Raw genomic sequence first — 576716 nt, forward strand, 5'->3', positions numbered from 1 at the left:
AGGATGCGTGGTAGTTATGTCCTAGCTTCCCTGTGTCTCAGACAACATCACCCACCTTGCAGAGAGGTTGTGAGGAAGTGCTGCATATGTATGAAGTGCTCAGACCCTGCCTGGCAAGTTCTAAGCAGTCAATAAGCCTATTTTTTTTTTTAAGCTAAAATTGAAAAAGCCTCTGGTAATGCAACCTCATTTTAATTGCTTTTCTATTGAGTTCCATTTCAGATTTCTGTTTATTCTCTTGTTTTAAATTGAAATATAGATGACACGCAATGTTACATTAGTTTCAAGCGTGAGACATAGTGATTGCACAAGTCTACACGTTATGCTCTGCTCACAAGTATAGCTGTCATCTGTCACCATACAACGCTATTACAATAGCATTGACTCTACCCTACACGTTGTACCTTTTATCCCCCTGGCTTATTGGTTCCAAAACTGGAAGCCTGTACCTCCCAATCTATTTCCCCATTTGGCCCATCCCCCTGCTCCCCTCTACCAACCATCAGTTTGTTCCTTAGATTCCTATTTGTTCTAAAATCCCCTACAAAGTCATATCTATGTCAAAATTGAAAATCAATATACAAAACCTCCAAGTTTGTAAAATGGATAAATTCAAGAGATTGCAAGAGTATTTTCAAAAGAGATCATCATGGACTTCCTTTGAAAGTACGTTGCCTTTCTGCCTTAAGGATTTGATTCAACTTATTAAATTCAGTTTGCTCCTGGCTGCTGTGTGAAGGGAGATGAAGGATTCCTGAAGATAAATTGTGAAGCAGCAACTTGCCTTCTGCATTCTTTGCTTCCCCCTTTTTATAAATTTTCCCCTTTCCCATAAAGCTCCCCACGCTATTTGCCTGCAGTCCGCCCTCTTTTGTTTTCCAATCCCGTCCAGGACGGGTACAGACAATGGCTGAAGATTGGGAGGATAATACAAAGCCCCTTTCCCCTCCACCCGACCCCAGGAAGCTCATCACAGGACTAGGAAGTGAAAAGTGACCTGAATGTGGTGCTTTTGCACTTGGGCAGCTTTCTCTCTAGCTAGATAATAATAACGTGGAAGAGAAGGAGGAACCATTTATTGAACACTTTCTCTATTGTGGGTACTCTTTCTGCCTGTTTGCTTAATCCCTGCAAAAACCTTAAAATGGAAGGATTGGGCTAATCATCCATTTACATATGAGAAGCCCGGAATGGAGCTAGTAGTAGGTGAAAGATCCAGGTCTTGACCTTAGGTTTGTCTGATTCCACAGCTAAGCCTTCCACCTCATTTTTATGCTAATCCCTTCTAGGAAAAGTTTTTCTTAAAGCTAAGAATACGGAGCAAGAGAAATGGTATATTTATATCATCTTGGTCATTACGAATTATTCTATTTAGCACTAAAAGTGTGTGATTATCCTGTTGGGATGAGCACTGGGTGTTGTATGGGAACCAATGTGACAATAAATTTCATATTAAAAAAAATAAAAAATAAAAGTGTGGGATTATTTTTGCTTCACTCTCCAGAATGTTTCACTGAAGAATTAAATAAAATAATAACAACATACCACATTCTTTTTAATTTCCACGAATTGCCACTAAAGGAAATGTAGACAGTTTGTCATTCCTTAGGGTATTATAGAGAATGATGATTTTCTGTATTCTTTATACTAATGAGGTAATAATTATTTTTATCATTCTTTGTGACAATGCAATATAAAGTCATCATCACCACATTTTGGGAACTCTAAAATGTGTTGAAAGAAAAAGAATAAAAACAAGAATTTGACAGATACAGCATTAGAGAAGATGTTTTCATTTACTTTTTAAGTTTTATTTATTTATTTTGAGAGAGAGAGAGAGCAAGTGTGCATGCACGAGGGAGGAACAGAGAGAAAGAGAGAGAAAGAGAAAGAGAGAATCCCAAGCAGGCTCCTAGCTGACAGCCCAGGGAGCCTGATCCCACGAACCCAACTGTGAGCTCATGACCAGAGCTGAGATCAAGAGTCTGAAGCTGAACTGACTGAGCCACCCAGGCACCTCAGGAGACCAGAGTATTTTAATATGATTCCTGACAGGGGAGCTTGGGATTCTTTCTCTCCCTTTCTCCTTCTGCCCCTCTCTGTTACTTTCTCTCTCTTTCTGTCTCTCTCAAAATGAATAACTAAACTTAAAAAAATATGATTCCTGGTACAAGTCTTAAAGTGAATGATTTGATAGCTTATAATCTAAAGTATATACAAATTTGAATTTGTCCTAGAAGTATAAACCATCCTGGCTTATTCATTAGGCTTGGCTAATATTTTATTTTTTTTTTCTGTTTCTTTTTTTTTTTTTATGAAATTTATTGACAAATTGGTTTCCATACAACACCCAGTGCTCATCCCAAAAGGTGCCCTCCTCAATACCCATCACCCACCCTCTCCTCCCTCCCACCCCCCATCAACCCTCAGTTGTTCTCAGTTTTTAACAGTCTCTTATGCTTTGGCTCTCTCCCACTCTAACCTCTTTTTTTTTTTTTCCTTCCCCTCCCCCATGGGTTCCTGTTAAGTTTCTCAGGATCCACATAAGAGTGAAACCATATGGTATCTGTCTTTCTCTGTATGGCTTATTTCACTTAGCATCACACTCTCCAGTTCCATCCACGTTGCTACAAAAGGCCATATTTCATTTTTTCTCATTGCCACGTAGTATTCCATTGTGTATATAAACCACAATTTCTTTATCCATTCATCAGTTGATGGACATTTAGGCTCTTTCCATAATTTGGCTATTGTTGAGAGTGCTGCTATGAACATTGGGGTACAAGTGGCCCTATGCATCAGTACTCCTGTATCCCTTGGATAAATTCCTAGCAGTGCTATTGCTGGGTCATAGGGTAGGTCTATTTTTAATTTTCTGAGGAACCTCCACACTGCTTTCCAGAGCGGCTGCACCAATTTGCATTCCCACCAACAGTGCAAGAGGGTTCCCGTTTCTCCACATCCTCTCCAGCATCTATAGTCTCCTGATTTGTTCATTTTGGCCACTCTGACTGGCGTGAGGTGATACCTGAGTGTGGTTTTGATTTGTATTTCTCTGATAAGGAGCGACGCTGAACATCTTTTCATGTGCCTGTTGGCCATCCGGATGTCTTCTTTAGAGAAGTGTCTATTCATGTTTTCTGCCCATTTCTTCACTGGGTTATTTGTTTTTCGGGTGTGGAGTTTGGTGAGCTCTTTATAGATTTTGGATACTAGCCCTTTGTCCGATATGTCATTTGCGAATATCTTTTCCCATTCCGTTGGTTGCCTTTTAGTTTTGTTGGTTGTTTCCTTTGCTGTGCAGAAGCTTTTTATCTTCATAAGGTCCCAGTAATTCACTTTTGCTTTTAATTCCCTTGCCTTTGGGGATGTGTCGAGTAAGAGATTGCTACGGCTGAGGTCAGAGAGGTCTTTTCCTGCTTTCTCCTCTAAGGTTTTGATGGTTTCCTGTCTCACATTTAGGTCCTTTATCCATTTTGAGTTTATTTTTGTGAATGGTGTGAGAAAGTGGTCTAGTTTCAACCTTCTGCATGTTGCTGTCCAGTTCTCCCAGCACCATTTGTTAAAGAGGCTGTCTTTTTTCCATTGGATGTTCTTTCCTGCTTTGTCAAAGATGAGTTGGCCATACGTTTGTGGGTCTAGTTCTGGGGTTTCTATTCTATTCCATTGGTCTATGTGTCTGTTTTTGTGCCATTGGCTAATATTTTAAAATAATTCCAGAGTCATACTGTCTTCATAGGTTCCATAAAATCATTTACCAATGTATAGTATATATATTAGATCAGTATAGTGCAAGTATCATGCTGTTTCTTTGTAACCAGTTAAGACAAGTTCAGGAACCCGATGCAGTCTGCCCAAGGCAACTTATTAGTGAGTGTTCCAGTTGGTGTGGTTTCTGCAGCACTTAACAGAAGATCAATTCAATTGGCACCAAAAATGTGGAAAGCCTGAGGGAGGGTGATTCCAGGTTTGGTGAAGGCAGTGGCTCATTGCCATCACTAAGGATCCAGGTTCTCTTTAATCTTCTGCTACTCTTTGCTCACCATGTTGGCTTCTGATCACAGGCTTGCAAGGGGGCTGCTGCAGATTCAAGACAGTTGACCCTTGAAAATCACAGTTTAAACTGCACAGGTCCACTTATACACGGATTTTTTTTTAACTATATAAATACAGTACAGTACTGTAAATGTATTTTCTCTTCCTAATGATTTAATAACATTGTCTTTTCTCTAGCTTACTTTATGGTAAGAATACAGTGTATAATACATAGAACATACAAAATATGTGTTAATCGACTGTTTATGTTCTCTATAAAGCTTCTGGTCAACAGTAGGCTATTAGGGATGCCTGGGTGGTTCAGTCAGCTAAGCTTCCGACTTTAGCTCGGGTCATGATCTCATGGTTTGTGGGTTCGAGCCCCACGCCGGGCTCTGTGCTGACAGTGCAGAGCTTGCTTGGGATTTTCTCTCTCCCTCTCTCTCTCTCTCTGCCCTCCCCTTCTGGCACAAGTGCTCTCTCTCTCTCTTTCAAAAATAAATAAAACTGAAAAAAAAAGAAGATATAAGAAAAAAAGAAAAAATAAACAGTAGGCTATTTAGTAGTTCAGTTTGGGCAGGGGGTGGGGGGATTCAAAACTTATACATGGATTTTACTTATACATGCCCAGAGTGTTGCTTATACATGCCCAGACTTATACATGCCCAGAGTGTTGCTGCCCCTAGCTCCTCTCCCCCCAACCCATTGTTCAAGAGTCAACTTCACAACTATAAAATGCTTCCTTGTATCCCTTTGTAAAACTGAGTTTTTCTCTTCCACACTCACTATTCAGAAATACAGACATGCTCATTCCTAAATCATTCTCTGGCAAGGAAAATGGAATTTCCAGGATTGGATTAGATTAATTATCATCCTCTATAGGTCTGGGGGAAGGTCCACCCTTTTCTAAACTATGTGGTCTCCTGATAGCTGAACAAAATCAAGGTTCTGATCAAAGGGAAGATTAGTGGATAGAATGACTGCAAGGTGGGTGGTCAACAGCGACTGCTATGTTGAGTCAGAGAAAGAGCCTAAAAGGAATCGCTTCAAAAGCAGGGCTGGTGCTTTTGGGTATTTGCCTTGTGGGAGGAGAATAAAAGCCAAAGAATAACTGGAAAATACTATTTCTTTGTTTCTGATTTGATATGACAATCTCAACCCCCTAATGATTTTTTTAGGGAAAGATAAACTAATGTGATTATGTCTTTTAAAAGAGACAAGAAATTCCCTACATAGAGGAGTCAGTGGTTCAGTATTAAATTTGTAACTAAAAGAAATCTTGGGGGAAACATAACTGAATCAACTAGAATACTTTCAGTTCGATGTACAGAAGCCCCATTTGTGAAATAGAATTCATCTTTCATCATAGGAAATCTAGAGGTAGGGCAGGCTCCAGTGTTGGTTGATTAGGCTCTTTCCATCTCTTGGTTCTGCCTTCTTTAGTGTTGGCTTCATCCTCAGGTTGGTGGCTGTAGTGATTCCAGGTGTCACAGCTAGTCAAGGCAAGGTTCAAAAGGGGCAGAACAGCAGCTGCCCATTAGGAATGGCAAGACTTTCCCCAGATGCCCCTAACCATACTCCCTGTCTTGTTTCACTGGCCACAGTTAGGTCATATGTCCACTCCTGAATCCATCACTGCCCGGGGATGGGCTCAATAAACATCTAGGGTGTGAGAATTCTGATTGCACATTTGTTTTCATTGTGATTGGGATAATCAGTATCTCCTTATCTCTATAACTCTAGTTAATCTAGATCAGTGGCCCACACATGTTTTTGTAAATAAAGTTTTATTGAACACAGCCTTATTTCTTTATGTATTGTTGATCTCTGCTTTCATGCTACAATGACAAAGGACTTCTAACAGAGATCCTATGGTTCACAAAGCCTAAAATATTTTTATCTGATTTTTCATTTTAAAAAAAAGTTGGCCAACTCTGATCTAGAGTTAACTGCAGCACTTCCTTTTATTTGCTTTAAACTATCTTTTGAAAATGATATGTTTTCAGTAATGTAGATTGCCCTCCCCATTGCTGGTGGGCATCTTCCAATCCACTGAGGATCTGAAAAGGCAGAGGAAGGAAGAATTCACCCTTTTTCTCCTGCCTCACTTTCGAGCTGGAACATCCCATCTTATCTGCTCCTTCCCTTCGACTGGGGTTTATACTGTCATCTCCCCCTGGTTCTCAGGTCTTCAGATTCTGACTGAATTATACCACTGACTTTTCTGGATTTTCAGTTTGCAGCTTGCAGATGGCAGATTGTGGGATTTAGCCTCCATAATTACATGAGCCAATTTCTCGTAGTAAGTCTCTCTCTCTTTCTATACACACACACACACACACACACACACACAAATATATACACATGTTCTCCAGAGAAACAGAACTTATATGTGTGTGTGTTTACACACACACACACACACACACACACACACAGCAGAACCATATATACACACACGTGTGTGTATGTGTGTGTGTGTGTATGAGTGTGTGTGTATGTGTCTTCTTTCCCTGGAGAGCCCTATTACAGAGTGAAACCTAAGTTTATCTCATCCATAGTTACATGATTAGATATATTTTACCAATTTTGCATGTGATTTTTCCAAATTGGAGAAACCCAATCTACATAACATACCTACATAAAATCAAATCACTGATTTTCCCAAGTCATACTGGTTAAATAGTTTTCCACCCAGTGCTGTGCTGGACCCAGTTTTTCCCGATATGTAAGAGTCCATTGTTAGCATTACTTTCAAACTGCCTTCAGTGACCTTGGTAGTGTAAAATTGAGGGTGGTGGGAAGAATTACACCACAGAAATTGGCAAACATTACAAACAGAGGTTGTTGGATTGTTTTTTTCCCTGAAGATCTGGTTGTAACTGAAGAGGTGACTCACAGCTATGAAATCACAGAAACAGTGCATAATTAGGAAGTAAGCTGAGAAGTTCAAACTTTGAGGGAGATAGGAATTGAGAGTGAAAAATGGGTCAGCACTCCAACGGTTAAAATTTAGAGAGAGAAGCAAGAGGCTGCAAGAGGCAGGACAATGAGGGGAGAGGCCTACAGAGATATGGCACATTGTGGGGAATAACAAGTCTTGTTGGATATGCAGGGTAAGGCCAAATTTTGAGAACGCAAAAAAGCCAGAGTTTGAAAGACTTGATGTGAGATTAAAGAATGAGCCACTACAAATGGTTTACATGGGAAGGGTACAAGATGAAGGCAACGTTTTAAAAAGTTTAGCTTAACCGAACCCTTGTGGCTAATTAGACTGAGAAAAACTTGCTACCTGCATGGTTGTTGAATGGTGGGCTGGGTTTAGGTGGTGGCAGTTAGGAATGGGGATGAGGGATGGATATTAGGAACATCCAACAGGCTGGAGATGATGAATTTGCTTTAGACACACAATGAGCTTGAAATGATGATGAGGGTTCCAGAAATAAATGTTCAGAAGGCAACATAGACTGGATGATTTTCTTTGCATTCCTCTGCATTGTTTACAATCCCATGTTATCTTTCCTCATTAGTGTTACCAAAAGGAATGTTCCGTGATTTGCACAAAGGAAAAATCCTGCCTTCTGAAGCACTTGGCAAGACTTTACAGAATTAACTATTTTAAGATATCACTTTAATTTCATATTAAATATATTGACATAATAAAATTGAACTACCCAAGCAGTCATAGACTTATTTGTATTCTTTACCAGTTTTCATAATTGCTGATTTTTAGAAAATTTGACCTATAAATAGAATCCTATTTTAGTGAGCTTGGGGAGATACAAAATAACTTATATTTAACTTCCACTAAAATTAATGTATATTATAGTCTATAGCAAAACAGCTTCAGGATGTATTGTTCATATTTATAGAGAAACTCATACAACCATATCTTGTGTACTAATCTTCTCTACTTTATTAATAACCCACCTTCGTTGTGACTTTTTGTCAGAGATAAAAGTACTCTTTATCCCTCCATCCTCCTGCCCCTCAGCTCTCCTGAAATAAACTATCACCAAAATACTAATAGAATATTTTGTGGAAAATCTCAAATGTCAAAAGTCCAAACACACTACAAATTAGAAACTCCAAAAGAACAATGTCTTTACTACAGAAATTAGCTTCAGAGTGGGTAACAACTGTTGAAGGCATCTGCTAAGTGGGATTTTTAATTTAATGGAATTTGTTATAACTACATCAGTAAAGCACAATTGCTGTGCACCATCTGTTGAGGCCTTGAAATTGACTTGCTTATGTAGAACCGGATGTAACAATCATATCTGTTGAAAGGGAATACTACTTTGTACTAACTTTTCATCTTACCCTTTATTTTCCAATGCTTTTAGAATCATTAGACGATAAGTTAATGAGAAAAACACACAATCTCAAGAGTCAAAGGGGCAACTCAACGATAAAAAAAAACCTGATTAAAAGACAAAGGACTTGAATAGAAATTTTCCAAAGAAGATATACAAATCGCCAATAAGCACATGAAAATATGCCCAACATCACTAATCATTAGGGAGATGCAAATTAAAATCGCAATATACCATTTCACACCCATTAAGGTGGCCATTACAAAATAGAAAAATAAACAAACAAAAACCAGAGAATAAGTGTTAACAAGGCTGTGGAAACATTGGAATCCTTAAGCACTGCTGGTGGGAATGTTAAATGATGCAACTGCTAAAAACCATATAGCATTTCCTCAAACAAATAAAAATAGAATTGCCATAGGATCCAACAATTCCACTTCTGAGTGTATAACTAAAATAATTGAAAGCAGAGACTCAAACAGGTATTTGTACACCGGTATTCACAACAGCATTATTCACAATGGCCAGAATGTGGAAGCAACTCAATGTCCATTGACAGATGAACAGATAAGCGAAATGTGGTATATACACACAATAGAATATTATTCAGCCTTGAAAAAAAGAAGGAGATTCTGGCATATACTACAACATAAACAAATCTCAAGGACATTATGCCAAATGAAATAACCCTCTCATAAAAAAAACACTGTTCAATTATAATGATATGAGGTACCTAGGGTAGTCAAATTCATAAAGATAGAAAGTAACTGGTGGCTGGAGAGAGTGGGGAATGGGGAGTTATTTAATGCGTATAGGTTTCAGTTTAGGAAGATGAAAAGAGTTTTGGAGACCAATGGTGGTGATGATTTCACAACGATGATAATGTACTTAATGCCACTGAACTGGACACTTAAAAATGGTTAGAAACACACACACGCGCGCACACACACACACACACACACACACACACAGTATTTTACCACAATAAGAGTCAAAGGGACGCAGAGGAGGCATCTGATGACTGAAAGACCCTAATAAAGAGCTGAAAGTTGGGCCAAATCAGTTGAATTATGCATCACTCTGCACATCCACTTTATCAGAGATGGGGCCTCCAGTGTCTGTCACACTGCAGCGTCAGTACCGATGGACCTCATGGTGCAGAAGGCTGGAAGCAAGGAAGAAGGAGGGATCATTCAGGGGAGACCTAGGTCTATAGGAATGTCTTCCCAAGAATGACCCCTCATCTTTCTCCCAGATGGGGCCAAAAAAGCAGCTAAGGGAACCTTCAGAATGGAGACTGCATTGAGGGAAACTACCTCATCTCAATCGTATCCTTAGAACACACATTTCATGGTTAAACCTTTTCCTCTTTAAGAAAATAGACAAAGCGGGGAACCCGGGTGGCTGAGTTGGTTAAGCATCAACCCTTGATTTCATCTCAGGTCATGATCTCACAGCTCGTGAGTTGGGCTCTGTGCTGACAGTACAGAGACTGCTTAGGATTCTGTCTCTCTCCTTCTCTCTCTGTCTCTCCCCCCACTCACACTGTCTCTCTGTCTCTCTCACTCAAAATAAATAAAACTTAAGAAAAAAGAAAATAGATAAAGGAATTTCAGTACATGTTATATATGCTGTTGTTATAAATGTAATACTTTTCCACTGTAGAAATTTGAAAATCAAGAAATGTAGAACAAAGTAAATATGACCTGTAATCCCACTACACAGATGACTGCTCATTTGGGGGTTTTCCTTCATGCTTTTGATACATAGTTGGGGATTTTGAAGCTCAAATGTTGAATGAATTATAATGGTGGAGTACTAAATATCATCAACAGGAAACAAATTTAAAATATTAATTAGGACCTCACTCTTTCATATCATCATAATATAGTGTTGTATGTAGATTTGTCATTATTCTCTCCTATCTACAATAATGGGCATTACAATCTATTATCTAAAAGAATAAAATATTACTTCTAAGAACTTGCAAATACACTTAGAGTCCAAGAGATCTCTCTTCACACCTCTCAGAGGTGGTCTCATATAATCCACTTCTCCCAGGGCCTCTTCCTCCACTGGTTCTCTCCCTTTCTTAATATTTCCTTGCATGGTTTAACCATAGTTTATTTAATACTTCCCTTATTGTTATTTGATTTTGGGTTTCTGCTTTATTTTGTATTAAAAGATATATATATATATATATATATATATATATATATATGCAAAAGTTGATGGATTAGATGAAAAAAATTGGCAAAATATTGATAACATTTAAAGGTAGGGGGTGGGGGCGCCTGGGTGGCGCAGTCGGTTAAGCGTCCGACTTCAGCCAGGTCACGATCTCGTGGTCTGGGAGTTCGAGCCCCGCGTCGGGCTCTGGGCTGATGGCTCAGAGCCTGGAGCCTGTTTCCGATTCTGTGTCTCCCTCTCTCTCTGCCCCTTCCCCGTTCATGCTCTGTCTCTCTCTGTCCCCAAAATAAATAAACGTTGAAAAATAAAATAAAATAAAGGTGGGGGGTGGGTGCATGGGGTTGCATTATATTGGAATGTAAGAACTTTGAAAAAAACAAAGCACAAGGAGCAAAATAAAATTTCCAAAAATTATAATTAGTATTTCCAGGGTACTATGAGATGATATTGCATTCATGAAATAAGAATGAGAAAGAAAACAAAACAAAACAGAAGATACTTTAGAAGGCCCAACATATAAATAACAGTAGTCTTAAAAAGGAGACTAGAGAAAGTGGAGGGGGAGGTATATAACAAAAAAAATAATTCAATAAAATTTTCCAGAACTGAAGAACATAAATCGAAAAGCCAAAAGATCATGGAGCATAACAAATGGAAAAAGACTCACACCAAGGCACATCTTGGGCAATTTTTATAGCTTGGAAACAAAGAGACAATTCATTGATCTAATCATCTCTTCTCATTTCCTTACCCTCCTCATGTACTCTCTTCCTTCTTTCAGCTTAAACTCAATGGTCAATAATTCTAATCAATTCCTTGGCTAGAACCTCCACATCTTTGTTCCTCTTATGCTTTCTCATCTTTTCTGAACAAAATCATAACCACAGTCAAATTAAATTTTCCTTCCACTCCATTTATGCACCAGTGAAACTGAACATAAAGATGGGAAAACCAACAGTCATGTTGATTGGATTATCATTAACCTCAAGTGGGCCTTTACTGCTGCTCAGCAATCACACATTACCCTTGTGTGTTCACTTTCCCACTTTCCTAGACAACTATCTCATACTTGTATCTCTTTCCTCCATCCTCCACTACCTCTTTCCCCACCCACTCTCAGCTGTTGCCCTTGTTTCCTATATTGCTGAGGAAACCAAAGCTGTCAAAGAATTCCCACAAGCCACACCCTGCATACTTATCTACCCTCCTACATCTGTGCTCACATACTCTGCATTTTCTCAAGTCCTTGATGATGAACTAGCCACACTCCTACTGAAGTCATCACTTTTACCTGACTACTAGGTCCAGCCCCTCTTAGAAACGCCACTCCAGCCATTCTTTTTTTTTTTTTCTTTGCATTTTTTAGATTACACTTTCAAGTTTCCCCTTTAGAGCATATTATTCGCAACAGCACACAAACCACTGTTATTTATCACAGCTTTAAAAAGAACTTCCATGGACCCACATCCTCCTCTACCTACCACTTCATTGGTTTCCTTCTCTTTATAATAAATCTCTTTAAAAAGTTGTCTATACTCAATGTCTCCAAAGTATTTTCTCCTATGCTTATTTGAACCAAACAGGTTTATCCTCAACATGCCACCAAGATCATCAATGAACAATTACTTCCATGTTGCTAAATACAATGGTCAGTTCTCATCTTACTTGACCCATGGAAGTATCTGATACAATTGATCACACCTTCTTCCTGGATATACTTTCTTCACTTGTCTTCTAGACTATCACATCCTCCAAAGTTGTAATTCTATTCTACTGGCCATGTATGAGTTTCTTTTTCTAGTTCTCATGATTTCCTACCTCTAAAAGTCGAAGGGCTCCAACACTCAAGGGCCTTAGACCCCTTCTCTTTTCTAGCTAAACTCATTCCCTAGGTTATCTCAGTTGGCATCCTGACTTTAAATGCTATCTATTGCGAATTATTCCCAGATTTGCATCTCTAGTCCTGATCTCCATACCAGTATATCCAACTTCCTTCTTAAGTTGTTTTTTTAACTTTCTAGTAAGCTTTTCTAATTTTGCACATCTAAACTTAAGCTCTTAATCTTCTTTTCAGAATCTGTTACACTTCCAATCTTTTCTATATCTATTAATGGCAAATCCATACTTTTCCATTGCACAGGCAAGGAAAACAAAACATGGTTCAAGAAAGGAGAATGTTATCTTACATGGTTTGGATTTAGTCATGTCTATATCAGCCTGAAGTATGAGTGCTTGAAGATGGATCTAACCCAAAATTACAGTGTGATTGTATTTGGAAGATGAAAAAGTTATGTGTGTGTGTGTGTGTGTGTGTGTGTGTGTGTGTGTGTGTGTGCGCGCGCGCGCATGCGACCCTGAATACAGGTGAAGCATGGGTTAAGAATGTAAGAGAGCTAAATACTCTTCTTCCATAACAATATGCCAATAAATAATAACACACAAACCAGTGTGAGCATAGTTAGTAAGTTTTGTATAACTATTTAAATTAGAATGTATAACTTTGATAAATATAATAGATACATTTTGGTACTACTTATATTTGAAATGGCTATGTTGAAAGTCATAATGCCTAACAGCAGATGTAAAAGTAGTTGCATGAATACCAACAAAAAATATGGAAAGTCCCACTGGAGTATCTATGGAGAAACTTTGGAAAGAGGTGGATATTTGGGATTTTCTAACACATTTGAGTTTTTAAGCAATATATGTTCCTTCTATAATTAGAAAAGCATAAATATTTTTAAATGGATTTCTAAAATGCATAATTACTTAATTATTGATAGTGATCATTCATGATAATGTATCTTATTTACTAACTAGAAAAATGCTTGTTAGGTGCCTGAAAGCTAAGATTTAATTTTTCTCTCCATTGATGTACTTGATATTAAATCTAGAGTCTTACAGCTTGCCCATCTGAAAAAAGTGTATTTCTTAGTTGGAAATATGTGCATGATATTCTTTAAATGAGGCTACATGATGTGATAGAAAAAGTAAAAGTGATGAAGCCAAATATATGTACAAGGTTTGAATGAAACATGAAAATAAATCATGTATTTTTATTAAAGGTAAAATGTAACACTTAAGATTCCTTATGAATCTTCTTACGTGTCTTATGTTTACATACATGATTTCAAAGGAAATAGAAATTTAATCAAATCACTAAGTATTTATTTTAAATGATCTACTACTCATAAGACACTATCCTAAGTTTTATGGGTCATTTAAGGAAATAAATATCTTTGTTTTCAAATTGCAGTCTGGCTGGGAAATAACAGTAGAGATTGTAAATCTAGGACCTCGGGAGTGATAATGCTCCCTGCTATAAAAGTATATTTTCCGGCCTCCCCTGAAAAGGAGTTGGCCAATGTGACGTAAGTAGGAAAACCCTTTCTGTCTCTTCTTCTATTTTTTCTTGCCTGGAACTCATTTGAACACCTACAGTTCCAGCAGCAATCTTGGGCCACGAAGCAATCTTGATATTGAAAGCCACTCACAAGGTATGATAAAGCAGAAAGGCAGAAGGAGCACCATTCTTGATCACATCATATCAGCCCTGCACATCCTACATTCTGATTTCTTTTAGGAAAAAAAAAAAAAAAAAAACCATGAACTTGAATCATGTTTCAGTCTCTCCCTCTCTTTTTAAGTTCCTGATGCATCCAATTCTAGTTCTAATTAATGTAGGAAATAAGATGTAATTAAGCAAAATGTTCAAGAATAATATAAAATATAATTACAGCTTAATAAAAAAAGAAATGGCACATGACAGAACACTCTTTATTGAAAAGCACAAATAAAGCATAGAGAGGCAGTATACAGGGTCCAAGTGTTGAGTCTGGGCTCTGAAAATACATAGAGAAATTTTATATAAGACAAAGGGGGGGCGCCTGGGTGGCGCAGTCGGTTAAGCGTCCGACTTCAGCCAGGTCACGATCTCGCGGTCCGTGAGTTCGAGCCCCGCATCGGGCTCTGGGCTGATGGCTCAGAGCCTGGAGCCTGTTTCCGATTCTGTGTCTCCCTCTCTCTCTGCCCCTCCCCCGTTCATGCTCTGTCTCTCTCTGTCTCAAAAATAAATAAAACGTTGAAAAAGAAAAAAAAAAGACAAAGGGGACACCTCAAATTATTAAGAAAAAGTGGAATTTTTAATACATGATGTGGAAACAGCTGTATAATCATTTGGAAAAGATAAAATTGAAACCATATATCGCTTAATGGACCAGGATAAATTGCGAATGGATTAGAAACATAAATATTAAAAAAACCAAAAGCACAAAGAAATATAGTAAAATGTGGATAAAATTTTTCATAATTTGGCAACGAGTATAGTTTTACAAATATAACTCAAAATCCAGAAACAATAACAAAAAAGACTGACAAACTTGATGACACCAAAATTTTAAGCTTTTGAATGTCGAAATAAAAACCCCATAAGCAATATTAAAAAGACAAGCGAACAGCTGGGGAAAATATTTTCGAGTTTTGTTATTTCAAAGAGATGTCTCTCTAACACAAAGAGTTCCTAAAAATCAATTTTAAATAAAACAACAGTCCAATAGGAAAAATAAGCAAAAGTGATAGCCTAGAAGCCCATACAAAAAGAAAGGCACATAGCCCTTAAACATATTAAAAGATGTTCTACCTCACTCCTAATAAAATAATGTAAATTAAAAATACACTGAGAAACCATATCTCATCTAACAAATCGGCAAAAATCTAAGAGCCGACCAAACTGTTGTAGAGGTTGGAAGAAAACAAGCACTCTTATTCATGGTTAATGGAGATACAATTTGGTACAAACCCAGGGAGAAACATGTGGTGATATACGGTGTTCCCCCCTTATCCACAGTGTCACTTTCTGTGGTTTCAGCTACTCATGATGAACCACAGTCCATAGCAGATGATCCTTCTTCTGAGTATTGGCAGAAAGTCAATAGTGGCCTAATGCCACATCATAACGCCCACCTCATTCACCTCGCTTCCTCTTATCACATGGGCATTTTGTCATCTCACATCATCAGAGGAAGAGTGAGAACAGTGCAACAAGATATTTTGAGAGTGACCACATTCATGTAATTTTTATTACAGTATATCATTACAATTGTTTCACTTCATTAGTGGCAATTATTGTCAATCTCTTACTGTGCCTCATTTATGAATTCAACTTCTCATAGGTATGTATGTATAGGAAAAAACATAGTGTATATAGAGCTCAGTACTATCCCCAGTTTCAGGTATCTACTGGGGATCTTGGAATGGATAATGGGAACTAATGTATAAGAAAACTACAGACACTTTTATTCTTTAATCCAACAATTCCACTTCTAAAAATATAAAGTAATGTTGTATCTGTCATTTTATACTATATTTCCATACGCATTTTTAGAGCTCAGAATCAACACTCAGGCACTATATACTGTCTCTCCACACTTTCTTTATTTGTACTATTCAATAAGTTATATATGCCATGTGCCAGTTCTTTTATTAAACTGTAATTTTGTTTTACATTTTTCTGTAACACATTCTGTAATATACCTGACATATGTGACAGCATTCTTTATAACAGTAAAAAATTATTAAAGCATACAAACAAATAAAAACAGTAAAACATTGAAAGAATGAAAATAAAGTACATCTCCATAATGGAAACTATGTACCTTTCTCAAGATGGAGTACTATAAAACCATTTAAAAAGTACTGATATGAGAGAACTCTAGAACGTAATGTTATAAAAAATCAAGATTGTAAACAATGTATATAGTGTAATAACTTTTATGCAGGCTACAGAAACACACACACACACACACACACACACATGTTTATAGAAACACAAACAAGACAGGCAAACCAGAAGCTAAATTTTTAAAATGTCTATTGGGGAGTATGAAAAAGAAGTAATCTTTTTCCTGAATATTGTTCAGTTTAAAGTTTTAAATTTAGGACCATGGTTTGTTTTAAAGTTTTGTCAAATCATATAAATGTTTTACATATTAAGAAATAAAATTCAGGGCACCTAGCTGGCTCAATCAGTAAAGCATGTGACTCTTGAACTCACGGTGGTAAGTTCAAGTCCCACGTTGGGCACAGAGTTTACCTAAAAAAAATAAAATTTAGGGGCACCTGGGTAGCTCAGTCGGTTAAAGCGTCCAACTTTGGCTCAGGTCATAATCTCACGGTCTGTGGGTTCGAGCCCCGCATCGGGCTCTGTGCTGACAGCTCAGAGCCTGGAGCCTGCTTTGGATTCTGTGTCTCCTTCTCTCTCTGACCCTCCCCAGTTCATGCTCTGCTTCTCTCTGTCTCAAAAATAAATAAACATTAAAAAAATTTAAAATAAATAAAATAAAATTTAAATTTTGAAATAATACTAAAATTGAGATGAACTAAAACAAATAAATCTAATTATTTGTCAAATTGGTAACATAACCACACATAGAAAAGCATTATTTCAAGTAATTTTACAACATAGTTGCTATATACACTTAGTGGGATATATTCTGAGGACAAAAGAGATCTGCAAAAAAATCTCTAACTTTATTTGTTAAGTTTACTATTAGTGGTAATGCTGATGTTATCAGCTTGAAATCATTTAGTGAATATTGTAACAAATAATTTATGTTTATGTTGTTAGAAACCAGGGTGTTAGGTGTAAATATAAAATCAAATAAGTTGAGGAAATAATTGGAAATGGAAGTAACTATGTAAACTATGACTTCTTAATTTTTTATATGGAATAATTTCAAATTAAAGAAACATTACAAGAAAAGTACAAAGAAATCTTTTAACCCTTTTCCTCAATTCATTTATTATTAATATTTTACTCCATTTGCTTTATCATTTGTTCAATTTATCTACACACAGATAATTATTTTTCAGAAACAGGTGCATAAATCATGATGGGTGTATATTTTTAAGAATAAGGATATTTTCTCTTATACAATCACCAACTTCAGCAAACTTAACACTGATTCAATATTTCTATTTAATCTATGTGCCATATTCTAAGTTTGCCCAGGACCCAATCTTGTCCTGCACTGCAGGTTTTTTTCCCTCCAGTTTAGGATCCAGTCTAGAATCAGGAATTATAGTTGGAGGTTACACCTCTTTGGTCTCCTTTAGTCTGGAACATTCTCTCAGTCTTTCTTTGTTTTATAAAACAGAGAATTTTTAGAATAGAATATTCCTCATTTTGAATTTGTCTGATGTTCCTTGTGATTAGATTGAGGTTGTACATTCCACTGTGTAAGTGACATTATGTCCTTCCCAGAGTATCACATGGGTGATACTAATTTTGATCACTTGATAAGGGTACTTCTGATTTATCTACTGTATCATCATCATTATCATCCCATGATTTCTTTAAAAACATATATTCTAGCTCTGTCCACAGACAGGGTCTAGTCCACAACGCTCCAGGGGCAATAACCAGCCCTATTGCCCAAACTTAGGTCTCTAAATGCCATTCTCAGTACAAGATACCAGGAATCCTTGGAGAAATGGCTACCCTAGGTCTAGAGTAGGGAATTTACAAGGTGAGTTAGGGGTATCTTATTGTACCACAAAGCAAGGAAGTTCTCAAAATCTAAGTGAGTCATGTCAAAAGACTCTGAATCTGGCTTGAAAAGGATCTCATAAGCCAAAGACAGGAAAACCAGAGAATCAGAAAGAAAAAAAGAAGTAACCATAATTGATTGGTGTGCATTGGCTATATAAAAATCCACAAATCCATGATAATACTCCCGACACCATTCAAAGGACAAGACATGCTGGGCTCATTTGCTCTAATGGGCCTTTGTGCCCCTGTCTGAACAGGTGAGCATGCTTTGCTTAATCTGATAAAACTCAACTTTCAAGATCCAGCTCAGATACCACTTCCTCTGAGAAGCCGTCCCTAAAACTCTATGTAATTCATTGTTTCTCCATATTTCAACAGAGCTCATTGTATCTGCTTCTTCAAAGACATGTATCATACTGTACTGGAATTGATTGTTTAACTGTATTTTCTCTCTAGACTGTAAGTTTATAAATATAAGGCCTGTCTGAGTTTTATTTATTTTGTTATTCCCAGTGCCTAACACATACTTATAGACAATTTTATATATTATATAACATTATTTGTTGTAGGTGAATGGACCAATCTCAATATTATCCCTTGTTTCTTCTTCATCACACAATACAAATTTGTCTATATTTTAGGAAATGCTCGAATGCAGTTAAATACCTGACTATTTTAGCCAACATGCCCAATGTTTATCACCATGGATTTTTTTAAAGTTTTTTTTCCTATCATCTATTGCTTTAGCAATAAGTAGACTAGAAATATGCCCCACAATCTTTTTCTGATTTTTATTCTTAGACAGTAATTTCCTACAGTATTTTTATTTATCCCACTCTGTTTTCTGCACTAAAGACCTGTCTGCACACATAGATCTACTGATATGTAGGGTGGGAAGTATTAAAAGTCAACTGTAACTGGTGGCCTGACCTGCTTGTAATCTTTTTTTGAAATAGTAGTTAGTAGTTTGAAATAAAAAAATTTTTTTAAGTCAATTTGGTGGGCGCCTGGGTGACGCAGTCGGTTAAGCGTCTGACTTTGGTTCAGGTCATGATCTCACTGTTCATGAGTTCAAGCCCCGCCTCAAGCTCTGTGCTGACAGCGTGGAACCCAGGAGCCGGCTTCCAGTTCTGTGTCTCACTCTCTCTGCCCTCCCCCTGCTCACGCTCTGTCTCTCTGTCTCTGTCTCTCTCAAAAATAAATAAGCATTTAAAAATAATAACAAAAGTCAATTTGGTACAACATCTGTAACACATCACTGATAACTTATGCAGTGTGTTCTCTAGCAGGCTGTATCAAACCTCCTTCATCCAGTCTCTCACTATGTGTGGAATCTTTCGTGCAAGTGTGGATTCATTCAACCGTAGGTCTTTGTGGACTTCGAAGCATTAACAATTTAGACGGCAATGTGATGCAAAACACCTGTCAAAGTCATATGCAAACCCACTAAAATGCTTCGGGAAAGCCCTCTCATACACAGTGAAAGGATTCTCATCTAGGCCAGGGGCAGGTGAGCACTAATAGGTGTGTATAGTGCAGCGGCTTAACCCCTTTTGTGCTTGGGAGGAACCTCTCCGGCTTCCGCATGGAGGAGGACTGAGGTGCTGAGGCGCAAGTGGAAAGAGGGGAGGGCGGCGTGGCAGCGGCTACTGAAAGCTGTTGAGAGCTGTAAGCGGGGACCAGTCGCTGGCCGCGGTGCTGAACACGCCCTCAATTGTCCCCAAGATGCCTGGCAGGAAGAGGCCCAGCTGGTTGGTGAGATCGCTGGCAGTCGCCAGTCTCACGTCTTAGGTTGTAGATTCCGGGCTCCGGACAGAGGGACATAACAGGCCGCATCCAAGGGCGTCACCTTGCAAGTGGCCTCCGACGCATTTCCATGGGACACAGCTCCTGCTCCTGGAACAGCTATCACGTAACAGTAATACTGCCCGTGGATGTATGCGTGTGTGTGTGTGTGTATTTATATGTATACATACACACATACATACATACATATTTTACGTATATGTATATGTATATATACATACATAAACATACGTATATGTATATACGTATATGTATATATATACATATTATATATAGATACACATATATATATATATAATGTGTGTGTGTATATATATATATATATATATATATATATATATGTATTTTTTGTGATCCAACTCTGCCCCCGACCCTTGACACCCAGTCCCAGTGGTCCTCAAAGCATCCTTGCAGTTTAAAATAAAAAGTTGATGACCTTGACCATGTGAACACAGCTACACAAAGCTGATCTCTCTCAATCATGCCTCAAAAAAATGTTTACTACGCATCTTCCACGTGCCAGCCTCACAGCCCATGCTCCTCCTTTGCCCGCCCCACCCTCCCTCCATGTCCCTTTCCTTTTGCCCCTCCTTCCCCGCTCCCACCTCCACCCTGAGATTTGCATAAGGCAAGTAATCTCTTACACAACAAATCGCTTCCCACAGCTAGCCGCTGAAGGGAAGGACCTACAAAGGGCTAGGATTCAGAAGAAAGTTTATTCAGCACATCCTGCCCTTCGTGCTCAGAAGTCCAAATCCGAAGAGGGCTCCAAGTCTAGTCTCTGGGTCCCCCAACTCTCTGTGTGACCTCGGACAAGTGGCTACACGACTCTGAGCCAGTTTGTCTTGGTTAACACGATGATAGGTTCTAGAACTGCGTGAGGTTCTTCCCAGGTGCGCACTGGTCTCCCCTCTGGTCAGAACACAAATACTAGGTCTTTCTTTCTTTCTTTCTTTCTTTCTTTCTTTCTTTCTTTCTCCTTCCTTCCTTCCTTCCTTCCTTCCTTCCTTCCTTCCTTCCTTCCTTCTTTCTTTCTCTTTCCTTCCTTCTTTCTTTCTCCTTCCTTCCTTCCTTCCTTCCTTCCTTCCTTCCTTCCTTCCCTATTTCTTTTTTGGAGATCTCTCTTTTGGAGTGTGCCGGTGGGGCACACTCGCTTCTTCTTCCCACCAGGTCCATAACCAACTCTTTACCCCTTTTTGAGGAAAAACTCAGGTCCCGGCCACTGAAGGCATTCTCCGCGCCACTCCCACCGTCCCCGCCCCCGCCCCGGGTGTGATCTGTCCTTCTGGACCACTCTAAGCCGACAGCGCCCAAGGCTGGAAAGAGAGCGCCTTTCGCTCCCATTTCGCAGTGCCGGGTCTCCGAGGCCGCCACCAGCCGGGACGCTTTGGGGAAGTGCGAGATGCAGAAGGAGCGAGAAGACGCAGGAGAGGCGGGACTGGCGGGGCTTCCCCTGAGAAGGTGAAGGTACGCGAGTGGGGGCCAGCCAGAGGCTAGGTTTGGGGGAGATAATGGGGAAAAATAGAGGTGCCAGAAAGAGCGGTGGGTCACTCGTCCTCACCACCAGTGCGTGCGTGCGTGCGCGTGTCTCCCTCCCTCCCCTTTTTCGCCCCACGCTATCAATCTCACCTCCCTGCGCTTCTGCCTCTCACTTCCCTCTCTTTTCCTCTCCAAGCATCCTCCCCGCCAGCCCGCGCCGCCTCCTCCTTCGCACTCTCCCGCGACCAAAGGGACCCTCTGGGGCCAGCCGGATCCAGCCTCTCAGGGCAGTCGCATCCCAGAACCTGTTAAGTGAGAGCCCGCAGCATGTGGAACGCGACGCCGAGCGAGGAGCCGGGGTACAACCTCACGCTGCCGGACCTGGGCTGGGACGCTCCCCCAGACAACGACTCGTTTGCCGACGAGCTCCTGCCGCTCTTCCCCGCGCCGCTGCTGGCCGGCGTCACCGCCACCTGCGTGGCACTCTTTGTGGTGGGCATCGCGGGCAACCTGCTCACCATGCTGGTGGTGTCGCGCTTCCGCGAGCTGCGCACCACCACCAACCTCTACCTGTCCAGTATGGCCTTCTCCGACCTACTCATCTTCCTCTGCATGCCCCTCGACCTCGTCCGCCTGTGGCAGTACCGGCCCTGGAACTTCGGCGACCTGCTCTGCAAACTCTTCCAGTTCGTCAGCGAGAGCTGCACCTATGCCACGGTGCTCACCATCACCGCGCTGAGCGTCGAGCGCTACTTCGCCATCTGCTTCCCGCTGCGGGCCAAGGTGGTAGTCACCAAGGGCCGGGTGAAGCTGGTCATCCTGGTCATCTGGGCCGTGGCCTTCTGCAGCGCCGGGCCCATCTTCGTGCTGGTCGGGGTGGAGCACGAGAACGGCACCGACCCTCGGGACACCAACGAGTGTCGCGCCACCGAGTTCGCGGTGCGCTCCGGACTGCTCACGGTCATGGTGTGGGTTTCCAGCGTCTTCTTCTTCCTGCCCGTCTTCTGCCTTACCGTGCTTTACAGCCTCATCGGCAGAAAGCTGTGGCGGAGAAAGCGCGGCGAGGCGGCGGTGGGCGCCTCGCTAAGGGACCAGAACCACAAGCAAACCGTGAAAATGCTGGGTGGGTCTCAGCGCGCCCTCGAGCTCGCGCTCCCGCGTCCTCTCCTCTCCCCTTGCCTTCCCCCCTTTCCCCTTCTGCCAGAGCCTCCACATCTTTCCCCTGTTTTTCTCAGTCTCAATCTGCATGTCTGTCAGTTACTCTTTCCTGTTTCTGTCTTGCGCGCTCTCTGGTTTCTTAGTTTCTCTGTGGTGTGTGCGTCTCCCTCTTTCACTCTCTGTTCTGTTTTTTGTTCTGTTTCTCTGTATCCCCTGCTCCTCCCCCCACGCCCCCACTACGTCAGGGTCTTCATTCTTTCTTTTGTTCTCTATCTCTTCGTGTCTTTCTTTTGGTCTCCCTTTTTTTTTTTTTTTTTTCAGGAAAAGATGCCCCACCTTTATATTTCCCTTAAATGAATGTTATCAGCCCAGAAACACTGCCTTAAAAATGAGATATTTCATAAAAGTCTATTGTGGTCTTTAAGTGTTAAAGGTGAGGTTAAGCTTCCTGTCTCAATTTGTGGATATCAAGTTGCATTTAAAAAGTAGGGTGGGGTGGGGGGAGGAGTAGGCATTGGATCTAGAAAGCATTTAGTGGTAAATTTAACCAAAGACATGATCAATGTGGGTAGTTCTGTCGGAAATGATTCATTTTTCTTTCAATGTTGCGGTAGGCTTTCTGACCTGCATTTTTTTTTTAGATAATTGCATCAGTTCTGTTTACCCTGCTGCTGTTTATTTTAGCTTTGAAAAGAAGTCAATGACAAATCAGTGCTGGAGTCTCCATTTGTTTTTGTGACCACCTGTTTCTTCTGGTAGGATAGTCCAGGATAAAGCAGGATAAGTTAAGACATGCAGGCTTCCCACATGAGAAAAGATGACTTTGCGTGAGCTGACAGGACTTACTATCCCTCCCCAAACGGTCCTTCCAAGAGCATCGAGGTGCAGTATCAGGCCTCGAGTGCACTGCCTATTTACTACATAAATTTAAGTATGTGTGTTCAGTACAAGTGAAGTGATACAAAAATGCGTTCACATACAAGCAAAATACTGATTCTACTTGCTTTGTCAAAACCAGGATCTGTATGTTTTATTATTCCTCGTTATAGTCTAACGTTTTGTATTTGTTTACCTATTTAGTGCTTCTTAGAAGTTCCAGGTTGATTTTGTATTTGTATTTTTATAGTTCCTGGAATCCTGTATATTAAAGTGACACAGTTTTTTCAAAGAATGTGAAATTTTTTCATTTTCTAGACCAGTGATTCTCACAATATGACTAACATATTGCACAGCTGCTAGTGACCTCCAGGGGATTCTAATATTCATGTCGCTACTGTGGCAGTCAGTTTTGAGGAGAAGTTTAGTAATTTCCTCTAGCTTTGTTTTTAAGCTGTTGACTATCCTCACTGTGTCTCAACAGCAACACTAATTTTCTTTTGCCTTGGCATTATAAAGGGAATCACTAAGGTGGTAGAAAGACTAAAGTATTACTTTCTGTTATTTTTCCTTTGACTTCTGAATTTTAAAAACCTAATCTAGAAATTCAGAGGTCCTGGGAAAAATCATCTGGCCTGGGCAAAATGAAGACTTGGATGGAGGATAATCAGCGTTAGTTGCTTTCATGGTCACTTATGCCTATTGTACGTGGCAGAGTATCATCCATCTGAGAGGTTCTCAATCCTGACTGCATGCATAGTCAGTCTTCTGTGAAACTTTAAAAAAGAAAAAAGAACAGAAAAGAAAAAGGCAGGTGTCCTGGTCTCCTTCCTAGCGTTATTAATTTTGTGAGTCTATAGTACCTACAAGGAATCTGTGCCCCAGGAACTCTGATACCCCCCAGCCGTTGAGTGTAACCACTGTACTTCATGTGTGTCTGGTTGTATCTAACGCATGTGAAATGGTGGACTCTTGTGAACAAACTGTTGCGTCAATATGCCAGTCTAGTCACAAAACCACTCAAAGAGTTGTTAAGTAGAAATGACCGGGAAGCTCGATAAAAATGGTTGAACTGTTAGTCCAATCTTGGTTACAAGTAGCAATAGGGAAAAGCAGAACGTAATGTTTCTCTGAAATCAATGGTCGTTCTATACATAATCAAAACAAAACTGTGTCTTCAAAATGGAATGTGGCTTGCTATGACATGTCTTGAACTCACACTCTCTCTCCCATTGTCCTTTTAGCTGTAGTGGTGTTTGCTTTCATCCTCTGCTGGCTGCCCTTCCACGTAGGGCGATATTTATTTTCCAAATCCTTCGAGCCCGGCTCCCTGGAGATCGCTCAGATCAGCCAGTACTGCAACCTGGTATCCTTTGTCCTCTTCTACCTCAGCGCTGCCATCAATCCCATCCTGTACAACATCATGTCCAAGAAGTACCGGGTGGCAGTGTTCAGACTTCTGGGATTTGAACCCTTCCCCCAGAGGAAGCTCTCCACTCTGAAGGATGAAAGTTCTCGAGCTTGGACAGAGTCTAGCATTAATACATGACCGAGCACATTGCCGAGCAAAGTCATCGCTTATTCTAAACCGGAAGCCATAGCACAGCAGAACTTGGGAAGAAGTTGAAGGTTAACTTTGGAATTAAGAACACATAGAGCTGGAAACAATTGGGAGGAAAGAAAAGATAGAACTTGCAGCGTTCTATTCGACTGCACGCTCATCAGTGCTCTCATACACTATTTCTGCGTATTCACTGTCTATGATTTTGCATTCTGCTGTTGGTGCTAGCAAGGACTTGGCAATTTGGAGAAAGGAGGGTGTGCAGAGGGGCAATTAGGGTACTTTGTACTGTGTAAATACTAAATCTGATTTACTTGTTCATAATGATAAAAAAAATTTGATCAAGAGAATGACATTAAAGTGAAACATTTAAGACATATCTTTTAACTACTAGCAATTTTCATATAGCTCCAGATCAGTGCTGTCCAAGATAAATATAATGCAAGGTATTTAAGTAATTCATATAAAACATATTAATGAGAATTTGACATTCTTTTTTTTTTTTGGACAGAGTCTCTCAAATGTTTACATTTACAATGCACCTTAATTTGGATGCTAAGTTTTCACCAGTAAGACTGGATGTATTTAGGGTTCATGAAATTCGCAGATGAAAAAGTAGATTCCATAAATCTAAGTGGTCCAAACACACCTAAAGGTTTTCCAATAAATAAACTTCTGGAATTTTTAAAATTTAAAGTGAATTCAAATTAAAAATTCAGTTTTTAAAGTTGCTCAAGCCACCTTTCAGATGTGGTTAGTGGTTACCATATTGGACAGTGCAGCTCAGGAGTATATGTGAAATTATTGTTAATCTTATAAAAAATGTTTACAAATAAAACTCATTCCCTGAAGTGTTTTTTAATAGTGAACTTAGCATAGCAGAACGTTGGAGTGATAAACCTTCAAAATTACACCTAAATGCCCTAGTCTTCATGCTTGGAAGAAAATGGATATGAAATAGAAGAGGCCTTTTTAAATTAGGTTGAAGTACACGTGTATTTATATATTCAGGAAATGAGACTTTATAGAAATTATAGAAAATCACAAACCGCCTTATTTGGCTTAACAAAAATACTTAAGCCAATCATAAGGCTTTGCTTTGTGAATAAAGGAATAATTTATAACTTACTCTGGAAAGCTTACAGGAATTTAGTGAACATAGACATTTGTCAAGTGGTGAAAAATTTAGAATCCCTTAAATGCTACCGCTTACTGATATTCAAAACTTTAAAAAATCTTATAGCCATTTATTTCCAAATGCCTATGCCATGTCCTGTCTCCAAATTAGTTTTGCTATTTCCATCTCACTGCTTGCCTGATAGATATGTTTACTTGGATTCCCAGTCTCCCTCTGATTCATACTTATGAATGATTAAGCACCTTCAACTAAATATTGAGCATTTTGGTCATAAAACTAAACTTCTCATTTGTATTGACATTGCTCCCTGCATAGGCAACTCTTTGCATATTTATGCTATTCTAAAAATGATTTTGTCATAATCCTGTATAATATTAAGCCATAGAAGCAATTCCTACATGAAGTTATTGGTTCAACTATGGAAGTGCATGAACCAGTTAGGGAAATTATTGCCATGATTGATTTTCTCCCCTACCAAAAGTAAAGATTATTATGCTGAAATAATTGACTATTCATCTTAGAAAATGAAAAACATCATTACAATTAGAATGATTTCTGGGGAAAAATATTTTTGAAATCCTTCCTGACACTAAAATTGCACCAGTTTAGTCTAAATTCAGAACTTTCACAAATTGATTAGTCAGCTAATTCTTGGGAGTACATCAATATTTTAAAAAATACTCTCATTCATTTAAGCCTATGAGATGCTAATTAGGTCATTCAGCATTATTGTCCTAAATAGGGTCCAGCAAATCCCAAAGATGTAATTCACTTTCCCAAAACCTTAGAGTTTTTGTCTGCAAGTATATCCTATTTGAGAGAAAATAAGCAAAGAAGGCTTGACTTCTATCACACAGCTGATTGCTTTGGAGAAAACCACATCTAACTTTTAATTTGTTACCTATTTAATGGTCTTTCCTGTCTTGTGAGTTCAGCCTACAGTCTCAGCCTAACTCACTTACAGGGCATAGTTTACATAGCAAGGACCACCAATGCCCTTCACTGGTGTTGATGAGCAAACTCAAGAGATGATGTTTAGAGAAACAGGTCTTTAATTTGCCCTCTTGTATCATTGCCTTTTTTATTGTTTGTAACATCGTATCATCATACTTCATAAATTGTTTAAGACTCAGGGAAAAGAGGAACTTGCGATGAGGAAAATTGTTTCTAAAAGTCTATCATGTCACAAACGTTTAGTATGTGCCTGGTATATTCTAAGCTCTACAGATTCATAAGCCAAGGATTTTATCCTTAATGAGCTCATGATCACTTGTGTCTTGTGTTGCAGTAGATAACTAATAAATGTCTTTAAGTTATGAAATAAACATCTCCAGTTGACCCTGAATCAGATTATTCTCCAGTATTTTAAGGGGTTATTCATCTCCCTGTATTGTTGTGTATTTGGTTCAAAAGAAGTTCAAAATGGGCTGTTGCTACACAAACCAGTCAAATTTGTAGATGCACGTAGTGTGTCTGCTGGCAGTAATTACACTCACAGCATTCTTCATTAATGTAAGGCAAGTAAAGGAATTGGTTTCAATTTTAATCTGTGTTTCCATTTTCCTGGTTATCCAGCAATGAGGCATCTGTCACTATACCTTCCACCAGGTCACAGAATCAAGGGTTGGGTCTTTTTCATTCTAGGAAGTGACTGTACATGACTAAGAACTTTTTAATAATTTCTTTAAAGAAAACATTCTTGCCATGAGTTATTTAAAATCAGAGTTTTGTGGCACTGAGATTAAGAAACACTTCTAATGGCTGGTCAGACTTGGAAACCATTTCTTTATGGTCACGTTCTTACTGCAGTGAAGGTCGCAGCGATGAGATTTTTCTTGAAACACGGGCTATTTGACTCTAATGCATTTCTTAAGAGGCTGAGATCATTACAAACAATTTACTATTGTTAGTTAACATCGGCAATTTTTGCTATAATTTTTGGCTGTTTTTCATTTAGCAATACACTCGAACTTAGTTTAAAATAACAACAAAAACAACCTATCACAAGACTGGTGCCTGAAAACATTTGTCCTTTAAAAAACAGTGTGTATATCTTTAAAACGTGACATACATGTACACATATATCAACATTTCTTCTCACATTGTCTAAATGATTAGAACAGAGCTTTCTGCTTTCAGAAACACTGTATCTAGTGTAAATAATGTCATTAAAGATAAAGATGTTTATCTAATGATCCTCCCATGATTTCTTTGCAATTTAATTTGCAACACTGGCGAGAATCTTTCCAATTATAACTTAACTAGATAATTAGTAACCAATGTTAATTCAATGAATTGATAACACAAATATTTTTTATCTGGAGAATAAGCTGCAAGTCAAAATCAACAGAAAGGGATGTGCTGGTGGCAAAGGCCAACCACTTTAAGCTCACATCACTTATTTATTCATATTAAATGAATTCAGTCATATTAATTCTTGGCAGTAATCGAAGTTTGGAGCAGGTGAGGGAGAAAGTTTGCCTAAGGCTTATTTTGTGTTTTTTTAAAAGATTTTATACAAATCAAATGTCATTTAAAAAATTTTTTAATGTTTATTTCTTTTTGGGAGAGAGCACAAGAGGGAGAGGGAGACACAGAACCTGAAGCAGGCTCCAGGCTCTGAGCTGCCAGCACAGAGCCCGACGCAGAGCTCAAAATCTTAAACAGTGAGATCATGACCTGAACCACGCGAAGTCGAATATGTAGCCAACTGAGCCACCCAGGTGCCCCAATTGTGTTTTTCCTTTTGAATGCAAACTCTTGAAGGGTATTGGAAGCTAGTCATTTTTGGTTGAGGAAAATACCCTTAAAAAACAAACAAAACAAAACAAAACAAAACAAAAAAGGCTGCCAAGCCTATGTGCCTCCCAATTGCCTGGATATTTGCTGGAATTTCAATTAATGTTTCACACTATGACATAGTATACCCATTGCACAAGGGGCTACCGACTGTCCCCCAAACTGGTAAACCAGTAAATCCCTCAGAAAACATGCCTCACACAACTGCTCAGAAAGTTCTACCAAAATGTTTTCAAATGTTCCTTCTAGAAGAAGTGTCCCTGTACTCACCCTCTACCCTCAGCCCCACAGAAAGCATTTGTGAAGAATAGTTTGAAAGATTTTCTGTGATTTTTAATATCTCAAATCCAAACATTTCTCTGACTCAAACAACAAAAACACTTATATTTAACCCTTTGAGCATGGCACGTTTACCACACTAGAGAGCACTTGCTCATATAAATAAATCCAAGCAGCATAGTTTCCTATTTCACTCATAACCTGCTGTGTTCTAGGTAATGTGGAATTTACAACTTTGTTGATTTGTGTTGTTACAATGTATCATGTCACTACTGGTATTTTGATTTGTGATTCTTTTTATTTAAGGTTTTTGTAAACGTTGAGGTGTTTATTCTAGCTCGTATGTCTTATGAAATTAGACACTGGTTTTCCTTCTTATGGATGTTTTAAACCAAACAATAGCTTAATAAATATATTTTAAAAGCCTATAGATAATTTCTTCCATGTGCAGTTATAAATCTTGGTGTCTGGGATATTTTGCCCCTACCCCTATCCTAGATTCAATTCTTCTTTGTCCTTTTAATTTCTGAAATAATGTATTTTGCCACAATGAGGAGGTGTTTATTATAGTGAACATTATTTTCCCAAGGACTCCAATATTTAATAGTGAGGGAAACAATTTCTAGAAGAAGAGGTGGCTTCTAAGCTAAGAGTCGAGGACCCTGTGATGGACTGTAATCCCCATGCCCTCTTCACTTCTCTGTCCCTTACGGTCTGTAATCCCCAGAGCCAAGGGTGTTGCACCTGCATGGTGCTACCCTAATGTGAGACCCAAAGACCACAAGCTCTCTGAGTCAAAGGCAGACTTCCTGTACATCTTGCATACAGCAGTCAGCCCCTCACTGAATGCTGGTTGGATAAATGAAGGTTTAAAGACTGGGTATGTGTTACCCGGGCACTATCTTCTAGACCTATGGATTCCTGGGACCAATAAAATTTAAAACTAAAATTGGAGGACCAATAAGGTGGCCAACTTTAATTTGCTGATTAGATGATTTTAAAATACTCTACTACCTATTGCCACCATCATTTTTTTTTCTTTTTCTTTCTTTTCTTTTTTTAGAGAGCGAGTGGGGGAGAGGGTCAGAGGGAGAGAGAGAAAGAATCGTCAGCAGGCTCCACGCTCAGTGCAGAGCCCAATGCAGGGCTTGATCCCACGACCCTGGGATCATGACCTGAGCTGAAATCAAAAGTTTGTCGCTGAACAGACTGAGCCACCCAGGTGCCCTGAACAGACTGAGCCACCCAGGTGCCCTGCCGCCATCATTATTTCTACTTAAGAAGAACATGAGAAGTGAATAAAGGATAATCATAGTGTGAAAGTTCAATGTATTCATACACATACGCTATTAAATGAGTTAATTACAACTTTAAGGCAGTATCTGAGTTAAAATGCATAAATAATATCTGGCAATAATTAATAATATAGTAAAGTAATCCTACATGAGATACACTTTTCTTGATCTGCTAAGGCCCTTTCCAGTGTCTTCTGACCCCTTCTGTCCATCCCTCCTTCAATTCAGTGTCAGCCATTGCCCCTCACATTCTCTCAGTCCATCCCTGTGTCCTAAGTTCAAAAGAGGAGACTGACTCTAAGGCCAAGAGAGGAGAGGTTAGCATGTCTGCCTGGGACTTGGCAGGTCTCACATTCCGAGGCCAGTGTTCACATGCTGATTGTTCCTGGCCTCCTGACTCATAATCCATCATCAGTTCCCGACTTCATAGCCAGCTTCCTTCAAGGGGTCGTCAAAATAATTATAAATCAATACACGTCTCCTGAAGAATAGCTGGACAGTATGTATCAAATACATACAAATTTTGCATATTTCTTGATGCAGTAATTGCACATCAAGACATAATTACGGAGGAACACAGAGATTTACCTGTAATTATGTTCATTGCATCTTGTTCATAGTTGTGAAAACCTGAAAAACTCTAATGTTGGAGAACAGGAAATTGGCTAAATAAATCCCAGCAACGATAACAGTTAACCTGTGATACATGCTTTCAATTCTTTTTCACATATAATCATCCCAACACACCTAGGAGGAGGTTTGATTATTATACCCATGGGGGTTGAGGGGGTAACTGAGGTGAGAGTTTTGTCACATGGCCAGGAAATGGCAGAGCTAGAAATGGACCCCAGACCAGCGAGGTTCTAGTCCTTTCATTTCCCCTATTCTAGAGTACTAGGCAGGCATTAAAAATGATATTGTAGGAGGGGCGCCTGGGTGGCTCAATTGATTTAAGTGTCCGACTCTTGGTTTCAGCTCAGGTCATGATCTCATGGTTTTGTGAGTTCGAGACCCTCCGTGGGCTCTGCGCTGGCAGCATGGAGCTTGCTTGGGATTCTCTCTCTCCCTCTCTCTCTCCCCCTCCCCCTCTCACATTGTCTCTGTCTCTCAAATAACTAAACTTAAAAAAATGATCATGTAGGAGAATTTTAATAATGTGGGGAAATGTTTACCTGCTATTAGTAAGTGGAAAAAAAATACTGTCCCATCTTGTAAAGGAAAATAAAAATCTTCACAAAGCCAAAGACTGAAAAGATACAGCAATATAAAAGTATGAACAGTGTTTCTCTGATCTGTGAAAAGACTTTCCTCTATTTTTTCCACTGTTTCTAACATTTCTACAAAGAATGCGTACTATCCTTGTAGTAATGGTAAATGGAAAACTGCGTTACAACAGTTCAGAGGTTGGCTTCCCTCCCAGCCCCACTCTGTTCTTACACTTTTCTCTGCTTTTTGCCTCTAGCAACTTGGGTTTTCCTGGTTTCTCTGAGGAGTATCGTCCTCAGGATGATATCTTCCATACCCAACACTAACCCCTGCAGCTCCTGACTGGGACACCTGCTCTTCCAGGGGAGAAAGTTACAGAGAAGTGGTGGGAGAGGAAAGCCAGCACTCATCAACTAGGCTTACATTCTAGTTCTGGAACTGCATTGCTTTGGGCAAGTTCTTTACCAAACCCATGAAAAGTACCAAAACCTAGCAAATGCTTATTAAGTGGCTGCTATTATCATTTGGTTACTTGGCACAGCATGAAACAGCACCATGGTGTGTCCACCCTCCTAAGTTGTCTAGCAGAGGTGTCCCGCGACTTTTTTGACCACGTACAGATATTTAGAGAGGTTGGTAAGAGCAGCTGCAAATTTAACAATGCTGGGTAATTGCTTTGCCCAGGGTGTTGACAAGCCTCTGTCAGGTTTTCAAAATACAGCAGACATATTTTGGAGTGAACCCTTGGACCCTCTCTCCCAGGAGACATTTGCACCTCTACTTGTGGAATGAAAAGATAATTTCAGACTCAGTCAGCAAGGGGGAGGAAGAGAGGGAACAAGAGCTTGGCAAAATCCGTTTCCTGAAAGTATACCTTTCTTCATGGCCACATGTTCACTATATTGGCATGTGTAACTGCTTCAGAACCTTTTTTTTTTTTTTTAAGAGAGAGAAAGTGAGAGAGAGTGCAAGCTCAAGCAGGGAGTGGTGGGGGAGGGGGAGAGAGAGAATTTCAAGCAGGTTCCAGGCTCAGCACAGAGCCCCAGATGGGGCTACATCTCACCATCATGAGATCATGACCTGAGCCTAAATCAAGAGTCCAATGCTGAACCAACTGAGCCACCCAAGTGCCCCTCTTCCAAACCCTTATTAAAAAAAACTTTTTTCGGGGCGCCTGGGTGGCGCAGTCGGTTGAGCGTCCGACTTCAGCCAGGTCACGATCTCGCGGTCCGTGAGTTCGAGCCCCGCGTCAGGCTCTGGGCTGATGGCTCAGAGCCTGGAGCCTGTTTCCGATTCTGTGTCTCCCTCTCTCTCTGCCCCTCCCCCGTTCATGCTCTGTCTCTCTCTGTCCCAAAAATAAATAAATGTTGAAAAAAAAAACTTTTTTCTTTCATAATTTACTTCCTAGGAACAAAGCATGAAAAGTGAAGTATGCATAGGCTTTGGAGCTAAAGAGTTACAGAATTCTCTCCTGGCTTAACTATTAACCAGCCATGTGACACAGGGCAAAACTTAGCATTGACTTTTCTGAATCTCAGATGATTTAACACTACAATAGAAACCATAAAAGTGTTTGCTTTTTGTGGTTTTTGACAGTTTCAGTGACATAATTTATGTCAAGGGGCAGCATTTGGCACATAGAAGAGCCCAATATACGTTAACTCTTTTTATTACAGCAACCTATTAGGTTGTTTAGAATTTACAATTTCCAATTTGAGTTTCTTTAAAGCAGAGAAAAAACCCAAAACGTGTAAAGAAATTTGAATGCAGAATCCTTCTATAGTTTTAGTGTCTCCCAACCTCAATTTCTTTCTTTTTAAATTTTTATTTAAATTCTACTTAGTTAACATACAGTGCAATATTGGTTTCAGGAGTAGAATTCAGTGATTCATCACTTACAGACAACACCCAGTGTTCATTGTAATAAGTGCCATCCTAACACCCATCACCCATCTAGCCCATCCCCCACCCACCTTCTTCCATCAACCCTTAGTTTGTTCTCTGTCTTTAAGAGTCTCTTATGGTTTGTTTCCCTCTCTTTTTCCCCTCTTCCCATATGTCCATCTGTTTTGTTTCTTATATTCCATATATGAGTGAAATCAAATGGTATTTGTCTTTCTCTGACTTATTTTGTTTAGCATAACACATTCTAGCTCCATCCACATTGTTGCAAATGGCAAAGTTTAATTATTTTGATGACTGAGTAATATTCCATTATATGTATACACACACACACACACACACACACACACACACACACCATATCCTCTTTATCCATTCATCAGTCAATGGACATTTAGGCTCTTTCCATAGTTTGGCTATTATTGATAATGCTGCTATAAACATCAGGATGCATGTATCCCTTTGAATCTATTTTTATATCCTTTGTGTAAATACCTAGCAGTGCTATTGCTGGGTTGTAGGGTTCTATAGAACCTACAGAATCTGTAGATTCTATTTTTAACTTTTTGAGGAACCTCCATATTGTTTTCCAGAGTGGCTGCCCCAGTTTGCATTTCCACCAACAGTGTAAGAGGGTTCCCCTTTCTCCATCCTTGCCAACACCTGTTGTTTCTTGCATTGTTAATTTTAGCCATTCTGACAGGTGTGAGATTAGTTACCTCATCAGGGTTTTGATTTGTATTTCCCTGATGATGAGTGAAGTTGAGCATCTTATCATGCATCTGCTAGCCATCTGGATGTCTTCTTTGGAAAAGTGTCTATTCATATCTTCTGCCCATTTCTTCACTGGATTATTTGTTTTTTGGGTGTTAAGTTTGATAAGTTCTTTATAGATTTTGGATAATTAACCTGTATCAGATATGTCATTTGGAAATATCTTCTCCCATTCCATAGGGTGCCTTTTAGTTTTGTTAATTGTTTCCTTTGCTGTGAAGCTTTTTATCTTGATGAAGTCCCAACAGTTCAATTTTCTTTTTGTTTTCCTTGTCTCTAAGACGTGTCTAGTAAGAAGAGGGCAAAGAGGTTGCTTCCTGTGTTCTCCTATAGGATTTTCATGGTTTCCTGTCTCACATTTAGGTCTTTGATCGATTTTGAATTTATTTTCGTGTATGGTGTAAGAAAGTTCCCCCACCCCAATTTTGACAGTTTTACCCACTGCTAATTAAATGAGCTTTTTGGTGACTTACTTTATTGAGACTTTCCAAAAAATTCAGTGTAGCTTTCCAAGAAATAATGATTCTCTTTTTGCAGTCACATTTTATTCAACTTATATAATTTAAATCAAGTAGTTAGAATAACAGGGGCACTTTGGCATAGATAGATTTGAGAACAAAAAACTCAGCTGGTGGAGAAGAAGTGCAGGAGTGAGCTAGAGCATGGCTTTCTGGCACATGACACATTCAGGACCCTTGACAGGGGAGGAAGAACACTGGATCCTAGCAATCTAATTAAGAACACTTCTAATTCCTATGTGAAAGCACTTCAAATATAGTAACTTTTTGGCTCCATTCAAACAGAGTAAGTCCTAGCGCAGAACACATTACAGATTGTCTAGAGTCCTAGGGGTTCTAGAAGGTTTCATGCTGTAGGCAAACTCCCATCAATTGGTAGTAGGCTCCCAGAAACTTGGCTGAGGAAGGACATTAGGGAGACAATGTGTCCCTTTTGCCTGTGACAGTACCGGTTACTCCTCCTGTCTAGGCATCCCATCTGGTTTTGCATTTATGATGGATTTTTCTTTCTTTCTTTAAAAAAAATTTTTTTAACATTTATTTATTTTTTGAGAGACAGAGAGAGATATAGCATGGGTGGGAGAGGGGCAGAGAAAGAGGGAGTCACAGATTCCAAAGCAGGCTCCAGGCTCTGACATGTCCACACAGAGCCCAACACAGGGCTTGAACTCATGAACCACAAGATCATGACCTGAGCCGAAATCGGACTCTTTTTTTTTTTTAAGGACTTGTCATTAATAGTCGCATTAAAGAAAGCTTGGGTGCAGTTGTCAGATCACCAGTTGGTATTTCCAGCTTCTGCCATAGTCTTGTCTAGGTGCATGTATAGTGCATGCTCAGTGAACAGAGCTCTCTCCTTAACACATAGGAAACTGAGAGATGACCAACCCATCTCTATTCCCACTAAAGCATGCAAAACACTTCCTGAAAGAAAAAAAAAAGTGGACTTTGATACATGCTGTAAGGAAAGTCAACTTCTTTGTATCTCAGGAGTGGTGGCAGGGGAAATATTTAAGCATTTTTGTTGTTGTTTATTTTTTCCTCCAGTTGTGCCTTTGCTCTCACTGTAGTCTTAAAGATGCATACTCACCAGGCTGCCAGTCAGCAGGGTCAGTGGGAAGTGGGGAAAATTATAGGAATATGTGTAATAAGTCCAGGAAATAGAAGCTGAACAGTCCTCATGTAGAGCACACCCTAAACACTCTTGTTACAATGGTAACAGGCTTTTAACTTTGCTCTAAATCTGCTCGAGTCAGTAATTATTTTAAGAAAACTGTGCTTGAGCCCATAATTTAACACATAGCAAGCACTGCAGAAGATACCTTTACATTTCAGCATGTGAATGTAAATAATTCATCTAAATAATTGTTCTTCAAATTAATCTTAATCATTTTTGATTCTGTAGTTTCTTGCACATGCACCAAAAGTCCATGACAGCTGTTACTGTGCTGGTTCTATTGTCAGAAAATGATCTTGGCCCAAGGTTGAACAAGGCCAATTTGATATCCATGCTATCAGACACTTGAAATAAAAGATTATTTAATCTCACTAATGGGTTGAGTTTTCTCATCCAGTTGATGAAGTTGAAATAAAGTTTTGGGAGTCATTTTGCCAAAGTGAAACATCTTATGTTATTGAGAATAATTGTAATTTAGTTAAGCTTTTCCCCATGAAGTTACATGTACTCATTTTGGAGTGATAATACAACCATAATTTTGGTGAGGCAGAGTGCCATGATAAAAATAGTACTCTTACTAAGTTATGAATCTTATGGAACAAACAGCAGAACTTGGAATTGTACTTGCATAATTACAATTCATCCAAAGAAGTTGCGATATTCCACGAATTAAAATAGAAGATATGTTGCCAAAATTTACAACACACACACACACACACACACACACACACACACACACACACACACACCGAGACACAAAATAAAATGTCTCAGAATGGTAGTATTCATTCTTTCTCTTTTTTCTTCCCATCATCAATTGAATTTCAATAATGTTTGTGCTTTTGAAGAACTACTTTGTAGATCAACCTTATGTTCTCAAATAGAATTGTAAATGAGTCTTCTATATTTATCTTTTGCTTAAAATCAGTTAAAATCTTTGATCAGAGTAGTTAACAAATGGAATACCAAGAAAAAACCCTAAAAACTAAAAACATCTCTGTTTGAAGCTCTGAGACATGTGTAAAGTTACTGAAAACACAGCTCACAACAGGAAAACATTAAAATATCTGCTTACGAAAACAAGAAACTGAGCAAATTATGTAACGAGGATTAGAAATTGTATAGATTTAATTTTGATATTCTAGAATTGGTCTTTGGAACATCTCAAAGTTTGAGTTGAATCTTTTGATGGAATGAAATTCAGAAGGTCTACTATTTTCCAAGGTCTAAAGATGGTAAAACACTCAAAAGAATCACAGTCACCTTATTTGACAAAATTTGTCTTATAAAGATTTTGTCAAAGAAAGATACTCTCAGTAGGGACAAAGTGACAGAATCTGTAAAAAATTGAGGTTGAAATTAAAATTTCAGTAAGAAACTAACAGAAAAAGAATAGCCTCCTTTTTCTCAGAATTTGCTCTGACATTACTTAGAAACAGCAATCAAAGACATCAAGAATTTCACATTTACTCACCACAAATGCAACAGAGAAGGGTACGGTAGGTAATTTTATTCAAAAATGAATAGATTATATTAAAAATGATGTGAAGGCACCTAGTTGGTTAAGCATCCAACTCTTGATTTCGGGTCAGGTCATGACCTCATGGTTCGTGAGATCGAGCCCCATGTCAGGCTCTGCACTGATAGTGTGGAGCCTGCTTGAGACTCTCTCTCTCTCAAAATAAATAAACAAACATTTAAATGTTAAAAATGATTTATTCTTCATAAAAATATTAGTGATACAGTATTAGAGATAGATATGGCAAAAAGCCTGAATAAAGTATACAAACACATGCCAGGAGTAATTTTCCCATTTGTTATTTTTAAGCATTCTGAAAATCAATATAAAGTCTTTTTATTTGGATTTAATGTCCACAGGTTTTATTTTTAGGAAAAACTTTGATTTTATTTTATTGGTAGAACTATGAAATAGTTCCATTCACAAACTAGCTTTAACTTGTCAATCAGAAAATAAAAATCAATAATTTTACATTGACTTATTTTTAGTTTTCTTGTTACTGAAACCCCGTTTGGCTGCTCACCACTCGAAGCTAGTACTCAAGAGACAAGAGTTGGTTGGAAAGGAAAGTTGCTTTATTCAGGAGGCTGGCAACCTAGGAAGATGGTGGACTGATGTCTAAAGACCATCTCAAAGGCCTGAAACAAGCAGGGTGTTTTAAAAGGGAGGTATAGGGAAGTCATGAAGGTCACTATTCAGGGAGAGCATTCTCAGTATGATCTCAAGCAGACTTACTGCATTAGGGAAGGCTATTTTCTAGCATGGCCAAGCTTGATCTTCTGGGGACACCTCATTACATGTTTCCCCAGGGTCAGTGTTCTGTTGAAATCTCAAAGAAGCTATAATTAATCAAGCTATATAAGCTACAGGGCACAAGTTAATGAGTTAGAGATATGTATCCTTTAGGCTGCTTGGAACAAGCATATCCCCACTGTCATCCCTTCTTTTCATTGCTATGGAATATGGGCAAAAGTTCATCTTCTGTAGCTGTTTCAGGCTGAATCAGGGCACAGAAGGGTCTTTGGAATGGAAGGCCCTGACATAGTGCAGGATGTAACTTTGGGCCCCTTTTTCTAAGTGTGTTGGGTGGGGGTAGTACCAAAGGTAGTTCTTTCTTTAAAGTTTTGGACGCCTTCTTGCATCATCTGGGGGCACATGACATTACTAGTCTTGCCCTAAGTATATTCCAGTAAGTCCATAATATTGGTAAGGCCCATTTTTATTATCCCCTCTAGAACTGATCTGATGCTAGTGGGTATCCAAGAAAATAGGCCAGCAAACCAATTCCAACTCCCTTGAAACAGAGGGATGTGCTCTTCTAGGGTCTGCTGCAACCAAGTGGCCTGTTGTCTAATTCTGTCTACACGAGTTTCAGCCGGCAGGGTGGAGTTAGTGTAAGTAGAGCAAGAGTTGTTGGCTACTACAACATACCCCATTTTGTTCACCAAACTAGTCTAAGGCTACTGTATCACTTATCTAGTGTCACGTTAGCCAAGCAGTCCAAAAAATTCTGCGGGTTGGTGAGGGAGTTAGCTGTTTTGTAAGTGATGAGAATTAAGGTTTTAGACAAATAACACATGTTGATGAGCTGCAACTCCCCATCAGGGGAGCAAACTATACCCAAAGAAATATTCATCTCCATCTGGTGTTTCCCCAGGGAGGTCCTGCCTGACACGGGTGAATAATTTGAGAGAGCTTGTTCAATGGGCAACTTTAGACTTACTTTGGACTGAAAAGGGAGCAGTAAGAACTCCTAACAAGCAAGTGCCTCCCGTTGTCCAACTGTTCAAATAATCACATGCCCATGGGGTCCTTTGACTATTCTCAGAGTTACAGGCATGAAAGTTGTCTATACATGAACTGCTGTGGCAATTTCTCTGAAGTTTACCTCAAGTTGTCTAGCTTGGGCAGACAACAAACATTCAAAGATAATCAGAACTAGAATCTAACATCCACAAATGTGTGTTACTGAAACATAATTTTTTTTCTCTAAAATCACCTTCATTTCTATCAATGATAGCCAAATTAAGACTAATTTGTTTGTAAGACAAGCCCAGGTTTATTTATTTATTTTTTAGTGTTTATTTATTTTTGAGAGAGAGAGAGAGAGAGAGAGAGAGCGAGAGACAGAGCACGAGCAGGGTAGGAGCAGCACAGAGCCTGTCGCAGGGCACAAACCCACAAACTGCGAGATCATGACCCAAGCTAATGTCAGATACTTAACTGACTGAGCCACCCAGGCACCACAAAACAAGCCCAATTTTAACAAACTTGGCTTAATAAGCACATAAGCATAGCAGGAATAGTAATTGACCATATAAATTCTTTAAAACCTGCTTTGTTGGAACGTTTTATAAGGAATTTCAGATTGAATTTTTAATAGCTTCTCAAGGCCAGAAGTCAAGCCAAATGCTTGCCATTAGATTTGCCTGCAATACCTATAGATTCAGGTGAATTTATCTTCTCCACCTTCCCAAAACATCCGGAGGTTCCTGTACCTGCTAGGAAGTGACATTTTTACTCATTGATAAGGCTGCTGGGAAGTCTAAGCAAGGTACCAAGCCAACATTTCCAAGGGGCTCCATTGGCTCCATAAAGTCAACCCTCGTTCCTTCAAGCTGTCTGGTCATATCTGAGTCTCTGCTTGTCTCTCTCAAATATGACATTCCAGTCAAAGCCTTGGTAATCTAACCAATGATTTCAATGGTGTCCCATTACAAAGACAACAGGTTCTTACTGAACTTATGCAAACAGTTATAATTGCCATGGAAGAAAAAATACTAGGAGTTTATGAATTCTGGAGGGTTCAGATAGGGAGAAAAGATAAATGTTTCAGTTTATTCACGAAGGAATATTATCATATTTCTATAAGTTACAGGTATCTTAAGAGAAAAAGTTTCCTTAAATCTGGAAGAGCAAACATATCAAACAAGAGTCCTAAAGGGCGCCTGGGTGGCTCAGTCTGATGAGTGTCTGACTCTTGATTTTGGCTCAGGTCATGATCCCAGGGTCATGGTATCGAGGCCGGTGTCTGGTTCCATGCTGAGCATGGTGCCTGCTTGGGATTCTCTCTCTCTCTCTCTCTCTCTCTCTCTCTCTCTCTCTCTCTCCCTTTGCTCCTCTCTCCTGCTCTCTCTCTCTCTCTCTCTCCCTCTAAAATAAATAAAAATAAATTTAAAAAAATAAGAGTCATAAAAACTATAATCATCTTTCTTAATTGACTTAGTCCCATGTAAATAATCTTGTTCTGTTTGAATGCAGCTTTTCCTTAATTTCAGAAATTCTTACCCAGTTCAGTTTTGTGATCTTAAAGATAGCAGAAACCTGTGTTTGTCAAAAATCCTTTTCATGAATCTCCCCGAAGATGAAACACATTTTCTAAGAGCACCAAAACAATAGCTGTAAATGACAAAAGACTCAAAAAATGGACACGGTCAAAGATCTGAAGAGAGTTCATTATAATGCAGCTGACAAGGAAATCCAGTTATTTTTGTGACATACATTTTAATAAGTAGAATGTCAAGTGATGACCTTAAGCCAGGACATATTATAACTTTAGAAATTTCATATAATTTCTAGAACAGTTACAACATCGACCCACACAATATAACCTAAGAAGATTTATCATCATTTGTTTGACAATGTTTCCCATGTAATTTAACATAACAAATAAACAAGCTTAATTAGTCAAAAAGACTTCATTTAGAATTTGACTTTTGGGGAAGTTTTGCTAAAACCTTCAGAAGGTTTTAAAGCTCCTGCTTAAATAGGATTACAGATCATTATAAAACTTAATGTTTAATTATTTAACCAAGATGGCAATAAGAGATACTACAGCTTGTATAGTTGTTAACAAAACTTAGTCCTTTAATGTTGAGAGGCTTTAAGACCTGCTCAAGACAAAACATAGAAAATTTGATTTTCTGGAAAGATTAAAAAAAAAACATTGTTTATGATTTCTTATCAAGAGCAGACCAACAATCCAAGAAAATTTTGTCTTTTTAATAGAGAAAAGCCAAATTTCAACCTTATGCTAGTATACTTTTAAAACTCGTTCATTCCAATCTTAGTCTTGGCCACCCATAAAATTCTTTTCCAAAGATTCCCTTTCACAAACTTTCTACTTTTTTTTTTTTTAAACATTCAGAATTTTTCCTAAGCCTTCTCTCTCTAAATAACCAGTCTCATTTTAGGACAAAATTACTTTTTTTTCCCTCAACAAAAATGTATTCCCATTCTTCAAACCTTAAAAAAACACACCTTACTTTTTATGCATATAGAGTTGTTTCCTTAACATTTCTAGCAGTCTTAATTACACTTATCAGAATTTTAACTCTTAGAAACCTTAGTTTCTAGAGAAAACTAAGTAGTAACTAATTGTGAGCTGTGTGTTAAACCAGAAATCTTTAGATTGGCAAATTTGTAAATATGTCATTATTTTGGAAATGTGCTTTTTTGTAGTACAATTTTCAATAAAGCATAAAACACGTTTACTGGAAGACCCAAGTATCTTTAGTTTCTCTGTAATAAGAAGCCAAAAGCAGATAAAAACCTATGTTTAGTAATTAAGATTTCAGTATTTATCTCATTTGAAAAAGACTTAGAAATCCAATAAATTCAACCCAATTCATCATTTAATTGCAAAACTTCAGAGGCGCCTGGCTGGCTCAGTTGGTAGAGCGTGCGACTTTTGATCTCAGGGTTGTAAGTTCAAATCCCCCACTGGATGTAGCGATTACTTAAAACTTTTAAAAAATCTTTAAAAAAGAAAACAACAAACTCCAAAGTTTCAGGTTGCCAAAGATTTTGAAAGCTGTTTAAAAGTTTATCTATAAGCCTTTTTATTTATTTAACCTAAAACTTCATGACACAGACAAAATTAACTATCATTTTGAGTCATTTTTTACTGACAAATGACAACAGATATAATATGAGCTTATGTGACCTTTAGTGAACCTTGGTAGAATAAGTTTTGTATTTAGTACTGACAACTCTAAAGACATGTCTATTTTAGCTAAACTAACAACCTTGAATTAGCTTTAATACCGAATATGTTGCACCTGTGTCCACTAAAAAGCCATTCAATTTGTTCCCCACTGTCAATTTCATGTGGGCTCCTATGGGAAAATCTGAAGTGGGCAGTTTAAGTCTAGGGGGGATTCTGGGCCCCTTCATGTTGATTTGGGAGGTGCTCCAGTTTGAACGTCATAAGGAGGTAGCCTGACGGCTTAGACTTTTTTCTCCTCCATTGTGAGGGTAGGAGGAGCAGGAGCCAATGGCACCCAAGGCACTGAGGATGGTATAGGAGCCGGCTGTGCAAGCGGCCCAGGTGGTGGTGCAGAACAGGAAGAGAAGGCAGAGGCGGAGGTAGAGGTGGCAGGGGTGGCACGGGCAAGGCCACAGGTGGACTCAAACTTTGGACTAACATTCTTTTATCTCTGTCTCCTGTCTCTCCTTGCAAAACAGGCTTTGTCTCTGGTTGCTTTTCAGCCCTCTGCATCATTTATTCAAAATATGTCCTAATGGACTTTCTTTGGGAACAGAAGGAGTAGACCCCAAGGCAGAAGTTCAGAAAGAACACCAAAGAAACAGAACTATGACTAAATGAAGCCTAGCTAGTGCTACAATAAAATACCATTTTCTTTTGAGTCATGGGATTATAGCTGTAGGTGTGCCAATCAGAAAATACCAGTCCCAACGGACTCTGAGAGGGGATTGATCTAGATCCCCCCATTTTTACACAAATACTAAAACAAATCAGGTACTTGTCAAACAAGCCAACTCCCCTTCTAAGAGGAGAGAATGGGGGGGCACCTGGGGAGCTCAGTTGGTTAAGCATCTGACTTTGGCTCAGGTTGTGATCTCATGGTTTGTGAGTTCCAACCCACACCGGGCTCTCTGCTGTCAGTGCAAAGCCTGCTTCGGATCCTCTGCCCCCTCTCTCTCTAGCCCTCCCCTGCTCATGTGCGCTCTCTCAAAAATAAATACACATTAAAAAAAATAATGAAGAAAAAAAAAACTAAGAAGAGAGACTGGCACAAAGTCACTTTAGAGTCTTGTCCCTTACCAGGGGTACCACAAATTGGCCCAGAAGGGTCCAAACAGCTTAATTGGCCAAACTGCAATAAAAGATGACTCCCAGCATGCATTCTGGTGGAATTACCCTGCCGTGGAGCCTATTAGCTCATCCCAGTTCACGTTTCCTTTCCACCAACAGGAAGTGACGGGAGGCAGCTGAGGCTGAGCAGCGGCAAGAAAGGAGATTCCCCCAAACAAAAGTATCTGCAGCTGTTTGGGACCATCCTTAAAATCAATAACCATGAGCAGCTGTCTCCCTGACATCAACATCACTAACTCAGGAAACCAATGGTGGGCTCAGGGGTGCTGCTGCGAATATCTGCTCTCTGTAACCTGGGAACAGGTAAGCCCTGGCATTGCTGTCACAGCCAATCACTCTGTCCTGGGGAGACCTGAGGAGGATAGATGTTCGGGGGGGGGGGGCATAGACTCCTGGCTGGCTCGCCAAAATCTGTTACCAAAGCCCGAGTTTAGCTGCTCATCTCTTTAAAGCCAAGACTCAAGAGACAAGTGTTGGTTGGAAAGAAAAAGTTGCTTATTCAGGAGGCTGGCAACCTGGGAAAATGGTGGACTGATGCCCAAAGACCATCTCCAAAGTCTTGGAACAAGCAGGGGATTTTAAAAAGGGAAGGACAGGGAGGTGATGAGGGTCGCTGTGCAGGGGAAGCATTCTCAGTATAATCTCAAACAGATTTGCTGGCATCATGGAAGTCTATTTTCTAGTATGGCCAAGTTTGGTCTTCTGGGAACACCTGGTTCCTTGTTTCCCCTGGGCCAGTGTTCTGCTGAAATCACAAAACTATAGTTACTAAAGCTAGGCAAAGGTAAAGGGTTAGAGATAGGTAACCTTTAGGCTGCTTGGAACACAGTTACATTCTCTTTCAGTCTTCAAAGTGTTCTAGAATGGCCCATGATTTGTATTATCAATTCTAAAGCCACATCTTATGTCTGCAGTAAAAACTGTCATGATCTGTTGGTGATATCTGCTGTGAGTGAGATAGTCTTGGGGAATTTTCTAATTTTGGCAATTCTTGCTGGAAAACAATACTTATAGTAACTATTAATCTCTACTTGTCCTGTATGAAGGAAAAAAAATGTTTATATGGCACTGCTGGCCCTAAAGGAAGCCCCAAAGGAGGATTTCCCCAAAGGTCTCTGGTAACACAGTTGTTACAGGGCAGAGATTCCCATTTAGTCTTCAGAGCCAGGAACAAGGGTAACCTATCAGATAAATAACAACATCATCTGAATTCTGTGATTTCAATGGTTTGTGTGACCCTCTGCATCAGTTTCTTGCTTCCTTTTTTTCTCTCTTTATCTCAAGAGCTTCAAGACGTGAAGCACTAATAAGAAAAAAGAGGGAGAGACTGGTGGCTATGATAACTACCTGGGGAAGCAGTGCTGTGGCTCATGCAGCCCTCCCACAGGGGAAGAAGCCTTGTGAAAATGGAATTTTGTAAGGAGGCAGCTTACTGGACATCATTCATTGCACTAAGCACTAGACTCATCTCTTTTAGACTGGTCTCCAGTCTTGGTCTTCTCCATTGCGGGGACCTTTACCATGAATCCGCTTCAGCCACTCACTCCTAAGCTGACATGTTGGACAGTGTTGAAACCTTGCATTGAAACATCCCATTTGGCGACCACAATCTTCTCCCGTTCCAGGGCTCTCAGCCATTACCCCTTTCACACAGAAAGTCTTCAGTCTCTTTACTTTTTTCCTATTAGTCCCCTCCCATCTCCATGATCCCAATTCAATCCATGACCCTCACAGCAACCACTTTCCAGTGAGTGTTCTCAGTTCACATGCCTGCTTTCTACCATGTCACTGTTTCTAGATCAAGGCAGCTATCCTCCTTCCTGGTTTCATGCTCCACATGCTGAATGGTGCCAGAGAAACATCTCATAGCACTAAGTACTTGGTGGAACAAACTCTCCTGATAATCAGCACTCTGTGCTCGTGTGTCCTTACTCCGCTCTCATTCTTCACATAATCTACTTAGGACCTTCTCCTCAAACCATGCCAGACCCTCAGCAGATACCCTTGTATGTTACTTTAAAAGGAAACAAGTCATGAGTTCAGAGCTCTCTTAGCTGGTTGACACCATATGGAAAAGGTCACATGGAACTGCACTTGCCCTTTGCCCCTCCTATCATGTCACAGTGGGAGCCATGTCTGCCCTTGTCTCCAGCAGTGCTCTACTTGCTTTCTCCTCTCATCTCCAATGACTTTCCCCTCTCTGCTCGCATCTGCCATCAGAATTTAAGTCTGCTCAAGACTTTTTAACCATAAAAAAAATCTTCACTTAACTCCTGCTATGTACTGAATTGTGTGCCCCTCATTCGTATCTTGAATTTCTAACTCCCCATGTGACAGTATCGAGATGATACCCTTATGATGACATTAATGCTCTTATAAGAAGAGACACCATTTTTTAGCTCCTCCTGACGAATGGATAAAGAAATTGTGGTTTATACACACAATGGAATACTATGTGGCAATGAGAAAGAATGAAATATGGCCCTTTGTAGCAACGTGGATGGAAATGGAGAGTGTTATGTTAAGTGAAATAAGTCATACAGAGAAAGACAAGTACCATATGTTTTCACTCTCACGTGGATTCTGAGAAACTTAACAGAAGTCTATGGGGGAGGGGAAGAAAAAAAAAAGAGGTTAGAGAGGGAGAGAGCCAAAGCATAAGAGACTCTTAAAAACTGAGAACAAACTGAGGGTTGATGGGGGGTGGGAGGGAGGGGAGGGTGGGTGATGGGTATTAAGGAGGGCACCTTTTGGGATGAGCACTGGGTGTTGTATGGAAACCAATCTGACAATAAATTTCATATTAAAAAAAAAAAGAGAGAGACACCAGAGAGCTTGCTTTTGCTCTCCCCCCATCTCCACCCCCCCACCTCCATCCCCCCCTCCACCTCCACACACCCCCCTGCTCTCCCCCTCCACACACACCCCCGCTCTCCACCTCCACCCCTCCCCGCTCTCCACCTCCACCCCTCCCCGCTCTCCACCTCCACCCCTCCCCGCTCTCCACCTCCACCCCTCCCCGCTCTCCACCTCCACCCCTCCCCGCTCTCCACCTCCACCCCCAACTCTTTCCACCACCACCCCTCTCTCCACCACCCCCCTTCCCTCCCCCCTTTCCCCCTCCTCCCCACCATGAGGACACAGGAAGGAGATGACCACTTACAAACCAGGAAGAGAGGTCTCACCAGAAGCTAACCATGCTAGCACTTTAATCTTAGACTTACAGCTTCCAGAACTGTGAGAAATAAATTTCTGTGGTTTAAGCTGCCTGGTCTATGCTATTTTGTTAAGACAGGATGAGCAGAGTAAGTCAATCCTACGGTGACTTCCAGCTGTCACCCTAGTTCTCTCCTCCCCTTCACAGCCAAACCTGCTGAAATATTCAGTATCCCCTTTCTCTCCTTCACTCATTTATTAACCCACTGACATCATAGAATGCTAATAGTACTAAAAAAGAAAGTTTAAGCAAGGCCACACAAACCAGTACTGTGCTAGGACCACTTAGTCTGCTCCATGGAGAAAACATGTGTTAAACAAATAACTGCCAATAATTATTTCACTATAATTGAGTTGTGTGCTATGGTGAAGAAGTGTCAGGTGGATGCTGTGAGAGCTCTTTCCTTTACCTAGCTGGGCCTGGGGTCTAAGACTGATGAGGGCATCCCTGGGGTAATGACATTTATGCCATAGCACAAGGATGAGTGGGAGCTGATCAGATTGTTGAAGAGGAGTGGACAATTCCAAACAGAATAATGGAAAACGTCTGAGTTATGAAGAATATGACGTTTTTGAGGAACTATGAAAGGTCACAGGGCTGGAGCATAACGGGGTAAGAGAAAAAGTGACCAAAGGTGGACACTGCCTGAGAGATAGGCAATCTTAAAGGTGACACCAGGGATTTTGATCAATTTTCTGAGAGTGATGTGGAGCCAGTGATGCAGTGATGGCGTTGGAGTGTCTCTTGATCGGTCTGACTAGGGGGTTATCAATTTTGTTGATGCTTTCAAAGAACCATCTCCTGGATTCACTGATTTTTTTTTTTTTTAGTTTCTATTTTGTTTCTGCTCTAAATTTTATTATTTCCTTCCTTCTACTGGTTTTGGGTTTTTAATTTTTCTACTTTTTCTAGCTCCTTTAGACATAAGATTAGTTGTTTATTTGAGATATTTCTTCCTTCTTGAGGTAGACCTTTATTGCTATAAACTTCCCTCTTAGAACAGCTTTTGCTATACCCCAAAGAGTATACCATTGTATTTTCATGTTCATTTGTCTCCATGTATTTTTTGGTTCCCTCTTTGATTTCTTGGTTGAACCATTAATAGTTTAGTAGCATGTGATGTAACCTCCATGTTTTTGTGTTCTTTTCAGATCTCTTCATGTGGTTGATTTATTTTATTTTTAAGTTTTTATTTATTTATTTTGAGAGAGACATAGACAGTGTGAGTGGGGAAGGGGCAGGGAGAGGGAGAGAGAGAATCTCAAGCAGGCTCTGCACTGTCAGCACAGAACCCAATGCAGGGATCAAACTCACAAACTGTGAGATTATGACCCAAGCCGAGACCAAGAGTTGGGTGCTTAACCAACTGAACAACTCAGGTGCCCCTCATGTGGTTGATTTCTAATTTTATAGTGTTGTCAGAAAAGATGCATGGTATGACTTTGAGCTTTTTGAATTTTTTGAGAATTGTTTTGTGATCTAATATGTGATCTATTCTGGAGAATGTTCCATGTGCCCTTGAAAAGAATGTGCATTCTGTTCTTTTAGGATGGAATGTTTTGAATATGTCTATTAGACCCATCTGGTGCAATATTTCATTCAAAGCTGCTGTTTGTTGATTTTCTGTATGGGTGATCTATCCCTTGATGTAAATGAGGTGTTAAAGTCCCCACTATTATTATATTAATACTATTGATGACTTTCTTTATGTTTGTTATTAGCTGCTTTAGGTATTTGGTTGTTCCCATGTTGGCTGCATAAATATTTATAATTGTTTTATCTTTTTTGTTGGATTGTTCCCTTTATGATTATGTAATGCTCTTCTTTGTCCCTTCTTACAGTCTTTGTTTTGAAGTCCACTTTGTTCTGTGTAGGTATTACTACCTTGGCTTTCTTCTCACTTCCATTTGCATGACAAATTCTTTTCCATTCCTACATTTTTTAAAGTTTGTTTGTTTATTTATATCTTTTATTTTTAAAATATTAAATATAATTTATTGTCAAATTGGTTTCCATACAACACCCACTGCTCATCCCAACAGGTGCCCTCCTCAATGCCCATCACCCACTTTGCCCTCTCCCACACCCCATCAGCCCTCAGTTCTCAGTATTTAAGAATCTCCTATGGTTTGCCTCCCTCCCTCTATGTAGCTATTTTTTCCCCTTCCCCTCCCCCCTGGTCTTCTAAGTTTCTCAGGATCCACATATGAGTGAAAACATATGGTATCTGTCTTTCTATGCCTGATTTACTTCACTTAGCATAATACCCTCCAGTTCCATTCACGTTGCTACAAATGGCCAGATTTCATTCTTTCTCATTGCCAAGTAGTATTCCATTGTATTTATAAACCACATCTTCTTTATCCATTCATCAATTGATGGACATTTGGGCTCTTTCTATAATGGCTATTGTTGAAAGTGCTTCTGTAAACACTGGGGTACAAGTGCCCCTATGCAGGGGCGCCTGGGTGGTTCAGTTGGTTGAGTGTCCGACTTCAGCTCAGGTCATGATCTCATGGTCTGTGAGTTCGGGCCCCATGTTGGGCTTTGTGCTGCCAGCTCGGAGCCTGGAGCCTGCTTCAGATTCTGTGTCTCCCTCTCTCTGACCCTCCCCCATTTATGCTCTGTCAATCTCTGTCTTGAAAATAAATAAACACTAAAAAAATTTATTTTTTAAAACAAGTGCCCCTATGCATCAGCACTCCTGTATCCCTTGGGTAAATTCCTAGCACTGTTATTGCTGGGTCATAGGGTAGTTCTATTTTTAATTTTTTGAGGAACCTCTACACTGTTTTCCAGAGTGGCTGCACCAGTTTGCATTCCCACCAACAGTTCAAGGGGGTTCCCATTTCTCCATATCGTTGCCAGCATCTATAGTCTCCTGATTTGTTCATTTTAGCCACTCTGACTGGTGTGAGGTGATATGTCAGTGTGGTTTTGATTTGTATTTCCCTGATGAGGAGTGACGTTGAGCATCTCTTCAAGTGTCTGTTGGCCATCTGGATGTTGTCCTTAGAAAAGTGTCTACTCATGTCTTCTGCCCATTTCATCAATGGGTTATTTGTTTTTTTGGGTATGGAGTTTGGTGAGTTCTTTATAGATTTTGGATACTAGCCCTTTATCCAAAATGTCATTTGCAAATATCTTTTCCCATTCTGTCGGTTGCCTTTTAGTTTTGTGATTGTTTCCTTTGCAGTGGAGAAGCTTTTTATCTTGATGAGGTCCCAATAGTTTATTTTTGCTTTTAATTCTCTTGCCTTTGGAGATGTGTCAAGTAAGAAATTGCTGCGGCTGAGGTCAAAGAGGTTGTTGCCTGCTTTCTCCTTTAGGGTTTTGATGGTTTCCTGTCTCACATTCAGGCTCTTCATCCATTTGAGGTTTTTTTTTTTAATAAATGGCATAAGAAAGTGTTCTAGTTTCATTCTTCTGCATGTTGCTGTCCAGTTCTCCCAGCACCATTTGTTAAAGAAACTGTGTTTTTTCCATTGGATACTCTTTCCTGCTTTGTCAAAGATTAGTTGGCCATACATTTGTGGGTCCAATTCTGGAGTCTCTATTCTATTCCATTGGTCTATGTGTCTGTTTTTGTACCAATAGCATGTTGTCTTGATAATTACAGCTTTGTAGTAGAGGCTAAAGTCTGGGATTGTGATGCCTCCCGCTTTGGTTTTCTTCTTCAATATTACTTTGGCTATTCCCTACAAATTTTCCAACAAATTTTAGGATTGTTCTAGCTTTGAGAAGAATGCTGGTGCAATTTGGATTGGGATTGCATTGAATGTGTAGATTGCTTTGGGTAGTATTGACATTTTAACAGCATTTGTTCTTCCATTCCATGAGCATGGAATGTTTTTTCCATTTCTTTGTGTCTTCTTCAATTTCCTTCATAAGCTTTCTGTAGTTTTCAGCATACAGATCTTTTACATCTTTGGTTAGGTTTATTCCTAGGTATTTTATGATTCTTGGTGCAATTGTGAGTGGGATCAGTTTCTTTATTTCTTTCTGTTGCTTCATTATTGGTGTATAAAAATGCAACTGATTTCTGCACATTCATTTTGTATCCTGTGACTTTACTGAATTCATGTGTCAGCTCTAGGAGTCTTTTGGTGGAGTCTTTTGGGTTTTCCATGTAGAGTATCATATCGTCTGCAAAAAGTGAAAGTTTGACTTCTTCTTTGCCAATTTTTATGCCCTTTATTTCATTTTGGTGTCTGATTGCTGATGGTAGGACTTCCAATACTATGTTAAACAACAGCAGTGAGAGTGGACATCCCTGTCGTGTTCCTGATCTCAGGGGGAAAGCTCTCAGTTTTTCCCCATTGAGGATGATATTAGCTGTGGGCTTTTCATAAATGGCTTTTACGATGTTTAAGTATGTTCCTTCTATCCCGACTTTCTCGAGGGTTTTAAGAAAGGATGCTGAATTTTGTCAAATGCTTTTTCTGCATTGATTGACAGGATCATATGGTTCTTATCTTTTCTTTTATTAATGTGATGTATCACATGGATTGATTTGCAAATGTTGAACCAGCCCTGCATCCCGGGAATGAATCCCACTTGATCATGGTGAATAATTCTTTTTATATGCTGTTGAATTTGATTTGCTAGTATCTTGTTGAGAATTTTTGCATCCATATTTATCAGGGATATTGGCATGTAGTTCTCTTCTTTTTCTGGGTCTGTCTGGTTTGGGAATCAAAGTAATGCTGGCTTCATAGAATGAGTCTGGAAGTTGTCCTTCCCTTTCTATTTTTTGGAACAGCTTGAGAAGGATAGGTATTATCTCTGCTTTAAATGTCTGGTAGAATTCCCCTGGGAAGCCATCTGGTCCTGGACTCTTATTTGTTGGGAGATTTTTGATAACTGATTCAATTTCTTTGCTGGTTATGGGTCTGTTCAAGTTTTCTATTTCTTGTTTGAGTTTTGGAAGTGTGTGGGTGCTTAGGAATTTGTCCATTTCTTCCAGGTTGTTCAGTTTGTTGGCATATAATTTTTCACAATATTCTATGATAATTGTTTTTATTTCTGAGGGATTGGTTGTAATAATTCCATTTTCATTCATGATTTTATCTATTTGGGTCATTTCTCTTTTCTTTTTGAGAAGCCTGGTTAGAGGTTTATCAATTTTGTTTATTTTTTCAAAAAAACCAACTCTTGGTTTCATTGATCTGCTCTACAGTTTTTTAGATTCTATATTGCTTATTTCTACTCTGGTCTTTATTATTTCTCTTCTTCTGCTGGGTTTGGGGTGTCTTTGCTGTTGTGCTTCTATTTTCTTTAGGTGTGCTGTTAGATTTTGTATCTGGGATTTTTCTTGTTTCTTAAGATAGGCCTGGATTGCAATGTATTTTCCTCTTAGGACTGCCTTCTCTGCATCCCAAAGCATTTGGATTGTTGTATTTTCATTTTCATTTGTTTCCATGTACTTTTTAATTTCTTCTCTAATTGCCTGGTTGACCCATTCATTCTTTACTAGGGTGTTCTTTAACCTCCATGCTTTTGGAGGTTTTCCAGACTTTTTCCTGTGGTTGGTTTCAAGTTTCATAGTATTGTGGTCTGAAAGTGTGCATGGTATGATCTCAATTCTTTTATACTTATTAGAGGCTGTTTTGTGACCCAGTATGTGATCTATCTTGGAGAATGTTCCATGTGCACTCGAGAAGAAAGTATATTCTGTTGCTTTGGGATGCAGAGTTCTCAATATATCTGTCAAGTCCATCTGATCCAATGTATCATTCAGGGCCCTTGTTTCTTTATTGATTCTGTGTCTACATGATCTATCCATTGCTGTAAGTGGGGTATTAAAGTCCCTTGCAATGACCACATTCTTATCAATAAGGTTGCTTATGTCTGTGATTAATTGTTTTATATATTTAGGGGCTCCCATATTCAGTGCACAGACATTTATAATTGTTAGCTCTTCCTGATGGATAGACCCTGGAATTATTATATAATGCCCTTCTTCATCTCTTGTTACAGCCTTTAATTTAAAACCTAGTTTGTCTGATAAAAGTATGGCTATTCCAGCTTTCTTTTGACTTCCAGTAGCATGATAGATAGTTCTCCATCCCCTCACTTTCAATCTGAAGGTGTTCTGAGGTGTAAAATGAGTCTGTTGTAGACAGCAAATAGATGGGTCTTGTTTTTTTTTTTTTTTTTATCCATTCTGATATCCTATATCTTTTGATTGGAGCATTTAGTCCATTTACATTCAGTGTTAATATTGAAAGTTGTGTTTTTAGAGTCATTGTGATGTCTGTAGGTTTGATGCTTGTAGTGCTGTCTCTGGTACTTTGTTGTCCTTGAAACATTTCACTCACAGAGTCCCCCTTAGGAACTCTTGTAGGGCTGGTTTAGTGGTGATGAATTCCTTCAGTTTTTTTTTTGTTTGTTTGTTTGGGAAAACCTTTATCTCTCCTTCTGTTCTGAGTGACAGGCTTGCTGGATAAAGGATTCTTGGCTGCATATTTTTTCTGTTCATCACATTGAAGATTTCCTGCCATTCCTTTCTGGCCTACAAAGTTTCAGTAGATAGGTCTGCTACTGCCGTTATGTGCTTACCTTTGTAAGTTATGGCCTGTTTATCCCTAGCTGCTTTCAGAATTCTCTCTTTATCCTTGTATTTTGCCAGTTTCACTATGATATGCCATGCAGAAGATCGATTCAAGTTATGTCTGAAGGGAATTCTCTGTGCTTCTTGGATTTCAATGCCTTTTTCCTTCCCCAGATCAGGGAAGTTCTCAGCTATGATTTGTTCAAGTACACCTTCATCCCCTTTCTCTCTCTCTTCTTCTGGAATTCCTATGATACAGATATTGTTCCATTTTATTGCATCACTTAGTTCTCTATTTCTCCCCTCATACTTCTGGATTTTTTCTTTTTCTCAGCTTCCCCTTTTTCCATGATTTTATCTTCTAATTCACCTATTCTCTCCTCTTCCTCTTCGATCCGTGCTATGGCCACCTCCATTTTATTTATTATTTATTATTTATTATTTATTATTATATTATTATTATTGTTATATTATTATTATATATTATTAAAATGGAGCCACCTCCATTTTATTTTGCACCTCATTTATAGCATTTTTTAATTCCTCACGACTATTTTTTAGTCCCTTGATCTCTGTAGCAATAGATTCTCTGCTGTCCTCTATGCTTTCTTCAAGCCCAGCGATTAATTTTATGACTATTATTCTAAATTCTTGTTCTGTTATATTGCTTATATCATTTTTGATCAATTTGTTAGCTGTTGCTACTTCCTGGAGTTTATTTTGAGAAGAATTCTTCTGATTCATCATTTTGGGTAGTCCCTGCAGTGGCTTCAAACTGCAGGGCACATCCCCTGTGCTGTTGGGAATAACTTGTGTTGGTGGTCAGGGCCACAGTCAGACCCAATGTCTGTCCCAGCCCACTGCTGGGGCCACAGTCAGACTGGTGTGTACCTTATCTTCCCCTCTCCCAGGGGCAGGACTCACTGTGGAGTGGTATGGCCCCTGTCTGGGCTGCTCACACATTGCCAGGCTTGTGGTGCTGCTTTGATGGGATCTGGCCAAGGGTGTATTAGATGGGGTGGATCCGCAAGGTACACAGGGGCGGGAAGGGCAGGCTTAGCTCACTTTGCCGGTGGTGGTCTCCTATGGGAGGGGCCCTGCAGCACCGGGAGGGAGGCAGACCCATCAGAGGGATGGATCCACAGAAGCACAGTGTTGGGTGTTTTCGTAGTGCAAGCAAGTTTGGTGATGAGAACTGGTTCCCTTTGGAATTCCAGCTGGGGGATGGGAGAGGGAGATGGTGCTTGCCAGTGCCTTTGTTCCCCTGCGGAGCGGAGCTCTGTCTTCCGGGGCTCAACAACTCTCCCTCCCAGAGTCCTCTCACCCTCCCCTTCTCCCAGAGCAGAGCTGTTGACTTTTAACATTCCAGATGTTAAGTCCTGCTGGCTGTCAGAACACACGGAGTCTGGCCCCTCCGCTTTTGCAAGCCAGACTTCTGGGGCTCTGCCTTGCCCGGGGGGCTGCCCTTCCACTGCCCCAGCTCCCTCCCGCCAGTCTGTGTAGCACAAACAGCCTCTCCACCCTTCCTACCCTCTTCCATGGGCCTTTGTCTACACTTGGCTCCGGAGAGTCCTTTCTGTTAGTCTTCAGGTGGTTTTCTGGGTTATTTAGTCAGATGTGGGTGGAATCTAAGTGATCATCAGGATGAGGTGAGCCCAGCATCCTCCTATGCTGCCACCTTCCTGTTCCCTCTACATTCTAAAAGAGCAGAAAAATATTTTTTATAAAAACAGAAAGTAAAAATAAATTTTTTCACTTTCTGTATTCAAGAATAAGAAAAGAAAAAGAAAAACCATTGACTATATGGACCAGCAAACAGAAAGAAATGCGATTGATATTACATCTAGTTTCCCTGAGAACTCAAACTAGAAGCACTTTATAGTCCATAAACTAAGCAGGCAGAGAGACTTGTGGTGTTCCTTGAAAGCACAGTTGTCCCAGTTGGGTGAGGCTTAGTGTAACAGTTCCATTTTCCAATAGGTAGTGCTGCTTAGTTCACTGGGGTGGATTGTTGTGGCACATGTAGGCCAGTATGCACATGCACATGTGCAGGAGGGGTGAAAATGGCATCGCCCAGCTACCCAGTCTCTAGTGTCAGAGCTCTGTGCTTTTCCTGACCAGCGATCAAGCACCCCTCTGTCTCCAGTTTCCATCCACTCCCCACCTCTACACTCTCCATGACCAAGCATCAGGCTGCCAGGCAACATATTCCTCTTGAGTCCTATCTTACATGGGGCTGTGTTTTGCAACCCCTCACCTCTGAGGGACTGGGGTTTTGACCTGCTCAGACCCTCTGGGGGAGGGTTTTGCCAAGAAATGGCCGGGTGCCCACCTACCCCCAGGAACGTTTGCAGGACCATGCTGCTGCAGATGTCCAGAGACTGAAACTGGGTACCAGCCCACCCCAGAAAATGTTCACACAATCATGTAGTGGCAGCATTTCAGGAATTATGGTAAATTACAACACATATCTGGTGCCAAGCTTTCCCCTTAATGTTCTTGTTCCAACACCAGTGAATGTGGCTGTTCTCCAGGGTCCTCTGGGACCTTTGCCTGTGGGGAAGCCACACAGCCTCTACCAAATGTCCTCCCAGGAGGGGAACTGCCTCTCCCTGTGTTGCCTGAGGGCCCCTTAGATCTCGGTCTGCTTCTGGGGATTTGCCCTTCCCACCAGGGCACTGCCAGGTATTAGGCTATGGAGTTTCAGACTCTCCACTCCCCTTGTTTAAGGAGTCTTAATGGAATTTAAACCATCTCTTTTCTCTTTTCTCCCTTTTTCGTTCAGTCCTTGCGGCTGTTTCCACTCTTCCTCTTTCTCTCCAGCTGCTTTTGATGGGGGGGGGGGTGATTTTCCTGTACTTTCCCCCCATCTCTGTCCTCTCTCCACAAGCAAAAACAGCTCCCTGCTCTTCGTGGCTTCTCTCTATCCCAGTTCACCTCTCCATGCTGTGTATCTGCTGAGTTCTGTGGTTCAGGTTGTTCAGATTGTTGTGTTAATCCTCAGATCAGTTTTCTAGGTGTGCAAGATGATTTGGTGTTGATCTGGCTGCATTTCAGGGATAAGAGACACAAAAAAAAAACCTTCCATGCTGTTCTGACATCCTGGTCCCTCCCCTATAAATCTTTCTTTATTACCACTTTTTGTATTTTAATTACTATGTGTCTTGGTGGGAACCTCCTTGGGTTAATTTTGTTGGGAGCTCTATGTGATTCCTGGATATGGATTTCTGTTTCCTTCCTCAAAGCGAGGAAGTTTTTAGTTACTATTTCTTCAAATCTTCTCTTGCTTTTCTCTCTTCTGGGATCCCTATAATGCACATGTTATTAGGCTTGATGGTGGTATTGGGTTCTCTTAGTCTATTTTCTTGTTTTTATTATTCTTATTTTTTCTCTCTCTCCTGTTCAGCTTTATTGCTTTCCATTACTCTGTCCTCCAGATTCACTGATCTTTTTTTTTTTTTTTTTTGCTTCCTCTAGTCTACTATTTATTCCAGTTAGTATATTTTTTTATTTCAGTTACTGAGTTCTTCATCTCTGTTTGGTACTTTATGTTTTTTATCACTCTGTTGAGGGTCTCACCGGGATCCTCCACTCTTTTCTCAAATCAGTGAGTATCTTTATGATTACTTTAAGTTCTCTAGTAGGCATATGACTTATCTCATTTTGTTTAGCTCTCTTGCTGTGATTTTGTCCTATTCTTTCATTTGGGACATATTCCTCTGTTTCCTCATTTTGTGTAACTCTCTGTGTCTATTTCTATGTGTTAAGAAAGTCAGCTGTCTCCTGCTGTTGAAAGTTGTGGCCTCATGAAGGAAAGATCCTATAGTGTTCTACAGTGCAATGTCCGCTGTTAACCAGAACCTGACACTTCAGGGGTGTCTCCTATGTGTGTTGTGTGCATCCTACTGTTGTGGCTGAGCTGCTTTTGCATTCAGTCCAGTCACCTGCAATGGCTCTCTTTACCTGTTGTGGGCAGGGTTTGGTTCCTGTGTTGTTAATGGGCCAGTCTAAGTCCACCCTGGGCTTGACTTAGATTAGACCAGGAATTTGTCAGACCTGCAGTGGCACCAAACTACAGGGTGATTTTACTGTATTGTCCCCTGAGAAGGTTTTGTTGGAAGGAAGGGCCTTCAGTCTGATCAGGTGTCTGCCCCCAGCCCACTACTGAGGCCACAGTCAGATCGGTGTGGTTATCTTTCCCTTTCCCTGGGGCAAGAGTCACTTTGGATAGTGTTGGCCTCTGTTGGAGCTGCCTGCACACTGCCAGGCATGTGTTGCTGCTTTGTATGGACTCCAGGAAAGGCTGCATTAGCGGGGGTGTGGTGCTAGCAACATCTGCATCACTTTGCTGTGGGAATGGACCTATGGCTGCTTTGGAAAACTCATGCTGAGGGTGGGTTGGAAGGGGTGGGTCCACAGAAGAGCATAGTGGTGGGGCAGGCCACTAACCAGTTAGATGGAGATGGTTTGCACTGTGCTGTTTCCCACAGATGTCAGTGTATCTAGGCTGGGGGGCAGGGGAAAGAAGGGGCAACCACCATCTCTTTTGTTCTTGGAGAAGTTTCCCAAAGATACATTCCCTTCTAGCACATACTCTGAGATTAGTAATTGAATCTTCCCATATACCCCAGGCATTTTTCAAACTCCTTCTGTGCTACCTCTCTGCAGCCTTTTTGTTGTGCTGTCTCCTTAAGGGTGGGGATTCAATTTTCTCTCAGCCTCCTGGCCCTTCCAGAGTCAAGCTCGCTGATTTTTAAACTTCCAGATGTTAAGCCCTACTGACTGTAAGAACTTGCAAAGTTAAGCCCCCTGCTTTTCAAAGCCAAATATTATGGGGATTCATCTTCCCAGGGTTGGTCCTGGGATGCCTAGTGTGGGGTTTTATTCTCTCCTTTCTCCATGCCTGCAGGGTCCCTCCCTCCCCAAGGACAGTCTCTCAGGCCAGTTTGGTTCCTGAGCACATCTTTGCTTTTCCTACCTTTTTCAACGTGGCCTCTCCTGTACATTTATCTGTGGAGAGACTGTTTTGCCAGTCTCCAGGCTTTTTCTGAATTATTTACACTGTGTGGGTGTTATCTAGATATATCCATGAGATGAGGTCACCTTAGGATCCTCCTACTCCACCATCTTCCCTGAAAATCTACACACACACACACACACACACACACACACACACACACTTTTACATCAATAAGATAAACTATATGCTTGCTAGTTTTCAGCTCAAGAAATTAAGGAAATCTTTCCATGCTACCAAGTACTTAATAGAGAACAACTTTTTAAATGTCTGCATAGTATTCTATTAAATGTATTGATTATAATTTACTTAACTCTCTCTAGTGGCCCTTATGTTATTTTTCTCCCTTCTCTATTTTTCCAGCCTCAAATTCTCTTTCATTCATTAACAGATATTCACATGACTTGAATTCTCAGTTGCCTCAGACATCTGCTCAAATATCAGAAAAGCCTCCCCGAGCAGCCTATGTAATATATGACTTATCCTTCTTTTGCTGTTTTATTTTCCTTCAAAGCAGAAACCTGAAAGAATGAGGGGTGAAGCCACATGCCTACTTGAATGGAAGGGCATTTCTAACTGGAAAAAAAAATTGAAAGCCCACAGAGCTGGTTGTGGAGGAGTGGAGATCAGACAGCAGAGCCCTGACTCTTGGTCCAAGGTTTCTTCTGCCATAAACAAACCCTCCTTTGTAAAAGGAGGACATTGATCTTCATCAATTAATACTTTGTTGTGTGGGCATCTGGGTGGCTAAGTCGATTTAAGAGTCCAACTCTTGATTTTGGCTTAGGCCACAATATCACGGTTTTGTGAGTTTCAGCGCTGCATTGGTGCTTGGGATTCTCCCTCCCTCTCTCTGTCTCTCTCTCTCAAAGTAAATAAGTTTTTAAAAATGCTTTGCTGTTTTTCTTTTAGGATCTAAACAGTGATTATCAAGCTTTACTGAGCATATGAATCACCTGGGGATCTTGTTAAAATGCAGTATCTCATTCATTAGGTTTGGGTGAGGTCAGAGATTCTACATTTCTAACAAGATCCCAGATGTTGCCAATGCTGCCAGGCCATGGGTCACTTCTGGTGGAGCAAGTATCTAGAAGTTCCTAGATGGTTAGAGTTTTTAGAAATATACCCAAACAACATCTGCATTGCCTGCTCTGGACCAATTGTTTGTTCTATCAAAACTTCACCAAGAGGGGCGCCTAGATGGTTCAGTTGGTTAAGCATCTGACTTTGGCTCAGGTCTTGATCTCACAGTTGGTGAGTTCGAGCCCCACATCAGGCTCTGTGCTGATAGCTCAGAGCCTGGATCCTGCTTCCAGATTCTGTCTCCCTCTCTCTCTCTGCCCTTTCCCCATTCATGCTCTATCTCTCTATGTCTCTCAAAAAATGAATAAACATAAAAAAAAAAAACTTTACCGAGACAAAATTCCTTTCAGTTTCGATTACTTTTCCCATTTGCTAAGCCAAAGTCAGCCTTCCACTCATGTGGTACCAAGTTCTACTTTGTTTTTATCTTCCCCATTGTTTCTTGGACTGCTTTACCTGTTCTGCTGCCAAGGCTGGTTTCTTCCTATTTGACTCTCTGGGCTTCTATCCCTGGATCAATGTTTTGCCTCCATGTGTCCTCCTTAAATATGCTCATTGACAACAATATGTTTTCTATAGTCATGGGTCTCAACAGTCAGTTCACATTAGAATTGCTTGGGGAGGCTGTAAAAAATATTGATGCCAGGGTCGTATACTAAACAAGTAAATAAAAGTTTCTACAGAGCTCAGACATAAAAATTTTTAACATTCCCCACTTACTATAATATGTAGCCAGAGTAATGAGCCACTAAGTTCTAATTGGATTACAAATACCATCAGTAGGGGTCTCTCACCTAAACTCCCTAGATGAACTTTGTTTTAAACAGCTTTATTGAGGAATGACAAATACACAATAAACTATACATATTTCAAGTTTGATAAGTTTTGACGTGTATACACACATGAAAGCTTTATTACAAGATAATGAACATAGGTATCATTCCCAAATTTTTCATCATGGCCTTTTGGTATCCCATTCCTCCTTTTCCCCCACCCCCTGGCCCTAGGTGATTACTGATCTATTCTCTGGTACTACTGAATTGTTTGGACTTTACAGAATTGTCTGTAAATGGAATTTATAGAAGTTTAAATTTTCAGTAAATGGAGTCATATATCTACTTCTTTCGGTCTCCTTTCAATCAGCATAGTTATTCTGAGATCCACCTCTTTTGTTGTGTGTTTCAATAGTTCATGTCTTTTTATAGCTGTGTAGTGTTCCAGTGCATGGATATAATACAATCTGTTTATCCATTCATCTGTGTATGGACATGTAGGTTGTTTCCAGTTTGGGGCTATTCTAAGTAAATTTTGAGCTTTTATGTACAAGTCCATGTACAGACATGTGGTTTAATTTCTCATGGGTAATATCTAGCAGTAGAATGTCTGGGTTGTATGGTAGGTATATGTTTACATTTTAAAGCAACTATTGGAGTGCCTGGGTGACTCAGTTGGTTGGGCGTTTGACTTCTGCTCAGGTCTTGATTTCATGGTTCATGTGTTTGAGCCCTGCATCAGGCCCTGTGCTGACAGCTCAGAGCTCGGAGCCTGCTTCAGATTCTGTGTCTCCTTCTCTCTCTACCCCTTCCTTACTCACACTCCATCTCTTTCTGTCTCTCAAAAGTGAATAATCATGTAAAAAAATTAAAGCAAGTATCAAACTGTTTTCTAAAGTAGTTGCAGTATTTTATATTCTGGTACATTGATGTATAAGAGTTCTTGCCTACCCTGGCATCATCAGTCTTAGGGGTGAAGTGGAATCAAGGCAACAAGGACAAAACTGGGGCTAAGAGATGTTAAATAATTCACCTCAAATCAAACAACTGGTAAGGGGTGGAGCCTGTGAACATACTTTGTGAGAATCCACAGCTAATGTTCACAAGATCCTTTGTGCTAGAAGGCCACTTTGGTAGCATGAGAGGAATTGAGTATGTGCCCAACAGAGCTCAGCAAAGCCACTCTTACTTCAGTGAGGTTCTTTTTCATCTGTGCTAAAGAAAGACTTGGTCTTTGTGTTTCCTAGTTCTTGTAAGAGACTAAGGGCCATGACAGAATCATGCACCCCCATAATGACAGAAACCACCCCTCTGTCCATGTGTTCCTATCTTCATCAATTGACCCATTGTATCCAAGCACCAAAGGTAAAGCCAGAGGCAAAGCAACCTTCCAATAGCTTCTCTCTCTGGAACATCATTCCAAACAGAGGTGAGCACAGTGTCCGCCTCGGGGAGCTCTTTCAGGAGAAAGGGGCTTCTACTCTGACAGGGAGTATCATTGTGAGCAGTCATTCTGAGAAGAATAGAAGTTTTCGGCCATGTATTTTTTTGTTAGGAAAGTCATTTTCAAAGAATAAAGTATTGCTTTCTTCCTCCCATTTTTCTTAAAAAGAAAAAAAAATTATTTCCACTATTTGCTACTGTATTTGGAACAATTTCCACAGCAAGAGTTCCTGCATAATAAGCCAGCAATACACTCTGATTGATTGATTATGATTGTTACTTATATTCTGAAAATGTATCGATTACTTAATTTCTTAAGGAAGAAAGAAAATTCAAAAATTTGAAAATCTGCATGCTATATGGTTACAAAGGCTTACCACACAACATTGTGAATGTACCAATTGCCATTGAATTGTGCAAGTTATGTGAATTTAACCTCAAGGGGGAAAAAATGCTTACCAATACTGAATGTTTTTTCTAGGAGATAATTTCAAAATTCTCAACATACAAAAAAATTAGAATTAAGTCCGCATAGAAGACATGTTTTAGCACATCCTCCTGTGCCATAAGTGGAGGGCAACTGCCCCACCAAAAACCCCTCTCAAAAAACTTGTCTTGGTAGCCAGTTTTATACTATGGGAATCTGTTCTTTTTTAGCCATAGGTGATTGAACCAGGATTTGCCCCAAGAGTAGCTCATTCATAGGCAGGTGATTTGGGGCAATTATATTCTTGAGATTTTCAACTAATATACTAGGAAGCCAAGATGAGTTGGTATTGAGCACTGGACTTTTGAAATCATATGGAGTCAGAGCTAAAGTTAAGGCAAATTAGGTTGTGTACAAGCCAAGCCACGAGGGGTTAGAAGTTATGACTAAGCAGAAAAAAAGCGAGATAATAAGAGAGAGAGAAAATGAAAAAAGGAGAAAGAAGGGTGGAGGAGGAGGAGGAGGAAGGAAGGAAGGAAGGAAGGAAGGAAGGAAGGAAGGATGGTTGTGGGGAGGGAAGAGAGATCCCTGGCTCTGAGGAGTTTACTAGCTCTAAATGGGGGTGGGGCATGGTTGCACTGAAGTTCCTGTGCCCATGAGACTTCATATTTCATCTTTATTGAGGGTTTATCAGATTCTAAAAGTCAAAAACATTGATAAAGGGAGGCTGAAGTTTCTCTTAATGGTTTCTAAAATACAATTTATTTCTATAAGAACACTTTGCATTTCTTATGCAGTTTAAGAGGAACTTAAGCAATCCTAAAGGAAATTCTTAGACTCTGTTTGGTAGGCCAAGAAGAGCTAGTCTTGGCTCGGTGTATTTTGTAAAAGGACTGTGTTCTAATACTGGTTCTTTCCTTGAATGTCTCATTTTTCTCATTCATCAGATGGGGTTAATAGCATATTTGGGACACCTGGATGGCTCAGTCAGTTCTGACTATTGATTTTGGCTCAAGTCATGATCCCAGAGTCATGGAATCAAGATTCTCTCCCTCCCTCCCTCCCTCCCTCCCTTTGCCTTTCTCCCCTGCTCACATGTGCTCCTTCTCTCAAATAATCTCCTATTAAAAAATAGCAGATTTAATATTTCACAGGATCCATATGATCAAATGAAATGATTAAAAGTATGTTGTAAGTTATAAATTGCTATTACAACAAAGAGGAAATATAAAATATGACCAGAGCGATGAGTATATGGGGTGCAAGCATCGGTGAGGAGTAGATGGATATCTCTAAGCAAAACATGTATTCTCTTTTTAGAAGTGTTCATTTATTATTTTTGAGAGAGAGCAACAGAGCATGAGTGTGGGAGGGGTAGAGAGAGAAGGAGACAGAATCCAAAGTAGGCTCCAGGCTCTGAGCTATCAGCACATGGGACTCGAACTCATAGACTGTGAGATCATGACCTGAGCCAAAGTCAGATGCTTAAACGACTGAGCCACCCAGGTACCCCAAAACATGTATTCATTAAAGCTCACTTATTGTCAAAGACAATAACGTAGTTACCATTCTCCATTATGAATCTCACTAGAGTACTGACTAGTTTGGGACTGATTGTATTTTTCTGGTCTTGTCACCATCTAGCAAGATGTTTTTGCACATTGGATTTTGGGGGACTTTTTTTTCTTTTTTCTTTTGTACATTATACCCCCAGGACTTATTTATCTTAAAACTACAAGTTTGTACCTTTTGACCACCTTCACTCATTTCCACCCCTGCCCCTGTGCACTCCTAATCTGTTGAATAGTAATGGCTATGACAAACAGTGGGTTTACTTTCTCAGCATGAAAGTAACCCTAGGAGAAAGGCTGGTTATAACTAGAAGACCAGTCCTGTTTCACACAGAAATATGTGAATATCAAAATAAAACTCTCTTGTATGGACTGATGTTGGGTCATCATTTCCAGACAGCCATGGGGAGTGGGACTGAGAATGGGGCGTGGATAACACGTGACTGTCAAGTTTGTCTGCAGTCACTGAAATGATGGCAAGGAAGAGATACCAGCCAGAGTGGTCCATCTAAACTAAGGATGACTTCCCATCTCCAGCAGGATAATGCCTAAGTTCCCATGACCTGATGATGCCTGAATCAATTCTGCTCCTGCATGTTTCCCACTTCAGCCTCCTATTTGGCATTCTCAAAATTGAGTGCTGGCAATTCCTTTATGAAATATCTTCTTCCCTTTCTCATTCCCTTGCTGGACTCTGCCTTCCAGGAACTTGAATATCAAGTAGAATGGGATAAGCATCATTCATTCATTCATAATAAGTGTTGACTTATTCTTTGAGGCACATCTCAGGTATTACTTCCTAATCTCCATCACCAACCATCTTCCCAACTCCAGTGAGGGATTCTTACTCTAGGCTCCTGTGGTAGAAATATCCTGATGAATTTTCTCTCCTCGTATTTACCAATGAGGTAACTATATGTTTATAGGTCTGGCTCCACCACCAGAATGTCAACTTACCGAGTCAGGAGTTTTCCTCCCTAGCACTTTCTCTACACAATGAAAGTGCTCCATATGTATTTCTGGAATGATTTTAGGAACACATACTAAACAAACCATGATTTTAAAATTGTGTAATAGTAGAAGTAACTCTGTTGAGATCCGTGTGGCACAATCTTAAAAAAGAAATTACTTGTGATGTCTTTTCATGACCTTACACCAAATTTCATAGAAAAATGAATCTCGGGGCGCCTGGGTGGCGCAGTCGGTTAAGCGTCCGACTTTAGGCAGGTCACGATCTCACGGTCCGTGAGTTCGAGCCCCACGTCGGGCTCTGGGCTGATGGCTCAGAGCCTGGAGCCTGTTTCCGATTCTGTGTCTCCCTCTCTCTCTGCCCCTCCCCCGTTCATGCTCTGTCTCTCTCTGTCCCCAAAATAAATAAATGTTGAAAAAAAAAAAAAAGAAAAATGAATCTCTACTTCTTTTTAATGTTTATTTTTTAGAGAGAGAGAGAGAGAGAATGTGAGCAAGTGGCAGAGAGGGGGACAGAGGATCTGAAGTGGGCTCTGCACTGACAGCAGAGAGCCCAGTGTAGGGATTGATTTCATGAACTATGAGATCATGACCTGAGCCAAAGTTGGACACTTAATTGACTGAGCCACCCAGGCACCCTGAGTCTCTAGTTTCTTAATTAAAAAAAAAAAAAAAAAAGTTGAGAACTGCTACTTACATCATCCTTTTCACAGGGCTTTCACACTCCCTCTCCCATCTGTACCACAATGTCCCTGTGAAGTAGAATTCCTCCTTACAGTGAGCAAAGCCCTGCATAGTTGCATAAGGTGATGTGACTTGCTGAGGTTATAAAGGTTGGCTACAGAGGAATCAGGATTAGAATTTGGGATTAGTACCTGATTTTTATGAAAGATGCTCATCATCCAGGGATCAGTTTTGTTGATTTTGAAGGTTAGGCAGGATAGGATATGCAGAGGAAAAGAAATGTCCAGCGGCTACCATACAGAGGCACAATCCAAGGAGAGAAGAGCCAGAGGCAAGGAAAAAGAGTTGATGTCATGCTGCCATGCCATCCTTTTCTCTTGAGTCCCTGTAACCCCTCTGGTGTTCACCATGGAGGAATAGAAAGATGCTTCAATTATACAATGATGTGTTCCAGTTCAAATGCATTCACATTCATCAATGTCGATGGGTACTTCAAAACCTTGGGTTAGGTGCTGTAAGAAACAAAAAGATGAGTGGGGCATACTCTGCCATAGTGGATAATTAGATGAATAAAATCAATATGGCAGGCATTGTTTATTTATATATAAATTTACTTGCTTGATTTATCATTTACTAAGTGCCCAGACACTATGTTCCAGGCAATGTTCTAGGTACTGGGGATGGTGAAAAGAAACAGTTTATGCTCTTGTGGTGCTTCAATTTTATTGAATGAGATTCAGGATAGATAAACATTTATCAGCCTTAAGGAATCTGCCCAAGTAACAGTCAGTGAAGACAGCGGAATTCAAACCTCAGCAGTCTGATTCCAGATCCTTGTTCATTAGCCACCATCCTATTCTACCTAAAGCCTGAAATTCCTGAAATAAAATAGGAAACCTGGCATCCAGGCCCCAACGACATCTTTGCAGAATTGGAATGGACTGACTTCATCATAAATAAAACAGATGAGTCAGAACTAACCTCTAGAATTCACATTATTTGTGATATTCTTTCCCCAAATCTTCAGCTGGTGAAGTAATAAACATCAAATAATGAAATATGAGACTTGCAATAGCTTGTGACTGTTCCCTGGGACCTATTCTGCTTATGATTATCAAATGATGCATGTGTGCTATTTCACAATAATATCTCCCTACTCTACAACATGTTTGTAAATCTGTTGTCAGGAGACATGAGAAAGCAGGGACAAACAGGAGAAGAGAGAAAGAGAAACCAACAGGGATTTAGGAATATGGTGAGGAAGGGGTGGATGTTGCTGTTGACACTGTAAAGCCATCGCCTCAGTCTCAGGTGGCCCAAGTAGGCTCCAGATCCTTGATTCCTTTGGGGTAGTTAATGCATGAGCATCACTCCTCAGGCAAGGTTCCCTGAGAGTGACCACCTGTGGGTGAAGTGAAATGTGTCTTCTGTGAAGATTGTGCCAATCACTCATGGCAAGAGTGGGGATGGAGATCAGGAATATTAGAGAAAAAAATCTAGTGATGAACTAGTAATGAAGGGGATTGACATCCTGCTCCCTTTTGATATGAAGATAAGCTGCCCAATTTAGACCTTTGTGACGAGGGAGGAATAGAACAAAGACAGGTACTGACCAAATGATATTTAAAAGGGGCACTGTTGACTCAAGGGCAGACTTATTTTCTTAGTTCAGTAGTAACAACTCAGCCATTTAGAATTCAAAAGGAAAACAGATCCGAGCACAGAACCCATGATTTTGGTGTGGCTTAGATTTCAATTCAGGCAGGATTTGTGACTTCGCTGGATGGTGCTAATGAAATACAGGGCATATTGACTCATCTCTGCTTGACATTTCATTTGCTTCATGATTCCTGGCATGTTCTGCTGAGTGTTGATAGAGGTGTTTTCAGGATGGATGGAGCATTCGAGAAGATGCCATATTGTTTAAAGAGGTGGTAACACTGAAAAGCACTGAAGAGTATACGATCCAGGTTCTGTACAAGTTTAAGCTTTCAACTGTACTGAATTCATAATGGTCTCAGTCCCGATAAGCCATTTTTGTGGCCAGTATCTATCGTGCTTTTAACCTCCTCAAGTTTAATATGCCCAGCAAAAATCCAGAAGATAAATATGAAGACTTAGGTAACTTCTGCTTAATATGTGTAAGAAGAGAGGACACAATCTTTTTCTCAAAGCCTAGAAATTGAAGGATTTTTGGCTTCTCAAAGCATTAAAATAATAGGATGTGATTGGTTGGTTGTATTGAAGATTTACTTGGCAATCATGTGATGAAGTTTTTGCTAACCATTGTTGTGTTTTAGCAATGTCAGATGATGACACATTATATCATGTAAATCTGGTAGGAAGTAGAAAAGAAAAAACAGAGGTGAAAAGAAGGCATCTACCTAACAAGTAGGTAAAATATTTGTTCAGTGTATGCTCCGAGGTAGGAACTGTGCTAGATATAGGGGAGTATCAAGGAGAATGAGTTAAGAGCTGGGCTCCAGAGTCTGCCAAATGTATATTTGCGCCCTAGTTCTGTTGCCCTGTGATGTCGTCAGGCTATTCTGATTATAGTTTGCTGCATAACAAAGTACCCTAAAATTTGTTGTAAAGCAACAGCCATTTCATTTTGCTATCAATTTTGAGGGTCAGAACTTCAGGAAGGGTTCAACTGGACAGTTCTTGCTTGGGTCCTCTCCTGAGTTTGCAGTCAGGTATCAGCTGGGGCTACAGTCATCTGAAAGATTGATTAGTTTGAACCAGGTATGAGAGCAACATGGCTCACTTAAATGGATGACAGTTGATGTTGGCTGTCGGCTGGTAGTTTAGCCATGTTCAGGTGATGCTCTAACATGACTGCCTTTGGGGTAGCAAAATTCCTACATGGTGGTCATCTTCTGCCAGAACAAATGTTCCAGTGGAAGCAGTGGAACCAGTAGATGCATGGCATTTTATAACAAAGTCATGCAGGGTCATTTCAGCCATACTCTACTTGTATAAACAATCACAACCCCAAGGGTAGAGAATCAGACTCTGCCCTTTGACAGGGGAGTAAGAAGGTCACACTGTAGAGGATGGGAGGTATGGTTGCAGCTATCTAAAATAAAATCTGCCACAATGGCCTTGAGAAAATAACCTCTCTAGAGTTCAGTTTCCACCTGTGAAATAAAAATAACAGAATCCTATAAAGGATTGTTGTGATAACTAAATGAAATAATCCTTATAAGAAGCTTTGCCCTGTGCTAAAAACCCAGTAAGTGCTTAATAAACGTTTGCTATTAACAGAGAATCCTGGACCTTGTGGCCCTTACTGTAGCTCCCACTTTACAGACCTAGGATACAAAATCCAAAATCGTGTTCCATCTCTTTGTAATTATCTTCAATGTATAATTTCCTGTAACCCCCTCTTGCATATTCTGGAGGAGACTTTGTTCTCCTTCTTGGGGTCTGACATCCTGTGATGTCAAAATCCTCATCAAGTCCTTCCATTCACTTTCTTGACAGTATTTCTTGGGTCCCATCTTTGCTACAGAAAGTTGCTTATTGCTGATTGGCATCTCTACAAAGGCTACTCAGCACTTCTTCAGGTGTCTTTTCTGTGTAAACCCTGTCTTCTCTCCCCAAGCTCCACACCATGCCCCCATACCTTTCACTCACTGAAGATAGCTTGTGACTTCTCTCACTGAGAGAACAAAGGCCCCTCCAAACAGTTTCCTCATCACCCTCTCCTCCATTTCCACACTCAGCCACTCCTGCACCCATCATTGTCTTCTCACCTTTTATCTCAAAATGAAGACCTGTCTCTTCTGGTTTGTAAGGCTACGTTCTTCAGTCTTGCACTCTTATTTTTTCTATCTTGATGGAACATTGCTATACTGATTATATCTTCTGTATCATCAGTTGCAAGCTCTAGATTAGCACCTTCCTCAGATCTATTACATGCTGAAGCCTTTCCTAGTTTACCAAATCAAAATCAACCAACCAACCAAGCACACCCTTTCTTTAGCCTTGCTTCTTTGTCCAGCTACTATACTGTCCTCTCCTTCACCATAGACCTCACTGCCTATGAGTCTGCCTCATTACCATTCATTCTTCACTCTCTGTAATCTGTCTTCTGTCCCATCTTTCTGGAAACTGTTCTTGCAAATAACTCCTGGGGCCTTTTGATTCTTTTAATTCTTTTATTCTTTTATTCTTTATTCTTTTATTATACTCTTTTATTTTTTATTTTATTTTTTATTTTTTATTTTTATTATACTCTTTTATTCTTTAATTCTTTTATTATACAGAAATAGCTAATACCATTGATAAACCAGAATCTTGACCCATGTGACGATTGCAAAGCCCAGTGTCTTTCCATGTTAGCAGTTAATGAGGAGTAAGGCTAATGCATAAAACGAAGGGTCTGATTTTTTTAAGTTTAATTTTGTTATTATTATTTTTAAGTTTATTTATTTGAGAAACAGAGAGTGAGCAGGGGAGGAACAGAGAGAGAGAGAGAGAGAGAGAGAGAGAGAGAGAGAGAATCCCAAGCAGGCTCTACAATGTCCAGGCGGAGCCTGATGAAATGAAGAGTTGTGCGATTAACTGACTCAGTCACCCAGGTGCCCCAATTTTTTAAAAATTTTAATCGCAATATAGCTAGCAAACAGTGTTATATTAGGTCCAGATGTATAATATAGTGATTCAACAATTCCATGTATTACTCCACGTTCATCATAATAAGTGTGCTCTTAATCCACTTCACCTATTTCACCCCTCCCCTCCATCTCCTTTCTGGTAGACATCACTTTGTTCTCTATAATTAAGAATCTGGGGTGTCTGGGTGGCTCAGTTGGTTGAGCATCTAACTCTTGATTTCAGCTCAGGTTATGATCTCATGGTTTGTGGGTTCAGGTCCTGCATTGGGCTCTATGCTAGCAGTATGGAGCCTGCTTTGGGTTCTCTCTCTCTCTCTCTCTCTCTGCCCCTCCCCTGCTCATACACTCTCTCTCAAAACGAATAAAAAAACACATTTTAAAATTTAATTTAATTTAATTTTTTTTAATTTTTTTTAGAGCTTAAGGATAATGTTTATTTTATTTTTTTAATATGAAATTTATTGTCAAATTGGTTTCCATACAACACCCAAGGCTTATCCCAACAGGTGCCCTCCTCAATGCCCATTACCCACCCTCCCCTTCCTCCCACCTCCCATCAACCCTCAGTTTATTCTCAGTTTTTAAGAGTCTCTTATGGTTTGGTCCCCTCCCTAACTTTTTTTTTCCCTTCCCCTCCCCCATGGTCTTCTATTGCGTTTCTCAGGATCCACATAAGAGTGAAAACATATGGTATCTGTCTTTCTCTATATGGCTTATTTCACTTAGCATCACACTCTCCAGTTCCATCCACGCTGCTACAAAAAGCCAGATTTCATTCTTTCTCATTGCCAAGTAGTATTCCATTGTGTATATAAACCACAATTTCTTTATCCATTCATCAGTTGATGGACATTTAGGCTCTTTCCATAATTTGGCTTTGTTGGAAGTGCTGCTATAAACATTGGAGTACAAGTGCCCCTATGCACCAGCACTCCTGTATCCCTTGGGTAAATTCCTAGCAGTGCTATTGTTGGGTCATTCCATGCTCATGGATTGGAAGAACAAATACTGTTAAAATGTCAATACTACCCAAAGCAATCTACACATTCAATGCAATCCCAATCGAAATTGCACCAGCATTCTTCTCGAAGCTAGAAAAAGCAATCCTAAAATTTGTATGGAACTACAAAAGACCCCGAATAGCCAAAGTAATATTGAAGAAGAAGACCAAAGCGGGAGGCATCACAATCCCAGACTTTAGCCTCTACTACAAAGCAGTAATCATCAAGACAACATGCTATTGGTACAAAAACAGACACATAGACCAATGGAATAGAATAGAGACTCAGAATTGGACCCACAACAGTATGGCCAACTAATCGTTGACAAAGCAGGAAAGAATATCTAATGGAAAAAAAAAACAGTCTCTTTAACAAATGGTGCTGGAAGAACTGGACAGCAACATGCAGAATGAAACTAGAACACTTTTTTACACCATTCACAAAAATAAACTCTCAATGGATGAAGGACCTGAATGTGAGATAGGAAACCATCAAAACCCTAGAGGAGAAAGCAGGCAACAACCTCTTTGACCTCAGCCGCAGCAATTTCTTACTTGACACATCTCCAAAGGCAAGGGAATTAAAAGCAAAAATGAACTATTGGGACCTCATGAAGATAAAAGCCTTCTGCACTGCAAAGGAAACAATCACAAAACTAAAAGGCAACCAACGGAATGGGAAAGGATCTTTGCAAATGACATATCGGATAAAGGGCTAGTATCCAAAATCTATAAAGAACCCACCAAACTCCACACCCCCCAAAAAAATTAATCCAGTGAAGAAATAGGCAGAAGACTTGAATAGACACTTCTCTAAAGAAGACATCCAGATGACCAACAGGCACATGAAAAGATGCTTAACGTCACTCCTCATCAGGGAAATACAAATCAAAACCACACTGAGATACCACCTCACACCAGTCAGAGTGGCTAAAATGAACAAATCAGGAGACTCTAGATGCTGGAGAGGATGTGGAGAAATGGGAACCCTCTTGCACTGTTGGTGGGAATGTAAACTGGTGCAGCCACTCTGGAAAACAGTGTGGAGGTTCCTCAAAAAATTAAAAATAGATCTACCCTATGACCCATTAATAGCATTGCTAGGAAAAAACACATTTTTTAAAAATAGTCTGTTTCTTGGTGTATCCTTATTTTTCTTTGTTCATTTTGCTTCTTAAATTCCACATAGGAGTGAAACCATATGGTATTTGCCTTTCTATGACTGACTTATTTCACTCAGTATTATATCCTCTAGATCTATCCATGTTGTAGCAAATGGCAAGATTTCATACTTTTTATGGCTGAGTAATATTCCATTGTATATAAATACCCACTTCTTTATCCATTCATCTATCGATGGATCCTCGGACCACTTCCATAATTTAGCTATTGCAAATAATGCTACAGTAAACATAGGGGTGCATACATCTCTTCAAGCTTGTGTTTTCATATTCTTTGGGTAAACACCCAGTAGGAGAATTACTGGATCATAAGGTAATTCTATTTTTAATATTTTGAAGAACTGCCATACTGTTTTCCACAGTGGCTGAACCAGTTTGCATTCCCATGAACTGAGCACAAGAATTCCTTTTTCTCCACATCCTCTTCAAGACTTGTTTCTTGTGTTTTTAATTTTAGCCATTCTGATGGGTGTGAGGTAATAACTCACTGTGGTTTTGATTTGCATTTTCCTGATGATGAGTGGATCAGCATCACTGAGTGAATGAGCATCTTTTCGTGTGTCTGTTAGCCATCTGTATTTCTACCTTGGAGAAATGTCTGTTCATGTTTTCTGTCCGTTTTTTTAAATTGGATTATTGGTGTTTTTTTGGTGTTGTGTTGTATAGGTTCTTTATATATTTTGGATATTAACCCTTTATCACATATATCATATGCAGCTATCATCTCCTGTTCAGTAGGTTGCCTTTTTGTTTTGTTGATTATTTCCTTTGCTGTGCAGAAGCATTTTATTTTAATTAAGTCTGGATAGCTTATTTATGCTTTTGTTTCCCTTGCCTCAGGAGACATATCTAGAAAAATGTTGCTATGGCCAATGTCAGAGAAATTACTGCCTCTGCTCTCTTCTGGGATTTTTATAATTTCAGGTTTCACATTTAGGTCCTTAATCCATTTTGAGCTCACTTTTGTGTATGGTATAAGAAAATCATTTAGTTTCATTCTTTTATATGTACCTGTCCAGTTTTCCTAGCACCATTTGTTGAAGAGGCTGTCTTTTTCTTGTTGCATATTCTTGCTTCCTTTGTTGAAGATTAATTGACCATATTATTGTGGGCATATTTCTGGACACTGTATTCTGTTCCATTAATCTATGTGTATTTTTGTGCCAGCACCATACTGTTTTGATTACTATAGATTTGTAGTATATCTCAAAATCTGGGATTGTAATATCTCCAGTTTTGTTCATCTTTTTCAAGATGGCTTTGGCTATATGAGGTCTTTTGTGGTTCCATACAAATCATAGGATTATTTGTTCTACCTCTGTGAAAAATGCTGTTGGTATTTTGATAGGGGTTGCATTAAATCTGTAGATTGCTTTAGGTAGTATGGCCATTTTAACAATATTTGTTCTCCCAATCCATGAGTGTGGAATATCTTTCCATTTTTTGTGCGTCATCTTTAATTTCTTTCATCAGTGTTTGGTAGTTTTCAGAGTATAGGTCTTTCACCTCCTTGGTTAAGTGTATTCCTAGGTATTTTATTGTTTCTGGTGCAAGTGTGAATGGGATTGTTTTCTTAATTTCTCTTTCTGTTACTTCATTATTAGCATATAGAAACGCAGTGGATTTGATGGTGCCTGGGTGGCTCAGTTGGTTGAGTGTCCGAGTCTTGATTTCAGCTCAGGTCATGATACCATGGTCATTGGAACAAGCCCTGCTTTGGGCTCCACACTGAGCGTGGAACCTGCTTAAGATTCTCTCTCTCCTTCTCTCTCTCCCCCCCACAACCTCTCTCTCCCACTTGTACTGTCTCTGTCTCTTAAAAAAATGCAATGGATTTCTGTATATTGATTTTGTATCCTTCAACCTTACTGAATTTATTTATCAGTTCTAGTAGTTTTTGGGTAAGGTCTTTGGGATTTTCTATATAGAGTATCATGTCATGTGCGGAAAGGACAGGTTTACTTCTTCTTTACCAATTTGGCTGCCTTTTATTTTATTTTCTTGTCTGATTGCTGTGGCTAGGACTTATAGCACTATGTTGAATAAAAATGGTATGAGTGGAAATTCTTGTCTTGTTCCTGATTTTAGAGGAAAAGCTCTCAGTTTTTCATCATTGAGTATGATGTTCATTGTGGATTTTTCATGGACAGCCTTTATTATGTTGAGATATGTTCCTTCTAAACCAACTTTGTTGAGGGTTTTTATCATGAATGGATGTTGTACTATGAGATGCTTTTTCTGCATCTATTGGAATGATCATATAGTTTTAATCCTTTCTCCTATGATGTGATGTATTATACTGATTAATTTTCAAATATAGAACCACCTTTGCATCCCAGAAATAAATCCCACTTGATTGTGGTGAATGATTTTTTTAAATGTATTGTTGGATTCAGTTTGCTAATATTTTGTTGAGGATTTGTGTGTCTGTTCATCAGAGATATTGGCCTGTGGTTCTTTACTGTAGTGTCTTTATCTGGTTTTGGTATCCAGGTAATGCTGGCCTTATGAAATGAATTTGGAAGCTTTCCTTCCTCTTCCTTCATTTGAATAGTTTGAGAAGAATAGGGATTAACTTTTCTTTAAATATTTGGTGGAATTTACCTGTGAAGACCTCTGGTCCTGGACTTTTGTTTATTGGGAAGTTGTTGATTATTGATTCAGTTTCATTGCTGGTAATTGGTATGTTCAAATTTTCTATTTCTTCCTGATTTAGTTTTAGGAGATTATATATTTCTAGGAATTTATCTATTTTTTAGGTAAGCTAATTTGTTGGCATAAAATTTTTTATAATCTTCTCTTATAATCATTGTATTTCTTTTTTAATGTTTATTATTTTGAGAGAGAGAGAGAGAGAGAGAGAGAATGGGGGATAGGCAGAGAGAGAGAATTCCAAGCAGACTCCATGCTGTCAGTGTGGAGCTTGACATGGGGCTCAATCCCATGAACTGTGAGATCATGACCTGAGCCAAAATCAAGGGTTGGATGCTCAACTGACTGAGCCACCCAGGTGCCCCACAATCATTGTAATTTAGAGGTGTGAGTTGTTATTTCTCCTCTTTTGTTTCTTATTTTGAGTTCTCTCTCTTTTCTTGATGTGTCTGCCTAAAGATGTAGCAATTGCTTTGATATTCTCAAAGAACCAGGCTTTTGTTTCATTGCTCTATTCTATTGGCTTATTTTTTAGCTTCTATTTTATTTTTGCTCTAATCTTTATTATTTACTTCCTTCTACTAGTTTTAGGTTTTTAATTTTTCTACTTTTTCTAGCTCCTTTAGGTGTCAGGTTATGTTGTTTGAGATTTTTCTTGCTTCTTGAGATAGGCCTGAATTGCTATACACTTCCCTCTTAGGACAGCTTTTGCTGCATCCCAAAGATTTGGACCATTGTATTTTCGTGTTCATTTGACTCCATGTTCTTTTTTAAAATTTCATCTTTTATTTCTTGATTGACCCATTCATTGTTTAGTAGCATGTGATTCAGCCTTCATGTATTTGGGTTCTTTCCAGATATTTTCCTCTAGTTGATTTCTAGTTGCATAGTGTTATGGTCAGAATAGATGCACAGTATGATTTTGATCCTTTGAATTTTTTGAGACTTGTTTTGTGGCCTAACATGTGATCTATTCTGGAGAATGTTCCATGTGCACTTGAAAAGAATGTATATTCTGCTCTTTTCAGATAGAAGGTTCTGAGTATGTCTGTTAGACCCATCTGGTCCCATGTGTCATTCAAATCCACTGTTTCTTTGTTGATTTTCTGTATGGGCAATCTATCCATTAAGTAAGTGGGGTGTTAAAATCGCTTACTATTACTGTATTAGTGCCAATGACTTCCTTTATATTTGTTATTAGTTGCTTTATGTATTTGGTTGTTTCCATGTTGGGTGCATAAATATTTACAATTGTTATATCTTCTTGTTGGATTGTTCCCTTTATGATTATGTAGCATCCTTCTTTGTCTCTTGTCATGGTCTTTGTTTTAAAGTGTACTTTGTCTGATATAGGTATTGCTACCCAGCTTTCTTTTCATTTCTAGTTGCATGACAAATGTTTTTCCATTCCTGTACTTTCAATCTGGATGTGTCTTCAGGTCTGAAATTAGTTTCTTGTAGGCAGCACATAGATGAGTCTTGCATTTTTATCCATTCTGTCACCCTATATCTTTTTATTGTAGCATATAGTCCATTTACATCCAAAGTAATTATTAGTAGATATATACTTATTGCCATTTTGTTACTTGTTTTATGGTTGTTATTGTAGTTCTTTTCTGGTCCTTTCTTCTCTTACTCTCCTCTCACTGCTGCTTTCTTTAGGGATATACTTGGATTCCTTTCTATTCATTTTTTTCGTATCTATTACTGGTTTTTGATTTGTGATTGCCATTAAGTTTACATATAACATCTTATGCATATAGCAGTCTATATTAAGTTGATGGTTGCTTAAATTTGAATCCATTCTTACTCTTCTCCCTACCCCCAATTTTAGTAAAGGGTGTAATTCTTTAGATCCTTTTCTTTTGTGAATGCCTTGACTGATTTTTATATATATAGTTAATTTTGCTGCTTTTGTGCTTCCTGCTTTTCTTTCTCCTTCTCGAGGTCTTTCCTTTCCACTCAGAGTCCCTTTAACATTTCTTGTAGGGCTGGTTTAGTGGCCATGAATTCCTTTAGCTTTTGTTTGTCTGGAAAATTCTTTATCTCTCCTTCTATTCTGAATGATAGCTTTACTGGATAGAGTATTCTCGGTTCTAGGCTTTTTTCCTCCAGCACTTGGAATATATCATGCCACTCCCTTGTAGCCTGCAATGTATCTGCTGAAAAATCAGCTGAAAGCCTTCTTGAGGTTTTCTTTGTATGTAACTGTTTTCTTGTCTCTTGCTGCTTTTAAAATTCCCTACTATTACTATGTTTTGCCATTTTAATTAGTAGGTGTCTTGGCGATGACTTTCTTACGTTGATTTTGTTCGGGGATCTCTGTGCCTCCGGGATCTCAATTTCTGTTTCCTTCCTCAGAGTCGAAAGTTATCCACTATTATTTCTTCAACTAAATTTTCTGTCCCCTTTTCTCTCTCTCCTCTTCTTCAGTATTCTCTATAATGCAAATGTTATTATGCTTGATGGTGGCTCTGAGTTCCCTGAGTTTACTTTTCATTTTTGATTATTTTTTCCTCTTTCCTATTCCGCTTATTTGCTTTCCATTTTTCTGCCCATTGCTGATCCATTCTTCTGCTTCCTCTAGACTACTATTTACTCCCTTTAATGTATTTTCAATTTCAGGTATTGATTTCATGTCTAGTTCTTTTTTTATGTTTTCTATCTCTCTATTGAGGATCTCACTGAGATCCCCTACTCTTTTACCAAGTTCAGTGAAAATCTTTTTGAAGATTACTTTAAATTCTCTATTAGGCACATGACTTAGCTCATTTTGTTTAGTTCTCTTGCTGTGATTTTGTCCCATTTTTTTCATTTAGGATCTATTCCTCTGTCTCTTTCTGATTCTGTGTGTTAGAGACGTCGGCTATGTCTCTTGCTTTTGAAGGTAGTGGTCCTATGAAGAAGAGGTCCTGTAGTGCCCTGCAATGCAATGTCCTCTGTCAACCAAAACCTGGTGCTTCAGGGGCGTCTCCTATGTGTGTTGCATGCACCCTGCTGTTGTGGCTGGGCTGCTTTTTCCTTCAGTCTAGTTATCTGCAATGGTTCTCTTTACCTGTTGTAGGCAGAGTTTGGTCCCTGTGTTGTCAGTGGGCCAGTCAACTTGGGCTTGAGTTGAATCAGACCAGGTATTTGTCAGAGATGCCATAGCACCAAACTACAGAGTGCTTTCTCTGTATTGGCCCCTGAGAAGTTTCTGTTGGTGGGAGGGGCTTGTAGTCAGAGAAGGAGTCTGCCCTAGCCCACTGTTGGGGCTGCAGTCAGACTGGCGTGTGTAAGTTTCTTCCCCTCTCCCTAGGGCAGGAGTCATTTTGGAGTGGTCTTGGCCCCTATCGGGGCTGCTTGCACCACCAGGCTCATGGCACCATTTTGGATGGTTCAGGCCAAGGGCATATTAGAGGATGCGGGTCCACAGGAGAACAGGGGGTGGGTTTCCCAGGGTTAGCAAGATTTGCACAGATCCATGATGAGAGGGGACCTGCAGCTGCTCAGGAAACTCCTGCCACTAGGCTGGAGCAGGCAAGTCCACAGGAGAGCATGGGGATGGGCACACAGGGTCCATGCTGGTCTGCTGGCACAGGGGACCTAAAGCTGCCCAAAACCAAGGTCGGCTGGGTTGGAAGGTTGGATCTACAGAAGAGATGGGGGGGGGGGGTATTATGGGCGCCTGTTGTTAGCAAGTTTTATGGGTTTCCTGTGGGCGGAGACATGGGGCCTAGGCCTGGCTGAAGGGGGCATGTTTTTGGGAGAAGGTGGAGGTGGGATACCTGTTACCAAGTTAAGTGGAGTGTTGGCACTATGTTGTTCCTGCAGGAGTCTGTGTAGCTGGGGTTGAAAGGATTGTGCCCACTAGTTCCTTTGTTCCTGAGAAAGTCTCCTAAAGATCCCTCCTCTTCCAGCACATGCTCTGAGATTAGTAGCTAAATCTCCTTCCCGTATATCTCAGGCCTTTTTCAAACTGCTACATGTATGCTCTATCTCTGAGGGGATGTTTGTTGTGTTGAGTCTTTCAGGATGGGGACTCAGTTTCTTCTTGTCCTCCTGGCTCTGAGCTGAGCCTGCTGATTTTTAAAGTTCCAGATGTTAGGCACCCTGATTGCAAAAACTTGGGAAATTATGCTGCTCTGGTTTTCAAAGCTGAATATTATGGGGATTTGTCTTCTCCATGGGGTGCCTGGTATGAGAGTCTGTTTCTCTCCTCTCAGTGCCTGCTGTGTCTCTCCTTCCTTCAGACAGTCCCATGGGCTCATTTAGCTCCCACAAGTTTGCCCTTCTGACTTCTTCTCTATGTTTACTGTGGAGAGACTCTTCTGCCAGTCTTTGGGTCATTTCTGGGTTATTTACACCAATGTGTGTGTTATTCAGTCATACTTGTGGGACAAGGTGAGCTCAGGTTCCTCCTACTCTGCCATCTTCCCTGTAAGTTCTTGGGTGGCTTGATTTTTTTTTTTTTTAAGTGAAAGAGCTATAGAGAATATTTAAAAGAGCTTTTTGTTGTTGCTTTTTTGGTTTGAATCTGAAAGACATTAGGGAGTCTTGTGAGTAGAGGGAATTGAGGGCAGTATATTAAGAAAGAATCAATCACCTGGGATTCAAACACTGGTGCCTGTTTTCACCTTTCTTTCAGCTAAGTATTTGTTCCCTGGCATCATTAGTTAGGAATGTTTGAAGTCTCTCTACATCCTTGTTGAGATCCACTCCAATCAATTTTTGTCAGGAAGAAACTGAGGCCTAGGTTGGACGAATGACTTGCTTAAGGTCTCAAACCTGCTAAGTGCCAGGATTTTATAATTGCTTTTTATGTATGTATTTGTGTTTGCATGTATATGGGTTTATTTATATGTACATATTTACTTGTCTTACTGAGGTAATCAATATTAAGAGTTTGACAAACCTTCTATATTTTCTTATGCTAGTGTTTATTTTATCTTATAATAAATCAGGGATATATTTCCAGGTCATTAAGAATAGTTAAATTTATTTTTCCTACTTTAAAATTAAGATCTAGGGGCACCTGGGTGGCTCAGTTGGTTAAGTGTCCAGCTTCAGCTCAGGTCATGATCTCACAGTTCATGAGTTTGAGCCCCGCATTAGGCCCTGTGCTGACAGCTCAGAGCTTGGAGCCTGCTTCAGATTCTGTGTCTCCATCTGTCTCTTCCCCTCCCCGACTCGCACTCTCTCTATCTCTCAAAAATAAATAAACATTAAAAAATTTTTTAAATTAAGATCTAATTGGCATACTATAAAATGTACTTGTTTAAAGTATATAATTCAGTGGTCTTTAGTATACTCACAAGATTGTGCAACTATCACCTTATCTCATTCTAGAATATTTTCATTACCCTAAAAGGAAACTCTGGACCCATTAGCAGTCACTTCTTATTTGTCCTCCCCTCAGCCCTCATAGCTACTGATCTACTTTTTGTCTTCCTACATTGCCCATTCTAGACATTTCATATACATGGAATCGTATGATATGTGGCCTTTTGTGTGTGGATTCTTTTCTTAGCATAACGTTTTCAAAGTTCATCTTGTAGTATCAGTACTTTTTTATGGCCAAATGTTTCGTTGTATGGGTATACCATATTTGTTCATTCATTCATCAATTGACGTGTGGCTATTATCACTAATGCTGCTATGAACGTTTGTGTACAAGTTTCATGTAGACCTTTGTTATCATTTCTCTTGAGTGAAATTGTTGGGTTATATGGTAATTTTATGTTTAACTTTTTGAGGAATTCTTAAACTGTGTTCCGAATCAGCTGTACCATTTTACATTCCCACCAAAAATGTATGAGATTTCCAATGTCTGCACATCCTTGCCAATATTTGTTATAGTCGTTTTGTCTATGGCTATCCTAGTGGGTATAAAGTGCTCTCATTATAGTTTTGATTTACATTTCCCTAATGACTATTGATATCAAACACCTTTTCATGTGCTTATTGGCCATTTGTATATTTTCTTTGGAAAAATGTTTATTCAAATCCTTTGTTGATGTTTTTAATTTTTATTATTTATTTATTTTTTTTCAACGTTTATTTATTTTTGGGACAGAGGGAGACAGAGCATGAACGGGGGAGGGGCAGAGAGAGAGGGAGACACAGAATTGGAAACAGGCTCCAGGCTCTGAGCCATCAGCCCAGAGCCCGACGCGGGGCTCGAACTCACGGACCGCGAGATCGTGACCTGGCTGAAGTCGGACGCTTAACCGACTGCGCCACCCAGGTGCCCCTGTTGATTTTTTTTAAACAGGGTTATTTGTCTTACTATTGAGTTGTAATAGTTCTTTATATTTTCTGGATACTAGTCCCTGATCAGATATATAATATGCAAATATTTTCATTCATTCTAGGGGTTATATTTTTATATTTTTATTTTTTTAATTTACACCTGAGTTAGCATATAGTGCAACAATGATTTCAGGAGTAGATTCCTTAGTGCCCCTTACCCATTTAGCCCATCCCCCCTCCCACAACGCCTCCAGCAACCCTCTGTTCTCTATATTTAAGAGTCTCTTATGTTCTGTCCCCCTCCCTGTTTTTATATTCTTTTTGCTTCCCTTCCCTTATGTTCATCTGTTTAGTATCTTAAATTCCTCATATGAGTGAAGTCATATGTTTTTCTCTAATTTTGCTTGGCTCACCAGCTCCATTCACGCAGTTGCAAATGGCAAGATTTCATTCTTTTTGATTGCTGAGTAATACTCCATTGTGTGTGTGTGTGTGTGTGTGTGTATATATATATATATATATATATATATATATATAATATATATACCACATCTTCTTTATCCATTCATCCATCGATGGACATTTGGGCTCTTTCCACACTTTGGCTATTGTTGATAGCGCTGCTATAAACATTGGGGTGCATGTATCCCTTTGAAACAGCACACCTGTATCCCTTGGATAAATACCTAGTAGTGCAATTGCTGGGTCATAGGGTAGTTCTAGTTTTAATTTTTTGAGTTTGTTTTCCCACCAACTGTGCAAAAGGGTTCTTCTTTCTCCACATCCTCGCCAACATCTGTTGTTGCCTGAGTTGTTCATGTTAGCCATTCTGACAGGTGTGAGGTGGCATCTCATTGTGGTTTTGATTTGTATTTCCCTGATGATGAGTGATGTTGAGCATTTTTTCATGTGTTGGTTGGCCATCTGGATGTCTTCTTTGGAGAAGTGTCTATTCATGTCTTTTGCCCATTTCTTCACTGGATTATTTGTTTTTTGGGTTTTGAGTTTGATAAGTTCTTTATAGATTTTGGATACTAACCCTTTATCTGATATGCTGTTTGCAAATATCTTCTCCCATTCTGTCGGTTGCCTTTTAGTTTTTCTGATTGTTTCCTTCACTGTGCAGAAGCTTTTTATTTTGATGAAGTACCAATAGTTCATTTTTGCTTTTATTTCCCTTGCCTCTGGAGTCGTGTTGAGTAAGAAGTTGCTGTGGCCAAAGTCAAAGAGGTTTTTGCCTGCTTTCTCCTCGAGGATTTTGATGTCTTCCTGTCTTACATTTAGGTCTTTCATTCTAGGGGTTGTATTTTTACATTCATTTTTAGTATATGTGCTGCTGAAGCAAGCACCTATGTTTACATTCTTGATGGTATCCTTGAAGAACAAAAGTTCTAACATTTTGATAAAGTCTAATTTATCATGTGTGTGTGTGTGCATACACGTGTGTTTGTGGTGTCATATATAAGAAATTGCTTAAGCCAAGGTCATAAACCTTTACCCCTATGTTATCCTCTATATATTTTGTAGCTTTAGCTATTACAAATCTTTAGGTTTTTGTTCCATTTTAAGTTTATTTTTGTATATGGGATAAAGTAGGGGTCCAAGTTTATTCTTTTGTTTGTGTGTTTCCTGTTTTCTCAGCACCATTTGTTAAAATGCTGTCCTTTCCCCATTGAGTGACCTTGGTACTCTTATTGAAAATCAGTTGACCATAGTTATCTGGCTTTAGTTTTGGAATCTCAGTGCTATTTCATTTATCAATATGTTTATCCTTATGCCAGTATCAGACTGTTTTAACTATTGTAGGTTTGCAATAAGTTCTAAAATTAGGAAGTGTGAGACCTCCAACTTTTTTCTCTTTTTTTGAGAGAGAGAAAGAGAGAGAACAAAGTGGGGGGGTGGGGGCAGAGGGAGAAGGAGAATCTTAAGTACACTGACTTTACACCCAGTGCAGAGCCCAACATGGGTCTCGATCTCACCACTGTGAGATCATGACATGAGCTGAAATCAAGAATTGGATTCTTAATTGACTAAGTCACCCAGGGATCCCATGAGATCTCCAACTTTGTTGTTCTTTTTCAAGATTTTTTTGGCTAACCTGAGTTCCTGAACTTCTGTATGGATTTTAATATATTGTCAATTTTGTATTAAAAATAAAAAAGGAGCATCTGGGTGGCTCAGTCAGCTGAGCACCCAACTCTTGATTTCAGCTCAGGTCGTGATCCCAGGGTCATGGGATCAGGCCCCTCATCGTGCTCTGTGTTGAGCATGGAGCCTGTTTAAGATTCTCTCTGCCTCTGTCTCTCTCCCCTGCTTACATGTGCTCTCTCTCTCTCTCTCTCTCTCTCTCTCAAATTAAAAAAAAAAAAAAAGGCATGTGGAGTTTTGATAGGGATTGTTTTGAATCTCTAGATCAGTTTGGGAAGTTTTGGCATTTTGACACTTTTAAGATTTTCAACCCATGAACGCGGGTTATCTTTTGGGATTTAGTTCTTTTAACAATATTTTGTGGTTTTCAGTGTACAAGTCTTGCACTCTTGTGTTAAATTTATTCATAAGTATTTTATTCTTTTTGGTGCTATCTTAAGTGGGATTATTTTTTTTTAAATTTATTTCTATTTTTTAAGTTTATTTTGAGTGTGTGTATGTGTGTGAGTGTGAGAAGGGGAGGGACAGGGAGAGAGGGAGAGAGAGAATCCCGAGCAGTCTCCACTCTTTCAGTGCAGAGCCCGATGCAGGGGCTCACAACTGTGAGATCATGACCTGAGCTAAGATAAAGAGTTGGAGGCTTACCTGACTGAACCACCCAGGCATCCCTGGAATTGTTTTTTTAGTTATACTTTTTTGAGAGGGACATTGCTAGTGTATACATATGTAATTGACTTTTGTTTATTGATATTATATCCTGCAGCCTTGATGAACTGGTTAATGAGTGTTACTAGTTCCCTCCCCCCACTGGATTCCTTAGGATTTTCTATGTACAAGATAATGTCAACTGCAAATATAGTTTTATTTCTTCCTTTTACTACTTTTTCCTGCCTAATTATCCTAGTTAGAACCTTCAGTACAATGTTGACTAGAAGTAGCAAGAATGAACATCCTTGATTTGTTCCTGATTTTAGGGGTAAAGCTTTCAGGTTTTTTTTTTTTTAATTTTTTTAACATTTATTTATTATTGAAAGACAGAGACAGACAGAGCACAAGTGGGGGGGGGTGGGCAGAGAGAGAGGGAGACACAGAATCCGAAGCAGGCTACAGGCTCTGAGCTGTCAGCACAGAGCCTGACACAGGGCTCGAACCCACAAACCGGGAGATCATGACCTGAGCCGAAGTCAGACGCTTAACCGACTGAGCCACCCAAGCGCCCCTAGAGCTTTGTTTTTTACCATTAAGCATGAAGTTTATGGGCTTTTCATAGATCCTTTTTATCAGGTTGAGGAGAGTCCCCATCTATTCCCAGTTTATTGAGTGTTTTTTGTCATAAAAGACTGTTGGATTTTGTCAAATGCTTCTTAATTGTCTATTGAGATGATCATATTGCTTTATCTTTTATTCTATTAATATGATGTTGTACATTGGTTGATTGTCATATCAAGATGGTTGATCCCATCTTGTATTCCTTGTCAATGGCTTATATTTCTTTTTATATGTGACTGGATTCTGTTTGCCAGTATTTTGTTGAGGATTTTTGCATCTATAGTTGTCATAAGGGATAGTGATCTTTTCTTGAGATGTTAACTCATTTTTAATAGGTCAAAGGCAGTCCATAATATGAATGCATTGCTCTGTTGAGGAATATTTAAATTGCTTTTTTTCCTGTAATAAGCAGTGCTAAAATAAACACCCTTTCACATACTTACATACATATTCATTTTATTTCTTTAGACTTTTAAATATATGGTTGCTTAGTCAAGTGTATGTATGTTAAATGTTAACGTTTCTAGATTACCTTCCAAAAATGTTATAGCAGTTTACATCTCTCATCCCAGAGAGAGATGTGATTGTTCCCCCATACTTTCTCCTGCATGGGATAACCTTTTGAATTTCTTCCCAACTGTCAAATATTTTTCATTGCTTCAATTTTAATTTTCCTAACATGTAACAAGGTTGAACATTGTTCCCCATGACAGTTGCAATTTACATATCTTCTATAAACTGTCCATTTATTTGCTTTGTCTATTTTTTTTAAATTGGATTGTTTTTGTATAATGTATAGGACCTTGTGTACATTAGGGATAGTCACCATTTATCAGTGATGTTTTGCAATTCTTTCCTCTAGTTTTGATTAGTTAAATGTATCAATCTTTTCCTTTCTAGCTTGTAGGTTTCTTTTTACAGTTACCACCTCATGCATCCCTAGGTTACATAAATTTGTATATATTTTTTAAAAATACTGTATTTCCTCCTAACAAATGGCTGCAAATCTAAGTACACAAGCTAAATAAACCAATCCGGAAAGATGCTTACAAGATGCTTGTGATAAAATTGCTTTGATGACAGAGGGAAAGAAAATCCCAGGGCTTGGTTTTGAAGGGCTTGACATTATTGCAAGGCTGAAGACCTCAGGGGGGCAGACACGGGGAGAGGGGGGCGGGGGGGGGGTGAACTGGTCCATTTCCTGGAGATGAGGCCCCCTCTGGAGAACCCTAGCAAGAATTCATGGGATGCCTCAGCAGACTCCCTTGGCCCTCCCACACTGTTGGCAACCAGCTAAGCCATGCAGACTCTTGCCCCAAAGTCATGATGAGATGATGTGTGTTAAACTGCAAAACAACCTTCAGAACCCATTCCTGCATTCCCTTTCTCTTCACACCCTTAGTACCACATGTGTACTCTCTTCTATGCTATTTTTTAGTCCCTAACACCTGTGTGGCAGCATCTGAAATAAGCTTTGGAGAAACATGGTGTGTTCCCAGAGCGGCAGTCCTGGAGTTGGCTGGACAACCTTCCGGGCAGTGTTGTGATCCAAATTTTAGAAGTTTATAGTGCTTGGTGCCAATTTGCTCAGTCAAAGGTGGAGGCTGCACATATGAGAAGGAACTAGCAGACTGTTCTCTGATTCTATCATTCAAGGGATTGTAGTTTGGACAGAAAGCCATCTACCTCAAGGAGTCCAGTCTTCATAGAATCATAAAGTTAGGACTTGAGACTATGTTCAAGTTGCCTTACATTGGAGGAAAGCCAAGCTCAGAACTCCGCATTCTCACTCATTGCAGGGGAGCTTGTTCTTTATAAGGACAATCATCCCTGACTCACACATCTGACTGTTGGATAAAATATACCTGGTCCCTTTTCTTTTCTCAGGAGGGGAGAGGATGGCAGTAAAGGGACAGACTTTAAAAAAAAAAAAAAAAAAGGACTAGAGACTGAAGGTCAAAGCTGCTGTGGTTTAATATTTGTTTAAATCTTATTTTAACATCACAACATTTATGAGATAAGATCCAATGCTAGTACCATTGTTGTTCATATCATTTAAATACAATAGCAGAAGAGATCTTGAAGCGTTCTTGCCAGGCAGCACAATGCAGAGTTAGACTAAACTGGCCTCAGAAATTAGAGCCAGGCTTGAATCCTCCATCGATACTGACTTATATGCCTGTGCTTCAAGGGTGATAGCTACACTCACCTCAAAGGGCGGTGAGTCAGAAGTCAGATAATACATGTCAGGTGTTCAGCATGTTGCAAGTGCTCACTAATAAATGCTCACATTCAGCACCATTTTATTTTGGTTTTGATTTTTAAAAAACTGTAGTTTGGGGGGTACCTGGGTAGCTCAATAGATTAAGGGTCCAATTCTTGATTTTTGGCTCAGGTCATGATCTCACGGTTCGTGGGATCTGAGCTCTGAGCTGACAGCACGGAGCCTGCTTGGGATTCTCTTTTCCTCTCTCTCTACCCGTCACCCACTCATGCTCTCTCTCTCAAAATAAGTAAATAACATTAAAAAAATATCTATAGCTTTTCTAAGTTCAGTGTATACTGCTTGAAAGGTAAAAACAAACAAACAGAAACAAAACTCTGCATGAATTCCCAGCATAAAAATATTTGTGGTTGTGCATTTTATACATTGAATATTCTACTCTAAATAGGCCCCTTTGCAATATGAAATGGTTTTAAGTGCTTTCTGTCTTTGTTGGGCATGTTCTAGTCCCTGGTGTCAGAAATTCAAGTCCAATTAGCTTGAACACAAAGGGTCACAAGGAAACTGTAAAAGGGGTCAGTGAACGTAAGGACAGAATAAATTGGGCCTTAACTAGGGACTTTCTATTGCATCATTGCCCTTTTTTCTCTCCTCTTACCAGCTTCATTGTTCTGTCTCACTGGCTTTATCTACACGGAGAAAAACAGCTGCTCAAGATTTTCAAGCTTTTCATCTTAGAGGTCCAGCCATTAGAGCAAGACCACCTTGAGTCTCAATCCCAGATGGCTAGGCCATCCCTAGAATAATGTAGTGAAGTCTGGGTAGTGGTTTTAGAGGAATCCAGCAACTTGTGGAGAACAGAGTGGAGGGGGTTGAGTGTGGGAGAGGGTGTTTCTAGCCCACTGTCCTGGAAGGGAGTGGCAGACAAAACAATAGAGGCCTATCATACTTTTCTTTTCTTCCCCATGCCTGGGGAAACCAAAATGTCATCTTAGCTCAGGCTCTGCAAAAATAACACCACAGAGCCTTCAGGCTTTGGGCAAAAGCACCTTAACTGCAGAGAAGCCAATTTTCATTTATGCTAATATTCATAAGTGCCGAACATGAAAATATGCACAGCAGGATAGGAAGGTTTGAGCACATCACTGAGGCTGGTAGGGGTCAGTTACACAAATCTCATTCAATTCAATTTCCAACTCTGTGTGGATCCTGAGTTTTATCCCTATTCCCCCGTGCCCCGCCACCCCGCCACTCCCCCCCCCCCCCACAATACAACACAAGTCTTTTCACATGATGATTAAAGAATGTATTTGCACATGACAACTTAGAAATGTATTGCCTCGCATAGATCCATGTGTTATTTAGGACACTGCATTCTGTGGCCCACTGTTCTCAAACTTCATCCATTTGCTCATCATTCCCGTGATTTCTGCCATATCTGAGTAGCACCTGCGCCATTATTTACTTACCATATTCCTTTTCTTAAATATCCACTTTAATCTTATCTGGTTTTCTTTGATATGCTGGATACAATTTTTCCTAGTACAGATGACAAAACTACATAATTTAAAGATGTCAAGCCATGTACCCTTTATAGTTATCTTGTATATTTCCCCACTTTGGGAAACAATGCTATAGTGGAAAATCTACAGCGTTCAATAGCTCATATGTGCAAGAAATTTTGTTAATGTGAATTGAACATGTTTCTTGTAGAACCTGTTTGGATAGAAAACAAAAAATCTGTGCCTTCAGTCCTAAGGGGGAAAAAAAACTAAGAAGCATCCTTTAGGTATCCTTTGACTTGGAAAAGGGGATGGAAATTTATTTCTTATGGTTTTGTTAACCATAAAATTATTTTTTATTTCCTAATATGTAAATGCATCTTTCATCTACAAGGCCAAAATATTATAGTTAAGGCTAAAATCCTCTTTGATCATCACCTCCCCATTTCTTATTAGGGCAAATCTGAGTTACAAATTCAGGTTCTATCCTTTCAGACTTCTGGCCACGATTATCTCTGTTCCATTTGATGTCAGTTAACAGCTACTCACAGATTTCCTTCAGTGCCTTGAACCAGCAAGTTTTCCACTCTTCTTCACGGGGCTCTGTATATTGGAGCATGCCTTCCACAGGCAGAGAGTTCGCAGTTCCACCCTGGCCTTCATTCCTTGCTTGCACAGGGCCTTGTGATCAGGCAGAAGTGAGACTGAGGACTTCTCAGGTCCTTCCTTGGCGCACTCATAGCCCTGTACATGTACATGGCCTTCTAGATGCTCAGGACCACGTCACAAGCTTTAACCGCCCCCTTGGATATCTCCGTCCCCAGGTCTTGGAAGTTTTTGACCAGGCTCTTGTTTGCCCCAACTGGTACTGCAGCCTCAAGCAGCGACAGTGTTACATGATTACACTGATTATTTTTCAACAAATGCCCTGGATATAAGGTTTTTCCCATAAAGCGAGCTCCGAGTCAAGTTAAATAGTGACACTGATCTGGGGAGGAGATATTCTGAGATGCTCCAAACCCAGTATGCTCCCTCTGGTGGCCGCAGGGCTCATTTTCAAGGCTACTGTGGAGCTGGGGAGAAGAGTAGATTGCGATAAAAAAACACAAAGCCTGCTGTTCTTATCAAGGTTCAGATTGTTACAAGGCTTTAATTTCCAGAGTTCTGGAAAACTTGTTGGCATTTTTCTTGTTGCCACTGTTTTTGTTGCTTTGATGGAGAAGCAAATATATACAGACGTTCTCCATCAAATTCTTGGAAATCTTGTCTCTTCCCCCGCCCCACATACCGTTTACTCACTTTTGTCAGAGATGAGTAAAAGGTGATATTCTTCTATTGGAAGAGACAAGATCATCCATATTCTTATCAAGAATTTGGTGAGAAATGTGGTCAGCTGCACAGCAAATGCCCCAACCAACAAGGACAGCCATTATTCACCTTTGTTGAGCATCATTCTAGAATAAGACCTACAGTTGCCAGGTCTTTCAAATTTTAGTAGAATCTGGAATTCAGTATTTTGTATGAAATTTCCACATTAAAAACATTTAAATGTTTATTGTTGAGAGAGAGAGAGAGCGTGAGTGGGGGAAGGGCAGAGAGAGGGAGACACAGAATCCGAAGCAGGCTCCAGGCTCTGAGCTGTCAGTACAGAGCCCGACATGGGGCTTGAACCCACAAACCATGAGATCATGACCTGAGCCTAAATCAGACGTTTAACCGACTGAGCCACCCAGGCGCCCTTAAATTTCCACATTTTAAACGATAAATTGACGACTTCAATTAAAATGAAAATATTGCATTAAAAATAACACACCCATGCAAAAGACTATGGTTTGGAGCAACAGGTCTTATGGATTACATCACTGCCAAATGCTGCAGAGGTGATGAGACTTGCTGTCCCAAACATATATTCCCTCCCTCCAGTCCAGCAGTAGAGGCGGAAACTTTTTTTTTTGGTCGTCACTCTGAATAAAGGGTAGCTGCACACAGATCTAATTGTTACTTTTAATTAGCACAAGGTAAGATATCTTGAGAGGTTTAAAAGGGTCATTTGCACCCGTTTTGGGGGTAGGTCATGCAAACATGTTGGCCGGGTGGGGGTAGGAGGAAGATACAGTGAAAATTACATAAATTCTTTTGGGGCAAAGGGCTGGATAGTCAACTTCTGCATGAAAAGCACTGGGGGCAGAATCCCATGGATTCTTCTTTCTTGTTTTATTTGCCTGTATGGCAAATATGGGAGAGCATATCCTCTAATAGCTTCCGAGAATGGGAGCATGGGAGGCAAATTTGTGAGATCTCACATTTCTAAAAATGTCTTCATGATCCTTCACACTTGGCCAAGAGTAAGCAGGTGGGAAATCTTCATCTTTCAAATCTTGACGTACTTGCGTCACTGATTTCTAGCTTCCAGTGTTGCTAGCAAGCAGTATAAAGCTATTCTGATTTCTAATCCTTCTATGTGACCTTCTACATTTTTGGGAGCTTCCCTTGGTCCTAGTGTTTTGAAATTTCAGGACGGTGTGCCTTGGGGGAGGTTTATTTCCACTCATCGTGCTGAGCACCCTCCTGCCCTTTCCTTCTGGAAACACGGTGTTTCATGATTTCTTCTCCATTTTCTCTGTTCTTTCTCAAGTCCCTACTACTTGGATATTTTATGTTCTGGTCTGATCCTAATCTTTTATATTTTCATTTGTTTTATTTTGGGGTTATTCTCTTAATTGCAGCTTCTAACCCTTCTGAATTTTTCATTTCCGAGAGCATTTCCACGTTCGTTAAGCGCCCTTTTCAATAGCATTCTGTCCTCAGTCTAAAGAGGATTTATTTCCTCTCATCTCTCGGGAGATAAACAATTGTTTCCTGAAGTTGCTTCTCCCTTAGTCTCTGATTCTTCCACGTTGTTGGCTTTGGCTTTTCATGTTAGCAGCTTTCATCAGATGTCAGGTCATTCTTCATTAAGCTGGAGGACTCAAAAGCTGACAGGGGATTGTTGAGTGAGTGTTTCACCTCGGGGCAGTGGTTCTCAATCCTGGCTGCACAGAGGAAACACCTGTGGGGCTTTAAAAGTCACCGATGCTGGGGCGCCTGGGTGGCTCAGTCGGTTGGGTATCCAACTTTGGCTCGGGTCATGATCTTATGGTCTGTGAGTTCGAGCCCCATGTCGGGCTCTGTGCTGTCAGTTCAGAGCCTGGAGCCTGCACCGGATTCTGTGTCTCCCTCTCTCCCTGCCCCTCCCCCACTCACTCAAAAAATGAATAAACATTAAAAAAAAAATCACCAGCGCTCCGGAAATACACATTTTATTGGTCCAAAGTATGATGTGGGTGTAGGGGTTTTGAAAAGCACCGCAGGTGATATTACTGTGCAGCCCAGGCTGAGAAGAACCACCCAAGGATGCTCTGGCTGAGCCATTTCATTGACCATCTTTAGATCTTTCTTTTTGGGCTATGAGGCTCTCTAGGTAACACGCTTAATATTCTCCTGTATGCATATGTTCACTGAATCCCATTTCTGATATGGTACACACAACTTTACTCTCAGCTGTGGATTGTGTCTCCCAGGCTAGGGATTTCTATTTTACCTTTTGAGGAGAAACATACAGGCTTCTGCAGGGTTGCAGCTGTCCAACTGGAAACACAACACGGGAGGAATTTTATGGATCCAATGGCATTTGAAACAGGTTTCAACTAGTAGTATTTTAGGTTCCTTTCCCTGTTCATCATCACTTCAAAAGGACATGTTTCTGTCAATTTTTGAGCCTTCAGCGTATTCTGCATGTGAATTGAGGTGATGCTCATTCCTCTCCTTGAGAAATTAGAATTCCAAAATTCTGGTGCTAGCAAGTGCTTTCCCATTCTTCCCAGTGTTGAGGGGAGTTGGGATTCAACAACAGTAACAATAACGACAACAACAACAAATCTTTACTAGATTTTCAGTGGAGTGTTAGGAGCATGCAAACTCTGACGTGTCCACTTTGTCACCTTTACTCACAGGAATGGCCATCACGCTTTATAACGCAGAGCTTATTTTCTTCTAAAAAGTTTTTCTGTACATTTTTTTTTCCTCCAGAAATGAGAAAGATACTAGCGATTCCTAGCAAAACCATCTGAACATAAGGAAACCACGGCCATAGCAGGGGCACTGTGCTTTATTGCTGTTGTTGTTGTTGAATGAGAGCCAGGGGAGGGAAGATGGAAGTCAAAACCCTGGGAGTTCGTCTTGGAGAGAGAGCATTCTGGGTCTCCGTGCCTACGGAGATAGACCTGGGCCCCTAAGGTTTGGCATTTGGATAACAGGTAAGGGACGCAGACTCTGACAAAGAATTAACTGGCAGCCCCCGGGCCTGTATTGTCCATAATCACATTTTAGCTGTCCCATACAGGGAAATCTGAATCGTTAGCTTCTTTTGAGACATTAGCACATGTGATTATGGCCTGTGATCTTGCAGGACCTCGGGTGCAACTGCTCTTTTGGATGCCACCTGGGTGGCCTCGAAAGGCATTTGTGCAACTTTGGGGATGTGGTTTAAGTTTTTAAAAAGTAACAACAACAACAAAAGCAATCCTATTCATGGCAGAAAAACCCTACTTACGTCAGAAAGAATTAAAACATTTATTGGGCATAAATATATTACATATACACTACAGATACAGTTAGGTATTACATATAGCATAGTATTTGCAAAATCTATACATTAAAATTGATATGGCAGTTTTAATACAATGTGTATGAAATAGTCTAAAATTTACAATACAGGAAAACATGATTATTTTTTTTTTTCTCCTAGAGTTGAAAACCTTGGAATGTATGTCCAACAGTGAGGTAAAACATTTTGTCTTTCAATTTAAAGAACTGTGCAAGGATAACATTCAAACACATTCAATTAGGGCACTTTTCAATTTTGACAGGAATACTGATTTACTGTAGCCAACAAAACACAGTTAGAAAATGCCAACAATTTCAAGTTGATAAGAACAAGGCAGATAATATGAAAAAAATCTTTTAAAAAAGTTTTCTCTTTAAACAGTTTCTTTGAGGACAAAGGGCAGTTTGCATTACATGACTGGAATTTCTTGTGCCAGGGAGGAATCTGACATACAGAGCATCGGGAATCGGCCACTCACTCATTCCTACGTATTGCAAAAGGGCAAGAGAAATAAGGTCGATATAACACTTTATTTTATTGTTCGTGTGTAACGGCGATACACATATAGTTATATACTGATGTCACAAATACGTATTTGTGATAGAAAACAGAGCCAGATGGAGTAATAATTTTTGGACTGACGGGTTTATAATGGACACCAAATCACGAAAAACAATAAAATAAAGTGCCGCCAGCTGGTATTTCACCCACTTCAGCTTTCTGGTGGCTCAACAGGATGACAATCTCCAAAAAGATAAAGTACTCGTAGCAGTCTTGGCCTTAAGTATTCTTTCATTTAAAACATTTCAACCAATTCAGAGAATTTCTTTATAGCAGCAGTTCTGAAGTGTTTCCAAAAAGGGACCCCCCCCCCCCACCCGACAAACAGGGTTTTTGGACACACTTAACTCTTCATTTCATGCAGGTGTTTTGGGGGGAGAAGGTGTGTTTTAAGCAATGGTCTCCGGAAACGCAGATGCCACGGTAGAGTGGGTCATAATACATACTTAAGCAGAGGGCTGAGTTTTGGAAGGCCAGAACTTTGGCAAAAATATATTTACCTTGATGCCATCACTTTGCAAGGCTAATTAAACTAATTATTACAGTCAATAACAAAATACAAAACTCTCTAGTACTTACTACATCAATATAGGCACACAGAGTAATTCATTGATCTCAGCACTTTCTTTCAAGAGATGATTATGGTTTTTTGGGTACATGTAAACGTTTCAATCACTGATAATGGATTTTTTTTTTTTTTGGCATTTAATGCACTAGATGCTCTTCTCTTTAAAAACACAAGAAAATGTCAGAAGATTGATAATAATACTACAGATGTTGCCAAGGTACAGGACTGACCTAAAAATTACAAAAGTATAAAACACAAAATAACATGCTACAAGGGGAAATTAGTACATAAGTACATTTAAAAAATTTTACAATAAATAAAGATTGCACTGTAATTGGCATTTAAAGTACTGTATGCAGAATATAGTATAAATAAACCAAAAACAAAATAATGTTGGTTTCCCCATGACTTTGGTATGGGAATATTATAAGCTAGTACAGGATACTGCATCTTAAGACAACATAGACCAAGCACAAAATCGCTATGATCAAGAAAAACCAAGTAGCAAAAATATACAAAAACAGAAGCAGGGGGATACACTGTGTCTGTTGCACCCTTTTGGAATATATTTATTTGCACCTCCAACTCTTAAATGTCCCTGAGGTACGCGAACATTATGGACTTCATATAAATAATCCAATGACTTTGGGTTAAACTTGATTATCTCATGACTCAGAATAAACATGCAAGAGTAACACTTTGCACTCCAATAGCACCTGTTGATCAAGGATCTCAAAGCACTTACAAACATTAGAATCCCCATTTCATTTTATTTCATTTTATTTTTAATGCACGGGAAACTGAGGCACAGAGAGGTAAAGTGACGTGTTCAGGTCACGCAGCAAGTTAGTGACAGATCCAGGGAGAGAATCTAGGCTCCTTCACCCCCAAACACCCTGTGCTCACCACCAAATATCATTCCCTCTCCACACATGGCCAGGTCAAACCCACAAAAATAGGAACTACAAATTTAGATGACTCTCGTTTGGGTTTTACCAGTTTTCATCTGCTGTTAGATTAATAGGATGTGCATTGAATCAAGGTATTGAAATTCGATCACTTCATTGATACCTCAAAGAACAGCCTAAAGGCAAATCTTTCCAAAACAACAAGCTGTAAGAAGACTGCTCACAATTAGTATGAATCATGGACAATGGGCAGAGGCACTAAACAGTCACCAGTTCTCGCCATATAACTCTGGTCAAACATAACAGAATATAATAACTCTAGTGATTAGATTAGAAGTAGTTCTACACAAAGACAAACAAACAAGTTAAAGCAGCTTTTAAAACAGCTGAACAAGGAAACAACTAACTATTGCACAATGCCCTCTTAAAATTACTGCTATGAATCGATGGGGTAAAAATCTACAATGCTCCATAATTTATAGGTGCATTTTGGTTACTTGATTTCTTAGACAGGCAGCTCATAGTGTTAAAATCAGAAGAAATACAGATCATTAAAACATTTTAGATTAAAGTACACATTTTGATTCAAATGAGTTAAACAACTGAGTGACAAAAGGGTTGTTTAGGGCAGCCTTATCTGAGCGAACACATCTTCTGTACGTTGTTGTTGCCGTTGTAGTTGTGTGCTAATACTCTGACAACACTGGAATCCTAGACCTGTAACTACACACACTGTGATTCATGTTCACAGATATCGATGATCAAGACAAAAGAAGTGACTGGTGAATATAAATTACTAAACTGTAACATGGAAGAAAAAAAAACAAACAACCAAAGGCTTGCAAAAGACATCAGTGAAAACAGAATAAAGGTAAATCTGAAGATAAAAGAAAACATATGAAAGCTAGCTTTTGGTATCCGGTTTGCTTTTCTTTAAAAAAAAAAAAAATCCAGTTTAGTCTCTTCCTAGTTTTGCATTTCAAAAAGGTGCACCAAAACACTGATATTTTTTTTTCCTAGCTAAATCTGTAAAACAAGAGAAGTATATAAATCAAAGAACAGAAGGGCTTAAAAAGGGGAGTATCTGAATAAATGTGTGTATTAAAATGTGTAGCATTAATTAAATTCATACCTCTAGTTTTGTTGGGTTTGTTTACTTCATTAAGAAGTACTGTAATATAAAGGCAAACAAAATAGACAAAGTTGCGAAGCCGACCACAATGAGGGCTGCAAACTGTTCGTCAGTAGGCATCATGCTCTTCATTCTGGGATCGTCTATGCTCCCCGTGTCCCCTGTGAGCATGACCTCGCTTCGCTGTAATACAAAAGCCGCAGAGGGGCTGAAAGCTCCGCTTAGCTCCTGAGAGGTGTCTACACAGCGACGGCACACGCACACGCGGAACCTGTAGTCTGTGTTGGTCTGGAGGCCTGAGATCTGGAATGTTGCTTCTTCTCCCTTGTATACCTTCCAGGGAAAACGAAAAAGTCCTGGTCAGTTAATCTGTAACACTGTGGTCTTCTAAAGGAATAATCCTATAACGCTGGGGGCCTTGTGGACCTGGCTTTACGCCATAAAAACAAAAATGATGTAGACGGGTTATTTCTCCCAATCTGTATTTCATCCAACAGCAACAAAGGAAGGTGTTCTAACCCACTCTGAATAAACCTAATACAAAATTCAGCGACTAGAATTGCAGCTGGCCTAAGTAATACATACGCATCTAAATTTTAATAAGCATTTAGGCTGTAAATTAGAAGATGACTTAATTCTTACAAAGAGCCCCAGATCTTGGTCCACAGAACAAATTAACATTTGCTGAAAGGAAACAATTAAAAAGTTGTAGAAACAATACAATGCAAAGTGTCAGTTGGATGATTTTTTGACAGTTGCATGCACCATATAACACTACCCCATTAAGATCTCCTACTTCCACCTTCAAGAAGTACATCCTATTCTGGGGCCCCTGGGTGGCTCAGTCAGTTAAGCATCTGACTGTTGATCCCGGCTCAGGGCATGATCTCATGGTTCATGAGTTCGAGCCCCAAATAGGACTCTGCACTGATGGGGTAGAGCCTGCATGGGATTGTTTCTCCTTCTCTTTCAAATAAATAAAAAGAAGTACACGCTATTCTGACTTGTTTCTGTACTTAGTTTGGCCTGCTCTAGAAGTTCATATAAATGGCATCCCACTTCATGCCCGCTCTTGTGCCTACAAGCTTCATCCAGGTTACGGATTCAGTAGTGTTCCATCACCTGTCTAGACCTCAATGTATCCATTCTCTTTATGATGGACATTTGCATTTTTTTCCCAGTTTGGAGCTTTTATATAATAAGGCTGCTATGAGCATCTGTGTACAAATCTTTGAGGACTTAAGTTTTTATTTTTCTGGAGTAAATACTTAGGAGAAGTGCTGGGTCACAGGAACATCTACATTTCACTTCATGAGAAATAGTTTTCCCAAGTGATTACATCACTTACCTTCTGCCAGCAAAGTAGGAGAGTTCTGGTTGTACCCCATCCTCATCAACATTTGTTATTATTGGTAATTTATATTTTAGCCATTCTGATGGGTGATAATGCTATCTCATTTGCATTTGTCTGATGCCTAACGATGTTTCCTATATTTTCATCTGCTTATTGGTCATTCATATACCTTCTTTTGTGAAGAGTATGTTCAAGTCTTTTTGCCTGTTTTTAATTTACTTACTTTTAGTTATTTGTAGGAGCTCTTCTTTAAAAAATTTTTTTTTAAATGTTTATTTATTTTTGAAAGAGAGACACAGAGTGAGAGCAGGGGAGGGGCAGAGAGAGAGAGAGGGAGATACAGAATCTGAAGCAGGCTCCAGGCTCTGAGCTGTTAGCACAGAGCCTGATGCGGGGTTCAAACCCATGAACCGTGAGATCATGACCTGAGCTGAAGTCAAACGCTTAACTGACTGAGCCACCCAGGTGCCCCTGTAGGAGCTATTTTTATCATCTGGATATAAATCCTTGGCCAGATACATCTTACAAATATTTTCTCCTAGTTTTGTGGGAGGTATGTGCCTAATTGTTTTCTTGAAAAAAAATTTTTTCTACACACTCCAATTTATCACAAATTAACATTTAAGTAATTCAGTGGTCCATCTGGTCATACAGACAGTAAACACAAGACAATCTGTTTTTTTTCCATTAAGGACCTGGGAAATTTTCTTCCCCTTTGTTAACTCTAATACAATCACCACGAGGCTTACCATAACAGGGACCTGAAAACTACCAGTCTACTTAGAGAACTCTTGGAGGAAGGGAGATCTCACAAGGCTCTTTTATCAAAGTGATAGCCTCAAACTTAAAGAAAATGATGATCACATTAAAATTAGATAAAAATTCATGGCTTACATTACAATCAATGAATTGAGATAGGAAAAAAAGTACCTGGAACTCAAGCAAATCAGTAAGAGATTTGGCTGATGAATAAGAAAGTAAAATTAACTGAATCTTTCTTGTATGAATGGCAGTGAGGATTGATAAAGCACTTAAAATATGCCTGGTACATAGCACTGCACAGGAAAAGGAAGCTATTACACCAACAACTCCAAATATATTATTAAAACACAGCAATTAAAAGTGATAATCATAAGCATTTTCAACCTAGCTACAGGCTAACTTAGTAAAGCTGTCGTTTTTGCCCATCAATACAAATCCCCTAGAAAATAAAAAGTATTTCCAATGTTCTCAACGTTGTCTGAAACACTTGTCAGTACAGAGTTAGTGGGGATCTACAAATGTTGAGTGTTTTTAAAAAAATTTTTTAAATGTTTATTTTTGAGAGAGAGAGAGAGAGAGAGAGAGAGAGAGAGCCCGAGCCCAGAATCCGAAGCAGGCTCCAGGTTCTGAGCTGTCAGCACAGAGCCTGGTGCGGGGCTCGAACTCACACGCTGTGAGATCATGACCTGAGCTGAAGCTTGGAAGCTCAACCAACTGAGCCACCCAGGCGCCTCCAAATGTTGAGTGTTTTTAAAGCCTGGTGTATCAACTTCTATCAATTACCAAGAAATAGGACATACCATCAGTGAACACAAGTATTCTGGCCATGCATTTAGTGTTGGGCAAACAAAGACAGTAAAAGGATCTCATGGTTTAGAAAAGGGAACCAACTACCAATGTTCACTTGATATTTAGCCTTTACAAAATTTTTTTGGGGGGCATCTGGGTTGCTCAGTCAGTTGGTTAAGCGTCTGACTTTGGCTCAGGTCACGATCTCACAGTTTGTGAGTTTGAGCCCTGCATCAGGCTCTGTACCGACAGCTCAGAGCCTGGAGCCTGCTTCGGATTCTGTGTCTCCCTCTCTCTCTCTGCCCCTCACCAGCTTGTACTCTGTCTCTCTCTAAAATAAATAGACATTAAAAAAAAATTTTTTTAAAAGATCATAACCTGAGCTGAAGTCAGACGCTTAACCGACTGAGCTACCAAGGCGCCCCAGATATTTAGCCTTTTTCTTAAGATTTTTCCTCCCTCGTTTTCAAACTTTACAATGTCTTATTTATTATACTTTTGTCTAGGGATCAAGTGCCAGAAAACCAATTTTGTTTCTTACTACTATCCAGATTCATCATTGCTTTTGCTAGGCCTTTTGTAAGATTTTAAGCATGTTCTGGGGTGGCTGGGTGGCTCCGTTGGTTAAGCGTCTGACTTTGGCTCAGGTCAAGATCTTGCGGCTTGTGAGTTTGAGCCCCACGTCGGGCTCTGTGCTGACAGCTCAGAGCCTGGAGCCTGCTTCGGATTCTGTGTCTCCCTCTCTCTGCCCCTTCCCCAGCTCACCCTCTGTCTCTCTCTCTCAAAAATAAATTAACATTAAAAAAAAAAAACTAAAAAAAAAAAAAAAAAGATTTTAAGCATGTTCCCCTTGGTGAGTTACTTACCTTATTTCTTTAAAGACTGTAGCAAGAGCACTAGCAACTGGAGTCATAGACAGAACTGGTTTGGAGCAACCAAGTATGAAAGGGCTGTAAGAAGAGCGCCCCTGTCTGGTACTAAGAGACCACTGAGGGAGAGGTCTCTCACTGCTCCAGTGATGATTTAGTTAAATGATGGTTTAAGAGGAGCTTGTTGTCATGGTGACTGCCCCGACCCACACACTGCCAGCTCTTCAGGAGTTCCAACTACACCCTGATGGAACTGTCTATGAATTATTTCCCAACATGTGGGTGGTCTCAAGGAAACAAATGGTGTACATGTTTTTTCATTAAAGAAATCTTTTAACTGTAATGTTCTTTACTTTCTTAATTGAGATTTAATCTCCTAAGTCTAAATGCTCAAGTTGGTATTTTCTGAGAAAAGCCTTTTCTTGGAAACTATGGAGACCATTCCTGGAGGGAATGATTTACAACCCACGGGACCAGTTTGATAAAGAAGGTCCTTCCACACTTGCCACCCAGCTCTGGTTTCTTATCTGCAACGTCCCAGTAAACAAGCCATTCTGATTCTGTGGTGAGAAGTTAGCACTGGGATGTTTACTGAATTGGAGAGAAGCTGTCATACAGCTTAGCTGTAAGATTTCCTGCTAGATCTGTTTTACTGAAGAGGCCGCTCCTCCTGAAGTATCTGTTGGCACTTACCACACACAGGTCGAAAGACTGTAGCTGTTGGAGCTCTTCTCCTCCGTGCAACCTGGGGAACTGGGAGGCAAGTGGGCCTTCCCTTCTCAAGCACAGGGACTGGAACCAGGATCCCAGGTCTAAATGCTCGCTCCGTTACTTTCTAGGTTTGTGAACTTAGGCAACCGAACAGCTTTGAGCCTTAATTTCCTCACCTTTAACATGGGAATAGTAACAGTACCTAACCTAACTCTAAGGGGGGGGGGGGGTGAGGGTTAAAGAGAAACTGTATGTGAAGAATGCTTTGCGAGAACACGCTGCGGAAGGTAAGCCAACTTTATCCAGTTTAATCCTCCTGCTTAGAGATAAAGCAAGCGAGGATCTTCAGAAAGGCTGTTCATTTCTTAAGGATTCCTTGCAAAGATGAGATCCCACTCCTAAGTCAAATACCTCTGCTCACCAGTGGAACCGCCCCAGCTCTGCCTGTGCCATTCCCTCTGGTAGAGATGCCACCACCTGCCCTCTGCTTTCCTCCTCATCTAATGACTACAGTCTGCCATGAGGTCCAGCTCTCATGGCCTGACTCGGTCTTCCCAGACAGCCCCACTCTCTGTCTGGTGTTTCCATTAAACCCCTCCCAGATCACCCCATCCTGGTTCCTGCTGCCTCTGGAGGAAAACACTGCCTTTCCTTTATGCTGTATGGACAGCAATTCCCCCACTCAGTCTGTGCCAAGCAAAGGCTTGGGCAGCATTTCTGTGCTGTGGCCTCTTAATTTCTGCCTTTAAACAATGACCTCGTTGAAGGAAACCAGTTAATAACCTATCCCCACAGATGTTTTTGAGACTTTTGGAAACTGGATATAAATGTTCACTTCTATTTATTTAAATGAATTCTATGGCTTCCAGAATTTGCACAACTAGAGCTTTGGAAGAAAGCTGGCCCAAAAGTAGATTTCATTTCTTAGGAACCCAATTCATGGAATCCTGAACAGAGACTTCATATATTCATTTTGATGGCTCTTCTCAACTCTAACTTTCTGGAATGAAGATCTCTGAAATGTTTTTAGAAAGCAAAGGAATGCTACTTTTCTCATACCATTTGGCAAAAAGCTTTAGTGAAGGAAAAATGAATGTCTAATCGAAGGGAACTTCCTTAATGACGAATCCAATTAAAACTTAGGCCTTAATTTGTAAATGTTTTTCTTTTAGCCATTCTTGGTGTTTTAATTGGAACAGCTCCCCCCTTTTCAAGCATTGCCAACTCAAAAATCTTTTAAAAAATATGGTAAACATATTGAGTGTGGGACTGTGTTCTATTATCCACAGCAACCAGCACCATGGATAGCCTCCACTAAGTTGATACTCAGTGAATGGTTCTCTAATTAGAACTTTCAAATACTCAAGAGCAGATATTCTTACACCACACTGTTTGAAAAGAGGGGAGAATTAGCAGAAACAAGGAAACATTAAGTATTAGACACACAAACCACATAGGCAACAGAAAAGAATTTTCGGTACAGGTGCAGCCATCATTGTAAAAAATGTTATCATTAACAGTAAGTTGTTTTTAGTGCATTAATAGAAACTATAGTTTCTAATATATTTTAGAAATAGTCAACGATGCTTATTAGGCCTTTTGGATTCTTATTTTATATTTTATTTTTAAGTAGGCTCCACACCCAACATGGGGTTTGAACTCACAGCCCTGAGATCAAGAGTTGCATACTCTAACCGACTGAGCCAGCCAGGTGCCCCGACTTTTGGATTCTTAGCTAAGGAAAAATTAAAACAACTCCAACACCCCATTTCCTGAGGACTCTGGTTCCTGAGGCTGGAGATAACTGATTTGTTTTTGTGTAAACAGTCACAGCCAGGGGATCACAAAACCACAAGTTCGTCCTATCCGTCACACAGCTGTGCCTCCACTGAAGTGACTTTTCCTGGGACTGCACAGCTCTCTGCATCAGGATGGCAGGCCTTGTGTCCCTTTATTTTCATTCATTTTGACAGGGGCACCATTATGGGTTTTTCCTCCTGCCTGAACCCAATTTAAAAGGCATAGCTCCATTTAAGATGGTCTTTATTGAAGTAACCAATCATAATATCTCAATAAGTATAGAAGCAATATTATTTTTATCAAGACTATTTCTGTTCTTGGTTTGATGTACAATAGATCTTAAAGTAATTTTGACCTTTATTCCACACAGGAGGACCGAAAGTAATATTCAGATAACTGAAATGAACAACCTGTGCCCGTGAATTCAGAACAACATACTCTGCAGTTGGATTCCTTGATCCCAGAGAGTCTCTGGGGGAGGATCCCTGGAGGTCTGCACCTGGGCCAATGCTTGGGTCTCTTTACTAATACTGCCCCTCTCAAGAACTGCAAAGGGGGGCAGAGCTGCACGGCAGTGTCACTTACGTAGAGCGTTCTCATTACTGAAGGGCCTGAAGCTCACAGTGGCCCCCAGTTAGAGGTTTAGAGGCCCTACTTTTATAACAAAGTGGCCGAGGCTCAGTGAAGTGAATTAATTCTACTATCACACGACTGTGGGATACCCTCCAGCTCAAGAGGGAACCCACCAACCTGCAAGCCTCCTTTGTAGAGAGTGCAGTGCTGGGCAGGCGCCGTTGTCCCTGAGCTGAAGAGGACAGGTAAGGGTACTGTTGCTGAACTGCCTCTTGGGGGTCTGCTGTTCTCACCCCAATGGGCATCTAAGCTCTGAGAGCACTGCCCACGCTCTTCTGTTCTATGTCGGCTCTCTCACGGTACAAAGTACCTAACAGTTTCTCAATAAAGCAGGGTCCTAAACCTGGACTTCGCTGAACAGAATAAAAACTTGTCTCATGAATTTTTACGTGGATGTGCGAGCATTTTTCTGATGGCCTCCATCAGATACTTAAAGGAGCCTGTAAACCTAAAAAAGTTAATCCGTAAAATAAGCGATGGCTTTTAAATGTCCCCATGTTGATCTATTATTTTGCTTTGGATTTGATCCTTTATTCAGGCAAAAAGAAAGAGCTGTGTTAGGGAACTGAATTGAAAGCCATTAAAAAATATGTAGGCTCTAAGACTTTCAAATGTTGCCTTAAGAGCAGCTCCTTCCTCATAGTACCTGCTGTGATGCCATGAAGAACCAATGTTAAGTCCCAACACTACATTCTAAAACATGATATAAAATGAAAATTTATTCAGAGATGCCACCAAATTAAATGTAAAGGTCCACAAATTTTGAGATGCTTTAAAGGTTTACTTAATGCAACAAGTCTGAGCACCAAGAATATTAATGATTTGTCACAAATTTTTCCCTCACATGTAACAATGTGTTACAGTTTGGTACTCTTTGCTCCTCTTCATGAAATATTTTTTTAGGGGCTCCTGGGTGGCTCATCCGACTCTTAATTTCGGCTCAGGTCATGATCTCATGGTTTGTGAGTTTAAGCCCCAAGTCTGGCTTTGCATCATGCTGACAGTACAGAGCCTGCTTGGGATTCTCTCTCTCTCCTTCTCTTTCTGCCCCATCCCTGTATGCTCTCTTTCTCAAAATAAATAAACAAACTTAAAAATTTTTCGTGTAAAAATTATATAAAATTTGGTAAAAATTTTTCATACTTCTGGGGTATGAATATGCATCATCTTGCTTTACATTCTTATACAGGTATCAAACTATGTTATATCTTGTGCAAAAAAAAAAATCAGTCACCTGCGTATACATATAATTTTCATTCCTTTCCAGAATGCTTTATAATTAATACTGTCTGACAAGAAGTTTTAAGCTTCTTTGAAAAAACTTGTGCTTGGCATGTTTATTAATGGCAGGAAAGCCAAATCAATGTATGTATGCGTTCCAATATAGAGTAAAATTTTAGGTGAGGATTTACTCCTTTAAGAGACCATTCATAATTACAACCAACTGCTCACCTCCTATCTTGGGAGCTGAACAAAAGAAAGCTAATAAGCCAGAACCAAGGCAAAGTTAAAATCAATGTTTCAAGTGAAACATCAGAAAAAGCCTTGGTGTTTGCCATACTTGCCTGTATAAGATAAGCCCGGGAAGCAGAAAGACACTCTCCTGTTACAGGTGATTTTTTCACCTAAGTTACAAACCTTCTAAATCCACCCCATGCTGAAGCTTACTCTTACTACTACCCTGAGTATAAATAACACCGTTCCTTTGAAACTGCCTCTTTCACGCAGGCAAGAAACACTTACTGAGTGCCTAACTACGTGCCAGTACTGAGAAATAACAAGGAGTAACACAAGCCCATACATTCATAGATCCTGTCTGGTTAGTGCTGGGATTGAGGTATCCAGAGTGCTCCCTAAGGGCACGGAGCTCTGCCGTGGTGTATGCTCGGCGAGAATTACCTCCCTTTTTCTTTTGCTTTGCTTCTATGTATTCAAAGCCTGTTATCTCCGGAGCACAATTATTTTAACCATTACTCTGCACCCATAATATAAATAGGTTTCATTTCCTATTTCATGTCCAGAAAAACTGAATGAAGTACTCAAAACATCATGTTTAAGTTAATGCTTATTGAACAGGGAGAAGCAAAAAAAAAAAAAAAACAAAAAAAAACAAAAAAAAAAAAACAACCCCAAAAAACCACAGTACAAATTGTCCCTGACTCAACCGTGGTTTTTAATGCACCACGGCCCACCTTAATCATTTCTCGGTAAATGTAGTAAACACGTGGTTATGTGAAGAATGCTAATCCCTATCTACTGAGCCTGCCCTAAAGTACGATGTTTTCATATATTTTCAACAAGAAACTCGCTTATAACTACAATAAGAAATGTATTCTGAGTTCTACACATGTGACTGCATATCCTATTAGGATTTATAAATCCATGGGTCTAAATATATAACATTAAACAAATAGCAGATTTAAAAACAATGTTTTTTTAATTTTACATATATATGTAGGCTTCATGACCAGTGCAGAGCCCAATGAGTGTGTTGAGTGGAACACACAGCCGTGAGATCACGACCAGAGCTGAGGTCAAGAGTTGGTCACTTAACTGAAGGAGCCACCCCTGTTAAAGATTTTATTTTTAAGTAATCTCTACACCCCACGTGGGGCTCGAACTCACAACCCTGAAATCGAATTGCATGCTCTTCCAACTGAGTCAGCCAGGAACCCCAAACAAATAGCAGATTAGAAACAGCCACATTGCTGATAAAATCTAAATTACTGCATTGATTCACCCATGTTTTAGCAATGCTTGCGATGTACTGATCTTGATCAAATAATGCTGCCTTCTCAATGTAAAACAGCAATCCCTCTTTTAAGCAGCAGAACATTTTTCTAAGAACAGGTGCAAAAGCATGGTACGGGAAATACAATGTTTTTAAAATAACAAGGACGAACATGCAATGAAGGTACTGTTGGGAAACAAATCATTCTTAAGTGTTAAATGATACGCTGTGAAATTCGGTATCATTTCATCTTTCACTGCTATGGAACAGGACAGTGCTGCTGGAGTTAAGATGACTGCAGTTAAGAGGGAAAAGCCCTCTGCCCTCTATCTGAGCTGAGACCCTGCAACCAATCCTATCTATCTGGTGAGCTCAAACAAACACAGAAAATTATTTAGTCTGAAATGGGATATGCTGTAAAGAATGAGGTTGGAAAGTGAAATGATACAACAGTGTTTTCCTCTCTGTTTTCTAGTGTTTTGCTCTTAAAGAGGAATAATGGAAACCTTAATTATATCATCCACTGAGGTTAATCCATACTTACTAGTAAATGTCATAGTTTTTTGCAAAATGGGGCTCATCCTTTTATCTGATTCTTCATATTAACAAAGTACATGAAGTGCACCAAAATTTTCTCTGATCATCTTACACACTTGCAAGTATTCTTCATTATTGTATAAGGAATATTAGCCAGTAATTTAGCAAAAGTTCTGAATCAAATTACTTTCTACCTGCTTTGTGTATCTGGAGCCTCAAGAACTGAACAGAGGGGTCTTACAATTAGGCCAATGTTTTAGAAGACAGGTGACATTTATCTTCAAGTTTCTAAGTTTGATATACACGCATGCCTGCATGAAAAGCTCTGGGAAGGAATGGGCTTCACCTCTCCTCAGAGTAATGGGATCATATCCTGATTTCACAAAAACAGTTATTAAGTTCCTGGAAACATTACGGAAACCGATGGAGTATCTGAATCATCTACGGATGATCTGAATCATCAGTATCTGCTGGTGGTATCAGTACCAGTGACTGATCATGTACAGTTGTGAAAGAACAAAGGATCAAAAAACATTATGAAAAATAATAAAACCAAATTCTTTATCGGTTATATTCCAATTACATTCTCTCCTGCATGGGTTTATCAGGTGATCTGTATAAGCCTTGCTAACTCAAGTTATGGTTCATGGACCAGCATCACGTGGGAGCTGGAACCCTGCCCCCAGACTAGTGAATCAGAATTTGCATTTTAACAGATTCCTAGGTGATTGCACATTTAAGGGTGACAAACAGTGACCTCGAGTTGCTGAATCACAGGCCTCAAGAGCTGCTAAGTCATGTACTTTATCCTTCTAACCTCTATAAAAAAGGCAGACAGGACACAGGCTTCAGCAGTTAGGTTGAAACTACTCTCCCTCTGTAGTAAAGCCATTGGCACTTGGGTTTTCATTGCATACCGATTTTGACGTTTGTAAACATCACTGCCGATATCAAATACAAATACAGAATTTAATATTCTTTGTAAGGTCATGCTTGAGAACTGAAAATTTAACGCCTCCACAGACAAAATGGAAACTAGGGCTTATATAAATGGGTATACACTAGGCAGTTTCTATGATTGGCTGTAAGAAAACCCCGGCTCACCAGTCACTGAATCTTTCAAGGCTAGAGGTAGGGGCTTAGACTGAGAAGCTGCACACATGTCATGCACGCCGGTTCTTACCTGTTTGTACTCAGATTCTCTTCCAACCAATACCTGCAGAATGTAGTTGACAGGGTCACCTTTCATCGGTGGTACCGTCTCCCATAAAATTTCACATGAATTTCCTTCCAACTGTGTGACTCGAGGTGCTGAAATACAGATCCACAGATCCAAGCTCAAAATCCAAAATCACAGTAACAGTCAACATTTTGGTAATACTGGAGCGGGAGAGTGCTTAGTGTCCGCTCTGAGAGGGGGGTTTATTGGCCCAACCTCCTACAAGACCTGCGGGGAACCCTTTATAAAGAAAAGATCCTCCATGACTAGAAAGCCATTGATGAAAACTCCTTTGCTTATTACCCTATTAAAAACTGCTCAGCCTCCATTTGCAACTACGTGGATGGGGCTGGAGGGTATTATGCAAAGTCAAATTAGTCAGACAAAGACAAAAATCATATGACTTCACTCATATGAGGACTTTAAGAGACAAAACAGATGAACATAAGGAAGGGAAACAAAAATAATATAAAAACAGGGAGGGGGACAAAACAGAAGAGACTCATAAATATGGAGAACAAACAGAGGGTTACTGGAGGGGTTGTAGGAGGGGGGATGGGCTAAATGGGCAAGGGGCACTAAGGAATCTACTCCTGAAATCACTGTTGCACTATATGCTAATTTGGATGTAAATTAAAAAAAATAAAAAATAAAACACGTTAAAAAAAAAAAAAAAGGCTTAGCCTGGATTGCATTTTTGTTCTTTTTCAAACAGCTATTGAACACGTTGTAGGATTAGGCCCTGAGCTGGGTACTTTGGAGAATTCAAAACATGGACTATAAACCTTGGGAATTAAGACCTAGTTGAGGGAAGGGAAGAACAAGGTTTGAGACAAATACAAAGAGAAATAAAATGTGAGCGAGTTCCAGGGGGAAGGTTTGAGGAGCGGGTGACATGTGAGCTTAAGTCCCAGAGAATGGTCAGCACTGTGAGAAAGCCTGTAAAAGTTATCTCATATTTGTATATATTTTTTAGTACATTTTTCACCTACTGGACTCCTAATTCTGGCCTAAAGGAAAATTACATTATAGTTTGTAGTAAAGCATGTAGAATGTTACAGAATTTTAAAATATTTTCTCATAGCCTATGCTATCTCTCTACAGCTTAATTCAATATCTGGTATTTTTCTACGTTATAACTAGAACACATAACTCCTCTCTGAACCCCCTTATTCTTTAATTTGTAATTACATTAAATTAATTCTTTAGAGGTAGCTGTTTCTATTTGCATCTATATAGTACTGTTTCAGAAAAATAAAGGCTTTCTCAAAAATGAGTTGCAATTAATTGGCTAAAACCCTAATTAATTTATGGAAAAAATAAGGCTCTCCAGCTTATTATATTATTATTATTTTTTTTAATTTTTTTTTAACGTTTATTTATTTTTGAGACAGAGAGAGACAGAGCATGAACGGGGGAGGGTCAGAGAGAGGGAGACACAGAATCTGAAACAGGCTCCAGGCTCTGAGCAGTCAGCACAGAGCCCGACGCAGGGCTCGAACTCACATACCGCGAGATTGTGACCTGAGCCGAAGTCTGACGCTTAACCGACTGAGCCACCCAGGCGCCCCTCCAGCTTATTATATTATATCTATCTATCTATCTATCTATCTATCTATCTATCTATCTATATCTAGACAGATAGATAGATAGATAGATTATATTTGGAGGACCAAACAGTTCTCCAGCTAAGGTAACAATTTCCTGAACCGAAGAGGAAGAGGAAGAAGATCTGACCATGCGGCAGTGTGAGGAGCCTGTCCTTCCGTAGAAAATGTACCATGAAATTCAAGTGCTATCAATTTAGTATTCCATTGTCCACAAAATGAATCTCCACCAACAAACATGTTGAGAGGCAAAATTAGTGGCAGAAAGACCCTTGACAGGGCACCTGGGTGGCTCAGTCGGTTAAGCATCCGACTTCGGCTCAGGTCACGATCTCATGGTCAGTGAGTTCGAGCCCCACATCGGGCTCTGTGCTGACAGCTCGGAGCCTGGAGCCTGTTTCGGATTCTGTGTCTCCCTTTCTCTCTGCTCCTCCCCCGCTCACACTCAGTTTCTCAAAAATGAATAAACCTTAAAAAAAAAAGAAAATTAAAAAAAAAAAGACCCGGGCCATTTGCTAGTTGGTAAAGGTTGGTAAATGTTCCTCGTCACAACAAATCTATTAAACCCAGTGTGTTCAGGAATCTCTTCTGTTACAGCTGACAGGCAAAATGCCACCAAGGGGCTGGGGCATTTACTACCCACGTGACCCAGCAAGGCCTTGCATCCATTTATAGTGGTTTCTTAGTCACGTGAAAAAGCCATTGCCAAAGAACTTCTGGACTGCTGAGGAGCAGGGAAGCCAGGGAGAAGGTAGCTACCATAAAGTACCCTCGAAAGAGCTACAGGAAACCTTCACAGAATCCAAGCCAGGCCTTGACCCAGGCCCTGAGGTCTCTTATCCTCAGTAACGGACCCTACCCTGGTGGTAGCCGACACAGCTCCTCCATGTGGAAGCAGTGAATCCAACGGCCTTGCTCCCGGGGCCACACATAGGAAGGACCTTTTTGCACAGGTCGTGCTCATCCCCCTAGCTACCTAAACGATATAGCGACTCACTTTACCCGTGTAAAACCTGGTTCAGGTAAGCTGCCTGTCTGTCCGGCAGCCTCAGGTCATCCTGGGCAGCAGGGACCTCCATAAGAATCACCCTATTGGCGAATGAAGGGCAAGGCTGAGGAGGCCGTGAGCGGCTGGGTGGGAGGGCTGAGCCAGACGTCGTCTGCCCTGTCATCTTGCAAGTCAGCTGGGCACAAGGCAGAACTCTGTGGCTGGAAATGGGAGTGCCCAGGGAGAGCCTGGGCAGAGTGGCTTTTGCTCACTCTCCGTGCCCATGAAGGGATAGAGTAAACTAGTCACTGGCAAACCTCAAGACAAATGCTCAAGTTGGTGAGAACACCCTTCCAAAGGACCTCTCCACAGTGGCGGGGGGGGACAGGCTGATGAATTGCCTGGGTCAGTCTCTAGCCTCCAGGCACCACAGCCATCTGAAGATGGAGGCCAACCTCTGCTCCTCCTGCCAGTCTCTGGGAAGGGAGACTGTCAAACCCTCTGTGGTAAATGGTCACAAGTGCTACCCACACTGGGGTCCACCCTCATTTCTAACCCCAAGTGTGCCACTAGGGTGTGTTCCTTTTCTCTGTCCCATCCTCTGCAGGGATGAGGCCACTACATTATTTGCAGTAAACATTTATACAGACCTGAGGAAAGGCCTTAGCGATTCCTCAGAGAACCCATTCCTCAGCCTTCTCTTTCAAAAAGTTGTTTTGATTCTATGTTGTTGATACTAGAAATATTAAGAGAGTACATTTAAGGTCAGAACAGAGCCTCCTACTCCAGGTCCAACATTTCCTTACTCTCATAGAAGAGCCTGCCAGAAACTCACGGCCTACAGACCTTTGATGGTGGGGGGGACGCTCTTGGTTGTGCTGAAAGTGTAGGTTTCTGAGAAGGGCCCTTCCCCAGCCTCGCTTGCCGCCTGGATTCTGAAGGAGTAGCACGTGAATTCCGTCAGTCTCTGGACCTTATAGGTGTGGCTGGGTCCTCTGTAGATGGAAATAAACCTAGAGGAAGGAGCAGAGACCATTAGCCATCTGAACTTTTATTAGTGACAAGAAATCGTCACTGTGAACTTACCTTCTACTCTATCCTATAGAGGCGATGAAGTTCATGTTAACTGGGCACCTGAGAAATACGATGTCCTCTTTACCCATATTTTCCAGATAAGTGAGTTTGGGCTAGAAAATTCCTTAAATTTTAACCTTTATCTTTGCAACAGCTTTCAAAGCCCCTTTCCCAAACTAGTAAGAAGACATTTACGATTACAGAGCTTTCAGAAAAGTTTAAAAGGAGAAAACAAAAACACTTGGCTCAGAATCATCTATCAGGTTAATCAAAATAACAGAAAAACAGCCCAGGTGAACTGGACAGTTTAAACTGGTAGCTTCTGGAGCCTTCTCCTATCTGAACGAGGATAATTTTGTACTTTGCTAATCATTACTTCTAGGAGACATAAACATAGAAGGCATGAAGATAAAAAAACAAGGCCTTTGGGGTGCCTGGGTGGCTCAGTCGGTTAAGTGTCCGACTTCAGTTCAGGTCATGATCGTATGGTTCATGTGTTTGAGCCCCGCATCAGGCTCTGTGCTGACAGCTCAGAGTATGGAACCTGCTTTGGATTCTGTGTCTCCTTCTCTCTCTCAAAAATAAATGTTAAAAAAAAAAAAATTAAAAAAAAAAATAAGCCCTTACATTTTCAAGTGTTTTTCTCCCAGGGTCTTGAAACATTTGTATTTTTACAATGAAATGGGATTACCTAGAACTACTACATACTATTGCCATTTGTCTTTTTATTAATTAAATGTAAAAATTTGGAAATAACTTCCGCCAAATGACCCAGAATTTCTGTAGATTACAGTTTTGAAGCCTGCTGTTCCAGGAACATTTTGGGAACCACTACATGAGTTAACCCAACACACAACCTTGTTGCTACACAGGCCCATGGTTCTCCCAGTTTCCAGTGGTTCGACACAGCATCTGAGGACAATCTGCCGTCTTCAGATACCGTTGGAAGTCGGTCAGATAGAATCACAATTTAAAATGTCTCGACTCTTAGGCCCATTTAGCTCAAGGGGAAGGCAGAATTTATGAATTCATTTAGCAAACATTTCTTGAACATCTGCTGTGTGCCACACTCTGTGGATTCAAAGACGAGTAAGACCTAATCCTGTGGGCTAGTTGGTCCCGTGTATGTGGTCAGCCTTTCCCTGTGCCAGAGAACAGTCCCTGTGGATAGTTCTAGAGCTTAAACTACTTTTTCAGAAAACCTGTCAAGAGTCCATCCTTATTTTAAAACACCCACGCATTCATCAGCCTTTACAATTGAGTTCCTGAGCCCTAGTCATTTCACTATTTAATGTTCCTTCTGCTTTACTGTGTAAGGAAGCACCTTTTACTGAGGGCTGAACATTTTCAATTTCAGGGAAAGCCAGAGTCCATGCTGAAACCCACAAATACCATGGCAACCTATTTAGTACTCTTGACACATTACCACCTTAATGAAGATACCCTTGCTAATGCTAGAGGCAAACAGCTATTCATTAACTCAGCCTCACCTGGGCCCGAATCTCTAACCAGAGTAATTGCCCTGAGTTATACCACAAAATGGAAGTCATGGTTTAAGGAGTAAAAAGTGTTATACTTCCATTACAAACTTGCACTAAGACCTGGTTTTTAAAAGAATTTGGAGAGGTTCACTACCAACAGTACGGCTTCCCTGCCATGCCCTGATCTAAGGAGACTGTTTCCCTTTGAAAATAAGGTCAATACATCTATCTGGGCAGTAGCACTCACCGTCCCAGAGGAAGGTACTGAAGCAGATTCACGGCTCTAATTTGATAGTGTAATCTAAATTGGGCTAAGAGCATACACATCAATTTTCAAATACATCAAAATCTGCTTCTGGACTGTTTTTTTTTTTTCCTCTTTCATTTACTGTTTTGCCCTTTTACTGCATTTTAATTTTTTTACATTGCATCCCAATTTATAGAAGCCACCGTGGAAACAGGTGCTAGCAATGCAATCTACAATTTCACCGTTAGAGCACTGGTTGGAGTCTGGGGATAAATGTTACTTAGAAAAACGAAAGGCTGCATTTGCTTTGCTTTTAGAAAAAAGCCAGAGTGACTCTGAAGGTTCTAAAGGAGGCTTTCACCCAGAGGATTTCAGGTTTAAGTTTACTCCCCTTGCATTCAGTGAGGGTGCACGTAGGCAGGTGCAGGAGGGAAAGGGGTAGTTCTTTCTCCCTCCAGCCTTTTCTAGAATAAGCATGTGTTTGGCCCTTTGATTTAGCCCTCTATTTTGGCAGTAATAAATCACACCTTGCTTGCTGCCCTGCTTTGTCTGGCTTCCCTCCCCTTAGAAAAGGCATGGGGAGAAATTCTGGGGGAAATTTTGTTCTCAAAATGTGTATGGGGATCAATGAAAATGGATGGGGCTAATATGGGGCTAATTCCTAGGTCACATAATTAGCGCACTTAGAGAAAAAGAGGTGACTTGTCCTCTTGGGGCCTGTGTCCTAAGGTGGACACACAGGTCCAAGTCAGAAGGAGCTGAGCAATGACACAAGACAGCTGGGCCACTCCCTCCTGAGGACTCATCCCCACATGGCTCATTCTGATGGTGACTGAGAGCCACAGGGAGCCATTAAGAGACAGAGACAGCAAGTCTGCAAGCTAAAAATTCTTACGTTTCTCACTTTAAAGGTTTCCCGTACCTTCCTTCTTCTTGAAGAAAAAGTGCAAGTGTGAGAGAGTGGGGTGAAGGGAGGAGATAGACTGGGCACTAATTAATGCTTTTTATAATATGGGACGCATTTACACATAGTCCTAATTCCATGTTCCTTTACTTTTAACAAAGAAATTTAGTATATGCCTCAGTAAAAAAAAAAAAAATTATAGTTCAATGCTACACGAAGTAAGTTTGTCAGTCAAAAGCCAAAAATCCTTCACAAAATCTCAGCTCTCCATTTGAGGTTTCTGGAACTAGGACCTTATGTTAACAGCCAATTTGGCACTTTGAGTCTAATCCCAAGGGTTTCGAGAGTTTTGATGTGGAAGACTTTCCGAGGTAACACTGGTTGTATGCTGCTTCTCCACCCACCTGGGCGTCTGGTATGCTCTTGGTCGATGTGGGTTCCACAAACAGAACAGGTTCTGCAGACTAGGAGCCACCGGCAACTTATTTGGCCTCTTGGTGCCTCAGTGTTTTCCTCTGTGCAACAAGGGTAATGCTAGAACCTTCCTCAGAGGACTGGTGTCAGGTGTAAATGGGTTAACCAAAGTGTTTAGACCAGTCCTGAGCTGTACTAACCACTCAGCAGGTGTCAGTCACGATTATTTTATAATGCTAGGAACTTTTAACCAAGAAAGGCCACTCTTCCTTCTGAGAGACCATCTATATCACTCAGGTCTAATACAGAGGTTGTTCTCTTTTCTCCTGGGTAGGAAGTTGGCTGTGTGGTGAGAGAGGCTGCAAACCAGGCATCTGCTTTGGGGCTCGGTCAGTGAGGCTGCTCACCTTCTGTGCCCGGGACCCCTCGTGGGGGTGGGGGGAAGGGGGGGGGCGGGCAAGAATAACGTCTTTCCCAATCTGGGTGGGATTCAGTTTGACAGCCCCAGTCCCTACACAGAGTAGGTCTTAAATAAATGCCACTGATCCTGAATTTCTTTCTGTATATTCCGATGGTAGCTTCTGTTTCACAGAAAGGCCAGCCAAAACAAAATAAGCACACAAGCCAACACAAAAAGAATGGAGTCTCTCTTTTACCGCAATTCTGTCATTATTTTCCATCATTCCAAGAGGCGGGAGAGGAAAGAATCTTCTTCCTTTGGAGCCAGTGATTTACGCCAGTTGCACGGTGGCCTCTCTAGGAGGCTCCGTAGGTTAACGCCCTCTGGCCAGAATCACCCGGGGAGAGATTAAAAGTATTCATCAAATACTTGTTTTACAAAGACCAAGTCAATTTTTTCTTTCCTCAATCTTTTTTTTAATCCACCCTCATTTTAAAATTCATTAGTAAGTCAGCCAGAGGCCTTTGGTGATAGAATGGAATATATGCGATGGGTCTTAAGACACAATGACTGAAGGCTACATATTTCACTGCAACCAAGGATTCAGCACTTAGAGCATGTCTTTGCCATGAAGAGAGGAGGAGGGTAGCCCTTCAGCTTTTCTGATCCTTCTCCCTCCCTCTTATATTTAGGCAGTCCAGCGTCAGTGTTTGGGCTCCATATGTGCTCATGTACCATAGGGCCTGGGACAAGAGTCACCATTAGAGGCCAACGGGAGTCCTGCTGTCTTGGTGGCCCTGATCCATACTATTTTAGTGTGCACTGCCCGAGCCTGGGGAAAGGGATATCCCTGGAATGGGAAAAAAATCAACCGTGAATGGGGAGGATCTGGAGCAGCTGGGGTGCCTACATCATCAAAAGATGGTCAAAAAAACCTCTCACCAAGGCCCCAATCCTTTGATTTCCGAAGGTGAGAGTGTGGCCCGGGCAATCAGCGATGCACTATGTGGAGAGTCTGCTGTGCCCTGGGCCACTCCCCTGGTCTAGGCTGCCAGTAGAAACTGGACCACTCTGGGCTTCTCCCCAAGTTGTCCCCCTCTCCCCCTCCTGTTGGTGGGCAGTGGTGGAGCACAGGCACTTGGACCCAGGAAGACTGGATGCAAACCTCAGCTCTGTCCCTTACTGCCCCACCACGCGCCCCTGCTAAGCATCAGTTTTCCCATCTGCAAAACAGGGACAGTATCTGCCTCTTAGGTCGTTTTAAGTGTCAAATGCAGAAATGTGGGTACAAAGCTCAGCATGGAATCCAGCACCTGGTAAGAGTTCAACACACGGTGTCCAAGTCAGGCTAAAGTGCCCTGAGGACAGCAGGTCTCTCAACTCCTGCCACACAGGCCTCTCTCCAGGTTACTGCGGCCATCACTGGCTCATGTCCCAGCAGGAATAGGTCCATATGAATTTGTGATGTTCTGCTGCATCTGCTGTGGCCTACGTTAGACACATAGCTCTCCCACCACGTAAGTTAATCTACTTGAAATGTTCACACTGTTATTGTTATTACGTGAACGTTCCAGTGCTACAGCAATGCAATGAAACATGTATAACAGGTGGCATGGTTCCTGGAACATAGTACATGCTCAATAAAATCACTGAGTAGTTTTAGTATCAGTTCTGGCTGAAGCATATGTAGCCACAAGGACCCCTGTGGAATCATAGCTCCTTAAAAGTCATCTTGGCACCGTGGGCCTATACTGGCATTGCCTCTGAGGGGTCTTCTACTCTGTGCTCAATTCCTGCTGCCCATGGCCATGTGCTTTTGGTGGCATCAACCGAATGACCCCAGACTCCTGTGAAGAGCAAGTAAGAGAACAGGTATGGAAACACCCATGCAGCTGCCCCACTGGCTCAGGAGCTGAAGAGACAAGGGGTAGTAACACTCTTTGCAGTCCGCAGACTTGAGGTTGAGTTTAGGTTCAAGAGCCTAGTGATTGATCATAGACTCTATAGCCAGGTAAGCTATTTCCTTCTCTGTAAAATGAATATGATTACAGTGCCCCCGCCCCAGAGGTTGTTGTGAGAGAATCAAATGGCATAATGCGGGGAGAACTCATTACAAAATGCATAGCACCTGTGCTAATACTAATGCTAATGTTACTAATCACACAATGCCAAGGTTTATGAATGATGTACCTTGTTTCTCAACATTGGAGAAGCCTGAAGGATGTCCCCAGAATGGCATTCTTTACTTATACTCCCTTAGGCTTTCCTGGACCGGAGAGAAAGCTGCGCATACGAATACCATCCATCCCGTCCTGATGAACCCAGGCCGAGAACTGCCGCTGACAACAGATGAAGACAGGGGCAGTGGGGCCTATCAGTGCTGCCCATTAATGGGAATTTGGGCATTTTTACTTAGAGGAAGGAAAAAATGGGAAGAAATTCTCTCTTGTACTAAAAATATTTACTTGGAAAGGGAAACATAAACAAGGCAGAAGGTTGGGTGGGTCACTGAAAGTTTACAGTCGAAATGGATTCTTTACGGCTCTGCCTCCAACTTGCTTCGGCGTGGACTGTAATGTCTTGAAACTAAACACTTCTGTGGTAACAAGCACACATGGGTTTTAATGTTGCCAATTTAACTCTGATTTATGAAAATGTTTTACATATCTGTGAATACAAAATGATTCTGCTTATTCTGCTGGCCTATCAGAGTACTCCAGGGTTGGTACAAAGACGTACAAAGACCTTGGCCACAGTGCATAGTCTGTTGCCTTCGCTATGAACTTGGACAAGTTGATAACTCTCCAGGCTGAGTTCCCAGACATTTGGGATAATAATGTCTTGTTCACCTGGCAGGGATTTTTAGGAGATCCAAATGAGGGGAACAAGTAAATTCTATGATTTCTTATTAATTATACACTAGGAAGGCAAAACAGCAGATTCTTGACGTTTTCAAGAAGTTCTAGGGGAAGGCTGTCCTTTTAACCTCAGTATTCTAGGCTTCAACACATTGTGAAAGAGGACTTTTTTACACTGACGGGCTACTGAGGGAAGAAATTCAGACATGTTACATCTTTGAGTATTTATTTTAAACCATTTTAGAATAAAATGATGATATATAAAGAATTTAATTTTAAGCTAAATTTCCTTAAAAGTTTTGTACACCCCCCCCCAAAAAAAAATCCAAAAATGCCCTGGACAGCTCATCACTTAAATTTGCAGTACAAAATGAGATGACACTAAGGATTTTGTGTTTACTATCTGTTGCTGCTACCTTATAATCCCAAGGTCCATTACAGGCTAACAGCAGCTCATTAATATTAACTCCTCAAAACGATCTACTCTGCTGACCTAAAATGGACTTAGTCTATTAAAGGCTGCACATTTTGAAACCCGTCCTACAATAGCACAAATCAACAGCTGTTAATAAGCTCAGGACAGCTATTTTCCTTAACAATGACATGTCATTGCCTTCATTCTTTCTTAATTTCCCAGGGCTGCATGGACTACGTATGTGCGTCTGTGAGAGAGAATCTCCTACGTTACTGAAGCCACGTTTGGGAATGGAGAATGTTCAAAACAGGAATGGATAGTATGTGTCCTCATTCTACCAAGAACACCGAGTCCTGTTATGCCCACGCAGGAGCAGATGGAAGCAGATGGCATCATGTGGGGACATCTGAGGCAGGGAAGGTGCATTTCCTAAACCGGTTTTGATGTTGGTGAGCGTCTCCATTTGCAGACGAAGCACCCAAGTGTCAAGGATTTCCGAAAGACCAACGCGCAAGCAGTTGCTTTCCTCCCTGCACGTTCTCAGCTGCACATGTGCCTATCCGCTTGTGAGTGCTCCAGCTGCAACACTTTTTAGTTAGGTTTCGTTTTATGCTCCTTTTCGAAGAAATAACATGTCCATACAGCTATTGATGAGACTCCACGTAGAATAAAAGAAAATGCTTTTTTTTCAACTTTTGTTGTTCACACTGTACTTCGTTATTGATATATTAAAAAGGAGATTTATTTACTTTCAAATAAAGGGTCTCAGGCTGAAGACCACCTGAGAACCCTGAAACATCCCATTCTTCTACTTTCTTTGCAGGGAATCTTATCTTCAAGGATACTCTTTGCAGAGTCTTCCAGATGTCTGTTTGTCTACTTCTATTTTAATGGGCTTGTCTCAATCTGATCTGATTTAGGAAAAAATACTGAGAAAAATGCTACCCAACTCCATTCTATTTATTTATGTTTCAAGTAGATAAAAATTCTATTTTCAAATAGGAAATCAAACAAACCAACCCGTAATCAATTTTTTACTTACAGTGCCATTAAGATCTCCAATGGTTCATTTACGGTCACTTACCTCTCCCCATAACTGACATTTCAGCCTGAAACTGACTAAGCCAGCGGTACTTTTTATTTTTGAGGCTCTTTTGAGACATGAGAATGTTTTTTCCCCATCAGTCAGGGACTGGAGACAGGCATCATCAGTTCCAATTTGTAAAGGGAAAAACTAAGGCAAAAAGAAGTTAAGGGATACGCCTCTAGCCATCTAGAAACTCAGTAACAACTCTGGGATTACAAATAAGAGATTTGACACCCCCGTGGAGAACCACAATTGCCTTCCGGTGACTGAAGATAAATAAAAGTGTCATTTATCCAACAAGGGTGATCATGTGTATCAGGACAATTCCAGAGAAGCAAAGGAAATGAATACCATGGGTCTGTGTGGGCCCTGAGCTAGTTGCCTTACATCTATTTAATTCAGCAATATGCTCTGAGAAACAGAAGCAGGGGTTTGTTCTGTAATAGGCATACATTAAGAAAGTTCACTTCTCCCATGGTGCTCATATACCCTGGAGACTTTTATTAGTTGCCTAATGTGTATTTTTTCAGGGATTCATTATGTAGGTTACTTTCTGTCCCTCTCTAACAATAAATAGTCAGTCATAATGAACACATTAACAAAGCCCTCCAATTTTGCCTGCTGTAAGGAAAAGTGTCACGGGCACAAGGGCTGAGTTAAATGGAGAGCAACTGGTAATGATCCACTCTATTAGAGCCCTCTCTCCCAACCCCTTTTGCTGGAAATATATTGGCTTTAAAATACACTGGCCATCTGACTAAACCTGAACAACAGAGTAGCCATAAATGCATTCCTGGAACTTAAGTTCCCCTCGCCTCGGTGCTGTGTACAATTATCAAGAACATGGACCCATAAGGGTCAGGACGAGAATCAGCATCAACTCAAATTCTGTTAGGGCAACATAACGTTTCATTTCAATAACACAGACAGATGCATCTTCAAAATCATCAGTACAGCGTTACAATCTTAAAATGCATGAGCTGATCTTGTTATTCTAATCCCTGTATTAGGTTAATGCAGCATTATGAAAATGTTTACTTTGGGTGTGTATTTTTCTTGCATACACAGGAACCAAAGACATTCGGATCCTCTGTGCCAGATTTGCTAAGCATAATAGACTTCATCACTCTACGGCCAAACTAATGTAATTTGTGCTTTTCTGTTGAAATCAAATAAAATCTCTTGTGCTGTCTGCTCGTTTCCCATTAACTTATTTTCTCAGCAGATAAGTTCCTTACAGGTAGCCACATACCTCAGAAGACTTAGCACATTATAGTAATTCAAGAAAACAACAACAACAACTGTGATTGAGTGGTTATAATCTAACTATTAGGGATAAACTTAGTCCTATAAATATAAAGCACTGCTTTGAAGCTGCTGCATAAATATGTAGTCAGTGCCCTTGGAAAGGGAGACTTGTGAGTCAAAAGCTTGAACACATGGAAAACAAATGTGCCATTCAAGGGGAAAAGAATATTCAATGTAGCAAGTCCAGGTGACCCAGATGAATTCTAGGTTGACTTACCTTGAGACAAGGACTTGGGCAAGATGCCCTTTTGGGATCCCTTCTATTTACATGAAATAGCTCCAAACTTAAAAAGAGCCATGTGTAAAAGAACCAGAATAGAAAGAGGCACTGAGTTGGAGAAAAAACCAAGGGCACATTTCTGTGCTTTGGAGGTCGTATCCTTGGTTTCCACCCAATCCTGAGTCTGCACCACCCATCTCTAACTGAAGGCTATTTTGCGTGAGATTATAAGATCAGGACCCCTTTATGACTCACTCAACCTGTTACCATCTCTAAGAAGCATTCTTTGCTCATTTCATTTTAAGCTTAAAATCATAATAATCATGAGTTAAATCAGCTTATCAAAACCCATTTTTTTTTTCATCTAGATGGTGGAAGGCTTTGATAGAAATCCAATCAGCATAGAAAATATTTCATTTTTTATTAAAAAACTAAATAATGTAGAGGGTGGCGCTTGGGTGGCTCAGTTGTTTAAGCGTCTGACTCAATTTCGGCTCAGGTCATAATCTCACAGTTGTGGAGAGCTCTGCACTGAGCAGGAAGCCTGCTTGGGATTCTCTCTCCACCCCCCCCCCCCCCCACCTCTGCAAACCCTCCTGCTTTCTCATACTCTCTCTCAAAATAAATAAATAAACATTAAAAAAAAAAAGACTACTGTAGATAAAAGCTCTCAGTGCTTGGTGCTTTGTAGGTGTTCAACAAATAGAAGTGTGCTTTAGGACGTTTGAAAATATATTTTTGGCTCAACATTATACTTAGATATCTCTGGCTCATTTCAGATTTTTTGATTGAGGGGTATATAAACAAATATAATAAACCAGCACATTGTAGATGTAAAACCTTAGGGGTTTAGGGGTGTGAGACATTAAGTGGTTGCCCTAATAAAGAAAGTTAGCATCTTTCTTATTATTTACTTATTTGTCAAAAGCAGAGACTAGAATGTGAAGAAAAAAGAGAGAACATGCTGAGACACCCTTTTGTAATGGATCTAGCTCACAAATGATATACAAATATTCAGTGCTTTAAGGTGAAAAAGGTGGGAAGGAACTCTGCATTCAATCTTCTAGTTTAGCCTCTATTTTATGGATGAGAAGAGAAAGACCAATAGTTTAGCAGTCAAATCAAACTCTTTAATTTTATAATTACGAAGCATGGAGTTACTAATTTTCATTGTGCTTCCGTTGCAAAAATTTTTTTAAATGTTTATTAATTTTGAGAGAGCATGTGCAATCCTGCACCTGTGCGCAGGAGTGGGGGAGGGAGGGAGGGAGGAAGGGAGGGAGAGAGAGAGAGGAAGCGAGCGAGCGAGAATCCCAAGCAGATTCGGTGCTTCCAGAGCAGAGCCTGGAGTGGGGCTTGATCCCATGAACTGTGAGATCATGTCCTGAGCTGTAATCAAGAGTCAGATACTTAACTGACCGAGCCACCCAGGTGCCCCCATTGCAAAATGTTTTAAGAGTAACATTACTTTCATACTGACTAGGACAACCGTCCGACTCACATAGCCAGCTCTCCTTTCCAGTGCCCACAACGGCTGGTGAGTAAAGTAAATTAAAACCACAATTAAGTCTATCTCCGGTTCTCACCTTGGCCACAAGTAAGACACACAATATTTTTGACACATCCATAATAAGAACTCATTAGTGGCTAATGAAATCAGTGCATACGCTAAGGAATACGTATACTTTTCCCAGAAGTCCCGACTAGAAATCACTCTGGCAACAAGTTTAATGGAAAAGCTGGTCCTTGAAAGAAGATACTTTCAAACGGACAAGCCAGGTCCAAGTCCTAAAGAACCACAAGGAGACCAGAACTGACAAAAACCACGCTAATCACAAGAATTATAATGTATCCTAGCCAGATGATTTCTCCCCAGTCCTCATGAGTCAAGATCCAAAGTTAAATAAAGGCTTGGATTTGAGGGGCCAATCGACACAAGAGCTCAGTTGCAGGACACTGAGGAAGGTCATCTTCAAACTCAAATTAGGCCAAGTTTCATCCTATTTAATCATAGGAAAATTATTCCACAAATAGAATGAGAATTTATTATGCTCTATACTCCCATCACTTTAATAACTTTCTGAGAGCACTGACAAATCTAATTTAAAAAAGATAAATTTGGACTCCAGATCATAAAATTAAGAAAAATACTGTTCCTAATGGTTGGTTTTCTTAAATCGCCATTTAAATTTAGGCAAGTCATTTATTGATTAACAATGCTAACTTTGGGCCTCCTTTTTTTTTCTTTTTCAAAATAGCACAAATTGATTACTACATTCTACACTGTTTTCTGTCTGGCATATTAAAACGTCTCATACTCATTCAGATTGGTGTTCATGGAACTTTTGTTCTGAGCATCTGTACAGTTCTCCATACGAGGCGCCCAAGGCGGATGCCCCACAAAGGGCAGGGCTGCTGCAGGATGCATCCAGCTGGTTTGGAGCAGAGCCTTCGCTCTCCCCACCTTTCTGGAGGTAACAGTAGAGGCAACTGCATGAGGAGTCAGGAAGCCCCCAATTCTGCTGCCAACGTCAATGTTTCCGGACTTCACTTTTTCTGAAGCAGTACAACTAGAAGACAGTCTCTAATGAAGATTCTATCATCAAAGAATGCCAAAAGCCCAAGGGAAAAACAAAGGCTTGTTTGCAAATTTCCCCAAATGCTAGCTTCAAATATTTACCAGGGTTTCTGTTAGTCCATAATTCGTGTTCTTGCCAGCCCTCTCTAGTCGAGGAATCCCCTGCCAGTAAAATAATGAACCCACAAACACGCATCCAAAGGTACAAAGCACAGTTAAGATGAATGATCTTGCCTATGAGCGAGGATGCATTTAACCTCTAATGAACCTACCAAAAGCAGCCTCATTTTCTCTGTGCTTTCTACACCAGGACTAGTTTCCAATAGATGATCATTTTTGTTCTTCTGTAGTCAAATTACTGGCTTTGACAGGTCCTTCAGTCCAGTTCAAACATCACCTGTTTCAAAAAGCCATTCCTGATCTTTGCAACCCGATGGTCTCTGCCTCCTCCAACGTCCCAGAGCATTTTTCTCCAATGGTACTAAAGTCCTGAGACCATCTGTGGGTTGATACTATGTGTCTGGAGGCAGGGGCTTGTTTTTCCTTGATCTTGGTCTCCACTGAAGGCCTATCTCATAAAATGCCTGCCACACAGGACTCCACTGCACTGAAATGAATCAAAGTTCTTGAGTAGAGTGGGGGGTGAAGACTGGACAGCGGTTTCTGTGCTAACTAAACCAGTTCCCTGTGTAAAGGAGCAGGAGCTATAATGCATAAAGTGGAAAGGACAGGAATGTTTTTGTGTTTAGCAGATAGGCCAAAGGGAAATAGCAGCGCGGGTCTGTTCCAGCAGGGTGTCTTGGATTTATGGTCACCTCCCACCTCCTTCACCTGATTCTCTGATTTGGACTTTTGGTAACAGAACAATTCTGCCATCATTACCTCTAACTCTGCATCTGAATTATTCCTAATACAGTTCAGAGGCCCACCTTCTGATGGGCCATTTTCAGAGGAAATGAAGTCAGGTTAAATAAATCCTAGGTGAAAGGCTGGCTTTGATTTCTGTGGCCAAGAGTATTTTGCTGGGCATGGAGTCTTATAAAGAATCTCCTGTTTGCTCTGGCTAATCTGATACTGCGTTGCCCATAGTTACAGAATACAATCCCCATCTGTACATCACCACAGCTATTTCGGATTGGTAAACATGATTGTCTTGATGGTTACTGAATATTTAAAAAGCTAGCATCTCTTCCTAAGTCTCATTTCCCTCTGCACTTGTGACTGATCTAACGCTATAACATAGCATGGGCTTGCATATGACAATTTTATTTTTAGATAATTTCTCTCCGTTATCTGGCTCTATGAAAGAAAAAAAAAACAAACACACAGATTATGACTTGCAGGCAAATCAGGATCTTCAGAATGTTAGTTTAGAAAATCCCAAATGGAGGGGCCCCTGGGTGGCTCAGTCAGTTAAGCGTCCGACTTCGGCTCAGGTCATGATCTCACTGTCTGTGAGTTCGAGCCCCGCCTCAGGCTCTGTGCTGACAGCTCAGAGCCTGGAACGTGTTTCGGATTCTGTGTCTCCCTCTCTCTGCTCCTCCCCTGCTCATGTTCTGTCTCTCTCTGTCTCAAAAATAAATAAACGTTAAAAAAAAATTAGAAAAAAAAAAAAAAAAAAAAAAGAAAATTCCAAATGGAGAACGGAGGTCCACGATGCAGGACCCCAATACACAGGAAACCTTTCAACGGGAGGAAGAGTGTTTTATTAGAGGACAGGTGAACAAGCAAGGATTCATTCGGACAGAACCGCCCCCTGCACCCGCCCCGCCAGCTCACCTCTTGTTTCTGTCTTCCAACTGCAGTGTGTACACCATGTGAGCGGCTGTGTGGGTCTTGGTGTTACTGTCTCCCCACTTCAGCTTCAGGCTCTGGGGCCCCGCAGCAGCACATTCGAGCCTCGGAGGCAAGGGTGGCAATGGCCGAGTTTTTGCCCTAATGAACTGACTAAACGGTCCAGCTCCAATTTCATTGACGGCCTGAATTCTGATCCTGGAAAAAGGGAAAAAATACACACGTTGCAGCTGAAGATGCGGCAATTCCTCACTGGAAGCAGACGCTTGTGGAGTATTTCTTCTGCGCCCCTAAAACTGTACCATGGAATAACGAAAAATAAGCCAATGTAATTCAAGACAAATAGAGAATAGGGCAGCTTGGGCAAACAGATTTCGCTCCCCATTCCAAAACCCAGCAAAAATAGAGCAGTTAGCAAGATACCTCTTAGCCCTTTAATTTAAAAAAAAAAAAAAAAAGGGAAAAAAAAGTCTGTTGTCTGAGGGAACACATCCTAAAGATGTGCTATTGTATTTTGTTCTAAGCCACATGTTACCTGCCTCAGAGTCACTTTTGGAAGTGAGTGGACTGTAAAGAAGACATGAAATAGGAAAGCAAAGGAATTTCCTTTAGGGTTTACAAAGGGCAGAAGCTCTTCAACAGGGCACGTCTCCAGCTTTGCCCAACCACCTCTGCTAGTCCAGAACCACATAAGCGCGCAGGCACTGCTGGTAATGGGCTGTCACTCAACTGTCTGTATCTGAATCGCAACTGCATGTTTGCAGCGTGCAGTGTTATGGATAATAAAGATGCCTTAACACTGTCCTCACGGTCTGTGAATTTAAAATCAAAGAGAGTTAAAATTAATAAATAAAATAATATCCTGCTATTATTCCTCTTTTCCTCATGCCTCTGTTTCCTTCCTAGTTGACTGAAACAGCTCTCCAAGGCCTTCATACAACAAACACATGGATGGCACTGCCCCAACCTCATTCTCGACAGCGCTCCCTGCGGTGACTGCATGTTCTGGAAGCTTGTTTCCTCCGGGCATTTGGCGGCCCGCACACCCCTGGTTCAGGCTTTCCTCCTCTGCTTCTCAGACCTAAGTTCTGACACCACCTCCCCACCGCCCTCTGTTCTTCTCTTTTTCTGCACGGTACGGACAGTTCTCTCAATAGTCTATTTCCATGGCTCCACCCACTTGGAAACCACTCACTCCCAGCTCTGCCTTTCCACCTTTTCATGCCCCACTCCTGGCCTCCGGCAGAAACCTCCACCCAGGACCCTCGCTAGGTACACAAACATCTTACCAAGCTGACTGAGCAGTGTGGGGTCGCTGGTTCTAAAAGTGTGCACACATTCAAAACAGTGTTTCAAAGCACATGATAATAATAAAACATAGAGCCAGAGATAAATTCTTAGGAAACCGATCAATTTGAAACATTCTCATAATTTAGTTTTATGTGTTTCTCTTTTACAGCAATTATTGCTTACACATAGAAAATACTATTTAGGTACTACAATACCTAAATTCATCTTGTGATCTCCAATTAGCATTAATTCTTCAAATTTAAAGATCACATAATTCAGCATGTCAGTCTAACAATATGCCTGTAGACTGCGGACAAGGCACAAACAAACAAACAAACAAACAAAACCCCTCAGATTAATTACAGGTGAGAGGAAGCAAGTACGCCCTACCCTGTACCCTGTCTCCCCCACTGAACGTGGCAATAAACCTGGAGAAAATAAATGGAGCAGCTATTTAACAACTCCCAAAAAGCAAACAGTTGCTGGAGGATTTGGTGAAATATTTACCATTTTTTAATTCATTTACCATTGCATTTACCATCTTTTCCCCTCTATTATCCCCCAAACTGGACTCAATGCAGCCTGAAATCCAAAGGCAGACATCTGCATGGACTGAGGGCTCTGGGGGAAATGAGGCTCAAAGAACGGGGTTTCTGGAAGCTCAGAGTGAATGGGGGAAATTCCTCATTCTTTCTTTTTTTCCTGCATTCTCACTCCCCAGCCCTTAGACAATTCCTTCATATTAATAGCCTAAAGAAGAAAAAACACACGCTCATACGAATTGGTACAGAAAAAGCACCTGATGAAATCTAACGTCTATTCATCACAAAAATTCTCAGAAAACTAGGGATAGAAGGAAACTCTCTCAACCTGAAAAGGGCATCTATAGAAACACCTACAGGTAACCTTACACTTAACGGTGAAAGACTAAATAATTTCTAAGATTAGGGACAGTGCAAGGATGTCTACTTTCAACACTCCAACTCAACACCATGGACTAGAAGTCCCAGCCAGCGGCAGAAAAAATGGTACAAAGAAAGAAAGGAACTGAACTACAAGACTCTGCTGAAAATTTTAAAGAAAATCTAAATAGAGAGAGACATTCTGCGTTCACGAATTGGAAGGCTACACAGAAAGAAAAGGTCAGTTTGCCCCAAAGTGATCTATAGATACAATGTAATTCTACGAAAATTCCAGCAGGATTCTTAGCAGATCTAGAGAAATTGATTCTAAAAGTTATGTGGAAAGGCAAAAGAACTAAAATTGCCAAACACAAAACTGGAAACTAAGAATAAAGTTGAAAGAATCACACTTTTTGACTTAGGACTTACTATAAAGCTACAGTAATCAAGACAGTGTGGTACTGGTAAGAGACAGACACATGGATCAATATGAGAGAATACAGACTCCAGAAATAGATCTACACAAATATGAATGATTGATCTCTGACAAAAGTGCAAAAGTAATTCAACGGAGAAAGAATAGTCTTTTTAACAAATGGTGTTGGAACAGCTGGTTATCAGTAGGAAGACAAAACTCAATCTAAACTTTCTAAACTTAACTAAATTCTAAACTTAATTTAGAATGGACCATAGATCTAAACATAAAACGTAAAATACAAAACTTTTAAGGAGAAAACAGAAGAAAATAAATAGTACTTGTTACCTAGAAATAAGGAAAGAACCATACCATGTTGCCAAGGATAAAGAGGCACTACAGTTCTCATATATTGCTAGTGAGAGTGCATAATGGTACAGCCACATTGGAAAACGGTTTTCCTATCAAATTTTTTATTAAGCTTCACACAGTTGTGCGACCCAGCAATCCCACTCCCTCTTCTTTGGAGAAATTAAAATTTATGTTCATACAAAACTGACACACAAATATTCACAGCAGCTCTATCCACAATCACCCCAAACTAGATAAATATTTGCCTCATAGTTTGGAATGTACCAAATACTTATCTCTGATAAAGTACAGTAAAAATTCCATTAGAAAGAACTGGACTTTTCCCAGATTCTATTTTTTATTTATTTATTTTTTCAACGTTTATTTATTTTTGGGACAGAGAGAGACAGAGCATAAACAGGGGAGGGGCAGAGAGAGAGGGAGACACAGAATCAGAAACAGGCTCCAGGCTCTGAGCCGTCAGCCCAGAGCCTGACGCGGGGCTCGAACTCACGGACCGCGAGATCGTGACCTGGCTGAAGTCGGACGCTTAACGACTGCGCCACCCAGGCGCCCTCCCAGATTCTAATATACAAGGGGCTGTCTCAGGTCTCTTGTAGATAGTGCAAAGTAAGTCTCTCAATATGACTTCAAAAGATTAAAATAAACTCTTTCTCACCTCTCAATATGAATCTTGTAGTTTTATGGTTTTAATACAAGAGGGTTTTTTCTATGATTGGAAAATAAGAAATTTTTCTGCAACTGGAGAGGAAAAGTCTTTTAAAAAGAGGTCATCATGATGGTTGGAATTACTACCACTTTTCCCTTCTTAGGAAAAGGGAATTAAGCCAGACATTAAGTTGCAGTCTTTCTTCAAAGGTGTAACAAATTTCCTGACCAACAGCGTTTATATTAATGTCTTTCTACTGTCCAGACTGTCATTCCTTCCCTTTATTATAGTACAGGTATTCCTAGAGTCCAGAGTTCAAGATCCTTTCTTCTGTCTGCTTGCTCAATATCCTCCAGAGCCAAGCTCACCTTCTGTTCCAGGTGAACCTACTGTTTTGTTCTGTGCAGCCCAAACAGCCCTTCAGTACTCTAATAAACAATAGGAAGGAAGGTAATCGGTTGCCTAAGATTGTTATTCTGCTCAAGAAAAAATATCCTGAATCATTTAGAAGAACGAAAAATGAGTTTACAAATGAATTTACAAAGAAGCCAATCCTTCTAGATGTTACTGGTTCCCTGACATGATTTGGAGGGAGGAAAAACACAGATGGTGTCAGCAAATTACTCGAGTTCTAACAAGGCCACACGTTTGAGTGCCCAGCGCAGCGCACCCCTCACGGACGCTCATAGTTTCTTCACTGTGAGAAAGGAAGGGCAGTCTCAAAAGAAGTCAGAAGAATCATTAAGTGCATAAATTAGCACTCTGCAGTTCACCAAAGTGCTCTTGGCCACCTTGAATCCTTTTCTGGCTGAATCAAGATACAAAATAAATGTAGATTTACTCTTTGATTCCTTTTGTAAATTCACTTATTATCTCAAAACCTCTATAACATTTTCATAGGTATCGTATTCCTTACATTTGAAGTTCTATGGTTCTCTGAACTTTTACTACTGATACATATTTGGTAGGCACATAATCTTAGCCTTAAATACACAGATAACACCACCACCACCACCAAAATACGTTTTAGCAGTGAGGCATCCTTGGGAATCCTGCTCATCACCTTGGTGTGACCTTGGGGAAATTACCTAATACCTTTGAGTAAGGGTTTCCTTATTTATCAAATGGGTATAGTAATATCTTCGCTGCATTTACAAAGTTGGTCATGTAGTTAAGATAAGGTATATAAGAAGCATTCTCTATTTTTAAATATTTTATATTTCACCATTCGGCCAGAAAAGGATTCAAGGTGGCCCAAAGCACTTTGGTGAACTTCAGAGTGCTAATTTATGCACTTCCCATTTTTCTGATTTCTTTTGAGACTGTCCTTCCCTTCTCACAGTGAACAGCTGCCGTGAGGGGTGCACTGCGCTGGGCACTCAAACGTGTGGCCTCGTTAGAACTCGAGTAATTTGCTGACACCATCTACGTTTTTCCTCCCTCCAAATTATGGCCAAGGAACCAGTGACACCTAGAAGGTCTGGCTTCTTTGTAAAGCATCCTCAGGAGGCGAGGGGGAGACACAGAGCTCAGAGACAGACGGAAGTGTTAATATCCAGCACGAGCAACACCTAGAACTGGCTCTGTTCAGAGGACTGTGCTCTGGAGCAGGAGCAGTGTTTCCTCTCGCTTTCAGAGATGAGAATACTGCAGCTAAACGCAGAGAGGTTAAACGACTCAACTTGAATGACACAGCCGTTCTAGGTGTTGAAGCCTGGATGTGATATGCACAATAGTACCCCTAATTTCTAGCCTGACTCCATGAGGTAGGAATTACTCTATTGTATAAGTGAAGGAAATGAGGCCTGACTAGGTTCAGCCATGGGCACTAGTCTACACAGCAGATACGGGTTAGATCAAAGTGCGAACCTCATCTTTTTAGGCTCAAAGTCTTTTGTGCATTCTGGCATGCTATACTCTCCTAGTTGAACCAAACACGGTGTCCAACCAAAAGGGAATTTTAATTCAAATCACACTTTCAGTTCAACAACTGCCGTTCACCAATAAAGTGAGCATCTAAGATAGTCAATAAATTTGTTTTCACATTATTGCATCAACTTTTGGCCTCAAAGTCAACTACTTACATTTTTTTTAACTTTTTTTTTTAACTTTTATTTATTATTGAGAGACAGAGACAGAGCATGAGCAGGGGAGGGGCAGAGAGAGAGGGAGACACAGAAGCAGGGTTCAGGCTCTGAGCTGTCAGCACAGAGCCCGAAGCAGGGCTCGAACCCACCAACTGTGAGATCATGACCTTAGCTGAAGTTGGACACTTAAACAACTGAGCCACCCAGGCGCCCCGTCAACTACTTACATTTTAAAATACATCAACTTATCTACAGTTTTCCGTGTAGCCGATGCACTGAACTAACACTATTTAGTTCTAATGATAAAATAACACTAAAAATTGAAATACAACTGAGCAACTGATTAAATAAAGTGAGGCCATGGGGCGCCTGGCTGGCCCAGTTGGTAGAGCATGCAACTCTAGACCTCATTGTTACGCGTTCAAGCCCCACACTGGGTGTAGAGATTACTTAAAAAAACAAAAACTTAAGAAAATAATGAGGCCATATCTTCTTGCACTCTAGTAAAAATATTACATACTCTGAGCCCAGGAGACTGAGAAAACTAAACAAGGACTAAGGTAGTTGCTGTTTGTTTTGTTTTGGGGTGAAAAATACTGCGTGTGAAAATACTTTTCTAATTCCTGTGAGAGCTCACTAAGGGCTAATGAGCAGAACCACCACTGACTTGAACAATTCCAAAGAATTCACCTCAGAAGAAACAGATTTTCAAGTTTTATTTGATTAATTACAGTCTACCCCAAACCCAAACTTGAGCAGTTTTCTAGCTGAAGTAACCTGTTAATCTTAAAATTTATCAGTTTCTGAAACCGTAAGCTCTGCAAATTAAGTATAAGGGCAATGGAACTTTGCCTTCCAATCTAGGCAGGTGACAATGTAAGTCTTGATAAACTCTATCTTGGCCAGGCTGACATGAAAAATCTCGAGTGCCCAGGAGTCTGTAATACCCAACACTATACTGATAATACCGATCAAATAAATTCAATTCAGAAGCAAATTCCTTACAGCTTTTGATTGAAAATCCACTAAAAATATCTACTAGTTCTAGATGCTAAATACATTCCTGCCTCAGAAGCTCATAGCCCTCCACAATGCCCTTTATATATACATATACACACACACACTCAAGTTTCTGGCACTTCACACATTGTAAGAAAAATGACTTTCAAAACAAACCTTCCTCAGCTGGGGAAGGTGACTTCTCAGTCATAATTAGCCATCCCAGTAGTCGGGATGTCTCGAGTGTGAGGGTGGGGGCGATGAGGGGAGCAAGGAAGAGTCGGGGCAGGAGAGGCCTGGGAGCCAAAGATAGACTTTTTATCCCCCATCCCTCCCCCACAGTCTACATCTAATTCTCTAAGAAGACAGAAACGCGGGGCGCCTGGGTGGTGCAGTCGGTTAAGCGTCCGACTTCAGCCAGGTCATGATCTCGCGGTCCGTGAGTTCGAGCCCCGCGTCAGGCTCTGGGCTGATGGCTCGGAGCCTGGAGCCTGTTTCCGATTCTGTGTCTCCCTCTCTCTCTGCCCCTTCCCCGTTCATGCTCTGTCTCTCTCTGTCCCAAAAATAAATAAACGTTAAAAAAAAAAATTTTTTTTTTAAATAAAAAAAAAAAGAAGACAGAAACGCAAAAGAAGGGAATAATCATCAGATGAGTTGTGAAAGAATATAAAATAGTAGCTGAAATAAAGGAACTCCCTTTGAGGGGTTGATGCGTTGAGAGCAGAGTGATTCAGAAGAGGGCTTCCTGGAAGGGGGGCCTGAGCTGGCTCAGATCCGTCCCTTCCACTAAGCTACTTCTCCTGACAGCTCCTGGGGTATGTCTGCTGCCATTCTGTCTCCAAGCACTTAGATCCGCCTTTGACAGGCAGGAAAACCTTACAGGTCTCCCACTGCTTAAGAAATGATGCCAGATCCCCACAGACACCTCTTCCTCTATTCTGGTCACAACCCACCTTCCTGCTCTTTTTTTCCCTACCAAACATTAGCAACACACAAGTTATTGAGTGCTGACTTATTGTGTGTCAGGTCCTATGTGAGTGCCTGGAATCTTCTCTAAGACAGACAGGTAGCTCAAGTTATTATCCCCATTTTACAGATCAGAAAACGGAGGCACAGAGAGCTTAAATAACTTGCCAGAGGTCACAGAGACCTATGCAAGGGACCGAGCACTGAAGTCAAGCTGTTTGATTCCAGTCTGCTACTTCTGAACTACTTAGAATTTGCTCCTAATAAAGTCCACCTCCTCTTGTTAGAATGATTTATGATTCACTTCTTGACAGGCTAATGTAGTGCTTGACCTACAGTGAGGACTCAATAGATGTTATTTTTCGTCACTGTTCTACCTAGCGAAAGGAGCATAAATGAGTGTAACAAATCTACCTTAAGTTTTAGTTGTTTGGTAGCTTGGTATGAGTCAGACGATAATGAGGTTGCCAAAAAAAGTAATCTTAGGCAACCTTACTAACCGCTCAATATGGAGAACATGTAAGGTGACAGTCTTGCTCTGCTCTGAGCCAGTCATCCAGACCATTCAGAGGTCTGGGCACTGCTCTTATTAAAGAGTCCGTCAAGAGGCAGAACTCACCCGATCAAGAGGATGGAGGAAGTTACAGGAAACCCAATAATACAGATTTGAATGAAGTGAGGATGGTTAAGTAGAAGAAGAGACACTATACGAAAATGATGTCTAGACCTCCTCAGCCCTACTAAACTGAAGTCTACAGGAATGGGGCTCAGACTTCTGTATTTTGCAAAAGCTGTCCAGGTGATTCTTATATACATCAACATTCCATTCTGCTCTAGGGAAGAGGTTCTTCTTTTAAAAATAATTTTTTTTTTTTTTTTACATTTATTCATTTTTGAGAGACAGAGAGAGACACAGCACAAGTGGGGAAGGGACAGAGAGAGAGAGGGAGACACTGAATCCGAAGCAGGCTCCAGGCTCTGAGCTGTCAGCACAGAGCCTGACACAGGGCTTGAACTCACAAACCGCGAGATCATGACCTGAGCCGAAGTCGGACGCTTAACCGACTGAATCACCCAGGTGCCCCATCTAGGGAAGAGGTTCTTAAACTTTAACATGCATCAAAATCTCCTGAGGGGTAATTAAAGCGAGTGCCAGGCCTTACCCGTAGAGTTTCTGATTCAGTAGGTCTAGAGAAGTGCCTGATGGTTTGTATTTTATTTTACCAAGATTTACTCACCAGGCCATCTTTTCTCTCTCTGCTCGCAGAGACTAAGACACCATGTGTCAAAAGAAAGCTATGTCTCTATTTTCAACAACATTTTCTTTTCCTCAAACCAAAACACAAACTCCATACCAAACTCAGTTCTAAGCTTAAAAGTAATGCCTTTAAAAACAGCATTGCAGGGGCGCCTGGGTGGCGCAGTCGGGTAAGCGTCCAACTTCAGCCAGGTCACGATCTCGCGGTCCGTGAGTTCGAGCCCCGCGTCAGGCTCTGGGCTGATGGCTCAGAGCCTGGAGCCTGTTTCCGATTCTGTGTCTCCCTCTCTCTCTGCCCCTCCCCCGTTCATGCTCTGTCTCTCTCTGTCCCAAAAATAAATAAACTTTGAAAAAAAAATTAAAAAAAAAAAAAAAGCATTGCAGTTCCAACCAAACCCCATAGGGGGTGTCAGTCAGCCAATGGGTGCTTTTGTAAGCACCCGAACCCTTCTCTGCGTCAGTAGGTTTGCTTACAGAGGTGCACTTTTCTGTCTGGCAAAACAGAGAAAGACAAACTCAGTGTGAGAACAGAGTGTAACTGCTGACGGTTTAAAAAAACAAAACAAAACAAAACAAAAAACCCAAACAAACAAAAGAAACAAGTCCTATCTCCCAGCCCCATGGCCTGCTTAAAATGTTTCATTCCACGCTTTTGTCTAGAACATCATGATCTGTTCATTTATATTTTAACCAATTTATGGAACAGAAAAAGGTGAGGTAAAAGTTGACTGGACTGAAATTATACCCTTAGTCACTTGAAATACTCATTTTGTACCTCATCATAATTATTGTGATTGTGTTTTTGAAACATATAAAGAACAAGACTGTGGGTTGGTCAGACTTCTACAATAAGGTACCCAATTATGTACTATAGAAACTAGCATAAAGTTGCATAAAAAAAGATCTTAAATGGGAATAATGACCTTAATATCTTAACTCGGAAACAACCCATTTATTTATTGCTCAGCCAGCAAGGACAGGCTAACTCTTTGGTGGAGCAGGTAGGGTGAGTACAACTACATCCAAAGATTCACCTTTCCTAAGTCATGCCCTTCTCATGCAATCTGTCTAAAACGGTATCTTCGAAACTTCCCTATAAGGTTAAAAAGGGACCTTCCACATTCAGCTCAATATACTAGCCTTACATGTTAATACTGAACTCTTTATGCTATATCCATTAAATACTTTTTAAATAGTCCTGAAGTTTTACTATCCAAATCTTTTTTTTTTCCCCTAAGATTTCATTTTTAAGTAATCTCTCCACCCAAAACTGGGCTCAAACTCACAACCCCAAGATCAAGAGTTGCCTGCCCCACTGACTAAGCCAGCTGGGCACCCCCAATCTAAACTCATTCTTCCATAGTCCTTCCATTACTAAACCATTTTGTGTTCTCTAAAATAGAATTATTCGGGGGCGCCTGGGTGGCTCGGTCAAGCGCCTGACTCTTGATCTTGGCTCAGGCCATGGTCTCGTGGTTGGTGAGATCGAGTCCCATGTCGGGCTCTCTCTCTCTCCCCACTCTCACAATAAATAAACAAACTTAAAAAAAATAATAAGATAGAACTATCCCATGAGATACTTTTAAACATGTGGAAGTTTGTTTGATAATTTCCACTGTAAATGACATTTGATCATTAATCAAAGATTCCCTGTATCTGTTCCTGCACTAAGTCTGTGAGTTCTAGGTTTCCTTCTAGAAGTCATCTGACTGTATGTTGAGTAGTAAGAGCCAGCATTCCTCCCTTATCATCCTTCCACAAATCTTAAAGTTTACAGTTGGCACAACGTCTGGAACAAAATTCACAGGCTAACATTCTGCCCTAAAAGGCTTTCATGATTTCTGATCTAAAACATTCAGGACTGACCTGAGGACTTGATTCCACTCTGGGGTAGATATGGGTGTGGATCAGAATGGACACAAAACCATTCAGTGAGTCCCTGAACCAGTGTGGCTTCTTCCTTGTTTTTCTTTTGGCCCTGAGGGATTAAGGTCAGGCAGTATTCGGCACAGCTGGGGAATGACATTCACTTAGTCATTTTACCCCAAGATCCAGCTCACAGCAAGGCTTCCTTAGAGTATCATCATTGGGGAAATTCCCTGAAGTCAAGGTCTGAGTTTAGTCATCTCTGGATTTCCTCCCCACCTGGTTAGAGTGCTCTAGACACAACAGACACTTAGCATTCAGTTGGCAAACAAGAGTGAAGACTGGTGTTTTGAGAATGGCTAAAAGGCTAAAAACGAAAAGAATGCCCTCGGCCTGCCTCTTCTCTTTGTAAGTCATATCCCCCTTTATCTAGTTGCTGTCTCAAGTCCCACTTCAAACCATCCTGATCATCCAGGACCCTAGGTCTTCCTCTCTGAAACACCAACAGGATTCTGTACACTGTGCTGTTTTCAGCCCATGATGTCACAATAGCCTACTACGTATGCTACTGTTGCTATTTAAGTGCCCCTCAACTCTGTGAGTGCTCTGAGGGCAAGGCCAGTCTATCACTGTTTTACAGACCCACAGTGTATATAATGCTGTGTCCCAAAGAGATTTTTTAAAATAATGTAAGACTACAAAAAGTGAACAATGCCCCCTTGTCATTGTTTTGAAAAGTAAAATAAATCTAGTTGTATAAATTAGACAAAACAGATTTGGTAAGAAAGAAAAAGAATAAGGGTGATATGATCTGGCAAGATGGGGCTTTTGTATCTTCGAGTGCATTAGCTGATTTCTTTCTTCAGCTTCTGGGAATATAAAAAAGGTAGTCTGTCAGACCACAGAACAAGAAAACACAGCAGAAAAAAAATAATGAGATGATACATCCTTTTGTAGCAGCAAGTTTGTTAGCCCGTCCTTCACTCCCTCCATCCTACCCCAAGAAGAACCACTTTTGCTGGATGGCACGATTGATGATGACTGAAATTGCAATGCATACTACTGCGCACCTAATACGTACTGTTGGCTTCTAAGCATTTAACATTTGTGTATTAACGCCTTACAGTATGCTTATGAAGGAAAGAATCTTGTCCTCATTTTATGGAAAAAAGAAACTGAAACACAGAGACGGTAAGTAACCCTCCTAAAGATATAGCTGATGACCTGAATCTGAATCTATACATTTCCCTCCTCAAGAAACATTTACAAACATTCCTTGGCTTACGATGGGGTTACATCTCAACAAACCCATTATAAGATGGAAATATTACAATTCAAAAATGCATTTAATACACCTAACCTATTGAACACTGTAGCTTAGCTTAGCCAATGTAAACACTTAACATTAGCCTACAGTTGGGCAAAATCCTCTAACGCAAAGCCTATTTTATAATAAAGTACTGACTCTTTCCTAAAATATACTGAACACCGTACTGAAGGTGAAAACCTGAATGGCTGTATGGGCACAGAGTGGTCGTGAGCACATCGGTTGTTGACCCTACTGACCGCGTGGCTGACCGGGCGCCGTGGCTCACTGCCACTGCCCAGAGTCAGGAGTGACAGCTTCACATCATGTAAGCCCCAGCCCAGGAGATGATCAAAACTCAGTTCCTACTGATTTGTGTATCGCTTTCACACCACTGTAAATCAGGACTGTCTGTAACCTGACCAAGGGTTAGAGGGCACACCTGAGTAACCACAGACGGTTCCTGTGCTCCTCTTACGCTAGTCGTGCACTTTTCGTCTTGAGGGAGTTGAGGCAACTTGGAGACGTAGCTAAATAATTTGAAATTTTAAGAGGCCGTGTTGGAGAAAAAGATGGAAGGTGAGGTGCCTGGCTGGGAGAGGACTCCAGGGGAAAGAAAGAATGCAGATGCCAACTGAGCTTTGCTCAGTAATGTGTAATGTAACTTTTTCCTCTGGCCCCTTGTGAAGGCTGAGTAAAAAGCTACATCACAAATGCTTTGTAACATTGTGTCTGCTTTGGGGAATGAAAAGAATGGTGGAACCCAGCTTCAGAGGTGGGCAAGTCCACAGAGAGGACAGAGGGCGCCCACAGAGTGACATGAGTCACAGTAAAAGTATAAGGAAAAGTGGTTGCTAAGAGACTAAGAGGGAGGAACTAATTTAAAGCAGTAGGTGAAATTCTCCCTCGAGGGTTACGAATTGTATAAATTTGTAACAGACTCACAAAGTACAAAGCAATACACGCTTTAAAGCTGTATTTTTCATTTATGGGGCGGGGCGCCTGGGTGGCTCAGTCGGTTAAGTGTCTGACTTCAGCTCAGGTCATCATCTCACAGTTTGTGGGTTCGAGCCCGAGCCCGGCGTCTGGGCTCTGTGCTGACAGCTCAGAGCCTGGAGCCTGCTTCGGATTCTGTGTCTCCCTCTCTCTCTGCCCTTCCCCTGCTCACACCCTGTCTCTCAAAATTGAATAAATGTTAAAAAAAGAAAAAAACGCTGTATCTGCATTTAGTACTCTTAAATATATTAAGAAGGATTAGAATTCAGTCGTTTGGCCTTTAGAACCTGAAAGGTCTATATGCTGATGTGTTCATGCAGCTCTATTTCTGCTTCCCTGCACTCACCGATAGGTGGTTTCTGGAAGGAGGTCTTTTATAACATGGGTGGTGGTATTGCCCACGGTGATGCTAGTGTCTCCAAGGTCAATATTGTAAGCGAGGATTTCAGATCCATTATTGCACGGCTCTTCCCAGTTCAGTACAAGGCACACAAAAGGTGAATCAGGGTAGGCATTGAGGGTCTCCTCCTCCAGAACACAGAGAGTGGAGACAGGGTCAGGGGCAGATGCTGGTGTCTGGCAAAGGACAAGCTCACTATACGGTCCTGCTCCAGCTTGATTGACAGCCTAAAAAGACAACAGCAAGACAAAGTCCACATTACCCCACCGTAAATTCTGAAGCCTCCGTGTTAGGCGCTATTACAGAAATCTGACGTTAATACACAGTTTACTTCTAGAAACACAGGTAGAAAGAAATCTCAGAAAACGTTCGCTTTAATGACCACTTTCCAAAAAACCGCCAATGACACCTTCTCTGTTAATAAAGCAGAAGATAATATCACCATCGTCACCTTTTATAAAACATAACTTTAAAACAACACTTTGTATTTGCCTGGCCCACTTCAGGCTATATATGGTCCTGTGGCATCCTCACAGTTACTGTGGGGTGGGCACTAAATGGCAAGTCTTCTTCTAGTCTTTTCCATGTGCACGAGTAACTCCTATCCATGGCCACTCTGACTCTATCACCTCCCAGTCTCCCCCTCACTTACTCTGCTCCAGCCACACTGGCTTCCTTGCTGTTCCATGGGGACACCAAGTCTGCTCCCACCTCAGGGCCTTCGCAAATTGCTGCCCCTCCGGTCCCGGAACCTTTTTCCCTAGACATCTGCACAGCTTGCTCAAGCATCTTCACGTCTTCTCTCAAGTGCTGCCTTACAGTGAGCCCTCTCTGGACACCATGTTTAAATCTGCGGTCACCCTACCCCACCCTCACCCCCTGTAATCCTCATTTCCTATTTCCCTTCTTTATTTTTCATCACCACGTTTATCACCACCATGAGAATGTAAGTTGCATAAAGGTAAAGTTGTCTGTTTGGCTCACTGTTGTATCCCCCAACAGCTAGAACAGCGTCTGATACAGAGTATGTGCTCAATAAATGTTGTTAAACTTGTATTTTTTCCCCTTTAAAAACATTTAGCAGCCTCCTTACAAAAGCGAATGCACTCTAAACTCTAGTTCTCATTTAATTCATAGGAGAGTTTAGAAGGACAAATTAGAGAACTAAACAAAAGTAGTCTGAGCTCTTAAAGGTTCAAAACAAAAGTTACAACACTTAGGTACTACTGTTAATCTCAAAGAAGTTCGGAGCATCCGTTTGCTGACAAACCACTTGTGAAACTCTACTGTAATATTTTCTCATACCTACTTCCATTTCATGACAATACTCCAACTCTCTTTTTTGGTAAAATTTTAATGTCATGATTTACTTTAAGAATATATAGAGAGATTTCATTCTTTAAGACAAATTTATCACAGGGGCGGAAAAATAAGACATCATGAAGCTCCCTGTTCATATCAACCATGTACCACAAGGAAAACACACGGCTTTTAGAGTTGCAGCTGAGTTCAACTCTCGATTCCATTATTTACTAACTGTGCAGTGAGCAGGCATACACATATGTATGCATGTTGTGTGATCTTAGGCAAATTAGGATCTTCTGAGCCTGTTTCCTGAGATGTAAAATGGAGACAGCAACACCTAATTCATAGGATCATTGTAAAGATTAAATTGGTCAACATGAAAAATCCTGGCCGTTAGCCAGTGCATCCCTGCTGGGGAAGGCCAGAACAAAACAGCATTTTCTTTTCTGTTAAAAAAACAAAACAAACAACTTTCCTTAAATTTTGAACTAATTTTAGATTTACAGAAACGTTGTAAAAATAGTACAAAGAAACTTGTGTATATCTCTCACCTTTCATTCCCTAATGTTAACGCCTTATACAACTAGAGATCACAACCACAAAATTAATATCGATATAATACTATTAACTACATACAGATCTGATTCAAACCTTACTAATTTCTCCAGCAATGTTCTTTTTCTATTCCAGGATCCCACTCTGGATGCCATATTCTTTTACTACCTTCATTTCACAAGAAATGTTTTCTTGATTTATGCTACTCATTATGACCAGTTTTCAAAAAAAAAAAATACAAATAATTTGGAAGATCTCTCTCTCTCTCTCTGTATTTATTTATTTATTTGGGGGCAGGAGAGAGAGAGAGAGAGAGAGAGAGAGAGAGAGCGAGCTCTCCAGGCTTGATCTTGTAAACCCTGAGACCATGACCTGAGCTGAAATCAAGAGTTGGACACTGAACCGAAGGAGCCACCCAGGAGCCCCTCAGAAGAATCTTTTAATAAAATAAATAAAAGCATGCCTCTAATATATAGTATGTCTCATGTGAACAGTACTATTTTTGGTACTTGTTAATTAAAATACCCTTAAGGAAGCATATCAAAGTGCAAAAATTCTTGAGCAAAACAAGAAATGTTTTACCCAATTTTTATAAAACACAATATAAGTATTACAACGATTTAATTTTAAGATGCCAAATATTCAAAAAACTATTTGTCTGACTTTGCAGTGTGTTAAGTAAAATTAATCCATGAAAATAATTCATATTTGGCCTACATGTGCCAAGTAAGTCAATTTAGGTTGAGGAGATCCCTTTCCTGACAAGACGGTACTTCTTTTGCATAGTGATGGTGGTCTGAAAAGAACTACCCCCTTCACAGGGTCTGATTCATTTTATGACAAACAGGTATGGACATCTGAAAATGTTTTCTACTCCTCACTTTCAAACCAGGGAGGCAAGATTCTTATGCAGGCTCTATTCCTACTCTAGTCAATGTATGTTTTAAAATGCCAATTTGGGGGAGTCAGTGCTAAGTGACAGCATATACCCTGAAGGGGAAAAAAGGAGAACATTTTCAGGAGAGACCCAAAACTCAAAAAGCATAGTGAATTTTTTTTCCTGTGGTGGCAGACAGTTCTTTATTTATATCCTGCCTTGTTCCAAAAACAGGAGTGTAGCACATATTTTATAACCTTTTCCCAATGACTCAGCACTGCTATTATAAAGATCAGATAATGTGCCATGACCCTGAGTCACTGACGAGTTAATTATGTCCCAGGTGCTCCATTCAAGAAGGAAGGAACGTGTATAACAAAAGAGTTTAATCAGAATGTTTATGAAAAAGCAGCCTTCAGAATTTAACAGAGAAGCTTCAGTTGATCTGGAAAATTAATTAATGAAGGGAATATTTTCTCCAAAGAGGTCAGAGACACCGATATGTTCATGGACTTGTAATCAGCAATTTGATTCATGACTTAAATCAGGTGGAAACCTAAATCTGGCATCTCTGCCTTTTTATCTATTTAAATCTAAACATGTGTGAAGACAGAGTTCTCCAAGGTCAAGAACCACATCTGACTAATCTTGGTATCTCTCCTCTTGATCAGCCTGTTCACCCTTTGATTCTGGCACAAACTATGTTACCAAACAAATGGAAAGAAATGGACAAAGAACCCTGTTTTCTAAGGACAATTAAGGCTTTACAACGGGGGAAAAAATAATCACTTATCCAAGTCAGTAAAAGTAAACTCATGACTACTGTCACTTTTAGGGGTTAGGCTAAGAAGCCAACTGTTCTTCATGTTACTCTATTTGTAACCAGCCTTGTTAATAATGGTCACTGAGAAATGGGAGGTGGATCCTGTCATCTAATGCAGCCTAGTTCAAATCACTCTAATGTTTGTTTCTGGCTCCATTTAACAACTGGCATACACGTCTTGTGTCTTTTGCCAGTCTTAAGTGTCTTTCCCACTGAAACATGCATCTCAGGGGAATTCACAGAGAAGGAACCTTCCCTAAGGAGCTGTGACTGACCCCTCGGCCCTGGATTTGGTCACTTATTCAGTGAGTTCACAGACAGGACACAAGGGTGGAAAAAAGGAGAGTGGTGCAGAATTGGATTTTGTCCTTCTGCTACAGGACCTCCCAGAGAAGCAGACATTAATTATAAGACCAAAACAATTCGATTTATTTTCATTTAAAAGGACTCTTCATTCCATATCATCCGTCTTGACAGTCTCCATCACAAGCCTTTGGGTCACTGCCCCAGAGTCCTTCATGGAACACCTGGGTCTATGAGTAACATCGGAGTCATGTCAACCTACCTGTAGTCTACAGCAATATTGTGCAGCGGGCAACAGGTCCCTTATCTCAAAGCCGGTATCTGTCCCGTGATAAATGAGTTCTAAGGATTCTTCATCTTCTCCCCATTCCAACCTGTACTCTGAGATGTCGGCACCAGAGCTTTCTGGACTCTGGAAAGCAGAGATTTAAGTAGTTAATTTCACTGAGAAGGAAAATCCCATGATGTTTGTGCTCAACTAACTAAATTTAGGGAAACAGAGCAACACGCCCCTGGGTATTTCAAATACATGGAAGAGAAAGGCATGAAAGAGTAGTCAATTTCCTCTCAGTTCTAACCAGTGGTAAAATTTCCACAACTCCAAGCGATAGAAGCAAGCGCCAAGAGAGATTAATGTGTAAAATCACCTACATGTGAATTATAGCTTTGTAGGTTCCTCGTAACTTGCATTTGGGGGCAGATCAAGTACAAGAAACAGAAATCGATGCAGAACACGTGCCTGACTTACCTCCCAACTCACTAGGACACATCCATCAGGCGTAAAAGAAATACAAGGTGCTTTGCACTGTCCAGGAGGCCCTGCAGCAGTGGTAATTTCTGAGACATCAGAATAGGGGCCATACTGAAAGGGAAGAACACACACATGCCTGTATGTATAGTGTGAACACACACGTGTGTGTTCACACACAAGCTTATAACCAAATAAGGGCTAGACAAACACCATCATCAGTACAACTGATTAGAAAATATTGCCTAAAGGTTTTCACTTTCAATTGAATGTGCATAAGGTTTCTTCCTACATACACTCTCTGAGGGGTAGATGTCTATTATGTATGTATTATTTCTTTTTATTCAAAAGGATCAGAAAGTTGGTTTACCAAACATTTCCCCTTTATTGTGCCCTCAGAAACAAAACCATGCTAATTTCTGACGCAGCATGGCATTCTGTTTCAACATGTCTCCCAGGACAGCAAAGAAAACTAAGTCAAAGATAACTAAGTCAGATGTACACTGCAGCTTAATTTTTAGCACACAAGAATCGACTCGAAATTGGTTATCCAATTCTGTGAGCCGTCAGCACAGAGCCAGATGTGGGGCTTGAACTCATGAATCACGAGACTGTGACCTGAGCCAAAATCAGATGCTTAACCGACTGAGCCACCCAGGCGCCCCTGGGTAACTTTCAATGTAACAGGAATAAATTAAGGCTGATGATAACATTTTTAGATGATAAATTAGATGATAAATTAGATAAATTAGATGATAAAAAATTTCTTCTTTGACAGAAAGTAAAACTCGGAGCATCAGAGTGGCATATTTATCTTTGTTATGGCAGAGATGCCCTGCACAGCTGACAGGGAAAAGAGCAAAAACACCAGTAAAACATTTTCTGCAGCATCTGTGGTCATCACCTGCCACTGCTTTTTAATTATGTAAGCTCAGGTGCATCAGCTTTCTTATCTTCTCATCAAAACATTGTTATTGGTTAGATCCACTCTGGTTGTCGTCGTCCTCTTCTTTTTTTTTTAATTTAGATAGTTGTACTGTGTCTGAATTTCTTTCCTAGCTGGGAATTAGAAGGAATCCAGCTCCTGCTAAAGGTTTGAGATGCTACTTCAGACCAAGTGTTTTCACAGTGTGGCCAACAGGAAATAGACTGGAGACCCACGCATGTTCCTCTGCCAGGCTTGCACAGGGCTACCGAGAACGAGAGAAAATCACCAACTTCATGCTGCTCTCAGTTGTGCTTTCTTATTTTTAAAAATCCCATCAATTAATTATATCTACTTATTTACATGGAACCCATCTGTACAAATCACGAGTATACCTGGCAGTGGGGAGGGGTACAGCAGCAGCCTGCACCAGAAAGACAGTTTCTGGTTACCTTGTTCTCATCATGAATCCCACCCCCCCAAACCCACATTACTCTGCGATTTAAAATAGGGGTGTAATCTAGGGGCTCAGTCAGTTGAGTGTCTGACTTCAGCTCAGGTCATCATCTCGTGGTTTACAGGCTTGAGCCCCACATCGGGCTCTGTGCTGGCAGCTTGGAGCCTGGAGCCTGCTTCGGGGGTTCTGTTTCCCTTTCTGACCCTCCCCTGATCGTGGTCTCTCTCTCTCTCTCTCGCTCTCAAAAATAAATAAAACACTGAAAATAAAATAAATACAATATGGGTATAATCTAGACACAGACTTCCAATCCATGATGGGCTGAGAAGAGTTCTCCGGTCTTCATTTGAAACAAAACAAAAACCAGAAGCTGGCCTCCCTGGCCTCTACCCCACTCCAGTTCTAAAAACTGACCTGAGATATTGCTGCGTATAGAAGGGCAAGGCTTCTATAGCTGGGTAAGAAGGAAATTGTTTTGAAAACAACCCAAAATAGCTAAAGGGTGATGTTCTTTCTTAGTAACCTTGAACTCTTTCTTCACAGAATGATTTGAAGACAGAAATTTCTAATGATGGGTCAATATGAAGTCACAACAATGTATCAATTCAGAAATGAGATTCACATACCCTTCTTTAATGGCTACCAAGGCTGGATAGATACTGCTGAGGAATTTCGGGGGGGAGGATACGGAAGTGTCAGCACCTTGGTATTCTGGTTATGATGCACAAGCCTGTACTCACCCCTCCGTCATTCAGAGCCCTCACCCGGAAACGATACACAGTTCCGGGGAGCAGGTTGCCCACGGTGCACTCGAGCTCTGGCCCATGGTACACCTCCGAAGCCACATCCTCGGGTTCCGTCATCTCCACACTGTACTCTGAGACCTCACAGCCACTTTCTGAGGCAGGAACGTCTGGGAATGGAGAATGCTTTTCATCTTAGAACATTTTTATGCTTCCAGTTGAGCAGCTCACACCTGGTTTCCCACAAGGTTTGTAACACATCGTGTGGGCGGCTGGTCCTCAGTATCTCTCCTACAAAAAGGAACCCTCCCCTCCCCCCAAAAGAAAAGCGATACGGAAGAAAAAGTTTCTGAAGGATGTTATCCGTACTTTCCAAACTACATCTAAGTACATTCAATTACTTCAACAAAATAATTTGGAAACAACAGAACCCCTTGGCAAATGTCTACACTGTAAGACAAGGAAGAAACAGAGGGAGAAAATCTTCTCTCTAACTTAAAACCAAAGGCCACGTTAAATCAAGATAAATGACCCAAGGTTGGCACAATATTTTATGACGTTGTAGACACGAGTAGTGGCAAAAAAACAGTCTGATGGAGTTGTGCAGGTTTGTATTTGCGAGTTTACATGCTGCAAACTGCTGTCACAACAGGAAATGCTTGTACAGCTCAAATCCATACTGCAAAGTGCCAGGGCCCACATGTGACAAAAGACGAGGAGAATCAGAGGTCACCTTACGAACCTCGCTTTAATCTCTACATTGCACGCAACTTCGCTTTTGTGAATAGAGTTGAAAAACTCCTGGGAAAGACTGGCTGCTGTGCAAGATTTTCTAGGCAAGTGTCCTCTGAAGGACAGAGAATGCCCAGTGAGCGTAGCTCCCTCAGGATGAGCGACGGCGTGCCTCAGAACACAAACCCAAGCCAACACACATCAGACAGACAGCGGACATTTTCAACAGGAAGGACTACGGTCGTTAGCAGACTGCCAACTTAATCACAAAGCATGAAATCTCCAATTCCATCTCCAGTTGTCCCAACCGTCAATGTCAACATGAAGATTTGTTCACTCACCCCACTCTAAGTGGACTTCTTTGTGCTTTGGTCTACCCAAAACCCTCGGTGGTCGACACTGACCTGGTGCAATGCTTAGTGTGCGAGCAGGGAGACTTTCAGAGCACTGCAGGAGAAACACCGGAGAGAACCATCTCTTAGTTACTGTGAATTCACCAGACCTCTACATCCCAGGCAGATCCTACCCTGTAACTGAACATGCTGCCCAAAGGGGATCACACGGTGAATGTGCACACTTGATTTCTGTGCAGAAGGGCCTTCTCTCGTGTGCGTGTCAGGCGTGAACATACACTGCATGTGGCACTGGTAAAAATGCTTATTTATGAAGTCAGATTCGTAGCCACGGGTTGTGTATTCTAAGCACACAACTGCTTTCCTTTAAGCCAAAATTAGAGAGATCTGTCGTGAGGACAGAAGAGAACACAAAACAACAGCTGGATGACATTTTTAAATGGTGCTATAAACGGTGAAACCATCCACATACGGGGGCAGAAGAGCAAATAAATTCAGTATTAATCAACTGAGTCTGACATTAACCGGCAGGTTCTTTTAATGCTAAAATAAGCGGGCCTCCTTTTAGGAGCTGATTGTGCAAGGCTGGGGATGTGGAAGTCGACTGTCTGCAAGAGGAGAAAACAAGGTGCAACTCTGCAGCTTGGCCAGACTCCTCCCTTTTCCCCGAGAAGAAGTGCTGCAGGGGAGAGGTACCCTAGACACCTCACACAGGAGGTGCCTGCTGACCCTCTGGGGCCTGGATGTGGGGACAGCCCACCCAGGGAAGCACTACAGAGAGCTCTGGCGCTGGACGGTGGTCTAACTGGACCTTCTTTTCACAGTCTGTCTATGTGGGTAGCCTAAACATCACGGCACTGCTATCCTTGCGGGAAAAAGAAAAACACAGGACACCAGTGGAGGTGTGCTGACTGCGGACTGCAAAGCCAGGCACCCTAACGGCAAGTCTTCTTGAGAAACATAAACCCAGCACAGGGCTATAAGCTACCGTCTCTCACTATTAATGGTTTCAAACCATGATGTGAAACATCCCTACGATGAAAATGGCTTTTTACCATCTTGCCTTTCATTCATTTCTGAATGCGCGTTACAGCCAGTTAGTATCTGATTTCTAGCGCACTCCCTGTGTATTTCTGAGGTTATTTTAAGCCTATGAGAACCCTTTGTGGTCGAAACCAAGGCTCCTGACATGTTAGCCGATCTCAGGTCAAGTAAAGAGCGGAGAGCAAGGGATATGCTGCTGCCTACAGGTGTGTAAGTTGGGCACTGCACAACTGCAATGGTGTCACTCAGCTCAGTCGTCATAGATTTGTGTGGCTTTTCCAGCAGATGGCAGTAAAGCACCTTGGGGAAGGCGCATCCCCTGTTCTCACAAAACTGCCAGGTTTGGTAACAGCAGAGCTGTGCAGGAGGTCATGTCTTTTTGACCCTGAATTCTATCCTTTTCTAGCACTGCAATAACTCAGGTTCTTCTTATTTAGCGAGACGAATTCCGGACAACACTCAATTTTCAACCGTCACCTGGGATCATGCCAAAGTCTTCCGAGAAACAACTAAGTGACAAACGCGCCTTGACAATTCCACAGTTTAGCTGAGAATCACCCGGGCTTATCTTTCATGTCCTCCGAAAACGCAACTGGAAAAAACTCTTGTTTTCATTTCCTGATGTGACCCCGTGGCAGGCTGTGCTGTGACGATGCATTCTAAGAGAGTAATTGTCTCGTGATGTTACAGAGTGGCTGTCTGAACCCGACCCAAGAGGTTTTCCTTTCGCGCCACGGCAAAACCGACCTGACTGTGTCCACCAGTACTGATGCAGCACGCTCGGAGTTTGTACAAAGTGCCTGGTTTCAAGTGGGTGAAAGTGTATTCTGTAGCCGATCCGCTGTATGCCACCTCCCACTGGCTCGCTGTAAAATAAGACTCGCGTGTGAGTTTGTGCCTCCTGCAAACGAGGAACAGTAGCAGCCATTCCTGAGGGGAACAAGCTCTAAGCGGTTTCCATGAAAACCAGCATCTCCTATTTTCTTTTTTTTTCTTTTTTTAAATAGCCAAGGGCCCTCTCTCCCTTCCCTTCCCAAAGTTAAATATTTAAAATGACACGGAGTCATTTTTCATACTTAGTACTGCAGGCTAGACTACTTAATACCACCATTATTATATTTGCTGACTATGAGGTTTGGATGCTGGAAACCACAGAAACCCGTCGTTGGCACGGGGGGGGGGGGGGGGGTGGACGGAAACGGAGACAGAGCACGGGGTCAAGCGAGCTGTGGGATGGTTGTGGCGAGAGAAGGCCTTGGGGGCCAGCTGGGTAGGGGAAGGCTGCCCAGCCAGGAGGCTCCTGGTCAGTCTGGGACATGCTCAAGAGTCCCTCCTGCTCTCACGTGCTGGAGGGCATGGGGGCTGAAATCTCCCCATCATGCACAGAGTCCTTTGGGGAAAAGCCTGCCGTCTTCACAGAGCTCATGTAAGAGACAAAAATGGCTGGGAGGGTGACGAATTAAAGATGATGCACTCAGGTGACCTAGTTTTCTGGCCACTTCTCGGGACTAAAGAAAGTAAGCAGGGCCGCTGAAGGCTGCAGCGGTCTGACTGCCCGGTAAGGCTGACGCCACCAGGGACAAAGCATCGGGGGCTGCTTCCCCCGGCCGCCCGCCTCGCAAATCTGGGCTGCTGCAGGCTTCCCTCCTCTGTGTCGCTCTCCTTAACAGAGCCACTCGTCTGGGGGACTATTTCACCAAGGCCTTCTCTCCATGAAGTTGTTTCCAGGAAAATATTTTCCCCATTACCCAAGACACTTTACTAAAGTAAGTTTCCCTCGGCCACTTATTAGGACAGATTTACAATGAAGTCACAGGCACCAGGGCCGTGGGGGCCGTGGGTGGACACTAAAAAGCGTTATTAGGACATCGCTGGCTAGAAACCTGGGAAGAGGCACACGGGAACAGGGATGACTGACAAGATTCAATTAATCACCCACTTTATGTGCTGGCAAAGCTGTTAACTTTCAGTAGAGAACGGCGTCTAGTTTGATTTGATATCATCAGCGGTCAAGAGAGTCACGAAAATGGAAAACATGCTTTCACAAGGAGCCACGGCAGACACCTGCCTTCTCTCTTCGGTAGGTTTTTGTAACGTAAAAAACTAAATCAAATTTTTAGCCCAGAAGAGGACTTTATGATGAGAACAGCTGTGCCCACCTCAAAGCATCTTACGTTCTTAGTTCAAAATAGAAGCGGACCGGCTCGGAAACCAGAGCTCCAGGTGGTCACCGCAAGTAGAGGGCAAAAGAGCAGCCCACGCCTGCCCGGCTTGTTCGCAAAAGTCACCGTCATGAATGGTTACGGGGATTATCAGAATGGCGAGATAGGTCGTTTTAAAAGTTCTGACGGCTATTTTTTTTTTTTTCTATTAAAGCCTGATGAGTTTTACTAGAAAAAAAAGATCGAGTATTTTTAAAGGCACTTCTTAAGGAATCTGATCTTTAACACTGTACTACTTTAATCCACATAGTGCACAAGTGATGACAGTCTGACTCAGACGTCACAAAGATGGAAAGGCATTTGCTAAACTTGTCAGGAAAGTGGGACTGTGACACTGTCACTCTCTCCCGATAATACGATGTTTTGTTTGCCATCGCTGTACGTGGGAACTTGTCGATTACCAAACTCGTCTGCTCTCTCCACCTTATCCTTCCTGCTGATTGCTTCTGACACTCCCTCTGCCCGTAAGAATTTTCAGAGAAAGTGTGCCAAGACAGGGGATGAAAATTTAATTATTCGATTAATTAGGACCTCTGGCTTAAAGAAAGGACACGGAACATTTAAAAACATGATAAAAATGTACATTTCAAGCATACCCTGATCCCTGATGCTGTGTGTAAAAGAGAAAACTGTAAGTACGTGATTACGGTCTATTTGTTGTAATGGCACTACTGGTAGAATTGACGGCTTCCCGCTATTACCATACAGATGTTTTAGGACGTTAGAAAGTAGAGGTTGGTACTGGATTTGAGGAAAACAATTTCCTAAAACTTCACCTTCAGAATTTCCATCAGTAATCTCCAGCAAGTACTTGAGTATTTCTGAACCACCATTATCCTTGGGAGGATCTGGAGAGTAAGCAGATGCCTTATTAGTTATGAAAGGGCATAGATTTTTATTAACAAATATCATTAGAAGACAGAAAACATGTCACATTATACTCCTTAATTCTGAATTTAAGCAAAAGGTATAATAATTACTGTATTACTCTTGAAAAACAAAAGAAACAAACAAAACCACCAAGAAGCCCTGAGCGCTATCAGATTATTTGAAGTTCTTAGGTCTAGAAACGTCAGTTATTTAGCAAAATACGAGCAAAACTCAAACTATGAATTAATTTTTCTAAGAGTTAAGTTAATAAATCGACTTTGAGAATTCTGAAGCCTGCTCTTTAACATTCAATAATTTTTATAGAAGATGAGATACGTAACTCTTTTATTATTTATTTTATTCTTTACCTCACTTAGATTACCAGTGACTGGATTCTTTTGAGATGGAGAGGGAAGGAAAGAGAAGTGCAAAATTTACTGATAAAATAAACAAAACATCAACACGTAATAAATATGTTCCATCACGGTTTGCCACTAAGCATACTGTATATCCCAAGGGAATCTGATACGCAACCGAATTTGTGAGTCGAGAACGCACCAGACAGGTGGTCTGAGGAAGGGGTGCTGGCTTATTACCAGAGCCCTGTGGACTGTGGGTATTTACTCCACTGCTGACTCTGTCCGCGAGAGTCTTCTTTTCTGAGCAGCAAAATACCTTGCGTTGTAATTTTGTAAGACTATGCAGAGGTTCCCTCTACCATCAGTTCTGCCAAGTCTCTATTTTAGATACAGACTTAGGAAATTCATGGCCCTTCTTTCGCTTGGTATTTCCATGAATGCATACACATTTCAGTAAGAGAGATTTAAAACAATAATTACAAAGTTAAATATTATAGCATATAGCTAATGAAAGTAAACATTTACTTTCTAGGATTTTGTGAGGAAAAAGCTTCACAATCCGGCAAGAAAAGCACACCTAGATTTTTACAGTTTCTCTTAATCACATCCATCTTCCAAGGAAATAGATATCCTAATAATTCTGCCTCAAAATTATTAGGTAACTTGAAACAGTTTTATGTCTCAATGGTTGACCTCCAATAACAGTTTAATAACGTTTTGTGTTGGAGCGCTTGGGTGGCTCAGTCAGTTAAGTGTCTGACTCCTGATCTCGGCTCAGGTCACGATCTCATGGTGTATGATTTCCTGCCCCACGTGGGGCTCTGTGCTGAAAATGCGGAGCCTGCTTAGGATTCTCCCTCTCCTTCTCTCTCTCTCTGCTCCTCCCTCATTCTTGCTCTCTCTCAAAATAAATAAACTAAAAAAAAAAAAAAACCCACAGAGCATTTTTTTTAAAGACTTTATTTTTATATAATCTCTATATCCAACACAGGGTTTGAATTTACAACCCTGAGATCAAGAGTCACATGCTCCACCGACCAAGCCAGCCAGGAGCCTCTTTAATAATATTTTAAATTCCCTTTATATGACCTGGCTGCCAGGTAAAATCTTATTTTAAGTCTCTTTTTTGGGGTGCCTGGGTGGCTTAGCAGGTTAAGCTTCCGACTTTGGCTCAGGTCATGATCTCACAGTTTCTGAGTTTGGGCCCCGCATCGGGCTCTGTGCTGACAGCTCAGAGCCTGGAGCCTGTTTCAGATTCTGTCTCCCTCTCGATCTCTGCCCCTCCCCCACTCGCACTCTGTCTCTCTCAAAAATAAATAAACATTAAAAAAAAATTAAAAAATTAAAAAATTGAATCCTTTTCTTTTTCCTTTTTCTGTCTTTCAGGAATCTAATACTATTATGACACATTGGTGACAATTATACACATCCCAGCAGTTTTACATATAATTGCAAATCTTTATCAACATTCTAAAGGCATTCACTTCACTGAAATAATCCGAGCTGCAGAGGTGAGCCAGAATATCCTTCCACCAGATACCCTCAAACACCATTTAATGAACTTCAACAGGAAAAATTCCTGAAGTGGGGTGCGCCCCTGGATGGCTCAGTTGGTTGAGCATCTGACTTCGGCTCAGGTCACGATCTCCTAGTCCTTGAGTTCGGCCTCCATGTTGGGCTTGGGGACAGCCCGGAGCCTGCTGCAGATTCTCTTGCCTCCCCCCTCTGACTCTGCCCCTCCCTCACTCATGGGTGCTCTCTCTCTTTCAAAAATACACAAACATTTAAAAAAAGAAAAAAGAAAAATCCCTGAAGTTCAAAACTTCTGGTTACATACAAACAACAAAAACGAAAGTTTTCCCAGTTCTTAACTTGAACATTCTGGATGTCAAAATTCACTTAAGATGACACACCTAAAGTTTGAAATTTATTCTCAATATTAATTTTATAAATCCATTTTTCACATTAAATATCACTACCATTGTTAAGGGCAAGTTACTGAAGAATGAATACATATTCAGAGATTACTACATTCAAATCAGTAATAGAAGTGTAGGAGGCAAAACAATACAGGAAAAATCGTCAAGTAAAATGCTCGTAAAATGGACAATTCCAGTGGAATTCTCTGGATGTTTCGGGTACATATATTCCAAATCTGTAAAATCCCCACAAATAATACCTCTTATTTCTTATTTTGGTTTGTCACCACTGAAATCAGTTTTTAAAAATCTATCAAAGACAAGCAACAGCAATGGTAGCGAAACATACCCCATTTGACACTAAAGCCATGAGATGTAACTGGTCCTTTGATGAGGGGTCTTGTGGGGGGTCCGGGCCTGTCAGGACTCGTCGTACACACCAGCACTTCACTTGGACAACTCTTCCCTTCCACATTAGAAGCAGTCAGCTGTAACACCACGGGAAAAATATGAACATGCTTTAGATGTCACGTATTGAAGAAATGGCAACGTTTTACCAAGGCAAGATCAAGGCATCTGTAAATTCACACAGACAGACATTTCTCCTCTCTCTCAATCTCAAACAACTGATTTACAAGTTATTTCCTTTATGGGGTGCTTATTTTCTGTACAGTTAGCTATTGACAATTACAAACAAAACACTAAGGTGGGTCGCAGCTAAAGACATTTCTACCCTTTCAAGAAGACATAGAGCCAGTATGTTACCACCTAGTTCTTATTGTTTTGTGGGAAGAAATTGGGGGAGGGGAAAGCAGGTAAAAATAACCTTACTTATTTAAGAGTAGGGCGATGCCACCTTGTGGAGAAATGCTAGCAGTATACCTACCTATGTTCCCATGGCACCAAACAGCAAGCGTTTGTTAAATATCAGAAACTGTCATTTTCCTCAAATAGTCACACACTTCACTTGGTGATCTAACAACTGTTTACTGAATGACTACTACATGCCAAGCTACATCATTTGGCCTCCAAATCAGAGAAGGAAGGGTAGAATCAAAAGATAAATTTCTCCCTCCAAACCGCACACAGTCCTATCAGAAAACCCAGTGCTGTGCATGGATCAATAAAGGGTGCCATGGCAAAGGATGCTATTTACTGCTTTTCCTCTCTCTCTCTTTTCTAAATGTTTATTTTGGAGAGAGAGAGACAGAGCAGGAGGAGGGGCAGAGAGAGAGAGAGGAAGACACAGAATCCGGAGCAGGCTCCAGGCTCTGAGCTGTTAGCACAGAGCCTGATGCGGGACAAGAACTTGTGAACCGCGAGATCATGACCTGAGCCTAAATCGGATGCACTACCATCTGAGCCACTCAGGTATATCTCTGCTTTTTTTCCTCTCTTATCAGTTGCAAAGCTTTGTTTCTCGTTACAACACAAAGTCCTATGGTCATATTAACAGTGGTTGTTAACCACCAAAGCAAAGCCTAAGTAGGGAGGGAGTGGGTAATGGAAGACAAAAGAAAGAAATGGGCAGAAGAGCAAAGGGGAAGAGGGAGAGTGAAAGAGAAATCTAATAAAAAGGAGAAACATCGAAAAGTGGGGGAGAGACAGGTGCACTGAGCATTCAGTTTGGGTGCTCCTGGGTGAGGGCATCTGGCCGCGCTGTAATGCAATTTGTTACAGCACACGACAGTAGCTTTCTCTCTCAAAACTAGGGTTTAAAATTAAAGTATGGTGTGCATTTTGTGTCACTTTAAAAATGTAAAGTGCAGGGAACTTCAAAATTTTCTTAACGGACAGAGTCCGTTTGAAATGGTAAATGGGTAAAACATGCAACTGCTTCTTTTTTCAAGCAGTCCAGGTACCAAAACGATTGACTCACCCTGAATTTATACTGTGTGCTTCTTTTGAGATTTTTCACAGTACAGGTTAAATCCTCTCCAGTGTATTTTGGGTGGAAAAGGTTATCCTGCAAAAACAAAGCCAGAAAGAGACATCAGTATCATGCAATCTGGGCATTAAATACTTTTGTGTATGGGATCTTTCTATTGCCTCTTTCCATCACCACCGGCTGCCAGAGGTCTGTCTGTCGGCTACGGCAGAAAGGGGAGTCGGAGTCCACGGTGCTGTGTATCGTGCTCCGGCTTCAAGTAAAAAAAATAATCTTGTCTCATTGTAGGTTCTGCCGGGTCTGTACGACTTTCTTGTGAGGCTAATAGCAACATGAATGAGAACAATGCTCTCTCTTTGAGAGGATGTAAATTTGCTTTGGAATGGATGCCACCATATGCTTTCCTTACAGAGGAAAGGTTCCTCAGTAAGTATTTTCAATAAAGAATTAAGCCACCAAGTAGTACTATGTGACAAAGCAGTGTACATTTTAAAAAGACGTATTTAACGTTATTATCAAAAAAGCCTCTTCTTTTGCGGTCTTCGCTGTCCAGCTGCAATGTGCTATGTGATACACAGAGGCTGAGGTTTCTGACCACACAGTGTCCTCTCCTGGCCAAGGAAGAAAGGACACCTGGGATGGGAAAGGCATGATCCCTGTAAGAGGATTAATATCCCACTAAAAGCTGAATGTACTGAATTCATTCAACTGTATTCTCAATCATCCGTCCATCCAATCATTAAGTATCACCGAGCACCTTCGACGCATCAGGCTTCCTTCCACGTTCTAGGGGTTCAGCACTGTCCAAGAACAAAGCCTTGCCCACAAGAAACTTACATGTCAGGTAGACAAAGTGATTAAAAAAATGAAACGGATCTAACTATGAAGCATTTTATGCGGTATTAAGTGCTGTGGCCCAAAATATCAAGTTGGGTCAAAAGACCGAGGGGCGGATCTAGTGAGGTGCTACTCTATAGCTGTGCAGGTTAACTAAAGCAGCCACATGGGGTCTTTAAATTTAAACTAAATACAGTTGAAAATTCAGTTCCTTGGCCCCACAGCCATATTTCAAGAGCTCAATCCTCATGTGTGACTAGGCACTACCTTTATCGGATAGCACAAACCACAGAACATTTCCATCACTGTGGAAAGTTCTACTGGATAGTACTGTTATACAAGGCGGCCAGGGGAGGGCTCTCCACAGAAGACGTGTGAGAGAAGAGATCCTCAAGGAAATGAGGGAAGAGTCAAAGATAAGTGGAAGGGCCTTCTAGCTACAGGGCATAGAAACTGCAAAGGCCCTGAGGCTAGGGCTTGCTCTCGTGTTCAAACACACAAGGGCAGAAACAAGGACATTAAAGAAAAATCCTATAGCAAAGAACCTTATAGGCATTGTAAGGGCTCTGAGGTGAAGGCCCAGAGATAGGAAGGGTTCTAGGCAGAGCATTGACAGGATCTACTCTATTGAACAGATCACTCAGGCTTTGTGTGGAAAACAGACTATAGCAGAGAAGGAGGAGGGTAGGGAAAGTACTTAGAGAGCACTGCAATCATTCAGGGATGAGACAATGGTGGCTTGCGAAAGGATAGTAGCCTTAGATACTAAGAAATGGCCAGATTTCTGGTTGATTTTTGAAGCAAGATTGAAAAGGATTTGCCGACTGATTATACAGATGGGTTCAAGGACAACTCTGAATTTTCTGGCTTCCCCGCACAAAAGGACAGGAATGTCACTGAGACAGGGATGACTGTGGCAAGGACAGGTTGCTGCCGGTGATGGTAGTGGTAGGTATTGAGACTTTGGTTTTGAACCAAATGTAATTTGAACATAATTTGATGGCGTCCTGTTACGTTAACGACAACGTGACTTACACAAAACACACGCAAGGGTACAAAATCTACAAAGCTTACGTTTTCATCCTCCTGGATTTCCAAGGTGTAGGTGACCACTTCCTCAGGTGAACAACCTTCTGGTTTATTCCACTGCAACGTGACCCATGTGACTCCAGCTCGAACAAGTCTTGGTGCAGAGGGCATCTGAGGGATGTTTCCTAACGTGTAACATACCACCTCTTGGCTATAACCACTGCAGAGAGATAAACCCAGTAAGACGCACATTTAGGAACATGTGAGGAGTCTTGGCATTTAAAAAAAACTTTTTTTTTTTTAAGTTTATTTATTTTTGAGAGAAAGAGAGACAGAGTGCTAGCAGGGGAGGGGCAGAGAGAGAGGGAGACACAGAATCCGAAGCAGGCTGCAGGCTCTGAGCCGTCAGCACAGAGCCCGACGCGGGGCTCGAACTCAGGAGCTGTGAGATCATGACCTGAGCCAAAGTCGGACGCTCAACCGACTGAGCCACCCAGGTGCCCCAGGAGTCTTGGCATTTTAAAAGGGGAAGGATGAGCCTACCTACTGCCCAACTTGCTTGGGTTGGAAAGGCCGGGGCATGACAGATTCAGCAAACAAAGGAAGGCAAGTATCCTTTATGTGATATCCCCTACCCCAACTCTCGGTCTGCCTGATTCCCCACTTCACTCTGCTACTAAAAAAAGCACACCACATCACAGGACAATATATTTAAGAATTGATTTCCCCCTGAAAGCACCCAGCAGAAAGCACAACACTGTGCAGTGTTACTAAGCGATGACCCACAGCTACCAAGGAACCTTCAAATCAGCGTGAGCACAGATAATTGTCTGCTGATGAAATAAACGTTTTACAAATACAGACGGGGCTATTTTTTGAAAGTTTGTGGGTGCTTCCGATTCACTTACAAACTCTTGAAGCCTTTATCATTATGACTTTTTCAACTAGTAGACTCTAAAAATGCAACAGCTATCATGGGTGGGGACAGAGGGCTGTAAAACCTTGTGATGTTCTTGAGGCTGGAAAAAAGCTTGGGGACCAATGATGTGCTGAACCTTTAAGATTTTCAATGAGCAGTGATGAAAGACGAAGGCTTTTTCCCTTAATCAAGAGTTACCCAGGAAGTGCAACTGAAATATGGCCTTTTCAAAGCGTCTTTAATCCACAGACGCTCCACTGGACACCTGCTCTTGCCTTTCTTCCGCAGCCTGGAGGCAAGCTGTGGTGCCCCGGCCGGTCCAGGTTTTCTCCAATCCTGTGAGTATCTGCCAGGGCTTGACGACAATGGCTGGCCCAGCACCCCTTCCTCTCTATCAGGCAACCTCAGATACAACTGGAAAAGGCAGCTGAACAAGTAGCTTGCTAAAGTGATGAAAGGAAACAGCGCGTGTTCTGAAAAAAAAACAACGCCTTAAGAGGTATTTCTTTCAAAACCTAAACTGCTGCCTTCATCTTGGCTCTCAGAGACCCCTAGTGGGGCCTTGGCATTACAGCGTGTGAGACCACACAGAGGGCACACAGCAGCACTCCTCACCTCCGGGGAAGCCTTCTACCCTCTCATCGGATTCCCTCTAGGAAAATCTCAAATCGGTCCAGTGTGGAGGCGGTGGATGTCTTCATGCCTTCCAGCAACATGAGAGGAAGACACAGAATCACCACACGGTGCGTTTAACGGCATGAAGGCGGGGGAACATCCTACCTGGTGCCAATGTCATTCCGAGCAGCCAGCCTGAATGTGTACCCCATGGCCGGACAAAGCTTTGTCAACTTGCAGTGCTTCTGACTTCCAAAGAAGCACTGTCTGAAACCGCTGTTTCTTTTTCCCTAAAAGAAAACAGTACAACCACGTACACGATTAAAAACAAAGCATACAGTAGGAAAATGAGGAAGGCATTTTGAACAATTGTTTCATTTCCTGGTTTGGATGAACAAAACCAGCAGAAGGAAAGCTTCTAGGGGTGTGTTCCTTTGTACATAAAGCACATGACAATGAAATGTCATCCTTAACATGAAACACTACAGAAGAGGCTGTAACTGAGACAAGTAACACATTGTACTTGTGGTCCTTCTAAAGTGGCTTTGGTTAACAAAATAAAAAAGGTTCTCTCAGGTACGAGGCAATGCACCATTTCTTCTGTCTTTCCTCCCTCCCTCCCTCCCTCCCTCCCTCCCTCCCTCCCTCCCTCCCTCCCTTCCTTCCTTCTTTTTAACATTTATTCATTTTTGAGAGACAGAGACAGAGTGTGGGTGGGGGAGGAGCAGAGAGAGAGGGAGACACAGCATCTGAAGCAGGCTCCAGGCTCCGAGCTGTCAGCAAAGTGCCCGACGCAGGGCTCGAACCCACAAACTTTAAGACATGACCTGAGCCAAAGTTGGACACTTAACTGACTGAGCCACCCAGGGACCCCAACGCACCTTTTCTAAGATCTTCCTCACTTGGGTTGGTCAAAGTGCCCAATCTGACCAACCAAGAGCAAGTCTGCCCTCACTGCGGGGATCGACAGTTCTGGAGACGCATAGCACCTAAGATCTGTCTATGCAGCTTGGTGTGGCTAGAAAAGCCCTCCCCAGTCCTCTCCTTTCCCACTTTGCCCCCCGACTCTTGAACACTTGCATTCCTGCAATAGTGAGCTATTTCTCACTGATCCCTAAATATGGGTCACATGCCTTTGAATCTTGCCCATATCTGCTTCCCTTGTAACAGTGCTTTGGACAATCAAGAGAGCTCAATCGCTGCTTGCAGAGTTGAAAGTCCGATAAGCATGTGGAACAATGGCTGAATTCACTTCTATGTGTTATCGTTACTCTTAAGTTTCTTATGAGGCTGGAAATATATATTTAATGCCTTTGTAGTCTTCCATGATGCTTCAAATTCTCTGAAGTAAAACGAAAACACTCCAGTAGGTTGTCTTAATAGACTTAAAAGAAAAAAACTTAACTGCCCTGACCCATGCTCAGGCATGGAATCCTCCTATCAGCCATATAGTAGAACAAATATTTCATACCCATAATCCACAGCATTTTATCTATGTTCACACAAAGAAAACCTTTTACATGCTAACACTGAATGGATCTTAGCATTCTAATCAGACAGTTGGGCCCAGGGCCCTCAGAAATGTTTGAAGTTCTCGATTTATTTTATAAAGAAAGATGAAAGCACATTTTCCTCCTAAACAAATTTAAGCATTTCCTTCCTCGAAGCGGGCCTCCAAATGCTTACCACTGAAACACATTCCAGGTGAAGTTTAATTAAAAATAAAATAAACATACAACTAGCTTGAAGTGTCACGAGGGTGAACAGATTAAAAAACAACCCTGGCACGTTCATCCTCAGACTTAATTCCCCAGCCTCCCCTCCCCGAGCAAGGTGATGCCCTTTCCAGGAAGGGAGTGGAAGTCCTATTAATCTTTAAGATTCAAAGTTCATATTATCAAGGTTTCAAAGTACATTCAGATGCAAACAGTAAGGCATAACATTTTTCAGCTGCTACTTGTGCAAAGTCACCGCGTGGCTGGCCTATCACGCCCTTATGCTTACTTTAACCTTGAGTGTTAAGGTTGCTGCAGACGATGTATTCATAGAAAAACCGTTCATACATACATTTGCATAATTACATCCAGTGTCTGATTACACTCCTTGCACACCCTGGTATGTTTTGTATCCACTTTGAGCTGTAGTGTAATCTACCTTCTTTCCTCCTCTATTTCTGAGCTCAGAGTAAACAGTGCAAGAAAGGCACATCCTGCCGCCACGGAAGCCTCATGTCTTCCAAACCCCGATGCTGGCTCCCTTTCAATGCCTCATTTTTCCTATTTCTTTGTTTGGTCTCCTTTGCCCATTTCTGGTGCTTAGAACTATAGCCAGTAAATAAAAGCCAGTCTGTTCCTTACTAGGTTGATTTGCTTTAATATGGTAAAAGCCGGACTGTCTGCGGCTTAAATGAGAAAAAAGAATGGGAAAGATGGATGATGGGGACTAGACTTTTCTTTTAAAGGGCCACAGCACTGGGGCTCACTAAAGAATTAGAAGAGGCATTCTGTAGCCTTCAAGACGTTTTCCCTATGTTGCTAACATTTTTTTTTTTTTCCTGCTTCAGTATCAGGCACAATTGCTAAATAAACTCCAACTTGTTTAGATAGAGGACACCAAATTTTCCACCTTTCAAGATGTGCTACTATGTGCGCGGTCCTTAACAACCTGTAGAAGACCCAGAGTTGCTGGAACCTTAAAAACAAGTTTTAGAAACACTATCTGTAGAGTCCGAAGGGGTAAGAGTACACAGAGTTCACAGAATGAAGGAAGTGAGGCTCACTGGTAAATGTTTAGAAGTCATCGAGAATAGGCAAAAATAAGAGACAGTAGGTGAATAAAGTACTTCAAACATGAGAGAAGCTTTTGAGTAAAAGGAAATACTCATGTATGACATGGAGTTTAATATAAAAGGGGTACCTGGGAAGAAAAAAATTGATATTCACACAAGCTGTTGCAGCGCAAAAGCAAACTACAGCTGAGAGGTTAGCCAGCGAAGCTGGAGAATGCCATGGGAGACAGCATCCCCGTGGTCTTCTGGGACAGACTGTGCCAGGCTCTCAGAGAGCTCCGGGGCTTGGGCTCTGGAGGAAGAACATGTCCAAAGGTACAGGTGATGTGGAGAATCTGTCTGGAAACCAAGAAGGAGGCCACGTTGCAAACAGCATTTGTGAATAAAATATTACCCAGCTCTTTTTGTTGACAGAAATGAATAGGGTTTAAGAAAAAAAAAAAAAAAAAAGATAATGCTTTAGAACACAGAGATTCAGATGAACTGATAGGGGTGGTAATGTGGATGTTTATCGTTGTTTATCAGAAATTAGATATGTCTAAGCATCACTGTTAGTGAAGTTTTACAGACGGAAAGTCATAACTTTGATATTTTATAGGGAGCGTGGCTCCAAATGGTTCTGAGAGATTATGATCTCTGGAACACAGACCCTTTCTAATAAAACCTAATTTAAACTACACAAGATTACGGAGATACACTAGCTTTGCTTGGAAGCTTACTTTTAATCATTTCAAGTCAGCCTTGTCCGAAGTTCCCTACTAAAACACGGTCCTAACAGAAAGGAGTAGCTCTAGTCACTTGTTAGGTCTATTGTCAATAATCTGATCAGACTCAGGCAGTAGGGACCTCAGGGGCCCTGGCCTTGTCTTGTGTCACACAGAGGAAGAGGAAGAGCTGGGGCCTGGGTGGTGGCTGGTCTACAGGGAAGGGCTGGCACGTGTCTGCTACCAGTACCCAATTCTCTGCCTGTGGGGAGATCATGCAGCATGTGAGCAAACAGGATCAGAACCGCCCCAAGAGGAGCAATTAAGTTCCTGCTCTGAGCAAGGAAAGAAAACTTCACTCCAATTAGACAAAGAGCAGAAAAGGAGGCTTCAAGCCCACACCCTTCATTATTCTAGAACAGATCTAGGCACTAAGCTATATTTGACACGAGGCGATGCAATCGCTAGCCACCTTCTGGCCTGACTTTCTACTGCCGGTGTCCACAAACCAAAAGGGGCACATTTTCAGGGTTCCCTGGCTTGTTTCCATTTCAGAATCCTGGGCATGCCCCAATGCAGGTTTCTATAGCGCAACTGAGTTCAAGGACAAGATTCATCTCTACTAGATGTGAAGGAATCTTGGAGCACAAACCCACTCTGTGCTGATTAAGACACTCAAACTGGGCATGGGGCGTGGCATTAGAAACCTTCCTATTTCAGCCGAGTGTTCTTCTCATACAACCTGATCCACAGTTGTTGTTAATCTATCATCATCCCACACCCAGACCCCACCTGAGAGCACCGAATCGGCATCCATGGCCTCCAGACAAATGGAACTGTTTCCCAGGAGGCGGGGCGCAGGGTGCTTGTCTTCCATTCCCGGTCACAAATGCTCTCCAGAAGGCCAGCAAGCTGGTGTGTGTACACAGAATATGTCAAATCAGCCCTTCCCTGGGCCCGAGCTGCTCAGTTTTGCCTCACCTCCTCTTTATTACCGATGAAACTGAAGTACATTGTATATTATCTACATCCGAGACCCCACCGAATCGGCTTACTCCCCATTCCCTCGAGCATGTCGCAGGCAGCCCATGCTCTGCACCACTGCACCTCTCTTCACCACCGAGCTCACCTGGCAGATATTCACAGGACATCTTCTCTGTCTCATCCTGGGTGAGCAAGTGTCTCTTTTCTGTTTAGACTCACATACCGAAGAGAGGCACCATCTTTGGGCAAAGTGTCAGTCTTGTAACACTTAGAATTCTTAGAGCACTCACTTTTTAGAAAGGTCACACATTTGGTTACAAGTCCTAATAATAATCAGAGTCCAGATGTTCTTCTAGGTCCTATAAGGTTCCTGCTAACTTGTGAAGAATGTCAACTGTCAATAACCTCCAACGTTATGCCAGACTGTGAACGGGCAGGGATAAGAGAAGGAAGCATAGAGGAACATGGAAAACGTGGACTCCTATGTGGCTAAATAGCAGAGAATGGTTCACCCTTGGAAATGTTCTTTTCAAGACGTGTTAATAACCTCAGGGACAAAGATACTCCCCTAGCCACTGGGAGGAGTGGGGGAAAGGACGTGCCTTCTGAAATCTTTCATTCTGCAAGATAAAATTTGGAGATAAATTATAAATGTAAAAGGCTTTAAATATTTTAAGGAACATAGTCTCTTTTATCCTATTTGATCTTTCTTCTGCCCTTTTACTATTTACTTAAATATTTTTCCATTTCTTTCTAATTTGTAGTTTTAAAAATTTTAAATTTTATAGCTAATAAAATCGTAACGTATTTCTTAATTATCTCCTCCCCCAGATTAAATATTTTGCTGACCTCGTGTGAGTCACCCAAGGGAAAAGGACACATGGTCCTGCTTTTCAAGTGTGACACCTGTGGCAGGAATACTGTTCATCTCACAGGTTCCCTGTCCTTACCAGTAAGGGAGCAGGCAGTGATGTCTTCCATCTACTAACTGAGAAGAGCAGTGTTTGAGCGCCCCCAAGCCACACCCTCCGGGCTAGCAGAACTGTACCGGGTGCCAGGATGAGCGCCGTCCTACCTACCACTGCATCCCCGGGTACATATTTGCCTTCCTTCTCCCTCTTCCCAGGACACTTGGAAGAGAAGCAGAGGTAGGAACAAGACTTTGCCCTTCAAAGTCTGCGACCTTGTATCTGACGATCTTAGGACTCAGTACCTGAAACACTGTAAGTGCTATACAAAGACAAGGGGAAAAGAAGGTTTTTAATGGTTCTGCATGACTAAGAAAGTCTACGGTCCTTTCCCTCGAACTTGAGTGGGCTTGTGACATCGTGACGCGCTTGCTACTGACAGAATAGAGTGGAAATGAAGCTGTGTGACTTCCAAAGCTAGGTCTGAAGAGGTGATAAAGCTTCTGTCTTTTCCCCAGAAGACTCATTTTTCGCACCTCTGACTCCTCTGGGGCTGCCACGTTGCAAGGGAGCCCCAGATGACGTTCCATCCAAGCCAGGAGTGACCACTAGCGAGTCAAGACTCCACCAGAAGATTCCAGATCCCAATCAATGAGCCTCTCTGTCCAGCTGAAGCTCTAGAAATTGTGGAACACATACTTCATTCCCCCAGTGCCTGGTTCAAATTCCCAAATGAGAACGCATGAGCCTAAGAAAGTAATTGTTTTAAGCCATCCGGTTTTGAGGTAATCTGTTATGCGATATTATGAACTTGTGATAGGAGTGTTATGCACTCATCTATTTTGATGTCCATATATGTTTAATAGTATGATGTTTCTCAGTGAACTTTCATAAATTCCCCTCATGCCATAAATAGCTAGGAGGTAAGGGAGTGGAAGGTGCGTGCTGGAACCCAAATGTTTAATGTCTGACTGAATAAAGGGTTCTATTTTCTGTATGCACTTGGTACATGCCTTTTTTCCTCAAAGCCATCCAACAAAGTAAGGCCTCTGAAAAGATTTTAAGAATTTTTGTGGCAGCTAAAACTGTAACCAGATTCCTAGATGATAAAGTCAACCCAAATTGTTAAGGAAGGGCAATGCGGTTACTACACCGTACAGCGTTATATTTTAGACGGACACAAGATTTTTAATACTATCCCAAACGCTGTAGAGAAACGTTGGGAGATTTTTTTAAAGTTGATTTATTTATTTTTGAGAGAGAGAGAAGAGAGAGAGAGAGTGTGCAAGCAGGGAAGGGGCAGAGAGAGGGGGAGAGACAAAATCCCAAGCAGGCTCTGCGCTGTCAGCACTGAGCCTGACACGGGGCTCAATCTCAGGAACTGTGAGATCATGACCTGAGGCAAAATCAAGAGTTGGACACTTAACCAACTGAGCCACGCAGGCGCCCCGGACACATTTTAAAATATAGACATGCAACAGTCTTTTGGGGATGGTTCAGGTATGGTGTAGCCTAAAGCTACTGGAGTGAACAAATTAAAAAACCTTTCAGATGACCACCACGTGGTACTAGGTTTCCACCTCTCTGTGGTATCTGTTCACAAACCCATAATGGAATAAAGTTCCAGTAGAGATGTCAATTTACAGATGGGTCTGCTTATTTAAAAACTGCTAAATAAAAGGCATTTGATCCATTTCATAAAATGCAACTGATTTTGAAGGTTAAAATATGTTTAAAAGTAACTCTTAATTTGTAGAATTATGTAACTAAAAGACTATTTTTTCAAGTCACTTTTCCTTCTTTATTAATTTCCGCGTCTTCACAAAGCTGCCCTCAGTACTTGGGAAGATGAATCCTCTAAATGGGTTGGTTTCCCATTGAAAAGAGCTTATTTAACACATCCATGGCTGATTCTATACATATAACTCACGCCTAACTCAATTAATTCAGGCTACAGTATTTTTCTGCCAAGAGTAATTCTGGAGACTGTGGGGAATGTGGTTGCTTTGGCTAACATTTCCAATTAGCCTGGCACTAACAACCCTGGGAGCCTGTATTCCCCACACTGGCACTACTAGCTGAAGTTGGCTGATATTTTCAATTGCCTTCTAATTAATAGATTGGAAAAGATCCTTCCTGTTCCTCTTTAAGACAGCTTGATTCCTGGCACAAGGAAATCAGAGCGGCCACCACAAGGGCGTTAGAATCCATGGGGAACCACCTCCCTCTGGTCATGAGAACTCTTCCGGATGTTTCTTAACCTTAGGCCTCTTTCCATCGACCTCCTTGTCTCACAGGTTCTTTCACAGCCGCACCCACTGCCTTCCGGAGCTGGGCTGCTCTTACCAGGTTTGGTAACTAACTGCCTGCTAAAGAAGTTGCGTGAACTTGGTTATCGGTTGTCATGTGCTCGTGGCCCAGGGCTGCTGGACGGAGACCTGGGCCGAATGATTCTGGGGCTGGGCACTCTCTGTAACAGCATAGTCCAACCTGTCAAAAATGGCAACGATAAATCAAATAAAAAATAAAGTTGCGCTGGCCAACTGAACTACTGCCAGCCTCAAAGATTTAGTCTGCTAGTACGTCTATATTTAGAAGTCGTGCCAGCACTGGCCGGCCCTAGGCAACATCAAAGATAAATGTTGGCTTCAGAAATAAAAGAGCATGTATGCGTTCAGCATAACCATATATAAGGAGGGGTTCCTAACAGGGGGTAGAGACGCTCCACATCTGGGTGGATTCAAAGGTTCCTCGTGCCAAACCTCACTCTCCCCTCAGTGATGGCTCTTTCATTTTGAGCACACTGGCACAGAGTTACTTTCACGGGTAAGAAAAGGGGGGTGGGATTGTTTGTGTTGCATGTTACTAAATAAATACTGCATGCATCTTAGCCCTTGGCACACTAGATGTTTCTATTAGTGGGAGAGGCTTAGGTCCCTGAAATAGTCAAGGATAATCAGCAGGTCCTCTGATTTGAATCCAAGGAATACAACGTTCCTATGTATTCCTCCCAATATGGAGGCTCATCTGAATGTCCAGTGCTTTGATAAGACCAGAAGGTTACCACTGGCCCAGAGAAGGGAAAGGAAAGTAGCAAGGGGTGACTGTAGGACAGGCTGCCGTAGTATTGACGCGTGAACCACGGCATGGACGGACTTAGTCCATCCACCTGGCCAAGGCACAAGGCAGTCATCTTCCAGCTGGCATCCAACAAGCATGAAAAACATGAGTTGATAAATTAGGTGCCAGGACCAAGAAAGGGATTTGTCATTTACTAGCAGCCAGAAGTTGCCCACAAAGTCTGCTCCCCAAACACACAATAACCCATCCTGCACACGTGACAAATGACAGAATCTGCTTCAGGTGTGCAGCTATCTGGGGCGGAGGTCCCTAAAAGTGAGGGCTCCTTTTAACTTAGCTCTGCCTTTGGTACCCATGAGCCCCTCTCAGTTCTAAATCTATCCTGGCCTACTTCCCACCAACAGAGCCTACGGGGGAGGATGCTGCCCCCCTGGCTCTCTGAAACCACCCGTGGGTGTGGCACTGAAGGTCTGTGATGTGGCAAAACACTACTACTCTGCCAGGTCACTGACTGGGCTTAAGGCTCCTGTGTGAAAGATGGTTTGTGATGGAGCGAGTGCCACATGATCCCGGGACCCCACTCTGCAATCTCCATGAGGGCGTTCCCCGAGAATGACTGGAAGAGCACACAGGCCTGGCAAGTGGCAGCTTCCCTTATATTTCAGTCAGGCAGGGGCGATGGCTTCGGGAATGCAAACCAGTTTTCTCACTGCACCAACGCTACGCAACCAAAGCAGTGCGGCACCTTGGAGAAAGCGTCGGCCGGATTCTCAGGGGGCTCTCTCCCGCACTGTGGGAGACCCAGGAAGTCACTGTGCTTGCTGAAGCTCCAGTACCTTCCGTGAACGGCTGTCTGTCCAACCAGAGAAGCCATGGGCAAATTCACTGGTGCCAAGAGGCATTCTGAAAGATTATCAGCGCTAATTGTGCGACACCTAAGCTAAGGGGTAATGTTTTTAGTAAACTAATTACCAAGCACCTGCTAAGGGGCCAGCTCAATCCCTAAATGAGCTAAGTTGGCTCTTCCTAACCTAGGTGTCTACAAAGCGACAATCTATGGCCTGTTGTCAGCTCCATGAGGTTTCTGCAACAGGACTGCTGAGCGTGGTTTGGCTCGATAATGGGTCCCCAGGGGCTTTGTGGGCTCCACCTGCTGCTGGCCTCTTCTGCTCTTTCTACGTCAAATTATACTTCCTTGATTTCTGTGGCATTTATGTCATTCTTAGTCGCCTATGTTTTGCAGCTGTGTTGGCTCATTAGTCACCAGGACGGCCACATGTGAAATTCCTATCTGGGCTAGCTGAGTCACATGGGAGGAAGAATCTTGGGAACTGTACTAGTCACATTCCCACAAAGCTATTTTTTTGGTTCTTTCGTATGTTCTCTACATGTCATGTCCGGAAGCCAAGCTAATGGCAAATTAACATCTATATATAGCACTGACATCCGTGTTTGTTTTGTTCAAACTGGAGACACTAGCCTCAAGGCTCCTCAAAGTTCCACAGAAGAATGTCATAATCCCCTCATACAGTCCTTCTAACGGCTGACTTTTCCTGCCCCAGATCCTAATATGCACTTAGGGGACATGAAATACTCATTACACTGCATCTGCTGTTGCCCAAGTTAACCCACCGAACCCCAGTGGGATAACGGACACTGATTTCGAGTGGAGAAGCTAAGACTTGGGGCCTCAGTTACTTGCTTGACTGGTAAGAGATAAAGCAGACACTCGGAATCCAAGTCTCCCTCAGTGGATGCCATGTGACTGAGACATATCAGCAATAGGGTTCCAGGCCACACAGCACCAGGTAGCGCTTCTATATGGTACAACCGAAAACCTTATCTAAGAGTAAAACTCTGTTGACAAGTTTCCATACACACTTCCTTTACAGGACTGAACGTTTTCTAAAATGGAAAAGAAAGTTCCTATCTGACTGTGAAGTTTGTTCTTTTACTCGTTAAAAAAAAAAAGAAAAGAAAAGAAAAGAAAAGAAAAGAAAAGAAAAGAAAAGAAAAGAAAAGAAAAGAAAAGAAAAGAAAAGAAAAGGAAAGGAAAGGAAAGGAAAGGAAAGGAAAGAAAAGACAAAGGCCAGATCACCATCCCTTAAAACAGACCGAGCAGGCATTGATGTGCAAGTCAACTGGAGGTTACTAATTCTTTTTAGTAAAAGCCCCTCCCTATCCTAGAGAGATCTGTCCTCAATCCCTACATTTTAGCTTCTAGAGAAAAACTCCCACCCCCTACTGGATACCTCAGTGCCATCAGGCAGAGAAGCAACAGGGCAGATAATGTGGCTCTGGAGGTGCCCAAAAGAGGGATGTGGGCAGGACAAAGGGGTTGGTTAGCTCGAGGGCAGGGAGGGTTAGTGGATGGGGTAGTGAGCTTTAAGCAGTAGGGCCTCCCTCCTGAACTCCTATCCCCAAATCTCCATTGTGGGAAAGAACGTTCACCTTGAGAAACCTAGCATCGAAGCATGGTTTTGCTGTGTTCTCCTACTCATAATTCTGGATTAAACTAAAACTGGATTCATAAAGCAGTAAGTTTGCTGTTTCTTTGAAGTCAGGCTGGGTATAAAACTCAAATTTAGCAAAAGAAAGAAACCCTCATAAGGCTTTGGGCCTGCTTTCTGCCAGCCGGAAGCCTATGACTTGTGAATTAAAATGCAAATGCAGGGGTAAACGTGGGGGTGGGGGCCACACTGTGATCAGGAAGAGGTTAAAATATAATGGTGGCTCATCCAACAGTCAAGTAGAACAGTACTTTGAAAATGACCTCCTTCCTTTCCAATGGTATCTCCCGGAGGCAAACAGTGGCTAAAAGTCTATAAAAATGCAAGGTCGGCTCTCAGGTCCCATGCCTGTAAACGCCACAACTCATCTGAGTCACCACAGGAGGAGGAAGGGACCAGCAAAGTGTGTACCTTTCCACATTATGAAAACTGCTCCATCTCAGGGGAAGATCAAAACTGATGGCCACAGCTGAAAAGCCAGTGACACCCGTGTGGTCCATTTTTGGTGGCTCATTACCATCTCCCAGTCAGAGTTACTTCCCACCCTGACTTAAAACTCAAGGACTGTCTAGTTATGATTACTAACAGAGAAAAGTAGGCAGCTAACCTCTGGCAGAACAATTAGCGAGTAATTTCCAAGTGAATTCTGTGGAACAATAATGCAACATTAAAGACAATGAATTTAGGGGAGAGAGAGTATCAGCTTCCCCCTGAGCTGTAACAGGTTTCTGTTTTCTGTGACCCATTAGGGCTACACCTGACCTTAGAGACCAGCAGTAGTTAGCTATTGATTAACTATTGGCTCTTCCCGGGGCATTATGCTCCACTAGGGCAGATTCTGGAAATAGTTCCTGGTACTAGATGTACCTGAGTCCAGAGACTACCAGCAGAAGGTTTTGAAGGGCAGCAGAAGGTTTTAAAGGGATACCCAGGGCCCCATGTGCTCACACTTCCTGGAGGTCAGATGTCGTTCTCTGTGCATCTGATTTTCTTCCTTCACGAAGTCATGAGCAGTATGGGAATGGCGGGGTGGGGGGGGGGGTGTGTGGTGCAGAAACCAACCTAAGTGAGGTGCCTCAAGAGAGCTACTGATCCCCAACCTAGCCCCAAATTTAGAAATACAAGCTATTAGTTTCTGTCAGAAACATTACTTCTGAAATGACACAACAGGCAGGAATGAATTGGTTACTATTGCTTCTATTCTCACTGTCAGGAAACCCAATGACACCATTTTAAAATCTTTTTTGGAGGGACTGAAAAGGAGAGAGCCAGCATATAAAGCAAAAAAGCTATTTGATGGAAAAATTTGAGAAGCAAGTGGTTAAGTCTGTTTTATTTATGTCTGTTTAAAAAAGTACAGGAGGATAGCATTACAGGAGCTTTTTTCAGCTCTCAGAGTAAGAGAGCTTCCCTATGTCACAGATCCCTCACAGAAGACAGTGTAGAGTGTTGAGACACTGAGGGTCTGTTCCACGAATGCTCAAGTATTTAATAAACAAACAACAGTGAAAAGGATCCTAAAATAGACTCTTATCAGAAGGGACAATCCTAAATAAGGAGTTTTGAGAGAGTGTCAATGACGTAAGTATACATGAGCTGATGGGTAAACTGAGGACTGGAGAGGTCAAGCTGCCAGTATAAAACCTAGAACAGAATTTACAGCCCCTCATCTTGGTGTTCTTTCAACTATCCTCTCCTTTCAGGGAGCTCACAGGACTTAAAGGTCAGAGAACACTCCAGAGAGTTTAGGGTCCAGAAGTCTTTCTAGAAGGTGAATAGTAAGCCACGGAAGACAAAAGCATTCCTATGTTGGCAAAAGGTCTATGGTAGGTGGGAGTTCACTCACCTGGAATCTTCGATAAGGCTTAAGAGAGTCAACACCAGCAGGAATTAGCAAGTGGGAGAGAAAATGAAGAGGAAGGACAAAGCCTGAAGAATGAAGATGGGAGCAAGGAGAGGATGGAAAGACAGCAAGCAGGGAGAGGCAGGAGAAGGCAAAAAAATGAACAATTTAACATTGTGCAGTCGCGAGCCTATAGTGGGTACTATTGATTATAAACGGTCATTAGACAAAGCTTCTCCATTTCATGTGACGCTGTAGCTTATTTCCTCCACGCATCCTGCCAGGACACTTTCCATCCAAATTCAAAGGGAAGAAGGCCAACAACTGAGTCACCATGACCATTTCCTGCAGCACCTGGGTTTTCCTTGGAGGTTTCCCATCCAAATACTCGACTTCTCTGACCTTACTTCACTTATGAGGCCATGGTCCAAAGCAGCAAAAAAAAACAAAAACAAAAACAAAAACAACAAAAAAACATAGGACACACACACACAGACACACAGCTCGGAGAGGAGATCTGAGATGAAAACCTGCCTCCTCTTTAGTGGTAAATTCTATCTTGATGTAAAACCTCAAGATATGAGAAAAAGCATCAGGCACATCAGTGCAACACACCAACAGACACTTAAAAACACTCTCAGTCAACACTCACTCGTCCTTACGGAGGAGGGGGAGATGGCAAGGTGTGGCCATGTGCTCACAGGTCGGCCAGGCTCCTTTCCAGCCTTCTGCACTGCCTATAAAAATCTCTTTCCACAAGAGCCATGGGGGTGGTTTCGCTTTCCCTTCAAACCACTTTAATATGAAACCCACCTAATCTGTAAAATATCCTGGTCAAGTCTGAGATTTCACCAATCTGTACATAGGAACTATTCACAAGGATCCCCAGAACAATAGATCGTTGTCTTTGGTAACATGGAGCCCCAGCGTTCAGATGCAACCCAGATGCGAAAACACACTTCTGCAGAAAGTGACGAAGGGCTCCCTTTTTCACATCAAAATTGCACGTGTGAGTTTTGTCCAATTTCGTTCTACATTTGGTGGGAATATTTTTTCCACACTCGACAAGTCACTTTTTGCCTAAGCCTGTATTCTGAACCTTTAAAATCCCCCTGAATTTAAGTCACAAAGACTATTAACTTGCATTTCTCTCCCAATTCCACATTTCCTATTCTTAAATCTTCGTCTGTTTGCTCAATCACTGACAGATAGAATAGAGCAAGGGTGAATGAACGAATGAATGAATAGAACTAACAGCCACAGGGACAATAAGTACAGTCCCTTTTTAGAAACGAAAGGCTTCTTTCTGCATCCAGCATTTCCTGCCTGAGATTCTGTGGGTGGTGTTAGCAAGGCCAGAAACGCACAGGGTCACCATTCAGCACCCAGCGGCCTTGAGAACAAGGAAACTTCACCATGGATACCACCCTAGGACCTCTGGTGACAGAAACAGCAAGAAGGTAGCCTGTTATAGGGTGCTCTAGTCCACAGGATGATCACACGTGCCACTGGTAGAGTGAGACCTCCAGGCATGGCTCCAACTGTCCCACAGGGAACACCCAATGGTGCAACACCAACGTTCATCCATGGCTTCAAAAAGCAGAAACAAATTACGTTTCCTAAGCCACAGTGTGGGTTACCTTATCAAAACCATCTATGCAGAAGGGCCCTGAGCACTCAAGATAACAGAGCAGTCGATTTATAATACTAATTGATGGCTGGCTGGGCACTAGGGACTCCATAATAGATAAGACCCTGTCTTTTCTTTCAGTAGAATTTCTTGCAAATAAAGCAAGTACATACATTTAATGCAATCTAATACAATTCATTATGCGACTTTAGTCTGTCCTCCTTTTCCACAGTCAATACTATAGGTTTAAACTTTTCTCTATTTACGTTCTTTCCTCCCCTATGTGTTTAGTGCATCTTAAAAAAGCATAAAATGGTTATTTGTTCAGCAACTTTGTTTCTGCCGTGGCGTTTTAGTTGGATGGATATGAAAATATGCTTACCTCATCCCATTCTAAAAGGTAGTTGGTGATTTTTGAACCATTGTCAATTGGTGCCTGAAAAGAAGAAAAATAGTAAAATGAGATGAGAGAAAGCTGTTCACAGACAAAACTTAGGAGCTACCCACTTGATTCAAATACAGTACCTATGCTAGTCTCGTGCTCTCCCCTAAGAGGGATCACCCCGGTGGCTCCTGCATTTCCTTGGGAAACATTACCACAAATGAATTTTAATACAATTCAACTGTAGAGAAAGCCCCCGCGCCCCCCCAATAATAAATCATGTCCCACACAAAGAGCCAAACCTGCTTTCCCCACTGCCTCTACCTTTACACCTACTTGGTGCCCTACTTCCTCTGGGGATAAAACTTTCAAGAAGCACGTTAAGAAGGGAGAGATTAAAAAGGAAGCTGAGAAACTTAGATGCTGCTTGGAGTCTTGCGGGGGTAAATCTGACCCAGCTAGGTTCAGGGTCAAGAGTCTGTAGTTTTGTAACTTCCTCCATACAGTTGCTTTTTTTTTTTTTTTTTTAAGTGCTTAAGATTAGAGAGCCTTCTGTGCCACTGAGATTTCCCTTAAAAAAAAAAAATGAGGAAAAATGATGAGATCCCCTGAGAGATTACCAAGAGCAATTAGCCCTTCACATGTTAGCAAAAAGAAGTTTCATAATTTGCTTTCCTCTTAAAAGCATGCTGAGGTCTATTTCACTAAGAAACAGGCCTTGGACAATGGGAAGGGGGGCAGAAAACTTTGGAGACGAGTGCTGTGCAGGGTTAGACCTGCCAGAAGGGGGTGCTGCAGGGAGCAGGCAATGAGAAGGAAGAGGAGACCACTCCCTCATTGCACAAATGTGTCTGGGCCTGGCCCCTTCCCCAGGAAAGAGCTGGAGCCCCACAAACGGCACTGTCCTACCTAGTAAAGGGCAGCCAGGTCACTGGAGTTACACTAAAACCCGGCTTGGCTATTTGTCATGTGTGGTCTTTTGTTAGGCCCTTAATATCATTGTTTAATATTGTGTTCCAAGAATAAATGGATGCGACAAGTAATTGGGAGAATATATATATCAATCACCTACCCGATACCAGGTACTGAGGAAGCACTCAGTAAACAATAGCGGTTGTTTTATTTTGGCTAATAATAAAACGACATCAAGGGCTCAGTAAATATTAGTCAAATTCATAAAGAAACTCTTCTCCCTCCTTTCCTTCCTTCCTTCTCCTTTCATCTTCTGAGTCATATAATCTGAGTCTCAAAGCCAGATTTCAGGGGAGTGCTGTATGTCCTACTGAACCGTAATTTCAGGCTTTTGTGGGGTCAATTTGGTAGACAGGGATACATCTGAAGTTCTAAGTAATGGACACAATCAAAGTTTTAGATGAAAACACATTTCTAAGATAAGAACTACATTTATGATGTTTACAAACTTTGCTAGAGAAACTGTTCTTTCAGTAGTTTCTTCTAAGATACACTTCCTGCCCCACCACCGAGTTCTTAATTCCTTGAGGGTGGGAACACCGACTTTGGTTTTTGTATTGCCCAATCTCCTATTGCTGACTAATAAGAAGAAGTTAGATCTTGCACTCTCTCGATGTTTTCCTGGATTCAAGGGCAGCTGGGGAGTGACAGCACTGTCCCCTGTCCTTGTGCCCCTCAGCTAGAGCACTGTGATCAGGAGATCTGTTCTAAGGACATTTAAGCAAACACTGAACTGAATCCAGAACTTTCAAGTTTGTACATGACTTAATGGAACAAATGTATGTTTCTGATCTATAATTAAATTAAATAAAAGGAGAAAGAAAATGTGAAATACTTTCGTCCTAATAAGTAAACTTTTTCTTGAAGATGCTGGTCTGCCAAAGACCTGAATTTCATCCAGGTTTTAAGCAGAGTATGTATCAGTGATTCCCAACTTTAGGTTTATAAGACCCCGGGGTCCCTCTGGCAATCTTAAGAAGATTTCTTATATTTTGCAAACAAAATGAATTTTAATTCTTTTCTTTAAAAAAGATATGCTTATGTGCGTATACGTGCAAATAGAGAACATGTTTTAAAATGTGTATCTCCAAGGACTGAAACAATGACGACCGGTTAGTTGAGTGTTACAACTCGGAAAAGGTAGGGAATCACTGACCTGGATTATCCCTGGAAGCCAGGAAGGAAAATAAAATAGTTCAGATTCTAAGCCAGTCTAAGCTTTGCCTTTGCCAAGTAACATACTCCATGTTGGCCAGTGCCTATGAGAACGCAGCCCACACGAGAGGGGTCTCCAGAAGCCCATGCTTTGCTGCTAACCACTACTCTCAATGGCTTTTATGGATGCCCTGGTTAAATTCAACCTCCTGGTCTAGAAACCAAAGGACAAAATATATCTTTACCAATAAGAGACCTCCCTAGCCATCTTATTTCTTTTACACATTAGTGTATTCCCCAAACACCACAAATTTTTATCTCTACCTCTAAAAATTCACATCTTAAACACATTTTAAAATATAAACAGAGAGGGGTGTCTGGGTGGCTCAGTCGGTTAAGCATCCGACTTTTGCTCAGGTCATGATCTCACGGTTGGTGCGTTCGAGTTCCCCACTGGGCTCTCTACTGTCGGCACAGAGCCTGCTTTGGATCCTGTCCCCCTTTCTCTCTGCCATTCCTCCCCCCCAAAAAAAAACAAACATTTAAAAAATATATAAACATAGAGAAATAATTACTATAGATATTGATAACAGAATCTACTGTTTTCTTGCAAACACACAACTGTGACTAATGAGCTAACAATACACCTTTAGGACCTCTCTTTGGCAGGAGCGATTTGTAGTCAGTGAACTGTATATTATGAAAACTACTATGTAACTTAGACTTTAAAAAATAATTGGTAATCCTAATAGATCTAAGGCCTAGTTAGTAAAAACGAATTAAGTCTTAATGTAGTTTAGAACACTAAAAATTCTAGGCAGTTTTAAATATTAAACATTTCAGAGTTGCCACTGAAAGAAGCCAATGGAGCCCAAAACTTACTTTTTTCTAAATCTTTCTTTATAAAAACTTTTTACTAAAGTCCTCAACTGTTTCCTGAAATGAAGTAAACCATTAGAAAGCGATGAAATTCAGGGGTGCCTGGGTGGCTCAGTCATTTAAACGTCTGACTCTGGATTCTGGCTCAGGTCATGATCTCACGGTTCGTGGGATCGAGGCCCTGCATCAGGCTCAGAGCCTGCTTGGGATTCTCTCTCTCCCCCTTTCTCTTTGCCCCTCCCCCACTCTTGCTCTCTCTCAAAATAAATAAACTTAAAAAAGTGATGAAATTCAGTTATCTAAGTATTTATATCACCTATAAGGCATTGCTTGTGATTCTAAAAGATTTATCCCTGCAAAGAGAGCTAAATGTTTTTTAAGTGTATTTTTTTTTTTTTTTTGAGAGAGAGAATGCAAGGGAGGGGCAGAGAGAAAGAGACAGAGAGAGACAGAGAGAATATCCCAAGCAGTCTCCGTACTGTCAGTGTAGACAATGATGCAGGGCTCAAACTCACAAACTGCGAGATCATGACCTGAGCCAAAACCAAGAGTCAGATGCCTAACCGACTGAGCCACCCAGGTGCCCTGAGAGCTCAAACTTCTTTTTGTAGTTCCATCTACTACCGCTCTGCCCAATTTTTATAGACATACCAACTTTTGATATCATAAAGATTTGTTTCACACAGTTACTATGTAGAAAATCTAACACCATCACAAAACTGGAGTAATGCTAAATAAAAATTTTCCAAATGGCTCCTCTTCACATTGTTCCCGACACTTTGAGCTACCCACCTTCCATTGCAAGGTTAGTGAACTTTTGCTCCTGTGTGCCAGCTTAGGTGGGAAGGGACATTCAGGTGCGCAGCTGTGGGTGGTGAAGCTAACTGGCTCGGAGCAGGATCCCTTTACGGAATTGTACATGGCATATACCCTGAAAACAAACAGACAAACAGTCAGTGGCAGTGGCCCATCACAGATGACCAGGGTTTTTATCCGTGCTTTGCCCCAGGCCTTTTTCCAGAGAGGAACAGAATTGAGGTGCTGCACACCATGACTCCTTCTTATCTCCTGGATGTCCTGACCTAACTGTGGCCAGCATCTCCAGGGGATAATCACCCCAGCAGGGAATGTGCCTCAACTCATTCTCTCCTTCCATTAATTGTCAGAACCCTCAGCCCCAATTAAGATAGGCTGGGTCTACTGACTGGAAAAGAATATGCTGAATAAGAAAACATCCTAATCCCCAAAGTGGTCTTCAAATATCCATTCTAAAACCATGAACCACTCTCCAGTTGACTCTGTCTGGAAGAAGACTGAACGGAGAGGTAAGGGTTGGCCGAAAAGGGACAAGCCTACAAACTAGAGAAGAAGTATACACAATGGGGTAGAATAGATAACATCTTTAAACTGTTGATAACACTGCAGATATTTGGGAGAAATACAGACGGTGTGCTTGTTACTGCCAAGTGCATCTCTAACTCAACAAAAACAATGTTCAGGTACAGCTTATCCATGTGAACATTTCACTTTTGCACCTGGCGCCGAGAATTAAAGATGGGTACTCTGCACATTAAAATGCCTGGCTCAACACCGAACATATGGGTCTGATTTCTCCAGAGAAGCTATGAAGAAAAAGCACATAATGTGCTATTATAAAACTATACTTCTTTCAAATATCTTAAAATAGGGCTATGTTGATTTTTATCATCTTCCTTTCTATTTTTCCATTTTTAAAATATTCAGCATTAAAAAAATCCCAACGTGAAAACCTACTCGTTTTAAAAGACAACAAAGAAACTTTTGCTGCCTAAAAAAGATGCAAGGATTCAAGCTATTCAGAACTGGCAAATACATCAAGCCCTTAATTTGTGAGGTCCCATTAAAGACAGAAGAAAACTCAGAATCCAGCGGGGAAGTAAACTTTCCAGAGCTACACGGCTAGAAAGTTGCCTCAACTGAATGCAGCCGTGTAAATCTAACTGCTGTCCTCTATTGCCTACCGTCCTTACTCATCCTGCAATTATGCTTCTCTGAGCACCCACACTCTACCTCCCCTCACTCTACTCAGCGAACATAAACAAGAGCTAAAGATAACAACATTATGGAAAACAGGACCTAATTAGGTGTGTGATTTGCAAAGTCCCTTCTCCTCAAGGTCTATCACAAAGAATTTATAGAGGTCATGCAAGTTAAAATCACTAATGCTATTTGCCACCCTAAAAGGTAAGAGACAGATGACTGGATATTCGATTTCTTTGTCTTAGGGGAGGACACCACAACATCTGATCCAAACAAATACACTTACTAGGATGCTCTTCACCCAACCTGATGAAAACAAATGTTCCTTTTTGCATGTCCTAAATATAGGAACATGATAATATAAAAGGAAATGGTAGATTTGGCTAGATCATTTCCATGTATTAGGATAGGCTCACTAGGAGTCAATTACTTAAAATGAATCACAGAATATTCCAGACGTGGGCAGGGTTCCTGCCTAAACTTTAGTAGATCAGTTGGATTCTCCAGCTGGTGGCTCATGGGTTACATCTGGCCCAAGCTATGTGTGGGAGAGAGGGAAAAAATAGAGTGATTTAAAATATCACAGCCCCCTGTGCATGAATGGATGGACATGGGCAATGGTCAGTACAAAAAGAGACAAGCAGACATTATACACTCCTAATGAACGATAATGCCACAACCTGCAAAATCCTTGCCAGAAAAACGGAACCTGTATCTGATTAAGCCTCCTTCCCATTATATAGGAAACACAGAGAGAATATATTAAGCAAAGCTACAGGGTTGCCATCTGCTTAATCCACACTGCAGAAAATTCGACAGGACAAAAAAGTTATTCTAACTAATAAATTGCGCGGGGACAAAACAGAAAAGGGAGGTGAAACCTATAGATTAAAAGAAATTTGTAAGATACCAACCAAACAGAATATTCAGGCCATGTTTGTATTTCAACTACAACAAACTGAAGAGACAAAGCCTTCATTTTTAGGACAGTTGAGGACAGGGAAAGAGCGCCTGAATTTTAAAGATGTTAAGGAATGTTATCATTTTTGCTTATTTTGGATGGGCATGTGATGACGGTAATGTGGTTCACAGATGAAACACGATGATGTCTGGATTGGACTTCAACATAGCTGTGGGGTAGGAGGAGGAGGGAGGGGCAGCAAGGGAATAAGAAGCTGGATGATGGGTATACGAAAACCCATCGATTACTGTCCACTTAAAAAAATTTTTTTAATGTTTATTTATTTTTGAGAGGGAGGGAGAGAGAGACAGAGTGCGAGTTGGGAAGGGGCAGAGAGAGAGGGAGACACAGAATCCGAAGCAGGTTCCAGGCTCCGAGCGGTCAGCACAGAGCCCGACACAAGGCTCGAATTCATAAACCACGAGATCATGACCTGAGACTAAGTCAGACACTCAACCAACTAAGCCACCCGGGCACCCCAATTACTCTCCACTTTTGACTGTATCTGAAATTTTCTGAAACAGAAGGTTAAAGGTTAAGCCAACCTGACAAAAAGTTCTGGAGACCTCTCATTTAGAAAAATGAACCTCTGCTTCTAGCAACACAGCGGCATACCCGCCTGACAGTACTCAAGATAAAGGTGAGAACAGTCCGCCTTTAGATGGGGCAGGTGTTATCCAGTTCAGAGTCCTCCCCATCTCTTACTGTCTTCCTGGCAATAAATTTGCTTGTCCACTGCCTTTTACACAGCTCTTTACCCGCTTAGGTTCCTAGTAGATTTCACTTTATAATCACTGGGCATTTGCTCATTCAGACCATACTCAGGTATACTGGGTACTAAATGTTCACAAAAACAGCACCAAAAATCTACATGGAGAATAGAGCAGAGGAAATGAGGCAGGGACAGGCCCTGTGAAGGGCTGGCAGACTGCAGTTACTTATCTGGGGAGATTTGGACTCTGTCAAGTTCATTCTTTATTGAGATTCTTGGGAAATCCATACTTATTAGCCTAGAGAACATGAGTGACAGAGGCAGGTTGGGAGGATGACTATTGTCGGGAGGAACGAAGATCCTGGTGGCAGAAGTAAAAATTTGAGGACGTTGGAGATACATAGTTGTCTGGGCCACAAGGAATTATTTTTCTGGTCTTTCAACTGAAAGAATGTTACAGTTGAAATTAGGGGTCAGTGTTTTGTACTCATAAAACTCTGTCCACAAAGGAAACAAGATCCATCGTATATGGCAATATAAATGTGCCATACACAGTATGTAAAATTTGACATAGTATCTAAGTACCCCATGATATATCGGTCAGTTAAAGTTGTTCAGTAAATAGACAGCAACTAATTGTCATAACCACCAGCTGTGTTTACCAGTAACTTTTAGCGAAAAGTCTCTGGAAATGGTGATTTTTAAGAAGGTCGCAAAAATGTTTTTCATATGATGGTGATGTGTTTTCTCTAAATACCATCATGCGATATGAGCATCAGTGGGGTAGGATCAGTTTCTTAGGTTAAATAAATCAGCAAAAAGTTCAGTTCCTTTTGCATTTATCACAGCGAAGAAGGATACATTTTTCTAATGATATGATTAATCTTGTTACATTTTCACATTTGTTTCAGCTTAAATACTGACTAAATGATTATGAAACAGGTGCTCCAAGAATTTCAGAAATTTGCCTCCAACTTCCTCCAGCACATCTGTAACATAGTAGGAGCCACAGTTTCTAGTCAATAACACCTATTTCATAATTCTGTACTGAGATGGTCAACCGTATTTTTGGAAATGTTTCATCACATAATTTTTCTGAGAAATGTTGCTACATGATATCATTTCTGGACAACTTCTTTGCCAAACTGTTAATGCCAATGACTGGACAACTGCTTCAAATTGTGTCATAAAATTGCTATCCATTCCTTCACTCAAATTCCTGATTATCCTATTACTGATAAAAATATAAATTCTTGACTCCCAAATAAAATGATTATTTCAACGTCAGTACTAATTCTGTAACTACCAATTAGAATACCAATTAGGTATTTTTGCATATGTGTAAATACTCATATAGCTAAATGAATATACATGTTTATGTACATAAACCTATATACTTACATATAAATGCCACTGGTCTCTTAATACATGATTCCCATAACCGCAGTGGGCTGCTGGCAAGAAGTCACGAGCTGTCTTGCCCAGGAACTGATGCCAAGCACCAGACATTCAACGACAGCATCCACGACTGAGACACTGCTGCTTAAAAAAACGTTTGTAGGGGCGCCTGGGTGGCTCAGTCAGTCAAGGGTCCGACTTCAGCTCAGGTCATGATGTCATACTCCGTGAGTCCGAGCCCCGTGTCGGGCTCTGGGCTGACGGCTCAGAGCCTGGAGCCCGCTTCAGATTCTGTGTCTCCCCCTCTCGCTGCCCCTCCCCTGCTCATGCTCTGTCTCTCTCTGTCTCAAAAATAAGTGAAAGCATTTAAAAAAAAATTAAAAAAAAACGTTTGTATATCTGATGGGTGACCTCAAACGATACTAACATAAGGGAGAAAAAAGTTGAAAATGAGAAAAAGCACCGAATAAAGACAGGGAAACAACAGAATGAAGGGGAGGGAATCAGAGTCGCAAAATCAAAGGCAGCAAGAAATGTTAGACACAGAAGCCACAGATGGGACTTTAGTATACGGTTTGAGAAAGAAACCTTTCACTGTATTGAAGAGTGATTTGAACGGAGACTTCTGCAGGCCTTCGTCAAAGTGTGCAATATTAAGAACGGGAAGGAGAAGGTAGCCTGCTTGGAAATGCTGAAAGAAATATCTCATTGTTTCCATCCTTGGCTCTCCAGACTCTCACCGGGGTGACACTTTCTAAATTGGTAATGCACAAATAAATAAAAATGGCAATGAATATAATTGCTCGTTTTGCGGCTCTACAGTAACGGAATTCTTTTGCAGCTCCTATATTATGGAAATGACTGAGAAAACAAATTCCACACAGCCTTTGAGGTCTTATAGGTGACTTTTAAATTTCACATTTATTTGAGGCTGCTGTATTTGATAGAAGTTGACATTCCTGGAACTAAGGCTTCGAGAACATTAACCCCACTGCATCAGAAAAAGAGATTTTGCTTCTTTTTTGGCCAGTGTCACGTATGGTATATATCTTTATCCCAATAAAATAGTAAGTGATATGGTCGAACTATACACAGGTTCAAAGGACTTGCATCATGAAGTCTTTTTTTTATTATCAGAGTGTGGAAACACTGCAGCAGCTCTGGGCAAACAAAAGCATTTATACACTTTCCAGATTTATAATAGGTTTGCACATACACTTCATTTGTTCTCACACCATCTTCCTGAAGCCGGTATCATTATTATTCTCATTTTATGAGAAACAAGAAAACAAGGCCAGTTAAGTTTAAATGGCTTGCCTCGGCACACCCCCTTAGCAAGTGACTGAGCCATTAACCCCCAATTCCAAGCTCTGTCCACTACGTGTCACGCTGCCTCACCAAAGCTATTCAAGGCAGAGGAAGCTAATCTAAGCAGGCACTGGAAGGATTTCGATTCTTCTCTCGCTTGAAAAATGAAAGACCGTAAGAGGCAAGAGACGGAATGATCTATATGAACTGTGGGCCAGACAAGAAAAAAGTAAAATCTGGACTGTAGACATTTTTCTTAGGAGAGACTCTTTTTTTTTTTTTTTTTAAATACTAAAAGAGCTTGCTACTGAAGAGAGGGTAAATTTTCTCTCTCTCTGGCAAGCAGAGAAAGAGACCAAATGACAGTTGGTGGTGCCTTAGGCTGTGGTGTTATGTCACCTATGTGTCATGTATGTTACAAGAGGTCCCAGATGTGTCAGGACAAAGTCTGGATCCAAAGCCTCTAGAGAGGCACTACCTCATGTCCCTATTCCTCTTGGGGAGTTCATTAATTACTCCTTTTTATCTGCCCAGAAGTTCAAGATGTTCCTAAGACGTGGCCGTAAAAGAACTGATGAGCCAATCTTGTCAGAATTCACCCTTTGTAAGACAAGTCAGAAAGAAATGACGGCAAACTACAGACGGGATGGCAAATAAAGGGCAGACTCCTGAAGACATTTAAGTGTCTTTAAAAAGACATTGTTAGCTCATGAATGAGCAGAAAATTAATAAAGTGAATCTTTATAAAGCAGTAACAATAAACTGTTAAAAAAGATGGAGAGAAAAGGAAACATATGTTGACGACTAATGGAGAACATTTACATGGCTCCCTATACGGTGTTACATGCTCTGGTTTGCTGTTAAATCAACCTTTTGAAATAGTAAAGTATTTCTACTATCATCTCAGTTTCACAAAGCACACAAATCTTTTTGTTTGTATAGACTGTGAAAAATTCAATATGTTTGGGCTGAAGCTAACTGATTCAAAACCCAAATGTTTTGATTTGAACAGGAAGAGACAGTTGCAACAGAGTTCTTCTAAACAACGCAGCAACGAGGCAGATAAGCACTTTAAAACTGCATATAAAACACCTTGCTTTTATGTATTGCTTTAAACTTAATTTAAACGTTTACATGGCTTATAAAGTATTGTAATCTGAACACATCCCTACTCTCCTACCTTTGTTATAGAAAGAATTGTGGCCTCCAACCTATGTGATTAAGCATAGTTACGACAGTTAATTCACAGCAGAACCAGACTAGAACGCAAGCCTCCTCATAATTAATGTATGCTCCTCCTTTTAGGCTATGCTCCCTCTACTCCATTACAAAGGAACCTTTGGTAAGTATAATAAAGAACGTGTGCTTGATGTTGCAATTCTATTACACAATTCTGATATACACATACATAACTGAAGAATGGAGAGAGAAACCGTTGTTGTGTACTCTTTTAGATAAAATTACCATTTCTGGTCAACTTATAAATTAAAAAAAATTGTAAGTCAAAATTGAAATTTAATAAAATGTTACGGACCACACTCAGCAACCTATTTGCAAGTGGATATGTGAATGTATCTTTAAATAATTAGATGAGCTCTGCACAAGTTCATGTAACACTTTCCTCTTCACAAGTCTGCGGTTGGCTGTATTTCTTTCTAAGATTAGTTATAGCCCTGCCTTCCAGAGTAGTCACAGCAGAGACTCCAGAAAAATCACAGTACAGATTTCAGACTTTCAGATTATACGGATTCACTGTTTCACTGTTTTGCCAAGTTGGGTTAATTCTTATCAGAGATAATTTGATATATGCATTACTTGTCTTTTTTCAAAACCTATTGACTTTTAAGGTCCAAAGGTGTTCTTGGAACATGGCAGAACTTAGTCACTTGTGCTGAACATACAGTAGATAGGTATGGGCTATCACAAACAACTGATCTACCAATGGCAAAAAAAATGCATTTGTTTTATAGAAAGGAAATATTATATATATTAAACCATACAGTCCAAAAGATCTTAGACTATACACAATTTATCTTTAAAATAGTTTTTAAAATTTGATTCAGTGTATCATCTATTTTTCTATTACCAGAAACACTTCTGTGTAATCACTACATTCTCAAGGGCAGAACACTAATGAATGGCCAATGAGCCAAGGAACAGCAACTTTTGGTTAGGAAAATGCTGTTAACAATAAACTTTTTAAAAGAAGCACACGATTTATTTTAGCAATCTGAATGCCCAACACAGGTCAGCTCTCATATCCTAACTCACCTCACATGATAATCAGTTGCCGGTCTGAGATCTTTCAGGTTACATTCTAATTCTTCCCCACTGCAAAGAAAAATCATTTATTAGTCAATGATACCAGCTTCAACAGTAAGACTGATTTTGGATTTGGGTCTCATCATCATGTACCAGCAATGATTAAAGAACTCTTATGTCTGATTCTACCATAAACCAGAAATAAACTTGCCAATTTGGTATTATTACCCTTCTGAACTAGAAAATTAGATTCTATACACACACACACACACACACACACACGTATGTATATGTGTGTGTGTATATATATATATATGTGTGTGTGTGTGTGTGTGTGTGTATATATATGTGTATATATATATGCGTATATATACATATGTGTGTGTATATATATATATATGTATATTTTAAACTTATTTTTTGAAAGAGAAAGAAAGAGCATGAGCTGGAAAGGTGCAGAGGGAGAGAACCCCAAGCAGGCTCCACACTGTCGGCACAGAGCCAGACGCGGAGCTTGATCCCACAAACTGTAAGATCATGACCTGAGCTGAAATCAAGAGTCAGACGCTCAACCAATGAGCCACCCAGGCACCCCTAGATTCCTTTCAATGATACTATCCTAGATCGGGAAAATGGTGAGATTAACATACTAATAAAAGTTCCAAAAGGCCTTATCAGTTCTTCAAAGTAAATACATAAAAACAAATAAATAAGGAAGGAAATTAAACACAGAGATAAATTTTCAGTGTAAAATAACTATTCCAGTTGTCAACCGAAGGTAGTTCTCAGACTCACCGTGGAAAGAACCCCAATTGCTTCAACTTCTCATCTCTCTTGAAGAAATTTCAATGTGCTTTCCTTCACATATCAATCCTAATAGCTCTCTGATATATACACATACCAATCAGTAGCTCTCTTACATAAATGAAACCCAGTTATACGACCAGAAGTTGCAAATGAAACTTAACTTAGCCATGAGGCAAAAGCCATGACAAAATAAGGAATGTTCCATTGAAAGTTTTTAAAAGGTGAGGATTATTATTTGGAGGGGGGAGCACATGACTATACTCTTCAAAAATCTCTGTGCCCCCAAAATACTGTGTTAGTGTTCCAAATTAAAGGTGAAAGACGTATGAGCACAAACTGCAATATCTGACCCTGGCCAGGATGTTGTCCTAGAGGGGAAGGAAAATGCTATAAGACATTATTTAATCAACTGACAAACCCAGCGTGTGGTCGATGGACTAGATCAAAGTATATTATCAACGCAAATTTATGAAGCTGGTAATTACACTGCAGCGATGTCAGAAAATATCCTTATTCCTGGGAAATATACTGAAGAATTTTGCAGTAAAAGGCCATGATACATACAACTAATGGGAAAAAATACAGATTGGGAGGAGAGAAAGAGTACTCCAATGGTCAACCAAACAGGATAAAAGGCTACTAATAGGTGAATCTGGGTAAAGGATCTATGCATATTCCTTGATCCCTTTATTTTTGCAACATTTTATAAGTTTGAAATTATTTTAAATAAAAATATGCTTTTAAAGTTGCCAACTGGAAGCCAACGTCCACACCCTGCCTATAATTCTGATGTCTGACCTGCACTGTATGTTTAATGTGGTTTTGCATTTGCTGAATGAGTCTGGCATTAGGAAAGCTTACATAAAAATTCAGATTTTCAGTATTTTTGGGGGGAAAAAATCCAAAGAAATCAGCAATTCTAAGGCCTGCATTCCCTTATGGCACCAACCTATTTTAGGTGAGCGGTGGCTGCTCCTTCAGAGGAAGGCAGGGGTGCTCCTGTGCACCCCATCCCCAATCTTCCTCCTTTTCTCGCTTAACGTTATCTGCCTAGCCCCCTGGTCACTTGAGATAGCTCCTGCCACTAGTGGTCATCTGGCGTGGACAGAATCTCATGGTTTCTTGGTACGGCTGGGGCAAACAGTGCTCTGTATTTCTTGACCAATGTGGACTTCTCAAAACAGAACCAAATAGTTGTGAGCTGGAGTAAGGAATTAGGATTTTTTTTTTTTCTAAGTATAGTGGGGAATCACTGCAGTGTCTTCAGTGGGGAGTGACCCAGTGTGACCCGGTTTATGTCGTGTGGAGGCTAGGTAGCAGGAGGAGAGGAGACATTGGAAGAGGCTGAGGACATCCCTGCAGGAGTCCAGGGAGGGGACAATGGAGGCACAGTGGGCAGTGAGGCGGGGAGAGAGTGCCTAATGGGCCTCCTTCCCTGTCTCTTACCCATCTTCTTAGTGCAGAAGACATGTCCTGGAGCAAGTTAAGAACTCACAACAGGGCTGGGGAGATACAAGGTTGGTGGCACAGGTACAGCAGGGAAACGGGACAGAGAGCCAGCCTCTCCGGCAGAGGAAGAAGTGCAGTTTGTGTGACCATGCTAGGCTGGCCTCTGGTGGTCATTCTGGGGGCCACTCAAAGGGAGGTCAAACAAGCAGTGAAAACAAGACTGATGCTCTGATTTCCTGCTCTGCAAATGTGGGCGGAGCCTAGCAATTACAAAAGAGAAAAGGCCTGACCCTGAAAATTTTTAATTACATTTAGGACATGGCTATAAATCATTTAGATTGTTAATATCTGGGAGTTGGTAACACAGAAGGGACAATCCCCTACCCTGTGAGCTAAACTTACTGAAGAAAGTCTTGGAATGAAATGCTCTAAAGGCATCTTTACTACAGGCTAGAAACCTATTGTGGATGGTAAGAAACAGGATAAAATGGAAGGAAACCATATTAGAGAATTTCAAGAAAACATCAGAAAATGGTCTGGGTCGAAAAAGGTAACCGTGTAAGTGCATGATTGATGTACATAAAAATTAAAAATCATCCTCACTTTTAACCCTGACAGACATTAATGGAAATTTTTCTTTAGTACTATACTGACAAACTAACATAACCAAATGATATTTCATCAACATCAAATAGCTCCACAAAAGTCATTTCTGACTGGTAATTACTCTGGACAAAAATAACTCTTGACATTATAATGATCACTAATTCTTAAAATGAACTATTTAAAGAAAAGTTTGCAAAGCCTCTAAACTTCTCCTGTTTCTTATTTTCCTTAATGACTCCAACGGCACAGCTTAGCAGAAGAGCAAAACACATGGAAATATATGCTACCTGTAAATTATCTTGTATTTTCCATCTCGTCCTTTGTCTGATAAGGCAACCTCATAACTGTAGGGGAAAGAAAGACCGCTGTGGGGTCCACCGGAAAGTCCAACAGGGGGAGCCCAGGACAAAACAACTGCTCTTGCCTGAATATTAGAAACCTGAGGAAGAAAAACACAGACGAAATTATTCAAATCCACTTCATACACATCAGACACTACTTCTTCCAGTAACATTTTTGTCATGGTTAGTAGTGGCATAAAATTGGCTTAGTGTTAATGCAAGGCGAACAATTTTAATTACAATGAAAAACACATCATATATAGTACTTTTTTGTCAAAGTCCTGGTGTCCGAAATAGCTCCTAAAGCATCTGTCCTTATAACGTAATTCACATTAGATCCTCCAGAAAGTAAAGTCATCAGTCTTGTTTGGGAGCTTTTTTTTTTTAAAGGTAAGAAGTTGAGTGTGAGGCTTCAGTGATCTCCACGATGGCCATCACGTTACATGGAAGGAGCCATGTCCGCAGGTACTTTCCGCTTGCCTCTGAGCCTCCCATGCCAGTACCTTTCAAATCACCCTCGTTGAAGGCCTCAGTTTCCGGGAGAACCCAGTGATGGGGGAGGAGAACCATGGCTCGGGCTGAAATGTGTGTGGAGGTGATGTTTTACCTCTCTAAGCTCTGCCTTTTTCTTTTTGGGGAAGCCTCTGTGTAAGACTTCATTTGAACAAAGGACTCTGGCACCTTCAAACATCCCAACTTTCTTCCTTTACTTAGAACCAACTACACTGAGGCAGGTTCCACGCCACTGTTCCTCAGCAGGACTGAGCTCCAGCCACCTCGGGCCGTAACCTGCCCACTAAAGAGACCCTGCAGTGGGCTTCCTGCCCTTCCATCCCAGGTGCCCACTCTAGCTGGTGCTTCCTGGGGCACCCCCCCTCCCAGATACACTGTTTGCACTCTTTGCAATCTTTGTTTTAGAGTCCATTTCTGGAGAAACTCAACCTAACGCACAGTCTAATTCTTTGCAATAAATCAACAGAACTTTGATGTTCTAATTTTCTAAAGGTTATTTTGCTGCTCTCTGGATACTGGTCTCAATAATATTAAAAACAAGGGTTAACATACATGCTAAAGCTTCATGTTCATAAAGACTTCATAGTGACAGATTATTAGTCTATGGGTAGAGATACGTAAACTATTCAGTTTCCCCTTTTTTTCATCCATTTTTGTCACTATCTGATCGATACAGAGTATTAAAATGTAATACAAAATAATTTAAAAACATGAATAATATGGACTGTGAATACTGAATTTCTTTTCAGGCTGTCATTCTTTCCAAGTTTAGCAGCGATCCCTCCATATCATTTTTATTCCATACAGACAAAGCAGCAAGATCTATTTAACCAATTATTTAGTCAAATCCCCGCTCATCATTTAAGACCTAGCCAGCCCTCACTATCCCCACGTAAACTTCCCTGAAGTCTTTCACCTGTCATCACTCTTCTGTTCTACAGCACCTGGTTATCTTTACTTCTGCAAATCGAGTTTAGGGCATTTGTCTACCTTTCCCACCGGACTGTGGGACTTCCTAAGGACAGGACCCAAGTCATATTCAACTGTGAGCAGTGGTTGCTTAGTAAATGTCTGTTGAATGAAAAATAAAAATCAAAGGGAGTGAGACAGTCTGAGTTTGTGATACAGGAGACACAGGGGATGGCAGACCAGCATTACATACCTCTTAAAAAACTCTGGGGAGACACTCTTAAGAATCAAACTCCACCCCTTTGTGCCATGACTCCAGACTAGCATCTCTTCTTGCCCTGTCCCCCGACCCTCCTGTGCTATACACCCCTTCAGGATGCCATTCCTTTTCATGCCCCTATAACTTAGCTTCTGACTTTCCTGCTTTCTAACGTAGGATCTCTGCCTCAAAGAGCACCAACATGGTGAAGAGAGACGGCCTCATAGCAGACACACGGCACAGAGAGACCCAGAGGAGCTTGAGGGCGATTCTGGAAAGGTTTCTGTACATTCCTGCCTAAACCCATGCTGAGAATCAACCACTGTTTTCTTTGTGCTCTGGTCACATTCTGCTGGTACCTATGCTGGGCAATCATTTCATTGCACTGTGCCTTACTTGGTTATTTGTGCATTCATTCTCCTGACTAGATTTTAAGGCAGTGCTTCTACAATGCATACCAGGATATCTGCTGCATTCTTTGATACACCATTAATGAGTCATCTTGAGGTACTGGTACCTCATAAAACTAACGGACTTCCTGATGTTTTTTCTTTTTTCTTCTAATGTTTATTTTTGAGAATGAGAGAGAGAGCAGGGGAGGGAGGGAGAGAGGGAGAGAGAGAGAGAGAGAGGAGAGAGAAAGAATCCCAAGTCGGTTCCTCGCTGTCAGCACAGAGCCGGATGTGGGGCTCAATTCCAGGAACCGTGAGATCGTGACCTGAGCCGAGATCAGGAGTCAGACGCTTAACCAACTGAGCCACTCAGGTGCCCCCAGAGATAACGTGAGAGAGAGAGGGGGACAGAGGATCTGAAGCGGGCTCTGTGCTGACAGCAGAGAGCCCGATGCGGGGCTCGAACTCATGAACTGTGAGGTCATGACTCGAGCTAAAGTCAGGCGCTTAATGGACTAAGCCACCCAGGCGCCCTCTCTAGTTCCCATGAGCATGCCTTAAGAAAGCAAACTGTCCTCTGAACACAGGTCTCCGTGCACATGCACTCTTCCAATAGGCCAGACTGTGGGAAGCACACTTTGAGAACTCTACATCATTTTCAAAGGACGGCAGCCATGGCTTCTGAGAATTCTTTCCTGGAGCTAAGCAGCCTGCCACCTAGATTACTACCACTGGTCTGGAACCAATTCCCCCCTGTACTCCTGTTCCCTCTCTTTCAGACTCCAGGGCCTCAGGTTTCCATTCTTTAAGGCACTGGAATCCTCCCTAGAGAAAGAATGCCTCGTTTCTGTTAGAACTTGGAATTCACTTCCGTTTCAAGGATGATGCCAGGAAATTGCATGATGCCCTTCAAGAGAATGTCACGTAAAGGGGAACCCTCAGCACCGGACGCACACTCTAAGTGTCCAGGGAGATGATAACCTTAATGAGAGACCCGAGCTCTAAGAACTCTGACTGGTTCAGGCCTACTACAGAGTGAAAGCAATCTCAGAGGAGCAGTAACTTCTAAGTCCCTGTGTTTCTCTCTCTCTCTCTCTCTCTCTCTCTCTCTTTCTCCGTGGGGAAAACTTTCTCACCAGCAGTGACCACTGAACTACTCGAGGGCAGCTAATCTGACAGTCACAAGGAACATCATGGCTGACATCCGAAAGAAGACTAGAAGCCATAACACGAACTGACTTCCTGATGTTTAATTATCCGACTGTAAATAGAAGTCAATCTCCTTTATGATGATAATAAAAGTGATGATCTCTAGTTACAAAATCATTGGGCAAGACCCAAACTGACACTTTGTTTGGCACCAGAGATGTAAAAGGTCTGGTGGGGAGGTTGCCAGTAGCAAGACTTCAGAGAAATTAAACTGTTTTGAAGTATCTCGAAGGAGTCATAAAACCATCATTTGTTTCTAAATAATTACATCCTGACTAGAAATCGTTGTTGCCTATATATTTGTTAAACGTAGACTCCAACTTGAGGCCAGTTGCTAGTTAAAAGCGTATATATGTGCATGTCCATTAGGACCTAAGACTGTATGATCGCGTCGCTATTTGATACACCATCTTTCGCTCACCTTGTGCCCCCTCTCTCCTGTTCATTATTTTAGTACTTTTCTGTAAAATGTTACTATCTTAATTCTTAGGCCATATTATATGCAAATTATATTTATTATTTGGAACAAAAATACCATTTACTCTCATCAAGTTACTAAACTGTTCCTCCCATGTTAAAAAATATTTCTGAGTAAGTAAGTAGCTTCTAAATCTGGTCAGGACTTTGGAGTTAACTATGTGGGAGGCCTGCAGATCCAATTAGGGAGAACGCTAAGGAAATATTACCATGGAAATATTGGCTTCACTTCAGAAGTACCATCATGAAAAATAATAACACAATGGAAAAGTTAAAAGCAAAAGGTCAGAGATCGTTACTCAAAAAAAAAAAAAAAAAAAAAAAAAAAGACTCAAATCTAGGAATTTCACCATCATCTGTTTCTATAATCCCTCAAGTGCTAAGAACTGCCAAACCTTTTCAGATACACTGTTGTTTATTTTTCGAGGAATGGCTTCTTGGAGGGGCAATTGTTTCTCTTAGGTCAGTGCACTCACTTCTGGAACCGACAAATCAATTGTTCCCACAAGCTAAACATTAGCGGAGGGAAACAATGCAGGTTACATTTATTTACATCCTGAAAATAAACAGCCCGGCGGTAAGTGGGAGGCTGCATCCAGCACTGTCATCAGAGCAGATCAAAGGCTGGAGGTGGCAGGTACTGGGAGAGGTTTATTCCTCAATCACTTAGAACAGGAGCAAAATTGTTTCCCTGATAGAGCAGTGGCTAGGACTCTGGTCCCCAAGGCACCTACCTAACTCTTACAGTCTCAGGACAAATACCTAGCAAATCCGTGCGGTTTTACTCCGTGACTCAGTATTTGGATCTTTATAGTATCCAGGTTTCTGTAGAGTAAATGACTTGCTCAACTCAGTGTGCCCAAAGCTCTAGAAAGATGACCGGAACCCACAAATCTTAAAAATTCCTTCTACACCTAACACAAACCATCTACAAAATCTCAGAGAAAAAATATGTGCCTTTTATTTAGACGTGTTATCAGATGTGGCTGAAAGGAAAAAAAAAAAATCAGGAAGAAAATGCCCAACTTGCTGAACTCTGCCTCTTTCCCTGGAAGGCAGCTGGACACCCCTCTCCCATTTCAGAGTGTGGTGGGGAATTTCACTTTTGCATACTGATATGCTACAAACTCCAGAGAAGTACCCTATCCCAAGTCCTCTCTAAATACTATATGATTTACTTCTCCCATAGTCCCATGTGGTATGTATCATCCTGCCTTTGGAGGGTGAGGAAACCGAGGCTCAGGGAGGTCATGGAACTTACCCAAGGTCACAGAGACAGCTAAAGGCCCAGAGGGCCAGAATGCAAAGCAGAGGCCCTTGCTCTCCAGGCCCCTGCCCGGAGCTCTGGCACCAGGCTGTCCCCACATTCCACCATGCTGGCCGAACCTCATCTGATGCTGGCGGGCCTTCAGGCTTTTGTCTCCCCTGCCAGAACCTAGCTGCAGCCATTGCGGTCTGCCACACGTTTATTCAGCAAATATTTGTTAAAGGTTCACAAGGTGCCAAGGACAGTGCTAGGTATTAGAGGCACAAAGATAAATAAGACCCAGTCATGAATAAGACCTTCAGGCAGAGACAGGGGAGAAGAGGAAGGGAGGAAAAATGTGTAAACATCTAACTGGGCTGGGAAGGACGAGTGGGCGATCACCAGGCAGAGAAGGTTTAGGCGGGGCCAAGGGGGAAGGAATGACCCCCGTAATATGTCCCCATCCTAATCCCTGGAACCTATGCATAAGTTGCCCTAAAAGGTGAAAGGGACTTTGCAGATGTGATTCATTGCAGATCGTGTGAGACAGAAACAACCCTGGATTATTTGGGTGGGCTCAGTGTAGTGACAAGGGTCCTTGTAAGTGAAAGAGCGGGGCAGGAAAGTCAGAGTCAGAGAAGGAGACAGGAGGATGGAAGGAGCCGTGGGCCAAGGAATGCAGGCAACCTCCAGAAGCAGCCGGAAAACATGAAGGAACAGATTCTCCCCAGAGCCTCCAGAAGAAATGTCGCCTGCTAACAGATGCTAGCCTAGTGAGACCCATTTTGGACTGTCTAACCACTCAGATGACAATCTTACCAATTTTGCACCTCATGTCGTATCTGTTTACATAAAAGCTGGTCTATCCACCCTGCTCCAAAAAATGTAAACAGCAAGCACTTAATAAATGCTGAATCAAGGAAAGGACTAGTGCATTTAAATGGTGCTTTTTTTTTTTATCTTGCTAGAGCCACACGATCCTAACAAACATAGACTCTGTCACTTCTGCCGTAAAGAAATGACAAGGAATAACTCAAGAAAAACCCAGTGTGTGTTCACATGACGAAGGCAGGCCTGTGAAGTTCTGTGACTGTGTTTGAGACAGTCAAATAACCTGTTGTTCTGCCTTCTCGATTAGGACTCCTGTTTTCTTCATGGAGTTTCCTTCTTCTTGCTATACCACGAATATATATACTATATACCACGATTATGTCCCCAAGCTTTTTCTAACCTCTCCCTATACTCCCCCCGCCAGCCCCAAAAATATCATCCACTCTTACTCCCACAGCTTGAACTATAACTCTATGCCTGTGATCTGATCACTATCTCGTTCCCCTCTCTCCCCAGCACTGCCCTACCAGACATATATGACTGCCCCTGCATTTACTTCCTTGGTGCCCTGCCAGTGAAACACACTCAACATGTCCAAGAATATCACTGGAGATCATAAAAACTACACAAACCCATTCTAGGGGAATTCACAGATTACTGCGAAAAAGCAAATGGCGTAAAATGTATTACACACATACATACACGCAGAGCACAGTGAAGCTGGGGGTAGTACCCACCCCAGTGGGTATATAGAACCCAGTACCCACAGGGGTTCTATATACCAGGTGGAGAATCCCACCTGATGGGCAGGGACAGCAATCAAGGGAGACTCTTGGAGGCAGCAACTCCTCAGTGGAGGCATCGGAGCCTGAAAGCCCAGCTATCTGAGAGGTCATAACGCCTTACTGACTCCTCTAGGCAGTTCCGGTATGCATCCTCTCCCTGACACGCCTAGGGCCACCACCTGAATTCTGCCTCCTGTACCCTCCTGCCAGAGCTACAGTAACAGATTCTTGGTGCCTGCCTCCCTGGGTCCATCCTTTTCTCACCCCGATGCATCTGCCAACCGTCCGTGCATCCTAAAAGTACAGCCCTGACTATGTAACTTCTATGCCCCAAAACTCGTGGCAACCTGCTCCCTACACCAGAGTAAGTGCAGACTCCCCCCCGCTCCAGGAGTTCCTTGCGGGACCCATACTCCAACACACCTGCTTTTAGGTTTTAGTCAAACTCAACTGTGTACCCTGAGGCATGTTTGAGCTCTTCTGTTAAAAAGCCTCAGGATTTGAAACGCACGAGGGATCAAGGTTTTCCAATTGGGCCGGAAAACCTCCAAAGAACTTTGGCTCTCTGACCTCAGATGAAAGGCTGAGTCAACGTTTTCAGTTTTTCACTTGGATTTCAAAGCATTTGGCAAAATCAGACCTAAAACCTCACAATATCATCACTCCCACCAATTTTTTTTCTTGCCATTACACTCAATATCTTGGACTTCTTTTCAGCTAATATTTAAATGCCTTTTTGAAATTTACCTGGAAAAATACTCGGAATCACTGAGGCTTTCAAAAATTATTATTACTATATTTACACAGGTTCAAGGAATTGCCAAAAGAAAACAGTTGTATAGACCTGTGGGAGGGAAGGGTGTCACGGGGACGCTATGTGTCCTTGGAAGCAGGGAAGAATACCTAATTGCATTCAGAATATCTAAATAAAGGACACATTTTGGTGGATTGTGACAGAACAGAAGACTGTTGTTCTATATTTTCATGCTCCATTAATAACAACACTGTTTCATAGTTTATAAATAATCAGCAATAGGAAGGGGCCCTTTTGTTTACCTACGATGTGGTGAAAGAAAAGCACACTTGAAATGCTTAAGAATGTGTCATTTGTGCTGAGAAATCCAGAAGACATACCTGTGGTTTCTCTATTCCTGAAAGAATGTCTTGCACCCTCTTTACTTCCAACTCATACTCTGCATGGAGAAAGAGAAAAAAAGACAAGCCGTTAATACCATTAGGAGGCAATAATGTTGCCAAGTTCCTCCTCCAAGGCCTTTAACTATAGCGAGCATTAAGTCAGTTGCCCGTTACCGTGAACTCTGGGTACCACAGACAGGATCATGAAAATTCAGAATGGGAAGGATGTTGGGGTGGGGATTTCCCTGTGGTTGTGCTAACTTGCCACTATCTCGGTTCACATACTCACAAAGTTGACGAGATTAACACTGAGTCCCTTCTAATAACTCACCAGGCAACAGAAAATAAAAGGTCCTAAGAAGGAGAGAAATGGGTGCAGCTAGAGGCTGAGAGCAATTAAGAGATGAGGTTGAAGAGACAGTGGCCGATTCATCGAGGGCTCGGAGTTCAGATATTTTAGTTCAGGTTTTATTCCAAGTTCAGTGGGCAGCCTCTGAAGTGTTTAAGTAGAGGGACTGACGTGATCTTTTTCCCCCCCGCCCCAAGTCTGAAAAGATCTGTTTGGCTTTGCAGGAATAATGGACATACAGAAGGCAGGAGCGACCGTGGAAAAATCAGTCAGTACATTGCCGCACTGGTCCAGGTGAAGGAGGACAGAGCTGGCCTGGGTTGGGATGGCAGCAAAGACGGTGAAAACGGAACTGGTTTTGGAGGTATGGGTGCTAAGGGACTGGGTGTGAGAGTCGAGGGTGAGGGAATGAACAGAATCAAGATAATTCCCTGTTTTGGGCTTGATCAACTGGATGGATGAGGATATCTTTTAATAAGACGGGGAAGCGGGCAAGTTTTGCACTGGGGCAAGAAATGTTTTAAAAACAAAGGGAGGACAGTGCTTAGAGTAGAGAGGATGGGGAGGGAAGAGTATGTGTAAAAGAAGGATAAGAGCCTTTAAACTTGACTGTCTTGCAGAGGAATCCCTTGACTTTCGCAACCTACTTGATGTAATCTAATTTTGAGTTTACAGATTTAACTGTTAAACCTAGTTTATGAGGTAAATGCTAGATACATGATTACCAAGACATATGTCCTCACCCTCAAATAGTTCAAGTCTAGTGAGGGGGAAATGAAAGCAGCAGGCAATTAATTCCATGTGATACATACTTTGGTATAGGTAACCCAAGACAGAGCATTCTAGAAGGCTTCCTAAGCACCAACATCTAGCTGACCCTGTGGCCAAGCAGGCCACTGGAGGTGACGGGAGACGTGGAACAAGGGGGTGAGAGGTTAGTAAGTCCAGCTCTTTCGGAGGCTGTTCATACTCATTGCTCAGGTCGATCTCAAAGTCACCTTTTAAAAGAATCCCACCTCGGGGCGCCTGGGTGGCTTGGTCGGTTAAGCGTCCGACTTCAGCTCAGGTCATGATCTCACGGTCCGTGAGTTCGAGCCCCGCATCGGGCTCTGTGCTGACAGCTCAGAGCCTGGAGCCTGTTTCAGATTCTGTGTCCCCCTCTCTCTCTGCCCCTCCCCTGTTCATGCTCTGTCTCTCTCTGTCTCAAAAATAAATAAACGTTAAAAAAATTAAAAAAAAAAAATCCCACCTCAACCCCACCCCCTGCTCAGCCTCCAGTCATTCTGCAGTCCCACTTATCTCCTTTCTTGTGGCTACCAAAATCTAAAAGTTCTCTTATTCATGTGTTCTCGTTTACTACTTTTCTTTCTTACTAAAATATAAGCTTCAGGAAGGCAGAGATGCTACAGATCCAAAAAAAACAATTTTTTTTTTTTTCTGTAAAGAATCAGGGGCGCCTGGGTGGCTCAGTCGGTTGAGCATCCAACTTCGGCTCAGGCCATGAACTCACTATTTGTGAGTTCGAGCCCCGTGTCGGGCTCTGCGCTGACAGCTCAGAGCCTGGAGCCTGCTTCTGATTCTGTGTCTTTGCCCCTCCCATACTCTGTCTCTCAATAATAAATAAACGTTAAAAAAAAAAAAAAGAAACAGAATCAGACAGTGAATATTTTTCAATTTGCACATAGAACACCGTCACATATTCTTCTTTGTTGTTATATCCCTGTGAAAACGTAACAATCTCCTCAGTTTGTGACTCACACACAACAGACCACGGGGCTGGCTGCAGTGTGCGGACCCCTTTGGTAGGACACACTCAGGATTTAGCCCACAGCACCTAGCACCGTTCCTGTGTGATCCAAGCTCAATAGCTTTGTTACCTAAATAAATGAACCAAGCCCAAGTGAAAAATAGTAAGACTTCAGGGTACCCGTGTGGCTCAGCCGATTAAGCATCCGATTTCGGCTCAGGTCATGATCTCGCGGTTCGTGGGCTCGAGCCCCACGTCGGGCTCTGTGCTGACAGCTCAGAGCCTGGAGCCTGCTTTGGATTCTGTGTCTCCCTCTCTTTCTGCCCCTCCCCCACTTATGTACGCATGCGTGTGCTCGCGCTCACTCGCTCACTCTCTCTCTCTCTCTCAAATATAAACAAACATTAAAATATTTTTAAATAAATAATAAGACTCATAGCTGGCACCACCATAAACTTTAAAAGGATCAGTTCTTCACTGTTTCTTACTGTATTCTATTTAGAAGATGTTTACTTCTATTTTGGTGAGAAAAAGAAACGGACTGGTGTTTAAATTGCAGGTGTTTTGTATTACAACAAAAAGAAACTTCGCATTCAAAAGGCCAAATGACACCCTTGTTTATAGTCATGTAATCTTGTTAAGATATAGATAATGGTTTATACCCATAAGTCAAACACGCACATACCCTCACATTTTCTGGAAGCTCATACTAAGCAGACTCTACATTTATCTCATAATCTGAGGAGTTGATTGTCAGTACAAAAGTAAAATAAATACAGTTGCAATATACGAACTGGTTCGGTTGTCAAAGACCAAACTTTCTGAATCTCTGGCTATTCTAGAGTTTGCAGGAACCTATGGTTTCAGACACTCGTAGAAATAGACACATGCACAGAACCAGCTGGAGGAGGCCACTGCTTCCTTCCACCATCGCAGACACCAGCACCAGAAGCCAGAAGCCACACCCCACCCTTGAGGTAATAAAGGTTGAGACTAGAGTGTAGATAATCACCTATTCGACAACGAAGGGAAGTACTAAGGAGCTCAGCAAAAGAAGTATCCTCAGGACTATGTACTAGATACAGGGCCTGAAAGAGAGAAGCAAAAAAGGACGCTTTGTCCCACAAAAATTGGAGGCCCCTCCCTCTGGCCAGCTTTCAAACGCAGATGACAGGAGAAATGGCCAGGCTTTTGACAGAAAAAGGAAAAAAATGAGAAAGGAGGTTGGATTAGAAGGGGGAGAGGGTGGGGTAGAGATCTGTTTAAAATGAAAAAGAATGGGTTGTGGGTAAGAGCCAGAAATACAAGGGAAAGGTCCTGACTGAGATAAAAACAACTTCTGAAGAGAGGTTAGGACGGTCCAGGTTTGTCTTTGATTATAGCAGTGAAAGCTGACGTGTTCTGAGCACCCAGCTACGTGCTGGTTGAGGGGCCAACACCTTGCTCATTTTTACAACATCCCCTGCAAGACGGACATGCTCTGCTCAGTCTTCTGACAGTGGGCAGGACTGAAGTCTATTTCGTCCACCACAGTTTTCACCTTCGGTGCTGAGTACGACACCTGCAGGCATCTGACAGATGAGGAGAAGGAATGAATGAGGAAACTGAGGCTCAGACAGCAGATGCGATCTCCCCGAGGGATACAAGACCAGTACCTGGTCCAAAAGCAAAGAGAACGTCTCACTGCATCATGACAAATTAATAGGGATCTGGGGGGTCACAAGGGAGAGGATGTGGAGAGACAAGAGTGGAGGGAGTTTTGCCCCGGGGTGCATGGAAGAAGGAAGGCAGCAGAGGAAACCATCCAGATCCCATGAGAGGGTTTGTATTGGGGTTTTTTGTTGTTGGTGTTGGTGGTGGGGTGTGTGTGTGTGTGTGTGTGTGTGTGTGTGTGTGTGTGTGTGTATGCACACACACTTTAAATCTCGGAGAAAGCTGTCAGAGAAATAGAGCAAAGGCCTCTGGATCTGGGCAGAAGGTATGTGAGAAAGGGAAGAAAAAGTAGGGCATGAATGGAGCCAAATAAACAAAGGATTCAGAGAAGATCAAAAATCCAAAGGGCAGGGCGAGGGGAGGAAAGGTAGTGACAGGACAATCAATGCCCCATTATATCAGGAGAAATGCGGTATCAAAGCCAGACTGGATTCCTTCTTTCTTTCAAGACTCTAAAATGTGAATACGGAAAAAGAAGAGAAAAATGCATCCGTACCACATTTACTGAATGCTTTTCCATTTGTGCTGCCACAGGCTAAGGGTAAATAAATGCCAGGCATACAATATGCACACACAAGAGTGAAAATAAAATCCCTTTAACTGAGCTAAAGTGACAGTTACCACGTGTAAAATAAGCTCTTGTCCGAAAGCTAGCAGTCTGGTACGAAATGCCAAAATTCACGACTCTACTACCTAAATAACCGAGTTCACTTGGACCCTGGCCTACCTCTCCCAAGGCAAGATTTAACTGGGCCTCGGAGAAGTCTATGAATTATCACCCTTTCCAATAAACAGCCTCGGAGCTCAGCTATTCAGTGTATTTCAGAGTCTGGGTAAAGCTTTCGCTTGCTCGCCATGCTTTCTTTCTCTGTGTCTCTACTTCTCCCTCTCTTATGCTCTCACACACACATATCGTGAGTGAGGAAGAACAGCTAATGCGGTCACAAAAATTTATGAGCAAAACCAAGAAGGATAGTTCTGGTGATCTGTCTTCAGGAAATCTTTCATATCAAGTTAAAAAGAAAACTATGGGGAGCCTGGGTGGCTCAGTCGGTTAAGCGTCTAACTCTTGACTTTGGCTCAGGTCATGATCTCACGGTTTGTGAGTTCGAGCCCTGTGTCGGCTCCATGCTGACAGCGCAGAGCCTGTTTGGGATTCTCTCTTTCAAAATTAATAATAATAATAATTAAGAAAAGAAAACTATGTCTCGTTTGTCTCTGTGTTTACCTCTTAAAGAATTTGGTGTGACAGCCGAGCAACAGATTGTCCTAGAAGAGGGGAATAAAGGGGGTGGGGGGAGACACTTGGGTGGCACAGTCGGTTTAGCATCTGACTTCAGCTCAGGTCATGATCTCACAGCTCATGAGTTCGAGCCCCACATCGGGCTCTGTGCTGACAGCTTAGAGTCTGGAGCCTGCTTCAGATTCTGTGTCCCTCTCTCACTCTACCCCTTCCCCGCTCATACTCTCCCACCTTTCCTCCCTCGCCCTCAAGAATAAGTAAACATTAAAAAAAATTAAGGGGCACCTGGGCGGCTCAGTCGGTTAAGCGTCCGACTTCAGCTCAGGTCATGATCTCACGGTTCGTGGGTTCGAGCCCTGCATTGGGCTCTGTGCTGACAGCTCAGAGCCTGGACCTTGCCTTGGATTCTGTGTCTTCCTCTCTCTCTGCTCCTCCCCCACTCACGCTTTCTCTCTCTCTCTCTCTCTCTCTCTCTCTCTCTCTCTCTCTCTCTCTCTCAGAAATAAACATTAAAAAAAATTTTTTTAATTAAAAAAAAGAGGAAAAAAATGCAAGGTTCTGTTACAGGGTTGTAGGATGAGGTTCTTTTCATTATCATGTCTGCCTTCTTCCCCCTGGTTTGCAGCAAGGAAATTAATCCACAGGCAAATCTTACAGGCCAACTTGTATTTCTTTCTCCTCGCATTAAAACTGCCACGAGTTAAGCAAACAGATTAAAATCATTTTCTTCCTGCTTTAATTTTGTTGCAACCATGGCTGATATGGATAGACGTGACAACCCACCTTTCATATCACTACCTTCTTAATACTGAAAAACCTTTTCCTTGCAGTGAAGATGGTGCTGATCAATAAAAAAGGATTATAGGGCACTCTCAGTGCTCCAAACAGAACAGGCATGTTGTTTTGCAGACACAGACACATTTGGGAGGTAGGTCATTTCTTAAAAAGGAGTTAAGATGGGAGCCTCTAGTTTCAACATGTCCCAAGGAGTTGAGAACCACCCAAATTGCAAATGACAAAAAAAAAAAAAAAAAAAAAGGGGAAGGGGGATTCAGCTCAGTGATTTACATTTTTCTTCATCCCAAAAGAAATCTCCTCCCAAGAAAATAAAGCACTTTTTAGCAAAGGGAAAGTTAAAATAAAAATACACAAGCAAGCAAATATACTTTAAAAAAAAAAAAAAAAGAAAAAACAGCAACAACAACCCACACACAGAGAGAGAATATGTGTCATGTGAAATTTAAACTTTCCACAAATAATGGTTTTCATGTTTGCTCCAAAAAGAACTGTAAGTTCAGACTGTTTGAATAACTGTAAGGCCTAAACTAATTAAAATATCCCCCTTTATAAACACAATTTACTTCTTTGGTTTGCTTCACATTTTTTCCATCTTAGAAAAGAAATACAGCTAGACACTTAGCTGCTAGCTATAGAATGTATTTATGGTTGTAACAGCCCCTTCATTCCAATGGAATGACATCAGCATTATTTCTCTGTAAACCTTCCGTCTAGTTCTCATCCGCACGGCTCATTTACAGATATGCCTGGCATAACAGAATATGCTTTCTCAGATTTGCCAAAGAGCTGACTTAGCTACTATCTTTAACACATTATATATAATAAACAAGGGGTGTGGAAAATATGCAACTTCTTGTCATGCCCATTTTAGGGATAAGAGGCTTCAACTCACTACTCAAGACAAGAACTATATGAACAGAAATAAATCCTTTGGACGAAAAAAATATGACTCAATAATTAAGGACAAGTTGAATATCCAATCACTGCCTACCAATGCTAATGAGAATGATTGGGGATGAAGTAAGATGGCTTAAGAATGCTTACTGAATTGCTTTTCTAATGAGAGAAAAAATAAATTAGCCATTTTCATTTTTGAAATACTACCTATGCTGAGAAAAACAAAGAATCAATAAATGCACACAAAAGTAGTATTAATTACTTAAGAACCTCCATTTAGTGATTATAATCCAGAGTTAATGGTGTTAAAATCAAATATTAAAAATGTACAAAATCACAAGGAATACATTTACATAATCTAGGACAATGCAGTTAATCCCCAAGGACAAATATTCCAGGAATATCTTCAGATATCAATCATCCCGATGCTAAAAATACAAAAATAAATCTCTCTCTAGCCATTTAGCTGGTTAAGTGGTTACTCTATTGGAAATTCTGAAAGATAGCCAAGGGAATACCAGACTCTCAACACTAACAAGAAAGCAGCAGGCAGGTGAACATATGTTAGGGGACGCTGCCTTCCAGTCTAGGGAAATATTTCTAAGAGAACTTGGGTTCCCAACAGATTGTGGAGCCTTAAGAGAAAGAGCAGAGATGAATTCCTTTTGCAGGTGGAGTGCCTGGCTGGAGAGGAGGGATGGCCAGAGGACATAAATGGGACAGGGTCAGGGGTGGGGGGTGGGGGGTGCTAGTTTCCTCTAAGCTTTTGTCGATATTTCTGGAACTGAGTAGAAAGAATGATTTTCTTTCCTGGTCCAGGATTTGAGCAAAGTCCTACCGGGAATATTTACATTAACCTACTCGTAGGCAAAAATGGGTCTCTTCAGGCAAAAGCTGTCCACCACTGTAGGTAGTAAGAGGGACAACAGAGAAGTGGCAGGTCTAGGACCTGAATGAAAAGGGAAAGCACCAGATACAATACTTCTGTTGACTCTCAGGTCAACTCAAAGGTTATGTCTCAGCCACCTACTTTGAATGCCAACTAAACTGGGGTCTACCTGAAATACTAGGAGATTCTAGGTTCATTTCTGCCAACTGCCTAAGAAACACTCTTGTGTTTACTTCACAAAAATCGTACTTCTGCACGGAACTGGACACACACAGCTAGCATTTTTAAGAACGTCAAATTAAATAGGGATGAAAACCCCACAAAAATGGATAAAGTATTAGGTAGATATGCTTGCCTGGCAAGCTTGATTCTACACCAGTCCTGTCCTTTCCCTCCCTCCGTCTGTTTGAGACGTTTCACTGGCTAGCTGAGCCCTAACCTGTGCCAGATATAGCTCTTTTATTTTGGGGGAAGGCTCAACGCCATGATTATCCAGCAAGAGCTGGTGCCCTCCCTGGGTGTGTAACAGGAAGGCAATCGCTTAAACAAGGATAGAGCGACTTACAAAGGTAATTAAAGTTTATACGCTACTTTCTGCGCTGGCGTCTGTAAACGTTGCCACAAAATGTTTTTTCATTAAGACTTGGCATGTCACACTGAAAACTTCTCAAGTAGCTTATTCAGAATTTTTGCAAAACTGTGTCAACTGACAGGCAGAATCCGGAGAGAACAATTTTGTAACACATTAAATCTGAAAAAGAACCTTAATATTTTTTTTTAATTTAAAAAATGTTTTCTTATTTATTTTTGAGAGAGAGAGAGAGAGAGACAGACAGACAGACAGAGTACCAGCAGGGGAGAGGCAGAGAGAGAGGGAGACACAGAATGTGAAGCAGGTTCCAGGCTGAGAGCTGTCAGCATGGAGGCCAAAGCAGGGTTTGAACTCATGAACCTTGAGATCATGACCTGAGCTGAAGTTGGACACTTAACTGACTGAGTTACACAGGTGCCCCAAGAATTTTAATATTTATACCACCTATATAGCAAGTTTTGAAGTTTTTATTCCTACATTTTCTTTTTCTTTCTTCCTTTTTCTTTCTTTCTTTCTTTCTTTCTTTCTTTCTTTCTTTCTTTCTTTCTTTCTTTCTTTCTTTCTTCTCTTTCTTTCTTTCCTTTCTTTCTTTCTTTCTTTCTTTCTTTCTTTCTTTCTTTCTTTCTTTCTTTCTCCTTCCTTCCTTCCTTCCTTCCTTCCTTCCTTTCCTTCCTTCCTTCCTTCCTTCCTTCCTTCTTTTCATGTTACACAACATACAGTGTAGTCTTGGCTTCAGTAGAACCCAGTGATTCATCACTTACATACAACACCCACTACTCATCCCAACAAATGCCTTCCTTAATTGCCCATCACCCATTTTACCCAGCCCCACCAACCCTTACTTTGTTCTTTGTATTGAAGAGTCTCTTATGGTTTGCCTGCCTCTGTTTTTATCTTAGTTTTCCTTCCCTTCCCCTATGATCATGTTAAGTTTCTCAAATTCCACATGAGTGAAATCATGTGGTATCTGTCTTTCTCTGACCCAATTATTTCGCTTAGTATCACATCCTCCAGTTCCATACATGTTGTGACAAATGGCAAGATTTCATTCTCTTTCATTGCCAAGTAGTATTCCATTGTGTGTGTGTGTGTGTGTGTGTGTGTGTGTGTGTGTGTGTGTGTTATACATCTTCTTTATCCATTCATCAGTTGATGGACATTTGGGATCTTTCCATAATTTGGCTATTATTGACAGCACTGCTATAAACATTGGGGTACATGTGCCCCTTTGAATCGGCACTCCTGTATCCTTTGGATGAATTCCTAGTAGTGCAATTGCTGCGTCATAGGGTAATTCTATTTTTAATTTTTTGAGGAACCTCCATACTGTTTTCCAGAGTGGCTCCACCAGTTTGAATTCCCACCAACAGTGTAAGAGGGTTCCCCTTTCTCCAAATCCTCATCAACATTTGTTGTTTGTTTCCTGAGTTGTTAATTTCAGCCACTCTGACCAGTGTGAGGTGGTATCTCATTTTGGTTTGGATATTTCCCTGATGATGAGCGATGCTGAACATCCTTTCATGTCTCTGCCACGTGGATGTCTTCTTTGGAAAAGTGTCTATTCAGGTCTTCTGCCCGTGTCTTCACTGGATTATTTGTTTTTCAGGTGTTGAGTTTGGTAAGTTCTCTGTAGATTTTGGATACTAACCTTTATACGGCATGTCATTTGCAAATATCTTCCCCCATTCCCCCCAGTTGACTTTTAGTTTTGCTGATTGTTTCCTTTACTGTGCAGAAGACTTTTATCTTGATGAGGTCCCAATAGTTCATTTTTGCTTTTGTTCCCCTTGCCTCTGGAGACGTGTCAAGTCAGAAGTTGCTGCGGCCAAGGTCAGGGAAGTTGCTGCCTGTTTTCTCCTGTAGGATTTTGATGGTTTCCTGTCTCATACTTAGACCTTTCATCCATTTTGAATTTGTTTTTGTGTATGGTGTAAGAAAGCACACCTACATTTTCTTAACTGATGTCTCATATGACTAACATATCCATTTGGAGGATAGGTATTCAGTGTATGTTCAAAGAATCCAGTGAAGCTCATCAGCTGATATGGGGATCAAATTCAGAGCTAATGTGATGTGGCAGGGTGCCAAATAATTCCACAGAGTTTTAGCATATGGAAAAGTCATTACGGCCCATGGTACAACCTACCCTACCCAGGAAATCAGCCAAGGATATACATGTGGGTACATATTGAAAATGCGTATTAGCCACCAGGAACGTAATGTCAATGAGTAAAAGACAGTGGACACATTAGGCAAAAGCGGAGGGTAAAGACTGTGGAAAATGGAAAAAGCCCTCACCCTATCTAAAGGGGGCAGCTACTATGTATGGCAATCAATTACTGCCAGGCAGGATCATTGGTCTAAGGTTGACAAACACTGCCATTTTCTAAAGAATCTAGAAATGGAAAAATTTTCATGAAATTGCCTGATTTGTAAAAATATACATTGTAAGACATTTTTAATCTACAGAAAAGTGGAGTAGAACTATGAACACCCATATGCCCTTCACCCAGACTTATCAATTGTTAACATTTTGCTATACTTGCACATTCACATTTTGTCTCTACATATATACGCTTTTTTTCAGAACCATTTGAAAGGAAGATGTTGATCTTATGCTAAAATCTTAAATTTATCCCCAAAACTTCAGCATGTCTTTCCTTTTTTTTTTTTAATTTTTTTAAATGTTTTATTTAGTTTTGACTGAGAGAGAGAGAGACAGAGCATGAGCGGGGGAGGGGCAGAGAGAGAGGGAGACAGAATCTGAAGCAGGCTCCAGGCTCTGAGCTGTCAGCACAGAGCCTGACACGGGGCTCGAACTCACAGACCGCAAGATCATGACCTGAGCCGAAGTCGGACACTCAACCAACTGAGCCACCCAGGCGCCCCCAGCATGTCTTTCCTAAGAACAAGAACTTTCTTGCACATAATCGTAACACAACCAAAAGATTTCACATTGACAGAATAAAATCTAATGTGTATTCCATACTCAAATTACCCCAACTCTTCCAATAATATCTTTAATCCTTTGCCTCCTAATCCAAGATCCAATCAAGGAACACGTGTTGGATTCATTTGTCAAGTTTCACTAGACTCCTTTAACCTAGAACAGGAATCCCCTGTACTTTTTTATCTTCCTAAGGTTGATATTTTTAAAGTGTCTGGGCCAGTTTTCTTAAGGCATGTACCACTATCTGGACTGTGTGACTACATCCTCATAATTATATTCAAATTAAAAACTTTTGGCAAGAATTCTGTACAGATGTACTTCCCATCCATTACACGAGGAAGCACACAGTACCAATTTGAACCTTTTGATGATGCCCTGCACTGTGATCACTTGGTTACAGTGTTGTGTAACCTCTTTCTCCACAGTGAAAGCACCTTCTCCTCCTTTCACCTGATGGTTAAACACTGATGATTTTTGCCAGAAAATATTACATTAATAGTTTCAAGATGGCAATATTCCTAATTCTACCCTTTTTTCCAAGTTTATTAGTTCTTTCTCCCACTTTAAGTGTCTATGAACTCATGGACTGTTTTTTATTAAAAAAAATTGTAATGCTCCATTGCAATTGTTCTTTTCGATGCTAAAACTGTCCCAAATGCAGCCAGTGGGAGTCCCTTCAAGTTGTTTTCTATGCCCCTTTGTCCACTTCCTTAAGATATCTGGTTTAGGGGTGCCTGGGTGGCTCAGCCAGTTAAGCATCCGACTTCGGCTCAGGTCATGATCTCACGGTTTGTGAGTTCGAGCCCTCCGTCGGGTTCTGTGCTGACAGCTTGGAGCCTGGATCCTGCTTCAGACTCTGTGTCTCCCTCTCTCTCTCTGCCCCTCCCCGTTCGTTCATGCTCTGTCTCTGTCTCAAAAATAAATTAACATTAAAAAAAATTAAAAAAAAAAGATTTCTGGTTTAAACACCTATTTAATATTCTGGCTTAAGATCAGTTGGCCAAAAGTACAAAAATGTACAGACAGCTAGTGACAGATTTTAGTAGCATAAAGTAGAATTCATCCAAATTATTCAGATTTGTCAAAAGCCACTATTAGCCAAGGATTTACTTATTCAAAAGGGACTAGAGGGGCGCCTGGGTGGCTCAGTCGGTTGAGCGTCCGACAGCTTGTGAGTTCAAGCGTCGTGTCACGCTCTGTGCTGACAGCTCAGAGCCCGGAACCCGCTTTGGATTCTGTTTCTCCCTCTCTCTCTCCCCTCCCCTGCTCGCTCACTGTCTCTGTCTCTGTCTCTGTCTCTGTCTCTCTCAGAAATAAACATTAAAAAAAATGTTTTTAACTGACTAGAAAGAAAAAGTAACATGTAAGTATTTCTGGTTTCTAAACCTTTTAGAAATTAAAGTTAAAACAAAGCAACCCAATAATCCAAGAGCCAGCCATTTTAAACAATATTTTAAGGGGCACCTGGGTGGCTCAGTTGGTTGAGCATCCGACTTTGGCTCAGGTCACGATCTCACGGTTCTTGAGTTCGAGTCCCGCGTCAGGCTCTGTGCTGACAGCTGGGAACCTGGATCTACTTCAGATTCTGCATCTCCCTCTGTCTCTGCCCCTCCCCCACTCATGCTCTGTCTCTCTCTCTCTCAAAGATAAATAATAAATGTTAAAAAATTTTTTTGAGTATTTTAAGACATAGAAAACTTGAAACAACCATTGGGTAAAAGAAGAAATCAAAAGGAATAAATTATCTCAAAACAAATGAAAACAAAACACAACAAAGCAAATATTGTGGGATGCACCAAAAGAAGTTATAAGAGGAAAGGTCACAGCAATAAACATATACATGATGAATTTAGAAAGACCTCAAATAAACAACTTTCACCTCAAGAAACTAGAAAAAGAACAAATTAAGCCCAAAGTTAGCAGAAGGAAGGAAATATTAAGGATCAGAACAGAAATAGATGAAATACAAATCAGAAAATAGAAGGAGGACACCTGGGTGGCTCAGTCAGTTAAGCATCTGACTCATTGTTTTGGCTCAGGTCACGATCTCACGGTTTGTGAGACTGAACCCCGCGTCAGGCTCTGCGCTGACAGGATGCAGCCTGATTGGAATTCTCTCTCTCCCTCTCTCTCTGCCCCTCCCCTACGCGCTCGCTCGCTCTCTCTCCCCCTGTCTCTCTCTCTTCTCCATATAAATAAAATAAACTTAAAAGAAAAAGTAAAACAGAATCAATGGAACCAAGAGTTGGTTCTTCAAAAAAGATAAGATTGACAAACCTTTAGCTAGCCCAAGTAAAAGAGAGAGGACTCAAAATTAGAAGTGAAAGAGACATTACAAATGATACTACAGGAATACATAGAATCATGAAATTACTATGAACAATTATATGCCAACAAGTTACCTAACTGAGAAGGAATGGATACATTTCTAGAAACACACAACCTACCAAGACTGAACCAGTCAGAAAGAGGAATTAATACCAATCCTCCTCAAACTTTTCCAAATATTAAGAGGAGGGAACACTTCCAAACTTACTCTGTGAGGCCAGCATTACTTTGATACCAAAACCAGATAAAGATGCCACAAGCAAACTTCAGGCCACAATCTCTAATGAATATACATGCAAAAATTCTCAACAAAATATTAATAAACCAAATTCAAGACATATTAAAAGGATTATATACCATTACTATATGGGTAATACCCACATTACTATGTGGGTATTACATCCCTGAGATGTAACCCAGAGAGTTCAACATACACAAATCAATACATGTAATATATATCAATAAAATGAAAGATAAAATTACACAATCATCTTAAAAAATGCAGAAGAAGCATTTGACAAACTACAACATCCTTTCATGATAAAAACCTTTTACAGATTGGGTATAGAAAGAACATACCTCAACATAATATGGAGCAAAGATATGTAACAAATATCATACACAATGGAGAAAAATTGAAAGTGTTTCCACTCAGATCAGGAACAAAGCAAGGATACCCACTCTCACCACTCCTACTCAATACAGTACTGGACGTCCAAGCTAGAGCAATTAGGCAAGACAAAGAAACAAAAGGCATCCAAATTGAAATGAAAGAAGTGAAATTATCATTATTTGCTGATGATATGATCCTATACATAGAAAATCCCACACAATCAGTCAAAAACTGTTAGAATTAATCAACAATTTCAGCAAAATGGTAGGATACAAAATCAAAATACAGAAATTGATTGCTTTTCTTTACACTAATGAGGAAGCATCTGAAAAAGAATTAAACATTCCAATCACAATAAATCTGACCAAGGAAGTGAAAGATGTGTACCATGCAAACTAGAAAATTTTGCTGAAAGATATCAAAGGAGACACAAACAGAATGAAAGATGTCCCATGTTTATGAATCAGAAGAATACTGTTGAAATGGCCATACCCCAAAGCCACCTACAGATCAACATAATCCCCATCAGAATACCAAAGGCATTCTTCACAGAAACGAACAAACGATCTTAAAATTTGTGTGGAACCACAAAAGATCTTGAGGAACTAAAGCAACCCTGAGAAAAAAGAACAAACTGCAGATGTTACACTTCTAAATTTCAAACTATACCACAAAGCCATAGTAATAAAAAACAGTATGGTACTGTCACAAAAACAGATACATTGACCAGTGGAAGAAATTAGAGAGCCCAGAATTAAGCCATGACATATATGGTATGGTCACCTGATATTTAACAAGGGAGACAAGAATACCCAATAGAGAAAGGAGAGTCTTTTCAACAAGTGATGCTGGGAAAAGTGGAGAAATAAACATATGCTAAATAATGAAATTGCGTGAAATCTCACACCACTCAGAAATGAGCACAAAATGGGAGGGGAATCTGGAGGAAAAAAATGAAGGAACAAAAAGCAGAATCAAACCTATAAATACAGAGATCAAAATGATAGGTGCCAGAGGGATGGGCACTTGGGCAAAAGGGTGAGAGGGAGTGGGAGATACAGGCTTTTAGGTATGGAATGAATAAATCATGGGAACAATATAGTCAATGATGTTCTAATAGTGATGCATAAAGACAGATAGTAGCTACACCTGTGGTAGGCACAGAATAATACCTAAACTTGTTCAATCCCTATGTTGTACAACTGAAACCAATGTAACACTATGTGTCAACTATATTCAAATAAAAAAAATAAGAGAATAAACAAACACATAATTGATTCTACAGCTTCTAGCTGACTTCAAGGTACAGTGGATAGCATAATGGTCCCCAAAGATGTTTATGTGCTACTCCTAAGAGTGTGTGACTATGTTAGGTTACAAGATAAAGGAGAATTAAAGTAGCAGAAGAAATTAGGGCTCCCAATTAACAGATCTTAAATTAAGGAGATTATCCGAGGTTATCCTGATGGGCCCAATGTAATCACAAGTCTTTAAAAGTAGAAGGGAGCATTCTTAAATACAGAGAACTAAGGGTTGCTGGAGGGGCTGTGGGTGGGTGGGTGGGGGCTAAATGGGTAAGGGGCACTAAGGAACACACTTGTTGGGACGAGCACTGGGTGTTATACATGGGGGATGAATCACTGGAATCTACTCCTGTAATCACTATTGCACTATATGCTAAATAGGATGTAAATTAAAAATTAATAAATAAATAATAGATTTTATTATAAATAAATTAATTATAATTATTATAATTATTATAATTATTATAAATAAATAAATAAATAAATAATAGATTTTATTAATAAATAATAAAAAAAAATAGAAGGGAGCAGAAGAGGAGGTCAGATTGATACAGAGTGAGAAGGGCTTAATGAGCTGTTGCTGGCTTGAAGAGGAGAGGAACCATGAGCCAAAGACATTGGGCAGATTTAAGAAGCTGTTGACGGTTAGGAAATGGATTCTCTCCTAGAGCCTCCAGAAAGAAACACAGCCCTGCCTACACCTTGATTTTAGACCTGGTTGGACTTCAGATGTATAGAACTATAAAATGACAAATTTGTATTATTAAAAAAAAAACCCTCAAAATGGATCCATAGTCTGGTCAAAACACAAGACATGATACCATAAAACTCTTATATGGAAATATAGGGAAAAAGCTCACTGATATTGGCTTAGAAATAATTTTGAGGGCATGAAATCAAAAGCATAAACAACAAAAGAAAAAATCAATAAATGGTACTACATCAAACTCAGTAAAAGAAACAATTTACACAGTAAAAGAAACAACTAACAAAATGAAATGACAGCCTGCATAATGAGAGAAACCTTTGCAAACAATGTATTGAATAAGAGATTAATATCCAGAATATAAAAAGAACTTAGTCAACTCAACAACAACAATCCAATTAAAGACCAGGAAGAACTAAACAGACATTTCCCCAACAAGGACATCAAAAATGGCCAATAGACACATGAAAATATGCTGAGCATCACTATTCCTCAGGTAAATGAGAATCAAAACCACAATAAGCTATTACCTCACACCTGTTAGAATGGCTATCTTCTAGAAGACAAGAGACAACAGGTGCTAGCAAGGATGTGGTGAAGAGGGAACCCTTAGACATCCGATGGGAATGTAAAATGGGCCAACCACTATGGAAAACTATATGGAGATTCCTCAGAAAGGTACAAATACGGATACCTGGGTGGTCCAGTTGGTTGAGCGTATGATTTCGGCTCAGGCCATGATCTCATGGTTGGTGAGTTCAAGCCCCCATCGGGCTTTGTGCTGATAACACGGAGCCTGCTTCGGAATTTTTCTCCCTCTCTCTCTGCCCCACCCCAACTCTCTTTCTCTCTCTCAAAAATAAATAAACATTAAAATAATTTTTAAAAAAAGTTAAAAATAGATCTACCATATGACCCAACATTCCATTTCTGGGGACATACCCAAAGGAAATGAAAACAGGATTTTGAAGATATGTGTACTGTCATGTTTATCACAGCATTATTCACAATAGCCAAGAGACAAAAACAACCCAAATAAATGCCCATCAACAGATGAATTGATAAAAAAATGTGGTGTATGTATTCAGTGGAATATTATTCAGTCATGAGAAAGAAAACTCATCCTCCCGTTTGTGACAACATGGATGAACGTTGAGCACTTTATGCTAAGAGAGATAAGTCAGACAAAGATGAGTACTATATCACTTATGCAGAATCTAAGAGTTAAACCTGAAAAAAACAATGGAGTAAAATGGTGGTACAAAGGGATTAGAGGAAGGGGGAGTGGAAGGGGAGGAGAATGGCTGAGGAGGCAAAAGTGATGGTATTTAGAGGCGACTGGGTGGCTCAGTCAGTTGGGCGACCGACTTCGGCTCAGTTCATGATCTCACGGTTTGGGGGTTCGAGCCCAGCGTCGGGCTCTGTACTGATAGCTCAGAGCTTGGAGCCTGCTTCTGATTCTGTGTCTTCCTTTCTCTCTGCCCCTCCCTCTGCTTGCAGTCTGCCTCTCTCTCTCTCAAAAAGAAACTTAAAAAAAAAAAAAAGCGATGGTATTTAAGGGTACAAACTTGTAATCAGTAAATAAGCCATAGAGATCTAACCCACTGTATAATGAATAGAGACAATAATATGCATAATTATGTAATGTGATAAATATCACTATATTACCAATTGTATTACAATAAACAAATGTATCAAAGAACACAAATTTACACAATGATACATATGAAATTTATATAAAAAAACATAATCCAGATTAAATATAAATCTAGTCAAGCCATTATCTGATTTAGCAGGTTATAAACTCCATGGAAAATGACCATACAGTCCCCGACCATAATAAACCGAAGAAAACAAAAACAAACTATAGCAAACTTTAGCTCCAGAAACTCAAATAAGAACCATAGTAAACTTTAAGTAGAAAAACATTGAACACATTTGGCTCTTCTTAGACTGTATAATTTCTGCTCTCAATTTAATCTGGCCATGTTTCATTTCTTGTTCTTCCTAATCAACATTTCCCTTGAAAAAACAGATAATCAAAAGAGACAGCACCATCTGCCCCAGTCCGTAAAAGAAAATGGACTGTATTCTAAATGTATCACACTGAGGAATAAACTAAAACGGAAAGTTAGACTGGGCCAGCAGGCAGAAAACGTCTGTATGGAGGACGCTATCAGAGATTTTTCTCCAGAATTGGGATTACTCTTTGATGGCCAGAAGCCTTCTACTCTCAACTATTCTATAAAGTCACAGGCACTGATCTTGCTGTCTCAAAGTGCTTAATAAAATCAAATCATTTGGAATTTATAAACTATTCTGTTTCTACCTAAAATAAAGGCGTCTTTGAAGCTATGTAGCTGGAACTTCTGTTGTCCAAATGGACTGCCCTAGTTGTCCCAAACAGGATAGTAATAGGCCTTAATAATAAAATAAAAGGTCTTTTACACGTACATTAAAAATTCAGTTAAAAGGTTTGAGAACTGCAATATTACATTTATACTCCAAACTAGCTCTACAAGTGGCACACCTTACCAGCTTCACTTTTCATGTCTGCAGATGACAAACCATGGTCACCTGGTCTCTGTCTCCTAACAGCTAAGCTGCACAATTCCTGGATCATGGTGAGCCCATCAGGTCTGGGGAAAACCCCTCAGCAAAAGCAGCCATTTTATTTAGGTCATAGACCAAACTGGACAAGAAGTAACAATGCACAGAAAGAAAATATGAAAGACAGCACAGAAGAAAAAAATAGATGAGATGGCCAAAGGGGGAGAGGCACTGAAAAAAGAATGGATGACAGAGATAAAAAAGATTCAAAATGCGGCTCTCAGCAAATACATTCAACTGACAATTTCTCATCTAGGTGATTGATTGTAAAATAATTTCCTAGCAATTCCAGTGATACAATTTCTACTATAAAATGCCAAAATATAAAAGGCTAATGTGTGGTCGATTAACTTTTTAGTTATCCATTGGTGGAAGAATATTCACATGAGTCTATCCCTCCCCTTCCAGTCTAGCTGATCCCTCCCCTTCCTCATGAATCTGGGGACCGATCGATACTTCCAGGAAGTGCCGCCTTTCTCACCCGTCTGCACTGGTGCTCTTTGGAGGATCTCCCCAACATCCCACCCTCCTCGCCGTATTTAAAGTATATGTCATCCCACTGCGTGTTCCTGTTCACAGTAAATCCCTTCCACCTCTACAAAAGTGGTAAGGGTGAGCTTCATGAGTACAGGAGTCACGTCTGTGCCATGTGTCATTGATTCCGCAGTGATTAGCTTAGTGCCTGGCACAGGAACATTTAGTGAATGTATGACTGAATAAACGGTCAGGGAAATACTACCTACATATGCAGATACGATGCTTTTAATCTCTGCTTAATCTTTTAGGTACATGATCGCCATCATGATGGGGAGAGTCATAAGGGGAAGACACCTCGATAGCTCATGACATTATATCAAATAACACGTTATGACCAAACTGTGTCAAACACCTGTGGATCTGTAGTTTTGCACAGAAAACCAGTATGCACATGCTAAATACATTCAGTAAGAATCCTAAATTGGCTGTGGATTAGAAACATTTCTATAACTAAGGCTAAGACTGCCTGACAAAAAACTCCATAAAACCATTAAACTTGCTTGCTGTGACGACAAAAATGCAACCGAGTACCTTACTAATCAAATAACTGAGAACTCTTGGAGCTCACTCTGGATAGTATTCTGGAAAAGAATGGAGCATTTTACCTACTAGTGGTAACTTCTTAATTTGTTATGTACTAATCTAATTGCAGAAAATTAAATCAGAATGCACAAAGTTGTTTTTAGTAGCTAAAATGCCTTGGTTTTGTTTAGTCAAGTTAGTTGTTTTCCAGCTTTCCTGTTCCACAATAGTTTTTTGTGTGTGCACAAATCATGCATCTCTAAAGAACCATTTGAGATGACTCTATTATGTCTATTTAGCAATTAATTACTCAGCCAAAAAGGAAAGTTTGACCTGCAAAAGTATTTGCAAGTCCCCCTCTTTGCAATCTTAATGCATGCTTCCAATTGCCCTGACTACCCTTTCTCCTTTTCGCCTTGGAGTATGAGACCATCTGGTTGCTTTTCTTCCCATAATTAACAATCCTCCGATTGCAATCCCAGTAAACGAAAAGCTCAGCAATTTCCATTAAGGGATCTCATTCTTTGCATTGCTCTCTACCCAGGCTCACAAAGTCCTTCTTGGCTTCACTGCAGGCTCAGTCTTTACTGCTAACCACCTGTAGCAAGCAGTCTAGCAGTTAGACACTTCGAGTAAAACAGTGCCATTTGCTCAAACTTTCACTTTCAAGCGAGAGTCTATTTACCCTTAAGCAAAAAATATATTTAGATTTTTTTTTTTTGATGCTGTTGGCAATAGGCAATTCAACTCACTGAAACTTTCCCAGTAAGCTCCCAAACCACCGTCTACAACTAAGAGTGAAACAAAAAGATGTCCTAAGAGATAGGTGTGTGCACAGAAGTTCCATCTACTGCCTACAAAGTAAAAGATGTATCATTTCATTTGCAAATTAACCCTAAGGAACGAGAACACAGGTGAGTCTTAAATTTTAGTTTTTAAAAAAGGAAAGTATATTTTTCTAACAATGTATCCATTAGAATAAAACTTTATTAAAATATTTCAAACTGCCAGAGCAGTTCAAATAATTATTAAGTATAGCCTGAGAATATCATTTATAATTAGATAGGCCTCTATAATGTTGTCAGCTGAATTGTGTTCCCGACAAATTCATATTTTGAAGTCCTAACCCCTGGTAACTCAGAGAGTGACTGTATTTGGGGACGGTGTCTTTTGCAGAGGTAATTAAGAAGCTAAAATGAAGTCATCAGGGTGGGACCAAACCCAATACGACTAATGTCATCTTTTAAGAGGAAAAAATGTGAACATACGCACATACAGAGAGAAGACGATATAAAGACACAGGGAGAAGAGAGCCATCTACAAGCCAAGGAGGGAGATCTGGAAAAGATTCTTCCCTCATGGCCCTCAGTAGGAACCAACGCTGCAAACACTTTGGTCTTGGACTTCTAGCCATCAGCACTCTGAAGAAGTATCTGTTGGTTAAGCCACCCAGTCCGTGGTACTCTGTATTGTTACACCCATTTCCTACACGCAAATCCTATAAAGTAGAGATTTTAAGAATTTGGTCAAGATTACACAGGCAACTCTAAAAGAACCCAGTATCAACCCTCAGTCTTCTGATTCTCACTCTAATCCCATTTTTTCTTGGGGGACCTCCAAAACCTCCTCCTCCTGTCATCCTGCCATCTACTACATCCAGAGGGAACAAAGGGGGAACAATTTTCGTTATGATAGATAAACAAGTCTATCAGCTCGACTATTTGGTTCAGTACAAAATAATCACACTGAAAGTTAAAATGTATTTATAGTACTGCTTCCATAAGAGGTCATACCCAATCACAGAAGGCCGATTTAGAAGTCCAAAAAGAAGCTACTGAAAAATCATTGAAAAGCCGATCCAAAAAAAGACTACTTCCTATGATAATTCTACAGACTGCTCATGCCAATGCATCAGTAACATAATATGCCCCCCCCTCCCTCCCCCCCCCCCCCCACGTATAGAAATGGATCATTCAGGATGTTTTGAGGCCAGAACACTATTATGCAGTAATTGCTTCCAAAACACATGTTACAATATTTTTGCAGCTGACTGTGGCTTTAGAGAAGAAGCACATACTGGTTCCAAAAGAACAGAGACTATGTTGGACCATAAACTACAGCTGTTTGCTGTGCAGCAGCACCTGAAATATCTGTGTGTTGTTTTCTTCCCAACCAGCTAGTACAGAGTGTATCCAGACTACTCAACTTATTTATGGCCCCAGCTGTTTCAGACACTCAGCGTTAGCTCAAAAGTAGGGTGGCCATTTTTCTCTCCTTCACTGGTTAAGTATAAAGAAGTGGCCGCACTGTCTGTTCTTAGATAAAGTAACTGCCATTAAAGCAAAAATCAGTATCTTTGCACCGTTAATAATAGAATGAAGTCCCCAATGTGACCTCCTTAAAACCACTGAGCAAGTTTCACAAATACTTTTGTGAACAGTGTGGCCCAGGCCTGTGTTTCTGAGATTAACAGTTGCTCTGTACGTGTCTAAGGCCCTCATCATAATATGCCGGGACAAAGGCACGTCGGCGTGGGGGTGGGAGGGTGGTGGCCTGTGATTAGGCTGCAGAGCAGTTGAAGGTGGCTGGCCTACAGGACTTTACTGACTGCACAGCAAAAGGAATTTCTAAAGGAGTGGACACACAGAAAAAGAGCTGAGGAAACAGGTTGAAGAGCTTCTTTAAGCGAACAGCTGAACTATTTAGTTATTACTGTGAACTAGTCTTCATTGTAATATAATTACATCGTTTGTGTGATTGTGAACTAGTCTGGTCTTCACTGCTGTATTTTGCATGAAAGGTAAAAGTGTTATTCTCTCTTCCCTACCTCCTGAGCTTGGCAGAAGTACATTATTAAACAGTGGTCACAAAAATGCAATTGAGTTAGAAATTGCATGATCGAATCACAAATGATGTTACCTAAGTGAGGGACCTCTTAAGGCTCATCATCTACCACAATTAAGGTATCACATTTGACCGGGGTTATATTCTGGCAGGATAGAGTGAAATGAACTAAAGAAAACCCAAATAGGTTTTATGCAGATTTAGGTTTACAGCTACCTAAGATTGTGAAATTATAAGCATTCCATCTGCTCACCAGCTGTGGTCCCTAATCCTCTTTAATAACTCCAGCTTGCACAACTCCATGAGAATCCAGGCGTCTTCCAAATTTTACTTTACATTAGTTGCCAGGATTGATTTTGAGGCACCCGTCTCCAGTGAAAGCAGCATACAGTTGATGTCGCTGGCAGGTGTTAACTTTCAGGGGAGTGAAAGGAAGTCGGAAGAGAGATAAAGAACAGGAAGAAAGAAATTAAGGAGGTACCAAGGTCATCACATTGAGTTTTCAGGGTTCTGTGCTTTCCAGCAAAGTCCAGGGACCCAAATAAAGAATATTTGCCGGAAATGTGAAATTAAAATCTCCCTGAAACTTGTAAAAGGCAGTATCTAAAAAAAAAGATCACGTCCAGTTGTGTCTAGAACGAGGTTATGTCTTCCGCAGCAGTCAGTCCCTTTCTCCACTGCAATACACAACCTCTGCCTGCTGGTCACCGACCACAGACAGGGTCAGGGCGCTATAAACTAATTGTTCCCCACTGTCACAAAACTCAGCTACTTTTTCCTTAAGGCACTTCAGACAGTTTCTAAATAGGCTCTATACAGGTGGTCATCATAGCTTAATGCATAAACAGAAGAGATGTTCTAACCAAACGAAATACCAAGATTTTACGGAAGTTGCAAGCATGATTCACGGTACTGTTTTATTACTTTTGAATGCTGAAATACCTTTCCATCGCCACCCTCTTAGAGTTATTGTGGAGACAGGAGAAGGACTAATTCTGGTTCCTGATCTTGGCAACAACATGGTATTCAAGCAAACGTGGGTATATAATATCTCCTGTACCTTTAGTTCAGACTGCTGGACTCTTCTGAGAAAAAAGCTGGAATTACAGGTCTCTGCCTAAGCCCAGTGGTGATGTGGACCTAACTGACAATATTATAAGGGCTCGGATTTGCTTCTCATTCAGATGAGTTCTCCCAGGACAAGCTTATCTCCTAGGCTACATATCACAGAGGCTTTCTTTCCTTGAATGTTATTATTAGCGTGGGGGACACCAGCGTGTCTCTAGACCAAGATGGTAGAGTCTATCCTTGTTCTAAAATGTCAATGTACTCCCTGGTGGAGAATGCTTTCATACATGGATGGATCATAATAATTTCAAAGACAAATGTGCTGCTCTCTCATTCTATTAACATCTGGAAGATGATACATGCCCATTTTTATTTCTGGCACAGACTGAAGTCCACTTAAGAACTCTCTTCTAAGAGCATGGTGACCACTCGAGGGAGCCCTGGCCGGAACAGCCAAGTGGGAGCAAGTGGGCAAGCAGTCCCCAACACTAGTAGAGGGTGGTCCAAAAGCCAGGTTCCACATTGTTTCCCAACAGCCAGGAAAGACTCTTTTCATCTCATCTTTCAATAAAATAAGAGCATATAAAACCATTCTGAGTGCCAAAGATGCTAAGTAATACAAAAGTTGTAATACCTTTTTTTTTTTTTCAATTTATTTATTTGGAGACAGAGAGAGAGCACAAGCGACGGAGGTGTAGAGAGAGAGGGAGAGAGAATCCCAAGCAGGCTCCATGCCACCAGTGCACAGCCTGACATGGGGCTCAAACCCACAAACTGAGATCATGACCTGAGCAGAAATCAAGAGTCAGACACTTAACCAACTGAGCCACCTAGGCACCCCTGCAATACCATTTTTAAAAAAATTCTTTAATAAAAGTGCTAAAAGAATCAGACTACTAAAAGTTGGTGTCTGAAAAATACCCCCCAACAATGGAAGAAAACCGTTTAAAACAAAAAGTTGAATCAGTTTCCATATAAAAACTTTAATAATCCAAATTATGTTTACTGCCATGCAGTCAGGAGTATCTGAGGGAGGTTTTAACTCTTAGGAATTACATGGAACTCAGTGACAACTTCATAGGTGGAAACACAAAGTCCAGATTCCACCTAAGGGTAAAAGCTAATGATACGGAGAGAGCCAAAATGGACTCTGAAACTCCCCAAACGGGCTAATTCTTACTGAACAAAAATTGGGGGGTAGGGGTGCAGTGATGACAGTTTATTACATTTATTTGGCAGGAGGGAAATACAAGACTTCATGTATAGGAAAGGCCTTTATCTGTGGGGCTGAAATAGGCTTAGCAGCAAATTCTACCCAGCAGTTCAGTTCCTCAGAAAAGCATTCTAAGCTACATGCTATGCAATTCTGCCACACAAGCATGCACACTGAACTATCTGGTAACTCTTTCCAATGGCAATGGCATTCTGTATTTTAACTCAAGCTGTATAATATGAACATTTCTAAATAAGAGACAAATTCAGCAATTCATACCACTCATAAGAGATGCCTAGAGGTCCCTCTGAATGAGCTCTGTACTTGGCACTTCCCACAACTCCAATCCGTTTCTAATCCATTTGCAGTGCAAACTCTGGGGGTGAATATAGATAACATACATATCTATGAACAAACATGATGAGCTCAGCTAGCGGCAGGTGCCAGAGGGTGATATGATGGAGCAGCCCAGGAAGGCCTCACTGAGTCTGAAGCATTTGGGCTACTCCAGGAAGGATGAGGGGGACACCTCCCGCCCACCCCCCCAACAAAGAACAAGAGACTTCTGGAGGCAGAGGGAATAGAAAGGGCTAAGGCCCTCACATGTACGAGAAATGGAGAGGAAGCCTGTGTGTCTAGAGCCCAGAGAGCGGGAGCATGCCTGGAAGGAGCTGAGGCAGCTGATGCAGACTTCAGATATGGGGGTAAAGAGTCTGCACTTCAGGGGTGCCTGGGTGGCGCAGTCGGTTAAGCGTCTGACTTCAGCCAGGTCACGATCTCGCGGTCCGCAAGTTCGAGCCCCGCGTCGGGCTCTGGGCTGATGGCTCGGAGCCTGGAGCCTGTTTCCGATTCTGTGTCTCCCTCTCTCTCTGCCCCTCGCCCGTTCATGCTGTCTCTCTCTGTCCCAAAAATAAATAAACGTTGAAAAAAAAAATTAAAAAAAAGAGTCTGCACTTCATCGTAAGTTCAAAAGGAAAACAGAGGGTTTTAACAAAGTCTCCCTGGCTGCTGTGTTAAGAATAAACTGCAAGGGAACACAAGTTACGGCAGAGGGACTAGCCAGGGGAATTAAAGCTCTATGAAAGTCCACATGCACACACACAGATTTAAAAACATGCACTGGATATGGGAACTCTCTGTACCTTCTTCTCAATTTTGCCATGAACCTAAAAGTGCTCTCAAAACATAGTCTTTAAAAAATAAGCAAGGACTACGATAACACTGAAAATCTAGGAAAAAGGTCATATTTAATAAAATACGTTTCAGATATACAGAAACTTACTGTTTGTTTCATAATAATTAATGTGATTTTCTAGACCTAAGGTTTAGTATATGGTATTAGTATTTTAAAAGAGTTGCAACTCAAGGGACCAAAATATGCATTCAACATTCCATAGAAATCCAAGGGTTTGTAGTATACTCATCCTACAATCAAAAGAATCCAGAACAGGAAGAAGTTATGGATCATGATAAGCACGTTTCATTGCAGCCTAGATGCTGCTGATCACAGACATATCGTAGTATAGATTGTAACATCATTTTAGACAGCAAGTAATACCAAAAGAAATAAGTCATTCTCTACATTTAAGATTTCAACATATTTCCATGAATGTCGTGGCTCACAAAAAAAAAAAAAAAAAAAAGCCAAATTCTACTCAGTGGAAAATGTATTTTGGTCTCCAGAGTTGTTCTCAAATAGTAAAACAACTTACCAGACATACTTAAATAGCTTTTACCCAAGTCCTTTATTTTTCTCATTTAAATTGGTTCCAAAAGGAACTGGCAGGGCATAATATATGCTGTAAGTGATTGATACTCTTATGGAAAATACACGTAAGTAGCTAAAACTAAAAGCTCATGACCACGGGTAGAGTTAAATGGTTTAAATTGGACAGACTTAATGTTTTAAATTCACTAAAAGACCAGAGAAGCTATTCCAAGCAGGTAACATGATGTGATTCCCTCAGCTTCTGTTTCCCCTTTATTAATACCATAAGAGTTAATTAGACAACTAATCTAGCACATAGACATAGCTTCAAACTGGCTACGAGCAAGATGTAATCCACATGATTGGCACTTTATCTTCAATTTCTCGATTTCTTATTTGCAGACTGTCATGGCACCCACACCTGCTATCTTCTGTCATGTATCATCTTGGCTGATGATGGAAAATCCAGCTGAGTTTTCAATGTCTAGTCAAAACTTCATTGTTTTGGGCTCCTGGGTGGACCTGTCCTTAAGCATCTGACTCCACCTCACGTCATGATATGAGCTTGATTCCCACATCGAGTGAGCTTGAGCCCCAAGCCCCACATCGGGTGAGCACGAACCCCGTTTTGGATGAGCTTGAGTCTCGCTTCACGTAAAACACAGGCCTGGGTAAGCCCAGGCTCACCTCTTGTCTTAACCTCTTGTTTTAGGATTCCTTATAATTCTACAATTACTGTCCAGGTAATTTTTGAAAACCTACAGCAGATGCAGGGTTCTAATTTGCTCATCCAAACAATGATCTGCTTTAAACAGATATACAGTGCACAGTAAACAGATAAACAGTTATACAGTATAAACTTAACCTTGACAGATATCTCCCACCAAGTTTCTGGAGTAGAAAAGAATCTTAACTGATTTAAAATACTATCTTGTGGGGGCACCTGGGTGGCTCAGTTAAATGTGTAGCTCTTGGTTTCGGCCCAGGTCATGATCTCACGGTTTCGTGGGTTCAAGCCCTGTATTGGGTTCTGTGCTGACAGCGTGGAGCCTGCTTGGGATTCTCTCTCCCTGTTTCTCTGCCCCTCCCCCACTTGTGCATACACACACTCTCTCTCAAAATAAATATATTAAAAACAATAAAAACTATCTTGTATGTAATTGAAATCACCTGTGTCTTTCCATTTTCGGCAAAACACCCACCAAAGGGTGAAAAAGAAAATCTATAAGACACAAGTTTTATTACATCAGGCAACAATCTAAAACATAGCAAGAGAGACAACAGGGATGGAGAATTTATAACCCTTATGAAAACTTGGGCTCCATATAACTCTTCTTCAAAGTTAAACCAATTACCTGACCTCACGTAAGTAATAGTCATCATGGAAAGGATACACTTTCCATGAGTGTATTATAGATAATCACTCTATAACATTAACTATCCAGTCAATATCGAATCAGCACCATGGGTATGGAATTTCTTTAGGAGAATTCTATGATGATCAATCATTATCATCGCAGAATTGTTAGATTCATTAGGAATTATATTAAAAGCTTTGTGAGTCTTGGGGCCCCTGGGTGGCTCAGTCAGTTAAACGTCCGACTTCAGCTTAGATCATGATCTCGTGGTTCGTGAGTCTGAACCCCGCATTGGGCTCTGTGCTGACAGTTTGGAGCCTGGAGTCTGCTTCAGATTCTGTGTTTCCCTCTCTCTCTGCCCCTCCCCTGCTTGCACTCTCTCTTTCTCTCTCTCAAAAATAATTAAACATTAAAAAAGAAATTAAAAAAAAGCTTTGTGAGTCTTATCTCAGGCTAGATGAAAACTACCTTGGTTTCCTTTTTGTAAAAAAACATATGTTCCAAATTAGATAGGTTTCTTTCACTTCTTGGGAAATGCCATTAACTACTCATCTTTTAAGTAATTACACAGATCCTGATATTCAACTTCCATTAAACATGTCCTGAAAATACCCATCCACTATTTCACATGTTTATACGCACGCACATCCAACTCACTTGTACTTTCAGAGTTAAACTGAACAATTTCGTGGACTTGCCTCAAGTAGCTTAACGTACTGTGCAGAGATTTCCCCAGTGCAAACTACCACAGAGAGGAGGGAGCTCTGCTAAATGGTTCTGGGCCTATGTTCCTAGAAACAGATACTTGGTGCGGCTGTTGACCGTGTGTATTAACTGTAAGTCATCGAAAAGCCTGAGGTGGATGCTGAGAAAGGTGAGGGAATACATCAATCAGATCTAAACACTATGCCGGCCGATGGGCTAACTCTGGCCAGGTTGCCAGCATGATAATACTGAATGTAGTCTGCGGTAAGGCTGAAGAGAGCCACCAGAGGATGCACATCCCAGTCCCTGGCACCCGTGAATGTTGCCTTTACGTGGCCAAATCTCTGGAGATGTGAAAATTGACTTGGATTACCTGAGTAGGCCTTAAATTAATACGTATTTGTGTAAGGAGGCAGCAGCAGCAGATCTGGCATACTGAGAGGAGAAGACAATGCGAAGATGGAACAGAGAGAGGTTGGAAGATGCTGGACTTGCAGATGGGAACAAGGTAGCCACAGGCCGAGGAATGTGGCAGCCACCGGTTGGAACAGCTAAGGACCAGACTCCTCCTTAGAGCCTGGGAGCTCAACTTGCCAACACCTTGATTTCAGCCCTCAGCACACTGGTTTTAGACTTCTGACCTCCAAAATGGTACCCTCTAGATTCTCTCCAGAACTGTAAGAGACTAAGTTTCTGTTGTTTTAAACACTGACCGTGTGGTAATTTGTCAGCCCCAGGGAACGAAGACACAGCCTATCAGAGATGGGCTCCACGGGGCTAAGCTTCTCCGAGGACAGCAATGATTCAATACAAAGAAAGGCAGAACAAAGAAACTCAAGCCAAATTAAATGAGCTACGTTCACACTATGTGCCAGGACTGTGCTAGAGTTTAATCCCAACTTATTTTGAGTCCATTCTCCTCCTGGGACAGAACTGAAATTTGCTACTGAATTTCTGGGGGTGACAACTGACTGTCACCGTCCTATATTATCCCAAATCTAGCACAGGGATAAAAAAGATTGAAAAATACTGACATTTACCCCTGGCAGTTTCTTTGTCACAGAAATTTATGCCTATCTTTTTCTTTTGATTTTCCATTTTTTCCATCTTGTGCATTAAAATGATTCCAAAATGCTGAAGGAACAGCTGCTCACAACACTGTAACAGAAAGACAGACAAGATGCTTTCCAATGGGCCTGATGGCAGAATGTTCTTTTGGTAGCAGATACCATGTACAGTGTCCATAAATCTAGGCCTGCAAACATTCCCTGAAGGCTTATGAAGTTGGACAAAACTGAAAAATTATACACAAGAGCTTCTGCAAAACATGTAACTCTCAAATGCCTCAAATTCCTCTTGGAAAAAAATAAAAGTAATTTTCCAGGAACAAAACCACCACTAAATAAAGTAGAATTAACATAATCATCACCTATGATTACCACTTGTCTAGGGATGGTTTATTTTCCATTTTGGTTTCTCATTCACCAGCATTAATCAATAGGACTCTGGCCACCATTTTCAAGTAAACACCGTGGAGACTGTAACCTGATTCCATTTTATGCCTCGGTATCTTTATAAAATCCAGTATATATCCTGCCTTAAATAGGTAACTGATCCGCTGCTTCCCAAAAATATCACTTGTGATATGCTGACTGCAAAAACTAACCTATTAATTGGACAAATCATCTGCATTCCTCAGTGTTCACCTTTTTCTCTAAGCCTCTTACTCTTTCTTGACATTGAAAGAGGGGAAAATAAGAACAATGAAAGAGGCATAGCAATAGGTGAAAAACAGAACAGAGATACACAATGTAAGATACTTATGATTATCCATTATACTGGGGGTCTGGAATATTGAGTTAAATTATGAAATGTCTACTATTCAATTGTTTTTGACCAACCCCCTGCCCACCCAGTTTCTTATGGACCTATTCAGTATTATGAATGAACCCTAAAGATCATTCCGGAGCATCACTTTATGTTTCGGGGGTCTCAAAATTTTAATGGACCTATGAACAGCAGCCACCTGGACACATGTTCCCTTATCCTCTTATCCGGGCTGGTAACTCATTGGGGAGGAGATTACTGAAGATCAAGATGGACGCAAGGGATGAGCAGAAAGGAAACATAAGGAAAAATGAGGGGACACAGATCATCAACCATGTGGATCATGCTCCTGTAAAGAAGGGCCATGAACTGATAGGTTCTATCTTTCCCTTTTTCTTCGGATGAGCTCAATGAAGTTGAAACCTAGTCTTAAAACAAGTCTTGAACTTTTCTTCTTCAAAAGTAAATGGGGAGAGAACTATGATAAAAATCTAGTACTAAAAACATTCTTCTCCTACTTCCTTTGAAGCAAAACAAAATGAAATACCCCAGCAGTAAATGAACAAATTGAATACATAAAAAAATTTGAACTCACAGTATTAGTGATGATAAATATCTAAATAGCAGGTCACAGAAGGCAGGTATACAGAGTAGGGGAAAGAATTCACAGAATTTTAAATTGCACAGAATAAAGTATAAAGAAGGAGAAAAGGGGGCACCTGGATGGTTCAGTTGGTTAAGCGCTCAACTCTTGGTTTTGGCTCAGGTCCTGATCTGGGCTCCATGCTGACAATGTGGAGCCTGCTTGGGATTCATTCATTCATTCATTCTCTCTCTCTCTCTCTCTCTCAAAATAAATAAATAAATAAATAAATAAACAAACAAACAAACAAACAAACAAACTTTAAAAAAAGGTAGGAGAAAAAGTAGAATGTGTGAGAATCCTAATTTCCAGGTATAAAACATCCCACAGATTATCAAGTTCGGAAAACTTAAGTTCTGAAAGCTTAAGTACAGAGGCTAATGTACAACAGATTTTCTTGAGTATCTCCCATTCCAACTATGGGTAGCATGAACACAGAATGGTAACCAACTGACCTCGAGGTGATTTGGAAGAAATGATGCAGAATACAGGCATATATGCACTGCAGAATCAGGCAAATCAGTAGGAAAACTTACTGACCCTACAATCTTTGCTACCTAAAATATAACCTTTCTTCTGTAAAACACTAATACAACAGTTACTTAACAAACAGTAGAGACAGTCTTGCCATCACACATTATCTTCTAGATGACATTGAATCCACCAAATCCAGAGAAATCAATGGAGACTAAGACTTCACGGACAGGGAAACCTTCAAAGAAATGAAAATACAGTTTCAAATTGAAAACTGGCTGCAATCAAATTCGAGCCATCCTCTCACGGATGATACTGTGAATAGTAAATAATATTAATGGTGTCAGTGTGTTTCAAAAAAAAAAAAACCCTGATAGCTGAAGAATTAAGGCAGTAATAAACATTTTCCACTTAAGTAACACATGATTTTTAACCAGTTTTCAAGAGATGCTGATATCTTACGGAGTTCCTTAGAGCAAATTCCACCAAAAGATAAATCTTTGTGAAAGACTAAATATTATTTTTTTTAATGTGCTTGGCAAGATACTTAAATAGTTTTCAGGAACTCAGTGAACCAGAGTGTGGCAATTTCTCCATCCCTCTTTGTTTTAAGGATCTTCCTGTTCCATATAATAATCTGTGTCTTTTCAAATAATAGGAAAAAAGAGCTCAGTAAGTTCACTGTGTGAATTAAAGCTAGCAGTAAGAAATGCACTTATGAAAATTAAAAAAAAAAAATACTGTTAGCTGACCTAGCTCTTCCCTCTTACTTCCTCATGTTGCTTTCATGGGGTAGTTCTAGTAAGTCTAGAAAGCAAAACTTGGTCATTTAATAGAAATGCCAGCCATACTCCTTTTTATTATATATAAAGGTAAGTAAGAGAGAACTTTTCTATTCAGAGAAACCAACTGCATTTTAAGGTCTCCTCAGTTTGTAACAAGACCTGAAAGTAATCACAGCACCTTCAATTAAAGCAGGCTACTTTTCGGGGCGCCTGGGTGGCTCAGTTGGTTGAGCATCTGACTCTTGCCGTCGGCTCAGCTCATGATCTCATGGTTTGTGAGATTGAGCCCCGCATTGGGCTCTGCACTCAGCATGGAACCTGCCTGGGATTCTCTCTCTCTCTCTCTCTCTCTCTCTCTCTCTCTCTCTCTCTGACCCTTTCCTGCTCTCTCTAAAATAAAATAATAATAATAATAATAATAATAATAATAGTAAAACTGCGATTAAAAAAAAAAAGGCAGGCTAGTTTTCACAAAGGCATACTAACCAAGGGTAAAAATAAACTCTTTCCTTGTTAGTTTTTAAGCTAAAAAAAAAAAAAAAAAAAAAAAAAAAGGCGGGGGGGGGTTAAATTTCCAGTTCTTAAGCACATCGAGGCTCTTAAAATATCACTTTAACTACAGATCACTATTCAAAAAGCTGAAACCTGAGTATAGTGTACCGCTGACTCCTTTGAAAGCGCTACCTAACATTTCATTTCTAATTTGCTTATCAAATCAATGTGCACTGGCAGTAGATGCACTCATCCAGCACAGGAGGAAGCCAAAATGTTACGAAAAGTCCAAATAGGAAAAGAGTAAGAGACTTATTCACATGGAAATCTGTTCAAAGTGCAGCCACCACTAACAGGGCTCGAGGACCACAATATGGCAGACAGGCTTGCCCCCTCCACCCACTCCACTGGAAAAGGTTCACATAGTGAGAGGCATGGAGCTGACACAAATGGAACCATGAATTTTCTCGGATTTTATCTGTTTTTTCCAAATTAATTTTATTCCGCATTCCACTGAACCTTGTCTACTGTTGTTTGTTCCTTTCACGCTACTTGTTTTCCTACTTTTACCACTTCCTTTTATTTCCATGTGCCATTCCTCTGAGGCCCTTCTCATTTCTCTCCCGCCTTCTTATTTTCCAGTCTTCCTAAACAAACACAATTCCCTGTTGTGCCTGGAACAAATCATCCCACCACTATCACCTGGACTTTCCTGCCCTTTTCTAGCACAACACCTACACAGAAAGCCCCCATCTTTCCGACGCAGCTGGAAAGAAGGAGTTACGAGCTGGGGGCAGTGTGTGTGCGTGCATGCGTGTGTGTGTGCGTGTGTGTGTGTGTGTGTGTGTGTGTGTGTGTGTGCGCGCGCGCGCGTGCACTGGTGCAGGGGGTGCATTTTCAAAATGCAAATTCAGCACCAGAGGAAAAAAAGAGGAAATTGTATAATCAACTACAGAGACATTTATACTATTTATTTTGTAAATCATAAATCATGAGCACTTAGCTAGTCTCACCATTGTTTCCCTTGGACTGGTCCTATTTCTTGCGTTCTCCACTCAATTCTTAATAGGATTTCAAGGTCTTATTAAGCACTAAAAATTGGAACAGGGTAATACAGTCAGTGATACCATGGAGTGTATGGTTGGGCAAATTAAATTTAAGCTAAAAGCCAAGGCTGGTCATGGCAGAAAAGATGACCTGTATAGTTAACGCATTTGCGATACTGACTACAATTGTCACATTATAATGCGCTGATCCTATAAAAGTTGCCAAAATTCCATCACAAATGGTGAGACTATTTCAGATGGAGTATTAATAGAAATGGCTTCTGGCTCCACACACCATGTGATGGGCAGCCTCTGTCATGCCACTCCCCTGCCCCATGACCGTCTTCTCCTGATATTCACAGTTCTGTGCCTTCCACAATGCATCAACCAACAATATATGACCAACAGGATATGAGCAATGGGACACGGACGTGATGGTTATGACTTACGAGGTGTAAGGAAGAAATGTGAAAGATTATGAAATTTAGTGGGTTTTCCTAGTTAGCTTCTCCACTTGGGGTAACTAACTGTCCTACAGCAAATAATATCAGTGCTGGCAAAATACAGAGAAGTTGTTGTTCACCCAAATCACCTCCAGCTAACCTCTCTCCCTTTTCCCCCCAGCACTAGCAAAGTAATGTAAAGCAGTCAATATGTTGGGCAATTTCAAACACATAAGCAAGCTTGCCTGTCAGGCTCTCCCCTAAATCTCAGAAGAGAATCCGGTCCAGAGAGGAGGCAGAGGAAAGATATGGGGAGAGGGATGAAGTTCATTCTTGCTCAGAATTCAGGTAGTTTGTGGGTAGCAACAGTGAGAATTTGGGGGGGGGGTACTGCATGCTCCGCAGAATCCTCTCGTGTATCACGTCCTTGGCACTCAACGTTACTCAAGACTGACCCAGAATGCAAGGTGCCTTGGCCCTCGGCACTCGGCGGGGCACGATCCCAGGCTGGGGTTCTGCTAACATGACCCACAGGAGGCAGTTCTCATAAGCAGAAAAATGTCATGGTCTTTCTTCGTCCATGCTCTGTAACACCTGCAAAGCACTTAGTGCCTGAAATTATATTGAGAGCTTGTAACAGCCTATGAATTGAGTGTTATTAATTACCCCTACTTTATACATAAGTGAAGAAGCTGAAGCTTTGAGAGAGGAACTATCTTGCCCAAGGGCACACACCTCACAAGTGGCAGAGCCGGGACTAAACCTAGAACTGCAAGGTCCCAACTAGTAAGTTATTCTGCTTCTAACACACTCTGCTTCTGACACATTTGTGATGGTGACCTCTGACCCAGTTAAATTCAGAATTCAACTTCGCTAAATGAATCACATATAAAAGTTTCAATTCGATAAAACTGAAGGTTACATATGTACCAGAAAAAAAGCATGTCATCACTTCTATCTGCTATTTAAAGGGTTCTTTGGAATGCCATGTATTTTACCAACATGCATTCTGATGTCATCTAAACTGCCTCTATGACCTGTTCCCAAGAAAGCAAAAAGACAGTGAAAATAATACAGGTTCACGGAGTTAAGTACTACATATGGTACAAACGAATCAAAATTCTGCCTTTGATTGCCTGGTGAACATTCATTTCAAAAGAAAACTCCAAGAATGTTTTCACGTGTTATTTGTCTTTTTATATGTAAGTGAAAAATGTGAAGCTTCAAGTATGATTTAATGGGTTAAGACTTCTTAAAGTGGGGGTGCGCCTGGGTGGCTCAGTAGATTAAGCGTCAGATTTCAGCTCAGGTCATGATCTCAGAGTTCGTGGGTTTGAGCCCCACATCGGGCTCTGTGCTGACAGCTCGGCGCCTGGAGCCTGCTTTGGATTCGGTGTCTGCCTCTCTTTCTGCCCCTCCCCCGCTCACACTCTGTGTCTCTCTCAAAAATAAACATTAAAAAATACTTTATAAAAGACTTCTTAAACATGACATGACAAAAATATCTCATCCTGTCTATTCAAAGAATCATGTAATTAACATCTTGAAAACATTCCAGATTGCAAGAACAATACAGGGGGGTGGGAAGAGGGCAAAAGGCAAAAAGAAAGTGATAGGACTTGATAAAGACGCCTACATACTCTACTCATGAGCCACAATTTGGGCCACCCTCGTTTCCTCTTTGATGAGCCACTCATGTGCCTTTGCACCAGTCAGGTAAGTCAACACCTCTTTAAGGAAAAAAAAAATCAGCATACTGGAATCTTAACAGAAGGAAGAGTTATTCATTGTTTGATTTCTCCAGCTCTGGCCTTCAGAAGATAATGCCCAGGTCAGAAAGCACATGTCAACAAGCAACACATTCCTTCTGAAAACTTTGCCTTATATCCCCGGGCTTGTCTCCTTTTCCCACCCCACACGTAGGCGGTTGTTGTAGGAAGTCTGCTCAGACCTCAACCAGCATCACTCAGAGGCCTCGAAAACCCAGAGAATGGATCTGGCAGCCCACATTTAAAATGGAAAACAGGGTGTTAACTGCCCAGTTTCCTGCTAGAAAGAATGTCTCTTGCATTTTGAGCCAGGGGTCCACATATCATCCTTCAAAAAAAAAAAAAAAAGTTATTTGGGCTTGTTTGGACTATTTTCACTTTCAGACTGTACTTGGCAGAAAGATGGGTGAATTCCACTGACCTGAGCTCACTTGTAATTTTTTTCATGTTTTCTTGGTATTTTTGCCATGCTTAGGATTTGTCCACAGCTGCAGACAAGTGAAAACACACAGGATTTATCTGCAGCTACAGACTTGAGAGATGAAGCAGTGATGGAAATCCATCTAGAAACTGTCCATTTTCAAGTGCAGTGAGGAAAGTGCATACTGAATGAAGGAGAAAAGAAAAACCCTACTGCCCCTCCACAACCAAACTGTCTTCCAAAACACCTTGTCTGAACATGCCTGAGAGGACATGTGCTCAGGAGATAGAAAAGGTTGCAAGTGAAAGAAGACAGCAGCCACTTGTGAAATGAGCAAGCCCCACGAAATATCTTAAACAGAAAAGCACCCGTGTTATCTTTTATAGGGAGCCAAGACCAAAAGAGATTCCAGAAGAAAAAAAATCTGCCTTGACTCCCAACATTCCAGACCTTATTAACATTGGGTTCCTCCTCCCAAACAAAGAGGACCACTGTCACCCTGCACAGGTGGATGCAGGCACCCCCTCCTGGAGCCCATGCCATCCAGCAAGAGGATAAACCCCAAGGACTCCCAAACTCACAATCTCAGAGGTAGAGGAAAACACCATCCCGAATTTACTACTGTAATTCTTATCTGCAGAATGAATAAGCTTTCAGTCTAAGTTTGGGTAAACAGATATTGAGGTCAGATCCTGGTTTCTGAGCAGTGATAGCAAAATATAAAAAGAGAAAAAAATGTCAGGGAGGACCAGCTGAGAAGGAATTAGAATACAAAAACCTGGTAATGAGGAACACTGCTGGGGTCAGAAGGCAATCTGTGATGTCTGAAGGACAAAAGCACAAGAATAATGCTTCTGTCACCAGCTTCTAGAGTTAAAACAAAAAAATTATGACTCCATGTGGTGGAATTTCGTCTAAAGTATAACTGAAGCTTTGGATCGTCAACAATTCAAAGGCCAAAGGTCAAATGCCAAAAGTATGCCGTATCCTCATTTTCTTCTATATTTGGAATTCTTACCATTTTGTCCCGATTTTTTCCCACACAGCCCTGAAAGTTCTACAGGTCTCCACATCGGCTACTACCTGTATGTTAGCAACACAAATGGAACTCTACCAACACCGGTATATGTCTATAGGTATACAGGTATACTACAAAAGGAATATGCTTCAACTTAAATCAAGTATTTTAACTAATGCCTCCCAGATTCCCCCCCATTTTAAAATCTCACTTAAAAATTGCTTGGCACTCAAAGGGCTGGTGGCTCTCAAATGTTACTGTGCCTAATCACCACCTGGAGAGTCTACGGAAACACAGATTGCTGGGTCCCGCCTCCACGGACTGTTGGTTAGGTGTGGGGCAGGCCATGAGGGTACTTATCTCACAAGTTCCTCCATGGTGGTGAAGCCACGGGTCTGAGACCAAGCAGCCAGGGTCTAGGTGAGGGATTAACCTCGGGGAAAGCCTTGTGGATGCTAACAAGTACCCAGGTCTCCCACTCCAGCCGTAGCAACACCAACTCTATCTGCTTTCAGGATATGTGTGGGTGCATGTGCACACGTGCACATGAACACATATGATAGAGGTATGGGAATAAGGAATTTGTATTTAATTGGGGATCTACACAAGACTGTTTGAAAACGGAAGATCTACTCATGGATGAATTTTGAAAATCACCGACCTTAATTCACTTGTTCATTTTACTAAAGGAAATCTGAGGCAGGGTGAAATGACTTGTTGTGTATCATATGGCCCAAAACATATACTGTATTACTATATCTTACAATTCCATATGGTTTTAAAGTGTTCAAGTAATGAGTGAGAAAGAAATCTCACTCCTGCAGTAAACTTAGGGATGAGGTAAAGGTCAGCAGTATCAACTGCATGCATGACATACTTCTACACACAGAGTAGAGACTGTGACTTAGCATGTTTGATGTACTCTCTTTCCCTTTCCCTGAACCACCCCAGACACAGACACGCAGACACACAGACGCGCGTGCGCGCGCGCGCACACACACACACACACACACACACACACACACTCCCCATAACTAAAGGGATTGCTTAGGTCTTTTTCATATTATTAGACAGTGGGTCCTCCCCAAAGTTTTTATTTTCCACTCTGGATTCAAACAATCTTTTCCAAAACAACACCAACAAATAACCTTTTCCTCCCTTCTGAGGATACAGGACAGTAGGACTCTAACCCTGATTAAAACTTGGAGGATTTCAGTTTCAAACCTGTAACCACTGGGTTAACTTCCTTAATGTCATATGCTTTGGTTCTTATTGAGAATAAAAGGGAAGGAATGAAACTTCCTTCCCACTCAGTGACGCACATCAGTAAGTTCCTTAGTCTCTGTGATGAAAGACAAGAGGACAACTTTAACTGGGTCTTGGCTACAGAACAGGCTCAAGGCCCATCAATTGGGCAATGTTCTGAATATGAGGACAAATTTTTCTGTGTCGTATGATTCAGCAATTCCACTTTGGGGTATTTATCCAAAGAAAACAAAAACACTGATTTGAAAAGATATAAATGCAGTCCTGTGTTCAATGCAGCATTATTTACAGTAGCTAGGGTATGGATGCAACCTAAGTTGCAAGTGTGCACACACACACACACACACACACACACACACACACACACACACAGGAATATTACTCAGCCATAAAAATGAATGAAATCTTGCCATTTGCAACAACATGAATGTCCCTAGAAGGTACTATGTTAACTGAAATTATGTCAAAGAAAGACACCTACTGTATATGATTTTACTTAAATGTGGAATCTAAAAAACAAAAACAAAAACAAAACTAATGAACAAATAAAACCAAACCCATAGATACAGAGAATAGACTGGTGGCTGCCAAAGAAGAAGGGGGTTAGGTGATCAGTGAAATAGGTGACGGGGATCAAGACGTATAAACTTCCAGCTATTAAGCAAGTAAGTTGCAGGGAGACAATGTACAGCATGGTGACTACAGTCAAGAACACCGTATTGCAAATGTGAAAGCTGCTAAGAAAGTGAATCTGACAAGTTCTCATCAGAAGAAAACTTTTTTGTAACTTTGCGTGGTGACAGACAGTAACTAGACTTATTGTCGTGATCATTTAGCAAAGTATACACATGTCTAGGAGTATAGGGTTGAGCTTTTGAAAGTGTAAGATGGCTTGAGCAGGAGGAAGACACTTCTGGCTTACAGGGGAAGAAGTTGAGGGAGAGGGCCTGAAGGGAAGGAGGAAGGCCACTGGATAGGAGGGGATGTCCTGGATGCAAGGTGATCCTCAGATCACAGGCGGGAGACAGTCACAAATATCCAAGTAACAAGGGTGACCGTTATACTGAGGGGTTAAGAACTGAACTAGGCTACTTTTAGTATTTAATAAAGAAAATTAAAATACCTATTTTACAGATGAGGATAACAGAGATTCTGGGAATACTGAAAGCAAGTAGTTAGCAAGCAACAAAGCTGGATCGATTCTAAGCCAAGTACGTCTGATAACAAAGTCCCAACCGTTCTATGCCAACACACCATGAACTCTACGGTAGTACCAAAAAACAGGAAGCCTACATTTCTCTGAGGGTATCATTGGGACCTTGCCCTGCCTACACTATTTTCCCAAAGGTAAGAGTAAATGAAAGGAGGGGTTGGTTGCACGGCTGTATCCCTCAGGAGCACAGCGATTCTTCCTAGGAAGAAAAAATGGTGCAACAGCTCCATGTACTCAAACAGAAGGCCTGTTCCAGAAAACCAATTAAGAATACAGCACTCGTTCCACAAATATTTGCTGTGTAACCACTATGTGCCAGACATAGTTCCAGGAGGTGAGAATGGTGAATTAAACAAAGTTCCTACCTCCTATTGTGTACAACTTAGCGAAACACACCTACTGTAACTATCCTTAATAGTAGGACAGTTCTTCATCTTGGCTGACATCATTGCCAGTGGAAGATTGACGAAAAAACAAACAAACAAGCAAAAATGAATCCAGATCAGGCAAAGATATTCTGCTTTGGTAGGTCTGAAAATGAGGTTTAGGGATCTGTTTTGGGTTTGATTTTTTGGTTTTGGATCCAGAATGTTAGTTTATTTCATTCTGTCTACTATATTTTATTCAATTCTATTCTTGTTTGCACACTGCTTCATCTGCTTATTCTTTAAATTTTTTTTTTAATGTTTGTTTATCTTTGAGAAAGAGACAGAACACGAGTGGGGGAAGGGCAGAGAGACAGGGAGACAGAGAACCTGAAGCAGGCTCCAGGCTCGGAGCTGTCAGCACAGAGCCCAATGTGGGGCTCAAACTCAGACTGCGAGATCATGACCTGAGCCAAAGACAGGCACTCAACCAACTAAGCCACCCAGGCTCCCCTGCTTATTCTTAGTATTTTATTTTTAAACAATATCTGATTCATTTGGAGATGTTTTTCTTTTAAAGTATGTAAAACTGGAAGTTTGCATCTCCTGATTCTCTTCACCAATTTTGCCCATCCCCCAGCCACCTCCCCTCTGGCAATCACCACTTTGTTCTCTCTATTTAACAGTCTGTTTTTTGCCTGCTTTTTAGATTCCACATGTAAGTGAAATCATATGGTATTTGTCCTTCTCTGACTTATTTCACTCAGCATCATACCCTCTTTAGATCTCTCCATGTTGTTGCAAATGGCAGGATCTCATTCATTTTTTATGGCTGAATAATATTTAAGCACGTGTGTGTGTGTATAACCATGATATATATGTGTCATTGGACACATGGGTTGCTTCTATATCTTGGTTCATGTAAACAATGCTGCAATAAATATAGGGGTACATATATCTTTTTGAATTAGTGTTTTTCTCTGGGTATGTAACCTGTAGTGAAATCACTGGGTCATATGGTAGTTATATTTTTAATTTTCTGAGGAACTTCCATACTGGTTTCCACAGTGGTTGCACCAATTTACATTCCCACAAACCATGCATGAGGGCTTCTTTTTCTTCATAACCTCATCAACACTTGCTATTTCATGTCTTTTCGATACTAGTTGTTCTGACTGTTGCAAGGTGACATTGATGGTTTTGATTTGTACTTCCATGATGATTAGTAATAGTGATCATCTTTTCAAGTGCCTATTGGCCATCTGTATGTCTTCTCTGGAAAAATGTCCATTTCAATCCTCTCTTATTTTTCATTGTATTGTTTTTCTGTTTGTTGAGTTGCAGACATCCTTTACATATTTTGTATATTAACCTTTTATCAGATGTATCATTTGCAAAAAATATCTTCTCCTACTCAATAAATTGACTTTTCATTATTTTGTTTGCAAAACCTTTTTATTGTGGTTTAGTTCCAATAGTTTATTTTTGTTTCGGTTTCTCTTGCCTCAGGAGACGTGTCCATAAATACGCTGCTAAGGTCCAAGTCCAACAGATTATCGTCTATGTCGTCTCTTAAGTGTGTTAATGGTTTCAGAACTCCCATTTAGGTCTTTAAACCATTTTGACTTTATCTTTGTGTATGGTGTAAGAAAATGGTCCAGCTTCATTCTTTTGCATATACCTGTCCAGTTTTCCCAACTCCATTTGTAAAAAAGACTGTCTTTTCCTCACTGTATACTCTTGCCTTATTTGTTGTAGATTAATTGACCATATAATCATGGGTTTATTTCTGCATTCTCTATCCTGTTGCAGTGTTCTATGTATCTATTTTTCTGCCAGTACCAGCCTCTTTTGATTACTACAGCATTGTAGTATATCTTGAAATAGGGGATTGTGATATCTTCAGTTTTGCTCCTTTGCAAGATTGTTCTGGCCATTTGAGGTCTTTTGCGGTTCCATATAGATGTTAGGATCATTGGCTCCAGTTCTTTGAAAAATGTTATTGGTATTTTGATAGGGACTGCATTGAACTTGTAGATTGCTCTGGATACTATGGACACTTTTACAATATTAATCCTTCCAGTCTATGAACAGGGAATATCTTTCCATTTGTTTGTGTCTTCTTCAATTCCTTTCCTCAATGTCTTGGTTTTTGGAATCCAGATCTTTTACCTCCTTGGAATATGGTCATCAGATTGGCATGTTTCATTCAAGGTAGTTTTATGTCTTTTCATACTTTAACAGCTCACTTCTGTTTAGTGTTGGGTTTCCATTGTCTGCATGTGCACAGTTCATTTACTTACTGGAGGACATCTTGGTTGCTTCTAAGTTTGGGCAATTATGAATACAGCGGGTATAAATACTTGTGTGTATGTTTTTGTCGGGACATAAATTTCCAATTCATTTGGGAAAACGAATACTTAGTTTTTAAATCCAATACATAAACCCCTCAGATCCTTACTGAAATGAAGTAGAACACATAATACCCCATCTGATTCTTTATTTCATGACTCAACCATGTGGAGAGCTGTAGTTTGAGTGGTTTTGAGGAGGTAAATAATGTGATGGGAAAAGGAGAAATAGACCAAGTTCAGACTAAAGCTGAGATAAAATTTTTTTCCAATTTTTCTTCGCAACACACACCCTCCCAGAAGTCCACAGCGAAAGTGATCTCACTGTTAGCATCGCAATAGAACTTATAATAATAATAATGTTTTCTACATGACAGCAAAGAGCTTAAGGTGCTCAAAACAATTATATTCTCATTCATTACACAGAAGACCAAAATGCTTGTAAACATATGGATATTAGCAAACATTTCCATATAGATTTCAGTGCAAATCCATAGCCTCTCTTCCAGCTAGGAGTATGTTAAAATATAGAGGAGCTTACACTTTTAGACAAATGATATGAAATAACTGCACATAGAAGGAAGATACTTATTTTTGCCATAGTTGATCCATAATTACATTAGTTTTATTTCCTAACTTCAACCCTGACGCATCTTATTTTCCTTCCTTTATCTCTTTGCCCCTTAGATCTTTACTCAAATTTATTCTATCTGACTCTGTTATATATATCTATGTCACCTGTCTTAAATCTCTTTTGGTGTAAGGCAGGGCAAAACTTATTAGAGAATGAATCATGTAATCAAGGAAGTTCAAACCTCCTTACGCTCTCTGAAGACTGCTTATACATTCTTCTCTTTTTTATAAACTAAAACTCTCCTTAGAAAAACTTATTTCTAATTTTTTGTTTGAATTCCCTTATATGCCCCTGGTTAAAAATTCTAACATTGATTGTAATCTAATTTCAAACTTAGAAATTGTAGTATCAGTTGACTAAAAATTACTTTATATGGCAGAAATAGGACTATACCTAAAAAGCTATTTAAAGGCCTCTTGAACTTTGGGTTTCTTTTATATACTTGCTTACACTTTAATGACTAAGAATAACACATGATAACTACATGAAACTTGGAAAATATAGAAAAGAATAAAAGATAAAATTAGAAGAATAACACTTTACTCAGAGAAATTATTATTCACTTTTTACTATACCTTACTATTCCTCTTTTTAATGCTATAATTCACTCATAAATAAAACGGGGGGAAACGCTGATGCCAACGTCTGGTCCGACCTATGTGTCCTTGGCCCCAAAAGAGTCCAGCCTTCCGTACACAATCAAACATACTCAACTTCTGTCTTTTTCATTCACAAACACATTCTCACACACACCTAGATAAGGTCTGGTAAAAGGAAGGAGTATATTTAATGAGTGCTATAATCACTTCTGATCTTGTCTTTTATAGCTGCTCATGCCTTCACATATTTATATTTGTTAATTCACCCGGCTTTTTCAAAACAACACCTTACTGTGCTTCAGTTAAGTCAGCCTTCTCTACGTGACTGTATACAGAGCCTGTTTTTAACTCCTTTGGCATCAAAATAGGTTGTTTCTAAATCTTGGCTAAAAACTTCATTTAAAGCACATACACATTCCTCCCCAAATTAACTGATCTACAGCCACAAGACTAATCTACAAAAACAAAAACAAAACCACACACACACACACACACACACACACACACACATGTCCTTTTGAGCAGATGTCTCCTATGTAGCAACCTTATTTCTTCCACCTCATTCTTGGGATAGGAGTACTTTATTCAGGATGCAAAGGTGGCATTAAACAAGAATTGAGGCCTGAAACCAAGAAACAGATTACTGTTCCACAATGATAAATTTCACTACAGAGCCAAGGAATAACGTCTGGTTCTATAAAGTATTATGCTGTTCAGATTTAAACCAGCCCTCAACTTCTTAGAAAGACTGTTTTCCTATGGATCTCCTCCCTGCCTGTCTTCTTGCAGTGAACCAAGTTCAGATACTTGTTACTGAGAGTACCTAGAACGTCACATGGCACCTGTGACCAACACGTATTTCTGCCGTAAAGTAGTAATAAAAGAGAGGAGCCAATATTCTGCTGATCAGAGAAGGTCTAACCAGTCATTCCTAGTAGGAAGACCAACCACCGTGAAATGACATTGTTATGTAAAAGACGTTTCTTTTAGGATGTCCAGGTGTCCATGGTTTTATGCTTTATGGCAAACATCTTTGCACGTTACCTTGCAAATCTGCATCGTTCGACTTTGGACTGCTTCTTGCTCGCCGCTCTGTCTTCTTGATTCCTGGCCCACCACCACTGCCGCCTCCACTGCCTCCACCACCCCCGGCGCTGTGGCCCTTCCCGTAGCCGTTGTACACAGTTGTGCAGTTGCTTTTGTAGATAGAAGAAGGAGGACTGTTGAGGCGGTTCTGGCGGTCAATCTGGCGGTCTTTCAGTTTTTTGTGTGGAGGCTTGCTGTACTGGTCTTCCCGGGTGATGTAGCTTGACATTCCATAGAGTGGTATAATTTCTGAAACGGAGGGTTATGACAAATGCACGCTCAGTCTACAGCTGCGATAATAAATTCTAACAGGTCAAATAACCTGAGTCCTGAATGATGAAGTTTAAAATATTACCATAGTAAATACCTTTAAAATTACATATGTACAAATAAAATACATGCTTAAAATATTCCCAATTTGGGGCACTTGGGTGGCTCAGACACATCTGACTCTTGCTTTCGGCTCAGGTCATGAGCTCATAGTTCTTGAGTTTGAGCCCTGTGTCGTGCTCTGCATTGACATTGCACAGCCTGATTGGGATTCTCTCCCTCTCCCCACCTCCCCCTCCCCTCTTTCTCTCTCTCAAAAATGCATAAATAAAAGAATAAATGAAGTAAAATAAAAATAAAATATTCCCACTCATTTCTGACCAATCAAGGAATAATCATTAAAAACCGTACAGTGTGTTAATGAATGTTCCAGAAATTATGGAAAATGCTGAAGAAGACAAGGTTGCTGTTCATAAAGAGTTCGTAATCTAGCTGAATTTATAAAAAATTTCATTCTGTTTCGTCAAAATCGCTGTCAAAATGTTTTTAGTTGCAGCATACCAAAAAAAAAAAGTCAGAAAAAAACCCAAAATACCCCCATAAACATGTCCTTAGAATCAAGACACTTAAAAATATACTCATCATTATAGACAAATTAGCATTTCTACTTGAAAGAGTGTAACACCCAGAATCTAAAGAGTTATTTGTGGCATCTAAAAGAGCCAACATTTGGGGCACCTGGGTGGCTCAGTCAGTCAAGCGTCCAACTTTCAGCTCAGATCATGATCTCACGTTTTAGGAGTTTGAGCCCCCGAGTCAGGCTCTGTGCTGACAGCTCGAAGCCTGGAGCCTGCTTCAGATTCTGTGTCTCCCTCTCTCTCTGCTCCTCCCCTGCTCATGCTCTGTCTCTTTCTCAAAAAATAATAAACGTTCAAAAAACCATTTTTTTAAATACATAAAAAATAAAAGAGCCAACATTTGACTAAAACTTACTAACACGATGAGATGAAAAATTTCCACTGAAAATACTCAGAGCTCAAAGAATCAGGGGAAACGTTTAAGGAGAAATAGTAGTGGTAAATACAGGCCATCTCTGCAGCCTGGTGCCACACATAGTAAGCTGTGGTCTCAAACTTCTATTCTGGAGTAATCAAGAGGCAAAACAAACTGAGTAGAAAATGTCACCTGGCTTCACTATGTGTATTTTTGTAGGTGGCTCAAAAAAAGAATGGGAGTCTACAAAATAATTTCATGATCTTAGGAGAAAACATTTTAAGTAAAAAATGTTAAATCAATTAAAAATTAAATTTAGGCCATTAATAAAAATGACAATATATACCACAGAGATTGGTTGCTTAAATGTTTACAATAGAAAAGGGCCCCATAGCCACAGAATGACCAAATAAATTAGAATCCAAACTGAATGCTTCTGAGAGTGGAAGGGTAGCATTTCTTTTCTTTTTTTTTTTTTAAGTTTTATTTATTCTGAGAGAAAAAGAGAGTGTACGCATGCATGCACAGGGGAGGGACAGAGAGACAAGGAGAAAGAATCCCAGAGATTGAACTCACAAACTGTGTGATCATGACCTGAGCTGAAACCAAGAGTCAGATACCCAAGGGGCTGAGCCACCCAGGCGCCCCTGGCATTCCTAATCATGTCTCCGTACAAGAGACTGAAACCAGGACTATCCTAAGCATACCAGGAGTGTACCGTCACCCTACATAACACCCAACCGATGTTTCGAGTGTTCAATGGCAAGGCTTCGCTCTTCATTTTTTTTCTGTTCCCATAGCTTAAGAAAGATCTTTAAAAAGCAAATCTTTGCAAGATAATTAATTTGCACTAGAGAATGTGAAAAAAAACACAAAACAAATAGAACCCTATGCCCCAAAAAATTATACCCAACTATACAAAAAGGATGGTAAGTGTTTTTTAACTATCACAATGCATCACGCTTGATATTTAAGATATTAACCATGGACACTAACAAAACAATCTTTTAAAGCACGTTGAAGACTTTACTCCTATGGTTTAGGAAATTAAATGTTTAAGTTGCTTTTAGATATGCACATTGAAAAGGAAGGTAAGGGAATATATAAATGGCTTTATATCTATAAAGCAAAGGGATTTTGTTTTTTGCTTTCTTTAATATGAAATCAATGAGGCACTTGCATTTGTATGTTATCGTTATAGGTTATTATAATGAAATTAAACCAAAATACCCTATGAAGTGAAGACACAATTTAAGTTAATTTCATTTTGAGAGAGAGAGAGAGAGAGAGAGAGAGAGAGAGAGAGAGAGAGAGAGAGAGAGAGAGAGAACCCAAAGCAGGCTCCAGGATCCCAGCTGTCAACACAGAGCCAGCCTGACGAGTGACTCAAACTCATGACCTAAGCAGGAGTCAGACGCTCAACCAACTGAGCCACCTAGGCGCCACCCCCTCTTTTTTTTCCTGAAGCCTAGACACATTTTTTTTTCTTAATTCTAATGACCATTTAAATCAAACTATTATCTAAAATTCCAGAGGACATCATTTACAAAACAGGAACTATGTGGCTTCCTAGTAACACACTGCTGACACAAGGCAGGGCACACAACTCTTCACTAAGCGATCAGTCGCCAAGGCTCCTGGTCATCAAGCTCAGAGCAAATCAGAAAACTCTGACAATGCTCAAATACTTAATGTACATTGTGTCAAAGCACTGAATACTTTTTGTGTTTTTTTAAAATGACAATTCACTTAATTTGGGGGGATTTTATCCAAATGTTTTCATGGCAACTCCTCACTAGTCTGATGTTTTGGGGTGTGATGTCCGTGGGCAGGATACAAAGCTACAGATGTTATCACTTCTCCACACCCCACTTACGATAGCACTTGATTCCTGCGAATTATACTAAATTTCTTTCTACTGAAACAAACAAAAACCCTAAAACAACAACAAAATGCAATTCTATCCCTAAGTTAGAGGACAGTCTGCTTTTTCTTAATAAAATTTTTTTCATTGATATATACATATATAATTGATGAGAGAAAGTCAGGGGATAACTTACTCTAAAACTCAACAGCATAACAGCAATTCTCATATTTGAACCAATGTAAAAATATGTTTGAAGGAATAAAAGGCTTCAATTCCCAGAAGAAAATCACTTTGCAAAGTCTTAGACATTTAAGTCTGATTTTTACCCTCACTTACCTGGTTTCTTAGTATCCACTTTGATAGAAAAAGGCTTTAGACTAAACCAACCCCAATGCCAAAACTACAAAGACATAATGTGTGAGACTCCCCCATTTCAAGGTGACTATCTGGCTAACAACCAGTGAAAGTGTGGCCACGCAAATGGTTACTCTTCACGTAAAAACAGGCTGCAGGAGGACCACACGGAGGAGATTCTGAGTTCTACCAAGATTGCAACCTAGAGCATCCAGGAATCAGAAAGATTACTGAGACCTCAGAGTCTTCTATCATTGGAAATTGGGCACAAAACACTTAACTTCTCTTCTACTTCTAGACCATTTCTACTTCTAGAAATAATGCAGTTCCACCTGAGGGCACTGTCACTTAAAAATATGTAAACGGAACACAGGAACATATGACGGGTCACTTATTTCTTACTAAACTAAGATGTAGCTACCCCACTCCCTGCTTTTTGTGGGGTGGGTGGATGGGGGCAGAATTTTGGAAAATACAAAGAGCTGTCCCCCACAAAGTAACCTTTGCAAGACACGCTTCGGGACAAAGGGAGCTAGGAGTTTCCCATGAGCTTTCTACAGCAGGTGGATCCTCTCCTACTGTGCTCCTTCCAGAAGAAACAAAGGGCTGGCTCTCTGGTTCTCCTAAGCTACTTCTGTGTTGTAACCAGTTTCAACAGCTCCCAATGCCAGCAGCAATCTACTCACCTTGCTCGCCGTATATTGTAGGGGGAATATGATGCTGAGGGAAAAACTGAGGCGGCATATCTCCAGGTCCAGTAACAGGTGGGTAGTAAGCCGTGTGTGAGTTATGAATAAAATGGGGGTGGTGAGTCAGGTAGGGGGGTAGGTGATGGGTTGGAGACATGGCCGAGGGGTAGCTTGGGGGGTAACACTCAGGAGACTGGGGTGTGACCACCACCCGGCGGACTCCAGTATTGTCTTCAATCACCTAGAGAAAACAGCAGAAAGAAAGAGTTTCGTGTGTATTATCAGCAAACATCCTGTGAATATATACAGTATTTAATTATTTCCCTTAATTTGATTTTCTCTCCTCATGAGGGAAAAAAAAAAAAATTAGTGCATGTTGAATTCTGCTTCTCTAATTCAACCAGCTAAATGAGTTTTAGAAACAGTAACATTTGACAATGAAAATGTATGAAAGTAAACTTTTCATCAACCATGTGATTCTGATTACACAAAACTCTTTGGAGAGATCAACAGCTTGATCATAAATCCTGTTTGTCTCATACATTTTCCAAGAAATCACGAAGACTTCTGAAGACTTCACCGAAGACAGTGAATTTAATTTGTGATTAAGTTGATGTGAGGAATGACTCTGAATATAACTAATGGCTCAGTGGTTTTCCAGAAAGAAGAGATTTCTGAGTAACAAATGTGCTTCACAGGGCACAGCTTTCCAGATTGTCCTGATGGCACTGGACTCATTACGGCTTTAGCATGACCATTCCATTTGTACAAGGGCAGAACATTAACTTCAGAGGCCCTAAGAGTACCAAAGTTTCATTTAGTCTGGGACACCAAGGACACTGATGAAATGGGGGGATTCCAAACAGTAAAAAACCTGAACAATACCAAAATCAAGACGGACACCTGTGCTCCCAAGACATCCTGACAACGTAATGGGTGTGGTGAAGGCAGATACTATGACGGGGACCTGCCATGAGCAGAGTGAGCCCATCAACACTCTGTCCATACTTTCTCCAAAGCCTTCTAAGTTCCCCCAAGGCAGGCGGCTAAGGCTGTTCAATGACGATGTTAACTGCCTGTTTGGCCAACTCCATGCTCCCTGCTTTAAAGTGTTTAAAAGGAAACACTTTTGTTGAGATGCAAGCTAAGAAATAACCCAACAGATACTATAATCAAGCGGGAAAGCTGAGGAGTACAGAGAAAAGCACAGGGAAAGGCAGGATCAAGGGGGCTTCGGGGACCTGAAAGAATTAGTACTATTGCGACAGCAGACAGAAAGACCCTTGGGTCAGGGCCATGCAAGGAAGGGGACTTTCAGGGCCAAAGAGACTAGCTGCTCTAATCAAGTATTTAAGACAATCAGGCACACACTGGTAGGATGTTTGCTAAATACATACATACATACACTGAAAATTACACTTGTATTTTGGAATGGATTTCTCATTATACCTCAGAAGGCTGATTACAGGCCAAAATAAAATGACTTAAATCATGTCTAAAACATTCTAATAAAAAAAATTTACCGTGAAAGCTTTGTTTTTTTAAAACACTGCTTGATACAAAATGGCAAGTTTAGGGGCGCCTGGGTGGCTCAGTTGGATAAGCATCCCACTTCGGCTCAGGTCATGATCTCACGGTTTGTGGGTTCGAGCCTTGTGTCGGGCTCTGTGCTGACAGCTCAGAGCCTGGAGCCTGCTTCTGATTCTGTGTATCCCCACCACCCCCTCTCTGCCCCTCTCCCACTCGTACTCTGTCTCTCTCTCTCTCTCTTTCTCAAAAATAAACATTAAAAAAAATTTTTTTTAAATGGCAAGTTTATCAACATTAGTCTGTACTTGGGTGTATAAGATAGGTCTCGTTTGAATTAATGGCCATTAGTCTTTATGTTAAGAAAACAAAAATCTTTATGTTTATTAATGAACTAATTAATGTAATAGTTTCAGAATTAACGGTCATGTTAACAGTTCATTAAGAAAACAATATTAACTCCTTAAAATTAAGATTCTGAGTCATCCTCAGACATGGGTTTTTATGTATTTTTTTAAAATAAATGTAACCTCTTCTGGGTTCTGGCAAGCTAATTACATTAACCTCATTTATGAAGGCATGGCTGTCGATTTACAGGTAGATGTGAAATGATGCTTAAAACTGTGACATTGGAAATTGTAACACACATGTTAGCATCTTCTGTATTACCTAAAATAACATTTGGTAGCACACTTTGTACAATTTTTGTACAAGTACAGATTTTTCCTTCTATTTGATATAAACATGCATTATTCTATAGTATCTTCTTTCTCCCCCACTCTGCCACTGGCTATTAAGACAAAAGTAAGGCATACTCCAGATGTTCCTCTTTCACAGAACCTTTATTCAATCCTGTGCTAGACACCGGAAGGTTCACAGAAGCAAAGTATTTGTTTTCTTGAAACTTGCAACATTCATTATTTTCATTATTGTAATACTCCCAATGGTCAACCAGCCCCACAGACTCAACCGAGGTAGTAAAACCAGGAACAGGGTCCTCACTTAATATGAAGAACAGTGGGCTTGTAAACAGGAGCAGTTACAGTGAAAAGAAATTATTTTCATTTTATCATGATTTTTGACTTGTTAAAATAAAACATTAAAGAGTTGAACAAGAAGCACTAACAAAGATAAGAATTCTAGCAGGGGGAAAAAAACAAAAATACAAGACAACTAAAAGATGATCTTTTTACCACCATATTTTGTAAGAATGAGTATCACTACTAATTCAAAAAATTAGTAAATCTGATGTATAAATTACCCTTCACAAAACAAAACAAAAAAATACGTTTCTAGTTAGAAAACCAAGTAGCCTTTCGAAACCACAAATTGCCTGCATGTATGAAAATCGTTTCACAGCCCCATTTTTAGTTATCTTAAATTATTCTGTGGGATTTGTGAAAGACATCTATTTACATGTATATGAGTAATGGGACACTTTCAGAAACCTGATCCCTTACCTAAAGTCAAGGCCTACCTCACCATTAAAAATATTTTCAAGAAATAAAATATTAATTCTCAAATAATCAGAAACACAAGTCAAAGTAAAAACTATATGGTGAATATTTTGTTCATTGTTCTTCTGTAACACAAACTGCAATGCATTTAATTAACAAATTTAGTCTGGATAAGGAAATTCTGCCTATGTTCCCCCAGAGAGTGAGAAAGTCCAAGGAGCAATAACAATGCACAAAATAATAAACAACTGAGGAAATGGTGGTAATACCATTCTTTGTTTAAAAATTAGGTTCATAAAGAAATATAACTAGAGAAGAATTCAGATATTAGAAAGAGTTCAGTCCAAAAACCCTGAGACAATAAAATGCGCCTTCACAAGTGACAATCAAACGGACAGATTCATTTGCTTTTATAGTGAATGAAATTGTGACATTGTCCGGACACAGACAAATCCCCTGTATTCAATTCAACAATCATTTCCTAACACATGCTAAGAGCTAAGCACTGGATGTTCAAAAGTGAAGAAAAAATTGGTAGGATTCATGTCTATCGTCTAAGAATAATATAAAGAGAAAAATTACACTAAGTCCCATAAGTGCTATTCAGAAATCAGAACGCACTACTGCTTTTTCCAAAGTCACAAATTTTCAAACATCACTCAACTCTTTAAAAAATCTAGTATTCTTCATCTAGATTTTTTTTTTTTCTAGCTCTGTGACTCAACAGAGAAGTCACTTACATATCTTTTCCGGAGAAGCACAGACCCTTAGAAAAGATCATTGTGCTAGTTTCTCTATGGGCTGAATTGTGCACTCCCTCCCTTTCACTGATTTGTACACTGAAGTCCTAACTCCCCAGGAGCTTGGCATGTGACTCTCTGGAGACAGGGACTTTAAAGAGGTAATTCAGGTAAAATGAGGTCCTATGGGCTGGCCCTAATCCAATATGACTGATACTGCTGTAAGAGGAGCAAATTAGGACAAACACGCAGAGAGAAAACCATGTGAGAACACCAAAGGAAGATGGTCACCTACAAGCCAAGGAGGGAAACCTTAGAAGAAACCAAACTTGTAAGCCTCCAGAACGGTGAGGAAATAATTCCTGTTGTCTAAGCAACCCAGTCTGGGTGGTCTGTTATGGCAGCCCCAGCAAATTAACACACCACCTATCAGAGCCTGATAGCAAATATGAGCTGGTTGGATTCTCAACCGCGTCATTTATTCTGCTCGATAGACATTCACGGAGAAACTTCTATGTGCCTAGTATTCTTGCTAACCTGAGGCCTAGACACAAGGATGAGAGGCTAGAGAACAAGGTGTTCACAACAGGGAGAACCTTTGTCCTACTTGCACAAGTGTTTTTAAAAGTATGACTGAGGGAATCATTAACACAGAATGATACAGTGTGGAGGCAAGGGCAAGAGTCGGGGCGGGGGGGGGGGTGCCGGGGGCAGCCTGCGGAGGGAGAAGAGAAAGAAACCCACAGCCCAGTGCCTCGGTCTGCCAGCTCCCTGACATGGATTATTTCACTTCCTTCACTCCTGCAGAATTAGATATGAGCATCCCTGCCGCACACGAGGAAACCAAAGCACAGCAAGATTAAAATGTAGAACCGGTTCGGCTGCAGAACCAGATTCTCACTCGGATCTGTACTCCAAAGTTTTCGTTATGTGGAGAACTATACAGAAGTTAGGACTGCTGAGAAACAAAGATGTAGATAATGAACCGCAGCAAACAGAACAGTTGGGTTATTAAGAGATGTGAAAAGACTCAAGACAAACCAACATATACTGTATTGACTACTTGCTGCTCTAATACCCTCTATCTGAAATAAGGCAACGCATGTTAAGGTCCTGGAACAGTAACAGGTACATAACAGAAAACTCCTACCTAGCCATTACTACTATTAATCCATCCACCAACCCTGGGAGGCATATCCAGTTATTCCCACGTTAGAGATTAAGAGGAGGAGGAAGCTCAGGAAAGGGTCAGCAAACCGGCCTAAGGTCAGAGACCTAAGGGGGAAGAAAGGGACCGATTTTGAGTCGCAGGCACTAAAATGCGTCTCGTGATAACACTTACATCGTGAGGGTCTTTTCTCATAGCTAACAGAGAAAGAAGGTAAGTCCCCCTTACTGAAATAAAATGCTCCACGGGAAATTTTTGTTAACGCCTCAGTTTCTACAACCCTCTCCCTTCTACTTCTGGGTTGCAAGCAACAACACTCAAGAGCTTACGTGGCAGGAAACAAAAGGAAAACATTCAAAGGCTGTTCCAGGTGGCCAAAGATGATCCAGGAAGCAGGCAGCGCGGACGGTCCGCGGACACACATGAACCCACACGCATGCAGGCCGGGTGTGAGGTCGGGCAGCCAGTCTGCTGCAGTGGCCAGAGCACTAAGCTGACCACACACAGAAAACTAGGACCCAACAATTTTGTGAAACTCAGGCTCCAAACCAATTCCTAACTGCTGCCGACATCCTTGAAGTGGGCTCCCAGGCCATTCCAGGAAGGAAAGAAGTCTCAGCTAAAACTAGGCACGCGAGCAGTGAACAAGGAGAAGAAAAGTCCAAATAGTACACTACACTTGCATGGAAAGAGGAATGAGCAGGCAAACAGTCTAGGCTTCTCCCAACCAGACCGGGGTCCACCCGTCCACCAGCACCTCTGTCCTGTAGCATAGGATGTGTACAGATCTGTCACTTGCGCCCAACTGTAAATCCCCCAAGGACGCCTAGGCACACGGGAGGTTTTCAATAAATGTTGGCTGAGAAGAGAAGAGAGGGGAGGGGAGGGGAGGGGGAGGGGGAGGGGAGGGGAGGGGGGGGAGGGAAGCGAAGGGAAAAGAGAAGGAGAAAAGAGAAGGAAAGACAAGGATTTATCTGCTTAAACTTGAGGTCTAGCAGGACTTATTTACACAACCACTATCAAATTTTCCCCTTAATTCAGGTAAATATCTGACATCCTACTCTAAAATCTCAGTTAATCTAAACCCAGTTAATTCCCCACTTGTCATTCCTGAACCTCTTATTCTGAATAAATGCGATTTTTACCAAAAGAAAGGCACAAAAAAATTACACATTTCCAATGTAAGTTCTACTTTCATTGCAAATGCAGCTGAGGAATTTTATTCGTCACCAACCAGGAGTACAAAAGTGTTACTTTTGTTCTCACGTTTCCTTCTTGCACTAACCCTTCCCTCTGCATTTTCTGATATAGTGAACAACATAAAAGAGGAAAAGCAGGTCTGTTCTTCATGGAAGACAAGAGTCCTGAAACCTAATGACCATCCCTTCCCTAGCCCATCCCCTTCTTGCTACCCTGGTGGAAACTACCCCCTTCATCACCCAAGTGCCATTAGAAGAAAGTGAAAACCGGAATAAAGGAACATTCAAAGAGTGACTGAGCACAGAGTTATAGGAGCAAGGTGTTGTTCTATTTTACAGATGAAGTTAAGTTACTGGACTTAAAAACGGTGGCAGAATCGAACGTATTGCCCAAATCTCCTGACTTACTTTTTCCTGTCTTTTCAAATTGAAAGATTACAACTGTGGTTGAAAACACCAAACCCTACTTCTCATTTTCCCTTCTCCTATCTGTAATGGCTAACACTGATGAAATGTTATTTGCTCCTTCCAACATCCCATCATCATTGTACTTTAGACAATAAACCCTCCAGGTTTAGCACCAGATCCTTTGGACATACAGCACTCTTGGTTTTGTAGCCAGAAGGAAAAATGAATCACTGGTGATGTTTCTAGGTTTCTAAAAACCCTTTCAATAACGTCTTAAGATTGTTCTGCAGAATAGTTATAGATTGATAATAAATATTCTCCCCTGAATCAAGAAAAGTTCCAATTATTTTTCTCAAACAGTTCTTGTCAATGGTAAATAAACAGCCAATTTCATCTGCTTTACCAATAACCAAACCAAAGGTTTTAAGAAATAAGGGTGATTCGTGAATAAACAAAAACTCCCATTTTTACCTATACACTCGGTTGTATCTATAAATGTTAACGTTTTCCATTGGTGCTTGCTTATTTATTTATTTATTTAGAGCACACTTGAGCAGGGCAGGGACAGAGAGAGCGAGCGACAGAGAGAATCTCAAGCAGGCTCTGTGCTGTCAGTGCAGAGCCCCACGTGGGGCTCGATTCCATGAACCATGAGACCACAACCTGAGCCAAAATCAAGAGTCAGACACTTAACTGACTGAACCACGCAGGCGCCCCAAGGCTTAATTTTTAACCCACATGGCCAACTCCATGCAACAGCTAGGTATAGGCTAAGCCAGAAATGGTTAGATCCAGATACAAATCTGAGGTTGCTATATAGGGGATCACAAGCTGAAGGCATTATGTGGCATTTGTCCTTTTCTGGGCATGAATCTTGCACACAGGCCTGCTCCAGAGGTGATCAGCATAAGAAGATACTGGCATAAATAGTAACCGCCCTTCTGCCCGTTTTCAGTATGCCAACACCTTTATACACACAGGAACAGGCCAAGCTACTCACACTTACGTAAATCTTTAATCTCGCAAAAACGCCACTAAGGCACATACATATAAGTAAAACCAACTTTCAGTTCTCTACTAAACACACCTAACTCTATCTGGGTTAACTACCCAGTGATTTATACTAAACCCCTGAGAGCTGGAGAGGATGATGGAAACAGGTATGTCGTCTGTAGCATCTCTTTAACCCATCACCTTCAGTAAAGCCTGTAATTGCTGTAGTTGAGGGGACACTGGTAGTAAATTAAGACCTTTCAGGTTTTATAAAAAGGATGCCCAACAAGCTGTGAGAAACATCTTAGGAGCTGCAGAACCAAGTCCAGCTCTATCTTACCACACTCACTGCCCCACCTGAGGATCCCACAGGGATAGAGAGGTCCTTGCTTAGAAAGAGCTAAGATCTCAAGATACTGCTCATGGCCAAGATGCCTCTTCTCCACGCAGAAATAAAGCCCTGGGCACTGATGCTAAAGGCAAAATGGCAAAGTGATCGGTTTGGTGTAACAATTAAAGGTGACAGTAACAACTCCTGTGATCTGTATATCATTTAATAGCTTGTAAAGTCCTCGGCACAGAACTTAACTGTTCTGGCAACATCACGGTCCTAAATTCAAGGTGAAGTACCTCTAGGAGCAATTAAGTAACTTAACCTATGGGGGGGTCAAGGTTCATACCCAAGTACTATAGAAATGCTGTGCCTTTTCTATCATATTTTGTTGCGTGTCACCAACCTAAATATGAAAAAGAAACCACATCTGAAGATCAAAAATCAACTCTAATCTTCCCCAATATCTGTATGGCACATAAGCACACTAGAGAAGTGAGAACAATTACCACAGAATTTCAATCATTAAAATGGACCAAATGAGTATTTCACACTAAATGGAAATGCTATTTTAAGGAACAGAATATTTGTCAGAAGACAAACAGTAAGTAGAGATCTGATGGTGTTATCTGTGCCAAACCGAGATGATTTTAATATATTAATAAAGATATCACTACAGGAATCTGTAGGTAGTCACTGTTTTTTTCAGCCCAGGCCATCTCCATGGATCTGCACGGAAGAGAGAGCCAATCACATCTCTCCACTCCCGTGTCTCAGACACACTCATGCCCATGGACACATAGGAGGATTATTCTAGAGTGTATCTTTGAATTTTGTGTATTACGTTTACAAATGCCTCACCAATCCACCATTGGGTTCTACAGCACGAGGATTAAGAATCTGGGATGATACTCGGATCATATTTATCACAGAGCAAAAGAACTATATTATTAATGTAAATCTAAATTAATAAACCAGATGGATTTCAGAGTGTGCAGGAATATAAAATCCACCTAACCTTAATAAGCTTCTGTACCCAACAAGTAGAGCAAAGGTGTTTTTCCAAAAACAGTTGTTACGTATGACAAATGTGGGCTACTAAGTTTAAAAAAAAAAATAATTGTGCAATGAAGTTAAATATAATGTCATAATTTAATCCTTATTAATGATTCAGAAGTCATTTCTACATGTGACACTGTCTCAATATTATTGTTATGAAAATCAGGGCATCTGCCTGGCTCAATCTGTAAGGTATGTGACTCTTAAACTCAGAGTTGTGAGTCTGAGCCCCATGTTGGGTATGGAGATTACGTAAAAATAAAATCTTTTGGGGCGCCTGGGTGGCTCAGTCGGTTAAGCATCTGATTCTTGATTTTGGCTCAGGACATCTCACACTTCGTTGAGATTGAGCCCAGCCTGTGTCAGGGTGATGGCCTGGTGCCTGCGTGAGGATTCTCTCTCTCCCTCTCTGCCCCTCCCCCACTCATCTGCACAAGAACATGTACTCTCTCAAATAAACATTAACACTAAATACACTTAAAAAAAAATAAATACAAATACTATCTTAAAAAGAGAAAGAAAAATCAACTATCATTTTTCTATAGAAGTAACACATAGTATTCTAGTCAGCATTTTAGTCAATAGAATGCTAAATACCAAAGGAGTAGGTCACACCATTTTGGTAATGATTGCTTATGGAAACTTAGCTACATTCTCACTTGGGTCTCCTTTTTAAGGAATAATATGAACAGTAGAGGTGAATCATCTAATTTAGATCAGAAAAGAACCTCAGAGATCCTCAAACATTTTCCTTGCCCCTCCCCCTCTACAAAATAAAAATGACGCCAGCCAGCCAAAGTTTGAAAAATGCCTCTTATGTGCTAGACCACCTTTCAAACAACTAGAGACCCAGGGATGCACAGGCCGTGCGGGATCCCTGGACTTGTGAAACTTACATGCTAAAAGGGAGGAAGGCCAACAATCACCAAGTAAGAAAGCAAGTGGAAGGCCCAAATAAATAAAACTATTCCTAAAATCACACAGGGGGTTAGACGCAGAGCCCGCTCATGCTCATGTTTCCTCCTGTTAACCCTGTGCTCTGCCACAATGTCAGGATCTCAGAAACAAAGGACAGAAATCCAAAAGAAAAGGCAGAACAGGGAGACAAAGAGAAGGCTCAGAAAGAGGAAACTCGCACAATGCTTTGAGGGAGGGTACGTCTTTGGCACATTAATTTACCACTGCCAACCCTGTCAGTAATTGATTCCTCAGACAAAATAAGCCATAAAATGAAAAACAAAGTGGCTGTAAATCTGTTGATAATGGAATTAAAACAGAACGGACATGTAAGTCCTCTGCTCTTTTCCACAGAAGCTCCCAGTCGCCATGCACACACTCTGTTCATAGTGGAACATTTTCCTAACTTCTGATTTTAAAGTCTTTTTTTTTTTTTAAACATTTATTTATTTTTGAGAGACAGAGAGAGACAGAGAGAGACAGAGAGAGAGACAGAGAGAGAGAGAGAGAGAGAGAGAGAGAGAGAGAGAGAGAGAGAGAGAGGGAGGGAGAGGGAGAGAGAGAGAGAGAGAGAGAGAGGGAGGGAGGGCAGGGGAGGGGCAGAGACGGAGACACAGAATCCAAAGCAGGCTCCAGGCTGTCAGCACAGAGTCTGACACGGGGCTCGAACTCACAAACCGTGAGATTGTGACCTGAGCCAAAGTCGGATGCTTAACCCACTGAGCCACCCAGGCGCCCCTAAAGGATTTAAAGTTTTGAAAGAGCTTCCAATTCTCTTATGACTGGCCACCACATGGGTCTGATTCTCAGTCTATCAGGGCACAGGGCAATCCTCTATTCTTTCTGTTCATCATTTTCACAATGTTGAAGGTGGAACCCTGCATTGGTTTAGTCCCAGGTTTTAACTACCAAAGGCAGGCAGTTGAGGCTAATGTTTATAGCTCTCAGCTAGCTTGGCTGAGCAAAATGAGAAAAAGCATTCCATGTCTTCCACCTACCAGACCCCATTATTTCTTCACAGGGGCTCTGACTTGTGGCCAACTCTTAAAACAATCCCCATTGGAGAATGACCAACCAAAATTTACATGTATTTTCAATAGATTTCTTGCCTCTCCCCGGTCAAGGGAAATGGAATATACACAATTTCAACAGGTATTGAACCCATTAACTAATCCCCAAAACAATGAAATGAGGGAAGGCATGTACTTGTGGTATAACAACAAGAACATTTATTTTGACCACTATTAGAAGTTTTTAAGTCACATCAGTTAATCTGGAAAAGAGTGGTTTCCCAAATGACAGAACATTAACTTGGATGTTTCACATTTTCTTTTCATATGCTTAAATCTTTTGGTCTACATGAAGTCTTCCCTGTAACAGTTGAAAAATGTTTTATAAATTACTATGGAAGCATGGAAAATAAAACGCTAAGGCATCTGCTTAAGAAATTTTTACATATTGGGAGGCCTAGGTGGCTCAGTCGGTTAAGCACTCGACTTTGGTTCAGGTCATGATCTCACGGCTCATCAGTTGGAGCCCCGCGCCAGACTCTGTGCAGACAACTTGGAGCCTGGAGCCTGCTTTGGATTTTGGGTCTCCCTCTCTCTCTGCCCCTCCCCCACTCACACTCTGGCTCTCTCTCTCTCTCTCTCAAAAATAAATAAATGTTAAAAGATTTTTTAAAAAAAGAAAGAGATTTTTACATATAAATCATTCGTAAGTTAATGATGAAGTTAAAAAATCTGAGAAAAACCACAGCCACGGCCAGTACACAATGCAAGGAAAAATTTGCTTCATACTGCGCAGTCTCGGTATGCATTTAGGAAGGCAAAGTCTGCCAAACTTTCACTGAAATTGTTCTAACAGTCTTCATCATAATATCATCTATCATTTACTGAATGCCCACTGTGGGCTACAGACCTCATGTAACATTTCTCTGAATTCTTACCTCTACCCTATCAGGTAGGTATTCACATATGTGGCGAAAAAATTTGTCGAAGTTACACAGAAAGTAGCCGTGGTGAAATATGGTGGAATTTGAAAGCAGGCCCCTTCAAGTATTGTCCGTATTCTTCCCAGCTGTAGAATTCACCCTAACACCCCCAGTTTCAGCCCTAATCACATTCGTAATTGTTTTTATATAAAGGAAATAATGGTGATGAGTGTGATAAGACTAAATTCCCTCTTATCTAAGTCTACTTTCTTACAGTTGAAACAAAACTTAGCCTCTATTTTCTCTTAGGTTGAAAAGCTCAGGTTACTTTTTCCTCAGACGTCCCCTAGCCTCTCACCAAAAGGTAAAGCGCAAAACACGCACACGCTCTAAGACATGAAAGCCTGCAATATCAGAGATTATTGGGTTGAGATGACAAGATTCCACTGCCCTCCTATCCCACCCTAAGTCCACACTATCTTTAGGTCCCTGGGTTCAGTCCTTCTCAACCCACAACAGCCTAGATTGTGCTGTTGACCGCACCCAGAGCTGCCTTCAACACGAAATGTTCGTCTTTCGATAAGATGATCTGTGCATTGCTGACATTTAATTTGTATTTAACCAATTTCATCAACTTATCCTTAAAGCACTTTCAGCTATCAAATTCTGTAAGGAAGGCTATAATCCAGAATTTCTCCACCGACTCAGATGAGAGTTACTGACGTAACATCTTTAATCACCGCCCCCTTCGATTTTCTTCCAATGACGGACTACCTCACAGGTGAGTAGCTGGTGTTTTAGCCCTGGAGATGCACCAGTAGGCGCACCACACGCCCGCACTCACGCTGGCAGAAAGCCACGTAACGTAAAGCAAATATATACACCAAGGCAGGATGATGCTGACTCTGAAATCACAACACAGAGGGAAATAGGTCGGTGAGCTCCGAAATGCTTAGGGTGCAATCCTCCTTCTACTCAGGGCCTCAGTTTCCTCCCGTGTCAGATTAAGACGGCGAAAGCTAGAGATGTAACGAAAGCATTTGGCAGGCTAGTTCCTACCACACACAGTAGTTACTAGCACCATTGTGACCCACACCAATGCAGGCTGGCCCATCTTCCCCAGCTGCCCCATTGTTTACTGATGAATAATTAGTAGCAGTCACTACCTTCCCCCTCTCCCCTCTCTTTTATAAGAGCTTTGTTGAGATATAATTTATATACCATGAAATCCATCTTTTTACAGTGTCTGATATAGACACTTTAACCGAACGACCACCGCCTCGGTTTAAGTTCCAGGACGGTTCCGTTACCCTCCCCCCCCAAAAAAAGGAGCAGTCACTCCTCCCCGCCCCCGGCAAAAGCCCCTCTATTTTCAGCGTCCATGGGTTTGCCTGTTCCAGACATTATAAATAAATGGAATGATACCGTATATGGCTTTTGTGTCTGGCTTCTTTCACTCGGTGTAATATTTTCAACGTTCATCCACATTTTGGCATTTATCAGTAGCTTCTTTCGGCTGAATAATATTCCATTGTGTGCATATATCCCATCAAGTTTACCCATTCATAAAGCCGATGGACATCTGGGTTGTTTCCCTTTAGGGGCTATTAGGAATTACCCTGCTATGAACATTCACCTCAGAGTTTCTGCGTTAACACGGGTCTTATTCCTCCTGGGCATATGCCTAGGAGTGGAATAGCTGAGTCATACGGTAACTCTATATTAAACTGTTTTAGGAAATGCCAAATTGTTTTCCAAAGCAGCTGTACCATTTTACATCACCACATGCAGTATATAACGGTTCCAATTGTTTCCCATCCTTGCCAACACTTGCTATTATCTATCTTTTTAACTACAGCCATCCTAGTACAAGTGGAGTATATTTCATTGTGGTTTTGATTTGCATTTCCCTGATGGTTAACAATTTTCAGCACCTTGGCAGCTCTTTCTGCCCACGGGTCCTGGCCCCATGCTTTAATAAAACCACCTTTTTGCACCAGAAACAAACAAACAAACAAATAAAAAAACAATAACATTCAGCATCTTTTCACGTGCTAATTGGCAATATATACAACTTCTTCGTAGAAATGTCTGTTCTGATCCTTTGCCCATTTTTCAATTGGGTTGTTTTTTTATTCTTCAGTTGTATCTAGAATATATAAAGAATCTTACAAGTCCCTCCTGAAATATATGATTTGCATATATTTTCTCCCATTCTAAGTTCCTTTTTCATTTTGTGGATGGTGTCCTTTGGAACACAAAAAGTTGTAATTTGGATGAAATGCAATGTATCTCTTTTTTTTTTTTTTCTTTTGCTGCTTGTGCCTTTACTGTCAAATCTAAGAATTGATTGCCTAATCCAAGGTTATGAAATGTTCCTCCTAGAGTTATTCAGTCTTAGCTCTTAACACTTAGGTCTATAACCCACTTTGAATTAATTTTTGTATATGCTATGAGGTAGAGGTCCAACTTCAGTCCTCTGCATTTGGATATCCAGTCCCAGCACCATGTGTTGAAGAGACTATTCTTTCCTCTTCTGCACTGTCTTGGCATTCCTTTCCCTCTTAAGTTCACATACAGAGAATTTCATTCTTGTAGATATACATCCCTTTGATCTTGCTAATTTTCCAACTGTCAGGTATTTTATTACTCTACTTGAACCTCTAAATCTTTGAAGCAAATCTATGCTACACTTACTTTACTTCAGCTTGGCCAGTCACTTACATTTAAAAACATTTATCAAGTACCTACTATCGGGTACCAGGCAGTACTCTAGATTCTCAAATATAATCCCAACGAGGCACTAAGAGTTCTTGAGGATGGCTATAAAATTATACTGTATTTCATGATGGAGAGGGCGGCAAAGCACCAAAGATGCTGAAAACCAGAACCGCCATTTCTGTGTTGGAGGTTTTTGAAAGGTCACACTGGGGAGGGCTATTTGAATGAGAAGGATGACTGAACTGTCAGACCAGGAAAGTCTCTAGAGTATTCTAAGAGAGAAATAATGGGTACAAAAGTATGTAGTTGAGAGAAGAACTGTGATGTATCCCAGGGATAGAAGTTTAAGGTGGTAGCAATGGAGGCCAACAGGAAAAGGTGGCCCTCAAAAGGAGAGCAAAGCTAACTACTCAAGATCCATCCTCTACTAGAGAACCTGAACTCTGCTTCTATGTGATGTACACCCAACTCTAGATCTGAACGAGGGAGCCATATGTATTTGAGGAAAAGAACTGTGGGGATACAGTGCAGAGGTGATGCACATAGGGACGGACCAGTATTGGGCACTTCTCAAATATGTCCAGCCAGGAGAATTTGTGTGTGTGTGTGTGTGTGTGTGTGTGTGTGTGTGTGTGTGTGAGAGAGAGAGAGAGAGAGAGAGAGAGAGAGAGAGAGAGAGAGAGAGATTCTTTCCACAACTACATGACAAAATGTACTTTGCTCCTTAGATTTCTTGGTGATGACAAGTCTCTTAAGACATTTTACTCTTGGTTCCACCTTCCCCATTTCCTTGAAGGATATGTGCTGTGCGCTTTAAAAAGATGTTGTACACGCATTCGACCACTGTAGAATTTCACTGGTAGAAAGGTCAGTTTTCTTCCATATGAACAATTGGTTTTAGGGGCGCCTGGGTGGCTCAGTCGGTTAAGAGACCGACTTCGGCTCAGGTCACGATCTCGCGGTCCGTGAGTTTGAGCCCCGCATCTGGCTCTGTGCTGACAGCTCAGAGCCTGGAGCCTGCTTCGGATTCTGTGTGTCTCCCCCTCTTTCTACCCACCCCCCCCGGCTCACACTCTGTGTCTCTCTGTCTTGCAATAATAAATGTTAAAGAAAAAAAAAATTTAAAAAAAGAAAAGCAATTGGTTTTACTCAGACTTCACTGCCAGGTATCAGTAGTGTACTTAACGCTGGGACTCTCTTCTGATTCAGGAGCCCAGTCTAAATGAAATTGAACACATGCCTTACAGACTGCTTTTTTCTCTTTTCTCAACTGAGCATCCAAATTATTCCGTTTCTACTATCTTTCCAATATCCTCTAGCATTTTCTGCCCTAATTCTCACTTGAGAAAGTATCGCACTACGTTTCTATCATCAGTTTTATGAAAGCGAGTTTACAGTTCTGCTATTAATCCCTCTACCCGGATTCTCTATAGAAGTTTTCAGGGAATCAGAAATATACCACGGGCTAAAAATTTTTCTGTTTTTCCTAGGACTGCCAAATAAACGTTTTGCAGTGAGTGCAATCACAGGAACACACCACTAGCAAGGAAAAGCACACTGGAGCTTCTCTGCCCTAGAATGTCCCAACTTTTAACTGCTATTCCTTAAATGGACCTTTAGTGTGTGAAAGGAGGTGTTATTTCTGCTGTCACAATTGTGAGAACTGTACACGGTTCAATGGAATGAAACACTTCCTCAAAATAAATGAGGAGACATAATGGAATTCTACATTCCTGTCCTTTTCTGTTAATTGACTGGTGACGTGAACGTGATCCATCATTGCGTGTCCTGGCTGGAGGGGCCTGCTCTGCACCCTTTCTCCTTCTACCGATTCTTATTTACAAAGACTTGTGTAAAACAAGTCATTTATTTGCAACAGTGGGGAAACTGGCCGACATTTTGACTATTCAAAAAAAAAAAAAAAAAAGATGTCAAATTGGCTCATGTAAAAGTAGGGATGGAAAAAATGAAATTATAGTGGCTGCACTATGGCTCAGACAGTGAAGAAACGGCTAAGTTTTAACATCAGAGAAGGATAAATCTTTGATTCCTGCCTGCACTTTAGCAATTTTCCTATGTAACTGCCAATTTTTTTCACCCTAACAAAATCATTAAAAACTGAAAATTACAGATTTTAAACCACTTTAAAAGCAGACAGAGGAAGAATAGAAAGGGACAAAATCCAGAATATAATCCAAAAAATGTTAATGCAATGATTCTCTTCCAGGGGTAGTAAAATTATAAATATTTTCTTTTCTATTCTCTCCTGTCTTTTCTGGATTTTTTTTTTTTTTCCTAAGGAGCACAGAATGCTCTCATAAGCGCACAAAGAAAGAACAAAATGGGCAGAGAGAAAAACAGTCAATTCGGCATCTGGAAAGGAAGCTGTACCGGGAGAGAAGGGACGTGCTCATCCTGCAGTGAGCACAGGACAAAATGAAAGTCTGTACAGACATCCACGTTCCAGGCACCCTGAGCGTCGTAAACTTTGTCTGGTTTCTCCTTCAGCATTTATCCTGACTTCTTTCCTAACCCTTCCCACGTACCTCCAAAACCGCTATCACTTTTTAAATTGCTATTGCTATTTTACTAAGAAAAATTATATCTCGGAGAAATCTAAGTACAACAGCAGCCAAGTTCTCCCCTCATCATACTCAACAATTCACCAAGCCCAGGTGAGGACACACTGCAGAGAAATGAGACTCCAATCATAGAGGGGCAGACCCTATTTGCTCTAACAATGTCTCCTTTGGTATTTTTACTAATTAAACCTATCTACCAATTCTTTCTTTCCAGCAAATTGTGGTACAGAGATAAGGAAATCTCTCCGGCATAATCAGGTGTCAACGCACCTTGGCTGAGGACAGCCTAGGCGTCCTACTGTGTTTCTCTCTCTCTGGCCCCCCGGCCAGTTAAGAGGCAAGATTTGGGAAGGACTATGTGGTGCTACAAAAATGATGGCAACTCTAGCATTACCCTAACGAAATTAACTTTGAGGTAAGTTTTTAAGTTGTAGCATATATTCTCTTGAAACAACGACAGTGCCCATAATGAGCGGAGAAGTCCATCCAATGTTTACCTGTGAGATGTAACCTGGAGGCACATGGATGGGGGGAATGGATCCATTAGGTGACATCATGGGAACTTCAGCAGGTCCTATAAGAGACAAGAGTAAGATATCAAGAGTTGAAGAAACACACATTATTCAAAATGATATTGGTGTTTTAAAAATATTATCAAAACTGAAGAGAATTAATTACTTGGACTATTTTTAAGGAAAAAAAAATAGATCCTACTGTAAAAGCAGGCATTATCAGGAACACTCGTGTCAAATTTACCTGGATTATTTCAAAGTAAAGCATTCAGTTAACAAGACGTTATTTTCAAAATATTAAATTCAATAAACGTTAACCACATGTCTACGGAAAACAAAGAGTAGCAGTTACTGAAGTTAGTTACCGAAGACATAGTTTGAGTTAATATTTAATTACAAAGAAACTGATCATCATAAGGTTAAAATCAACTTCTAACACCCTTCCAATGACCCTGTGATTAAATGATTTCCCTAGAAGTGCAAGAAGCTCACGGTCACTGGTTTTTAGTTTGGTAGCTGGCTGCCCTATTTAGCAACCCACTGCCCAAATGTCCGTCCGAAGCTGTGTTTCCAGTCTGAGATGCGACTTCCTGGCTCCAAGTGCCCTGTGTTGTTTATTTGCTTTCTCCTAAAGTGTGTTGTGCTGTGGGCAATTAAAATTGTTTGGCTGTAACAAAAACCAAGAGAAAGACAACACTTTTCTTGGCAAAAGAAGACAGATCCCACTACCCAGTGCTACATTTACTCTGGAAGCATAATGCACCTTTCACCTGCGAGTACAATCCAGTGTTATAAATACTTTGCAGGGGAGGCCAGTGCAGGGTGTGTGGAGGGACAAGGATACTGGGTGCCTATCAGCAGGTCTGCAAGTACAGGGTAAAAACTAGGAGCAAGGCAGAAAAGATGCTAATATTCACGTAAAGCTCCATATGACTATAGCATTCACTCCAGCTCCATGGACAATATACCAAGCAACTAAACTATGTGGTAAGTTCTGAACACATACAAAACCACAGCAGTAATGCACATGCTAACACACTGGCAAATCAATGAAAGCAAAAGACAACGACGACATGAGAGTGGATAATTGCATGACCCCATTCCATTTTTAAGTGCGACTTAAACTAATCCAACCACCAGCCACTGAAGGCACTTTCCAAATCATCTTCCAAATCCATCGTTCTCTTCAGCCTCAGCATTTTGGCCCCAGCCATCAAGACATTTAGGCATTTACTAAATTTTTATTTGACTCACTTAAAAAAACACATCGGCAAGTATTTCAGCCTTAGCCTGAGCACTGTCTGTGAAACCTAAGGGTTAATGCACTCAGCTTTATAAGCAGGTGTTAAAAGCATGGCCTCTGACTGGTTTCAGTCCCTAGCTCACTATTCACACTGGGTGTGTGACCTTAGACAATTCATTTAGACTTTCTGAGTCTCACTTCTCAACAGTTACAAACGAGAATAACAATTCCTACCTCACTAGGTTGGGTTTAAAGACTAAGTTCAATAATACGGGAAAAAGTGCTTAGAGCACTGCATAGCACAGTAACGGCTCATCAAAATCGTTACAATTTTTTTCTGTTGATTTGTAACTTTCTGCTTTGTCTTGTTTGTTACAATTACACTGAGTACAATTTTTTTTTAAATAGTCCATGTTCCTGTAACACAAAATCAACAAGAATACATTTGATGTATTATTGACTTGAGAGGCAAACCTTGCTTATCAGATAAATATCAAATATTTCACAGTACAGACTGTGAACAGAAATGGTACCATCTCCATAAAATATTGCTTTTTAATCATTGAAATATACACCAGGCAAACAGTCTCTTAACCCCAGACATGACCCCTAAAACTGTTAAAGTCATTTGTATAAAATGCTTTAAAGCGTGTAGGACAACTAAGTGATTTACAGCCAGAAAATGTTTTCTTCCCCGCCTTGATTTCGAAAGTAGCCAAATGACTTTAACATGCTTGTTCCCCCTTCCTCTTGTCACTGTCCTCAAACCCTTTCAAAGGGCATTGCAAAATATATAGTGATGGCTCCCAAAACTCAGCTGTGCCTTGGAACCCCAAGGTTCTTCTCCTTTCTGAAATACACCGCCATACCCACAGGCATTTAGGAGCGTAAGAGCTAGCAAAATGAAATCCATTCACAATGGTGGTATGAGAAGTTAAAGTTTCTCCAAATACTGATCTCCTAATCAGTGAGTTTACTGCCTCTGCTGAACTGTTTGTGTTTGAGAACCCCCCTGATATTATTACTACCCTTCCCTAATGAAAACAAAGTGCTCTTACTAAACTTCTAGGACTACTAGGTTGTTTTGATTTTTTAATCAATACCCTTTAATCAACACACAAGACTTAAATGATACAGCTCTTAGAATATGCTGAAAATTATTCTTTTCTTGTTCAAACTAACACTTGATATATTGGGGGAAGGAGGAGGGAGCCACACACTTTTCTCAAACCAATCCCTTCTCTGACTATATTGGGAAAGCACTGAACTATTAAAACTTTTCAAAAAAATTTTGAATTTCTTATGTATTTGGAAGCTTTAATTAAACACTTACGTTACATATAGGTAGATATGCACAGATATGTATACGTCAAATAATCTAAAAACAAAAGTAAACACATATACACAGTACTTCCAAACTATGGTCAGATTTCTTTTGGAGGGAACGTAATTAAGAAGCAAGCCCAGCTAGAGACCGCATGAACTCTTCCATAGACAGATGAAAAATGTCACATGCACAATTTTTAGAATGGAAGAAGAATGTTTGCTAAGAGCCAAGTAACCCCATGAAAAAAATGCCTTGGGTAATTTGATCAATTTCAGGTTTTAGCCTATGACTTCAAATGTCAAGAATTCCTATTTTCCCCCCACTGAACAAGATGTGAAACACTAATAAGAACCATGATTGTTTACAGTCATTAAAAAATTTAACTGCAATATGCAAGTGCATGGTCTACCATCTTAGAAGTCTGCTAGCATTTGTTAATGATTTTTCATTTGCTTATAGCAAACCTTGAACAAGAAAGGCTGGAGAGCAGTGTAGTCAATCAACAGTAATTCCTACAATGATGCAAGGACTATACTCCCACATCAAAGAGACTGAAGGAAAGCCCAGTGTTGTATTTTTAGGACCACACATGTCCATGGAGAGATTCTGAGCTCCTGCCAAGGCTGTGAGGACATTCTGCTTCTGCTTCACTCTGTGCTTCCTCCTGCTACCAGCGACCCCCAGAGCTCACACACGTGTATATAACCCATGCTCTGATGCTATACTCAGAACCTTCGCCCATTCTGGGGGCAAGGTTAACTAGATGGACTTGAGCTGAGCATACAAAGGAGGGTCAGACACGTAAGAGTGGTGGAAAATTGGAACGCAGGGTATAAATTATCATTTAAACCAGCTTTAGAAAAAGGCCAGCTATAAATAAATAACTATCCCACGATTTTGGACAATTTTAAATGGTATTTTAAAAAGCGGAGTATTCACCAATAGGTAAATAAGCAGTGACTAAACACACTTAGTGTATTTGTCTATAAACTGATACTGTGTGCCCAAATGGCTATTTTCAACAATAGTCCTTAGTAGCAATAGATCACATTCTTATCTTAATAGTTAAATATTGTCTTGTTCAAAAAAGATGTAAGGGGGCTAAAATCACAACATAGCAAGATAAAAGAAACTGAGAAAAATAAAAGCAAAGGCAAAAATAATGATGTGATAAAATCCAATAAACCCTATAAAAGTGACCCTCGTGTCTTTCTAAATAGCCAAAAGAGAAATTCTTGCCAGCAGTAGTCCGAAGGATAAGTCCCTAGCTAGCAGGTAAGCAGATAATTATAGTGCAAGTCACTATCAGAACAAATGGTCTACATCAAAGTGCACTGTGCTGCTTGTCATTGATCTAAGACTGAATATGAAATGTGAGGTTTTCTGATGAATTTTGTAAATGTCTAATAATGAATTTCCAATTATTTATGGTGGCTCAAAACATGTAGACAAAATAAGAGATTGTGCAGGCACTTTGGGAAACTTTTGACATTTTCTTTTTTTCCTTTTTTTTAAGCTTATTTATTTATTTTGAGAGAGACAGAGCACAAGCCAGGGAAGGGCAGAGAGAAAAGAAGACAAAGGATCTGAAGCGGGATCTGTGCTGACAGCAGAGAACCAGACATGGAGCTAGAACTCAAGAATCGTGAGATCATGACCTGAGCCGAAGTCAGACACGTAACCAACTGAACCACCCAGGCGCCCCAACTTTCTTTTTCTTATTTTCATTTTTTAAAATTATTCCACACTGATTAATCGCACAAGAGAATGAAAAGGAATACAAAAAAATAAGGCACAGGTCCTCAAAACAAACATCCTAACTTCAAAGAAACTTAAAATCTAGTGTATACCAGAATCATCTGGAGTGTTTCTTAAATCTAGTTTCTAACCTCTGCTTCCCACAGTTTCAGAATCAGAAGGTCTGGGGCAGGTGCCAAGTATTAGCATTTCTACCAAGTTTTCAGGTGATACACATGCTGCTGTCCAGGGGCCACACGTTGATAACCTATGATTTAGTGGGTTAAAAGATGATAAGCACCCCCAGCTAACATCATACCTAATGGGTAGAGACTGAAATTCCACCCCCCACCCCCCGAAACATCAGGAACAAGACAAGAATGCCCACTTTCGTCACCACTATTCAACAGGACAATGGGGGGGGGGGGGGTTGGGGGGAAGAAGAGGCATCCAAATTGGAAAGGAAGAAGTAAAACCAGATCTACCCACAGATGACATAATCCTGTATGAGGAAAATCCTAAAGATTCCATAAAAAATTACTAGAGCTAATAAATGAATTCAGTAAATTTGCAGGGTACAATGCAACACATAACTCAATTGAGTTTTTATACACCAGCAATGAACAATCTGAAAAAGAAATTTCAAAAGACCAATTCCATTTACAACAGCATCCAAAAGAATATCTAAGAAATAAATGTAACCAAGGGGGGTGAAAAACTTTGACACTTAAACTGCATTACTGAAATAAAGACCTAAGTGGGACTAAAGAACACCTAAATGAAGACATGGGATGGAAACTTAATATCGTTAAGATGGCTACTCAAAGTGATCACACAGGTAATGTAGTCTCCATCAAGATTCCAGTGGCCTTTTGGGCAGAAATGGAAAAGCTAATCCTCAAATTCATATGGAATTGCCAAATGCCCCAAACAGACACAAGAATAAATTTGGGCCTCTACTTGACATCATATACAAAACTTAACTCAAAATGGATCAGAGACCTACATACAAGAGCTAAAACCATAAAACTCTTAGAAGGAGACAGGCTACATTTCATGATGTTGAATTGGACAATGAATTCTGAGATCTGATATCAAAAGCACAAGCAAGAACAACAACAAAAAACCTGGAATTCATCAAAATTAAAAACTTTGGTGCAGAGGACATTTGTAAGAAAGTGAACTCACAAACTACAGAATGAGGAAAAATATTTACAAGTCATATATCTGATAAGAGACCTGCATCCCAAATATATAAAGAATTCTTACAAGGCAATAAAAAAGTAAACAGCCCAATTTAAAAATGGGCAAAAGGCTTGAATAGACATTACACCAAAGAAGATATACAAACAGCCAACAAGCATGACATGTTCAACATCATTAGTCATTAAGGAAACACAAATTAAAACCACAATGAGGTGCCACTTTACGCCCACTCCAATGGCTATTCTCAGAAAAATGGAAAATAAGTGTTGGGGAGGATGTGGAGAAATTGGAATTCTTGTACACTGCTGGTAAGAATGTAAAATGGTAGAGTCCCTGTGGAAAACAGTTTGGTGCTTCTCCAAAAATTTCAACATAAAATTACCATATGGCCCATCAATATAACTCCTTGGTATATAACCAGAAGAATCAAAAACAGGAACTCAAAGACATATACACACACATTCACAGCAGTACTACTGACAAAAACCAAAAGATGGAAAGAGCCAAAAGGTCCATTCAAGTATGAATGGATAAATAAAATATGACAGAATACAAAGAAATATTATTCAGCCATAAAAAGGAATCAAATACGCTACAATGTGGATGAAACTTGAAAACATTATGTTAAGTGAAAGCCAGTCACAAAAGATCACATATTATATATAATTCCATTTATATGAAATATCCAGAATAAGTAAATCAAAAGAGACAGAACTCAAATTTGTTGTTTCTAAGGGCTGGGGGCGGGGGGGAGGGATCTAGAGAGAAACTGCTTACTGGGTGCAGGGTTTCTTTTAGGGAAGATGAAAATGTTTCAGAATAGAACTAGTGATTACACAGCACAGTGAATTTACTAATTTACTAAATGCCAATGAATTAAAAGCGTTAACTTTATGTTATGTGAATTTCACTTCATTTTTTTAAGATGATGAGCATATAACCAAAAAAAAAGGCGGGGGGGGGGAGATAGTAAAACTGGAGTTACTAACAAATTATCGAAAAGCAACAGAGTAGAAGTCTCCTAGAGGACATTTTCATTCCTCATACATTTGTATTTGGGAGGATGCTATTTCAAGATGCTGTGCTATGCAAAGACCAGTAAGATACATTCTCCATCCTCAAAGGACTGATAGTCTAATTATGGGGATACGGACATATAAACAAATGCAAGGAGGCATTTCAGGCACTGTCTAAATTCAGCAAGATTTTAAAAGATTATCAACCCCTGGACACATTAGTAATTACAGAAATAAGCATTTAAAGGGCCCTCTGGATTTGGTAGAGTAGATTTAGTCGCTTCTAATTTTACTTTCCTTCTGGAGTAAATTTTGTTGTTCCTTAAAACGCTGCTAAGTCATTTTTCCGTTAGGTGTAATTTTCATACAGAAGCCAGGTATAGATGGCACATTTCCATGGCTCAGATAGGCTGGTCTCTCTAACCTGGAACTACTTCTTCCCAGAGGCATTCTGCCAGAGAGGAAACAGGCTGGGAGCAGCAGAATCTGAACAGCGTGAGGAAGAAAAAGTCGTGAATCTAAGGAGGCCTGGGTTTGAATGAACCTTATCACAGTCTAGCATGACCTTGGGCAAGTTTCTTAAAATCTCTCTGGTTAGCACATTTCTGACTTAAAAAAAGGGACGACAAAGGCTATTTTCAAGGTTGTCCTGAGGACTGCAAGATGTAACGTATGTAAGATACCCTAGCACGGTGCCTGGTCAAGTAACGGTATTTGAAAAGCAACTTTACCACTGTGCTGCTAGAAGAAAAATACTGTATGAATAAAGAGATTAATAGTGTGCAATCATTCACCACAGAGACAAAGAAAGAATTACAGTTTCTCAAATGAGCAAGTTAATTGTTTTGTTCTTGACATTTTTTTCTTCTAAAAACACATTCGCATTCTGTACCTTGGAAATAGTATCCTCCATTAAAAAAATGTAATATATTCAAGCTATATTAATTGTGATTTAAAAATAAGAACCAAAATTTAAAAAGGGAAGGATGCATGCTTTCCCAGAGTTATCTACTTCTCCATCCTATTCCTAGCTCTCTACCTCTCCCCAAATTACCTGTTATCTTTCCCTAATTTCTAGGAAACCTTAGAAAGTTGGGTGTGCCTAACTTTCAAAAGTCCTGAGACAGCTCTAAATCAAAGGATCAGCCCTTGTTTTCTGCAAGTCGATCCCCCACTTGTCTCTGACACTGGCTTCATTACAAGAATTTCTAGTCTGGCTCAGCCATTGTCCTTAAAAGTAGCAAGTGACCTTAACAACAAATTGCCTAATGACTAAACATTCCTGCTGAAATCTTGTAGTCAACCACTCCACCAAGAACCAAAACTGAATTACTGATAGGATTCATAAATAATGGGTCACCACCTCTTATCACTTAACCATTTCAACACACAAGGAGGTGCTTTGTTAGTTATCTGGCCTGCTTTGCCGATTTGAAATGCAAGTCTTTCCTTTCCAAATGTTTCTCTTGGAACTTGTTTTCCTACTTAGCTGTTATAAGGGCATCGGGAATTGGAAGACAAGGGTTTAATTCTCACATGAGACTAAACTGCCCAAATCCCAAATTTCTACAATTTCAATAAAACTAAGATATATCTAGCCAATTTACCTTATCAAGTTGTTTTAAGGCCTAAATGCTAATAAAATCCACATAATTACTGTGTGATCAGAGTTAATATTTTATTGAACTCCATAAACCCTTATCGTACGAGATGCCATAAGGAATTAAAAGCAACAGAGAGGATTTTACAACACGTATGTTAACAATAAACTACTATAAATAAGCAGCAATTGTTTTATTAGAGGCCAAGAGCTCTAGAACTGGAAGATAAAAATTATCCATGGGGTGTGGAAGGGAAGCACTGAAAACTCTCAGTGACTGGGGCAATCAAGAGTCAAATCAGTTGGTGAATCCATTCACAATAGGCATGATGATCTAACAGTTTTAAAAAGAACTTGATTTAAATTCAGGGCTTCAGAAATGCACACTAAAACTGTCCAAGATACTAGTACCTTGAGAGGCCGGTAACACAGCCCTCCCCTCCTGATTTTACAACTCTTGATTGTTGCTTTGTTCAGTTCAATAAACCTTTGCTGAACCCGGTCTAGTTGCCAGAGCCCGTGCAGGATGCCAAGGACACAATGACATTGAAGAGAACAAGCATTTCTGTTCTTAATTACGGAGAGAATGGCATGCAGAATGAGTAATGCGCAGGTGCACAGAAGTGCGTGGGGGGAGGGGGGAGCCCAGCTTCGTGTCCTGCGTTTGGCCTGAGGCTTCTGTGACAGACACTCTGTAGCTCAGCATGGAGCCAGGCATATAGCCCAGACAGCTCAAGCAGCGGGACTATTTGGTGCAACTCTGGTCTAGCAATAGAAATGATTAAAGAATTACATAGAAGGCCTATGAGAAATAGTTCAAGAAGTTGCTCTTTGGGAAAACAAAACAAAACAAAAACAGAAAACAGTGTGTTCACAACTGATGCTGAAGCTCGACCTCCCAAGGTCTCTTGGCCCTGCTTTCAAGTTCACCTTTACTGTCTTATCCAAATATGGAATATATGTTACCAGTCTACAGAGGAAACACATCCAATATTACCCTGCTAATTCAACTATCTAAATGAACACGGAGATTCAGTCTGTCTTTGTTTTGATTTGTAATGTAGGTTTTAATGGCAGATAACCCATGGATTTGCTTATTTATACTTAAACCAGAACTTTATAATATAAACTTCAAAGCTCTCAGGAATGATACAAATACAACTCAATAATACTGAGAAAGGGTTTCCGGTATTTTAAAAAAATTTTTTTTAACATTTTTTATTTTATTTTTGAGAGAGAAGGAGACACAGTGCGAGCTGGGGAGGGGCAGAGAGAGAGAGAGAGGGAGATACAGAATTCAAAGCAGGCTCCAGGCTGTCACCACAGAGGCCGATGCGGAGCTCGAACCCACGAAACTGTGAGATCATGACCTGAGCTGAAGTTGGCTGCTTAACCAACTGAGCCATCCAGGTGCCCCAGGTTTCTGATATTTTAAAAAGAAAAGCCTCTGCAAATATTAGCAGCAAAGTTAAAGGTATCAAAAAGGGCATTAAGCACTTTATTTCAAAGTCTTCTTTCCCAGCATATGTTCTTTCTTTTTTTTAATGTTTATTTATTTTTGAGAGAGGGAGGGAGGGGGAGGGGGGGAGAGAGAGAGAGAGAGAGAGAGAGAGCGCGTGCGCGCACCAGAGTGTGGGGCGGGGGGGGGGGGGGGGGGGGGACAGAGAGAGGAGACACAGAATCTGAAGCAAGTCCCAGGCTCTGAGCTGTAAGCATAGAGCCTGACATGAGGCTCAAACCCACAGACTATGATATCATGACCTGAGCCAAAGTCGGATGCTTACCCGACTGAGACACCCAGGCACCCCAGCCCAGCATATTTTCTATCATGCCCCTCAAGAGCATTAGCGAGAACCCTCGTCCCTTCCCCACACATGGTAAAGAGGACCACTTCACCCAACAGCTGGTATTCCAACTAGTAACAAACTCAAGAGGGAGTTACCAAGAACAGTGAGTCAAAAAAGCTGAGCATAATTCCAGTGGAGCCCTCCCAAGCAGTTCTCATTAAGTGTAAAAATTATTTAGAGCAGAGTATTTTAAATTTCATTCTATATGTCCCAAGCTAAGACACAAACTGCTGTTTTTAAAGAAAAGCATTAAAGGCTATTAATTTTATAGGGAAAAGGATCAGAAAGATTGTTGATTAAAAGGTGATGGCTAGGAGAGCAACTGAGGACGTGCCAGCAGGAATGGGCAGAATTTATTCACTGTGGCCCTGACGATTTTAAAGGGGTTGCCTTCATTCTCTCACCAGTTTTCACTGCTCTCCAGGAGGGTTAAAAGGGGACGAGGGATGAATAAAATGTCCACTCTTTTTTTCCAGACCCCCACTCCCATCCCAAATGGCTGGCCACAAGGCCCTCCTCTTCCAGGGGGGGACAGAACAGTGAGCAGAATACAGGACAGCAAATAGTTTCTTGCATAACAACTTTGTGAAGCACTCAGGGGCAAGCATGCACTTCCTATGCTATCTGTGCTCTGCTTCACAATTCCAAGGTCATGCTCTAGTGGGGCAAGTCTGAAAAAAGTACTACAATTATTAACCAGACAACAATATGTGATTTCATTCCTTACAAGCCACTGGACATTATTCATGTTACAAATGAAAGAACATTAAAAACATCACCCACCTGAGAGCTGCATTACAAATAATACTGATGTATAGCTTTACCAACGTATCATTACTCAATGTATTGAGGGGAGTGCAATTATCCATTGCTCTAATGAGGTTTACAAACCAAACCAAAGAGGATCCCCTTGAACTATTCTCAGGGTAGCAGTTGCCCTTGCAAGAGAGCTTGCCAGAAAGGGAAGCCTTTGACAACACTCTAAAGGCATTTTATTGACAACATCCCAACACGGTTTACTAGCTTAGTTCTTTTAACTCACGCACCTGAAATCTCAATGCAAGAGAGCAATATCCGAGATCCATGGAACAGAACTACTTTCAAAAAAGCAACAGTTATTATGGAAATGGAATTTAAAAAAAGGAATTTAATGTTTCATAAGACACCAATGACGGTTTACCTGCCCGACGCCATTTTCTCTCCAAGCTAGGAGGCCTGCTCCCTCACTCACAAGTTCCCAATGTCAGACTGGAAATTGTCTCTCACAGCCAAGACCAGCAATCTTCTGAAATTAACTTAATTTTACAAAAGTGTTTTGATTGCTAATAAAACTTCTCTAAATTGTCCGGTGGCTGGGATCTAATAAGGGGTTTTGAAATGACAAGTTCAATTTATAGTTCTAGTCTCTGCCTTACCTAAACCACACCAGGGAAGCCAGGAAAGTAAATGAGAGTTCCTATACACCAGCCATGTTTACACAGCCTGTTGCTTTCACTCTTTTGTTTGTATGTGAAAAACAAAGGGCAGGCTGAGGACTGACGGTAAACAACACCACAAATAGGTTAGGCTCTCTCATTTGAAGTCTGATCAAAGGCAGTCAGTAAACACCTCTGAGTGAGTAACTGTGGGAAGGTTGGGTCACCCTGGCCAGCTATTTTCTCAGCTATAAAAATGTGCTGACACAGTTACTGTTTGAGGGGCAGCAGACTGCTTTATGGCATAAATACTTTCTAGTCCTGGCACACTGGTTCCACAGAAACAATCTGACTGAACAGGCTACAATTTCACTCTCAAGAATGAACCCTCCCATCACTAAGGGGGCCCGAGACAAAGGAAAATAAAGGGTCTATGTTTAGGGAACAGGTTACCAGGAAGGTGTCCCCACTGATACACGGCTATTTTTTCCGAAGCTGAAAAAGCAGCAGGCTTCTCAAAAGAATGGATCTATTTTGAAGTTATCTCATCCAGACACCTACCAGCCCTCAGTCTGCCAATCAGGAATGACCAAGACTAGGCCTACACCATCCGAGGATCGGTAAGAAGGGGAGAAGGAAAACTGATCAACATGTTCAATAAAAACAAAACTACATCCAAATGGGAATCTCATATCTAGTACTAGCAGTGGTTAAACAAGACCATTAACACATGCAGATATGCGTGATATGCAAAACATGAACAAGTCATAAATCCCTTCAAGGTAAAATATTAGGACTGTACCCCTTCTTTTCTAGACATTCCTATTCAGACTGAACTGTGAGCGTCAATTTTTGTCTTTTGCTCCATCACTGCCTTTGAGAAACTACTGTTGTTGTGTGACTTCCCTTCCCCCTGATTTCACCTATAAAAATAATCCCCATGTATATCTGTGCACCTGTCCTGAAGTTCAACAAGACACTCCTTCAGCCTCATACTTACCAAGGAGTACCAGGTTCACTTTTAGAAGACGAAAACAATGTCAAAATATTTGATTCAAAATTTCCCGGCCACAGGTATGAGGTCCGGTCTGTTGGGCAATGTGTTGCTAGAACTAAGTGAAGGCAGGTAATGAAAAGGAAGAGTTTGGGATAGAAAGTTGACCCTCTCTTTGAAAAGAGGGGAGGATCTAGACAGATAACCTAACATGGAAGAAGGGGTAGGGGAAGCAGGAAGAGAAAGCAACCTGGTGAACTTAGTCGGGGGACAACTACAGACCAGGCAGAAAACTACACTCTTAGAAAATATTATGGCCCCAATTAATCTCAACTGAATTGTTTTCCAATTCAATTGACACATTAAAAGGTCTGCGGTGACGGCACACACACGATATTTAAAATGGCAACATATAAAAAGCATCACAGGAGGCTGGTCACTGGTTCATTTCAGCTTTCAAATGGAATTTTTAAAATCTCTTCTCTTCAATGTACTCCCCACCCCCAAACCAAGTGGTGCTCAGTGGAGACACGGGTTCCCATCTGCAAGGCCTTGGGCAATTCACTTAACTGTTCATGTCAACAGTTTCAAATACAAAGTGAAAAAAAAAAAAAAAGGAACCTAATAAATTCTATGTTTCCTTCAACAGTAATATGCTACATGGCACTGGTGTCATTTATGTCTATGCTTGCGATTCTACAAAACAGCTGTTGGTTGACAATCCCTAAAATCCTTCTAGCTAGGAGCCTCAAATGTGAGTTACATTAGAGTCCCTGAGGCCTGGGGCGCCTGGATGGCTCAATCAGTTAAGCGTCCATCCAACTCTTGGTTTCGGCTCCGGTCATGATCTCACAGCTCTGGAGATCAAGCCTTGCCACCAGGCTCTGTGCTGACAGTGTAGAGCCTGCCTGGGATTCTCTCTCTCCCTCTCTGTCTCTCTCTGCCCCTCCCCACTCATATTCTCTAGAAAGAAGGAAAGGGGGGGGGGAGAGAGGGAGGGAGGGAGGGAGGGAGGGAGAGAGAGAGAGAGAGAGAGAGAGAGAGAAAGAGAAAGAAAAAAGAGAGAGAGAGAGAGAGAGAGAGAGAGAGAAAGAGAAAGAAAAAAGAGAGAGAGAGAGAGAGAGAGAGAGAGAGAAAGAAAGAAAGAAAGAAAGAAAGAAAGAAAGAAAGAAAGAAAGAAAGAAAGAAAGAAAGAAAGAAAGAAAGAAAGAAAGAAAGAAAGAGAAATGAATCTCTGAGGTCTTTTGGAAATGCCAATTTCCAGGCCCCTGGAATCTGCTTTTCTTTACAGGCTGGCTACCTGTCCCTTCCTCCCCACCTCCCACCAACCACACATGGCATTGATTTTGATGTAGGTACTCTATGGACCAGTCACAGGAATAATGACCTAGAAAAAGCACAATAAAGTGGCACCTGGGTGGCTTAGTTGGTTGAGCACCTGACTTCAACTTTTGCTTAGGTCATGATCTCGCAGTTTGTGAGTTCGAGCCCCGGGTCAGGCTTTGTGCTGATAACTTGAAGCCTGGAGCCTGCTTTGGATTCTGTGTCTCCCTTTCTCTCTCTGACCCTCCCATGCTTGTACGCTTTCTCTCAAAAATAAGTAAATAAACAACAATAAGACAGAAAAACGATTTTTAAAAAAAGAGCACAATAAATAAAAGGAAGAAAAAAATACGCACATACAAGAACCTTAAAACACATCTCATCTGTACTTACTTTAAGCAAGCTTAGCTGACTTTTAATTTCAGCACTACATTTAAAAGTGAAGAGGGAAAACAAGACAGCAGAGTTACATTTTATCCTATCGATGGGTATTTAATTGATTATATTTCAACAAAGATGACTGTAATTTGGTAAGAACTATTCCTCCAGGTTTAATGATAATAAAGCAACCATCAGTATACTGCAAGACAACAACAAAATGACCACAGGATTTCCTATGATACAGACTAATAATAATACAGGCTTCTGAAGAAGCAGTCTATGTAATCAATCCATTCATTTACATGAATACTGGCCACCAGTGGTAGTTTACTATGAAACTCAGCTTACCTAAGAAGAGGTAAACAGGTAGAGCAGTTGATTAACTTCTTTAGAAATGTTTTTAGTGGACAGCCAAAATCAAAGAATCAGAATTCCCCCGGGGTGGGGAAGGATCTTAAAGGTTATCCAGTCTAGTTCCCCCTTTAAGGAGTGACCTGCTGAAGAAACTCTAGCAAGTGGACAGAATACTTCAAGTAATGTAGAGTTTGCTTACTCAAAATGTAGCAGATTCCATTTTTTAGCAACCTTAACTGATAAATGGCTTTCCCTTTGTTAAAAGGAAAACCACAGGCCCAAAATGGCGTCACTTGGGTTAAAGCCCCAAATCTGTAAACCAAGACTTAATACCTAACCTAGCTGCAGTTTCAGCCCCTCAGGAATGTAACCTTTAACCAGTCAATCAGGAATTTTCTGGCCGGCACCAATAAGGTAATCTGTCATGTGGGCCCTCTTCATCCCTCAAAGGAAGATAATGTAATCCCCCTACTGAAACCCTTCTGTCCTCAAATGAAGATGAGCTCAACTGAAACAATACATTCTTCTGTTCATGATTCCCTTGTCTTAGCTTTGAAAACCTTTCCCTTTCTACACCTCTTTGGAGTTCCCATCTACTTGCTAGATGGGATGCTGCTCATTTCATTAATCGATTAATAATGCCAATTAGATCTCTATAATCTACTCAGTTGAGGGGTTCCTGGGTGGCTCAGTCGGTTAAGAGACCCTTTCTTGATTTCAGCTCAGGTCATGATCTCACAGTTTGTGAGCTCGAGCTCTGCATCAGGCTCTGCACTGACAGTACAGAGTCTGCTTGGGATTCTCTCTCTCTCTCTCTCTCTCTCTCTCTCTCTCTCTCTCTGCCTTTTCCCAGCCCCCCTCCCCTTCTCCCTCTCAATAAATAAACTTAAAAATTTTTTTGTTAATTTACCAGGTTGAATTTTTGTTATTTTTAATAACCTGTTAACAAACAGAAATCTGAATTCTGTTCCTAACAAACAGACTAAATGTAACCTCAATCCCATAAAACAACCCCTTCAGATACTTGGAGAGTTAAATCTTATCAGACCTCCTCTTCTACAAATCCACTTGGGATTTCTTTCTATAAAATGGCTTCCAGTACAAGCCAGGTCAAGATGGATGGCTCAGGTCAAGATCCCAGGATCGGAAGATGGAGCTTCGTATTGGGCTCCTCACTGAGTGTGGAGCCTACTTGGGATTCTCTCTCTTCTTCTCCTTCTCCCTCTGCCCCTCCCTGCTCATGTGCTCGCTTGCTCGCTCGCTCGCTCTCTCTCTCTCTCTCTCTCAAAAAAAAATAAATAAATAAATAAAAGACTTCCAGCTGGATTCCCATGGGTAACTCTAATAATCTACTTTTCTAAGGCCCTTTTTTAAAATCAGATTTTGGAAACACTGCAGTCTATCACTCTGTAAGTACAAGACGTGGATTACCATCATTGCACTAGCCTACTCATTGGCCGGAACAAACCACCTCTCCCCCTCACTATGACCATCTGACCAATGAGAATAAACTGTCAAATCTTCCACCCCTCTGGTAACCCATGGGCACTTGGGGACTCAATCCACTGTCATTGGGCAGAGTTGAAAACAGGGTACTGACAAGTTCAAATCTGAAGGAGATCATGATGTCACTGTTTTTTCACTAAATTGCACTAGGTTATTGATATCATTTGGTATTCAAGTCAGCACTACAGTCACTATTTAAATAGATTTCATATTTATATGCTGTGAGTAATTCTTATGTTGTAGGAAATCTTTTAGATAGGTTTTTGGGTGTGTGTATGTATATTATCATATGAAATCATAACAAAGTTCACTTCACATGAAACAGTTTTATTATCTGTAACCGTAATTCAAAAGTTTCTGTAACAGAATAGTCAAGCACTAAAGGACAAGTCTGATTTAATCAAGATACTTTCTCATCTTCAATCCCAATTTTTGCATGTGTCAGTGGCAAATTTCAGCTCTAAGAATGTATATAAAAATAATGACAAAAGGGGCACCTGGGTGGTTCAGGTTGTTTAGGGTCTGACAGCTGTCATGATCCCAGGATTATGGGATGGAGCCCCAAGTCAGGCTCCACAAGGAGCATGGAGCCTGCCTGGTATTCTGTCTCTCCCTCTTTCTCTGCCCCCTCCCCCACTCGCATGGGCGTACTCTCTCTCTCTCTCGGAAATAAAAAATAAAAATGACAATGATTCTACATATGGAAAACCCATCTAAAAAGCAAATAACTTCTTAGCTGACATTTCTCTTATTGGAGACAGGAAAAAGAATGCTTTCTTCCCTAAAACTTAGTTTATTCTCCTCAATATTCACACCCATTTGGGTATTTACATAAAGAAATCTTTTCATTTTTTACACACGGCTAGAAAGTTTTTTAAAAGTACCACAAAAATGTAGACTCTTAAGAATAAATATAACAGCTTATAATGTAGTGGGGAGGGGGGTGTCTGTAAATACTTCCCTAATTAAATTTCATGAACTTTTTTGAAAGTACCAATATAATTCATGAAATATTCTGGAAAGGTTTTACTCAGAGATGCTTGCTTCTATTTGATTTTTTTACTTTCAAAAACAAAATTTTCCTTTTGTGAGAACTTGTTTCTTCATTTTACCTTAGTCTGTATGGGTTTTTTCATGAAGACTGTTCGTGGTATAATCATATTGCTATGGGTTTATAGCAACTTACAAAACTCTTAAACTGATGAGGGTCACAAAGGGATTACCCTTTTGAAAAATAAAACAAAAGTCATTTGTGTTTATTAGCAGTCCAAATCTGGAATCCCTACTTTGATCCAGCAGAATAAGAAGGGGAAAAAAATGATGCATCTTTTTATGTATACTACAGGGTCATTCTTTTATAAATATTATTCTGCCAAATCTAGGACATCATTGGAAAGATGCAAGAAGATTTTATATGTTACTAAAAAAGACAAAAAACCACTGCCTAAACTGTATTCCTTTGACATTCAATCAATTGTAAGATGATTGACACTTTAAAAGATGTTAAAATGGGAGTGGAAGTGAGCGCTTTTCATTAAAATAAAAAAAAAATTTTTGAGTCAGAGAGAGAGCATGAGAGGGGGAGGGACAGAGAGAGAGGAGGACAGAGGATTGGAAGCGGCTCTGCGCTGAAAGCTGTGAGCCCGATGTGGGGCTCAAACCCATGAACCGTGAGATCGTGACCTGAGCCAAAGTCAGATGCTCAACTGACTGACCCACCCAGGTGTCCCAAAGTGTGCTTTTCAAAAATTAATGAAATACAGTATACAGCTTGAGAATAAATAAAGAAATGAGCAAGTTCTTACACCTAACTTAGAGAGCTATCCAACAGTCCAAAGTTGCCCAGTGAGCACGTTAAGAGCTTCACGGACACAATCAAAATATTTGGTTGTGAACAGCCCAACATGCATCATTCAAAAAACCCAGCTTTAAGTCTGGTGTCTCAGAAACCACAAAAATTCATTTCCTGCACAAAACTTTCAAAATGCAATGATACAGTAGCACCTCAACACATGTATCTGACCCTTCTCTCCTTTTAACTTCAAATGAGGATCCATCACACTTTAGTTGATCTCTTATACAATATTCCTATAACCAATTCTTTCATCCTACTTTAAATACCAAGAATTTTTATATTAATTTCTTAATTATCTAAAATTTACAAAAAGATGAGTCATTATCCCCTCGAAGAGACCGGCAGTCTCACTACCCACTAAATCTAAAATTGAAGGTAATTTCTAAGATCAGCCATGAATCTAGGGTCCTCATATTCTGAACGCATACAACCATTGGTTCAGAAGTCTTAGCACAATTGGTTAGCAAAGCAAAAATTACTTTAAAAAAAGTTTGGCATCCCTGGGCAGATGGAGTATAAACAGTGCTAGGAAAGTTCTGACATCCCATAAATTCTACAATACGTCTGATTTGTATTAAAATGCCATGTCTTACAAATACATGTGTTTTCAAAAACTCAGTCTCAACCTAAGGAAAAATATTGTTTTATCCCACATTTGAAAGCATTCTACATCCCTCTTAGTCTCATTAATTCTTGGGATATAATAACCAATAAATGATTAATACTTTCTTCTAAAAAATTAAATTATATTCCATCTTCTCCATTTGCTTCCTACCTACCCCTGACCCTGTCCCCCCTACCCACAACCTCTGGATGAAGGCTATATGGGAAGGAGCTTAAGATAAATGCATGTATTATTATTCATGTTTTCAAGAAGCCATTTCTGACAGTGGACAGGAAGTATGTCTACCTAACCTACGATTGCTGTAACCACATGGTAAATTAATGTTTGAACTATTGTTCTCTGGTAGTTGGAAGAAATGCCAGGTTCCTTCAATTTGTGCTTTATCATATCCTCTGTTTTCTTGCTCCCAGGTACTCATATCTAAATATTCTTATTAGTGTCAGCCAAATGAAAGGAAATAAAAGTTCCGATTTTAACTGCCAATGTGCAGTCCTAACCTGGGCTTTACAGAATGAGAATTACCAGGAAGTTAAAAGACAAATCTTCTCTCTAAAGACTCTGGAAAAAGAATTATTGTTAATGCCCAAGTTTTATTTAGTTATCTTTTTTTTTTTTTTCAACGTTTTTATTTATTTTTTGGGACAGAGAGAGACAGAGCATGAACGGGGGAGGGGCAGAGAGAGAGGGAGACACAGAATCGGAAACAGGCTCCAGGCTCCGAGCCATCAGCCCAGAGCCTGACGCGGGGCTCGAACTCCCGGACCGCGAGATCGTGACCTGGCTGAAGTCGGACGCTTAACCGACTGCGCCATCCAGGCGCCCCTAGTTATCTTTTAATGTCCTAATTTTACTAAATTCACTACTCACAAAGTGCTTCGTGACATCTGGAGAAGCCTAGCCTATCAAAATTTACCAAATAGAAACCCACCTAACCTAGAAGCATATGTACACAAAAGCAAAAAGTGGTCACATCTGATCCACAGATGCTTTGGTCACTTTTTCCCCCTGTCATTTCTCTTGTTGATTTGATATTTGTGGTCCATTTGCTCTTGATGATTGGGGAGGGAGTGCAAATAATGCTATCACTTACTTCTACTTTTTTTTTTTTAATGTTTATTTATTTTTGAGAGAGAGACAGAGAGACAGAGAGAGAGAATGAACGGGGAAGGGGCAGAGACAGAGATGCAGAATCCAAAGCAGGCTCCAGGCTCTGAGCTGTCAGCAGAGAGCTCGACGCGGGGCGGGGCTCAAACTCAAGCATCGTGAGATCATGACCTGAGCCGACGTCGGACACTTAACCAACTGAGCCACTCAAGCACCCCTCAATTACTTCTACTTTTGAGTGCATATCAGGAAAAACTAACACCAAAGACGTTTTCTGATTTCACATAAATTAACATCTTTAGTTGCACTTTATAGACTAATCCTAAGCCAAACAGAAAAGACTGCTGAAAAATGGATGGCTACTGTGAGAATATTAAGGTGGTGGTGATCATAAATGTTCAGAAAGCTGGGGTAGAGAATTCTCTGGGTGTGAGGCCAAAGCTCCACAAAAACAGGTTCAAAACGGGTGAAACAGACACAAGATACGTAAGTAAAATAAATAAAACTGACAAAGGCAAAGGCGGCCAAAACCAAGCTTCCTATAATGAGGCAGAAACCTGCGCTATACTTTCTGTTATGATGTCTCTCTCGAAACAAAGGAAACTTCAACAAACTTTAGTGTTACGGCAAACCCAATACTAAAGATTCCGTAGAGGTTTCATGGGCTCAACACATTTGTAAAACTTTTCATATCAGCTACAGGGCTTACAACTACATAAAACATCACAATATGTGTGATCTATTGATATGTTTTATAACTGATTTTGTGGAACACAGTCTCTAGGATATACTTACAAACGTACTTTTTGATGGGCTCCTAGAAATAAGTGACAAGACTTGCCTATCGCTATTCATGCAAAACTACTTTGACTCCTCTTTAGGAGTCACAGGACCTCCTCCTCTTTACTTGGTGCAACATTTCAGATGACCAGTAACTACTAAAATAACATTAGTGAGCTGCAATAAATGTAACTCCTATAAAAATCATCCTAAACTGGTCAATTTCAATAACCTCTACTGTCCCTTGAACAAAACTAATTATGCTGCCAATAGTCACATTACCTTATAGCAGTAAAAGTCTAAAAACATTGCTTCCAAACCTTATGCTCCTTATTACTCTCTCTCATCATATCATAAAGAAATATACGGCTGAATAATTTGTATATCTGCTTTTCATTTTTTTTATGTACAGCACACAAATGTATGCAAATAGCCTGATTTTATACTAAAATAGCACAAAATGATTCATTGGTTTTGAGTCGACCATCAAGACGCCAATTAAGCACTGAACAAAATGTATTATCACCCAACCTTATCTACTAGACCAGAACAATATCATTAATCAATTTACAATCATAACTACCAAGGAATAAGTTAAATATGGAACATCTCTCTGATAAAAACAGAATCAGGAGAGGGACAAATTCCTTTACCTATAGAATACATTATCTTTCTGAAGTGATCTCAGCTTCCTAGTACTTGCATTTTGAGCAACTTTAAACATTTATCCAAGCCACACTGAAAGCAAAGGAAAGGTAAATTGAAAACTGCAAGGAGAATGCACTTTTTTTTAACATACAGTGTTTTATTAGTTTCAGGTGTACAACACAGTGATTCCACAATTCCATACATCACCTGGTACTCATCGACAAATACACTCCTTAATCCCCATCACCTATTTAACCCATCCCCCACCCAGCTCCCCACTGGTAACCATCAATTTGTTCTCTATAGTTAAGAGTCTGTTTCTGGATTTGTCTTTTTTTTCTCCCCTTTGCTCATTTACTTCTTAAATTCCACATATGAACGAGATCATACAGTATTTGCTTTCTCTGACTGACTTATTTTGCTTAGCATAATACTCTCTAGCTCCATCCATGTTGCTGCAAATGGCAAGATTTCATTCTTTTTTATGGTTGAATTATATTCCATTGTAGATATACAGACATAGACATAGACATAGCCATAGACATAGACATAGACATAGATTTAGATAAAATCACTTCTTCTTCATCCATTCATCAGTTGATGGACACTCGGGCTGCTTCTGGAGAGGGCAGGTTGCCTTACTGGTCCACCAGAGTAAAACAGTTCAGCAGTAAAACAGTGCAGCATAGATACTGGGGCCACGCTCTCCTAGATTTAATTCCAAGCTCCACTAGTTATTAATTGTGTGACCCTGGGCAGATTACTAAAGCCCTCTCTGTGCTTCGTTTCCTCATCTAGATGATGAAGAAAGCCACAGTTCTATAGCTGGGAAGAAGTGAGCTAGATGGAAAGTACTTAGAAGAATGCCGCCCACGTGCTTGGCTCCACAACCAGGTTAGCTGATGTCACTGCTATTACGCCACAGCCTCGGCCACCACGTCCTCCCCCGCCCCAACTGACCCTACTACTGTTCCTGTTACATTCCAGTTTTAACCAGTAAAGGTAAGGACCCAGACTTTCCTATGGGCACACGTAGTCGTGAATAAAAATATCCAGACAACAAAAACTATCAGTAGCATAGCTTGGGATGGGGTGGTGATTCTGATCTTAAGGTTTTTGCTAGGTTCGGCCAAAAAACTCACAGGCCTATCTGCACATCAATGCTGATTTCTCACTGACCAAGGGAAAGCAATACGGTGTGTTACTGCATGAGACTCTTCCTTCCCGTTCATAAAAGCATCTGTCCTTGCCATCGACTCCAACAGCCCTCTGCGTTTCCCCCCATCCTTTGTCAAGCAAAGTGTGCCCAGTGTTTCACAGGCTCTTGGTAATGAGGCAAGCCACAACGGACAGGTCCTGTCCATGCCATGTGCCCACTTGGTTGCACTGCTAGTCAACACTGTTGGCCCTCACCTGCCCCCACTCAGCCAAGGTTTCTGAACCTTAAAACAAACAACGGGTAATTGCAAGGAATGCCTAACCTTGCCCCCAATGAGCTGTGTCCTCATGGCACACCGCTAACACCAGACCCTGCCAAACAGCAGACTCTGGGGTAGAAAGTGACCAAATTGACAACAACAATCTTGTCTCAGTTGCACCCTTTAATTTAATATAGAATAAGTTTGGAACTCGAAGATCAAAAGAGAGTTTATAAAGTAATAAAAACTTCTTTCTATCAATTACCCTTTTTTGAGAAATGATTCAGGTGGAATAAAACTCTATTACTCATTCAGTAACATATTATGAATGCATTATGTGCTTTGGGAGGTGCGTGTAGGTCAAAGCGAACAGAAACGAATCACGAGTTGGAAACTCAATGCCGAGCATTTTCTTCTGCTCGGGAAAAATCAGGAATATTCTCACAATCCTTTCTATTTACTAAGGCAGCCTGGTTTATTTACGAAAACTTGGCCGCAAGTGGCCAGAATAAAGGCATTTCAATGGGGCTGTCTTTTACTTTCTTCCTTATTCTCTACCCCTTTCTCATTCTCCTTAAGAAGCATCTCTGGTGCATGCTTGGTTTCTAAAGGTCTGATGAGACTGTGGATGCTACAGTGAATGCTGAAGTCTGAAAGAAGTATTTCTCTCTCCCTCTCTTTGAGTCAGAAAATTCTGAACACAAGAGGATCCATTCAAGGCATGATGGAGTGCCTCACAGAGGCAGCAATATGTTCACAGTTGGCAAACAGAGATCTGTTTGGACAGTGAGCACAGCCATCCACTCAGCAAACATCAGCTTTCCTATTAGTTCACGGCAGAAAGAACCAGACGCTGGCGGCCCTTCTTTCAGACTCCAACACCACTTTGGGACAAGCCTTCTAAACAAAATGCCTTTGTCCAACAGTCACAATTCAGTGGGTCCCAACGGCTTTCCTAGAAGCTGTCTATTCACAATTGCATTCGGGCCCAAAAATCATTTGTAAAGGTCTGGAGGAAAAAACTAACGGGAACCACCCCAATTTCCATTTACAATAATAGATAAGAAATGGCTGAACGGCTTTATACCAATCAGTAAGAAAAGCAGTAGGAAAGGTACAAAGTATATGGTGAATCTAATGGGCTGTCTCTTCCCTTAAGGTGCTTTTGGGAGCACGGATGTTGTTACCATTGCATTCTGGAAGAACATCAAGTATAACCTTTCAGAGGGAAGCCAGAGGAAAGATGGAGTAAATTATGTATGTGAATGTGACATCCCTTCCTGTAAGGTTTCAAAATAATATGCTTATGCAGTGTCTTAAGAACTGTCAGTCCTGAAAGATGCCATAAACTCATTAAGATGTCCAGTTCTACCCAAACTTTCCCCAAATCCTGAATGACATGAGTTAAAAAGAAAGAAAGAAAGAAAGAAAGAAAGAAAAACCCTAAAGACAGACGACAAACTCATGGCCTGTCTTGCTTTCTCCCACTTTGGGCATGAACTTGCAGTATGACTACTTATTCCTATGTATCTGATAAGAGAAATCTGCCAAAATGTCATTTTGCTTAGTATAAATATGAAATCAAATGAAAATAGGAGTATGATATGATGTCACAGAGGAAGGTCAGAGAGGGGGGGCAGTGTCCCCCAGGATATTATAGTGCCCATCGCTTATAACCTATTCTCATTACTAAGTATTCATTTATACCTTACCTCCCTATCGACATCACTTCTATATATGTCAAAAATGAAGGGCAAATCTCAGAACCCAGAAAATTCTCCATGTAACAGACTTCTAAGAGTAAACCTTCCTAGGGATGCCTTGGTGCCTCAGTCGGTTAGTCATCCGACTTTGGCTGAGGTCATGATCTCATAGTTCATGGGTTTGAGCCCCACTTTGGGCTCTGTGTTGACAGCTCAGAGCCTGGAGTCTGCTTCAAATTCTGTCGGTCTCTGTCTGTCTGTCTGTCTCTCTCTCTCTCTCTCTCTGCCCCTCCCCCGCTCACACACTATCTCTCTCTCTCTCTCTCTCTCTCAAAAATAAATTAAACATTAAAAAAAAAAAAAGAGTAAACACTCCTCCTTAGGAAAACTACTGCCAGTCAGTCTATGGCTTGTTTTTTGGTACTGTCTAGGAGTTTTCACATTTTTAAAGGTTGTAAAAGAAATAAAGAGGAATATGCATCAGAGACCATACATCTGCAAGACATTTACTATCTTGTCCTTTGTAGAAAGTTTGCCAATGTTGTAGCAAATCATTAAAAAGCCTCAAATAGGGGAGCCTGGGTAGCTCAGTCAGTTAAGCGTCCAACTCTTGATTTCAGCTCAGGTCACGATCTCACAGTTTGTGAAATGGAGCCCGAGTGGGGCTCTGCACTGACAGTGCAGAGCCTGCTTGGGATTCTCTCTCTCTCCCCCTCCCCAGCTTGCTCATAAGCTCTACATAAACAAACCAACATTGTTTTAAGAAAGCCTCAAATAGGGACGTGTATTGGCTTAGTCGGTTGAACGTCTGGCTCTCGATTTGGGTTCAGGTCCTGATCTCACAGTTTGTGGGATTGAGCCCTGGATAGGACTCTGCTTAGGATCCTCTCTCTCTCTGCCCCTCCCCTGTTCATGCTCGCTCACTCTCTCAAAATAAATAAACTTTTAAAAAGCCTCAAATAATAACTCCAGATTCTATTTAAGCCAAATCACGAATGTGAAGCCCACTTATGACTGTGCTTTCAAATAATCTCTTCCAGGGTTCGAGGATCCAGAGACTCAGGACAAGATGAACATGACAGAATTGAGGACAGAAGGACTCTGGCCAGGATTCCACTGATTCGACTGCAGAGGGTTGATAAGACAATCCTATTCTACAGCTTCATAATAAGACAAATTCTTTATTCTCTGGAAACGTACCTAACAAACCACTCAAGATGGAGAATTCCTCACTTACAAAATTAGGAATCATTACCGCTTGCCCTTGTAAAAGGGTGTTAGTTGAATCAAGTGAGTCAAAGGATATGAAAGAGAGTACCTAAGAGAGGGTGAGAGAGATCTTTGTATCACATGAGGCCCTCTGGTTTTCTTATAGAATATGCCAAAGGAAATTCTGAACAAATAAAAGAGAAGGCAAGGCAGAAGGCTTTACAAGACTTCTTTTGTTATTTCCTACGTGCACAAATCCAACCTCAGGTAGCTATCTTTTTCAGTGAATAAAGGAAAGAGGCTTTTTATGAAGGAAAATACTTAGTAAAGCCCAAACATCTAACCTACAAGCTGAAGAGTCGTTAAAGAGAGGGGAGGAAATAAAAGATAATTAGAAATTCCGGATGCTATAACTCCAAGTTCTACCTCAAGATGGCCGACTCAACTTAGTCTGGGAATCCGGCAAATGTGATTTGCCAGCTCCGTTGCAGTTCAGTTGCCTTTTAAGGATGGTCAAGATCAAGTCTCAAATTTTTGTACACTCAAGGGTTTATTTGAGAAGGCTGCCAATTTTTTCGAAACTGATCATACGCATACACACACTACTTCAAGTACGACTCATATCCAAGTGACTGCATCATGCAAAAACTCATGAAGCAGAGTTGCCAGCTAAAAGAGACAGGACACACTCCGTTAAAGTTGCATTTCAGATACAAAATAATTTTTCATGTAACTATGATCCAAAGTAATTTTTTTGTATATAAAATTTCTTGTATATATTACCTGTATATATGAAATCCAACTTTAACTGGATATCCTCTATTTTTACTTGCTAAATCTGGCAACGGTACATGAAGAGTGAAGGGAAACCCTGCGTCTGTTAAACAGCTGCCATTTTGTAACACTCTTTAGGCTGGAAGGTGAGAAACAGGTGAGGATGACTTAGACTCTCAATCCGTCAGCAATTTGTGCAAAGAATGCTACAGAAAAGCAGTTAAAGACACAGCAGGAGACTCTCATTGCCTCATTCAAACAACCACAGGGAAATAAAACGCCCAGGACTGGGAAATCCTCAAGAAGTGCGGACTTACCTTACAGTGCTGCTCTGAGTTCTCATGAGGTCACCCTCACAAGAAAAACAGCGGCAGAAGGGTACCGCTAGGGAGCTAACTAAAAGGCCCACTCCACACTCACCCTCCTGGCAGACACACACTGCCCACATCCCTAATGTGTCCAAGTAGCAGTGTTACAGTATTTGGTAAAGGGAGAAAGAAATGAGAAGAAACCCCACAGATACTAAAAGGTCTGGAAAGCGGCCAGAATCTGGGTGGAAAAACTCTACCCTGCACTTTCCCCGCTGGGGCTATGGCTTTCTCGAGAGAGGCACTCGGCCAGAACCCAGCCCCTACGATACGTTTCCAATGGAAGCGTTAACAGAACTTCACTGTAGGAGCCCTTAGAGAGACTGGAGGCAACAGGGAGCTCTGAAAACATGGCTGGCCCCAACATCCACACGGGGATAAGATCATAAGCATAAAAATTCTGAAGCGTTGTTCAAATAAATCCACCAAGAAGCTGGTGTTAGCTAACAAGTGCTGTTCAAACTCTAAACTTGTGCTCACATTTGCGTGTGGGAGCAATTACGTTGACAACAATTGCCACAAAGATAGCCCTTTTATTAAAAATTAAATAACAGCAAAGGTACTTAGGTATACTTCTGAAAAAAATATTTACTGCTCCAAATGCTCCTTGCTCCTCTCCCCAGACTACAAGATCATTTTTGCCCGGTTCTCAGGGATAGTTTTACGTTTCTAACTAAGCCAATAAGCTGAGGGCACATACACCATTGCATTCATATGTTTAAACTCAATTCAAATGACAAAAAAAAAAAAAAGAGAAGCAATTATTAGTACAACAGTGTGGTCAGTAACAGTGTTATCAAAAATAAAATATTCCTAACAGCTACCACTCCTTCGCTTGGCATATTAAAAACATGAAAACAGCACTTCATTTACTTCTTCCCTTTCCTGTTCGCTATCCCCAAGCTAGGCATCCCAGGGTCCGGTGGTCAGCCTGCCATGGGGAGTGAAAGCTGGAGTGGGAGGAGGAGGAAGTCCAGGGGTGGAAACGCTCCAGCACAGAGCGTCCACATGAGAGGGTGGCCTAGCATGGGGATCAGGAGACCAGGTTGAAGAAAATATCAAGCATGGTGGCAACTTGGAACTGTATCAGAGCCTGAGCAGGGCAAGGAGGGAGTCTGGGGAATCAGAGCCCAAGGGGTAAGACAGGGGAAGCACTGTGAGGCTGACTACATGTGGAGGGAGACAGATTTCTCACTATCAAAGAAGAGTTTTATAGAAACGTGGTAAGGAAAATTAAAATGAACCCTTGGTTTTGGATTAGAACTGGATGTTATCAGAGCAAACACAGATTTACATGTATACACACACACATATGTGTGTGTGTGTATATACACTGCATATACAACAGATATTATACACATATTCAAATATTATATATACAGTCAAATATTCAAATGTATGTATGTATACACACATTATGTATATATATACATTCAAATATTCTCCAGCCCTGAACACAGTCTTGGAGAGATGCAACCCCCACAGCAACAGACACACATACTACCCAGATCTTGGCTTCTAAATACCATTTTCTTCTAAAAGAAACCAGGAATTCCTAGGAAATGGTTAATTCAGGACTACGGCAGGAAAATTTCAAGACAAGCCTGGAAGATCTTTTTGTGCCAGAAAGGAAGTGCTCAAAAAATGATGGGGACATGTTAAAAGGACACATAAGATGGCTGGAAGAGATTTTATGTGAGCATCAAAATAAATGACATTACTAATGGATTATAACCCACTGAATTAAACCAAAACCATGATGTGACTCTTAATCTCAGGGTCATGAGTTCGAGCCCCACACTGGGCATGGAGCCTACTTTAAATAAATAAATAAGTAAATAAGTAAACCAAAACCATGTGTCTGAACTAGAATGAACAAATGAGTAAATGGACATTTTGACACTGACTTATTTACATTCCTGCAAAATACTTATTGCAAAGGGAAAATGAGAAAATCTGTAAGAGAGAAGACTGGCAGATGCCCAACAAGTGCCAGAAGGCATTCTATTTGTATTTGTAACAATTATGTCAAGTCTGAGGCTGTTTCATAAATTTTAAAGAATCATTTTTTAAAGAGAGGAAAGTGATGGCTTAAAGCATATATTTAACCCCACCAAACATGTAAACAATGTCCACTTACTTTCTCCTGAGAGCTCTTGCGGCTTTCTCAGGGAAAAGAGAAAAGGGAGATGTTCTCATTGGTGTGGTCCATTCTGATTTTATCACACTTTAAGGCTGTCCTTAAACTCGAGATCCCCTTCTTCTGTTCAGAATGGAATCTCTCACCATGCACACGCAGAGTTCAGATCACAGAGCTAGGCACAACTGGAGACATCAACCAAATCCCACCTCTACCCCTCCATTTTACAGATGAGAAAACCGAGGCCCCAGAAAGACCAAGGGGTAACACCAAACTCAAGGCAAGAGGAAAAATGACAAATAGAAAGCAACTATAAAAAGTGAGACATCAAAGAAACCTTTATGAAATGTGAAAGCTCGGGGCGCCTGGGTGGCTCAGTCTGTTAAGTGTCCGACTTCAGCTCCGGTCACGATCCCGCAGTTTGTGAGTTCGAGCCCCGCGTCAGGCTCTGTGCTGACAGCTCAGAGCCTGGAGCCTGCTTCGGATTCTGTGTCTCCCCCTCTCTCTGCCCCTTCCCTGCTCATGCTCTGTGTCTCTCTGTCTCTCAATAATAAATCTTAAAAAAAAAAATTATAAAATGTGAAAGCTCTTCTCAGCAATCGAAAGCTTTCATGTGGGAGGCCTTGTCAAATGCAAGCTACCTAAAGTCTTTAAGATTTGAAGGAACAACTCACAGTCCCCTAAAAATGTCCTCTATAACAATCATTACCATTGCACATTTATGAAGGCTCACACTATGTGCCAAAAATCATGTTAAGTGTTCCACATAATCTCGTTTAATCCTCACAGCTCTGCAAGGTAGAAATTTATCATCCCTCTTTTACTGTGGAGGAAATTAAGGAGTAGAGTCATTATGTAACTCATTTAAGGTCAGAAAGTTTGAGACAGAAGACCCAAAACTGAACCCAGGCAGCCTGACTTCTGAAGCCTGGGCTCTGAAAGTGCTTGCAGCCAGTCCTGGGGACCCGATTGGTCGGCCACGCCTGTGCGACCGCCTCGTGATTTAACGGGTACTATCCCGAGCAGGCTGGTGTCAAAGGGGAATGAACTCCTTTGGCATTCTCCATGTGGACAGTAGTCCAGAACGAGGATTCTCAAAACGTGATTTGCTAAAAACAAGCACGTCAAAGATGCAGGAATTCGAAGAAATGAATATGGAGGAAACTGAAGTTACCCGCCCAGACGATAAAACAGTCTACAGCACAACTTCTCAGATCCCGTAACATGTTAACGTGTGGCGTAGAGCTGGAAGAATCTGCAGCGATGACAGAGTTATCTAAGAAACTTTTGCCGTGAAGCAAAAGCAGCAAGAGCCAGACCCCTGCCCTGCATGGGATTCTTCACCTAACAAGTCTCGGTACATTTCAAAACATGCTACAGAGTGTAGCGTTTGTTTCCTTACAAACTCATTTCATAGCAAGAGCAATTTCTAGCAAGTGACTAAAATCATTTCACACATTTTTTTCTCACAGACTCCATCCAAACGCTCATCTACACATTGTAAAGGCACTGCCAAGAGTCAGTCCCTGAAAACAAAAACGGAATGCAAAGTTAAGGAGGAAAAGAAATACCTACCATTCAATACACAAATGGTTCCAACCTCATACTAGTATGAATAGCTTTGTATCTTGGATCACAACTTTTTGAAAAAAATGACTAGAGGTCATGATTTAATTTAAAGTAACTTGGACTTTCTTTTATGTCAACTTTTACAGACCCAGGTTTGTTTCTCCTCCTGATGAAAAATTAGTTATAACCTGGGAAACAAATTCTATGAAGGTCCCTCGTAGCTCTGATTAACCACCTCCCAGCAGTGCTAAGGAAGCCTGAGAAGCCATTGCTTCACCAAGGCAACCTGATAACATAACAGGTTTCTTAGCAACATGGTAGTCAGAGTAACCATTCACCATGGTATTAGAATTAGGTTACCCACCCGGGTAGAGGCCAAAGGAATAATTTAAACTCATTAAATCTATAGGCCCAAGGTAACAAGAAAAACACAAAATTTTTTAATGCCATTTGTGGTTCACCTATGAAATTAAGTTCTTATGTGACTTTTCAGTGCTACAGTAGATAAGTAGATATTTAGAAACGTAATTCCCAAATGTAAAACAATCCTTAATGTTTTTAATACCTTTTTTTAAAAAGAAATTTGGAGCTGGCTATATGATCCATGTTACAAGTAGAGTCTTTTCAATAGAGTATTTTTTCACCAACAGTGAAAACTTAACAGGGCAAGGTATAATTCTGATGAGAAGATGATTTTATAGAAGCGGAAAGTTATAATCCAAATACGAAAAACAAAAACTTTAGAGTGTATATGCAAGTACTCTTAATAAATAAATAACAAAATAACAAATAAATAACAAAAAATCATGATTTCCAATTCATTAAAAACATCTACGAAACAAAAGAGTGATAATTTACTTTTAAAGTCAAATACTTATATAACCATTGGCTCACATATTACAGAAGGTTAATAAATGTTCTATGGATGGAAAGAAATAAATTCATAATTTATATAAATACCACTTTCCAAAAGCTACAGCAGAGATTGTTTGTGTTGGGAAAATATAGGTTTAAAATTGCACTCAAGAGTTACATGAGCTATTCAGTTTTACGGTCCTTGCAACCCCATCGTACTTAAGGTTACTTAAGAATTCATAAAAAGAGAATGTTTTTCACAAATGCTATGCTTTCACGTTGGGAGCTTTTCAGTCTCATCTCACCCACTGAAAGAATATTCCAAAAGAAATATAAGCCTGATTACCAAATGTGACTGTTATCTTTCATAATGACACATAATCTCACTCATAACTGTATAGTGTAGATCCTGCTTTATATATTATTTCACATGGCAGGTAAGTCATCTAAGGCAAGAATCACACATTTCCATTCTTATAGCTCTTGAAGCACCTGCTAGAGAACCTGGCAAACAGGAGGACCTCACTAATGGCTGCTGACCGGACAAATGCTTGAATCAGTACCACTCCACAACAGTGTAACTCTTAAGACAATTTTGTAAATTTTGCCTGTTCACCCATAAGTATTTTTCTCTGCCATTCACCTCTCAGTGTAAGCACTTCATTTATAAACGTGATGCAATTTTTGAGAAGCTTTATTTGATCTTCCTTTTGGGGCAATACCTTGAGTCATCACAGTTTCCTCACAAGGACTCGTTTCTAGACATCAAAAACATCTTCCATTCCATCAAAGAGTCCCAGAACGAGAAGCAAGAAAGACACCAGGCCAAGCAAACCCAGACAAAATGCAGGCATCCCAAACCCTACACGAGTCCAGCAGTGGTGGAGAAGGGCAGAGGTGCCCCCAGCCAGCAACCAAAATGCGATGGGAGCATGTGGAACAGGAAGTGTCACCAAGCACAAGATTACAAATCAACAAGTAGGAGCTATCAGCCAAAAAAAAAAAAAAAGGCCATTCAACATAATCAATCTACTAAACACAGAGTAACACGACCCAGACTCTATATTGGAGTAGTATCCTGCAGTACCTTTTAATATATGGAGACTAACAACGCAAATATCACAGAAAAAAACAATGATAGTGCAAGTGAGAAAGAAGGTCAGAGGAAGAGGACAGAGAGAAGACAGACTGCGGCCTGGCATTTAACACTGGTAACACAAGATTACAGATTTGGAGAGGAGTCGAAAGACAGAAATGAGAAATGAACAATCACCAGTATACCCTTACGACATTCACTGCTTTGCAAATACACTGCATTCTCCTTAATGTTGACACTCTAGACAATGAGTTCTTCCAAATAATCACCGGAGTTCTGAAGACGTTGTTGTTTCTAGCCTGAAATAACTGATTTGATACATCCAACCTGGATGGATAAGAATTTATATTGCCGGAGCTCTGAAGTGAAGTCCTTGTAACCATAATATGTACGCCAGGGGCTATAGGCTCTTCATAGGGGAAATACTAAAAGTCAGATGAAGTCAGGAGTCGTAATCAACTATAACTGGAGAGTATAAAAGTCAAAATAAAATAGGGGATAAGATACCTACAGAATTAATCCTTCCTGAATAAATACAGTGAGCACACCCAACAACAGAAAGGCACATTAGTGAACTGGTACCAGTACTTATAAAACAGTCTTCTGACAGGGGCACCTGGGAGGCTCAGTTGGTTGAGCATCCGACTTCGGTTCAGGTCATGATCTCACAGTTTGTGAGTTGAAGCCTCACGTCGGGTTCTGTGCTGACAGCTCAGAGCTTGGAGCCTGCTTCGGATTCTGTGTCTCCCTCTCTCTCTCTGTTCCTCCCCCGCTCACACTCTCTCTCAAAAATAAATAAATAAACATTAAAAACAAAACAAACAAACAAAAAGTCTTCTGCAAATATGATTATGAGGAGTTGGTTTTCCAGAGCCTGGTCACAAACCCTACCTCCGTCTTCCCATGTATGCTTAAAATTGAGTTTTCTACCCTGTGAAACCAAGAATCACATTGTTACATTAGGAGAAACAGTAGATCTGGCAACATGTATGTCACACGCACCATCTCTGACCCCAATCCAAGGCCATGGCAGACCTCACCAAACGCTGCACCTTTCCCACTGAGCCCAGAGGGTGTTTCTGGATCCTGCATTCAGCGCTCCAGTCAACGACAATCAGTTGGTTGTGAGTTGGCAGGAAAGTTGAAACTTCATTTTCCTTGCTACAAAACAGACAGTGCTTGAAAGTCTGGATTTGAAACCTAGATCTACCACTTAAATACTCTGCATAAGCTCTGAGCAACTCAGGCCTTCTGACCTCTAGAAGGGGTCGATGAGGAGGACAGTGATGACAGGGTCAACTCTTACAGTATTAACAGTGATGGTTGAGGGGCGCCTGGGTGGCGCAGTCAGTTAAGCGTCTGACTTCAGCGAGGTCACGATCTCGCGGTCCGTGGGTTCGAGCCCCGCGTCAGGCTCTGGGCTGATGGCTCACAGCCTGGAGCCTGTTTCCGATTCTGTGTCTCCCTCTCTCTCTGCCCCTCCCCCGTTCATGCTCTGTCTCTCTCTGTCCCAAAAATAAATAAACGTTGGAAAAAAAAAAATTTTTTTAACAGTGATGGTTGAGAGTAAGCAAATGTTTACTATGTGTTGAGTTCCTCTAAGACACTCCCACTGCCCCCAAAATATACCACTGTGTTCAGATTTAATAACAACACATACATCAAATACTGATACAACACTAAGTGACTCTGTGAGTTTAATAGTGAGGACTAGGACTAAAAAACAGTAACAATACACACAGACACAGGAGCAAACTCAGTGAGATGAGGCCAAAAGGACTCAGTCTGCAAGCATCATCAGCTGTATGCTGTGTGATCTTAGGCAAATCACACAACTTCTTTGAGCCTCAGTCCCTTCACCTGGAAAATAAAGGGGGTTGGCTATTTACTCCTCAAACTGCATGATCTTATAAGTGAAATGAGATTATATATGTAAAGGTAATTTCAGGTTCACTGTTTTATCATGAAACAAAACACAATCACTATCAAACCACAATCAAATTTCTGAATATTTAATCCTCAACCTCTCCCCACCCAGATGTTACACTGAATAAACTTACTACCCATCACTGTTTAGTTTAACCTATCCAATTACACCTAATAGTATTTACAGGGATGAAACTTACAAACTGACCACAGAAAGAAAGGAATTTCCTAACAAATGCTGTGTGAAACACTGTGATGCTGTGATCAGTTTCCTACCGTACTGTTTCCAAGAACACTGGAAGTGTTTCCACCTTAACCTCTGGTGGCTCCCATAGTCTGTGGGTCACCGGTAGCCTTTCTAAGAAGGTTTACATTTGAGACTGTGTAATTTTAAAACCCCAGGAAAGGACAGCTCACTGTAGGCATCCCACGGTGTTTCCGAACCGCAGCCATTCCCACAGCGTCACGCTCACTGCCCTTTATTCTGTTCACCCCAGCCCTGTTTGCCTGGGGCCTCGCACCTTATAAAGCACCTTTATGAAGGATCAGACACTCAGAGCAGGCTGGACTCACAAGACAGAAACAAGGCTCCGGGAGGAAAGAGACATGGTTTCAAGCAGCAGGTGTGAAGCCATGCGGCCTGGGTTGGCAATCCCACTCCCTTTCTCGCTAGCTGTGAATCTGGTCAAGTACCTAACTTATCAAGACACACTGAGCAACCTCAGTTGCTAAGTATTTGAGAATAATAAACGATCACAATTAAACTAGCTCCTTGGTGTTTCCCCATTCCAAACAATGTAAGAAACATAACTGAACGATGTGATTTTTGAAGAAAGCAAATAGGCAAATTTATTCAAAACACTAGTTTCCTGGGACTATCACTTATCATTAGATTTAAGAAGGCACCGCTTTCATACTCCAAAAATGGAAACGACTACCTTGTTGCCATGGTGAGCCCCTGCTGAGGTGGGAGCACCTTGTCAGAGAGAATTTGAAATAGAATGCAGTTAATTCTCAATGACGGGTGTTGTAGAGGAGACACCAGCAGAAAGGTAGAGGCGGGACAAGATGTCCTCTAACAAACCTGCCCTAAGTGAACATTTGTTTTCACGCATCTTGAAAACTAAGTGTCAATGACAATATTGTAATGGAACTTTTTTTAAAAACAAATTTCCCCTTCTAAAATGGCACCATGATACAAAGCAAACTATATCTTAGAAAAAAGAACAATTGTAGGGTGCCTGGGTGACTCAGTCGGTTAGGTGTCTGACTCTTGATTTAGGCTCAGGTCATGATCTCACGGTGAGACCGAGCCCTGCGTCCCCTTCTGCACTGACAGCACTGAGTCTGCTCGGGATTCTCTCTCTCTCTGCCCCTCTCCACTCTCTCTCTCTGCCTCAAGATAAATAAATAAACTTAAAAAACAAACAAACAATTGTGAATATCCCATTATTGTGATTAAAATTTACAAACTTCAGGCAAGTTCACTGTTCTTTGGAAGCAAATATTAATGCTAATAAAAATATTCACAGTTCCCCAACTATAAAAAACATAGGAAATAAAGTTTAAATGCTTCCCTTCCCACTGACATGGTTCATTGCTAGCGCCCTTCTTCCAATAGTGGGGGAAACACCTGGAAGTGATAAAACAAGAGAGAACAAAAGACAATGATCTAAATGAGTGCAAACTGCACAACGCAATGTAAAATGTTGCAAGGTAGGGGGCGCCTGGGTGGCTCAGTCGGTTAAGCGGCCGACTTCGGCTCAGGTCATGATCTTGCGGTCCATGAGTTCAAGCCCCGCGTCAGGCTCTGTGCTGACAGCTCAGAGCCTGGAGCCTGCTTCGGATTCTGTGTCTCCCTCTCTCTGACCCTCCCCCGTTCATGTTCTGTCTCTCTCTGTCTCAAAAATAAATAAACGTTAAAAAAAATTAAAAAAAAAATGTTGCAAGGTAGGTAAGACACCTGGGGCACAGTGAAGAAAGGAGGTGTGATAAGACCTTCACATTTTAGGAGGAGGTTGGGGCCCTTGAGGCATGGAACCGAACACAAAGACCAGAAGACAAGATGCCCAGGGTATGCACTCAGTATAGCTCACAGGCTTGAAATCTTTCCAACCTAAACTCAACACCAGCACTCGAAACATGAAAAAGCAAGGCCCTACCCATATCACAATAGTACCACTTAGCAGTGCTTTAAAAACTTTGCTTAAAAATGAAAACTGAGGTTTTACGGGTGCCTGGGTGGCTCAGTCAGTTAAGCGTCCAACTTTGGCTCAGGCCATGACCTTACAGGTCATGGGTTCGAGCCCCGCGCTGGCTCTGGGCAGACAGCTCAGAGCCTGGAGCCTGCTTCAGATTCTTTGTCTCCTTCTTTCTCTGCCCCTCCCCCACTTGCACACTCTCTTTCCCAAAAATAAACATACATACATACATACATACATACATAAATAAATAATAAGAGGTTTTAACTGTAACTCAGTGTAGGCTGAGTTCTAAATAATAGCAATAAAAACAAAGAGGTTGACCAAACGCATCTGTAGTATGTCTTCAGGCTGAAATTCATGGAAGATGGTTTAAAAGTTATAGAATAACTGAAACAATGATGTCTGAAATTTTTAGTATTTTAATTACACATTCTCCAGGACTGATCTCTAATTCGTGTATTAAAACAATCATTCCTCCAATAGGTACTGAGTGCCCAAGCGCCAAGCATTGCCCTGAGTGACATGCAGGGGAACAAAACCCCCAACACTGCTACTTACACAAAGCTCACCTCTTTGGCTGGGTTGGCCAGAGTGGTGTTAACAGTCGATCACTAATACAGTAATTCTGTTACACATTACTACTACCCAACAAGTAGGCAGGGGCCAAGAAATGTTTTCACCGAAGACAACTGCATTCATTTTTCAAAACAAATAGAATTCTTTTGAAGTTTTACTTATTTTAGTAATCTCCGTACCCAATGTAGGGCTCGAACTCATAACTCCAAGATCAAGACTTGCGTGCTCTTCGGACTGAGCCAACCAGGTGCCCCCCAAATAATAGAATTTTTTATAATAGGATTTTTAAGGTGCTCCTTTAAAAGGAGCAACACAGGGGCGCCTGGGTGAATCAATCAGTTAAGTGACTGACCTCAGCTCAGGTCATGATCTCATGGTTCGTGAGTTCAAGTCCCGCATCGAGCTCTGTGCTCACAGCTCAGAGCCTGGAGCCTGCTTCGGATTCTGTGTCTCCCTCTCTCTCTGCCCCTCCCCTTCTCATGCTCTCTCTCTCTCTCTCTCTCTCTCTCTCTCTCTCTCAAAAATAAAGTTTTTTTTTTTTTTTTAAAAAGGAGCAACACATATAAAAAGAAGGCAGTTCTACAAACACTTTTGGACAGAAGAACACACACAGCTGATCATCTCAACTAAGATACAGAGAAGTCAACCATATACTTCTGATACCTCAGGAGAATGACTGCACATGGAGTTCTTCTCGGAGGCGAGCCACCGTGCGGTATCCCGGAAGAACTCATTTAGAAGAACCAGTAAGTATGTCACCACCTGACACAATAATGGAGACAAGACCTTACGAGAGTCCCCCACCTCCAGCTGCTAAGTAAATTAAAAAATAAAAAGCAAGTTAAATCAGGTTGTCAGGGACGGCTTTGGCTTTGAAACTCAAGTCAGACACACCGCGAGCCACGTAACCTCTTTTGGTTGTCGGCGAGAACACTGAAAAGCCACAGTGCAGTGCTTGTTTGGAGACACAGTGATAACGTAACTCACCGAAAGTATGAGAGAGAACAGGCTGAGGAAGAGAACGCCGACACGGAAAAATCTTTGGCCTCAGCCTCTCTGCACCCTCTCATGTGTTGAAGAGAAAAGCAAAGACAGGGGAGGTGCTACAGGAGGATACGCAGAATATCCATTATTCTTCTCCCCTCTATTTCACTTTCTCATGCTGGCGGAGGATTTGTAAGATACGAATAAGAAGAGCACAGTGCCAAGGCACTAGAAGTCAGAAATTTGGGGACATGGCACGTGCATCTTCCCCCTTGTCAAGTTTATGCAGTTTGTCAGGCTTTTCTAAGACCGGGGGTGTCGTCAATGAGTCTGGGGGTGTTTTCGAGGAGGGGCCCCATAAATGTGCCCTACCCATCAATCTTTAAATATCTGACTGAGTAAAGCAAGCATCTGAGATGCTTTTTGAAGGACTTTGCCACAATGCTCAAATCCCAAATTGGGAGGGGTTTTTCTAAAATATTGCGTAGAGGTGAGGAGACGAACATAGGCAATCCCAAATTTTATTTCTTTAAAAAGAAACAGACAACAATTCATGAACGACACAGTTACTTTTGCCAGGCTCCATAAGTTAAAAAAACCACGGCAGATAGAACATCACAGAGGGAGAAGTTTCCATCACTGGAGGACGCGAGTGAGGCAAGGAACTCTAAGAACAATTAATTCATGGAAATTCTCTAAGCTCCCCAACTTTGGAAAGCCCTACTTCAGCTTTCTTCCTCTTCTAGCCTCAGCATCTACAATCAAGTTTTTGTCACCTAGAGTCATTCTCCTTTTTTTAAAATCTCCGTCTCCGAGTAAAACAGAAGCTACAATCTCCAAAAGCAGTGATTGCTGGCAAGAGCTAGCAATTCAGTAAGAATTCAATATACACCTAGTATATTAAATTTTTTAGAGAGAAGCAAAGAAGGCACAAAACCTACATGAAGTCAGTGCAGTATAATTACTTCCTTGTAATTAAAAAGCACAGTGAAAACCTTGGGCAAATTATTTTTCTTTGTTACGAATTAAATTACCAATACAAAGTTCACAGAGCCCATTGGCCTGTTTTCTGGCAACAGCAGGGAAATTTTCCTGTTAACTATGATAAACATATTCTAAGTAAAATGATACAAGGTAACCTGAAATGCTGCAAATACGAGGGAGTTAAGTTTTGTTCCTGAGTTTTTAAAATAAAACATTTCCTTTCAAGTCTCAATAAGAAAGAGATCACTGCAAAAGAACTTAACTCCATCTTTAAACACTTGAAAATAAGATAAATACAGTCTGTAAAAGAACTGAGTATCTCCAGCTCTCTCAAAATAAGAATGCAAGTAATAAAAACAGAAATGTTCTGCTTTTTTTGCACAAATAATTTTTCAGAGGTGAGACCTACACAGGATTAGGTGTCTTTTGTGTCTATCTGGATTGCTCATCTATCGATTTCTAGGTTATCAGGCTAATCAATGGATATGGTGAGAGGAAGAAAAATGGCCAGAAACAGGCCAGGACATTTTTTTCTAAGACTATCTAGTAGAAAGATATGGGAATTCCTTTCTCTCTCTTTTTTTTTTTTTTTCTTTTTAAGAGAAAGAGTATATGAGCAGGGGAGAGGGGCGGGGTGGGGGGGGATGGAGAAGGAGGGAGAGAGAGTGAGGACGGAAGAGGGAGAGAAAGAATCTTAAGCAGGCTCCATGCTTGATTCCACGACCCTGGGATCATGACGTGAGCTGAAATCAGGAGTAGGATGCTTACCCAACTGAGCCCCCCAGCCTCTCCAGCCTTTTATAAATGAAAAGGTCATGTGTCACATGAAAAGACACCAGGAAATGGACACAACCTACTAAAGAGCCAACCAAGCAGACGATAGAGCGGAGAGGGTCTTCTTGACAGATCAATGTTCCTGACAAAAGGAACTGATGAGAGCCTACACCTTCAAAATGGCAAACAGTAATGGCCCTTGTCTACCATCCTGGAAAAAAAATTTTTTTACAGGTAGTATTTCACTACTTAGGCACCAATTTTCAGAACAGTCACAACATTCATTCTTAATATTTGAATTTTGGTCTATTTTCTTCGTTACTTCTAAATCTTAAAACCTTTATTTGTGGAACAGGTGGTTGGCTGTGCTTATGAAGTGATCAAACTGAAAGGCTACACATCCTGGGCCACTGGACTGTCTGTGGCAATTTTGGCGGAAGTATTGTGAAGAATCTTAAGTGGGTGTGCATCCAATTTCCACCGTGATAAGGGTCTCTATGGAATAATAGATGATGTCTTCCCTGGTGTTCCTTGCATCATGGGACAGAATGGAATCGCAGATGTTGTGAAGGTGACAGACTCCTGGGGAAGGGCCCGTCTGAAGAAGAGCACAGACACATTTTGCAGGATCCAGAAAGAGCTGCCGTTTTGAAGCCTTCTAATGCTGGGACACTTCACTGTCTACGCTACAACCGCATTTTGGTTGGGGGTTGTACATGTTCTTTTTACGTGATCAGTGACTCAAGCAGTAATATTAAAAGGGGCTAGGAAAAACACCAGTTTCCTAATATTACAAACAGGAATGGTTCACAAAACCGTGCAGCTATATCCTGACGCTGGATGGTACCTATCTGGTGCAGTCCTAACCCGATTAATGCAAAAGCGGCTCCCCCACCCCTTGGAGGCACCGCCACCAAGGCTGCATATGCTACAGTTGCTCTTCAAACCAGACCTGTGTTTAAAATGTGTGTCACAGAACTTCTAGTTCCCTCAGAATACCTACACCAACTTTTTTCTGCAATCGCATCCTGGGATCCGACATATAAATCCAATATTGCGTGTATTGTGTGTAACTGCTCTAAAGGATGTTATTTTGTGTACTGTATGCATCAGGACGGTTACATTGCCATAGGGTCTAAAAAGAAAAACCTGCCTAGAAACAAAGCAATCAACTATCCAAGCGGCACACCAACTAAAACAAACATTGAACAGTGAAAGAAAATTCATACATGAGAATTATTAGCAAAAGGGGTAACAGAGGAGATCTGTGATACTAGAGGAGATACTAGTGAAATAATTTTAAAATAGTACTTCCTAGTTGGTTCAGTCGGTCAAATGTCCGACTTCGGCTCAGATCGTGATCTCGTGGTCCGTGGGTTCAAACCCCACGTCGGGCTCAGTGCTGACAGCTCAGAGCCTGAGACCTGCTTCGTATTCTGTGTCCCCACCCCCACCCCCCCCCCGCCCTGCCCCTCCCCTGCTTGCACTCTGTGTCTGTCTCAAAAATAAACATTAAAAAAATAATAATTTAAAATAGTATTTCCTAAAGCAAAGGAAAACCCCAGAGGAGAATTTCTCACAACTGTGATCTGAAACGCTGGTATTGCAGCTCGGGAATAACTGGACAGTGCTCCCAACATCTAAACCTTCATCTCCTTCACAATTACGTCTGTCGGGTCACGTTGCCCTGTGATTTATACAGATTAGCCCTTCTAGTCTGCAGGCTGGCAAGCCAATTTGCCAGTAACATCACCATCTCACTTAAAATTTGAAACTTTACTGATCCTGAATTTTTTTTTTAAAGGCCTGGTTTTTTTTCTTGCCTTTTGCTCATACTGCCCAAGGATGTCAACAGAACCAAAGACTGGAAAAGGATCTCATATTTTTCTAAGTTTTGCCAGAAAGCAGACCCCTTCATCCCTCTTAACCGATGCTGTTTGCTTCAAAGCCATTACCACCTCTGGTGACGGTGGATGTTTATTCATTTAATTCTTTACTGTCTGTTTCATCCTGTTGGTTCTACTTCCTGTTGTCTTCTCAGTACAGAGAACCATGAATAACATGGTCAGAGCTCATTAGTATGAGCTGAATGAAAGAACAATGCAAGAAGTACCAAAGATCAAAAGTCAAGGTTTTGAGGTCAATGGAGACCTGGGCTCAAATTTCCACACAAATTCCAAAGAGCAACCGCCCCGGGTTCAAATATCCATCCCTTAACAGTTATTTGACTTCAGATAAATTGCTTATAATTTCTACATTTCTATTTCGTCATTTGTACTTTAAATAACAGCGCTTTATCGCAAAGTAATTATGGGGATCAGAAGCAGGCTACACACTTAGCCACGTACCCAGCATACACTAAGTATGAATAGAAGTCAGCTGGTGGTATTAATGCCGATCACTATGCCAAAACGGGGGTCGGCGTGGGGAGGGGGACAACGCAAAAAATCCTTAGTCTCCATGTAACCGTTTAATAATCTTATAATGTAGTTGAATTTATTAATATTGAAAGGGTTATCTTAATCGAGAGCTAGAACAGACCAGACACTGGTCTAAGACTAGCAAAACTTGGAGAAGTGAAAATATGAAATGCCACCAAAGACTGAAAGAAACGTAACATCATCCAAAGCCAAAACAAAACGTTCTCAAATAGCCTGACTGTAAGATCAATAAATAGCCTGACCAGGTTTTCACCGACAGTCAGAAGTGGGTTACAATGACACACATCCTGACAAAGTTCTGAGAAGCATAGTGGGTCCATAATTAAGTAAAGCAACTCACTTTAAGGACACAGCTAAAGAGAAATAAAAATCCGTCTTTTAAATATATCTGTAAAAACTGAGAACAAACTGAGGGTTGATGGGGGGTGGGAGGGAGGGGTGGGTGGATGGGTGATGGGTATTGAGGGCACCTGATGGGATGAGCACTGGGTGTTGTATGGAAACCAATTTGACAATAAATTTCATAATAAAAAATAAATAAATAGATCTGTAAAGTAGAGGAGAAATTCTAGGTTTTGGTACATGGCAATTCTAAACCTCTGGAAATGAAATTGGGAGGAGTGCAATTTTCATCTCTTACTTAGTCATAAATTGTAAATGTAAATTTTGTATACCAAATTGTGTTTTCAAATAATCACACCCAAAAGCTATCAGACAGAACTGCTGATTCACTCATCAAGAAAGTCTCACTTCTTAAAAAGCACAAAGGAGTAGAAGGGTGACCCGGGTCTGTCCACACAAATTCCAAAGAGCAACCGCCCAGGGGCTTCTTATTTTTTTTTACATTTAGAACCTTCATGTCACAGAAAGTGACAGCAATCTAGAATACTCATCTTTTAGCTTGCTGGATCTTGCTTTGACTTGCCAAATAGACAACACAATCAGCTTTCTGTAATTTCTCTGCTGCTAGTGTGGCAAAAGGGTGGGGTTTGGGAGCAGAAAAGTTTGTAAAACATTCCGAGTTCCTTTTTAACCCTTTTTTAAGCTAATAAAATACGTCATCTCTATTTCTCATCCTTGCTCCTAAAGTTCATTACATTCTGCCACAAAATTAAACAGATTCTACAAGCACACTTCACATTTATTCCAACTATCGCTGTTTTTCCTTGCACGGGCATTAAAGATACAGAATGATACCTCAAGGGAGAGAAACTTCCTCAAGATTCCACGTCTGAATTCCCTGTGGCGGGGACTCTACAGTTCCTACAGTTTGCATCACCTGCACTGAAGAGCACTGCTGATCATGTCAAATGCAACTGACACCCTGACCACTCATCTTTTTTAATTTTTCTTTTAACGTTGATTTTTTTTTTGAGACAGAGGCAGAGCATGAACGGGGGAGGGGCAGAGAGAGAGAGGGAGACACAGAATCAGAAGCAGGCTCCAGGCTCTGAGCCGTCAGCCCAGAGCCCGATGCGGGGCTCGAACCCACGGACCGCGAGATCGCGACCTGAGCTGAAGTCGGATGCTTAACCGACTGAGCCACCCAGGCGCCCCTCTGACCACTCATCTTACAAGTGCCTTTAGCAAACCCGTGCCCAGCACTGCCACCAAGCTCTGCCTGGGCTGACGCTCCGGACGGGGAACGGGTCACAGGTCACAGCCCGCAAGATGCTGATCACTGGTTCCCTACGAGAGGAAGAGCCCAGGGAGCTCTGAGCCCGAGGAAGTCCGCTTGGGAGTCTGGTGTCTGGCACGCCACATCCACCGAGCTGGCCTCGGGCCCGATGGCTGACTCAACCTTCGGACCCAGCTCTCCAGCTGCTGGTGTGAGGAGACCACGGACGGTCACCAGCCTGACTCACACTTCTTCCTGACTCTATCCTTCCTGTGACTGCGTCAGCATCGTGAACTGTCCTCCTCTGCTGACCCAGCCTTCGCTAGCTGTCTCCGGTCCCATTGGCAAAGGATTTCTCCCCATCTACACCTTGTTGATTCCGGTGAGACCAAGAAGTCACTGCCTCAAGTGCAAAACCAACTCCAGGCCCAAGTCACGGCTGCTGAGAATGACACACATGCTTAAAGCTACTTGTGGTGTTGGAAGCTCAAGACTCTTAAACTCAACAGGCTACTTTGCATCACTCTCAGGCCAGAGTATGGAAGAAAACCATCATGTCCAGCCTTCATTTACTAAGCAGTCTGGGAAAACACTATGAGGCTACCCAAGGACATCCCCTCAGTGGGGGAGCAGCGGTCTGTTTCCTGAAGGCCTCGATACCTCCCTCTTCCTTAGCTTATGGATGGAGGCAGGTATGGAGTGGCTACCTTTAAAGAAGACATACCAACACTCTACGTGACCACAGAGAGAAATCCTAAAAAGCATTTAAAAATTTTTTTTTAATGTTTATTTATCTTTGAGAGAGAGAGACAGACAGAAGAAGCGTGAGTGGGGAAGGGACAGAGAGAGGGAGACACAGAATCAGAATCTGAGCTGTCAGCACAGAGCCCAACGCACGGCTCGAACTCATGAACTGTGAAACCGTAACCTGAGCTGAAGTTGGACACTTAATCGACTGAGCCACCCAGGTGCTCCTAAAAGGATTTTTTTTTTTTAACATCAAAAAAATGTACATGCTAGGAATGCCTGTGTCATTTCAAATCTTAATTCCAGGGTATTCTGGTAGACATCCAAAATCGATTAAAGATTGTTAAGGAAATCAGCTTCTGTCAAGTTGGAGAGGAAAGGTTACATTTACACATAGTGGCCTCCCTCATTGCATTTTCCCCCCACCCTAAACCACAGCTTCCAAATGGTGTCATTTTTCCTGCTTCTGAGGAGACTGAACAGAATCTAGGAAAAAAACCTCCCAACTCTAAGATACTATCAATCTGTAAGTAGCGCCAGTTTTATGACTGGTTCTAGAAATCCAGGCATATTTTATCACCACACTATAGGTTCATTTACAGACATCTTCTCCCCCACACTGTTGCTTGCTCTCCCTGTGTGCCCGCCTCTCTCCGTGGCACAACTGGATTCCCATACCCAGCTATCAACCTGCTCTGACCTCCCCCACATCCCTCATATCCCATCAGTTGCTGAGATCTGTCCTGCCTCTATTCCCACAGCAACTACATAGGGCTTTGTGTATGGTAAGCATGCAAATATTTGTTACATGAATGAATAAATCAGATGATTATGACTTCTTCTCAGGAAGTTTTATTTACACACACACACACACACACACACACACACACACACACACACACACACCCAGCATGGCCACTGCTTTCAGGGAACCATGGGTTAGATCTGAAGACCACAGCACATACTTAGAGGTGAGTCATTGAGGCTCTCAAAGTGTAGTGAGCCCAAAGATCACTTTGGAGGCTTGTTAAAACAGGGATTCCAGACAGCCGTATCTCCAGAGATTCATTCTCAACAGGTCTGCAAGAGGTTTGGAATCTGCACTTTTACCCAACACCCAGGAGACCCACCATCCACATCTGAGAGACACTGTCAAGCTGGATGGATGAGGCGGGAATGGAGCCGTGGGACAACACTGCCCGCCCACACCCACTTCTATGTGCCGCAGAGGAAGACATATTTGTTTTTGCCTAGGGACCCATGAAATCTAAGGAACAGTGCAATCAAATCAAGCCAATGGGAAGAGAGGAAGAAGACAAGAAATGTTTCCATAAATCGCTAGGTCAGAATGGGGCAAGTCGGGGTCACCACAAAACTATGGCTGATGACTATGGAATGTAAAACCCAAAAGATGTCCTTCAACCATTCCCCTCGTCTAAAGCCCAGGAGATACTTGGGGACCATATGTATGTTGCCAACAGGGAGGATATGGCACAAAACCCAGGTATACCACCTCCCTTGTATATATGAAAGGAGTGTTTTGTTGTAATATAGACGTTTTAATCATCTCAAAGTAATTTCGGTCTTATAGCGTATATTTACCTTGATTACAACTGTTTGGGTTCTTTTCTTTTTCTTTTAGAGAGAGTGTGAGCAGGGGAGAGGTTCAGAGGAAGAGAAGGAGAGAGAGAGAGAGAGAGTGACAGAGACAGAGACAGAGAGAGAGGACCTCAAGCAGCCTCCAGGCTCAGCAGAGCCCAATGCCGGACTCAATCCCACAATGCTGAGACCATGACCTGAGCCAAAATCGAGTTGGACGCTCAACAGACTGAGCCACCCAGGTGCCCCACAACTGTTATTTTTATGCGACTCCATGGTCCACTGGTTCCTAGACAACAGCAAAATACAGAGTAAACCTTTTCAAAACTATATATTTCCAAAGACAAACCAAGCTTTTGGTCAAACACTGATATTTATGGTATTCATATTTAAAATTTTTTTTTTCAACATTTATTTATTTTTGGGACAGAGAGAGACAGAGCATGAACGGGGGAGGGGCAGAGAGAGAGGGAGACACAGAATCGGAAACAGGCTCCAGGCTCTGAGCCATCAGCCCAGAGCCCGACGCAGGGCTCGAACTCACGGACTGCGAGATCGTGACCTGGCTGAAGTCGGACGCTTAACCGACTGCGCCACCCAGGCGCCCCTGTGGTATTCATATTTAAATCACAAAGCAGAAATATGAAAATCACAAATGCTTACCCATTGGGTGTGTGAGGAAGCTGAACTTAACAGGCAATGTGGAAGTAAAAAAAAAAAAAAAAAAACCCTGAGGTTCTCAGGATGTGGCACGGGCTTTTTACCCACAAGCAACTTCAGGCTTCTTCCAATTTTCCTGATCTGTGGGACCTCTGTTATAATTTGTATTTTTATCCCCTTTACCATCACTCTCTACAGATATCTTTGGTTCTAAGACATAATAAAATAACAAGATGTGGGATTGCAGGAATATCCCAGCTCCCTGGGTTTCTACGCATCAAGCTTTTGTTGCCTTTTTTCCCTCACGTGTTTCTTTTATTCTCACAGCTACAGCCTTGACCCCCTTCAAAACTTTAGACAAGCTCTTAACTCTTACCAGTCTGTGTCCTACCATCTGTCAAGAAAAAGCATTGATGAGTGTTAATTTGAAAAGCCTTATAAAAAGTTCACAGGCAGCTTGAAGCAAAGCGTGTGATCTTCTCTTCCCACCTGCTTTAGAAAGTCAATATATGAGCTTTCAGATGAGAAAGCAGCCAGCTTCTCATGAATGTTTCCTAGGCTTCCAATTCACCCAGCAGTATACCAGGCCTAATGGGTTTGCCCGGTTTCAGTGTGTCCGGCTTCCGTGGGCCAGTACTGTGGCTGCACTAGCCTACCGCGGCAGCAATGCGTTAGCCTCTGCCTGCCTCCCCCACCCCATCCTGTCCCCACAGGCTGTGACGGTCCCATCCACACTTGGCAATCTAGAACTGACACAGGCTGACAGCTTGGGCTTCAGGCTTCCATCAGATTCAAGTTCAGTTCCTTTATGACTAGCTGTGTGGTCCTAGGCAAGTTGCCCAGCCTTTCTGACCCTCAACTTGCCCCTGTGCAAAATGCAGGGGCTGTAAAAATCAAACCTTCCTCAGGCTATTGGGAAAATTGTATCATGTAAGCCAATTACACAGCACACATAATAGGCTTTCAAGAGGAGGGTCTCTCATACCTACATCCAAGACAGAAGACATGTTTAGGAACCCCTTCCCACAGTAACTCTGTGGTTAGCTCTGAGGTGACATTTGCACTCCCCTGCTATCCAACAGCAAAGTTTCACGACTGGCAACTACACGCTTTGAAACGCTACAACTCCGGATGTAAGTAGGTTGGGTGTAAAGTGCTGAAGAAATGCCCAAGGAACATGTTACAATAAGATGAAGATTCTCCGATCCTTGTCCTCAGAGATGCTGATTCAGTAGACCCAGCATCAGGCTCAGGAAACTAAGTACATAACAGCCACTGCAAGTCCCTCAGAAAGATAACTTTAATACTCTTTAATAAATAGTGAATCACATTTCAGATAAACTCATGATTCCTCCAGCACTTTCCATGTGCAAAGCACTCTCACGTGATCTCCCTTGACCATCACCGTCCTGGGCAAGAATTCTAGAGACATGCCCCCCAAATCATCTCTAATCCCTGGACCCTCCCTCATCCTCCCCATGAAATCTGTAGTGACAGCAGGAACTAAATCTTCTCCAATTTAGAGACTACTTTTATTTGGCTCACATTTTAGGACAACAAAAACACCTCACTGATACAAAAAGAATGAGTTGAGAATGGAAGGTTAAGCCTCTTAGAGCATCAATACTTCAAATGGAAATCCTGCCGAAAACTACCATGCCCTCAGAATTCTTGTGTCCACTTGTGGTTTTTCAGTCTTGTTATCCACCCCCCCCCCCCACACACACACATACATGGCTCCCCTTCCTTAAAATTTGCTGATTTTCATCTCATTTGGTGTGAGAGAAACCAAAAGCTTCCATGGGACAACAAATAAACCAAACAGCAGGTACTAGGGAGGGCACCAAGGGCTCTTCTATGAATCCCATGCACACTGCTTTGGTATTGACTTATTCAGAATCTGATTGGCTAATCAAAGGTCTTTCAATTACCTGGCTTGGGCTTGGTTTGGGAATTGGACACAGAATTGTGTTCCTTCAACCAACATTTCAGCTAGGTGGGGCCTGAATATCTCTACTGAGCTCTCACACGATGAGAGAAAATTTATATTCTATGTAGACACTTAATATACAAAAAGGGAATAAAAAAAGGTTCATAGAAATTGTCTGGATAAGACTATTCGGCCCAGAAGAGTTCTCATTTCCATCCCCACAGTACAGAAAAGGAATATGAGGGCAGAGTTTTTACATCTCTACTAACTCTGGCCCCCTCCCCAAGGAGAAATGAAGTCCTCTCAGGAGAGTCCTAACACCTCATCTACATTCAACAAGTTTCTCACATATTATGGTAATCAAGTGTTTATGTACTGGCTTTAGATTTATGGTTTTCGGGGTAGACTCCTCTCTTCGATATATTCCAACCTCTTCAAAGACAGAATGCAGATCAAATTCACTTTATATCTTCCACAGTGTGCAAAATATAAAAAGAGTTCAATAAATTAGGTATTTGCTAAGTGAGGAACCACTCAAGGCTGTTCTTAGCTGCAACTCCATCCCAAAGTTGGACTTTTCCTCAGATAAACATACTCTAAAGAGCCCCTTTCTAATTATTTGCCTTTTGGCGATGGGAAGGAGAAATGTCCAAGTTGAAAACGAAGGATGAAAAGACTATGTACGCATTTAGCTATAATACCTCCTCCACAGGACTGTAAAATCCTCAAGAAATCATTTAAAAGAACAACTCAGAAATGTTTTAGGGAGAATACTTCTTCTACTCAGTCTCCCCTCCTTTATTCCACAAAGTTCCACAGAGGACAGGAAGAGAAAGAAGGGACAGCAGACATCATCTTCTGCAGAGTTTTTCCCTGACAATAACTAGATTCTCTATCACACACCTGAGATAACTGAACAGCGAAAGCAGTGTGAGACAAGAGCCTTGGGCTGTCAGGTAAATCCGGGGAACAGAGCAGAGAAAGCAAAGTGGTGGGGGCCAGAGAAGGAAACAAAAATGAAAATGAGGAGAGCAGCTGGGAACCCCTCTGAGAAAGCATGGTGAGAGAGGAAATTGGACCAGGGGACCGGATGGACAACAAATGGGGAGGTGGGGGGCGTCGCAGAGGAAAGTTCTCCAAAGCCCATAGAGAATCAGCAATCTGGCTAAAGCATGTATGAATAATTGGGAATTAACTGTGTACGCAAAGGACTTCACCTCATTTACCACAGCAGTCAGATAAACACCATGCTAAATCCAATAAGAGGCTGTTCGGGTACAGCCTCACGGGAACCATTGGTCTCACTGTCCTCCATGACCGGAGAGAAATTTCACCATGCCTCTGCAGTCACCCTCTGATTTCCGTAGGAGGCTGCTGTTTGTTTGTTTTGAAGAGGCTGGTTCCACTTCTCAAGATTGAAGTTTGAATAGGACCACATTAGTCCAGATGCTCTTTCTAAAAAATCTTTCAAATCCACCCATTCAAAACATTAACATAAAAATAATCAGAGAGCAGCTGGTGCAATTAACAAATTGTTTATATTTTCCCTTCCACTGGCTTAAAAGTACTAGAAGGAATTTTAAGCAAGAGGAGACTGCCATTCAGCTTTCAGAGTTTTAAATAGATGATTTTCAGGATTTTTTCAGGCTAAAAATAATAGTCTCTATGTCAGACTTGATATTGTACAAACAGGCTTCAATTCACATGACTAAACTAAATGGGGGTCTCTCTATCCAGTAGATACCAAGGCAGGCAGAAACTGAACTACTGGAGTAAGGTCCAGTCTTGGGAAACTTCTGGTCTTTCAGAATTTGCCCCCTAGAAAACAAGAGCAGTCTTCCCAAATACGTTCAGATGCTTTGGGTCATAACGAGCTGAATGATGAATCCACCCTTTGGTGGGGGAAAACGGGAGTCATTCTGCACCTCGAGGTGTGAAAGCCAACAGTCTTCACAGCCCTCACCAAGAGCCTCCGGATTCCCCGCTGGAGGAGGTGGCCACAGAGCACAGAAACATTCCCCCAAAGGGCATCTTGTACCACATGCATGAATGGATTCTCAGTTCACCGATGGGCTCAGAGTTTTCCCTGTAAATAACACATTGCTGGGCCACGTTGTATCAACAGTGAATGAATCTCACTGGCAGCTCTCTGGCATCTCGGCACTCCTGCCACAGCAACAGCCCTCTCTTCCAAGGCATCGTGAGGCTTCAAACATCTTCAGCATGATTCCACACGGAAGCTCGACAATTACACATCGAGTCTTCTCCCAGAGACGGCGGGTTCAAAGAACCCATCGGAACTGTCGTTCACCTCTTGTACGTGAATGGAGAAATTCCTATTAAGGTGTGGGGTAACCCCTGGGCATTATTTTAAAATAGTTACGGTCAAGTTCAGGACTCTTGTGATAAAAGAACGTGACACAAGCCGTGGGACCACCACCAGGGAGATGTCCAAAGGAAGAAACAGGTAACCTTTCTAACAAGCAGAAAAGGGCATTCTACAAATCTCTTATCATTTACCCCTGAGCAAAAAGGCTCGTAATGTTCCTCCTTCATTTTACTGTATTCCAGTTTCTCGTTCTTTAACTTACGCAAAGGGGAAAGAAAAACTCCCCTAAGAGACTCCTTAAGAAAAGTTAGTAATTTCATTTTAAAAGTTTTCTGTAAACGATTTTACTGGGATCTTCTCACAACAAACTAAAGAATCGTTTCAATGCCCACATTATACGGACGAGAGGCATTAAGATATAAGATTAAATACAGCTGTAGTAAAACTGACATCACTAAGACTAGAACAAACCCTTAGCAATCCACTCCTGAGCTTTCCTTTTATCTTTCATTGAAGAATTTTAGAAAATGAAAGAAGGGGAAAGGAAGAAGCTCCTTACAGTCAAATCATGATCGTTTTTTAAAAACCCTGACTTCACAGAACAACTGGAAAACGGAAGACCTGGGTGATACAAGTGCACACAAAAATAGGTGTTGGAACATCAGGTCTGTGTGTCTAAACCTGTGTCTGTATTAAGCGATTTCACATGCAGGGTTTAGAGAATCTGGGAATTCCCCAGGCAAGTTTTTAGAAATGTATTTTTGCTGTATTCCCATGGAAAGACGGCCTCTCATACCAGTTCTACTTCATTTCTTCCCCAAGACCAGTCAGGAAATGCCCCCTCCCCCAGGAGCATATTACTTTGGAATAAAAGAAGAGGAAGAGGAAGGAGGAGGAGAAGGGGGAGGAGGGGGAGGGGAAGAGGGGGAGGAGGCATCTTTGAATTTCACCTCAGATTTGCAATCTTGACATCCCTTAGTTGGTCACATAAAAAATCCAGAAACGGAGACCTAGGGAACTCTAGATACTCCTACTTCTAATCTTAGATATTCCTTCCTTGGTCACTATTTTTTAAAAAAACCCAGAAATTGAGACATAGGTAGTTCTGGTCACGGGTTTAAACACACTCAAACAAAAGTACAGAAATTCCCACAGGCAACAAAAAGAAAATGTCCATTCCAGAGATGGTTTAAAAAGCACATATCAATTTGTAGATCTCTTAAATTATCATTTACCTACTGAGCACTAAAAGCTGCTAAATGATTTAGACCACGGGGATGTTTGAATCCTGATAGTGGAGCCTATTTTTGTAGGCACACAATGTTTTCTTTTTGTAAGAGGCAAAGGAGGAGGGATGGAATGACTGGCCAGGCAGCAACGGCCCTCCTTAAAATAATAAACCTTAAAATGTTTCTAGTCAACCACGACATAACTATTTTGCTACAAACATATCTACTTTCACCACACGCCTACCTCTCAAATGCTGGCTTCCATTTATACCCCCGAACAATAGTGCTAAAATACAGGGCAGACACAGGGAACAACCCCTGTACACATCTGGTGTTTATAGGGGGAAACACTACTATTGGATTTTTTATTTCAAAGTACTTTCATTACTAATGTATACAGCTGTTTTCTGTTGGCTAATAATCGGAACTGTAACACACATATGCACAGGGACTCCAGCTTGTGCCAAGCTGTTTGTTCTCAGCTGTAAACAGCTGGAATTCTGAGCGTCGGGGGAGATGCCCCTGGACTTCCCTCCCCAGCCCACGCTACTCCCCCCAACCCCCCCCCCCAAAAAAGGAGGGAAAAATGGTTAATACAGCTGTTTTCCTCTCAGGAACACCCAAAGAATGCAATTCCTGTCTCCAAAACTCCCCCGAGCTCATCTCCACCAGTATTATGTTCCCTGTTCATACTAATATATGAGGGGAACTTTCAAAAGCTATCCCATTCTTTAAGAAAAAGAATAGAGGGAAAAAATGCTGGGCATCCAAGTTTCCAGTAGTAATATATGCCACATCTACAGCAAGGAAAACACGGAAATCAACCAGAATTTCCTACGAAGAATGTGCATGCTGGATCACACTCACATAAAATGGCAGTTGATTTCACAGAAGATGAATGTGTGCTTTTGAACCAAGTGTTTCCAAAGTACATTTTAAGTCTGTCCTAATATAATCATATGAAATGTTTATGTGCTTGTCTGGGGTGTCACTTTGTTTTCTAAATAAAGGAGCGACTTCATTTTGTAATAATGGACACAGGAGTTCCAGCTTCGCTCTTCTGTGGACTTCCCCCGCCCGGCTCGGCTTACCACCTTTGTAGGGCCACACGGACCCAGCACAGAAGGCCTTTGTGTATAGGTCTCAGCCACAGATCTTCATACAGCCACTGGCAAAGGCCTCCGGAGGAGTCCCTTTCTTTCCCAACTAAACACAAAGGTTTTATCTTACAGTAAACAGAGAAGACTTTTAACATTAGAGCAATACTGAGGCACTGATGCCATCCAAATGGCTCAAAGATTTGCATGATGAAATTCTGCTACCTTGGTTTGAACTCAAAACTAGCTATTAAAAAGGGGGGCGGGGGCAGGGGGAGAAGGGCATGTTTCAATACCTGAAAGTTGCATTTACAAAATGTGTTTCGGCTGAACTCTTCTGCTGGTTTATGTAGGAAGCCTGGAGAAGACCAAGTGGAAGGAGGATAAAGTACACACGGCCCTGTTTCTGTAGGACATTCCCAGGGGTCTCCATCCACTGGCCTCCTTCGCATTCTCCACCAAGCCCACCTGCCTCCTGGAGCGGGAGACAGACAAATCCTCACATTCTTCCTTCCTCTCTCTCTCTTCATCAACTCTGGACGTCACCATGGAAGGGAGACTGGGAACAACTACAGGCAGGTAAGAAAGGATCATAGCCTTGCTCACTTCCCCAACCCCAACCATTTGCAAAGCTAAGGTCAAGTTTTGGTGCCTGCCCTGACTCACCAAAGGCCTGTCTTCTACGTGGAACCTCTGGTGGCTTTTTGATCATGGGGAAGGGGGCAGCGCGAAGGGGGACAGACGGACCATGGGTGACCTCAACACATGATTTGTCCACCATTCTGAAAATTCTACACCCAAACGAAGAGTGGCAGAGAAGGCACTGCCAGGTCCTTGGAAAAAAAAAGGCTGCAGGAATCTACAGAATTAGGAAATAATATTCCCTCTGGACTCACATTTCTATTTTTAATAAAAGTCACTAGGGGGTAAGAGGAGTGGAACTTGGCTAACACGTGGAAACTTATCAATTAAATAACAAAGACGATAAAACTTAAACAAACAAAAAACCCTTACATTTGAATGTTGAGTATTCTACTTGAAGAAAGGCAAAAGGCAAAGCTGGGCATGAAGCCGGTCCATGTCAAACAGCAGGGGCCGGATGGAGACTGACCGCAGGGGCTTAAACTCACGTGTTGCAGTCAGAGTGGCTTTTAGGTGCCTTCAGTTTTCAGAAATCCACCCCCCCCGCCCTTTTTTTAGGTTTAATTAAGCAGTGAATTTCCTTCTTTGTGGCAAGCACAAAATGTGAGGGTACTACGTGAGAATTTTCATAAAGTGCTATGTAAATGGGAAATGGTAGCAGCGAGCTTTCAGAATGGGGAACGAGGTAACTCATCCAACAGAAGTGAATGGACCAGAGCAACCTATTTGGCACACGCACGGCCTTCATCATTCAGTGTTTATGTGGCGTGCTTCCCAACGAGAGCAAGTTACATTCAGCCCGCTCTTTTCAAAAAGCGAGTATCATAAAGTCAGTTTCTGGCTGCATGGCCTTATCCATGAAACGGCTTTTAACTATTTGATATTGGCCAAGCAGGCAGGAAATACATGACTCATCTCTACTGTTCTTCAATGTTGTTTTCCGACAAAGTCCTCTAATCCCTGCAATAAATAAAACTGTCCTGCTTTAAAAAAAACATCCCTTTGGGAAGCATTTAACCCTGCATTTATTTTAATAGTTAGCAACTACTTTGTGAGCACACATGAGTACAAGGTCCAACCCCCTATTCCCAAATGCACCAAGTGGCTCCATTCTCCAGGCTGGCCTCACTCAGTAACGTGCATTCAGCGGGAGGCTGTGGAACATTCCAGAGCCTTGCTCCGGCAACCCCTTCAGTGGCTCCTTGAAAGGGCTGTTGTGCACCTCTGGCAGCATCGGTGAAGTTTTCAGTGTTCTACAAGTGTTCAAGGCACCTTCGGAACAGAAGGGACTATGGGTGCAGATGTGGGCTTGCTGGTGTAGAACCTCAAACATCAGTGAAGCATTCTGGGATGTCACTCAAGGAAATATAGGGGCACACGCGTGGCTCAGTCGGTTAAGCATTCAACTTTTTTTTTTTTAATTTTTTTTTTCAACGTTTATTTATTTTTGGGACAGAGAGAGACAGAGCATGAACGGGGGAGGGGCAGAGAGAGAGTGAGACACAGAATCAGAAACAGGCTCCAGGCTCTGAGCCATCAGCCCAGAGCCCGACGCGGGGCTCGAACTCACGGACCGCGAGATCATGACCTGGCTGAAGTCGGACGCCTAACCGACTGCGCCACCCAGGCACCCCAAGCATTCAACTTTTGATGTTGGCTCGGGCTGTGATCTCGTGGTTGTGAGATCGAGCCCCACATTGGGCACCAATGTCAGCGTGGAACCTTCTTGTAGTTCTGTCTCCCTCTCTCTCTGCCTCTCCCCCAAGCTCCCTCTTTCTATCAAAATAAACATTAAAAAAAAATTATAACTGTGTGGCAAAAGAAAACTCACATCAAGGCAGGAGTAGAGGGAAAGCCTTGAGCAATCTAGCTTAGCTGTTTGGCTGTAAGGCCCATATACAAATATCAACAAATGGGCATAAATTATGAAATGCCAAGTTATTAGTTATGCACAAATAGATCACCAACACCAACACCTGGTAAAAGTCAGTAAAGGTTCCAGTTTGTGTCTCAAAAGCAAACCTGACTCCCTGGACTCTAAAAGTTTATGAAATTATTCTAGATCTATTTATAGGCAGTAACATTTACACACACAAAAACTAATTATAAATGGTTGTCTACTAAGAAGGAGATATTAGGTAGTCACTGTTTCACAAAGCTGCATCTTTTTGAAAGAAAATTTTGTAAAAATAACCTTTAATGCCAGTGAGTAAATCAGCACAGTTTTATCATACACATGTACCTGAGTTGGTTCTGTGTTTGCTTCTGTGCTGACGCGTGCCTCTGTGCCTCAACTTTCTTCCTCACTGTTGTCTCTTTATCTCCTGGCTGTTTCTCTCCTTCACCATGACTAAATACTATCAAGAGAACCAAACGAATAACCCAAAAGATGGAAGTGTCAATCTCCTTCTCATTTCTAGGCATCCTGCCGGAGTGTGTGGTTGTAAATATTTGGTAACAAATGGCTCTCCAGGAAAAAAGGGGGAAGGCGTGTCCCGGACGACAGTGTTGGCCAATTTCCTCCATATTAATAGTCCCCCCATGGCCAATATCCACCCACCTACACGATACTACTAAACATGGACTTGAAAAGACATGTGCAGCAAGGTGCTGCTACACAGCCTTTCCACCCTCTAGGTACAACAGACCGAATCACCTCAAAAGCCCAGATAATATCAACAGGTAGTAAAACGACCAGGAAGTGAGAAGTTTCGAGTATTTGTTAGCTTTGTTAAATTAAATATAATTTAAATTGGGAGCTAGCATAGTTTAGTGTTTAATGATAGCTAGGTTTATCGATCAGCTCGCAAAACGTCTGAAAATTTGGCACCCAGTTCTTGTGAGAAGGCACAAGCCATCTGCAGCACTCCCGTGACAAGGTCTACTCAGCCCTGATGCGTCACACCAGGCAAAGGGGCAGTGGAATGCTAGGGAAACTGCAACACCTTCCCTGGTTCCCACAACTTCAAAATAGCAGGAATCAAAGAGTGTAAGAAAACAAGGGCTACTCTGGCAGAGTCCTTTTAGAATATTAGTAGGAAAGTAGGAGGGGCAGACTGTTGTCTGTGAACTACTGGGCTCACGGGAGCAAATCATGCTAGGGTAGGGCAACGTCTGCAATGATGGCTGCCTGTCAGCTATTTTCACCGGCTATCACAATTTGAAACTGTCACTTGAAAAATGAGGGTTCGCTCAGTCGAGCGTCCCCAACTCTTGATTTCTGCTCAGGTCATGATCCCAGGGTCAGGGGATTGAGCCCCGTGTCAGGCTCCACGCTGAGCACAGAGCCTGCTTAAAATTCTCTCTCCCCAGCGCGAGCGTGCATGCACTCTCATGCGCACGCTCTCTCTCCAAATAAAAAATAAAAGAGGGTAAACAGAGCATTACCTAAGATTTATGTGTAAACACACCATGAGCAGCCAAGAAACACAGCCCATGAGCATGTTCTGCCTAGGGAAAAGACCTACACCACAGCATGAAAACAGGTCCTGGGCCCAAATCCTGCCCATGCCGGGAAATTTAGGAAAAGCACGTCACTGGAATAGGACCACTTTTTCAGAAAAGTGTTACCTCAAAATGATCTCTCGGAAAACTTAAAAGAACTGCAGTGAAACGAGGAATAGACAGGAAAATGAAAGAAAACCATGTGTAATCGCGGCTGCTTCCACTAACTAGTTGTGTGATCTCAGGCAAAAGTAGAGCCAATCACTATTTACTAACCAAACACCAGACACTCTACTACATAAGGAGACAACGGGGAACGAGACAGACGCAACTGCAGCCTTCACCGAGTGTATATTCCAGAGTGCAAACAGTGTTAACGCTTGAGAGCCTTGGGTGACTGATCTCTCAACTGCGCTGATCACCATTCCAACCTTGCAGAGCTATTAAGATAATTAAACGAGACAATGTAAATGGCACAAGGGGCACTTTTGTCCTTTTTGTCACTATCTAAATGTGTTCCTTTTGTAGAAAAGGAAAGGATGCCAACATTTTTTATCTTTTAGATTTTCTTCTCTGGGAAGGAACAGAGATGCAGAAACCTCCAAAATTCTAAACCATCTGAGTGGGTATATAAAGAAGTGACTGTTGGGACCTCCAAGAGTTCTTACGGGTTCTGATTCTTTAGTCATTACCTTAGACAGGTAATTACTCTCAGAAGGGAAATGAACATAGAGCTATGGATCTAGATTCCAGAGTGTGTGGAACAAACAGATCAAGACAACAGCACATGCACTCAAGTGAATTACTTCCAACTATAATCATAAGAATCATCTCAATCAAACAACCGTAGGCTCTCAAACAATCCAAGAAGGGCTAATAATCACTCATTCATTCATTCATTCATTCCACAAAGTCATTCAACAAAAATTTAGAGGGTGTATTCTGAGGCACTAGAAATAGAGGAGTGATCAGTACAATCCCATACATACTGGAAAAAGCCAAATTTTTGCAAGCTTGGCTATAAGATTACAACCCTCCTAATTCAGAATGAAACAGGTAGCTTTAACATGCCGACGTTTTCCTCCAAAGTCACTGCAGAAACACGCTCTGACCTAGATTGACTAATCTAGAATGTAAAATCTGAAATAAACTTCATAGACGCTTACTCTGAAATGTACATATTTTAGTCCCTGGATTCCATACAGTTTAATCTTTTTGTTTTCAACTCCCAACAATCTGCAATGTGCCTAGCATAATACCTTGCCCCGGGCAAGAGACAAAAGATCTTAAATAAATTATTTGTTAAAATGAATGAAATGTAATTTCTAAAGTGTCAATACATCTATTAATATAAACCAGAGCACTTTAAGCCCTTTGTGTATCAAAGAATACCCGAAGACCTCTTTGGACAGCCATAGTTATGTCAAATCTCCACAGCGCTCCTTCGCCTGGGAAACAGAAACACCCTCCCAACAATAAGTGCAAGCACTTCTCAAAAGAACAGAACGAAAGCATCTGTCCTGACGGCACGTTATTTTCTAGGACAAATACATGTATGTTAGAATATTCCTGGATTTCTTAACCTAATGTGATTCATACAGATCATAGCGAAATCCGTCTGTGAACACCCAAGCCATGTGAGTAAATGCTTTCTGGCAGTTTTTCTTTTCTTTGTACCTACCACTGCCATTTGTAAATGCTGTTCTATAATGTGGACATCTTTATGAGGCATTTTATAAAATGCGATTTTACTTGTAGAAAACAGGATAAAAATTCATATGACTTTAGAACTGAAGTTTAGTGTACTGGAAAACAAAGACTAATTCTGCTCTGTATGGCACAGTATTAATTCTCAATCTAGAGTAAGTCTATAAAATATATTGCAGTTGTACACATGGAGAAACAAACTGTAATTTGGCGAAAAACATACTGAACTATAAAGACAAAAAATGGAACGTAATTCAACAGTCCTATTTAGATTCCCAATATCAGTGAGGGAACCTGTTTGAGACTAACCCTTCTCCCCCACAAAAATTCAATGAAATACAGAATTCACTTTTGGGGAAGCTTTTCTTATAACAGTAAGAGTACAAATATTCCTGGGATAGCTTGAAAAATGTATTAATACTCAAGAGTAAGGTATGAAAATAATTTATGTCACTAACTAAAAACTATAATAAAGTACTTGATGGGAGGAAACAGAAAATATTTTCCCTCAAATAACAACCTTATGTTCACTTATATTCATCTATATTCCAAGCACTGAAAGTAACGGCTGTAATTCATTCATTTTTCTCCCTTAAGACACTACACCAATCAACCGACAAGATCATACTCACCTGTAGCTACTTTTTTTTAAGTTGAAAGAAAACACACCCACACACATACACACCAGCAAAACCCACGAGTGTACAATTAAATTTTCCTCTTATGAGTCACATACTGAGTATTCATAATTGATTTTTTTAATTTCATACAAAAGAATCTTTCAGCACATTTCCTCACGTTTGAAGCGATGGTCTTACTTTTTCTCATTGAATTAATAAGCAAGATTTGATTTCAGGTTGCTGTTACGTTCCCAAATTATTAGTTTTCCCCTTTAAAAACAGTATCTTCCTCCCTCTGGCACCAAATAATCACCAAAAAGATCAAAACGCCACATCTTTCAGCCTTTCACATATACACACACATACACAAATACATGTATAAACACTGACACCTATCATGCCTACACAAAAGGTAGTTGTGAATTCCTCTGAAGTATAAGTACTCCATTCACCACAAAAAAAAAAAAGAGGACTATTTATATAAATTGAGCTTCGAATAAATATTGGCAAACCACAGACCTACTGCTTGTAGTTGCCTGTAAGTTAGGAAAAAGATATCAATCGATAAATAATTCCATACATTTTTAACTTTATTACACAAAAATTTATGTAGATATGGCAAGAGAAAAATCATTGCACTGAAAAAAATCTGATGGGGGGCGCCTGGGTGGCGCAGTCGGTTAAGCGTCCGACTTCAGCCAGGTCACGATCTCGCGGTCCGGGAGTTCGAGCCCCGCGTCGGGCTCTGGGCTGATGGCTCGGAGCCTGGAGCCTGTTTCCGATTCTGTGTCTCCCTCTCTCTCTGCCCCTCCCCCGTTCATGCTCTGTCTCTCTCTGTCCCAAAAAAAATAAATAAACATTGAAAAAAAAAAAATCTGATGGCATTCATCTAAGTGATCTAAATTTAAGTTACAATATGTATAAGGAATACACCGTCACAATGATTTTTCAATAGCACAGATACACTTTTCAGGTAACTCAATGCTGACTTCCCTTCAAAGAAATAAAAAACATAACTGCTTATGCATAATTGGTTACATTTTAAATTAGTAAGACACTTAGAGATATGCCAATTAAAACCATGATGAGATACCATCACCTACCAGACTGGCAAAATGTATGTTTGTTTGTGTGTTTGTTTTTTACATAAGCTCTACGCCCAACACGGGGCTTGAACTCACGACCCTGAAATCAAGAGACACATGCTCCACCAAATGAGCCAGCCAGGCACCCCTGGCAAAATGTTTAAAGTCTAAAATTATTAAAGGCTGGAAAGGTTGTAGGAGAAAGCATTGCAGCCTTTTGGGGTAAGTCTGGCGTTGTTTAAATAAAGCTGAAATCCCATTCCTTGGTAAATATTCTAGAGAGATTCCAGCAGTCCTGGAGGTGCAAATGGAAATGTATGCAGCTTCATTGTTCTGTTCATAATGTCCAAAATCCAGGAAAAACCCAAACCTTCATCAGGAGAACACAGAAATGAGGAACCCAAATCCTATATGGTAACAAAAGCATGCATAAAAAGCCATACATAGTATCTTTGAAGGTCATAAACTATGTTAACAAAGAAGTCAAGAAAGAATGACTATATGTATGATTTACGGAAAGTCTGAAAACAAGCAAACTAAACTACATTTCTCAGCGTGTGTGTGCGCGTGTGCGTAGGTATCTACGTGAATTCATGTGTATACAGTAAAATTACAAAGAAAAATAAGAAAAATGATTATCCCCAGAGGTTAGTGGTTTGGGAGAGGGAGGACAGATATGATAAGGAAGGGTACAGATATTTGTTAATGATTATTCATGTTTACAATCTTTATATACTTTCTCAGTCATCTTCATTATTTAGTATCACCTAGAACTGCAAATTTTTATTTTATGATCTAGGTGGGTGATATGGGTATTTATCATTGTTCTCTAACTATACATATGTTAACTATATATATGTATTTTATACATCTCTTTTACATATAAGCACATATATTTTATATATATCTTATGCATTCTCATGTAAGTCTAATAGCTCAGGATCAAATCAAAAAGATCAAAACTGAACTTCTAAAAGAGAATTACTGTTTGTGGTACCACTGTGGTTTTGTCAATGCTGTGATTTGGGGTCAAGGTCAGAAACAAGGAAGCATGCTGGTTCTGGCACAGAGCTTCCTTAGAACTCAAAGCCATACCACAGCTAACCACATTCTACTTCTTTTAGTATACAAATACCCATCCCCCTGAAGGAACAAATGTTAACAATGCAAAGGGGCGGGAGTAAAATTGTACTGAAGACCAAAAAGAACAGATAACAAGTTTGGTGATAACATGGAGAAGCTGGGAAGCCTCATGCTGCCAGTGAGAATGTAAAAACGGTGCAGCCTCTTTGGGAAACAGTCTGGCGGTTCTTCAGAAAGTTAAATACAGAGTTACCATATCACCCAGCAGTCCTACTCCTAAGTATATACTCAAGAGGATTAAGAACATCTATCCGCACAAAACCTTGTACACAGATGCTCCTAGAAGCATTATTAATAACAGCCACAAAGTGGAAACAAAGTGGAAACAACTCAGATGCCCACCAGTTGATGAATGGATTCATAAAATATAGTACACCTACACAGTGGAATATTAATCAGGCAATTTAAAAAATGAAGTCCTGATACATACTACAAAACAGATGAACCTTAAACTATGCGAAGTGAAAAGAAGCCAACCACAAAAGACCACAAACTATAGGATTCCATTCAATTAAAATGTCCAGAATGAGCAACTCTACAGAGACAGAAAGTAGATTCATGGTTGCCAAGGGCTGGGGATACGGGGAAATTGGAGATGACTGCTAATGGGTATAAGCCTTTTTCAAGTGAGGAAAATGTTCCAAAATTCATCGCAGTGATAGTTACACAACTGTGAATACATTGAATGACTGAACTGTATACTTCATATAGGCAAACTGTAGGGGCGCCTGGGTGGCTTAGTCGGTTAAGCGTCTGACTTCGGCTCAGGTCATGATCTTGTGGTTCGTGGGTTCCAGCCCCGTGTTGGGCTCTGTGCTGACAGCTCGGTGCCTGAAGACTGCTTTGGATTCTGCCTCCCTCTCTCTCTGCCTCTCCCTGACCCGTGCTCTGTTTCTCTCTCTCAAAAATAAACAAACATTAAAGAAATTTAAAAAAAAAAAAATTTAAATAATAGGCAAACTATAAGGGATGTGAATTATACCTCAATAAAACTGTTATTAAAAAATGCATTACAGGGGTGCCTGGGTGGCTCAGTCGGTTGGGCGGCCGACTACAGCTCAGGTCATGATCTCATGGTCTGTGAGTTCAAGACCCGCATCGGGCTCTGTCCTGAGAGCTCAGGGCCTGGAGCCGCTTCCAATTCTGTGTCTCCCTCTCTCTCTGCCCCTTCCCTGCTTGCTCTCAGTGTCTGTCTGTCTCTCTCTCTCTCTCTCAAAAATAATAAACAATAAAAAAAATTTTTTTAATGCATTACAGATGATCCCTGACATAAATAATACACAACAGTCCTTAGAAACTGTCAGGGTTTGGTAAACACACACACGTGTCAAACGAACTTCTATATTCTCCCTAAGTCTGAAGAAATCTAACCAGTCACAAACCTAAATGCTGCACAAAATGGCTTTGTTTCCAATTCTTGGTACAGTAATCAATAGGTTTTGAGCTGAGCCATCCGAGGTTAGGCAAGAATGCATGATAGCCCGCCGAGTGTGCTAAGTCTTATATGCATGCGAAGCAGTTTCTTCTATACATGACCCATGACCTCTTTTCTGAAGTGATTTTCCAGGACTCTCCACAAGAGGAAAATCTGAAACTCACTAAATTCGTTAACCAGAAGGCTTCCTTGTGCTTTCTTGACTTCATATGTAGAGATTTTTTTTTTTTTTCCAAACCACACTGGAAAATAACAGGATTGGAAAAGCGATCAGTTAGTTCACATTCCATGCCACCAAAATCCAACAGCCTGCCCAAATGTAGACGTGAAAGTGAAACAGTCCCAGTGTCATTGCGTGCTATTTCCAATCAAAGTTCTATGTAGCAGTTAAAAACGAACACAGCTAAAAGAGTATAGAAACACTGTACCAACAATAATCACTGACAAAAACAAGAATGAGATTTTTAAGAGCTTTCTAAAAAGGAGTGTCAAAATCACTCCTGGCCTTCTCTTTGGTGGCCTTTGATGGCTTTATTTTCGTGACATCCTTTTTTCCCCCCACTTCTTTTAAATTTATTTTATCTCAACATATAATATTCATAAATGTAAGCTGCCAACAATCCTTTCAACAGGAAGTTGGGGTAAAAAGACAAAATCCAAAGGTGGAAAATAGGGATTCCTTCCATTGTTCTACATTTGTAAAATAGTTGCAGCCAATATAAATGTTTAGCAACAGCTTACCGTTATGTGGCTTTTAAAAGCCCAATAAAAAAAACAAACTCCAACATTATAAAAGTACAACCCTCATCCTATAGACAAGTATACTTCAAATTATACAATCATATAGATTTTTCTATTAATCCGACTCCAATATTGGATCCTGCCCCACCCCCTGCAGCTCATCAAACTGACATTTCTGATTTATAGTTGGCCTTTTCATTGCTCTGTTCCATCACAATCCCAAAAGGAGTAGACTAATGTTATTTAGAAGGCAGTTTCAGTATCATTAATTTTTTAGCATTTCTTCCATAACACTTAATAGGACTTGTTAGAGTTGGGGTCTAACCCCTAGATGTTAATATGACCCACAGCAGGGACCAGGCTCAAGTTGGCAGGCTGGTGACCATAATGAACACTAAAGAGAAGAACCTGCGGAAATGCAGTCAAGACCTGCGGGGCACGAGGGGCAGCTCCCCCCAGCAGGTGAAGAGCACAGCCAGACTTCCACCTAATTCCAGGCACAGCTCTACGAGCAGAGGTTCTGTTCAAGGGAAGAGGATGGGGGCTTAGGTGTGTGTTGCGTGTCGTACCATACAGCGGTGGTGCCCGTTTCTGTGCTTGCCTTCAGGCCCACGTCAGATGGAAAAGAACAGCTTGCCGCAGGGACACAAGGCTAACACACTCCCCACAAGGCAGACTCTGGTCAACAGCTGACGCCTCCCCAGCCCCTCCTCCCCGGATGCCCCTACCAGAAACCCAGGGCACAAAAGAGCCCAGGGCAGGAGGAGGCCGAGAACGGCAAACTGGACCCCGATGTGCATTTCATACACAGCGAACACGGATCCAAGAAGGCACTCACCTCCAGGCAAAGCTGCCTTCTGAGGTTGTCCTCCAAGCCTCTGGCCCTCAGGTTTAGAGTTACAGAAAACGATTTCAAATCAAGTTCATGAGGCTGCAGCTCCTGAACCAGTTCCCACACTAGGCTCCCCATCAACAGTCAGGTTATGACTTCAGACAGAGGAAACGGCACTGGGATATGGCAGGGGCTGATGGGCTTCCCGCAAAATTCCGCGCACATTGGTTAAAGCTAGCGTGTGAGAAATGTTACAGCACCAACACGGACATATACGTGCAGGCCACAGAATTAGTTTTCTACTTTTTGCCTATAGCACATCCTTGCAAGAAGATGTTTCAGCCGGGCCCAAATGACGGGCTTCCCTAAGTAATGGCTGACAAAGTAAGTGTGTGAGTATTCACAGCATAGCCCATGTACCCTGGATCAAGATTCTCTCCCCCCGTGTGGACAGGCTATCTGCCCTGCATGACGTGCCACTTACAAAAGGACCCTGTGTCCTACCTGTATGATGTAAAGGCTGAACTAATCGACCTCTATATCTCCCTTCCAAACCTAAAATGTTACAGTATCTGTGCTCTCTGAAGATGACAAAACACAGAGAAGGCTTGAGTGCCAGTGAGGTACCTTAAAATACACAAGCAGTGACTTTTTAAAAATGGATTTGGGGGCGCCTGGGTGGCTCAGTCGGTTGGGCGTCCAACTTCGGCTCAGGTCATGATCTCGCAGTCCGTGAGTTCAAGCCCTGCATCGGGTTCTGTGCTCAGAGCCTGGGGCCTGCTTCAGATTCTGTGTCTCCCTCTCTCTCTGACCCTCCCCCGTTCATGTTCTGTCTCTCTCTGTCTCAAAAATAAATAAACGTAAAAAAAAAAAATTTTTTTTTAAATGCATTTGAATCAGGGCGCCTGGGCGGCCCAGCTGTCTACGTGTCCAACTCCTGGTTTGGCACCAGGATCTCACAGTTTGTGGGATTGAGCCCCACATCGTCTAAAATGGTGCAGAGCCCGCTTAGGATTCTCTCTCTCTCTGTCCCTCCCTCCACTTGCACACACACACTTGTGCTCTCTTTCCCAAAATAAATAATATTTAAAAAATAAAATGAAATGGATTTAAATCTTAACTTTTTAACTTTCTACTCACGTAATTCCCTTTTTGATTATCAACAGCTGGTGTTTCAAGCCAAAGAGACCCAAAGATCTAGTCTTTATGGTCACTCTAGACTCAAAGTCACTCAAGGACCTCAGTGACAGCTGTATAGAACTTCAGACTTACAAACCAATTATTATTTAATCCGTCTTCATGTTTTTGCACGCTTCCTTTATGGTTTTCCTACCGATTTTCTCAGAATAAGTCAGAGCCGAACCAAAACTCCTAAGTGAAAACTCATATTTAGAAGTACTCCTTTAAGAAGAACTGACAAGCCTCTTTTGGGTCTTCACCTAAATACCTAAATCATTTTTTAAAATAAAAATCATTTTTAAAATACCAGGAGCCAATGTTAACGCTTACTATACATAACAATAGTAATCAAGACTGTACTGTATTGAAGAGACAGACACATAGATCAATGGAACAGAAACAGAGGACCCAGAAATAGACACACATAGATACACCCAAATGATTTTTAACAATGGTGCAAAAGCAGTGGAATAAAAAAACTCTTTTCACCAAACGGTGCTGGAATAATTGAAAATTGATGGGGGCGGGGGGTGAGGAGAAAAGCTTCATGGTAAGACCAAATACTGTCAAGGTTGAGGAGAATCTCGACCATTCACACACTTCTGGGAGAAATGCAAAATGGTGCAGCCACTTTGGAAATGTTTGGCGTTTCTTACAAAATGAAGTATGTAATTATAAGACAACATATCACTGTGCATCTCAGAGAAATGAAAAGCATGTTCACACAAAAACCTGTTCACATGTGTTCACAGCAGTTTTACTTGTAATTGTCTGAAACTAGAACCAAATGTCCTTTAGCAAGTAAACTATCAAACTGCAATTCATCCATACCATGGAATACTACTCAGCAATAAAATGAACTCTGGGTACACACAACTTGGATGGATCTCAAATTACGCTCAGAGAAAAAAGGCCAATCTTTAAAAATTATACACTGTAAAGGGGCATCTGGGTGGCTCAGTCGGTTAAGCGCCAACTTTGGCTCAGGTCACGATCTCACAGTTCATTAAGTTCAAGCCCTGCTTCAAGTTCTGTGCTGACAGCTCAGAGCTTGGAGCCTGATTCGGATCCTGTGTCTCCCTCTCTTTCTGCACCCGCCCCCCCCCCTTCACACTTGTGCTCTTGCTCTCTCTCTCTCAAAAATAAAGAAATAAACATTTTAAAAAGTTATACACTGTAAGATTTGACGTATAGGATATTCTTTTTTTTTTTTTTTTTTTTCTCAACATTTATTTATTTTTGGGACACAGAGAGAGAGAGAGAGCATGAACGGGGGAGGGGCAGAGAGAGAGGGAGACACAGAATCAGAAACAGGCTCCAGGCTCTGAGCCATCAGCCCAGAGCCTGACGCGGGGCTCGAACTCACGGACCGCGAGATCGTGACCTGGCTGAAGTCGGACACCCAACCGACTGCGCCACCCAGGCGCCCCTAGGATATTCTTTAAGTGATAAGATCAGGGAGATGGAAAGCAGATCAGAGGTGTTAAGAGAATAAGGGACTGGCTATAATATAATGCAAGGTAGCCTTTTTGTAAAAGAACATCCTTGGGGTGCCTGGGTGGCTCAGTCGGTTAAGCGTCTGACTTCGGCTCAGGCCATGATCTCACATTTTGTGGGTTCGAGCCCCACATCAGACTCTGTGAGAAGAGCTCAGAGCGTGGAGTTTGCTTCAGATTCTGTGTCTCCCTCTCTCTCTGCCCCTTCCCAACTTGTGCTCTGTCTCTCTCTTGCTCTCAAAAATAAATAAACATTAAAAAAAAATTTTTTTTTTAAAGAATATCCTTGATTGTGGTAAGGACTACACAAATCAACATACACACAAATGAATCCGTGGAAAGTTGGTGTAATCTGAGTAAACTCTGGATTGTACCAATGTTAATTCCTGGTTTTGAGACTATACTATAGCCATGCAAGATGTTACCATTAGGCAAAACTTGATCAAACATACATGGGATCTCCACGTACTTTTTTCTCCCGAGTTTCTTGTGAATTTATAATTACTGTAAGTTTAAAAAATGCTTTTTTAAATACCAGGAGCTTTAGAATCATCTTGAGTTCACATTCTAGGTCTGCTACTTACTACTGTGGATACCTTACTTGGCCATTCTGAACTTTTGTTTCTTCACCTTTTAAATAAGGATAATGAATATTAGCTGGCCGCTTAATGAGAATTAGAAAGGGGAAAAAAGTATTTCATCTTCAATAAATGGGACCAGATGGCAAAATATTTTTCAAAAATCATTCCATATATGGTATTGCTCATATGATTAAGTCACACACTCTACCTACAACTTTTTGCAATCCATTTGTAAATGTGACTTTTCTTATTTGTAGACAAAATTAGGTTTTACACTTATGAACATTATTAGAGCAATAGCCATGCCACCACGTAGATTAGAATATTGAGGACAAATAAACTTTCAATAGTCCATAAGCTGATGAAATAAACCTCAAAAGGTTAAGCAAACATTCTACAAGGGAAAGCGATTTGACCTGGAATTTGATACGGTTCACTGCCACATCAAGATCAAACACATTAATTAGCTGCTTTAACCAAATAAATTCCAGTTGCTCTGGAAAATGAGCACTGAAATAAAATTCCAAAAATCAGCAACGGCCAGATTTCACCACAGAACCCCCGCTTCCACAGCGAGGCCTTCCGGGTTTGACCAGCAAACAATGTACAGACCCATTCCAGATCTGGGCCGGCAGGGTGGCTACGTCGGGCCTGCCCCATTGCCTCCCGCAGCATAATGGACATCCCTGTGCCCGTCCCTTGCTGGCAGCCTCTGTGAGGGCCCACCCGCTGTAGGCCGCCCATGCTACCAGCAATTCTGCACCCAACCCTGAGCACCCACTTCCTCCTGCAAGACCAGGATGGAGCCCCTTGGCAGCTGCCACTGGGGCTGGGTGGCTGATGGCGGGAACAACAGCAACTCTTAACCAGACGTGGTCAGACAGTACGTGGGGAAGAGATGGACAAAAGACGAGACACCAGACAAATGATGGCCTAAGTTCTCTTTTTTTCTCGAAATAATGGTATTACTTGATGCAACTGATGACAGCAAAACATATGAAGTTAATAAAGACTTTTTTTTTTTAAATAAAGAAAAGAGACTTGCTAATGTGGCTCGGCAAAGACTCTGAAGTTTCATTTCAACAAAGAGTGTCCTGAAAATGTGTAATGCACAAATTATCTCATTACCATCACACAAAAGAATGAGCACTCCCACTACCCTGGCGTCCTACTCACAGTCGTATTTGAAGAAGAGACTTACCAAGAACATTTGGAAATAAGAGTCTCTGGATATTTCCCCCCCCTGGTATGTGTTGCGAGAAAAAGAGCATATAATTACATAGACAGCTCCCCTGCCACCGAAACAGGACCAACATATAAAGCTGTCTCTCCCCTTCTAGTCCTGCCCACAGCCTAAGCCTAGCCCAAAACAACAGCAATAAGACATCATAAATGATTTGGGGTAACTTTCTAATTCCACCGGTGTATGGCCTATGAAAAAAATATCAAAGCCTCTTTAAAGAAAATCAGAGGACTTGACTGAAAACGTAAACAGACCGATTATTCTACATTTAGTATGCCATCCTCTCCATGTCCCTCTTATCTGGCTGGCTTTTCCTGCGAATTCCTACGAATTTGCTACGGGCAGAGGTTTGTGTTTTACTGAGCCGAGAGGGGTAACCTGGAGAGCAAAAGAGGAAAGTGGCTTATAGGGGAGAAGAAACACTGCAAAATATGGCCAATAGAAAGGATTTCCAAAATGTGCTGTAAATACAAGTCCACCCACCTAGTAGACTTGAAGGTGATGGAGGAAAGCCAATGCTGAAGCAGGAATGAGATCCATACGCCGGGCCTGAATCTGCCTCAGCTTTGCTCCATAATCGAGGGTAAACAACCCACCAAACCGATTCAAGGGAATCACATAAGTGAATGAATGATACGCCAGGAACTAAGAGTTACACCGCATGCCAAAAGCCACCCACCAATCACACAGGGAAGCTACAACGATAAAGGAAAACAGGTATCAAATCGCTTGGCCATCTCCAGAGGCTTCAAGGAGAGGAACTCCTAGCAGCCTAAAAGAGCAAGAGGGCTTTTTAAAAAAAAAAATTTTTTTTTCAACGTTTATTTATTTTTGGGACAGAGAGAGACAGAGCATGAACGGGGGAGGGGCAGAGAGAGAGGGAGACACAGAATCGGAAACAGGCTCCAGGCTCCGAGCCATCAGCCCAGAGCCCGACGCGGGGCTCAAACTCACAGACCGCGAGATCGTGACCTGGCTGAAGTCAGACGCTTAACCGACTGCGCCACCCAGGCGCCCCAAGAGGGCTTTTTGAAAAACCGAGAAAGCTTTCCCCATCTCTGTGGCAGATGGGCTCCACATTCTCCCTATCGCTTGGGCTAAGTATTTGAGGGTCATCGCCGACTTTCTCTTTGTAACTTTCCCATTTCTGTAATGTAAACCATCCTGAAAAATGTAAGCCACGCTGCAACAGCGCTGATGGCTCTTCCTTTCAAAGGTTTCCCCTCATCTGCAATCCTGATGCCACTCCACATTCACCTCATACCTAGAGCGGGGATGCCATCGGGGCCACACGCCGATGGATTTCTAGCTCTGTAGACTACAAATACATCTAACAGCATGGTTTGTCTACTAGCCGTACTGGAGGCAGGGAAACCAGGAGAGGCTACTATCACAACAGCTGAGAGATTATGAAAGCTCAAAAGCAGGAGACAAAGAACACAACTTTTATTCTAAGACACCTTGAAAGTCGCTGTAGTATCACCTAACCGACTGGCCTGTCTGAAAGGCAAAATTTTCTTATGTATAAAACGAGACAGGTGTATCAGCTCAGTGGCTTTTCAATGTATGTGTGTTAGGAGCACAGGGTGGCCAGGGGAGACGTTCTGAGGGCCGCCACCAGAAGGATGAGCAGGTATGTCTGAGGCCTCTCCGCGCCCCTCCCCCGCCACCACCCCGACTGCCCACTGTTGCTAAAAGTGGAGGTTCCACGTAAGACTAACTAAAGAAAAGGTTCTACAATAACCTTTGGAAACGGTGGAAGCCACGGAAGGTCTAAATCAGACCGAAGTCCCATCTCAATCTGAAATTCCAGGACTTGACTTTTTTGGCCCCTTTATAAGGCAACAAGGCGCTGTGCTCGGAGCTTTTCAAGGAAGCAATTCAAAGCAGCAGGCGGTGGACGCAACAGGCCGACACTGAGCGTCAGACGGGATCCCGGCGGCGCGGCCGCGGACACCATGCGGCGGGATTTGCTCCTCCGCGGCCCCTCACGGCCCCTTTCTCCAGTTCCCACCAAGCTGAAAGAGCTGTTGCCACCAAGGCACAAACTACAGCGTGCCTCTGCTTCGTCTGCAGGCCAGGCCTGGGAGCTCGCACGCCCACCGGCCTGTGCAAGAGCGCGGCCAGGTCAGGCTGCAGGCTGCGGCCCGGTCAGGCCTTCTGAAGCCTCCCCTCAGATGTCTGCGGCGCCCTGGGTCTCACCCCAGAAGTTAGCTCCCGCTGATAAGAAACCCTTCCTATGGCCAAACAAATCACCACTCCTGTTTTTCTTCCTCCTCCTCCCTTCCTATAAAAAAGGGTGTCTTTTAAGTATATCTAGAAGGAAACCCGAACAGCTAGGCGCTTTCCCCTCTTAATTTGTTCCTTATCCCGCTGGTGATTCATGCCTTCGGCCGCTCCTCCCTCAGCACACTGAGGCGGCTCTGTTCTGCTCGGTTGTGGGAGGCCACGTCAGCAGGAAACAGCACCGGCTGCCAGGTCACATTCAAGACTGTCTGGAGCAAGTCAGCGTGCAGCACCCGCAGGACAGAGGCTGCTCTATGGTTTCTCCCGAGCGAAGGGAGCGCTCGGCCTGGAAAGAAAGGCCGGCCTCCGAGCGCCACAACAACACAAGCTTGAGGGAGACTCCAAGCACGACGGGTTGCTTTCCCCCATTTCTAAATGTTCCCCAAATATTTCCAATTATAGTGTTTGGTTTCCCTTCTCCTTCTTTTCTTAGAGGGCTTACTGTACTGCCTCCAGATTCATATTTGGAAAAGGCTGCCACCAGCCAAATCAAACTTCGTCGTGGCTTTCTGGCTCCTGAGTCCGACAGAGGAAAACTCTGCAACTCAACCAATCTCAGCAGCCCCGACATGCATTGAATCGGGACGGAAAACCTGACCTAAGGGGCTGACACACAAAGGGGTCACTGCGGGTCTTTTCTAAAAATGCACAGTAAAAACAATAAACAAATAAGGCGTGCCACATGTCATCGTGGTATCTCACAGGACAGATTTATGACAACTAGCAGAGAGACCTGCATAAAGAGACCCAAGGAATAGAGGACAATACAGTGGTTCCCCTTATCCAAGGTTTTGCACGGCAGCCTTCGTTACCCACCAAGCAGACGACCCTCCTTCTGACCCATCCTGAGAAGGTCAAGGGCAGCCTAACGCCAGGCCACAGGGTCTGTGCCATTCACGCCATTTCATCTCATCGCGAGGGTATTCTATCACCTCACATCATCACAAGAAGGAGGAGTACAGAACAAGATATTTTGAGATATCATACAACTTTCGGTTTCATATTTTGCACAACTTTTGTACAGCATATTGTTACAATTATTCTTATTTATTATTAGTCATTGTCATTAATCTCTTACTGTGCCCTATCCATAAATTCAACTTTATCATAGGAATGCAGGCATAGGAAAAAACATAGTACGTACAGGGTTTGGTATGATCTGCAGTTCAGGCATCCACTGGGAATCTTAAAATATATCCCAGTGGGGGGAGGGGGGGTACTACTGTACCATATTTTAAGTAGCCAGTCTAGTAAAATCAATCCTGCTCAGGTAAACCAACATGATTAAGGTTAAGATGCTAAAATAGCACGGTTCCTATGCACCTAGGGTACCAAAAGTTTCTTGATCTGTTGCAAATTAGAACAGGGATTCTGTAAAAAGAACAAATGTGTTTCCCGCCCTCCAGAAACCTCCTCAATTGAGGGCTTTCCCCTCTACTCTTGGAAGGTCTTCTTAAGCAGACAGCCCAAAAGTCAAATCTTTCTCCTCAAAAACACTATGTGTGCTGAAGAAAACATCCCTTCCCATGGAGAGTAGTAACAGAAGAAACAAGGACGGAAAGAAAGTGAAGACAGAGTGGTTCAGGACATGGAGAAGGGGGTGTTAACGAGAGAAGCAGCACAGGATGGAGGGCAGAGAGTGACACACACGAACACCGCAAGGACGTGGCAAAGGCAATCTGCTCCCATCAGCTCTGGAAGGCACTGAGTTACCACGCAGAGAGGTGTTAACTGCCCTAAGCACACATGCGCACACACAAACCCTAATGCAAAAGGGACTATGTAGCTTCCAAGAGAAGTCTATAGGAATAGAAGCATTAGGAACAACCCAGAGACAGAAGAAAACCACACAGAGCCAGGGCACTACATGTGGCTACAGCACTAACTTTTCATGAGGAACTGGAGACTAAAAATCAAATGTTCTAGGTACTTAGAGATTTAGTGACATAAAAAGTACTCTTTTAATCTTTAGCCGTTCATAAAATGAACAACAGTACATCTAAGCTGAGCATCACCTCATCAAACCTGGTCTTCACAGAGGAACAGAGTATCTTAAGTGGATCTCACCACTACCTCCTTATGGGGGAGAAACTGAGTTTAACTGGCTACCACAGGTTTCACATGTAACTCTTTCACCAAAGAAAAATACTCAGATGCCCTGATAAACTACAGCGAAGCTTTAAACTCCTCTCAAAAATAAAAACTACCAAACCTCATATACTGCTTATACACCTGGAATAAATTTAAATTAGTTCTTATGCAAGGAAGGTATTTAAAGGGAGATGGTACAGATTCAAAGGTAACATGGTTAACACTCATGGTAGGCCAAAAAACACAAACCAACAAAAAAGGTGGGGGGCAGGGATAAGTCGCCAGGACTAAATGTTTTCCACATAAAGGTTAGAAGCACATAAGAACCAGACCGTATCATTTTTAATAGGATAATGCTGTAAAAACCAGCACACGGATGAACCACAGAGGAGCTCTGAAAATCTTACCAAAAACCCAAAGTGAAACCCAAAGTGAAAATCTTACCAAAAGTTTTAGACCAAACAGAACCCACCCAAGCGGTAACAATGGCAAACATGTACACACATACAGTGTGTGTGTGTGTGTGTGTGTGTGTGTGTGTGTGTGTGTGTGTATTCAAACATATATAGGCATTAAAAAAAAAATGAGCCTTCTGGCATAATGAGACAGACATTTGGTGAGAAGCTAAAACTAACAGAGTATCGCAAGATTATGGTTTGTAGATAAATGCTCGAGGACAGATCTAGAAGGAATAGTGTTTAAACAAATTGGTCACATTCCTAAAACTGAAAAGTAAATAGAATATTAAGTTTCTCCAATTTTTACACACACAAGCGTACATGAAATGATTATGCAACACAGAATTAGGAAAACCCTGTATCAATTTGTGATTTTTAAAGACCTGATTGGGGTGGGGTGCCTGGGTGGCTCAGTCCGTTGAGCGTCCGACTCCGGCTCAGTCATGATCTCCCAGCTTGAGTTCAAGCCCCGCGTCAGGCTCTGTGCTGACAGCTCAGAGCCTGGAGCCTGCTTCGGCTTCTGTGTTCTCCCTCTCTCTCTGCCCCTAACCCACTTATTCTGTCTCTCTCTCAAATAAATAAACATTAAATAATAATAATAATAAAGACCTGATTAAATCTGGAAGAGAAATTAAAAACTAAATTAGTGTATTTCATTGGTTCCAAGTAACTTCTCTTTCCTCATTTTAACATCTGAAAAAGGAAAACATTTTACATTAATGGCAAGTCATTATTCAAGGATGGTTGTCTCCTGTTTTGTGGAGATACATAAAATAATGACATATTCTCAAAATCAATGGCATTCTAGATTGAGTAATATGACCACAAATAATCCTAAGAAACCAAAGCAAAAAGGACAAGCATGGGTGGTGTCCTATAGATGAGAGACCAGCGGCAAGGCAATGCCATCGGGTTCACGGACAAGAGGCAGGCACAGGATGGGAGCCAAGACAGACCCTTTACGGTAGCTGTGGTACGCCTAGGATGAGAAAGCATCGCTTTTTGTGCCCTTAGGAATTCCGCCACTCACAAATAATTCAATACCTTAAATAGCAGATGACATACAAGTAAAACCCACCCAGTGCTCTAACAAATGCAATGTAAACTAATGAGAACTCAATCTTTAGAAATATACTAGGTAGTGGGGGTGGTTCAGTTGGTTAAGCCTCTGACTTCGCTCAGGTCATGATCTCACAGTTAGTGAGTTTGAGCCCTGCATCAGGCTCCGTGCTGACAGCTCCGAGCCTGGAGCCTGCTTCGGACCCTGTGTCTCCCTCTCTCTCTGCCCCTCCGCTGCTCAAACTGGCTCTCTCTGGCTCTCAAAAATAAACATTAAAAAAAAAAATTTTTTTTAAACATATACTGTACCAGTTACACCATAATCTCTGGAGGCAGCGACTAGAGCATGACTTGTTTTAAATCCCAGGTGAGGGGCACCTGGGTGGCTCAGTCGGTTAAGCGTCCGACTTCGGCTCGGGTCATGATCTTGCGGTCCGTGGGTTCGAGCCCCGTGTCAGGCTCTGTGCTGACAGCTCAGAGTCTGGAGCCTGTTTCAGATTCTGTGTCTCCCTCTTTCTCTGACCCTCCCCTGTTCATGCTCTCTCTCTGTCTCAAAAATAAATGTTAAAAAAATTAATTAATTAAAAAAATAAAATAAAAAAATAAAAGCTTTTAAATCCCAGGTGATTCCATTGTGAAGGGACGACCACACCAGCGATGTCCATGTATGTCTACCATATGCCAGATGCTTCCCACTTTAATTTTTTTTTTTTAGTAAGTTTATTTACTTATTTTGAGAGAGAGAGAGAGAGTGTGTGTGTGTGTGTGTGTGTGAGTGAGCCAGGGTCAGAGAAAGAGGGAGACGGAGAATCTTAAGCAGGCTCCCAGCTGCCAGTGCAGAGTCTGTCACGGGGCTTGAACTCACAAAACCATGAGATCATGACGTGAACTGAAACCAAGACTCGCACACTCACCCAGCAGTGCCACCCAGGCGCCTCAATGTTTTACATGTTAAAATGTGCCAATTACCAACTGAGAAGCTACTAAAAACTGGTGGCAGGTACCATGACAGTAACAGAACTTTGCTGTTTTCTGCGGTTTTGTTTTTTGTTTTGTTTTGACTTTTTTTCTTTCCTCTTTATTAATGGAGTGTCCCAGATGTCCCTATCATCTTGTTCAGATGACTACAGAACCTAGGAAAGCTGTTGCTGCTATTGATGCGTAACATACTGCTACCGATCTTTTTATGAAAATGCAAACATACACATACACACACATATTATATATATGAATTTTTGGAAACTTTAGCTGTGCTGTCAACTTTGGGAAAAGTATCTCAGTTGTACAGTGTTGGGTTGGCAAACTACAGAAATTAACAGCCATACCGGTCTAGAAATATTAAACAATTTTTTCCATTTGTACAGGGGTAATGCACTGTATTGTACACGTAAAGTCTTATCTACATTGGTTTGATTATAGAAATTAATAAAACATTCTCTAAACTTAAAAAATATGTGGCAATTATTAAAACAAGAAAAAAAATCCTGGGTAATTTTCTTTCCCTTTTTTTTGTTCCTAGTCAAAATTAACTTAATGCTAATAAAATTTCAGAGAAATTCTTGTAGTACCTAAAGAGTCTCAAATGATAATTTAACATCTCACTTGCAAAGAGAAAATCCTAGATAATTAAGCTCTTGAAATCTGCCCACACTCGAACCTATTTAAGAGCTTAGTCTTTTCATGAAAATTAGGAACATATAAGTGGTGGAGAATTCTAGAGGAATTAAAGTGAGAGAGGAATGAACACTGAACAGTAAGAAGAATTTTAGACATGATCTGGTCCAATCCTCTTACTCTCAGGTGAGGAAAGCGAGGTTCTGATTACTGGAACTAGAGTGAATGGGAACAGAGTTAAATTTGTATCAGGGGGACTCTTCCTCTAATCAGAGCCACAAGGTTTTGTCAGGTTTCTTCATTTAAGAGGGAGGAGGAAAAGTAACAATATAATCAGCTGATTTTCACCTTAGGAGTTCAAGTCTAGTGACCTTGGATGTGAACCTAAGTCAACAACAACAAAAAGCTGCACAACACAGGGGGTCTGTGAAAGGTACACAGTTAAGATTTGTATCGACAAAGGGAAACAAGCTTGACATAAATTTAAAGAGGTCAGGTTAGCAAGGCTATTCCACCCTTCCTGTTGAGCCATTCCCTACGTCTCCTAAATACATTACCCAGAGCCACTTTTCAGCACTCTGGCTCAAATCTGAAAGAATCTCATTTTCTCCAGAGTCTGTTCTGTGGTTAATTACTTGCCTTCTGACCACCCCGGGTAAAGCCAAGAAACAGGTAGAATGCACCTGTTGTTCTTGAGTTCCATCTGAGATGGAGGCTGGCATTCTATTCACGTCGGAGGAATGTTAATTGCTGATACCAGCATGACAGGTGCAATGAGGAGTAGAAAAATGATCAATGAATTCAAGTCACAGAACAGCAGCAGAACTCATCTAGAGATCATGAGAGAAGCTCTTCAAGAGCTGTAACTTTAATTACTAATAATCGGTCTGGAATTCAGTTTGACCCTTGAAACAGATTTTTAAAACAAGGCACAAAGTTCTGAGTTCCTACAATGATGCCCTGTCCACCAGAGGGGGAAAAAAAAGAATATGTATAATCCTGTTTTCCACGTTACTATGGAGTCATTCACCAACCCCAAATGCCTCCCATGGCTTGTTTCTCCTCTCTTCTCCAGGCACTGTTCCTGGACCATTACTGGTGTGCAACCCTATCTATTTTGAATTCTGAGTCACTTCCTTCCCCCCCCCCCCCCAGTTTTATGCTTTAAAACCTGCCTATATTTCTCTAGAAGATACACGCTGAAGCCAACTTCCATATGGGTCTATCTATGTTTACCCTCCCCCTTTTGGCTTTTTCTTTTACTATGTAGAACACAGCTAACTGGCGAAAGAAATGTACTTGCTTATTACCTGTTGATCTGTTCAGAATAGTTTCCTAACTCGGTGATCCCCACATACACTAATGCTATTCATTAAACTTTAAAATATTCCTAGGATATCTTTGGCAATCACAGTCTCATTATGTGGGAATGGAGGCACAAAGAAAGAGGAATTCCTGATAAAATGGCAATGGAGTTAGAAGACGTAAACTGAAAGACGGTTTACAAACAAATCCTTTGAAAACAGAGTCCCTGATCCAAATGTCAGGTCTTTAAAATTCCAGGAGACAAAGGGGAAAAAATTTCAGACCCAAAAAAAAATTTTACCTTTGAGCTTATGATCGAAGAGTTTAAGCCGATTCTTCCTCATTTTTCTGCATTCACGTGGATTTTTTTTGCCCCTTTTGTCCATTTTGTGACCAAACTGAATCCTAAGAGTTCTCTCTTTTAAGTGTGCTACCCTTACAGTCCGTTTTCCTTACAAGTGCCCTTCACCTACCTCACCTCAGTTGTTCTCAAAGCTGGGTCCCAGAACCAAAAACATCAGGATCACCTGGGAACTCCTCAGAAATGCAAATCAGAACCCGAAACCCTGGGGCTGGTACCAGCAATGTGTGTTTTAACAACCTCCCTGCTAAAGTGATTGGTAATGACCCGCACCTGACACCAGATACAATCCCTTGGATTCACGTACGCTGTGGGACGACCGGAGTCAAATACCAAGGTCTTTCCTGGACACTGCCCCCATTCGAGGTAGTGGGTACAATCTAGAACGAAGGACACGAAGAGGGAAGCAACAGTGCTTCCCTGATTCTTTCATAAAGTCAAGCAGAAACAGGGTAAAGGCAGCTTCTGCAAGCACCAAGTGGTCAGATGGTTCTTTTCTCACTTTTTCCAACTTCATCCACCCTAAGCAATCTTAGCTGTTCTGATCAATTCTGAATTTTAGTTTACAACAGGTGAACAAATATTGTGTTTACGTCTAAAGAGAGAGAAAACAAATCTGTACTCTGCAGAGATCAAATTTCTCTTCGATGGCCCTTGTTTGAGGCCAATTTTAGTTAACAGGTTTAATAAACACAACCTCCGTGTAGAGTTGCCTTAGTAAGTATCTGAATACAAAATAAAAGATCTTTAAGCACTTTGAAAAACTGCAAAACTTCCTCAAGAACACTAACCTGAATGAAATGGACAGACAAGGGTCGCAGTATGTGCAGTATAACTTACTAGGGGAAACATGGCCTAGGAGTTTAAGCTAGCCTGAGGATTCGGTTAAGCAGTGATTCTCAATCTCCACTGCGATTAGCATCAACTGTGAAACTTTTCAAAACGACTAATGCCCAGGCCTTACCCCTCTACAATCTGACAATTTCCTAAAATTAACCCAAAGATCGACCGCATTTATTTTGTTATACTGTTTTTTTAAGTTCCCTGGGTCATCTGATGAGCAAAATTTACAAATCACCACATTAATACAACCAGCTTTAAAATTCTGGGGGGAAATAAAGAAATAAATATTAAAAACAATAATAAAATTCTGAGATGTCAGAGATGTTATTTATTTTAAGCACATGATGCAAGAACTAGGTCACTTAAAATGTGAATACTTGACTCACAGAATAAAAACTGTCTTGATCATTAACTAAGAATAATTAACTAGGGATGCCTGGATTAAGCGTCAGACTCTTGCTTTTGGCTCAGGTCGTGATCTCACGGCTTCATGAGTTTGAGCCCTGCATCGGGCTCTGTGCTGACTTTGCAGAGCCTGCTTGGGATTCTCTCTCTCCCTCTCTCTGCCCCCACCCCTGTTCACTCTCTCTCTCTCTCAAAATAAATAAACTTTAAGGGAAAAAAAAAAAGGAATAAATTAACCAAGTTAACTCAGATCTTAATTTCTAATTTATGGGATAACATACCATGCTTCCGCTGTATTCTGTACTTTATTAATATTTTATAACTATTTCATGCTTATACTCCAAGACAATTTAAGTATAGAGATTGATTACACTACTTGCAAAGACCTCACTGCTTCTCTGTTGGTACAGTAGGCACAGAAAATCAACGCTGCTGGATGTAGCATGAGACCCATTGAACCGATGTTGAAAGATCCAATCCTCAAGAACCAAAATAATCCAACCCTGGAACCTGTTAAAGACTGGGCACGTCAAGAAAAGGACAAGCAAACCAGAGTTTAACAGGACATTTACATGAGGTGCGTGTATATATTCACTTTAATGAGAACTGCAAAACAAAACATAAAATTCACGTGGCCAGTCCTCTCACAGAATAACATTTTCACTCAAAAATACACTAATAGGGGCGCCTGTTGGTTGGCTCAGTCGGTTAAGCCTCCAACTTCGACTCAGGTCATGATCTCATGGTCCGTGAGTTCGAGCCCCACATCAGGCTCTGCGCTGACAGCTCGGGCCTGGAGCCTGTTCTGGATTCTGCTTCTCCCTCTCTCTCTGCACCCCACCTCCCCCAGCTCGTGCACGTACGCTCACTCTCTCTCTCTCTCTCTCAAATATAAACATTAAATTTTTTTTTAAAAAAATACACTAAGAATAATGCTTATATTTTGATCTTAAGTTTCTACTCCTATTCCTAAAGACTTTTCTTCCCTTGATGCTGTATCTCCATTTCTTGTCAGTTTAGAATAGAAATTACAATTCGGTAATGATGGGAAGCTCTTCAAATTAAGTAAAAATGTGGAAACTCCTCTAGCCAGAAAGTTACCACAAAACTGGTGTTAATTCTGGCTCTACAATGCAACATACAAAGTTTCCATAAAGGTGCCACAGTTAAATTATGAAATGCTTCCACTTTAACTCAAGACACAGAAAGACTTGAAAAAAAAAAACCTTTTCTCTCCAAATTGCAAAAGGAGGGTCAGGGAGGGGAGAGGAGGTTACATTGAACCACATAAGAAATGTGGGTATATTCAAAGAACCCCACACCAAACATCATAAAGGAAAGTCACTGATCTGGGCAATTCTGAGGCCAGCTTTCTCCACATTTGGATGGGCCCAGAAAGAAGCCTTAAAACATCCTCCCCGCCACCTTTTACCCAGCAGTCTTCACATCCTCAAAACACAGTGCGCAAAATATGTTCCGAGTCACTGAAAAGTGTCCTCAGAGAAGCAACAGCCAAGTTGACAAGCAGAAAAAAGTTATTTACTTTTTTTTTTTTAACTTTGCCTTCTCATCCTGTTTTGTTCATCCTGTTGCTTTTCCAATTGGGATGGAAGGAGTACAAAATATTCATTAAAGGAAAAAAGTTTTTCTCAAAGAGCAGATTCCATCTATCTTAGAGACATGTCCAATTCATCTAGCACCCATCACTCATTCTATCCCTTCAGTGGGCTCGCACTGGTCAACAAGTCATGACCGCCTCCCTAAGCACCTGATTGCCCTTCCCACTTCTACATGCCACCACCAGCCCCCCTGCCCACACCAGGCTCTCCTGGCCTCCTTCCTGCCTGCTCCTCCCTGCTGCCCATCTCCCCACTTCCCTCCCTCTCCCCTTAGATCACAATGGCGGTAGACAAAGAGAAAAATTACTCCATTTAATTCAGTGACGAGACTCATTTGCAACTAAAAGTGTACTCTATCTATTCCTGGGTCTGACGCAGAGTTTGAGAGTTGACTCCTGCAGATAAATGCGGTAATTTTTAACCACACGAAGACATTTATAAAACATTAATGAGTAATCTACATGAAAATATTTGCTAATAACACAAAAAATAAAGTTGGTCTTTTACTATTAAAGAGCCTTAAAAATATTTTCCGAGATGTTCCCAGCCTTCTCCCCACAAAAGGAAACAAATTACCAGAAGAATGAATAATCATTCCTTCACCGTTTTTACAGATAAGTGGACCTAACCCATATACCTAATGGACTTTGTCAGAAGGGCTGGGTGTTTCCGAAAAGCACTCTTCCCTTCATTCATTATCTTAATTTGAAAAACTAAGAGTACGCATAATTAAGTACAATAACAAACAAAAAGGAAAAAGAATCTCTGTGAATTAACTCAGAATTTTCCCATCACTTTGACATGGATTTTTAGCAGTTTATTAGTAAATGACATTCTTTATTCTGAATGCCTAGCAGGTGCTGGAAAGGCACTGGGATACACAGATCACCAGATTTGATCCCTGGTCTTGAGAACCCTACCCTTTGAAGAACCCTTTACAGTTTCTTTTAAAGGCACTTCCGACACGACAGTTTCCGTTTCAAGTTGTAAGAGTAAAAACTACAGAAAGAAAAAAGCAAGACCCAAAAGACTACAAGCTGTGAAATAAAATGTGGCAGACAAGTGAGGTAATGGGACACCATTTGCTCTTCTGAATTATCTGACATCCAAAGAACTGCGACATTTAAGCAACTCCAAGCAGTGGTACCTTCAGAAATGGCATTTTAACCATTGTTTAACAAGTCTGAAAGGTAAAAGGGCACACAAGCTAAATTCCCATCGTAAAATTTTTGAATGTGTTATTTTGGAGCATGATGACAAGAATGTGAAGACATCTAAAAAACCCTAACCAGGGGCGCCTGGGTGGCTCAGTCGGTTGAGCGTCCGACTTCAACTCAGGTCATGATCTCACGGCTCCTGGGTTTAAGCCCCACATCGGGCTCTGTGCTGACAGTTCAGAGCCTGTAGCCTGCTTCGGATTCTGTGTCTCCCTCTTTCTCTGCCTTTCCCCTGCTTGTGCGCTGTGTAACCCCCCCCAAAAATAAACATAAAAAAATTTTTAATAAAAAAATAGAAAGAAAGAAAGAAAGAAAGAAAGAAAGAAAGAAAGAAAGAAAGAAAGAAAGAAAGCTAACCAATCACACAAGTTCACATGGGTTTTCCTGGAATACTTTAAAATGGCAGGTAACAAAAATGAAGAGTTATTCAATGTCTGGCCATAATGGAAACTGGGGGCCTAACATGGTTCTTGTTTATTGGAACCTTACAATGACCCAGAAGCTAAGTGCTTTCTACACAGTATGTCATTTGATCCTCAGGGTAACCCTTCAAGATGGATACTGTCATTCCTATTCCACAGATAGGAAAACAGAGGAATAGAGAAGTAACTGATTTTACGACCTACAAGATGCAAGGAATTTCTAAGCCAGGTAATCTCACTTCAAAGCCCATAAAGATCTACCCATATGCCTTACAGCCCTTCGGTACTGCCTAAAAGCAGGACACACGAAATAAAGATTAAAAGTAGCATGAAATTTGGGATGCCTGCCTGGCTCAGTGGTACAGCAACATAACTCTTGACCTCAGGGTCAGGGGTGCCAGACCCACGTTGGGTGTGGAGTCTACTTAGATAAATACATTTTATTTTATTTGAAAGTAGCATGGGATTTAATTGAAATGTAAAAGGCAAGTCATACCCAGAGGAACTGCTTTACAGGCCTGTCTGAATATGGCTGCTCAGGCATGCTCTGAGAGTTAACTATTTATTACCCCCAAGAAAAGCAACAGCTGAGGCTTGAACTACAGGAGAGCTTACTCTAAACGAGTGGAACAGCGGGCCCGTGGTCTTCTCCACAACCTACGTCTGAACAATACATACATTCCCATAAACGTTTGGCAGAAACGTCTGATCTGTTGCCATCACCATCAACCCCAAGAAAGCAAGGCTAGAGTACGTAGGCAGTAAAATGAAGGCCAGACCTTCCACTGATTTCCAGGAATCAGAAAATCAAGTCCCTGCACACAATTTATCACGACATCTCCTTAGAACAAAAAAAGATCAGCAAACCTGTGTATATTGCTAGATAATGGTGGTGGTGGTGGTGGTGGTGAAGGCCCTTACAATGGATTATCTCACAACTGTATTGGATAGGTATTAGTATCATCCCCACTTTCAGAGAGAAAAACTGAGGCTAAGGGATTAAGCATTAGCTAGCAAACAACCAGGGATCACATTACATAGCCTTTCCTCTTAGAACATCCTCCTTATAACTGCTAACTAATCAAATCACAAAACTTTCCTTGGAGAAAAAAAGGCCAAAGAAAGCCCAACGATGGAACGTTAGGTGAAGTTTTTGTCTTAACTGTGTAAATGTAAGAACAGATGTAAACAATCGAGATAACTGGCAAGGGCAGAAGAAGGACAGAAAGAAGCAGATACACTGGGTACCTCCGTGGAGACGGACTTTACACCTCTTGGGAAGCGACATAGTTTGGCACTGATGCAACCGAGTCTCATGACATTACTCAATCCCGGCATGATGACAGCTGCATGGACGATCACAGACCTTCCTCCCACCCCTTCCATGACCTGGACTTTCTCCTCTAGGCCCATCAGTACTTGCCAGCCCTTGCGGAGACGACCCTACTGGTCAACTTCCAGTTGCTCAGCAGCAAGCTATGGTCTGAAGGAGGCCTAGCAGGTCCCCTTATGGAATGCCCGTTCACAACATATGTCTGTGCACGTCTATGTATGACAGCAAAGCCAAATCATCACGTTCAAAGTAAAGCTCCCAAACATTTCAGAGATCGGGTATACTCCAAAATGCTAACAGTTATTTTTGACCAATATCACACACACACACACACACACACACACACACACACACACACACACACAGGCAAAACCGCTTTGTCTGGAAGCTGACATCTAAGAGCTATATGACGGACTGGCAAGTTGATGGAGCAAGTCCAAGTTTTCCTAGAAACTCAGACCTTCCCAGCTTAGAACCTCACTGAAGGACTGTGAACCCTCCCTCACCAAATACAGTTTGGGATCAATCAGAAAGACACGCAGGACACTGGGGCTAGTCTGGGCAATTCTAAAAGATTTTCAAGTGAGGCCTAACTCTTCATGTAACATTTCAGATAAGCGATCACTCACAAACCGCCCCCCGCCCCACGTCCCCCATGCCCCTATTGCGAAAGAAATGCGTTTTTAAGGCAGTTTCTCACACAGAAAAGTGGCTCTCAAAATCCTAGTCTTATAATAAGAAAAAAAAAATTTCCACTTATATATAATACATTCTACAAATAAACATAGTCCAATAACAATTACATGTTCAATGTAATGAAAGTTTGCAAAGATTCAGAAGAAAGTAAGGCACTCACATAAAATTAATTTCACTCTCAAACCACGCAAATATTTTTGATGAAAAACTTGTTTGCAGATGTAAGCCAAGGCAAGGGCTCAATCAACCTCAGAAGACCGACTTCACTTGTCACAGTCTTCTCCCTTGGTTCTAAGCCAGTAAAACAAGAATTTCTCATTTATATGCAGAGTCTGCTTTAAAGGAGTAGACCATATAGACGCTTTGCTTGTGAAATTATAGTCTGCCTCAACTTGTAAACCCCAGCTCTGACACCACTCATGTCGTTTCTCGATACACAAAGCAAGAGACAGCGAGAGTCCCCTTGGACCTGTCATAAAATTCCTAACAAGAATGACAGGTCAGTGTTTTAATGTGCCAAACAAGTCTAATAAATGCACTTAAGGCACCAAATGGGGGAATTAAAAAAAAAAAAAAAAAGTAACATTAAAGTCCCTGTGGCGGTCTGGGTGCTGAATCATACAAGGATGGGAGGGGGGTGGGAGACAATCGAGGAGATTCAGAAATGTGGAACCGCTCTCAATGGTGTCATTCACGGAGCCCCCGAGCAGAGCATGGTGTTCATCAATGAGACAGTTCCCACACTCAGTGGAGCAGGAGGAGAATGAGACACAGAACTGAAGAAGGCTTGCAGAGAATAAGTAGGGGAGGGAACGTTCCATACTCTGATGGCAGCCAAGCTACAGCCATGTCGGAGCAGGGGTCTCCTGTTCACCTCCTACCACACGTTCTGCTGTCGTTTCACAGTCTCAACTCCCTGGACACAAGTGAGCGGAGTAAACCACATGTGTAAAAGGCGTCTAAGTTATATCGGGCAGAAAACATTAACAATTGGGTTATCTCTAAATAGTATTCTTTATTAAATTAATGGTGCTTCCCAAGCATTTTACTTTATTCTGTCTTTTCTCCTATCACCATGACATCCACCTGTTTTCTTCAGGCTCACGATTTGTATATAAGTCTTAAAACACAAGTAAAAACTGAAGTTGTAATATATTGTATGAAAGTACTTGAGATTCTAAACATGTTTCTCTAAAGGAAACTGATTAGCTTCAATGATCCAACATTTTTGAAAAGTGGACGTCCTTCTACAGAGACATTAGAGACCACAAAAAGTATTGAACTAAACATTTTTAAGCTCCCAGCACAATAATAACATTTTAAAAAATCATCACACCTAATGGGATGCCAGAGCCAGTCAAGGATCTAGTTAATAATTACTAAGAGGCTGCTGGGGCGCCTGGGTGACTCAGTCGGTTGAGCATCCCGCTTCGGCTCAGGTCATGATCTCACAGTTTGAGTTCGAGCCCCGTGTCTGGCGTTCTGCTCTCAGTGCAGAGCCTACTTCAGATCTTCTGTCTCCCCCTCTCTTTGCCCTTACCCTACTCATGTGCTCGCTCTCTCTCTCACACATACAAATAATAAAAGCATTTTTAAAAAGTCCCTTAAAAGAGGCTGTGCGGCTGGCAGGTAGGGTGAGGACACTGGGTCACAACTGAGTTCACAGTCTAATTCAAGAGCTAAAGAAAGGTACCCACAGATCATCAGGCTGTTCCAGGCAATGCCACCTCTACCTGCTCCTCCAGGAATGCAGAGGTCATAATGGAATGGAGTGGTCCAGGAGGGCTCCTGGAGGAGACAGACCCAGAGCCCTAAAGGAAGTGCAGTATTTGTTTTGGCTGCAGGATTTTACAGAGAACAGAGAAATGGCCCAGATAAAAAGATGGCATGTGTGGACAGGAAGGAAGGCTGCGATGCCAGCACCTCAGCCCAGACATGGATATGAAAATAATAGGAGAGACCCGCAGCTGCCCTCTATTAATTCCTGAATTTAAGCAAAGGCAAGACTTCATATTGATTGCTAAGATTCCTTTTTTCCCCCTGACAATTGGCTCTTTATACTTTCATCTGGCCTAAGAAAGAAAAATCTTTTGTCTAGGGTGCCATAGGTACATTGCTGCCTCCAAGTGAGAATAAACTATGACCTTTTGTGGCCCCTTCAAGACCTATGATTCATGCTCCATGGAAAATATTGAGAAATATTCCATTAGAAATGAATTTGCTTTCACGGCAAATTGTACGTTTCCTGTGTTTTTCTTCCTTCATTATCACCAAGGACATTCTCATGAAAACAAAGTCTTGTTTTCCCCCCAGAGTAACCATATTCTTTATATTGATTTGCTCTGACTCGCCAAACTGCCTTTTCGTGGCATCACAATGAGCTTCTGGTGTCTTTCTAGTGATGTCATAAATGTCCTATAGAGAAAATCAGTAGGCTAACAAACTCAAGTAAAGAAGGTTGACGTCATATGGTGTAATTTCAGAGTTTCCAGGAAAGCCTCACAACCAACCGCGCTCCCTACCCCTAATCCCCTCCACTTCCAACAGCAATCCCTAACCCGCTGAAATAGTAGTGTTGAAATAGCAAAGTTACTACGCTGCCAGTTTCAACCGTGGTATAAGCAATAGTTATGACTTCAAACTTTCCAGAAAGGCCACAACCAACACCCTCTCAAACACCCCCAAAAAACCACCTCCCCGCCTGCCGGCTGCTGTTGAAAGACCACAACGAGAACTTTATTCTCTTCATTTCAATCTCTAGCAAAATGCAAACACTTCTTTCAGAAGCCCCCTATTACAATAAAATTCCTTTTCAGATCTTTTCCTACTGGGTCTTTAAAAGGTAAGCAAGAGAAGCTGCCTCCCGCATTACTGGTCCTCTCCCCTAATACCCCCTCCTCTTACAGCAGCTGGAACTGGAAGCCCCACCTGGCTCAGCCCAACCCAACTCTGGGCCCAGTCCTAACTTTGGGCAGAAACAATTTCAGGAATTCTAAATCAGTACTCCTGTGTCACACTCTCTGCTCTTAGTTCCGTTAGCAGGACATCTGTCTTCTTCCATAGACCCAGTCTCTACCACAGGCTTTTGCTCTGCAAACCACCTGTACTTCATCCTGGCCATCTGAGTACTCATCCTGGTATCCTACCCAGAATCCTGTTATTTTAGAACAGAAACCTACCTTGCTCTTGTCACATGCCCAAAGGGAATGGAGTCCTACTACTGCGGTTCCCTGATGTAAAGCCACAGAGCAAGGCAGTAAGGAGCTCATGCTCTCCAATCAGACACACAAGGGGTGAAAACTCAACTCTGCCTCTTTTGAATCTTGCGTATTTAAATTAACCTGCATGAGCCTCAGCCTCATGTATACTATCATATCCATTAAATGAGAGAATACAAAGCCTAGCCTGAGAACTAAATAAGTATTAGCAACAACAGGGATGTAAATTGCAGGGAAAGGATAAAAATGTTACAATTTGTGTTGGAATTTACAAATATAGTGCCCATTCCCACATTCTGTGTTGATATGCTCTACCCACGTGGAGTGAAGCATTCACTTACACTGGAACTCGACAGAAGGCTTATTTGTGGGGGACGCTCAGGGACCGTCTATTATACAACAGTGACAGTCCCTGGGTCTGGACTCCAGATTCCTTTCAGCTCCTGGTTCCTTTCAGCTCCTGCAGTTCATCCTGCTGCCCCAGGGCTTCCCAAGCTCTACCCAACCACTTGGTTCCGTCTCCTGGTCTCTCACATCCTGTGTCATTTCAATTAATTGGGCCAGGTACCACCATGCCCCACATGTAGATAACCATAGTAGCTGGGGGTTCAGAAGAGAGCAAAGGATAGGAAGGCTGGGGAAGCCAAAGATAATTGGCTCCACAACTCTGCTTTAGTCAAAGGCATTTCTGAAATCACTGGAAGAGGTGTTAATGTCACTTATCTCCAAGTATCATCATGAATAAATACAATGCTCCAATTGTGAACAGAGTGATATACTTGCAACATTCCTGGCAGAGTATACCAGTTACTGACATGAACTAAAAAAAAAAAAAAAAAGTGGGGGAGATGCTAACTAGATGAGCACGTGCGCGCGCGAGCACACACACACACACACACACACACACACACACACACACACAGGCATGCATGCATGCACGCAGACTTTAGACACAGAACAATAAGAGCAGGTGGCACAAGAGTGGATTTCATATATGTTGATCTACTCAGCAATTTGCTTTTTATAGATTATATTGCACACACTCGAGTTGTAGAGGAACACAGTCTACCTGCCAATTAATTCATGGGGCTCCAATGTGACCATGACCAGAAGCTCAAATGCTTTCTTACTGAACTGAAAATACTGGGTTCATTCTATGTAGGTGAAATGACTTTTTACCTAATTTTTCTAGAGTGGTTTTTTTTTTTTTAAAGACAGTGGATCTTGAGGTTTTATTTGTTGACAGTATCTGTTTATTACAGAACTATAAGTACATAGAAGATTCTGTATCTCATACTATTTTAATATATTTATTTCCTTTCTTCTTTTACCTGAAGTTTCTTTGTATGGTTCATCACCAAAGCCTAGATTCAGTTTTTAAATGCTTTAGAACACCAAAGATCAATTTCAGGAACATAATGGTCAGAGAAATGCAATCGGTAAAAATCATTAATAGAATGGTTAAGTCATTTCAGATTAACTGCAATTAAAATTCATTAGGCTTGAATCTTTGAAAATACACTCATTTCTCCAAAAGTAGAAGGTTTTTTTTCCCTAAATTTTGTTCTCATAGGTACAAAACCAAGTAGCAAAACCACAAAGCAGCATGCTCTGCTATTAAACAAAGCAATAGAAAAACCACCCTTTTTCCATGCAGCTCATTATGGGAAACTCAAACTAACGGGCATTTCCCTTCATTCATTTATATACTGGTGAACAAGTCCAGAAAATTAAAAATAAGGCCTCTGGTCAGATTCTAGTCCAGCCAATAACCTAGTATTGAATTTGCCATTACAGGCAAATCCCTATAATCCCAATCACTGCCAAGAAGAGCTGTCACAAACAGTGTCCTCCCACACGGGAGAGTTTACAGGCAAACTACAGATCCGGATTGAGCTTCCCACACAGAACTCTACCTAAGCCACTTCTTTCCAAAGTGAACTATAGAGAGGAGGCATTGTCTTACACAACTAGAAATTCAATGAAATGCCCTAGGAGCTGTACTGAAAGAACTACACCCAAGGAGAGTCACCCTACACCTGGAACTTACTTAGATGACAAGATTCTGGACTCGGGGTTGATGCTGTAACAGAGAACTTGCAAGGGAGTATTTTGCATATGGAGGAACATAATTTACTAGGGGCAGAGGGAAGACCGGGGCGAGCAGCTCTTAAAGAGCCTCCAATGATTCCCTCCTGCCAGGGCTCCCACCCTGTGCAATTCCCTTTCTCGAGGGGGCGGGACCTAGTACTGCCCTCTTGCCCTCTAGTTGCTGCTCTGATGAAGCCAGCTGCCACGTGCAGAAGCCACTTAGCGAGGAACTCAGTGAAGCCTCCCGCCAATAGCCCACAAAAACCTAGATCTTGCCAACAACCACTCAAGCCAGCCTGGAAACAGACTGACCCTTAGCCACACCTCCCAATGACTGTGGCTCCAGCCCCCACCTGTATTTCAGCGTCTTGAGAGGCCCGGGGCCATGGGACACAGTGAAGCTGTGCCTAAATCCCTGACCCACAAAAACTGTGAGATGATCAACGTTGTTGTCTTATGCCCCTAAATTTTAGAGTCCTCTGTTAATCAGTAGCAAATAACAGACACTTCATACAGACTTTACCTCTAAAAACATCATCTGGTTAGCATCACAATATATATTTGAAATTTTTATCTACTTTGAACAAGTTCGCGTTCTCAGCTGAGAATTTAAAGTCTTTCAAAATCTCAACATTTTCCAAATTCCATAATATATTAACATACTGCAAGCTTTCCCAAGTTAAATTAATTCACGTAAAAGCCGACAGAATACCAGAGGCATTTTGATTTTGTCCCTTACACATCACAGGCCTGCGTCAGCAGCAAGGGGACCCTATTTTACAGAAGGATAAAAAAGTTTTTAAAAAATCCAAGATAAATTTTACTTCTGGAAAAGAACATGCAGACACAAAGAAAAACTTTACTTCCTTAAAACAATAAATAAAGGAGAAACCCCTCTGATTAGAAGGCTTACAGAAACTTCCTTACCTTGAATGCACTGAAGCGTTCCATCCTCCGCTCTTATTGTAAAAGTCTCACCTGGATTAACTTGAACGAGAATGACCTGCCAAAATAACACATTAATTTCAATTTAATACTAGAGCATCTGGGGTTTCTCTTCAACGGTTTTATTACTTGAATTTATGTACTAGACAGGAAGTATGTGGCACGGAATCCTGTATAAACACAAAACTTAGGATACGTCTTAGACCTGGTTCAAATTTAAGGGGGAGAAGTACGTGCATTTGAATTTAGCTAAGTGAATTCTCCCATGTTGTTTATGATGTTATGTACCCTAAAAACTCATTTTTTTTTCTTTCACACAATTCCTTCTTTTCTTTCACTAATTTAGAAACAACAGATAAAGAAGAAAAAAAGACCAGAAACTATACTTATAAAGGAAAATGGCATAGAGAAATATAGTTCTGGCCTAAACACTATTGTATACTGTTCCCAAGTGTCCATTACTGACCTGGGTTATAGGATTCTACTGTGTAAACAAAGAAAGCAATTTATAAGAAAAATGTTTGGAAGATCTAGAAATAATGATACACACTATAAAATAAATGAATAATATCACAAATCGGCCTCAAACTCTCAAATCTTTAAGTCTATTATCTAAATGTCAGTGAACATAAATATTTAATATTAGCAGACAACTTCCAAGACTAGACCAAGCACAGCAATGGCAAAGTATGTTCTTTCAAGAGCCTTACAGTTTTAGCTCTAATCTAGTTCCTTTAGGTAACAAAAGAAAAAAAAAATCACTAATTTATATCGAAATACAAATTAAAAGATGTAATCCAAGCTTAAAACCTGTACTTGAAAATCATCATGTGCAAGGTTAACACTATTAAAATAATTACTGTACGTTTCTGGAAACTGAAAGGATGTCAGGGTCATATTCATCTTCTAGCTCTCGGGGCAAGCCTTGTCCCTCCCTGCATTGAAACCATCAAGCATACCGTTCCCTCTGCCTGTAATAATCTTCCTGTCGTCCTTCACTGCCTACCACCCACCTTACTCCTTGCCTGACCACCTAATGCCTATTCATTCTTGTCAGCTTAAGAAGTATTGTCTGCTGGGGCACCTGGCTGGCTCAGTGGGTAGAGGGTTGTTACTCTCGATCTTGGGGTTGTAGGTTTGAGCCCCACGTTGGGTGTAGAGATTACTTAAAAATAAAATCTAAAAAAACCCAAACCAAACCAAAGAAAAGTGGCATTTGCCTCTCAGGACAGGTTGGGTCTCCCACCATATGTCGCGCACGCACACACACACACACACACACACACACACACACACACACACACACACCCCTACACTTCTCCTTCCTAGAATTTACAACTGCAATTAATTAAGCCATTATTTTAGGGTCTGTCCTTCTTTCTTTAACATTGGCTCTAGAAATACAAGGCCTGGCATAAAAGAAGTATTCAAAACTGTACCTGGCATAGAGTATGTGCTTGATAACCATTTCTATTTAAGGAATGAAAGTCTGAAAACATAAAGGAAAAACGATCGCAAACAATTATTTTAACTTAGAAATTAAGCTTTCACAATGTTCACCCTAAAAAGATAACATTATTTACTGTATGTACCATAATTTATGTTTGGTAAAAATGTTTGAGATCAAAGCTGTTTGATCTTTAAAAACTAAACCTTTAATATCCATGTATTTTCCTTCTTCTAATAATTCCCCACAGAAGACGCTGCTGGGATATTGTAATTATTTAAATCAGGAAATACATTAGCTGGAGAAAACAAGATCATTCAGGGAAAAGCAGTCCAAGTTTCATCCCTGGTGCTTCTCATTATCTTGAATTGTAACGGTGGTTTCAAGGCAATTTATTTTTCCTGTACGGTAACTGTGTCAATAATCTTTCAGTCTTAAGTATTCAAATTCTCACCAATGTAAACACACTGTGCCATTTTAAGAACTCAAAAGGAAATCCCTTCAGATCTCCATAGAGAGATTAAAACATTTCAATTGCTTTCTTGAAACTGAGCTTTTAAAGTCATTCTTAACATGAAAATAGTTTTGATTTAACTTTATTTTCACATAAACATAGGACATAACTCGACTACAATGGAATACAAAAAGACACTCCAACAAAGAAAGTTCCCTAGGTCTTTTTAAAAGTCCTTAGACCAATTCCAACATCACTGTAATACAGCAGAAACCATTTGCTTATGTGGAACCTCTCGGGATAAGACGCATACTACATGCCTGTACAATTAGTTAGTTGGAGGGAAAAAAAAAAAATCGAAGGACACCAAGACTCTGCCCCAGATATTCTCTGACAATCACCGATTCATGTACTCTCTTCCACCACTCTCAAAACTGTCAGACAACATGTCCCGAATGCCGGTTCTCAAAGTACACTTCACCAGTATCATGGAAAGTCCCGGGCAAGAAAAGGGATTTCTGAATTGGGGTATGTTCCAGACTCTGTCCCATTACCTGCTTATCACATTGCATGAAGAGTGTAACGGTTCCTTGGCGGTCACTGACAGCAGGCCACAATTCAAAGAATGGCCCTGAGGCACCCAGCCTCCAAAAGCCATTTATGCCATCCCTTCTCTGCTTACGGAGGCCAATTCCTGACCCCCACCCCGCTTCTTCAGGGAGAAAGATGATAGGTAAAGAGCTTTTAAGCATCCTACTAAAATACCACTCTTCAAATGTTTAGCCCCTGTAATTTTCCCTGCTGCTGGGTTGCTATGGCAACCAGATTATAATCTACCAAGTTACCTCAGAAACCAGGCAAATCACCTGTGTCCCAATATCAATTTTTCTTAGAGCAAAAGTCATTATTGGAGCAAACCGTATTCATCTTGGCATGGAGTTTTTATAAAAGGAGGCATTTTATGATCCTGAGGCCAACTGACCACTTTGCTGTTTTCACTGTCAATAAAGGAGAGATTAAAAAAAAAAAGTTCTGACACACACCAGTGCCCGGGGACCTGTCTCTGACAACAGACATGAATGAGACAGCAGCAGCCTTGTCTTGCATCACCCAGCCTTGAGGAGTGTGAGTCACATCCTGGCAGGCTCCCTGGCACTTAACCTTTCCTATCATAGCAGTGTCTCTCTCTCTCTCTCTCTCTCTCTCTCTCTCTCTCTCTCTCTCTCTCTCTCTCCTCTCCCTCCCTCCCTCCTCTCTCTAGCCACAAAGCAGACAGACATAACTATTACAAGTTCTCAGAAATGCATAACGTAAAACATCCTATCACTGCCCAAACCTCATCATTTTTTGTCAACTAAGAACTTCCTGCTTTTCCAAAGTCAGCATTAAAACAACTCGTGCTGCATTCTGTGTCTTGTCAGAGGAGGAAAAGACAGACAGACAGAGAGAGAGAGAGAGAGAGAGAGAGAGAGAGAGAGAGAGAGATTTTAACCACTGATATATTCTTTGTCCCCAGAGATATTAAAATAGAACCATGTTAATCAAATCACAAGAGCATACTTCAGGCTATGCTTGCTTCATCAGATGAGTCTCAAATCAGGGCTACAGGAACCAAGCAGCCCAAGATAACCAGAGGCAAGTTTGTCAAAAATCAATGAAAAATAAGTGACCATTCTTCTAAAATCTTCCAACAATAAAACAAGAGGTAGAATTAATATTATTCACTAAAAGGCTACAGAGCATCATGACAAAGCTTTGCCTAACAAGACTACTGAAACAGGTGTTAACAGATCTTTCCTTAAAAGGTATAAATCTAACTAGGCTTCTTACCCAGTAGATGAGGAAAAGGAAAGCTACTTCTGCAATTTAAACTGTGGGTGGCTGGTTAACCAGATCAATAGTATCTAAGACTATTCCTGGAGGCAAATTCCCAATGTACGCCTCAAATAAAAAATGGCCAGCCCCCTGACCGGTCACTGCCATGTGATGTGTCCATGACAAAAGCCTCTGCTGGAGAATGGTACTGACTGACCCAAGATGCGACATTACATTCGCAGCTTCCTTACAAGTTAAATCCAGTACCCAGACAATCAAGATATAAACTGTGCTAGGAGAGGGGATCCCATTTCATTTCTGATGCTTTCTCCACTTGCCGTCTCTATGAGGCTGGTCTTACTTACTATTAGCAGTTTTATGTATAAATGAACACTCCACACTTGGAGCCAGCATTTATGATTATTCAACAGATATTTTTAGGCAGAAAAAAAATGATATAACCTAAAAGCTGCAGGAGAGTTCCATGTAAGGAAGGATTCTATCCAAGAATATCAAATAACTTTGGAAAAATGACTTCTGACTACATGAGAGGAATAGCAGCGCTTTTTTTTTCTGAATTATCTATCTCTTTCTCTCTCTCTCTCTCTCTCTCTCTCTCTCTCTCTCTCTCTCTCTCCCTCCCTCCCTCCCTCCCTCCCTCCCTCCCTCCCTCCCTCCCTCCAGATTCCCAAACTCTAGAGAAATCCTGGCAAAGCTCCACCCAGACCCTGGAAGGCCCAAACCATCCATCAATCCACCTTTGAGACCCTGGTGTCTGGGCTAGAGACCAGAGCTGGCCTCAAACAAACTGAAAAGTAGGCATCATTTATTTTCTGCGTCCCCTCTCTTGGCTCCGAATCAGGAAAAGGGAAAAGATGACATGCAAATAACCAATAATTATCTTTGTGGGAATAATATACACAAAGAAAATGTCCTAAGATTAAAATGTGACAGGTAAAATAGAAATGTACTAGAAGATAATAGGAGAGTACTGACTGCCTCATCTGCTCAGCTGTCCTACCTGAAACCTGAATCCAAAGCTGGCAGGAAAAAAAACACGTAAGACCAGGAAGCCTCCAAAAGTACTTACACACTGGGTCAAGGCACAGGGACTTGCATGGGATGTGAAGCTGGGGCTTGGTCTGTAACACTGATATGACAAATAGTCTTGTTTTGTTTTCTTCCTGAGCTTTAGGACTTGTTCAGTTAATTTTTTTCTTTTTTAAAGATTTTAATACCCAACGTGGGGCTTGAACTTACAACCTCGCGATCAAGAGTCGCAAGCTCTATGGACTGAACCAGCCAGGCACCCCTGGACTTGTTCCGTTTAAAGCAAGGAGCAAGAATTCTCCCAATGTTCCAAAATTTTTAACAGTTTGATTTCTTCAAAGAATGGCAGGTTCAAAAGTTGGCCTCCTCATCAGACCACTACATAGCTCTAAAATTAACTCAGCATGATGCAGGCTACTTTATCAAGTCTTTTTAACAGCTTTTTTTTGATAATTACATAAACAGTTAATATTAAAGCCCTGTGGTCTGCCAGGTAGGTATTACTAACCAAATTATACAGATGGGGAAACTGAGGCTGAAGAAAGGTAAGAAACTTGTCTAAAGTCACAAAACTACAAAATGACAGAGTTAGCACTGGAATCCAGCCCCATCTGACCAAAATGCACGCTCTTCTCTTCTAACACACGCATTCCCTGCTCTGATAGCCATGGGCTTCACAAAGTCACTTCTTCATGAAGATGCTTTACACTTTAATAAATAGCTATAAGGAGAGAACTCACTTAACTGGGTCAAAGGCGTGTCTCCGAGACATGTTCTGAGGATGAGTTCTGTTCTAGGAAATCTAAGCCCACTCCCTGAGCCAGAGCCAATATAGCAGTCAGAAACTGCCCAAAATGGCAGTTGGAAACCCTTACCTAACAACAAACAGTTGTTTTTATACTGAGCAAGATTTATTCTCATAAAGCCCTTGTCAAGTCCTTGAATTCCCCTAGAATCCTAAGATGAACCAATGAGCTAATGACGGACTATCACAATCACTAGATGCCACTTCTCATGGGCCAAGAGGAGGCATAAGAAAAATAAAAGAGGACTCCTGGAAAGATTGTACCACAGCTTCTATGTTTCCCAAAGTCATCTGTGATTAACCAAAAAGAAAAAGAAAAAAAAAAAAAGGCAGGAATGGATTAACAGGTAACCAAGGGAAGAGAAATCAAACCAAGGAGGACACTTTTAGGCACTGAAATCATGCCAGTGCCTGCTGAAAACATATGCATTCAAAAGAGTTCAGTAAGTCCATTTCATAAAACAAGTGTCCTCAGAAAAATTACTACTGTATCTCTATTAATTTTAGCAAGTAGCAATGAGTGGCCAGAATGGGTTGGGCATTCCTCCAGGCATTGGGAATAGAGCCTTAGACAATACAAAGTTCTGCTCACCTCGGGCTGACAAACAGAACTTAACATGGGATGAGGAGAGGTGGGGGGTGGGTAGTGTTTAAGCAAAAATAAAACCTTTATAGATAGTGGTAAGGGCTATAAAGAGAATACAATGGCAGCTTGTAAGAAGTCATACATTTCTCCTCTCTTTAATTGTATACTGCCTTGAATAAAGAGATTCTATTACAAAAAGAGCTGCTGTTTGCTAAGAATAAAAATATAGCCTTAACTTAAATGGAAAAAATGCAAAATGTAATATAGATGGCCAAAACTAGGTTAAAAGCCTCTTTTAAGAGGGCCACAAATGCCAGAATCTAAGGTTTCAACTACAGGACTTTCAAGACAAAACTCAAGAATATAAAAGACCAAAATTCTATGTACGCTTAAGTACAGTTTTTCCCCAGCTAAAAGTAACAGCCACCATATATTCTTGAGTATTTGAAGCACCGTGATGTTTACTTTAAATAATTTTCTTTCACTTTAATAAACAAATTTTTCACCCAGTTTTTCAGTGCCAAAAAATAGAACGCTTCTTCCTTTGTTGAAAATTATGTTCACTGAGAACAAAATGTGATTCTTGTCATCACTACTTCGGGGTTAATCCTTTTCAAAAATGTCCATCAGGTGAGATACAACCCCTTTCTCCCCCTCAATTCCATCCACGCACCCCACGTCCACAGGCTGGGTTCCGACCACACTGATGGCGAATGGGCAGTTCAGACCACTTTTCACTAACCAGCCCTACCATGTGCTTTTTGCACACTGAATCGAAAATGTCCCCCACCATTTAGATCCAGCCACCTCATGTCTAGTTTTGATCGGCGGAGAAAGAGCAATTTTCTAATATTTCATGTCATGCAATAATAATTCATGTCATGCAAGTCTGGTAAGCTACGCATTGAACCTAAACAAACAACTCTACTATCAGAATCTCAAGGCCAGCAGCCTCTGGGTGGCTCAGTTGGTTGAGCTTCCGACTTCAGCTCAGGTCATGATCTCACAGTTCGTGAGTTTGATCACCACGTGGGGCTCTGTGCTGACAGCTCAGAGCCTTGAGCCTGCTTCGGATTCTGTGTCTCCCTCTCTCTCTGCCCACCTCCCCCCCCCCCCCCCCGCACTTGCACGGTCTCTCTTTCTCTCTCTCTCAAATATAAACAAACATTAAAAAGAAAAAAAAAATCTCAAGGCCAGTTCAGTGAAGAAACAGATTTAACTGCCTATATTCCCAAGATTCTAATATTTTTAAACCTATTTCAATGTTGGCCATGTCATTCATTGAACACTGTTCTTCCCCCACTAAGATATAATCAAGAAATAATGTGCCCAAGGGGAATTCTCATCCTTCTAACTGACAGGAAATCAGTGCCCAATATTTTGTCATTAAATATTCTACTGACAGAGCTAACTTTTCTATATTACTTATATGTTTTCAATTGTCTAAAATTGGCACTCCTATTGCCTGGTATCTTATGCCCACTAACATAAAATCAGAAATGAATTCAAAGAAGTCCTGTCCTAGGGATTTGGAAGGATTTTACAGAACAGAGAGGGCTTCACCTCCCCACCACTACACAGCATGTTATCACTTATTCAGCCCTTGACTTTCCATCAATGACACTTAGTTAACATCAATGCTCAATGCTATTATTGAAGCCTTGATTTTTGGAAAGCATTTACTTGCTGAGTAGTTACCATGTGCCAGGCATGTTGTAAAGTACTGACGACGCCAAGACGAGAAAGAGGACGTCCTCTTTGTGTGTGGGTGCAAGGGCAGAAAATACAATGAACTGTAATAAAATCAGACTATTTGCTACAAAGAGCTATGGAAACGGAAGGAAGCATTGAGAAATCGGGGAAAGTTAAGTTGGGAGTGATATTAAAGCCGGAGTGAGAGACTGCAAGTGGACAAATCAAAAGACCAATCACACAAGCAAATGCACGGAGGCCTGGATGGCAGGATGTGTTTAGAATTCCCAAGTGGCCATAATGACACATGCAGGGAACAGAGGCATAAAGGTGAGACTGCAGAGCAGGGCCACCTAGGGAAAGTCTTTGCTCTTCCCACTTACAAGTCTGGATTTTACCCTGTGAGCAGAACCCCCCAATGGGAAAGCAACGTTACTAGACAACCCCAACACGTGTGGGGACCTCAAACTGATATGGGAGATGCTGGGCACATGGAGACCAGTAAAGAGGTTAATGAAACATCCACCTGGGACATCATTCAGGGATTAGGCTGTTCAAAGTTGAAGTTTTCAAAAACAATTGCTGGTTTAGCATTTAAATACGGCTAGCCAGGTCACGGGCTCTGCCGCAGACACGTTCAGCCCCATCTCTTTACCAACACTGAATTTTTTAAGATCATGGAGGTGTAGTAAGGTCTATGGTTCTGCAATCCGGAACTACTTTAGTTTTTCCTACTTCCCATCACTCTAGTTCTGTCCTCTGTGATGCTGCCACTTCCGTGTCTACCCTGCTCTCGCTGCTGGGCATCCACCATCCACCCGTCTTGTGCCTCCTCCCTCCTCAACTTTTTCTGTCCTTTATTTCTTCGCTTTGGGTTCTTGGCTTTTGCTCTAAAAAGCTAAGCCCAAGAGTGTTCAACAGCCTCCTGGTATTCCTTTCCTTTATTTCCAGTCACCTCACCAGGCAGTCACAGTAGATAAGGCATCCACCTGCCTCATTTTTGGTGGGTTTTCGCACCACAAGAAAAGGACGACAGGGGCGCCTGGGTGGCTCAGTCGGTTGAGCGTCTGACTTCGGCTCAGGTTATGATCTCGTGGTCTGAGTTCGAGCCCCATGTCGGGCTCTGTGCTGACAGCTCAGAGCCTGGAGCCTGCTTTGGATTCTGTGTCTCCCTCTCTCTCTCTGCCCCTCCCCGGCTCATGCTCTGTCTCTCTCTCTCTGTCAAAAATAAATAAACATTAAAAAATTTAAAAAAAAAAAAAAAGAAAGAAAAGAAAAGGACGACAAGTAGGACTGGTAGGATGTTGGGAAACAGATAGAATTAGGATTCAAGGGCCCAAAGTGAATCATCTCCCCAAAAGATCTACTTACTGATTCCTAAAGAATTCCATTTCACACTAGTCCATTCGCTTTTTAAATCTTGAAGTTAAAGTTTGCCTTTCAGCGTACTGTACATCCACAAAAAGTTTTGAAGAATAAGTTAAGGACTCAGAATTTTAGATAAAACCATATCACACCTACAATGCCATCTTTAAATTAGATAAGCCAATCTTAAGAAATTTTAGATTAAAAAAATAAATATACAATGGCACATACTTATTCTACACAAAACAAAAGTTTAAGTGTCTTTTCCTACCATACTGTATGGTGAGGTAAAATGAAATGGAACTCAGGCCACAGCTGTCTTCTAAATAACATGCTAGCGTGTAAATACTGAGTAGTTAAGTCACTCTCTGCTCATCTTATTTTAATTTCAGTTCATTTTAAAAAATCAACCAAGATAACCAAGCTGCACAGTGAGAAGAGCAAACCAGATAGATGCCACTTGAGTCCCACTCTGCTACACAAGGCACTTAACCTTTCTAGCCCTGTATTTCCTCACTCATACACACACACACACACACACACACACACACACACACACACACTAGAGAGATAATACCTCATATTATGTGCACTTAAGGAAAAGAGCAACCCTAATGCAGCCCTGGTACAAGGCTTACACATAATATGTACTCAATAAATAACTATTAATTCCTCGTCTTCAAATTTCTACCAGTAACAAACCTCTAAGAAAAAAATGTGGCCTCTGAAGAAAATATATATATTATATATTAATATATGATATAAATAAATCATATATATAAATATATAATATATAAATATATCATATATTAATATATAATATGTAAATATATACTTATATAATATATATATTATATTTATATATTATATATAAATATTATATATATAATATATAAATATAATATATATTATATTTATATATTATATATAAATATTATATATATAATATATAAATATAATATATATTGATATAAATACATACATAATTTTTTAACTGAATCTGCATTTAATCTTCTCAAAAAAAAAAAAAATCTAAAACCAGCCTATTCTCACCTCTGACCAGATTTTGTTTGAGAAACACTCTGACTTTCCTTAAAAATTCACCTCCCAACTCATTCGCATTCCGGTGTCTGTTCAGTTTCCGTGGATTCAGGCAATAACAGGGACTTTGGAATCCATTCACAGAAGTTCTGAAATCTAAGCCCTTTACGTCTACAAAATGGTTTGAATTACTTGGAAATGCATCTAATTAAGATTATCATAATGAAAGTCAGCAATAAAAAGTAATAAAGTAACACCACGGTATGTGGAAATTTCCTATTAACTGCTCAGAACTCCAGAAGACCCTTTTCTGACCCACAAGCTGCCTTCTCAAAACACACAGGAAGAATTAAACTTGGCCACATTCTCCAAGGAGCATCAGGCATTTGCCTTTTTAAACACTTAAGCAAGTAGCTTGAGAGGTTATCCACCATACATTCCAGGGAAACAGAATTATACAGCTGGATACTTAAAACCATTAAAAAGTTTAAAGAAACTGTCCAGATTTAAGGTTTCAAGACAAACAGACTGAAAAACGCTCTTCAAAAATGCTTTAAGATTTTCCTTTCTAGATCTTAATATCAGAGCTTTGTAAGCAACTGTTGGAAAGCTCAGAGCATTTGTACTCTTAGTCTTGGAATAATGGTATCCCCGAGTGCATACACATACCGATCTGTACAAAGGAACAGATTATTCCAATTCTTCCCTCATTCTGCACCAAGTCCAAATTCAGGACTGACACTAGTCTCTGCAGACAACGGAGGAAAAATGTGACAAAGATTTTCCAGCCGGCCCCTCCCCTCCTCCTCACCCGCCCTCAGCACATACAAGTACACAGCAGATTCAATGCGCGGCTCTAATTCGGGGCCAGTTTATGCACCATGACATCAGTGCAGTATAATGAGCCAAGTTTAAACTCCATCTGGGACAAATAATGTCCAGGCACACTGTGACTTCTTTTGTTTATATACACTGACTAAATATGTCTTGGTGGTAAATGAACTAACTCTTAAGATTTATTTCCCAAGGCCTCCAAAACAATATTCTGCACCCCTGAAGCAACTCCCTGCCTCCAGTTCTCTTTCCAAGGCTATGCGTAAGTGATTTTTAACAGAACACATGATTTTGAAACATACAATTAACATCTTGAGGAGAGACTAAGTCCAAGCAGCCCTTCATCGATCTGAAACAAAGAAAACGAGGAACTGGCAAGCAAATGGGTGCCGTTTCATGGCTCGTGGTACAAATACGGCATGACACTTAATTCTGTATTCCCCCTGAGAATAAGAGTAAGCAGAGGTGAGAGATCCAAGGAATGCTCACGGAGCAAAGTGGCCCTTTTCTTTCTCCTGGGAGAATACACTTGGGGTGTTTTGTGCTTGCAGTTTCGACCTCAGTTAAGAGAAACAATCATAAATTCAGAATGAAAAACAAACAATGTAATAGATTCGAGTCTTACAAGAAGTTGTTAGATTTCTTCAGACACAAAAAACTGTGCCTCTGGGGTGATGTAATTTTTGAATGAAAACGAAAGGCCGGGTTTGGGAGGAAAAGAGGGCAGACAAAAAGGTCATCTCCTCGCTCCTTGGGACAAGGAACCCCTGCTTCCCTTCTTTGGTCACCACTGTCTCTCTCCACAGCTGTGACCCCAGAGGGAACCACGCCTCTGCTGCAAGTCTCAGGGAAAGAACTATCCCCCTAAGGAAAGAAAGGGAGGGGCTCTGGTGACCTGGGCCTAAGATGACTTCACTCCCAACTCCTCCTCCAGGCCTCAGACACCACCACTACCACGTGGCCTGCAAGCTTCAGAAGCTCCAGGCCCAGAATCGCTGCCACCTTCCAGAGCTCGTGTGAACATCATCCTATAAGAATGGAATACTCTTCCCAATGACAGGAATACTCTTCCCAATGAACTTTATCATGGACTATCAGGTAAAACTGGCCCCAGGTCTCTCCCAACTGTTTACCTGAACAAGAAGACAATGAGACATCCCTAACCCAAGCAACTCTACACCCTTTTCGAAAGGTAGGTTCTAAATGGGTTCAAATCCAGCTGCAGGTACTTAACCTTTTTTGCCACCAGTTCTGTCTGTAAAAATGATCAGCACCTTATCAGGGTGTATGATTACTGGATGAAACGAGGTATGTAAGCCCCTAGCACCAACTCCCCCGGGCACCTAAGAAGCCCTCAGGCAGTTATCATTCACACCCCCCCCCACCCACCACAAAGGGAACAAGGAAATCAAAATATCAAAAGCCATTGTTTCCAACAATTCAACTTACTGCCCACTAAGAAAGATCCACTCAACCACAGTGGAGACCAAAAGCCTTCTGGTGATCAGTAAGCTTACAAAGTAACATTTAAGATTGAAGTAAATGCCAAAAACTCAGATACTCAGAATTCTTTCAATGTCAAACATCTGACCTTTAATGAATCTTTTACAATGTTAAGGCACTGAAATCTCTGGAAAAGGCCAACTTACAGAATCTTTTATCCCATACTTGCCCCTTAGTGTTGGAGTAATCATTACAGAAGGAGCCTCTGTAACAAAGCTCCGGTCCAAAGGCGGAGCAGGTAAAGCTGGTGTATGCAGTGCCTACCTTCTGGTCTCCCGAAGAGAGGCTCTTCGAAGTCCCAAGGCAGCTTGAAGAAGCAGTGATGTGCAAAGGCCGTCAATAAAAAAATAGGAAAACTCTTCAGTGCCTGACCCTGAGGAAACGACTTTAAAAATGAGAACATGGGAGCGCCTGGGTGGCTCAGACCGCTGGGCGTCCAGCTCTTGGTTTCGGCTCAGGTCAGGATCCCAGGGTTGTAAATGGAGTCCCTAATCAGACTCCACACTGAGCATGGAAGCTGCTTAAGATTCTCTGTCTTTTCCCTCTCCCTCTGCTCCTCCCTAGCTCATGAGCTCACTCTCTCTAAAAATCTAAATAAATAAGTAAGAGAAAATGGAGACTCCTGAGAAGTAAATTGGATGCGAACCCCCACCTATTAAGGGATAATGTCCTCTTATCACCCAACTCCACCCTAAGTGGATTCCCTGGGTCTTTAAAATAGGTATTATTCACAGACAGGGTATACATAAGCCCAAGGTCTGATTTCCCATCACAAGCCCCAAAAGAAACCTATGGCTGCCATCCTTCGTAATTCCTAGTATACTCACATTATATATTACTTTTACTTTCAGTCATGACTAAAGTCACCAAATAAATCATCAACAAAACAGTCATTCCAAAAAGATACTCTTCATATGGACTTTTTGCAAGGTAAGGAGAAGAAAGATGGGTGTCAAACAGGCCCATTCTGACAATGCAAAACAAAAAGTAAAACGGTGAAATCAGGACAGATGTATGAGGTACGCGACTCTGGCTGGTTCAGCTACCGAACAACATCGCTGAGCAAAGCACACGCTTCAGTGTGTCACAGTTTCTCCCATAAGCTAGAACTCAACATTCCCACAAAGACCAAAGAAATTTCTGTCTGAAGTAGTAACACACTTCAGTCGGTGCTGAATTTTTCTAACTACTCAGAAAACACAAGAACATTTTAACGATACCTCTTAAAAATTAAGTCATATAACATAACTAGGTAACAAGCGCAAGTCCGTTACTCTCCAAATCTAAAGTTTGGCTCACATGATTTAATTTCCATGTCTTGAAAATAATAGCAATGGAACCCTGATGACAGCTTTACTGACATATATACTTTCTCGTCAACCTGCCCCCAAAGCTAGACAGTCCGCTCCAGCTCTGTGCTGTCTCCATTTAACTGCCCAATTATTTGCCAAGCAGAAACCCTTAGCAAAAGAATTTTCTAAATGGAGGCTGTCCATTTTATCCAAACGCACACCTACTCTACCGCAAGGAGCAAGAAATGGGCAATAAAGAGTGGATCCAGGAGAGGCAGGGTCAAATTATTCCAATTAATGATCACGCCAAACACACCTGCTGCCCATAAAACACATTCCCTTCCAGCAATGATCTGATCTGATGGTCGCCTATTAAGGAAAAAGGCCCAGGGCAGAGAAGCAATAGCGATGTAGGAATGAACACGAAAATGGCACACGAGTTCTGTTTTTTCTGGAGGCCCACTACAGTTCAGCTTCAGTTTATTCGAAATGTAGAGCTGGCTGGAAAATTACTAAGAGGCACCTAATTCTGGCCAACCCCAATTTAAATGGGGAAATAAATGTAGTCTGAAAGTAGCTAAACCCAGAATTGTAACCTAGTTACAATACTGTTGTCACTTGAGCAACTGGCTTCTCGGTAGGCTGTTTAATTTTTACATAAGCATTTGGAACGTAAAGATTCATGTTACTAATTTTATGCAGCTTGCTCACTATTGTCTTGTATATATCATTTCTATATAATCTTACTTTTAAAATCAATCATTTGAACAAAAAAGAGAAAAGTCTGCCAACACGAAAATGGCTATATGCAAACATATGTCTTAACACATGTAGACGGATCTTTGCTTCCTCTGTGTGTGTATATATATTATTTTTACTGCACTGTGTGATACAGCAATGGCTGTCACGTCACATTTAACATGGCACATACACATTTGCAAAAGAAAATAGACGTTAGAGGTCGGAAAACTATCATATTTAATCTTATCCAAGGAGAAAGTTAATACAGAAATGCTATGAAATGCCTCATCTAGGTAATAACCAGGACAAGTCTGCTTTGAAAAGATTCTATTTCAATAAGTATTTAAGGAAGCCTCCATTCTTGGAGACTGAAAAGCAAGATTATAAACACAAGTATCTGCATCTCTGCCCTTGGAACGATGATAGCTTGCATCTGTGTTTAATGTCCCTAACTGGTCTGTAAACAGTAAAAACCAAGGCGCCGGGTTGTTCCTTCTGCCCTTCCGATGCTTTGGGGAGCTCTCAATGTGGCGCTGATTGGGGGCCCATGTTCTGCTCACCGAAAAGCAGAGGCCAAAGAAAACAATACGTGGGTCCTAACTTGTAAGACATATAATTGAAACCCTCCCACAAAGGCAGGTGAACCAAAGCCCAAAGCAGTTCATTTCACAAGTCGTAAGTAGAAAACTAAGAGGCTGAAAATCACTTCGTAAGTAGGATACAAAAATGAGTGTGCCTGAAAAGTCAAACATTTTTGCTCTATTTAACACATGAACTGCGTGAACACAGGATGCAATTTCAAAGGTAAAAAGGTTGGCAGCTTCCAGGTTCCAACTCGGATGGCCATAGCACCCGGGCGAGTGCGGAAACTGAGTGAAGTGGACAGAGTGGGGCCTGAGAAAGACGGTCCCCATCTAACGCGGGCAGTTGCCATTTTCTGCCAGTCATTGTTGCCAAGTGGGAAGACCAGCCCCGTGTCATCAGATCTTCTGGGATTTCCAGATACATAGAAAGATCCAGAATTTTATGTAAATCTTCCAATTTTTAAGTACCGGCAACCTAATTATTTTTTCAATAATTGTATCAATTACAAAGAAGGGGGGGTGGAGGAGGCCTGTATGACAGATGCAACAAGTAGCCTGTTTTCAAGCCCTGGTTTAGACGAATTAAATTTGCTCATTTCACTCATCCTTCACCCATTCTGAAGGATTTACCGAGTGCTGCCTCAGACGCCAGGCGTGGTGTGAAAAAGAGACACGGTCCCTGCTCTCCTGGAGTTTACAGTGCAGCCAGACGGTCAAACATTGCAGTAAACTGAAAACAGTCATAATGTTAAAACCACCGTAGAGTTTAAAATTGCCGTTGTTTTGCAATGCAACTTTGCCACTCCAGTGTTCTCCCTTAATCCTCTCCTTTTTGAAGGCAGCTCAATTTCTCCCATTTGAAGGATATGGCCTACGTTTTGTCTCATTATTATTGCCTTTGGCTAATTAAATTCTGAAGTGTCTCTCAACCCAGACAGCTCAGAGCTGTCATAATTACATGTCATATGCTGTAATTATCGTGGGTGCCACATATAACAACAGCCTCTGATAATATAGCATCAACATTTTCCTTTATGAGACAGAGATTATGCATAGGCTATGACTTTTCAGAAGCCTTTGTAGTGAGCGAAACTGGCAAACCTAAGGCAGAGAGAATTGTCAAACCAGACCACAGACCTGGATAAACTCACGCCTTTTTTTTTACAGCTGAAAGCAGGCCCTCAGAAGCAGGGGTGGCTGCCTGTGCTGCTGGAAGGTAGCTCTGGGGGAGAGGTGCCCCCACTCTGCATCTCTATGGGGTCAGTAATTCTGAAGGACATCATGGGACGCACAGCCACACTGGATGCATCGGAGGACAAAAAGATGCACTGACAAGAACACTGAAGAGCAAAGGCGCCAGAAAAGAGAGGGTAGAATGTGCAGATGCAGTTTGGAGCACCGCTAACATTAGCCCTCCCCTGAATATACTATCCGTACAGAGCAGCGTCACTTCATAAAACAGAACCCGATTACCTGACACGCAAAGCTGAGTAACAGTCCCAGACTTCGCTTCAAGTGAGGTGTCTGTTCAGGCTCAGCCTCCCCACAGACACTCTTCCTAGCCAGGTCGGTCTTCCTGCCCGCCTATTCCACTCCCGGTCCACCCCTCCCCTGCGCTCCCAGGGCACGGACGTATTCTGCAATCCAAGCACTTCTCCTGTGGCTCTACACGTGTATAAATACAGCCTCTTTATTTTGGTAAACCACGTTTTGCTCCCCAACTCGATCGCTCCTTCCTTCAGGGCAGGAACAGTCGCATTCATCTTTGCATTGCCAGCACCTACCAGCACCTAGGGCAACGCTGGGACAGAACACATGGGACAAATACTTATTAAAACGAACAAACCTAGGGGCGCCTGGGTGGCTCACTCGGTTAAGCGTCCGACTTCAGCTCAGGTCATGATCTCACGGTCTGGGAGTTCAGGCCCGCATCGGGCTCTGTGCTGACAGCTCAGAGCCTGGAGCCTGTTTCGGATTCTGTGTCTCCCTCTCTCTCTGACCCTCCCCCATTCATGCTCTGTCTCTCTCTGTCTCAAAAATAAATAAATGTTAAAAAAAAAATTTTAAATGAACAAATCTATTACTGAGTCACTCCTTAAATTCAGTCGTAAATCCTACCCTCTCTCTCCTCCTTTCTACCCCAAATCTCCAAGAAAAGATGACCGCAGTCCCTTGACACCTGCGGCCTTGTTATGTGTGAGGGGTAGAGAGAACTTGGATGGCAGCTTGCGGTAACCATTTTCTTTCAACATCTGTGCACAACTTGTGCACTTCTACACCTGGATGCCGAAGAGTCTGCCCTGAGACCCAGCTGCCCCACGCTGAGTTTCCCAAACCCAACACTTGACCAACCTACCTCTCTATCTTTGACCCGAGCCCCAGCCTCTAAATAGGATTCTGTCATAAAAAGAGCTGTTACGTAACATTGCTAGGCAATAATAGCTGCAGCCTCTATTTTCACCACCAGTCCCATTCTCATTTGAGTATCTTTCTGTTTCCCGGGCAAACTTCCCAAGAACTGTTTATCCATTTGTCTCCGCTGTACTGATTGTAAAACACTCTCTGTGTCTCCCTGACACGGTGGCTATCAGGATATTTAAAGAGTAAACCTGCATGGTGAGAGGATTTGAACTACTGAATGCACGAAAGGAAGCCATCAAGGAAAAGTTATTAAGAAGATATCAACCAGAACAGAAAGGGTCACTGGATTAGGAGGAAAAGCACATTTGATGTAAAAGACACGCCGATGACGAGCACCATCTGAACGTGGAAAGTTTTAATATGTTTAACGTGCTGTCTGGAAATGTGTACTCAAAAGAATGCTCCAGGAAATCTCTGGCTGTGTATTCTGTCTAGTGGAAACAAAGGCTTTCGAAAAGAAGAAACAAAAGGGGGGGGGGGGGGGGGGCGGGGCGGGGAACTCAGTCTTGATAAAATGACGTGCTGAATGCTGATCAAAAGGAACAGGCAAAGTCAAGAGAACTACGGACACGGCTGAGGTACTTTAACCTGTCTTCCAGGGCAAGCCTGTTTACAGGTTATCCTGAACTGGAAGGAGAAACAAGTTTTCTGTTTACGTTTAAGGAGATCTACTTCCTGAAGAAGAGGCAGTAAGAATACTCATTAGCAATTAATACTGTGCAAGCTTAAAGCGGGGCGGGGTAGAGAAAGACAAAAGAAATATAACATGTTACCAAACATTTGCTACTTTCCCTCAAAGAACAGTAGGACAGAGGGGCATCTAACCCATCCCCACTGACCCCTTCATGAACACATATATGAGAAGAGTCACCAACAACATGAGAATATAAAGAGGCATTCCACCCTCCTCTAGGTTACAAGTGTCACAGATTAAGTTAGCAAATCAGCAAACTCTATGTTAACATTTCTGTTCTCAACCTAATGGTTTCCTTATTTAAACCCTGGTGACTGCTGTAATTCTTTTTAAATGTTTATTTATTTTTGAGAGCAAGAGAGACAAGAGTGTGAGTGGGGGAGGGACAGAGAAAGAGGGAGACACAGAATCCAAAACAGACTCCAGGCTCTGAGCTGTCAGCACAGAGCCCGACACAGGGCTCAAACTCACAAACTGTGAGATCATGACCTGAGCCCAAGTTGGGCGCTCAACCGACTGAGCCACCTAGGCACCCCTGACTGCTGTAATTCTTCAGAGATTAAAATATTAAACCAATAGAAAAAGTTGGAAATTGGGCTGAGGCTTACTCTTTTGTGCTTAAAACTGGCTATTACATTACCTCTAAAATATGCTAGTAGTCTCTAACAAAGGTAGTTAAATTTATATACCATAGGTTCTGAAAATGTTTGCACCAATATTCTGATTATTGATGGGCATTCACTATAATTGATATGGTCATACACAAAAACTCAGGTCAGGAAACCTGATTTTTAGAACACAAGAATAGTATGCTGGCAGGCATATTAAAAGAAGCAAACTTTATTTAGCTATGCTGTTCTATTCGGAGGTAGAACAAATTATAGTGACAGAAACAGAGATACTTTATTTAGAAAACAACAGTTCAAAATAAAGCTGCTCCCATTTCAATCCTAGGTAGATATCCAAGAGAAATGAAAATATACATCCACACAAAAATCTGCACACAAATGTTCACAGCAGTACTATTCATAATGGCCAAATAGTGGAAACGACCCAAATGTCCATCCACTGATGGATGAATAAACAAAATGTAATATATCCACGTGATGCCAGTAAAAAAGGCATAACGTATCGATACATGCCGCTACACAGATGAACCTTGAAAAGGTTATGCTAGGTGGAAGAAGCCAGCCACAATGGGCTACATATAGCACGAGTTCATTTACATGAAAGGTCCAGAATGGGCAAATTATCTACAGAAAGAGAAGGTAGATTAGTGGTCGCCTGGGAATATGGGGAAGAAAGGCCTGGGAAGTGACTGCAACCGGGTTTCTTTGTATCATGATTAGAAGGTTCTAAAATTGTGGTCATGGTTGTGCAATTCTGTGACTGTAGCAAATTCCAGTGAATTGTGTACTTTAAATAAGCAAATTACATGGCATGTGGATTATATCTCAATGAAGCTGTTACATAAGCAAAGCTGTTAAGTCGCTTCGGTCCACACTCCGTGTTTACCATTGTTCCTGTTCGTTTTTTAGTTGGTAATATATAGTTTTCTTACATCTTCAATCATGAGGGTGGCTTTTCATTTGAAGAAAAGAATCATCTTTTTCCTGCTACCTCTATAAAATGACCAAAGTTTCAAGCTTTGGATCATGAAAATTAACAGTGTCTCTTATTTCGAGAGCCAGAGTAGGGCCGCGTATCTTGCCAAGGACCTGTACTAACTAAATCCAGAAACCATCAGTACAAAACTCAGGAGGAGGAGGCCTGTGGGGACTGAGGAGCTTTCTCATAACTGCGGTGGTTCTTTTGCATATACGGAAATGTTTAGAATGTCCTCCGCACAGCTGCAAAGTATTAAGAATGCTGTAAACACACACACACAAGGTAAGCCTCGCCATACACGCTCCCATCAGAAATGCAGAGGCACAGCCCCGTGGCCAGTGGGCAGCTCTTTAGAATGGTAGAATTGGAGAGGAGGCTCAAGGGCTGCCTCCCTCAAAATGTCACCCCCAAGGGCCTGCCAGGCAGCGCCTGCAACGTCCATCACTGAAGTCAGCCCTGTGTCTCCAAAAGGTCCACGTTGAGATGAAAAGGTGTTGCCTCAGAGGGACAGCGCAGTAAAAGCCTTCAAAAGCATTAGTAGGGCTTATCCGTGAGGAGAGAGCTCTCGCAAACGAGCCTGGAACCTGCTTCAGATTCTGGGTCTCCCTCTTCTGCCCCTCTCCCACTCAATTCTGTGTGCGTGTGCGTGTGCGTGCGTGTGTGTGTGTGTGTGTGTGTGTCTCTCTCTCTCAAAAATAAACATTAAAAAAAATTTTTTTTAGCAAAATAAAATAAAAATGTGACCTGATACACCTAAATTATGAAGCAGCTTCTACTTGGAGCTGAGGTAGACACACAGGGCAGTGAAATGCCGCATGGCCTGAGGACGTCATAGTCTTTTCAGGCTCTGGTCGTTTCTAGGTACAAAAAAGTTTACTTCTAAAGAAAGAATTAGAAAACTCTGTGTGCTAGATTTCATAAACTACAAGAGGGTGTTCTGTGCAGACTGAATCACAGCAATGAGGAAGGAACCATCAAAACACATAAATGGTGCACAGTAGTAACAGCATGAGTAGGTGGCCTCGGGTCTCCCAGGTACACACGTGCAAACAGGAACTAGGTGACGAGGCTGAGTCCCAAGATGCGTTCCAAGTTGAGTCGCATTTGAGCACGCTGGGGTTTTTTTAAACCTTTTAATTAGTGAGAAGGGAGACCAGACACTGCACCTTGAACAATTCATGGCACTCTGGAGATCTTCCCGTGAGCAGATCAGGGGGAGAACGATGAAGAGCGTAAGGACTAAAGCCAGAAGGCTGCTGGGCCATGGCCCTTCACTCGGATTTTACTCCGGGTGTCACAGGACAGCTCTGAGCAGGGCACTGACGTGATGCATGTGTTTTTTAGCAACTCTCTCCAACGAGGGCGGTGTGGCAAATGCCTTCTGTGGCAAAAATAAAAGCAGAGAGACCAGTGAGAGGAACTGTCCTCCCTGGTGAGAGACGTCGGCTTGGAGTCCAGCGGTGGGAGCGGAAGTGAAGTGGACGTGGCAAATTATGGTTTCAGCAAGTGGTCCTGAGATGAAGCCAACAGGCCTTGCTGACAGGCTGGGGAGAGGAGGGTAGCAGGTCCAAGTGAAGACTTTGGGGTTGAGGAGCAATGGAGCTAAGGGGGCCGAGGCTGTGCTTAGAGGAGACCTGCCACGAGGGAGCCGAGACAGGAGGTGGTAACTGGGAAGGGCTGTGGAGTCAAGGGAGAGGTTCTGGCTTTGTTGGGTGGGGGAATGGGGTGGCTGTTTGTGCGTTTGAGGTAAAAGACACCACGGTGTGATTAGTGGCAATGATCCAGCACCGAGAGAGAGAGACTGAAGAGTCAGGAAGGGAGATGCCTGTATCAGAGGTGAGAAGGGGTGAAATTCACTCAACCAACCAACGTTTACTGAGCACCATTAGATATTCTTTGCTCTTGAGAGGGTCACGGTCTAAAGAAGAAGAAAGTTAATATAAATAAATGAGGCAGCAAAGTAAGATCCAGTAGAGGCAGAGATGCCGCATGAATGGGCTATGATGGAGAAAGGGTGTTCCTGTACCGGGAAAGATTGCGGGGAGGGGCAATGGGCATGTACTCCCATCACCTGAATGGCTGTCTAAAACTCACTTGAATCATTGACAGAGTTTGGGTAAATACTCCTCAAGCAATTGTTCCCAATTCTACTTTTCCTAAGACAGAAACTTTCACGCTTCTAAAGAACGGCACAAAGACAAACGCTATTTATCTAACAGAAGACTAAGCAGACCCGGTTTTTGTGGTCAATAAAAACAATGTGTTATCAGAACAGCTCATCTAATAATTTCCTTACAGTTTTACTTACCACTTAAATCTCTCTCTTCCCAAGCGTTACATGAACGAGCTCAGAAACATCTTTTCTACTCGGTAGCATTCAATAATACTGACAAAGAAGTTTTACAGAAAAGAAGTACCATCGTCTTCTGAGCAGCAGGCTCTATGTATGGAAGGGCGGCCCCAGGAGCCAGAGTGGGTTCACATGGGCCTGTGCATCTTGCCCAGGTCACTCACGCCCTGTGTGAGATCAAAACCTGACCCTCCCTCTGAGTGTCCTGCTCTGGCCGACTAGGCAAACCAGTCAGGCATAATATAGGACATGAATCAACAGACATTTTATTCCAAAGACTTGTACATATTTTCAAAATGATTCATTTCCAAAATCAGACATTTTTGTGACGCTTCACCAGGAATACTAACTGAATGAGATCAGATTTGCTGTTCTCAGAAAACACAATGGGATATTTTTTGAAAGCATACAGTAATTCTACAACAGCACCGCCTACCTCCGGAACTATTAATGTTCAAAATCACAGATATTGAATCTCAAGCAAAAACAATGACTGAGCTAATGTTTTGCACTCAGACAACTGTACTTAAACTCCCCTCTTGCTGCACCAACCTGCTGGGCTGCATCTCCATTCACCAAGTGAGGCATCATGGCGACCTCTCCGTTCAGCAATGGTGGCAGTTCCAGAGGGATTTGGTCGGTCATCATCATTGTGACGTACATTCATGGAGAATTTCCCTCAACTGGCTTCCTGCAAAAGAACCACCATCTTTTAAAAAGGACTCAGGACCCCGAAAAGTCATCTCTAACAAGTCAGCAATTTAAGTGCACTGTGATGAAGTCAGCTGAAAATCAAATCATTGTAATCACAGAGTGCTGCATTATTTTTTTTAGTATTTGTTTTTGAGAGAGAGAGACAGACAGACAGACAGACAGAGCACAACAGGGAAGGGGCAGAGAGAGAAGGAGACACAGAATCTGAAGTAGGCTCCAGGCTCTGAGCCCTCAGCCCAGAGCCCGACGTGGGGCTCGAACCTACGAACCGTGAGATCATGACCTGAGCCAAAGTTGGACGCTCAACTGACTGAGCCACCCAGACGCCCCTAGAGCACTGCATAATTGTGTCAGCCCCCAAGAAGGGTAAAGCAAAAGCAAGAAAACAGCCTAAACTAGGAGACCACAGACTTGAGTTTCCAAGCAGCTATGTGAACATAACCTCCTGGACCTAGACTTCGTCTTTTAGTTATAATTTTTTAAAATATATGAATAATAGCAACTACCCTGCCCCAGGGATCTTTTTGGATCTAAAACTAGACAAAACTGTGAGAAGGTCAAGTGTCAAACAAAAACTGGTGGTATCATTATCTTTAATTACAGAAAACAAGGCCAAAGAGGATGACCTATAAAAACAGGTGTTCCCTTTCATTAAGATCAAAATACTGTTCATAAGCAGTTAATCCAAGCAAGTTAACAAAGGTTATACTGCAATTGTTGCAATTTCTGACCTTGCCATTAATTTGGTAATTAATCATGTTCTAATTATCTCTCTCTCGTCATTTCCTTGAATTGAATTTAACCTGCTGTGTATTTATATCTTTATCGCTGTGGAGATCTTGAACTTCCCCATATCCCAGACAGAACCCAAGGCACCTTGTGCAGTGTAGGGCTGAAAGGCAGACTACCTTGCTTCACGGAATAAATGATTTTCAAACAAGTATTCAAAACAGTACAAAGTGCACTCTCATTCCAAAATGGTACTTGGTACCAATAATTAGCTTTCCAATACAATAGTCGGAAAAAGAATAATTCCTATACAGAATTATAATTTGTTCTTTCAGAAGTATTTAAACATCCTTCACTTATGCCTAAAAATTTATGGCACAAAAAGTTTAATAGCATGTGCAAGGAAGAGACAACAAATACATGCATTTAAGTCCATTCAGAAATAAAGCCATATAAACTTTTTGTCATTCATAATAAAGTCCTCCCAAATATCAAATGCAAGGATATTTGATCAATGAACACTTTAATACTCAATGTCCAAACCAGGCAAAACTATGGGACAAATCTTTTAATGGCTGTCTCAAATCTGTCCCAGATGCGTATGACAGAAAACAAATATTTTTCTCATTCTTAAACCCCTCCATTCTGAACATTAAATATACTTCCCTCTCCCACAATCCCACCCAAAGAAAATCCTTCTCTGGAAGTATCAAATGATGCATAAAAGCCACCCAAGAGATTGTAAACTTTTTTATTTTAAATAGGTAAAATTTTACACTATTCATTATAACCCCATTTGGAGAAACTAATTATTTTAAGCACCAAACAACGAAGTCTTGTCCCAACTAAGGAAGCACATTCTATAATAACAGGTCTTATAATTCAGTGTTAATAGTACCATCATGCTGTTTTATGAGGCAATTACTCAGTTCCTAAGCAAATAAAGGTACAAAACCCAAAGCCCAATAGTTTATCCTGATGAAGGAAACAGATTCTTGCTCAATAAAATTAACTAAGGTAATCCCATTGACACTGTCATGACATCACCGTTTGAGTAGGTCGAACGATGGAGAACTGATGTCCATGTCAATTGTATTCCTAATATACTTAATCCTACTAGTGCATGAGGAAAGGCCAGCTACTTTCTCCAGACTGCTGATATTACACAGGCTTGTTTCTTAAGTGGAATGTTTTACTTCACGTTTCTTCCGAACTGCAGGCTGGATAAACAGGGCAGTAATTTACATCAGGGGTCTGACTATGAAGCCTCTGGGGTGAAGAAGCACTCTCCTCTATCTTTTCTTCACTCCTCCCCAGGAAGAGTTCCAAGGCACTTGCTGGCACAGATTATGGCTCTGTCTTCTCTCCCTTCCCTGCTAAAGCAGTGAGGGGCCAAAGCCCTTTGCCACGCAAGCAGTCCCCGGTCATGTCACACACGAGCACAAGGATGGAACCTGCACCTTTTTTCTCACCCAATGAGGCAGCAGGAGCAAACCAACTTCAGGGCCTGCCGGTAGGTCCCTGCAGCCTGGAGGTCCCGCCACTAGGCCAGAGAACAGTAAATGATGATGGGGGGCCAGGAGGAGGGGGGCCAGGACTGAGGTCCTTAGTCAGGACCTGCTTTGGGCTAAAGCTATTTATGCTCCACTGGTCCAACCCAGCTGCCTGATTTTCAGTATTTGGGGTTGAGACTCAAATCCAATTCACCAGTGCTATTTTATTCCTATTTGTCACTGTCTCTTGGGGATAACTGCAGGCACTGGGTAGCAGGAGACAGTTGTAATCCGACACAAAATTCAAGCGTTCCTGGCCCGCTGGCCCTAATACCAAAGAATATCTCAACACCAACGTTATATCTTACAGTGACAGTTGCAGCGGAAGAAAGCTCCTGGTTGGTGCCATGTTACACAATGGGACTCACTATTAACAGGACATAGCAATCCTGTCTTGCCAGGTAACACTCTTAAGCACAGATGTCACTTCCAAATTATGGAGTTAAACTCTAGGCCCTGCAACTCTGGGATCAGGGGAGAGACCTGAGGCCCACACGGGTTTTATAGACAGATGTAGGATGGGAGCCCAGAGTTGCAAAAACACCCGAAGAAACCCAAGTCCACCGGCAAAAAGAGGTAGGTGGCATTTGCTTTTGAAAACTGTACAGACAATTCTGGTAATGCAACTATTCTATAAAGAAAAAAAGATGCCTGAATCCTTTTTTTTTTTCTTCCCCCCTACTACAATGGATTGTCTACCTCACAGATGTATAGTGGTTATTGCAGACTGCGGAGGGGAGCAGGGGAGGGGAAGGCAGGAGGAACTGCACATAAAATAAAGTCAACTATACGACCATCACTCAGATGGCAATCAGTGAGAATTTATAAACATCAGACACTCCTACTGTCTAAACTCAACCACACTGTTAATCATGGAGGAAAATGGAAGGATGAATATAATGCATAGAAAGCCACTGTGAACCCTGGCACAGAGTCTCCCTTCTCCATAACCAAAGCTGCTGATCGATCCTCTTTTTTCCTAGGCCACTGGCTTGCTAAAAGCCGACGTCTGTTTTCTAATCTCTGAGTTTTAGCAGAGATAAACCAGACTTTATCATGAGTGGAATATTAGGTAAGAGATTCATCGAGGTGAGGTGGTACACACAGCCAGCAATATTTAAATTCCCATTTCTAGGCTCCATACGCATACGTAGGAGAGTTTCATTTGCCTGAAATGCAAGAGACATATGGAAATAATCAGTAAGTTATCTCTAAGCAAGATAATGCCCAGGCACCTGGGTGGCTCAGGTCATGATCTCGAGGTCTGTGAGTTCGAGCCCTGCCTCGGGCTCTGTGCTGACAGCTCAGAGCCTGGAGCCTACTTCAGATTCTGTGTCTCCCTCTCTGCCCCTCCCCCGCTCATGCTCTGTCTCTCTCTGTCAAAAATAAATAAACATTAAAAAAAAAAAAAGATAATGCCCAGCTATTTAGAAAGGAAACCACGTCCAAGTTGTCCCTTAACATTATGACGGAATACAATTTAGCATCACAGACTGAAGGATAAGTGAAAAGGCAAGAAGGGGACTTTAAGAAAAATGAAAACCACAGATGCAAAACATAAAATAGGATACACACTAGTACCGTTTTGGTTATTTCCCAGTGATGAGGAGAAATGTAGCAAGTTTCCCCAATACAAAATGCAAAGTCAAATATTCAGGTATTAAAGTGGGAAAACCACACTGCCATTAAACATTGACAGTTAAAGAAGGTTTAAGTCCGGGGGCGCCTGGGTGGCTCAGACGGATAAGCAGTTAAGCATCCATCTTCGGCTCAGGTCGTGATCTCACAGCTTGTGAGTTTGAGCCCCACATCGGGCTGTCTGCTGTCTGCACAGAACCTGCTTCAGATCCTGTCCCCTCTCTCCCTCTCTCTCCCTCCCCGCTTGCACTCTCTTCCTCTCTCAAAATAAATACTTCAACTTAAAAAAAAAGAAGGTTAAGTCCAGCCAGAAGACTTGGGAAGGCTTACTAGGCATCAATCATTCAATCGATCAGCTCCTGAGAAGGTGATTCTCCTGTGTTTGGACTGGTAACCCAAATAAACTGCACCGGTCCTCCATTTGAACAGGTGTGCCTCAACCCCACCGCTCTGAGGAGACCCATGTAACATACCCAAGAGACCCCATATGACTTTTTAATGGAATGAAAAGATGAAGCAATAAATGTCGAAGGCTTACTACCCAAACAGTTGACCATGAGGACCAAAACTTACTCTATTTGCAATGACTGTGGATGGAAAGTCACACATCTTCATTACAGAGAAGGCTGGCCATAACTTTAGTTTTTCTCAGGGATGTGGGGTCACTGTTTACAACAATACTGTCTGCAATCACAAGGTGATGTGTTAAGGAGTTACTGAAGCATTTTGACCTTGTACGCAGAGAAATTCATGCCTACTTTTTGGGTTTTTTCCTCTTTCTCATTAGGAAACACTGCAGACCATCCCTCCTCACATTTCAGGACCGTATCCTAAATTTGCTGTCTTACCTCTTCCTTGGGCTCCTTAGGAAGCCAGACTGCTAGTCATGTACACGAGTAGAAAGGAACAGTCTCTGTGGGGTCACTGAAGCTCCCCTATGTGCCTTGAGCCACCTTCCTTGACCATTTGCTGATTATCAGCTCTAAGAGAAGCTGAATGGCCAGATGTGTGATCTCTGGAAAACTGAGCTGTAACTGTTTTTTATTTGAGTCAGAAAGTCTCAGGACAAACCACCCTGACAAAACATTCATTTTTCTGGTCTGGGTTCTTTCTCCCCTAGACAAATGTGTATCCGGGCTGGCCAAATGGATCACGGAACTCAAGTATTTCAGACAAGGCTGTACCACATTCACACCGCCCCCTTCACACACAACAGAGTTCTTGCAAAGATCTCATTCTTTAGACCACTACCCTTTACAAATAAAGAATAAATGTGCTGCAAGACTAATGAGAATTAAAAAATGGAAAATGGATGATTTCTATTACAATGCTTTTTTCTAAGCCTCTGAATTTATTTATTTGTTTGTTTGTTTGTTTATTTGTTTGTTTATTTATTTATTTATTTATTTATTTATTTATTTTTACGCAGGGCCCCAAGGTTTCACTCCTGTTCTTTATTTTGTTCTTACCCATACCCATGCTTCCATTTCAAAGAATTCGGTAACAACCACAGGCCTTCACAACCTCTCCCCCTAACCACACATCCTAACACTAAAACCACAAGTGCTTCATGCCCAGCTAGTTCTCGTCTTCTGACTGACAGGGGAGGGATGCCACACGAGCACTTGTGGTTAACTTCCCCCTCTCCTGCGAGAGCCAGTCGTTTGCCACCTTGATTACCTGCTAGCAAGGCCCAGCACTAGGGAAGAAGTCCTGAGCTAACAGCAGGCGTGGGGGCTGGGCGCTCTGAGAAAGGAACAGATCCTCACTGTTAGTTAAGACATTTAACTCCGTCCAAATATGCCCCAAAGCTTTTAAAGAACACCTTATTTTAAAAGAATATTACAAAAGGTCTTCAGTTTTTACATTACTCTAGGCAACTGGCTTATTACTTTTTCCTCTTATTTGGCTTTCCCAACTCCAAGTCTAAAAAGGTTTTCCATGGTATTTTGGCCCCAGCCTATACCAAGAAACACACTGGCCAAATTCATGAAAAACTGGATTCTCAGGAGAGAACCGCAGATCCATTTCCAAAGGCCAGAGAAAGCAATTATATACTAGGAAGCTTTTCTAACTTGAAAAAACCAAAGCCCTAATCGCTGTTGGGAGAGTTTTTAAATCGGTGAACCTGGCCTTCAAATTAGTAACAAAACGTCCTGGTCCCTCACTCCATGGGCCGATGACCCAAATTTCCTTACATGAATTCAAAATGTGAGTTGGCGGTACAGTACACAAATTAGTTTCAGACGACAAGAGAAGAAGAAACGTAACAACACCAAAAGGAGCAAAGTATAACCCTCAGAACCAAAGGAGCCCACGCAGGTGCAGGAGAAGAAGGGGACTCTCTGAGTTACGTCTCAAGTCAGGCCCTGAGGCACAGGCTCGCAGGCTCACTTCACCTACACTCTGACTCGCAGGCTCACTTCACCTACACTCTGACGTTGTTTTTTGACTGATTTCTAGACGATCCTGGGGAAGTGTCTAAAAAGCAGATGCGGTGAGGAAACCAGTAAGAAGAACGCACATGATCAGCGTTAACTTTTCGCCTCCATTCTGCATTTTAAAATGCACTTTCAGAAACCAAATGGGTTCCTTGATGAGTGGGACACTGATGAAAACATATCAATTACAGGAACTTTTTATAAAGCAATTGGGCAAATAAATAATCTAATAAATATTAACCCGTAATTAATTATTTTTTATTAAATTTTTATTAAAATTAACATTTATTAATGTTAATTATTAATATTTATTAAAATATTAATCTAAGTAATACTAATTAGATTGATTTTTTTGGCCTAATAAATACTCTTCAAAATTCATGCCACTGAAGATAACTGTGATTCCATAAGGTTTGTATTTTTTCCAATAAAACAGAGATTAACCAATCACATTCACATAATCTAAGCAGCATGTAAACATTTTGCCTGCAACATGCTTGTTCCACAGCCAGAGAAAAATACTGTCATGGGTACATTAGTAAAACCATAGCTTGAATCACACTTCAAGAAAATTTCCTTCTCTACTAAAAATACCAATTGACTTCTAACACTGTGGGCCAGCTTTTAGAAAATTGTTACAAACGTACCAGAGAAACGTTCTAGCCATTTACACAATACTAATAAGAAAAGGCAACTTTTTCTTGTTGCAAAGACAAGAAAACCCCCAGCAGTAGTCAGAAAGACAAAAGGACAAACTAACTCAATCATGGAAGACAGGGGGGGTTTACTTTACCAAGTTGTGTTTGGGGCAAAAGGGTGCTACGAGGTAACTAAGAAATCACTGTATTCTTTTACAACAATGTAACTATCAGGTAGCTAATGCTTTATGAGTGATTACAAGTTTCTAAATGGCTAAGTCTAATAAAAATTTATTATGACAAACATTTGTGCAGCTGATTTACATTTGTCTGTGCCGTGGCTGTAGTAAAACGAAACAAAACAAAATGTAGAAAAGTCAGAATTATGACAGAGAATCACAGAGCAGAGAAAAAAGAAATAAAGAAAAACTATGTTCACGAACCTTGTCTCATATGGGTGGCCTTTATGCCCATATGCCATCAGTCAAAAGACTGACAACTTCCTAATGTGTGGTCTCCCTTTGTAAGCTTTATTAGCAAGATTCAGAAAGACAAAGAAGGAGGGAGAGAGCTCAGAGAGAGGAGGGGAGAGAAGGAAAAAAGTTAGCTGTACACATTCCTGACAACTAATACGATGTCAAAGTATCATTTGTTATTTTATCTTCCTCATCAGAAAAACCTCTTTCCTTACTGCTCCACACTGGTTTTAAAAGGTAAAGCCCTGGACCGGTATTTCAAGACCTGGAAACTCTGAAAATGGTTGTCATTTCTAGCCTTCAGAGCAAAGCTAGAAAGAAACAGCTTTCTAATAATAACTATGGAAACACCAATAGCATCAATAGGGGAGGAAAAGCGACTGAAACAAAACAGAAACACTGTGCAATCATCTTTACCTCTGGAGCTGAGAAAAATCTGCCCATCGATCAGCACACATCTGTTTTTACCACCTCCCTGCGCCTATGAGAGGAGAGTTTTTCTCTCCCTTCTCCGCAACATGAAACCAGCTCCCTGCGCCTGGCTCTGCCCATGCAGATTAGCATGTGGCCATTTACAAACCTGGACGTGAGAAAGCTGGGTGGTTTTAGTGTTTTTTCTTGCCCTCACCTCTCCCGTACCGTGGACTGGAAAGGTACTTGGAGACAGGAAAACACTCCCCTTTGCTTTTTAACAAATCAAATTAAATTGGTGGGGGGGGGGGGGGGGGGGAGGATATGGAGAGGGACTATGGATTTTTATCTGAAATTTTCACAGCCCCTTGGCTATCAAGAGCTCAAAGGACCAGTGTGTTATGATAAAAAGCATTACAGTAGGACTCCAGGACTGAGTACTGCAAAGTCTGAGTTCTAATCCGGGGTTTGCCCATTTACTCTGAAGCTGAAATGTCCCCTTTCATAAAAGGACAAGAGTATAGATTAGCCTTTAAGGTTCTTTTCTGCTCTTAACAGACCACACTTTCAAACACCACTGCTGACTTAACACAGATTAAACTCAAGCTAGAAAGAGGCTTACTCAAACTCTGAAAACCTATAGTTGCTCTTACTTGTGAAAGTAGAACCTGAGCCTCGTGCATAAAAGGGAGGAAGGATCTAAGCAAAATGTTGGAAAAAAGAATGTATTGAGCAAACAGCGATGGTAATCACTGTGTTTTTATGCCAATGAAATCTAATTTTACAGCTGAGTTCCACACAGCTGTGGAAGAAAGACTCTTGCCACGGCTTGCCACGTGAATGAAAGGAGGAGGGGTGATCACTGTTCAAGCAGAAAAACCTCTTGAGACATGAGCAGTACCTGTAGGTATGCACCCAGCTGGTTGGTTGAGGCACAAATTGTCTGGAATTTGTCTTCTTGTCTGATATGGGTTCATTAGCGAAGTTAAATCACGGTCGTCTAAAAAGTTCTCAGCCTTAAAAACATTCTTGCTTTTTGCATCCAATTATAAACACAGGACATTCAGGTGCAGTGTTTAAATCCACAAAGAAATCCTGTGAAATCGAGTTCAGATTAAAACCACCACCACCTCCCTGGATTAAAATAAATAATGGCTTAAGCAACAAGTAAAAAAGAATTGTCCACTGTGATCTGGGGAACAAGGAGGGATGCCAACTTGTCTAATATATAGGCCTTGCCTTCAAGAATACATACATGTTTGTGTGTGTGTGTGTGTGTGTGTGTGTGTGTGTGTGTGTGTACTTTTGGTTTGCCTTTGCTTAAATGGCAAAGCACACCCATGTCTGAACTCAAAACTACTACGCAGGGGTGCATGGGTGGCTCAGTTGGTTAAGCATCTGACTTCGGCCTGGGTCATGATCTCACCATTCCCAAGTTCGAGCCCCACGTCAGGCTCTGTGCTGACAGCTCAGAGCTTGGAGCCTGTTTCAGATTCTGTGTCTCCCTCTCTTTCTGCCTCTCCCCATGCTTTGTCTCATGCTCTGTCTCTCTCTCTCTCAAAAATAAATAAACATTAAAAAAAAAAAACCTGCTATCTAGAAGGCACCATTTTTGGGGGGGGAAGGGGAGTCTATATATCTACAGATTATATGTAAACACTATACTAATCTGAGGCTACTTTTATAATTCTCCATAAATAATACAGAGGTTGCTTCCATAACTCAATACGTCCCAAATCTTTTAAAAAACGTAAAACCGGGGCACCTGGGTGGCTCAGTCGGTTGAGCGAACGACTTCGCGGTCCGTGAGTTCGAGCCCCGCGTCGGGCTCTGTGCTGACAGCTCAGAGCCTGGAGCCTGTTTCAGATTCTGTGTCTCCCTCTCTCTGACCCTCCCCCGTTCATGCTCTGTCTCTCTCTGTCAAAAATAAATAAACGTTGGGGCGCCTGGGTGGAGCAGTCGGTTAAGCGTCCGACTTCAGCCAGGTCACAATCTCGCGGCCCGTGAGTTCGAGCCCCGCGTCAGGCTCTGGGCTGATGGCTCGGAGCCTGGAGCCTGTTTCCGATTCTGTGTCTCCCTCTCTCTCTGCCCCTCCCCCGTTCATGCTCTGTCTCTCTCTGTCCCAAAAATAAAATAAAAACGTGGAAAAAAAAAATTAAAAAATAAATAAATAAATAAATAAATAAATAAATAAACGTTAAAAATTTTTTTTAAATAAAAAATATAAAACCTATAGGAAAAAAAAAATTACAGCCCTGTATATTTACAGTCTCTGGACCTGAGATCCACATCCGTATATACATAACAACTCAGTTCTGCAAATATTAGCTAAAAGGAAAGGGGACCCATCTACAAACAAAAGCTTAACGAATGTTTGGTTTGTTCAAGTTTGAAGTTTGCTTTGTTTGAAGTTTACATATGTAATTAGACATTTTTATTAGAACACCTCAACTCCAGCTACACTCAGCACAATAAATCTGACCTCCCAAGGATGACACTCTAGCACCTGCAATGAAACATTCCAAAGCTATGAGCCCTTATTTACACACAGATCCAACCTAACTTTCCCCACATACTTTATCCATGGATGCAGGTAACTGAAAATACATATTTTCAATGAAATTTGGACTTGTATGGCTCTTTCTTTATAGCCTTTTCTATAGGGCATTGAAGAAAAGTCTAGAAAACTATAGTCCAAGAATGTAAAGGTCATTTCTTTGAGTTTATTTATTTATTTTGAGAGAGACAGAAATAGCGTGAGTGGGAAAGGGACAGAGAGAGAGAGAGACAGAGAGACAGACAGAGAGACAGAGGATCCCAAGCAGGCTCTGTGCTGTTGGAGCTTGAACTCATGAAACCATGAGATCATGACCTGAGCTGAAACCAAGAGCTGGACCCTTAACCGACTGAGCCACCCAGGCACCCCTGGAAAGGTCATTTCTAAAGCCCCCTCCAGTTCTAAGACTTCCCACCACCATACCACCTACCTCCAAACTGCATGAGAAGGTAGAAAGAGATGAGATGTGAAGTCAGAAGACACGCTCTCCTTCCCAGCACCCGCAATTCACTCCTTACCCAGTCCTCAGGCACCACTATCTGCCTGAAACCCCCACAGCACTGCCTGTCCTCTGTGGTTCAGGGTATTCCTGCACAGGCTGTCTGCATCTCAGTTTCTGCATCTGTAACAGGGGTGCTTAACATGGCTTCTAGACTCCCCTTTAATAAAACCCCAAACGTATTAAGAATTAAGTTCACATTTGTGCAACCACTGAGTACCTAACAGCCACACATAACACCCTTTATTTGGGGGTAAAAACGTGTTACAAGCACCAAACAATTGACTGCTTTCTGGGAAAGCGTTAGAAGAAGAGCTCCGAAGATCTTCCTTTAGCCTGGGGGGGGGGGGGGGGGGGGGGGGGGGTGGCAAGAGCACTGTGTGAACCACCTCGCACTAATGCTCATCCAGCTTCACAATATTCATGTGAGGTGGGCGGTGTTCCTCTTTTACATATGTAGCAACTATTGAGTAATCTGCCCAAGGAGACTCAAATAGAAAGTGATGGTAAGAATAGCCAACTGATTATAACATTCAAGATTCTCCCAAGGAAACACAAAGTGGACAAGCTGATGCAGAATTCACAGGTCAGTGGCTTTAAAAATTATATAAAACATTATCATGGTGTTTTGCAATGTTCATCATTGTTGAATCACTGTTGTACACATGCAACTAATAAACTATTGTGTGTCAACTGTATTTTTATTTTTATTTCTTTTAAGTTTATTTATTCTGAAAGAGAGGCAGTGGGAGGGGCAGAGACAGGGACAATCCCAAGCAGGCTCTGTGCTGTCAGCTCGAACTCACAAACCGTGAGATTATGACCAGAGCCGAAATCAAGAGTTGGATGCTTAACAAATGGACTGAGCCACCCAGGCACCCCCTTTTCTTTTCTATTTTTTGTTAATGTTTATTTTTGAGAGAGAGAGAGCATGCACACATACACACACGAGCAGGGGAAGGGCAGAGACAGACAGACAGACACCAAGGATCTGAAGCAGGCTGCACGTGTCAGTGAAAAGTCCAACACAGGGCTCCATCCCATGAGCAAGGAGATCTCAACCTGAGCAGAAGTCTGACACTTAACCGACTGAGCCACCCAGGCACCCCTTCCCTTTTTTTTTTTTTAATTGAACAAGCACATGACACAAAATTCAAAAAGTAACTTTCAAAGCCACTCAGTAAAAGTACATTTCTCACCTATCCTCCACCTGTCCCCATACAACAGCAACAACTCTGAATTTTTGATGTATCCTTACCAAGGTACAGATTTAATAATTTTTAAAACATTTTTAAAGTAGCTTAAGGAAGGGTTAGCAAATTCATTGTATTAGCATGTAGTCCAGATGGTTAAAAGTTAACCAGGGAGGGGGAAAAACCCCTGCATATACCATATTTTAAACTAGTAGAGTGATACTCTCCATGGTGACTGTTAATGAGATGTGCCAGGACTAACCACAAAAGAAAGAATGCAGCTGACCGAATTATTGATGAGGTGGTTAGAATAAGGCCTTTCGTACGAAGGGTTTCGAGATTCTATTATTTTCAAGATCTCAAAAGGACTTAGTTGAAAGATACCTTCTAAAATGGCATTACAAAAGGACCTGAACAAAATTATCATCTGTTGGCTGAACAAATATTTATTGAGCACCCACTGTGTGCCAGTCACTGTACTAGAATCCTAGGATTCTAGAAATACAGGCACGGGGTTAAGCAGCATTACAGTGAAATGTTACACTGGATAACTAAAACAAAATCCAAGCTGGATACTTCTGATGAAACAACACAGAGTCAACAGACCTCCATGCTCTATGAACCCTTTCATCGGAGATAAACTCCAGTGTCTAAATTTGGTTTCCCAGCTGTGGCCTCTTTTCTCGACTTAAGTGTTCCAGAAGAGGAGTTTGTCTTCAAAACATGCCCCCTACCTCAATCTTCACTTCTGATCAGCCAGGAGGATACTAAAATTGTTTCTCGAATCAGCTCATATAGAATTCAACCATGTTTACGTTACATACCCAGTTTTGTTTATGTAAACAGATGTCATAGAACACTCTTTATAAGGAAAACAATCTGCACCATTAAGATCGTTGGTGTTTTGTCTATTTACACTTAAGTATGTATTTCAAAGATTTCTGACATTTCATTAACAATCGTAGATGTTGGTTCAATTTTTTTTTTTTTTTTTAATATCTCATTCTTTTCTCCACCTCTAAGGCGAAGGGGGTGGGTGTCAATGAGAGAATACTATAGGATACACTGAAAACCAGCATGGTGTTATTTCTTGAAGAATCACTACAATTGATGACATTCTCTTAAGCAACTTGGTATTTCACTTAAAGTGACTAAACACAAAACACACACCAGGTGTTTCTTTGAGCTTAAAACCTACTGAAACAGAAAGTCCACATGAAGTGACAAAACTCGCAAAGAAACAAATTAGCAGGTGCAAAGACTCATGTAAGGAAACATCTATTTACTATTTCAGATTAACTTATTACTATAAAATTTTAGTATGAGATAATATATGCAACCACATTACTAATTTAGACAAACATTTTTTTAAAAAAACACAAAAATGTGGAATTCTTTAGGAAAACTATTTTCCTCTTCTCAAAGGGAAAAAAAAAAAAAACTGTCACGTACCACAGAGCATTAAGGAGGTTGGTTTTCCTAGATGAAAATAATGACTCCTATCCACGTGTTTTACGTGCAAGTGGATGAATCTAAATGTTTGAATGTATGGTGCCTGCCTATATTCTAAACACTCCCTGTGAACGAGGAGGACATCATTAATTACACTAATATAATTTATTAAGAAAATATAAGAGGGCTACATTTATTCATTTAATAAACACCTAGGTTCTGCTCAGTGCAAGATACTTTTAATCTGAAATCATGCAAATTCTAAACCTGAGGAGTCTGTTAAGATGTCAAAATCTTTCCAGCAAAACAATTTTAAATGTCAACTCAAATACAAAACCCGTATTCTCCAATTCAATTTTCATATTTCCCATAATGACAATGCATGAAAGACACACGCAAAAAATATTGCCATGAATGTCACTGAAGAACTCAGAAGCATGGGAATGAAAAAGACAAAGAACATTTTAGGGTTATTAATAGTTCTCACCTCATGATCCCCACAAAAGGGTCCCCCACACCACACTGTGAGAACTACTGCACCAAACTAAGCTGCTTAGATATAAAAGAAGAAAATTTTAAGTTCACTCTGTAGTAGACAAAGATGGCTGTCCTTATATTATAGTCTGTATATTCACGATTCACCTGACAGATTCTGAACAAAAGTATTAATCCAAATGAAAAGCTATCCAATTCTAGCAGGGATTTCTCTCTTTAGGACTTTATGTTACACTCTTTAAAGCACTTTGGGGAGGGGCACACTGCCAGTGCAGAGCCTATTTGGGATTCTCTCTCCCTCCCTCCCCTCTTCCCTCTCTGCCCCTCCCCTGCTAGCTCTCTCTCTCTCTCTCTCTCTCTCTCTCAAAATAAATAAATAAACTTAAAAATAAATAAATAAATCACTTTGGTGAAACACATTCATTTGGTAAAATCTTGAAGGAAGTAAGAACAGGAGGCTGGTGGGATAAGAAAATGGATGTTGAGGGCCAGGTCCCCCTCTGCAAGGATGGTCAGCAAAACTGGAGGTCAGAAACAGGGTAGGACCAGATTCCAGTAAATCCAGGCCTGCTAGATGGGACTCCCATTCAACCTCTCCTGATCAGATTCATGCCCTGTACTCAAAGCAAATAATCAAGCTCACAACAATCATCGTGGACGTGATGAAGTTCCCCAGGTCACACATAAGGCCAGCATGCTAGCTCAGTTCATCATCCAGCTGGTCTGCTTTGTAGGGAGGCTGGAAAAGAGTCATTCTACCGGGAAAATGTTTACTCTTTCAGATGGAGAAGGGAAAACATGAGACCATTGAGTTGATGGAGCCCCTTGATGAAGAAATCTCTGGAATCATGGAAATAGCTGGAAGAGTTAAGACCCAAGGCAACCATCATGTGTGTATCTTATGTCCAGTTTAAAGAAGATAACCATCCTTTTGATCTTGGACTTTACAATGAAGCTGTGAAAAATACCCATGAGTTCCCTCGGTTTTTTCCTTTGGGGGTTGTACAATATGATTGATCTTGATGATTTTTTTATGATTGCAAATGAGCTACACTGAATACTATTTAAGGAGGCCCCGGATATTTGAAGGAAAGATTTCCATGATTTTTAGTATTTAATTTGTTCTCTTTTTAATTTCATTTACCTAACTTTGTTAGACATTACAATCTCTTTTTTTTTTTTTTTATTTTTTTATTTTAGAGACAGCAAGCACAATTGGGGGAGAGATAAACAGAGACAGAGAATCTTTTTTTTTTTTTTTTTTTTTCAGAGAGAGAGAATCTTAAGCAGGCTCCATGCTCAGCACAGAGCCCGATGCGGGGCTCAATCCCATGACCCTGGGATCGTGACCTGAACCAAAATCAAGAATCAGATGCTCAACTGACTGAGCCACCCTGGTATATGGTCAGATAATCTGCAAGAACAAAGCAGTTGCCCTGAATTTACTTTTCTGTTTTATTAACAGAAGTTTAAATGGTTTTTAAAAGATCTCAAGTCCAAGGAATAAAGACAAAAATTTGTGTTGCCATTCCCAAGTAAGAATCGTGCCTGCTCTGATCGCTAGACCTTCGTTTACTGCTCAACGCCGTCATTCTAAATCCAGAGACAACTTGATCTAGTATCTTCTAAGGTCACTAACTTATTTTCTTTTGCCTCAGCCTATTATGTCTTTCATCAAAGAATCCAAAAAAATCTTTCTGAGGCATAAGAACTCTTACAACAAGAAACTCAAGTTTCAAATATAGACAAATCAGTAAGACAGTGACATTCATCTCCTAGAGCAACAAATTAGTAAAATTAAAATACAGCACGGCTAACTGATTTGCATGCAACAAACAATACTAGATAAGAGACTTCCCTTTTATTTTTAAAAATAGATTTAATAAGCCTATTAATTTTCCACCGGCCACTATAAATAAATGGAACTCCAAAATATCTTTCTCTCTGCAAGGGCGTCCTGGCCAGTCCCTGTTTGGCTGACCCTGAGTGGAATGTGTATTTACATGGCCCAGGGGCAGCATTGTGTGCTGGTGGGAAACCACTTCTCACAAACCTCCCATTCAGAGCAGGGCTCCACAATAGGTACTCACACAGGAAGCGGGCCTTGCTAACAGCACCTCTGGTTGTTCCAGAGAGCTTTTCCAAGGCAGCAGGTCCAGTGAAACCCTGCAAATGCCACGTTCACAGGCCCTAACTGCCTAGACTTCAGGGTCAACAAAGTTAGTGTTGCCCACAACCACCACCCCGGTTCTTCCCAAGGTGAAATTGAAATGGTGAACAATTCCGTTTCATTTTCCTAGCTTATCTTTCAGGACATCACTCTGTTCAAAAAATTAAAACCCACAAACACACACACACACGCACACGCACACACACACACACACACACACACAGCCATAACATTTTTTTTCGCAAACTGTAAAACACTCCAAGTGTCTATTGCTTTTCAAAGCCAAATGAAAAGTGTCAGTATGGAATATGGACTTTAAAATATCAAAGCTTCAAAAATCACTTTATTATCTCTACTGAAAATTATGATTCCTTAAATATTGACCATTTTGTTTAACTGCAAAGGAAAAAAAATATTATTTTAACTCCTAATAGAAAAGCAGGCATTGTCAACATCGTATCAATAATGACTTCTGCACAAATATGGGAGGAAATAAAGGTAGTTGCTTATATATGCCATCAAATCCATCAACTGGTGGTTGAAAAATGCAGTTAATAAACAGGTTTTGTCAATTCAATGCTAAACCACTGAACTACTGGTAATTCTTTCTCCTCCCAAGCATGTAAAAAACACAACCTGGTTGTTTGAAAAAATGTGTTCATTAAATTCTCAATACCCCAGTTTCTCAACCTGCAAAAGAGAGGTAACAGCTGTTTCCTACAGTAATATTTTTAGACCATTAAATAATTTAATGATATTGGGCAAAGGGCAACCCTCCTGGATAGTTTTCCTCATTTCTCTAATTAAAGTACTGACCTCCATCATCAAGGTCCCTGCCAGCTCTAATAATCTATCAATTTGGGCACAGCAACAAAGAATATCACAATTAACACATACATGGATTTATTAGAAGTGTAATACTTAAGGCAGCCACCGTAAAAATAAAAGGTATCTGCACCCATGCCAACCATAAATAACACCACTTACTAGCCACAGGCAGTCACTTTTGCAAGACAGAAGAAGTAAACCAGAAATACCAGGAGGAAATGCTCACAATGTTTAATCCGAAGGTACATCTATTTATGTAAAAAACCTGAAATGAAATAGTCAAGATGTAGACAATGTTTAACCTACAGATAACGAAATGACGAGTCAACTATATTTTTCCTTTGTACTTACTATAGCTCTTAAAGTAGACTACAATGAGCAACTGTAGTTTTTATAATGATAAAAGTTAACTTTTAGAAACTTGATGTAATCCCCTTCGTTTTGCTCTGCATGATTGTTTAAATGTTTGTAACTCAAAATGCTTTCAAATCACTGTCCGACATGAAGTGTAGACCTAAGGGGTATGGGCTTACCCAAGTCTCACAAAACTGGCTTCCACCAATCAACCGGAACTGTGGGCCGCGGCACTGTTAGAACCTGCACACGGTTAAGGAATAGATTCGGTAACATTTATAGAACCAGCCCTCGGGTCATGCTTGCTAAGTAATCCCTAGATTAGGCCCGCTCACCAGGACCAACCCAAACAGTTTTCTATGTTTTTGTTTTGTTTTGTTTTAAAGGGAGTAGGGGAAAGGCAGGTTCCCCAGCCTTACTTTTTTTAGATAACAAGCACTCCAAAAAATCCTCTTCCAACTGCCAAAATAAATCAAACTTTCTGGGTGGAGGACTCTCTGTCAATCAAATGAGACTCAGCAAAGATAAACTAATAATAGAAATCTGTTACATACTTACTTAGCTGTGCTAACTATGCTAGTCCTTAACTAGCACAAAGGACTTCAAAAACTCTGGCTCTGAAAAGTACAGGGTGGAGTCGGAGAGTTCCCTCAGGCTTGGCAGGCCTCCTTGTCAGTGGAAAAGTACCCACCCACTCCTATCTTCGTGGGCTCTCTCCACCGCACCCTCCCTCATGTGAAACCTTCTAAAAATATTTGTCCCATATTTTTATTCCCTCATCCCCATATATTATAACATGCAACACATGTTCACTCTAGGAATCTGGAAATACAGAAAAGCAGGAACAAAGTTTCAATTATTCAGAATCCTATCACCAAGAAACATCCACTGTTAAGAGGTGATGTGCTTCATTTCAGTTTTTTTCTATCCGTATGAAATCTATAAAGTTGGAGGGCTACAATTTACACAGTGCAGACCAATCTATTCTTTATTTGATACTTCATGATCATAACAAGAACGTTGTCAACTTTATAAGATAAGTAAGGACTGGTTCCTAAAAATCACATTTTCAGAGAAGGCAGTAAAATCCTCTTCTAGGGTCCTTGACTTTGGCAGAAAGATAGGGGAGGGAAAACATATTTAACCCACATGCCCAACGTGCACCTAACCCAGTGTGCAGCCAGAGGCATTAACTTCTTTCTAGAAGGTATCAGAGCATAGCGACAGAATACTCTTAGATTGTGTACAAGTATTTAAACAGAATTATGAAGTAAATGGTCCCCACATATCACTGTAAATTCAATTCTTTGTTCCATGTTTATCTATATACAGGTTTCTAAAAGTTTTATTCTGTACCTCCTAAGAGCTATAGGATGTTTTATGTTAACTATTCATAACACATCTCTCATAACTATAAACCAAACCTACCCTCCCAGCAGAATATATATGCCAGGAATCAAGTGTTCTGGTTGCCCCAAAACACTTATTCCCGAGCATCTAGGCGTACTGATGCCAGGAAAATTATTACCAGGGAATCGAAGTGACAAAGACTCTGATGTGACTTAAAATATCTTAATATAAAGTCTGAGCACATATATCATCACAGGACAGAATAGTGAAAAGTTGGAAACTATCTCATCCATACAACAGAAAACTAATTTTAAGTGCTGTAGAAATGAATCTGTTAATAAAGGAATATGTTCACAATCCACTGTTTATAGGGAAACGACGTAAAGGAATCCCATGTTAAATAAAAGGTCTAAGCCATGGTCTTATTTGTGCAAAACTAGGACTAGTTTATTTTTCACACAGGGGAAAAAAAAATAGAATATACCGTAAGTGTTCACAATGATTATATTGAGGAAAGGAGAAGGAGGAGGAGGAAGCTTTTATCTACATATTCTGATACTTGTTATAATGTTTTTGTCATGGGGGGGGGGCGGAGGAAGTATATGGACCACAGAGCATCTTAGAGGTGATCTCATAATATTTGTCAAAGAATCTCATGGAAAAATGAGAAACGGATAATGGATATCTGGTCAATGACAATTCTATTACATAAAACACACCTGTATGACTTCCTGACATGGGCCACTGGTTGTGCCGGCCCCATATTCTAAAGCTGTGCGCTAGCTCACAGGTGTGGTTTCCCCTTCACTTGAGGCACAGCTGGGCAGACCAGCAGTGATGGTGAGGACTGTGAACCTCCTAGAAGCGATTTTCAGTTCCAAGATAGATCAGAGAATCCTAAGTCTAAAAAGAAACCTTGAAAAGTTCAGTTCTGACTCAGGCTTGTACAATTATCTAAACATCTCTAACAGACCAGAGGCTTGAAAATATCATAACTCAGAATTTTTTTATTATACTATATCCTTCAGTTAGTTATCCCAGGATTTCCTCTCCCAAACAGTCAGTAAAAATATGTTTCTTCGGAATAACAGGATGGCAGGAATAGATAAGGTCAGGATTAGCCAGACCTGTGTCTGAGTCAGTGAAAAGCATAAACTGTTGAACATTTTAAAATCACCACAATAAAAGGAATTCTTCCTTTGACGAAGGATGTTATCCCTGACCCTTCCTTTCCATCACCACCACCACACGCGGCAGCACCCTCCTTTAGGAACTAAAGCAAATCACTTCTAGGTCCTGGAAATACCTGAAACCAGCTTACTCTGCCCACCGTCCCACTATGCACCGCCCCCCTCCATCCGTTCTACCCCGCACGCGCAGATCATGAAATTCACTTCCGGAACATCACTTCCGCTAAGTCACTGCTCGCTCAAAACCAGTGATTCTTGGAGCAGAGGCCAGAGAAACACCGCTAAGGGATGCAGAACGACGGACTTCGTGCTGTGGGAGGAGCTGACCCACAGCCCTAACCACTCAGGCGAGTGTTTCTCCAAGGATGACGCAGGAACCCTTCGACGGAAGTAAGTGGGGCGCCTGCTGAGAAATGCAGCTTCCGCACAAATGTTCAGAGCCGCATTATTCATAAATGCCAACCGAGGAGAAACTACCCAAACATCTGTCAACCTCAGGATAAATTAATAAGATTAAGTACAGCCACATGACGGAATATTCTTCGGCAGTAAAAAGGAATGACGTACTGATAACAGGCTACAACATCAACCTTAAAACAGTGTGCTAAGGGGCTTGCCTATAGTTTCACGAGTTAGCTTGACCCAGATTGCAATTCTCTGCTAGTCCCAAAACACCATGTCTGTGGGTTAAAAAAATAGATGTATGTATGCTAGCTGAAAAAGCCAGTCACAAAAGGCCACATACTGTATGGTTTCCTTGGTATGAAATGTCCAGAAGAGGTGAACTTTTAGAGACAGAAAGTAGACTGGTGGCTGGCTGGGGCTGGCTGGGTGTGGGGGTGGAGTCGGAAGGGACAGCTGACTGGTACAAAAATGTTCTGGAATTTGTCGTGATGGTTGTATAATTCTGTGAATATGTTCTACAAAGATTGAATTTTACGTCTTAAATGAGTAAACAGTATGGCATGTGAATTGTATCTCAATAAAACTTTAAAAATACAGATCTCTCCCTTCCACCACGGAGCTGCTGAAACAGAATCTATGGAGGGAGGGGCCTAGATATCTTCCCTCGGCAGGAGGGAGGAGGACACACATGTTTACTAAGTACCCCAGAAAAGTCATAAAATGCGCTCAAGTTAACACCCCTCTAGCCCTTTCCCAACGCTGTATATAAACAGACTTGGTATCATATTCTGTTCCTCAAAACCATGTCTCAGGCCCGATACATCTACTTTAGTCACCCACCCTACATGAATGTATTTCTTACTCGGCCTACACAACCACCCCGCCTAATCAGTGACTTTCCGGGGAGCGTGCGCCCACTCAACCTTTGCTCTTGGTACTCTCCTCCTGGGACATCAATCTGTTCTGCCCAGGCCTTACCTGCTGCTTAAAGCTACCTTAGGATTGCTCCCATTCATGATAAACTCTACTAAGAACCCTGTGGACATTCATACCCTCAAGTGTGAAACGAGGGTGATGGACTACTAGACTTCCTTCCCTATCTGACAGCTTGAGCTTCTCGAGGAGAGACTCCAGAGACATTCTCGACAAGCAGACTTTCTTCCATTCAGTTCGCTTGTTACCTCCAAATAATGTGTCTTATGCAACTTCTTCCCCTACTTAATTTAGTGTATGGAGAAGTTAAATAACTTGAGGAATTTGTTTGAAAAGGCTGGAGAATGTGTATGTGTTTAAAGGTCCCCAAGATACTGCTATAGGGTCTGGCATATGGTAAGGGCTCAGGTATTTGACAAATTCCTTGATGCCTAAGAAGTCACTCCTTGAGCTCCAGTCTATTCACAGACTTCTAGGTTTGCTGAGGTATCCACACAAATCCTTGGTGTGGGGAGACCTGTAATTTCCACACTGCTTCTGTTTGACATACGATGTTTGCTGCCCTTCTTTTCCAACACTACCAACTCGTGGCAAAAACACCTGTGACGTGTTTTGGTTTTTCTGCCAGTAATGATGGCTTTATGACAGCATCTGAGGGACAGCGGTACATCTAAGGTTAGAGGTGCATTCCATGGCATGAAATGAACAAAGATAACTGGCCCATCTTGTGGTCTATCTGCAATCGTATTCTCTGCGGCAGGCTACAGCCATTCATTACAGGCCCCCACCCACCCACACAGCGCTAGGTCAGAAAAATGCCAGAGCATTCGGGTAATATTACTGGAAGCAACACAATTTTGAAAATTGTTCTTCAGTGACTACTCTTGTCAAGATGAATAAATACAAATTCCACATGAAAATGTGTGTCAGAAGGCATCCTACTAATAAAAGCCAACTTTTTGAAGAAGCTAATAACTTTCGGATCACATTTTATAGGTACAAGTATGCCCTTTTTTACTTCCAGCAACTACAGTGATAAAGTTAACTTTGTAAAGCTACAATCCAAGATGCTCCAAAACAAAAATACAGGGGGCTGTACGTGTACACACACACATACACATACACACACACAAAGTCTCTCTCGCCCTCTTTTTCTCTCTCTCTCTCTCAAGTACTAGGATATTACAGAGTACTTGAGATTACAATGCCCATGTCTAAACCTACAAAATAGCTGACTTCTGTAATTTCTCATATTTTTTCAGATGCTTGCAATTAAGAGAAAATATCCACTTCTTCAGATTGTGCTGTCTTTTTACATTTTAACATTACATAGAATAAAACCTTGGTAATTCAAATTAATGGAGGAAAGGGAAGGCCCATCCAAACGTATAAAAAGAAACATCTGTAAGAGCAAATTCAAATGCAGCTGGAACTTCCAAAAGCACTGCCAAGTGGGACTCCTACCTGCTCTACTTAACAGATAAGACACACGAGTACCTCTAACAACTGCTACTTAAAAAATATTTCCCAAGTACTTCAGAAGAGTTTTATTACATTCTACTCCCTCTCCCCGGTTCCCCAATCCCAGCCTCATTTTGCTAAGTTATTTTTCAAACTCTTCACAGACGATGAAGAGATTATTGGGGTGAAAAATCAAATTCACTGCATTCTCTTCAGTACCTAGACCAAACTAGGTAAAGAACGATTTAGTTTGTTTTCTGTGCTGGACCCTAAGTAACAGTATCAACTCATATTCTAAGCCTATCCTGCTACATGAGAAAGCAAAGTGATAACAAATACTACACTGGAGAATCAGGACACCTGGGTTATTCTGATTCTACCAAGAACTATGTTGGTGTCCCTATGCACAAATCCTTCTCCAGCTTCATACCATGCGCTGTTTGGTGAGAGCCCTAGATTTTTTTTTTTCACATGCCCACTCCAATTAATTCAGTACAGTATTGAGAAAGATTCACTGCACCAGTTCTGTGATAATGAGAGAGGGTTGCCAAGGCTGTGAAATTGAGGGAGGAGAGCCATGTCACATATTTGCCACCCATTGGTTAGAAAAAGCACCACGGACCCTCCCACTTGGGCGTTCTCCTCAATCAAGAACTGTGGTGGCAAAAAAAGAGGCATATTTGGTGCTGGGTTAGAAGGATCCAGAAAGTCTCTGGTCTCTGCCTCTAATTCATTCAACATTGCCGACAATATTAGTATCTGATAACTCAATAGTGACTAATTTTAAAAACTGTTCAACAGGGGTGCCTGGCTGGCTCAGTCGGTTGAGCAACGGACTCTTGGTTTTGGCTCAGGTCATGATCCCAGGGTTGTGGGATCAAGCCCCATGTCGGGCTCCATGCTTAATATAGAGTCTGCTTGAGATTCATTCATTCTCTCTCTCTCTCTCTCTCTCTCTCTCTCTCTCTCCCCCCCCCCCCCCCCACTTGCACACACACTCTCTCTCTAAAATAAAAATGTTTAAAAAACTGTTAAGCAATTTCTAATAATTAAGACTTCAGATTAGTGGGTGAGAGGATGGGGAAATAGACAAAGGGGATTAAGGGATACAGACTTCCAGTTACAAAGTAAGTAAGTCGCAGAGATGAAAAGACAGCACAGGTAATATAGTCAATAAGATTGTAAAAACATTTGGTGACAGATGATGACCATACTTATCATGATAAGCATGGAGTAATGTATAGAACGGTCGAATCATTATGTTGTATCCCTGGAACCGTGTAACACTGTACGCAATTATACTTCAATAAAAAAAAGTTTTATAACTATAAAAACAAACAAAAAAAAGACTTAGGATTAAGTACACCCACTCAACTCATTTCATTAATCACAGCTGACAGTTATCACACCCCGAGCACTACAACAAATGAATGATATATGTGGAAATCATGTGTGATTGAAGTCATAAAAAAAAAAAAAAACGGGAGTTGACAGATCTGGCCGTCCATCCCCTCGGCCATCCAAACATTTCCTGGGTATCCTCCTCACCTAGCACTGTGCATCCAGCTTTGCACATTTGGCTAAAACTATGTAACTGAGCTAAGATTTCAGTAATGAAGAGTGAGATTTTCAAACCTCCCTGTCCTTGATCTTTACACGACAGCCTCATTGGAATCCCTTTTCTTTTTTTTTTTTTTCATGTTCCAAGATCCTTATGTCAAAGGTATCAAGATATTGCTATGATTGAAATTATGACCTGAAATCACACTGCTGCGGGCTTTGTAAACCTGACATTCACCTCGTGTGTGGTATGGGTCGCCAGCTACCCCCGACCTTCGATCAACCGACGACTCAGGACTGACTGTCCCCTGGAGAGCCTCCAAACCTCTGCCGACAGCTGCACCACATTGCACTCTGTCTCCAACACTAAGAAAATTTCCTTACCCCTGATAAATTCTTACCGTCTTTTTTCCAGGGTTTGAGACAACCCTGTGGTAAAACAGCTTGCCCCTAGTTCTAGATTATCCTCCTGTAACATACAGTTTAAAAGACGTCTTTGGAGGCGCCTGGGTGGCTCAGTCGGTTAAGCGTCTGACTTCGGCTCAGGTCATGATCTCGGGGTCTGTGGGTTCGAGCCCCGCGTCGGGCTCTGTGCTGACAGCTCAGAGCCTGGAGCCTGCTTCAGAGCCTGCATCTCCCTCTTTCTCTGACCCTCCCCTGTTCATGGTCTCTCTCTCTCTCTCTCTCAAAAATAAATACATGTTAAAAAAAAAATTTTTTTTTTAAATAAAAGACGTCTTTGTATATTCTGGATTCATATACTTAATTCAGAAATAAAAATTAGTAAAATCATTTGTTCAGAATTTTTACTTTACTAATTTCCTATGGAAATTACTTACTGTGAGTTTAAAAAACTCACAGCATTAGGAGCGCCTGGCTGGCTCAGTAGGTACAGCATGTGACTTCTTGATCTCAGGGTTGTGAGTTCGACTCCCCACTGGGTGTAGCAATAATGCTTAACAATAAAAATCTTAAAAAAAAAAAAATTAAAAAATAAAAGTAACTCACAGCACATTGAAAATACTATTTATTCAAACCTAACTCCATGAAATGCAACACCAAGACAAATCACTTCTCTCCCAATGCCTATTCAGTCCCTAAGAAAGCTTATTTCCAGGGGCACCTGGGTGGTTCTGTCGCTTAAGCACCCGACTCTCGATTTCAGCTCAGGTCACGATTTCACAGGTCCTGCGATCAAGCCCCAGGTCGGGCTCCATGCTGACAGTGTACAGCCTGCTTGGGATTCTCTCACATTCTTTCTCTTTCTCTCTCTCTCTCTCTCTCTCTCTCTCTCTCCCTCCCTCCCTCTCTCTCTCTCTCTCTCTCTCTCTCTCTCTCGGCCCCTCCTCCACTCCCGCATGCGTATATGTGGGCATGCACACACCCACTCTCACTCCCTCTCTCAAAATAAATACAAAAACACTTAAAAAAATAAAGCATATTTCCCTCTCACTTAAACCAGAACTCTGAATATTATTTGGCCATCATCTATCTATCTATCTATATCTTAAAAGCCTAACGGCTGGATAAGTGAGTAAAAATACTATTTTTTAATACCGTCTGTACAAACATCACTCATATCCTAAGAGAATGCTGTCAACACAAATGATGAGGTCATACTCTCTTCCATGACAGCTATCTTTTGTAAAGTTTTTAAAAAAGGTTTTTACACGATCAGTCACACTTCAAAATATACCTCTGAAGATGCAGATCTCTAACTTGATATATGTAGATTATATTCCAATTTTTTAAAACATTTCATAAGACGGGTGCCTGGGTGGTTCAGTCTGTTAAGCGTCTGACTTCAGCTCAGGTCATGATGTCGCGGTTTGTGAGTTTGAGACCCGCGTCGGGCTCTGTGCTGACGGCTCAGAGCCTGGGGTCTGCTTCGATTCTGTGTTTCCCTCTCTCTCTGCCTCTTCTCCGCTCGAGCTCTGTCCCTCTCTCTCAAAAATAAACAAACATTAGAAAAAAAATTTTTTTAATATTTCATAAGAAATTCTCACGCCAGACACACTGCCTAAACTCTACACGATATGAGCAAAGAGGATCTCAGTGGCAATCCAATATCTGGAGTTTAATTCAAGTTCTCTTCTATCCACCAGCTGTGTGACTTAGGTTTCTCAGAGCTTACGTACACCTGCAACATCATGTGGCTGGACTAGCTGATCTCGAATTCCCTTCTAATTCTGATTCCGGGATCCCAATACAGCAGTTTCAGCAATGTGGGATAAATCCTACATAAAGGTCTAGTTAGAAGGAATTTTCCCTGGATAGTACCTGCTTAGCCACATCTCTTTAACAAAAAATTACAATAGCCGTACAGCACTCACTCAGGTCACACCTTGAATGATAAGCATTTTTAGGCTGCCAGCTTTTTCTAGAACAAGATGAGGCAAGCACTTCTCTGGTACTAAGCTTCTCATTACTTTGAAACTGAATGGTTGCTTGATGAATGGTAAAAACTTCGAGATCTGAAGGCAAAGTGGTATATACTAGACTATCATTTCTTGCTGTATGTAGTGAGCGACGTCCTGAACATCCCTGAATAAGGTCTGCCTAGAACTTCAAATTCTCCTTCAGCTTTTTCACAAGGTATAAGAAGGTCACAAATTCAGAATCATTTAATTCTTGCAGCCCCTGGCAAATACCAAAGACTCCAAATCACGTTTTTTACATCGACATGAGCTTTTCTACCACGAGGGTTTGATTACCCCTCTAGCATGTTACAACCTACACTAATTTCAAAAATGCAATCAATCTCAGCATTTAAAATTTGCAATGAATTTTTAAGTTTGTTTTTAAAACAGCAGCACTTTCAAGATTATCTAATCCATCTCTTATTTTTGAGAGGTCACACCAGTGATTAATGGGAAGGGTAAGGTCTCTGGTCTCTCCAATCACTTCATATTTCTGAACATATTTTCTACCTAAGTTTATAAAGGAAATTTGAGCGACTGGGTGGCTCAGTTGGTTAAGCATCTGACTTTGGCTCAGGTCATGATCTCAAGGTCTGCAAGTTTGAGCCCCACATTGGGTGAGCACAAACCCCTCTGGTGAGCAGAGCCCCACTTTTCTCTCTCTCCCCCCACTCTGTCCCTCATGGAATTCTCTCTCTCTTTCTCTCTCTCTCTCCCTGCCCAAGCTCACTTGCACCATCTCTCAATAATACATATATATATATACACATATATATACATATACATATATATACATATATATATATATATATATATATGAAACAACAGAGTTAGAAGCTCTTTACCACACCCACACACATATACACCAACTCTCGTTTATCAAATTCCAACGGTGAATTATCCTCCCGCCTTCTCCTTCCATCCCTGACCTCCATCAGCTTCTATCTGCAAAGTCCCAAACCAGTCAACTACTGAGGCTCTCAGAGAAAACAAGTATTACCTACATTAGTAACAGGAAATCTCCAAACGACACACACAAGGAAAAGATGACCACGCCTAAGAATGGTAGTTTACAATACAGGCATAATAAATTATAGGTCTTAACTAGAAGCACATTACCTTAAAAAAAAAAAAAAAAAAAAAGGTGGAGGGGGAGTCAATACAGAGAGATTTGTTTTCTAAACAAACAGGAAGACTCAAAAGTATCCTCTATATTCCATCTGGATTCTACAGTTTTAACCAAGTCACTGCAAAATATCCCTGGGAGTAGCCTGGAGGAAAAGTAATTGCAAACCCAAGGAAAAGTGAAGGAAACAGATACACCTGTAAGGAAGCGGGAATGAACTACATGTATCTATTTTTTCCTACATCCATCCAGGTGGGAACTTCCGAAGTATATAAAATGGAACAAATAAGCTGCTTTGTACTAATATATCTTATGTGAAAACAAAATTCTACCATAACCATACCTGAAAACTCTAGACTGAATAGCTCGAGGTTCTTTAATACTAGACTCCACAGAACTAATATACACTGAGAATCGCTCCAGGGTCAAACTTTTTTGAACACCAACTTGTCTCAAGAGCTAGGGTTCATCAGATAATATTCTTTGGGTAATACTGTTGTAGCTATCTAATTATTTTCAACTCTCCTAATGATGTGATATCTCTATCTTTTTTCACCTAAGAACTTAGCCCAAATTTTTGGTAAAGAGTCAAAGAAAATTGGATCCACTGGTTAATTCCATAATCAAACGAGCCATTCACAAGTCTAAAGGACTGACTGCACAATCTTCTTCCTCCACGTAATATCAAAATATAAGTCGCATTTCCACATTAAACATGGTTTGAAATTGTCTAGTTATTCGAATTTCCCCTAGGAATAGTATGCCATTTGTTCTTTCTACCAAAGAGATCCAAGGCTCAATTTTCCTAGTCCCCAATGCAAAAAGAAACCTACAACATTCACTTCCCCTGGAAGAAGTATCACTTTTCCCAAACAGTAAACTTTTTTCTCAACCTTTTGCATTCCAGGCCACCACTACAAATAGAAAATAGTCTCTCTAGTAAACAGGAAATGTACAAATGGAGAACGTACACCTTTCGGGCCCTTCTAACGTTGTACCTGAGCACAAAACAACGTGGCCATGCACTTTCAACATCTGAACCAATTACGCATTAACAAACAGTTCAACAAAGGAAGCATTTTTTCCCCAGACCCACATTCCATGCGGCCACTTCACAGTCAAAGCACTGAAGTTCATTCCTCTAAGTCAGAGCAGCTATCTCTTCCCCCTTGCATACCATCAGCAATCACAGCTACAATCATAAAAAGGCTAGACCTAAAAGAGATAGAGATGTTAGACAAACATTACATCAAGGGGCTACGATGTTCGAATGACTACAAAAGCCAAGGACGTAACGTCAATGACTAAAGTGGTCCAGTTTGCCTTTTTCCCTCTTTTGTAAAACATGGCTAGAGAGAAATATGTCGTTACATTTAAAAACTGAAAAGTTGAGGCACCTGGGTGGCTCAGGAGGTAGAGCGTCCGACTTCGGCTCAGGTCATGATCTCACGGTTCATGAGCTGGAGCCGAACATTGGGCTCTGTGCTGACAACACGGAGCCCACTTCAGATCCTCTGTCCCCCTCTCTCTCTGCCCTTCCCCACTCATTTTCTCTCTCTCTCTCTCTCTCTCAAAATAAACTTAAAAAATATTTTAAAAAATTGAAAAGCTAAAAGTATGCACATAATAGTAAAAACCAACAGACAGCTTCATTATCTATGGGTGTGGTAGGGTCCCCTCCCTAAGGAAAAAACAGAACAAAACCTTAAGGCTATATGCATTCGTACGTGACAACATCCCTCAGGACCTTGTGACAGGAGACTACTTAATCAGACTGCATGTCTGTGTGTTACTATGTACGGGAGACAAAGAAGTAGAAAATATATAAAAAACTACACCACATGGCATTGGGGGCTCAGTTCTTTGGTGAGAAACCCAACTGAGCCCTGCCGGCACAAATAAAGTTGCTTCCTGGAAAGATAAGGCTCGGTGTCATGCCTCTCTGTGCAAGAATCCTGCTACATGGGGACGGCTACAAGCTGGAGAGTAAATGCCCCCTTTAAAGAGGGAGCTCAGCTCAGGCCTCACTACCATGCAGGAACGCAGGCCCACGCTGCCAAATTTCCAAGAACGATCAGAAATTTCATTTTAGGTGAAATCCCTTAATTTTTAAGTGTTGCTTCCAAATTCAAGAACAAACAACACTGTGTAAGGTCAGAACACAAAATCTGCAAGCCATATCCTTCAGCCCAGTTTACAAATTCAATCCCATCAAACCAGATGGAGCAACCGAAACTACCCAGAGAGGTCCCATCACTTGTCCAAAGCTGAAAACATGATCTAAGAAATGAGTCTCATCAATTTATAGCACCATCTAACTACCACACGTTGTTTCATTTAATCACCAAATTTACTGAGCACCTACTGTGACTGAGATGCTGTTGCAGACATTGGAAATTCACCAATGCACAGGTGGAGGGGAAAAAAACAAAAAACCTGTCCTCCTGGAGTTTACATTCTACTAAAAGGAAACAAACAATGAACATAATAAGTTAGTTATGTAGTGTGTAAGAAAGTGATAATTAAACACACACACACACACACACACACACACACACACACACACACACAGCAGGGCAAGTAGAATCAAGAGTACTACATATTAGGGCACTTGGGTGGCTCAGTTGGTTAATGATCAGACTTCAGCTCAGGTCATGATCTTGCAGCCTGTGAGTTCGAGCCCTGCATCAGGCTCTGTGCTGATAGTCTGTGTCCCCCTCTCTCTCTGCACCTCCTCTGCTCGTGCTTTGTCTATCTTTTCTGTCTCTCTCAAAACTAAATAAACATTTAAAAAATTTAAAGCGTATTAATTTCATGTCCTACAAAGATTTTGTTGGGGCCAAAATGTTTTCTAAGCCATTACAAAGTCTAACATGGCTAACATGTAACTAGGCAAATACTTTTTGTATGCTTCAATTCCCTATCCCTAAAATAAAGATCCTAGCCTAACCTACCTAACGTCCACTATTGTTAAGACGATCTTTAGCTACTATCTGAGAAAAGTGAACATGTTCTATTTTAGTGAAAGAGTCATAACACTGCCTATTAAATCTTTCCAGGTATTCAGAATACCTCTTAAATGTCCCAGGAGCTTATTAGATTCTATCCTTCAGATGCAACAAACAGCCACTAAAACCGTTAACATTCCCTTTCCCTTCTAAGATCTGACCACATTCTGAAGTACTGTAGTAAGATGTCAATTTACAGAAGAAATAGAATGAAGCTGTTCATATTTTCCTCCCATTTTCATTCTCCTGATTATCCAGCACCGACCATTTTCTCTTACCATGATTTTGCTTGCTAACAGCTATGTAATGTCTTTTACTCTCTGTGAAGTTGCTAGTATGCATTACGTGTGATCGTCTCTTTCCTGCAACCCAGAAAAGGACAGAAATGACAGGGCAATATTGTTGTGAGACACACTCCATCAGTCTCTGGTGCTCATACAAGTCCTGCCAGGTAAGTAAAAATGCAAGGCCCTGCTTGTGCTGTACCCAGGCTGTTTCTCAGAGTTCTGTTTGCAGTGAACAACTTTGACAGATGGGATGAGGTCTCTCCTCTGGATAAAGACCAAGTTCACCTACTGCACGCTACAACAGCAGTGGTTTGCCCCAAGTCTAGTGTTCCATGTGTGTGCAGCTCCATCTGGACGCTTCGGATCACCTCTGAGGGTCTGGGGAGCCAGGAGGAACTGACACAAGCATGCTGATGTCTGGGCTGTTTGGTACGCCCCTGTCTGTGGCACGGAAGTCCCTCGTCTTCTGCCAGCATAGGACAAACGGCAACAGAAGAACTATTAGCTTAAGGTAAATCAAATGCCAGACTCAACAATGCCAAATCAAGTTAAAGAAGCCCACACTTACTTACTCAGAGAGGTCATTCTTAGTAAGCTTATAGACAACACTTACAAACCATCTTATCCTAAATGCATGCCTGATTCATATTGTACTTTAGAACTAACGTCCACAAACATATACACATATTACTAATAGAGTGCCTCCCACATTAGGTTTCAGAAATAGTTAATAAATTCCAATCGAATCCAGCTATCATTAATCCTTACCTCGTCTAAATTAAGTAACTAGAGAGCTGTGTCTGACTCTGTACCTGGCATTACAATCAAGTCTCCCACCCTATCAGCACAGACTGCTTCAGAAGACAGGGGAGCAAGTTCTAGGCAGAGTTCTAAATATCCAGGGGCGCCTGGGTGGCTCAGTCAGTTAAGCATCTGACTTCAGCTCAGGTCATGATCTCACAGTTCATGGGTTCGAGCCCCACATCGGGGTGTCTGCTATCAGCGCAGAGGCTACTTTGGATCCTCTGTCTCCCTCCTCCTCTCTCTCTCTCTCTGCCCCTCTCCTGCTCATGAGCAATCTCTCTCTCTCTCTCTCTCTCTCTCTCTCTCTCAAATAAACAAACATTAAAAATCCAGATTAAGTCCAACTTCTCAGGGCCTCAATCTGTTTACCCGTGAAGTAGGAGGGCTGGGCCAGAGGGACACATCTCTTTTTCCAGTTTTGATGATTTCCAGAATCTGATGATTCTACATGCAGCCTATACATGAGTGGAACATTCTTTACTGCTTTGTTCAGTGCTGGAGTGGTTTTATGAAGTGTGGTCCTGCAGAAAAGCTGGAGAATGAACTAGATGTCCTCTCAAGATACCTCCTGGCCCTATAATCCCATGATGTGCTTATAATGGAATTTGGCTATCCTTATAATTAGAAATGTAACTTGCTGGTCACACATCTGGATCAGATAAATCTGCACAAATAGCATTTCACCAGAAGCAGAAATGCCAAGCAAATGACAGCTGTGCTGTTACATCAGCCTTGCAAATAACAAGGAATACTATTTATCCATAGAAAGTAAGTGACCACAGCAGACAGTAAGTAATAAAGCTGACTTTGGGCATGGGGGAGATGTTTATAAAAGAAAAATCTGTATTGGTCAGACTTCCTTATTGGTTCACAAGGCTGGTACAGAAAAGAATTCCCATACATACCTCAAATGCCAAAACACTATTTCCTTATTTCCTGCCATCCTAGTTAATGATGAGTTTCTTGCCATTGAACTTTTGTAAATGTAAAGCCTCCTCTGACTTGAATGTCAACGTATCACATGGAACCAGGAACCTAATCCACAATTAAGTATTATCAAAGTGTCAAATGTACTCTGGGAATACTCACAACCATAGAAAATAAATGCATTTCAAGTTAACAATTAATTTCACTCAACCAATGTGCTGGATAATGTGAAACAAGAGGAAATGATTTTCCTAAGAAGAAATAAAAGCTCTTCCTAGCCAATTAGGTAAGCATTAACTACCTTACACTTTGAAGCACATTTCTTAAACGCAAAAACTTAATGTGTTAACCTAACTGCTCTGAGGAATAACTGACAAAATGCAAGACTAACGGCAAATGGGAATTGCTAACCTTACCCCAGCCGTTCAATCTTGTAAGTTACAACACGGCTGAAAATTTTACTTTCCGCGTTCAGCAATACGTTCAGACTTTGGGTGATCATGATGTGCCAATGTAGTGTCCATCAATTATAACAAATGCACCACTCTGATGGGGGATAGTGATAATGGGAAGGCTATGTATGCGTGGAGGGAAAGGGGTATATATATGAGAAGTCTCTATACCTTCCTCTCAATTTAGCTGTGTATCTAAAACTGCTCTTAAAACAAACAAACAAACAAAGAAAACCTTCCAAAAAATGGATTCAGTATATTATAGATTTAAGAAGAAAGTAACTTTTATATCAAGTCAATGCCCTGCTTTGAAATATATGTATGAAATAAGATCCTAAGATTTTAACTTATAAAATGTAAGACTCAAAATCATCACTTGACATACAAAACACAAATACAGGAAGCACAAGATCATCATAAAACTCAAAATTCTAGACTCGGGTCCAATTTTGTGCAATGTACAGAAAAAACAAAGAGAACAAAGATCAGAGAGACAATGAAACAAAAGATACACCACAGAAACCAGGGTTACATTTCAGATCAATGGAGAAAACAGAGATGATTGGAGAAGTAAAGTAAGACAGAAGCAAATTTCTGTGGCCATTAAATGGAAGAATCCAGAAGGTAATCCGATTCTTCCCATTTTGCAATACTAACGAACAACCACTAGTAACAACCAGTGTCTTTGAATCACTCCTGAAAGGAGTACAGGAATAGAAAACGACGCAACAGATGAATCTCTGGAAAAAGAATAAATCACAACTTCCAACCTTTATATATCAGTTTTTACATATATATCAATTTTTAAACTCAAACCTTAGACTAACATGACATCCTGATGGTCAATCAATTTTCAAAAAAGTGTTAATTAACTATTTCCAAATACTGGGGAAACAGTTTAAGTAGCTGAAGTTCTAAACTGATTCTAATTCCCAAGAAAGTTACTGTAAGGAAAATGAGTCAGCCCTTCAAAAAACCTAACCACCAGATTCAGAGACTCAAATAGACACATACATTTTATGCATAATCATGGGATGTCCTTAATAAACACAATCAGCAGGAGATTCCTAGTCTAGACTTTCTTTGGGGCCCTCGAAGCTTTCTACTAAGAACATATCAAATCTGAGCCCATGATGGTTTATCAGCAAACCACCTTTAAATTACAGGTGAGAGCAGAGCCTTCTGGCTTTATGCCAAGACGAAACATCACATGGGCAGTTCCCATCCCTTCAAGCTATTGCTAAAAATTCTAAGATTCAAAAGGATGTCTTCAACCTAAAAAGGGCAAGAAGTCTCAGGAGAAGGTCACAGCTGAACCACACTCAACTTCAACAGTCAATCCATGAGAAAACCAGGCATATTCCAAAGCCTCAGGTGCAAGACAATTACTGAAACTGGGTAATGCCGCCCCCCACCCCACCCTTTCCAATAATTCTTTCAGGTAACTGAAGGTCATTATCAACTAGCCTTCAGAGTGAAGCACAAACTTTTGATAAGATAAACCTTATTTTTCTGTTGAGGTTCTTCCATAGTTGTTTTCTTGATTCAGGTTTTAAACAACCGCCTCATTCGTGTTTAAAAAAATAATAACTGGCCTATTTGTCAGTCTTTTCTCTTTCTCCACCCTCTATTATTCTAAATCCATTCTTTTGTTTTAGAATGCTGTTTGTGACTTCAGATTTGAAACCAAGCATTCGAGATTCTGCGCAGCCACACAGACAGGATTTCAGTTACCAAGGCTGCCAAATCAACAGCTAGCCCAGCAGTGTAAAAATCCAGTCCCTACCTTTTTTTTTTTTTTTTTTAAAGAAATAGATTTTCTGCCTCCATGCTTTTCATTTCCAGGAACAATACTTCTCTCACGAAAAGCAAAGGCACCGATCAGAACTCAGCCTTCACTCACCCAACACCTCACATTAAAAAAACACTCCCAGGTCCTATCTTTCCTTACTAGGAACTCCTCATCTTAAAGGATATTGACAATTTGCCAAATTGTGGCTATTGAGGCATTATTTGCCCTCTCAACACGTTTCCCTGTGTACAAAACTGAGGACTGAAGGAAGACCTGATCAGTGGCGACACAGGGGTAATCCTAATACCTGTGCTTCAAATACCTGCCTGCAAAATTTCTTTCCAACTATCTCCAGACCTTCATGTCAATATCCACCCAACTCGCTTGCCAGTTTGTTCTTCCTGGTCTCTCCTCCTATTAAGCTAGCAGGTACACTTGGAACTGTAGCTCCAAACACAAAATCCCACCAAGGGCAAAGGCACAAGGACCTTCTAGATTCCTGCAACTGATACAGATTTATTCTTTTATTCTAATCAGCACATAATAGAAGATACTGAGACCTCATCTCAGATTCTGTGTAGCTTATAACAGCATAACATTTATAGTACTTAGCAGAAGAAATCATGAATTCATATTTTTCATGTCTCCCTAATCCTGGGGATACGCAGATTTATACAAATGCCCATCCCTGTCCTGTCTCTGTGACACACTATTTCTGTAGGGTGTGGGTTCCATTATCTCAAAGGTTGCTTAAATACCTACATAGGAGTTTAGCAACAACAACAACAACAACGACAACAAAAGTGTGTCCTTTATCTCCTGTATCAAAGGGTCAACAGACAGTCAAGTAAACACATTCCCATAGCAATCATATGACACTCATCACCAGAAGAACTTCCTGTAAAAGGCGGCCATGGCCAGGAATCTCCCAAACTAGTGTCTGAATTTCCTCCCGCAGTTTAGGGAATGCCCCTCAAATCAATGAGAACAAGAAAGATGCCTGGGTGGCAGCAGACAGAAAGCTATCATTAGAGTCAAGAGCATTTTGTGCAGATTGCCCTCATCCAAAGGCGCCCGTGTTTTCATCTGCCACAATCTAAATGTCTCAGTATACTTAAATATTTACTTCAATCAACCTACTGCTCGCAGAGAAGCTACGATGAAAAGGGAGATTCCTTCATAATCTGAAATTTACCATTTCCACACTAAAAATGAGTACTTTCTACAGACATTGTCATATTGGTTAAATGGCATCTCTCACCTTCTTCTGACACAGAGATCTGCATTCAGTTGGACGTGGACACCTGTGCTCACCCTCCCAAATCCCAGGATTCCATTAACATGACATTATTAGAAGATAGCTATTTTCACAAGTTTTAAATGGAGAGGAGGGGCCTTTTAAGGATTAGTACAAAGTGTCATTTCACTTTAAAGAATGTCAAGTGGAAGTTCACAGAAAAAGTTAAAAATATGAAATCCAATTTGGATTTGCCCGAAATCATACAACTAGGCAGATTCTCCTTCTCTGTGTATTTTATTTGGGTTACTACTTTTGGCTTTGAGGCATCATTTTCTCTGAAAACAAAAATGATTTTTTTCCTAAGGTGATTTTAATACTAGTTCCTTAAGTACTTTTTCAGTTCGCCTTTATGAACTTAAAGTACTAGGAAACTCAAAAGTATTTGTTTTAGGGGCTCCTGGGTGGCTCAGCCGGTTAAGCATCCAACGTCAGCTCAGGTCATGATCTCACTGTCTGTGAGAGTTCAGGCCCTGCTTTGGGCACTGTGCTGTCAGCTCAGACCCTGGAGCCTGCTTCAGATTCTGTCTCTCTCTCTCTCTCTCTCTCTCTCTCTCTCTCTCTCTCTCTCTCTGTCTCTCTCTCTCTCAACCTCTCTCTCAAAGATAAATAAACATTAAAAAAAAAAAAAGAAATAAAAATTTAAAGTATTCCAGTTTTCTTCTTTGGAAAAAAAAAGTCAAACATTTTTTATAGTGGGAGCCTTTCTACAAGAGATCAGAGAAAAGAATCCATTAATTTTCTCTCAGACAACCACACTGGAGGCCAAAATCTTTAACCAGGGAAGGGAGAGAACATTCATCAGTTAAGTGTAGTAATGTTCTAGGGCTTTGTTTATAAGTCCATCATAAATTGCCACCTTTCTTGGACTAGAAAGCTTTAATTGATATATATGTAGTTCAGAATAAAGTAAAGGAAGAGGCAGGCCTATGTGAAAATGCCACCTCACAGAGATTTTCCTGCCCCTAGACCAATGCAATCCCAATCTGACTGAATAATGTCACATTTAAGGCTTGGTTTCCTTGCTCTTTGACTCTACACATTTTCTCATGTTGCAAATATATTGACATTTCTCATTAATAAAATTCCTAAGTTGTTAATTTTTTAAATAGGAGAAATTCTATTTTTAAAAAAATAAATTTCCAACTACACCTATGCACAGATTTTTAAGTGCTTCCAATCCCTTAAATTATATTCAATTCAGAACAGACATGATTTTTTTTTTACCAATCCAGTCCCATTTACTTCAAATGCCAGGTCTCCAGTTACCTCTCTTGAATAATCCTACTTACCTATGATTATATTCAAGTTGTACTTATGTGGCTTTCGTGTACATAGATTTTCTTTTCTTTCTTTTTTTTTTTAATTTTTTAAGTTTATTTATTTATTTTTGAGAGAGAAAGGCGGGGGGGGGGGGGGACACAAGAGAGGGAAGGACAGAGAGAAAGAGGGAGACACAGGACCTGAAACAGGCTCCAGGTTCCAAGCTGTCAGCACAGAGCCCGATGTGGGGCTCAAACCCAGGATCTGTGAGATCATGACCTGAGCCGAAGTCGGACGCTTAATCGAGTAAGCCACCCAGGTGCCCCCCCTTTTTTTAAATTTTTTTAAGTTTATTTACTTATTTTTGGGGAGGGGGCACACAAGCAAAGGAGGGACAGAGAGAAAGAGGGAGTGTAGACTTTATTTTCTAATGTGAATGCAAACTTTGAAGAACCACATTCCTATTTATTTTGTTTACTTAAACCTCTTCCCCCCAATATACTACTTTATATAAGACAGACATTTTTTATTTATGTATGTATGTATTTATCTAATATAATTTACTGTCAAACCGGCTTCCATACAAACCCAGTATTCATCCCAACAAGTGCCCTCAATGCCCATCACCCACTTTCTCCTCTCCCCCACCCCCATCAACCCTCAGTTACAACAGACATTTTTTAAAATTCAATCTCTAAAACTATTAACATTGGTCCAAATTTACCCATGTCAAAGTCACTCTAGAAATAGTTACAATTTTATTTTAAAATTATACTTCGTTGTCTTAAAAAGTTAAAGACCCCTCTTGATGCCCCTCTGACCTGAAGAGAATTTACAGGCTTTTATCACATATAATGGAAACTTTCAAACTTCCCTTAACCACTCTGAAACTCAAGAAAAATAACTTCGTATTTTTGTACTGTGATCATTTTTTTTTTTAACTAATTTCCACTTCGTTTTTTTAACGAATTAAAATAAAGGAAAACTGTATACATCCACTCTCTTCCTAGGAGCTGCCATTTCATCTTTGCTGAGACGTGCACTCAGGTGGAAAGGCAGGAAGAGCTCACAATTCAGAAGGGAAACACATACAAGCATACAACACAGAACCATAAAAGACCACGTGCAATTGAGCAACTGAGCACTAAAAGAGAGCTCCAGGGGTGAGGGCATGGCTAGGACTCATCATACTCCAAACGGCAGCACAATTCTCTACAATGTACACTCTCTGAAAGCAGTAATTTTTGTTCTGCTCTCTGCTGTATCCCCATGCCTCAAGAACAGTCCAAACAGCGCTCGGCAAGTGTGTGAGGAATAAATACTTGTAAAAAAAAAAAAAAAATTGTGCCACACATAGTAGACATTACTAGGAAAGAAGACAGGAAAAAGACATGGCAGTGGTTAAATTTTATTTTGAGATTGTATTTCTTCCGGTCACCATTACTTTAAGGTGGGCACAAACTTTAAGTATCTAAGGGCAGATGACCATGATGGTAGTCAAAATATCAAAACAGGGGCGCGTGGGTAGCTCCGTCAGTTGCGCATCCGACATCAGCTCAGGTCACGATCTTACAGTTTGTGAGTTCGAGCCCCGCATCGGGCTTGCTGCTGTCAGCACAGAGCCTGCGTAGACCTTCTGTTCCCCTCTTTCTCTTTCCCTCCCCTGCTCCTGGTCATGCTCTCTCTCAAAAATAAATTTAAACATAAAAAAAAACATTAAAAACTGTGTTTAAGAAATTCAAAATATCCAAACACACAAGGAAAACCTTTAAAAAGTAGGGACCTTAAGGCCCTTAAAAGAGAAGAGCTAAAGGCAAATAAGCTAACTGTAGTTGAATTTGAGTTGACTTTGAAGAAACAAACCTGTTCTAGGTTGCTATGGAGCAGTATTTTCTGAACTAGAGGCCAAGACCCATTCCTGTGTCATATAATCAATTTAGTGGGTCACTGACTTTCTTTTTAAAAAATATATAATAGTATAGAATTGCATCACAAAGAATAAAGGCAAGCACGGACTTAACGAAACTTTTGACTTTTGATTCAGCTATTACATACATAAATATTTTTGTGTATGTGTATTTACTGAGCTACTATACCTCAAAGTGTATCCTGGTCAAAATATGTGAAAAAATACTGCTATACAAAGCCTCTCAACCATGACAATTTGGGTTCAATGTAAAAATGAAAGATGTCAAAAAAAAAAAAAATTTAACTGATTCATCGTTAAAGCTGAAGAAATTCTGTCAGGAAACCGTGGCACCTGGGCACCTGGGTGGCTCAGTCAGTTGAGCATCCGACTTCGGCTCAGGTCACGATCTCGTGGTTCATGAGTTCGAGCCCCACATCAGGCTCGCTGCTATTAGCGAGAAGCCCGCTTTGGATCCTCTGTCCTCCCCTCTCTACCTCTCCCCGACTTGCTCACGCCGGCGCACATGCGCATGCTGTCTCTCTCTCAAAAATCAATGAACATGAAAAAAACAAACAAACAAACAGAGCACCTGGATGGTTCAGTTGGTTAAGCATCTGACTCTTGATGTCAGCTCAGGTCATGATCTCACGGTTGAGGAGTTCAAGCCCCGGGTAGGGCTCTGCGTTCAGCACCGAGCCTGCTTGGGATTCTGTCTCGCTCTCTCTGCCCCTCTTCTGCCCCTCCCCACCTCAAAATAAATAAAATAAACAAAACAAAAGAACTGAAAGAAACCTTAGTGACCACCTGGTCCAATTCTTCCATTTCACTAATTATAAACATAAAGATACCTCACACCAAACTGGTAGTTAGGGGCACAATGGCTGTTGACCATGTCATACCATGTCAAGATGTCATACAGGCGGCCTTGACATCAGTTGAAATAAAGAATTAGATGCCCTCCCTGATACCTCAGATCAAAATTCTTTAATGTACAGCTACAACCAAGTATTTCTGTGCTTATCTTTTGACAATCAGACCTACACATTTTCAGGAAAAAAGATAACAGGGACTTCATTTACATATATGTCATTACTCATAGGACTCAGGACTTCAAACATGATAAAAACCATTAAGGGAAAAAAGCTTCTTCTTTTGAAGTCTGAGAAGACACAAAGACAAGGAAAAACATTTTTTGACCAAAAAAATGCATTAGATAACCCTTAAATAGAAGAAATTCCACCTTGAGGTAAGTTACAAAACTTAAAATGTCTGAAATGGAAATGCCCTTTGCCACGTTTGGGAGAAATTAACTTCCAGTCTTTGAGTATCTGCAGCAAAGTAGAAAGAAAAGATTTGTGAGACCTGCTCATCCAATTTCTAACCAGTCCAGACCCACCTACATTTTCACCACCCTCCATTTCCTTTCACAAGAGCACAAAATGACTCCTGAGAGCAAATCCCTCAGGAAACAACTACTAACTTCCATGAAAAACCAGCAACAAACATTTAAAATTACATTAATTCACGTTTTTAAGTCACTGTCCAAGTTCGGGAGGCCCGTCTGCCTCTGTATTTTTTTACAGGCCCTCGGCACAAGATGACATGATTTGGGGCAGCCTTTCTTTGTTTCTTCCTCTTCATTTACTTAGTAAGAAGAAACCCACAGATTCTCTAAATTTAGAGAGTAGAGAAGTATGGAATCTTCAATTTTTCTTATGTTTCATGAAAATCAAGAAGTTCAAGTATAAGTATGCCCCAATTTATCGCACTTCACTTTATCGTACTTTGCAGCTATTGCGTGGGGTTGTTTTTGGTTTGGGTTCCTTTCTTCCCCCCTCAAAGCGAAGGTTTGTGACAACCGTGTGGCAGGCAAGTATACCAGCACCATTTATCCAACAGCATCTGCTCACTCCGTGTCCCTGGGTCACATTCTGTAACCCTGGCGGGGTTTCAAACTTTTTCAGTATTATTATATTTGTTACGGTCATCTGGGATCAGTGATCTCTGGTGTGATTACTGTGATTGTCTGGGGCACCACAGTCACACCCACACAAGATGGTGAACTTAACCATAAATGTTGTATGTGTTCTAACGGCTCTGCCAACCAGCCACTCCCCCATCTCTCTCTCCCTCTGCTCAGACCTCCCTATTCCCTGAGACACAACGACATTGAAATCAGGCCAGTTAACAGCCCTACAATGGCCTCTAAGTGTTCAAGTAAGAGGAAGAGTCACAAGTCTCTCACTTGAAATGAAAAGCTAGAAATGATTAAGCCTAGCGAGAGAGGCATGTTGAAAGCCAGGTGGAGCTGAAAGTTAGGCCTCTCGCACCAGTCAGCCAAGTTACGAAGGCAAAGGAAAAGTTCTTGAAGGAAATGAAAAGTGCTATTCAAAAGTGAACACATAAATGATAAGAAAGCCTTACTGCTGATATGGAGAAACTTTTTTAGCGGTCTGGATAAAAGATCAAATCAGCGACCACATTCCCTTAAGCCAAAAGCCTCATCAAGGGGAAGGCCCTGACTCTTTTCAATTCTATGAAAGCTGAGAGAGGTGAGGAAGTTGCAAAAGAAAAGTGTGAAGCTGGCAGAGGCTGGTTCATGAGGTTGAAGGAAAAAAGCCGTCTCCGTAACATAAACGTAAGAGGTGAAGCAGCGAGTACACATAGAAGCTGCAAGTTATCCCAAAGATCTAGCTAACATAATTAAGGTGGCTACACTAAACCACAGGCTTCGGTGTAGACAAAATAGCCTTATACTGGAAGAAGATGCCATCTAAGGCTTTCATACCTAGAGAGGAGAGGCCAATGCCTGGCTTCAAAGCTTCAAAGGGCAGGCTGACTCTCTTGTTAGGGGCTAATGCAGCTGGTGACTTTAAATTGAAGTCAATTGTCATTGACCATTCTGGAAATCCTAGGACCCTTAATAATTATGCTACATCAACTCTTACCGTGCTCTATAAAAAGCCTGGATGATAAAACATCTATTTACAATATGGTTTACTGACTATTTAATCCCACTGTTGAGACTTACTGTGCAGAAAAAAAGATTCCTTTCAAAATATGACAATGCACCCGGTCACCCAAGAGCTCTGAAGGAGATGTACAATGACATTAATATTGTTTTTCATGTCTGCTAAAACAACAGCCCTTCTGCAGCCCATGGATCAGCAGTAATTTTGACTTTCGAGTCTTATTATTTTTTTTATTTATTTTTGAGAGACAGAGTGTGAGCAACAGAGGGGCAGAGAGAAAGGAGGAGAGAATCCCAAGTAGGCTCTGTGCTGTCAGCGCAGAGCCTGATGCAGGGCTTGGTCTCACAAACTGTGAGATCATGACCTGAGCCAAAATCAAGAGTTGGACACTTAACCAACAGAGCCACGCAGGCTCCCCTTTCAAGTCTTATTACTTACGAACTACATTCCATAGCCTATAGGTGTCATAGACAGTGCTTTTCCTCATTGAGCTGGGCAAAGTAAACTGAAAACCTTCTGAAAAACATTCACCATCCTAGATGCCATTAAGAACATTTGTGATTCATGGGAAGAGATCAAAATAACAACATGAGCAGTTTTGGAAGAAGTTGATTCCAACCCTCGTGGGTGACCTTGAGGGGTTCAAGACTCCACATCCAAAGCTGCGGTAGAAACAGCAAGAAAATGAAAATTAGAAATGGAGCCTGAAGAAAAGACTCAACTGCAGCAAGCTCATGATAACACTTGAATGGCTGAGGGGTTGTTTCTTATGCAAAGAAAGTGGTCTCTTAAAATGGAATCTGCTCCTGTTGAAGATGCCCTGCAGATTACTGAAATAACAAAAACTTCAAAATATTACATAAACTTAGTTGATAAAGCAGTGTTTGCGTTAGACAGGATTGACTCCAATTTTGAAAGAGGGTCTACTATAGGTAAGATGCATCCCATCAAACTGCATCCCATCAAAAGCATCCCATGCTACACAGAAATCATTTATGAAAGGAAGAGTCAATCCATGAGGCAAAGTTCATTGTTGTCCTATTTTAAGAAATCCTCACAGCCACCCCAAACTTCAGCAACCACCACCCTGATCAGTTGGTTGGCAGCCATCAACACTGACGCAAGACCCTCCTCCACCAGCAAAAAGATTACAATTTGCTGAAAGATCACGATTAGCATTTTTTAGCAATAAAATACTTTTTTTTATTTTTTTAATGTTTTTATTTATTTTTGAGACAGAGAGAGACAGAGCATGAGCAGGGGAGGGACAGAGAGAGAGAGAGACACAGAATCCAAAGCAGGCTCCAGGCTCTGAGCTGTCAGCACAGAGCCTGATGCGGGGCTCGAACTCACGGACGGTGAGACCATGACCTGAGCTGAAGTCGGACGCTCAACCGACTGAGCCACCCAGGCGCCCCAGCAATAAAGTACTTTTTAATTAAGGTATGGATTTTCTTTCTTTCTTTCTTTTTTTTTTTTTTTTTAGTGACACAATGCACATAACAGACTACAGTATAGTGTAAACACAACACTCATATGCACTGGGAAACCAAAACTTTCATTTGACTCACTTCACTGTGATATTCACTTTATTGTGGTGGTCTGGAACCGAACTCACGGTATCGCCAAGGTAAGCCTGCGGTTATGATTGGCTCATGGTTAAAAACTCTCTAATTCCATACACATACATTGTCACACTTTCACACACGCCAGGCAAGAAACTTTTGTTATTGGAAGGAAGTTGGCAGAACAGTGTGAGTAGTGTGACACTGATGACAACATCAATTTTGCCAGATGTAGGTCTGCAATAAGCTAACCATCGTTTCCAACTGCTAATCAATCATGTGACTGTGGCCGCTAATGGACCTGGGGCCTGCCAAGTTTCATGTGCCCGATAGTTATGAAATAGCTTCCTTTGCATGGGTCAAGACAGACTTAAACTACTTATTTTTTTTTTTTCCAGGCCTTAAAGCATAATTCATGCTATCAAGTAGCAAACTAAGATACCTGAGACATCCTCCACCATGAAATCATCCTCTTCTAGCAGGAAGGCAAGACGCTACAGTCATAAGCAACAAATCTCCCTAAAACAAGTTACTAACGTGCAAACGCACAAAGTAAAGGGCTGCTCTTCAACAGAACTAGTCTGTCTTTAAATTCGTGACGTTTTCACTCTGGGGTAATGTTTCCTGTTTAAGAGGCGTGCAAGGCTCAATCATCCTTCCAAGTCCTTGGTACAGTCTGCTTGTGCGTGTGCAGACATGACACGTGTGAGCACACACACACTATGGTTTCTAAGTTACAGAATGCACAGGATTTGGAAACCAAGAACCAGATCTGCACGCTGGCCTAGCATGAGTTTGGAATCGTTGCTCTCTCTAGCACAGCAAAAGGGCCACCTCAGGGGGAGTCACAGCAGTCACGGGTATAGCTCAGCACCCACGTGCAGTCAACTGTATATGACCTCTCTCAAGACAGAGGCACACGTACCATTAAGTGACTAAAAAGATGGGTCCAACAAACGTTGATCCATTTGTAGGCAACTATCTCAATACAACATTTGCGTGGTCATAACCTGATGAAGTCGTCCTCCAGAGTCATCATTCCGTGACACCAGCCTTGCTTGAGATACAGCACAGCACGGTCCTAAGTTCATGAGGGAAGACCTTGTTTCCAGAAAGAGAACAGTTTGGTTTGGGTTTTTTTTTTTTTAATGTGTTACTTGAGAGACAGCCTGTGAGCAAGCGTGATAGGGAAAGCAAGAGGGAGAGAGACGGAGAGAGGGAGACAGGGAGAGAGGGAGACAGGGAGAGAGGGAGACAGGGAGAGAGGGAGACAGGGAGAGAGGGAGACAGGGAGAGAGAGGGAGGGAGGGAAAAAGAGAGAGAGAAAGAGAGAGAATCCCAAGCAGGCTCCACGCTACTAGTGACACAGGGCTCAAACTCATGAACCAGGAGATCAGGACCCGAGCCAAAATCAAGAGTCAGACACCCAACCAACTGATCCACCCTGGTGCCCCCAGAGGGAATATATATATATTTTTAATGTTAATTTATTTTTGAGAGAGAGAGAGACAGAAGAGGAGTAGGGGAGGGGTAGAGACACAGCAAGACACAATCTGAAGCAGGCTTCAGGCTCCAAGCTGTCAGCACAGAGCCCGACACGGGGCTCGAACCCACGAACCGCAAGATCATGACCTGAGTCGAAGTTGGACACGTAACTGAGCCACACAGGCGCCCAGAGAGGACAGTTCTTAAAGGTCATGTGGAAAGGAAAGCGGGCCAGGGAAAACACAAAAGAAGAGTGATTTTATTTCCTGGCCAAAATAAGTAAGGAGAGTTTGTCTGTGGAGAGGACATAAAGGCAAGTCAGTCAGTAAACTTACCTAAGCTGTGCAGTCACTACCCAGCACAAGGCTGACTTAGTTCTAAAGCTTTGGCTAAAAAGGTAGCTACAGAACACGCTCTACAGTGTCCTACATGAGCAAAACTCAACCCAGATGTCTTTAAATAATGCTCACCCCTTCCTTAAATCATCATTAAAACTGTAAATGTAGAGTTTATTGGCAATGAGGCAGTTAGAATAAACATGCAAAATCATTCTCAAAGCTATCTTTCATTCTACCAATAAACCGTAATTCTCTTTTCAAGAAGTCTAATCACTTTCTTGTGATACGCGGTTTCCCATCCCTAAAGAAGTTTTCACCAAGTGGAGAAGTCAAAGTCCACAGTAACTAAATGATTCGCCCAACTTCAAACAGAAGCTAATACCAGAGCCAGGAATAGGGTATAGTTGCCTACCATTCCGTACTTTTTGCCTTAAAGTCCCAATCCACTCTCGCATCCAATCCTGACTCTCTCTCTTCTCATTTCGCTACATCTGAGAATCACGAACAGGAACCGAGCAAACAAGATTTGTTGAAAACACCCCACAGCCTTCCGAATTCCCAAATGTTTGTGGAAACTTCTCCATACAAACCTTTCAAAGCAGAGTTCCAGATCCAGTACTTAACATCGTAGCTGATATAGCACCTGGCTCTAGGACTCCAAGTCCTTCACTTAAATGCTAATGATAACAGTTCAATCCCATAAACAAAGAAAAGGTCTGTTTTAGAACTGCAGACGTGTTTAATTATGTCTGCTGAGTGGCTAAAGTCCAAAACCTGCCACCATCTGCAAGCTCTGTTGGCTTGCCTGCATTTCAGGTCCCCACCGCCGCTGATGGAAACAACCACTCCGGACCTTTTCATCAACATAAAGAAAAGATTAAAATAATTAGGTTTAAGTGCCTCATAAAGGCTTAGATAAAAGCACATTATAGGAGTCAGCAATACCATAGTTTATGTGGTCTCATTTGAAATGGAACCTGGCTTTATTACCAATGAGTGTACTGGCTGCACGTTGCTAGGTGGGAGTTGTGTTCTGTCAACACAAATCTACCGAGCAGGCTGTAGGAGAAAGAAGAAAAACTCAACACTTCCTTCTTAAGAGCTGCTTTTGGCCCACAAAGTCCATTTCACTGTCTTATCATCTTTCCTTGATGTTAAGCTTGACCAAGGAACTGGACTCTTTACAAGCCAAGAGCTCTCCTCCAAGGCTGACAAGCATAAGGGAATGTCAAAGCAATTTCTGCTCAGCTACGGAGGAATTAACAAGGGGATGCCTCCAGACGTGGTAGGCCGACCGTGTCTCATGTTAGTGATCAAACAGGATTTTGTTGTTAGGCATTACGGTTTTAAACATTCAGTTAACTGATTTGTAAAAGTATTTTTAACTCATAAGAATCATTGCTATTGAATGATACAATCACTGACTACCCTACTGAGGTCAAGATACCGAGTCATAAAATGCCAAGGAGTTGTCATTTCTCCAGGAAAATGCAAACTATAAATTCTCCCAGGTCTCTCAGACTCTAAAACTTCACTGTCCAATACTGGGGCCACTACAGCTACATGTGGCTATTAAAATTAAATAGAATTTAAACTGTCGTTCCTCATTCACATTAGCCATGTTTAATGTGATTAGTGGTTATCCTACTGGATAACGCAGGCAGGATATCTCCATCATTTCAGAAAATTCTATTGGACAGCAGCAGTCTAAAAGGACATGTTCTCATGGACAAAAACGCAAGGCCTATGAACTAATAGTATTTCACCTTATAAACCAAGTGTGGCACTCTAGCAGAATTGTTAAGGGCTTATACTATGGAGCCCAGCTGTTGAATTCCAACTGACAACTTACGAACTGGGTTGGGACTAGCACCTAGCATCTCTGTGCCTCAGTTTCCGATCTATAAAACAAGGATAGTTACAACATCTATCCCCACAGGACTATGGTAGCAAATAGATGAGTTAGTTAAGCGCTCAGAACAGCAAGTACTAAGCCAATATGTGCTGTTGTTATTATTAAGCCTGACACTATGCTTCAGAGCCTTAAAAATGCACACCGTTGTTTCTAGTTAATGAGTATTTTGTTCTTTTTAGTATGTGTGACTGCCTGTAACAATCTTCATGCCCTCTTGGGACACTTAAGAGAAAAGATAAGATTAATTAGCCAAAACTTGCTTTTAAGTTTGATTACCTTTCACAAAGTCGGCTCCTCACTTACAAAGAATAAAGATTATTTTATTTTATTATTTATGATAAAAGTAAAATTCTAATGAATCAATTAATTGATTACATATAAACTAGGCTAGTTTCTCTAACTCAGATTAAATTCGTAGCATATAAACATATTTTTAAAATACATATATGCATATAAATAAAGCCCATAAGTCCATTTACTTATTCTATAAAACCCAAGAATTCTACTTAATAAGCACCTGCAATTAGCAAATACAGTTCTTGAATGGAAACCTACTATTAAAGTTATATCCAACTACTGAAAATTCCCTACCAGTTGAGCCTAAATGATTGCATGAGCTTAAGGTACACTATTTAGCCTGTTTGAAATAGCTGGGAAATATAAAGGTTGAAAACAAACAAAACGGAAGAACATTAATGGCACTATCCAAGAGTTTAAAAATTTATGAAACATCGGGGTACCTGGGTGGCTCAGTCGGTTAAGTGTCCGACTGCTGATTTCAGCTCAGGTCATAATCTCACGGATTGGGAGACTGAGACCCGCATCAGGCTCTGTGCGGACAACACGGAGCCCGCTTGGGATTCTCTTTCCACCCCTCCCCCACGCCTGCGCATGCACTCACTCAAAATAAATAAGCTTAAAAAAAAAAAAGCTTATGAGATATCTTCATTTTTTCAACAAGAACAATCAAGTCTGAAAAATAAGCTAATTTTTAGCACTACCAAGACACGCATTTGTTTGTTACTGTGATTAACTTTTTCCAAGTTTCAGAAAGTTTGTCAGCCAAAAATCTGAAAAGTGCTGATCAGTTAGAAATTGCTTAATCTCAACCACAACTTTATACAGCAAAAATTCCAATGTTTCGTTTGTGAAACTTTTCTAAATAAGAAAATAAACTTTTGAAAGACCTTCTCCGAAAAAATACTGAAATATGTAGAGATTAAATGATAAGAGGTCTGGGATCTGCTTCAAAATATTACAGCGGAAAGTGGGGAAGGGACAGGGGTAGAGTGAAACCAGAGAGACCATGAAGTGATGTTTATTTAGACAATGACAAGGACACAGGGACCCACCACTATTCTCTACTTCTGTGTATGTTTGAATTTTTTCAAAATTGCAACTTTTTTTTTTTTTTAATGTTTTATTTTTGAGAGAGAGACAGAGCACAAGCAGGGGAGGGGCAGAGAGAAAAAGAGACACAGAATCTGAAGCAGGCTCCAGGCTCAGCTGTCAGCACAGAGCCCGATGCGGGGCTCAAACCCCACAAACCGCAAGACCATGACCTGAGCTGAAGTCAGAAGCCCAACCGACTAAGCCATCCAGGTGCCCCTCAAAATTGCACCTTAAAAAAACAAAAACAAAAACCTCACCTAAGTAGAAGGTTCTTTTGCTTAACGTAGAAGGTAAGGGGTAAAAATCATAACAAATGTCCATCTGTTTCACGGTCAACAGCCAAGTGCTACAAGTCTCTTCCCCCTTGTCAGCCACTACCGGTGGCAGAATTTATGATTATCCCCAACAACCGGATGCCCCAAGGAGTGTTAATTCTTTCATGTGACTTGGTTTTGGATTTTGTTCATCTCTTTCTTCACCAATTCCACAGAAAGAAAACCATAAGGTAGATTAGCTCACATTCTCCAGAAATAGCCAAGGGTTTTATAATTCTTGACTCAAGATGTGCCCCTTTTTTAAGGCTATCAAGAAGCTGCCTTCTGTTGATGGATCTGAGGTTAGTATCTGAACATCTAAAATTACACAATTATGGTAACCTAAGTGATTTCTAACTCCATCGGTCATTTATCAAGTTGCAAAATATTCTACGAACAGTCTCGGAAAATGTTAGCACGGTAAAAGTATTTCACGGTACTTATCATTAAAAGTGCATTAGACACGCACCTACAGATTTTCAGTTAGAGGTTCTTCATTTTTGAGATGATATGAAGCACTGGAAAGAAAAGCGAGTGAGGGGGGTGGAATCTGTTTAAGTAAAAGGCATATTAACTTGTAAACAGCATCAGTAGCCCCTCTAAAAATGGTTTCAGGCTATTCCCTTACTTAGAATGGAGAGGAATAAAGAGCCAATTCAATGAAGAGGACTAACTGGAATTGTTAGCCAGATTTCACCACTGCTTTCCCAGGGGTGAGGAAACAGGAGTAACCTGGCCAGAACATCCAGGCTCTTCGGGCTGAAGCACCAAGGTGCTCTGAGTGGTGAGTGTGGAAGGGGTCTGCACTGCCCAGGAACTGAGGCTGGCCAGCCAGTTAGACTGAAGGACCATGGCAATAACTTCTAAGATTCACCAATTCTTTGAGGAGCTCAACCTTTGCCCAAGAGTGTTAACCCTGTGTTTGCTCGCTCTGACCACATAAAAGCCAGCAAACATTTTACAAAACATTTTGCTTAGCTAAGTAGAAGGAATAAATAAATACCAAAGAAATTCTGACTCCAATCCCTTTGAGACAGACGACACATCTAGCCCGAATGAAAGGAGTAGCCGAACAAGGCCATGTCCTGAGGCTTAATTGTGGTTACCCTCTGAAATGGCCCATCAACCTACAGTTACCAGGTCACGGAAGTGGACAATGACGTTTCTCAGCGAAAACACCAGAAGTTGACGCAAGTAACTCTACAAGGAACAATGCAATATGTAACACAGAAAAGATTTATAGAGGAATATGGAGGTTCGGGAGAGGATATTATTATGCCCTCTCCTCTCCTGTACAACTTACCTATAAAGACCACAACTGCCTGGATTCAAATCCTGACTCCACAACTTGCCAGCCCTCTCAGGGCCACAGCTGTTTCATTTACAAAAAGGAGATGATACAATATCTACCGCATGGAACTGTGAAGATTAGGTGAAATGGGTATAAAGCACTTAAAACAGTGTCTGGCACATAGCAAGGACTCTGTCTATGTTTTATTATTACTATTATTATTATTATTATTATTATTATTATTATTCTCTTTCCCTACAAAACATTTTTATTCTTGCTATAAATAAGTGCTCCTCAAAAAACATTCCGGCCCACAGGCACTTGGGTGGCTCAGTCGGCTGAGCAACCGACTTTTGATTTTGGCTCAGGTCACGATGTCACGGTTGGGGAGTTCGAGCCCCGCGTCAGGCTCCATGCTGACACAGAGCCTAGTTGGGATTCTCTCTCCCCCTCTCTCTCTGCCCTTCCTGAACACTCTCTTGTGCATGTATAAGAGATAATAAATAAACAAAACTTAAATAAAATTAAAATTAAAAAAAAAAAAAAAACCATTCTTGCCCAAATACCTGCTCCATAGTTTTGAAGGAGAGAACCACACACTAATTCAAGTAAACTGTTTGAGGAAACGGCAGGGTTGAGTACTTAGAGTAGTGGGGCCACAGTCAGGATCCTCAAACACGAATATCTTATCTTCTTGTTTCGTGTTCTTCTTTACTCAGTCGGCACGGCATCAGCCGACACTAGAGATGTAAGAGGTGAACCTACAGTCCCTCCGGAGGAGCCCAGAGTCCAGTGGGAGAAGAAACAGGTAGGTAACAACAACAGGGTAAAAGAACAGAAGCACCCGGGAAGAGCTGTGGGGGCTACAGCACGGGTTCCACTAGGATGGGCCCGTGTGTTAGGAAATGTAGATTAAAATCTTTAGTACCAAAAAAAAAAAGAAAAAAAAAAAATCTATGTCATCACCCTATGACTCAAGGGCAGAAGAAGGGCGGAGGAGACACTCCAAGCAATGGAACACAGGTAGATTCCTGAGCGGCAAGCTGACCGGTGCTCATGGGGAGCATGGGTGTGGAGGCCGGGGAAGATGCCCCGAACACTGCCTGCACTCAGGGGCCTTTGGGTAATACCACAACACACAACCTGAAACAGTCATAATCCCACATCCTCTGTGTGGGGGGGATCTAAAAAAAGGTATTCTACCATTAATTCTCAGAGGAGGTCTCTTCAAAACAAACACGAGGGGGACACTCCTTCAAACGTACTTAATTAGTCATGAGGGCAAGTAGTACGGAAAATTACTGGGTTCCCAAGGTCTACGAAAGAGCTGGTTCTCGAGTACGACCTCCTGGCCCACAAGTCACTATGAAACTACAACCTCCTATACACTCTGTATAGGCCTCATGTAATTTTCTTAAAGGGCGATGACCTTCCACTCCCCTGATACGGGTACACTGCAGCGAAAACCCAGCAGAGAGTGTTTTTAGATACAAAATTCCTGGGGCGCCTGGGTGGCTCAGTCGGTTGGGCGTCCGACTTCAGCTCAGGTCATGATCTCACTGCTCACGAGTTCGAGCCCCGCGTCGGGCTCTGTGCTGACAGCTCAGAGCCTGGAGCCTGCTTCGGATTCTGTCTCCCTCTCTCTCTGCCCCTCCCCTGCTTGTGCTCTGTCTCTGTCTCTCTCACAAATATGAAAAATAAAACTTAAAAAAAAAATTTTTTTTTAAAAGATACAAAATTCCTGAGGTACGCGTAGCTCTATGACTCACGGTAGTCGCCTCTTTTTCTTAACATACGCAACACTAAGAAAAGGTACCTTTATTTTTATGTTCTTTGATAAAACAACAGCATTAATGTGGCATTCATAATTGTAATAAAGTGACAGGAACTAAAAGGAAAGCCCCAATCTGGTGCCTTTGTGAATGTGGTAAAGCCTCAGAGATCAGATTTACATGAAGCCGCACTAACCCACCTCCGCTCCGCTTTGATCCTTCCCATCAAAAAGGTAGCAGGACTTCAAAAAGCACATCAACTGGAACGGAGTGTTCCTGCAGGTTAGGACCCAATCCCAAAAGAACTCATGAACTGATTACAGTACCATATAATAGAGAAAACTAATACTGCCTGAACAATATCTAAACAGCAGATTTAAAAAGATGACAAAGAGGCGCCTGCATGGCTCAGTCGGTTAAGCGTCTGACTTCGGCTCAGATCACGATCTCACGGTTCATGGGTTTCGGCCCCACGTCGGGCTCTGTCCTGACAGCTCGGAGCCTGGAGCCTGCTTCGGATTCTGTGCCTCCCTCTCTCTCCGCCCCTCTCCCGCTCGTGCTCAGTGTGTATGTGTCTCTCTCTGTCTCTCTCAAAAATAAATAAACATTAAAAATAATAATAAATAAAAAGACAAAATTAAGAAGCAGAGTAACAACCTAGAGGAGGATTCTGGAAGCTCATGAAGGCTGAGTCAGGAAGAAGTCCTAACCAGGTCTCAGGTCTGCACAGAAAAATCAATTGAGAAACGACTCCCCGCAAAGCAGAGACTCAGGAGCAGCTACAATCTAAGCAAAGGGAGAGCTGGCACGAGCCCCAGGTGAAGGAGTATTGTGTGCTTGCTTAACTGAAGAACACAAATCCTCATGCTTTTCAAGACGAGTGCTTCAAAACAGCTACCTCTGTCAAACACCTGGACAATCAACTGAGAGGACAAGAATCAAAATTACAGATGTTTTGTCTTCAACCTACATACCGATATCTCAAAAGAGATAAAAATTCCTTTGTGTGGTCTGCAAACCGAATGTCACTTCCCCATGAGTAGCACTGTCTTCGAAGACAGAAATTTTGTTAGTGTTCTTCAAACTCACTGAATTACACAATAACCACAAGAGTAACCGAACACAGTGCGGGAGCAGAAGTCTGCCTGTAGGCTTAGGTCTTAATCTGAGCCTTGTGACCAAGCTTTACTAAAAGGCTCAGCTTCGACAAACCCCCGGTTTCCCAGAGGAAAATGAGCTTTCGTTCCTGAAGCCTGTGGTCACCTCGAACCTGAAAGGGCAGGATACTTGCAATAGATTCCTCCAAAGCTGTATAAGGGCAGACAGCAAAAGAGAATGATCTTGTTATTATCTTGGGCAGATATACTCTCTCTCTGAATGTTTTCTCATTTAGAATATAGGAATCACCTCATTCCCCTTCCAGGACTGACACGAAGGTACATAAACAAGGTCATGTGTGGAACTTAAGCTCTAGTGCCCAGGAGAGCAAAGCATGGTAACTGTTGGTCAATGCCATGACTTCTTCCCAGCTCATCGCCCCAGACCCCACCTCCCACCCAATACTGGAACACCTATACTTCGCTGTTACCCTATCAGCCACAGAATCATGGGGAAACATGAAAAGAGATAAGTAACACCAGCTCCCATCAGAGATGGGCCAAACGACTAAGGAAAGCCACTAAATAACAGTTGTGGGCTAACAGCCAGTTTATCACAGAAGCACACACAACCCAAATGAAGCCTCTGACCTGCATTTCCCAAATCAGCTCGAATGGCCCTTGGTATATCTCCGCATTCCAACTCTTCATGCATCCTTGGTAAATACTAAATATCAGGGGTACTGAGATTGACAAAGCAAGTATATGGACCACATATCCTACCTCGATACCACTGTCACCAAGAACAAATGTATTCCAAATATTAGATTCTGTAACTCTAAAGCAACATTTTCTTCCACTCACTTCCTCAGGGAAAAATAATTAAACATAAAAACTTCACAGAGGGATAAAATAAGAAGTCAATGTTCTAATATAAACATGACTAGCCCAATTCTATCACTGCAATATACTCTTTGACTTCAGTACAAAAATCTTTTCTGACCATCTGGAGCTGCTCTAGGCATGAGGCCAAAACTGTGCAATTCCTTTTCAAAGTAAATGACAGATCAGTAACTGCCACGTTGCTAATGCACAGCAGAAAGGAGCACCTCATATCCTAGTCAGTGTTCCCTGGGGTTTTACACATGTAGTAAAAACAAAGTGCTTCCACATAAATCTGCCCGCTTACCAATATTCCATGTCACTTCTGAGCAAGATGGCATTTTTAGGGTACGATCCTATCACCCAATTTCACAGGCAAAAGTAGGACCTTCTGCAGGTTTCACTAAAAAGAGCCATCTCCGAACTAGAATGAAACCTATGTATGTCAATATTTCAGTTCTCCAGAAACGGCACATGGGAATCCCCTAGAAATATGGAGTCTGTCCCCTGCAGTGACTGAGACGTCTTTAAGATCGCGATAAACATGGAGTCACATAATACACAGGGCAACAGGAGTGACCCCGGTGATCTATAAAGTTGGTACAGACCTCTTTTTCAACCCCCTTGACCAACCAGCAGGATCACTTTCTTCATTCAACCAATAAACCAGAGAGCCGGTTACATGCCAGGTACACACAGTAATGGTCAATGGAAATTGAACTTCTCAACACCTCTGCCAATTTCATGCACTATGCTCATCATAAGAGCAACCTGAAAGCTGAGAGGCTTAAATTTGGCAATCTTCCCCTGGAGCATACTGAGTAGAAAGATATTGACCAGCGATGGCTATGGACTTCCTACAAATATTTTCCTCCAGATTTCAAGGACATGAAAGTTATCTCTAAAGTCACACTTTCCATTGGGAAACTAGCTTACCCTTTCAAGAAAAATATTTTAAAACTGAACAATCTGAAAATGTATCTGGTAGCAGGCTGTTTCTTACAGAGATAAGCTATAAGGAGTTTTACGGAACAGTAAACAGTAGCTAAAGACTGATTACAAAATTAAACTGCAGACAGATTACAAACAAATAGAAAATAGGCTACTACGGGTCTCTCACTCCCCTGATGAGCAAACTCTTCCTTGAGGATGCATTCACAGATTCAGAGCTAAGAGAGCTGGAAAACTCATTAGAGATCTTTCCCCCCTGATTCTACCTACTTCACCTCTTAGAGAAGTTATTTTGTGTGTTTGCCTTCAAAGGATCATGTCATCATTACCAAATTATTCGTATCTGAGTATCCTGATATGGATACTCATTTGGAGTGAATTCCAAATGGAACCCTTTTGTCCTGTCCTGAGATTGGAGAAGAGATGGACAATCTTATCTGCCACAGTGGCAAGAGAATTCAGATACCAGTAAGAAAACAGAAGCAGAAACTTTAAAGCAGAATCCTCAGCACAGGAATGCATAAGGAAGATTCTTTGTCCTTAGTCATTTGGAACAGAAGAGAAAGAGAAGTGAATGCTGACAGAATTACCTTTCCCGAAGGGTTTAAGAGGCTCAAGTGGAAATTCCAAAGCAAGTATCACCATCAAAGGAAATTTCTGGGAGGAATGGAGTAGGAGGAGAGGGCTTCAACAACTGCAGGATTCTGAACAGGAGGAAGCCTTCTAAAGAAAAGCAGGACTTTCTGAAGACATTTTGGGGTGAGGCGGGTGATTTGGCAAAATGCAAAGAACAGACCACAAGTGAGAAAAGGCCAAGAATGCTATGTAATTTTCAGGTGCTATGGAACACCAGAAGAAAAATGAGACACATACACAAAACTCAAGGCTTGCCTCAGAAGTATTTAACAAGGAGGAAAGGGAACAAAAGCTACAAGGAAGCAAGTGATGACAATGGGTCACTCGAAAGAGAAATCTTAATGATCTCAGGAGAATAAATGAGTTTTTGCAGCAATAGCTGATATAGTATTTCGACTTCTTTCAAAGGAGTTACCGATAGTTAATATTTTAAAGAGGGAAACTACCTTTTGACTCCACCTAAATTCACTTAGGTCTTTCATTCGTTCTCCTCTCTTTTTGATCTCTATTAGTTATTCACTTAGTTAAGATTATATTTATTTTCTCTCAGGGGTGCCCCAGTGGCTCCATCGGTTAAGCGTCTGACTCTTGGTTTCGGCTCAGGTCATGATCTCATGAGCTGTCAGTCCGAGCCTCACAGCAAGCATCCCCTCATGCTTAGTATTCTCTCTCTCTCCCTCTCTCTCTCTCTGCCCCTCCCCTGCTCACTCTCTCTCTCTCTCTCGCTCTCTCAAAATAAATAAATAAACTTAAAACAAATTGTATTTTCTCTCAGTGCTATAGGGGCATCAGGAAATAACAGAAATTAAAATGAGAGAAAGATGAATGAATGAATGAACAGACTGATGAAAAAAGTATTGGAAATACTGTACATAAAATCAGGCCTGCTCAAATTGCAAAATGTCAATCATAATGCTTAAAGAATCATCAAGTAGTGATAAAGAGAAAAATCCCACTTTCAGGAAGGAGAAAATTAGCAGATAACTGGGGAACTAGAGACAGGTAACAGGCGTGAGCACAGGGGGAACCTGCCGAGCCAGACAAGAAAAAGAATATTATTTACAAATGGCTGCAAGGAGGAGTGGGGGGAGCGGGCGGGGATTGACTCTTGATAGTAATGCCAGCAGGGCACCAGCTTCAGATATCTTTATTGCATCACAAGAAACTGTTAAGAGGGAAGTAAAACTGCACAAACTTAACCTCAGTACCAGCATGAGCGTCTCATGCAACCACTTTTCTCAGTATCCCTAAACAGGCAGACATTCTGATACAGAAAACAAATCATGATTTTTGGTAAGTATCCCCCGGTACCAGGTTCACGCATCACGCGTTAAGTTTGTGGAACCAACAAGTTAATCCTGGAAGAAAGATCAGAGATCTCTTTGGTTCTTTGCTCCAACTTAGTCAAGATTGTGTAACTTGTACACACATAATCACTTCCTGCCCACTGAACAAAGCAATTAATGGACTGGGCACAGTTTCTGAGATGATTAAGGGAAGAAATCAACCCGGCCATGTCTCACTGCAGTTCATTTTTAAAAAAAAACACGAAACAGGAAAATATAGATATCATTGTTTTGTTGAATAGTGGCCATTCTTTCTTTACGTGAGTTTCCTCCCACAAACAGACTGTAAATGACATACTGGGAAAAGAATTTGCTTCAAAATGGCTCTAACAGGGGCACCTGGGTGGCTCAGTCTATTAAGCAGCTGACTTGGGCTCAGGTCATGATCTCGCAGTTCATGAGTTCGAGCCCCACGTCGGGCTCTGTGCTGACAGCTCAGAGCCTGGAGCCTGCTTCGGATTCTGTATCTCCCTCTCTCTCTGCCCCTCTGCTGCTCACACTCTGTGTGTGTCTCTCTCTCTTTCAAAAATAAGCATTAAAAGAAAAAATGGATCTAACAAAATATCCACCATCCATATCTTGCATTCGTTATTAAAGGGTAATGTGCAGACTCTGCCATTTTGGAAGGGAAAAATAAAAACTGATAAACCTTTACAAGTTCAGAAGCATGGACCATTCATACAGGATGGAGCCTACAGAGGAAGAAGCACCAAATCAAAAAAGAAGGAGAGAGAGAAAGGGAAAGAAAAGCAACTATGGCTCCCAGTCATGGCTTCGATGACTTCCCAGGGCTGGTTCCATGACCTCAAGAGGTCCAGGAACACTTTCCTGACCAATGAATCCAACCTTTTGCTTAAGCTGGTTTGAGTGGGTTTCTGCTATTTGCAAGACAAGTAATTCTGGACTACTATTAAACACCAAAAATCTTTCAATCTTCATGTATTTTCAAGCATCTCAGTTATTTTTTTTTTCAAAGGTCCGATTTTTAAGTAATCTCCACACCCACGATGGCACCCAAACCTACAATTCCGCAATCAAGAGTCACACACTCCCCGACTGAGCCCGCCAGGTGCCCCATCTCAGTTACCGTAAAGTGAAAATCTCATATACTTCCAAGAATTAGAACTGGAACACAGCTTTAAAATTAATACCAAACAAGTTTTCTCCTGCTTCAAACACAATGGGCTATTGGTGTCAATATTGCTCTGTTAAGTCATTTATTCAGTAAACACTTAATGATTACTTCTTGTTGGCCAGGCACTGTATTAAACGAAAAAGGAAAGTGTCCCTGCCCTCAAGGAATTTGTTAGTGAGGAACACAGAGGGAAGTTAGAAGTGTCCCTGCTCCTCTCCTTGCCGCACGCCTCGACTCTTGGGCTCAAACACTACTTCTAACTGAACTAAAGGCTCCCTAAGCTTCAGGTACTGGTTCACGCAACCCATCAGTTCCTCTAGTCTTCTACTTCTAAAGGGGAAATGAAAAGTATGATGTGGGCCTGCAGGGTTTGCTCTCACCAAAGTGGGTAATCAGCCTCATGACCTAGGGGACACCGAGGAAAGCTTGGGCATGGGTCCAACTCACAAACATGCCTTACCCTCTGTCTTCTATCACCACCAACTCTCACCTGCATGCCACCGACAACTGCCACCCGGTGCCCCAGAGCAATGGGACTGACATTTAAAAGAGGGACTTACCATTTCTAATTAAAATCCACCACCTTTCACTTTTTCTTTAAGATTTTATTTTTAAGCAACCTCTATAACCAACATGGGGCTCAAACTCACAAACCCGAGATCAAGAGTTGCACGCTCTACTGACTGAGCCGGTCAGGCACTCCCACCAGCTTTCATTACTTATGCAGAGGTTCGTTACAAAATTGAGTCATGAGAATCCTAAGAGAGAACATTCGAGAATTAAGTGTCAACTGGTTCACCATGAGGGTCCTCCTTTGAAGATGGAAGCCCATTGTGGAACATTAATAAGCAACAGTCAATTCGAGCCAAAGACCTCCCACACCTAACAGGAGCTGACTACCTGGCTCAATCTTCACATGCCTGCAAATCCAGATATGTATTCCCTAAAGATATAGGTCAAAAGATGCCTAACTGGTTTAAAACATTTCAAAATGAAGGTTCTCACTAACTACATCATTCAAAAGAACAGAGGAAGGAATATATGCTACATAGCTTCTATTTGTCTAAAAGTTTTATTTCACTAAGCTATAGATAAACATCCTTATATGCAATCATCCATCTAGTATCCTGGAAAAAATATCATTACGCTAAAGGTTAAGCAAGTTTATATAGGCTATCAGCTGTAATGTTTTCAATGATTACTTTTCCACGGCAAAACACGAACTGCGTTACTGATTAAGAAAAATAAACAATAACGCCTAACTTGTATCTCTGCCCTGATTTCTTGCCAAACTTAAATACAGCAGATGTATTTCCAATAAACGGGTTAGACAATCTACAACAAATTCTAGCTAGGTGGTCAATAATCCATACAACCACTTCAAACCTAAATGCCTAATCATGAAAACAATTTTTCAGCTGGAAATGTTCAACTCCCACACACTCTCTGAATATCAGATGAAATTCTCAGTCATTTAACTCTATTTTTACATGTAAGTTTCAAACGTCCCATGCCATAGGGTGCAATTAGTGTCAGGAATCCAAAGAACTAATCTCAAGAGTCATCAAAAAAAAAAAAAAACAACCCTGGGAGAGTCTATGGCTCCTATGGAAAAAGCTAACAGAAAGCCATGTTTCTTTTACAAATGAAATTACAAATATGGATTTTAAAAATGTCCCCCAGATATGTTCTACAGCATGATACTGCCAAAATGTGTTTTACAAAACACACATACAAGCTATACGTACTACAATTACCATGAAAGAATCCCCTGCTTTGCTTATTCTTGCGCATAATTGTAGTGACAAATGAATGAGGAAAATAAATGTTATGAAAAATGCTGGTATTGATGACAACCAGGAGCAAAATGTTAGGAGCCAAAGAGTCACCACTGTAGGCGAACTGCTAAAAGGTTTTAGGAATTAAGACAAAGAGAGAGGACAACATTCAGAAAAGCTCCTTGGTTCACTGTTCTCTTCCTATAAAGATGTTACAAACTCCTTTCTCACAGATTGTTTCAGGAAGCAAAGAAAAAGCTGTAGGTATAGTCGATAACAAATATGATGACCTTCAATTATAGTGCTTCAGCTCTGGAACGCAAGAAGTTAGTTCTGTTGCACACGAACTACACATCCATTCAAGTAGAATGATTTCTTTTACCTCCTCTGGACGCAAAGCCTGACACATCTCCTTCTTCTAGCGCTGGCTACTCCTGATGTTAAGGAAGTCCCTTCAACTTACGACCTTCCTTTCACCACGTGTTTCTGGGAAAATCCAATTGCTTTTGAATGTCTTAGAAGAATGAATTATATGGGACGCCTGGGTGACTCAGTCAGTTAAGCATCCTGATTTTGGCTCAGGTCATGATCCCAGGGTCATGGGATCGAGCCCTGCGTTGGGCTTCACACTGAGCCTGGAGCCTGCTTGGAATTCTCTCGCCCTCTGCCCCTCAACCTCCCACCCTGCTCATACTTCCACTGGCTCTCAAATAAATACGTAACTACATAAAAGACCGAATTATATACCAACTGAGAATCTGTAATAGAACACGCCAAAAGAGCAAATATCAAAATAGCCTTATTTTAAAAAAAGATATAGGAGGGACATCAACTTGGTAAACAAATAAAAATCATCTTTTAAAAGATCTTCTAAAAACCAAAGACACAAAAGAAGTCGTGGAAACCAAGTCAGCTGTGAGATTAGGAAATGTAACTCTGAAAGGCAGTATGACTAGGATGTGCAGGGACAGGCTCACATATTTTCTCTGTAACATTAACTAATACCAACTTTTTCTTCTTGTTGCTGAAACCACAAAGTAATTGATTGCCCTAATGAATAAACAGATTTTCCTCAACATGAATGTTGCCTTTGAAAAGCAAATTTATCTTCTGAAAGAAAGCTGTGACAAAGCCTTCCTTCAAGCAAGTTTCCAACAGCCAGTGGGAGATGTGAGAGACTGGGCAGTCTGCAAACCTGTAGTGAACAGTCTAGAAGGGAGCAAGTTCTGACACTATTCAGAAAGCTTTTCTACGCACCTAACTTGCAGAAATCCATTCATGATTTCAATGTGGATAAGGGCCAAATGCCCCTACAACTGAGATTAAGAATATCAAGTATTTTTTTTTTTCCCATGACATTGTTCTTCTCCCAGCCCAACAGTCAACTTGTATGCTGCATTGTATGATTTTTTTTTTTTCCTCTCCCCGCAAGTTAGAAAATTTAATTTTCTTCGTTTCCAGCCAGGGGCCACTCAAACAAATCTAATGGGTGTAGACAGCATTTCCTGCCTACTGTAAGAAAATAATAGGATTGCCATTATTAACATGGCCTGAGGCATGCACTGAGGTGGGGCACTGAAGAAACTGACCTTTAATTTTCATCAGTTAGCCTGCACTGACTGCCTGGCTTTTGTTTTTGTTTTTCTAATAAAGGTGAAGGTTATTTTTTTTCTCCAACGCGAAGGTCTAACACTGGCTCATTCACTCTCATGGAGCAAGCCAGGCTCCAATCCCTATTATCCTTTCCATTCAACGGTGTTTATGTCTAGAAAAACCCTGCCAGTACACAACCAGCTAAAACTCCGTTTTGTTTTTCTTCTCTTACTTTGTTGGACCTAGGCTTCCAATCTGTAAGAAGTTGGTGAGGTTTAGGTTCTGCCAAAACAGAGAAAACTATTCACGGACACTCCGCCAAATAAAGAAATGAGCATCCCAAGAATGAGCGGCAAGGGTGGCTAAGATTTCCAGAAATACTTCAAGGTCTCAACCTGCAGGGCACTGTTCCCCAGCAGTGGCAGTGTGATGCCATTACAGAGATGAGGGACACCGTCTGAGGCGCTGACCCAGAGATGAAAGGCAGGTCTGGGGAGCCCCATGGTTTCACCCACCGATGTCAAGGCCTGATCTTCTCTCTTAAAAATGGTTGGAACAACATCCACAAGAAAAGGCAGAGGGAATGAGAGGGAGGGACTCTGCTTTATTACAACTCCCCTTTGATCCTAGACTTTAGGAGAGGAAGCAGAGCTGTCATAGCTCTACTTAAAAAGGGACAACCTCTCTTTGAGGGGGCAGGGAGGAAGAAAAACACTGGTAGGAGCACATGTAATAATTAAGTACTGCCTGGCGTTCAGACATGCTTCTTTCTCCCCCAAAGGGCTTCTTACATATATTATTTCATTTTATGCCCGCATCACCTTACTAAGGCAAGCAAATTAATGTATGGCTTTGGAGAGAAGATACAAAGCTGTCCCATAAACAAGGATACTCAAGGAGTCAGTGGCAAGACCAAGAGAAAAATCAATGGCTTATATTCATATCCACCTAAAATAACTGGGAACACTTTTAAAATACCGATCATCCTATTAAGTATGTCCAAGAGTTCAACGACTGTAGTCAGTGAATAAAATAAAACAGCAGCCATCACTTGCTAAGCCCTGGCTCCAAGCTCTGTGCCAAGCCAGAGAGTCCTAACAATTCCTGTTCAAAAAGCCACTGAGACTGAGTAACTTAATCAAAGTCAGACTTTGCAATCTGCAGTGGGGTCTCATTCCCCAGAGCACACGGGTTCAGCCACTCCTCGACAAATGACAATTAAGGACTCACCTTTTACCAAAAACATGAATTCCAAATGAAGTGAGTAGTTTCCCATGTCCTGCCAACACAGAAATCGTGTGGAGGATCTGCTTTTACAGACAGCAGCTCAACAATTCCCAAGGAGAATGATTTCTCTTGAACCTTAAAAGAGGTTTCCTTTTCACCTAACCTACCTTGCAATTAAACTTTCTAGAAAACCATTCTATGCTTTCTCATGAAAAATATTATGAAAGCTATTTCTTGAAACCTGTTGTTGAAGGCACACAAATACAGTAATCTGCGTTATAAACACTTAAAAAAAAAAAAAAAAAAAAAGGTTCTCCATTCACCTGCCAAGCAGAACGTCTGACAGTAAAACTGTCCCTCTACTGAACTCATGGATGACTCAGTGGAAACCAGAATGTGGAAAACTTGCCACCCCACATGAAATATAATAGGAACAAACTCGCTCACCTTTGTGGGGCTACATCCTTCCCAAACCCTGGCCTCATCTCTTCAGGCCTACAATCCCTGCTTCTCACAAAAAGCGAAGAATAAAAACTTCCAAGACTTGCAAGTTCATGGCAAACACCTGGGACCCGAATTATTCCAAATGAAATGAAGCTAAGGGGCCCTAGTAGAGAAATGTATTTGAATCCTTAATTCTCTCTCCTTTTAACCAGCTACTAAGCCCTGGTAGGTCTGAACAAACTTCTGAGAACACCAAACTAAACTGAGAGGATCAGAAAGCGAAACAGAAATAGGAAGTGGCATTGTTTCCATGTGTAAATTTAATAGAACAAGCAGCAGGCAAAATCTAAAAAAGACAGGTTTTAAAATTCTGCAGATAGTTACAGGTATCATCAAGATGCAGTGAAAGCCACGGCCCAGTAATCACACAGCAGGATTAAAATATGTCAAAATCAGACAGACCTGGAAATAACTGGGTTTCTTCACTAATGAAGAAATTTTAAGTTAAATGAAGATACCTGTTGCTAGTTAAAGCCTGAAGTAAAATACAAGCCTTTCAAGTGGCTACCCATTTCTTCTCCCTCCTCCTTGAAAAAAACAAAAAACAAAAACCAAAACAAGAACAAAAAAAAAAGAGCATTTTAACAATTAAACTTACTTCCTAAGAGGCTCAAAACTACAGACTGTATAATTTCTTCGAACAGGAGTCTACATACATGGGCGAGTTGTAGGATCCCTTCACCCAAAATTCAGTAAATTTCCACCTTTTGGGTGACGGTGGCAAAGGTGCACAAGGGCTGGACAGAAGAGGAGGGTCCAAGCAATTTAAAACAAAAATAAGGAAATAAGATGCCCAAATCCTAAAATAAACACATTCCTTTTTTTTAATAGCTCTTTAAACTGTTCTCTTCGAACCCTAAGGTATAAAATAGGTTTTTAAAAGTAAGTATTCTTGTTAGTTGCAGCCATGGTAATCTGTGACCTGCCGTCAGCAAGCCTGAGAGTTGGGCTAAGACCGAGGCTTCCCAGCCTCCAGCTTTCCAAAGAGGAGGGCACTCAGGCAGCCCAGCTTGGGGCAGTACTTCTCCGGACGGTTTCCCATTCACAGCCTCCCTCCTGGGCCGAAGAGAAACAAGAAGAGGTTCAAAGAGCCCTCCCCATTCTGTGGCAACACACGCCCCAGAGAAACACACGGCTCCTTTGGGGCCGGGGAGCATTTCCGGGAAGGAGCAAGAAGTATTTGGATGAGACAGCCTGAGAGCTCCATCATTAATTAGCCTCTTAGCCCGCACAGCCCCACACAAGGAATGAAAGAAAGCAAGTCGGGCCCCACTTCAGAGCCTTGTCCTGAACTCACCTCAGTGAGCTCACTTTCTAAAGATGGAGTAGAGAACTAAAGGATTTCTAACAAAGGAAGCATTTAGGGATGCCAGCTCCCCAGGTTTAGCCTGGGCCGTCTGGGAAAGCACAGGGCTCCTCTGAATCCTGAGGTCACCTTTCATTAACCACAGGGGCTGCTGCTTTGAGCTCAGACATGAGGCTCGCTCTAGTCAGTTCTGTGCTGGTCCCATCCCTGTGGTTGCCTCCGGAGCAACCCAAACACCACAAACTACTAGCCTCCAAAGGAGAGAAAGGGTTAGTATTCGGAGAAGCAGGCTCTGCTTTTCCAGGTGCAAATTAGAAGCACAGGATCTTGCTCTGTGCAAAGTAAGTTACATGAAAGGCTTCAAGGAGAGGGATGCAAGTAAGATGAGCAAAACTGAACCACCCCTCAGTGAAAAACCTCTCAGTTTCTCAGACGTCCGAATAAGACAAAAACTTCACTACCATTTCCTAGCCCACTGCTCTAGATTTTTCCCATTCACTACATTGAGTTTCTTATATATTACTTTCTACCGAGTATAATTTTCTTCTCTGGTTTCTCTCATCCTAAGGTTAAGTTGCTATTACAGAAAACAATTTAGGAAAATCTCTCTCTTGGGAAACATCCAGAAAATCATAATTGTTTCAAAAATAAATTTTAGGCTTCTGGGCAATAGACAAGTTCAGCACATGGAAGGCCTTCAACTAACACTTGGCTTTAGAACCCAGCTTGCTACACTGGAAACACAACTGGACGTTATTCCAAGTCGGAGATACAAATAAGATATTTCATGTAAACTACTGAGAAGCAGTGTAATGAAGCTGAAAAAAGTTCTGGGATCAGTCTAGGTGATATTCTTAACCTTCTCGAACATGCCTTCTCATCTTCAATTCACTTACCATTTCTAGGGCACCTGGTATGCACCAGCTTCTGCTGTAGATACTGGTAACACATACAGAAAAACAAAATAATATCTACCTTCCAGGGCTAGTTTTTTTAATATGGTGTATATATATATATATATATATATATATATATATATATATATCTGTATGGAAATGCCTGGCATGTGGTAGGTGCTTCACAATTACTGGTCACTACTATTATATTTCACATCTGACTTGTGGCCACAGAGTGTAAGTTTAGCGCACAAATGACAAGTGTCCTAAGCCAGTTTCTATATAAAACTGCCAAGAGCTGGTTGTTTTACCCTAAAGAATATGAGGATAGGGGGAGCCTGCGTGGCTCAGTCAGTTAAGTGTCCAACTCTTGATTTCAGCTCATCTCATGGTTCGTGGGATCAAGCCCCGCATCAGGCTCTGCACTGACAGCACAGAGCCTGCTTGGGATTCTCTCTCTCCCTCTCTCTGCCTCTCTCTTTCTCAAAATAAATAAATAATTTTTTTTTAATAATAATAAAATAAAGACTCCCAGATCCCACCCCAGACACAATGAATAAAAGCTCCCTTGTACCATCCACCCCACTCATAATACTTTAAAAGATTCTTCTCTTCTCCAGTATACTTTAATTCCACCTAAAATAGCTGAGGCCATTCTCCTCAAGTTTCCATGACATGCTCTTTGACCCTTTCTCCATGGCTTAGTTTTACACCAAATACTTTGGCCACTAGTCTAGCAGAATCAACTACCTCAGCTGGGCCCCCAATATCTTAGCAAGGCACATTTTGTTTTTTTTCTATCCTTTCATGTCACCCTTCTAGAATGTCCCTGTAAATTGATCATTTTAAACTACCACAAATCCCTGAAAAGTTACCTTTTTCATAAAATAACTTTTAAGTTTTTATTTTGAGAGAGACAGCACAAGCAGGGCAGGGGCAAAGAGAGAGGGAGAATCCCAAGCAGGCTCTACCAGGGCAGAGCCCCACACAGGGCTTGAACCTGTGAACAGTGGGATCACAACCTGAGCCAAATTAAGAGTCAGTTGCCCAACCGACTGAGCCACCAGGTGTCCCATAAAATAAATTTCTTAATTTATAATTCCCAAACTGAGTCCCAATAGATAGGCAAAATATATACAATCAAGGACCACATTTTTAGGGAACAGAAATAGAAGCTGTTTGTTAAAAATTTTCAAAATCCATTAGTAATCTAATATAGATATGAAAAAGCTCATGTATTCTCTGGAAAACCCTTATTTACATATTTTTTCTTTTTTTCCTCTTTTTTTTTTTTTTTTACCATAAACTCTACATCCAACACGGGGTTCAAATTCATGATCCCCAGATTAAGAGTTACATGCTCTATGGACTGAGCCAGCCAGGCACCCCTTTCATTTCTTTAAAATAGTAATAAATGAAAAGCCAGGCTTGCACTGAAGGTGACTCATGCCTTTGTTCTGTTTAAATATTATATCTCTACTATGAGAAAAAAATCAGGAACACTGCTGGAAACACAAAAATGTCCACAATATGGCCCATGCTTCAAAGAGGTCCACGTCGGTAGAACAAATACTGACTGAGCACCTGAGATAATGCACCAGGTTTAAATGGCACATTCAACCTGGGAATTCATCCATTCAACCATCCAAGGAACATTTACTATGCACTCACCATGAACAACCCTAAGTTAAATCAGTAATCATCCTCACATTCAAGTAAGGGTGACAAGGAGACAACCAGACAGCACGGAAAAGGACAAGTGTTCTAAAAAGTACAGGTAGAGGGAGAGAAGAATTTAAAGAAAATACAAAGTACCTAAAATGATGGTTCTGGAATGGAATGAGGCTATGCAAAATGGAATGGGACATTCTTTTCTTTTGAGTAGGCCGAAAGCAATGAGGAGCACTCTGCAAACACGTTATAATTCTTCGTATCTCCACTAGATGTAAAGACACCATGACTCTCAGTACCTTTTGGTATCAGTTGGTAATGATAGTTACCTCTAGAATAATTAGTGGGCCATGAAAATGGCCTGCTATGGTATGAATGCTATTTAAATACACAGCAGAGAAAATACAGTATACCCGTAGAGAGGGCACAGCGCACATACACTATCACCATACCTTTGCAACTTTACACTGTTTTTTCCAGGAGTTCAGGAATTAACGAACTATCAGGGACAATAAATACTTTTTTCTAATTACATATGCATGTAATTAAAGTAATGTAATCTTCCCTAGAGCTTACTTGCATATGAACTTAAACCTTCCCATCTGAATTTTTGTTATCTTCAGTATTCCTAGCATGCACTTCACATCTCATGTTTAAGCTTTGTACTTTATCACTTAATGAAAATCCCACCACCTTTTTCTAAGTGACCTACCCAAACCCAACACCAGTATCTCAGAAGGAGAACAAAACAAAAAACAAACCACCAACGCTCAGGGTGCAGTAACGACTACAAAATTTTTAGCTGCTAGAGACAAGTTCAGATGCATAAAACAGAATACTACATGCTTTTCTTTCACTCTATCCCTTCCAACAGGGTTTAGTCTAAGGAACTGAAGAACGTTAGCACCTAAACACTTCCAACATGAGTACTGAGATGACTTAGGCCGTTTCTTTAAGTGGAAATCAAACTTCTTCCTAAAGTACTGAAGATGACCAAATGGAATAAAAAATATGACAGGTCTAATTGTACATCCCTGGTTTTTAGATGACTCACAGTGATATTCGGGATAGACTACCTTTATGTGCCTCTCCATAGTCTGTGGATGTTCATAAACTACCTTATTCATCCTAATATTAAAATGTCTTTTTGTTTTCCCCTCCAGAGATCTACTACTTTTTAAACAGCTTCTTAAATTCAAGTCAGTTAATCAAATGAGGACTCTCCGAACTCTAAAAATGGCCTAGGGGAATCTCCCTTTAGAATGCAATAGGAGGAAGAAAAGGAAAAAAACAAAAACAAAAACACCGCATACCAGCATGGAGGTAGACCAAGGGGGAGCAAAGCGAGACAAACTGAGATGGTATGGAATAAATCTCCTTCAATATTTTTTTTTTATTGTAGTAAAATACACAAAACAAAACATCGAACATTTTGAGCACTTTCCAGCATACAATTCAGCGGCGCTGAGCACATTCACAGTGTTGTACAACCACGACCATGATTCGCTTCTAAAACTTTTTCATCATCTCAAACAGAAACTCTATACCCATTAAAATGTAACTCCTATTCCCCCTCCCGATAGTCCTAGTAATAATCTCTGTTCTACTCTGTGACTATGAATTTACCTATTCTAGGTACTTGGAAATACACAGTATTTGTCCTTTTGTGTCCGGCTTATTTCACTTTGCATTATGTTTTCAAGTTTCATCCATGCTATACAATGTATAGGAATTCCAATATTTTTTATGGTTGAATAATATTCCATTGTATATATCTACCACACACTTTATCCATTCATCTGTGAATGGACACTGGGTTGTTTCCACCTTTCAGATATTGTAAACACTGCTGCCATAAACACTGGTGTGCAAGTATCTGTTTGAGTCACTGCCTTCAATTATTTGGGGGTACATACCTAAGAAAAGAACTGCTAGGTAATTCTGTACTTAATTTTTTAAGAAACCACAAAACTCTACCTTTTACGTTCTCAGCAGCAATACACTAGGGTTCTGATTCAATGTATGTTTAAGTATTTTCTGATTCACTAATTCAGAATGTTTATTTCTATAATTCTAAATCGGAATGATTTTTCCTGAGACAAGAAAAACCACAAAAGAAATATCCAAAGACTTAGTATTTTCCTCCTAAACAATTTAAACAATGGAAGATACAGAATGTATCATAACAAAAACTTTGTTAATATAAAAGGAAGCATAATATCCTAAAAATATCTTCAGCATCCCACACATACAATTTGTAATGTAAAAACAGGTCAATCTGACCCCTAAAAAGTCACATACTAAAAAATTTCATTGTCTGAATAAATGGATGTAAATATACTGAGATATTTTTAAAGAAATTTACTCTTCTTACCAGTCAGTTCATTCAGCACCTGCAATGAAACTGTCCAGGAAGGCCTTGCTTTAGTAAAAGCAAAGGAGAAGGGTGTGTGATGAGTTTATTTAAATACTACTTGCATGACTTTCCCCAAGTCCGCCCCAACAGCAGAGTCAGGAGAGATGGGCAACTAAAAGCAATAATGATGTTCTTAAACCTTTAACACCTGCTCTCACCAATCTGCCATCAAGTGCTTACAGGTGGTAAAAGAAATTAACAAGTAGCAAAGCAAATGTCAACAGAAATACTCCAAAACCCAATGAAGAGGCATAGTTGGAGGCTATTGGTGGGGGCAGGGTGAGATAGATATTTACTTGTTGTTGTGATTTACTCTGCATCCAGAAATACATTTCTAACTTTTGCTGGTAAACTGTTCCTAGAAGGGGATGGCATTGGGTAAATCAACAATGTTAAAGGGCTCCTGCATCTCCGTCAAAGTCCAGCAGTAGAACTAGCTTCAACCCTTAATGCAGTTTTGCACTGCTTTTAAGTAAACTGATTTTTCCAAAGCGCTTAAAAGTGGTTTGTTCTCCTAATTTGGTAAATATTCCCTCTGAAGATCTACTTAAACTTCTGTTACAGTAAAACCTTCTCATATAGAATAGGAAACCAAACTTTATCTTAGACCCGCCTGGATACTTGCAAATTCCTAATTAGTTACATCAAGAACAATGGAGTTATTTTTAATAGAGATCCCTTTCACATGTTGTGGAGAATCTGAGTCCCGTAAAAGTAAATTAAATCAAGCTATTTCCTGGGATATTTCCTGAAGATTTTGGAATCTTCAATTACTTCTCAAACATAAGACATTTGCTCATACATAAAGACAATTTTCTCGACAATTATTTCAACAGAAAGCTTTTCACAATTGAAGACTATGAGTTAGTATTAAACCAACTTAGTTTAGGTAAATTTTTCTGATTGGTTGCCTTTATAAAAATCTTCATCTTCCAGAGTCAAAACGGGGATGTATCAGAAGCCTTAAGCTCGGATATAAATTTAGTTTTAAACATAGCCTGTAAGCACTCCAATTTTAACACTTCTCAAATTTCAGAAAGGATTAAAGAACTGAAGTTGCCACCATCCTGCCCTAGGAGTTTGGTGGCAGACACGGTTCTCTACACAACATTCCAAAAATATGAGCAAAATACCCCTTCTCTTGTAAGTTAATAAAAGATGCTTTGCATTTGCCCCAAACAAGTCAGAAGAGAGTAGAATATTACATTAACAAAGAATCTAGTCTAGAACTCAATACATGCCTTCTGAGTCAACAAACAAGTGAATGAAAGAAAGTTAAATTTTAAAATCAAGCATAACCATATAATAGAAGGAATATTTAAAAACACTGATGCTTACTAGAATCTCAAATAATGCTAACTTCAGCTCGATCTCACTAAAATCTTCTCCCTCCAGTTGTTTAAAACTGACAAGCAGTTGTCATGATATCAAAGAAACAAAACATTAGGAGCCAATCCCTGAACCAACAGGGAGTATTGCCAAGGGCATCTCATCAGCCAAGGGCATTGCAAATTACAGTCCAGGAGTAACGGAATGCTAAACCTGCATAGCTCAACCCGGGACAAAAAAGATTCAAGGACCGATCCACTGTCAAAATGAGAAATACCCCACCTGTGGATGGCTAAACACCATGTCTATCTTACCCGATTTTCATTTGGTGACTTAAAAACTTCCTGTCTCCCTATCTCCACCCCGAATCCTTCATATTTCTGGTCAACAAGGACCGATCCTTGCCCATAAACCTGAACCAAAAACACCACCACCACCACCACCCCCCACCCCGCCCCCCGCCGCTAAGCTTGTGACCAGGGGCTAGCCTCTTCTTAGCTCTACCCTGCAAAGTGCCCAAGGACCATCAATCGTGAGCCTGTTCTTCACCCCTACACAGACTTGCCTCTGTCTAACCACAAGGATTCAAGTATTTTCTGCCTCGCTGAAACACGTAACACCACACCATACTGTATAGTCTAAGGCAAAAAAGGATATATGTGTATACACGCTTATGAGTAGTTTCCTATTTTCAAAGGCATTCAGAGTCAACTATAGAACGATGCTTCTCCTCAAGCACTTAAATGCATTCCCCACAGCTGCAAGGATGAGAATTAAGGTTTGCTTGAACATGCCTTACCACAAAAAACTCATTTAATGGATTAACCTCATTAACATGAAGAAAAGGCAATTGTAAGTTCTAAAATGGAAATGCAGGTAAATTGCAAAAATCCCTCTACACTGAAAATATTCTCCTCCCCACCCCCCCCCGCCCCCATTTCTCAGCGGTAATTACGAAAAGCTCAAATAATAGGCTTACTAAGATACTATACAATGACTAAAGCCCTGTGCCTCTATCATTCAGTATTGGAAGTTCCTCTAAAAGATTGCACTCTTTTCCCTGCCTCTTAAGAAAAACCCTGAACCACGCAAACTGGCATGCCACGTCAGCAATGCTAGCCAGCTATAGGCTACATCTAAGGAAAAACTTCCCCAAAACATGGAGCTGGGATGACTTATGTACAGTACAATTTTTGAGAGGTCACAAATCAACTATTCTACTAGGGGAGGGAGAAAATGAACACAGCAATCTAAAGCTTTAAGCTTTATTTACTCATCAGAAAGAGGAAAATAAATCATTTTTCAAACTGTCCACGTGCAATGTGGACGTCCCTAAAAATGCGCAAATTAATAGAATAGGAACAGCTCAGTTTTAAACTTTGATATATAACAAACTATGGAGTTTGCATATGATTTCCCCAAATACTTTTCAATACACTGACTCATCGATCCCAAGGGGGAGGGGGGGGATGACACATGACACGGATGAGATGTTTTCTCTTCATAATAAAATCGGGACACCTAAACACCTAAACTGAGAGAGGTTCAGAAGTTTATCAAAACACACAGCTAAAAAGTAAAGCAAGTCTTTGGCAGCGTAGATGTTCTGATTTCAAACTGATGCTCTGAAGCAGCCCTCACTAGACTTTCAAGATTTCTAATCTTTGCCCATCATTTGCCAATCTTTCAACATCTTTTATCTTTCAAGGTTTTAGTAAGTCTCCCATTTGTATTAGTGACTTGACATTCAACAAACGGAACCATGCATCATGAGTTAAACGGTGTTTCCTATATTGGTCATACTCACGAGAACACTGTAATCCTATTTATAATGTGGTCTTTATCCTGGTTCCTTGAAAATAACTGGGCTCCCAAGGGTCAGAAATGGGTATGAAAAGGGTGTTTCAGCTCTCTCAACAGTGTCATTAACTAATGACTTACCTGTGACTGAATTTACAAGTTTGAAAGAGCTTGGAGGCCATGCAATTCACAGAACACTAACATGATACAGATCAACTTAGTGCTGATTTAGAAGTATAGGTCTTTCAGGATCATGTAATGCTCTAGCGTCAGGATAATGAACTGCAACCAATCCTGGGAAATACGGTAACTACGAAAGGTACAACAGATTCAGATACATGTATACTGAACCTGGAAGTTACTTCTTTAAAAATCCTAACAAAAAGAGATGATTTTACCATTTGTCTTTCCCTGCAAGTAGTATGCCTCCCACACACAAAAGTATTCGACTACTGGACATTTATGTACAGAATCCAGATGAAGGCTTATTATTTAACATGAGTTGGAATTTTCATGATTTCATACAAAATCAAGAAAGTTGTTGAAATTCCTTCTGTTAAAAGAATTCTAAAGTGCAAACAGAAATAAATGAAACTCACTAATCAAAACACCACTTGACCATTTGCCACCAAGTGTTTCTGGAGGTTTATTTTCATCGTAAATATATTCTTCCCAATTCATAGATGAATCTAGTGTTTTATATCTGAATTTTATTCTTTGACAGCAAAGCAATGATTTTAATTCTTCAGATTACATGTCCACCTACATAAGGAAAAGCGAATGATGGTTTCACTGTATTATTTACCTGACACTTATGCAGTCGTATGAGAAGAATCACCCACTGAACTGGCAAACATGGCTATTAAGCGGGTCATTTTTTTTTTTAACTCCCCATCAGTGACTTTTCATATTGCCTATTTACACTCCTTTATTACACTAAAATAACCAAAAAGGTCTGCCTTTTCAGCAATTCCTATAAACAATTATTTCAAGCAAACAAGAAAATGTCATTTAAAGTTCTGTCCATCAGTTTTAATTACGCTATGTAAGCACTGTTTTTAATGTGCTTATTTTATCCACTCCAGGTATAAAAGCAATACTGAGCTATCGCTAACTCAGCATTTAAATTCTACTAGAAGGTTGACTCTAAGCATCTTCTGGTGGTAAAAAAGAACACTGAACTAGATCTAAAAAGCAGTATGATCGAGTTAAATGTGAATGTATCTGGGAATCAGAAAACTTCTACGCTGTGATCTCCAATATGGTAACCACTTAGCCACAAGTAGCAGTTTAAAATAACTAAAAGTAAATACAATTTTTTTAAAAAGTAAATAAAATGTAAAACACAGTTCCTCGATTGCACTAGCCACATTTCAAAAGCACAAAAGCTAATGTGCCTGGTGGCTGCCATGCTGGACAACACAGCCATAGAGCTATTTCCATCATTAAAGAAAACCCTGCTGTTGGTAGCAATGTGATCTTACACAAGTCAGTTTCATTTCTGAGAACTTCAACACCCTTGTGTATAAAATGCTCATAACATCGCCTAAATGTAAAGATTGTTATTAGAACTTTAATGAGATAATGTATTTAAAAGCACAGTACACAGGCCTTAGTACACATTAGATATTCAAGAAAGAGTAGTTATTAATATGATTCTACACTAGACTTCCGCCAAGGATGGCAACCGTCCTGGGCCTTGTCTTCCTAAACTGTAATGTTTGAGAAGTTCTTTTGGTTAACTTCTAAGGACACTATCAAATCCTTCCATAGTAAATTGAGTGTTAAGGAGAGCCATCGCTTACTGAATAAATTACTACCTAGACTCCTAGAGCTTCCTAACCAATCCCAAGCATTCTTCCCAAAAACCCCCAAAGACTGGGGCTCTCCAATAGTCCGCAAGTCTGATGGGAGCTATTTACAAAGTCTGTCCTAAAAGGTTACGGGAATATCTTTCTGGAACTGTATATACTGTAATTAGAAACTACAACCCCTATTCCATGATGATATCTTGCACTTATAACATCTCTTTTAAAAGAACATGATCTTTACAGATACACGCTTCTTTCTTAGTATTTAAACCAAAACACTTTAAAAGCACATACGAGTTTAAACACACCTTTTTAATGATTTTTTTAAACCAGCTCTGCCTCATTCTTAGCCATTTGTGGGTGACCCTCTAAACAAAGTGAGAATTACACCTTCATGGGTGAGGTCCCCTTTGCAGGGCCAGAAACATGCCCAAAGACTTTACTCTCATTAACAGCTGTTCCCTGGGAACCAGGAAACTGAATGAACGCTGGGTCCACAAAGCCTGCCTCCAATGAGGGGGAACCAAGCCCCCCCCCCAAAAAAAGCACAAAACCAGGGCCACTGGCTGCCTTGGGTTCTGGACCTCTTCCCCCGTCCTGTCCAGGTCCCCAGAGTCACAGTTTTAGCCTGAGAGTGGAAAAGCAACTCAGGCAGTAGAAATCAGAACAGAGCGGTGCATTTTTGCCCAAGGCCTGTAGCCTCAAAAAAAAAAAAAAAAAAAGTGTTATTCCAGAGCAGATTCCTTTTCTTCCGGGTCTGTCTGCTCCCTCTGACTCTTTGCCCACAACCACAGTGCCTCCCCTTTCCCAATGCCCCACCTCTCTCCACGCTTTAAAAAAAAAAAAAAAAAAGTGGCTTATTCCTCTCCCTTAGTTTTTCCCTAGCAGGGCCTGGAAACTGGCGGAAATTCAAATCAAATTAGCTGCACATTAAAAAATAAACGGACAAGCAATCAAAGGGTGCCCACCCAACAAAAGACCTCGCCCGTTCCAAAATATGATTAAGCCTGGGTGTAAGAGGGGGAGGGAGACTAGAAACCGACGGGGATGGAGAGATAAAACGTGCGGATTGGGGGCCCCAGCGTCGGCTCATAGCGGCCCAATTCCAAATTTTGTTCCAAGGAAATGCTAGGCAGAAGAGAAAATAAAAAGTTGTAACTTTTAAGGAAGTCGCAAAACTGCACTGTCTGGATAATATGCCACTGCTTCCCTTCGTCTGGGATGGCAGGGTGGGAGTTGAGATTCGAAAAGCTCCAACTCCAATCGCGCACTCCTGGAAGCCTCTCCGCCAACGGCGCCTCCAGGCGGCCCAGCCCAGTCTCCCGGGACACTGGGCCCCGTGCTCGGGCTCCCACGGGGCGCCCGGACCCGGACCTCTGGGAAAGTTCGCTGGCACAGCCCGAGGCCCCACTTTCCTCCCAGGGTGACAGGCCCTTCCCACGCTGGCCGGCCCCCGCCCCGCCGCGGGCACCAGACGGTCCGCGCGGCCCCTCCCGGCCGCCTCCGGGCGCGGATTCCGCCGCCCGCCCCACCCCCGGCCGGGGCGCCCCTCGGGGTGACCGACTGACCGGAGCTACGCTGGCCCACACACCGGGTCGCCCGCTCCTTCCCGCCGCGCCCCGTTCCCCCGCCCGATCTTCCAGCCGCTAGGCTCGCCGAGTCCGGCCGTGGCCGCCGGTTACCGCCCCCAGCCCGGGGGGAGCCCGGGGGGCAGGACGGGGAGGGAGGACGTGGCGCGCACGGAGGTGGCCAGCGGCGAGGCGGGGAGTGTCCTGGAGAGGCCCGGCCGGGGGCAGGGGGCCGGCTCGGCTCCCGGGGCTGCGGGCCCGGACCCTCCCCGCGAGCATCCCAGGGTCTGAGGTCCCGGCCCGCCCCCGCCCGGCGCGGAGAGGCGGCCCCAACTTCCAGACCCACTTCGCACGCCCGCCCTCCTCCCTCCACCATATGGAAATCTACAGCCTCAGAAAGTGACACGTCGAAGATTCCTCGGCCTCTCCGCCCGCCCTCCCCCTCCCGGGCAGCGTTCCTGCCGCGGAGATTCCGGGAGGGGGAGCAGATTCCTCGGACAGAATCTGCTGGGAAGGATGGGGAGGGCGAGGGGGGAGGGAGAGCCCGGGAGCCACTGCCCAGATTTTTTTTCATCAAGAAGAATCTACCCGCTTCTTTCCCTCCTCCAAACCCAGGCAAGCTGGGGCGACGGGAGGGGGGGCCAGAGCCCAGCAAGATGCGGCCCCAAAGTGGAGACCAGCCCCCTCCCGGGCCCCGTGTTCCCGGGGTGCCCAGGCGAGCGCGGGGCGCCCTAGCACTCTGGCGCCAAGTTTTCCCCGGGAAGCCCGGCGCGCCCGGAGCGCTCCGGGACAGGATCGCACTCCCGCGGACTCCGCGTCCGGCCGGGGCTTTCCAGCGCGCGGGACCCGGCGGCCGAGGTGCGGGGTCCTGGTGCCTCCAGTCTGCCGATCGTGCACGCCTTACCTTCCCTCGGGCTGAAAAGCGGGGCTCCGGGCGCGCCACACACCGGGTCGCCCACGCCTTCCCAGCCGGTAGTCTCGAGGATCCCCGCTGCCCCTTCGCCGCTCCCGCCGCCGCCGCCGCCGCCGCCGCTCTCCTCCTCCTCCGGCCGCCGCCGCCGCTCAAATAACTACCAGGAGGGTTTGATGGGGGATTCCGCCATGTCAATGATGTCGGGACCACATGGGGATTTGGGGCCCGCCCACTGCCGTAAACTGCAGAGTAAAACCGCCACCACAATCTCAGCTCCGCAGGACTGTGGGAGCCTCCCGTGCGCCCCAGGCCTGAGCAACTGACGAGACACTCTTTGATTCAGTCAGACTAAAGAAGTCGGAGGCTTTGGGGAACTAGCAGCTCCTAAAACTCGAGGGCTGGCGTTCTGCAACAGATCACCAAACAGCAGTATAAATGCAGTGTTTGCTGAGTAATAAGCAGAGCGAAGACTCTATGACGCTTTTTCATTTACACATCTATTTTTAAATCCCCACAACCTCGTGAGCTATTTTGTCACTCCCTTGTCTATTTCCCACAGCACTTGTTCACACAACCAACATAGCATGAACAGATTTTATTATACCAAAGTTAAAATGTCTGTTTCCCCCTTTCAGTACTCATATGTGCTCACAAGGGCACTGATCCGTATTCATATCTGTATTTCTGTCCTGTCAAACTTAGCTGAGTGCATAATGGGACCCCTTAGATAACTGTTGAGTTTATATTAAGTAAATGTAACGTATTCCTCTTGTAGAGGCTCAAAGTGGTTAACAGATTGCATCCCATCCACCCCTCAAATTATCCAGGAGGGAAGAGGCAGTTTTCCCTGCCCTCTCTCCTCAGCTTCCCAGGTATTCTAAATAATGACGTTCAGCATCAACTATCTGATAAAGTTATTGTACATAGCACTGTATTAAAGCCAGAAAAACATAAAAGAATACTGCAATGAAAAATGTTTTAAAAAGCTGTTATAGCACTCAGATCTTAGCTCAGACATGTAGAGATGGGATATTATCACAATTGCCTATGAAGAAGGAGGAGGAGAGGGGAGCAGAAGAAGAAAAGAAAGATGTGTCCAGATTTCATGTTAATGAGTTTTCTTGAACCTGGCAAAGAACTGAAATTTCAGAGCAAGCAACTAACCCCAGTCTTCTCAATTTCTCTTGCCTGCTTTTACTTCCTTTTGCCAAGTCTTTCCTTCCACATGTGAATTTAACCTTCTGCCCTCTGAAGTTTGCCAATTTATCTACTCATTTCAATTCTTCCACATACTTTACGATTAATTTATTCAACAAACATGTATCAGGGGTACTTTATTCAAGGCACAATGCTAGGTTGATGCTGGGGATACAAAAATGATTAAGACCTGGGGTGCCTGGGTGGCTCAGTCAGTTAAGCATCTGACTCTTGGTTTTGGCTCAGTGTTTGTGGGTTCAAACCCCACATCGGGCTCTCTGCGGACAGCGCGGAGCCTGCCTGAAAATCTCTCTCTCCCTCTTTCTCTGCCCCTCCCCTACTCTCTGTCTCTCTCAAAAATAAATACATGAACTTAAAAAAAAGTTTCTTTAAATGAACAAGACCCAATCAAGTGGAGGACATAAGCACTAGATTCAGAGCAATGTGAGAAGAACTAAAAAGAATTACAGAGTTTATGGGGACAAGAGCTATCAGACTGTGGGGAGGCGGGCAGTGATTTTAGCAGGAGCTCAAAGACAGACGACTGCATGATCTTAGGACAGTGATGAGGAAGAGGTATGCTCCAAACAAGTGACAGCACGTGCACAAGGACAGAGGTGTGCTTCCAAGTCATGAGAGTTCAGCGGCACTGCAAGACCTGGCTCTGGGGAGAGCTGGAAAAGCTGAGACCAGAGCTGGAAGGGCGGTGGGGGGCACTGCGTTTTTTTTCTTTTCTTTCTTTCTTTCTATCTTTCTTTCTTTCTTTCTTTCTTTCTTTCTTTCTTTCTATCTTTCTTTTCTTTCTTTTGTTCTTTCTTTCTTTCTTTCTTTCTATCTTTCTTTCTTTCTTTCTTTCTTTCTTTCTTTCTTTTTCTTTTTTTTCCTTCCCAGGCAGGACTATCACCTAGGATTAGAACCATGTTTTTAGAAAGATGGCTTCAAGAGCCCCTTTGGAGACATTTGGCTGAAAGAAGCCAATAAGGACGGAGGGCCACGTTTGCCTAGATTCACTATTATCTCACACATCCCCAAAGTCGAATCGTAAATTCCAAAAAGAAAGGAGCTATTTCTCAGTATTCTGGTTTTGGGTTTTGGTTTGTGCGTGTGTACGCTTTTTTGGTCCTAAGTTCAGCAAGTGCTTGAATCCTATTTCTCCTCACACACTCCTGTTTCTCTCCCGATTTCAGTTATTTCTGCCCATTTCTTCCACTAGACTGACTTCGTTCTAATTAAGAAGAATCAATATATAGAATACAATTGTAACTGTATGTTCATATACATGATCTCAGTGCTTCATTCATCTTCTTATCCCAGCACCTCATACCAGTTTCGGCACAGAAAGAAACCACAAGAAATGTTTGCAGGATGAGAGGAAGTATGGGGTAGGCAAAGGGCATGGAAATTATAATCACACAAAAGCCAATGATGATGGGCAAGTTATTAAAGTTCTCTGAGTCCTCTGTTAAACATTTAAATAAATATTTATTTGTTAAATGGTGATTTGCCTTCTGTTAAAGTTGTAAGAATTAAAAGCCTCGAGCAGCCAATACTCAAATAAATATTGGTTTCTCTTTGAATGAATGAATGAATGAATGAATGAATGAATGAATAGAACAGGAATTGGAAACTTCAAGGAAAAAGATGGACCTTCAAAAGGGCTCTCAGGGGCACCTGGGTGGTTCAGTCAGTTGAGCATCTGACCCTTGATTTCAGCTCAGGTCATGCTGACGGTGAGGAACCTGCTTGGGATTCTCTCTCTCTCCCTCTCTCTCTCAAAACAAATAAATAAACATTTTAAACAATGTCAGAAGGGCTCTCAACTGTACGTTGAAGGGTTCAAATTGAATACAGTGAGGTTATAGACTCATGGAGTGATTGAAGTAGGTTTCAAAGCTGACTATTCTGGCAGCAGGATGCAGAAGCCTCTTGTCAGAAAGGCCCTGAACCTACCCTGGATGGGAGATGATACAGGCTTAGGCCAGAGAGATGGTCTGCAGATGGGAAGGAGGGCCTGACTGCAAGGCAATGAGTCTTCCCATATGGTGTTGACAACCCAAGTCACCTGCCTCTCTAGGTCCTAAATTGTGGAACTGTAATCATAACTTTGCTCCAAAAGCATTTTAGAATTTGCTCAATTACAAAAATTAACATCCAAATGAAGATGCCTGGAAGATAAGGCCTGTATGAAAATATACAGACTTGTAAGCCTTTCTGTGTGTGTGTGTGTGTGTGTGTAGGCTTCACACTCAGCACAGAGTCCTTTGTGGGAGTTGAACTCAAGCCCTTAGATCAAGTGTCTGACACTTAACTGACTGAGCCACCCAGGCACCCCAAGCCTTTATATTGTCCATGCAATATAGGCTGCGTCGCACTAAAACAAACAAACAAACAAACAAACAAACAAAAAAACCAAAGTGATACTCCCTGATTTCAAATACGTTAGAGCAAAAGAAATGCAACTTTAACATGTAAGAAAGCATGAGTTTTAAAACTAGCATTGAAAAAAATCTTAAACCATGAAACCTCTGAACACCTTCTCTAAGTCTAGACTGTTGAAATTTAAACTTCTTTCTCAGAGATCACTACAGCCAGGAATACACAGTATCTAGAAGACCTAGTTAGGTTCCTGTCTCAATATCCTTCCTTTGCTAGATTCTCCCAGGCAGGCGCAGTCTTGCCCTCTAATCTTGAAACCCAATCTTGACCTTAGATAGAGGGCATTAACTCTTTGCCTTTACTTCTTGTTCTGATGTCCTGAGCCAGATCTGATACCAGTTTCAATATGAACATTGACAAAAAGCCAATTAATCCTGTTTGGATTACTCCGAATTTACTGGAGTACTAACTAGAGTAAAGGACAGCCAGCTCAGTCAATAACACAATCTAAGAGCAGTACTTCAGCCTCAGTCAAACCCACTTTTCTAGAACAATGTTATAGCTTATATTATATATAAATATATATTTTATATATATATTTTGTAAAGTCACTTCAAACAAGAATATCCATTCCATAGTCATCAGAAACTATTCAGGTAGAAGCTGAATGAGTGCCAGGGCTCATAAAACCACAGGGTTGACAGGGAGCTAAAGGTTTTTGAGGTGCTCTTCCTCCCCGATCAGAATCTGTTTCCACGTCCGGGACAGCTAAGCACCCAGCTCAGCCCGAACGCCACCAGGAAGAGGGAAACGTTTCTTGCGGAGAATGCCTTTTATCAGCAACGCCAAATCTATACCAAGTCTTCTGACACCTGCCTCCTTGCCACTTTCCCCCAACGGTCCTGTTTCTGCCCTCTGGAGGCGGACAGAATAAAAACAGTTGCCTTCCACATGACTTCCCTTCCAATGAATTGACCATCCCTGTCACATGCTCCCTAAAGGTTCCCTTTTCCTGGATAATCATCTCAGACATGCTGAATTCTTATCTCATCACATGGCTTCCAGATCTCTCTCCTTCCCTTTCTCCTGCCACCACTGCTGGCCTACTTGTTCAACCTCTCCAAAAGATGAGCATCCAGATTCTGTTTACATTTCCCCCATCGTCAGAACACAACCACAGAGTGGTTTCCTGCTTCAATTTGGACAAAACGCTGTGTCATTACGGGTTAATGTTGTGCTGATTTCCTTAGCTGCCTCCTCATCCCATTAAATCATTTTTTCCTTCCATGAAACTTGTCAAGTTGGCATACATTAGGAATGCAATTGATTTCATCTTACTTGACTTTGATTAATGTTAATTGCTTGACTAATTTTATTACATTTTATTTGTAAGTTTTATACTCACATTCCAGCCTACCTGGGCCTTTCTAGACATCGAGTCTTTCACCAAAAAACCTTTACCGGCTTTGTGACGTTAATAATTAGGACACCCATGCTTTCCATGTTGCCATCCAAGTCACTAACAGAAACATGAAATGAGACAAGGCCAAGGATGACCACTAGTAAGTTTTCTCCAGTTGGAAGCAAATTTGAGGCAAAGTTATTTAAATAGCTATGAATCTGTCCATCACCCTGGCTTACCTGAACCACACCACCAGAGAGGAGCGGGTTGGTCTGACTCTTCCTCATTCATAGTCATTGTTAGCCCTCTTGCCCACTCTCATACCTGATTTACTCCTATGGTCACCTTCTCTTCATAAGAGGTCAAGAGCACAGCTGTGCTATATACTGTCTTCCTCAAACAAATTCAAAATTTTCCCTGGAGAGAAATACATGTAGGTAGAGATAAAGATAGAAGTGGAGATAGAGAGATATAGACTAGAGATAGAGAGAATGTGTCTTTCACAGAGAAAGGAAACAAAAAACACAAACAAATAGTTTTAGCTCAGCAACGTTCCTGAGATACAAACCAACTTGATCAAGGAAAAATTCTGAAATTGACCAGGAAGCAAGGAGTTGAAAATGGAGTAATCTTTCTGCAGAGCCAATGGTGCCCATTCTGTTTGTGAAGGGTAGGATGTTATATTTGAAATCATCATTTCTAGTCTTTTACGTAGTTACCACAATATTTCTTTTAGTTCTTGGAAGCATACCCCTTGGTACATTACATGTAATCCTGTGTCTCAGATCTTACTAGCAAGGGGTTACATTTTGATCACATTAGCATTAATAAACACCCTTTCTCTGACTCTGGCAGCCACCATTATTGTAGGATTGCTCACTCCCTTTGTACTCTTTCCAGTTCTTTCTAGAAGTTTCCTGTGAAGTTCTTCAGGTTGCTTCAGTAACTTGTCACTCAGCCAGGACAGCTAATATTGTACCTACCTCTGTGCTGAGCCCCCTGCTGTTGATAGAATTGTGGAAAGGGAACCCCGATTACCCCGTAAGATCAGCACCACAGACTCACTTCCTCTCCCTTGGCAAATTCAGTTAATCCTGGTCATCGGATAGAGGGTCCTTGGCTCCCAATATTTGATGATCTATAAATCATACTCCGTTTCCATGAATTTGGCTTTTTTTAGATTCCACATATAAGTGATAACGCACAATATTGGCCTTTCTCTGTCTGACTTATTTCACTTAGCATAATGTCCTCAAGTTCCATCCATGTTGTTGTAAATGGCAAGCTTTCTTTCTTTAAAAAAATTGTTTTTAAATGTTTATTTATTTTTGAGAGAGAGATGGAGAGCACACATGCAAGCGGGGCAGGGGCAGAGAGAGAGAGGGAGACTGAGGATCTGAATTGAAGTGTGCTGACAGCAGAGACACTGATGCGGGGCTGGAATTCACAAACCTTGAGATCATGACCTGAGCTGAAGTCGAATGCTTAACCAACTGAGCCACCCAGGCACCCCCTCTTTCTCTCTCTCTCTCTCTCTTTTTTTAATGTTTGTTTGTTTGTTTGTTTGTTTAGAGAAAGCTAGGGAGGGGCAGAGAGAGAGGGAGACACAGAATTCCAAGCAGACTCCACACTGTCAGTGCAGAGCCCAATCAACGCAGGTCTCGATCCCACAAACTGCAACATCATGACCTGAGCCAAAATCAAGAGTCAGATGCTTAGCCGATCGAGCCACCCATGCACTCTGAGATTTCCTTCTTTCTAATGGCTGAATAATATTCCATTATCTTGATGAAGAAATGGGCTTTTTTATTTGACAATGAGAACAAAGCAATTTATTGAGGTTCCTTTTTCCCTTGGTTGCTAAGAAAGTCAAGGTAAGTTTTGTTCTCAACTACAGCAGTTATCCTTAGCCTAAAATTTCTGGTGAGACCATTATACCTCCCTCTTTATTACATGATTCATATTCACTTAATCTTTATTTTAATGAACCTGTCTTATCTCTGTTTTATTTTATGCTGCTCTATCTTTATGGGAGGTAAGTATATTATTTAGAACTCTTTGGTTTCAAGTGACAGGAAACTAATTCAAACTGTATTGGAGGTACAAAAATATTAGGTTTAGAATGAAAGAGCTTATTCTAAACCCATTTTGAAATTCCTGAACCAAGCACTAGCATTAACAGCACATATACCAAAATTGGAACGATACGGAGATTAGCATGGCCCCTGCACAAGGATGACACACAAACCCATGAAGCATTCTGTGAAATAAAATAAAATAAATTTTTAAAATAAAATTCCTGAACCAAAATAACACTAATACAATTGAAACTAACTGTAATTTTTTTTTAAGTCCACTTATTTATTTTGAGAAAGAAAGAGAACACAAGCAGGGAAAAGGCAGAGAGAGAGAGGGAGAGAGAGAGAATCTCAAGCAGACTCCACGCTGTCAGTGCAGAGCCTGACTCAGAGCTCGATCCCACAAACCTTGAGATCATGACCTGAGCTAAGACGAAGAGTTGGACGCTTAGCTGACTGAGTCACCCAGGCGCCCCTGTAATCTTTTTTTTTTTTCAAGTTTATTTATTTATTTTGAAAGAGAGAAAGTGAGCATGCATGGGCATGAGCAGGGGAAGGGCAGAGAGAGAGGGGGAGAGAGAGAGAGAGAGAGAGAGAGAGAGAGAGAGAGAGAGAGAGAATCATAAGCAAGCTCCATTGTCTGCCCTGAGCCCAACAAGGGGCTCGATCTTACAACTGTGAGATCATGACCTGAGACAAAATTAAGAGTCACACGCTTAACTGACTGAGCCATCCAGGCACCCCTGTAATCATTTTTTTTAATTCCATAGTTTACATGTGATAGAGCAACAAATACATTGTTTATGCTTATTAGGGTAATCAATATTCTTTCACTTACTTTCCATTGATTAACCAGTAACATTTTCTGTCCAGCTTTATGATAATTATTCCAAAGAAGATGGAATAAGTTTAAACATCCCTCCCTGGGGCACCCGGGTGTCTCAATTTGTTAAGCATCTGACTCTGTTTCAGCTCAAGTCATGATCTGAAGTTTTGTGGATTGAGCCCCCACATCAGGCTCCACACTCATAGCACAGAGCTTGCTTGGGATTCTCTCTTTTCCTCTCTCTCTGCCCCTCCCCTGCTTGTGCTCTCTCTCTCTCTCTCAATAAATAAATAAACATTTTTTAAAAAATCTCAGGCAGAAATTCATTTTTATTTATCCTACATAGGACTTAGTGCACTTATCCAATCTGATGATCTGAGTCCTTCATCAATTTTGGAAAATTCTCAGCCATTATCACTTCAAATATTGTCTCTCCTCCATTATCTCTATTTTCTCTGGAACTTTTATTAGATAAATGTAGGATCTTAATCTCTCATATATTTCTTTCTTTGTCTTTTTTTGTTGTTTCCTATTAATATCCTTATCTATCTTCTAGTGCACCAATTCTCCCTTCATTCATGCCTACTTTTCTCTTTAACTTGCTTACTGAGTTTTCAATTTTATGATTATATTTTTCACCTCTTAAAGTTTTATTTGGTTAGTTTTCAAATCTTCCTATTCCTTTCTTGGAGTATCTTATTTTTCTAAGGTTTTATTGAGATAGTATCATTTTTTAAGCAGCTTTATTGAGATATAAATCACATATTATAGAATTCACCTATTTAAAGCGTCCAATTCAGGGGCACCTGGGTGGCTCAGTCAGTTGAGCGTCTGAGTTCGGCTCAGGTCGTGATCTCACGGTCCATGAGTTTGAGCCCCGTGTCATGCTCTGTGCTGACAGCTCAGAACCTGAAGCCTGCTTCGGATTCTGTGTCTCTCCCTCTCTCTGACCCTCTCCTGCTCATGCTCTACCTCTTTCTCTCTCATATAAATAGACATTTAAAAATTAAAAATAAAAGAATATAAAATAAAGTGTCCAGTTTAATGGCTTTTAAACTACTTACAGAATTGTGTATCCATCAGCATAATTAATTTTAGAGCATTCTCATTATTCCCAGAGGAAACTTACCCCTTTACCCATTATTTCTCAAATCCTCCCAGCCCGGTGAGCCTGAGACAACCACTAATCTGCTTTTTGTCTCTATAGTTGCCTATGCTGAACTTTTTATATAAATGGAATCAGACAACATATAGCTATGTCATTAACTTCTTAGCCTACTTTCAAGACCCATTGACGTAATAGCCACATGTATCAGTAAGTCACTTCTTTTCATTACCAAGTAATACTCCATTCGTTGGATATATCACATTTAATATATCACTTCATCCGTTGATGGACATCTGGATTCTTTTCATTTTTGTTATTAGGAAAATGGTGCCATGAACATTTGTGTACGGGTTTTTGTATGGACATGTGGTTTCCTATCTCTCGAGTGTATAACTAAGAGAGGAATTGCAAGGTCATGTGGTTATTCTATGTTTAACCCTCTGAGAAATTGCTAGGTTGTTTTCCAAAGCAACTGTAGTACTTTACATCACAATCTTGTATTTGCTTTCCTTTCTGGTGGTATATAATTCTTCCTTTTATGTATGTAATACTCAAATATGTTTACTTTGCAGTCCTTTTCAGATAGTTCAATTACATCCATTTCTTGGGGTTGCTAGTCTTTCTGTGTGTTATTCTTACTCATGCTAGAGTATTTCCTTGGGTGCTGTATATTGGTTTGTGAGCTTGTCATTACTAGATCTTTCACTGTGATAACCAGGATGTGGGACTATACCCCCACGTCAGGCACCCAGAGGAATCAATAACTTAGCACCGTTTTTGTGTTAATTTGTCAATTTAAGCCATTCCTACACTATGAAGCTCACATAAACTCCAAGTCTAAGTCCCCAGGAGATATAGGCTGAGAATCCTAATTTCTGAGAATAGATTTTCTTTCCTTTTTTTTTTTTTTAACTGTGGCCCAGGTAGAGACAGTTTTCTTGTTATCTCACTATGCTAAGGAGCATATCTTTTTTAGCAGAAAACATCCGAGCTTTATTTAGAAATCTGTTTTAACTCTCTACTTCCCATAGACCTAAGGGTTCATTTTCTTTCCCTATGTGGGTATTAAAATCAAAACCTCAGTAGGATGTTCAATTTTTTATGTCAACTTGACTGGGCTAAGGGATGCCTGGATAGCTAGTAAAACATTATTTCTGGTTGTGTGGGAGGGTGTTTTCCAGAAGAGATTAGGATTTGGATTGGTAGACTGAGTAAAGATTGCCTTCAGCAATGCAGGTGGGCAGCATTCAATACGTTAAGGGCCTGGATACAAGAAAAAGATGGAGGGAAGGCAAATTGACTCTCTGCCCTTGAGCTGGGATATCTACCTTTTTCTGCCCTCGGACATCAGTGCTACTGGTTCTCAGGCCTTTAGACTCAGACTGAATTACACCACCCACTTGTCTGGTTCACCAGTTTGCAGACGGCAGACTGTGGTACTTCTTAGTCTCCGTAATTACGTGAGCCAATACGTATAATAAATCTCTCTTTTTTTAACGTTTTACTTATTTTTGAGAGAGAGTCGGAATTGGGGAGGGGCAGAGAGAGAGGGGGACAGAGGATCCGAAGAAATGGGCTCTGCTGCAGACAGCAGAGAGCCTGATGTGGGGCTCGAACTCATGAACCATGAGATCATGACCTGAACCGAAGTCAGATGCTTAACCATCTGAGCCACGCAGGTGCCTCTAATAAATCTCTTCTTATATGGATATCTGTATATCTCCTATTGGGTCTGTTTCCCTGCAGAACCTTGACCAATATACTAGCTATTACTCACAGGTAATATTCTTCTCCAGAGCTAATAAGACATCAACTTACAAACTCTTCACTCTTCAGTCATGACACACAAGAACTTCTTTTTCTTCTAAACTCAAATATGCATTAGGCTTTACTGCTGTTATTGTATATTATCCTGTATATCTTACTGTTTGTGGTGGATTTGCAGCATTAGCTTTGTCCACTGCTTTTCTGGAAGTGAAAAATTTCTACCACTAATATTATATTATATTTTATTATTCCCCTTTCATAGATGAAGAATCAGAGGCATGGGAAATTTAAGAAATGTTCCATGGGGCTCCTGGGTGGTTAAACGTCCGACTTCGGCTCAGGTCATGATCTCGCAGTCCGTGAGTTTGAGCCCCGCGTCAGGTTCTGTGCTGACCGCTCAGAGCCTGGAGCCTGTTTCAGATTCTGTGTCTCCCTCTCTCTCTGACCCTCCCCTGTTCATGCTCTGTCTCTCTCTGTCTCAAAAATAAATAAACGTTAAAAAAAAATTTGCAAAACTTAAAAAAAAAAAAAAAGAAATGTTCCTTACGTCATACACCTAGACACTGGCATTTCTAGAATTTAAATCTTTGAAATCTTTAAATCTAGCCATGAGCTCTAATGACAATATTTGGTATTATCTTATTATCATATTGGTAAATAATTATGCCCATTATCTAATGCTATGATTTAGTACTAATGTACCAAATCTGTGGTAAAGGGAATGAGAGATGATGTTGAGTTTGTTCTTTACCTGGTTTCCCTCCTGGCAGCAAAAACATGTGCCTCAGCTCTAGACCTCATAACTTCATATCACATCCCTCCAGAAGATAGTCTTTTCCAGTAGAGCTGAGAGAAAGCAAGGAAGTACCTCCTTCCCAGAATCCCTAGTAAATGAATACTAGCACTTTGTCGGCTCTGATTAGATGATGGGCGGGGGGGGGGGGGGTGTCAACCCTTAAACTAATTATGGTGATTTGGACGAAGGGATATAATGATTGCTTTAAACCAATCTGGGCCTACCTCTAGAGCTCTGAATAGAGCCTATCCCACTAAAACCAGTGACAAACAATAGGGGAGGAGTCTTCTCCAAAGATATTTGGTGAAATATTCCCAGAAGTGGAGGAAGGAACGTTTGGTAGCAAGAGACATTTCATAAGCAGGGAGGACAGGAAGAGCATTCCAGTAATAAGCAAAGGAAAAGGGTGACGTGAGCATGATAGATAGAACGTAAAAAAGGGCATGCAGTATATTTTTTCTAATTGTTATAATACCGGAATATTGTACAGAGCCAAGCTAAATTTTTTTTCCTGATTTTTTTGTCTTTCTAAAGAGAGTATATTTTGTTCTAAGACCAAAATCGTGCTTCAGAGCCACAATTCTGGGATCACAATCATTCCTCATCCTCGATTTACTGCAGTCATATTCTCCTCTCAGCACTCCATGGAAATGGTTTCTGACCCCTAATCAAAGCCTCCCCCAGGCTGAGAGACGTACAGGCACCAGAGCCTTGGGCAAGGAGGGGGCAAGAGCATAGGATCCCTTCTAAAAAGCATTGTCCCCCAGTGGCAACCTTCCATGACAGTAGAGGTAGAAGGAGTGTGAAAGAAGAACCAGGGCATCCATTATGTTTACAGCCGTGCCGAGATCATGAACCAAATGGCACAAAAGGAGTCAGAATGGGGAGGGGGCACCTTTTCAATGCAGTGGTTCCACCCCCCATTCCCCACCACCCCGCCAGTTCCAGCCCCCAGCTCAGGCTTGTCTTCAGACTTGTGCCATCTGATGGTGGAAACTAGCCAACTGCGAGCATACTTTCATCTGCTGAGGATCTGGGTATAGTAAAAATTGAGGGACAGAAAAACAGGTTATGAAAGTTGTGGAATGTTTTATGTGTTTGCATTTAACAAAATAGTGCCTTTTATACTCACAAAGATGCCTGTGTTGTGGAGTATAAAACCCCTGCCTTTACTGCGTCCACCGGTATCCCCCCTCTCAAAGCTCCCTGGCCTTGACCTTGGTGTCTAAAGCTATGTGTTCTTTGGTTTTCTCCCCAACTCGGTCTCATTTAATGGTTCAATACACATGTATTGAGGATCTACTTGTGCATCAGGCACTGTGCTCGGGATGTCAGCAGTGAACGAGACAGACACACTCCTGCCCTCATGGACCAATTTTCCTGGCCTGGCACACAAGACTCATCGCATTCCAGCTTGACCACCTTTTCTGTCTCATCTCCTTCCTGCTGCTCCACTCCTCCCACCCTAAGCTCCAACAGTAACAAACTGCACGTGGTACTCTGAGAACACCAAGATGTTTCATGCCTCCAACGCCCTCCCTTTCCTCCTTTTGTTTAACTAGTAATCTATTTGTCCTTCACATCCCTCCTCTATGAGACCTCCTTAACCTGCTGAGTTTATAATCCTTTCTTATTCTGTGCTGTGTTTGTATCTTGTGCACATTCTTTTGCACACATCATACTCTACTGTAATTAATCATGTGCTCTCAGTGATCTCCGTCACCACACTGTGAGCTCTTCCAGGGCGGAGGGTGGCTCTGCATCTCACAGGGCCTAGCACAGAGCCTATTATAGATGCTCCGTAAATACCGATGAATGGAATTGTAGTATTTGTATGCTGTTATTAATAAGAGGAACCCTTACGTAGTGTTCTTTGTTTAATTTTGCTTACTCATTAAAATTCATGAACAAAAGGACTGATGCCTTTTTAGCGTCTTGATTTAAAGTCATTGAAGAAATGAAAATGGGTTGAATTTGTGTACCATTCAGAGAATTGCTAGCACTTGTCCATTTGACATTGTGTATATTGTACTTGATTAAAAGATAAAATCCAAATTTGATACTAAATTTATATAACTACTAAGGGAAATGCTATTCACGATTTTGTTAAGATTATTGTTTTTATTTGTTTCAGTCACCTCTCCACAATGTGGGGCTCAAACTCATGACCCTGAGATGAAGAGTCATATTCTCTTCTGATTGAGCCAGCCCGGTGCCCTGCTATTTGTGATTTAAAAAAAAAATTTTTTTTTTAACGTTTATTTATTTTTGAGACAGAGAGAGACAGAGCATGAATGGGGGAGGGTCAGAGAGAGAGGGGGACACAGAATCTGAAACAGGCTCCAGGCTCTGAGCTGTCCGCACAGAGCCCGACACGGGGCTCGAACTCACGGACCGTGAGATCATGACCTGAGCCAAAGTCAGACGCTTAACCAACTGAGCCACCCAGGCACCCCGCTATTTGTGATTTTTAAGTATAATTTGAAGTAGTGTCAAGACTTCCTTTATCGCTCCATAAGCTTTTATTAAATATTGTCCTTTAAAATTATTAAGCTTTTTTTCTATCTAATAATATACCCTTAAAGTAATTCATTCGAACAGTATACAAGTATGCAGAATGTTTGTAAAGTTTTCCTTATTTATGCCCCGTGCACACTTCCATATCTTCCCCTGAGAAGTAACCATAATAATTCTTTTGGGTAAGCTTTCAGAAATTTTTTGTGTTGCAAAAACATATTGTGTGTGATCAGTCGATTACCCAAATGGGGTATTATGCATATTTTTAGAATTAAACCATCTAATTTCTTAACCCCTTTCAAAGCTGTTTCATTCTCATACTTCAATACTTCAATCAATCATGTCTTTCCCGACGTCATATTGAAAGCCAAATGTAGTTTCTAATGCATTTGTCTGTGTCTCTAACTTGACCTTATCTCCCTTGATGCTTTGTAATGTATAGATTGGCTGAAAATGCAAGAGAGGTTGTTTTGCCTAAAATATCTGAAAAATTGATTCAATTCTTGGTTGTTTATCAGAGAAGTCTTAACTTTTATCCCTTCTACAGCCATACTTCAGCTCAAGTCCTTCTCTGTCCACTCGATATTCACCTCTACATTTCTGTTATATAATTTTACCTTTCATCATATTATAAGTTTATTCTAAACCACATTTCATGGGAAGCCTCGCTGGCTCAGTTGGAGGAGTGTGCAACCCTTGACCTGTGGGTCATGAGTTCAAGCCCTACTTTGGGTGTGGAGATTACTTAAAAAGAAATAAGTAAATAATCTTGAAATAAATAAATAAACAAATAAACCACATTTTATTAAATTTCACAAACCTTTTACTGAGTACATTTTTCTAACCCTCACTACTGACCTTGCCATATCTGGGTTCATAAGTCACTTCCATTTTGTATTTGTTCTTTTTGTATTTGTAATTGAATTTGTATTTGTAATTTTTCTTCACATTAGTTTATATTTATTTTTAAAGTATTTTGGCAAAGCCATACTAGTGGGCTAATTTCACCCAGAGTAAACAGATACTTATGTTGGGCAACTGAGACTTCTCCCACCATCTATATACGATACTGCCTAAAATTTGACCAATAAAAACTCACTGCATCAGCCTAGGTATCGCCCTATTTCTGCTACTTTCTCTTAAAATGTAAGCAACCTAAGGAAGTATAGCACCCTGGAAACCAAAGCTGAAGTGAGAACATTCATCTGATTTCAGGTAAATTAATAGCTGAATCAGAAAAATTCTGAGTAGAATAAAAGAGAAGAGCTGTAGCTTTGCCTGATCAAGAGGGCACAGAAAAGGAGATATGAAGAACAAAACTACCTCATTCCTGGTAATCTAAGGTTTGCCTTGTTTTCAACTTGTTAAGGTTTTTGCAGTGAAGTTAGTCATGTCTACTTTGTGTTGGCAACATAAGGTACTCTAATGGCTCTGTGTCTAGGAAAGAGGAGATCTGTCTTCACTCTCTTTCTCTTTTTTTTTCCTTTCTTTTTTGCAACAAATATTTATCGAATGCCTATTTTGTGCCAGGCACTGTTCTAGGTACTGAGGATACAATGATAAAACAAACATCCTTGTTCTTGTGGAGCTTACATTATAACAGGGAAGAGACAGACAATAAATGATAAACAGAAGGAATCAATAAATGACATACTATATAAGTAGGTGGTATGTTCTGAAAGAAAAAGAAAAGTAGAACATGATAAGTGAACCCAGGTGCCCCTGGGGTATAAATGGGAAGTTTGCAATTTTCAGTAAGAAGATTTAGAGTCATTGAGAAGATGCCTCTTTGCCATCCTTCGAGATGGATTTAACTGTGGGGATATCTAGAGGAAGAGTGTTCCAGGTAAGGAGAGAGCCAGGGAAAGACCAGAGGTGGGGATATGCCCGGCTTATTCAAGAAATACCAGGGAGGAGGCACCTGGGTGACCCAGTCAGTTAAGCATCTGACTTTAGCTCGGGTCATGATCTCACAGTTCGTGAGTTTCAGTCCTGTGTTGGGCTCTGCAATGACAATGCAGAGCCTGCTTGGGATTCTCTCTCCCTCTCTCTCTGTCCCTCCCCCACTCTCATTCGTGCTCTCACTCTCTCTCAAAGAAAGAAAGAAAGAAAGAAAGAAAGAAAGAAAGAAAGAAAGGAGCAAAGAAAGAAAGAAAAGAAAAAAGAGAAGAAAAAAGAAAAGAAAAGAAAAGAAATAGCAGAGGGATCACTCTATTTAGAGTCTAGCAAGCAAGAGGTAGAGTAGTACAAATTAAAGTTGAGGCAAATGGAGGCCAAATGGTGGAGGGTTCTATAAGCACTGCCTGAGTAAAATAGGGAGTTAACACCAGGTTCGGAATGGAGTGTAAGAATAGCAAGAACTGGGGCACCTGGTTGACTCAGTGGAGCATGCAACTCTCAATCTCAGGGCTATGAGTTCAAGCCCCACGTGGGGTGTAGAGCGTACTTTAAAACAGCAAAAAAGAATGGCAAGAACTGGCTGAGGTGTAAAGGGGTCACTCTGTCTACTGATTGAGAGTAAGAGCAGAAGCAGGGAGACCAGTGAGGAAAACTACGGCAGTAATCTCGGGGCGACACCATGGCCGCTTGCACCAGTGTGGCGGATGTAACGGTGGGAGGATTTTGCATCTGTTTCAAAGATGGAGCAAACAAGATGTGTTGACAGATTAGATACGGGGGTGTAAAAGAAAGGGAGATAAGGAGGAGGCCAAGGTTTTTGGTGTGAGCAATTGGCAGGATGATGCCATCAACCAAGGCAGGGAGAAACAGGATTGGGGGAACAACAGGAGTTCAGTCTGGGGCACGTTAAGTGCGAGATACCTACTAGATACAACGATTTCTGAATGGAACTGGTTGTCTGATCTGAGGGAAGCCAGGTAACCTCTCTAGGCTCCATCTGTCAAGTGAGAAATTTGGACAGGAAGAACTGCTAAGTCTCTCTAACACTATTTGATTCTGAGTTTTACTTGGATATGCTGTTTTTGTGCTAATTTACACAATTACTTGCGTGTGCTGTCAGGGACTACACTTTACGTTTGTAATTTGAAAACGGGTGGTCAAGGCAGGCCTCATTGAAAAGGTTCTTGTAAACAAAGGAAATAAAGACGTTAGCCATAAAGGTATCTAGGAAGGAATTTTCCAGGTAAAGAAAAACGCCAGGATAAGGACCCTGAGGTAAGAGTAAACCTGTTCAAGCAATCGCTGTTTGAGAAGTATGGGTTAAATACAAGGCACATACCTGACTGATAAAACCCCAAAGAGAGCAAAATGTCTTTCATGAGGCATAAAAAACACATTAAAAAGTTTGAAAGAATTCAAAAGTTAGTGGAACGTGAACTAGCTTAAAAAAAAAACAATTTGATGATCCAAGCATAAATGAATCAAATGTAAGAATTACTTTTACCCTTATATCGCTATAAAAAAAATTCAAAAATAAAATTATCGGCAAATATACTTTAGAGTTTTTGTTTAAACCTTTCCTCCTTTTCAAAAAAAGTCTAAATTTTTCAAACTGCAGTTTTCAAAAACAATCTCAAATTTAGCAATAATGAAATATTTTTTTTTTTTTTAAGTAGGCTCCATGCCCAATGTAGGGCACAACCCTGAGATCAAGACCTGAGCTGAGATCAAGGGTCAGACACTTAACTGACTGAGCCACCCAGATGCCCCCAAATAATTTGTTTTTTAAAGAAATAATCCCAGGGCGCCTGGGTGGCTCAGTTGGTTAAGCGTCCAACTTCGGCTCAGGTCATGATCTCATGGTTAGTGAGTTCAAGCCCTTTGTTGGGCTTTGTACTGACAGTTCAGAGCCTGGAGCCTGCTTCAGATTCTGTGTCCCTCTCTCACTCTGCCCGTCCCCCACTCATGCTCTCTCTCTCTCTTTCTCAAGAATAAATGAACATTAAAAACATTTAAAGAAATAATGCCAATTGAATCAATGAATAGGGTAACTAGAATAATAATACAAATGACAAGGTAATGAACTTTCTAGTTGTATGAAATGCTTTTTGATGCAGTTAGGAATTTAAAAATTAAAAGCAAGGGAGATTTCCTCATGAGACAGGCCGAATCTTTTCTGGTGTTTTCCAGGATTCTCACATTTCTTAAGAGTTTTGGTAAGCCAAAAATATTCTTTTTTATCTGCTCCCCTAATCAAAGTCTGTTGATCGCTAACACAAATTGGGAGAGATACTCCATAAATTTAGATGTCATGTGGCTTCCTGGCTTCCTGAGGCTGGAATAATTGAAATGCAAGTGTGGAAAGAACAGGGAGGAGGATGGGTCAGGTGAAGGAGGGACAGTGAGCGGTGTATGCTGAATGTGAGTTTAAGATAGTTATAAGGCAGGCAGGTAGATTAGAAGTCTCAGACCAGGGTCCTATGTTAACAATAACAACAGAAAACCTGTACAGAGCACTTACTATGAGGCAGGGAATGCATTTTACCTGTCTGTAAGAATACCTTTCTTCCATTCTGACAAGTGAAATATATAGCAAACTGGTCATAAGTTCTTTAAAAATTAAAAAAAAAAATTTGGGGGGGGGTGCCTGGGTGGCACAGTCGGTTAAGCGTCTGACTTCAGCCAGGTCATGATCTCGCGGTCCGTGAGTTTGAGCCCCGCGTCGGGCTCTGGGCTGATGGCTCGGAGCCTGGAGCCTGTTTCCGATTCTGTGTCTCCCTCTCTCTCTGCCCCTCCCCCGTTCATGCTCTGTCTCTTTCTGTCCCAAAAATAAATAAAAAACGTTGAAAAAAAATTTTTTTATGTCAAATAAGCCCCATGCCCAACATGGGGCTTGAACTCACGACCCTGAGATCAAGAGTCACATGCTCTACCGATCGAGCCGGCCAGGAGCTCCATAGCCGTAAGATTTTTAAATGTAAGATTTGAAAATGTATTCAGCTCCCTTTTACCTTCTAATGTTGGAAAGAAGAATTTCACTAGCAGCCTATTCCCACCCCTCCACCCCCACCCCCACCCTCTTCACATGTAACTTATTCATTCTGTCTAGAAGCTAGTATGATTTCCCTCTTTATCCTTGGGTAAATAATAACAGAAAATACTTCAAGAGTGCTTGCTACATGTGCCGGGGAAATATTTAAAGCATTTCACGTATCTTAATACTTGTGATCATCTTCGCAACACTTTGAAACTATTACAATTGCTATCCTTACTTTACAAGAGAGAACACCGAAAGCAGTTCAACAACCTGGACAGAATTGAGCCAGGATATCTGCTGAAGAAGAGAACATGGGAGATAAAGCAAAATGTAAATACCGTTTTAAAGATACTGATCTTCATAGAGCGCAGGAAATTTGAAAGGAGAAATCCCAGCAAGGATGACCTTCTGCTTAGATACTGGTACCCTGATGTGTGCAGCAGAGGAAAGTAACTAACTGAAAGAATTCTTGGGCCCAATGCAGGGAGACCATCCTGGGGTACATCACACCTCTTTCCCTCTAAAACCTACTTAGAAGGAAACAATATCTTGACCTTAAGCTTACGGGGCCTGCCATGATTTGGGTCTCTCGGTACACCTTTCAACTGCAAATATGCGCATTTTTTGTTTGTTTTGTTTTCCTTGCTCTGTGAATACTCTCCCTATGTTTGGGGAATTCACCTCCCTGCCAGATCTTGACCTCCCGCACAAGCCACACAGCTTTTTTTCAGCGCTGCTTTTATCAAGAATAGAAACTACTCTTGATGTGAATGGCTGAAGAACTGGAAATGTTTAACTTGCAGGAGAGAAGGTTTTGGTGGGGGAGGCTGGTGAAGGAAAGCACGGATAGCGGATAGTGACCTCTCCAAATATTTGGAGAGCCTGGAGAGCCGGCACATGAAAGAAGGCTGTGGCTTAAGAGCAGAAACTGGGGGTGGGCGTGGGGGAGGAGACGTGGGGGAGAAAAAGCAAGACAGCCAAGCGGGTGAGGGGAACTGCTCCAAGCATTCTCCAAAACGATTGCGTTCCATACCATTTTTCTAAAAGTCAACTTTCTTGAGGTATTGCCTACATACGACAACAATGCATCTATTTTAAATGTTCATTTTCCTGGATTTTAACAAATGGAGACACCCATGTAACTACTCTAATCGAGATACAGGACATTCCTAATCACCCCAGAAGGTTCCCTCCACCTCTGTGTCAGTCACCCATTCCTTCACCCAGCCCTAGCCTGCCGCTGATCTGATTTTGGTTGCTAAATCTAGAATTTCATATAAATGTAACCCTACATTCTATGTGTGTTTTCTTTCCCTGGGCATGGTTCTTGAGATTCATCACTGTTACAGCAGGCATCAGTTGCTCACATCTAGTTATTGCTCAGGAGTGGTCCACTGAATCGCAGCATACCAAATTTCCTTATGCATTCATTTGTTGCTGGGCATTTGGCTGGCTTCCAAATTTTTGTTGTCTTGAAGCTTCTATGACCATTCACGTACAAATGTTTTTGTGGGTGTCTGTTTTCATTTCTCATGGGTAAATACTTAGGAGTGAGATTGTTAGGTTACATGGCCGGTGCGTATTTAACTTTTTAAGAAATTGTCAAGCTCTTTGCCAAAATGGGTGTGCTAGTCTACATTCCTGCCAGCAACATATGAGATTTCCAGTTGCTTCACACCCTTGCCAACATTTAGCATTGTAAGTCTTTAAATTGGAGCCCTTCTTAGAGGCCTGTAGTGGCGTATTATCGTGGTTTTAATTTGCATTCCCCTAATGAGCAACGATTTTGGATGTTGAGCATTTTTCTCATGTACATATTTGTTACATTTCTGTCTAGACCAATGTGGACTACATTTTGACTGAATATGGTATAAAGGTCAAGAGTCAAACTTTCGCATCTGGAACTACAATTGTCCCCTCATCGTTTGTTGAAAATATAATTACTTGTATATTGAATTATTGTGGTCCACCGTGGTCAAAAATCAAATAATCTTTTATGCATGAGTTTACCTTTGGACTCTCTATTCTGTTCCATTTTTCTCTTTGTCTATTTTTTATGCTGGCACCATGATCTTTGTTAATGTAGCTTTATAGTAAATCTTGAAATAGTGAGTCTCCTCCAACTTTGTTCTTCTTTTTTTTTTTCTTTTTTTGGTTGGGATTCTTTTCCAAAATTGTTTTTCCTATTTTAGGTTTTTTGCACTTCCACATAGAATTATAATCAGCTTTTCAATTTCACGATCTTTTCAATTTCAGCGATCTCACGGTTTGTGAGTCCGAGCCCTGCGTTGGGCTCTGTGCTGACAGCTCAGAGCCTGGAGCCTGCTTGGGATTCTGTGTTTCCCTCTCTATCTGCCTCTGTCTCTCTCTCAAAAAGAAAATAAAAACATTAAAAAATAATATGAAATAAATAAATAAGAACTCTCAGCAAACAACAGACAGAAACTTCCACAACTTGCTAAAGAGCATCTCGATAGCTGACATCCTCCTAGGGGACATCACACACTGAATGCTGGAACACTGAATGCTTTTCCCTTAATTGGATAAAAAGCAAGGATGTCTACTCCTTTTACTTCTATTCACCCTTGTCCTAGGAGTCCTAAAGTAAGAAAAATAAATAAAAGGCATAGAGATTGCAAAGGAAGAAGTAAAATTGCACTTACTCACAGAGAATATGATCATATACATAGGAAAGTTTAAGAAATCTCCAAAAACACAATGTGATCTAATAAGGGAGTTTAACAAAATTATAGGAAACGTCAGTATACAAAAATTGTTATACTAGCAACAAACAATTTAAAAGTGAAAAATTTAAATACTGTTTACAACAGCGTCAAAAACATACTTCAGGAAAACTGTAACAAAAAAATGTACCAGACTTCTACACTGAAAACTATAAAAGACTACTCAGAAAATTTAAAGAAGATCTCCGGAATTGGAGAGATATACGATGTTCAATAGTTTTTATCAACGTTAAGATGTCAGTTTTTCTCAAATTTACCTGCACATTCAATGCAAAACCAGTTTTACTTCTTTCTTTGCAATCTCTGTGCCTTTTATTTATTTTTCTTACTTTAGGACTCTTAGGACAAGGGTGAATAGAAGTAAAAGGAGTAGACATCCTTGCTTCTTATCGAATTAAGGGAAAAGCATCCAGTGTTTCAGAATTCAATGTGATGTCCCCTAGGAGGATGTCAGCTATCGAGATGCTCTTTAGCAAGTTGTGGATGTCTCTGTTTGTAGTTTGCTGAGAGTTCTTATTTATTTATTTATTTATTTACTTACTTATTTATTTAATGTTCTTGTTTTATTTTTGAGAGACAGAGACAAAGCACGAGCAGGGGAGGAGCAGGGAGAGAGGGAAACACAGAATCCCAACCAGGCTCCAGGCTCTGAGCTATCAGCACAGAGCCTGACGTGGGCTCGAACCCACAGACCGCGAGATCATGACCCCAGTGGAAGTCGGACATTTAGCCGACTGAGCCACCCAGGTGCCCCAAGAGTTCTTCTTTATTTAGTTATAAAGAATGAGTATTGAATCTTGTCAAATGTGTTTCCTGCATCTCTTGAGATGAACATACGGTTTTTCTTCTTAGGTCTACCAAAATGATTGACTTTCAAAGGTTAAACCAATCTTATTACCACTTTTAATAAAAAAGCCAGACAATCACAAGTGTCAGTAAGGATACAGAGAAAGTGAAGCACTCATACATTGTTGAGAAGTACAGCCACTTTGGAAAACAGTTTGGCAGATCCTCAAAAAGCTACACGTAGTGTTACCAAATGACCTAACAATTCCACTCTAGCTATGTACTCAAAAAAAAAAAAGAAACCATATATGTGCATGAAAACTTGTACATGCATGTTCACAGCAGTATTATTCATAACAGTTTTCAAAGTGGAGATAACCCAAATGGCCATCATCTGATGAGCAGATAAGCAAAATGTGATATATCCATTTAATGGAATAATATTCAGCTGTAAAACGACATTAAAAACTGAGACATGCTACAAACTAAGCATTTTGGATGAGCCTCCAAAACATGATGCTAATTGAAAGAAGCCAGTCACAACAGGCCACATACTGTATGATCCCATTGACATGACATCCCCCCATTAGGCGAATAGAGACAGAGCAGATGAGTGGTTTGTAAAGTGAAGGAAGAGAGGATGGGGAGTGACTACTAATGGAAATAGTGTTTTTCTTTTAGAGTGATAAAAATATTCTGGATTGGTTACACAATTTTGCAAATATACGAAATTACTGAACGCCGCTCAAATGATGAATTTTATGGTATGTAAATTACATCTCAATTAAAAAATAATAAAAGTTGGGGCGCCTGGGTGGCTCAGTCGGTTAAGCGTCCGACTTCGACTCAGGTCACGATCTTGCGGTCCCTGAGTTCGAGCCCCACGTCGGGCTCTGGGCTGACGGCTGAGAGCCTGGAGCCTGCTTCTGATTCTGTGTCTCCCTCTCTCTCTGCCCCTCCCCTGTTCATGCTCTGTCTCAAAAATAAATAAACATTAAAAAAATTAAAAAAAATAATAAAACTTTACATTCCTGAGAGAAACGTTACTTGGACATGATGTATTATCATTTTTACATGTTGCTGGATTTGATAAAGTAAAGCTTTGTTAAAGATTTTTGTGCCTGTTGACATGTAGTCTTGTAATGCATTTGGTTTTAACCTCAGCATAATGCTGGCTTCATAAAAACAATTGTATTGAATTGATATTTCCTTTTTAAAATATTTGGTAGAATTCACCAGTGAAGCCATTTGAAACTGGAGTTTCTTTGTGAGAAGATTTTTAACTACACAATTATTTTTTTTTAATGTTTATTTATTTTTGGGAGAGAGAGAGACAGAGCATGAACAGGGGAGGAGCAGAGAGATAGGGAGACACAGAATCAGAAGCAGGCTCCAGGCTCCGAGCTGTCAGCACAGAGCCTGACTCAGGGCTCAAACTCACAAACCGTGAGATCATGACCTGAGCCAAAGTCGGATGCTTAACCGACTGAGCCACCCAGGTGCCCCAACTACACAATTCTTTTATAGACACAGATAATCTATTTTTTTTAAAGTTTATTTGTTTTTGAGAAAGAGAGAGCACAAGTAGGGCAAAGGCAGAGAGAGAAGGGAGAGAAAGAGTCCCATTCACTCAGGGTTCCATCTCGGGAACTGTGAGATCATGACCTGAGTCAAAATCAAGAGTCCAACACTTAACCAACTGAGCTACCCAGGTGTCCCTCCATTTTTTTTTTTTTAATGAGTTTTGGTAGTTTGTGTTTTTCTAAGAATTTTCCCATTTTGCCTAAGCTGTCAAATTTATTGGCATGAGGCTGTTCATGACACTCCCTTTTTATTCTAATATCTGGGAGATTGATGATGATATTCCTGTTTTCATTCCAGATATTGATAATTTTTTTTTAATTTTATTTGAGAGAGAGAGAGAGAGAGAGAGAGAGAGAGAGAGAGAGAGAGAGCATGAGCAGGGTAGAGGGTCAGAGGGAGGGAGAGAGAGCGAATCCAAGCAGGCTCCATGCTTAGCACAGAGTCCAACATGGGGCTTGATCCCATGACCCTGGGAGCACAACATGAACTGAAATCGAGGGTCTGATGCTCAACAGACTGAGCCACCCAGGCGTCCTGAAGCTTAGATTATTTAATTAGGCATTTACAGCTACAAATTTCCCTCTGCACACTGGTTTAGCTTCCTTTCCCTGAATTTTGATATGCTGTGTTTTCATTCTCATTCAGTTGAAAATATATGCAAATTTCCTTATAATTACTTCTTTGAGTTACTTAGAAATGTATTTTTCAATTCCCAAATGTTTAGAAAGTTTCCGAAAATCTTATTCTTAATGATCTCTAATTTTGTTGTAGTTGAGAATATACACTGCATGTTTTCAATGCTTTTAAATTTATTGAGACTTCTTTTAAGACCCAGATTATAGCCTATCTTTGTGAACATTCCATTAGCCCTTGAAAAAGAATGTGTAATCTGTTATAGTTTTGTGGAGTGTTTAAGCAGAGTGTGAGTGTCTAACTTGCACGTGTTGTCAGTGCTATCCACGTGTTCTATCAATTGCTAACAGAGGAGTGTTGAACTCTCCAGCTATAATTGTAGATTTGTTTGTTTTTCTCTTCCATTTTATAAATTTTTGCTTGATGTATTTGAATCTGTTTTTTTTAATGTTGATTTTATTTATTTATTTATTTATTTATTTATTTATTTATTTATTTTTAATATGAAATTTATTGTCAAATTGGTTTCCATACAGCACCCAGTGTTCATTCCAACATGAATCTGTTTTTAAGCACATGAATCTTTAAGATTGCTATATCTGTCTGATAAATTGACCTCATTATAAAGTATTATTTTTTTTCCTGGTTCTGAATTCAAATTTGTTTGCTATAAAAAGAACCATTTCAACTAGATTTTCACCAGTGTTTGTGTGGTATATTTCTTTATTACTTTTATTCAAAATTATCTGTGTCTTTATATTAAAAATTTTTTAAATGTTTTTATTTATTTTTGAGAGACAGAGACAGAGCATGAGTCGGGGAGAGGCAGAGATAGAGGGAGACACAGAATCTGAATCAGGCTCCAGGCTTTGAGTTGTCAGCACAGAGCCTGACGTGGGGCTCAAACCCATGAGCTGTGAGACCATGACCTGAGCCAAAGTTGTACCTTAACTGACTGAGACACCCAGGTGCCCCCCTGTGTCTTTATATTAACATTTTTTTAAATGTTTATTTATTTTTGAGAGAGACAGAAACAGAATGCGAGTGGGTTAGGGGCAGAGAGAGAGGGAGATGCAGAATCCGAAGCAGGCTCCAGGCTCTGAGCTGGCAGCACAGAGCCCGATGCAGGGCTTGAACTCACAAGCTGTGAGAGCATGACCTGAGCAGAAGTCAGATGTCAACTGACTGAGCCACCCAGGAGCCCCTGTGCCTTTATATTTAAAATGGGCTTATTGTAGTTGGTATATAGTTGGGTCTTGCTCTTTTTTTTTTTTTTTTTTACATTTTTAAATGTAAAATATAAATAACATAAAATATTATGGTATTATGTGATAAAATATACATAACATGGAATTTACCATTTTAGCTATTTTTTAAGCCATTAAAAAAAATTTTTTTTTTTTTAACGTTTATTTATTTTTGAGACAGAGAGAGGCAGAGCATGAATGGGGTAGGGTCAGAGAGAGAGGGAGACACAGAATCGGAAGCAGGCTCCAGGCTCTGGGCCATCATCAGCCCAGAGCCCGACGCGGGGCTCGAACTCACGGATGGTGAGATCGTGACCTGAGCTGAAGTCGGACGCTTAACCGACTGAGCCACCCAGGCGCCCCTTAAGCCATTTTTAAGTACATACTTCAGTGGCACGAACTACATCCAGATAGTTGTGTAACTATCACCACTATCCATTTCCAGAATTTAAAAAATCAATCCAAACAGGAACTCAGTACCTATTAAACAATAATTCCTCAACTCTTGCCAACTCCAGTCCCTGGTAACCTTTCACCCTTTTGAGTTCCATCCACCCTCACTCCCAATTTCCCCAACCAACTACCCATGCTTTCTTCTCCTGCCTGCTCTAGATCACTTGTAAGGCCCTTTCTGATCTAAAGATTCTACTTTTTTAAATGCCTTTGGATTTAAGAAAAAATCTTGATGTCTAGATGATATCTTGCTATTCACAAAGATTAATGGCCTTCTTTAAGTTTATCTTCCTGGTTTTTCCCTCCCTTGGAGCTGTACATCCTGCAGAAATTATGCTACTATGCATTTAGTAAAAATATTTTATGTTTACTTTGAAACTCAACAAGCCATAGCTAAATGCAATTAAGAATTGATCTGAGCACAATGACAATAAAATCTATAAAGATCTTTGGCTTTGGGGCGCCTGGGTGGCGCAGTCGGTTAAGCATCCGACTTCAGCCAGGTCACGATCTCGCGGTCCGTGAGTTCGAGCCCCGCGTCAGGCTCTGGGCTGATGGCTCGGAGCCTGGAGCCTGTTTCCGATTCTGTGTCTCCCTCTCTCTCTGCCCCTCCCCCGTTCATGCTCTGTCTCTCTCTGTCCCAAAAATAAATAAGTGTTGGAAAAAAAAAATTAAAAAAAAAGATCTTTGGCTTTTCCCTCAGTGCCTCAAATTGCCGAAGTTTTCTTCAGATTTCTGGTCCTACAAATACCCATTTGAACTTCTTGATTTGGTGAAAGCTAGTATGTGTGAGTTATAAATTCCTTGATTGCACAAGAGGAATCATTCTTCTGTAAATGTAAACCAGAAAGCAGCAAAAAGAGATTCCTCCTTCAGTCTTTGTGCTAATTGGAGTATTATCTACTATGTACTCTGGTTTCTGCTATGTTCACAAGCTGACAAACTGGACAGTACATTTTTCACATTGTTTCAGCCCATGTAAATTTTTCTAAATAAATGGTTCCTGCTTGCCAAGCCTCAGTGAATAACACGGACTTATTCTCTGTCCACGAAGCTTACCACATGGATTACATATATGCATTACTCACACAACACAATCATTGGCCCATATGCCAGAATGAAATATGATTTTACAGTTGCCTCTAGAGCACATATTTCCAGATTTGGTTCCACATATAAGGAGACAGATTTGCAGTTTTTGTGTTTTTATACAGACTCAAACACGTTCAACTCAAGCTGAAGTATATGCTCCATAGGCTAGTTCTTTTGTTGGAGGAAACGGTTGCTTCTTTTCAATCTGTCACCTACGTAAAAAAAAAGAGCAACACTGTGCTGTTTGCATTGTTAAAACTTAAAACGGGTCCAAAGGAAAATGTGCCTTGGAAATCCTTCACTGATTTGTTTTTGCAGAACAGCTGGAGGTGAGGCCCACTGTACTAATCATGTCCAGTTGCTGCTGGTCGAGTTGCACATTCAGGAAATTCATAATTAGGTGGTTATATCCCCTGAGTTTCCCCTGAAGCACACTCTTTATGACTCTTGCTTTGTCTTCTTCCTTGTCATTCAAAACAACCAAAGAAGAAGAAGAAGAAGAAGAAGAAGAAGAAGAAGAAGAAGAAGGGAAAGGAGGAAAAAGAGGAGGAGGAGCAGGAGAAGGAGGAGGAGGAGGAGAAAGGAAAAAGAAAGAAAAAGAGGGAGAGACATAAGGGGAAAAGGGAAATTGGAATAAAATTTTAAATCATGACACCTCTAAAATAAACCATATGGTCTTATGACTGCTGTCTCTCTCTTAAAAAAAAAAACCACACGCACACACACAAAACACAGCCACAGTATGTGTATATATTAGTGTGTGTGTGTGTGTGTGTAGTTTTCAGAAACATTCAAAAAAGGTTAAAAGAGTTAAAAACATTTCAAAATGGTGCTGTTCTTAAAAATTACGTTCTGTAAGGTTCACCTGCACCTGCTCATGTTTTTATTTCAAAGAGTGTGGATTTAAGATCGACTGGTACTACATGGACTTCAAGGTTTAAATTTTAACATTTCATTTCATTTATTTTATTTTTAAGTTTATTTATTTTTGAGAGAGAGAGAGAGAGAGAGAGAGAGATAGCATGAGTTGGGGAAGGGTAGAGAGAGAGGAGGCAGAGAATCCCAGGGTTCGAACTCACAAACTGTGAGAAGTCAAGAGTTGGATGCTTAACCGACTGAGCCACCCAGGAGCCTTTCGTTTTATTTTATAAAATTTCATATTATTTTAATAAATTTTACACATTTCCTTATTCTGTCTGCTTCTCTCCCACCCTCCACCTTTGGACTTGTTTGATAGCACAATGTTGGAATTTGTAGTTTAGGTGTTTGTCAATCCCTTACTGATTAATAGCATGTTTCTTACTTTATATTGGAAGATCTGACTTTTTTATTTTATTTTTTTAATTTGGTTTAGTAATCTCTACCCCCAACGTGGGGCTAGAACTCGTGACCCTAAGATCAAGAGACACATGCTCTATGGACTGAGCTGGCCAGGCAACCCCTGAAGATCTTTTAGTGTATAGTTGGGAACAGCGGGGTTTCTTAGGATCTTTAATTCCTTATGAGGCAGTTTTAGAGAAAATAAGGAAAGAGAAAATGCTCCATGAGACAAACTGTGGTGAGGAATATGAATCATTATTTTCCTAATAATCTTATACTACTAACTGTTAATTCATCGATCTAATTGAAATAAACAGAGGTTCAAGTTAAGTGCTACATGCTAATTAAGCAAAATTAAAATCAAACAGAATTTTTCAAAAAGCAAGCCATAGAATTATCATATGATCTAGTAATTTCGCTTCTAGATACCCACAAATATTGACACTAGGCACTTAAACAAATATTTGTACACAAATTTTCACAGCAGCACTATTTTCACTAGTCCAAAGGTGGAAACAATCCAAATATCCAACAATGGATGAATGGATAAACAAATTGGGGCACATGCATACAATGGGATATTATTCAGCCATGAAAAGAATGAAGTCCTGATCCACGCTAAAAGATGGAGGTATCCTGAAAACATGTTAAGTGAAAGAAACCAGACACAAAGTCACACACTGTATGATTCCATTTTTATGAAGTATTCTGAATAGGTAAATCTATAGGACAGAAATCAGATCGTAGTTACCAGGGGCTGAGGGAAGGGGAGATTAGGGAATAACTGCTTACTGGATACAGAATTTCATTTTGGGGTGATGAAAATGTTTTGAAACTGGGGACCTGGGTGGCTCTGTCTGTTACGCTGCCTACTCTTGATTTCGGTTCGGGTCATGATCTCACACTTTGTGAGATTGGGCCACGCATCGGGCTCTGTGCTGACAGCACGAAGCCTGCTTGGGATTCTCTCTCCCTCTCTCTCTGCCCCTTCTCTCTGAACATGTGCTCGCGCGCGCTCTCTCTCGAAATAGATAAAATAAACTTAAAAAAAAGAAAATGTTTTGGAACTGGATGGAGGTGCTGGTTACCCAAAATTGTGAATGTACTAAATGCCACTGAACTGTTCATTCTAAAATGGTTAATTTTAGGGGCACCTAGGTAGCTTAGTCAATAGAGCCTGCAACTCTTGATCCTGGTATTATAAATTCCAGCCCCAGGTTGAGTATAGAGATTACTTAAAAATAATAAATTCTTAAAAATAAATGAATAAAATGGTAAATTTTATGTTGTGTGAATTTCACCTTAAAAAAAGCAACAGTAGAGAAAGAAAGAAAGAAAGAAAGAAAGAAAGAAAGAAAGAAACAGAAAGAAAAAAGAAACATAATGCATGTTTTCTCTAAGATTCCATTACTTCTTGGAGGCTACAAAATTTGAAGTTCTTAACAAAGTTGTACAAAGGGCCACAATCTGGCAAAACAATCTAGCTGTGCTTCATTTTCTCAAAAGCTAATTTAAAATGTTAATTCATATATTAAAAAACAAAACTTATAAACATAGCAATAATCATTTTCATACATTTTTTCTCTAAAAATAGGTTCTCATGTGAATTATAGGTGCATTCTGGGCTTCACTTCCAAATTCTACACCTGATCTTTCTTTAATGTACATGTGAAACCAATACATTACTGAAGGTTAATATAAATTCAGCGTTTCTCCATTAAGTGATATCTCCTCATATCAAACAGAAACACTTCCTCCTCCAGAAACCCTTTCTACCCCTCCTTAATTTCACTAAATCAAATTGGTAACAGAGGAATTCTAGTCCAGTCTTTTCTTAAGGAATATGAGAGCTTAACGTAGCAAAAGGGCAGTAGCATTTCAGATTAAATTATTTTCTTCCCAAAATTTACAAATAAAATTAAAGAAAAATAAGACAATACACATCAGCTAAAGAATAAAATGGGTGAAGTTAGGCAGGAGAGATTTTCTCAGCCCCGGGGACTGTGCACATTCTTTCTGGCTCTCAGGTAGAGCTAGACAGGTAGACCAAGTCTTCTCTCCTGGGAGACTGTAAACTGGGGCACAGACAGACTTCCTTCTGCTGTCTTAACAGGGCTGACAGTCTGCCTGATGTCACCATGTGTGTCCTCGTGGGCAGAGACTTCCAGGCAGGCCACGATTCACTGAACTGTCACTGGGTGACATATACCAGCAGCTGGAGCTGAGCCCTGATGAGCAGATCACTCGAAACCAAGCAGAGAGAGGAGGAACAAGCTGAACGTGGCTCTCTATGAATTAGACTTACTGGAGGGCAGAGAACGTAACTTAAACTTGAACAGAAAAGGTAATACAAGTACCTAATGAGATCTAAGGGGTACAGAGAATAGACTTCCCGGATTTAAAAACAACAAAAACATGATTTTTGAATTTAAAATCACCCAGGGGTGCCTGGGTGGCTCAGTCAGTTAAGCGTCCAGCTTCCTACTTCGGCTCAGGTCATGATCTCAAAGCTTGTGACTTGGAGCCCCATGTCAGGCTCTGTGTTGACAGCTCAGAGCCTGGATCCTGCTTCAGGTTCTGTGTCTCCCTCTCTCTGCCCCTGCCCCGCTCATGCTCATGCTCATACTCTCTCTCTCTCTCTCTCAAAAATCAATAAAATAAAAAGGATTAAAAAAATAAAAATAAAATGACTGGTGAAGAAATTGGTAACTGTTGAAATTCAACTAGTCGCCTGGAAACTGGATGCAAGACCTGTTACAGGCTCAGAACAAAAAAATGTAAATCATAAGTAGAGAGATGAAAGAGAGGTTTAAGAAAACTGACACGAGAATATTTGGAGTCCCAGAAGGAGAAAATGAGGCACATGAAGGAGAGGGCATATTTAAGCAAAACAAAATGAAGCATACAAAAAAGATTTTTTGGGGATTGAAGAAAGGACCCCAAGTTTCAGGCAGGAATGATAATTATGGCAATTTTTTCATTTATATAGATAGATAGATAGTTATAGATACACATACACATTTATCTATATTTGTAGATGTATTAGATTTATTTATATGTGTATATACACACATATATGGCTAGATGTATTCTGGTAAAATTTTTGAACTCCAAAGGTAAAGTAAAAAATCTCATTCTTTCTGTGTAGAAGCTTGTAGGTTATTTATAGAAGAAAAAGATTACATTGTTACTGAAATTCTCCTTCGCAACACTGGAAGCTAGAGCACAAAGGAATACATTTCCAGCTTAAAAATATACCTCACTTGTTAGGGTACAAGAGAGATGTTTGTAGATATGTGTGAATTCAGAGAAGTCGCACATCTCATTACTCATCTGGGAAAAATACTAGAAAAACACTTTAATCATAATACTTAAAAAAACCCCAAACAAATAAAACAGAGACTTGACCAGGAGAGAACACTATAGTGAGTCTTGAGTTTGTGATAACTAATTGAAAATGAACGAACAAGGATCGACTTGGGAACGTGTAATGTAAGTACTAAATAAAGACCCTAGAAATGGAGAAGTGTACTAAAAAGGAAGCTTCCAAGAATAATCTTGGATTCAAAGAACCAAATGACCTCAGCAAAACTAAAGAATGGTGAGGAGGAGCATGAGGAGGAAGGAAGCACAAATATTCCCAAGGCTTTATCTCTTGGGAGGGGAGTGAGGAGGAAGTTGCAGTAGATACCTTCTTCCAGTTGTGTGTCGTGGGTGGGGAGTGGTAGTGGGCTAATAAAACCTCTCAGTCAGGGGAAAGTTGGTGTCGGTCTTTTTTTCATGCACTACCAGGGAAATATTGGTTTGGTTTTCTATGAGGGCTGGGAAAGGCAAGTAACCATTAACACAATGTAAAAGGAGAGCTAACTCTCAAAGCAGGTGCTATAATATTAATACTATGGAACATGGAATTGAAGTTTAAAGTCTCTAAACAGAAAAAAGAGGGACCCTATGTAATGATAAAAAGCATAATTGATGAAGAAAATAAAACATTGCTAAGATTATTTTTTAAGTAGGCTCCATGCCCAACGTGGGGCTTCAACTCACAGTCCTGAGATTAAGAGCCACATGCTCTACTGACTGAGCCAGCCAGGCGCCTCAACAATGCTAAGTTTTTATGCAACATAGCAGCTAAACAAAATTTAAAATGTTAAAAATGCCAAGTGCCAACTGTCACATAAAATATATAATATTTTATATGAGCCAAAAATACTTAAGTCTATAAGCAAAAGACTTGAATATCAGGATTGACTAGTTCTGATAGATGATAGATAGATAGATAGATAGATAGATACATACATACATACATACATAGAGGTAGACAGACAGAAAAAGACATAGACGAATTAAATAATATAATCATTATGCTTGCTTTATATAGATATGCTCATCCTCATTACTTACGGATTCCGTTATTGGTGGATTTGCCCATTCGCTAAAATGCATTTAAAATGCATTGCTAAAATGCAACCCTCAAATCAATATTTGTGACACTTTTGCAGTCATTCACAGACATGTGGCAGAGTAGCAAAAAATTTGAGTGGCCTGATGGGCACATTCACAGCTGAAGTCAAACAAGGTGACGCTGCCTTCTTGTTTCAGCTTTCATATTACAAGCAACAACCTTTTCCCCGGGATATTTAGTGTCATGTTTTTCACGTTTTTATGCTTTTTTGTTGGTGAGTTCACTGTTTGAAATGGCTCCCAAGCATAGTGTTGAAGTGCTGTCTAATGTCCTAAGCACAAGAAAGCTGGGATGTGCCTCACTTGGTAGATACATTCCATTCAGACCTGAGTTATTGTGCTGTTGGCTGTGAATTCAATGCTAATGAATCACAAATACACATTAAATAATGTCTTTCAACAGAAACGCATATAAAGGAAGGTTATATACTGATTGGTTGACAAAAACGTTGTTGGCTCACAGGAGCCCAACCCTGTTTTTGCCCTAGAAGCAATGGTTGCGTGTTCACGGTCACTTTATAGAACGTAGTTACTGTGCTGGGAATAATGAGAATCACCTGTATATGGATTTAGAGCGAACTTTCAGCTCCTCAAACATAGAATAGCCATTTTTTTAATATTCCATGGAAGATTTCTAAAAATTATTATGTGTTTTTCCTTAAAGAATACCTGATTATGGTTTTCTGGTCATAACTGAGCAAATTTAGAAATAAATAAAAATGATACAAAAACTTTAACTTCATCGGAATCAAGAAGTACATACCTAGATAGCTTGCTCCTAAATTCAAAAAAATATTAAAAACTGTCAAAAAAGCAATGAAAAATTTAAGATTATCTAGAAAGTAATGAAAATAATATTTCCTACCAAGGCATGTAGTACTTGGTAAAAGCTCCATTCACAGAAAAGAGTAATACCCTTAAATTTTTTATTATTAAAGAATAAAGATGTTAGGGGCACCTGGGTGGCTCAGCTGGTTGAACGTCTGACTCTTGATTTCAGCTCACGGCATGATCCCAGGATTTTGGGATCAGGTCCCATGTCCGGCTCTGCCCTGAGTGTGGAGCCTGCTTAAGATTCTCTCTCTCTCCCTCTGCCCCTCCTCCCTGTTTGTACTCTCTCTCTCTAAAGACAATAAATAAAAATAAAAAATAAAGAAAAAAGATGTTAAAACATAGAAATTTTAGAATATTTACAAAAATTAGAAAAAAAAAACAGCTAAAGAAAAAAAAAACAAACTAGGAAGGGGGAATTAAGAAAGACAAGACTTGAAAATAAAGAAATAGGAAATAAAAAGAGTACAAAGAACAAAAAGCTCAAAATCAGTTGATGTGAATGACATACAAAAGGAGAAACAATTTTCATTTGAGGTTGAGGAATGCAGGGAGAACCAAAAATATACGATTGTCAATGACAAAGGGCACGTAAGGACAAATACCAAAGAGAAGAAAAGAAATAAGACATTATGTGCAACTCTCTAAAAATCTGATATTTGAAACCTAACAAACGATATAATAATTAACTCAAATAAAGACAGGAAAGTTGAATAAACCATTTTTAAGTAGGCTTCACACCCATTGTGGGGGTTGAACTCACAACCCCAAGATCAAGACATGAGCTGAGACCAAGAGACCAGTGCTTAACTGACTGAGCCACCCAGGCATCTCAAATAATCCAAAGTTTTTAGAAGTGATTTAAGATCTAGCATTTACAAAAGCAACAGGATCAAGTGTCTTCATATCTGAATTCTAGCAAAACTTTAAAGTAAATAATTGCAAGAAGATTTAAACTGTTCCTGATCTTAGGGGCTCCTGGGTGGTTCAGTCGGTTAAATGTCCGACATCGGTTCAGGTCATGACCTCACGGTTCATGATTTCGAGCCCCATGTCGGATTCTGTGCTGACAGCTCTCAGCTCGGAGCCTGGAGCCTGCTTCACATTCTGTCTCTGTCTCTCTGCCTCTCCCCTGCTCAAGTTCTGTCTGTCTGTCTGCCTGTCTCTCTCAAATATAAATAAGCATTAAAAAAATTTATGAAACTGTTCCTGATCTTAGAAAAAAATATAGGAAAGCACTCTAATTAATCTGATGAAGACAGGAAATTTTTAATACCAAAACCCAGTAAAGAGAGTGTCAAATAATAATCCATGTGACCAAGCAGGGTTTGTTCCAATAGTGCAGCCACCCTCACTAAACCCAACAACATAATTTTTGTTCTTTTTCATTTGAAATCGTGTCCAACTCGCAGAACAGGACAAGAACAGTGAAAAGAACTCTCATGTACCTTTCACCCAGAGACACTTTTCAAATTTTGCCAACTCTTCCAGTAATGCACTTTATAGGAAAAAGATCCACCCAGTGCCATGCGCTGCACGTAGCTTTGTCTCTAATCTCTTCAGATTGGGAACAGGTCCTCGGCAATCTCTTGACTCTCATGACCTTAACATTTCAAAGACATCACAGGCCAGCTATTTTGTAGACTCTCCCAGTTTGGGCTTGTCTGATGTGTCTTCATGATTACATGTGGATTATGCATCTTTGGCAGGAACAGCACAGAGTGATGTGTGATGTTGCATCCCCTTGGGTGGTATTCGATGTTGATCTGCCCACACCTGGTAGTTTGCTTACCAGAGAAAGGTGGCATTGCCTAGACTTCTCCACTATAGAGTTTCGCTTTTTCTCTTTGTAATTAAGAAGTTCTTTTGCGGGAAGATACTTAGATAACTAGTAAATATCCCGTTCCTTGTCCAACTTTCACTTACTAGTTTCTTGCAATGCTTTTGTCTAGATTGTTTATTTTTGTGATGATGGTTAAGTGGAGAATTTGTTCATTTCTTCTACATTTATTGGTTAGCATTCTACTGTGAGGAAGAGCTTTTCTTCTGATTTATTTATTTATTTATTTGTATCAGTGTAGACTAAACAATTCTTATTTTACTCAATGGTTTACCATCCCTTACTGTTATTTATTTTGATGATCAGATTGTTCCATATTTTGGCCAGTGGGATCACTTACAAGCTTGTTTCTATGTCTCTCGGACAGATCCATATCTTTCTGTGATCGTGCCCTTATATTCTCTCATAGCAAGATGTGCCAGCCTTATCTTTTACTTTGCTGCATTGGCCTTGAAATCAGTCATTTCCCTAGGAAAGCATGATTTGCTTTAAAAGCAAATTTTTTAGAAGCCAAGATCTGGGTAATAGGTGTGGCTTATTGCTATTGAGATGTCACTATATCACTGCGTCTAGGTTATCTAAGTGGACAGAGCTAGGAAATACACAGAATAAAGTCACAACAATGAGATACCACTTCGAATCCACTAAAATGACTGTCATGAAAAAGACAGCTAATATCAAATGTTGGAGAGGCAATGGAGAAACTGGAACCCTTATCAATTGATGATGGGATGAAAAATGGTATAGTCACTTTAGAACAAAATTTGGCAATGTCTAAAAAGATTAAATACAGAGTAACTATAAGGCTCAGTGATTCCACTTCTAGATATATGCCCAAGAGAATTGAAAACCTGTCTACCAGAATCTCACATATGAATGTTCATAGCAGTATTGCTCATAATAATGGCCAAAAAGCAGAGACAATCCAAATGTCAATCAGCTGATGAGTGGATAAAAAATATGGTGCATCTGCACCATGGAAAGTTATTTGGCAATAAAAAGGAATGAAGCACTGATAAATGCCAAACCATGGATTAACCTGTGTAGTGAGATGAATGGTGACCTCCCCAAAATATTGTCCTCATCTTTGTTTCTGGAACCTGTGAGTGTTACCTTATTTGGAAAAAGACTCTTTGCAGATATAATTCATTTACAGATCTCAAGAAGAAGAGAACGTCCTTTATGCAAGTGGGCCCTGAATCTAATGACAAGGGAGTGACAGGTGTCCTTATAAGAGAAAGGCAGGAGATTTGAAAGACACACATACACAGAAGAAGGTGAGATTAAGACCGAGACAGAGAAGGGAGTGATGTGGCCATTAGCCAAGGAATGCTGATGGCCAGCAGAAGCTGTAAGAGGCAAAGCAAGATTCTCCCTGCGAGCGTCCAGAGGGAGTGCAGCATTGCCGATAACTTGATTTTGGACTTGGCCTCCAGAATTGTGAGACAATGAATTTGTTTTAAGCCACCTGGATGGCAGTAATTTGTTGTGCCAACCTCAGGAAACTAATACCACCTCAATAATATTAAACTAAGAAAATGAATCCAGAAACAAACAAACAAAAAACATGTATTGTATGATTCTGTTTATATGAAAATTTCCGAAAAGGCAAATATGTAGTCAGAAATATCAGTGGTTGCCAAGAGCTGAGATCAAAGAAGGGATTGACTGAATAGGCAGAGGCAACATTTCAGGGTGAAGAAGATGTTCTAGAAATGTATGGTGGTGGTGGACGTACAATTGTATAAATTCATTAAAAACAACAAATTGTACACTTACGTTGCACCTCAATAAAACTATTATAAAAAATAAAAAGTGAAAAATTTAGATATATATTTACGAAAATTTTTTAACACTTATTTATTTTTATGAGAGAGACAGAGAGTGAGCAGGGGAGGGGCAGAGAAAGAGGGAGACACAGAATCCGAAAACACGCTCCAGGCTCTGAGCTGTCAGCACAGAGCCCAACGTAAAACGGAGGGCTCGAACTCACAAACTGTGAGATCGTCACCTGAGCTTACCGCTGGCCACTTAACTGACTGAAACACCCAGGCGCCCCTAGGTATATATTAGACAAAGAAGGAGAAGAACTTATATAAAGAAAACTGAAAAATCAATTTTCTCCCTCCATAGGTATGGCAAGCATTGTTAACTAAGATAGGAAATCCTAAAGTATATTTCTATATGTCATATCAACATATATTTATTTTAAAAATTTGTAAAATTTTTGGCCAAGAATGCCATAAATTATATGAACTGAGAAAATAATATATTTGAAGAAAATTATCAGCAGCTGACAAAACACGAATTTTTCTGATAATGCAAGGTAATCTTAGATGTTAATAAGAAAATGGCAAACAATCCAAAAGAAAAATAGGCAAAGAATATGAAAAGCAAAGACAAATGGTCAATAAATAGATGATAGATAGATAGATAGATAGATAGATAGATAGATAGATAGATAAAATAAGTATATGCATAAACTGAAGCACGATGAGAGAATGCAGATTAAAGCATCGATCAGGTATCATTTTCTACTCCATCAAAGTGGGGAAATTATAGAGCAATAGTATCTATTGTTGGTGGGAATACGATTAAGAGTAACAATCTCCTGTTTCCTGTGGAAATACCTCAAACTGTTATCGGGCCATTGGAAAGCAATTTGGTAATGCATTAATGTAAGATACAGACACACTTTCGCCCCATTCTTAGATGGTAATTTCACAGAAACGAAGGATCAGCACGTGTGAAATATGTACAAGGATGCTTATTTTATAGCATTGTCCATAGAGGTGGCAAATTAGAGGGGAAAAAGAAAATGCACCTCAATGGAGAAACTTGTTCAAACAGTCACGCTATATCCACAACCACACTGAAAAAGATAGAGATAGCAAGTTAGAGAAAGAGATACTAGGTGAGTTAGAAATTCTTTCAGGTACTACTGCCTGAGAAAAGCAAGTTGTAGAGAAGTATGTAAAATTTTTTTGAGTTATGTATTTATGCGTATATGTGTATGAATATGTGAGTGTCTTTTGCATCTGTCCCTCATAAAAATACCATTTCCTATTATACTTAATAACGAATATATGAGATGCTTCTTTGAGGCCAGATGAATATCCTGTTCCCCAAATGCGTTTCATTCAGTGCATTTTGTATCCTGGCCCAAATGAATTAATTACATTAGGTAGTTACAAATGAATCTTTTATTTGGTATAAAATAAACTTCATTGGTGCACCTGGGTGGCACAGTCAGTTAAGTGTCCGACTCTTGAGCTCGGCTCAGGTCACGATCTCACGGTTTGTGAGTTTGAGCCTTGCACCGGGCTCTCCACTGGTGGCATGGAGCCTGCTTGGGATTCTGTCTCTCACTCTCTCTGCCCCTCCCCAGCTTGTGCTCTCATTCTTTCTCTCTAAATAGATAAGTAAACTTTAAAAATAAAATAAAATTAAATTAATTTTACTGAAATACACCGAATCATTTTTAAAACCCTGTTTTTGTTCCCTGGTGGGTTTTGAAGTTTGAATGATCTACACAATGGCTTCCTTTCTTTTTGTCTTGGCCTGTGAAGACTCAAAGCAAATAGACTTACTTCATGCTTACTCATTATCTCCATGACCAAACTGAATACAGTTGATGTTTTCTGTTTTCTCTCAGACGATCTGACACTTCCAGGGAAAAAAACTATAACATATTAGCCAGTGGGACAGGTAAATTATGCTTTCGATTTTGGCACCTTCATCAGCAGCATAGATTAGTAAAACTGACCAGAATAAAGTTTTATTATTCTAGGTTCTATTTTTCTGCACTTGACAGTTTCTTTTTGAAGTTTCTGCCAAAGGCTCGTTCAATGATATTACCCACAAGTAGCATTTTTCTGAGTATGACATTCAAAATCTGTCTCTATAAAATAAATTAGGACATTCACAATACTGCACTTTTACTGTCCGGTTTTTGATGTTAAATACTTAGAGTCTTTGAAAATAAAGTAGACCCTTCTGAGTCCAAGCGACTAGTACAACGGAAATCTATTTCAGTTCGCAATGCTTCATCTAAAATCATTTTTCAAGAGAATCACCATGTGCATGAAAAAGCTTTAAAGTTTGTTTGAATGATAAGGTTTACGTTTTTTTTTTTTAATTTTATTTAAATCCAAGTTAGTCAACATTAGGTGTAATAATGGCTTCAGGAGTAGAATTTAGAGATTCATCACTTAAATAAGGTTTATGTTGTATTGCTCTATTAAAGATTCATCTGAAAAGAATCAGGCTAGGTAACTTTTTGCTTAGAATGAGACAATAGAACCTAAATCCCATGCTGGTTTTTTCCCAAAGGGTAATTTTTTGGGTTTTTGAAGTAATATGGAAACCCCTAGCACAGACTCCTAGATCCCTTAGTGTTTTATTAAATAAAAATACAGAATTAAAAAGTAAATTTTTTAATCATAAAGTTTCACACAACGTACTCTAGTTTTTAAAAACTTTTTAAGTGTTTATTTTTGAGAGAGCACGCACACGCATGAATGGAGGAGGGGCAGAGAGAAAGAGGGAGACAGAATGTGCAATAGGCTTCAGGCTCTGAGCTGTCAGGACAGAGCCTGACACAGGGCTCAAACTCAAGAACCACGAGGAAATCATGACCTGAGCCAAAGTCAGACGCTTAACCAACTGAGCCACCCAGGCGCCCCACACAATGAACTCTATTTAGAAGCATTAAGAAATCTCACTAAGGGATTAGGTGAATAACTATTTAACCACCATGAAAAAAAATTTTTTGCTTTTTCTCTAATTTGAACTGAAGGTGATTGTACATCCATAGAGTTACATAAAAGCAAACATTTTCACATCTCAGAATGTTGCAGGGGCTAAAATGAAGAACTCAGCTTCAGAGATTTGAATTCTGGTCCCAACTCAGCTATGTGGCGATCTCTGAAGGCTATGGCTTGCTAGATTGTAAAAAGAGGTAGTTGAATTAGGTGGAAAGATTATAATCTCTTTTCATGTTAAAAATTCTATACTATTAAGGTCAATGAAGCTTGGGTACATATAAAAATGGCACCAAGTGATTCATTGATTCAAAAAATATGCATTGAGCACATATTACATGCCAGGTATTTGTTCTAGGCACTGGGAATACAAATAACCTACCCTTTCAAATATGGAAGAAATATAAATATAGCCAGTTAATACAACAGGCATCTAATAAATCTTGACTAAGACATGTTATACACATTCTACTGTTATACCATTTCACTGCACCACAATTTCACTGAAACCACTCTTGTCGTCAGTGACCTCCATGTTGCCAAATCTAATCACCAGTTCAGTTTTCAGTTTGATACGTCTGTAGCATTTGACCCAGCTAATCATTCTCTCCTCCTTGGAGCATTTCCAGGAGTTGGTTGCCAGGACGCCATTCCACGATTCTGCTATTATAATAGCTGTTTCTTTTCCATTTTCTTTGCTGTTTCTTTCCATCTCTCTTAATCACTAAGTGTTGGAGGGCTTCAAAATCCATCACTGGGTCTCTTTTATTCTCTATTTACACTTACTTCCTGGCTGAATTTTATCCAGTCCTATGGATTTAACGACTACTGACAACTTCCAAATCTATATACTCTACTCCACTTCTTCCCTGAGCTCCAGAATCACATACCAAGTACGTATTTGACAACTCTAATTGGAAGAAAATCCAAATGCCACTCTCCCCCTTGCTCACTCTGAGACTCTGAGATTTACATGAGGAGATGTGGGGGGAGTGTATTTGGGGCCTGTACCTGTGATGGATGGGGATGAAGGAGGCAGCGCGGAGAAGTGGGAGAAAGCCGAACTACTAAGGAGCATTAGAGCTGGGATGGACCCTCAGAATTGTTCCAGTTGAGGCAAAAGAGATCTGAACCACCGCATGAGCCAGTTATTGGATGCAGGCTACCCCCAGGAGGGGCATAACCTTGAGCAAGGCAGTTTCCTCCTACAGAGAGCAGCTCCTGGAGAGAACTCAGCTGTGACCTGTCAGCTGCCAATATTCACGGTAGCTGGCGGGTAGGAGTCAGGGGGAGGAGGCAGGAATGAATGTCTCCCCCCGTAGGAGGACCTAGGTAGTGCAGTTTTTGCTATAAACACCCAGTATCTGGTAGCATCTCATACTCCTCAATTTACCTTCCTTATGCAGCTTTATTTTTTTCTCAAAGTGTAGACTATATGTTTTACTCATTTGTTTGCTCGTAGATCCCTGCTAGAATAAAACACCACGAGGGCAGAAGCTTTCTTTCCCTTTTTCTTTTTTAATCCTATATCCCCAGCATCTAGAAACAGTGCCTGGAACAGAGTTAGGCGCTCAATAAAGACAGCCAATGAGTGAATAAATGCACCACATACTTGCTATATTCTAGAAACTATGCTGTGTTTTGGCATTACAGAAGTGAACAAGACAGGCTCAGTCACTACCCTCACAGAGCTCACAGTCTAGAAGAAATTATATACATATATAGCAGACATAGATAAAATACGCATGTGTCTACTATATTTTTAAAAGTGCGATCACAGCCAGATGCTATTATATAGTATTTTACTAATCTATCTAGTTTCAGCCCATCTGATAGTCCATCATATAAAACTTTTTACTGAAGGACAATGTCAGAAGACTATAAAAAGAGTGGAAACTTTAGTTAGAGAGTTATTTATTGCTCTGGCTAGTTTTCAGAAAGAAAAGTTAGATCACTGGGACACATCTTTTGCCCAATTTAGGAGGAAAGAAATAAGGGACAAAATAGGAGCGAGACAAGCTCAGAGAAAATGAATACTTACTTTTCACTGGAATTTTTATTAACCAACATCCTGTTTTCTAAAGCGCTGGAAAGCAAGGCTATAATTGTATCTAAATAGATAAGGGGTAAAATGTTCTGTAATGAATGGATAATTTATAGTCACTTTGTACATAGAAATATAATTTTTCCATTACTTTAGTTTCGGGGACAGCTGAAATGTAATAGGGACTAGGAAATAACACTTCAGTTTCTATGTCATCATTGCAGAATCATATGCTCATCTTTTTATTTTTTAATTTTTTTTTTTTAATTTTTTAATTTTTTTTTCAACATTTATTTATTTTTGGGACAGAGAGAGACAGAGCATGAGCGGGGGAGGGGCAGAGAGAGAGGGAGACACAGAATCAGAAACAGGCTCCAGGCTCTGAGCCATCAGCCCAGAGCCCGACGCGGGGCTCGAACTCCCGGACTGCGAGATCGTGACCTGGCTGAAGTCGGACACTTAACCGACTGCGCCACCCAGGCGCCCCTATTTTTTAATTTTTTTAATGTTTATTTATTTTTGAGAGAGACAGAGACAGAATATGAGTGGGTTAGGGGCAGAGAGAGAGGGAGACACAGAATCCAAAGCAGGCTCCAGGCTCTGAGCTGTCAGCACAGAGCCCGACGCGGGGCTCGAGCCCATGACATGTGAGATCATGACCTGGGCCGAAGCTGGACACTCAACCGACTGAGCCACCCAGGCACCCCCAGATGCTCATCTTTTAAAAAGCAGATTATCTCCCTAAAAGTTATGTTTTCTGCTTTCTATACGCAACCATATTTATTTCCATTCACAACCAACTAAGTCGTTTTGCCTTTTAGAGCGAGATGAATCCTGTTGCTCCCTGAGTGTATTTTATTTGAAATGTGAAAGCCTTTCACTCTGTGTTTTCTGTGTACTGGTGAACAGGAAAAACCAACATTTAAATTCTTGGTTTGTTATAAACGAGGTATTTTGGCATTTCTAGAATAACTTGTGTGCAAAATCTCAAATTGTTCTATATTTACGAGCTCACTAGTCTCTGCTTCCTTGCACATTACTGTCACAATGCAGAAGTATAAACTGGAAATGCGTGAGTTTATGTGCCTCTCTTCTCTGCATTACTTTATCTTAGAAGCAATGTACGCCTTGAGAAGAATAAACATTTCTATCTTACAAGTGAAAAAAAGCAAGATTTTTTATGCTCATGGATAATAAAACCATTGATTTTCACTTCAGACAGCTTGGTGTGGTCTTTTATTTTTTTTAAATTTTTTTAACGTTTTTATTTATATTCGAGACAGAGAGAGACAGAGCATGAGCAGGGGAGGGGCAGAGAGAGAGGGAGACATAGAATCCAAAGCAGGCTCCAGGCTCTGAGCTGTCAGCACGGAACCCGACACGGGGCTTGAACTCACGGACTGTGAGATCATGACCTGAGCTGAAGTTGGACGCTCAACCGACTGAGCCACCCAGGTGCCCAACATGGTCTTTTATTAAAATAAATTCAAGGAGTGCCTGGGTGGTGCAGTCGGTTAGGTGTTCGACTCTTGATTTCAGCACAGGTCATGATCTCACTATTCCTGGGATCAGGCCCTGAGTTGGGCTCTGTGCTGAGAGCGTGACAGCTGATACCTGCTTGGGATTCTCTCTCCCCCCACCCCTCTGCCCCTCCCCCGCTCATGCTCTCCATCTCTCTCTCTCAAATAAATAATATAAAATAAGTTCTAGATTTCTGATGAATACCTTAACTGTCAATTTCATATTAATTTGTTGAGATGTCACCTCTATTTCTGGATATCTTTTAGGGAAGAGTAGACAACTATTAGCCTGGTTGCCATAGTGCGCAGATCCAGTTTAGTTCTATCATTGCTTTGACGACTGATGGTTAATTAGATGGCAAGGTCCTTAGAGCAGGTCTTACAGAGCACACCAAATATCGGAACTCTACAAATTATTTTTGTTGATAATTAATTAATCCTCCTTTCACAATTAGAGGTGATACTTGAGTACCTCTAAGCACAAAAGGGCTGCTGCATCCCTCAATTTTAGAGTTAACAATATTTGATAAGGACGTAAAGAGCCATGGATAGTTAGGTAGTACAGAATCTTACAAAGGGAAGTGACAGGAAATGATCTCTTACTATGAACTCAAATGAGTGTCAGGTGTGGCAATTCTAACTTGTCTGAAACCTCACACACCATTGCACCTGTGTCTGCCTCACTTTCTCTGTATCTCTCTTTCTCTTCGTCTTCTTTTTCTTCCTTTTTTAGAGGTATGTATCTATCTATTTATTTATTTATTTATTTATTTATTTATTTATTTATTTAGAGAGTGGCTGAGACACCACCGGTGGGGGAGGGGGGGTGGGCAGAGAGAGAGAGAGAGAGAGAGAATCCCAAGCAGGTTCTGCACTGTCAGCCCAGAGCCTGATGCGGGGCTTGAACCCATGAAACTGTGAGATCATGACCCGAGCCCAAATCAAGAGTCAGACGCTGAACTGACTGAACCATGCAGGCGCCCCTCCCTGTCTCTCTTCTGTTCATCTCTCACTATCTCATCCTTTATTTGCTTTCTTTGACCTTCCCTGCTTCTTCCTTGTTTTGTGCATTTTTCTTCCTTTTCCTGACCCCAGCTTGTTCGTGTGCACTGACGAGAAAATATATTTGAGGTATATGTTTTAGGGTTTCTAATATTTTTCCTACAAAAGTTTTATTTTTCTGTTAACTTTGTTTTTCAGTTTTGGAAACAGAAGAGTAAAACTCTATAAATTTCTTCATTTAAAAGCTTTTCAATCATGTCTAGATTTTGGCTTTTATGGGCTGGTTTAGTTTAAGTTGAAAGGAAAGATTACTTACTCCAGGTTTGGTTATTCCTCTAAGAATAGAACCCTGCCCATAATATGTGTCCAATAAGTGATTTTTGGATGAATGCTCAATGCACAAAATTAAATTCTTACTAGGATACTCAGTAGGTGCTCTTGGTAGCATGAAGCATCCCCAAGGCATGGATACGCATTTAAGACATAATTCTGGGTGGGGCAGCTGGGTGGCTCAGTCAGTTGAGCGTCTGACTTCGCCTCAGGACATGATCTCAATGGTTCATGAGTTCAAGCTCCGCATTGTGCTCTGTGCTGACAGCTCCAAGCCTGGAGCCTGCTTCGGATTCTGCGTCTCCTTCGCTCTCTGCCCTTCCCCGCCCCCCCCCCCCAAAAATGAATAAACATGAGAAAAAATTAGTAAGACGTAAAACCTGAGGGTGCTACTTATCTTTTTGCTCATCTACATATCCAAATCTTTGGTAATAGCCAGGTAGAGTTCCCCTGCATGAGATTTCTGTGTAACAATACCCAGAGGGGTTCTATCATCGGAAATCTTACGAACACTCAGAAACACAGGTTGAGAACTACATATACTATCTCCCATGCTTCTGTCCAGTGAATTCCAGAACAGTGCTTCTCAGACTGTAATGTGCAAACAGCTCACCTGGGGATTGTGTCAAGTTGCCGATTCTGGTTCAGTATGTCTGGGGCAGGGCTTGAGATGCTGTGTTTCCAACAAGCTCCCAGGTGATACTGCTGGGGCCAGTCGGTAGATCGCACTTCAGCAGCAAGGGTCTAAAGGTTATAGGGTTTTGTTACCACCCCTTGGTTCCTTCACGTTAAGGAACTGTTGATGAACCTCAGCTAGAAAGGGCCTGGCCTGTATTTTCTCCTGTCATCTGGCCTGTCCAGGGGTGTCTGTGTTTGCCTTAGGGTTTTGTTACTGATGACGTAGATTCCTTAGTATGGACTTGTTAACCCTGGGAACAGCTGCTGGTTGCTAATTTGTGCACCATTTGGATGCTGGTTCTGGCAACCACATTCTCTGAAGCTTCAATTTTCTTTGTTTTGCTGGGGAGGTAAATGGTGAGAGAAGGGACAGGAAGAGTTATTTCTTGCTTTATATGTAAGCTGCATAGCACTGTAATACTTTCTGTGTTGTACCAGTGGTGATTTGGGACACTACCCTCAAATAACATGAATTTCATGCATGTTATCTCCTTGAATTCTCACAGCAGCTTGGTGATGTAGGTGGTATTAACATTATAATATCCATCTTAGAGGTGAGAAAGTGGAGACGTAAAGCAGTTCAAGAACTCCTACAAGGAGCTTCCACAAAGGAAGTAAACGGCAAAACTGGGGTTCACACCCTCATATGGTGGCTCCAAGTCCAGTAGGAAGATGGACCGTCCAAACTTTGGGGGTGTCTTTGGATCCCTACACATCCACAGATTTAATTTTCTTTGGTTGTTCATTGGCCTGCTCTCATATCTGCCCTCTTTCTACAGAGTTAGAGCAAGAACAACTTGATCCCCTTGACAGTCTGTTGACCTCAGTTTGAGAAAGATCATTCCTTGGTTTTAAAAGAAAATGGAAGAGGGTGGCTTCTCTCTGGGTGGCTCAGTCGGTTAAGTGTCCAACTTTGGCTTAGGTCGTGATCTTGCGGTTCACGAGTTCGAGACTTGCATTGGGCTCTGTGTTGACAGCTCAGAATCTGGAGCCTGCTTTGGATTCTGTGTCTCCGCCTCTCTCTGTCCCTCTCCCTCTCTCTCTCTCTCTCTCTCTCTCTGTCTCTCTGTCTCTCAAAAATAAACATTAAAAAAATTAAAAATCAAACAACAACAAAAATAAATTAAAAAAACAACACAGCTTTGTTTAAAAGAAAGTGGAAGAATATAATATGTAAATGGAGAATAAGGAGGCAAAATTAAAATGAGGATAAATGCCGAGAAATGGGGTTATCATCTTCCCCAGTTTATCTCTTTCTCATCCTTTTTGTATTCCGCTACGGAATGGAAGACAGCTTTGTAGGTACTTAGACTCCTGACTTCTATTTTAGGAAAACTTATTTTTTTCAGTATTTTATTTTTATTTCTTTCTTTATTTTTTTAAAGATTTTATTTTTATCAATAATCTCTACACCCAGCTTGGGGTCAAACTTATAACCTCGAGATCAAGAGTCACAGGCTCTACTACTGACCGACCCAGCCAGGTGCCCTTAAATTTATTATTCTTTGAGAGCTTTTCAGCATTTTATTAGGAAACCATTTTTCTACTGTAGTCAATGGTCAAGTTATTTGAAGTTTAGAATCCATAGTATTGCTCATATTCACATTAGACGCTATGCTTTGGGGTGACTGCATGCACAGGGGATGTGATTGGTAGGAAAGTGAATGCTGCATTTGTATTCAGTGTTTTCTTTCTAAAAAATTTCAGAGGGAAAGAATCAGGCAATTGCTGTAATTACTACATTGATGTTTCCGAGGGGGCAAAAATGTAACTCACACAAATTGGAAAGTGAAAAAAAAAAAGGTTTAGCAAATTTCTCTTCAAACTATTTCTTAGAGCTCTCTAGAGCTCTCTAGTCTGCTCCACGAGCCGCTGGGATGAGGCATAAACTTGTCAGTTAAAGAGATTTTAATGTCTTTCAGCTAAAAACAGGCTCTTTGGTAATTTGTGTATTTTGGGTAAATATTCATTGTTTATGGATACCCTCACCACCACTCAGGTCTTCTTTTAATGGTCCTGGAGGTGAGGCTGGGAGAGGGGGTGCCGGTCCTTGAGCTCTCCTAGAGCTGTTGGATTAAAATAGGCCCTTGATGGCCTCCAGGATGATGGCCCTTATCCCTCCTGATTATAGGCATACCCTGCTGACATCTGCCACTGAAATCTCTGGTTACGAAATTGGCATTCTCTTGATTCAGCCAAGGCCTAGACTATTGCTGGTGCTACAGATCCTCTGGTTACGTCCAGAGCCAACATGGTTGGGAAAGCCCATTCTTACCCCAGGCCCCAGCAACCTCCTGGCTGGCCACTGGCTCTCTACTTGGTCATCCCTGACAAAGGTCATGTGGGAACTTCAGATGGCAGCCAAGGGAGACCTTAGGGGCACTTCTCTGGCTTCTCTCCACCTGGAACTGTTCCTCAGCTATTTCCAACCAGCTTGGATGGTGCCATGTAAAAGCTGGGTTTCTCCTAAGGAACTTGAAATCATCACAATGTGTATCCAAAAAAGTTAGGAAAGGGCCCCTGCTCTGGAAAACCTCTAAACTTATCTGATTGTCTCCATTTCCCCGTTTCTCATTATCTTGATCCAAAAGTAGGCAGGGAGGTGACTAGCCCATAGAGATTCTTGGTGACAATTAGAAAATGACACTCCTCAGGTGAATATACCTTTGGGTCGGGCTGCAAAGCTTGGTGAGTGGAGAGACAAGGCCTGGAGAGACCTTCTTACTTGGTTCCTTGGCCAGGTATCTGGGTGCAGCAGCAGATTGCACAACCACTTGCAGTAGGTCTGGAGGAAGAAGCTAGAACCCAAATATCTGAATGCTTTCTTTTCTTCTCCCTCTCTTATCTTCTCAACTCCTCCCCAATGAGCCCCCACTTCCCCTTTCTCTTTAGGGAGTCACGAAGTCCCTTTATGTCATATCCTGAGTTACCATTCTTATTGCTCATGTGAGATCCCTATGAACTGAGCCTACTGTGTGTGGCTATCAAATCAAGTCTTGCTATGAACTAATTACCCCCCCCAATGCAGTAATTAAAACAATAGACTTTTATAATCTCACACAGTATCTGAGGGTCAAGTATCCAAAAGTAGCTCAGCTGGGTGCATTGCCATCAAGCTGCACCCAGGACTATAGTCTCTAAAGACTTGACTGGGACTGGAGGAGTCATTTCCAAGCTCACCCATGTGGCTGCTGGAAGGAGGTTTCAGTTCCTTACTGGTGGGCCTTTCAGTAGGGCTTCCCATCATATGGCTTCCCCCAGAGCGGTGATCCAAGATAACCTAACCCAGGAGTGACATAGTATCACTTCTTCCATAGTCTGCTGGTCACAAAGACCAACCCTCCTCTAGAGTGAGTGTGGGAGGGACAGGAGAAGGGTGTGAATACCAGGAGGTAGGGATCAACAGGGGCCATCTTGGGCGCTGGCTACACATAGTTCTGCCAGCGTTCTTCAATGGGTGCAGCATTGACATGTGGGGTAAGACAATGGTTGTTAGGTAGGACCGTCCCAGGCATTGCTGAACATCTCAGCATTCCTGACCTTCACCCACTAAATGCCAGCAGCATTTCATAGTCAATGTGACAATCAAAAGTGCCCCTGCAACATCCCTAAGATGGGCAGTATTCACCCCTTGTTGACAACCTATCTAGTGTGTGAATCAGGAGCACCTACACGTTGGGAGTTCATTAGGATCAAAATAGATCAGTTTATTACTTTCAAAAATATTACAACCATTGCACTGGCACCTCCCCGTATGGTTTGAAGTGACTGAGCGATTGATAGTCCTAAAGCATGGAGGACTGTAATTTGAAGGAACACTGAACTTGGAGAAAATGCTTGCTTCATCCTCCCTCTCCCATTTATTTGCTGATGACCTGGAGCAAGTTCTTCAACTCTCTGAGCCTCACCTGTGAATAGGAAATACTACTAGTCACCACGCAAGGCGACAGCTAAAGAGAACAAAGCACCTTTGAACCACACATGGCTTACTCCTTCCAAAGGCACTAGTGTCCCAGTCCCTGTGGTTTGTAACAGGAGTGTCACAGGAACCATCTAACCCAACAGGTCTGCGGAAGGGGCCAGGGTTCCCCTGACAGGACAATCAATGCAAGCCTGGCTTCACTCCTTCACAGGGGCCTGAGATTTTCCTAGCTACCCAGATGACTGCTGGGCTTTATTTTGGGGCCACACCTGGTTGTCAGCTAAGCCCACCATTTCTTCTATCTTATTGCCTTCCCTGGTCCTTGGCCAAGGTGTGACTCTCCTGGGACAACTGTCTTCTCCCATTTCACTCCTCTGTTATGGGTTTCCTTTTCCCTAACCCGAACTCCACTCCTCCTCTCCTCCAGAGCATTTCCATATTCTTTTTGGAAGGTGATCATATGCACCTTCCACCTCTCCACGAAATGCCTCCACCTTCCAGAAACCTGCCTCACTCCTGAACTTTGTGCTTCCCCTGCAGCGTCCTTAAGTTGACTTTTCCTCCAAGATTTCAGGCAGAACTCTTCCATCCATAGCTGTCTGCCTTTTTCATGCTCTGGGTTAGGGAGTACTGCTGGAGAAAATCACCCAATTTTCCAGAAACATGTAGTCCAAATTCATTTCCAGGTCACCTGGGCCATCAGCACTGCCCTGGAACTCCTGCTTCCCTGGTCAGCATGTTCCTTCAGCCTCCATAGCATCTGTCATAAGCCTTTTCCTTCGTTCACTTCAGACCTTCTACTTTGCTCCTTTGTACTTCCTCCTCACCTCAGCCCTCAGATGATGCTGCCTGCTACTTCACAAAAACCTGGAAGCCCGATGCGGATGTCCACAATTTCCTACCACCCCTCCCATCACCTCACCTGTCCCTTTACCTGCACCTACTTACCTTCCCCCAAGACTAACGTCTCTGCCTGAACCCAGGCTCTCACATCTTGGGCTTCTTCAGATGCTTCCCGCCAACAATGATCCTCTCTTCTATAGTTCAATCTTGACGTTTTCACTGGATCCTTCCCATTAACTATCCTCAAGTCTTTTCCATCTTAAAACAAAACAAAACGAAACAAAAACCCCCAAACAAAACAAACAAACAAACAAACAAAAACCAAAAGAATAAAAAAAAGACAAAAAACAACACTCCCTCCAACTCTTCCCTTCCCTCCCTGGCCCCACACTTTCCTCCTAGCCCTCCTCCCCGTCACAGCTCAAGTTCTTGAAATAACTGTTATCATTTTCCTGCCATTTCCTCACCTCCCTTTCCTCTCAATTGACCACAATCTGCTGGTGCCCACACCTCTCCTCAGAAACTGCTTTCACCCAGGTCATAAACTGTTTCCCCGTTGCTAATTCTCATGAACAGTGCTCATTTCTTATCTGACCTGACCTCTGAACATTTGACACTGTCCACCACTCCCTTCTCTGTTGGAAGACTCTCTTCCCTTGCTTCCATGTGACCACATTTTCCACCCCTAGTGATCTTTCTGAATCTTTAATCATGTCCCTTCCCTCACTCCTACTTAAAATTCTTCAATGATTTCCTCTTGTCCACAGGATATAAAGCTTTTTCATGGTCTGTTCTCTCCCACACGGTGTCTTGCCACTGCCTCCCCCGACTTATCCTTCAACTACACTGAACTATTTGTGGTTCTATCGGGTTATTTGCTGTGTGTTCCTCTGGACTTTTGCACATGTTTTTTCCTGTTCATTCCCTCTTGGCAGGTTAACTCCCTTTCATCACTTTTTCCATGGGGCCTTCTATGGCCTCCTTGTAACAGTTAGATGTTCCTCCCATCTTCTATCATGCGTTTGCCTCCGTAATAGTACTCATCTTGCTTTAATTGTCCATCTACTCTTAGATTTTAGGGAAGAGACCTTTCCTTCCTTGCAGTTTTAACCCTAGAGTCTAGACAGTGCCTGGTGCATAATAGGAGCTCAAGAGCTATAGGGAATAAATGACCCTATGAATGTGTATCACATGAATGGCATACGAACACTTATAAAAATTAGTTGAATTTGAACTTTAGGTGAGGGAAATATTAGGGAGATAAGAGATGGATTTAAAGGGGATAAAGGACCAAAGAGAACTTCCTCCTTGCATCTCGTGTTAAGGTCAGACAGCCAGGTGCTCTCCTATCCTTCCCCTTTATCTTCTTTGACAAGGGAAAAACACCTGCCACTTAGAGAAGCCACTGTTGACCTTGGTGTTGCCATTTCAAAGATGATATTAAAAACAAAAGATGGGCCGGGATGGGAGAAATAATTCTTTTCTGTTTTCACAATTCAGGTGGAAAAAAGAAGTACAGACTCAAATGGAAGAGGAGAAAATACCCTAAAAAATACAGCAGATTCCCTGGGCTGAAATTTAAGAAATATTTACTGTTTAGAATTGTTAATGTTATTTAGGTAGATATCTTGAAACGAACAAGCTTATTACTTTACCCTGCAAGTTAAAAAAAAAAAAAAAAGACAACAGAGGCAAATCAATATATTTTCTAACGGCAAGGTCCCACCTGCCTTATTTATTGAAGAAAAGAGTGTACAGTTGCTGGTAACACCCACACGTAAGTAAATGAAACACGATTATGCAAGAATCCAGGGAATGTCAACTAAAACCAGCCTGGTACTAAATAAATAGAAATGACTCCTTCCCTTGTTGTAGCCACATGGACTTTCCCTTGCACTGCCGTTCTCCAACAGATTTCATTTCTATCTGGTTTGTCTTCAGAACTGGGGAGGAGAGATCCTGGATTTGGCAGGTGCTGAGCTTGGAACCCACACTCACTCCAGCAGTGCTTCTGGTTCAGATGACTCTTGAGGCCAGTAACACTTCCAGCCCCAGGGAAACCTCTGTTCCGGATTTTTCCCTCAATCCACAAGGGAGTTCTTTTTTTGCAAAACGCTTTGGCTGTTCCTAAAGTTTTCTCTCATTTTGTCTTTTGAAAACCATTTTGTGGGGTTGGAACGTTGCAGGTTCCCCCCTCCCCCTCCACCCAGATGTTTCTGGTTCTCAGGATGTACACCTGTGAAGCTGGGCCACTTGGGAGACATGTTTGAGTTTTATTTACAGCGGAGAAGAATGTGATCTTCACATGCAAATGTTCAAAATGGTCATTTTGTTCTAGGGAGTCGACTGCAAGACCTGCTAGTTAGCAGGGATTTGAAAGGAAAATATGAAGGTAAAATTATCTAATCATCAAATATATTTTGAGTGTCTACTTTGGCTCAGCAGTACTGCTGGGAATCGTGCAGTGGAAAGAAAACAGGGAGAAAAAGAGAAAGAAAGAGACAAATCTAGTTAGGGAAGGAGGTAGAGGAAGATGACAATATGAAAAAATAATAAATCAACAAGAGTGCAGTTTGTTAGATAAAATTGTTCTGAACTCTGAAAGATCAAATTACACGCCGAGAGTCCTGCTTTTTGCACGATTGTCAGGTTATCTCCTTGCTTCAATGAGGGATAATATATATGAAGTATCTAGCATAATATCTGACACATAGTAGGTGCTCAATAATATTATTTCCTGCTCTGGTCTTAGCCTGAGCTACTCATCCATGAAGGTGATTCTGTATACCAAGAGTAAGTGCTTTCGCGTTCAGCAAAATGTGCCACTTAACGTCAATCTAAAGGGACTTTAGGTACAGCTGTGATGAAATATTCTTCATACAGCCAATAGCTACTGTTAGTGAGGCGCCTGGGTGGCTCCGTCGGTTAAGTGTCTGACTTTGGCTCAGGTCATCATCTCGCGGTCCGTGGGTTCGAGCCCCGCGTCGGGCTCTGTGCTGACGGCTCGGAGCCGGGAGCCTGTTTCCGATTCTGTGTCTCCCTCTCTCTCTGCCCCTCCCCTGCTCGTGCTCTGTCTCTCTCTCTCTCTCTCTCAAAAATAAATAAACAGTAAAAAAATTTTTTTAAAGTTACTTCATTTCATATCACTTTCATAATAAATATAATCAAGAAGCTACCATTTGTCAAGCACAGTGATAGGCAATAGGAAGCCAGAAATTATGAAGCCATCATCTCTGCTCTCAGGAGTGGTCAGATAGGGCAGCAGTGTAAAATAAGGCAGTGTAAGATAAAGCCCCAGAGACAAATACAAATAAATTCTCTCGGGGGCTCAAAGAGGGAAAGGTATTCTTGGGGGAGAAGGGAAGAAGGGAGAAGGAGAGAAGGGAAGAAGGGGGAGAAGGGAAGAAGAGCGTCAGCAGGGGCTTCAACAGGTAGATGACCTCTGGGATGAGCCAAACAGAAGTGAATTGAACTTGCAGGGAAGGGAAGGAAGGCAGGAAAGCCTCTGGAGTGTCTAGGCCCCCTGAGTTGCCCAGTTTGCTTGAAACACAGAATGGGCAAGGGGCATCGTGGGAGATGGGCCTGGAAGGGGGGTGGGGACCGCAACATGAGTGTCTTTGATGGCGCGGTGAGGATTGGTGTTTCATGTGGTCACCTCTGGTTCATGTTGAGATTTTAGAGACGAGAAATCACATGACCGGCCGTCCATCAGACAGCCGGTAGGGAATGGGAAGACCACGTAGGAAGTGACCATAACCAGCCAACTAAGAAGGAAAAGAGATCATAGGATGGTGGTGGCTGTGGGAATGTACAGAAGGTTGGATCGGGATACTCGATGATCCTGTTTTGCTGTGTTTGTGGCACGTGTCACAAGTTGAAATTACATTTCTTGTATGTTCACGTGCCTATGGTTTTTTCCCCCTCCCACGATTATAAATCCCACAAGAGCAGAGACTTTGTCTCTCTTCTTGTTCACTGCTTTTTGGTGGCTCCGATGGTTCCTGAGCCACAGCAGCGATTCAAAAACACATGTGCTGAATGACCGCATGACTGGTGTGGAAATAGAACCGATGTGACTTGACAAATGACCGATGCAGGACAGGTGGGAGGCAGAAGCGGTGAGATGTTGTGAGGACGGTTTCCAGCTTGGTCCCTGGAAGAATGCTGAACACATGGCTGGACTGGTTTCCCACATATCAACTTACTTCCTTTTGCGCTTACGCTGTGTATCGTTAAGAGACGATTCTTTCCTTGCAGTGACTCTCGTTGTTGTTGTCATTGTCCATTTGTCGTTTCTTTCTTTAATAGTCGATCTTTCATTTCCCTTCTAATTTTTCCCCCAGTTTTATTGGATATGTTTTGCCAGAGGTTCAACAAGGAAGTTTGCCTTGCGTTTTTTATCAAGAGTGTTTTCAAGGGAGGAGGCTTCTTCCCTCTTCAAGAGAACAGGTCTCAATATTTTATTCATGAAATATTAGGACCCTCAGAGTTGTATACAGTGAATGGGAAAGATTTATCTGAAATCATTAAGAAAAGAATCTGGGGCTTGGCTGTGTACAAATTCCTGCATGTAAAAAAAAACTTTCTAGTTTTGATAAATACTGCTTCCAAGACTTAATTTTTTTTTTTTAAAACAAGGTAGCACATTTTGGGAGTTACTATTATATTAAAAGCAGAGAAGAAAGACATCTGATAAGGAGGGGGAGGGCACGTCAAAGAAGACACCATCACAGAACTGGAAAAGATTGGAGGGCATGTGACTTATGGATGATTTTTGAGGAGGGAATTTATAGTCTCTAGGAAAATGGGGGTACAGAGGTTTCTAGGGCCAAGAATTATGGAGCCAGGAATTGAATAGAAACAATTGGCCCCCATCTACTATGAGAAGATGCTGTGGCCTTGTTCCACTTGGAGATCAAGCTAAAAGAGTCTCCATAGAGAAGGTGGTACCTGCGTTGTGAGGACTCAGGGGAAGGAAAATACTGGAGGAACATTCTCTAAGAGGCATTTCATGAAAACTGGCAGTGGTGTTGGTGCAAAATCAAAGTGTTAGGAAGGAAGCTCGAGAAGAAGCAGCTCACCCAAGCCCAAGCCGAAGCAGCAGTAGGTATGTGGAGAAATCGGTGCTGATAGATATAGTAAGGAGAGTCTATGATCCCTTCCATTCTCACATTGCACAATTCTGGGGAGGGGAGCACTCACACATAGCTTATGTAAATGGGGCTACGCTCCTGGCGGTGGCAGTCCCATAGATGCTACTCCAGTCACCTAGCTAATATTCCTCATTGCACCTGTCTTCCGGAAGAGTGCAACGAGGAGTACTGTCTATAGGGAGATGAACATCTTGAGTTTTGGTGTTAGGATTCTTTTGGTTGCAAGTCACAGAAACGCAACTCAGACAGCTTTAGCAGTAGAGGTGATCTATTGGCTCATTCCTGTGCATTCTAGGGATAGAGCTGGTCTCTGTTTCCACCTCTTGGCATCATTGCATTCCCCTCTGTGTTAGTATCATTATCTCCTATGCTGGTGTGTGATGGGGGCAGGAAGGGTGCGTGTGTTTTGTTGGGGGGGGGCGTGTGCTGGGGGTGTGTGTGAGTGATATTTTCTTTGGCAGCCCCCCACCCCCACCATGTGAAAAAAAAGTAGAGAAAAGCAATTTCTCCTACGGAAGGAATATAGTTATCTTCTGGATTACAGAGATCGTGAAACCACAAATAAAATGTCTATGAGCAGGCTTGAATAGAGTTGCTGGTGGGCCATTAATTATCACATCTTTTAAACTATACGCTACAAATCACTGCTTTAAAACATCTTTCCTTCCTTGTTGAGGTAATTCCATTACATTCTTAAAGAAACTCAACATGAAGAATTCTGCTTAAAAGTCTTCTTTCATGGTCAATTTACAAATTTAATTAATATGGCTTGGTAAGTGATTATGCAATTCTAGAAATGAATATTACTGGATTAAGTTGTAATGAGTACTTTATAGAGAAAGTCAATACATGGTGTGTGTTTTCAGTCTTTGTCATCTGGTTCTAGTCTCTGTTTGGCAACAGCATTTTATACGTGGCTCTGTTAGTGCAGCCAAAAAACCTTGCATACTTCACAACTTGCCACTCTTTTCAAAGATTTAGTTAGAGACTGAAGCTTATAGCACATGCTGCTGGATTCATCTTCTAAAGTGAGAGTCTCATGGGCCTAAAATATCTCTTGTACCCACACATTTCCTGGTAGGCCAAACTTCACAAAATAAACATAGATGACCTCTCATCCATCCAGTCTTCCGGAAAGTTTAGAAATGATGCAACCTTTTGGCAATATTACATGACACATTGCTTTCCTTGTGCAGAGCGTGAACTTCCTTCATTCTGCACTACCAGGACAAACAAGCCTTTACATTAGCACTGCCCCGGATTCTGAAACAAATTCTCATCAAGTTTAACAAAACTAGACATTAAATAAATGGCCTTGGCTTGGGGAAGAATGAGTCAACATGAGACACCAGGGGAAGTCTCGCGGTTGCTTCATAGTGACATATTAAGACATTTGAGAAAGTAGAAGCTGGTTTTTCTGTCAATACCTTGGTTTCCTTTCCTTTCTTCGTCCCCCCTGCACGCAGGAATAACAATGTCTGGAATCAATATAGCGCTCTTCTTCTGTGAGGTTGAGTATTTTCCCACACGTGAAGCTTCCTGGCTGTGCGCTTTCCCTACACGGGAGAGTGAGCTGTGAGATTTTCTACTGCTCCTCTCCCTGCCTCGTTCATCTCTGGACCACTAGCCTAGCTCTCCACTGGTTTTCTTGCTGGGATGGCGTATTCTGGCTTCTCTTATTCAATAAATAGAGACAAACCTTTGGATGTTGATCAGTGGGCTATGTGCCTCTTTTAACCCCTTTGGTTGTTGCATCTAGTTTCTGCTTACTCCAAGAGGAAGAGATATGCCCTTACTTGTTTCCCAGGTATTTTTGTTTTGTTTTGGTTCGTAAAGATTTTTTTTGTCCCACCATTGCCCCGTTGCTCTGTTTTCTCCAGTCCTCACAGATCCTCGATGTTTTAAAGGGCCACAGTGTCACAATTATGGGGCATAACTAGGCACAACCCAGTTAAAGAATTCTGGACAGAGAGGTGATCCCAAACTATTGTACTAATAAGGCCTTTCACACTTTGTTCCCAATCTATTTTTCCAGCCAGTACTCCCTCTAATGCATCCCATATGACGGTGCTTCTCACACTGGACAAAGTGAAGAACCAGCTGTTTTATGTCCCATCTATCAAGGTTGGATATGTGGTCCTACTGTGCAGGGCTAGCGTGCAGCTTGGGTGACACTCCCCTCGCCACACATGCTTGACCACACCTGGTTTATATCCTGCCCCAGGACAAGAGGCCACTGACCGTGCAGTGTCAAGTTACCAACGTTTCTATAGCCTACTCACTCGTGATTTCTTTCCTTATATGGTCAGAGAATGTAACAATCACAGTCCACTGACCACACTTGGAGTAGCACAGCCATAGGCTCTATCCTCACCAGGCTCTTACCAAGAGCCTGAACAAACCTTGGTTGTTATTACTTTTGAACTCTGACCCTAAGTTTTCCGACAGCCTGGGTGCCTCTGTTCCCCTCAGTTGCTTGGCATGTCCCTACTTGTCTCCGAAGGCCCACATTAATTTTTTTTTAAGAAATAATTCGCCTAACATATGTTTACCATTTTAATGTGTAAAATTTAGTGTTGTTAGCACATCTACAGTTTTGTGCAGCTGTATCACTACCTAATTCTGGAACATTCCTGTCACCCAACAAAGAAGCTCTCTACCCTTAGCAGTGGCTACCTACTTCCCACTCCCCTCCAGCCCCTGGCAACCACTACTTTATGTCTCCATGGATTTCCTTATTCTGGACATTTTGTATCAATAGAATCATATCATACGTAGCCTTTTGTGACAGGCCGGTCTCACCTGGTGTCATTTTTTCAAGGTTCATCCATGCTGTAGCATATATCAGTTATTCATTCCTCTTTATGGCTGAATAATATTCTATTATATGGATATATCACATTTTGTTTATACTTTTACCAGTGAATGGGCATTTGGGTTCTTTCTACTTTGGGGCTGTTATGAATAACACTGCTAGTAACATGTACTACTTTTATTGGGGATATGTTTCCATTTCTCCTAGGTATATACCTAGGGATGAAATTGCTGGGGTTGTATCATACCTCTATGTTTGACTTTTTAAGGAACTGTCTACGTAATTTCTCCACATTGTTGCCAATACTTTTTTTTTTTTTTTTAATTATGGCCATCCTAGTGGACTCTATACATATTTTTCTTATGTGAATTCATCTCTGGCTCTTTCTCTTCCCAAAAAGAATCAACCCCCTTTTCCTCTCTGCTCTCACAAGAAAGAATAATACAGTAATAATAAGAGTAGCTAATTTTGGAGACTTTGTGGGTGCTACGTACTGTGCTAAGTGCTTTACATGTGTGAGCTCATTAAATCCTCATATAATCTTTTGTGAAGTTGGTGTTCTTATATCTTCTATTTTATGTATGAGGGCACAGACAGAGAGAGTAAATTGTCTAACATCCTGTACCTGCAAGAGTGAAAGCTGGAATTTGAACTCCTGGACATGTTGGACCCCAAAGCCAATGCTTTGAACTATTAGGCTTTTAATAAATAGAAACTATTAATATTAAAATCTCTTTTTTAGGAGTACCTGGCTGGCTCAGTCAGAGGAGCATGCTACTCTTGATCTCAGGCTCATGAGTTCAAGTCCCATGTTGGGAGTACAGATTACATAAACAAATAAATAAATAGACTTTTTAAAAAGGTTTAAAAAACCAAAACCTCTTCTTTTAGAGCAGGCCCATGCTGTCTAGTTAGAGCTAGCCATGTTTCGTTGCAAAAGAATTGGTGGAACGTTATCCCTGGTTTACTCAAAAGTATTTCTACAAAGTACAGTCAACAGTTTCATTTTTCCACTCAGGGTCTTCCAAAATACAAAGTAAACTGTCCCATTCCCAAAGCTCTCATCAGACCCCCTATCTAAAGCCCTGCAGTGTCATCTGTTTATCCCCAGTCACTATCACACAAAGGGAGGTATTTTTTGATTTCATCTTTGAACTTGATCTTGAAGACGACGATTTGGAATTCATTGAACACATATTTATTAACGGGTCTTTTCTGACTGAGATGTGCCATGAGGATATTCTTTTGTTTCTACTGATTTTCTTTCTCTCTTTCTGGGCAATAAGAGATTTCAAGATACTACTTCACTGTGAGCAAAATCTCTGTCATTTTTTTTTCTTGTGCTTATTTTTCATCACACATAAACCCTAATTATTTTGTTAGTGGGTATCTCCTGGTGGGTGGGCATAGGCTCTACCACTTACTAGAGGTGTGTGTGTATATCTCTAGGTCTGTACATATAGATATATCTTGCAGTGATCACAGTAATGCTATGAGGTGTGTTTTACTATCACGAGTCTATGGTTAAACCAGTAGAAGTGTAGAGAGATTGAGAAACTTACCTAAAATCACACCTGTAATAGTAAAAGTAAATCTTACAGCAAAGGGTCTGTTTAAGTTATCTGATCATGAACCCCTCCCGCCCCCCCCCCCCACATTTTAAAAAACAACACTTCTATAAATAATTGAAGAGACTGTGTGATACACTCTCCCCTCCCCCTCTCTTTGTCATTCCTGCAAAGCCTTCCCAGAAGGAGTTAATCACTTCCTTCTCCTTCCTGCCCCGGCCATGTTGTGTCACGGCATTTAGGATGCTGTGTTGTAATTTGTTTGTTTACACCATCTGCCTCTTTCTGAGGGCAGGGTCCACGTCTTATTTTCTTTGTATCTTTAAGTGATACCTAAAATCTAAAAGGTGTCCAATCAATGATTATTGATTTAACTCTCTGTCACGGCCACATTTGACATGTGCATACTACTCAGAACCCCAGGTGAGGACAGCAATGCACATTGCTCTGAAACAAGGAAGAAGAAAACAAACTCATCAATTCCCAGTGCTTCTTGGGATAACAATCCAACATACCTAAATGCCTTTAGTTAAATGGGTCCTATGGGTTAGTGTGGGCCTCGGGTTGGCATGTGTTCTTATCAAATAAATCTGCCAAGATGGATGAGTCAACTTATTTGAATGAGTATGCATCAATAAGGCTTAAAAAAAAAGATGCTCGTATGCCATCCTATCTTTAACATTTTTTTTTCAAGGGGCACCTGGTTGGCTCAGTCGGCTAAGCATCAGACTCTTGATTTCAGCTCAGGTCATACTCTCACAGTTTGTGGGTTCGAGCCCTGCATCGAGTCCCAAGTCAGGCTCTGAGCTGACACTGTGGGCCCTGCTTGGGATTCTCTCTCCTCTCTCTTCCTCTTTCTCTGCACCCCTCCTCCTCCTCAAAAAAAAAAAAAACAAAAACAAAAAAAAACGAAAAACAAAAGCACACTCAGTTCCCATCCTAACTCCTGAATTAGAGTTTGCATTTTAAGAAAAAATAAATTCTTTTCTATCCAAAAATGCTTTCTTTCCTTCTCATACCTTGGCCCAGCAGTGGAAGATTGCTTATTCTGGTTCTGAATAAAGCTGGGGCAAAATTATGTTGGGCTTTCTACTTTTGGTTCTGTGCTGACAATTCCTTTTATTGTCCATATTCTTCTGTACACTGGTCCATGACCTGATTCCCTTGTCTCCCCTACCTCTGCCTTTTTGTCAGTCCATTTCTGTATCTGCTTTCGAAGAAATATTTTTGGGGGCACACGGCTGGCTCAGTCAGGAAGCATATGACTCTCGGTCTTGGGGTGATGAGTTCAAGCCCCATGTTGGGTATAGAACTTACCTAAAACAATTTTTATGTTACCCTTCTCTTTTCATTACACACATCAGTGGTGCATGTCCCTGTGAATTAATGCAATATCTCCATGAGGAAGGACATCTCACAGAGGTCAATTGGTGGTCCTCAGATCACATAGGAAGAGGAAAACTAAACCCAGAATCCGGATTTCTGCTCTGTTCTGTGCGAGTTTTCTCTCACTGTATGTATAATTGTTATTGCTAAAGCCTCATGCGGTACCCACCCCTGCCCCTAAAGTTTTGGAGAGAGACATGAAAGGTTTTCTTCTCACAGGACATTGAGGGAAAGAAATTGTGAAGAAAACTGTGAAGAACCTTCAAGATAGAGTCATTATTTGCCCAAAGGGCTAGGTTAAGTACACAGGAAAGGGTAGTCTTCCTACCTCCTGAGGGTGGACCCAGTTCATCTGAGGAGGCCATTCTCTGGCCATCCTTGAGATGCACGCAGGCGGTGACCTCATCCTTCCCTGAGCAAGTGTGGCCACTACTGAAAGGGCAGACACCCCCCAGGGAGCAGGCAGGCGGGCCAGGATGTGGGGAGGGTGATTCAGCAGGTAACAGCAGTTCCTTTCACACCACCCTGAAGGAACACCCAAAAGGCTCACCTTCTCAGAGGAGTTTCAGAGAAGAGACACCAAACTCCTAGTTGCCCCTGCTAATTTTCCTCAAAGATGAATTTTGTTTCTCCTTTTAGGAGAAAAAGTCCATATCCTGATTTACATAAATCACAAACTTCCTCATGAATCTGATCACAGCAGTATGGATTAATTTTCTTTTATTTTGGAAAGGATTGACCATAAGCACCTTTCAATTTAATGTCAGCTCCTGATAAAATATTGGGTGCTACAGGTTGAGGAGCCCCTGTATCCATCCAGCAGAGTCTGGGGCCCCCAACACGCAGCTGAGACATGTGTGTCAAGGGAGGAGAAGAATGGAAATTTTGAAAGAGTCTCTCCTTGAACTTCCTTAATCTACTCTGAGTTTAATAAACATAAAAATATGATGTGTTGGGGTGTCTGGGTGGCTCAGTTGGCTAAACCTCAGAGTTCAGCTCAGGACATGATCTCACGGTTCATGAGTTCGAGCCCCACGTTGGGAGCCTACTTTGGATTCTGTGTCTCCTTCTCTCTTTCTCTGCCCCTCCCCCACTTGTGCACACACATGTGCTCTCTTTCTCTCAAAAATAAACAAACTTAAAAAATATGATGAGTTACCAAAACTCTAAATATAATTAGTGAAAAAAATAAGTAAAATGATTGCTATCTGAAAGCTTGTAATAAATAAAATTAATTTGAAATGAGTTGGTGTCCTTTTCCTTACTGCTAAACACTTGGATCATAAGAACTGAAATGTTGTTCCCTTGAAGCGTAATTTAAAGTGTATTTTTTCCTTTCACAGTGAATATTTTTAGACTGGACATTAACATGCAAATTATATGGATTAAACTCTACCAGCACCACCCCCCCTGCACCTTCATAATAGCCTGTGAAAAGTCAGACCACAAAGGCACAAAGACGGCCTTATTACTTTTAACCTTTGAGGAAAGCGGCTTCATCTACCACTCAGAGTTTACTCGGGTATCAAACTTACAACATACCTATGGCTCCGAAAGGCCCTGCCAGATAACACCCCCACACACATGCCGAGGTGCTCTTTGGACTCTGCTATGGAGACGGCTTGGAAATTAACGACACAGACTGAGAAGGACAAAGACAGGGGGAAAGGGATTTCTGAAATGTCAGGGACTCCCTCCTGCTGACATTTTCCTAACAGCTTGTCAGGGGCTTTCTCTGTGACACTGGAGCTGGATTTTCCCACAGGTAAACTGGATATTCAATGCTTACTAGGGACCCCTGCTTTTCTTGGAAGCCACTTGGGGGATGGGGGTGTCACCTGATGTTGGCTACTTCAGCTTGAAGGCCCTGGGCTAGTTAGTGTTGGGCATCGAGGGAGGTGAGGTTTGGTGCTTCCAAGGTTTCCTTGGTCCTAGCCCCCCCTTCTCCTTGTTTCTTAAGAAAGAAATATGATTCCTGTCATTCCCCTGCTTTAAAACCAACTTTGGACTTTTACCACCCATACACGAAGTTTAAGTTATTTAGTATAGCATGAAGAATCTTAAGAAACTAGCTCTAGCCCACCTTTCCTTTCTCCTTTTTGACACTCATGACTTGTTTGCCCCAAGGATCCTACAAACCTTTGCTGGTCCCCAACTGGAGGTCACTGCACAGGCTCTCTTCCTGGACCCACCTGCTCCACTGACCTTGTCTAGGCAACATGCCCATGGGACCCAGTCAACTGTTAGCCATGGCCACGCTCCCTCTAGACTTGTTTAAAACCTTTGTTGTGACACTTATTCCATTCGAATATGATTAATTTGTTACATTTCTGAATCTCTTACAAGACTATGAACTCCCCAGGGTGCCGGGGGGGCTCAGTCGGTTGAGTGTCCAACTCGTAATTTTGGCTCAGGTCATGATCCCAGGGTGTGGGATCAAGCCCTGCATTGGACCCTGCACTGAGCATGGAGCCTGCTTGAGATTCTCTCTATCTCTCTCTCCCTCTGCCCCTCTCTCCCACTCCAGCATTCATGCTCTCTCTGTAAAATAAAATAAAATAAAATAAAATAAAATAAAATAAAATAAAATAAAATAAAATAAAATAAAATAAAATAAAGATTATGAACTCCTTGAAGGCAGTGTCTGTATCCATTTCTCTCTGAATTTCCATCTTCTACACAGACCCTGGCAAGAGCAGTTATTTTGGTGCAAGACATCCATATTATACTCTAGTCATGTGCAATTTACTAGCCCTCCCATTTGCTCTGCCTGGGATTTCATTTCCCTAGAAGGGTAGGAGTTAAGTAAGGTTGAATTTGTTTCCTACCTGCAAATGATGTCAAGTCAAATTGGAAGGCAATATTGAATCAACGACTGCTGGAGAAGGAGTCAATAAAATTGGATTCTAGCCCTAGCTCTGATACTAAGTAGCCGGGCATCTTAAGAGAGATTGCTTGGTCTCTCTGACCTTCAGTGTCTTCATCTACAAAATTAAGACTTTATCCTGGGCGATGTTATTTTCTAAGAAATATCCATAGTTTCCTATGGGCAAAAAAAATCCTTGGGGGAGGTTTGAGGAAAAGGCAAAGTGAAAAGGGGTTGGGTGATGTAGCTTTTTAGACACGAGATGATTGTGAAAGTGTCCAACACTGGCCTGCTGCACAGAGTCCTTAAGAGAGGAGAGACTTATTCCTTCCTGATGTCTTTATTTCTACACCCCAGCGTACTAGAAAAGTCAGTCGTACCCTGTTTCTTCCACTACCCTGATCTAGAGGTTCATCTCCCTTGAGAAGTTCTTCCTCCCTGCCCTAGTACAGGGGGCAGGCTTTAAGGAGGTGAGCACAAAGTAGTGGGAGGTCCTTCACAAACGGAGGCCTGTGATGGGTGGAACTGTGTCATCTAAAAAAGAGACATTGAAGCCCTAATCCCTGGTACTTCAGAATGGACCTTACTTGAAAATAGAGCTGCTACAAAGCTAATCAAGTTAAAATGAAGCCATTAGGGTGGGCCCTAATCCAATATGACTGGTGTCGTCATGAAAAAGAGAAATGTGGACACAGAGACAGACACACAGAGGGAAGATGAGGTGAAGACTCACAAGGGGAAGACGGTTCTGTGGCTGGAGTGATGCATCTACAAGCTGAGGAATGCCAGGGGTTGTTGGCAAATACCAGAAGCCAGAAGCAAGGAAAGAGTCTCCTCTCAAACCGCCAGAGAGAGCCTGGTCTTGCCAATGCCTTGATTGTGGACTTCCGGTCTCCAGAATTGTGAGACGATACATTTGTGTTGTTCTAAGCCACCCAGTTTCTGGTACTTGTTACAGCGCTGGGAAACAAATCCAGGATTCAGGCTGAGCCATGTGGGCCGCACAGAGGAAGAACAGGGCACTCGTGCCCGTATGCACGTACATGTGTGTGTTAGGAAGATGTTGCTGGCGTTGTAAGGTAATTACATCATGGGCAGGTAGTGGGCCAGCTCCTGGGAAACTCAGCTGATGCCATTTGTCTGAAATGACTTAAACCCAAGAGCAGATTCTGCTTCTCCTTTCTCCCTCCCTGTTTTGCCCTTCCGTCTTTCCTTGTCTTGCTGCAACTTACAAACCCTCCCTCACCTCCTCTCTGCGCTGGCTCCTTTAAAAGGGACATTTTATTCTGATGTTTACTTAGAAATGTTAGTACTACAAACTATGGCCTGGTTGACGAGGCCTCCAGTGAGGGAGGGAGAGAGGCCTCTTGCTTACAGGAGATTTGGGGAGGTTCAGACCCTGGTGGCACCAGTAAAAGGAAGCCAACCAAGGTAACCTTCTTTTTTTTTTTTTTTTTTTTTTCCAGTTCGTAAATCCTCCTTGTGAAACTGGTATAATAGATGCTGTATAAGAACTCTGCTGAATTCCCCCCTCTGGAATCTTCGGGGCGCCTGACATAACCCTCGCCCTCCGCACGGTGGAGGGCAGAGAGGCTCCCTCTGTGTGCTTCATCACCGCTTTCCACTGGATCTGGGTTTGGGCTGCTTGATTTGAATGGAGGATTGTTCGCTGTAGCCAGTGACCGGTATAGCTGCCAGTTCCAACACTTAAAAAATACAGTACTGCTTTTAACGTAGAGCAGAAGGGCGTTGAAGCAAGGACGCAGGGGTTCCTTGTCAAATACACTGCCCATCTGTCCTGGCTCTCCTTGGAGGGGAGGGCCGATGCTTGCCCAGGCAGAGAGACAGTTCCCCGGACCTCCACCTCCAAACCAGCAAAAATGGGGAAGGAGGCCCACTTCATCTCTGAGCTCTTGAACAGACCGTTTATTGGGCGGATTCAGACTGATAGTTCCTTTCCCACGAGCTCACTCTCGGAGTTGGTATTTACAGAGTAACTATGGCTGAGATGTGTGCCCCAGACATCTGGTATATGCCTCGAATTAAGTGCTGTGAGAGAGAGATCATTTCTGCGATTGAGGTGGCAAGGGTCGTTTCATGCTCTATGAATTGGTATAGAAATGATACACATAGTTTTTCTACAGAGATGAAATGGGATCACGTGGTTAAATATTCACGTTTTAATTATTGGAAAGAAATACGTTAATGAACTGTTATTGACATATTTTCCGTATAGAGTCAAATAGGAAAACCCAAAGAGTTAGGCTTTTTCTGTACACTCGCAATGAAATAATTTCATTGTTTGCTGCAGCAGAAACATTTTTATAAAAGAACTGAAATTTTTCAGTTGCCTCAGTGACTTGACCATTACTGAGTACAGCTGCTAGGAAGCCAGGCTGCTTCAAAACTCCACGGGAGTGTTTGGATACAAAGAGAAAGGAGATTCCCTAAAGAGGATCACATTTATTTTCTTGGTAATGGGTAGAAGGCAGAATGAGATGGTCTCTGGCTATTCTCTGGGATTCAGACAATTCACTTAAGAAACAAAACAAAACAAAACAAAACAAAACAAATCTAAGGCATTTTTGTTTCCATGTCCTCATGAAGTGCCGGGAAGGGACTCTCACCTATGTGGAAGCTACCTTTGCTAAGCCACTGGTAACATTCTTCATGAAATGGATGAAAGGGTTAGGTACGGCTCTTCTGCCCATCTTAAGGGCAAAAGAAACAGAATGGAGAAATAATCACATCTTGATTTCCTAGGTGAGCGCCAGTGGGGACAGAAGCAATATTATTATGAGAGAACAGGAACACATCAAGAATGGGTCTCAGAAAGGCAAAATGACAGGACCACACACACACCTCATTGAAAAAGAGGTGCATTTTCCTATTGTTCCTAAGTATAATGAAGGGCAGGAAGATGGAGAATAATATTCAAGGCATCTGCAAAGGAAGTGAGCCGCCAAATGGCCTTTTTTGGTGCTGTAGTATGAAAGGACACCTGCCTTATCCACCAAATAGGCGGGGTTTTTTTTCAGGCTTTTTTTTTTTTTTTTTTTTTTTTTTAAATAAGATTAAGCCTTGCTGTTCTGAGGAATGAATCAGAGGCATTACCTTTACCACAAAAATAACTAATTGAAGGAAGTGATTTACCTCTTTCTTATTTTGTCACATCAGAAGGAGCAAAGATTACAAGTAAGATCTAATTTTTCTTGCCTTATTGATCATGTCTGAATGCTGACCATATTTTTTATAAAAGAAACAATGCTATGTTCTCAAATTCTCAAAACGAGGAGGCCAGAATGACTTCATCAAATCTATAGTAGGAAGTGCAGAGCTGAACAATACACTAGCTTGTGTGTTTTGACTCCACTGTCTCCATGGTAACACGCATGAACAAATTAAGAAAAATATGAGCCATTTGTCTTTAGGGTAGAACTTGCCAAATCTTATTTAGGCTAATTAGTTTTTAAATTAATGATATTTTAGATAGTTAAAATGTTTTCCCAAGAATTCTCATGCAAAAACCTGTTGTATTTATTGACTTTGGTATAATTAAATGTCCATATTTTTAGACTAAGCCAGTTGTAGAATGAGAATTACTAACTTGCATAAATTAAAGCAGTAAGCATTTCAACAAAGGTTGTGTAGGTAAGAAGCCAAAACAACTGTTAAAAAGTTAAAATTTTAGTTCGTCTGATTATTTGGCATCATGTGAGTCGCATTTCTTAAAAGATGGAAATATGTCTTCAAATCAATATTTATTTTAGGCAAATCATACTAGTCTACAAAGGCCATGTACTCAGGGAATGAACAGGAGCACAACGAGGGGCAAAGCTATGGAAATCAAAGGGGTGTTAAAAGTTGACACTCAGCGGGGGGCACCTGGGTGGCTGTGCTGACAGCTCAGAGCCTGGAACCTGCTTCAGATTCTGTGTCTCCCTCTCTGCCCCTCTCCGGCTCATGGTCTGTCTCTCTCTCCCTCAAAATAAATAAACATAAACATCTTTTTTTTTAATTAAAAAAAAGTTGACACTCGGAGTATTGATGTCCAAGAACCTTATTCAATCTCGAGTATCTATTAACTGTCTTTTATCAATGGCCAAAGCGAGGTTACATAAGCTTCTCACTGCCATAGTTTAAAGACCATGAGCAAAAGGGTACAGAAGAGCTCAAGAACCTACCTGCTATCCTGGGGGGGCCAAAAACACAACTGGCACTAGGAATTATGTGGAGTATGCTGAAGGCACAGGGGCCCTCCTTTTGCTATGCAAGACTCATGTGAGGTTAGGAAGAGTTATGGAAAAGAGGTTGGTGAAGAGCCAAAAAAAAAAAAAAAAAAAAAAAGAAAAGTAGGGGCGCCTGGGTGGCTCAGTTGCTTAAGCATCTGGCTTTGGCTTAGGTCTTGATTTCATGGTTCATGGGTTCAAGCCCGGCGTTGAGCTCTGTGCTGACAGCTCAGAGCCTGGAGCCTGCTTCAGATCCTGTGTCTCCCTTTCTCTCTGCCCCTCCCCCACGCATGCTCTGTCTCTGTCTCTCTCTCTTTCTCTCAAAAATAAACAAATAGACATTTAAAAAAAAAAGTGAAAAACCTGAGCTTTGAGCACCTGCACAGAGACAGCCAGAACCCTCTCTGCAATTGGTGTTAAATGTCTGAACACAAGGGAGCAGTTGTTCCCACACCACTACTGCATGATCCTGAGAAAAGGATCAACAGATAGTGCAGGACTGGCATTATGGGAAAGGAAACAAAACTGCCCAAAAGACAGAGAGAATTCCCTGAGATTCGTGAAGCTCTTTCACATTTTGTCAGTGAGGAAGGCTGGAGACCTCACTGAAGAAACATCCTGTGTTTTACTATGAACACACACACACACACACACACACACACACACAGAGCTTATTCTGCAGTGCATTGGCATCGTTCTCAATTAATAAAACTTCCTCGGGTTCCAAATTTTAAGACATTATTGTTGTTGTTTTTTTTTTTAATGTTTATTTATTTTTGAGAGAGAGAGAGACAGAGTGTGAGCAGGGGAGGGGCAGAGAGAGGGAGACACAGAATTGGAAGCAGGCTCCAGGCTCCAAGCTGTCAGCCCGGAACCCGACGAGGGGCTCGAACTCACAGACTGTGAGGTCATGACCTGAGCTGAAGTCAGATGCTTAACCGACTGAGCCACCCAGGCGCCCCAAGACAATATTGTTAAGAACACACAGCTGATCCAGGAGTGTTTGACAATTTTAGTCAAGATTCCGCTACTGAAAGTAGGCAGACTAGCCACACAACACTGCCCCCGTGGCACTGTGCCTGCGGCAGTCCTGAACTGGAGAGGACTGCCCATTGCTTGGGGAGCTGCACCCTCTGCCCTCCTCCCCCCCCCTCCCCCCCCATCAGCTGGCAAACCCGGAAACATTCATGCAGCACGCAGACAAGACTACAAAATGAATTTTCTCCTGCTATTTGGGATGAGGGGAAACGAATTCCTTCTTGTTGTTTATGACAACAGTTTGAGTAGCATTTAGAAATATAAACACATAGTTCAAGAGAGAATAAAGAAGATTCGAATTTAAGATGATAAACTTAGTTATTGGTATATTGTATATATTTTGTATATTACCAATACATATATCAGGAGTGTTCTCTGGATTTCAGAAAAGGCTTTTTAAAATCACCATGCTAAATGTAAAATCTAGAACTAAAATGCTTCCAGAAGAGCACACAGAAATTTTTGCAGCCTTGAAAAAGTTTTCTTAAACACAACACCATAATCCATAAAAAAGCAATAGATTGGATTTCATCAAAATGAAAACAGCTCATCAAAAGACACTTTAAAAAAATCAAAAGGCAAGCCACAGACTGAGAGAAAATATTTAAGTATGTATGTCTGATAGAATATATAAAGAACTTATACAATCCAACAATAAAAATAAACTCAATTTTTAAAATGGGCAACTGCTTCACAAAGGAGATGTATGGATGGCCAAATTGGCCATGGAAATACAGTCAATATCATCAGTCATCAAGAATATGTGAATAAAAACCACAAATGATATGTCATTTTACACCCATTAGAATAACTAAATTAAAAAAATTTTTTGCAATGTTTATTTATTTTTGAGAGAAAGACACACATAGAGTGAGAGCAGGGGGAGAGGCAGAGAGAGAGGGAGACGCAAAGTTCAAAGCAGGTCTCAGGCTCTGAGCTGTCAGCACAGAGCCCCATGCGGGGGTCGAACTCACAAACCATCCGATCATGACCTGAGCTGAAGTTGGACGTTTAACCGACTGAGCCACCCAGGCGCCACTAGAGTGACTAAATTTTAGAAGACTGACTTTATCGAATGTCGGTAAGGATGTAGAGAAACCGGGACTCTCATACGTGCTGGTAGGTATGTAACATGGAGCAACCACTTTAAATGCAGTCCCACAATTACAAAACTAAGCCTACACCTACTCTATAACCTAGTAATTCTCTTCCTAGGAATTTACCTAAGAGAAATGAAAACAAAAAGATCTGTAAAAGAATATTTAAAACAGATTTATTCATAATAGCCTAAAACTGAAAAGAGCCCAGGTGTCCATGAACAGTAGAATGGCTTAAATAAGTGTGATATATCCAATGAAAGGAATACCACTCAGCCAAAAAAAAAAGTGATGACTCCTTATACAAACAACATAAAACCATTATACTGAGTCAGAGAAGCCTTACTCCAAAGAGTACATACTATACGATTCTATTTATATAAAGTTCTAGAACAGGCAAAACTATTTTTTTTTTAACGTTTTTATTATTTTTTTTTTTTGAGACAGAGAGAGACAGAGCATGAAGGGGGGAGGGGCAGAGAGAGAAGGAGACACAGAATCGGAAGCAGGCTCCAGGCTCTGAGCCATCAGCCCAGAGCCCCACGCGGGGCTCGAACTCGCGGACCGCGAGATCGTGACCTGAGCTGAAGTCGGACGCTTAACCGACTGCGCCACCCAGGCGCCCCAAGGCAAAACTATTTTATGATAAAAAAAATTTCATAGCAGTCGTTGCATATGGTGAATGAAAGTGGGGATTAAGTGGGAAGAGGGGACATTCTGGCTTGGTGGGAATGTTCTATATCTTGGTAAGAGCTTGAGTTATATTTGCCTGAATTCATCAAAAGTACACTTAAGTTTAGTGCATGTCACTGTACATGAATTTTATCCATAAAAATCTGTGGACGAATACTGAGCTCTAGTCAGTGAGATGCACGTTGAAGTGTTTAGGAGTAAAGTATACTGATGTCTGTGACTGACTTTGGAATGCATTAAAAAATATGATGAATTGGTGGGCAAATAAAGGAATAGATATGTGATATGTGATGAAGCAAATTAGCAAAATGCTACTTGCAGAATTTAGGTGTCGGGTACTGGGAAACGGTTGCCCATTGTATAGTTTTTTTTCACTTTTTCTGTATATTGGAAATTTTTCATTAAAAGATGTTGAGAAAAAATTAAGTTAAGGGCGCCTGGGTGGCTCAGTAGGTTGAGCATCCAACTCTTGATTTCGGCGGAGGTCATGATCCCAGGGTTATGGGATTGAGCCCTGCTCAGGCTCTGCACTGAGCATGGAGCCAGCTTGGGATTCTCTCTCTGTCTCTCTCTCTTTCTCTCTCACTCTCTCTCTCTTTCCTTCTCTGTCCCTCACTCCCTCTCTCTCTAAAATTAAAAAAAAAATTAACTTAAATACACACCTACCCTATGACCCAGAAGCTCCACTCCTAGGTACTTGCCCGAATGAAATGAAGGAATATGTTCACACAGAAATTTATCTGAGAATATTTATAGCAGCATTGTTCCTAATAGTTCTAAACTTGAATAACCCAGGTGTCCATCAACAGGAGTATGGGGGTGTGAATTGTGGTGTATGCATACACTAGAGTGCTACTCAGAAATAGAAAGGAATGAACCACTAACACATACAATAAGATGGCTGAATCCCAAAACTGTATGTTGAGCCAAAGAAGTAAGAGACTAAACTTAGAAACAGGCAATCAGAACAGGGATTGCCTATGAGGGATGGGAATTGATGGGAAGGCACATGGGACCACTCTCTGGAGTGAAGGAATGTTTTATATCATGATTGGGATGATGGATATTCAGATGTGCACCTTGATCAAAGCCGACTGAATTGTATATTTAAGATCTGTGTGGGGCATCTGGGTGGCTCAGTCAGTTAGGCATCAAACTCTTGATTTCTGATCAGGTCATGATCTCATGGTCATGAGATCAAGCCCTGAATCTGGCTCTGCCCTAACAGGAAAGCCTGCTTAGGATTCTCTTTCTCCCTCTCTCTCTGCCCTTTCCCTGCTGGTGCACGTGCTCTCTCTCTCAAAATAAATAAATAAAAACGTTAAAAAAAAAATCTATGCATTCCTGTATATAAGGTTTACCTAAGGTGGGTGGGGGGAAAGCTAGGGAGGAAAGTTCCCAAGATGTAGGCTGAATTGTCTTCCTCTGTGTGACTACAGATGACAATTTAGAGGCAATAGAGAACTCTGAATAGGAGGGGGCAAAGGTGACAGATTCCATGTTGGTAATCCAACTCTGAATAATGGGATGAGTCTATTCCTCGAGACATCCCAAGATAGGAAAAAAAGACACTCAATATTTCAAGGTGTTGTAAGATGAGACAAAATAGTAATATCTTAGCTTGTGGACAATATAGATCCAACCTCAACTTTAACTGTACAGGATTATAGCCACACTGGTACATTTTCCCTTTTGTCTTAGGAAATGTACAGAGTAAGTTCCCATAGGGAAACTAGATGTCAGAACTGATGGATTGAAATCATTGCCCTTTAACTCCCCCCAGGCCCTCTCTCGGAGTCTATTTCATACATAAGGCGGAGAAGGTGGGCTAGCTGCTTTGTTTCCTAGCCTTCAGCAGGTTGGAAGCAGCAAATTAGAAATGGGGAGGAGACAGTGAAATAGCCAGGGGCTGTCACTCAGACAGCAAGTGACAGCTCACAGCAGGCAGAAAGGATGAAGCGAAGAAGAAATATAAAAAGCCAACCTAAATGCTCAAGCACACAACAGTAAGCGAGGGACCCCTGCAGCTCAATTTATTTAAATAACTCCTCAGTGCACTGCAGTGTTTTACAGATCAGTCTAAAGTCTTTCTTAATGTCCTAAAAGAAGAATCAAGAATGTGATGGCATCATTATACATACAGTTTCTAAGAAGTCAAAGAATTGCTGTATTTTCTTAATTTTTTGATGCAATGTAAGTAGAATAATAAACATTTTTGGTTAGAGAGATGAACTCTACTTATTAAAAAATGCTTCTGTAAAATACTTATTCCCTGACAACAATGAATAATACACTTCTTACTTCTTAAGATTAGTGGAGGCTAACCGATCAAAATCATACGTTAGGTGGCAATATCTTGAAAAAGAAAAATAATAACACTTACCTCTGTTACCAAAGCTGAGGTCTTGAACTTTATCTTTCCAGACTTCTGAATCAGTGAAATGTCATCCCTATTATTTCATAAGGGCTTTATATATTGAGACACGTCTTGGAATTCCTTTCTTCTGAATGTCAATCATTACATCAGATCAGGCCTTGAAAACTTTATAGCGGTTTTGTGAAAAGGCGATCCATTTTGTGTGTTTTTTCACTGAGCAGTGTGATGGAGCCAGCTCCTACTGAGTCGCGAGAGCCCATTGTAGCATCTCTTCCCAAGACTGAGTTCAGAGATTTCACATTGTCAACTTGAAAACGGCCACAGTGGGAGTATTTGTACCATGAAATCAACAAACACTATCAATCAGTGTTATTTTCTTTTCTTTTCAGAGAGCCGGTTGCTAAACATTTATCAGCACGCCACTGGTTATATCAGATGCTTTAGATACACTGGATGGTCTTAGATTCAATTGCCACCACCTATGGTTCTTTCCTAAATAAGAAATGTAAATTACTACAGCTGGTCCGTCCTGAGCACAATTGGCAAGGTTAGAAAGCTTGTTTTGCTACTTACATTTTATTGGTATCAGGACAATCCAGTTTAATTATTAAATTACTTAAGCAATGGTGACAAAACAGATGGGAAATAAGCTAAGTAAAAAAGAAAATAAAGTTTATAGGGTCAGTACTGTTATAAAATATGATCCTAATAATACTTGCGTCAAGAAATCCTATCATTTGTCAGATCCTGAGAGGTCTTGGAAGAAACAGACAAGTAACTGAAGCAAATATTAGGCCTCAGGCTTCCTATTTAGAATAGAAGTGGATCACAAGCCTCCACAGAGACAGCTGTTTTTATCAGGGAGGGTATAAGCCCTTCTATTATCGGGATATTTGATGCTCTTGAGACAGGCAAGTTCATTTAAAGCACTCACTCTACCAGTGAGTAACATTTGTGATTGTAGGGAATTCCTAAATGTCATTGCTTATGTAAATCCAACCTGATGACTCTTATAACCTATTTGGGATTTGAGCTTTGACATGTGCTCACCTGTAGGCACTTATGTATTTTTGGCTAGGTTTTATTGCTTTGTAAAAACCATGAACAATTGACTAGGGCCTGCGCTGTTGTTACAGGGGAAAAAAAAAATGTTCAAATAGCTTTTTCCATTCCTCTTTAAAGCTAGGAAAGGACTATTTATATGCTTTCAAAGAGATAGATTGCCTATTCACCCCAGTCTCATATTTGATCCTGAAAAGCAACAGAGACTTTAGGATGACAAATATCTGTTTATCTAATAGATTCTGGTACTTACTGCAGTCAGTTCATCAAATTCTCTGAATAATTCCATCCAAAAATTTGAATTCACAAATGTTTATTTAGTGCCTAATATAAGCAAAGCACTCTGCTGGTCGTTCCAGAAATATAAAAGGATGGCCAAGATATGGTTCCTGCCTTCAAGGACTTTAATACATAGTGAAGAATACACATTTAGCGTTGTTATAATCAATTGCAATTTTTTTTTTTTTTTTTTTAATTTTGAGCCCGGGTGGCTCAGTCGGTTAAGTGTCTGACTCTTGATTGTGGCTCAGGTCATGATCTCAGTTTGTGAGTTTGAGCCCTGCATTGGGCTCTGTGCTGACAGTGCAGAGCCTGGTTGGGATTCTCTCTCTTCCCCTCTCTCTGCCCCTCCTCTACTTGCCCTCTTTCTCAAAAATAAATAAATAAACTTAAAAAAAAATTTTTTTAAATACCATAAAATATTCAACTCTGAAGATAAGAACAGACTCCTTCATGTTTAGAAATATTTGAGAAAGTATGTCTACTTTCTACTTCTTAGGACATGTCGACTTCTTAAAGGCAGGAGTTTCTCTATCACGGTTTCAGCTGTGTCCAGTGAAGATTTATCAAGAGTTTTGTTCAATGAATCTTGTCCCTTTGTGTTATTTTTATAAACATCTATGATCACTGAGTCTAAAAATTAGTAACTAAAGATCCCTGGGTAGGAAGATGTCAAATAACCTACTTTATCTCCTGGTGGTCTATGCTATTAAGTTTCCCAAAGTATTGCTTATACTGTTTTTCATTTTTCAATTTTAGTAGGACACTTGAATTTCATCTGAAGAAAAAAAAAGAATCAAAATGACTTGTCATCGTGTACAAAATAGCAATTCTACTTATAAAGTTCTAATCCCATTACTTAAATGTTCTTTGTTAAAATAATGTTATGCTTCCCAGGTATTAATAAATATTGAAAAAAATAAATATTGAAATATATACAGGAAGGAGGAACTCTGCATTTCATATAAGTGTTTTCATAATTTGCCAACTTCCTTAAGTTGGAATTTTATCAGAAAAAAATAGAGAAAACAGGAAAAAACTGAAGCCAAAAAAAAAAAAAAAAAAGGCATATTGAAATCAAGAAAAAAATTGGGTGAATCCCAAAAATGCTACTTGTAAATTTGCCAAAACATTTTAAAATCTCATATGAGATTTCATTCCCCCTTGCATGTGATTTATTTAACTCTAGCCCAACAAATGTGGCTGTGAACACAGGCACTAAATCTTTAATGCCAAAGTTGGCCAGAAGGCAAAAGGCATACTCCATTCTTGGGACTTTGCCGCTGTACTGCCCACCCTCAACACAAACCTCTACCTTCTCACTCCCACCTCCCTCCCCACTCACCTCCCACCCCTGGCAAGCCAAAACAGATTCCTTGGAGGTAAGCCATACTAGGCCAGGGCTAGTGTTCCTTAAGAACCTACAGTACAGGGGCGCCTGGGTGGCAGGTCGGTTAAGTGTCCAACTCTTGGTTTCAGCTCAGGTCATGATCTAGTCTTTCGCGAGTTCAAGCCTCACAGTGTCTGCGCTGACAGTGCAGAGCCTGCTTAGGATTCTCTCTCTCCCACTCTCTCTGCCCCCTACCCCCCACTTGCTCTGACTCTCTTGAAATGAATAAACTTAAAGAAATTAAAAAAAAAAAAAAGAACTTTCAGTACAGTGAGCCAGTCACTTCATCAATCTGGGCCTCAGTTTCCTCATTTGTAAAGGTGAAAATAGCTGGCCTTTCTGACTGTTTTTCTGAGGCTCAACGATCTTGATGTATGAGGAAAAGAAACATGAAAACCCTTTGCAAATGTGGTTACTGTTTATTTCAGATTATCTGATTTCCAAGTACATTAAAGAAAGTTTAGGTTTATGAAACCACATTATTGCAGGGCCGTTTCCTCTCGCTATATAGGGAAGTTCCAAAATTTCCCATGTTTCACCCATTAATTACGTTAGTTCATTAAGGACAAGGTTGAGTGGGTTAGTGGTTAGGTTATGGGACTAGGCATAATACTTCCTGCATTCTTATCTGACTTGGCCATTGTTTTGTTATTGCCTCAGGGAAAATCTTAATGCCGTAATTTGCTGTAAAAACAAATACATATCAGGGATATTTACTTTGAAAAAGGGTTATAAGACTTTGAATGGATTCATATGAGAGGGCTTTCTACGTGAATCTTGTTCTTTGGAGCCAAATTATATTGTATAATTCAAAATCAATAAGAAAGGAACTAATTTTAATTGAGTTTTACCTTGTCTTAAGCACTGTGCTTACATTCTCATTCAATCTTTACAAGCTGTAAGGTTTTTAACATAACGGCCATTCTTACAGATAAGGAAGCGGAGTCTCTGTAATTTACCCAAACATCATCAACTACAGGACATAGGGCTGGGATTAAAAAAACTCTCTTCTTGGGGCGCCTGGGTGGCGCAGTCGGTTAAGCGTCCGACTTCAGCCAGGTCACGATCTCGCGGTCCGTGAGTTCGAGCCCCGCGTCAGGCTCTGGGCTGATGGCTCAGAGCCTGGAGCCTGTTTCCGATTCTGTGTCTCCCTCTCTCTGCCCCTCCCCCGTTCATGCTCTGTCTCTCTCTGTCCCAAAAATAAATAAAAACGTTGGAAAAAAAAATTTAATTTAAAAAAAAAAAAACTCTCTTCTCTTTAATGTGAAATCTCTACTCCTCTTACTAAACCTCTGCTCATCACAGTGTGGTCTGTGGAGAAGCAGCAAGGGAATCTCTTGGATCTAGTTAGAAATGCGGAAACTCAGGCTTCTCCCCTCTGCTTCCTAAATCACAGTCTGTGATCTAGTTAAGAGTCCCACATTAAAGTTTGAAAATATTTCGCTAGACCACCTGGCCTCTCAAACAGACTGCTGACATAATTGCTCCTCTTCACAGCTGACCTGGTTTCTGGATGAGCCCCCAACACCCACACGCACCCCCACGCCCCCACACCAGCTCAAGCTCCAGGCAAAATTCTCTTTATATATGGCACTGGTTTATTCCGGCATTATAACCTCCCAGTATTGTTTCATAATGAAGTGTGTGTATGATCTTTTTCTGTGCCACAGTATGCACTCTATGACAGCAGGCTTCGTCTTGGCCATCTTTGTACCCTGTGAACCTGTGACTTAAACTGGGGTTGATCAAATGAATGATTTAGCAGCGCTTCTTAAGTGTCTCAATACTTTTTTCCCTTTGTTATCTCTTCCCCAAACGTAGCTGCCAGGCCTGACACTCCTCACTGTGAAAGGCGCCACTACCATCAGTTGGAAGAGCGGCTAGTAAGTCGTGCAGGCTGGATCCTAATCTATCCCCAGAGAAAGGCTACCGTGTGCAGAATCTCAGTGCCAGGAAGCTTCCCCTGTCTTTGCCACCAGGAAACCTCATGACGCTTGGCAAGTCTCTTCGATTTCCTGAATTTTCATTTTCCATCAAAGGCAGATGAAGTTTGAGTTCTAAAGTACGGGAATTTTTCACCTATTACAGTCTGCTCCTTGCGTTTCCATCACCTCCAAGCCTTCCAACCCCAAACCTTCTCTTTATCCAGAGCCCGAAACCGAAAGAGGGGGAAAAAACAAGGAAGAAGGTAAGTATGTCTCACAACTGATCTTAAGCCAGAAAAGAAGAGACCTGAGGTAAAGTCATTCACGCTGATGAACTTTTGGAGCTTTTCTTAATCATGGCCATTCCCTGTGGTGGCAGCTCAGGGGTACTACTTCTTGGGTATACTGCTTTGTGTTTGGTACCTAGATGTCCTCTGCAAAAGACACCAGATTGGCCAGTTGGGCGGCAAACTGTGTGCAGTTCTGGAAAAGTAGAGAAAGAGATACATGAGTATACCCTCGGCGCTCTACAGCAATGCTTTACTACGACCTTGTCTCAGTGACACAGTTGTGAGGTGTCTCATATCTTTGTTATTAATAACGGTTATACGACGTTGAAGTTTGCAAATGATTTACTTTCTCTCTCTTTTTAAAGTGTTGGAGTGAATTCAAGTATCCCGACCACGGTCACTATTTTTCATCACTCAGTGCCTTTTTTTTAATGTTTATTTGGAGGGAGAGAGAGCACGAGTGGGGAGGGACAGAGGGAGAGAGAGGGAGAATCCCAAAGAGGCTCCACACTCAGTGTGGAGCTAGGCATGGGACTCGTTCCCAGGAACCGTGAGCACATGACCCCGGGCGAAACCGAGAGTCAGATGCCCAACCGACAGAGCCACCCAGGCATCTGTCACCTTGTGCTTTTTTCAGTGAGAGAAGGAAATGAAGTTATAGAGAGTTCTAAAGGAATATCACATAACCAAGACCTTATCTTACCTCTGCCACAGCTGTGAAATCCAGATATGGCCAAAGGGTTGTGAGATTCAGATGCATGTGAACATCATTTCTCTCGTGGTGCTCTTGGGAATGTTGACATTGTAGTTTTGCTGACAGAGAGTTTCCTTGTGAGGTTTTCATGGCCTGTTGAAGAAACTAACATGTTTGGAACACAATTCAAGGCTAAACAAAGAGAATGGTTGGTATTTATTTAAAATGCTTTCCATTAGTAAGAGAAGATTTGATAGTTGTGGTTTCTCTCACTACCCTTAGAACAGAGACTTTTAAATTATTTTGACTGTGACCTACAGTGAGAATACACTGCCTAAAGTAACCATGGAGTATGTGTATTATATTTAGAGAGGTTTATGTATAATTATATATATACAGATGTCATGATTTATATGAGTGTATATATAAATAAAATTTTAGTTTCACAAAACTATGCTTACTTTTAGTGTGTTAATATTTTTTATTCTATCTCAGTAACTAAAAAAGACTAAATGCAATCCACTAAATTGATTTCATGACCATTAATGGATTGCAGCTCAGAGTTTAAAGATATTGCTTCAGAAGCATCCTCATTTTACTGCCACGAACAGTTGCTTACTGCCAATTACTGAAATGATCAATCTAGTGTCCTCTTTCACAGATAGAAGTTAGAGTTCTGGCCAACAGATCATGACAGCTGCCTTAGTATTAGATGACTGGTTTGACCGTGATAAAATGAAAACACTCTTTCCCGTTTAATGGAACTCAGTTAATTCTATAAAACATGTGGTCAAGCTGCTGTTGTTAAGGCATTCATGGATATATTGTCCTATTTTATCCCAAATTTATAAAACACTATGCTGTTGTGTTGATCAAGTCAGTAGAAAAGAAACATCATCAAGATAGCATTATAACATCTCGGTGTACATTCTTTCTTAAAAAAAAAGTTTATTTTTTTGAGAGAGGGAGCGTGCGCAGGAGAGAAAGAGAGAGAGAGAGAGAGAGAGACAGAGAATCCCAAACTGACTCCATGCCATCATTCCAGAGCCTGACGTGGGGCTTGATTCCATGAATTATGGGATCATGACTTGAGACGAAACCAAGAGTTGGATACCTAACCAACTGAGCCACCCAGGTGCCCCAGGTATGCATTCTTATTAATAAGGCAGTGGCTGGAATATTAGTGTTGGTTTTCTCTATGATATGTAAATATCAATATAAAATATAGCGTATGGTCCTCTTCAAATTTTTCCCATCTATTTTTGCTTCAATGGGATTCAAAATTAGAGGCTAACAATTTTATTTTTATTTTTATTTTTTAAATTTATTTATTTTTGAGAGACAGAGGGAGACAGTGAGTGGGGGAAGGGCAGAGAGAGAGAGAGAGAGAGAGAGAGAGAGAGAGAGACAGAATCTGAAGCAGGCTCCAGGCTCTGAGCTATTAACACAGAGCCCTATGCCGGTCTTGAACACATGAACCATGAGATCATGACCCGAGCTGAAATCAGACGCTCAACTGACTGAGCCACCCAGGTGCCCCTAACATTTTTATTTTTTAACTTTTAAAAGTTTCAAATTATACACCATGAAGACAGGTTTATATGTGCAAAATGTTTTTTATTCTTCTGAAACGTTTCTATACTGAAAAAAACTTTTCCGTATTTTTGTCATTGGGATTAATTAACTATTGTTCTCAGGGTGATTTTCTTAAATAAAAGCAAACATAAAAGAAATGTTTCTTTGCTTTTATTTGAAATGTGTTTCTTTTCTGGCCATTCCCTTAGAAGCCAGTGTTGAAATATAGACTCTAGTGCCATATGCCAATTCTGACAAGTAGAGTTCAGGGAACAACCACCGCGGAATATTAGACAGACCCTGGGATAACTTTCTACAATTGCAACAAAGAGCCATCTAAAAGTAGCTAGGCTGTTACTTTTAGAAACTGGATTTTGTGATTTTTAAACATCAAGCTGATTTTTGCCCTTGGAGAAAAGCGGAATGCAGGAATGTAACCCAGCACACCTGCTTAAGCAGGAACATTTTATTTTTTAATTTTTTGAAAAGGTTGTTTATTGTTTAGTAATCTCTACACCCTACGTGGGGCTCGAACTCACAACCCCGAGATCAAGAGTCGCACACTCTACCGAGTGAGCCAGCCAGGTGCCCCAAGCAGGAACAATTTAACGTTCTGTTTTGGAATGTAAACTGGGTGTACTGGTAAGACTCTACCCTGTATAATTTGAGATATTTTTTTTAAACCGATATCCGAATGTAGATAGACTCTTCTAAGAATGAGGATGGGGGCAGGTGGCTCAGCAGCAGTGGAGAGTGGGAGAGAGAGAGAGAGAGATTGAGAGGGTGTGAGCCACGTATGGTACAGACCATGGGTAGTAGTAAGAGGGTCACAGTGTGTGGACGCTCTTCCTCTGGTCATAAACCATCTAGGCAGTAATGTGATAGCAGGATGGGGAGGCTAGCATGGAAGTTCTAGTTAGACTTGGTCAGGAAAATATATGGGGCAGTTCTCTGGGAAATTTTCAAGTAATGCAGAGACCTTCTGATGGGGCCTCATTTCTGGACATTTTGGAATAAAAAGGTGAAGTCAGGTACATATAGATGATGTAGATTGTATATTATATAGATTAAACAAGCATGGACACATTCCTTTTATAATGTCACAAAATATTTGCATAGGTAATTATTTTAATCACATTAGAATAGTGATATCAAGTGACATGAAGACAGACCTTTGCCTTTCCCAGCATAGACCAAAGATTCACTAGCTAGATGCGAACTCATTGAGGAAGAAACAAGCTCACCTTCTATTTTCATATGGTTTAGCAAAGTAAGTCATTCTTTTTTGCTTGCCATCTTAGAGTGCCTATTTCTGGTGGTCTCCAGAGTGATTATTCCGTAGCTTCTTAAAGAAGGAATAGAGCTGGGTGACTGGATAGAACCTAGGGGTGAACTGTTGAATATTTTGTAAGGCAGAGAAAAGGTTTCCACCATCTGTTTTTCTCCTGTGTAAGCCCGATCCTAGAAAGTCTGGGAAACTCCAAGTCACCTTGGTTTCCCGCACTCACAGAGCTCTCCATTAACAAGCCACTTCGCAGTGGGGCCAGTCAATGGAGACAAAGCATAGCAACATGATAAAGAACAATGGAGACTTGCAACTTACTTTTAAGCAACTTGGCCACAAACATTAAAATAAGCAAAAAGTATATTCCATATATATATATGGATATTACATATGTATATATGGATATGTATATTTACGTATCCGTATATACAGAGACAGCGCACTCAGCATGCTCAAGATTGGTAAATCTAAATTTAAAATTGTTATATTAGTTTTTCAACTTTTCTGCAAATTTGAAAATTTTCAAAATAAAAAGTGCGTGTGTTGGAGGAGGAACAGTAACAGAGAGGATAATCAGCACAGATGCTACATTTAATGAGGTTATTACCTTTAAATTATACAGTATTATGCTATATTATGTTATACAGAACCTAGCTTAGGGCTTTGAACTTAGGAGGGATTCACTTATTTTTTGAATAGCATAGATTAAACTGCTTGTAAGAACATGCTAAGAAAACCTCCCAAGGGTCCAGTCCCTTCTCCGGTGTCTTGGGGCTGTATGACTCCAGTATTCACCGTCTCACCCTTGAATGGAGGCCGAGGGTGAGGAAGACATATTACCTTCCTCTACGTTGGTTGAGCGGTGAGCTGCATGAACCAGCAGCATCTCCAGCCCTGCGACCTTGGTAGGGTGCAGACTATCGCTCTAGCCCCAGACCCACTAAGGCAGAATCTGATTCATATGCACCTTAGTTGTGTCCCTGTTAGAATAAAAATGGGCTAAAGCCATTTACCTGTGTTAAATGTCTCCATGCCTGCTTCTGAATCAATGATAGATATATAGCCAAAAAAAGATTTCTGAGGACTTAGTCTTTTTCTTTGCCAGTGCTTAACAGAGAAATGTTTTTCTAAATAACTATAAGTAGCTTATTTTTTCAAAACTTTTTTTTAATTGTGGGTGATAGTGATTTTCCACATGTGAGCTAAGCATCACCCACAATTCCTCTGATCATGGTGACAGAACATTTTTAGATTATAGGTCATATAAACTGAAGGCTTCGTTAGCCCTGGAAAATACAATTCTAAAATAGAAAACGATACCAATTGGGATGCTTTAGTTTTAAAAATATGAAACTGTTCTGTGGGTTGTAAAAGTTTGCTAAAAGGTCTTCTTGACATTTATAATTCTCTTCCCAGTAGCCCTTTAACTAGAGACAATTTAAAAGTAGTTTGCTGAGAGTTCAAGAGTTTAGAAATGTTTTTTTTCCCCCTTTTATTATTCTGCAGTCTGCGCTACCATAGCTGAGGAAAAGGAGAGGAAAGGGGGCCTTCTATCTTCTGCAGTCTCGAGTGAGGGTTGAAACTTAGGGCCTCTGTGGTGATGCTTTAGGAAAAAAGTTCAGAGATGCAGATGTGTCTGTGACTTGGAGATTTTAGTGAGGTCCTTGTTACGATGAATATTGTGGACCTTCTGGATAAATATGTCCAGTGTAATTATTAAGCTTTAAAAATGCCAAAAGAAAAAGAAAGGAAAAAAAAAAAACCCTCACATTTGGAGCTCTGCATCTGGAAGCCTTTTTCTCCCCTTAGGAAATATTTGTGGCTCTTTGTTCCTGTCATGGAGGAAAATGTGCTTGTAAATTTCACCCAAGAGAAAGCATATCTTTGCATCCACCACATCAGGAAGGAATAGATACAATCCCACAAACATATGCCAAAATCTCCAGAAATTTGACCAACGGCTGGGGGAGGGGGCTTGGGGGAGGTGGGAGGGGTGGAATCATACAAGAAAAGCAACCCAGCCCGGCAGAAAATTTGCCAGCTGAGGATGTTGTCTGTGCCAACCCTGGCCTCAAAGAAAACACTCCACCCTCTTAAAACTGCTAAGATGGCAAGGAAGGCAGTGCCTTCTCTGGCCATCAGACCTCCCTGGACAAATGGATGCCTCCAAGAGCGGCCAAAGCAAACCTCCCCCTACATGTTAAACATACATCTATATGCACAGAGGTCAGTCTTGTGTGTCAGGTAGTTGCTTGCAGTGTGAAAGGAGCCAGGGAAATCACCCCAAAGTTTCTCTGACTGCCTATCTGGGTGCCTAAAATTCAACCAGTATTGTTCCTTTCCCTTTTAGTCAGGATATATGCTCACCCTAAAATTTCCTTGTGATGTTAAGTAACCCCAGGGTAGGGGGTGCATCTCAGAGTTTCATCCAAGACTCTTTTGTATTAAAACCTGAGGTCTTGTTCCTAGCACCGGGACCCCTAAGGCAACGATTCAAATGAGACAGGGTGATTCCTTTGTTCCTGCTGCCCACGCTTCCTTATTCCTACTTCTTAACGGGGGTGTGAACTGTTTTTACACAACACAAAGTAATTTGCTCTCCAGGTGAGGCGGAAGAGAAGAACTGATGGTTTATTTTCCCCATTGTTTGCTTCCTGACGGTGAGGATGGGCTCACCTGGAGTTCCTTAGAGCTGCCCCACCATACCTGGAATCCAAGACTGTCAAAGTGGTTTCCCCCATTTGGGGGGCAAACCCACTCCTTGTATGGGGACCTCTGGATATCAACTGTTGCCTTATCAGTTAGGGACAGAGTAGCACCTGGAGTTTGAGAGCGTGCCAGTCACTCTGCATATTTTAAATGCCCTCCCTTACAACCCATACAGTTAGAACACTTTATATTGAAATGCTTCCTGAGGTGAAACCCTGTACTGTAACCAGAAGTCTCAAGGGAAGCATTTATTGCATTAGTCTTAAAAAAAAAAAAAACACTCTTATGATGAATTAAATCTGTTACCTTGAATATTTAATTCCTACCATACATAATTTTAACCATCCCTTCCAAACAATTTGTTTTCATTACAAGGCTTAATGACCATCTCCTCTTGCCAGAATCACACTAGCCCTTTAAGAAGGAAATGTTTAGCATCCCCCCAGTAATACTAAACAGAGCTCAGCAGTTAGAGGTGAATTGGGGAACCTTTGCTTTGTTGGTTTGGGTAGCTCAGATGTGGGGTCGGGGCCTGTGCACGTGAGACAGGTGCACACACACACACCTTCTGGAATCTTAGGCTGGGAAGTCTGAGTGGCACTGATTCCTACTTCCGGCTCCTATCTCAGTTTGCAGGCTCCTGACATCAGGTTTCTGCAGTGTGCCAAGCACGAGCTCTCTCCTACATCAAGCCGGGAATGGCAGTGGAACCTTCAAAAAGCATCTAGGACTCTTGAGACAATCTCCCTCTAGATGAAAGGGCGGGCCTACGCCAGCCGACTCCATCTTGTTCTGTGTCCTTCACCTTGACCACACCTCCTCCCCTTGACTCCATCTTGTTCTGTGTCCTTCACCTTGACCACACCTCCTCCCCTTGACTCCATCTTGTTCTGTGTCCTTCACCTTGACCACACCTCCTCCCCTTGACTCCATCTTGTTCTGTGTCCTTCACCTTGACCACACCTCCTCCCCTTGACTCCATCTTGTTCTGTGTCCTTCACCTTGACCACACCTCCTCCCCTTGACTCCATCTTGTTCTGTGTCCTTCACCTTGACCACACCTCCTCCCCTTGACTCCATCTTGTTCTGTGTCCTTCACCTTGACCACACCTCCTCCCCTCGAGTAAACCCTCCCTCACCTGCCGGACCCTTCCCCAGGACCCCTCCCCAGCCAATCGGCTGAGGCCATAGCCATTACCTCACCAACTGCCCCCAGGCCCCAATAAAACCTTTGTCCTTTTGAAACTCGCTCTCTTTCCCTGGTATCTCACCGCTGCGTCGGTGCAGGTAGGGGATTGAGCTCGAGCTAGCTCGAATAAAGGCTCTTTGCTTTTGCATCGGACTCGGCTCCCTAGTGGTCTTTGGGGATCACGAATTCTGGGCATAACATAGATAGTGTCTTTGGCCCCTTTTGCCTCCTTCAAGCTTCTCTTCCTGTCTCCTGGGACTTCTTCTTCCCTCCTGAGGTACCTCCCCTGGACTGCACCGGGTGCTCCCCCAGCCCTGCTACCGCCACTGTGGGACACATCCCATAGTCTTTAGAGACCACTCTCCTTGCCTCAACCTCCTGGCCCTTCCCTTTTCTCCAGCCTTGCCTCCAGCTCAACTTCTGTCCTGGTTCTTCCTTGCAAGCAATATTATACTAACTAATATTTTGCGGTACTTGCAGTTTATAAAATACAGATAATTATGTTGAGCACAAACAATGCTGTCAGGATGGTATAATTATCCCCATTTGAACACAAAAACAAATGTAAGGCTCTGAGGGTCAGGCTCATTCAGGCTGAAGAATAACTGATGGGTTCATGCTGTTCCACTCTACGTGTTAGGCAGCTACCTCCATCAACAGGGCAGGCTCTGTGACTGCCTGGGCCATGGCGTCTTCTTTAGATCAGTCTACTGGACTTCCCAGGGTCTGCCAAAGCCCCCAAGGTGACATGAGAAAGCTTCTTTCTTGGGTTCCATTATCTCAAGTACATTTATCCATGTATCATATATATATATATATGTGTATATATATATGTATATATATATATATATACACATATATATATGTATATATATATATCGGATGTTATCTCACCTTTTGTTATCATCACGTGACAGCCTTATGCCTGTTAGATATAGCCCAGTATCTCCTCAATCATTTTTAGGTGGTTGTATTCATTACAAAGGTAGTGTCTGAGCCAAAGTGAGTGTTTGAATTGGGTGGGGTGAACCGGCCGCCTGGGTTCCCACTTTGAACAAGGCCTCACTTTGGGCTCCTTGGTAGGCATGGGGGCAAAAGAGTCTCCTCGATGCAGATGCCTGGGAGGGAGATGTGGAGAAGCACGCGGAAGGACCTCTTTCCAGTCTGAGCATGGAGGGAAGGGGCGGGGAGCAGATTTTGAGGACCTTGATTTCTCAAGTGATTTCCTGAGACTCATGACACAAGCAATGTCGGGGCGGGTCCCAACTGGGAAGATGTAAAGGAGAGCCGTGGAGAAAGGCATCTTGTAATTTTGATGGAAAGAGCCAGCCTTCTTGCAGTGTTAGGGAAAAATCTGTTGTAAGATGGCCGACAGGACTGATAAGGGAATTCCAGTCCTTGTCAGAAGACTCCCCTTCCGGGATTTCCTTCCTATTCTGCTTGCCACAGGCATCAAATTACTACCAATTAGGGATGCCAAAGTAACAGACTATAAATTGTCCCCTCTGTTGATGCTCTGGGCTCAGATCTCTGGAGAATGATCTCCTCTGGGCCTACCCGTGTAAAATAAATGTCCTACCTCCTTCCTTCCACTTGGTTCTTCTGCCAGGGTGATCCAGACCAGTTTTCTGTAACAGAGGAGGGAAGCTTAAAGGAAGCCCAGCCCATGTGAGCCTTTGAGGGAGACAGTAGGAGGGGGCGTGAAAGCATCTCTCCTCTAGGGGAGCGATGGAGGCCTGAGAAGGAAACCTGGGAAAGTCATCCCAGACTCCCACAAAAATAACTTGGGGCCTCCTTCAGGTGGGGAAAGATCTAGGTCTTGCAACTATACAGGAAGAGGCTATCAATGGTTACATGGTAATAGGGACATCTATTACCATGATTAGCCAGCTCTTGGGTTGCTGAGGTGCAAATATTGAAGAATATCAACATAGATTCAGGCTAACCATCCCCTTTTTCTTTTTTTCTTTTTCTTTTTCTCTTTCTCATTCTCTTTCTTTTTCTCTCTCTCTTTCTTTTTTTCAAGTTTATTTACTTACTTTTGAGACAAAGAGAGATCGTGCACAAATGGGAGGGGCAGAGAAAGAGCGTGAGAGAGAATTCCAAGCAGGCTCTGAGCTGTCAGCGCTGAGCCTGATGTGGGGCCTGAACCCACCAACCATAAGATCATGACCTGAGCCGAAGTTAGATGCTTAACCGACCAAACCACCCAGGTGCTCCCTTCCTATTTTTCATAAACAGTATAGCAACTGCACATTCCCAATTACTGTTTTTGGAAAAAAAAAAAAAGTATTTATTTGTCCACATAATGCAGCAGTTATGGGCAAATGTTCTTGAGGATGACTGCCCACTGGCGACTGCCAGCTTTCTTAGCACAGGCCCATGATGGAGCGGTGTGTGGGCCAGCCCAACCTCTCCGGCCCCTGGCCTTGTAACCTCTGACAAACTCCCCTGTGGAACAGAGGCACGTAGGCAGGAGGCGGTGCTTGGATCCTCCTGTGGAGAATTGAGACAAAGAAAACGAGGGGAAAGTTAATTTTCTGCGAGTGTATTTCCTCATTCTCTTTCTCCATGGAGGCTGTATGTCCAGCGGGAAGATAAGGCTGTGTGAACAAGCAGAAGCAGCTGAGCTCAGCCAACTGGATTGAAATCTTCACTCTTACCCAGGGGAATGGTGGGCAAGTCTCTTAAACCCTGTGGAGGACTGGCTGATGGGTAGACAGCTGGCTGTAACTGTGGAAGGCAGGACCACATCCCAGTTAAGAACTCTGTGTTCAGACCGTCAGGTGTGAATCCCAGCTAAACTACTAGTGGGACCTGGGGCCAAGTGTTCAACCTCTGTGAGCCTCGGCTTCCTCACCTGCAAATGGAGGAGTGGGCGACTAACTCATAGGGTTGCTGTGAGAATGAAATGAGGAAAACAGATACAAGACCCATTGCTCCTCTCACATTTCATGCACTCAGGAAATATCACTTATTACGGTGGATGTTTTCGATGCACTTGTGTTTATACCTGAGCTGACATTATTTTTTAATGGGTATTTATCTTCATTTTGTTACAAGCTGTTTTTCTTTTTGAGGAGCCATTCTTACCTTTCACTGATCTAAGACCCCCCACCCCTAAACTCATTTTTGGCTTAGGGGGTCCCTGTTTTGTGTTCTTTGTGTGAGGACTTCTATTACAGTATTTACCATAGGGCATTTTGCTGGGGTTTATCTCCTTCAGGAAATTCTGGATTGCTTGAGGGCAGAGGCTTTGTTCCCAGAACCCAGCCTTAGTTGGCTTTCACCAAATACTTGTTAGATAAGTATAGAAGAGAATAGATATCCTTATCTAAAAGGAATTTTGATGAACCTGGAAATGGAAGCTTCAAAAAATCCTATCCTACCGTATGTATCAGAATATAAGTGGCCCAGCCTGAAGCTGACCTGTGGGCCAAGACAAAGAGATCTGGTCATGTTTTCTACCTGCAGCAGGAGTGGCTGACTCTGAGGCTGTCCTTTCAACCGGTGGGTTGACCTGGAAGGAGCTCCCCCAGTCTCAGTATGGAAAGAACAAGGGGGTAGCCCTTGGAACTGCTTTATAGAAAATGAAGAACTTGAACTGAGAACTGTCACTACGTGAAGAATTGAACTTGCCTTCTCCCTCTGCAATCAATTTTACTTCTAGATGCTCTCCCCAGACCATCCCCTCTGCTGTTTCCATAACCCTGGAATTCAATTCCTTCTCATTTCTTGTCTGAATTACAGAGTCACCAGGCTTATTGGTGTCTGGCATGCCATCCCATTCTCCATAGTGCTTCTGAGGTGAGCAGTCTATAGAACAGATCTGTCCCCATTCCCTGTCTCTCCCTCACCTGTCATTGTTCAGGGTCTGTTTGCTCCCCCCACTGATCCCTGGATAAAGGCTGAATCCCTACTCGGGCTCCCTAACTCTTTCAGGGTGGGTCCCTGCTTTCTGTCCATTTCCTCCTTCTCCAGCCCTTCCTCCCACTTCCCTCTTCCTTTTATCTCCAGACATATTAAGCTACAGGATGTTCTAGAGCAGTCCCTTCTCTCAAGTCCATGTTTTCATGTCCTCTAGAAAGTAACCCTTGTCTCCTAGGATAGTTTACCACCCCATCAATTGTTAGATACAAGGAGGTACCCAGATCTTTCCTCCACTGTGGCAATAACCATATTGGATTATAACGAGCTAATTGCTGAATTCATTCATCTAACTTCCATTTATTTCATCTCCTTTTCAATGCCATTATAGTGTGCTTACCAGCCATCTTTGAGATACATGTTAGAGATACATGTACCCATAAATAAGCCAGGAAAAAAATCCTGCTTTCATGGAATTTGCATCCTAGTGGAAGAAAATGAATGATAAATATATGAACAATTTATTTTCCAATAAAAATTTGATACAAATCTTTGAAGGAAATAAATAGGGTGAAATGATGATTAGCTAGTGTTGGGGGTATGTGAGTGGGAAATCAGGGAAGCCTTCTCTGAGGGAGGTGATATTAGAATCGAGTCCAGAAGCACAATGAGAGGAAAGCTATACACAGAACTGGAGATGGAAGATGAGTTCCCGAGAAAGGACTGAGTTTGGCGTGCTGGAGGAAGGAGAGAGAGCCACTCTCCCAGGAGCATGGCATGAGCCCCCAGTAGACAGTGAGCTCCTTGAGACTCCAAAAGGAATCTCATACCTTACCATGATCATAGGCTCTAGACATACCCAGTGTGATAATAAGTATTTGAATGAGTAAATATGATTTTGAAATTGACTTTTCTTTGGTTTCCCACACCAAAAAGCTGAAAAGGTCTTCCATTTTTCTAGAGCTTTGATGTGATGATTTAACGTATCAATACATTGTGAAATGATCACCACAAGGTTACTTAACACATCTGTCACCTCCATTATCTTTTTTTTTTCTTTTTTGTCATGGGAACATATAAGATCTACCCACTTAGCAAATTTTGAGTATACAATACAATATTGTTAACTATAGTCACATGCTGTACATTAGATCCTCAGAACTTACTCATCTTATAATTGAAAGTTTGTACCTGTGACCAACCTCTCCCCATTTCCCCTCAACGTTCAGTCACTAGCAACTACCATTCTACTGTGTTTCTTTGAGTTTGACTTTTAAAAAAAAATTCCATATATAAAGGAGATCTATGGTGATGTCACCGTATTAGAGCAGTTCAGGAGAAATTCTCATTGAGAATCAAGGAGAAAAAGTTCTTTTTGAGGAACAAGTTTGAAAACTCTTCCAGAAGGATGCTCAGTAGGGGAAAATTCTTTAAAATAACAATCACAGAAGTGGAGGGAGAGGTTGGTTTATCTTAGAGAAGTTTTTCTTTAGAAGGAGAGGTACTTCAGGGAATAAAAACATTGGCTGCCAAGGAAATTAAGGAGTAAGCAAGCCACAAACATTCAAGACCCTGTCAAGCTGGGGTGGGAATAGGAAGTTCCTGTGAATCTCTATATAGTAGTGAATGATGATGCGAAATTCATATCTTAACATGGAAAGTTCACAAGGATTTTGATTAATTAGAAGACAACTTTAAAAGGATGTGATTAATGCTGGAAAAAAGAGTGAAAAAAAGGATGTGGTTAAGAGATAACAGAGTCATTTTTTTTTTAATTCACATATTTCACAATGCTTTATTTCTTTGTTTGTTTAAGGTGTTTAGGGGCCAAGGGCTTTCCTCACTATTTCCAAGGAAATTTTTTGCTTGTTTTTTCCTGTTATTTTGGCAGTGCATCTATTTATATTGATAAGAAGAACTACCTAACTAGCCAGGTGAATAAAATGCATTTTAACCCCAGGGTGATTTTTATCCCGTGTTATGCAGTACTAGACCTGATAAATTTTAGAGAGGATAGGTAGCAATCTTCTCCAAAATGAAAATCAGGGGCGCCCGGGGGGCTCAGTCAGAAGATTAAAAAAAATTAAAAAAAAAAAAATCAACACAGAATAGAGTCCAGAAAAGAAACCACAAACACCTCCCAAGAATGAAACTGATAATGGCTAACTCGATGGCTTAATCATGTGCTTTTTTAAAAAGATCAGATTTATCTTTATTCACAACAAATTCATTAAAATAAATTTATCCAACACCGAGATTATGAAATGTTTCTTTCTACGGAGTGTATAGCCTCCTTGGAGCATGAGTGCAACAGGAGTCCCAGCTTGAGTCTCTGAAACTTTAGACTTTGGAGGGGAGGGGAGAATGAGTTCAGCGTGTCGGTTGTCGCTTAGATTTAACCCCAGGCCTAAGCCCCACTGGAAATGTATCTGAGACGCATAGAGAGAGTGGGGTTATCAGAGAGAAAAACCCTGAGGAGCTTTATTTTAAAACATGACACTAGGGTGGGAACAAAACTGGGGGCTGCACAATGGCAAGAGAGGAATGAAATATTCTTACCTACTTCCCAACACAACACTGAAGCTTTAAGGACTTTGTTGTCACCGCTGCAGCAAAAGGCAGTGGGACCCACAGACATGGCAGCAGGCACAGGTTGCCCAGTGGGTGATGGCGCAGCAGGGAGTGCAGACAGCAAAAGCAGACCCTCTGGGAGCACACGAGGAATACGTCCAGGGGCATCTAGAAGTATTTGAGAGACACAGGCAATTGAGGTCCTGCAGAAGGTAACCGTGGAAAGTGGGTTAGGGGCAAATAAAGCTTGGGTTCTTATTAATTTGACTCCATTAGAACCCTCAGGCTGTGGAAGCCTGGGAAAACATGAATTAAATAAAATCCTGAGTTCTGTGTGGGGCAGAAATAAGGAATAATTGAAGTGAAATTAAAGAACAATATGACTTTGTGCAGCGTTCTTCGTATCAAAAGTGGGTAGTTGGATGGAAAAATACATTGAGACCACAGTCCTGTGGTCCATGCAAGTAATGCACGCTTTTATATGTTTTGGCTGAATAAAAAGCAAATTCAAGATGTTACTTGGTGACCTACCATCTCCAAAAAAACTTGTAAAGTAAATTAATTATGGAATTTATAGTTGCAAGCGCATTTTCCCCAGTTCTTCTGGTTTCATGTTTTTTACTCACAAATCTTGTTAACTTCTAATATACTTGTGATGTGGATTCCTTCTTAATGTAGAACACATTTTAATATTCTTGTTTTTGGCAAGATTTTACACAAACACGTTGCTTCCAGAAAGTGATTTAGAAAGAAATGTTAATAGAAACACCTTTATAGTATTCATAGGTGTTGAGTCTTTAAAAATACGTGGGATCGGATTGAAAAATTTCTATCATTTCTAAAATTAGCACATTAAAAAACTCTTATCCTGTGTAGTAAATATGCACCATGGAATTGCACAGTAGATAAAAGAGAGATGAATACTAATTTACAATTCTGGTGTTTATTGATTTTTTGAATTACAAAAATAGCATTCTCGTTGTAAAACATGTAGAAAAAGTTGAAACACATTAGTAAAAAAATAAACCACAAACCATAATCCCAACCTGTTAAAGGCAACCAGGCTAATATGGGGGTGTTCCTTTTTTCTATTCTTTTATGTGTATTATATATACATATATAAAACAGGATCATATTGTATAATAGCTTTTATATCCTGATATACTTTCTGCAACTATGTTTTCTTGCCTCTTATTTCTCTAGTAATTTAAACTATAATTACACCTTTTCTATTACCAGTAATCTTTATGTTATTTAAAGCCATTTGAAATATTTTTCTCTCTGCTTATCAAGCTTAAGAATATAACTATTAATTATCATATGCGTAAAATGAGAAGTCTTTCAAGCTTTTACTGTCTTTACTGTCTCTCCCCACCTCACAGTTTTGATTGATGTACTCTGGAATTTAGATGTAAATTATTATTGTTATTTTACATTATTAACTATTCTTTGGAGATTGATTTTTGAAATTTGTTTTGTCTTCTAACCATACTAATCACAGTTTTCAAGATGTTGATCTAGGCTTAATTGGTTTCCTTTGCTCCCTATCATCTGCTTTTATCACGTCATCCTCATTCTTGAGGTCTTTCTTTTGATCCCTCCCCAGGTTGGCTGGATTGTATCCCTAAACTGCAAGTACAATATTTTCTGAGCACTGGCTAATGGGAGAATATTGGTCTTTCTTATAAATGAAAGTCCATTGTTCTTTTCCTCCCCAGCTTGGAAGCTCGTCTTCATTTACTGCTGCTATTTGGTTCTCTGGAGAAGGTGATGGTTTTCCTTCCCTTGGGGCAGTAGCTCTCAACCTCCGCTGCACATTCAAATCACGGAGAGGGAGATTTTCTAAATGTCAGTGCCGAGGTTCCATCCCAGAATAATTAAATCAGAATGTCTAAGGATGGTGCCCATACACTAGTATTGTTTAAAGGCTCACCCAATGAATGATGGCTGGGGTTGAGAAACACTGCTTAAGACTTAAGTTGTTTTTTTCTTGCCTGGATGCTTGTAGGGTTTTTTCCTTCTCTTTAATTCTTGAAATATTCGACAGGATATGTCTAGGTACCTGTGTCTCTTCATTATTGCCTGGTAAACTTTAATTCTATAAACTCAGCAATTTCCCCCTGTTAGTTCTTTGTATATTGCTTCCCTCCTATCCATTCTGTTTTCTCTTTCTTGGATTCTTAGGACATGTTGATGGTATTTCCTGGATCTCTCTCTCCCTTATATTTCTCTTATTTTCCCTCATCATTTTGTCACTGTTATCAGTTTGTTTCAAAGTCATCAGTACTGGTTCTGGGTCTTTTGGGAGTCAGAGACGCCTTTGAGAACTTTATTAAAGTTAGATTCCATTCCCCCTCAAAATGGCCACATCATAAAGTTGCATATCATTTCACAGACCAACTCTTCTGATCTCTGTGATCCCTACATGAAAGCTCATGTCCCCATGATAGACTCCTGGTCTAAATGAAGTTCCATTGCTCACTCTCAAAGAGCAGGGGAGAGAGAGAGGCTCAGAAAGCGAGTAGCTGTTCCCGCACACATATGAAGTCCACTTGGGAAGGGGGTACTGCCACTGCCCTCGGTTTGGTTTGATGAAACTTATTTAAGTTCCAAGGTTTTCATGGTGTTCTGACAAGATGTCTACCATTATTTTCCAGTCACTTGTTCTTGCCCTGCAGGAGTAATCAACTGTATGATAGCTAGCAGAAATCACACGGATTTTCTAGTAAGTACCCCTCTCCCATCTTCTAGGTTTTTACTTAGAAATTTAAAATACAATGGATGGGTCAAGAAAGGGACCATCACTCTCTTTAACACAAGTGCACAACCCCTGTCTCCCAATCCTGCTAAGTCGCTAAGAGATTAGCTCTCCTGCTCTCACCGTTTTCACTCCATAGATGTTGCTGCTCCATTATGTTTAGGTTTCTAATACAACAGGAGAGAAATCTAAGGAAAAGATGATTTGCCTTCCATTCTGGATGAACGACATTTTTCTTCTGCTTGGATTCTCATAAGAATCTTTATTTTACCTTGAAACTAACACTTTCACTAGGATGCATCTAAATATCTTTTCATTTATGATCTTTTTTCCTCGTATCTAGGAAGCTATGTTGATCTGCAGATTAAATTTTACCTTTAGCTCACAAACATTTTCTTTGTTTGTGGTTTTAAATATTGCTCGTCTTACATTGGTTTAGGTCGTTTCTCCAAAACTGCCATTATCCACACAGTGGACCCTCATTGTTAGTGTTCCATGTCTGTTATCTCTGTAGATGCACATTTGTCTTGTCTGCTTTCCCTCTCTCATTGGCCCTGGAAAAATTCATCAAGCTTGTCAGCTGTATTCATGATACAGGTTTCTACATGGTCAGTTCTGCTCTCCACTGCTTCGAATGAAGTACAAAATCTCACAATTGCAAAGTAATTTCAAGATGCTTTTTCCTTAGTCATCCAGTTCCCTTTTCATTTCTTTAAAAAAAATTTTTTTTAATGTTTATTCATTTTTTGAGAGAGTGGGCGCACACGCATGAGCGCAAGTGGGGGAGGGGCAGAGAGAGAGGGAGACACAGAATCTGAAGCAGGCTCCAGGTCCTGAGCTGTCAGCCCAGAGCCTGACATGGGGCTTGAATTCATGAACCATGAGATCTCACAAACCGTAAGATCACGACCTGAGCTGAAGTCGAATGCTTAACTGACTGAGCCACCCGGGTGTCCCTGTTTATTCTTTTTCTTAAAAATATTTTTAGACCACTTAAATCTAAAATGGAGTTGTGTGGCTACTTCCTTAGACAAACAACCTGGGGGAGTCAGGGCCATGTGAAATCCTGGAAAGGAAACTTCATCTCTATCATTCCCTCCCCTTGCTAACAGAGGGATAACCTATGTATCATAAATTGCATTAATATACATGTGTAAATATATGTATTTACCATCCAAATCTAGAAATAGCTTATTTCCTACAATCCAGCAGGCTCCCTCCTACCCTTCTCCCGGTCACAATCCTTGCTCTTCTGCCTTCTATAGCTGTGGATTAGGTTTGATGGCTTTGGACTTCATACAGGTGTAATCATTTGGTAGTAACTGTGGCAACCACACAGGTGTATCACTCAGATCACCCTTCAGGGGATAACCCACCACAAAGAGTGCAGTTAGGTGACAGTCTCCAGATGTATGTGTGCCTCAGCTTTTGGCCTGTGGTTCTTCCCTTCCTTCCTTCCTTCCTTCCTTCCTTCCTTCCTTCCTTCCTTCCTTTCTTTCTTTCTTTCTTTCTTTTTTTTCAAGTATAGTTTACACACCATGTTATGTTAGTTTCAGGTGTACAACATAGTGATTCGACAAGTCTATATGTTATGCTGTACTCACCACACTGTAGCTGCCATCTGTCACCATACAATGCCATTCCAATACCATTGACTATATTCCCGAAACTGTGCCTTTGATCCTAGTGATGCTTCAGCCTTTGAGTTAAGGTCATGTACATCTGGGGTAGCATCAGTCAATGACTGAGCAGGCTGGTATGAAGGCTTGCCATTTGTGGCTAGTGAGAGCCCTCTCTACGGGTAATTTTTGTGTTGAAGCTCTTCATTGAGCTCGCCAAGATTTTCCTGGAGCTGCACTGAAGGCTGAGGCTCTTCTTATGCAGCTGTATCCTTCTCTTCTAAATGTCAGGCTTGGAGCCTCTCCCCTGCCCATTACTATTCCCAGCAAATCTTTTGTACTTCTTTTTTTTTTTTAGATTTTTTTTAATAGACGTTATTTAAAAATTTTTTAAAAAATACTTATTTATTTATTATTTTTTCATGAAAGAATTTACTTAGATAATATGCAAAGCTCCCACAAAATTCTCCACACAGGGTAGTGATTATGCCTTGTTACTTTACATTTTTTTAATATTTATTTATTTATTTATAATTTTATTTTTTTAATTTACATCCAAATTAGTTAGCATATAGTGTAACATGATTTCAGGAGTAGATTCCTTAATGCCCCTTACCCATTTAGCCCATCCCCCTCCCACACTCCCTCCAGTAACCCTCTGTTTGTTCTCCATATTTATGAATCTCTTATGTTTTGTCCCCCCCTTCATTTTTATATTATTTTTATTTCCCTTCCCTTATGTTCATCTGTTTTATCTCTTAAAGTCCTCATAAGAGTGAAGCCATATGATATTTGTCTTTCTCTGACAAATATCAGTAACTTCACTTAGCATAATACCCTCCAGTTCCATCCACATAGTTGCAAATGGCAAGATTTCATTCTTTTTGATTGCCAAGTAATGCTCCATTGCATATATATACCACATCTTCTTTATCCATTCATCCATCGATGGACATTTGGGCTCTTTCCATACTTTGGCTATTGTTGATGGTGCTGCTATAAACATTGGGCTGCATGTGCCCCTTTGAAACAGCACACCTGTATCCCCTGGATAAATACCTAGTAGTGCAATTGCTGGGTCCTAGGGTAGTTCTATTTTTAATTTTTTGAGGAACCTCCATACTGTTTTCCAGAGTGGCTGCACCAGTTTGCATTCCCAATCTTTTGTACTTCTAACTCAGTCTTGGCGTCTGCTTCTTGGAGGACACAACTGCCATCTTACTTTTTTGAGTCTCGCTTATTTTGCTCAATGTTATGTTGAGACCCATCCATGTTTTCGCATAGGAGTAGTTTGTTCTTCTTTCATATGGATATGGATAGTCTAAAATCCATATACTTGTTCTCCAATAGATGTTTGGCTTCATAAATAAAGTTGCTATGACCATCCTAGCACATGTATTTTGGTAGATACAAGCATTCATTTCTGTACGGTAAGTACCTAAAAGTGGAGTTCTGGGCCATAGGGTATACATATGTTTAGTTTTAGTGGACACTGTCAAACACCTTCCTAAAGCAACTTTTTAATCGCTACACATCTACCAACAATTTATGAGCGTTCCAATTGCTGCACATCTTTGCCAACACTCGATATCGTTGGCGATTTGCTTTCCTGTTACTAATAATGTTCACACTTACTGGTCATTTTCTAAGTTGACCGTTAAAGCATTTTACCCATTTTTAGTTTGTTTTCCTATTTTATTCTTATTGATTGGTGGAAATTCTTTTTTTTTTTTTAAATTTTTTTTCAACGTTTATTTATTTTTTGGGGGACAGAGAGAGACAGAGCATGAACGGGGGAGGGGCAGAGAGAGAGGGAGACACAGAATCGGAAACAGGCTCCAGGCTCCGAGCCATCAGCCCAGAGCCTGACGCGGGGCTCGAACTCACGGACCGCGAGATCGTGACCTGGCTGAAGTCGGACGCTTAACCGACTGCGCCACCCAGGCACCCCGGAAATTCTTTATATGGTGTGACTATGAGTCCTTTGTCAGGTATATCTATTGCTAATATCTCCTCCCAGTCTGTGGCTTGCCTTATTACTCTCTTAATATTGTCTTTTGACAAATATACATTCTTTGTTTAAATGAAGTTCAATTTTTCCATCTTTTATTTTCTGGGTAGTGCTTTTGGTGTTCTGTTTAAGGAGTTTTGTCCAGGAATCATGAAGACATTATGCTCTCCTCTAGAAACTTCATTGATGTACTTTTCACATTTACATCTATGGTCCATCTCAAATTAATTCTTACGTGTTGTGTGAGAGTGAAGTCAAAATTGAAAAAAAATATATGGTTATCGAAATTTCAACTTACAAAGTTTCTTCTTTGTATTTGGCATAAGGGCTGTGCTATTTGACAGATTTTGTGGTAGACTTCCTATCTAGGGCTTCCAGAGGTACCTCCAAGCTTACTGTGGGTGTGTGATACACCCAGGCCAAGGATTCCAGCCCAGCGCCCACTGCATCGTCAAGGAATACCGCTGCTAGTGACAGCCTGAGGCTTGGGGGAGCTACTTAGGCCTTGCCTTCATGCCCAGCTCCTCAGACACAGGGAAGGTCTCCAAAGCTTGGGGAAACCATCCAATAATACAACTATGGCCACTGTTCACAAGCTTTCTGCTCCCAACTTCTACTGTTGTGTTAACCCTCAAACTCACACAATTTTCAAGACTGAAAAGGATCACTGATGTCGTCCTGCAGTCCGCTTCCAAGGCCTCACCCCTCCAGGGGATGTTTCTCCTTTGGTGTCTGGCAAATTTGGCCTTGGATGTCTTTTTTAAATATGGTCCCAACTGCACAGGATTTAGAAGAAATTCTTTTGAAGTTTCTGGCATTTGTATGGTTTCCTTCCCTAGCTTCCAGTACTGATTTAGGGTTTTGCATATTTTTAAGTTTTCTAGGTCATTTTGGATGGGATTGGGAGGCAGGTGGTTCAAATATGTGCCCTCCGTCTCCCATATTTCCCCTGAAATATAGTAAGACATTTTTTACTTTTAGTCTTGTGTGGATTGTGGAAAAAACTCTGTATTAGTTCTGGGAGAAAATATATTTATTATTAATAGTAAACTATTAATATTGGCAATTAGAATTTAATATTCATTCATTTACACATTTGTTTATTATATGTTTCACTTCAGGCTTTTTTTTCTAGGCACTTTTTGAAAAGTAATTGAGATCTTGCTGTATATCAAATTTATATATAAGTATTTTTAATTTTTTTAATGTTATTTATTTTTGAGAGAGAGACAGAGTGTGATCAGGGGAGGGGCAGAGAGAGGGAGACACAGAATCCAAAGCAGGCTCCGGGCTCTGAGCTGTCAGCACAGAGCCTGACGTGGGGCTTAAACCCACGAAGCATGAGATCGTGACCTGAACCGAAGCTGGACACCTAACCGACTGAGCCACCCAGATGCCCCTCAACTTTATATATTATTTGTAAAACTTTTTATTGTACTGTGAGCATGTCTCCATGTTAATTATCACTAACATGGAGAAAGGAGAAATGCTCACAGTACTTATATATTCTTTATATATGTATTATAATCCAATTTTGAAACACCTTGTAAATGTGAACATATATCTGTATTTGTTCATACAGATAAAGGAAAAATTATGGAAATATATACACTAGACTAAACAGTTAAGAGTGAAGATGGTATAGTAGGAGAGGGAGGCTATTTTTTTTTACTTCATAAATTTCTATATTTTAAATTGTTCCCCCCAAATTTTTTTTAAATAAAAATGTTCTTTGTTTCTTTAATTTCTTAATTCAGTGAATGAATCACATTTTATTATCCATTCCATTATGTTGCTATTTAGGTAGTTTCTATTTTTCTTATAGTATAAATGTCTCTGTTGTTAAAGCTTCACACACACACGCACACACACACACACACACACACACACACACAATTCCTTAGGATTTATTTCTGCAAATAGAATTACTCCTTAAGAACATTGACAAGCCAAACACTCATTTTCCAAAATTATTTTTTCATTTTCTATTTTACCTTTAGACTGTAACCCATTTGCTTCGGTTATAATTAGGTTTGGCAGTTTATGATAGAAAGTAAAAAACTAACAGTGGCAAAAAACAAACAAGCAAATAAATAAAGTCACGGTAACAGCCACTTCGAAAAAATAAAGATATCAAAAAATGAAAACAAAACAAAACTAAGTGGCTGAAATGCTTAAGGTTGACAAAGCTTCATATGTAAGATTCCCCAAAGCCCTTGTATTTTGTTAAGTCCAGAGGAAGCAGAATGATACGGTGCTTCATGAAATCATTAGGCACCCAGCTGTGTACGTGCCACTGTGGCTGCCGTCCTTAGGGTCACAGTATGATTGCCGGAGCTCTAGCTGTTACATCCCCATCTGGCAGCAAGAAAGAGGAAGAAAGCTGCCCAAAAAATACTTACTGAGTTTACTTTCCTAAAGTGTTGGTGGACTTCCAGAAGTCATTTCATATGGCTCTATTTTATAATGTAAATGTGAATGTAACATCATGTATAATGTAATGTCATGTAAATATAATAATATAATAAATAAATAAATATATATATCTCTCCACATATCTACATCTAGCTACAAGGGAGGCTGGGAAATATATCCTCCTGTTAGAGCACACTGCTGTCTCAAAATCAAATCAGGATTCTGTCACTGGGTGAAAAGGGGCGGTAAACACTGTATAGGAAACTGGCAAGCTCTGCCACAGCACGGCATCTACCATTCTGCTCTGACCATAATTGAATGTTTTCTGGTTTAAATTGGACTTTTTCTGTGGTTATTAGTGAGGTTTTGTATTTATATACATACATATATGTCGCATGTGGGGTTCTCCAGAACGCACATCCCAAGATGGAGATTTGTGATCAGGAAAGTTCTTGGGGTCAATACCTGTGGGGGAGACGAACAAAGCAGGACTCAACAGAGGGAGAAGCTGGGCTGAGGGGCAATTTCACAATTGTCTCAGATAAACCATGGGGGATTTTGAAGCTGGGATGTCTTTTCGGAATTGTTCCAAGTTAGGGCAAGGGAACAGGTTTTCATACCTGCACTGACCAACCATTGGATGAAGGGTGACTAAGGGGAGCATGGGTGAGGCAGATTTCTTTAGCCAAGGCAATTCCCAAAGCTGGAGGAGTAAATAAGTCCCTCAGTCCAGAAGGATAATTAGAGTGGGGCAATTTCATTTCCTCTTTTGTAATTTACTGTTCACTTCCTTCATTTATTATCATAACATTAAACTTAAAAAAGCACCATCTAAAACATCAATGTTCCTTTTATTTAAATAATCCCTGTTTTGACCTGCCCATCAAGATTAGACACTCAAGAACCTTCTACCCAAATTTGACACGTTAACATGAATGTATCATTTGTTTCAAATTTCTCTTCTTTTCATTTTATTTTTGAAAAGAATTTTTAATGTTTATTTTTTGTTTATTTATTTATTTTGAGAGGGAGAGAATGAGCGGGAAAGGGGCCCCGAGAGAGGGAGACAGCATCCTAAGCAGGCTCTGAGCTGTCAGTGCAGAGCCCAATGCAGGGCTCAAACCCATGAACCACGAGATGGTGACCTGAACTGAAATCAAGAGTCGGATGCTTAACCGACTGAGCCACCCAGGCACCCCTCTTCCTCTCATTTTTAAAAAGCAAGCAAATATTATCTATACAACTAAAGTTCTATCTCTAATTCTTTTCCACTCTCTCTCTAGAAATAACTATTACCCTGTTTGTATCCCTCCTGTGTATGTTTTTATACTTTTAGTGTAGATATGGAACAGATAAATTTAGTGCAGATAAACTTATACAACTGAATATATTATTAACATTTCAATAAATAAATAATTTAATATCTATTAATTAGGGTTCAAAATAAATAGGAATAGTATTTCTAAATATTACGTATACATGTTCTTGCAATTTATAACAAAAAGCAATTTCTTCATGAAGCTACAACCGTTGATTCAATTCTCATTGTTACCCAGGTCCCTGCCTCCTTGTTAGAAAAGACGGAAAATCCTCTCTTGGCAGAAGCACCAGAGAGAGTGTAAGAAATTACTTTAGAGGTCAATGAACAAATCATATTCAATCTCTTCCACAGTGATTCTTCTCTTCAATCTCAGACGAAGAGGAGTTGTGGTAGTGGTAACCTGGGGAGCATGAATCATTCTATGTTTGTTAAAAAGCAAGAAAAGACTTCACCATTAAAGTCATTTGTAAACAAGAAGTTTCCTACAAAGAAAATCTCAGGCCCAGATGGCTTAATTGGTGATTTTTACCAAAGGTTTAGAGAATTGACCCAAATCCTTCACAAACTCTTTCAAAAAATGGAAGAGGAAGGAAGATTTTCCAACTCATTCCATGAGATCAATATTGCCCTGAAACTGAACCTAGACAAAGATATCACAAGGAAAGAAAACAAAAGACCAATATCCTTTATGAATATAGATCTAAAAATCTCCAACAAAATACTAACAAACCCAATCCAGCAGCATATTAAAGGGATTACACACCACAACCAAGTCAGTTTTATACCAGGAATGCAAGGTTAGCTCAACATATGAAAATCAATTAAAATAATACATCACATAAATAAAATAAAGGATAAAAACTACACGATCATCACAATAGATGGAGGAGAAGCATTTGAAGATAACCCAACACACTTCATGTTAAAAAGATTCAACAAACTAGAAATGAACAGGAACTTCCTCAACCAGATAAAAGGCATCTACAAAATACCCACGGCTAACATACAAGATAGTGAAAGACTAAAAGCTTTCTTCCTATGATCAGAAACAAGATAAGGATGTCTGCTATTACCACTTCTATTTAACATTGTACTTGAGGTTATGGCCCAGGAAATTAAGCAATAAAAGAGAAAAGAAAATACATCCAGAGTGGAAAGAAAGAAGTAAAGCTATCTCTATTTGCAGATGACATGACCTTGTCAGAACCTATGAATTCAAAGTGACTGTTAGGGTTGTTTTTTTATGTTTTTTTTTTTTTTTCATTTATTTTTTGTTTTAATGTAGTTAAGAATAAAGATCAGAGGTAAATAGTTCTTCTGTTTGAGCAGGACTTGTGATGGCAGTGTCTTTGTCACCTGTAAACCTTTAGGACACAGCCTGGAAGTTGGAGATTGAAGAAAGGAAACAAATAATGGCACCGGGGAATAATGTAAAGGTCTATTTTCAGAGTTTATTTCAGGATAAGTCTTTGCAGTTTATCAGAACACGTAGGAAGTTTTCTCCATTTAATATGATTTAGACAATATGATCTCTAAGAATTATTATTTATCTTTCAGATGTGTGTGGGTGTGTATTTCACCCATAGGGCACACACAGTCAAGATCAGGAGATCACAAAGAGAATGAGAAATCACGTCTCCACTTGACCCTGGCAGAGGGAATCCAGAAAATATTGGGAAATGAATTGGCAAAGGCCATCCTGGATTACTGTTGTTCTAGATGAAAACTTTATAATGGTTATTCTCGATGAAATTGCTCAGATTTTGAGAATTAGACTTCTGCTGATTAGGGTGTCTTATGGGTTGTTTTGGTTGTCGAGTCAGATTGCAGGTCAGGGCACACCATTGTGGCCAGGAAGTTGGGGTTTCTATGAATGAATGGAAATTCTCATGCTAAGAATTGAAATGTGACCTTTACTAAGAGAGGGAGGAAGTAGAGAGGTGATCCTGAGACAAAAAGTCAGACCTGGAACTGAGGTACGCCAACGAGTAGCACTCTATGAGATGTTTCCTTTAGTTGAACTCTGGAAACAGTTATATATAACATTCATGGCTTTATCTTAGTTTTTACCTTTGAGTAAGTAATAAACACACCCAATACAAAATTTAAAAACTATACAAAAGGTATACAGGGGAAGGAAAGCTTCCCCTGTCCCCTCACCCACAGACAACTCAAAACCTTGATCAAACTGATCAAACTCAAACCTTGAATAGAGCAGCCTTGTTTAATGGTGCTCTGAGGACCTGAGGGTTGAGACAGTGAAGAGAAGTGTAGTCTTGCAGTCCATCCCCTTCCCTGAAGCCCGCTTGGCAGTGACAGCATGATTTGGGGTAGGATGGGAGGGAAAGAGCTGTCCAGGAGTTTGGGACGGTGCTAAGCGCAGGGTTGGCTGAAGAGCATGATAAGGCTTGGAGGAGTCATTGTAAGCATAGTGAAGATGTACTGACACTAATGCACATGCACTGACACTAATCCCATGTGAGGCTCAAACCCTCTGTCTCCACATGTACAACTCAAAAGCGACCCTTGAAGGAAAGGGGTGGTGGGGTGGGTGGTGGGTGGGTAGGAAGCCTCCTTTCTGCTCGTACAGGAATGGGGGTGAGCCAATCGGCAAACAGCCTACACCTGGATCAAGTCGGGAACCAACATGCTCCCCACAAACACAAATGCGCACACACAATGAGCCTTTTTGAGAGGACAAGGCTACAAAATTGCTTTTTTCCCCTACAACCTCTGCCTTTTGTTGCATCTCTCTGCTCTTCCATCTGCCTTTCACCTCCTTCTCTCTGCTTTTGCTCCCCACCCCATCCCCTTATTGGACCAATACATGTACTTTCTTTATTACAATTTCGTTTATCTTTACCCCAAGAGGAATGTAACTTTGATAGAAAAGAGAGTTCTCATTTGATTCTCTAATGATATAATTTTGTGTCTATTTAAGGCAAGTCTTTAACCTTTCTGAACCGTAATTCCTACATCTGTAAAACTGATGACTACTTACACATTTCCCAGGCTTGCTGAGTAAAGCAATTATAAAACACTCAGCAATGTAAAAAAATAATGTAGAAATTAAGAAATCTGCCAATTCCTGCTTTGAGCATTTTGGGTGGTGCAGACTGGAAGCTCCCAGGCAATCTCTTAATGTAAGACAACTGGCCCTGGAGAAGACACATTATTGGAGATTCTGCTGGCTTCGCCAGAGGGGCGGAAGTCTACAGAAGAGGAGAAAATGGGAGACTAAGATCTGTGGTTTTGCGGATCAAGCCCCTGGGAAGACAGGGCTGCCTCGGGGTGACTGCTGATGGCAGTGGTACTATCTAAAAAACTGAGATTTGAGCTAGCCTCAACGTGGGGAAGAACTGTCTGGGACTTTGTGCTGAGACAAGAGCTTCATTGGGATCAAATGACTGACAATAACCTTAGAGCACATTTCCTCTATGAAGAATAACCATATAAGCTTAAATCCCTGTAACTGTGTAAGCCGTGTAACCATATAAGGCTAAAGCAAATGAGACAAGGTTGAAATCAGATCTGTACACTGTATGTCACAATTTTGTGTGTAGGTGGTTTTATTATTTTTCTTAGAGTCCACATTTTCAACAATTAAAATCGTTATATAATTAGAAAAAAAAAATGAATGAGAAATCATTTTATGATGGAAGCAGTCTAATAGCCCTAAATATAGAAATGGTAATGTAATTATGGAACTTTAGAAATTGTTAAAAAAAAAAAAAACCCAAAAAACAAAATAAAGGGTATAAAAGTCAATATGAGAACATGTCTATGATATAATAAATGTAACAAAAAACCAGGTATATGTATATACAGTATGGTTAAAGCTATGTAATATATTTATATATAAACACTAGAAGAAAGAATATACAAAAATACTAATATGTTTTCTGAAGGTTTTTAAAATCTGTGAGCAATTCTAAAACTTTTTTTTCTAATATTAACCTTTCTTAAAAGGTTGTTTATCACTTCAAAACTGAAAATATAGTAAAAATGATACAACTACTTTTTTCAGAATTCTTGGGGACCAGGGGCAGCTGTAAAGAAAACAATAAATCCAGAGTTCAAATGGTTGGTCGGGAATGCTGTGCCTCTGGTGTGGCGGGAATTAGAGATGGCCTCTACCGAGAGGAAGAAGTTTGAGGCCAAGGATGGAAGGTACATGGGGTCCCTGCTTCTGTCCTGGGGCCCATGGAATAAGATGGGCTGTGTGATCCGGGAGAGGGGGCTGGATCTCATGAATTTGGGGGATTCATGTTGTTCTCCGAATGTATTTATTTTTTGTAATACTCAAGCCTTCAAAAAAAATCGTGTTCAAATTTGCTGGCCTCATTGCTGCTTGTAGAGCAAAAAGGGAAGATCCCTGTGACCAGGCTTAGGGAGAGCTGTGCTCCACCAACTACAAAGGGGTTGCTGAAAGGAGGAGATGAATCTCACAGAAATGGAGGCAGGAGCTCTTGACTCAGCTTTTCCTCTCCTAGTTGGGCAGTGTGAAGAGGAGATCCGGAAGCTTCGGTGCTTTATTTTTGCTCTGGTTGCAGGCATTTCCCATTAGTGGTCAGGCAGCTTGGAGCAGTGGGAGAGGAGGAGGCCTATAGCCCCAGGATAGCAGGTCGGTAGCTGTGATCTGAAGCTGCTCTCTGTGCACTCGCTAAGTGGCCAGCATTCCCCAGCAGTCTTTAGTTCTGTCCAGTTTCAAAATGACACCCAAGCTGCTCAACCTCCTCATAAAAGCCCAGCCACTTCAAGAGGAGGCTGAAGGTTTGACAGCTCAGTATCCTTCTCAGTGATGATTTTTTTCACCCATTGTTCACTAACTTGCTACCTCCTAAATAGCTCTTTCCTCCAGACCTGCTTTTCCATTCCTGCTACCACTCCCTGAACTGTTTCATGATTTTATGTCAACATCATTGCAATAACCTGGGAGCTGATTTCCCTATCTCTGATCTTAGGAGCCCTACCCCTAAATTACCAGAGTGCTGTTTTTAAATAGATTTAACCATGTGGCTCTTCATTGATTGCAGGGTCTCAGTCTGAGATTTAAGACCATCTACAATTTTTCCCCTTCCGCATTTCCCACTCCATATTTTACCAATGGCCATATGTTCTAGTTACATAACATTACTTAAAGAGCCTTCTCTTCTTAATCTTTTTTTCCATTTTTCTCTCTCTTCTTTCTCTTCCTTTTGTCTTCATTTCTTAAAACAATAAGAACAACAACAAAACCCACAAGCATGGGCAATAAAAATGAGGGAAAATGAAAGTTCACCATCTAACAACTCCAACACATAATTACTTAGGTATCATTTGATAATAATTTATTATTTCTTTGTGTGCATTCTAATTCTAGATTATAGACCTTTTTATTATTCTCCCTTTGAAGACAAAAACACACATTTTCAGAGAAATCATGGTGGTTCTCATTTTTTTTTAAATGTTAAGTCACAAATCTCACTTACGGTTTTAATCACAGGTTAGAAGGTATGAAATTTAGTCCCTAAATGCAGAAAAGCAAGATACTTAACTTTCTTTACTTTGCTCTGACTTGGTGTATTAATTTCTGTTTCCACCCCCATTCTTCTGGGTGTGGCAGACACATAATTTCAGTTGATTTGCTATACCTCTCTCTTCTTTCTCCTTGGTCAGATCTATGTTCTTAGGGAGCTTGCACTGGATCGTCAATTTCGTCTAGCCACATCAGCATCTTCTGAGATGTCCATCACCGTGATTTTTCCTTGCGCATTGTTTATCGCCAGCCATTGAAGAAGCCACTGGGGAGACTCCCATAACCCCATGTGGTCTCATCGGATTTCAGGACTCCTTCCGTGCCACTTTTGGGTGTGGGGAGATCATTGTTTGACTCTCACACAACGGCCCTGCTGGGGAACTGCACAGGGAAGGCTTTCAACCATTAAACATGCTGCCATCTCTTCTCTGGGGCCTTACCTCCTCTTTGGAGAAGAGCCTCTAGGGTAAAGTCCAGGCCCCTGTCACTGTGACCTTCTGCTCTCTATGCTCCTCTTCCAATTCTCCTTTCCTAATCTTTTTCTAGTCTGGGTCTTTTCTGTTCTTCTAAGGGACTCCATTCAGAAATCTGAAGAGTCCCTTTCTCTGCTTAATGCTACCTTGACCTTTTCCTGAGATGGCAAAGGTTTAATCCAGTGCTTGAGCAGAGGGAGGAGTCAAAGGCAGAAAAGGAAATACTGGGGAAAAGCAATATTTCAAAAATATTCGTCTTCCACAATAGCATAGATAAAATTTTGTTTTCTGCTTTTTAAATTGACCATAAGCATGCCTAGTCTTTAAAATTGTAATTCCCACTACTTGTCTAATAATATGTTGCTTAAATTCTGCGTGGGTGTGGGATTTGTTGTGTTCTTTTGGTTGTGAGAAACACTCGAAGCTAGCTCTAACGGGGCTGGCTTCATAGAAAGGGCAGTGGGAGAGAGGCTCTGTATCGAAGACAATTTTGGGATCTTTAGCATCTTCTCACTGCTGCTAGCAATCAGACTTTAGAGATAGTACATCAGTTAGACACATTTTGTTTGGGTTTCTATCCCTGTTTATATTGAACAAAGAGGTTCTAACGTAATGGGCTTCCCTAGCTCTGGATGCTTTTTGAAAGATCAAGTATGTACCTTATGTCCTAATGTAGTTCCCAACTGCACAGATAGCATCAAATAAAAGCATTTTGGATACACAGAGAGCTGAAGAAAATTAAGAAGACTCAGTTTGTTATGTAAAAATTTTAGTTTGCTGGCCATGATGCAAAATCCAGTACACTAGATTTTGAATCCAATTGTTGAAGTTCAAATTTCCATGGTACTTGATTGTGTTTGCATGAAATGTGACATAATGATATGTCATATAATGGTACATATAAAATGACCTCAGATGTGGCAAACATGTTGGGAAGGGGGTGAGGAGATCAAGGAAATTATTCTGAAGTAGGGTTTGCATAGCAAACACAGATTCTTCTGTCTTTAGATTCTGTATTTGGGCTGGTGGACATTGGTATGTGGAAAAGGGCTAAAGTCTCCCCCACTCTCCCATACTCTCACCCCACCCTTGCCACCAAGGGCACAACCACTGGTGTTAGATATAGGCTTAGAGTATCTGACAGATCTTACTTACTTACTTACTTACAGATCTTGAGCAATATACGTAACTTCTCTAAATGTTAATTTTTTCATTTGAAATGTTGATAACCATACCTAACTATTAGGGTTGTTGTAAGGAATAAAGAAAATGTGAAGTCCCTGGCTCATAGTAGGCATTCAGTGGAGGCTAGCTATTATTAGTATTATTATTGCCTGTGAAAGGGTCTGTGAGCATAAATGGGATGATTATGAAGAAAAGATGAGGTTAAAAAGAAACGAACACCAAGAACAAATCATTCAGCCTGTGATGACTGCCCTTTGGGGAGTTTTAACAGCTGATGATTGCTTGATTTCATGATATTTATTACCCTTCCCAAGGCCCCACAAAGGATTGTATGTCATGTTTATTAGTTTAAATGATTTTAGCCCCTTGAGACTTTAGATTTTGTAACACCCTTTGTGGTACTGAAGGTTCTCAGGGGAGTTACCAAATCAAGACTGAAATTTCCTTTAAAATGTTAACAAAAAAAGTAAATCAATAAAGTGTCTTCTTCTTCCTAGCATAAGGTAACATCTAATAAATGGCTGGATTCATATCTTAGCTGACAACACAATGTTATTTAATCTCTTGCCTCTTTCTTCTATCTCACTTCTCCACACCCCCCAAATAAGCACGAGAAATGAAGAGCTGCAATTTCACCTCCAAGCAATGGTCTGGGCATATAGATAGGACATTCCAAAGGGCGGAACAGAGCATGTGCTAGAAATAAGAAAAGAAGGAAAACCAGAGGGTGAAGACCAGCAACCATAGCCTTCGAGAGTAATTCTAAGACAAGAGACAGAAAGGAAACCCGGAGGTCGGTGTGGGGGGTGGTGGGGTGTGGTCAAGGGCATCAGTTCGCACTCTGGATACCCCTAGAGCAGGTGACTTCACTCAGTCTCCTTCTCAAAGCTTCTTCTCTTGAATGATCTCTCCAAAAGGATAAATGTCACCTGAAGTCATAAATTCTGTATAAATGTTGATGCTCTTACCTGAGAGTATTCCAGCTCCCCCTGGAAACCAGGATTTCTCAGGAAATCTGAGTGGCCAGCCAACTTCTGCTGTTAAAGGTATGGGAGAGCTCCAGGAAATGATCTCTTTTAACCTCAGTGCCTTCATTTGCATTATTTTGTTTAACAAACTTTTGTGTAGCACCTACCAGGTGCCAGGTATTGTGATTCACCCTGATAATAAAACAGAACAAGAAAGACATGGTCTTTGACTTTAAGATGCTTATCAGATAGTACAAGTAGACCAAAAACAAATAAACAACTAAATGAAATAATTACAAATGATGGTGGGTCCATCAGAGAGGTAAAGAAAGAGCATAGGTCAAAGCAGCATGATGGGCGGAGACCCTGAGACTGACAAGGTAGGTGAGCATGAGGACCACCAGCAGAGGGAGTTTGGGGTGGGTGCGGTGGGGGTGGGAGTGCGGTGAAGTTGGAGAGGCTGTCCTGTGGGACTAGGCTGCAGAGACGGGCAGGGATGGGGACCAGGCCATGGGTTTCACATGAAGAGAAGTGAGAAGGAACCCATGGAGGATTTTAAGCAGAAATGAGATGATCCATGTGTGGTTTATGCATATTTCAACATTTCTGTCTGTTTGAAAATTCTACTATTCTGTCTACCCCCTCTTAGTTCTTTGGCCCAAGTAGTCCTTTTAATAGAAGAGAAAATTCTCTAAAGAGTAGTCCTTGGGTTAGAAAATCCCTTTGTAGGTACCTGCTGACCTCTCCTGCCATCTCTCTCCCATTTGCCTGGAACATTTACCCCTCTACCATTGTAACAAATCCCACCTTTGAACTTTCTTGGCACTTCCCTACAAATCCAGTGTCAAGGTATATGACCTGTATCTTATTGACTTTTGAGGAACTATGTTCAACTTGTCTTCAATTCTCTGTGAACCTAGAGTGTCACCTGACTGAAGCCTCTAGCCTTAGCATTGGTAAACCACAGTGATTCTTCTCCACGAAATCATTTACTTTCCCATACCATTTGCTTGAGAACGGTGTGATAAGCTCGTCAAGAAAAAGAGAAGGGATCTAACAAACATTTGGGTTGTGTCCTGTGTCTCCCACAAAGATAAAGTTGTTCTCTCCAAATTATGGCCTCCAAAGACATCCTAAACCCTTTAGGCTTAAGTGTTTTAGGATATCCAGTGAGAGCTCAGCAAATACCACATGGCGGGGAACCATAACCACAATGTCTGCTTTTAAGCAATTTAACTCATGGGATGTGAGCAAAGAACTGGTCTTTCAAGACTCCATTTCTCACAGAAGCACATGTGATTTCTTCACCATGCCTTAATTTAGTCTGGCAGTCAGTCTATTGGCAGGTATTGTGCAGCTTTTGTGTTTTACAGCCCCACATGAAAAATGGGGAAGGGCCGGCTCGGATACCTTTGGATTTTGTATGAGCTGTTGGTGCCCAAAGTTGACCTTTTCCAGCAGCTGGTAAACAGATTTAAGATGCGGAATCTCCTCTTTTTGTTCTCTTTTGCCTGGAGAGCCATAAATGTCAGTCTCGTAACTTCCTCACAAACAAAGCCCATTGGTAAGTTAGTAAACGCAGACGGGATGTACACTCAGAAGAAGCATGTGAAGACACTTTGTTACTTTCCGTCCCGTGGTGGACGGAAGGACCACCACGGGACAAGGACAAGTGGTGGGGCAAGGACAGTGCGGGGAACGCGCCTGCGCAGCACGCACAGGAAAACTACGTTTTTAAAGCTTAGTTGAAAGGTAGACTTAGCATTCAACTGAAACAGGCAAGTTAGGTGCAAGACTATTTTCGTCAGGTTTTTTCTTTCTACAGTTTGAACAATTTTGAATTAAGGAAGATTGGATTATTAGGTCGGAAATGAGGGCGCTCACAATGCACAAACCATCTTCTTAGGATGCTTGCACTAGTTGTACAGGAGTTAAACAAACAAACAAACAAACAAACAAACAACACATTTCTTTCCTTGCCTTTTACACCCATTCTCATCTTTTCTAAAAACTCCCATTCCACACTCTACCTTTTCCTAGAGGATTATGTCTAAGTTGAGGTTATTTTAAAATTCACTGTCTTCAGAATTATCTGTCAGTTTTCTCCCCCCCTAGAATGTTAAGTCCTCCTGGCAAAGCCTTACAATCTGTTTTCCTTGAACCTACAAGAGCCTTGTTAACTGTGTGATATGGGGTAAACCAAACATTTGTGTAGTGTCTGTCTGCCTGGGAGATAAAGCTGTTCTTGCAATTAAAGTTCTGGAAGACATCAATAACTCCCTTTCATTTTAGGCATTTCAGGAGAGTTGCCTCAAAAAAAAAAATAGGAAAAAAAAAAAGAAAAAACAGTTTTATAAACTGTTTGGATGTGTGGAGAATCTCACCGTGTTGCAGTGAGATAAGGAGTATACTTTTTGGCAAATAAATGAATTAAAGAAAAGATTGATACAGAAATGAACATGTTAGTAACATAACAATGACAATTCTTTCAATATTTTTGACCAGGTTTTTAAAATGAAAAGCACTGCTTGATCCTGCTTGATTGAATGACACCATCTCTTGGTTTTTCTATTTTAGTTTCATGTATTGAATTTTTCTAAGACTAAAAACTGCTAATTCCAATAAATTAATAGTTAGAAAGAAACATTCATTTATAGTAAAGTTCTTAGTTTTTACCAAAGGTTATGGAAATGACCAGGCCTAATTCTGGATTTTAACAGACTACTTTTCCAAATGTTGCAATACAAATGGCTAAAATTCAATTAAAAACATTTTTTAATGTTTATTCATTTTTGAAAGAGAGAGAGAGAGAGGGAGTGCGAGTGGAGGAGGGGCACAAAGAGAGGGGACACAGAATCGGAAGTAGGTTCCAGGCTCTGAGCTGTCAGATGCTGGGCTCAAACTCACGCACCATGAGATCATGACCTGAGCTGACGTTGGACGTTTAACCAACTGAGCCACCCAGGTGCCCCTAAAATTCAACTTGAAAGGCTTCTCCTAAACATCCCTGAGTTTTGTTCAAAACTTGTATCCAGGGTTATGCCAGTTTGTAAACTGTCCTTAAAACCACAATGATCCACAAATCCCCCACTGAGGATTGAAATGCTTTGCTTAAGGAGCAAAAGACATATTTTTGTGAAAAACTCTTACATAGGAGAACACAATTATTACAACAGAATGATTTATAAAAAGTAACTTGTCTATTGTTGGTGAATGTTAGTTTTCTGTTATTCTAGGGAAGAGGCCCAGTTTCTTCATTTTCTAGATTAGAATCCCCCTAGATATAATATGTGGTGGAGGTAAGAGTCTCCCTCTGTGTGGATGTGTGTGTGTGTTGGGGGGGGGTTGGGGGGGGTGGCTGGAGAGAATATGACACAGTCAGTCAAGTCTAAGTGCAACTTGTGAGATAGTTAAACCTGGAAAAGCAAACTGCTGTTCCCCTAATTTAAATGCCCAGCAAGCTGACTTGGCTGTCATTGGTAAGTATAACAGAAGATGAATCTAAATATGCAACGTGGACTCTTTGGCACCTCAACTCACGCTTTGGGTAATTTCCTAGGGGAAGCCCTTAATTAAAGGCATTCTCTTCCTTCTTTCCCCTCTTTCTTTCCTGTTCTTCCTTGATGTCCACTGACGAGAATCAAGCAGGACACTACCATGTATGCAACTAGTTTCGGCTGACCTGCATGCAGTCTGTCTTGAATTTGAAATTAGATCTTCAAACTGATGTCATCAGCATTTTACCAAAATACTCACTGATTTATAATGCGTTCATGCAAATGATAAATGGCAAAAAAAAAAAAAAATTTGATCACAATCTGAGAGTCTTAGGTTTAATTTCTGCAGAACGTAGTTTGAACGGTCCCCAGAGGTATTTTCTTCCAACAGCTTTGAAACCATATTCAGGATGGGCCAGAGTGTCATCCTGGTTGCTGCAAGGATTTAGTGTCAGGCTTGTTTCAGAGTAGCATGAACTAAGTGGATTTTATTATTATTTAAAAAAAAAATTTAAAGTTTATGTATTTTGAGAGAGAGTGCACGTGCGCACGAGAGACAGCATGAGCAGGGGAAGGGTAGAGATAGAAGGAGAGAGAGAATCCCAAGCAGGCTCCCCACTGTCAGTGCCTGGAGGCCGATGCCGGGCTTGAACTCACCAACTGCAAGATCATGACCTGAGTCGAAACCAAGAGTCAGATGCTTAACCAAGTGAGTCATCCAGGAGCCCTGAACTAAGTGGCCTTTAAAGCTCCTTTGTTGATAGGATTCTGTGGTTCTGAGACCCAGAGCCTTGGAATTCTCCAGAAGCAGACATGAGAATTTCTACAGTTTTTCGTAGTGCCGCAGGACAGTTGAAAGCAATCGGTACTCCAATTCTTAAGTAGACTAAGGCTAAAGAAGGAAAAGAGGAGGAGGAGGGAGAAGGGAGGAAAAATAAGTACAATAGAAGTCTGTTTAATATTTAAAGGCCAAAAAGTATGGCATACTTACCTCTGAGCACTTTCTCCCCTTATATTTTACGTGCATGTGTGCGTGTGCCTGAGAGAGAGACAGAGAGAGAGAGAGAAAGAGAAAGAAAAGGAGAGACAGAAGAGAACTGGTACAATTGGCTTACACTTTAACCTTCATTTCATTTACTTCGCATGGTCATCTTTAAATGAAGTCTTCTCAATCCCCCGCCTCCCGCCCCACTCAATACACTAAGATCCAGGGCTTAATCCTGCTTGTCTTCAGAAGCCTGCCTTGACCATCCCAGCCCAGGACAGTTTGCCCCCTTGGTCTCTCACTTACTATTTGAACTAGCCATTTGGCTCCTATCAATGACAGTCTCATGGTGCCACTTATCTTGCCCCATGTGTATATCTTATCTGTCCAATTAGATTCAGAGCTCTTAAGAGCAAGAGAGACTATCTTTTGTTCTTTCGTTTTGTTTTGTTTTAAACTGTATCATACATGGGAGCTTAGCACAGTGCTTTACACATAGTAGCAGGTGGTCAATAAATACTTGTTAATTGATTAAAAATTAATTAATTAATTGATTACAGTTTGTGAAAGGAACACGTTTTGCAAGACCACCTTGTGGGCCCAAAGAAGAGGAAGGTTTAACAATTTTCATGCATCCACATTTTTCTTTAAGGAGAAGAGAACTCCTGCAAGGTTCAAATTTGTGTGATTTCAGGTTGAGGATAATTCCGCTTCTGCTCTTGTCATAACGCCTTACACTTAATAGGCAAAATATCCACCCTAGCTGTAGTATCTATTTCAAGTTACGTATTTTAACAAAAGAGAAATTTGGAGATCTGTGTTGAACCGGTTACAGGGAAAGAAGGAATCAGTTGCTGGAGTAGCATTATTTGTGCTTTCATATCCCCTTTCAATATATCAAAATTTGCTTCTTCAAATTTCTCTCAAGAGCACCCTTCTTCATAGCAGCCAAAGATCTAGTAAGGATTAATTTTCTTTTTTGCTATATTTTTGTCCAGATCATACCGTTCAGCCTAGACTAGAAGACAGGGAAATATACATATATATATATACATATATATATATATATATGTATATATATATATATATATATATTTTGTATCCTGGATGAGTTTAAAATAGAGTTTGTCACAACAAGCAGTAACTATGGAGCACTTAATATTTGTAAAGTGCTTACCAATCTTTTACCAGTTTGCCTTTGAAATAGCATTGTTGATGTAGGCCACTTATCTTCTGAATTTCCAGATGGAGAAAGGGCAGAGAGGTTAAGTGGCTTGCCTGAAATTTAATAGTATGTTACTAGTACTGCTCCAGTATTAATGCTCCACAATTCCTGAGGGGACAATGTTATCCATGTTTCCTTTCTAATTTTGAAGGAAAAGCAATCCTAGAGCTACCATTATCTACTGATTTGTAGGATGGGAGAAGTATTCGGTTCATGGTTTTTATTTGTTAAGACATCAGAAGGTACTTTAGTCAAATAATACTGAACAAAGAAGTTTTGAGTAACGTAGTGTGTGAAGAAAATCATTTTGTGGTGGAGAGGCCCGTATAAAGCTACAGTGAGACTTTTCAGCACAGTAGCCAAAGAATCAAACCTCAATTTAAAAAGCTAATGGACAAAGCTCTCCTTTGCTAAACGCATTTTTTAGGCGATATGGTTTCTATTTTATGTGAGATGATTTTACGCTTTGAGAGAGGCAAGGGGGGATGGGGTCAGACTACTGGTGCTGTGTGGAGGGTATTGGTGAGGTGACCGGCTCTCCCCATGCTGTTTCCAGAGGCCAGCTCCAGGACGCCATCCTATTGACTTATCACTCCTGAATTCAGTAAGTGACCTGGAATGACCTGGAGCCTTAGATGTTTTTTTCTTCTCTAGATCTGTCCAGGTGATTCATACATGCTTCTTTGCATGCCACCAAAGAAATCCATCTTGGGAATGCTATTTTGCTCTGATTGGCCTCTTGTGCTGTGATTGGTTTCCCTCTTGGGAGATGGACTGCACCTGGAGAGGTACAACTGTTAGGAAAATGGATTTTTATCCAAGTTCATTACTATCCCTGCTCAGATATGCCTGCTGTTCAGGTTGTTGCTTACCTGCATGTGGTTCAGGGTTGTATGCCTCTCACTTAAACATCACTGATGAAGCATTATATTGAGCCTGTCAGTATTTAAATTCTTGGCCCACAAGCCAAATAGAGCAAAAAAATCCCACCCTTTTTCAAGTTCACTAGCCCTGAATCACCTTCACCAGGTTTTAAGGGAAATTCCTCTTTAGTGGGGCTCTGGAAAAGCTGGATGGAGAGTTAGCTCCTATCCTTCCTCTGTTTCTCTATATATCAAGAAATGTTTTAAGAGGGAGAGAAGTTTGCACCCTTAATAAAGTCTCCCCAGCTCAGATAGTCTTAGCCTCATCTCTGAAACTGTTCATCAGGTAGATGTTGGGAACCCTGGACATATTTGGAGAGAAAAAGGATCAAATCGAGCAAAACACAGTATTTCAAAAGTTACTTCTAAGGAAGAGATAAAAAGTGCTCTTATTTGAAGTAGCCAGTCTCCTTCATTCTCTGAGAAAAGATTTTTTGGTTACTTTAGTCAAATAAGTTCACAATAATTCTTAGGCTTTATGTGGAAGAAAGAGTGAAAGTTGTCTCTGGCTTTCTGATAGCTAAATTTATCTTACACCTGCATAAAGCCAAGTCTTTAGAGATATGGCCTTCAATCCCTGTTATTATACTAATTAAAGATATTTTATAATCTTAATATTGACTTATTTTTGATTACTATAGTTATTCGTTTGCCCCACATGCCCCCCCCCCCCACGTGCCATTAAGGGCCTATTCAATTAGGGAGCATTTTCTTTTCCCTGGAAATTTAGAGTCAAGTGAAAAAGTCATTTTGGAAGTGACACCCTAAAGCAATGTCACTATGATAATCCAAGGAGACTGTAACCAAAGAATACATTTCTTTTTCATTTCATTGCTGGCATGTTTATTACCTATTTATTTCAGTCTGTCTATCTCTGGGAAAAGCTTGACATTAAAGATAGTGTTTTGTTTTTTTCTTTTTCCAAAGTATCTCTGGGTTGTGAGGAAGAAACCTGAGAACCTATGGTGGGGCACTTGGCTATATGCACACTAGTAAAAATCAGCATTTCACCTCCTTGTAACAGTTTTCTAAACTTCATTTTGTGAAGGGCCCCGAGGATGTGGATTAGTTAGTTGGGCTTCTGCATTAATAGCAGAAAATAATAGTAGTTGACATTTATTAGGTGCAGACTATATGAGAGGCAGTGAGACAACCACTTTGCATGTAATATTCTGCACAACAACCCTATCATATACTAACACAAAGCCCATGATAATACTAGAGTATTACTACCCGAGTGAGCAGATGAATGAGACTGAGCTTTGGATGGTTAGGGGAATTGCATGTGGTCCCACTGATCCTGGGAAATAGACCCGGAGTAGGAACTTGGGCAGTTTTATCCAGAGACAGGCCGTGGTCCTTCCACAGCTACATCTAGTGGCTCCTTGTGGGTCATCGCCTGGGGAGGTAAGAGAACATCTTCCTAGAGGTGATAGGCGGTGGTCCACTATTTGCTGAGTACTCACTCTGTGTAGACTACTAGGACTCATAAACTCGAGAAAAAAAAATGTTCCCAAAATACCATGGCAGAGAATGGAACTTAATTTATGATAAAGTATATATGTGTGCTGGTGGGCTGATAGGACCAAGAGAGAAGGACAAACAATTTTTGTTTTGGTGGACAAAAATTATTGCTATCTCCTGAAAGCCTTGAAATTGCTGGCTAGGGAGGAAGTGCCAGCCTGCTAATCTCTAGGACTAGTGGTAAGGAAGCATAATGGTTTCTCCCCACTCACTACCAATAAAATGATTTCAGGAAACCATGAGGAGTTTTTAACAGAGGTTGCCGCTTTACAGGCAGTGTTTCAGGAACCTCAAGAATGATATAATAACCTTATAGAAATTGAGATTTGAGAAATAATTGGTGTGTTTAATGGATTAAATTATACCAAGAGTCAATGTGCATACATATATTGGATATGTATATATATGTGAAAAATGAATCTTGACCCCTTACCTCACACCGTACTAAGAAAGCAAGTCCAGATGGATTGTAGAACTAAATGTAAAAGGAAAAACAGTAAAGCTTCTAGAAAATAACAGGAAAATGTTTTTGTGATTTTGAAGTAGAGAATTATTTCTTAAATGGAGCATAGAAAATAATAACAAAAAAAGAAAAGATTGATGTATTTATTAAACATTGATAAAACTAAGAGCTTTTGTCATCAAAAGTTACCATGAAGAAAATAAGAAGGTGAGCTCAAAATAGAAGAATATATTTGCAATGCATAGAACTCACAAATGACTCAGAGCCAGAATATTTAAAGAACTTCTAAAGATCAACAAGAAATGAAGCAGACAATCCAGTAGAAAAATGTGCGAATGACTGGAACAGAGGTGTCACAAATGAAGATAATCAAATGCCAGTAAATATTATCCATCAGGGAACATAGGTGATTTCACTACCCTTTTACTAGAATGGCTAAAATTAAGAGGACTGACAATACCAAGAGCTGACAAAGATACAGAGTAACACACACTGCTGGTAGAAATGTAAGTTGGTATAATCACACTAGACAACAGTTTAGCAGTATCTCCTAAAACAAGACATATGTATATCATATGCCAAATTATTTCCCCCCTGCATATATACATAATGGAAATGAATTCATATATCTACAAAAGACATGTCCATAGCAGCATTATTTATGACAGCCAAAAACTGACCATCAACATGAAAATGGAGAAATGAATTGTGGGTATATTCATGCAATGGTATACTACAGAGCAAGAAAAAGGGATGTATTACCAACACATACAGCAAAAGGAATGAATCTCGTAAATGTAATGCTGAGTGAGAGAAGCTAGACACAAAAGAAACTATACTGTAAAATTATATTTATATGAACTTCACAGACAGGCAAGACTCACTGATGGTAATGGAAACAGTGGTTATGCAGCATAATCTTGCCCACTCTGACTGATGCACTACCAATAATTCCACTTTCTCTCTGAAGCTTTACATGATATTCTCCTTCTGTAATTACAAAGGAATATTGCTTGTACTTCTATTTAGATTTATGTCATTCTGCCTTTCTTAACAATTAGCTTCCTTTTCAAAAGCTTGTTTTCTTCTTCTATCATTAACTACCTTTTCATCATATACATACATACACACTACCTCATTTCAATACATATACTGAGATAATGATAAAGAAAACAAGGTTGAAATTATTTTAGGATAATCTCAATAAATGTTTAAAAATAATCTTTTACTGTAGTAGAACACACACACACACATATATATGCACACACATCATAAGCATATAAACCAATAATTTTTCACAAAGTGAACAATCTTATATATTGAACACACAGATCAAGAAATAGCACTTTGTAGCACCCCAGCTATGGCCTCTGCAAAGGAAACCAAACCTCAAACCCCAAATTATAATGGTCATTTCTCAAAAGTAAAATGGGGCTTCCCACCCCAAATTTAGTTCAGATGTTAAGATTAATAATGCCACACATATAGCAAGATGATATGAGAAGACTTATCACATAGTGAAGTTTCTGGGGGGAGTAGGCAAGTCTAAAAATGGCTTGAGGGAACAAGAAAAGAAGACTAGCCTTAGATTTTTATAATAATTAGAAGATAGGCCAGAGTGAGTATTCCTTCATGCAAGAAGGGGCTTACATGGTCTGAACTGCCCACCGGCATCAAAGAAAGGTGCACCCAGGGTTTTTTAATCAGCTTGTGTAGATGTGGAACAGAAGGGGGGGGGTGAGGTTAAAAGATATCAGCAGTCCAACGTCAAAAAATGGAGTCGACTTTACATGAAGACAACCTACATTTATTTCTTGCTCATGTTACTTGTCTATCATGGTTTGAGTGGGAGCTTGGTCCATGACATCTTTATTCTAGACTGTCAGAGCAGTCATCATCAGGGACTTTAGTGGAAAAAAGAAAGAAAGAAGAAAGAAAGAAAGAAAGAAAGAAAGAAAGAAAGAAAGAAGAAAGAAAAGCAGAAAGAAAGAGAAAAAGAAATAAATAGAAGAAAGAAGAAATATCCCATCTCACTCTAAATTATATTACTTGTGTCCAGAAGTATCATATGGCACTGTACTTATATTTCAGTGGCCAAACCAAGTGACATAACTGTTGGATGCGAAGGACTGAGAAGAGTGCAATCTACTATGTGTTTAGCAGGAGGAGAACCACACTGCTGTCTACCCAAGCAGATCTTAAAAGGATGAGTAGAGTATTGATAGGTGAAGGAAGAACATTATTGAAACTGAAGAAATGACATGAGCAGAGATGTGAACGGTTGGGTGGTGTGGCTCAACGAGAGAATGTCTAAAATGAACATATGGGAGATGAGGTTAACAAGAAGGGTTGAGTTTAGTGATAGAAAGCCTTGAAAATAAAGTATTTTGAACTTAGAGAATGGGATGGAATGAACAATTTTGAGAGTAAACAATATGTATTTTCAGTAAGATGGTTTAGATAAAAAATAAGATGCTGGGAAGTTATTGTAATAGGGAAGAGTGGGTGAAGCTATGAACTAGAACAGTGGCAGTTGTCATAGAAAAGTGCAGGCTAGGGTCTTTGGAGGTCCAATTGGATATGAGTTGAAAGTGAATAGTGAAAATTATTCCATTTTCTTCCACCCTGGAT

General features: G+C 41.1%; 2 protein-coding genes, 2 long non-coding RNA genes, 1 other non-coding gene and 1 pseudogene across 10 annotated transcripts; 5 read left to right on the forward strand and 1 right to left on the reverse strand.

Annotated features, from left to right (window-relative positions):
- The first annotated feature begins 21050 nt into the window (after window positions 1-21050).
- On the forward strand, window positions 21051-27450 carry GHSR (growth hormone secretagogue receptor). Its single transcript, XM_023260870.2, has 3 exons — window positions 21051-21360; window positions 21569-22495; window positions 24651-27450. Exons 2-3 carry the CDS (start codon window positions 21700-21702, stop codon window positions 24953-24955), a joined length of 1101 nt encoding a protein of 366 aa, XP_023116638.1. The 5' UTR covers window positions 21051-21360; window positions 21569-21699; the 3' UTR covers window positions 24956-27450.
- A 15374-nt stretch (window positions 27451-42824) lies between these two features.
- Window positions 42825-92788, forward strand: LOC123380027. Its single transcript, XR_006585250.1, has 3 exons — window positions 42825-42941; window positions 43792-43995; window positions 92327-92788. It is a non-coding gene; the product is annotated as an uncharacterized LOC123380027 (long non-coding RNA).
- Window positions 92789-92850: 62 nt separating this feature from the next.
- Window positions 92851-454169, reverse strand: FNDC3B (fibronectin type III domain containing 3B). Of its 6 annotated transcripts, none has more exons than XM_045037263.1 (26): window positions 454035-454169; window positions 376361-376499; window positions 353509-353584; window positions 262210-262286; window positions 244635-244878; window positions 240423-240713; window positions 195336-195394; window positions 187527-187678; window positions 184387-184446; window positions 176510-176648; window positions 172712-172765; window positions 158047-158171; window positions 156393-156567; window positions 154473-154559; window positions 152943-153081; window positions 150222-150293; window positions 147971-148089; window positions 146168-146273; window positions 145092-145264; window positions 142970-143083; window positions 142484-142633; window positions 138305-138585; window positions 124838-125050; window positions 110919-111085; window positions 107442-107569; window positions 92851-96405 (listed from the first exon to the last, which is right to left on the reverse strand). In XM_045037263.1, the coding sequence occupies exons 2-26, from the start codon at window positions 376469-376471 to the stop codon at window positions 96094-96096; spliced, it is 3624 nt and encodes a 1207-aa protein (XP_044893198.1). In that variant the 5' UTR covers window positions 376472-376499; window positions 454035-454169; the 3' UTR covers window positions 92851-96093. The 6 variants fall into 6 exon arrangements, with proteins under 6 accessions (XP_044893198.1, XP_023116168.2, XP_044893199.1 ...); XM_023260400.2 differs by lacking the exon at window positions 454035-454169 and adding an exon at window positions 453131-453258; XM_045037264.1 differs by lacking the exon at window positions 353509-353584.
- LOC123380026 lies at window positions 136184-147236 on the forward strand. Its single transcript, XR_006585248.1, has 2 exons — window positions 136184-136847; window positions 144895-147236. It is a non-coding gene; the product is annotated as an uncharacterized LOC123380026 (long non-coding RNA).
- Window positions 378678-391675, forward strand: LOC101095849 (annotated as a pseudogene).
- Window positions 454170-461184: 7015 nt separating the features above from the next.
- On the forward strand, window positions 461185-461288 carry LOC111556397. The gene has a single exon (XR_002735882.1). It is a non-coding gene; the product is annotated as a U6 spliceosomal RNA (small nuclear RNA).
- Window positions 461289-576716: the final 115428 nt, after the last annotated feature.

This window comes from Felis catus, chromosome C2 (genome assembly GCF_018350175.1).
Source record: "Felis catus isolate Fca126 chromosome C2, F.catus_Fca126_mat1.0, whole genome shotgun sequence".
In the NCBI taxonomy this organism is placed as follows: Eukaryota; Metazoa; Chordata; class Mammalia; order Carnivora; family Felidae; genus Felis; species Felis catus.

Coding starts and splice junctions, on each gene's coding strand:
- FNDC3B (XM_045037263.1), bottom strand. CDS start 376,471: ATGTACGTCACAATGATGATGACCGACCAAATCCCTCTGGAACTGCCA. Junction 187,679..195,335: donor CAGGAATAGAGAAACCACAG/GTATGTCTTCTG, acceptor TTTCTTCCTCAG/GTTTCTAATATTCAGGCAAG. Junction 153,082..154,472: donor GCACACAGTATAAATTCAGG/GTGAGTCAATCG, acceptor GTGGTGTTACAG/CTGACTGCTTCTAATGTGGA.
- GHSR (XM_023260870.2), top strand. CDS start 21,700: ATGTGGAACGCGACGCCGAGCGAGGAGCCGGGGTACAACCTCACGCTG. Junction 22,496..24,650: donor GCAAACCGTGAAAATGCTGG/GTGGGTCTCAGC, acceptor TTGTCCTTTTAG/CTGTAGTGGTGTTTGCTTTC.